A 499,154-nucleotide genomic window follows, 5' to 3' on the forward strand; every position below is an offset into this window, starting at 1 on the left:
ACCGCTTCAATACATTCTTTGTTATGTCCATGTCTGGTTTGATTAAAGTATTAGTCGTGATGCAGCCGGTAATGATCTAAGATTCATTATGGACATGCAAAAGAATGCAAGCGAACAGTCTTTTTACTGGTCCTACTGGCATAGTCTATGCTTGCCTCTAGACCTTCTTCTCGGACATCATTGAGGACTTAGACAATACTCGCGGGTATGATTCATTATGCTGCAAGAATGTGACAAGTGCCAAGCATAAATGGCTGATTCATCCAGTCCGTACAGCTTTTAAGACTTCAATTATAAAGGCTACCACGACAAGATAAGATCAGACACAGTAGTGTCAATGTCAAGTTTTATTTTTGTATTCAATCATGGAACATCCCCTCTGAAACTAGAAGTTCGTTCGCCACTTGTATAAGCGCCTTTGCTATATTTATTCTCGTGTTTTTGTGCTTTCCCTCGATGAAAACAAGGCATACAGGCTACAACGGTTGCCTTCACAATAAGCCATCAAGTCATGTATTTAAAGTTTTTGTGGAGCAGCTGTTCTTTGTTCATCATGTATTTCGTCACTCAACATGCTCTGAATTAATCTTGAATCATTATCTGCGGACCAACCTACAATGCGCTTACAGAATCACCGCCGTTAGCCGACTCCTTGACCAGCTGATCAGCAAGCAGCCACCGTCGTGATAATTGAAGCATAGCAGATTAGCCAATCAAGCGCCGTGATTTCGTGATTACTAGTCTGCTTGCCGTTCTATGGTCGCTGGCACGCCCACTCTACGGCAGCTACTTTCAAACGCATTTAGACAAATGTTAACGACTTTCCTGTGAGCTTATTACAGGTTCATTGACGTTTTTTTATCTATAATCTATAAAAATGAGACATGGATACGCATAAATTTTGAGATTTTCTAAATTATGGACAACCCTAGTGTACATTTAACTCTTTATTCGTTCATCGGTTCGGAATCAATGACCAATCAATCTGTATTTCTGACAGGTCGCAAAATGCAATGACGTAATGAATCCATATACGTCGAAAAGGCAAGTTGACTTGAATTGTGACTTGACTTGACTGGACTTGACTCGACTTGACTCGAGTCACCTCCAAAAATCGAGTGACTTGACTTGACTTGAGTCGCCTTCGAAAATCGATTGACTTGACTTGACTCGAGTCGAAATGTGCAATGAATCGAAAGGACTCGTGACTCGAAGGTAGTGACTTGATCGCAACACTGCCTATCATATCGGAATCTAGCAGCCTATGACATGTACCGCTAATCTGGAAAATCTGGCATTTTTGAACGTTACACCTGTTTTAGCATATCACCTTTGCAGCTTTATGGACAAAAGACATGAAATATATTTCCGCTTTTTAGAAGTGGTATTTGTATTTCCCTTTCAATTCCGAGTATCATACTTTCAGTTCTAATTACTTTCAGTTCTTCTGTCTCCACGATGTTCTCTAAAACGTTGTCTTCTTGTAAACAAAGGGTTAGTATCGCATTTTCATATCAATACAGTAATTCCCATCCCATGATGCGAAAGAATGCTTCTCCTGTCGAAAGTTTGTATCTCATGGGATGCATCAATACGAATCAAGCTCTCTGCACCTTCCGCATAGAGAGGGAGAGAGAGAGAGAGATATGATATTCTTTCTCGCCTGCACCATCGAGATGCTTTGGCGACGGAGTTGCGATACGGCCCCATGAGGTCATCTAGTCTGCGCCCCCGTTTTTTTTTCTCCTCCATGCTATCCGTGATTGCTGAGCGCCTAGCAGGATAGCTGCGGATACCATTTTTCGAGTCTTTGGTATGACCCGGCCGGGGATCGAACCCACGACCTACCGCTCGAGAAGCCGGACGCATAACCATTACACTATCTCGCTCGATAGCTCAATTTGCAGCTTTTGACAGTCCATACAAACGAATTAGGACTGTTTTTAAAACTACTTACTTACTTGAGTATATTTAAAGTCGGTCAATTCTACTTCTAGGGACAAATGTAACTAGGGGCAAATGTAACGATCGACCTCACCGCTAGTAGGATGGAGAAATCAGCTTGATATTTTAAGTGCGCATGCAGTAGTTATCTTTCCTATTATACCTGGAGTTACGTTGAGCTACGATGCGAAACCCCGGAATAATTTGCAAAAAACGAAATTTTTGACCCTTGAGTAAAGTTTTTCTGGTCTGGAATAATTTGTCTAGACGAATAGTACCTCAAGTAGTTACAATGTAATATGTGTAGCTGGAACAATGTTAATATAGTCTACCGTGGTGATAGAAAGAATAGGACTTGCATCGCCGGGACGGTACCATACTGAGACACTATTCATGGTCGAGCGTGTCGGGGGCAATCGTAACACTCTGTTACTTTTGCCCCGTTACAATATGTTATCAATTCTGAATGTCTTTGTTCATATGTTGGTTTACCATTCATCTACTGCAGAATAATCTTAAAACAGCCAGAAGTTCACCAGAACAGATACTGCCTTGCGACACCAATTCTAACATGATCATCAGTCGAAACGGCCATACAATAGTGGTGATGTGAATCTGACGGTTCGGTTATTTTCGTGATTCAACCACCCTTTCTCATGCTGATCGACTTATGGTGTGTCGAACTTCAATAGTCATGGCTTAATTCTCGTCCTCTGACTTTGATCATGGCCCACTTACATTTTAAAATTTGATGTGAACAATTTATGTTAATTTTCTACAGCACAGATAAATGTCATTGTAGCTTTGACGCCACACTATGTTGCGTCCTCGTTTTACTATACTATCATCGGCCCATTCAACCAAGATATGTTAGCCAGGTCGGTTTCGCACCTTCGCAGGTGACCGAATGACCAACCCATTATGCCCACTGAACAACAGAACCTTGGTAGAAGAGGCCGAATATGTGTAGGGAGATGATGGAATGAATGTGTCTCTTGTACATTTTAAGCTTGAACAAGACACGAAGGGTGATATTGCATTCAAGTGCCATAAATGCGATGGGGCGTAGCCTGGAAGCGTTCAAACGTCTCTTCCGTTCGTTTCATGCAATATTACAATTTGTGCTTCCGTTTTCGTTGTTCATTTAGTTCGTGTTTAGTTATAAAAAACACTGTTACAATTGCCCCGCAAGGGTGGTACAATTGCCCCTGGGTACGGGGCGATTGTAACATTTGAGCAGCGATTTTTGCGACCCAAAATTTTCATGATTGATTGTTGATTGAGCTCCAATTTAGTTTTCATATCAACTATCGAGTTGTTGGCTTCTTTATATAAAACTTTGGAAGTGAAATTTCCACGAGAAAAACACGTACTGTTGGAAAATACGAAAAGTGTTACAATTGTCCCCGGTCTCCCCTACTTCAAGTAGTTTTAGATGGCTTATGGAAGAAGTACTTCTATCCGTACTTCAGTAGATCTTTCTTCGCTACTTCTATTTCTACTTGAGTAGCTTTCTTGACTACTTTGACCACCTCTGCGCAGCATACGAAACATATAGTACAAAGTACAAACATTGTCACCAAGTGCAATGAAATCTGTATCGTCGAAAGAAATACCAATGTATCTTTAATGTGATTGATAACAGGTATTATGTTCTTTGTGGTGACATAAAAGGTACATATTTGAAATTTGACGTATTAATTATGTTATGAAGTCATAATGAGTGATACTCGATTACTCGACTTGACTCCAAGCACATCACATGATTCAGAATCGAATCACTCAGGTACTCGATTTTGCCCAGCCTACTAGTTTTTGATGCATTCTGGTATATCCGATACCGATAACTTGTCCAGTATAAAGCAGGTTCCTAATTGTTCGGCGGCTGTTTGAGGAGATGGTGACAGTTTGCAAAATGCAGGGTGCTCCTCGGCGACTAACGTGACGATTGCAGGTGAATATTAAATATTTTATTCTGTTACGGTTATACCATAACAGCATGGTCTTGACATTATGAAAAATTAGCTCACAGAAGCGACGCAAATCTATTAAAGCATCACTCTCCATGCTGAAAAATCTAGAATCTTAAAATAGATATTTTAGCATTTATAAGTGTTGTCATTGAAATGCAATAATACTTGAAAAAAACGTCGTAATTCGTAATTAAGTTGACGAAACCAATTTGAGTTCTCCGCTTAAGCGGAACTATGCTATTCGTTACGGAGCGCCTTGGAAGACTTGTGTACCGTCCGGTTCAGTATTTTTTAACCTCTAGCGCTCGTACATTCATTAAATTTACTCGTATCTACAATGATCGACTGATGTAAATAAATTTTATTATTAGGAATTAATTTATTTATTTACATAACGTACTTACAATTACTGTGATGAATACATACACTAAAACAGTCTAGCAAATTCAACAACATCTACAGCAAATAAACAAACAATCAGTCTGTCTGTATATACGTTTACTGATGGCTTTTTGCAGCTATCTTTCGTCAATGATTATTGAACATGTTGAAACGAGGTCTGCAGCTGCACTATGACATCATTGTAGAAAATCAACCCGCTGCGCCCTGCGCCCGCATACAGCAACTTCATATAGTCCAGTGGTCGGTAACCTATGGCTCGCGAGTCATATATGGCTCATTTGGGTAGAAGATATGGCTCTTTGACAAAATTTTAATTTTGTACATAATTTATCAATATTGCAGTAACTTGTCAGTAAATTTTCAGGATAGCCAGAATAATTATTCTCGTGGCAGCATAAACATGTCTTTGAGAAGTCAAGACAATGGGGTATCCAGGGTTAGGGGCTCGTACCCCCTTTTAAAAATCCCAAAAATTAGGTTGGTGTCGCGAATTCGTTCTATCCGACATTGCGCTCCTCGAAATGTTGGATTGCACGATACCTTGATTGATCAGAGAGAATATATCAGACATGGCGGCGCTCGTAGGACAATGCTGATCTACCCCAAGATATAAATGGTCTTGGAAGTGTCATTCACAATTACAAATTTAAATTAAAAACAACGCCATAGCTATCCATTTTCTTGATTGGCAAGTAGCTTTCTAGCACCGCCTTAAAACCATTGGTGTGTAGCGCAACATTCGATTGATATCAGTGATTGTAAATTCTAAACTATTTACGATAAGTTGCGCTACCACAAGTGATGCTTGGCCTGTCTGTCCCAAACCTGTGCCTTACCTTTCCTTTCTCGCTTTATCTTCGAAATATAAATATGAAAATTTCGTGATTTTGGGAGTAAAAATTTTCAAAATCGACGAAAAATACCAATTCATAGAAAATTTCACAATTTTTCTTCATTCATCCCTGACGACATCTTAGGCACCGCCTCACTTGCCTCCCATTACTCCACGTCACTGATGGATCACACCCTGCTGCGGGTATGTACTGCTGTATTGACCGTGTTTGGATCCACCTACGCATGTTAGAAGAAAAATATGGCGCACACTACGAAGCCTAGATATTATTGCTACCAATACGTCACGAATTTTCAATTGTGACGTAAGAGTTGATTTACATGTATGGCTCTTTGGGAGTTGCAATTGACAATATTTGACCGATATGGCTCTTCGGTTGAAAAAGGTACCCGAGAGATTAAGAACCCCTAGGTCGCGCTGGTTGTCAAAACCACGGTGGTCTATCCACAAGGAGTGTAGCCATGTAAAAGCTTTCATCCGTAAAACAATGATGAAATCGTGATAATTCCGTTGCAGTAAATTTTATGCATTGCCATTAATCTTTGAGAAAAGCACATTATGACTAAGAATTATATATTCCCGGATGCAATTTACACTAGGAAATATATATTGCGCCAAATCAAATAAGTCATATGCAAGGCTACCTACATTTTCGATCCATTATTATAGCAGACTGATAGTTTCAGCTTCGAAACGATTTAGTGGCGGGTTGATCATTATCAATAGCGTGGTCTGGAAAAGGCATAAAACCGAGGTAACGGCATAAAAGGAAATTTCTCCGAAAGCTGCAATACATGAACGGTACGTGTATATAAAAATAAGACACAACATGTTGCAAAGCAATGACGTCATCATGGCTTGTGTGCCTTCACCTGCTTGGGGATAAGCGCTTTGTTTCAATACCTCCGTGGTAAAGGAAAGGGAAGACATAACAAACATTCCATGAATTCCAACTAGCAAGTACAAGCCTGCATCGCTATGATAATAGTAGGCTACTATTTGCAATGATCCGACAAGTAGATTAATGAAAGCAAATGGACAAGCAATATGTCTGTAAGACTTTATTCTATCGAATAAATATCCAAAAAAGACTGCTCCAATCGCACCTCCTCCAGCAAAACTACATAGATAGTAGGATTTTTCGGTGACGGAAAGTAACGAATTTGACGCAGCGAAATGACCCGGGGTAGGGATCATTATAAAATAAACCAAGTAGAACACGTTAGATATTGCGTATGTCCACAATAACCCTTGACTATGATAGTTTACAATCAGATATTTCAATTCCTTGAAGTATTCATTCGTAGCTACTGACAACGAAATCCGCGTTCCATCGGAAACTGTCGTTCTTCTGATGTGTTCCAGGCACGATGGTGCAAAAGGCGGTGCATTCGGGATGCAAGCCCATATTATGCAAGCAAGGCAAAAAAGAAGAACAGATATCCCTACATATATTGCTTGAGTCATGTGAATGATATGATCCGTTTCTTTAACTTTGTCAAAGGACAGGAATGCCAGTGGGATAACGGCTGATAGAAAGTTGCCTATGCTGAAGCAACTGTACGTTACTCCGGATACTGTCCCTTGTTCGAGTTCAGAAAACCAAACTACACTGGTAATCGACACGAGCGCGACAAATAGGGTGAACACGGCTCCACATAACATCTGTGCGATGTAAATCAGAAAGAAAAGACGCTTGCTAGCCATGGATATAGATATGAGGACGTACGAAACGAACAATCCAAGCACGGATGCTAACAGCCATCTCTTAACTTCGTGCGGATATAGTCTTAACAGAATTCCCATGAAAAGAGTGCATATGATGGCGGTACCTACGTTACTTGCGAATATCCAATCTAGTTGATTAGAATTGAGTAGAAAGTGCGCTGCCAATATTCCACTTAATGTTCCTGAGAAAACAGTCATAATTTCCACGAGCAGTCCAATCAGCGACACCGACAGTAGAATGAACCACCGCCGCCAATCAAGCTTGATGAAACAATTCGTTCTTCCTGCATCCATGAGCAAGGCATATCAAGTCTCGACGACGGCCTAATAACTATGTTGTGTCGATTTCGCCGCTCAAAGCGACTTTGAATACCAATCCTAATCAACTAATCTTCTTTCACTGCGTAATTTAAAGCTACAAGTGATCACTCTTCACTGTGCCCGCAGTATACGGTGCACCGCTCTGACAGAAGACATACTTCCTTCCTGTACGTTCGTCATTCTCATAAATCGATCATAATGATTTGACAGAAGAACAGAACGTTGCGATGAAGAGATATGACACCGCGTGTTTCAATCTACGTTATCAAATCGTACATGAATTTCACTCGTTCTTTCAGTGATATCTTCTCGACATTCATTTATATGTGTACAGTGTACACGAAGAATATTACCTCAAGCGCGACGGCATTTGACAGAGAAAACCTGTTTTTCAGATGGGTAGGCCTACCACCAATTTCATCTATAAGCCCCATTAAACGTTTGGTCTTGAACGCCCAACATTAGCTAATAAACAGCACATGGACTTCAAATTTAACATAGCTCCGTGTCTATATACATGGGACCATATATAGTTACGTGGCAAGACAGCCTGATGAGAATATAATTGTGTTGGAAGTATATCCATGAAAATATGAATTAAGTATTAGATACGGCATTACGATGACAATGCTTCTATAGCAGAGTTTGGCTGGCGTTCTCTTCTAGCGATATCGTTTAGTAACGTCGGCGTAGATTTGGAGTTAGGCCTAATAGAGAACCGTCACTGTGGCCGCCTTGAGCTACCGCATTATTGGTATATTGCCTATCAATCGGTACAAAAACACTATTAATATATTACAAATGCAGGGTATTCGGTATCACCCCAGAAAAGTTGTAAAAGAGGGATTTGAACTTGAGACAGAACTGAACTGTAAACAGCGAACTTGGACTCGCACTGGTGTCTCAACAGTCACCACTATGGCTCGGTCTTGACCCTTTCCGCACCGGCTTTGACAAGGAATTGACTCGACGGTGAATTGAAAACGACTCGACTCGAGTCAATACTATCAATGCAGAAGTTCGGAATATCGGATGAGATTTTTGATTATCTTGATATTTATATTATTTCACACTAATTTTGGGACGCTGATTCCAAAACAATTCATTAGTAATTAGGTATCATCGAGTGTCAACCGTCTGTGAGGCTGGCGTGGGTATAGTTGGGGTTGGTCTAAACTGCACCACATATTAAATAGCTCAAATCACAATTGATATTGTGTCAGCATTGTTAAGCTGTGGCATCAGGTTTTCTATATGTAGATTTAGAAAAGTGAAGTAAGTTCAAAGCTCAACAGTCAACGTATAAACAGAGCGTGATATTGAAACTGCCAATGTTCACCACCCACTTGAGAAACATCAGCCGTTTGGGTTCATATCGGATATTTACATAAGGACGCTTAAGTGCAAGATGTTATGCTTCATATATTTTCTACTAAACGCCGCTGATATTGAAAACATCCACAACAATGTAATGCTTGTAATATCAAACATATCTATTTTATAACATATATCGCATTAGTCGAGAAATGTTAATTCGGAATTTCCCTTTGGACAGACTCTGGTCTTACTCGTGTATTGAGGTATGGGACGGCACTACTGCAGCAGAATCCGTAGCCTACTTTAGCCTAAAGCTAAATGAATATAGTGTAAAATTGTATAAACACTTGATGAAGTATTACACCGTCGTTTCTCACAGTGCTCACACACACATATATATATAGGCCCGAGCCTACAATCCGAACGTTCTGTAGTCATTGTGATTCCATGGCCGCTCTGCATCCTGCAATGTCCCCTGTCGTGTAAAGATACATAGCGACCGGACCGGCAACAAGGAGGAAGATGTGAGTATAGAAATCGCAGAGAGCCTAAATATAAGTGGGATTGCACATTACAGTTTGTCCTTACACAGGAATTTAAAGCAGACATATGTATGTAATACAGTGTGGTGAAAGTGGAGAGGGTTCATAGATCAGTGCATTTCAACCTTTTTTAGTACCATCCGCTATTTTTTCGCAAAAAAATGTCATCCGCACAAACCAATCAAAATTGTTATACAAAGGAAATTGAAGAGACATTTTTTTCAATTGTGCAACATGTGGTTTTCTGTAGGCTACCGATTTAGGCCATAAAATGTCTCGTTAAAAATACAACGCCCATCTCGGCCAAATAAGTTGTTAGGTTTGACACAAAAACTTCTGGTACTTGGAGGGCCAGGTCTTCTTAGGAGCTATCCAACACTAATCTCGAAAATACAGCGTAATTTCCCCGATGAAAAATCCTTAGTGGCAGAAATCATGTTTAAGAGTAGGCTATGACACAGAGGTCCCAGAGGCTTATGTTTATCGTAGGTGTGCAAAATAACCCACATATTCGTTTTAATACTTCTGCCTAGGGTTGCATTTAAAACAAAAATCGATTTAAAACAAACATGTTTAAAACAGGGCCCTTGTTTAAAACATGTTTTTATTGTTTATTTTTGTTTGTTTGTTTTTTAAGCCGTGAGAAAGCTATTCAAGTAGAAGTAGAAGTAGCCCGGAAAAAAATCTACTCAAGTACGAGTAGAAGTACTTCTTCTACAAACAACCTTAAACTACTTGAAGTAGAAGTAGAATTGAGTGACTTTAAATCTACTCAAGTAAGGAAGTAGTTTTGAAAACGATCGTAATTCGTTCGCATGGATTGTTAAAAGCTGCAAATTGAGCTGTGCGAAAGGTGCAGGGCTTGATTCATATTCATGCATACCAGGAGGTATCCAATTTTTGACCAAGCATGGGACATCATGGGACGAAAATGATAGTATTGATATGGAAATGCTATACGAATCATCTGTTTACTCGAACAGCTCGTTTTAGAAAATATCATGGTGTGGCGCCCTCCCCAAATTATGAGGCCGTAGTTTAGTCAAAGAGCAATACGAAGAAGTTGTATAGGATACAGTGTAAACACTTTGCGAGATTAGTAAACGTTAATTAAAATAGGGTGGATCGTAAAAATGCCATTTTGAGTAGTTTTATTTCCAGAAAATAAAGGCATTACACTTCAACATGTATGTTATCCAGACAAAAGAAACCAATTAGACCTCAAGTATGATACTGGGAATAGAAATTGAAATATAAATAATAATTCTAAAAGGGGAAAATTTATTCCATGTCTTCAGTCCAGAAAGTTTCAAAGGCAGCATGCTAAAACAGGTCTAAAACAAAAAAAGAGTCAGAGTCCACTTTTCCAGATTAGGACACGCCATGAACTGCAAGATTACTATATGATAAGTAAATGCTATATTGCGAAACACCAGTTTCAAACGTTATGATGAGCCATAGATACTGTGATAAAATATTTCATATGGGCGACAATGCGGTGTGAACGGAACCATGCAACCCGCTAGCTAAATTATATTCACCGATACTTTCGTGAAATCATACTGGTTACTCCATATCCATTGTGAGTGAAGCGCGAGGAAAATTCTGGGCTTTACTTAACTTTTATGAAAATTAAATGTTGATACTCCGTGAAAACAGCCCGAAATTTCTCAGGCTATTTTCCTGATTGGAGGATTAAACTACTTTCACTTGACAAACTGAAAATAGCGAAAAGTAAGTAAGTAGATCACAAAATATTGCCAAGTAGAAGTACAAGTAGCGAAAATAAGATCTACTTGAGTAAGTAGCAGAAGTAGAGGAAAACTACTTGAATACTTCGAAAAAGTAGAAGTACTTCGTTACTAACCACCTCTGGCCGTGACATCACGAATATTCAACTGTGACGTCATAGGTGATTGACATTGGCAATTGAAAATATAGGGTGGATATAGCTCGTTTGACGAAATATCTTTACTATTGCGGTTGAACCGACTATTTTGAGGGTTCGTACCATCCCATATCGATATACGTTGGCTATATCGGGTGTTAATTGTCTTTAGGCTCATACAACATGTTTTTGGACAGTATTTACACAATTATGACATAATTTTACCACTTGAAAAAAAAAACATGTTTTAAACAAAGTGTTTTAAAACACCATTTGTTTTAAATGCAACCGTACTTCTTCGTGATGACTTGAGATATGAGATGCAAGCCAAGACTATCTAGCAAATGTGAAACTTCACAACAGTTCAATAACCGTAACCACTGATTCCTAATATTTTTAGACCGCGACCGAAATCAGAGTTTTAGTGGCATCTCGCGATCCATGCCTCACACACCAAAAAGACTGTATTTTAAATATTAGTATATTACGTTGTTACGGACATGTATGACATAAAGCAGCGCTCTTCAACCGGGTGTATCGTTCACCCTAGTACCATAATTTTCGAAGGGTGTACCACTAGGATGGGGTGTGCAGATGTGTATCAGAACCAGATACGCAATATAATGGACAGATGACTAGCTATCACAATAAATAGGCAAGTTTATGCTTCAGAACAGGTTGACCGGATATGCAATATCTCACAATGTTCATATTAACTGCATATGCAGATTATAAATTTCATTCCTTTTGTGAAGTCGTAAGCAAATGTTTCCCCTCGTCATTTAACCGCTGGTAATGGACTTATTGGTTCCTTTTGGAGTATAGGACATGGTGGAGTTACGATGTGTTCAGCTCGGGACATCTGTCTGAAAGGCTTCTCGAGGAAACCGCCAAGATATCTCAGTCATTTTGAATTTGTACTTCCTGCGACAAGTTTATATGAATAACCTAGTGTACATAATTGCAGTGACGTAGCCAGGGGCCTCGCTGGTCGAGTTTAAGAACCACTATGCTAGATGGTGGTCCGGTAACCTCGAGCCCTGATTAGTATCTAGTATTTCCTATTCGTTGAAGCCTCGCTCATCCTTATTTCGATTAGGCCAGGGGTGGCCAACCTGCGGACGTACAGCCGTATGCAGCCCTGACACCATAAGTCGTCAACACATAATTAAATTATCGTGGGTTCGCGGCCGTCAATATGCCATTTGAATTCACGAATTGGTTTCCAAATCTTTGAGATATTTTAATTCAGGCTAAACATTTACTTCATTTCACGATTAGTGACATTCAAGGTGACTTGGATTTTTAGTTTTTACTCTAATTAATGTCCTGATTACGTGCCCCATAAAAATGCCAAGTTGGTATCGCGTGCGTCTCTCACAAATGAAGGTTTTTCTGGTACGTTTGAGCGATTCCAATATGTTTGACTGTACCGACAATCCTGATGGGAGGTCAAGAAATAACAACACGCAACAAAGTGACTATTAAAAATAGGAAGATGCATCATCATAAATTTTGAGGCCAAGTTTTTCCAGGACACCCACTTAATCAGTTTTATTACCGGTTGATTTGATCACTTGGGTTGAGAATCAATAACATTTTGACAGTAATAAGTGAAACTACCAACATTATCGACGAAACTCATTCAATAGGATGAAAATATTTTCGCGCTCCTGGCGACTAGAAAGAAACCTACACCGAGTAACTTTTCATAAAGTCTCGCGATTTTGGTGCATACATAGTAAGCCTGCGGGGATGTTCTGCTTCTACCTACAATTAGAAGCTTTCATACCCAAGGTATATCTCAAGAAATCAGTGATGACACTAAACGCCACAAGATCTCTCCGCGGTACAGTTCCCAGTAGCAAATTTCACGTGAGTATTTGTGGTCCAGATGGCAAATGATGACGGATCTCCTCTGGAATGTGGCCGTATGCTAGGGTTACCATATTTTGGAATCGGGAAAGGAGGACACTCTTACCAATTCAGAATAGTTAACTGATGAATGATGAGAATGATAACAGCCGATATCGCTATTTTTGCTGAAAAATTTGTAGTGACTAAAACAAATAAGTCATCACTTTCGTTCGACGCCCGATTTGGTCACTTTTTACTTGAATTTAGTGGTGTTGACTAAAAACGTTGTCAATTTCAATCGACTCCCCCCTAGTGACCCGCTCGAATGTCCGTATTAGCTATTTAGCGTCATTTATGTCCATTTCACGTCCAATCTGTCCATTATCCTAGCTGTAAAAGCTGTAAATGAGGACGATTTGCCTTCTGCCAACTCCGCAATGGAAGAAAGCTTGTGTGCGCAGTCAGATTCAGAATAAATTTTACTGTTACGGACTGATTCGGAGTCTCGAAATGAAATTAGATCAGTTCGCAAATCGGGATCAGATTTGCAACCTTGCGACCTCGAATCTCACGATTTACGCCATTTCTGCATTGACAATCCATCCTTGGTGGCACAAGCGCGAGATGCAATAACGATATCCAGGTACTAAACTAAACGCACGAATTACCATTCCAAGTGACGTACAGATTCCTTCCGTGCTAAGCTTGAAGCAGATATAGCCGGCCGACGGAATTATATGCATGAGTAAATTACTGGTGACGGAACCTGATGAAATATGAGATGCTGGTCAAAGCTACTACGCCTACGGTATTCTAAATCTGCTTACCTGCGAATATCATGATGTACATTACGTCTGGCACCAGCATCGCTATCAATAACGAAATGAAAGTGCATACGACAACCACCAACCAAGAGAAATCCTCTGTGTTGATATCGGTGACAAGAACTTGCACCAGCTTGAATATCTTATAAAAAGTAAAAGAAATTGCGTGTGCCTTTGCAAGCTAGCTCATATTCCCTCTCATATGCTTTCTAGCTGTACAACCCTATCCGTTTTAATTTTGATATGCAGATTACACTGGTCGACATTTTTCAACTTTTTTTTGTTTTTTGGTTTGGAACGATTAACTGAGTTTATCTACTTTGACGACGCTGATTCCGAATTTGCCGCCAGTATTCACTCATCACGTCACAATTTTTCGCAAAACTCGAATTAAAATTTTACTCAAGAACGGCTGTATTACGGGCGCTTATGCCCGTTTAGGTCCGTATATGATACGAAAGACATCCTACAAAGCTCTCAACTTACTTTATTGGATTGGAGGTGTTATTATTTTATACTAAACCCTCCAAATAATCAGGATCCTCAGTATTTCAAACAGATTTAGATGCAACTTCAATGATAAAGAGTCATGTATTTTTTCCAAATCCGCCTTCCTAATCAGAAATAGGGGATTTTGGTGAATGTTCTGATTTGAGGTGCTACAAATACACCCTCTACTGCATTAACTCAAGTTAGGAAACCTTTCGTGAATGTATTCAGAACATGCACTTTCTTTGATCAGAGCCTTTAAAAACTTTTTCATGAGATATATGAGAGATAATGGTGGAAATACATTAGATCTGTCGATAAGAGCAGGCTCTGATGCCTTGTAGTTCTAGACAGTTGAACCAGTAGCATATTTATGAGTTCAAAATCAACGGAAACTTTACACGCTTGAGTAGTTTGAGTACTATGAATTCCAAATTTGAAATCAAGTACTAAATTTCAAATATGAAATTAATGTTTGACTTTTAATATGGAACCTATAATAACGGCAGATTAATTTGGAAAATTCAAATTTATGACAAAGTTATTTAGTTTAGTTTGATTCAACTTTATATGGCTGCTGATCACCATCACACTCATGCTGGGAACATTACTTAGACAAATAATTGTCACTGAAAGAACCTTCTTGAACTGTTGGTAAAACTTTTAAAGGCAATGGAATTGTGACATCTGGCCCATGAGGAATCGGTCGTATTGCGCAATTCAAATTCAATATTGATTTTTTTTTCGACATTGAATCCAATAAAACAGTACATGACCGAAAGTAACAATCTTTTCCATGTCCATGTGACTCTCTCAAAACCATTGGCACACCAAATGCTAAAGATTTTTGTTTCTAAATGCTTCACAGCCTCAATGTCGCTGTATTTTTCATTCCGTGTGGGTGGGTGTCTGATTTCAAAGACTACTCCAAGTGGCTTCGATGCCTTCCTATCTTTCTATTGCAGTCTTGTGATGTTTTGAAACGAATAAAATATTAATAAATTGATACTGATATCAAAAACTAGGCCTAGAATACTTACATTTTTTACATACTTATAAAAAGTTACATTTACTCTACTTGAGTAAAAATTGACACCGTTACTTCTACTTGAGTACTTATGATAAGTACTTTGACCACCTCGGATGACGTCACAATGGTTACAGCTATGGCCCAACAGCAAGGAATACGTCACAGAACAGGCAGTTTTTAGCACTGAAATGCAGGAAAGCAGAAAGGCCTCCAAGGACACGAACTTACGAAATCACTGTGCGGGCGCAAATGACCAAGTGTTGATATGCGCCAATTGTGTTAATAAAACAAACAATTATCCCATGCAGAGGTTTGGGGTAGAATTGATAAATATTGTCGTTATTGTAACATATATCTAACGTACGTTTACTCCATCTGATTTCACGATCCGCCACCGCAAAGTGATTATATTTGAGCTAGGTTGATAGGTTCCGGCAGAGGGTGACATTACCCCCGTAGTACAGTGTTACCCAGCCTGTCGTACGCGTACCACCAGTGGTACGAGAGTAGATTCTGTTTTTTTTTCGACCGAAGAGAGTTATTAGTTCAGGTGGAAATGATTTTGAGTTTTTTTAAGCCGTCGTCGTCGTGGGTAGTGGCAACCCCATCAGTGGCAGTCTACGGGGAGGATATTTAGTCGTAAAGCATTGTGATTCTTACCTAACCAAATTCGGTTAAATATATCTGACCACAAGAATTCCAAATGGATCCACTAGCCTACATATACCGCGCCTGAAAACGAGCAGTTTGTTTTGTGGAAACCTTTTTTGAACGCATTCGGCGTGCGTAACTGATGTAGGACGTGTAGGTGGTACGCGAGCAATGCATAAAACCTCGAAATGGTACGTGGGTGAGAAAGGTTCGGAACCACTGTCGTAGTAACTATAATGACTATATGGAGCAGTGATTCCCAACCGCGGCTCTCAGAGTCACATGCGGCTCCAAGCCAGCCTTCTTGTGGATTTGAGTGATCTCTGAATATGCTACAAAAATATAATGGACATTTGTCTTTTGTTTCTATGAATAGTCATAGTCAATTTCTATGAATGCTAAAATAGGGGATATTAGTTATGTCTAAAGCCACCCAATGCCGCTTCTGAAAACGGGAAAAGAGAATTCTTGCCGACTAGCGTGAAACGCATGGATGAATACCCGTCAGGCAATGATATATATTGAGTTCTGCTGGTCATATACCTTTATATTTCGTCTCTCTGAAGAGTTACTTTCGACATAATTTTACTGATATTAGAGTAATGGCTGTAGGGTTGCATCTAAAACAAAAGTTTGTTCAAAACACTCTGTTTAAAACATGTTTTAAACAAAACAGACTGTTTTAAACAAAGGCCCTTAAAAGCACCTGTGTTTTTTCAAGTTTTAAATTTGGTCATAATTGTATAAATACTTTCCAGAAAATATGTTGTATGAGCCTACGGACAATTACCACCCGATATAGCCGACATGGGATTGTTGGTACCCTCAACATGTCAGGAATCAAACATGAAGCGCAGATGGCGGTTAACTTACGATTACGTGCAATGATATATATATCCATGCTACGCCCACTTACATTGCGGTGACTATAAAAAAGGTCATCATAGCCAATGAGGCCTGGCCGAAAATAAGGTCCCTTTTTCATCGCCACGATCATAATCTGGGATTGAACAATTATATGACGTGGGGCGATAGCATTTTTTCAGTCATTATAGATAACGAAATATGGGAAATAATGTATGTGCTCGAAGTGCTGGGATGCCGCGAACTATATTTGTCCCTTTTAGAGGGTGCTTCGAGGCCAAAACGGTTGAGAAACATTGATGTAATATATAGTTACAGCAATTTTGCTTGTTGTAGTTAGTTGTATCAGTTAGTTTGCTAATCAATGAAGAACTTGCCGATACTTTTTCTCATCTAGAAAGTAGGTTTTAGAAAAGTTTACTTAGTTGTTAGGCGTGACATCAGGCGACATAGCACTTGTGTCGCGGCAGCGGAACATAGTGTACAAGTGACTGGCATAAAGAACGTCGCCGGTGCTACTTGCAACTTGAGAATTTTGAAGTGATCAGCTGCCATTGACTATTAAAAGTGGGATGCAACTTACTTTTAATACCTGATAACCTGACTATTCTTCATACCAATGACTTGCTACTTACGATTTACCCAGTGGTTTTTAGTAGGGATGGTGTGAACCTCTGAAAGGTTCAGGTTCGTGTGAACGCGAACCTTTTGAAAGGTTCTGTGTGAACGCGAACGTGAACCTCATGACGTCACGTGACGTCATATTGCTGATTCCAACCCTACATTTCAGTGAAGTGATAGCGTATATTAATATACACGATACCTATATAATGCCACTATGCTGAAGTACATATTGACGTTTCAAACGTCGCCAAATGCATCAACTGGGGCAATCATATGATACAATAATCCCATAAAATCAATATATTCCGTCGCTTTGCCAACAATTTCAACGAGGACTTGCAAGGGAATATAAGTTTACACCTTAACGGGTCCATTTCCGACCGGTCAATGTAGGCTATATTCGGCGTTTGAGTTTTGCCACTTTGATATTGAGCAGAGTGTAAACGGGTTTCTATACTTGCTACCGATGTTACCCCATTGACCAGTTACACAGCAGTAACCAACACCCCAATCTCACGGATTTGGTTTTTATGGTACAAAAAACATATGAAATCAAGATTGTCCCCATGCGCCTGCTTGGTTTTTTACATCACACAAACGACAGCGATATCAATTTCATCGGTTGGCTGAATAAGCATCATACGCTGAATACCTAAATATGTAGCGCATTTTGCCCTCGATGCTGTGTGATTGCGGGTCAAGATCACAGCAGAGAGTCACTACAAATATTCCAGCAAACTTTTGTAACAAAGCAAGTAATATTTTTGAGATTGTCAAGGCACATGCTTGTTTAGTGTTGATTTTTTATGTTGGCAACGCCGTGCATATAGTGGCCCACAGTTGAAATGCATTTAATTTCAACCTATGATGTCATAATGAAGTGAAAATTGTAATATACGGAAAAGGTTCACAGTGCAGAACCTACCAGGGTTCGTTTGTGAACGTGAACCTCTAAATTTGCGAGGTTCACACACAGAACGCGAACGTGAACCTCGCGTTCACACCATCCCTAGTTTTTAGCAATCGAATCATTTCAGTGATTCGAACGTACACGATTGATCTCAATGTCAGATATCAGATAATAAGTTGCTTACTGGAATTATTCTCAAAAGCATGGCTGTTCCACTTATTGACAAGGCCAGCGTCGTTAACATTGTGCCGATGGTGCCTTTTCCATATGCTTCGACAAATAATGGCGACGTCGATTCTGTGTCAATTAAAGTATAACGCAATGAATGTATAAATGATAACATGCGATATTATAAAAATATTATACTGCCCTCATTAGCCAGATTGAGGTTACTGGTCGACCAGCAAGTTACAATCAAGACAAGTTCGAAGAAAGCAATCACAGATGAGGCTTGCCTGAAATCCATCATTGCTTTATGTATCGATAAAGACTAGCCTAATGCACGAATAAAGTAGTATAGTTGGATGTATTGCTTATACTGGCATATTCCAGTATTATTCTATCGTATTCTGCAATCATATCATAAGGGTTGTAATGACCGAGTTGAGCCCGAGCCGAGTCAATATTTTTGTTGACTCGAATTGACTCAAATGTGTAAAATGACTCGACTCGAATCAATTCGTGAATTGACTCGACTTGTATACTCGAGTCATTGTACGTGACTCGAACCAAGTCATTTGACTCGAGACTAGGACTGCAAATACATACATTTCATCCAAACTTCGAAGAATTGTAAAGTCACCACATTATTGGTATTTTGTCTTTCAGTCCTGATTCTTAGAAAATAGGGCCGGAAAATGTTAGCACTGAGGAATATTACGATATTATGAATTCTATATCTCCCGAGCAGATTTAAAAAGTAGGTTGAACCGGATTGAACTCAAAACTGAACAGTGAATACAAGGTCATATTGGCGCATATCAGGGATGGGTGGCACAATATGAGGTTTTATTATTTTTATCCGCTCAGCAGATCAGGAATCATAATTAGAAATACCGGGCTGACCATAGTAGTCGAAACACCATGCATGCTGGCAGTTGCGGAATTAAAAACAACGAATATCAGCCTGGTGTAAACGACCATTGTAGTCGACAAACACCATGATTACCACAAACAACAATAGCGATGCATGCCAAAATAACAACATCCGCGGAATGAAACGACGGACGAAGTGCGGTCTTTTTGATCTAGCACAGGGGTTTTAAACTCAACTTTGGCCACGGTCTGGACTAGTGAAATGATGTCAAATGATCACCATAGTCAAATGGTAACATCTAAATCCATATGCCTTCGTTTTTCATTGTAACGCTTTATCAAGTCTATATAATAGTATAGTACGGATCATAGAGGGCAGGGGCGGGCAACTTCTCCAGTCAGCGGGTCGGATATGAGATAATTAAGTACTTGGCGGGCTGGATTGATGAAGCGATACGTTGTAATCGCGGATTTATTCAATTATATATGGAATATGCATCCTATTTAATGTAAACTTCAAGTCTAAAACATGGAGACATAAAAAATCTTCAATTAATTTATCAACGAAATGTAGGCCTACTCCAATAACCGTTGTAGTCAATCCCCAATGAACTGTCAATGCCCAATGAACTCCCGTACCATTGAATGGGCATCGCCGAATCATACATAATGCTCACCACCAAATGTGAAATATACTGCTGTAGGAAAAAGGAGATAAATCGCGAAGAAAGTGATATTCAGCCATGTGGTCAATCTGGTATATTGATCTGGATCACACGTTCTGAAAGCGGAATCTAGGTGAGCTTAGTAAGTCAGATTAAATGACGAAGATATCTCACTGTGGTTCTTCTACGCAGACAGGTAGCAGCACCGCGTAAGTTTTCAAGCAGTATAAAATGATAGCCACTGACGCAATCACCTAAAACGATATAAATATTGATGGATAAGCACCGATAGCGATCCGTACCTCTGACCATAGGCACCGAGTTACGGTGTGGCTGCCACCCCATACAATAAGATTGAACGCTCACCGTCTGCTATTTCAAATCATCAGTGCTGTCGCTTAGTGGGTCCGTGATAGCGCGTAAATGCCAACTATTACCATGAACCGCGGCAGCAACACCAATGGGTGCGGGTTCGAGTTCGAGTCCGACCGAGGTCGACTTCAGAATTCCGATACCTAAGTGTTCGAGGTTTACCGAGGCTCCTCCTCGCCATCTCATCCGCGTAAGCGGTGTCTTACAAAAAGCCTAGAGGTGGGCCGTGCTATAAGTCGGCAGTTACGGAAAATAATGAATAATATCGGCCTGGTGTAAATGACCATAGTAGTCGATATACACCATGAATACACCAAACAAACATTTACCATGAACCGATACGAGCGCGAATAATTGAATACGCAACTTCGTCGTGATTAGTAATCAGTAGGGCAAGTTTTTGCAACTTTTTCAACTTTTTTTTTGCAGCTTCCTGCAGCTTCCTAAATACTTGTAAGATATGTAGAATTCTGTTTGAACCCCGTCGAAGGAATCTTATAGTGCAACGTTTTTGCTACTTTTGTCCATTTTTTCATGCAACTTTTAGCAAATTTTTGCAACTTTTTCGATTTTTCAGGAAAGTATTTTCGATTTTGGTGAAATACACGGTCAAATTCGACTGAAACACCGTAAATCAGCACCGAAATAACACTTTTACGGGTATTTCGGGAGCTGAGCCGGAAAATTGCTTTTTTTGTCAGTCAACCGAGCAAAATGTGGTCAAAATGCAACTTCTGCAACTTTTGTTAAAATCAAAAAAATAAATGCAACTTTCTCAGGTTTTTAGTGCAACAAAAACTTGCCCTAGTAATCAGACGATCGAAGCAACCTCGTTTACGACGTCGATTTCGACACGCTTGCGCTGAGAAACACCATCTTCTCTATCGACCAGACGAGCGAAATCACGTTCTCCTTCTCTTAATTAAATTGTATTTGCGCCCATATTCGCTTATAAAATAATTCATGAGTTAGTTCCGTGATAGTCTCTTTAATGGGAGGCTTATTGGAGCGCGAAATAGGAAAGTGTGTTTTTGTATGCCTGCGAATTGAAAGTCATTCCTGCGCAAAGTGCGCATATTTAATACTCAAACAAGGCTTTGACAATTTTGAAACAATGCAGCTCGAACGTCGTTATAATGAGCAAACAGTTGTCTCGATGTCAGACTCGGAGCCCCATTGTGCTACACGCAAGTTGAGGAATTCCTGATTGCTGCGTGCTTTCTCGTTTGCTATCATCTGTAGGCTGCTAATTCTTGTCTGCTTTATACACTCGTATTCCCTCGGTGTCACTTGTCAGTGTTTGATTTGTTATTAAAGCTGCGCATTGTACAGTGCACGGCGTTGAAATACGTTGACAAATATTGATGCAACACGAGATTCTCGGTGGCGCAAATTCTGAATTTATCCGATTAGTTTGAACGGGAATCTTCTATGTTCGAATAAACTTCATTGCTGGACGGACTTTATCGAGCGCAATCATATCGCGGATCGAATTTCAAACCTTTGAGATTTGTATTTCTATTGATAAGGTCGTGGCATTCGCCCATATTGCTCTCGCTTCAATAACACGTGTATAATTAAAAGCGCACTATTTTACGATCAAATCCAAGTTGCACTATTAACTAGCGCGTTGTTGGTATTAAAACCCTGGGTGCGTAGACTGGACAGGGAGTTTCTCATTTATAACTAGAAAATAGAAATCCCGTCCTTTTGAAATGCCGATTCACTAACTCGTGTATGGGAAGCGAGTGGCGCAGTTGGTTAAACACTGCAGTCACCACATCGATGGCTGATGATTCGAGCCTCGGCTCTGCCATGTGTCTGTATGTCGGAGGTTTATCCGGGCTCCTCATCGCCGATCCCTCTGTACTACAGCGCATTGAAAAGCTCAGACGAAGAGAGAACCGAACTCTTGAAAGGAGGCAGCGAATGAGCCGGACAAAGACTCAAGTATAGTGGACAAAAAGACATTATGAAATTTACTGTGCGGGCGCAAATAACCAAGTTGTTGAAAGCGCCAATTATATGTGTCAATAAAACAAACAAACAAAACTAATTCGTATTATCGATGCTGTGTACTGCAAATTAGCGAGAATCATTTGTATGAGATGCGTCATCGATATCTCATGTCCACTTCGTCGGTGCTTTGATTTAGCGCGTCCGCAAGCAGGTCTGCTACCGACCGCAAAATCACGTTCGCCAAACAGTAACAATCTCTGAGTGTAATTTTGTTTGTGTTGATGTATCGTATTGATTAAAACTTATCTCCGCATCTAAACAAATTGTGCTAGTTGCCATTGCCTAATATGAGTATTTAGGTATGACCAGCCCACCCGGTAATTGTAAGTATTGCTGGTTTGTGGGATGTCTGCAATTTCGTTATCAGCGCAGCCGTGCCGGCCAATTGTACAGTCCGATAAAATTGATCACTACTGTGTTTTTCGCACAGCGTACTGATTCTCATTTCAGCGAACTAACGATCCTTATTAGATGTACGAATTCGACCTCATCGTTAGAAACGTCGATTTCATCGCGCGCTCCGAGAAACACAATCTCCTATCGCGATTTGACGACCAAATATACGCCCACCTTCTACAAATTAAAGTTCATTATTTGCATCGATGAGGGCCACAACGCCGCGTTTAAAATATTTTGTGACCATTTTTTGTGATAAATATTCTCGGAACGCAAAGTTGAACAGTGTTTAATTGTGTGTGCCTGCCAGTTGGAATTTATTCCTGTGCCCATAATATTAATCCAATGATGCTTTGTGAACGTAAATCGGGAAATGCAACAATGTAGTCAAAATCGATGTTTAAATCAGCAACCAATTGTCGCCATGTGAGCTACTCAATACTAAGTAAAAACCAATTGTGTTCGCGGTAAAGGATAATTACTGATTGGCTGCGCGCGTTTGTAATAATCATTCTTGTCCGTATTTCGTGTTCCAGAATTGTTGCGCCGTTTTCGCAATCCTATCAGCGAGAGGTCGCGTCGCGTTACATTGTGCGAACTTGTAACTGAGCCCACTTCTAGGACTATTTCGAGATACCACACACGCGGATCACGCGTCTAGGAGGAGCCTTCTTGGTACATTGTGTAGTCGACAAATACAAGTCGAAGTAATTCAAGTGTCTATCTTGAAACTCTCACGCAATTCTATTTTTGCATTCGATCAGTATACACCTTGAGGCCGCTGTTGTTTTGCAGAAGTAGGGTACAAGCGTAACGCTGTCAGGTCACGTAGCCTACTCATCCCGGTTAGCTGTTAGATTTTAATACTGTTGCGTTGAGTAAACCGTCAGTCAGAAATATACAAAGGATTCCGACCGCTACTCATACAGGTTATCAAACATGCTACGTCCCTCAAGCTTTAGTTTTACTCAACTGCGAGTTACTAAACCGGTCTGCAGTTATTGGGTGGAACATTGTCTTCCTAGTTCAAAGTGTAATCAATAACCATCTTCGTTTTAGTGGCATTTAAAATTCAGATGAGATAGTTGAAACTTTCTGTCTTTAGGCATGAAGAATGAGATATACTAACCAATCTCCAGAACCTGCATTATGCAAATATGAACTTCGTAAATATCCAACTGACCTCATAATATCCACCGATCACCCAAGCAACAGGACGTATCAAACCAGGACATTGCGTTGTGATGTTGCTGGTGTCACCCGTCGTTGCCCGAAATCGATACGTATCGTAGCATACAGATATTGTGGCGAATAATAAAAAAACAAATAGCAGAAGAAAAATGAGACGTTTTCTATCGAATCCATTCATTTCTTCTTTAACCGCTGAAATTAATTAAGAATATTTATAGTGGCACTGTCCTCTAAATATGATATGCTTTCAAATTAACTTTGAAGGTGCAGCAACATTTTGGGAGCAGTCATTTGCCACACAAGTGATGGACCTTCAAAAATTGAATAAACCCGAAATGCAATTGCGATAAAGCATGCAACCAGTTTTTGCAAGAATGCTACTGGAGTGTGACATTCTGAGGGTTTTAGATGTGTTCATGACGGCATCCATGAAATTCTGCAGTAGTGTGTTGGACTGTTGGAGGCCGAAGGCCGTTGATTAACCGACTACACCAGGGGTTTCCAAGCTTTTTATGGTCGCGATCTCTAGACACCTAATTACGATTTGAAATGTTCCGCGACCCCTCCTCTCAATTCGGCGTGCTGACTACAAAAAATGGTGAGCACCCCGCCTGAACCTACTCCTGGTATGTATGGAAAGCTGACGACAATGTGCGCAGTTATAGCAATTATGCAATTTTTGACGTGTCAATCTCGTTCTCCGTCCAAGACATTACCAATATGTCATTTTTTGGAACGATTTCTACCTATATCGATTCAAAGTAGTCGAGTACGTGAAATTCTGCGTCGCGCGAAATGCAGACAACAATCTATAGGTGGCTCGACCGCGCTCAGTGTTTTTGTTTGTTTGTTTTGTTAACTCCGTGGTTCTCAAACTTATGGGAAAACTTCACGAAATGGTCCCTTACCAAATTAACACAAAACACTCCAAAACGTTGGTCTTGGTCGTCATAGGGCGATCAACTTATTTTCTGGGGAAAGAATCCTTCAGACCCCTCTTACCGCTTCAGGTAGTTTCAACACTACCCTTTATACATCCAATTCACAAACGGTATTACTACCCGACTCACGAACGATCCAAATTAGCTAACGGCATATGTGAGATTTATTAATTTGTTTCCTTCGGCTTGGTAAGCATCAACCAATGTTATGAAAGTCAGTGTACAGCTATTTTCTTGTCGCGTGAATCGCGAAGTTTTTAGGGAGTAAATTTTGTCAATATTACAGTAAAAAAACTGTTGAAGAATGTTGTTATCTCCTGAACCCAAGTATAATGATTGTGGCTACTCGAATAATATAGGAGTCGCTCAACCGTAACAGACTAAAATATAGGAAAAATCATTTTTTAATTCGCATTTTTACACTAAGAGAAATATTTTCTTCCGCGGGTCGCATTTGTACCGTGCGCGGCTTTGATTAGGACTATTCGGGGACGATTATTTCGGTGCCTGAGCATACCAATATCGAAGGTTCCGGCCAACATGCCGCCAGTGATCTTTTCGCCAGCGCACTTCTCGTGAAGTCGCGCGTTGGCCAAACCTCTCTATGTCTTGGTGTGTCCTGACGCGGAAACGTTCAACGCCGGAATGCCGATAACGCGGACGCTCTTTACGCGCCCCTAGATTTAAGTATTTCAGCGACCTTGAGCAATACTGACATAATTGAGAATGCAGGAGTATTTTTTAGATTTAAATTCAGTAAATTTATGCGCATTTCGTTTCTGGGTGGGCACTGGGCATACGCACAATAAAATTGAAAAATTCATAATGACAATAAAGCGCGCGAGGCGAAAGTAAAATTTAAAATTGAATAATTTAGCACCAAAATATTCCACTTTATGTTGATTAATGATATTATGACGGCCACAATCGAGTTTCATTTAACAATATGATGCCTGAATTTTGGTATATTCCAAAATTTAGTTTTTTGTGGATAGTTTGAATTTTTCGGAACGTGCTTCGCGATCCAAAAAATTGTCTTGCGGACCCCAAACGAACCTCGGAACCTAGTTTGGAAACCACTATGTTAACACATCGCGCTACCGGTCACTTGTAGTTTTCCTGGAAGGAAAATTACCATCCCATTGATTTCTAGGCTCACGACATTGTAATTTTAATAGAGGTGGCCAGACACCAACCTTACGTTATAGGTGGTGACGCTTTAGCACGACGCATCGACTGATCTGATGATACCTTGTTTGCCGAGTTCGCATTTTTCAGAGGTCGTTTTATTTTCTATTTGCAAAATGAACTAAAATATTCAGAAATGAGCTGCCGCTACCACTCGGTTCAATGGCATTCTTGTAATGGTCATTGGTATTCCATTTCTGTCCCCGTGACTACGTAGAATAGGCAAACTGACCCGTTGGGGTCGCGACCCCTACGTTTGAAACCTATGGAATAAACCAACTTGAATATTATTCTTCTATTCGATAATATCGAGAAAAGAAGCGTTTCGGAATCGGGAGAAACACCTTTGCTCATTTCCCAATACCACCAGACGTAGCCTGCTGCGAAATGCGTAGTACGAATAAAATGAGGATGTTTTTATTCAGTTTTGAATGTGATGTGTTGCTTCTTTTATCAATTTAGAAGCCTTTTATCTTGCAATTGAAGTATAAAATCACAAATGTCTGGCGGACTGGCAGAATAGTCGTCGCGGACCGGCGGTTGCGAACCACTGCCTTAAATAACGCAACTTTAATTTTGGGTAAGCTTTCGTGTACCTATTTTATTAGTTCCTACAAAGAGGACAGATAGGCGAACTATAGATACCTTGCATATTTATTTCCCGGTCGTCGTCATCATAATCTGTATTGCGTGCCGGACAGGAGACTTCTGAATCGAAAAAATTAACATACGGTGTTTGGGTATCTCATCGTTCTTCAGATTAATGTCGTTTGGTCGACTTACTTCCAATCACATCTGCTTGGATGTGGACAGTGCGATGATTAATTACCGACGGCGTCTGTCGAATACAATGAGTTCTTATAACGAGGAACATAACGTCGTAACTTGACCAGTTGACCACTGATGTCAATGCCCCAAATGAAGACTTTGACAGCATACCAAAATGACGACCAAATGTAGACATCCAAATCCCTATATACCAGTGGTTCCCAACCGGTGGGGAAATCAATGGATTCTGGTGGGGAATGGACGCATTTGTTAAACATTGTACGCAGGATATTATATACATTACATACAGGATTTACGGAGACACATGCACAGTTACCGTTACCAGTTAACTGCTCTGGAATGTCTGTATCGAAAATTATATTGCGTGTTGTTCACAAAAACTCATTTTAACTATGGATAACCAGCAATGACGTCACCAAAGCATCCAGCACGGCCAGTATGACGTGAAATAACGCTTTCGCTAAATTTTGAGGTTTACATGTATCGGTTCACAATACATTTTATGCTGCAGTTATAGGCGATTGTCGTGCGAACTGCTGGTGTGGTTTAGTGCCTTTTGTACTCAAACCAGCAAATAGCAGCTCCGTAATGACATAAGTTAAAAAGAAATACGACGATGGTTTTGGTTAGTGGGGAATTTAGACTCAGAATACATCTGACGTGGGGAATGAAGAAAAAAAGGTTTTGAACCACTGATATCTACATTATTGCATTCCATATTTCCACATTTTCCAATAGTTTTAGCCAAAAACTGTTTATATACTTTTCGGTGCTCTGGATTTTTTAGATCTAACATAAAATTCTTTCAATCTAAGTATGAACTTTTCTAATTCAAATTTATGACATTGCTATCGGGAGTTTTTAAATCCAGATTAGGAGATGACATGATCGGTTTGCGAGCTCGTTCGGTCTCATTTCGGTCTTCAGGTTCTTCACTGTTCATTAGTTTTATATGTTCAAAGGTTTCCTTGTAAAGAATGGAAACACTCAATAAACTCTATCGATAAAGTAGCCTATACGACTATCCGCCACTTAACTTTATAACAGACGTGTCAGTGTAGTTTAGCTAGTCGTATCTCTCTATAACAGTGGTTCCCAAACGGTGGGGAATTCCCCACTGGTGGGGAATTCAATGGTTTCTGGTGGGGAATAGACGCATTTGTTCGGAATTATGTACAGGACAGTCTACATATTCACGGAGACACATGCGCAATTACCGTTACCAGTTACCTGCTCTGGAATGTATGTGTCGAAAATTATATGGCGTTATGTTCACAAAACCTCATTTGTAACTCTGGATGGCCAGTAATCATGGCGTCACAAACGCATCCAGCACGACTAGTTTGAAGTGAAATAATGCTTTCGCGAGATTTTGAGCGTTACTGGTATCGGTTCACAATACGTTTTATGTTGCAGTTATAGGCGATTGTCTTGCGTACTGGTGTGGTTGTGTGTCCTGTGTCGTCAAACCAGCAAATGGACCAGCAAATGGCTGCTCTGTGATGACAAAAGTGCTTGGTAGTTGGGAACAGGACCGTAACTGCCGCACCCCCCCTCGTGAATTAACATAAAATAAAGTATCTTTTTTTTAATGCCACTGTTTCCTTTTTCTAAAAAATTTCGCGCTGGGTGCACGATTTAATATTGCCAAATATCTAATTACCCTTCCGCGATCTAATACCCTTCCCGCACGAAAATACTTTTTTATTATTGTCCAGTAAAGCAATACCAATTTGAAATCGTGTGTGCCTTCTAGCTTTGGCGTTTTCTATATCTTTTGACATATAGCATAATGTAACGAAGTCAATATACCAACGGGTCCACCCGAAGATGTTTAATTCTTATTTGGGGGTCCTAACTTTTGCAACACGCCTCACTCAGCTCTACCGGTAAATCTGATTACGTGAGCAGATAGGGGATAAAGAATTGATAGCAAGATATATGCAATTCCCGATCATACCGGCCGATTCAAACACGAATTATATAATTATTTCGCGCTTCGCGTGTTTAGTCGAAATAAGGCGACGCACTAAACAGTAGACCCAATGTAGCTGATAAGTTGCAGGGAAAAAGCGTACAGGCGCAGCGGGGCTAAGGGGGTTCCGGGGGCCCAAATACCAACGTTTTTTTGGTGGGGCTAACAAATTGCTGTTACGGTCCTGGTGGGGAATGAAGGCTCGGAATAAATCTGAAGTGGGGAATGAGGACAAAAAGGTTGGGAACCACTGCTCTATAACTATACACCCTGAACGAAGATAGTGTGTAGCCTATCTTCGCTCGTGTACCATACATAATATAAGAGTGTGAATATGCATCCATGACACATGAAACAAGACCCTAACTTAAACTTATACCGCGGTTTAAATCGCGTACGGCATTTTAATCCAAAATATGCATGCACGTAGGAACGCAAAAAGGTATGCAAGTAACCACATGGGATTCATGACCGCGATATAATTCTGAGTTGCTTCTGTTTTCGAGAAGGCTATCACCCTTCTCTGCCCTTTCAATGTGAATACAAGCTCTTTTCGCTAAGAGTATAGGATACTTTTAGTTTATATATAACTAACCTACGTAGGTTAGTTATCTATAGTTCGTTGTCTTAGTCTGCTCAAAGACCGATGTACGGTTCGCGCCTCCTCTCCCCGTGACTTAGTCGAGTGTAACTCTAGAATAAATTGGAAAGGCTAATATGAAGAAAAAAATTGTGGAAGGCAGTACTCAGATTCTAACGCATATTTCTTGAAAAGTAGAAACTAGAATGTTATGCAACAGCCGTCTTATGTTCAACAAAATTATTTTATAGTCACTCAGATACAAATTTGTTGGTTTACAATCAGGGATGTAGAGTTGGAGTCGGATTTTCGAAATTTTTTTCCTTAGAGTCACATAAAAATTTAAGCACTCTTTGGAGTTGTAGTTGGAGTCAGAGTCGTAACAAAATACTGGCTGGAGTCGGGTTCTGGTTCTGGTGTGATTTAAATCAGGTTTTGTTCGTTGATTTTTTTTTATTTTATCATTTTGATTTTATTGATTATTTTGATTTTTTGAAATTTTCGTACGAGATGCGTGAACGTGGTTTATTATCGTAATATCATGTGCATTTTATATAAACCGGAGATAGCATCTCGTCCCCGGCACCGGTATAGCTCAGCTATTCGGCAGACAGCCGGTAAAAGAGCAAAGAGCGATAGTCAATCAATATGTTAGCGTTTTGCTGTGGATACTAGTTAGTGACATGCTGCTGCTATTTCCGAGGTTCGTGTTATTGTTATTATGAGTAAAAAAAATCAAAAAATCAAGATTTGAACTATTTAAGTGATTAAAATCGATTTTAATCAAGGGCAAAATGATTTTAACCAGAACCCTAGGCCGGAGTCAAGGTCGGTGTTTGTGAAAATGATCCAGACTCAGACTCCGACTCCAACTTCTTTAATGTGAAAACTAATGCTTTCAAAGGATTCTCAAAATTACTAATAATAAAAAAAATAGTGTTTGTAAGTACCAACAATCACTGTTGTCAGTAACTATATTGATAAAATTGGACATTATTTTCAAATTGCAATTCAATTGCATAGAGGAAGATCAGTGCAAGATGCATCTTCGTGACCAGCGCAAAATTGCTGATGCCATCGAAAACTGGTGCATTTTTTGGAATTATGCCATGATACTGTGAGAGAGTAAACAAATCGTATGGTTTTGTTAGTGACCACATCACTTGTAAAGTGATGCAAATCCAACCAAACGCTGCTTCCCACTTGAGAAAATCAAAAGTATTTCTAGCAAGTATCTCATCCTCTTGGGCCGAACAAATCTTTAAGAAAGAGTGCAAGCAGCCTATAGTCCTGGTCAGGACCGTAACTGCCGCCCCCAAACCCCCAATTAGGAGCTGTGTAGTGGGAAAATTTGTACATCTCTGTATTAGTTGCTAGCTCATACACAAGAGCTGCACTTCTATTGTTTCATCCACATTTTAATTATACAGGACGGGATATCTATTGTGTTTGAATGATTCATGCATATTACAATATCCGTGGCAAGGAAGGGTATTTCGAAAAAAATACTTCCATTTTGATTGTACAGTGAGTATTTCGAGCTGTGCCACAGTGAAACGATTTTACATGACTTCGTGAATAGTATGTTTGCACGTGCTTATGGGCTATATGAAAGTCATTAGTAGACCATCACTGTGGCATATAATTTTTGCAGTCTTGTGAGGAAAATAGTCGGAGTCGGTGCGTTCAAAGACTCGGGAGTCGTGGTCGGAGTTTGAGTCGGTATATTGAAAATGTATGGAGTCGTAGTCGACTCCACATCCCTGTTTACAATACTGCAACTTCTTGCCAATACCATGACAACGGTAATTGACCTAAGGAAACGATAGGACAAATTGGTTGACCCGACGCGGACAAGATGGATTTTGATGAAATGTTACGTTACGGTCAATGAGTATATAATCATAGCATTGATTGTTATTCATTGAAATCATATCGTTCCACCTTGGTCACGCTGTAGAAACAGTAGCCAATGAGAAACTCACCCGCCCTGATGTATTTGAAACAACGTATTTGAGACCTAAAAGGAGTTCGAATTGGAATTTAATTCACAAAGATAGTATGAAACTGGAATTTGCCCGATCTTCCAGATATATGGTGCAGATAATAATTTACAAATAATCTGACCGTATTCCGTTCCGATTAGCAAGATTGTCACCAATGTCATCGTCACAATCTTGGAGCCCGTTCTGAAAATATACGTTTGTTATCAGATATCTGAGAATATCTATACCTATATAGGGTTGCATGTAAAACAAACGGTATTTTAAAACACTTTGTTTTAAACATGTTTTAAACCAGGAGTCAACAACTTGCGGCCAGCGATCTGATTTCAGTTTTCGGAAGAACGCCATAACACATTTAAAAATGCTGAAGTTGATTTCAGTTTCACAATATTGTGGTTGTTGTTGTTTCAAAATAAGCTATTTTCATTTGCCTAACAAAACTATTCCCCGCTAGCTGAAACGGCTTCGGTGATGGCAACAGCATTCCATCAAGGGATATGTATAGGCATATTGCCTTGACGCGCAACGTTCCAGAAACTGCCGAGACCGACCCGCTTTGGGCTTCCCCACAAGATCAAGCTTCACGAGGATATAGTCTTTCAGCTAGTACGCTACAGTGTCTCTCTTGCCCCGATAGATTCCCTGAGTCGCTGAAAAGCGTTGTTAGGTATCATACGCAGCTCATAGTTCATGATAAAATTAAATTAATGCCCATGGCCTGTAAGAAATTTGAAAAGTGGCCCGCCACCCGAATTGAGTTGGTGATCCCTGTTTTAAACAGTGTTTTGAACAAACCCATTAAAACAAATTGTGTTTTTTTCAAACGGTGTATAATCATGCCATAATTGTTTAATTACTTTCGAAAAACATATAGTATGAGCCTGCGGACGATTTGCACCCAATATAGTAGACGTATACGATATGGAGTGGCTGGAACCCTCGAAATCGACGTCGGTTCAACAGTTATAGCTGTTATGTTCGTGCATTTTACATTGGTATCGTTTATCTCTTATTTGTCTAGGATTAGTAATTACCGCCAATCATTATTTCCTTGTGTGTCGTGCTTCGTATTTATGCCCTGTGTTCTGTTGTCTACTGGGTCTTTCGTTTAACTGAACTCTGGATCGTGTCGCCTGTCTTAATGTTATTCTGCTGTATAATATACTGGTTTCATATTGCAACCTCGTCGTATTGAGTTATTGTTCAAACAAGATCAAGAACTTAACAATTGGTGTCAGAAGTGGGATTCGAACCCACGCCTCCATTCGGAGTAGATATAGATCATAGGTACGGACTGGCTGTTCTGATGATGATAACCGTCGACCTTTATAATGCTGCCTAACGATGTAGATATTTTTTGATCAGTTTATGACAATGGTTGGAAGCACTTTTCGTCGAAGGAGCCATATTCACCCCATATTTTCAATTATCATTGCCAATCCACAGTGGCGTCACAATTAACAAATTCGTGACGCGAGATCTTAAAATACTCAAAAAACACGTTTTAAACAAGGGACATGTCTAAAACATGTTTATTTTAAATTAATTTTTGTTTTAAATGCAACCCTATACCTATATCCAGGGTTGCCATCGACATGGACCAAAAAATAAGGACAGTCGAAAAATTAGATTAGCATTAAAAGCGTTTTTTACCTATACGTTGTATTTATATGACCCGTGACATATCACATTCCAGAAACAACCTGGTCTAGCAACTCCTTGTTAGCATAAAGTGCTCCATTGACCTCACGACAGCTCAGGTCTAGCTTTACATTTACTCAGGGCCAAAACTGCACTTCGTCAGCCCCCCTAAAAAAATCACGTTGGTCTCGCCCCCCCCCCTCATGGGGTGATAAACCAAACCTCTTAACCTCGTTGTGGTTAGAGGGGTCAACCAAGATGAAAAAGGGCTGTACATCAAGTTTAGACAAAATACTTTTTTGATCGTGGAGCAAGAACTCCAGTAACAATGCTTGTAGTCCAGGTTCCGGCCGAAGCAAACTTCTTTGCAATGTTGGAATGGGGGATTATTGCTTTGAACAATTTCGATGTGCGATCGCTGGTGCGTAATGATTGCTGGTCTTTGCAGTATGGAATGCCCAGATACCCTCAGCAGCATCAGCCTTGTAGTCTGCTGTCCTTGGTACTGATCGACTTGTGAAAAAATTATTCATCGACTGGCTCGAATTAATCAATATGATACACTTCTTGTGTTTTTGGGTATCAATATGGGTTGAATTACCAGTTTTTCCTACGGTCTCCAGATCCAGGTTAATGTCGCAATTGCAGATATTGCCATGTGCGAAGCACTCGCCCTTCAAGCTTCGTTTGATACCTTAAAATTCTCTCTCGTAAAAAAGGTTTTTACGAATGCTCATTTTAACTACCAGATTTAGCCTTATTAGCAGCTAACATTATATGTACAATATAATTTAGATAAATTTATCAATGATTTATAGCTTTACTTTTTAACCCAAGCGTCGACCCCTTTTTTCAGTACGCAATAAATGCTGCCTTCCCTACAGCTTTTTCTGCTTCAGACTAAACACCAGAAATCTGCGACTGCTGTTTACTGCTAAAATGACGCCCGCTGCGATAGGTTGGTACAGCCAAAACTGCTACACCACTCACTGCCCTAGCTAAGCTATTGTACCACGTCGAAGTCAAATCAAGTGGTGCGTACGCCACCGGAGTTCCTTTCATTCATGATGTCATAAAATCTCGATTCAAAAGCATAATTTTAGAATATTATGCAACACAGATACCAGAGGGAAATGATCGAAGTTTTATAGTTGTTGAAAATAAGACAAAATAAGGACGCAAGTCGAAAATAAGGACATTTCTTAGAAATAAGGACAGTTGAGTTTTCTAAGACGTGGCCCTTCAAAATAAGGACAAATCTTAGAAATAAGGACGGTATGGCAACCCTGCCTATATCTCTAGTAGACAAGTCAATATTGGTTGTCCCCCTCAGTATGCTTCATTATACAGGCATAAAAATAGTAGGTCTAAATATATTATATTGTAGTAGTATGCATTACTTTTCTAGTCCCGTGATATCCTCGGAATATATCAACCGCTCGATCAACTCTTGGCATATCTTGTAATAAAACGCGGAACCTGAATGTGTAAAATTTATGTATAAATTGCAGGAATATTCACAATATTGAAATGACATTTAGCACAGAACATTGTACATCAGCATCGCTCGTTTCATCGTTGCTGTAACTGTTTATTAAATAAAAAAATCACATAATTCTATTCGAAAATATTTTATAAAGGTCGGAAACAACTAGTAATATTAAAATTAGAAATAACCAGAGGCGGTCAGTAACGAAGTACTTCTACTTTTTTGAAGTACTCAAGTAGTTTTCCTCTACTTACGTACTTACTCAAGTATATCTAATTTCCCGCTACTTCTACTTCGTAATATTTTGTGGTCTACATACTTACATGTCGCTATTTTCAGCTTGTCAAGTAGAAGTAGTTTTATCATCCAAGCAGGAAGATAGTCTGAGGAATTTCAGAGCTGTTTTCACGGAGTATCAACATTTAATTCTCATAAAAGTTGAGTAAAGCCTAGAATTTTCGTCGCGCTTCGCAAACAGTGGGTATGGAATGACAAATATGATATCACGAAAGTATAGGTGAATATAATTTAGGTAGCGGGTTGCTTGGCTCCGTTCACATCGCATTGTCGCCCATATGAAAAGTCGACTCCTGCTTTTTTTAGCTTTAGACCTGTTTTAGCATACCACCTTTGAAAATTTCTGGACTAATGACATGAAAAACATTTTCCGCTTTCAGAAGTAGTATTTATATTTCACATTCAATTCCCAGAATCCTACTTTGAGTTCTAATTAGTATCAGTTCTTTTGTCTGGAAAACATAAATAATGAATCGAGTGTAGTATGCCTTCAATTTCCGGAAATAAAGCTACACAAATGGCATGTTTACGATCCACCATTTTTTTATTACCGTTTGCTAATCGCGCAGAGTGTTTACATCGTATCCGATACAACTTCTCTGCATTGCTCTTCGACTAAACTACGGGCTTTATAATCTGGAGAAAGGCTCCACACCGTGGTATTTCTAAAGCGTGCTGTTCGAGTAAACAGAGAATTAGTATCGCAGTCTCATATCAATACTATCATTTTCATCCCATGATATAGACGAATGCTTATGCTATCGCAAATTGGATAGCTCTTGGTATGCATCAACAGGAATCAAGCTCTGCACCTTTCATATAGCTCAATTTGCAGCTTTTGACAATCCATGCGAACGAATTACGATCGTTTTTACAACTACTCACTTACTTACTTGAGTAGATTTAAAGACAGTCAATTCTACTTCTACATCAAGTAATTTTAGATTGCTTATGGAAGATGTAATTCTACTCGTACTTAGTAGATGTTTTCGTCGCTACTTCAACTTCTACTTGAGAAGCTTTCTCGAGCACTTTGACCACCTCTGGCAATAACTATATGTCAATACTTACAGCACATTACATCCAGTATGAAAACGATCAATACCATAGTTCCTGACTTTTTGCCCATGCTTCTTTCGATTACCAGCTGCAAAGTGTGGAACTATGGAAAATTTACAGTTTATTGTATGCGAATTCAGGCAAACTAAAATCGCGATGCCATGTTCATTATCATTGTTTTTGCAAGTTCATGCTGAGTATTCTGGTCCGTGTAAGCGGTGTCTTAAAATGCCTAGAGGGGGCCGTGATACAACTCTGTGGATACGGAATTATAATTACAATGATTGGTCTGGTGTTAAATGACCAATGCAGTCGAAACAGGATGAATACAGAAACAACAACAGGACCTCAAGACCCCTACCAGTTAATCCACAAGATGATCCAACTTACGAAGTAATTGTTGCGCTGAATGTCCGGTTTTCCCGAACCATGTTGGTCAATATGGTCTTTTATCATCGCCTGGACGATGGCCAAAGAATAGCCGTTGAAGTACACTTCTATTCCCAATATCACCCTGAATTCATCGAACAGCTTGATAAATGAAATAGGCGCTAGGCTGGAAATACACTTGCTGTGGTGTTTTCATGACGAGAGTAACTATTCCGAGTTTATCGAGAAGATGTTCCTCTTGAAGACTGTCACGAACATTGGCAAAAATAGACTCTGTCTCGTGTCTCTTCATAACCATAGATTAGGGGTGTACAAATCAGCGATCGCGAGTTTACAAGCCGATCGCGGTGGTTTTCAATTCAATATTATTCCGTATGCGTCGATATATTCATCAGTCTTATTCATCCGTGACCAAATTATGGGATAATATAGGTCAAAATACAACCAGATCTGTAATTTCGAACACGATATCACTGATCCGAGCTAAGCATTGCAACCAAATAAATGATATAACGCACAATACTGACACACCAGGTCCATTCACAATCCATTCGAAATATCTACATGTGTGGTGTAGCCCAGTGCCCCGCAACCTTTTTCTGTTCGCAACCAACTTTTCATCCAAATGGTATTGGCAATTGCATATACTACTAACAATTTTTGGAGATACCAATAGTTGGAGACAGCCATTTATGTGCCTATATAGTAGGGTTACCATACGTCCTCTTTTACGAGGATTTGTTCTCTTTTTTGACTTTTATGAAAGTGTCCCCGGAGGACGCCCATATCTCCTCTTTTTCAGAATTTTGGCAGAATGTGACTGAGATGCAGTGAATCAGCACTGAAATCACGCTCCGGTGGCTATTTCTGGAGCTGCGGCGGAAAGTTGACCTTCTTTTTAGTCAACCAACCGATAATGCATAGGAAAAACCGTAATTCAGGGTTCGAACAAGTTGACCTTTTTTAGTGAACCGACCACGAGGTGGGAAAAACTTTTTTCAGTATTTCTCTTCGGTATTGCAAGTCTGAAAATTTGGAGTAAGTGTCATCTTTCTAGATTTCCAAAATATGGTAACCCTATTATATAGTCAATGTAAAATTCAGCCGAAGGTTTTGATTCTTTTCGGCAGAGGTTTTCTCACTGTCGATCTTTTTGGCAGCACATTTCGCGGTTCCATACTATTACCGAGAATGCTATAACCTAGGCTTACCATATTTTGGAAATCTAAAAAGAGGACACTTTTTCAGAAAGTTCAGACATGCAAAACCGGAGAAGAATTCTCAAAAACCGGTAAATTTTTCCCACTTCGTGATCGGTTGACTAAAAAAAGAAAAGGTCATCTCCGGAGCTTAATTTCTGTGCTAATTTACGGCATATCACTCGCAATTTCCTCTAAATCTGACCTAAATTTTCAAAAAAGAGGACAAAATCTCAAAAAAGAGGACAAAAGGGCGTCCTCCGAGGACACTTTCAAAAAAGTCAAAAAAGAGGACAAATCCTCTTAAAAGAGGACGTATGGTAAGCCTACTATAACCGAGATGAACATTACCGAGAATTTTATTACCGAGAATGGATATTATCGAGAATGGATATTACCGAGAATGGACATTACCGAGAACGGACATTACCGAGAATGGACATTACCGAAAATGGCCAATGCCAAGAACCTAGCTTACTGGGACGGACGTTGTCGATAAATTTATACCTGAGAATCGATACCGAATGTGACAACGCCGTGATTCACACACACTACCTGTTTATATGCATAACATGCCCTCATTGCATATATTGCGTTCTCGGCAATGTCCATTCTCTGTGGTGTTCATTCTCGGCAATGTCCATTCTCGGTATTGTTCATTCTCGGTATTGTCAATTCTCGGTATTGTCGTTCTCGGTAATAGCATTCTCGGTAATAGCATTGCCGATTCGGACTCGATGCACCAATTGAGGGGGTTGGGGTGCGGCAGCTAAGGTCCTGCATGTAACAGATGTTAACAAAAGTCTGAAAGTGGACTGTCCTCCAAGTCGGCAGATGCGGATGCGCATGCGGAATCATAATATATAACAGTGGTCGGGAACCTTTTTCTTCTGAAGAGCCATGTTGGCCCTATAGTTTCCATTTTAACTTCCAAAGAGCCATACATGTGGATTCCTTGTTACGTCACAATTGAAAATTCGTGACATCATGGTTGTACTAAATGGAACTCAGTACAGGATTCGTCCTGGGTGCCGTATGTTCTCTATAAAAACTCGTAGCCTACTAATCATCCTGTGATAACGCAATTTATCGCAACTAGCTCAGAATTTATAATAACTGATATTCATTTAATATAACTATAGCCCTGATTCCGAGAGTCTAAGAATTGATCGACTCATCAATTCCTAAAGCATTCGGAGGTAACATAAACGTTGCACTACACACTTACATTTTAACAGCAATAGGCTACTAGTATAAGCTAGGCCGACATACCAATGAAAAAAGTGGGTAGCGCGGCGTTGTTTGTAATTTGAATTTGTAATTAATATGTCACTTCCACGGCAGCTCATTTCTCGACGTAGATCAGGAAGACAATGTGTATTTGAAAACTAGATTGTCCTAAAGACGTCCCCTTGTCTGCTATTCTCTTATCAACCAGCGTATGCTGGTACAATCCAAGATGACACAGCGCGCGATGTCCGCTACATCGAATTCGCGACGGAAATCGGTCGATGGCGCTACAGCAACTTAAATTTGAGGACTTTGTAAATGGGTCCGAGCCCTTAACCCTGGATACGCCACTCTTAAATACATGTTTATGCTGCCACGAGGATAATTATTCTGGCCGTTATGAAAATCTACTAACACGTTGCTGCAATATCTATAGAAACTAAGTATAAAATTAAAAATAAGTCAAAGAGCCATATCGTATACACAAAAGAGCCATATATGGCTCGCGAGCCATAGGTTCCCGACCACTAATATATAACATCGGCCTGGTGTAAATGACCATTGTAGTGGGAAAATACCATGAATACCACAAACAGCAACAGACGAGAAAGCGCGTATCCAATCAGCAACTCGTCTATTACGTCGAACACAAAGGAGTTATGATGAGTGTGCGATGAGGCAATTGTTTGATGATTATAACGACAGGTCGGGCAGGAATACTGCATTTTCCGATCAACGTTCGCAAACACTTTGGAGGAAACAAGAAAATTTAATCTCATGGTGTTCTTTGACAACCGTAGCGACGTAATTGGCAATAATCTCAAGCTATTCATGTTTCATTCATTATACGTAGAATACCCTTTAACCAAAAAAACTCGAACGTATTCGAACTATTCATAATCATGAGTACTGAAAACTACAACACAGAAAAATGTTTCAAGCGACTGTTAACAACCAAAAGTTTGAGCGACTAATAGCGCTGCAGGCTGCAAGGCAGTTAATGAAATGCAATTACACGATCAGGCTACTCAGAGCTGAGTGAGGATAATGACATGTATTTGATAAGGCGTCAACGATAAGGATGATACCGATGGCGATAAGGTGTGTAAAATTAAAATAAATGCAAAAAGAAAGAACCTCCTGATAACTACGAATTACAACATTTTGGTTCGCATTTACATTTTCCCTTGCTCGGAAAATGTTAGATTGCATTTGATGAACATTAGGGTGCGAAAAGTTTCTGTCCCCAGTGAATTTGGCCAAGATTGCATGATCACGTTTGATAAATCTTTGGTTGGAAACTTGAATTTCTTTTTGCAATTGTTGCAGCAAGCCTCGGTACAGGTCAGAGATTTAAAAACAAAACTCTGACCGTGGTGTAGGAAATGGTTCAGCACAGGTTTCAAAAGAGTATACTTGCTGTTCATCCATTTTTGTAATATTAGGATTTAGTTTAGCCCACTGGTTCTTTAATTTATTTAGACACTCTCCTCTTTATGACAGTGAAATATTTCGTGCCTCCCTTATCGTCATATCACACAATGAAACCAGAATGTTAGCAATCCTTACAGATAGTTTTATGGTATGGAAGGTTGTGACTGTTGATGAGAGAATTCTCCAATATGAAATTCGGACTATACATAGAGCAATAGCTATGAAATGAAAGTGAATCGCGCCTAGCGCGGAAAAAATTCAGTTTACCGGAGCTTCGCTCCCCTCTTGAGATGCTTTCATGCCGCTCAAGGGGGCACGCCCCCCAGTTTGAGAACCACTGGTTTAGCCTATATTGTGATTCACAAAGTTTTCTGTTGCTACTGAAGTATGGGAAACAGTTTAGCATTGCTGAATAATCTAGTTATAACGCGGCACGCATAGAACACCAATGTAAATAGGCTAATTATTACACGTGGTGGCTGTGTACTAAGGCCTTAAGTCATTGCGGCCCCTCGTCGTCATCCTGGTCCGTACCGGATTTTCACTGGTGTGACGAATAAATGATTGATTGATTGATTGATTGATTGATTGATTATTTTATGTTGTGATTGTCAGGTTTCCATAACGCTGTAAATGAAATTGTAATTAAGCATAATTTTTATCAAACTACAATTCAATTACAATTACACAAAATAGAAATGCTTCAATTACAGTTACAATTACAATTACCATTACATAAAAAAGTAATCATTACATTCAGCTCAATTTCAAATTACATTTGATCCAACTCTGCACTACGCTACATGTAACTGCGACGGGCGAGCTTGACCCTATTACCGAAGTCAATCTATTCTTTGGAACGTGCTGGAAATGCCAATAAGTGTACAACTGTAGATTATACGGATTAACGGAAAGTATGGCACAAAATCTGCTCTGTATCAGGCACAATTACACATGTTTGAAAGACCTTGTGCATAAGTCTCAACTGTAAGTAGAGGGGTAGGGCAACATACCCCCAGATATCTTTGACACTGCTGGATACGATACTACCATACCATATTACCATACTAGACCAGTCCCATAAACTAGTGGTTCTCAACCGTCGGTCCGTGTGAGGTTTCCTGTCAGTTCGTCAAATATGTTACTAGGGTTGCATTTAAAACAAAAATCAATTTAAACAAGCATGTTTAAAAAAGGCCCCTGTTTAAAATATGTTTTTTATTTTTTATGTTTTGTTTTTTTAAGCCATGGAGTCACGAATATTTAATTGTAACGTCATAGTGGATTGTCATTGACAATTGAAATTATATGGCAAATATAGCTGCTCTATTGAAATATCTGTACTATTGCTGTTGAACCGACTATTTTGAGGCCTACCGCTATCCCATATCGATATATGTCGGCTAAAACGGGTGGTAATTGTCCATAGGCTCATACAACATGGTGGATTTGCCGCGATTCTATGATGATAGTTCGAAAGAAAAATAACAGGATGATTGCAATGTAGGATAATGATCTGAGTGTTTCCACTTTATTCCGTTATTTCGCCATTATTCCTGTACAGTGTACATTGTTATTGACCGTGATGCGAAAGGCCGTCCGGCGTTAAGCGCCAACTCTTTTTGTTTAATAAACAACAACAACAGCAACAACAACAATGTAGTATTTCGGAAAAGTTTGCGATCTCTATAATGTGTTTCCGTACATTATTGGCAATTATAATTATAATAGATACCTACATGAATAATGCAATCCCGGTTTGGGCCATAGCGTAGCCTAAAAATAGGATACTCCCGCCAACAGAATGGCTAACATGCCTTGGAACATAATCCACAACCATCTGCGCAAAGTCCTGACTCTGAAATGCATATGGTTGTGCGTTAGGACATACATCAACAATTTAATTAATCTAATAAAATCGAGACCATAAATCGTAAATTTGCCGTAATGTATCCCACACAAATGATGATATATTGCCTGTAGCGTAGGAGTGGGAAAGTAGGGTTCACAATCAATTATCATCACACTCACTTCGTCACAAATTAGGTATATCATATCAGGGATTCTTAAAATTTTTAGACCGCTGCTCAAAACTGAGTTTTATTGGCATCTCGCGACCAACGCCTCGCATATCGAAATGAATGTATGCATATCTATTCTCAGTAGGCTGTCTTCACGGTCATGTATGAAAGAGAGAAGGTGCAATTGGATATGTCACGCATAGTTCTGTAAAACACGATATATTGGACGAAAGTCATTGGTTGAGTTATATTGATGCCAAAACTTCATATTTAGACACATTCATAGACAATTAGACGTATCTTATGATGACATCAAACAAATTCGAGTAAGTCCAAGGTCGATACATATCCGATATCCAACTTTGAAGATCGCGCACTGCGCGAGGAATTTTACATTATATTGCAATATATTCAGCAAACATTGCAAACATATTAAATGCTCGTTCTGGTGGGTCGGGACTCATACTTTAACAAATCCTGTCATATGATACATTGTAAATCAAATTAGTGGGATATGGGTGTCTTTTCCAGATTGTCAAATTCGTATGGGGTGTATGTTAATTTAGCGGTGCTTTCTAGTGCTTTACACACATCTTAGTTAATCTAGGTGATCTAAATACACTCATATCAGGTCATACATATGGTGTGAGGAAGGTTATGTTTACGCTTTCCGCCTGATTGGGCGATGTGCTACACATGAACCAAACCCATGCGCCTCATCCTACGGCAAATAACGATGGGTGTACTTGGTTCATTTACGGTGTAAATTTTACACCAAAGGATAGGGTGTAGAAGTTGGATTTTGTAACAAAAAAAGTTCTACCACTTATACTCGTCGTGAAAATCCGCTATCTTCGTTTACATTGTTTCGGCATCAATCTTTGCGGTATTGGAACAATTTGCGAAAGGTTGTGGTAAATGTTATGGGCAGATGAAGGTATAAGCTGACGATTATTACTATTATTATTACAATTTCTTATTATGCCTATTTCCATTACCAATGGCGTATTTACTCATCACATGAACTGCAATCATAATAGTATGAAAATACTCACCGACATGCCAGGAATTAATTTTTTTGTTTCATCCATTTAACCTGCTGCTCGAAAGTGGTCGACCGTAAAGTTTTTCTCGTTATATGAACTGTGCACAATTTATTCAATATAATATGTTAATGTTTATTATATGATATATGTCTGCTGATTCCTTTCGCAAAAACAACCATGAATTATATTAGACAGTCGAATCATTTTAGAAATGGCATTACGAAGTTTGTGTTCTCGTGACATATCCTGGTTTCATGCGCAACTGTTGCGAACCAATAGGTACCAGAATTTGGCCGTTGATTCGTTTTCACTATTTTTTACCTTTGCAAAACATGCTAAAGTTGCCATGCTACAAGAAGTATGAAGTTACTAGTGTGAGTTGATTTGAATATTATTATCATCATTATACATAACAATATTTGAGTTGTCAGAAGGTATTGTAAATTCGTATACAGGAGTCCCGTAACGGGTTCATCCCCGCCGCAATATCAAATGTTGAATCAAAGGTACATTGATTTCGTCTTAACTCTGCCGTTCGTCGATCGGTCACACAATTGTCTGGTCGAGCTTCGAGCAGGTAGCAACGCATCGGAGAATCGGAATCGGAGAATCAAATATATTGTACAGACAATTTGACTATCGGTACCATATCAGACTAAGATTTCGAAGGTAAGTTCTAGGACAGTGGTTCCCAACCTATATCGAATCATCGCCCTCTTATCAATCTCGACACAAATTTTCGCAAATTTACGGATCCGAAGAAGAGGACACATAACCGGTGAAATTATTCACCTAACTCAGATCGCTGGCGAATTTACTAGACAAATGCCATCTTTCCGCGGTGGTAGGTGCTGATAGGTAGTGGTTTTCCCGTCTGCTTTCGCTTGCGTTGACCTGCTTTTCGGGTCATCTGAAGAATGAGCAGTCTTCACGTGCATTTTCCCCGTGATAACTAAATATATCCCTCTGTATGTTCTACCATTTTCGCCCCCTATCGACACTCAGTCGCCCCCTTAGATTCAAAGATTCTGGATTAACAGGAGCCAGGGCACTACCGGTAAATCTGATCACGTGGTAGAGTAAAGATTAGAGATAAACATTATTATGTGCAATTACCAATACTACTGACATGATATCGTATCGGGCTGACTCAGTACTGCTTTGGTCCTGACAGCGACCTAACCATACGGAATGCAAAACTCCAGAATTCCTACCTAAGTGTTGGAGGTTTAAATAAGCTCCTCCTCGCCATATCACCCGCGTAAGCAGTGTCTTAAAAAGCCTCGAAGTTGGCCGTGCTACAAGTCGGCAGCTACGAAATCAAAAATAAGGAATATCGCACTTGTTTAAATGGCCATTGTCGCCGACACACACCATGAATACCATAAACAACACCAACGGAATGCAAATACGCCAAGTTAATGATATTCTAAATCAGGGGTGGGCTAACTTTTGGGCTCGCGGGCCGCATTCAACATCTACATCCATTCGCGGGCCGCACTATATTAAATTGTGATTATTAGCCAAAAGGCAATATTGTTATTTAATCAAATAGCAGTGGTTCTTCAACTTTATTAGACACGCCCCTCCCCCCCCCCTTTATCGTGATATCACAAAATATCTAGCAGAGAAATTAGAATGCTAGCAATCCCAACGGATAGTTTGATGGCATTGAAGGTTATGACTGTAGATGAGAGAATTATAAAATATGAAACATGGAAAATAGACAGAGAAATAACTATGAGAAATTTTTCAGTTTACTGCGGCTTCGCACCTCCTTTCAGATGCTTCCACGCTCTCAGTTTGAGGAACGCTGTCATATAATGACCGAAGAAATATGGAGATAATATATAAGTGGATCGTCCTCATCAGTAACCAGTTTGCAAAGAAAAACACTCGTGGACCGAGCATTCAACATCTAAATCAGCGATTCCCAAGCGCGGTCCCCAGATAGCCTTCTTGCGGCCCCCAAAATATATTAGGAAATCGATTTATGAAAAAAAGAAAATTTATATTTTTAAAATATTATTGCTTGGCTTGGCCTCTGTAGTTTTTAATTATAGAATTGCAGGAAAGTTGTGAGTATGGACTGCTAACGTTACTGCTTTTTCAATGTAATGTGCCCCAACTTTCCAGTTGAACGAGCAGTAGCTATAGATATGAATAGGTATTGATAACTTTCAAGACCGGAAGAAAATCCTGAAAAATGGTAAATTTTTCCCTTCTCGTGACTAAAAAAGAAAAAGAGGCTCAACTCCCGGAAAATATAGTTTTTCTTTCACATTAACATGTGGTTGACTGAAAAAGAGGTCAACTTTCCGGTCCAGTTCCCGAAATAGCCGCCGTAGCGTTCCTACAGTGTTGAACTAATGTATATCAGTCGAATTTGGCCCTATATGTAACCAAAATCCTCAAAAAAGAAGACAAAATCTCAAAAAAGAAGAGATTTTGGCGTCCTCCGAGGACACTTTTAAAAAAATTAAAAAAGAGGACAAATCATCTTAAAAGAGGACGTATGGTAACCCTATGATAACTAGATGTGCAACACGTGACTCACGGTTGAATACGCCGAGATACATCCTGCTTACCCGGCTAAAAGCAGCATAATTGGTAGTCCTATAGTCAGGACCGTAACTGCCGCACCCCAAATCCCCCAATTGAGGGGGCCGGCTCGAAGGGGGCCCAAAATTACTTCGTGAATTAGCATGAATTTTAGAGTATTTTTTGAAAATTTATGCAACTTTTTCACAAGTTTTTCGCGCGAGGCGCGATTTCAATTCGTCACATATCTTGATTATTGGGTACTCTTCCCCAAGAAAAAATACGCAAGATTTATAGAAATGGGCATAGCAGCGTTGGCCATGACCGCACCACAACGCACCATAAGACATATAAAGTTTTAGGCCATGTAACATGTGACTCCAAGAAGTGTGTCAGAACGATCGGCAGCGAGAAAGCCATTGGCCGTAAAGGACTGCTTCTATGCTGACCAAAAACTTCGTCATATATACAAAATACAGATAGGTTTAATTGTCCATATAGGCGCCTAAATGACTGTCGCCGAATGTTTTTGTCTTGGCAATCTGAACCTCACAAGACAAATACCATCCCGCAGGAAAGAAAATTATATGCCAGTGAAGAAATACCAATCTGAAATCGTGTGATCTTTCAGTTTAGTATAGGTTTGGGCAATTCTACATTTTTTGATATAGCAGACAAGGGGGTCACGAAATAACAATATGTAAAGAAGTCATACCTACACTCTAAATTTGAATGCGTGCAGCGGAACGCAAACTTACATGCCAAATCCGGTTTTTTTTTTAACTACCACACAACGTGCTGAAGCCGATGTGTGCCTGGCTATCCTGTGTTTCGTGGTGGTGTGTTCATGCTGACTCGTGCAGAGCTCGAAATTAATACCAGCCATCCATGAACTTTTACTCAACTTAGGCTCAAAAATATTATATTGCAACGAAAGATGAATACAGAACATTCATTTGCAAACGAAAATGTGTGAATTTCTAACTTGCACAATTGAAAAATTTAAGATTTTCCAAATACAAATAAGAATTACAGCTTCAAAGTTATCATAAATCAGATTCTAATTAGAGCAAAGAAACATTTCACAAATTGGGGTAGAATTACAATCATAGCGAAACAGTTGTTTTCACAAATTAGATTCTAATTAGAGCAAAAAACATTTCCCAAATTGGAGTAGAATTAGAATCATAGCGACACAGTTGTTATCACAAATTAGATTCTAATTAGTGCAAAAAACATTTCCCTAAATTGGAGTAGAATTAGAATCATGGTAACACAGTTGTTATCACAAATTAGATTCTAATTAGAGCAAAAAACATTTAAAAAATTAGAGCAGAATTAGAATCATGGTAACACAGTTGTTTTCACAAATTCGATTCTAATTAGAGCAAAAAAACATTTCCCAAATTGGAGTAGAATTAGAATCATAGCGACACAGTTGTTATCACAAATTAGATTCTAATTAGTGCAGAAAACATTTCCCAAATTGGAGTAGAATTAGAATCATAGCGACACAGTTGTTATCACAAATTAGATTCTAATTAGTGCAGAAAACATTTTCCAAATTGGAGTAGAATTAGAATCATAGCGACACAGTTGTTATCATAGGCGCCGACTTTTATTTTTTTACGAGGTGGCGAAGTCTTGTGACGTCATAATTGTTCCGTGTCGATGACGTCATCGTCGCACTAAAACGCACTTTCCTACATGCCGCTGGTGTACGTGCAGAGTACCAATCACTGATTGATTGATTGATCAGCGTTAACCATTTGCGTTTTACGTTACGTTTTAATATCGACTCTACACTCATTATTATCAAACTATGCAGTCAAGTTATTAAGTGGAATCTTAAAACGGTACGATCATTCGTCCGACGATGCATACGATGTATTCCATCAGGCGGAATGCATCGAACAAAAATCAGAATTTACGTCACTAAGAATTTGAAGTTGCATCAATATTATCAACGCGCAATGCGTCGTGTGAGTAAGCACGCAATGGGCTGGCAAGTTCGCAAGTAACACACGACAACTCTCGAATATGAGGTTTCAAACCGACAATAATGATGATTACAAACGTGAAATCGCGCAGCTAATCAGCAATTGTCTCGTGCGGTTTCTGGCTTCGCATTGAGAAGCTCGCATCGCGGCAATTGTTTGCAGATTAAAACAGGGATTTTGGCGGCATTGGTGCACTTCCCGATTTACGTTAGCTAAGCATCTTTGGAGTACATCCAGGCGAGAAACCCCCTCCTTAAACGCGAAACCACGCCATTTTCAAATGAGCGCTCTGACGGTAATACTCGGTTGCAATTCAGTCGTATTATCAGTGTTACGCGCGGCCAATTAACGAAAGGTGTGTCGACAATAAGCGAGATTCGTCCGTACGCATTGCACTGCACAATGTAACGCGACACGATCTCCCGCTGAGATAATTGCGAAATTAGGTCATTCATTGCCCCGCGCTCGACAATTGTTGGTGGCCTGATTTATCGCGTCACCTACAAGCCTAATTCCGATGGCTTGAATAATCGCATCTGCAATAGGCCCGGTGCGCACGATATCATCGTTGGCTTACAAAATCGCATCTGCATTGGCTTGGTGCACACGAGATCATCACTGGCCTACACAATCGCATCTGCAATAGGCCTAGTACGAAATATATCGCTAGCCTAACTGCCACGTCTCGGGCCTACCATGATTTGGCTCCTACTTCCCGATGGCGATAGCTTGGATAAAATGCCGTTAAGTGTATGCTGATTAGCGATTGTGGTTAAAGAGTGACTTCGCGAAACTGAATAAAATCGAATGTCCGCAAACATGTGCGACGCGTGCGTACATGCGTAATTGATTTCCGCTAATACCTGAACATAACCATCAGAAGCTGTGATAAGGCTTGAGTTATAAAAGAGGAAAGGTTTGAACCACCTGAAATCGGCGTCATTGTAGCACATATTCCAAATAAACTCGTGCATTTTGACTTGCGCAAATCGTCGCTAACGCTACAGAAGACGTAGGACGCATTGATAAGCGCGCGTATTTAATTATACACGACCGATCAGGGAGTCGATAATTAACAGCACTTCCGGACTCGTCGACAAGATTATCATACGAGTATACCGTATAATCATCAACACGATGATATCGTGCACACCAGGCAGAAGCCGCCAATGCAGATGCGATTGCGCAGACAAGCGATGATATAGTTTGAACTGGGCCTATTGCAGATGCGATTGTTCAAGTCAGCGGAATCAGGCTTGTTCGAAATGCGATAAATCAGGCTGGCGACAATTGCCACGCACACGGCAATGACTGACCTAATTTCGCGACCATCTCAGCGGGATATCATCACAGACTCTTCGCGCTGATTGAAAACTTGCCTCTCGCAAATTGGCCGCACGGAACAATGATAACACAATTACTGAATTACTGAATATTGGAGTTAAAATGGTCATTTCAAAATGACGGGGTTTCGCGTTTCAAACAGGGGGATTCGAACCCCCTGGCTACGCGCATGGTACACGCGCGTATAAATAACGAAGACGTCTCTAAGGAGGTCGCATCGATTCGCCTGATTACTAATTTCTGGTCACAAACAACTTGGGCGTTTGAGCATTTCGTACGAGGTGGCCGCCACCTCGTAAATATGGTGACGAGGTGGCTGCGCCACCTCGTAACCTCGTAAGTCGGCGCCTATGGTTGTTATCACAAATTAGATTCTAATTAGTGCAAAAAACATTTCAAAAATTGGAGTAGAATTAGAATCATGGTAACACAGTTGTTATCACAAATTAGATTCTAATTAGAGCAAAAAACATTTAAAAAATTGGAGCAGAATTAGAATCATGGTAACACAGTTGTTTTTACAAATTCGATTCTAATTAGAGCAAAAAAACATTTCCCAAATTGGAGTAGAATTAGAATTATAGCGACACAGTTGTTATCACAAATTAGATTCTAATTAGAGCAAAAAACATTTCAAAAATTGGAGTAGAATTAGAATCATGGTAACACAGTTGTTTTCACAAATTAGATTCTGATTAGAGCGAAAAAAACATTTCCCAAATTGGAGTAGAATTAGAATTATAGCGACACAGTTGTTATCACAAATTAGATTCTAACTAGAGCAAATAACATTTGAAAAATTGGAGCAGAATTAGAATTATGGTAACACAGTTGTTTTCACAAATTAGATTCTGATTAGAGCGAAAAAACATTTCCCAAATTGGAGCAGAATTAGAATCATGGTAACACAGTTGTTTTCACAAATTAGATTCTGATTAGAGCAAAAAATCATTTCCCAAATTGGAGTCGAATTAGAATTATGGCGACACAGTTGTTATCACAAATTAGATTCTAATTAGAGCAAAAAACATTTCAAAAATTGGAATAGAAGTAGAATAATCACTAGAGCAGTGGTTCTTAACCTTTTTTCGTCCAGCGCCCCCTTTCAAAAATTATCGTGCTCCAGCGCCCCCCTCAACTTCATATTGTAAGGAATGTAATAAAGACAATGAGTAAGAGGGAGGGCCGTAACAGCACATCGTCAACCCCCCTAAAAACGATTGCCTTGCGCACCCATAGCGTGATAAACCGAACTTCTGGGGGCTTCGCCCCCACGAACCCCATATCGTGATTTTGATGGTCAGCAAAGTTTGTGTGGCCTGGTCGCCCTAGGTACCAAAATTTGCTATAATGCATGGTAATTACATTTATAAGTCGCTATAAACTTTTTATCTTCTCAGCCCACGTAATCAGATTTACCAGTAGCACTGAGTGAGCTGTTGTATAGGAAAATAAGGGGCACGTAATTAATAATTAAACATATTCGGGCGTTCCCGCAGGTACAATTATTCGTTACCAGGGCCGTAACAGCACTTCGTCAGCCCCCCTCTCCAAACATAAAACGTTGGTCCTGGGCCCCCATCGGGTGATAAACCAAACTTCCGGGGGACTTCGCTCCCAGACCCCCATTAGGCTGTCCGCTTTTTGCTGATAGCCTATTAGGTATCTACATTGGGTGTACATTTACTGAGGGAGCTATTCTCGCCTAGTCGCGCGAAGTGCGAAAAATTTCACTAATTAATGATTGAATTGGTCAATATCATCGGGAATTGAATGTAAATTGAGATCAATTTTTATCCTTTCTCTGCTCACGTAAACACATTTACCGGTAGAGCCGAGTTAGGTGCAAAGTTCCCTCTAAGCTGCGCACGTGCGCAGTGCTGACACGGTCTCTGCGCACAGAAAATCTACGTTGCGCACAACAAATCCGGAGTTTTTTTAGTCGTTACGCACTGTTGTCCAAGGGTCAGCGCAGTGAGTTGTTGAGTGTGCGCAGACTCATCAAAACTTGAAGCGAACATTGTGAGGTTTCTTGGAAACTGTACGGCCCGTTACCAATAATTAAACATATTCGGGCAAGCGAACCCGTTGGTATGACCTCGTTGCATGATGTTATTTCGTGACCCCCTGTCTGCAATATCAAAAAATATAGAATCGCTCAACGGGGATATCGCCCAACAGGAATATAGCTTGTCGCCCAATCGTACTAAACTAAAAGACGCACACGATTTCAGATTGGTATTTCTTAACTGACATATAATTTTTCCCTGCCAGATGGAATTCGTCTTCTGGGGTTCAGATTTCCAAGACAGGAACATTCGGTGTCAGTCATTTAGGCGCCCATGGACAATTAAACCTATATGTATTTTGAAGGCTATATGTAACGAAGTTTTCGGTGTTAATTTGCTCTGAATAGGGGAAATGTGGTACCGATGGATCACTGGGACCGAAAATACTTTGAAAATTCTCTATGATAATTCCATGATTACACTCGGTGAACTTGTCCACAATTGCTATCTGGCAAAATCTTTCCTCACATACAAAAAAAAAATTCGACGTGCGCGAGCTATGGGGTCTCTCACAGATGTTTTTTGTTTTGGGGGGTGTAAAGTAAATTTATATCGACATATACATTTTTCTTTGTAACCTTCAACACGAACAAACCAGCAATCATTTTTATTGTGAAGTGCAGGGCTTGTATCAGGCTATATAATGGCACCTATTATTTTTTTCAGTACTTTCCTTGAGTGGAATTTCTTTCGATTCATGTATAAAATTCGTAGGGTGGGGACCGATGATACAACAGCCAAATCAAGCAAAATAATCAAGCATACTAATCATAAAATAAATGAAACATGCCTACGTACAGAAAATCGTTATGTAATAATTGCATATGATGTTTTATCGCTATAACGAGGTGTTTGGAAGTCACACTGTCGATTTTCGGGCAATATATGTATGTACCCTCAAATTGATAAGTCCGAGCCTAAATCGAAACGTGATTTTATGACAACATTTGAGTTAATATTTATTCTATTTCTTGACGGTTGCGATCAAACATTCTTCTTTGGCTTACTGAGCTTAGATTATAATACTGAGCAAGAAAAGTTGTCACATCTGAGATATTTAGGGTATATGTGTCATAGGTCCCAGGGTCGTGTGCCATTGGACCCACCGGGTGGGGACCGATGACACGTTCGAGCAACAAATTTTGAACGTCCATAAATATTTTTTGAAAAGACGGATATTCATGTATATGTGCGCGATAGGTAGAGCTTGTATCAAAGTGCTGAGCCAGCAAAAGACCTGCTGTTTTCGGCTGAACATTTTGGGGCCAGCGATAATTTTCCAATTTTTGATCCATCGGTACCACATCTCCCCTACTCATTAAGGATATGTCCTATCCCCACATCATCTACTGCGAAGCCATTTTTCTCCAGCGCCCCCCATACCGCCCCCCTGAGCCCAGCGCCCCCCATATCGCCCCCTGAGCGTTTCCGCCCCCCTTCAACATCGCCAGCGCCCCCTGGGGGGCGCTGGGGGCAAGGTTAAGAACCACTGCACTAGAGTATATTTTCTGAATTAGAGTAGAATCCGAATTATAGGTATTTTTTATTTCAAATCTGAGTAGAATTAGAAAGATAGCTATAGTTGTTTTCTAAATTAAATTCGATTGAGAGCAAAGAAACTCTTCACAAATTAGAGTAGCATCAGAATTTATAGCTACACAGCTTTTTTCAAATTAAAGTAGAATTAGAATTGTAGCTCATTTTTTTCGAAATTAGAGTGGTATCAGAATTATAGTATCTTTCAGTTTTTTTTACAAATTATAGAGACGAAATAGAACTATAGCTACACTGTTTTTCCAAATTAGAGTACAGTTAGAACTATAGGTTCAGTTGTTTTCACAAATTAGATTCGAATGAGAGACGAAGCACTTCACAAATTAAAGTAGAATTATAATTATAGCTAGTTTTTTTGTTTCAAAATTAGAGGATAATCAGAATTTTAGCGACACATTTTTTTCACTTTAATTAGACAACTAGAGTAGTACTAGAATTGTATGGTTGTCCAAGTCAGCAAACGAAATCAAAATCATTCCTGGGATTTCTGAAATCTGCTCATAAAACAGGGAAGCTTGTTTGATTGAAGCCCAAATTTTTGTCTCCAATCAGGACATACTGTAAAATTGACAGTATTTGGAAAACTTTTGGATATGCGAGGTTCCAAACATAATAACACGCGAGAAGATCCAGCACCATCTCAAATGGTTCCGCTTTATTGTGAGACGATCCCTTTATGCGGATGCCATTCGCCACGATCCATGACTGCAAGTCACCAGTTTCATGGTGCGCTAGTACGAGTTGCCGGGACTCGGCTTTGTGGCCGTTAATTCGACTGAATGGGCCTGGAATTGAAAAAAACATATTAAGTAAAATTATATTGACAATGATCCATGTGTGAATTGAAAGCACAAGATTTAGATTAGGTAGAAATGCTTTTATGGAACTTCTGCACAATGAATATGTAATAAAGATAGAGCTGAATGCGTCAATATACTTCTGTGTCAATATGGTTTAACAAGCTTAACTCATGGGAACAAGTGATAGCAAATTCTGTCGTCACGATATGCTGTCTAATCGTTGACACGTATGGATTTTTCCACATAATCAGATATCTTCTGCACATCAGTACTTGATCATATGAAGTTCTGATTACTGTCGAGGGTAAACCATAAACTAGTAAGTTTACTAACCTTTATTGATCCAATCAGATTTGCTCAGTATACCATCATACAGGTTCCTTTTGGAGCGACACAAGAATTATGGACTCATCATGGACTCAAAAGTCAGGTCAACCAAAAATTACATTAGCAGCAGAAAACATTTTCCAGGGTATGGGACGAATGGGAAAACGAATTTACACCAGATCATTTTAACTTAGACTTAGCCTTATGAAAAAGATGATGTGATTCAAAAATATTTAATAATCATTTATTGTTTCGAGGCCTTTTTTCAGTTCGAGTGTGTTTATTGAACCGTCATAACGTAAACATTCAAAACATAGGCCTCGCAGACCATATTTTCAGCACATAAAAACAATTGTGTCGCATTTTTGCAGCACACGTCTGAACTCAACAGACCTTGAACTAGAACACATGTTTATGGCGCAACTCGGAAATTAACTTTACATGCACCGATGTTAGGTCACAAAATTTTCAGACAACTAGTGGTACTTTTGTGATGGTCTGTTAAGTTCGAACTTGTGCCAGATCCTGGCATACAAAACAATCCAGATGTTACGGATAACGCCGAACAATGTTTGCCGAAAATCAGGTCAAGAGTAAAAATCGGTACAAATCTGACAATCAGGACATTATGGTACATCTACGTTCATTGTTCACAAAGTACCAGGTTAAGCAAGCAGCAAATCTTACAACTCACCTCATAAAGCCTAATCGCCCTCAAATCATGCTGTGCCCCTATTCTCTTTTCAGTTACTGCATTTTGTAACTCCGTCAGGAGTATAAACTCCTCGGCTTCTTCTCCCTACAAATAAATATAATCATAATAGCCATGCAGCAGATTTGGTTTCGGGAAATTCAAGTTATTGCATTCCGGTTGATATGAAGGCAAGAGTTGTGCCACAACAATCTTAAAGATATAGGCTACAATATAAGATTACAACAAAAATAAACATGACTATCACAACCAATATTCATTCTAGAATAGTTAACCAATACTAACCTCTGCATCTGTCTCTACTCCAAATATTTTGTCATGAGTACCGGTAGTAAGCATTTCGCAATACTTATTACGTGTCGCTTCGACACTCCTCGGAATGATCATTTGAAACTCCGGTCTGATCTATTGCAAAGACAAAGTGTTACTATGGAGGCGGTCAGTAGTGAGCTGAGCATGCATACACACTTCTATAGGTTATATAGAGGGAGCTTGATATGAATACAATAAGATTAATTTCACTGGATAATAATAATATTGTCATGAAAGAAATGTCATGTAATTGGATAAACATGTGAGTCAACTGCAAAACAAGATGTACCGTACACAACTTAGTCAAGAATTGTAGTTGTATCACTAGGTATAAACCCACATTGCGTCAACTTAGAGGATTAACTGACATTCTGAAACTCAGTTTTGATGCTACTGCAATTTGATCTAAAAGGTAATCTACTCATGTTTCTCATACTGCTGCTTGCTGTAAAAACCCTCTTGACAACATAATCATAACAAATCACATGCTGACATCCTTAAACGAATTACCTTCATTTAAATCAATGTGCTCTCTCTTAATGCCGTTCGCAATTAAGAACTTCACCATTCCTTCCGCTGTGATGAGATTCGCGACACGTTCATCCACATCCGCAAAGTCACTGTACCGCGACTTATTGCGCCATTTCCATTTACTTATGCGGTGTATTGACTTTTCAAACTGACTGAGTTCCCGCCGTTACCGCGAGAAGTGAAGCGTAAATGAAAGAGAGAGAGAGAGGGAGAAAAGATAGAGGTGTTTTTGTTTATTCAGTCAACAGTCAAATGCAGAATGCACTGACAATAGCCATGCAGGTTACACTAAAGATTAATAACCAACGTGTTTCAGAATTTCATGGTATTGACAATGATTGATTGATTTCTTGATTGGTATACTGCTGATTTTCTACGGCAATGAATCAATAATAGGGAAAAGGAAAGGAAAGGAAAGGACGTAGTTTATTTTTGTCCTTGATGTTTTTGCGGCATATACACCGACTCATGATACGCATACACACGATCTGCGCATATGCATACCATGAGTGCATGATGTGCATATGCCGCTGAACAAGGAAGTGCAGATATAGCCTTTACGGCTTTCTAAGTCATGCACCACCCCTCCATGCTATCCCAGTAATGCATGAGCACCAAGCAGGGAAGCCATGGATACCAGTGTTACTAATCAGGTCTTTGGTCTGACCCGGCCGGGAATCGAACCCACGCCCTACCGCTCAAGAAGCCGGACGCTTAACCATTACGCTATCTTGTCGGAAACGCGATAGAATGGAAGTCATAGTCAATTCAGGCAATCATGATGGTTGTAACTGTAAGGATCAATTTCTTCTGTCATTTTGGTGGGAAAGTAAAATGATTAGAGAAACGTACACAAAACCTAGTAAATGTAAGAAAGTCACACACTAACATAAAGTAGCGACAGTGATGAAACAACAGTCCACGCCATGGCTCCTGTGCAAGGTTCCCTCAAAGCTGCACACGTGCGCAATTGCGCAGTGCTGACTGCTGAGACGGTCTCTGCACACAGAAAATCTAAGTTGCGCACAACAAATCCGAAGAGATGACCTTTTTTAGTGGTTACGCACTGTTGTTCAAGGGACCGCGCAGTGGTCACAGACTCATCAAAAATTAGAGGGAACATTACTCCGACAAGATTGCGTAATGGTGAAGCGTCCGGCTTCTTGATCGGTAGATCGTGGGTTCGATCTCCAGTCGGGTTAGACCAACGACCTGGGGTATCCGCGACTTCCCTGCTTGGCGCTCATAAATTACTGGGATAGCATGGAGGGGTGTTGCATGACTTAGAAAGCCGTACAACGCTATATCTGTATACCTTCCTTGTCCAGCGGCATATTCACACCATGCACTCATGGCATGCATAAGCACAGATCGTGTGTAGGCCTATGTCTATCATGAGTCGGCGTATATGCCGCAAAACCATCAAGGACAAAAATAAACTACGTCTTTCCTTTCCTGAGCAATAAGTAGACGGCGCTCAAAACACGCATTACTCACACTCAAGTCGTTAATACCGTTCAACATCTATTATAGAAATGCTGCATCATTGGAGCGGCTATACCTTGCAGCTTACATACTCCCCTACAAATAACCCAGCGGGAGCAAACTGGCCCAAGGGGCATTGGCTTTACCGATGACGTCATGATCGGAAAACGAGTGTTGGTTGTATATACCCTGCGTTGGATGATCTGGTAATTCACCAGTGACATTATGATAAGTTCCCGATAGCTGCGTTTCCAGCGTTAACCTCACAATCCCTCTCAATCTTACTGATCTCACAACTCGTGCGGCGAGTTACCGGGCTATTAAAATGTATACATAAACTCTTTCATATTGACCAAAACCGGTGACAGAGGATAATATGTGAGCAGAAGCACATATTTCGTAACTTTCGCTGATGAAGTGTGGACTTGCATACATTATGACACCACTGCGGTGAAAGATTACGGTCGACTTTATGTGTTTGTCCAATATTGCATCTGTGAATGCACAATTTTGTGTCTAAATCGACGCTTTCAATTTAGAGTGTAGGGGTCCGCCCGCCCGAAGATGTTTAATTTTAAGGGGTCTACAGTCTCAAAGACACCTCCCACTCAGCTCTACCGGTAAATCTGATTACGTGGGCAAAGAGGACAACCATGCAATTCCCGATCTTATTCACCGATTTTATCATGAATTATCGAAATATTCGCGCGTCGCGCTGTCTCATTAAACATTACAACTTTAATTTCGTGGCAAAAGCGAACAACGAGATGCGGGGTCAGTTTATCACCCTATGGGAGCCCGGGGTCCTGACGAAGTGCTGGTACATTCCTGACAACGGGTACCCCCTGCCAACGTATACCCCCGGAGATGTTTAATTAGGCTACTATTAAGGGGCCTGTACCTTTTCAGACACACCTCACTCAGCTCTAACGGTAAATCAGATTACGTGAACAGAGACAGGATGAAAATTGATAGCAATAGTCTACATGCAATTCCCGATCATATTGACCGATTCAGTCATGAAAGTTAAAAAATTTCTCGCGCTTCGCGCGTTTAGGCGAGAAAAGTTGATTCACTCAACGGACACCCAATGCAGCAGTAGTAGCGGTAAACAGTGTACAGTTTTGAAATCTCACCAGGGCAATAAATCTACTCCGAAATAGCCATGGTGACTGTTTGGGTACGTTTCATAGCCGTAGTATTAGTGCGACCCCGACCGTACTCTGAAGTTCTAAATTTGGCCCTCACTCCGAAAAAGCTTGGGAACCACTGATCTAAATCCATTCGCCTGCCGCACTATATAAATTTGGGATTATAATTCAAAACGCAATATTGGCATTATATTATATAGTGAGGTTGTGGAAATTAAATATTTTTTCATTCAAAACCAAGCAACCATTGATTTGAGGATATGGTACACGCGTCAGAAACATTGGAGAGATTTCATAAGCTGGTCAAGCTCAATATAACCAATATTCAAAACTAGGGATGAAAGTCAGTTGTCCCGATTCTTAGAACAGGATGGAGATTTGAATATTTGAACAGTGATCTGTTTATAGACTTGCTAAATGTACTTTTGGTTCAACTCCAGGACACACAATGCTGATAGCATCATAACCATGTTTGCTTCAAATACGCTATATATAGATTTTATAAATTTAAATACATCTGCACATACAGAGAACGAATCTACCTACCACACGCGCGAATCGGTTTTTCCAAGTACAGCACTAAAAGTAATAAAACTTGCTGGAGTGGCCAATGTAAAATTACACTCGTGATCCGGACGTCATTCCCATTTTTACTTTCTGTTATGTCCAGCAATTGAAACTTTAAGATGCGTGGGCCTTGGGGTCGGGATATCGCCCCAGCGATGAGATAAAAATATACTAGTCAGAATACAACTTATGTTGGAATATAATGAGAAAAAGTATAATCGAGTCCAAGCAGAAATTAGATTTTTACTGCGCATTTTTTCAATATTTTAAATACGATTCTCGAGCCTTTTGCGGGCCGCACAAAACGGTGTCGCGGGCAGCATGCGGACCGCGGGCCGTAGTTTGCCCACCCCTGTTCTAAATCCATAATATATCAGGTAATATTGTGTCAATAAATGATATTGTTATTCACTATGGAATAGAATCGAATATATTTTAAAATATACGCCCATAGGGGAGATGTGGTACCGATGGATCAAAAATCGGAAAATGATCGCTGGCCCTGAAATGTTCAGCCGAAAACAGCAGATCTTTTGCTGGTTCAGCACTTTGATACAAGCTCTACCTATCGCGCACATATACATGAATATCCGTCTTTTCAAAAAATATTTATGGGTGTTCAAAATTTGTTGCTCGAACGTGTCATCGGTCCCCACCCGGTGGGTCCAATGACACACGACCCGGGGACCTATGACACATATACCCTAAAATAATCAAATGTGACTACTTTTCTTGCTCAGTAGTATAATCTAAGCTACAGCAAGCCAAAGAAGAATGTTTGGTCGCAACCGTCAAAAACTAGAATAAATATTAACACAAATGTTGTCATAAAATCACGTTTCGAATTAGGCTCGGACTCATAAATTTGAGGGTACATACATATTGTCCGAAAATCGACAGTGTGACTTCCAAATACCTCGTTATAGCAATAAAACATCATATGCAATTATTACATACAGATTTTCTGTACGTAGACATGTTTCATTTGTTTCATGATTAGTATGCTTGATTATTTTGCTTGATTTGGCTATTGTATCATCGGTCCCCACCCTACGAATTTTATACATGAATCGAAAAAAAGTCCACTCAAGGAAAGTACTGAAAAAAATAATAGGTGCCATTATATAGCCTGATACAAGTCCTACACTTCACAATAAAAATGATTGCTGGTTTGTTCGTGTTGAAGGTTACAAAGAAAAATGTATATGTCGATCTAAATTTGGTTTACACCCCCTAAAACAAAAATCATCTGTGAGAGACCCCATTGCTCGCGCACGTCGAATTTTTTTGTATGTGAGGAAAGATTTTGCCAGCATGCAATTGTAGACAAGTTCACGGAGTGTAATCATGGAATTATCATAGAGAATTTTCAAAGTATTTTCGGTCCCAGTGATCCATCGGTACCACATCCCCCCTACGTCATCTTAATGTATAAATCCCCCTCGACTGCAAGCAATACCGATACCGAAGATAGCGATTGCCACATTTTGTGAATACGTCATTTCCTGTTCTATCTCCCGCGCTTTAACATTGAATCGTTGCAGTCACATTCTAGGTCTTCGCTCGTATTTGGTAGATTAATTGAAATCAACCAAATAATAGCGCCTTATGTGCCTGTATGTGTTCGTGAAGTCGCATGTATATATTAAATATATACAGACAAAGTAACTTCGTGTTTGCGTGTTTTGACATGTAAATACGCCTTTTATACATCGGCCCATTCATTGTTTTTCGCTGCAAACGTCAAAACATTGCCATGAAAAGGCATGTTTGGCCTGCTAACTTATTACATATTAGGTATTCAAGAACTGAGATTACATATGTAGAGTGGCTTATGGCATCTTTGTATACTATAACCTAACTAGACGCTAGCAGCAAATTAAAAGACTTCCCCCATAATAAGAGCCACTGAAAAAGTCTCCAATATATACAGTAAAACTAACATTGATTGATTGTTTGCTATATTTAATTACACTGGTCAACAAAATGACGAAAAAAAGTTTTCCAGAACATCTAGGAGTCATTTCTGGGGTTTTCGAGGTTTCTAATTACAAACATCACATTAGTTTTGCCAGATTGGCTCTAGTTGAGAAGATGCGTATACCCCCAGAAGGCTTAAATTATTATCCTCCTAAATATTTCACTTGGTAGGAAGTAAATCGTATTTTCTTTTACTTTTACACTGCGCATGAATAATTAAAATTACTATGAAGAACTCTCTTGTCGCCCGCAGGTATTCAATCAATTTTAACATGACCTGATGCGAGATCTTCGTTTGTTAAAAAAGCATTCTGTCAAGCCTAAAAACTGTACTTTCGCAAAACGGAAACATAATTTCTCCTGTACCAATTGGTTATTCTACCAAGATGAAAAACGAGTAAAAAGCTATCAAGTGTGTCCTTGTAAAGTTCAACTATAACACTCATATGTGTCCTATCTCTTTTGACTAGAAATGGAAAATATTCTGCTGAGTCAATAAAGTGGGTAGACCAGGTATCCCTATCAAACGAGAAGCTTGAAGCTAGTATCTTTGATAGACCTCAGATTCGAACATGAAGTATTCAAATATTCAAATATTTCATATTAAGAAAGGAGCTCACTGCATAGAATTCCTTACTAGGATGTAGTAGGCTAAATAATACTTTTTGGAAGATCGCAAAGCACCCAACTACAAACACTTGGTCCGAAAATCCGTATATTCATATGGAAATCATGTGGGAAACATGAGCCTTAAAGCGCACTTCCTGTTCAATCATCTTAAATATATATCCTATTCCTTGGTGATTATAGTAAAGAGCAGGGGGAAAGGTTCCACCAAGACATCAAAACAACAAAAGAAAGATACCAGGGTAGATGAGATGAACTTAATATGACAGACTGTTGCTGCAATCTTTCAAGAGACTGCACTAAATTGCTTACAAGCAAAAATCGTATCAGAAACAATTTTGTTTCAAGATAAATTAATAACATTATATTCCACATTAGTATTTATAATTTGCAATATGTGGTTGATATAAAAGTGATTTAATTAATACAACCTTGTTTGAGTATTTACTTAGATAGTGATGTAAGTGATTGGAGTTTATTTAGGTACATGCTATCCATGAAAGTCTTCAACTATGATAAATCCAATACCCCTAAATATAATGATGTTGCTGTATTTGGATTTAAAACGGTCTTCAGTGTGTCATATAACACGTAGATTGAATTTTTGAACTTTATCATACGACCGAGTCGTTTCTTGTTTAGCCCATACAGCAAAAATATGAGATTTCAGTCAAAATAGTCCCATGTATCAGGCGCGTAGCCAGCCGACAAATAAGGGGGGTTAAAACAAAAATGGGGGTTTGGATTTATTTACAAATTTACCAATATAGCACTAATTCATAAGGGTTAAGTACATGCGTAAATGACGATCATACACTCTTCTCGTGTTGACGATTTTACGCGTATGATAAGCTTGCCAACGAGTCCGTAAACACTGTCCATTGGCGAGTCCCTGATTTTTGATGAACAAATAAATGCGCTAGCGTATTACCACGTATTTCGCAGCCTCGGCGACAGTTTTCGCAAAGCATAATGTCTAAGCCCGTTATGGAATCTGTTCTGTAATGGCACCGATTTCATATGGTTCAGACCTTTCTCGACTTTTATAACTCAAGCCTTGACACAAGTCTTCTGATCGTTTTGTTTTAGTATTAGCGGAAATCAATTACGCATGTTTAAGTCTGTTTGCAGACATTCAATATCATTCAGTTTCGCGATCTCTTTAATCAGTATGACATAACAGCCGCTTATCAACATACACGTAATGGCATTGTATCCAGACCATCGAGAGATGGCAGCCAAAGCATGCTACGCCCAATACGCGATAGTTAGGAAAGCGATGATATATTTCCACTTTCGCACCATGCCTATTGCAGATGCATGTGATCGAGCCTGCGGGACCAGGCTTGTTGGAAACGCGATAAACAGGCCAGCGACGATTGTCGCGCGCACGGCAATAAATGACCTAATTTCGCAACAATCTCAGCGGGGGATCACGTTACGTTTTTCATAGATGATTCTCGCAGTGTTGGGATGACTCGAGTCACCTTTTTCGTATGACTTGACTTGACTCGAGCCACTTTGCTAAAATGACTTGACTTGACTTGACTCGGCGTATCAGAAATGTGGATTGACTCGTGACTTGGAGCAAAATTCACGAGTCAATTTCAAGTCATCAAGTAATCGGTATCGATAAAAGTGACGGTAAATTGCATATGTTCGGATTGTTTGCGAAACAGTGGTGTAAACCGTGAGAGCGACCAATCATTCAATGATCGTGCGTTTTACTGAGCCTCCATTGTTCTCTCACAAATAAATTGACCACTAACGAAGTGATCGAAGGCTATAGCTTCCTATGTCGTATCTAGTAGTAAAGTAATTCAACAGCAAGATTAATATTTATCTTCTCTGTTCTTACCTCAACCAAACCCCTTGTTTTACTGCAATTGAAATATGATATAGTTTCTATACTCATAAACCATTGGCGCAGACTCGAATTGTGTCATATCAATACTTATAAATGGGTAATGTATTGCAACTTATCAAATCGTGTCCATATTCTCTATTTTGGCTGGTAACTAATAACTGAGGCTATGCAATTACTTATTACGTTTATGTGAGCGATACAACTCCGTATTGCGTGTATATTTAACTCTATATTCGTTCATCGATTCAGAATCAACGGCCACTCAATCTGTAATTCCGACAGCTAGCATAATGCAATGACTTAATCAGGCTTCATACTTCGAAAAGGCAACTTGACTTGAATTGTGACTTGACTCGTGACTTGACTTGACTTGACTTGACTCGAATTGACTCGAGTCACCTTCGAAAATCGATTGACTTGACTTGACTCGAGTCAAAATGTGCAATGACTCGCGACTCGAAGGTAGTGACTTGATCCCAACACTAGATTGTCGCTATAATTGCCAACACGCTTCTCGCTAATTGGTCACACGCAACACTGATCATACGAATTCGTGAATTGCAACTGGATATTAGACTTTGAATGTTCATTTCAAAAGGACGTAATTTCGCGTTTCAAAAGGGTAGTTCCGACCCCCGAACCCCCCTGCCTACGCGCTCCAGAACCAGAGCCAATTTATAAAAGCCAAGGCCATGGAATCCGTGCCCTTCAGAACCCCCAATACCACTCCTAATTTGTATGCCTAACAATATGTATTGACCATTGGCATCAATTGATTAATTAATTAATATTTCACTCTTGGAGGGCATTCGGTTTATGAATTTACTTGATAACTTGTCCATACCAGTGATTCTCAACCTTTTTGTCATCTTCAATCGATAAAACACTCAAAAAGTGCTGCGGACCGGTGAAACTTCAAATTTAACCTTAAACTTAATTCCGACAGATGTATGCAACTCAAACGGAATACTGGAAAATTCATTTAATTGAATAGTATATTCAAATTCATATTGAAACGAGCCCGAATATTTTCGGCTCACAATCGTCAGAACTCAAGATTAATCATCCGCAACTAGTAGAGAATTGGAAAGAACATTGTTTTACTATTTACTGACGATTACTCCTGACGAGTGTCAGCGGAAGATATTCGGGCTCATTTCCATACGAATATACACTATAAGCTAGTTGCTCAATTTTCGCACATCTGAACAAAATATTCCTAACCGAGAAGATAGCGTAATGGTTAGGCGTCCGGCTTCTTGATCTCAGAAGAAATCCTCATAAAGAACTACGAGGGGTCGCACAAACTCATCGCGATTACAACCTTCATGAAAATGAAATGCGAAATATGGGAGTGGAAAAAAACGCTTGATATTAAAAATAAATAAGGCGAAGATATCAATTCAAAAACCGAAGAGATCAGAAGAAAACTACACAAACCAGTAAGAAAACAATGGGATAGAGGGAGAAACGCAGACCTGATGAACAATTGAAATCGACCACGCGCGCGCATTCGCTAATACCGAAATACATAGATAATATGCATAACGCGATATTTAAGCGATACTAAGCACTTGACTAGTTCCTATAGAACCTATAATACTTAACGCACTGTTATTTTGACATTTATCCTGAAATCAACCGTAAAAAAAATGAAATATTCAGCCGATATACTTACTGACCACGCCACCGCTAACCGAAAGATGAATGACATCTTATGCAATATCAACACCCCACGCATACATGTATTGCGCTATTCTACTATACATTTCTTTTATGTTTATGTGTGTATTATATTTTGAAATAAAATCACTGAAAAGGCTTCTTGATTTGTAGGTCGTGGGTTCGATCCCCGGCCGGGTCAGACCTGTAATGGCAATATCTGCACCTTCCTTTATCCAGCGGCATATGCACATCATGCACTCATGGTATGCATATGCACAGATCATGTGTATGTCTATTATAAGTCGGTGTGTATGCCGCAAAAACATCAAGGTAAAAATAAACTACGTCATTGCCTTCGTATTTCCGTACCTTCATCTTCATTTTGTGAAACAATTTACACTTGGTTTGTGCGAATGAAATTTATTTTCCAATAATAGTGCGAATGGAGCTCAAAATTGTTGAAAAACACTGCTCTAGAGTTATCCGAGAGCTTATCTGCGAACATACATAGTCCTGAATACACATAAAATCACGCAAATTTACGCAGAATTTGAACGTTAGAACGTCCTAATTTCTCGGAAGTGTAAGGAATAATTATATCAAAACGCATTCGCGGAATTTAAAGCTCAAAATCCTATTTTTGAATAATTAATTAGTGATGATGCATTTATCGAAGCGCTACCACAGTCTTCGCGAACAGACATAATAGTCTTAAATACACAAAAAATCATACATAGTTCATCGCGCAAAATTTACGCAGAAATTGAAAGTTGGAGCGTCCATAATTCTCGAGAGCGTAGGCAATAACATTATCAAGTCGCATTCGCGGAATTTAAAAGTGTCAATCGGTGTTGAGATTCAGAAAACAGCTAGTTACGTCACTTCATAGCGATAGTCTAGTGGTGATCGACATGAAATTAACACTAACATACTTAGTTCAAATCCAGCAATGATCGCTTTTCGAAAATGTACCCTTAGTACAGGGGTGTCAAATTCAAATTGCGTCGCGGGCCGGATTCCAAGCCTTCAAACCTCCCGCAGGCCGGACCAGTCAACTGATTTCAAAATGTTGCATCGTGCCTCCCCTTTTCACTTGAATACTTTGATATCAAGCATATATAGAGATAAATACATGGCTCGTAGGGGTTTTATTCTAGCAAGTTGCAATACCTTTCTTCGCGAACAATGGAATTGGCAAGAATACGATGACTGACCAGTTGAATACAGCTAAGAAACGATAAAACAGTGGCGCTAACGACGATATAAGTTGGCATATTTATATTCTGCCTTTGATGTAGTCGTAATCTGGCGGTAGCCCAGCGTATACGCTGTGTGGAATACAAGATATTTAACTGTAAACGAGGTCGTTGGAATTTGGATTATTATTATCATTAAGTCGCAAGTCGGGTTTCTCTCAAGTCCGGGGAACTATTGGGTGGAATGTGACATAGCAGTGCTATCTTAGACATTTGAATTATCCATTTGTGTTGCTAATATATTTTCCATGTATACTGTATACAACCGTTCCACATTGGCGTTTACGCCTTTGTGAATTATTACTTGTTGGTCCATTTTCCATAAATCTCTGAACTCAGTGTCCACTTTTGCCTTCTCAAATTAGAGAGTGTAAAACCACAACGCTGGAGTGGCCTATGAACATGCTCGACATTTGCTGTCTTTATGGAACATTCAATGAAAGATTTTTCCTGCAAAAATCTCAATCTTTGTTACAAATGTGAATTTTTCAATCTACTCAGAATTGCTTCGCGGGCCGGATGAAATCGACTGACGGGCCGTATGTTTGACACCCCTGTCTTAGTGTATAAAAATGGGCGTAGCAATTAGTACAGGGCCGGCCAACCCGTGGCCCGCGAGAAGGTTTTGAGTGGCCCGCGAGGTAATTTCCGAAATTGGTAATGTTATAAAAAATGAATTGCACAGATTGTGAACTTGCAAGGCCAACCAAAAATTTGATTAGTCTGAAAGCAACACTTGAGATGTTATGACTAAAATATCAGTTACAACGCATTAGCATTTCCATGAGCCAGTCACACTTTGGTAGATCTTCGTACACCACAATAAAGCAGAATAATTTGCGATAAATTTATCATAAGTAAATATTTTCTACACGCTTCGCGCAACATGTGGTCACTCGATTTCTTGCTTTTAATATTGTTACCCCTTGGCTAAGATGAAAGAACGCTTAATGTATCAGATTGAGTCTAACTATATTCTCGGTTACGAGACAAAGTGTCATGCGACCTAGCTTAGGCACAAAACGATTGGCGCATGTTGGTCGAAGCTTTCGAAATTGATATGTCCAGGCGCTGAATAGTTCAGTCCTGGCAAACTGATCCCAGCGATATACTGCAGGCCCGCAATATAGTCAAGTGACAATATTATTGAGCTATGAACGTCGAAAAATTTTCGCGCTTCGCGTGGCTAGTGGCCCGCGCAATATTTCGTCGATCAAATGTGGCCCTTTGGCTGAAAAGGTTGGCCAGCCCTGAATTAGTAGATGTGGCATATTAGGCGTCATATAGGCGTGGCAATTAGGATGTCGTGGTGCAATTTGATTGGGTGGCTATTGTTCCGACGCGGCACTAAAATCAATGAGTGGCGCTTTATCAGGTGTCGGGGTCCTGTCTGCTGCACACTAAATCTGGCAATGGGTACTAAGCAAGCGTTGCGTATCTCAAATCTCTTCTGATTCAAATACAAGCAGTCCAAAACTTACAATACGGAATAGCTTGTTCGGAATATAGATACGTTAAATGGCGAGATTCGCATGGCGAGATTCGCAAGATTGCTTGCTCGTCCGATAACAGTTGACTGGAGAAAGAAATAACAGCAACAGAGCAATATAAAGGTAAACGGGAACGGACGGCGCAACAATTAAATTAACCAATCACCAACCAAACAGAACAATTAAGAATTGTCGAGGAAAATAACGGAACGCAAGTAAAGGACAGTTGAATTAAACTGATTCACTAAAACATCCAAACTGATTAACTAAAAACATGACTCGTCAAAACACTCCCCCACTTGACCGACTATGATCGGTCAACAGATTCTTCTATCAGCTAATCTTTCCAACTTGTCGTTCAACGAAATCCATGGATCAGGTTTCAACGAAACGTCCTTTGACGCAGCTGTTTCAACTTCCCCTCTGTGGTGGATTCGTCCCAAAGCAGTAGGCAATATTGTGTCTATATCGAAATCCCGAAACGCAGGGGTGGAAACATCAACAGTTGATACCATACACTTAGTGTCAATCAATGGTTCCGCAGAAACGTGTAACAATTTGTGGTGGGGTTTCCCACAGCAAGTGACTGAACAACGCTCCTTACATAGATGAAAATGCTTCGGGTGGTCTCTGTGTCCTTTCGGGTATAAGCATCTAAAACACACTTTACCAGGCTTCATAACCAAGTCAGCCAATCGCTGGGCAGGATTTAATTTCAGAAATTTAAAACAATCTCTCAATAAATGAGGTTTTGAGCAGTAGGTGCATGATAGGGGGACGGATTGAATCACGAGAGACTGAGCAGAAAATGAATTATCGGGTTTCTCGGCACCAACACCAACCAATTCATTTTTATGTGGGGGTTTATCACATATGTCAACAGGGCGACGCCCATTCTGCGACTTATGCAACGTTTCCATCGTCACCAACTCGGTTGCTAGAAACTCAAACAGGAGATCAGAATCAGGAATCTTATCGGCTTCGATCAAGGGGCTAGTTTTTCTGATCCAACGCTCATGCAACTTACCAGGCAACTGGGACTCTAGTACCTGTGTAAAGAGTTGGTCCCAAGAGACGTCATACTGCGACAAAATGGCCCTTTTAGCAGTAGCGGCATCGAGAAGTTGTCTGACTTTGTCGATCTTAAATTCTACTTTCTGACCTTGCAGTAAGTCTTCGATGTGATTTCTCACGATCGCTTGCTTCTTTCCGTACCTTTTAAGAACGGCTTCTACTGCAGGCTCATAATTCACTGCCGCCGAGGGGAAACCATTGAGAAGGCCGGATGACGAACCTTTAAGAGCTGCCTTCAAATACGAGATTTTGTAAAACGGATTGACCTTTGGATTTTTGTGAACCAATGGCTCGAACGACTCCCAAAATGCAGGAAAAGTCAAAATATCGCCATTGAATGTAGGCCGCACAATTCCACTCGGGAGGGATCCAGCGGCTTTTTCCGCTTCTTTGGCAGCTTTCACCGGTGAAGACTTGGATTTGGCCAGAGGAATGTGTACAAAATAAATTTCTTTCGATCTTCTCATGCCATCAATTATTTCGGTCTTGAAATCACCATCGTCAAGCTGGTCGACTTTTGAATCCACAAATACCTTGAGATCGGTCATTGATATTTCTACCGATCGAAGACGTTAATTTCTTCGACGGAGGTGGAATGTGCATGTTTCTTCTCCAGAGCTTGCAAAGACTCTAAGAGGTCAGCATTCATGCGCCTGAACTTCTTTATAACAACCTCATGTAGACATGAACGTCCACTCTTTGCCGATGAATGGTTATCGGACTGCTGGCGAATTTCTTCTAATTGCAGTCTGAATCGTCTTTCGGATTCTTCACGGTCTTGGGCGTGCTTCTGCTTGATCTCCTCGAGCTGCAACTGAAACTTACGGTCAGAAGCTTCGCGATCTAATTGCTGCTGCTGGCGATCGAGATCTAGCTGATGCTTCATCATCTGAAAAAGCATAACCAGTTCAGATGATGTACTCTCGGTGGTGATCAATGGAGAGGGCTTTGGTTCTTTTTTTTTTGTGAAGGTTAGTCGGAATCTCGGATTTTCCCTAATCGGTCCGTCAATACAGCTTCGCTCCCACTTGTAGCTTCGCCAAGTTCTTGTAATTCGGGTCGTAAATCGTCGACCGTCATCTTAGCTAATGGCTTCCAAGTCGGTGCCAAGGTTGGAGACTTGGGGGATTCCGATGGAGACTTCACAAACGACATCGTTCAATTGAATATAACAACTATGTAAATGTGACAGATTTAGTGCCAAGCAGAGTCGATCGATCTTCGTAGCGCAGCAGAGTCTTGAATATAGAGTAATACCATGCGGCGCCTAAATCGAAGAGCGTCTCGAAGATATCGGCTTTAATAGGCTTCTTGCGAATTGTTCCGACGCGGCACTAAAATCAATGAGTGGCGCTTTATCAGGTGTCGGGGTCCTGTCTGCTGCACACTAAATCTGGCAATGGGTACTAAGCAAGCGTTGCGTATCTCAAATCTCTTCTGTTTCAAATACAAGCAGTCCAAAACATACAATACGGAATAGCTTGTTCAGAGTATAGATACGTTAAATGGCGAGATTCGCAAGATTGCTTGCTCGTCCGATAACAGTTGACTGGAGAAAGAAATAACAGCAACAGAGCAATATAAAGGTAAACGAGAACGGACGGCGCAACAATTAAATTAACCAATCATCAACCAAACAGAACAATTAAGAGTTGTCGAGGAAAATAACGGAACGCAAATAAAGGACAGTTGAATTAAACTGATTCACTAAAACATCCAAACTGATTAACTAAAAACATGACTCGTCAAAACAGCTATAATCCAGCTCATATCACTACTTCCGGTGCCTTCGAGAATAGCGTAATCAATACCGGACAGCATGCGTCGTAGGCCTACGGGACAATGTGTGTGAGCATAGTGTCCTATATGGCGTGGAAACAGCGAGACTGAACGGCTCACTGCATTTGGGTTACGTCATACTTTTCATTTGACCAAAGGCAACTTTATGCCATTTCTGACCAGCTTGCCGAGCGCTAAATTGGATAAAAACACGGGTATCAATGGAAAGCTGCTGCTGTTCTGATTACGAAAATATAAATTTTATTCTGTTCATGGTCCTGGAACCCCCGAAAATTAGCCTCGAAATTTGCATTGTGATCGAGCTTGGCATTGTGACGCAACAGTACTGTCTGGCTCTTTCTTCTTAAAGAGACTCTTTGGGGTACAGAACTTTAATGTACATTATAATAATAATATATTCATGGCAGAAATATATTAAAACCCGAAGCTTTTCGATCTGATACAATTCAAGGGCAATCGTCAGCAAATAGAGAATTTCAAAAACATGCATCTAGCTACATTGCATACAACCAATTATGACGTCATAGAAACAAACAACATGAAATACAGGCAAACCGCGAGCGCAGCTAGTGGCCAATTTTAGATTGACTAAAAATTCCTTCTGCTGACACAAGTGCGGTCGGTGGATTTTAATATAAGTTGATTCCAGTGCAGACAGTTGGAAATTAGTGTGGCCTCTACCTAATATAGGCAATCTTTCATCGCGATAGTTGTTAGAGCAAGTTGCATTCTCAGCCAAATGCTTGCCGATAGCAGAGTTCGTAGCCATGGCCTGATTACGTTCTAGTAATCGCAGATCAGTTACGGCTGCATCTTCGCGAGAGTCCGATGTGCGCGATTTAATAACGCTCGCAACATGTTGTTTGATGCGTTCCTTCAAGCGCTGAGTTGTTCTTCCCGCGTACCGACAATCACAGTGGCACTTGAAATTATAGACTATGGGTGCGTTCTAGGTGCGGTTTCGTGCCAAAAGTTTTCGAGTCTGATGCTGAAAACACTTCACTACGAACGCAAGGCCTGTTTTCACGACCACTACGAACGGCGAGTGTTTTGGCGATTATTTTGAGGAACTGGTCACTTGGAACGGAGACGTGATTTTGACAACCGTGATTGCCAAACCGGCGTCGAAGCTATGTCGTTCGTAGTGCAGGCCGTGTTCCGTGTGTGTGCTATAATAGAGACTGTAGTCAGACAGTATAGCACTATAGTGCGTTGGCGTCCTGTAGATGCTAGGTTTTGATAGTCGGTGATATACAGATGGCTTGCTTGGTTATAGTAACGTACTCTACTTTTTACAGTTATTGATTATTTACCATATGTGTGATCCGCAATTAAGCAATAAGTACCTGTCGTCAAAATCAATGCACGACAGAATCAGCATCCGTATATGTATGCGGCAAGAGAGGAAGAACATCACGTCGCAAGAAAGATGAATTGTGACAACGAGAATAAATACCCGGCAGAGAAATAATGTCTGTTTGTTCTAACAAGATAAGCTATCAGAGGAGATATTGCAGAAAAATTCTTGGTAATGTCCCTATCAGAAGCAATTATTGCCAAGTGCCTTCCTAATAAATTGTGATTGAAGAGTTAAAATTTAAAATTGACTATAAAGTCACTGATCTGAAATGATTTATATCTTTCTTGCTCTAGTCCTAGTAATAAATTTTCAAAAATCCCCGGTCTGTAAAATATTATCCAATTTATTCCAGAAACACAGCTCAGCAAGAATGGTTGTTGAACAAGCTTTTGATCGTCTCAAATCTCGGTGGCATCAGAAGATGCGATGCTAGTCCGACCAACACTAGGCTGAGAATTGTGGCTTGTGAAATGCTCCATAGCAAGGGACCTGATTCAAGATCTGAATGCAGTTGATGTAGGTGGCGGCAACCACTTGGAAGATATGCTGAAACTCATTTAAACTTGGATACTGATGTAGCTGCAACCCTATGTTTACATCAAATGTTGCTTTATTTGCCAATTTTCAAATCTCAATTGTCAATTCTTACCAATGAAACCTCACATCCTGCTTGTGTGTGATGCTAAACATTATTGCGTCATCGGTATCTTTAAGCCGTGAGACAAAATGGCAAAAAATCGGTTCACTGAAAGATTCGCTTTTTATTGAGCAATTATTGAGGAAGAGTGTTTTCAGTATTGCTTCAAATAGGGCTCCATCATCTTTGAGGATAGTTGCAACCATGCTGTAAAAAGGTACCGGTAGTAAGTATGACGACAAACAGGAACTTACTCTGCACCTTACTTGACTTATGCCAGGATATCTCTGGCGCAGAACATCCTGAGGCATCCGCAGTGCTGTAGTGTAGCGAGAAATTGAGCTGCTGGCTTGAAAATGTCACCATTCTTTCGGAATGATGTAATCATACTCCGTATCTCAGGTTTGGACCAAGCTATTACCAACTGCATCACTTCCCTTTCGCTCCAAATTGCACCCCTTGACATCTTCACACTGGTATAGCCTATTTTCAAATGTGTAAAATAAAAGCACTCTGCAAAACATATATCATTACTATATAAACTAGTGTATACTCCTGGATATACAGTGTAGGCCTATATATACTACCATATGCAATGCATATACACAACATTGCCATGAAAAATCCACTCAAGAGAACCACTATTCAATAACTGCCACCTCCATGACCAATATTACCAATGTCGACCCGCTCTTGCCACCTGAAACAGGTAGTTTCGCGTCAGCAACAAGCACTAAAACACACGTTCGTAGTAGCCTGCTAGCACGAAAATAATTTTGCGTTTCGCGCCACTACGAACGCCCTCCGTAGTCAAGCGAGACACACTACGAACGATTGGGTTTTCGAGACCATCGGCGCGAAAACTACTAGTCGGAACGGGGTAATTTTGAAACCACTACCGAAACCAGGTTCACTTCGAACGATCGGGTTTTCGCGACTGGTTTTGAAATCATTTCGAAAACGTCACCTAGAACGCACCCTATATTGCTTTGTTGAGAAGCAGGAAGAACATCTTTGCGCGTTGCAGGAAGCAATTGCTTGGTGGTAAACACAACATTAGTTTTTACGTTATCGTAACAGCGATTTACAGCAGATATCAATTGCTTTTCAAAACGGAAGGAGATGGGGTCCAGCCACGGTAAATGTATATATACATTCTCCTCAGACCGTGTGTTCGTGTTTTGTGATTTGCTGGGATTGAAATTACTGAGTTTTCTGTCCACAGAACTCTTGATGATGTGTTCGGGGTACCCGCTATCAATTAGAATTTTGCGGATATATTCTAGCCCCGCGTTTAATTTTACATCCGAACATTTCATCAAGGAACTAATGTTGTGTTCACCACCGAACAATTGCTTCCTGTAACACGCAAAGATGTTCTTCCTGCTTCTCAAGAAAGCAATATAGTCTATGATGATTTCAAGTGCCCCTGTGATTGTCGGTAAAAGGGAAGAACAACTCAGCACTTGCAGGAACGCATCAAAAAACATGTTTCGAGCGTTATTAGATCGCGCACATTGGACTCTCGCGAAGATGCAGCCGTAACTGATCTGCGATTACTAGAACGTAATCAGGCCATGGCTATGAACTCTATGCTATCGGCAAGCATTTGGCTTAGAATGCTACTTGCGCTTACAACTATCGCGATGAAAGATTCTCTATATTAGGTAAAGGCCGCACTAACTTCAATCTGTCTGAACTGGAATCGACTTATATTAAAATCCACCAACCGCGCTTGTGTCAGCAGAAGGAATTTTTAGTCAATCTAAAAATTGACCACTAGCTGCATTCGCGGTTGCCTGTATTTCATGTTGTTTGATTCTATGACGTCATAATTGGTTGTATGCAATGTAGCTAGATTTATGTTTTTGAAATTCTCCATTTGCTGACGATTGCCCTTGAAGAGTGTCAGCACGAAAAGCGTCGGGTTTTAATATATTTCTGCCATGAATATATTATTAAAATGTATCTTTCTTCTTAACTTCACTCTCGTTTTGCCAGACAGAATTGTCGCGTCACAATGCCAAAACTCGATCACAATGCCAATTTCAAGGCTGATTTTGGGGGGTTTCAGGACCATGAACAGAATAAAATTTATGTTTTTGTAATCATGACAGCAGCAGATTTCCATTGATACCCGTTTGATCGAATTTTGCGCTCGGCAAGCTGGTCAAAAATGCCCGTAGTTGCGTTTGGTCAAATGGAAAGTATGACGTAACCCAAATGCAGTGAGCTGTTCAGTCTCGCTGTGTCCACACCATATAGGACACTATGATGTGAGTTTTTTGGATATGTTATGTATGAAGAGCAAGAAATATCGACGAAAAAGATCAATATCGAAGAAGACTGTGACATCTGGCAGTAGGCCGAGGTGGATGCTAGTCTAAGACACCGCATATGGTCTTTCGGCATCCTCCTATATGTTCATTACATCGCATTGTGCAAGTCTACAGCTGAGCCGGCTAAAAGCAGCATAATTGGTAGTACTATAACTAGGGTTGCATTTAATACAAACGGTGTTTTAAACAAATGCCTTTTGGAAAAAAAAAATTTTTTCCAAATGTTGTACAATTATGCCATAATTGCGTATATACTTGCGAAAAAAACGTAGTGTGTGCCTACGGACGATTTGCACCCATTATAGTCGACGTATACAATATGGAGTCGCTGGAACCCTCGAAATCGTCGTTGGTTCGACAGTTATAGCAAGTTATAGCAAAGTTATAGCAAAGTTATAGCAGTTATAGCAAAGTTATAGAAATATAGATATAATTGATGGTACGGAATGGATGCTCCGATGATGATGACCGCCGACCGTAAAAATGCTGCTGTAGTCCTTGTGAAATATATTTAGCTCTGTTGATGACAGTAGTCAGAAGCTTTTTTCGTCGAAGGAGCCATAATTACCCTATATTTTCAATTGTTAATCAACATCCACAATCAAGATCTGCTATTAATTGTTTGCGCGGTGAGTTCTAAAATATCGTCACGGACGTAAATTACCGATCGTTATGAACCCGCATTCAAACTGTCTGTCCTGAAATACGTTTTTTGGGTTAGTAATATCGAGAATGTCATTACCGCGAACGGATGAAAGACACGGGGTACTGCTGCATCTAAACTGCCTATTGTTCTATACTACCCGATTACCTCTCCAGAGTTTTGTTGCGCGCATTCATGATAATTGCCAACAATATCGAGTGTACGCGCGAAAATTGGATATGCCACAGAAAAGTTTTTTCAAGGGAATCCCAAAATCAAAATGAATAAGAAAAAATCTGACTCAACCTCGCGAAAGGAATTCAAAAATTTTAAATGACTCTAAAATAGGTCACGACAGATTTGGCCCGAAATGAAATCAAAGTTTTATATTTAATTCATTTTGGCACATTTTGGATTGGTGCCATTTTTCCAAAACTGCAGAGCTAAGCTACAAATTTTAAGTTGATATTCGTGATCGGCGACCCCAAATTGGCCAAGATTATTTTAGTCAACACAAAGAGGATTTCGTGTGAAAATCTTTAAATCAGTAGTTCTCAAGTCTGGTAATCTCACCTCCTTCTCCGGTAATCTAATGTAACGTGAAAAGTGTCCTCTTTTCGATCAAATATCGTCTAACTAACGTTTGCCTCTTATTTGTCTAGTAATTAATGCCAATCAAAATAAGTCAGAAGCAACAAATAAAATCGTTATTCCTTGAGCACACGCTACGAACACAAAACGAACACCGCGAGAGGGCGCTATGAAGTTTATTCGATGCAGCCATACGCATCTGTGACGTCACATTCATATGAGAATTATGATCCTTCAAAAGTGTGACGTCACAGATCTAGTAAATTCTATTTTACGATCTTTTTCGAAACTTCATCTCCGAGAAGCGCAGGATGCGGTAGGCGTTCGCACCCCACCAAATTCCCTTCTTGCCTGTTTTGTGGAAGTTTCCATTCAGATTGCTGTTGTCGCATCCGCGATACCACCAGGCTCCTTCGTAGTCAGAAGCGCAATCCAATGACGAATGGGTGTCGTGATCCGCGTCTTTCGTTGAGAATTGTTGATTGTCGTGAAAGGCGAAACCATCGTTGCTTCCATTGCCGGAGTATCCGGATACGTGCAGTCTGTAGTTGTCGGATGCGGGGCCGATGTTGAAGTTGCTGAATGGTAAGAATGGATGTATACGTTTTCTTTCATGATGTTTTTAAGTTTTCTGAAATACCGACACTTCACGTAAACACTAATTTTTCCACTGGATCGTCTTAAATCACCGTTTGTAAACCTGAATTCCATCAGCTAGCTTCCAGGGATATAACTTCAACAATTCATATTTACCTGTATTTAGCAACCCAATAAATTCCATCTTTCGTGATCATTTTGATTTTCAACTCCATATTTCCTCCCTTTGTCATTTGATGCGACGCTTCCAGACCTGGAGGAAAGTAGATTGCTAGTTCATCACAAACTAACAAGTGCAGGAGTTCTTGACGTGGGCGCAGCGAAAAGATGGTGAAACAAATGATGCTATGCAATTGTCTGTAACTATATTACTAGATGACGCGTTGTTCAGTAACAATATTTGTGATATTTGTATCAGGCATAAGGTTTTCAGTGCCAATAGCTAGATTTACACTAGTTCTAATTAAAAGCCGTGCTTCAAATCACAAAAATATTTCTATGCTTCGAGTGATGGGCGCAATTCATGACATAAAACCGGTCACAAAACTTAAATACAATAAGTTATACGGTATGAATCAAACCCAACCAATGATCTCCTCGCAAGTCGCCAAATCCAGTCACGTAATCATCCCAACCTCCGTTGAAATCTACGTTCCCGTTCATCCTTCGCTGAAAAACCTATTTTAAAACCGAAAATAAATCTCATTTGTCCACAAAACTCGCGCATTCAACTCACGGCCCAGTTTCCACCATCGTCAGTTACGTCACAGAACACTTCCTTGACCCCGACCTCAGGAATGAGCAATTTGAAGATACCCCCATAGTCGTTGTGTGCTAATGCTGATTCAAATTTGGCGCCATCACAACTATTGGCAAGGGTATTATCATTCCGGTACTGGCTGCAGACAGTTTCTTTGAAATGAGAGGTTTGTACGTTTGTTGCCCACGTTGGAGACGTGCTGAAGGCAATTAAAAACAGCAGCAAGGGCATAAGGAATTCCATCTAATGTTACAAAAGATGCAAAACTGCAGAAGTGTTGGAAAAAGTTTATATTCGTGGTTATGTGTGTAATCGTCATGAAACAGCGTGAAATGGCCATCACCGTAACTGCCGGATATAGTTTAGAACAGTGGTTCTCAACCGGGGGTCCGCAAAGCAATTTCAGGGGGTCCACGAGACTACTAAATTTGCAAAATCGTAATTTTTTTTTTAATTAGGAAAAGCATGAGGCAATTCCCCTCTAATACTGCCACAACCTCATGTCTCAAATCTTGGATAGGCCTATTACTAGCATTTTCTCATTTATTCAGGATTGTTTCGCGGGCCCTATGCCATCAATGTAGTGGAATCTCCCAAGCAATCTCGAGACAATATCAAGGCATCTTGAAGAACCAATGGTAGATTCATGCTACAAACTGATTTACTATTATTTTCCACCAAACAAAGATTCGTGCCCGAAACCTAATTGCACTACATTTTATTATCAATCGGTATAAATTGCCAAAATGAACGATATAGTTCTATGGCTTAACCAGCATTAATTTGTGTGGCATTGATGCGCGACCCCGGATTCGAAAAGCTTGTATTAGAAAATCTAGGCTCTATCAGCGCTCAATGATCATCAAAGACTTTGTAGATAGACTTCTGTCGTCAGCTTGCCTTTATATAGACACACTTCTTTTTTCTGTTTCCTATGATTTACTTTTACCATGCGCGCGGGCACGACGAATGATGCAATCAGCGTGTACTCAAAGGTGGTTTGTGTGGCTGTGGACGCTCGAGAAATCACGTGACCGTCACACCCAGATGCCTTTTATGACTTCGTTATGGTCGATCCGTATGCAGAAGTAATTATAGGTAAACTCGCTATTGGTCTTTGTTGATTTTGATTGTGTTCCATATCGAGATGGGTGACATGATTTAGTATGGTATAGTTTTATGTTGTCATCTAGCACTGTACCTAGGTTCAAAGCTGTAACTCAATGATTAGCGTAGTAATTTCGCTGTCGAAGTCGAGTATCTGATAGATCAGCGCACACCGATATATTGCCGACTTCGATAACAGAATTACCAAGCTAATCATTGAGTGACAATCCTGAATCTTATTGCGAAGTTAGATAACACAACCAAGATGTCTCCTGCGTAATTCCGATATCTATCTCGGTATGGAACACTTCCAAAATTCACATATACCAATACCGATTTTTGCGAAAAATTCTTTATACCAGTGGTTCCCAACCGGGAATTCCTATTTGTTGAGCAATCTCGACTTAAATAACTAAATATTTCACTAAAGAAAAAAATTTAAAAATGTTTTGTAAAATATAGAATCGCAACGGCTAACAGGGTGCAGAGAAAACGCTCCTGCCCAACCGCTTCTCTTCCTGCTGTTGTTGTTCATATATTTGTGTATTTTTATCAGGTAGGCTACTTTACGTGTGTGTGGGGGCGGGGGCAGTGCCTCACCAGCCATGAACCTCACCGCACGTCACTGGTTACCAGTTAACTGCACTGGAATGTATGTATTGAAAATTATATTACGTGCTGTTCACAAAAACTCATAGCGAACGAAATGATCATAGCTTACGTTGCCGCAGTAGTAGTAGATTAATACCAGCTCATCTCCTTTTCGTCTCACTGCTTATATTCCGCAGTGCTCACCTTTCTCACCCCTCTTGTATGATTTAAATCGAATGAATATAGTTTATCCGTTTATATTCTCACGAATGTGCAGATTGGTATTGCATTGTGCCATATCAATTTTTTTAAACTTTTCGAGGCTTCGTTTCCGATCCTCTATTTTGACTGATAATAACAGACTGTAGCATATGACTATACAGTTACTCGCGTATTTTATTAGAAGTTCTACGTGTGCGTGTGCGCTACAACGCCATTTTGCACGCATATTTAACTTTATATTCGTTATTTGATTCAAAATAAATGGCTAATTAATCTGTCTAACACAGCTGGCAAAATGTTTTGAATTTGAATCATCACTCGCAGTTCGAAAATTCAATTTTACTTGAATTGTGACTTGACTCGTGAGTCGTGACTTGACTCGACTTGGCTCGACTTGACTCGACTTGATTCGACTTGACTCGACTTGACTTGACTTGACTCGACTTGAATCGACTTGACTCGACTTGACTCGACTTGACTCGACTTGACTCGACTTGACTCGACTTGACTCGAGTCACCTCCAAAAATCGAGTGACTTGACTTGACTCGAGTCACCTTCGAAAATCTATTGACTTGACTTGACTCGAGTCAAAATCAGCAATGACTCAAGATGACTCGTGACTCGAAGGTAGTGACTTGATCCCAACACTGTTATGCAGAAGCCGGTAGGCTCAATGCCACATCAGCGCACGCAGACCTTGGCATACTCGACTTTGATAACGAAGCTACCACTAATTATTTTCCATCTCAACTCCCAAAGAGCCATACATGCCAATTAACTGTTACGTCACAATTTGGGCCAATATGGCTCTTTGGACAACAAAGGTTCCCGACCATACTGCTATATACCATAGCCTACTAAATCCTGTCACCCATCTCGATATGAAACACAGTCAAAATCAACAAAGACCAATAGCGACTTTGCCTTTAACTACTGCTGCAGACGGATCGACAATAACAAAGTCATCAAAAAGGTATCTGGGTGCGACGGTCACGTGATTTTTCCGGTGTCCACACCACCTTTGAGTACACGCTGATGCAATCCACCCAATAATGAAGCAACCGATAGTGCTGGCAGAAGTGAAGGACTGTTATTTCTTCGATAGATTTGCAAAAGTTATCATTTTTGCCAAAAAAACTGCATCTAAAATCATGTACGACCCATTTAAGCATCAGTTCGACAATAAGTAGGAGCGTAATAAATACATTGCTAGAAAAAAATATCTCACTACCCGCCTCGAATCAGTAGATTCGATTACTCAATCATCAAGCCTACATTATGATTTTGAATCGTCATTTTTTATCGCTTTCCCTACGTTAGGATGCACAATTCCAAATATGCTCGATTTTTTTTGCTGAGGCAACAAATTGTGAGCCACACGGAATCCGTATATCCGTATAGCAAATGAACGAACTAAATCGTCACTGACTTTTTGCCCATTCGAGTATCAGTATCGATTATCACTCATTATGACGTTATCACAGTTGAATTACGCAAACAGTTCTAATATGTACCGCAAAATATACGATGTATACATATATATATATACGATATACGATGCCATATTACATTATAGATACTTAAATATTTCTCAGCCGCACCTGTTTCATTACACTTTGTTACCAAGCTGTGGGTCGGTCACGACTCCACGGACATATTATTTCCACTAAAGTGACTAGCATTCAGGGTTGTAATGACTCGAGTCACGATTTTTTGGTGACTTCACTCGACTCGAGTAAATTTTTGTATTGACTCAACTTGTACTCGAGTCATTGTATATAACTCGAACCAGGTCATATGACTCGAGACTAGGATGGGCAAGACAGACATTTCATTGTAACTTCGAAGAATAGTTGTGTCACCATATTATTGGTATTTCGTTTATCAGGCCTGATACTTAGAAACTAGAGTCAGAAACTGTTAGGACGTAGGAAAATTACGATAATAGGAATGCGAGCCATATCACTCAAGCAGAGTGAAAAACGCGGTTTGAACTGGGTTGAACTCAAAACCGACTTGGACTCGACTCGAGTGACAACACTGTGACGCGGACTCGACCCTCTACTCATTGACTTGGACTCGGACTTCACTCGGTGGTGAATTGAAAATGATTCGACTTGACTCGAGTCAAAACTATAAAAGTAATACTGAATGTGACTCGAAACCTTGTGAATTGGTTACAACCCTGGTATAGCATTGTACGGCCCTTTCCGTTTGCAGCAATACCGCCAATTGAGGTTTCAAGGCTTCGACACTGGGAAATAGTAATAAAATTGTAATTGTCGTTGATGAATTAAATGTTAGTAACAAGGAGCGTATATTTTTACCACTCGAAAAGATCATCTATCACCACTCGACAGTTTGAAAAACATATTAGCTCGAAATTTTGCTCGGAATATTCAGTTTTCCGTGTATGAATATTTAGTGACTCACTGCTCACACAATAGCAGGAACGAAATAACACACTACATGAAGATAGTTAGTGCATTGTGCCTAGCCAACCAATCAATTATTCACATCAGCGAAATGGATATAAAGAATGCATCGTTGTGTCATGTAAAAAAAAACTATCAGACGTACGGGATCTATCTTTGATTGATATGTTTATAATATCATTAAAAACAAATACGTCCGATTAAGGTGTTGGCTACTTGTTATCGAGGTAATATTCCTCGCAAGTATTGAAACCGTTTTCCCACTATGACCAATACCAATATAGCTATATAGTCTAGCCTAGACAGTCAAGGCGTAATGATATATTTCCTTGCAAGTCCTAGTCAAAATTGTTAACAATTCAATTTTTTCAATTCATTCTATTACTAACAATTTCATCATTTCAATACACCACAATACTGCGATACAATGAAAGAGAGGAAGGTGTCGAAACGGGTTGAAGTAGTCTTCAAAAGGTGGCATGTGCCGGAAGGCGAGATCGATATGTCAGATCACGGTCCGGTAAACTAGAGGTCTAACTAGTATTGATTCAGTAGAGATTATTTGTAATTCGACTTGAATGAGGACTTGCTCGAGGACCGTCGGATAGCCGTTGAGATACTGTTCTACAATGTAGGTCCGGCATATTTGATAGAGCAATAATCTTTTTTGTTGCCATACGGTAGTTAAACGACTTGCACACGCGTGTGTAGTAGCCTACTTATGCACTTTTGATACCGAAACAAAGAAGTCATTAAAGTTTTCGGGGCAGTGACCGCAGTGGAACTGATACACAAACTTGGCAATCTCTAGTTTCTGCATATCTTATATGATTAGGACACCGAATGTTTTTGAGCAGTGATTTGGTCAACACACATCCTGGTCCCTTTGGGGCCCTGGCCATGATACGGAGGACCTGATGTTGAAGTTTTTTCTGCAAATGTGCTGGATATTATAAGAATTTTTCAATTAACCAAGAATTGCTTCACGGGCCGACTAAAATCGTCTGTCGCGCCGTATGATTGACACCCCTGCTCTGTGCCTTATACTATATGTCAATATATATGGTATGTAGGGATGGTGTGAACCTCTGAAAGGTTCAGGTTCGTGTGAACGCGAACCTTTTTGAAAGGTTCTGTGTGAACTTACTGAATTCCTCTGCAGGACAATAATTACTTATTACTTCTTTGAAATGTGCAATTTGACGTTCTAGAAATTTTGCCGTAGATTATTGAACACATTTTACACCAGTGGTTCCCAAACTTTTTCGGTGTGAGGGCCAAATTTGGAATTTCAGAGTACGGTCGGGGCCGCACGAATACTACGGCTATGAAACGGACCCAAACAGTCATCATGGCTATTTCGGAGTAGTATCATTGCCCTAGCGAGATTTCAAAACTGTACACTTTTTACCGCTACTTATCTGCTGCATTGGGTGTCCGTTGAGTGAATCAGCTTTTCTCGCCTAAACGCGCCAAGCGCGAGAAATTTCTTTAGTTTCATGACTGAATCGGTCAATATGATCGGGAATTACATGTATTGCTATCAATTTTCATCCTGTCTCTGTTCACGTAATCTGATTTACCGGTAGAGCTGAGTGAAGTGTGTTTGAAAAGGTATAGGCCCCCTCAATAGTAATTAAACATCTCCCGGGGTATACCCGTTGGCAGGAACGTAACAGCACTTCGTCAGGACCCCGGGCTCCCATAGGGTGATAAACTGACCCCGCATCGCGTTGTTCGCTTTTGCCACGAAATTAAAGTTGTACTGTTTAGTGAGACAGCGCGACGCGCGAATATTTCCATAATTCATGATAAAATCGGTGAATAAGATCGGGAATTGCATGGTTGTCCTCTTTGCCCACGTAATCAGATTTACCGGTAGAGCTGAGTGAGAGGTGTCTTTGAAACTGCAGATCCCGTAAAATTAAACATCTTCGGGCTGGCGGACACTTCTTTACGTGATTTTATTTCGTGACCTCCTGTCTGCTATATCAAAAAATTTAGAATTGTCCAAACCTATACTAAACTGAAAGATCACACGATTTCATATTGGTTCTTCTGCACTGGCATATAATTTTCTTTCCTGCGGGATGGTATTTGTCTTGTGATGTTCAGATTGCAAAGACAAGAACATTCGGCGCCAGTCATTAAGGCGCCTTTATGGACAATTAAACCTATACGTATTTTGTATATATAACGTAGTTTTTGGTATTTCGAAGTTTTTGGTCAGCATAGAAGCAGTCCTTTACGGCCAAGGCTTTCTCGCTGCCGATCGTTCTGACACACTTCTTATAGTCACATGTTACATGGCCTAAAACTTTATATGTCTTGGTGCGTTGTGGTGCGGTCATGGCCAACGCTGATATGCCCATTTCTATATATCTTGCGTATTTTTTCTTGGGGAAGAGTACCCAATATTCAAGATATGTGGCGAATTAATATCGCGTGAAAATTTTTTGAAAAAGTTGCATAAATTTTCAAAAAATACTCTATAATTTATGCTAATTCACAAAATAATATTGGGCCCCATTCGAGCTCAGCCCCCTCAATTGGGGGGTTTGGGGTGCGGCAGTTACGGCCCTGACTATAGGACTACCAATTATGCTGCTTTTAGCCGGCTAAGCAGTATGCATCTCGGCGTATTCAACCGTGAGTCACGTGTTGCACATCTAGTTATCATAGGGTTACCATACGTCCTCTTTTAAGATGATTTGTCCTCTTTTTTGATTTTTTTTTGAAGTGTCCTCGGAGGACGCCTAAATGTCTTCTTATTTAAGATTTTGTCTTCTTTTTTGAGGATTTTGGTTACATATAGAGCCAAATTCGACTGATATACATTAAGTCAGCTCTGTAGGAACGCTACGGCGGCTATTTCGGGAGCTGGGCCGGAAAGTTGACCTTTTTTTCAGTCAACCGCCTGTTATTGTGAAAGAAAAACTGTATTTTCCGGGAGTTGAGCCTCTTTTTCTTTTTTAGTCAAGCGACCACGAAGTGGAAAAAATTTACCATTTTTTCTGGATTTTCCTCTGGTTTTGAAAGTTATCAGTACCTATTTATATCTATAGCTACTGCTCGTTCAACTGGAAAGTTAGGGCACATTGCATTGAAACAGCACTGACGTAACGTTAGCAGTCTATACTCACAACTTTCCTGGAATTCTATAACTAAAAACTACAGAGGCCAAGCCAAGCAAGAGTATCTTATAAATATAAATTTTATTTTTTGTCATAAATCGATTTCTTAATATATTTTGAGGGCCGCAAGAAGGCTATCCGGAGCCGCGCTTTGGAATCACTGTTTTACACCATATCAGTGGCATTATATAGAGTAGGCTACACCAAACCATATGACTGATTTCAGATTTCTCATTTCAGCAATGTTGAATAATGTCAGATTTGACTTAAGGAAGTTGACATATTGAGTAAATAGCAAGTGCCTCACTGCTATATATGCGACGTCATTTTATCCCAGGCAGAGATCTCCACCTAGTTCCTGTTGATATGTATGTAAATTTATGTAATCACAAATATTCACGAATAGCATATAAAGGTACGGATCATCGAGTCGAATATAATAGGGTGTGCCGATGTTGTATTATTTTTGTCCGTCCTCAGAGTGATTTCTAGGGCAAGTTTTTGTTGCAGTTAAATCCGCGGAAAGTTGCATTTATTTATTTAATTTTAACAAAAGTTGCAAAAGTTGCACTAAAAGACCACATTTTACTCGGTTGACTAAAAAAAGGTCAATTTACCGGCTCAGCTCCCGAAATATCCGTACTTCGGTGCTGATTTACGGTGTTTCAGTCGAATTTGACCGTGTATTTCAGCAAAACCGAAAATACTTTCATGAAAAATCGAAAAAGTTGCAAAATGTTGCAAAGAGTTGCATGAAAAAAATGGGCAAAAGTTGCAAAAAGTTGCACCATAAGATTCCTTCAAACAGCTTAAAACAGCATTCTACATATCTTACGAGTGTTTTGGAAGCTGCCGGAAGCTGTAAAAAAAAGTTGCAAAAGTTGCAAAAACTTGCCCTAGGGATTTGTCATGCTTTCTGCTCGCGTCCCACCACCGTCCCGTATGTCCAGTGGCTATGCCTGTTTATACAATGTACAATGCGCCCCTTAGCTATATATGTATTGGAATTTAGACGATGAAATAAGAGTTTAAGTGCAATTATGTACTGAAGGATTGAAACTCAATTTGCGCTATGTATCATCTTCACGCCACTGTATCGGAATTTACATCGAGTGAACATTTAATGCATAAACCAGCAACTCCACGTCACTAGAACTGCTGACGTAAGCCCACAGTGTTTTTATTTACCTTTTCACGTAATTTGAATGTTGCGATTCATCGAGTGAGCTTCATGGCTTCTTGGTTATAAATGACATTCAAATTCACATTGACTGTGGATTAGACTCACAACGTAAAATTTAGTAATAAATTGGCGAGCATGGAACTGAGAAAGGTTATTGCATGTGTGGTTTAGTGGAAGTTGGTTGCATTATCGAATCCACCTTGACATTCATCTATTCCGAGTGACACCCATCTCATTGCGTCCAGTAGGGTATAGCTGACATTTAATGTCAAATTGATTTTGCAAATGTCTCCCATGATCTGGATTCTTTTCATGTTTGGATATGTGGCCTACCAGCGTTCGTCAGGTATAACGAATACGCGTTCGAATTGGAATAAGTTGGAAATTTCTAATTTTTTAGCCAAATTTTGCATGAGGCGATACGTGAACGGTAAATGGACCTCACAGGGAGACTGTGGGGTTGGTATGCAAGTAATTTGACATCACAACTTAATGTTATATTCTGTGTACGTTTCATGAAGGGACCGGAAAGGATGTCAGAGATGCAGAAGGAAGTTAAACTCAGAGCAGAACATGAGAGGAAATGGACTGTGAGTAGATTTCGAAATCTGTTAAAGATGGCGCGTTAGCAACGTTGCGAGCAATCGCTGTTTGAGATGACCAAGCGTTCAAACCAGTTACCGTCGGCGTAAAGGTTTGAACATCTAATGCAGACTGAGAGAAGAGAATTCATGAGATTTGTAAAACATTGATTGTTTGCCAAGTTCCGTTGCAGGTTTTCCAGAGAAGAATAAATGGAGACGTTGATTTCTACCGTGGTTGGGATGATTACGAGAAAGGATTTGGGAATCCCAAAGGAGATTTCTGGTTAGGTGGGAAGATTTGATTTTGATTGATTTCTTCAAGTCGACTTTGTCGATCGTAACTTGAGTATTAAATGAGCAAGAAATCTCAATTTGTGATGAAAAAATTTCCTACGTCATATAGGAATTGGTGGTTTATAGCATTTACTTTTGCAAAGTACAGAATTTAAAATAAACCTGTCAATGATTCCACAACATTCGTCTTCAGGACTTGCGGAATTGCATGAAAAGACAAAGGGAGATGACATTGAATTGGAAATAAACATGATTGAGAATAATACAGAAATTCATCGGGTAGCAAAATACAGGCAAGCCTTAAATTGATGCATTAAGTATTACACGAATTCGTAATTATGTAATGTAACTACGACTATAGGCACAACGATTCGGGAATTAATTCGAATCTGAATCGAGTAATAATTCTAGTGTTTCGAGTCGGGTAATGAGAAATAGTTTTTATCCGAGTACTGAAATTAATCGATGTTTGCCAGCAACAGTTGATTTATCAACGAAAATTATATTTACGATGGCATATTCAACTGCAAGCCTGGAAACCTCGGTTGGTTGTATCCCAGCATATACGGAACATGTATTATAAAACTACGCACGTTATTGCAAATGACATCTGTGAAGTCGTGATCAACCAAAGGTATTGTCAGAAAGTTCAATGGAATATAAATGGTTGAATATATACCAAATTTTCTACACATTTCATACTGCTACGACGGCATATTGAATGATTGTCGAATATTCGACACGACTTAAAGCATAGTTCAGAAGCATTCAGAATCCGATCACTCAGGTATTCGGTTTTGCCCAGCCCAAAACGTATAACAATCAAAATCAGCTGTTTTCAATTTCGGTAACTAACTTTTATGATTTGAACAAAGTGTCCTCCTTTCCCGATTCCAAAATATGGTAACGCTACTACAATATAATAGCATTCGTGGCAATTCTTATTATCCAGCAATTTCAAAATCGGATCCAGCTCCGAAAACTACACAATAACCGTCTCCGGATACTCTGGGAACGCAACCGATCGTCTCTCACGTCACAGCAACCAACAGTTCTCGACGAAGGACGCCGATCACGATAGTCGTGTCTCGGAGAATTGCGCTTCTTCCTATGAAGGAGGCTGGTGGTATTACAACTGTGCCTACAGTAATCTGAACGGAAACTTCAATAAAACTGATGGGAAAGGATTTTGGTGGCGATCCATCAACAGCCCCTACTACTATTGGAACTATGATTCTGGAAATTGGGATGGCTCCTACGAATTTATACGCTTCTCGGAGATGAAGTTTTCCAGAAAATTATAAAAGACGAAAGATAGACTCAAACTAAGCGATGAAAAACTCAATGCACTTGACTTTTGTCGGCTCACATGCACATAACCTTGGCCATTTCCATCCAGTAGAACCGTATGTTTAATTTCCATGAGTTGACGTTATCTATAAAAAACGTTGAAACCCAAAGTGCGCATAGAAACGCGACCAATTAAAGCAGTGGTGCCCAGACTTTTTCCAGCTGCCGCCTCCTGACGACAAATATAATGCCAGCGCCCCCCGACACCCGGGGTTTGAGTTTTGATAAGAACAATCTCATTCAAAAATTTCCAGTCCCGACACTGACAATAACACGATCTATCAAACGTGAGCGGGGAAGGGAACGACGAAAAAGTCAACCCGACTCCAATGAAAGTATTTCTCTTTGATTCAATTGTTAATCCAGAACGAATGATTGGAGATATAGAACTTTGGGTTGAACTCAAAATTGTTTTACACTACAATGTAATCAATTCCTCAATGATTTCATGCTCGGGAACTTCACAGAATGGATTGATTATCCAGTGAGGAATTTCTAATTGGAATATTTCCTGGAATCAAATCACCATATCCTCATGCAATTTTCTTAAATGAATAATTTATGTTTCTCCGTCAAAAGCGGGTATTCGAGCGGGACCGGTATTGCAGGTTTGCAATGACTCGAGTCATGACTCGACTTGAGTCAGACTCGAGTCGCGATTTTTTGGTGACTCGACTTGACTCGAGTCAATTTGTGTTTGAACTCGACTTGGACTCGAGTCATTGCGCATGACTCGGACCAAGTCATATGACTCGAGACTGGGTCTACCAAGACAGGCATTTCATTCTAATTTTGAAGAATAGTAAAGTTATTGCGCCATTGATATTTCGTCTATCAGTACTCGTACTTGAAAATACTACCAAAAACTGTTAAAATTGATGAAAATTTGTATATTATGAATGCAAACCTATCGATATCACCGAGCAGAACTGTAAAAAGTTGGTTTCACATGACATTCTCTCGGAACTGATCACTCAACACAATGACTTGGACTCGGACTCGAGTCAAAACACTATGACTCGGACTCGACACTTTACTCCGTGACTTGGACTCGGACTTGACTCGGTGGTGAATTGAAAATGACTCGACCTGACTCGAGTCAAAACTATAAAAGTGAGATCGACAGTAGTTATATAGATCGCTCGCGAACGGCCATTGGTTCTTATGGGTGCGGTCGCATGCGGCTGGGAAACTCGTGGTGGCATGCGGCTCTTATTTCTTATGGGTGCGGTCGCATGCGGCTATTGCGTCTTATGGATGCGGTGGCATGCGGCTCTTATTTCTTATGGCAGGGGTCGCAAGCGGCTGGGAAATCCGGGGTGGCAAGCGGCTCTTTTGTCTTATGGCGGGGGTGGCATGCGGCTATTGTGTCTTGTGGTGGCATGGTTATCTTTTCAGGTATAGGCGCGGTGACATGGTAACCTTTCAGGTAGAGATGATTTGACTAACGTTGTGGGTATAGGCGCGGCGGCACGGTGTTGAATAGGCTATGTACCAGATGAATAGTTATGTGAATGAACCTTTGTTAATGTGTATATCGTAAATTATTATATATGATGTAGTTTAGTCGTGACAAATGACCGATCGTGTTCTAAGTCTTTCCTCGCTATTGATCGCTAGCTGAATAGCACTTTCAGATCGGATTATTCGCACCTTGTATCCCGCTGTTTCGCACCTACAGAATAGTCTGCTGTTCACAGTCGCAACAAGAATCACAAGTATACACATTATACATTCGTTGAATTTATTACTTTGAAATCAAACTCTTCACAAAAGCACGCACAATCGTATCATTCACTTTTTTATCATCACCAAAATTATTCAAGTATTCCTTGGCTGAAAATCCTTGAGCTCTTTTTATCAAGAATGCAATAGCATGATCTCCACACACATCCTAAGTTTTACTCTGTAGCTGTTTCCCAGTCACGGAAAATTCATCCGGCTCCAAGAATTCGATTATCTGAGGTTTTAGTGGTCCGAAACCTAGTGAATCATGAAAATGAGTATCGTCATCTCTGTATATATAGACACCCAGTGAGATCCAGGCAAACTCGACTCGTCGTAATTAATGACGATAGCGAATTTTCCGCTAGTTGGTTTCTTTGGTAATTGGTCTACCGGATAAGTTCCTAGATATAGACTTCGCGTATCAGGATGGTTATAGAGAATATCATTGATCTCAGACGTATTCATATTTCGACGACTTGTCTTTTTTGATTCAACTGTAGAAGATGTTGAAACTCCTTCAAACATAACAAGGTTACGGAGGTTGGTAAAGGCTTCGACGTAGTCAAAACCAGATGCACAGTTCCTGTCTTATGAAATTGATAACATCCCAAACTATTATCGGGTGTCAAATCAAACACAAAAAGAGTGTATCCATTAACATAATCTTTGCGTGAAATATTCCAAGGTGCCTCGGATTCCCAGCGACCTGTCTGAGAGAATAGTGTCATATAACCTTCGAGTCCGCCATGTTTATCAAAATCGAAATGAAATTCGCGTCCGTTAATTTGACGTCCATCCACGCTTAAAGAAAGATTTTGAACATCAAAGTGTTTAAAGTTGAATGGATTTTTGGTCCGAACCCCGTTAAATGTCGTGGTCTCGACTAAACCAATTACGATCTTCTTTGGCATGGTGCCGCTAACTAACTCTCTATCAATTTTCGATAAACCCGCGGCGAATGTATGAGTTGACATTTGCAAGCGTATCCAGGGATACTTGGCAGTATTCTTCTGTAGTACAGACTTGTGTGCTAAGCTTACACTTTCAGCAATCTTCATCTGTTTGACATACACTTCCATTTCGAGTAAAACAATTTGTACATCTTCCGCGTCACCAAGCAGACAGAAATTATCTTCGTTACGTGTAAATTTTAATTTCATGTCGACATTATCCAACATACATCTAGACTGTTCAAAAAGACCCATTCGAATTTTTCCGATCAACTCTAGCGGGGTGCTGTTTTTGGTAAGGTCTTTTCGTTTAACATACCCAGTATTCGCTGCACCAAGAACATCCATAGAGCCAGCGACATCTTTATAAAATCCTTGTCCTTGCACAAAACTCTCCGAGGCGCCGTGAGTATCATTCAACAACCGCGAGATATAAGCTTTGTAGGCATGACAATTATCCGAATTTGTGATAACCTCATTTGAAATAGTTACATCGATTTGTTTGAAAAGAGAATCCATCATGTTATTGACAAGACCCACTTGCGTATCATCTGCTAAATCAGTTCCATCACGTTTAGTGAGCTTCAAACGTAATCTCAAGAATGTGTTTTGTAGATCCATATATCGATCCGTCCTTGGTAATTGTACTTCCATGACATTACCTAAACTATGGGGTTTGACGACGACATATTGCGATTCCTCAATACTGGTTTGTGTGTGGGGTATACTAAATATGTTTAATCCGGAGTTATGACATTCTCTGGAACCAGCATGCATCAACATAGTTCTTAGTCGAATATATCCTGTTGTTTACGACGACGTTTGGATGAAGTGTTCTTTGACTTTGTTTTTTTCCTTTTTATAGCTTTTGGGGTTAAAATTTTATCAATCACTCGACCGCCAGCTTGTTTACTTCTCTTGATAACACTAGACTTGATCGAGTTACCCTGTAATAGATCTCTCGCTCTTTCACCGCCAGTCCGTAACAATTGACCGCCAGTGTATTTCGCAATAGGTGTCACTAAACGACCAAGTGATTTAAACAAACTCCCGATACCAGAACCGGCTTGAACTCCGCCACTAAAATATCCATAACCATCGCCTGTCTGGTTATAATGACGATGGACAGAATGATGATCACACGTGAAAACAACTTTCATAATCGCTTCCTAATGTTAAATGTAGCTTGCAATGAACGACTTATTATATTTATAGGTTCCCCAAACTCATCCCTGAGGTAAAGACATACAGAATCTACAACATCTTTTGAAACAGGGAAATAATACGGATTTGTCGCTATCCAATTATGTGTGACATCGCCAGGTGTCAGCGGTATAACTCGTAATAAATGCGCTAACGTATCTCCAAGTAAGTGAGGGTGAATAATATCACAATACACAAACAAATATTGACCAATCGTCGGTTCGGTTAAAGTGAAATCGATCTCCATGAGGGCTAATTCGCAATATCTCGTCGGGATGTTGTTGATGGTGAGTAGTCTGTGTTCAAAATCAGCACCAAGCATAGAGGTGGTTAACGTCACTATTTTCATCGCGCGTGGAGTGTCAATGTGGTCTCTATATCATGTACTAACTGACCGTATTGGTCCCTGATGGTGATTTTTATATCGCGGATGTGGTTAATCGACACCGGGAAATAGAACGGTTTTTCAAATACAACTTCTTGTCTCATACACGTCTCGTTATTTACTTGGATCACGCGAAGCAATTGACTCATGTAATCACCCACCGGATGATGTCGTAGTACGTTGATATACACAAATAGATATCTGAGGTGGGGTTGAGTTGGTTTAGATTTGATCGACGTGACATTACATACTGGTGTCGACACTTGATCAACTACACTGAAATAATTTGTGAATATATCCGTGGGGTGGAGTGTGATATGTTTCGGATAACGAATTCGGAAAAGTTCATCGTTGACTCTTTCGGTGAAACAGTGTTTGAAACTTTCAGATAATATTCTTCGGGTCAACTCGAGGTTGTTTGCATAATTCCCAAGTGGTGTTAGGTACGCATCTACTATTCGACCTTTTTCGTTATGTAGCTTCCAGAGTGCTTGATCATGATTGATTATAATTCGATCAAGAGATTCACTGACAAAACTCATATCCATCAATGCAAGCTCATTACAAATAATTTCATTCGGCAACACCACCTCGCAGCACACAATGAACCACGCTTTTTTTTCTGCCTACTGCTAAATTAGTCCATTGAATGGCAGGATCGAAATTGGCAGGAAACAATGTACTTTTCCGGTACCGCTGAATAAATAGACGGACAACCCTAAATTGCCCTGACTAAATCGATTCTGCATATTTACTGCGCATTTAGCTGCTTTATTTATCAAACGTTTGAACACTTCGCAGCATTTGCCTTCTAAACCTACGCCGCGCCCATTTGCTCTCAGCGGCCCAATACCGCACAAGTTTATATCCAGCGCCGCCCAATCGCCCATTTCATGGCCAGCGACCCCTTCATGCTCGTGAACAACCCCAGGGGCGCGGGCGCCCCCTTTGGGAACCACTGAATTAAGGGATTTTCTCCAATCGAACAAAAACACGCTTGAGGTGACCATTATGATTTTTACGCGGAATATTAAAATAAAACTATTATGTGCATCTTATGATATCAAGGTTTTGCACAAAGCGAAATATAGCAGACTGTAGGCCTACTATGAACTGCACGAACGAATTTGATCACCTGTTTTACGTGGATTAAATGAATAAGGTTACGCGAAATTCTTAGGTAAACGAATGCCTTCACTAATTCCGTGTTAGTGTGATTTAATACTGCTGTTTTGTGATAGTTCAATGGTCGTTGAATTTCTTGGTATCAGTACAACCAGAACGGGGAATTTTGGTTTAGGCGCGGGTGTTAAGGGCATAGGCCTACTGTTTCGTTACGATTATTTCAATATGGACCCATTTTGTGTGCAAGATATATAGAACTCTGCACGAGACCGATATGCCAATATTCTGATGTATACAGAACTGACGTTTTTGAGTGATATTTTCTTACACTAAAAATTTGTCATATTATGTAGAAGATAGACTCATTCTGATTTGAATGATTTTTCATACTTTGTGTGGGACTCATTTCCGTTTCCGTCACAATGACATGAGACGTTGTCATGTTCATCCGCAATAGAATGGTCACTATCAATGCATTGGCGACCAATGCCAAAAGAGTCAGGAATCCCAAGGCAATCCAGATAGACGCATATTTAACGACACTGAAAGGTGTTGGGTGAGCGGTGTTGTTCCCGGTTTCGTTGTCAGCTAACTGGGCTAACATCCTCTCGAGTCTCGATAGACCAACCTACATCATCCCCGAAACTAAAAACGTTCGGAACATTGTATCTTACGATCATAATATCATTCCACAAATAACTTAATTCAATGTAACCTAATTATAGGAGACAAGTAGGGTCAACCTAAAACAATATATTTCAATTCCATATTATTATTATTACACTGGTATTACAGTGACGCTTATCGCCGTTTAGGCCTTGTGCGTCACGACACAGATATAGGTACAGTTCAGTTTTCATATTACAGTTCATATTCATCGTACAGTCAGTATCTTCAACATCATGTATCTTCCTCGTTGGACGACTTTCAATCAGCGCATTCACTCTTTCACTCTTTCTCTTGCATGCGTCCGTCTTCAGGTCTCAGCTGCCAGCTTTATGAGAGCGTGGCTTGCTCTGTGTCTGGGCTTTTAAACACACTGTTAGTACAGCGGGATCGGCGATGAGGAGCCCAGAGATAACCTCCGACACATAGAAACATGGTAGAGCCGAGACTCGAACCAAGAACCATTGGTGTCGTGACGGTGTCGCTTATTACACTGCGCCACCCGCTTCCCCTTCAATTCCATATGAACGTGTTTCCATAAGAAAAACGACAATAATCTAGTTTGAATACGGTGGTTGCCTGTGGAAAATGGTTGCTGACAAAATGTATTCACAGTTTTATATTTAATTTGAGACCATATCACATTTAAAGTGCAGTCACCTTGTAAGTCATTTCAAAAGTTTTCAAGTCAATCATCTTTTCAAGGTGACTCAAATCAAGTAAAGTCATCTCAGATCTTCCGGTATCATGTCAATTTCAATTCTCCAAATGTCGGTATCCTTTTGTGCGGATGCAGATTCCTACATAAGCCAGACCTCGCGAGACCTTGCCATGCTTGCTCCCTAAACTATTACTGCGATATGAGTCACGTTTTTTTGTGTAAATCGGTGAAAATACTGGCAACTGTGTACAAGCTACTCAGTATTAAAAGGTATATTGTCACAGACCGCTCCAACACCAAAGTCAATTTTTTCATCCGTCTCGGTCACAGAAAGTAATTGGCAGTACCCAGTAATATATAGCGCTTACCTAATCTGGACGTCACATTATACGAGAAGAACTTAGAACTTTTCGGCTCCAGCGGCACTATTTAAAACGATTAATGGATATTTGGTTTGATTTAAGTCAGTGATTCCCAACCGCGGCCCTGAGGGCCGCATGCGGCCCCCAGCTAGCCTTCTTGCCCCCACAAAAATATTGAGAAATCGATTTATGAACAAAAAAATTCGATTTATAAAATACTCTTGCTTGGCTTGGAGTCTGGAGTTTTCAATTGGGATTGCAGGAAATTGAGGGGAGCGAGCTCGAAGGGGGTCCAAAATTATTTAGTGAATTAGCATAAATTATAGAGTATTTTATGAAATTTTATGCAACTTTTTCAAAAATCTTTGGCGCTGCGCGCGATTTCAAGTTTCCAAGTACCTTATTATTGGGTACTTCTCCACCAAGATAAAATACGCAAGATTTATAGAAGTGGGCATATCGGCGTTGGCCATTACCGCGCCACGACGCACGAATACAAATAAAGTTTTAGGCCATGTAACATGCGACTCCAAGAAGTGTGCCAGAACGATCGGCAGCGAGAAAACCTTGGCCGAAAACGACTGCCCTTACGCTGACCGAAAACTTCGTTATGTATATACAAAATACATATAGGTATATAATTGACCATGAGCGCCTATAAATGACTGGCGCCGAATGTTCCTGTCTTGGCAATCTGAACCTCACGAGACAAATAGGCTACCATCCTGCAGGGAAGAATTATATGCCAGTGAAGAACTACCAATTTGAAATCGTGTGCATCTTTTAGTTCAATACGTTTGGGCGATTCTATATTTTTTGATGTAGCAGACTGGAGGTCACGAAATAATCAAATAACATCATGTAACGAAGTCGTACCAACGGGTCTGCCCGTCCGAATATGTTTAATTATTATTTACGGGCCCTACAGTTTCCAAGACACCTCACTCAGCTCTACTGGTAAATCTGATTACGTGAGTAGAGAGGACAAGTAATTGATAGCAATATATATGCAATTCCCGATCTTATTGAGCTATTTTATTTTGAATTATCGAAAATTTTCGCGCTCCACGCTGGCTCACTAAACGGGGATCCTGATTTCGTGACGGAAGCGAACAACGGGACGGGGAGTCGGTTTATAACCCTATGTGAGCTCAAGACCTAAGTGGTTTGGGGGGCCTGACGAAGTGCTGATTCGTTCCTGCCAACGGGTATACGCCCGAAGATGTTGAATTATTATTGAGCGGTCCTACCTTTTCAAACACAACTCACTCGGCTCAACCGGTCAATCTGATTACGTGAGCAGAGAGAGGATAAAAATTGATACCAATATATATGCAATTCCCGATTATATTGACCGATTTAATCACGAATTAGAGAAATTTTTCGCGCTTGGCGCGATTAGTCGAGAGAAGCTGCCTAAAACGGATACCCGATTTAGATGATAAATAGCGGTAAACAGCCATCTAGCCTGAGGGGGTCTGGGGGGCTTCGAAGTTCGGTTAATCACCCTATGGGAGGCCCAAGAGCAACGTTTTTTTGGGGGGGCTGACGAAGTGCTGTTACGGCCCTGGGTATTGATAACTAATTTATGGATAGATGTGCAACAAGTGACTCACGATTGAATACGCCGAGATGCGTATACTGCTTAGCCGGCAAAAAGCAGCATAATTGGTAGTCCTATAGCTCGCGACCCAAGCGTCCGAATAATTTGATATGTCGGTGTTTATCGAAAGCAAGCGTCGCACTGATTCCAAAAATACGAATTGAAATCTCGCCAGGGCAATAAAACTACTCCGAAATAGCCAGCAAAGGTTGATTGTTCTAAACAACGGGAGCGCGGCAACACAATCGCCAATGGAGTCAAGCGAATGATCGGAACAATGCCAATTTTCGTATTTTGGAGACCATTTTGGGTTCGTTTCATTGCCCTGGTATTCCTGCGGCCCCCACCGTACTCTGAAATTCTAAATTTGGCCCTGCCACCGAAAAAGGTTGGGAACCACTGATTTAAGTAGTTGGAGTCGGAGTCATAGCATTTTAACCAACTGCAACTGGAATTATAAACTTTCTGTGATTCTTATTCCACAAAGTGAAAATTTAATGAAACTGCGACTCCACTGCCGTGCTCGTTACTGCGTGTGATCGCAACTGTATAGTATGACCGCTATGGTCAACTGCCGCAACGCTTTGATCGCACACTAACCGTATGTGGTCTGGCCACTGACATACCCATTCAAATTTCTTGTCCTCGCTGCTCACGTAATCAGAATTACCGGTATAGCTGAGTGAGGTATCTTGGAAACTGCAGGGCCCATTAGTATGATTCCGTACCATGTTATTTCGTGACCTCCTGTCCGCTATATCCAAAAAATATAGAATCTCCCAAACGTAGGCTTCTAAACTAAGAGACGCACACGATTTCAAATTGGTATTTCTTCAATGGAATATAATTTTTCCCTGCGGGATGGTATTTGTCTCGTGAGGTTAAGATTGCCAAGACAGTATTTTGTATATATAACGACGTTTTCGGTCAGCATAAGGGCAGTCCTGTTCGGCCAAGGTTTTCTTGCGTTGTGCGTCGTGGCGCGGTAAAGGCTAACGCCGATATGCCCGGTGCCCATTTCCATAAATCTTGCGCATTTTTACTTGGGGATGAGTTCCCAAAAATCAAGATATTTGGCAGCATAAAATCACGCCTACAGCAAAATTGAAAAAGATGCATATATTTTCCAAAGAAAACTCTATAATTTATGCTAATTCACAAAATAATTTTGAGCCCCGTTCGAGCTCGCCCCCCACCCTTCATTGGGGGTTTGGCGTGTGGCAGTTACAGTCCGGTCTTTACCTATATCTATAGCTACTGCTCGTTCAACTGGTCGTAACGAGAACAGTTTACTCACGACTTTCCTGCAATCTTAATTAAAAACTCCAGACTCCAAGCCAAGCTAGTGTATTTTATTAATATAAATTTAATTTTTTGTCATAACTCGATTTCCTAATATTTTTGGGGGGCCGCAAGAAGGCTAGCTGGGGGCCGCATGCGGCCCTCAGGGCCGCGCTTGGGAATCACTGGTCAAGATAGTATGGAATGAGAAATCAGAAATCAAAGTCATCTTAATCACTGTCTTACGACTATAAAGTAATAAAATTGACTGAATCGCAAAATCTTATGGCTATGCTGCAGGGAGGCTGTACAAAGTGGTCTCACGGTTGCGTGGTAGCGAACCTTTTGGCCAGTATAAATCGACCAAAAATTTGTTCATACTCAAGTTAAACTAGCTATATGCGGAGGAATCTCGGCTGAAATATAGTCAGGGAGCTTTAAAAGTATCTGAATAAGCCTGTAAGAAAGCTTTATTGCGATGGCTATAGACAATACTCCCTATCTTTAAAATTTGTTGACTCTTAAAAAATTACGTCAGCTGATCTGTACTACTTGGACGTATTGGGAGAACAATGCTATATCCAAATCAACTAACTTATGTTCTCACAAGGTCACTGGTTTCGACGATAGTAGATTAATGTGATTCGAAGTTATCAAGAAACATACTTCACTGCAGTGAAGTAGTGAAGTAGTGAAGTAGTGAAGCAGTGAAGTGAAGTGAAGTTGGGGCATGGAACCATAGGCCAGCGTACCTCTTCTCTACAAGGAATTATTAGTGGTACTAGCACAGGGGTCGGCAACCCTCGACACGCGTGCCATTTCTGGCACGCGAAAAGATTTTTCATGGCACGCCAAATGATTTGATGCACACAAGATATTATAACCATGTCTTTACAAAAAGTGAATCAGAGAAGGTTTTTTTAAATGTACAAAGCTCGTAGGCGACCCAAAATTATTTCGTAAATCAACATAAAATAGAGTCTTTTGAGGCAGAATTACTGGAGTCTGATTTCTTGATTACAATGTGGGAACCCCGCCCTCATCATCAGCATTGGTTTATTAGCAATTTTTATCAGTTCAATACACCACAAAAATGCGATACCATGAAAAGATAGGAAGGTGTCGAAGTTACTTGGAGTAGTCTATGGAATCAGACACCCACCTTGGCCTAGGCGATGTAAGGAGGAGGCATGCACAGTGAATGAAAAGTAAAGAAGATAGTATTAGAAAAAATAAAGCGACAAGAAATGGGGCTGCATGTCATGGAAAGCGAGATTGATAGGTCAGTCGTAGTCCGGTAATCTTGAGGATGGACTAGTATTTATTTAGTAGTAATTGCTTGTATTTCGAATTGAGTGTGGACATGCTCGTCGACATTTTATATGCATAATATACAGAAATGAGTCCACCCGTATTAGCAACTGAATGAACGGCAACCTAATATCATACGAAACCGTTCGGACGCTTTAGCGCAGCCTGCGGGAGCGCGACTAGTATATTAACCGGCATTTCGGCGCTGGGTATTTTCACGCTAGGAGACACGACATAGGCATAACTTTCGGGCAACATGCGACCATGCGACTCCGTGCGGTGTGTGCGCTGTTAAAATGATTGGCGGTGATAAGGATTAAAATAACCGCCGCATGTTGGCCAAAACGTTCGATATAAAACGATTGATATGCCGACTGTACATGCGTCGAATAGTAAATGCGCCCGTGCTCGTGCAGCATTAAATGGTTCTTTACTTTGGTGTCGACATTTCACACAATGAAGCAAAGAGTTTTCTGCTGATTCTTCTACATTGCGCTGCTGGGGCATAGTGGAGAATTCAGTCTACAATGACCGGTAATAAACCAATGATGATGACGTGTCGTCGCCTAATCGTAATTTTTGCGATATCTTCCGCAATTGATGGTCAAAGTTTGGCCTAAAGATATTAAGTGGAAGTTGTACAGGTACAGTCAAGACATGATATCTCAGTGATACTTCCGCTAGATAGATGAAACAATAAATTAAACGGAACTGAACCGAAGTGACACCCGCGTAAACCGTCAACTGAGTGATACATGCGATACCTGCGATACCTACGCACACCCACCAGTGGGGTCATTTTGAGTGACAGATTAGTAGCGCGGTACTTGGATTAAATGTAGCTTGTCGCGTAAGCTGAACGTTAGGGTTGTTCAGAATTGACCGACTTTCAAAAAGTCTTGGTTTTCAGTCCGTTTCCCATGCCTTATACCTTAAAAACAAATTCTGGCAACTTTTTTTTGTAATTCATACCCTGCATCCGTGTGCACATTGAGCTGGAAGAATAGCAGCTGAAAATAGGGGATTCCCCTAAAATCTGAGTGTCACAATTTTACCTAGCCTAGTTAAAGCGACATATAACATGGATTTATGCAGCTGTTGCGGTTTGGAGTGCTACAAAACCCCACTATATAAGGCATTCCTAGTTCAGGATATCATTTCCATGTCCCACACTGCCTTAGAACTGCTCAAAACTACCTAAAACTGATAGTCATTTTGTTGGATCACATATCCTACACCCCTCAAACCTACCCGGCACTGTTCATCAATTTCCTGGATCCCCATGTGCAAGAATACAACTGTAAATGTAACATCCACTCATAGCCACATAATAAACATCACAGGAAACGAAAAAATAAGGCAAAGAAAGTGATCAACTTGGCAAAATATTATATAAATCGGGTGGATGAAATGGTTGCTTTCGAGAAATCTGCATATCTGTTCCGGTGATCTTCCACAGCTTGTAGGAGGCTCGCTCGCTGTTTTTTGTCATCCGTTATGAACGCAGCATAGTCGGTATTCAATTTTACCATACGCTCTGCTGCATCATTAACTACTTCAACAGTATTCACAAATTCTTGAGTAGTCACGAAATCCGGATCAGTATGCCATTCCGAAACTGGAAGACTTAACCAATCATGTTCCACATGTATAGCATCAAATAGAAACCACGATTCTGGCCCTATCAAATCGACCATACTCATTGACTCAGAGACAGAGATCAGACTGAGAGGCATACCTCTGCGAAATTTTTCAGGGATTGGCATTTTCAGCAATTTAGCAGCCATCGCTTCCTTCAGTTTGTCAGGAATCTTTGGATTAGCCGAGAACATGGTAAATACCACCATTTCCTCAGTTAGATACCAATGATGTTTTCGCAATTTCTTGTATGCCATATCAGCAACAGTGAGATCGCATAATGAAAAGTTTTTCATGTCATGAAGGAATTTGAGATCATTCCAAGGTGCGTCACATGCAATACCATTTTCAACTAAGCTGGAACATAAAACAAAGCAATGAATGTATTGATTCGTTCCAACTTTTCAATGAACTCTTCAGAATAGTCCATTTGCTCACTCCACATGAACATTTTTTGACAGTACAGGACTTGACTCATCCATCTAACGCTATGAGTAGCACCAGGCTTGCGAAAACGATGATCAACATATTTGTCATCCAAAATCGCCAAGGTGCATGTTGCACATTCTCTGTAGTCATCTCTTATCAAGACTTCTTTCTGCTTTCCATCATTGGGTTTCATCAGTGGAATTATTTCTTGCTTTGCTTCATCAGCTTTCATCGCCAACCAGCTGCCTTCAATAAACTTCAGCGTTTTATAGCTTCTTGATTTATCAATATGTTTCCACTTCTTCTTGAAGGTATTACAATCCGTGTTTCCAGGGCCTGTGGTTGTCGATCCAAACAAACACTTCCAAACCTCTCGAATGACCAGTTCATAAATATGATGGCGACAGGCATTGTAGAAAACTTTCCTGTTAATCAACTCTTCAAGTAACGGAACCGCACCTTTGTTTTTACCAGTGTTTGAGGATGTTGTGTCAAACACAAGAGCTCTAACAGATTTCGTTAAATTCCAAAGTTCCAGCAGTTGAAATGATGCATCAGCCTGTGCTTTTCCTGTAGCACTTTCCAAAGTTTGAATGCCAAGAAGTTTCCCTTTCTTAAATGTACCGGAATACGCAGACGATGCGAGCACTGCCAACGCCTCAAATTGATATCCTAGACGACTATTAGTGAGCTTTCCATCCCAGTGCAATGCAATGTGCTCTGGTGGATTGGTGGATATTTTTTCAAAGATAGATTCGGAAATTTTCAAACAATTGGCAATGCGTCATGAATAGGTCCCAGATCTTGAAAGATGGAAGTTATTAGGGTTGCCATCGAAAGCTTTAATCAGTGCTGCAGTTATCATGGTGGCGGCATTATCACTGACTTTCAAGCGATCAAAAACCTGGCATAGGTCTTCGTCACTGAATAGGTTTACAGGAGCTTTTAGAGTCACAAATTTAGCGGAATGACCAGATGTCGACTGTGCAAGTTCAAAATCAGTGCTGTGAGAAGTGTCAGCTACCTGTGAAGATATAGATGAGCTCTCTGTAAATTCACCTTCGCTACTTGATGCTGGTGCAGACTCTCTTGCACTCATGGTCCGTCTCTTTTGTTGCATGATTTTCGCTTTCAACACTTTATCTTTGCCACCGATCGTTGCTAATCTCGGACCCCTTTGATCCTGATAAAATGCTATGTCTTCACGTTTTTTATCGTCAGAAAGAAGTCTACTTGCTTCAATTGTCGCTATCGCGTCAGGGGCTCCTATATCCCATAGCCTACTCAGTTTGGCTTCAAAGTCGCTCTGTTTTTTTGATACATATTGCCGGCCTGCAGTTTTCTTTAGTGACAGCCATTGTTTCCATACTGTTTCCAATCTTTTAGTGGCCTTGACTTTTGTGATAGTGTTTATGCCAGCAATTAACCAAAAACCGATCACTTCATCTACTGCGATCTGGATGTGTGACTTGACTGGTTCATTTTTTAAAAATGAATGCTCTCTCAGGTGTAGCACATATTGCATAACTTGCCTCAGAGTGGGCAACTTCGATCCCGTAATGGCTTCCTCAGATGGCCCAATTAAGAAATGCTGTGTCTGCGATCGTGTTCTTCAAGTTTTCTTCGGTACTGCTTCACTAGATGACGATTTTCTTTTTTTATCAGACATTTCGCACTACAGCTAATCCTAGAAAAACAGATATACATAAACTCAGTCAAGCAATAAAAAACAGTGGAAAACATTTCAGTTCTTTTAGAGTTTTAGGTCGAACACATACTGCATAACTTGCACAGGAGTAGCCAGATTAGATCCAGTTATAGATTATCGAAGATAGTTATTCCTAAATTGGAAAAACTCATACCAGTATATTGATATCTTGGGATATAACAAAAAATTTAGAGCAACCGACTGGCGGTTTTCCCCAGTCATTGGAATAGACATTTGCAAGCTTTGTTTCTATCCCAGTAGAAAGGAAAAGAGTATCAGGTCTATTATATCAAATAGTTGTATACTGCTATAATACTATGTTCAATAATCACGCGCTAAACTCGCTAATAGCATGAGTCAAAACGCCGCCTGATAAGTCCTGCACCTCTATCGTAAACAGTAAACACAGTCCATCAACAACAAAGCAGCAAGGCACCTGACTAATCAATGATCCCCGTTTCACAGCCGTGCTCAGCGCTTCATCAGCGCTAGAACATACGCGTCACGTCAATGAGAACACACGCCATTCCTGTCGAGTCACTGACAACGGGGGAATCCCCTAATTCCGAAGAAATTTTTAGGTGCATGAGAAAACGGCAATGTGCACACGGATGCAGGGGATGAATTACAAAAAAAAGTTGCCAGAATTTGTTTTTAAGGTATAAGGCATGGGAAACGGACTGAAAACCTAGACTTTTTGAAAGTCGGTCAATTCTGAACAACCCTACTGAACGTGTTGCTAAAAATTTGACATGCTTGCACTTGAACGGTACTGGCCTAGGTAGTGACTCTGCTGGAGGACTGCAAACATGGTACAAATCGTATTAAAAAAATCTGAACTGGTGGAAGAGTGGTTGTTACTGGAACTGCAAGGTGAGCTCGTCTCTCGGTATGAAAACGGATTTGCAGGAAATGTGCTTGGAGACCTACATTTTTCCAAAACTGGCGAGCCGTTGTTGATCATCGGACATCATATTCTGCAAGGAAAAATTTCAGACCTCGAGAAACCTTACGGCGTGATGTTGCCCGCTGAAAAATCCGCTTTCTCGGCAAGTGACACTACAGAAGCAGAAGCTGAGAAGAGATATCTTATAAAAGCAGTAATCAAACGGAAAATTATATTTAAAAACCGCCCGAAACCAATCATTACTCATGTGCCTAAGCACATATGATCCGGATGGAACCTTGAATGGAATATGTAACATAGCAACATTGCATACTGGCGATCCGATACTGCACTGGCAATAGTGGCTGGCATCCCAAACAATCAAACATGAGTTCGGATTGTACCAGTTGATGAATTGAAGAACACACTCTCTGTTGGAATATAGAATTCTCCATATAAAGCTGAGCAGTGACATGATGACAAAAAGTATAGATGCCAACTGTTCATTTATTTCCAAAATTTGAAACTATTGTATCAGTGGCATTGAACTGGTGTATCGCGAACACACATGGCTCTATTGACTGCATTTGGCCACACGCTTGATTATATAAGAAAAACTGACTGTCTTCTTTATTGAAATCAACTTCTAAAACTGTGGGTTTATGAAAGCCCGATGCAAAATCCCCGTAGTAAAGTATTATAGTGATACGACTCTTGATATATATACAAAGTAGCCTACATATGCTATCTCTCCTAATTGCTGAATATTACCCCTGCCATCCACAAATATTTAGATTATTTCAACATGGATACATTATTAAATAGTAACCTATCGATCATGTCCGCTAAGTACCAAACTAAAATCAGTGGGGCGATTTTTTTTTACATAAAAAACAGAACATTTTGACCTAAAAAATGAAAATTTTGACATTTTTTACTCTAAAAAGCTTAATTTTGACCAAATTTGACCTAGCGTATGTATATTAGGTGTTTTCCCACATAATGTTAGAATTGTACTACTTATCTTCATTTCTGGTTGGAACTGTCTGTCCTTACTAAGGAGTGGCCTTGAAAAAACTGTTTTGCCTCAAAAACTGACAAATTTTTACACAAAAAAACTTTATTTTAATGAAATCTGGCCCTATGAAGAATTCCAGTAGTTGCATTACGCATTATGGTAGAAATAATTTAATAAATTTTGTACTTCAACAAAAGATACTTTCCTACATTCTTCGGTAGAAAGTGTCTGTCCTTACTAAGTTGCTTGCCAAGAATGAAGAAAGAACGTTCAACAGCAGCAGTTGTTGGCTGACGGCACTGAAGTTGTCCGTACAGTGCTGGTGACAAACCGTGTTGCTTCATTCTGGCAATGGTGTCTACATTACAATTTTTCACCATGCGCTTCTTGATATAAAAACCATGCCATGCCTACACAGTCTTGCTTCAGTTGGGATGTTGCGGTACATTGAGCATAACACCATGTCCACCTATTTGTTTCATTTGAATGCTCATGATTCACAGTGGGCCGTCTTCAACAGTAGGCCTATAAAGTAGGCTACAAGCTGTAAAATTTCAAATAATAAGTTCACCAACAGTGCAAAATCTACGATAAAACGAAATGTAGGTTGCAAAAAAGTTTCAAATTTGTAAACAATTTTGACATTTTTTGACCTAATTGTGACTTTTTTTGACATGTCAAAAAAATCGCCCTAAATAGCAGTTCAGTGAATGATATAAGTTCAAATCTAAGGAATTTTGATCATTGATGTTAAGATTGCTTGCAAACACAGGTATTTCACAAAAATCTTTATAGCGTAGAACCTTGAATAATCAAGGTTTGCATACCAAACACGAACATTCACACCGTCCCTGTTCATAGGATTAATATTCAGATTTCATACTTGACTTATGTTTGGACTTGGAATTAATAAAATTGGCAAGGAAGTCGTCCTGCCTCGTGCAATTTATCATAGTAAAGGTACACGGTACAGGGATGCCAGCCAGTAGTGACCAGTAATACTATTTAGGATGCTGATCGCAAGGGTAAAGGCAGTGCGTATAAGATAGAACTGCCGTATTCATGTATGAGACTTTCATATCAAGTGTCTATAAAATCCATCAACTGCACCTCTGTAAAGGATTTTTTAATAGGTGATTGGATTGTTGAACCAATTTTGTGTTGATTGTATTCATACTTCGCTGTTATTATTAACAGTAGCAAATACACCGAATTACTTATAACATGTTTTGCTGTGTAATAAATGTGGAGCTTTGTTCAATAGAAGATACATAATGGATAGTGTAGAACTACAGCAATATACCCCGATGTCTGTCACACTATCTTCTATGTTGCGAGATTGCGGTGAATGTTATAAATTTTCAGAAAACTTTTCCATTAAATTATTCAACTTGAAACTTATACATGCGGTTGATGCAGAGAGCTGGGCCGAGGTAATGAAGTACTTCTACGTTTTTGTAGTGCTCATGTAGTTTTACAATACTGGCAGTACTTGAGTAAATCGAATTTCCCTCTACTTTGCGATTTACTTACTATTCACTATTTATTGTTTGTCAAGTAGAAGTAGTCTGTTCTTCCTGCCAGAGAGAAAAAGAGAGGACAGGGACTGTTTCATGGAGCACCAACAAGAATTTGGTTTTCATAAAAGTTGCGTTAAGTCGTGCTTCGTGCAAAAAGAATATATAGTGAGAAATATTTTCACGAAAACACCAGTCAATACTATGCATGGAGCGGGTTGCTTTCACTCAGCGTTGTCCTTATGACGGTTCGCGAAACGAGCAGTGACATTTTCTGAAACGGGTAGCTGGAGTATAAGCAAAACTTGAGAAATGTTGATCCATTACAAAGCTAACATTTGCTTCCCATGACGCGGTCGAATTCTCATACTGTGGAAAATTTATTTCTGCTGGGATGTAGCAGGACGAACCCAGCTCTATGCAAACTCCGCATAGCTCAAGTTTCCAGCTTCTGAAAGTTCACATCTGAGCGCATTTCTGACTGCTTTTCACAACTACTTACTGGAGTAGATTTAAATCCAGCCATTTCTACTTGAAGTAGTTTTCGATTGCTTTTAAAAACACTATATCTAGCCTACTCCTAGTTTCCTACATCGATAGATCTATATAACTTTATGGTTTCCTGAAAGCATATCCACTAAGCACATGCCATGCCTCTGCGGAGCCTTCTCTGTAGTACTCTGAAAGAGTATAGAAGTAGGGCCTACTTCGTTACTGACCACCTCTGTCAAAGTGCTACCCCATTTTTCACGGCATATAGTAACTGTGTTACTTATGCTTGATCATATGTTGGAACTACAATGTCTGAGCAATCCAATCACACAACATGTTCATTCTTCTGCAAGATCGTGTTGTTGTACTTCTGTACATAGATTTACAATCAACACTAGATGGTGGAAAACTCGCATGCGATACAGAATCACTAGAGTTTATGTAGTTCAACATGGGCCTGCAAGCCCCCATATGCCTACTGCACCAGGGATATCTAGTTCTAGATAACCCTGCTACTGGGCAAGAGAACGTTAAGCCGGACTGTAAGGCAGCGAATGAATGGGGAGATCTGTCCTGCAGATATTGATTTGTAATATCAACTTCCATCATATTTGATAGCTGGGTGTGAATAGACACGTTTCCATTGCAGGATAATGCAACCCTCCCAATACTTCAGCTATCAACGGATTTTTAGTTTCCCAAGTTTATTTGGCAATGCCCATGCTCGACGAACAATTGAACACATTACATACAACATTGCTTATAGGCCTATATTCTGCATCGCTTTTTGGCATCGTGGTCTCTGATGCATTGTAGTTCCTAATTGTTATGGAAGCCTTACGCAATCAAACGTCATTCCTTGTTTAGGTCTATAATCAGACCTAATAAATACGATGTAGCGTGTATGCACGATAACTGAACCGATTATAGTATATTTTAAAGGGAGAACCCGTGAGTACACTCATCGCATCGCAAACCAGTCATGTGAAATCTGCATTCACATTTGACAAAGCCGCTGGCGACGTCGCGAATCACAGCACCTAGGTTATCCGCAGTATCGTAGTCAATCAACGATTCGAACTGCGAAAGAAGTACATCCAAAGCGCTGAGGGTTACTACATCGTGAAGAAAATTGTCTGCCGTAATGTCCTCCAACAATTCAGTTAGATCTCCCTCTTCTTCGTGAAACTTGTGTTCGGCGTTCTAGATGCACAAAAGAATAAGATCCCCTCTATGCCTTTTAGAATATCAATATCTTAATTCATTATAAATAAGGGCTATACAAAACATGCCCGCGAAGAATTATTGAGCGAACCGCATATATTTGCTATTTTGAATCATATGAGTCATTTAAAACAAACGGTGTTTTAAAACACTTTGTTTAGAACATGTTTAAAACAGTGTTTTAAACAAAATCCTTTTAAAAATATCGTGTTATTTTAAGTTGTGAAAATATGGCATAATTGTGTAAATACTTTCCAGAAACGTGTTTTATGAGCCTACGGACAAATACCCCCTATATAGCAGACTTGAATCGCCGATATGGGATTGTTGGAAGCCTAAAAACAGCAATAGTACAGATATTTCGTCAAAGGATCTATATTTACCCTCTATTTCCAATTGTCAATGTCACAATTGAAAGTTCGCGACGTACTGGTTTCAAATAAAATAAAATAAGAAACATGTTTTAAACAAGGGTGTTGTTTTAAACATGTTTGTTTTAAATTGATTTTTGTTTTAACTGCAACCTTAATTGTTACGGTCATCAACCGTCTAGTAGGCTTTAATTCTTAGATACTTCGTGGACACAAGATAGGCAAGTCACTTCAATCTTATCCGAGCCAGAGGGATTACGATCCAGTGCTGGCTGGAGCAAGATTTCATTTCTTTTTAACGTAACCTGACTCGATCCGGATTTTGAGTTTGCTTTGAAATTCGTTTTTTTTTTGCTGCTGAAATTTGAAAAAGTCAGCATAGTTTTGATCGAATTTCTTTTCGGCCAGTGAATTTTAAATCGTCAGCCGGACCCGGATGGATTCGGATTAAGAAATTTGAGAATCCGTTCATATCTGATCCGGACTTTTAAAGGTGGTGTCGACGATAAGTCTCTAGATGAAAACAAATGTCCTATATTCTCGATAATCTGCAACAGTAGTGGGTCTAACACACGAATTCCAATCCATTTGTTTTTGTGCTGAGATTCTGCAAATCGAAAATCCAATTCTGGTCCACAGTATATATTATTGAATCCGAATCCGATCCAGTTTCAAGAATTATACAATGTCAAATTTCAATAGGCTAGGCTATTCTAAGCGGAGTTACGGGTTGAAATTTTCAAATTCGCGTGTTCATCACCGAAAGCATTATTTCCAATTTTTGAAGCCTACTTCTGTCAAGGGGTTGAATTCCCATTTACGACTGCCTAAGATGCTCCCTAATAAAGTCCATAACAAAGTCCCATCAGAACCTTCGGAAACTGGGTAGAATACACCCCACCCCGTCTATGCCTGCGAAGCTGAGACATATGTTTTGACGCATTGGATCCCTCACCAAATATGCTGTTCCTCATCGTTATTCAAACCTATTGTAGGCCTAAGATAGATTGAGCTTATTGTAGCCTACTATAATAGCCGACGAATAGGCTATAGCTACGTTACCGTGCACTCTGCACTCACGTGCTGTTTTATGGCTTCTTCCATTTCTGCTTCAAGTCTTGCGATCGATGACACGCCGATTTCCGAGAAGCTCTTGAGTGCGCAATGGCTGCCGTATAGGCATCCCATATAGGGGCAGAAAAAGTCGGTGACGTCGCCTATAAGTTTATCCAATTCCAATGCCGCCGCTTCCTTAGCTGAGCCTGACAGACAGATATGCTCGGTAGCGCACTTGCAATATACTCAACGTTAATTAATTGCTGAAAGTTGTAATATTTTTGGACCACCGGTATTAGGCGGAATTGTGTAGTAGCCCTACCTGATTTATTTGATTCCAGCCGAGCACTCGATTACGCACAGAAAATACCACATATCTATATACCATACAATTTTTGAAAATTTGGACAACCGCAAGGCCTACCATCATACCTAGCAAATGATGAGCATGATATCTCGCTCTCGGTGCTCTTGAACATAGAACAAGCCTTGATTGGGGTGGGAATTACTATCCCATGGGTTCAAATTTGCTTTTGGTGGCCTCACCCGTTTGAACAGCGAGGGACTTCGAGGAACGTGTTTCAGAAGTAAATTTCACTTGCAAATAGCGTTCTTCTCAAGAGGTGGTCGTTAACGAAGTAGTTCTAGGCTACTTCTTCAGAGTACACAAGTTTTTCCTAATTGTACTTCTTACTCAGGCGGTTATGGACCACTACAACTCGAACACTTTTTGGGCAAAACTGCTTACATTTTACAATTTGGATTTTGAAAAGTAGAAAGGCATGCTTTTATGAGTGAAACTGAAATTTTCATAATAAGAACATGGCGTTACTCAAAACTATAAGTAATTAGTAGGGCAAGTTTTTGTTGTAGTTAAATCCGTGAAAGGTTGCACTTATTTTTCACAAAAGTTGCACTGCAAAGTTTCATTTATGGACAAGTTCCTTGAAATTATTAGGGTATGAGATAGTCGAATCGAGCCGTATCGAAGGCACTGTAGCAAAACTCAGAGTTAGCGACTTCAACAAAATTAATAGCCTAAAAAAATGTCCCAGAGGAAATATAATTTCCGGCGGTCTAGCCTGAATGTAGCCTACGTCTAATGGTAATCAGAATAGACCTCAAATTTAAATGACAGTGAAGTATAATCAAGCGATCTATTTACATATTGTGCCAAATAGTTTCAGTAAAAAGTTTGTTGCATGAAAAATCGCAAAAGTTGCTAAAAGTCGTATGAAAAAATTGAGAAAAATTGCAAAAAGTTGCGATATAAGATTCTTCCAAACAGCTTAAAACACCATATTACATAACTTCTGATTATTTAGGAAACTGCCAGAAGCTGTGAAAAAGTTGCAAAAGTTGCAAAAACTTGCCCTATAGTAGTTAGGTTTTATATAGTAATACAGTATGCATACCTATGTCCGTGACTATTGGTTCAAACTTGTTGTGCGCCAATTTATCCAGTTTGTTCTTCAAGGTATGTGCGAGACCTGCATAAAGAACATTTTTAATCTTCCCTATTTTCGAAACTTAAAGATATGCTACTATATCTGCTGATAAACCACTGTCAATTTCGTAGATCACCTAACAACCTACCTAATCAGATCAATATAGATACAATATATATTTGACCTATGACATATCGGGCTGAAACCCATGCGGCCGCGAGGGAAAACTGCATTTACCACACGATGTTAATAGCAATGATGCTAATCGTACAAAGCTTCTATGCAAAACACAATTCGAATTCACGGTATTGTCCATTGCAAAGGAGGAATCTAGTTTGGTACACATAGGCCGATTCAGTGATGGGAACAAGTCACTACGACGATGGGCTGCGATCATTATTGAGCCGTCTCGACGAGTTACTACACATTTCGAATCAAGTCAATTTGAATGATTCAATGCATCAACGCAATGGTACTAGCATAGGATTTCTATGAAAATCTGGGGAAATTGTTTATAAACAATTTTGGTTGAACTGCTAGGCCGCTATAAGGTTTCTAAAATTCCGAACTCCGGGATTATTGTATAGTTGTCAAATGGACAAAGCGATAACGAAGCAAAAAAGGTCTGAAGAATGAATCCACACTGCTATGGTGACTCCTTGTTTCGTTGTAATATGCCGACATTAAGTTGTAACTCAAACTTACCGAAAACGCCATGGCTTATGCCTAAATGTGCTCCCTCGCTTTCAGCCGTGATTACAGCGATCACAAGACACAACTTTAAAGCTATCGTCATATTTCAATATTAAACCAAATACTTTAGACACGTAAAGATCATAAATCACCCCAATACAGTAGACTGTTTCGAATCCAAATGATGGTGTATCCTCATTTACAACTAACTTTAAATGCAACTTGTATTTGTCACCGCGGCCGGAATTGCGCCCGACGGAAGAAACAGTTCCTTTCATCGTACCAAGCCGCATTTCCGCAACGTATAAGGTAGAATATATTATTCATAAGTTCCTGACCAGAAGCGATATTTCAATTGCTATACTTTTGCATCAACTTTCGCTTCATTCGTGATTGTGATTTCGTTTACGAAATGCTCTTTGTGAGACGAAGCCATGTACGACATATATTGCAATATTACATGTGGTAAACTACAAATTCATTTGTTTATAATTATACAAATGGGAGCATAAGACTTATGGTATGATTGGATGCGATAAATAATCCAAGGAAACTTTAGACACAGACTTGGTTTAAACAGCAGTATGTAGCAATAAATTGGACATAAAATTTACTGTCAGATATAGGCCTACGCCCAATGCCTCATTCAGCTGTTCCATTGTTCCTTCAAGCCATTGAATGTTAACATGGAATGGCAACGACCGATTTTGCAGCTTCGTTCAGCTTCGCTTACCTTTTTAGCCCTTTCACCGGTTATCGAATATAGTTGAGAAATGATAGGAATTCGCAGCACCATGTCAGTTTGCAGTGGTCTGGCACCTGTCCTATATCTTTCTACTCACCACTGGTGTCTGTGTAACTATAGATCAGTGCTCTTCAACGTTTTTTCGTCGTGGTACACCCTTTCAACATTTACTCAAAACTCGTACACCCCTGCTCACATAATGCACAGATTTCGTAGTAAGCCGCATTCCGATTACATACATAGCATCAGGCCGCATTCCAGCGGAGAGTCGTCATGGCCCATCTGGACAAATACTATGTGAAATTGGCTACTGGGAACTTTTTACCACCGAGAACCCATGTGGTGTTCTGTGCCATCATTGCGTATAACAGTTTATAATTGTCGGTTATGAACATCCCCGCAGGCTCACTATATGCCGATAAATTGCGAGTATAAATGTTGGGAGTGGGTATCTGATTGCGCCGTATGCGAAAAAAATTCAACCTCTTGAATCAATTTCGTCCATAATGTTGGTAGCGTCACATATTACTGTGAAAACTCTATTCATTCTCAGCCCACGTGATCGGAATAATCGGTAGAGCTGATGGAAAAGGGCGGCTTCGAAAAATTTGGGCACGAAATTTATGATGATAATGCATATTCCGGTTATATTGATCACTTGGTTGTATGTTGTTATTTCTTGACCTCCCATCAGGATTGACGGTATAGTCAAAATATATTAGAACCGGCCAAACGTACTAGAATAACCTTAATTCGTGAGACGCACGCGATCCCAACTTAGTATTTTCATGCGGTGCATCATTTTCCTCTGCGGTTCTCATTGATACGGGTGGGGCTCAGATTGCAAGGACGCAATTATATTAAATATGAAAAGTACAAGTCACTCTGAATCGCGCTAAGCATTATAAATATTTTTAGGTTCAATTAATATCTCTCGAACATTTGGAAACTGATTCGTAAATGCAAATTCCATACTGAAGGCCGCCAACACACGCTTTACTTTAATTATGTTTAGACGGTCGCATAATAATGGCTTTATAGCTGCATGTGGCCGTACGTCTGCGGGTTGGCCACCCCTGACCGAATCAAACTAAGGATTAGCAAGGCTGCAACGTATTGGTAAAGCTAAATATGATTACTAATCAGTAGGGCAACTTTTTGCAAATTTTGCAACTTGTTTTACAGCTTCCGACAGCTTCCTAGGTACTCAGAATCCATGGACTATACAGTGGTTCTCAAACTTATTTAGACACGCTCCCCTTTATGATAGTGAAAAATTTCGCGTCCCCCTTATCGTCATATCACAGAATGTTGGCAATCCCAACAGATAATTGCACTCTTTGTTTTAGCGCTTTTTTCAAGGTTTATAGCCAATAGGGGTGGAGATCCGTTTAACCAATCAAGAAGCTGATTCCGTACAGATGGCCCAATTATCAAATCTCTGCATTTGTAAGGAAAGTCCCATATCCCAATAATCATCAAGACTCTGCATGTAGGCCTACTTGGTTTTGATGCAATCTATCCTTGCAAGTTGCAACCATGCAATAATAGATATGACCTAATGTAGGCTTACCATACGTCCTCTTTTAAGAGGATTTGTCCTCTTTTTTGACTTTTTTGAAAGTGTCCTCGGAGGACGCCCTTTTGTCCTCTTTTTTGAGATTTTGTCCTCTTTTTTGAAAATTTAGGTCAGATATAGAGGAAATTGCGAGTGATATGCCGCAAAATAGCGCAGAAGTGAAGCTCCGGCGGGTATTTCGGAGGAAAAGCGGTGATTTCAGCTCTGAGCGAAATGAAGACCTTTTTTTTTTTTTTTAGTCATCCACCTGGCAATGTAGAGTAAAAAACGTTATTTTGAGATCTGAGCGGAAGTGAAGACCTTTTTTTTTTTTTTTTTTTTTTTTTTAGTCAACCGACCGCAAAGTGGGAAAAATTCACCGGTTTTTGGGAATTCTACTCCGGTTTTGTATCTTGCAAATTTCTGAAAAAGTGTCCTCTTTTTGCATTTTCAAAATATGGTAAGCCTACCTAATGCAGCGTCTGGCTCAAATCTTGACGTGGTGTGCTGGCTTATGCACTAATGTCAGAAGACAGCTTTCTAGATTAGTGAGCTCTATTTAGACTATTAAATAGTATATTCATATTGAAATGAACCCGAATATTTTCGGCTGACACTCGTCAGGGGTAATCGTCAGCAACTAGTAGAGAATTGGAAAGAACATTGTATATCAACAATCGTATCACAAAATATGACGTCACCAGCATGAAATTTCGAATGAGAGAACGTTCAATGTACTATTTTTAGGTGATACACGAACTCCTTTTGTTGACAGAGTTTTGGTTGGTGTATTTTGATAAAAGTTGATTCCAAGGCACACACGAGTGTCAGCCGAAAATATTCGGGTTCATTTCAATATGAATATACTATTTAATTGTATATTGAAGTTCTGTACCTCCAAGAAGCTCTTCTATTTAGACTGCAGAAGTTGTATCGCTATTCTATCGCTATCCTGCTTAGAAGCCACGTTATAGTGTCATATATAGGCTACACATCACGTAATTCCGTTCCATATGGCGCATTAATATCAAGTTCGTAACAATAGATGCAAAAGGGGGTCTGGCGGCGGAGCCCCCCATAAACTGCGATTACACACCTATATCCCCCGTAAGTCTCACCAACCTAGCGTTATAGTAGGTGTTACTGTGAATGGCGCTTCGACTGATCTGATACCTTGTTTGCCGGGTTCGTATTATTTTTCCTTCTATTTTGAAAAACGAACTGAAATATTCAGAAATGAGCCACCCTAAGCATCCGCTTAATTGACTTTCTTCTAATAGCCATTGGTATTTAATTTTCGTACCCGCGACCCCGGAGAATAGGCAAACGACACCATTGGGGTCGCGACCTCTAGCTTGGGAACCCCGAAGTTAGGAAATTGCGGTACGTTGAGCATAACACCACGTCAACCCATTTGTTTCGTCTTTCCGTTTATGATTCACAATGAGCAGACAATGGGCCGTATACAACAGTAGGCCTATAAACTAGGCTACAAGCTGTGAAACGTCAAATGATGAGTTCACCGACATTGTAACAGGGTTGTAATGACTCGAGTCATGACTCGACTCGAGTCCGACTCTGGTCACGATTTTCTGATGACTCGACTTGACTCGAGTCATTTTCTCAAAATACGGAAATTACTCGACTCGAGTCATAACACCATGACTCAGACTCGAACCTTTGCTCGATGACTTGGACTGGGACTTGACTCGGTGGCGAATTGAAGATGACTCGAGTCAAAACTATAAAAGTGAGATTGACTTGTGACTAGGAGCCGTGTGACATGGTACAACCCGGCAGTGCAAACATCTACAATAAAATGAAATGCAGGTTGCAAAAATATTGACTTTGTGAATAATTCTGACAATTTGGTGACCTAACGATACGATTTGGACAATATTTTGACTTATCTTGACGCGTCAAAAAAATCGCCCTACTCATGAGTCATGACGCCTTCCCATAAATATCATTACACATTGTCTTCCAATATGCCTTCAGACAGAAGTTATAAGAAGTAAAATAGATGTAATTGTGAGTATAATCGTGATTACTTTTCCATTTTAATCGAATACTTCGAAATTTTGCTGTAATCGTAATCTCCATCGCCTGATTTAGAAGTAATCGTAATCGCAATCGACGCGTCCTTTCCTTTCACTCATGAAGTATAATCACTAGGGCCATTTAAAGTCATTAAAGTCATATTTTTTTCTATGCATCAGTAAGTCGTGAAATCAATTTTAACGCAAAAACCACATGCCTATGGGGTATATTAAGAAAGTTATAAAGTCATATAAAGTCATATTTTGCTGGTTAAGTCATAAAAAGTTATAAAGTCATATTTTTAGTATAGTTTAAATAAAAAGTACCAATTTAGGCGGTGAAGCAATCAAGCACTAAGAAATCAAGGCAGTTACTCGTTTGGGTAGCTGTTCGAATGCTGCTCAATATTATGCCGAGACGTAGGAAGGTGAAGTTATTGTAAATAGCATCAAAAATTCAGTCAACCATCCAAAGTTGACTATTCAGTCAATTTGCCTCCACTATAACAATATTTCAAACTTAATACTGAAAATGGAAAATTATAGCCTACGTACACCGCCAACCTGATGTGATGTTGTAATGGTAAGTTATAAATAGCCTACGTACACGCCCATGCTGATCTAAATGCCCTTGATTTCGGAAAAGATCCGCTTGAGCTCAAAAATTACATTAGGAAGCAATTGGACAAAAACGATGTGAAAAAAATTACGGAACTACAAAGACGAGACATTTCACCATCGCTTTATGCAAAACTGCAGAAATGTCAACCCACATCAGCGTCTGTGGAGCGCTCATTTTCCTTACTAAAGTCATTTTTACGTCCAAATCGTAACTTCAAAGACTCTAACATTCCGCACTACATGAAACTGTACTACAACAGTGGCTTCAAATAAAAATGGATGTGTTATGTTGCGTATGTTTTACTCTTTAGTTCCGTGAGTGACGTTGTTCGCATGTAAAAATACACTATTTTCAAATAAAGTCATATAAAGTCATATTTTCCGAAAAATAAAGTCATATTATGGATTTTTTAAGGTCATATAAAAATGGCCCTAATAATCACTAAGACAAGTTTTTGCAACTTTTGCAACGTTTTTTTATAGCTTCCGACAGCTTCCTAGATATTATATGAATCTATATCATGTGATGTTTTAAGCTGTTTGGAGGGATTTTATACTACAACTTTTTGCAGCTTTTCTCTATTTTTCATACCAATTCTATGATAAAATGGCATGCAAGAAGTTCAACTACCCCTGCCAAGCACGACCGTGCCCAAACAATATTTAAATATATCGCTTTATTAATTCTGTCGTTTAAATTTGAGATTGTTTCCCATTTCCCAAACGCCTATAGTTGAGACCGCCGAAAATTACATTTTCACACGGTCACCTTTTTCAAGCTACTAATTTTGTTAAAGTCCTCTCCTCACCTGGTGACCTGTGGTGTGTCCCCAAGGCTCAGTACTTGGACCGGTCCTCTTCACCTTATATGTCAACGACATTTTTGAAACCTCCTCATTGAACACCACACTGTTCGCTGATGATACTCACCTCCTCTCTTCCGCATCTTCGACGGCAGAGCTGGATGCCCTGACTGGTGACCAAATGCCTAAAGTCCATGAGTGGACGGCCCAGAACAACCTTTGCATAAATGCCTCGAAATCACAATTGCTGACAGTAAATTCAAAAAATAATCTAGCCGGTAATATCGCTGGTCAGTCCGTTTCCAACACAGATAATGCCAAATATCTCGGGGTTTTGCTGGACTCGAACATGTCCTGGAAGAGTCATATTCAGTCCCTAGAAACTAAATTATCACCGAAGTGCGGCCTGTTCTACAGCCTTGGGTGCTTCATGCCAGCATGGGTTCTTCTGATACTCTTTAAATCCTTAATCCAATCGAAGTTACATTATGGCATCCTCTGTTGGGGGGCTGCCAGTAAAACTGCACTCAAGCCACTGCAAAAACTACACCATAAAGTACTTTGAATCATAGCTAGGGCTCCAAAGGGGCCTGGTTGCCCATCCAATAAGTCGCTGCTGAAGAGATTCGGCGTCCTAAACATAGAAGATATGCGGAAACTAGAAATCGCCAAGTTCATGTATCAGTTTCACTGCGGTCGTTGCCCCGAATATTTCAATGACTTCTTTACCTCTGAATCAAAAGCGCACAAGTAGGCTACAACACACGCGCGTCCACGTCGTCCAAATATCACATGATCGACCGAAAAGATCATCGCTCTATCAAATATGCCGGACCTGATGTGTGGAACAGTACCCCGCCGGCCATCCGGCAGTCGACGAGCATGTCCACATTCAAGTCGAAATACAAGCAATTACTGCTAAATAAATACAGTCCATCCTCAAGATTACCGGACCACGACTGACCTATCGATCTCGCTTCCCATGACATGTCGCCCTATTTCTTGTCGCTTCCTTTTTCCATAATATCTTCTTTACTTTCATTCAGTGTGCATGCCTCCTCTTTACATCGCCTAGGCCAAGGTGGGTGTCTGATTCCATAGACAACTCCTAGTCGCTTCGACGTCTTCCTTTCTTTTCATTGTATCGCATTTTTCGTGGTGTATTGAACTGATAAAATTGCTAATAAACCAATGATGGTGATGATAAGTCACCAAGAGTGAGTTTTTCTGCAACGCCTTGGGTTAAGTTTGCAGACCTGGGAGGTTTGGGGTGTGTTATTTGACTTATTTTAGGGGGATGGGGTTATTTCTATGCTGTTTGGCTTTTTTGGGGAAAATTATTCCTGCATTGCGTAATTTACTTGCTACTACGGTCTCGCCAGAATGTCCATAAAATAACAAAGTAACAAATTTGACAGCTCTGTAGTTGCTAGGACATACAACGAAACCTTTCCTCACCGCCTCATCCGCGTCAGCAGTGTCTTACAAAAGCCTATAGAGGTGGGCCGTGCTATTAGTCGGCACTTACGGAAAATAAGAAGAATATCGGCCTGGTGTAAATGACCTTAGTAGTCGACAAACACCGTGAATACCCCAAAAACAAACAAACAACGAAACCTTTCGAGTATCTCATAACCTACTAATTCAACAAAAATTATAAATGCAACTTTTTACTGCAACTTCTGTCAAAGTTGAGTGCAACTTTCTCGCGATTTTAGTACTGCAAAAACTTGCCCTAGTAACCACCCTATGTCTGGTACCGGTTAGGCATTTACAAGAGAAAACGTAGAAGATTAGCGATTTTCGCAGAACTTACGTTAGGATAGTCATTTACTCGCCAAGCAGCAACGGTCAATAAAGGACGCATAAACAAGCATAACCATATCATCATCAAATCAGCTTATTAATATTTTCATCATTTCAAAACACCATAAAAACTGCGATACAATGAAAAGATAGGAAGGTGCCGAAACGACTTGGAGTAGTCTTTGAGATCAGACACACCCCTTGGCCTAGGGCCCAGGCGAAGTAGAGAAGAGGCATAGCCTACACAATACACTGAATGAAAAGTAAAGCAGAGAATATAAAAGCCAAGCGACAAAATGATGTGGCATGTGTCGGAAGGTCGATATGTTAGGTCGTGGTCCGGTGATCCCGAAGGCTGAGTATATAGTATTCACCTAGAAGAGACTGCTTGTATTTCGACTTGAATGCGAACATGATCGACGACTGTCTGATAGCTGACGAGATGCTGTTTCACAGTAGGGATCCGGCAATCGGCATACTTGATAGAGTAGCCATCAATACATAAGTTACTATTTGAGACTATAGGCAGAGTGATGATTATTATCCTGCGGCGAGATAGTGGCGTTTTGGGGATATATTGATTACCAGATATACAGCATGTAGGGGGTGTTCTTACAATCACACTTGTAGGCCTACATCGAATATCTATTTACCTCATGTAGATACTGGATCTACTTCTTACGCCAGTTGTTTCCAAAACTTTTCGGCTTTGTGGCAGGCCTATACCAGAAAAGTTATAAAACTCTCGTGGCACAGTTGGGCCGGAAAAAGATGCTTTGAAAAAGAACATGAACAGAACATTCAATGGAAAGGAGGTTGAATCGTTCACAAATTCACCCGCATTTATACCGCACATCCCTAGATATTGATAGGATTTTTGGATATGGCGAGCTATAGTAACCACTTGCGTTGTAATCGCACCAAACAAACATTATAGGCCTAATGAATAAAAACAACCCGCATTTTGTCATTAATCCCAAGCAGTGTCTCTCGTTTATAGCATTAAAATTCAGAAAAAAAGAGGAGCCATCTTGTCCGTCTCGCCATGAAGATGCAAATATTAACACAATACAATATTGATTGTTTTAGCACCGTTTATGGAATAGAAATACCAAATTCCGTTACAATGCGACATTCGAGGCTGATTTTGGCAGGGTTCCAGAGAGAGAGAGAATTCTTTTATTCGTCAACCATGAAATATAGTGTAGGCAATAATGTCCATAAACATTCACGTCCAACAGTACACATTTTTTAAATGTTTTCCTAACTACACGGTATAGACTGGGAGACCAGATATGACCGAATTCTTCTAGGCCGGAGTCACCACGAGGACCACGAGCACAATCAAATTTGGATTTTCGCAATCGGTACCGCGGTAGCTTTCGATTGATACCAATTTAATCAATTTTTTCGCTCGGCAAGATGGTCAAAAATCACCGCCAAATTGCCTTTAGCCAAATGAAGAGTGCGATGAATGAATAAATGTGAAAGAATTAGCTCTCCAGTATCAATATTCGTCAGATTATATTTTGATCTGAAAAGACACGCAATATAGGCTACAACGCGATAAGAAACAATGCGATGTAGTGAACTAGTGATGAGCATTGGACACTGGACCACTGAGCTCGACAGACTCAGATAGGGAGGACCGGATTTTGCCTAATTTTGACACAGTCGGACCGGATTTGGATTCTATTGCTGATTTTGTTTCGGATATTTTCGAATAGTTGTAAGTTCTGCTTTGGATATTTTTGGATGGTTCTGACCAGACGTTATTTTTTATTTCAAGTCAAAAGAAAAAATCCTCCTCTCGACAGTAAACAGGTTCTGATAGCCAGTGTTGGGATGACTCGAGTCATCAGACTCGAGTCAACTTTTTCGTATGACTTGACTTGACTCGAGTCACTTTGAAAAAATGACTTGACTTGACTTGACTCGGCGCTTCAGAAATGTGGATTGACTCGTGACTCGGAGCAAAATTTACAAGTCAATTTCAAGTCATCAAGTAAACGGTGTCGATTAAATCTCTGTATCTTTTTTATGTTCGGATTATTCGCGATACGCATGTGTCACTTGTGAGAGCAACCAGTCATTCACTGATTGTAGGCCTACCTTTCAGTGGCCTCCCTTTCTTACATCACAAATAAATTGGCCCAAAACGAACTGATGACAACTTACGTTTACGTGCATTGTGCAATCAGTAGTATAATCTAATAGCAAACGTATCTCTGTTTCTTAGACGGCTTACATCGCGCAGTGCGACCTCCTAGCGGGGGAGATAGCGTAGTGGTAACGAGAAGCGTCCACTACGCCGATGGACCGGATTCGATTCCCATCGGAGGTTCATCTGGGCTCCTCTTCCCCCGCTGTCGCCGTAAGAAAAAAGCCCAGAAAAAACACCCGAAGAAAGAAAGCACTCACACGGAATGGAAAGAACTAGTAGAAAGGAATGCGGCTTCAAAAAAGATCAGCATCGAAAAGAACTGTGACATCGGGCACTCTAGGCCGAGGTGGATGTTAGAGTACAGGATCGCTACTGATGCGTGTCGTTCTATCTGTTCGTTACATCGCATTGTGTCTTATCGCATTGTACATTGTGTGTAACTTGTTCGGATGAAAATTATAACCCAATGATTGTTGTTACTGTAGAGCAGCTAATCAATCACAGAGCTCCTTGTATGATTGGAATGGACCGAATATTGTTTATGCGTTTATCTTCTCACGGATGTGTAGATGGGTAGTATATTATACCATATCAATAATGTTTAAACTTCTCGTCGCTTCGCATTCGATCCTCTATTCTGCCTCAGGCATTTTATTAGCTGCTCTACGTCTGCGTGAGCAATACAACGCCCTTTGGCATGTATATTTGACTTTATACTCGTAATTGATGCAAGATATATGACCAATACATCTGTCTTTCACACATCTAGCAAAATGTACTGACTTTGAATCATCACTCATACTTCGAAAAACCAATTTGACTTGAATTGTGACTTGACTCGTGACTTGACTTGACTTGACTCGACTTGACTCGAGTCACTTCCAAAAAACGAGTGACTTGACTTGACTTGACTCGAGTCAGAATGTGCAATGACTCGAAATGACTCGTGACTCGAAGGTAGTGACTTGATCCCAACACTGCTGATAGCACATTGGGATTCTTCGGATTATCCGATTAGGATTTTTTGGATTCTGGACAGCATTATTCGGATTCGCGTGAATTTTTGGTTGAGATCGCTCGGAATGTTGTTATTCGATTAGGATTTGTTTGATTCTGGACAGCATTATTCGGATTCGCGTGAATTTTCAGGTTGAGATTGTTCGGATGGTTGTCGGACGGATTCGGATTCTCAGAAATCAATATCCGCTCATCTCTGGATTTGATAGGAGGATGCTGTACGACCAGTTGCGGTTGCGGTTTACCGGACCCCCACCTGACATATCGATCTCGCCTTCCGAAACGTGCCACCTTTTTGTCAACTGTCCCTTTGCAATAATCTTTTACTTTTCATTCAGTGTGCATTGTGCAATGGGCATGTGCATGTGCTGTGCGTGCCTCCTTTTATACATCGCCTATGCCAGGTGGATTTCTGATTTCGAAGACTACTCCAAGTCGTTTCGAAACCTTCGTATCTTTCGTTGTATCGCAGTGTTGTGGTGTATTGAAATGATGAATTTTTTTAGCAATAAATTGAAAATCAATCGCAGTGAGCTGACACCATTGTAGGACGCTATGCTTCGACTACCACACGTCGCGGTTGAGTGAGTTTCACCAATGAAGCGAAGTAAGTAAAAAATTCCAATTTGCAGCTGCAAGAAGCAAGCAACCAGCAAACGGCGGTCCTGGATGAGTTTCGAATGTAATGTAGCCTATGATATATTCGTGAGAAATCGTTTTTACTTTCGACCTGTAGCAAAATATATTTTTCGGGAAATATAATACTTGACAATGGTCTGACGAATTTGTCATTTGCTAATTTGGTGTCGTCAATCAATTCATTCAATCATTCCTCTCCCTCTCGTATAGTTTATGATTTACTCTATATAGCCTGAATTTCACAACTTGGTGTATTTTTGGTCCAGAGTTTTTTCACAACCGTGAGTGGCAACACTGCCGATATCGTTTGTAGTTTTACCATACCGGTATAGCCTACTCGTTTATGGAAGGAGGTGTTCACCACCGGCACTGACAGAAATACCTCGGAGAATGGATGATCAATCATATGATATTCGCAAATTAACGAATGATGATTTTTATGATGACGAAGGCACTCCCAGTGGAACTACTATTGACCAGGTTGGATTTTTACTTTTTTTAGTCATCCCGGTATGGCGGTTAGTTTTTGGTTCTTAATGGCACCGTATGGCATATATTACAACAGAGATGTGATGAGGCATGTCATGACTGATTGACATCCATCACAAGAAAAGCCATTTACACATGCTCGATGCGCGGTGGTTCTGAACAACCCAGCACCCTGTATGGAATCGGTGTCCTGTGCTCACACTGTGTTTTATTTTTTATTAAATTACTTTAACTTGGAAAATCATGGCTGCTCACCTGATATATCTGGCAAAAAGGCCAGCGATTCCAATCAGGCCCAGCACCAGCACGGCTTACAAGCAGGTTTCCTGCAGCACCAATGCTCATAAACCATTTGTGCTTCAACGTTAGAATTTTCGTGATTAAAAGACTATCAGAATTTAGAATCTCGGGTAAGTACGTAAGGTTGGAATTAATGAAGCTATACCCGTCTGTGAGAAGCATAGGCATAATTTGACCACTGGCGTATGAACTAAATTTCAGATGATGTGACAATAAGATTAGTCTATGTGAGGATCAAGCACTAAATATGGCAATGCTGACTCTCCTAGTGTTGACTGTCGAACAATATGGTAATTTTCTCTTCAAGAATAGTGTATCCTTGGACCAGCATTATAACCAAGTAGCCAGGTTCCAAGTCATAAGTCAATTTCATATAGTTTTGACTCCATTCCAGTCAAGTCATTTTCAATTCATCACCGAGTCAAGTCCAAGTCATTGAGCAGAGGGTCGAGTCCTAATCCAAGTCATTGTTTTCACTGCTCAGTTTCCAGCTCCAGTTATGTTTATCCCACTTTTTACAACTCTGCTTGGGTGATATCAAATGCCTCACATGCACTATTTTTGTCACTCTCAACAAGTCAACAGTTTGTAACCCTATTTTTCAACTATACCAGTATGGATAAACGAAATACCAATAATGTGTTATCTTGACTACTCTTCGAAGTTGCAATGAAATGCCTGTCTTAGATGTCCGTATTTCGAGTCATATGACCTGGTCGAGTCATTCGCTATGACCCGAGTACAAGTCGATACACAAATTGATTGACATTGAGTCACTTTCTGTATTTCAAGATAATGACTGGAGTCGTGTCATCACAACGGCTTCTTAGACATTATTGAAAAAACAACAGTGATAATTTGCCATTGTTGCATCACTGCTCCTTTGTTCTCGTCCCGATGAATGATTCGATCTAATTGATTTTGATTACTATGCTTCCATGTAGGCTAGACCTGGTTACAAAACTCATATGCTAGTATAGTACTTGACATATTAGTCATCATGTCAAAATCATTAGGAAAAGAAACATAACTTGAAAAAATACCAATGCAAATGTAGCCGATGGACTGTGGTAATGCGGTGTAAAATTTAGTAACCCTAAGACATAATTATAGCCTACCAACAGTAGAGTTGTTCAAAAATGACTTTTTTCCAGATTCTGGGGATACACTGATTAAATAGCAAGATTGCCTAAAAATATGCTGCACATCAAATTCGACTCGATTGCAACTGGTACTTGTGAGTTGTGAACTTGCAGGAGTCTGAAAATTTTGAATATATTATCAAAAAATTGATTTTTTTTTTAATTTTATTGTCAACCCCATGAAATTGTTAATTTGTCTAAAAAACAATGCTGAACAATTTTTTGCAATAAGACAGTGGGTTATTCAAGAATTTTGATGAAAAACTCAAATAACTTCGCTTCTACGGGTTGCAATTGCGTCAAATCAGTTTTACATCGTTTTTGTAGACGACTCAACGATTTCATGGAGTTGACAGTAAAATTTCAAAATTTTTTTCAATTTTTTGATAATAAATTCAGTATTTCCAAACTATTGTGCATTCACATATACCACCTGAAATGTAGCCAAATCTGGTGTGCAGCGTTATTTTAGGCAACTTATTTAATCAGTGAATCCCCGGAATCCTGAGGAAAATCTATTTTTGAACAACCCTACTAACCACATCTGACCAGGTCTTGAGAAATGAATGGGTTTCCACTTTAATATTATGTATGTATTAATGAAATTTGTATGGAACATACAGAGGCTATCTGTTCAGCCCTGCTGAAAAGTGCATGATCACTGAGGTGGGGTCAAAGGAGGAATATCGGGCTATCCGCTTCGCTACCAAATCTGACACTGTTATACTGGGCTTGATATATTTCAAGAATACCCTTCACCATTCAATAACACCGCTCCGTTTATCCTTCATTTAATGGAAGCAAATAAACTTGTATTGCATTGTTTTCAGACCCAAGTCGAACAGACTGTTCTTCACAGACTGGCCAATTTTGAAGAGTTTTCTGATCTGGAGCCAGGGTAAGAAAAATTGTTTTCCTACTCGGAAAAATCTAATATTTATACCACTTGTGCGCATTGATGGCCACCAACAGATATCCTCTATCTGAAATGAGTTGGCCTACTCCGATTTTTTAGCCTTCATGCAGTAATAGTGGGCTGAAATGGAAAAACTAGTATTTCAACAATTCTATTGGAGAAAGATTCATAGTAGCCTACATAACTACTTCTACTAAGTTACTTCTATAAAAGTTTCACTTTTACCTATAATTACGTGAAATTGATGACCAACTTCTTTTACTCAGACTCCATTTGAAAAGGGAAGACCACATACCATACCTTCTCAAGGGATTGAAACGTCTTTCAACGGGTTACCAGGTCCAATTGAAATATTTTCATGATTTTGTCATGTGCTGAAACATATCTTGTTTTTTTTCAGTGCCTAGATGCCAGTCAGCCTTGGTTATGCTACTGGATAGTGCATAGCTTGTCATTGCTTGGTCACGAACTATCGACAGACGAAAAGTCCAGGTACCTCTTTAGGTTAAGACTCATTAAATTGGCTGCATTTTCACTTGATGGTATCACTTCTTAGTATCACTTCTTGTCAGCAATTGAAAGTAGTGTAGGCCTATCAGTTATGGAATTGGAAAACTTTTGAAGAATTCTGCAGAAGTTGCTTGCATAGGCGCCGACGGGCCGACTTACGAGGTGGCGGCCACCTCGTTAGAGGCGTCTCCGTTTTCGATACGCGCGTGCGCCAGGCGGGTAGCCACGGCGGTTTCGGCGTATAAATCCCCCTGTTTGAAACGTGAAACTCCGGCATTTTGAAATGTTCATTCTAACTCTAATATTCAGATGCAATTCAATAATCCTGTCTTGCCTGTGTATCAGTGTACTGGATAATTATGTCTTTTGGTCAATCAACGTCTCTCATAGCTGTATCAGTATGAGCTGTAAATAGTCTTCCAATATTCCCAATAACAGTTGTTTATACCATTCTGCTTTTGGTGCGCTAAATAAGCAACTAATACAAATACAATACAAATAAGCATCTATCCAACACTGAATGTTTGTAAGCGTATTGTATTTTTAGTGTTGTTCGGTTTCTGTCGGAATGTCAAAATCCTGCCGGTGGCTTTGGCGGTGGACCTGGTCAAATATCGCATTTAGCGCCCACATACGCGGCTATCAACTGCCTCTGCATTATTGGCACTGAGGAAGCATACCACAGTATCAACAGGTACATGTCAACGATTTTGAAGACTTACGAACTGGTCAATTTCTGATGCATTTGGTAAATGTAATCTCTTACAGAGAGAAGCTGCTCTACTTCCTGTACCAAATGCGGCAGTCTGATGGCAGTTTCACTATGCACGAAGGGGGCGAATGTGACACTAGAAGTCTTTACTGTGCCGCATCTGTGGCTTCCTTGACGGGACTGCTGAAGAATGTACAACATTCTTTATTCGCCTGTTCCGAGCAGTTCATCGTCAGGTAATTAATTCTGTGATCAGAAAATATTATTTTGCTCCGACTAACTGAAATTAGGATTCCCACTGTAATTATGCTTCCATCCTTAGTCCTTTGAACTTACAAACATTTGTGTGTTTTCTGCCTTACTATGGAATATGGCTGAAGTAAAGGATGCTTCTGTGTGACCAAGAATTAACCATGTGGATTAAAAAATCAAAATAACATGTCTTGCACTTTCACAGAGCTTCAGTGTCAAAGAGCTTGTATTGCAAAGGCTTTCTCAAATCGGCATTCTCACACCCAAATTATAGTTTAATTTTTTACTAAGGACTTTTCAAGTGGAACAACAGTATTGAGTCCATATTATATTCAGATGAGTTTTTTGTTGAGAATTATCACAGCCATCGCCACTAGTTGGCAGAGCCTACCAAATATTTTCCGACTAAAATGTGTTCATCTCATTTGAAGCTGCCAAACTTACGAAGGTGGGATCGGCGGATGCCCCGGCACGGAAGCACACGGAGGCTACACCTTCTGCGGTTACGCGGCGGCCGTGATATTGGGTCACGAAAAGTTGATAGACACAGACCGTCTACTACGCTGGCTGGGCAACCGTCAAATGAGGATGGAAGGCGGCTTTCAAGTATGTGACCAGCGAATATTTACACGACTCCTTTGTAATCAGTAGATTTTGTCACAGGGTAGAACTAACAAGCTCGTTGACGGATGCTACTCGTTTTGGCAAGGCGGAGTTTTCCCGCTGATTCACAATACACTGCTTGAGGAAGAATGCAAATCTCTGGTTTGAGTTCTTGACTTTGCTGCTCCAATTTTATTTTGACGTTACATTCGTGGGTTCAGGAGTTTTGTAATTGGCTCTTCGATCAGACGGCCCTTCAGGAGTACCTGCTGATAAGTTGTCAAAGCAGGTTCGGCGGGCTTATCGACAAACCGGGAAAGTAGGTGGTCGTTTTGTTACTTATGTTATATACGCCTGCCCTGGAACTTGCGCCTTCATCGCTTGCCTGTTTTCGATAATTCTGCAGCTGTTTCTCATCGAGTGTGCAACTGTGCTGGATTCTTTTTGACACTTTGTTTCTATATTTGTAGGCCAAGGTGACAATTGACAAGTCATTTCAACTCTTTTGTTGAATTGCAGTCTTGAATTTGATAGAAAAGGCCACAAAATGACACTGATATCATCCATTTTGGGGAATTTATCAATTGCTTTTGTTTCCATTTAAAATGCTGTTGCTGCAACATGGTAATCTTAAGAAGTAGCCTATTTTGATTCTTGGTCAGCATAAAGTCATGTCTAGAGTCTAGTTTTCATAGTCATCAATTATGAAGGACTCTAGGATTCTCTGTTTTGATTTATTTAGGGTAGTTCAGAGTATGTAGTACTCATTCTGTTGGTTATCATTTTCTACCAATGATATGTTGTAGAGAAGTCATTCTAACTCTTGATGGACAATGGACATGTACGGTTGCACTGGTTTGCCCGTTCATAGTGGCAAAATATGTCTCTTTGTAAGTTTTAATGGGCTGTGCTGCGGTATTGTACTGAAATATTACTTTTGTGAATATATAAACTGCCGATAGGATCTAATTGTTATTAAACTACATTTACAATACTAAATCACACTTAAAATCCTTTCAAATGTATCGTGGAGTTGATTCTGTTCATGTTACCATCATTTCATTCAGGTCTCCGGATTACTATCACACTTGCTACTGCCTGTCCGGGCTTTCGATCGCTCAACACTCACCTGATATGTCTAACATGATTGTCGGAGATCATTCCAATTTACTGGTAATCATGGAGCATGCTCCTTCAACAATATTTGCTTTTATTTAACTGATAAAAACGGCGATCCTAACTAGATAGTCTCTGCCGATGTTTTGCTACTTTTGTCTTGTTTTTTTTTGTATACCGTACGTAATTTAAGTTAAGAAATATCTTTCCATAGTAATGCTGGATTTTATTCATCACTCACTCCCAAGCAACATGACTCTAAGAGTTTGCTGCTCCGCGACTTCTCAAATTTTCGTGCTTTGTGACCCATTTTTTCATATATATTTCCGAGTGACCCTAAAGCAGGGGTGGGAAACCTGCGGCCTTAGAAGGAAATTTGTGTGGCCGTGGACACCAGGGATATCATCCCGGAGTTCTAGATATCCCTGGTGGACACATAATTCAATAAGTATATGTTGGTGGCTGTCGGCATGAAAATTGAATTTACGAATTGAGAGATTGATTAATGTTAGAGAGATTTAATTTATCTTAAATTTTCTTAGCACTACGCACGATTTAATGCGACTTAATTTGATGTTATTATAGTAGCGCCCTTTGCAATCTGAGCCTCAGAGTACAGATGCGAACAGGGTGGAAAGTGTTGCACCCAGCACCCCATATAGAAATATCAACTTAGAATCGTGCTCCTCACGAATGAAATTTGTTTCTGGTACTCTTGGGAGATTCCAATATCTTCCCACTATACTGACAAGTGATCATCCTATGGGAGGTCAAGAAGTAACAGCATGCAGCAAAGTGACTAATAATAATTCGCCCACCCGAAGATGCAGCATCATTTATAATTTGCCCTAAATTTTCGAAAACACTCTATCCATCAACTCTACTGGTGAATATGATCACATGGGCTGAGAAAGGATTATTGATAGTAATATGTGAAAATACTAATATTAACGAAGAAGAAACAAATTTTCAGCGCGGAAATACCCTCTCCCAGTAACTATTCATTACATGACCACTAATGATTTCAATGCGTATAATAAGCCGACATGAAAAAGTAGATTAGTCCGGAGTTCACCGGAAATGGATATGGGCATGACAGTTTAACACAGGTACCGGTATTTGGTGTCCAGTTCATTACGACTATGTCCTGGAATGCGGCCGTAGGCTACATAAATTATCAGAATGCGGCCGTGAATATCAAAAAGGTTGCCCACCCCTGCCCTAGTAATTTGAGTAAGCTACAACTCCAGTCGAGTCGATTGGTAAATATTGGTTTAAGCCGGGTCGGATACCTATACTATGAAGTCACGTCATTGTTCAAAAATTTCAACCTCTCCTCTCAATTTTAATTTGCTCTAAATTTTCATCCTTACTATGCTATTGTCTATGGTTGCGACCTTCAGTTTGAGGTTTTCCTGTCCTACACAACCGCACTAACTCTGATATTATGTCTCTGCAGGTTGCTACCCATCCTGTATACAACATAAGTGTTGATTGTGTCGCAAAGGCCAACAATTACTTTAGTCGGATGCCATTAAATCTGAAGGAAGACATTTCAACGTGATCTGCTGTCTACCGTTGAGGCATACAGTCTGGTATAAGTCAACTGCGATAGCCGAATGTTTGATGCTCTGTGAAGAGATGTGCCAATGGAGCAGAATGACTCGAAGCAATTTTATCCACACACTCTGTTTCATATTTGCACAAATGCACATTGACTTTGTATCAGCACCATGAATTGCTACTGATATTAGCTTGAGCATTGTGTATGTACGGCGTACGCTTCACATATGCAACAATTATGATGAATTGGTGCTAGCGAAGATTTTCAAATTTTACCTTTGGTTTGAACTTCTGGTTCGCAGTTTTGGCAATTCTGCCACATTAAAATCGCACATAAGTACATGTATCGATTTCGTCTAATCTGATTGTTTCTCACAGGGATCAGAATAGGGTTACCATATTTGGGAATCTGAAAAGACGACACTTTTGCAGACTTACCTTACAGGAGAATAATCCGGAAAAATTGGTAAATTTACTCCGAGTTTGTAGTTGGTTGACTAAAAAAGTTCATCTTTCCGGCTCGACTCCTGAACAGACATGGGGTGATTACTTCACGAATGTAATCGATTGCGATTACGATTATTTGTGAATCCCGCGATTACGATTACAGCCAAATCAGGAAGTAGTCGATTACGATTACTTTTCAAAAGTAATCACGATTACATTTGTTTTGCTTCTTGGAACTAATTTCAGAAGAGAAATTGGAAGACAATATAAATAAGGCTTGCGGTGAAAAGGTCTAATGAGATAACAACTTTCTTTATAAATCATACGTAATTTGCTTGTTACGTCATAATGCACCCATTGCCCGCCTTTATGCAGGACTATTCGTCGCACCCAACGATTTGCATTCTTTCCAGGTCCGTAACTGCCACACCCCAAACTCGCCAATAGGACCGGCAGGCGCTCTAAGGGGACTCAAAAGTATTTCGTAAATCAACATATTTTCAAGAGAGTTAATTAACTTGAATATTTTCTTCGAGCTTCGGGATTAAATGCCTCTAAATAGCTTGATTTTGAAATGCATACCTCTCCCCCTCAAGAAAAAAAGCATGCCTAATTTATAGGAATAGGCATTTCGGTGGCGGTCATTACCCCGCCACGACACACCAAAAGACGTATGCAATTTCGGCCAACATGCAACTCCACAAAGTGTGCTACCATAGAATGACCTTGGTTAAAACGTTGGGTATGTGTCCATCGTCCATTGTGTGTGCGTCTCACGAAAGTTTTTCCTTTAGTCAGCTACGTTTGGGCGGCTACAGTATCTTTTGATTATATAATAGACGGGAGGTCACGAATTAACAACATACAATAATGAAATTATAACAACATACCAGATGCTATAATTATGAATTACTTGCCCCCCAGCTCTACCGGTAAATCTGAATGAATAGCAATATAATGCTATTACCAATATTATTGACGAAATTCAGTCATCAACTTGAATACTGACCCCCCTATGGGGCCCCAATACTCAGGGTTGTAATGGCTCGAGTCGCGATTTTTTGGTGACTAGACTTGACTCGAGTCATTTTCTGTATTGACTCGACTTGTACTCGAGTCATTTTGCATGACTCGAACCAGGTCATATGACTCGAGACTAGAACGGCCAAGACAGACATTCCATGTAACTTCGAAAAATAGTAAAGTTGCCACATTATTTGTATTTCGCCTATCAGTCCTGATACTTGGAAATAGGGTCGTAAACTGTGAAAACTGATGAAAATTATTATATTATGAATACGAGCCATTCCATATCACTCGAGCAGAGTTGAAAAAATTGGGTTGAACCGGATTGATCTGAAAACTTATCTGTGAACATAACGACTTGGGCCCGTACTCGAGTAAAACAATATGCCTCGGACTCAACCCTATACCAGCTGACTTGGACTCGGACTTGACTCGGGGGTGAATTGAAAATGACTCGACTTGACTCGAGTCAAAACTATAAAAGTGAGATTGACTTGTGACTCGGAACATTGTAACTTGGTTACAACTTTACCAATACCAACGTTTGGAGTGGGGGAAGAATTGCTCTTTTGGTCCTGATTGTACCTACAACCAATGCTAACATGGTGTATAGGCGGATGGCTATGTCGACAGGTATAAATGTCGAGTGAAGAATTGTGAAATAACGATTGGCGCCCGTTTCAAGTAGTCATATGAGAATAAGATAAAGTGAACTTAAAATTCTATCTTCAACTTAATACAGATACTGCAAGCTGCCGTTATGCCGTTACGAGAAACGGCAAAGAACGGCTCGGTTATGATATATAAACGCAGCTGTTGATTTTAACCATCGTAATGTTTTATTTGACGAGTACAAAACTTCAAATCTTTGTCCGGTGTACGGACAATACATACGTATAGCCTACTACATAGATAGGCCTACTGCTCGCCAAGCAGCAACGGTCAAACTGCGTTTAACTATAAGCATAACCAAACATCAATACATAAGTTACTATTTGAAACTAGGCAGAGTGGTGATTATTATATTGCTGCGAGGTAGTGGCGTCTGGAGTGTATTGATAACCGGATATACAGCATGGCTTACACTCAGTGGCGGCTCGTGACAATATCGGGTGGTGGGGCAAGGGCTGCGAGCGACTTTTATCAAGATGACGTCACAATGGCGTTTTCCAACGTAAAAAAGTAACTTTATGATGGTCACATGAATTTCCCGACAACAGTGATTTTAACGTAGGTGCCGCGAGAGGTTTGCCGGTGAGCCGTGACTTGAAGTGTGGTAACAAATGTTTTATTCATTTATTTTTAATCAAAGGATTATTTTACAAAATGAACGTGAACTAAGAATCGCCCTATGCCACGAATCAGGTATCAGGTCATCCTTAGTAGCATGCGTTATGATTTCATGGTAGAGTTAGAGATTACGCAAATCGATTGACCCTAATTTTTCTAAGCCCGTCCGAAAGTGTTTCGTACACGATCCTGGTGTGTTATTACGACTAGGGCTGGGCAAAATCGAGTACCTGAGTGATTCGATTCTGAATCACGTAATATGCTTCGAGTCGAGTCGAGTAATCGAGTATCACTCATTATGACGTCATAACAGAATGTAATACGCCAAAGTTCAAATATGTACCGTTTATGCCACCACAACGAATATATTGCCTGTTATCCTTCTCGTAAATGATACTTTGATATTTTTCTACCATACCGATTTCATTCCACTCGGTGACTATGTTGTGGGATAATCATGAGTTCGAAAATGTGCTACGTCCAGTAACCTTCGTAGCTTTGTAGGATATGTTTCGTATGCTATCATACCGCCAATCAAGGTTTCAAGGCTTCAACAGTGGATGATGGTATCGAAACTATAATTCTAGTGGATGAATTAACTTTCAGTGGCGATTAGCGTATAATTTCAGTACTCGAAAAAACCGTCTGTTGCTACTCGACTCGAATCATTAAAATTAATACTCGATTCAGATTCGAGTACTCGAATCATTGTGCCCAGCCCTAATTACGACCACTGAGCTGGTGGTTACGGCCAGAGATGGGCGGATTCCAAAATTTCGGGATCCGAATCTATCCGGATCCGGCTTGCAATTGGAAATTCAGAGTCCAAAGAAATCCGGCTGGTGAATGTCCAGTTCGGAATCCGAAAAAATCCTGCCAGAACAATGCTAATTAATCATATCACAGCAAAAAAATCCGGCTAAAATCCGACCGTCACCCCAAATTCAAAATCCGGATCCAGTCCGGCCAGGTAAAAAAAACATTGAAATCCTCCTCCGGCTCCAGAACCGGACTGTGGCCATCTCTGGTTACGACCAGGTGATAATAGGCAACCAAAGCGGAGGCACCCGGCGTACGATTGGATCAATAGACTGGACAGTGGACAACTTCTAGACCTCTCATTTCCGCTCTAAAGGCAACTGCGTAAACTACATACGGAGCAAAGATTCAATACGATTCATGTTCGCGCTTGACTTGAGGCTTGACCTGACTAATTCCAATGACTAGATCTCGAGAGATTGCGTAAGCCTAACTGGAAAGGTCAACGAGTTCGGACACATACGCAATTGTTATCTCATAGATTGGGCCTGTCATATTGAATCCAGAACATCAATTTGAATGGTCTTTGAAGAACTAAGGACAGCAGCCTCGGAACTTCGGTCTCGGAACAACATAGGACATTTTGGCCTTGAAACTGGAGACTGTGACACAACACATACGGCTTACTGTCTATAAGTCTGCTGCGAAATCGCCGTTGGAAAATATATTGATCAATAAATACATGAATAAAAGCCTTAGTATACTGTTACAAGAAATCATCGAGAAGTAGCATACGCAATCTCATAACCCATTCCGGTATGGTACACTGTCAAAATCAATACAAACAGACGAACACCGAACTCTGACTAAAATAGATCGAGGAATAGGCTGATCGAATGATCAGCTGTTAGCCGACATCGAAAATGAAATAGCTATCGCATTTGACAGAAGATTGTAAGCAAATGGTTTGAAGGCCACAATTTCACAGTGAAATGGACATTGGCGAACATAAAATTATGTGAATATTTGAATGCAAACCGAGAATCTTGGTTAGCTGTTTCATGCGATCATCGAGATATACCATTGGAAATATCATCACCGATCTCGTTATGGGAACGCAGACTATAGATTAGCACAGACCGACACCGGCTTTTGCGTGAGATCCGCAATGACGTAGGTAGGCTAAGTATCAGATCAGCGCGCATCTCTACCATACTCGACCTCGAAAACGAAATAACTGCCTCAATCATTGAGTGTCAACTTTAAGACTTGGCACCGCGTTCGATACTAAAATCAAGACATACCGTGCAAAAGCTCATGACAGATCTAGGTATGGAACATCGTTAAAATCAATAGAGACCAATAACGGCTTTTGCGTAAATTTGTTAGCGATAAATGAAGAGTCAGCTCTTTCTCGACTTTGGAAACGAAATTACCACCCACATAGTTCAGTGACAAACTTAAAACTTGTTACAGCGGTCGATACTAACACTTACCGTGCCAAATGTCATGACCGATCTCGGTATAGAACATCGTCAAAATCAATGGAGACCAATACTGGCTTTTGAGTAAAATCTGTTTGCTGTACTATGTACAATTGTACATGATAGATCAGCACACACTGAACTTCGGAAACGGAATTACTACCCTTATCTTTAAGTAGCAAGCCTGAAACTTGGAGCAGTGTTAAATACTACCTTCACAACATATCATACCAAGTTTCAAGAATTATCATGGTGCGAAACACCGTCAAAATCGACCTATACCAGCAAAGGTCGACTCAACGCATATTACGGTAACCGAGTTCAGATATAGATACGATTGTTACATCACACCTTAGGGGCGACAGGCATATTTGCCCCGGTTGCTCGGCCATTTTACGAATAGGAGAGAGTAAATCACCGTTTCTTTATTGTGCGCGGCTTTGAGAGAATAGATAGTGAAAGCTTGTTATGAGCGCTACCGGGGCAAGCCCCGGCTAGGCATTCTCAAAGCGAAAACACAGAAGAGAATTCGATTTTCGCAGAGACTTCGCTATGTATGGGCATTTGCAAGCGAAAGCACAAGAAGAACGCGGGTTTCGCTGTGATCTCGGTATGTATTGATTGCTGTGCGTCTATAAATGGTTAAATTGTTATTGAACAGAATTTTAGGTGGGGCAATGCCCCAGTTGCCCTATAGGACGAGCCGCCACTGCTTACACTGTTCTAACAATCACACAACAATGTACACCGAATATATATTAACTACGTGTGGATACTTCTTTCGCAAAGCTAATAATACTTCTGACGTAATAATGAGCAGTGGCGTTTGAAAATCAACCGCTTGCGCTATCAATAACCTGGTATAATATCTCTTCCTTGTTCACGAATGTTCGGTTATGTCATATTCATTGTACAAATATAAAGTAATCGTTCTTTCACAAAGAAATCGATTAGATTTGTGAAGTAGTCGATTACGATTACGATTACTTTGCATTTTTTTCGAATGTAATCGATTGCGATTACGATTACTTGAACATGCTGTAATCGTCGTAATCGATTACGATTACTAATCGCGATTACCCCATGTCTGCTCCTGAAATACTTACTTTATATGAGGTCTTCCATTGGTTGACTAAAAAAGAAGACCCGCCGGACCGTTACTCGAGGGCTGTTTGCCTATATCTCACTCAGTCTACTACTGAATACATACCAGTGTTGGGATCAAGTCACTACTTTCGAGTCACGAGTCATTGCACAATTTGACTCAAGTCAATCGATTTTCGAAGGTGACTCGAGTCAAGTCAAGTCACTCGATTTTTGGAGGCAAGTCGAGTCAAGTCAAGTCACAATTCTAGTCAAGTTGCCTTTTCGAAGTATGAGGCATGGTTACGTCATTGCATTTTGCTAGCGTCATTGATTGTGAACATATGAACGAATATAGAGTTGAATATACACGCAAGAAGGCATTGTATCGCTCACATATACGTAAAACTGCGAATTGCATAGCCTCAGTTTATAATTACCAGCCGAAATAGAGAATAGAGAAACGAATTGATAAGATGCAATACCTTACCCATTTACAAATTGATATGATACAATTCGAGCTTGCGCCAATGGTTGAGTACTATATAAACTTTATTCGAATTCAATTTCAATGAAACAAGAGGTTTGGTTAAGGTAGGAACAGAGAACAGAAATAGACCTTTTGTTATTAAATTACTTTACTACACTAGTTTACGACAACGTAAGCTGTAAGCTTCGATCACTTCGTTAGCAGTCAATTTTTTGTGAGTTAACAATGGAGGCTCAGCAAAACGCACGAATCCGAATATATGCAAGATACAGTGATTTTGATCAGCACCGATTACTTGATGACTTGAAATTGACTCGTGAATTTTGCTCCGAGTCACGAGTCAATCCACATTTCTGATACGACGAGTCAAGTCAAGTCAAGTCATTTTAGCAAGGTGACTCGAGTCAAGTCAAGTCATACGAAAAATGTGACTCGAGTCTGACTCGAGTCATCCCAACACTGATACATACTAGTCCGTCCTCAAGATTTTCGGACCACGACCTGACCTATCCATCTCGCCTTCCATGACATGACACCCAATCTTTTGTCGCTTGCTTTTTTCTATGCTATATCTTCTTTTACTTTTCATTCGGTGTGCATGCCTCCGCTTTACATCACGTAGGCCAAGGTGGGTGTCTGACTCTTAAGACTACTTCAAGTCGTTTCGAGAACTTCCTATCTTTTCATTGTGTCGCATTTTTGTGCTGTATTGAACTGAACTGAACATACATTTAACCAAACTTTTGAAAAAAGAGGACATCTGGGCATCCTCCGAGGACACTTTCAAAAAAATCGAACAAGAGGACAAATCCACTTAACCCTTTTGAAGGGGGGCGATATTTCGCAGAATTGACCATCACTTTTCAAATTCATACCGTGACGTGAATATGGTATGTTGTAGTTAAAAAGTGGGCGGAGTATAGCCGTCTACCGTTTCCGCCATCGATCGACACCAAATGACATGTCTGATTTTTCTTATAAGACTGAATAAACAAAATTTTTCTCTAAAAAATCTCACTCTCTTTCTCATTTTCCAAGGCTGACCCCCAGGATGGCGTCAGAGAGTCAAAAATGATGCTTCAGTGCGTAGCCAACGCAGTGTTGCCAATTTAGCGATTTTCGCGCTAGATCTAGCGATTTTTCATCCGGTTTAGCGCTAAAAAATATGGATCTAGCGCCTAGCGATAAATCTAGCGATTTTTGAAAAGGTATTTAGCGATTATTTAGCGCTTTTTTACCGAAAATAACTAACAAAGATCGGTTCTGGCCGACGACTGGCGACTCATCTGCCACCAGAGTGCGGACTCCGATGATATACAATGAAATTAATGATAGATTACTAACCTACGGATAGATACGCAACTCCTGGCGGTTACGCATGGGCAAACAGTGTCTCTTCTTGCTGAGTAATCTATAAGTAGCATAATTGACAGTGCTACATCTGGCGACCTGGGCGCAGAAATTTAATATCATTGGCCTTGATCAAAAGCTAGTGTCGCAGTGATTTCGAAGATACAAAATAAAATCTCGCCAGGACAATGGAACCATGCACCCCGAAAAAGACCTTGAAGTCTGAAAACCAGCATTGCTCCAACAATGGCACTGCTGCAACACAATGAACATAACAATGACCAATTTCGTCCAGCGATTGTTCTGATCAATGCCGATTTTCAGACTCTGGGGGCTGTTTTGAGGTCGCTCCATTGTCTTTACAAAAAAATAATTCGTATTGTCGGAATCAGTGTGACACTAGCTTTCATTTAGGACCAGATTTCGTACTCCGGGTTGGTCCTCTACTTTTAGTGGCTGGCAAACCCGGTTCAAGTCGTGTTGTGTCGGGTCAAGTCGCATGTCGCGTACAAGTGTGTCAAGTTGCATGTTGTGTTCAAGTACTCCAACTCAGTTTAGAGAAGTCAAGCGCATCTCCACGGTACATCGTATCACGTATTCACGGACGCATGGAGCAAGGCACGCTTATATATTGAGCGGTTATGCCTGCAAACCTGGTCAGTGGTCACGTATAGCAATCATTGCGCAAAGCGATCTGCTCTACCGAAATGCACTGCACGTTTTGTTCCGCTTAGAGATGACTATTACGTATTATTAACTAGAAATATGATAAGTGACTTTGGCCCCAGACGAGTAAAATACAGCTGAAAAGAGTGTATTGATATTAAGGTTCAATTTAACACCTTTAGCAATTAATGCAGATTTAGCGCTATTTTTTAGCGCTTTTTACTCAATATTTAGCGACATCTAGCGATTTTTCACACCAGTTTTAGCGATTTTCTTCCATCCGGAGTTGGCAACACTGAGCCAACGTTGCCAGGTTTCGAACAAGCCGTCAACCATGGCCGTAAACCGCGCGGCTCTCCCGATATCGAAAAATCAAAAATTCATGAAAAATTCACATATGGGCGTGGTCAGTGAGTGGTGATAATGGTTCAGTTCCAGATAAATAGCGAATCAGACCCCTACCGCCCAGTTTTTTGCATGAAACAACGAAGAATACTTTCTCTGGTCATATCCAACCATTTTCAGGCATAGAAACCAGTTTATGACTCATATTTCGGCATAAACTCGAATTTGAACTTGACCATGTTCTTGAAAATCACCGAAGCGTGACCACAATTACCAAACCCCCTCAAAAACCTCCCCAGAACAAGGTTTGATGTCCGAAACGACGAAAAGTTGACTTATGATGTTCTGGCAGAATTTTCGACAAAATTTCCCAGTCGGAAAATATCTGGAAATTTCAAGTGATAACCAATTTTTTCGGGTTTTCGTAATTATTTTTTCGTTGCGAACTAAACTTCTCGAGTAAGGTACCATATTATTTGGAAAAATCTCAGCTTTTCAAAAAACCAAGTAGCCGATGCCTACGGCGTGTCAACACGGAGAAATCGGTCACAGAGACATGCCATATCAGATATGATACACCCCCTTCAAAAGGGTTAAAAGAGGACGGGGCAACGCCAGATTAGAACCAGTTTTGCAGCGATGAGCGTGGATTAGTATTTAAGAAACGTAATTGTAGGTCAGACCTGGATTATGATAAGAATTGAATTTCAGAGATTATGGAATATGTATCATCATCATCATCATTGGTTTATTAGCAATTTTATCAGTTCAATACACCACAAAAAATGCGATACAATGAAAAGACAGGAAGATGTCGAAGCGACAAGGAGTAGTCTATGGAATCTGACACCCACCCTGGCCTATAGGCGATGTAAAGAGGAGGCATGCACACTGAATGAAAGTAAAGAAGATAGTATAGAAAAAGAATGCGACAAGAAATAGGGCGGCATGTCATGGCAAGCGAGATCGATAGGTCAGTCGTGGTCCGGTAATCTTGAGGATGAACTGTATTTATTTAGTAGTAATTGCTTGTATTTCGACTTGAATGTGGACATGCTCGTCGACTGTCGGATGGCCGGCGGGATACTGTTCCACACATTAGGTCCGGCATATTTGATGGAGCGATGATCTTTTCGGTCGATCATACGATATTTGGACGACGTGGACGCGCGTGTGTTGTACTTGTGCGCTTTTGATTCAGAGGTAAAGAAGTCATTGAAATATTCGGGGCAACGACCGCAGTGAAACTGATACATAAACTTGGCGATTTCTAGTTTCCGCATATCTTCTATGTTTAGGACGCCAAATCTCTTCAGCAGCGACTTATTGGATGGGCAGCCAGGCCCCTTTGGAGCCCTAGCTATGATTCGGAGTACTTTATGCTGTAGTTTCTGCAGTGGCTTGAGTGCAGTTTTACAGGCAGCCCCCCAACAGAGGATGCCATATTGTAACTTCGATTGGATTAAGGATTTCAGAAGAACCCATGCTGGCATAAAGCGTCCAAGGCTGTAGAACAGGCCGCACTTCGGTGATAATTTAGTTTCTAGGGACTGAATATGACTCTTCCAGGACATGTTCGAGTCCAGTAAAACTCCGAGATATTTGGCATTATCTGTGTTGGAAACGGGCTGACCAGCGATATTAACGGTTAGGTTATTTTTTGAATTTACTGTCAGCAATTGCGATTTCGAGGCGTTTATGCAAAGGTTGTTCTGGGCCGTCCACTCATGGACTTTGGGCATTTGGTCACCAGTCAGGGCATCCAGCTCTGCCGTCGAAGATGCGGAAGAGAGGAGGTGAGTATCATCAGCGAACAGTGTGGTGTTCAATGAGGAGGTTTCAAAAATGTCGTTGACATATAAGGTGAAAAGGACCGGTCCAAGTACTGAGCCCTGGGGCACACCACAGGTCACCAGGTGAGGAGAGGACAAGGTGTCTGAGATCGCAACCATTTGTTGGCGTCCAGTGAGGTAACTTTTCATGAGCTCAAGTTGTGGGCCCCGAAGTCCGTAACGCGCCAATTTCGAGATGAGAATTTTATGATCTACGCAGTCAAACGCCTTTTTTAGGTCGAGAAAAATGCTACATCCCACATTTCGCTTCTCTGAGATATCATAGTACTGTTCGGCCACTGTTAGGAGGGCATGAGCGGTTTGATGTTTGTTTCGGAAGCCAAATTGTTGAGGGGAAATGACAGACATTCTGGCGAGGAATGAGGACAGGCGGGAGAGGGGCAACTTTTCGAATACAATCCCGATGCATGGGAGAACGGATATCGGACGGTAGTTGGTGACATTAGTTCTATCCCCAGCTTTGTGTACAGGGACTACTCTGACTTTTTTTAGATAGCTTGGGTAGACTCCATTTTCTATCATGAAGTTGAAAAATGGGCCATATATTGACCGATATGCAGGCTTATCATTTTTAAAAACCATGATGGGATTTGGTCATAGCCGTCGGCCTTGTGCGATTTCAGTTTGTGGATGGCTACTTCTACTTCGTATTTGGTCGTATTCGTATTCGCGATGGCCGCCGGGTCTGAAAGTTTGTTTCCGGTATCCGAATTCACAATTTCCGAAACAGACTTATGTATTTAAGCATGGCATTATGAATTGAAAGTATTCGAGTCTGTTAACTGAATGAACTTGATTAATTAATGCCAAGATGGCATGGTATGTAGTGTAGAGGCCGGTGGAAGGAGTATATTATTCTATGAATGAGGTAAATTGAAAGAAAGGAATGACCATGGGGTTGAAGCGCCTACGACAATATGGACTTGTCACGTGGGTATCTTTGAACAGTAATTTGTCATCTATGCACAATGCACACGCAATGTGAAAATTACCAGCACACGCACAGTGTAAATTACTAGCTAACTGATGAATACATAAATCTATCAAGGTAAATTACAAGTCATTGTATTCGTTCCATATCAAATCCCAATCACAGCTATAGGTATGTCTAGAGACTATGCTTTATTTCAGGGGTTGTCAATGGGCCTGTATTAGGAACTGCAATATGGAAAGAGTGACTTGTAATTTTAATTGTTACGGCGTAATGTGCTAGCTATATTGGCTTCATTTTGAACCTGGATTAATGGAAAACTGAATTCAGTTTTCATGCTGGATTACTCGCACACGTAGGTTACGTAATCACATAAATAAATCAGATGTCAAAGTAAACGTATTCACGGATCAGTTTATACAGTAGTTTTCGTCTACGAATTAACATTAGGAAATATATTTCATAGTCTAAATTCCAAGGAAATTTTCGAGGGCTGTTTAGAGTCGCGGGTCGCACAATGCCCAGGTCTGGTCTATTGGTAACGACTACTGTGCTTCCGACGTGGGTGGGTCGGCTTCAATGATTTCGTTATATCCAGCCTTCCCGTCTATTAGTCTGACGAATTAAATTTTTGGCATGTATGGTATTGATTTACACGGTAGACGAATTAAGATTATCTCTCTTTCGCCCCACATCAGTCCATCAGTGGTGCGAAAAGCTTCGGTGGCATTTAACCTTTCACCTTGACTAAGCTTCATCTTTACTGCTTGCTTGGTAAATGACATTGCCATTGAGTTGCAATATAATAGTAATGTTTATTTAGGTTAGTTTATGTTAGTCGTAGCACTCGTAGGTGACGTGGGTTTGAAATAATGAATTCATATCTCGTCAGTTTGTTGGTAGCAGTAAATCATGTTGTCGTTACATATCAATTTCGACGTGTTTGTGTAAGATTCTACCGTACCATGTATGCCGTACCGTACCGGCGTACCATAATGAGATTAACCACATATTATTTGTGCATATAGTTGGCTTGCGACTTGTAGCCTCATGGCCGAGCCTGATGAGGAGTGGTGACTTGAGAGCATTGCATTTCACAGTCCAACTTCCGCAGCAGTTGTTTCATATTGAGTGGGTCTAGGGCAGGGGTGGGCAAACTACGCATGCGGCCCGCAACACCGTTCTGTGCGGCCCGCGAGAGTCAAAAGAAACTTTTTTTGAACATTGAGAAAATGCGTACTAAAAATCGAATTAATGCAGGGACTTGATTAAACGTTTTCTTAGTATATTTCAACATGATGATTCTAAGACAGTGGTTCTCAAACTGGGTGGCTCGCCCCCTTTGGGGTCGTGAAAGCATCTGAAGGGGGGGGGGGGGGGGGGGGCGCGAAGCTGAGCGAAACTGAATTTTTTTTCGCGCTCCGTGTGATTTACATCCAGTTCGTATTTGTTGCTCTGTATTTAGTCTGAATTTCATATTTCAAAATATCTCATTCACAGTCGTAACCTGCCATGCCATTAAACTAACCGTTAGGCCAGTATGGAATCGGTGTCCAAGGCACGCAGGATCACGCCGACTTGGTCGCCAGTTGCACGCGATCACGCCGTCACGGGTCGTTGATTTCATTAAAAAAAATTAATTAAAAAAAAAAACTGAAAAAAAGTCAATGTTCTCAGCCACCCCAAATGCTATATTACAGTTAGTATGTGGTATATAATGTTTTGACCTAATCCTCTAGCCAGGATCTGTTGATTACTGTCTGTTGGTAGAGTACTTGCACCTTACCAGTTGCTAACCATTAGCATCTGATCTCCTCTCACTGGCTTAAAACAGTCATTTGAAGTCAGTAACCTTGCTTGTCACGCCGCTAAGTTGACCCTGTCACGCGAAAAAAGCTTCTATCACGCAGGATTTATTTCAAAAAAAGGACGGAGATTCCAATCAGGCCGTTAGGTCTGCTAGCATCCTGGTTACGTTATGTGATGTGACGATAGGGGGGGCGCGAAATCTTTCATCATCATAAGGGTGGGGGGGGGGTGTCCTAAAAAATTGAGAACCATTGTTCTAAGGTAAATACTTCCTATATTCTTTTTTACGTTTAATTTCTGGCGCGACAGCCCGATCTCAAGGCCCACGCAGTTTGAAAAGTTTCAACTGCTAAACATCACAGAAATCCTAAACGAGATTGACATAATTCGGATCGCGAGTGTGATTTTAGATTGGCCACTCCAGTTTTAATTATTTCAGTGATGTGTTTATAAAAACGATTCAAGCGTGTTTTAGGTAGATTCGTTCTCTCTATGCGTAGAATTGGGGTATTAATATATTATATCTACACATATAAAAATCGTGTCTGAAGCTAGCATGGTTATGATGCTGTCAGCATTGTGTGTCATGGAACTGAACAAAAACTGGAATTAGTAAATCTATTAACAGATCGCTGCTCACAGATTTAAATTTCAATCCTGTTCTAAGAATCGGGACAACCGACTTTCATCTCTGTAGTTTTGACAAATTGGTTATTGAGGTCGACCAGCCTATGAAACCTCTCCACTATGTTTCTGACTCGTGTACGAACTATACGATATCATCAAAGCAATGTTTGGTCCGTTTTAAATAGGCACATATATTATCTCTATGTCCTCACTATATATGTAATCAAAAACCAATATTGCGTTTTGGTTTATAATTCCAATTTTATATAGAGCGGCACGCGGATGGTTTCAGATGTTGAATGCGGCCCGTGAGCTCAAAAGTTTGCCCACCCCTGGTCTAGGGTCTATAGCACTCTGTGACCATTGATAATGCTGTCATATTATCATTTACGCAGTACTTTTCCTGAGAACGACTCAGAAGAGTGTAAATTGGCGTTCAGCCATTCACTTGTTCGAGCAAGATATATAGGCTAGTGCTCGAGGAACTGTTTGAAAAGATTTCTTTGTATAATTGTTGAATTTTGATTGAATTCTGGTATAGCGAATCAGAACTTCGAAAAAAAAAACAGCACGTAAGATGGTACCATAATGAATAGACCTATAGAGCATAAAGATAATACAAATATAGTGTGCTTTTTGTTTTGCATAAAAAGGTAAATGCATGAAATAATGAATGGTATACTACGATTTTGTGCTACGATTGTTGATATGCAGATATACGATGTTCTTTTGAATTCTCTACTAGTTGTTGACGATTACCCCTGACGAGTGTCAGCCGAAAATATTCGAGTTCATTTCAATATGAATATATAATTCAATCTTTGATAATGTAAGCTAATCGTCACTCATGGTACCATTTTGTTACGGTATGTCTGAATTCCAATTCAATTTTAATTTGAGGGAAATAATTCAATATGCCTATAAGCAGTAAGCACCAATTTCTTGGATATTGATACGTACTTGTTTTAATTGATACTCCAGATTCCCTATCGCCTGTCAATTATCATAGTATATTGGAATGCTACGTAGCTTTAGTGCAGCCCGGTGTGCTAAAGCTTTACTTCGACATGCATTCGAAAAGCGCCCAAGTTCCAACAGCATAAGAAGACTAAGCATTGCACGACCAACACAAAGCCAAAAAACTCTAAAACCATATGGCAGTGCTTTCTCAAAATCATCGATACAGTGCGTTTATCCAGCCTCGAGCAGTGTGTTCTCGAGGCATGTACGCTTTTACACGCTGCCCCCATACACAGAGATCGACTTGCCTGCTCTGTCCCCAACGATGGAGATGGGAACAATTGCTAGCTGGGTAGTAAAAGAGGGTGACAAATTCGAACCGGGAGACTTGCTCGCAGAAATAGAGACTGACAAAGCCACAGTCGGATTTGAAGCGCAAGATGATGGATATATTGCAAAGATACTTGTCGCAGAAGGTACAAAGGATGTTTCGTTGGGAACTCTTATTGCGATCACTGTTGAAAATGAAGAAGATGTTGCAGCGTTCAAAGACTTCAGTGTAGGTAAGGTTCCACTTGTAATATATTTGGAGTGTTAATCTGTGCCAATTAGATCTTTTAAAAACCATTCAATTATTCAATGCTCTCTGTAAACCTGCTCAGTGCTCACGTACTTCATTAGAGGCAAGCTGTGGCACCTATATGTTGACTATAACACTATTCCGTGGACTGAGAGTGACCAAGGTTATTGGTATTAGCATAGTCATATTTTCCATGCTCTATTTTCTTGTTCCTGTAAAGATTGTTGTGAATCATTCCAACTTTCAAGTGTATTTTTAATGTCAGATCCTTTCACTTCACCAAGTGCGTATTGACATAGAATCTGGATGGAATATGGAAATTGTAGGCTACATCTTGAATATCACAAGCTTATTCACAACTGGTGTGAATCCCCCTCTTCAGTATAATATATTCCATGGCGTGATTTATCGAATCACAGTTAAAGGCTTCAAATAACGTTGTTGCATGGGTTCAGGGTGACTTCGACTGTATACAAATTATCATGCATCGCATGCCTATGGTAGTTTTGATGATGAATTACACAATTTACTGAATAGAAAATAATGGAGCCCTAAATGTAACTTCTGGTGATTAGTTCTAGCCATGTAGCTAGTTTGCTGTAATTTGGACATTATTATATCAAAATTAAATTTAAAAAGTTGAACAAATTCCGCTAATCATAAATTCCATTTCAGTTCAACTCTTTGTGTCCATCTTTTATTATTGGCAATGATGAATGCCGGCTACAAGGCATAGTGGTATCAATGTCATTATGTACTAATTTCATCAACAGCCAATATTCTTAGTTCATGCCGAACTGGCTGTATACTCAACTCTCTAAATTTCACATGAGCAGATTGTATGTAGGCTATCTATTACTAGCACATGATACATTAGGGATATAGCTCTTTCACTCCTGCATTTTTTTCGCACTAGGCTCTTTCCAACTGTCTATTTGTGCTTGCATCTAGCTAACTACTGTACTGCCATACCTCTTTTCAACATTCTTTATTTTATTTTGTAATCTCAAAGATCAGGCAACATCGTCGCAGCCCCCTGCTGCCCCATCGACTCCGACCTCGACCGCAACACAACAAAATGCTCCATCAACACAATATCCTGAACATGAGAAGATTGCGTTGCCGGCGCTATCTCCTACCATGACCGTTGGAACTATTGCAACGTGAGTGATTTCTCTTTCGACTGCTTCTCTTCTTTCGAAGTGATCTACCAGAATTGATCAAAGTATGCAGTGTTGCTACTCAAGTAGAAGTAGAATTATTGTAAATTTCTACTTTATTTCAAGTAGAAGTATGCTGCGATAATTAAGATATGTATACTCATATCTTGTGATTGTTGCTATACAATGTTCTTTCTAATTCTCTACTAGTTGCTGACGAGTGTCAGCGGAAAGTAGCCTATTCGGGTTCATTTGAATATAATACGTCGAAACTAATTCAAGTAGAAAATGGAAGATCTGAAGAGTAAGTAGTTTTGGAGTAGATTTGGTCGAAGCACACATTTTGCAGTTTTATCTGATACTGTGGGTTGGTTCTTTTGAAATTACAAGATGTATCTTCGCGGCTAACACAAAATTGCTTTGCGGGTGGCACTATAAATGGTCGAAATATTCGAACATCTATTCAGTCACCTGACACAGGAATGATTTCAAATGGTTCTCATAACGATTTCACTTGCGTTGATAGTTCTGAAAGGCCTAATTGTGAAAAATAATTGTTCTATATGGCTGAAGAACTGTTCAAGTACTTCAAAAACATATCCACTTCACTTAAGTAGTTGAGCACTTCAACAGGATAGAAGTACTTTGCTGCTGACCTCTGGAAACTACTGTACAAAGTACACGGATCGGAATTTATAGTCTAATATCTCGTCTGATCTTTTTCTCGTTTTAGATGGGCCGTGAAAGAAGGCGCCAAAGTTGAAGAAGGCGATTTGCTTGCCGATATTGAAACTGATAAGGCCACCATGGCGATGGAGGCCTCAAATGAAGGTTAGTTTGGAGTTGTGATCTATCCAGTTGGACAAACAGAACACTGAAAGTGATCGCAGCTATGCTGTGTGAAAGAAAATTTAGGTGTATATACCACTGGTTTATAATCCGTTACTGTACCAATAGTTTACTTTTTTTACAAATAATATATAAATATATCTCGCAGCAAAATAATCTGCTTTTTTTCGAACACAACCAGGCCATGGCTCAAAACTCTTCCATCGGCAAACACTTGCTGGAAAACCCAACGTGTGCTATCATGAGGACATGTTCTTCATGTTGGCAAATGGTCGTAATTTATTCCATTCGTCTGTTCTTGAGTCCAATGTCATTACTATTCGTCAACCAAGTCTATGCCAAAAGAAAGATATCATATAAAAATCGCACATAAACTTGTGCATGCGCTATAGCTCTCTCGTATTTTTAATTTTACGCTATGTTACGTCATTATTGACGATACCGATTCTTGATAACCATAGTTTTTTGAATGCTCGTAAAATAGCTGACGGTAACCCCTGACGAGTGTCAGCTTGAAAAGCTTCGTGAATAAGTATGAATATATTATTCAAATGCATTATGAAGTTCAGTACTCCAAAGCCTCTCTTTCTGCACATCTACAAATAAGATCCAGGAGAACGAGCTCACCATATATACACCCTTTCATCCGAGTCTCACCTGATGACTCTCTCAATTCTAAATTTTGCACAATATCTTTATGGAGCGATCAGCGATTACTCGTGATCTTTATCGTTTCAGGTTATATTGCAAAAATTCTTGTGGCGGAAGGCACAAAAGATATCCCTCTCGGCACTCTGCTTTGCATACAAGTTGAAAGCGAAGCAGACATTGCTGCTTTTGCAAATTACTCAGCACAAGGTATTTGTTTGTTTGTTTTATTTTTGTCGATTCGTTGTTTATTTGCTAGACCTACTATATGTCAACTTCATTATCACCTTCAGTGTGGGGTATCCTGTGGAGCTGGAGCGAATCTTGGTCAGCTTAGAAATAGTTGGCGGGACCTGGATGTGGTCCAGAGTTACAGTTATGGTGGCCGGACTCAGATTAGAGCATAGCTTTTGATTAAGCAAGGATTTAATGCGTGCGTGATGAAACACATCAACGTAAATCTCCAGCCATTGACGTTTAATTTTGTTACAACGATAAATGACAATCAGATTCAATGGATCTATGTTGCTTTTGTGCAATTTTCTGCATACGCATGAGTAGAATAAGTTTTCCATATCGGAGTTGTGCCCAATTCTAGAAGTGGGCCTTGGATCCAGATAGGAATTGGTTCCCTTGTTTAGAAAGAATGATTAGAAGCAGAGCGTGAAATCTGCTACTCCACACTACTGCATTGTAGCCTATCACCAGGGAAACCAAATTCTTTTTCCAAATTTACCTAAGCACATCACAATAGCATTATTGGCCCTCAATATAATTAGCCATCTGTGGTGTTAGCATATTTATAAATTTATTTGAAATGTCTGTCAGACATTCAGTCGGGATCTTATTGACCTTAACTCAATTCCTATGTATTCATAATGTCAGAGCTGTTTGATTTATGTTGCCAATGTTGTGATGATTTTTTTCATGTCCAAGTGTGTGAGAAAGCTCTAATGCAGGGGTCGCCAACTCAAAATGGGTTGCGGGCCACTTTTCAAAATTCTTAGAGGCCGCGGGCCGCATGACTTTAATATCGAAATTAATATAGCCAACGCAGCGTATGATAACTCTACGCAAGTACAATGCTGTGCTCTCTTACATGGGCGATGGGCATGGTAACCAAAAAAGGAATAATATTTTACTGAACAAACACAAATACAACAAAAAATATCATGCTCATCAATTTCATTATATTTGAACTATGATCTGCGCACGATACCTGACAACACTCTGTAGCTACTAAACCAGGGTTGGCCATCCTTGTTGCTATTCACGGCCGCATTTCGATAACTCATGTAGCCCGCGGCCGCATTCCGGTGCATAGTGGTAATAAAAAAACTGGGGCCAAATATCCACGTTAAACTCACCATGTCCATTGCTGGTACACTCCGATCAAATCTATTTACTCATATCGGATTACTATGGTCACCGAGATCGTAAATATAGTCATGTTGTGAAGAGCGACAGGGAATTGTACTGCAGTCGCGCGAAGCGCGAAAATTTTTTCATGTTCATGACTAAATTTCGTAATTTAATATTAGTATAGCTTCACATATTATTATGAAATATATTTATCCTTTCTCGGCCCATGTGATCAGATTCACCGGTAGAGTTTATGCAGGGGGAATCTTCAAAAACTTGGTGAAGTTATTAATGATGTGGTGCATCTTTGGGTGACCCACTTCTCATTAGTCCCATATGTTGCATGTAGTTATTTCTTGACCTCCCATTACAATTGTCGTTATAGTGGAAATATATTGGATTCGCCCAAACGCAGGCCTACCAGAAAAAAAATTAATTCGGGATGAAAAGAACACGATTAAGTATTGGTATTTCTATATGGGGTGCATCATTCTTCTCTGCTTTTCGCATCTGTATTGTGGGATTTAGATTACAGCGGACACTGCTGTATTAGAACCCAAAATCAGCTCGCATTGAAGCGTGAGCAGCACGAAGAAAATTTCAAGAATAATTCAAACCTTTCATTAATTAGGGAGTCATTTCGTAAATTCAATTTGCATAATCTTGACAGCCGCCAACACATCCTAATTGAATTGAGTGTCGACGGCCGCATAATTTTTATTCCTCCATAGAATGATATTACCATGCCGAATCGAAGGAAAAGGGATATTGGGCACGGTAGAATTGCTAACTTTGAACAGCAACAACAATATGTTTAAACTGAAATCAATTACGGCATTTCGAATTGGTTTACTGAGCGTTCTTCCAAAATTCCTCCAAATCAGGCCGCGGGCCGCAAATTATGACCTCGCGGGCCGCATGCGGCCCGCGGGCCGCGTGTTGGTGACCCCTGCTCTAATGCCTTTGACTTAGCGTTTTGACAGTAACAGAGGGTGCCATTCAGAGGCATATATCATTCTTATACTCTGGCATTGTTCAGAGGCTGGTAACAATTATGGGACAAACATGGAGTGTTAAGTTTGAAAGTTTGTGAGACAAAATGCTAAATGAATGAAACATGTTCGAGGCTGAGTTGAAATCAGTCAGCGAGTTCGATGATGCGATAGAAGCTGGACTATTGCTCTGAAATGTTGAAGCCGTAAAGGAATTGCTAAGCATTAGTCACCATTTGTCCCTGGATCAGTGTTTTGACTGTTGAAACCAATAAAGACATATATTTGACTGTGACTGTGAATATAATTTCTTTCTTGTATCATGTCGTTTGCCGGAAGCTCATGTAGACATGCTGGTGAACTTTGCTGTTGATGCATTCAAAACATATCTTTAAACTTGATATAGTTAGTTTTATATATACTGTTGAAATTTAACCAGATTCCCACTATTTAGAAACGCCAACACAAACTGCACCCGTTCCACAGCCATCGACGGAATCGGGTCCTGCCGGCGTGCCCCCACCTGTCCATAAACCGCCAACGACAAAGTACGACGCAGCTCCAAGGAAACCGGAAGGCCGGATATTTGTGAGCCCGCTCGCCAGGAAGATTGCGATCGATAAATCTATCGACTTATCCCAAGTTCAAGGTGATTTGTCAATTCTTCCAAGTTAATAACAACTGCCGTTCTAAGATCATTTCAGCCCCCCCTCAGCATCGTAGAATCTCTCCTGTGGTGTGCACTGCGCAGTGGATCGGCGACTAATTCAGACGATGACTAGAGATAGCCAAAATCAAGTGGCCTAACCGGGTGATTCGATTAAAAGTCGAGTATTCCAATGCCACCTACTATGAAGTCATAACAGCTATAATGACCTGGAAAAATGAAAAATGGATGCTTTTCGCTGCCACAAAGAAAATGATGCCAGTTACACGTCTTCAAAGTTGATTTTGTATTTCTAGACAATGATCGTTTCTTCGCAATTTGTTAAGATGCGGTCAATCGCCAACTCACAGAAATGCCGTTACAACGAATATTCCTAGCCTTGTGTAACATGTTTTCAGTGCTGAATCACCTTCAACTGATGCTTCGAGATGAAGAAACTATATTTTTGAAAGATGAAATAATTCTTACTGCGAAGAGTCCATATTTTTGTTTCTCCAAATTATTGAATCCCACTACTTCACTCGAATTGTTGATACACTGAATAAATCCTTGTGTCAGGCTCTAGCAATAACGACATAGTGGAATGTTTTTTGTAATGGCTGCATTGCAGGTTCTGGGCCAGATGGCCGCATCAGACAACAGGATGTTCTACGGTACTTGGAGCAAGTGCCAAAATCTCCACCACCGCAAACGGCTTCAGCCACGGCACCAAGCTCTCCGCCTGCGGTAAAGCCTGTTCCGGGCGGTGACTACATTGACATCGAACTCACCAATATCAGGAAGGTACCGTCGCCGAAGGATGTCTTTGTGTGCCCACTTTTGACCTGTTTGTCTCTCTTATTAAGACGGTGGCTAAAAGACTGACAGAGTCGAAGCAGAATATTCCTCACTACTACCTGTCTGTGGATTGCGACATGGGCAATCTGTCGAAACTGCGAAAAGAATTTAATACGTCCGGTGACGGTGAGAATGCGATGTGTATGTGTTCATAAATAGGCTCTCAACACTGTGTATTCTAATGATGGTGAGCGTTGGGTTTTTAAATGGAGGGACGAATTATCATTGGCGAATACGAGACATTAGCATACATCAGTGGTACAATCTGTGTTACACGGGAGATTTTTGGATGGTAATTTTCTGCTTCGAGGATAATAATATTATTAGTAAATATTTAATTAGTGTTAAATAGCATAGTACTGCTATTTCACTAAACTGCATCGTCAATGGATTTCGTCCCCCCTGGCGAATGTTTTTGTGAGACAAGGCATTAATTGATGACATTAATCTCCCAATAGGTTGGGCTGACTGTTACTGACTGCTTGATCACTGTGTACTGGGTCACTGTGTACTGGGAATTAATTCGTAACAAAATAATGACAACGGCTTGACGCAGTTCAGCTGCCAAAGATCAGATATTGCTTAATTTGCCTGATGGTATGTGCAATCCCTGCCATATTGTTACATTACGTAAGTAATTTGTAGATAACCAATAAAAATGTGAAAAAAGAGATTATTTTACGAGATAAACATTGTGCGCCAGAAATAAAAACTTGAGAGTGTTTAAGAATTTTAACGTCACCGAGTTTGACTGTATCATTGTTATCTAATGATTATGGCAAGTTGTTGCAACTATATTTTACAGCTTCCGTGAGCTTCCTAAATATTCAAGAATATATGTGGCATGATGTTTCTAGCGATTTGGATGAATTTTATAGTGCAACTTTTTCTTGATTTACCTACCCTCATCAAAGATGGTCAACCCTTTACTTTCAGTGAAATTGTCAGTCAATGATTTCCTCATCAAGGCGGCGTCATTGGCTTGCCTGAAAGTTCCCGAAGTCAACTCACACTGGCAGGACACCTACATCAGACAGTAAGAAACTATAGGTATTTTTTCTTCAACTGAGAAGCCATGCAGTACTTTTCTCTCTCAAGATATAACAATGTTGACGTCAGCGTAGCAGTAAGCACAGAAAACGGACTCATTACTCCGATTGTATTCAACGCACACACGAAAGGTTTGGGGGCGATTTCGAACGATGTTTCGAGCTTGGCTAAAAAGGCGAGAGATGGGAAATTACAACCGAATGAGTTTATGGTACGTCGCTTTTGCTTTTCCAAAATTTATTGCATTCCGTAGCGTAGAATATCGGCACTGTAAAGTTTTGGCAGGAGTGCTCAAGTCACAGCAGTTGTGCAAGAAGTAATTGTTAGTACAAACAGAAGTAGCAATGTAAACTTCTACTCAATTACAAGTATGATGTAGCATATTGGTTTTCTAGGCATTCAGAAACTACATCACGTTGGGAATCAGGTCGTTTTGATTTAGCAAGTGACGAAACTTTGCTGTAATATTCATTTCAAGTATCTGATCTAGTTCACTGCGCGTCAGAAATTACGGTTCAATGATTGTTAGCTTTGGTATTTTGCCAAGTTGAGTAGTTATAGGTAGATAGATACCAAAGCAGACTATTCAAGGTATCTTTTGATGAGTTTAACGCAAGTAACACATATTGCGTTAACATGGTCTGCGTCACATTGTAAGAGGACTTTACAGTCTTGCTCCGATGTTGTTGTGTTTCTGCCAATTATGTCCTTTCACATTATGCACCGGTTTGGTAGTCTTGAATGTTCATTCAGACGTCGTTCTGTTTTTACTCCAGGGAGGCACGTTTACCATCAGCAATCTCGGCATGTTTGGCATCAAAAATTTCACGGCTATCATCAACCCACCGCAATCTTGTATTCTTTCCGTCGGGAGATCGCGAGAAGAATGCGTACCGGATAAGAGTCAGGAACAAGGGTAAGGCAGTTTTGGGGACGTAGGCCAATGCTCTGCAAGCGGGGTGTCGTGAGACGATGTTTCATTTATCACGGTGTGAAGATATTCAATGTAATAAACCGTACATACTTTATCTCACTGAGGACGAGTTCAACCATTAAAAATTTTGACGTTGCAATAGCAAGACAATCTCCATATCCTAATTTGACCGACAAAACTGACTGTCGTGCATTTATAATATGTTTGTGTGACATATTCCAAGTTCTCTATAGTGTTTGCGTTAGTCTGCAATAGGGTTACCATAATTTGGAATCGGTTAAGGAGGACACTTTTTCAAAATTTTCAAACCCAGAATTCCGGTGAAAAAATCTTGAGAAAATGGTTAAATTTTTCAAACTTCGTGGTCGGCTGACTAGAAAAAAGGTCAACTGTCTCGCTCAGCGCCCAAAATACAGTTTTTTCATTCACGTTTATAGGTGGTTGACTAAAAAAAGGGTCATTTTTGCGGCTCAGCTCCCGGAATACCCGCCGGAGCTTTACTTCGGTGCTAATTTACGGTATCTCACTCCAATTTGACCAAAATTCTAAAAAAGAGGACAAAATCGCAAAAAGCAGGACATTTGGACGTCCTCGGCGGACATTTTTAAAAACCTGAGAAAGGAGGACGTATGGTAACCCTAGTCTACAATGGTTAGCTTATGGAGTGTGTCGCAAGTGAAATACGGTTCCATAGCACTGGTGTTGGCAAACTAGGCATGTAGCGATTTGAACTCTTATATGCATCCTGCCATTTGGTTTTGAGGTTTTCGTGGAGCCGTCATCATGTTACGAAACATATCGCTCTTAACTTTGAAATTGACAAAAGAATCGAGTACCCACTACCCATACATGCACAAGACTTCTATCAATGCATATATGTCACGGCCTGAACGATATTCGCATTTCAAGCAGTCGTACTTGATAGCATGCGCCAATGACACAGGAACTAGCATATTCTCGACACCAAAAATCAGTCGTTCTTGAAGATCTCATTGTACGGTGTATCAATAATGGAATGAATAAATGTTTGTTAAATGTTGTTGTTGTCAGTAGTTCTTTAAATCTGGGCACGACTGATTACACGCCGGTCACTATCACGTACGAGTCTATAGACTTTCATCGCTTATGTTTTCCACTGCCATGTCTTATTGTAGTGTAACATGTTTTCTTTCTTGTAGATTTTCTGTCGTAACGGTGATGACCGTCACATTGAGCTGCGATCACCGAGTAGTCGACGGGGCCGTCGGTGCCCAATGGCTGCAGCACTTCAAGAAATATGTCGAAAATCCCACTACCATGTTATTATAAATTGCATTTATTTGATCAATAGCTCTATCAGACCTTGGATTTGGAATCTCATGGCCTACATTTACCTCCCGCGGAAAATATAATCCCTGTTCCATGTTGTATTGTCCTTGGATTTCCTTGTAACTGCCGTGTGTGATAAGCAGGGCCATAGCTACCACTATGGTCTTGTCAACTTGGGGTGCTGTGGTGTCCATTCTTTTAACGGGCGTCCTATCGGATTTTCTGGTGTCTTATAATACATGCTTGTGCGAGACGCCGACTGGTAGAGTTGCAGCCCTAGCGTTATGCGCTGATTTTTTCCGCTACTGTAACGTCATTGCATGTGGGATGTTTGGAAACTGGTAGAGAATGATTATCTCTTTCTATTATAAGTATTACAGGTTCATATTATGGTAGTGAGAGTATTAAATTGATGTTTGCAAGGCCGCTTTTGTTGTATATTTTATGTACTTTGAGTGGGTAATAATGAGAGAGAATTTTTATTTGTCAGTTAATGCATAAATGTAATCGATTGCGATTACAATTACTTCTGAATACTGTGATTACAGTTATATCTCGAAGTAGTCGATTACAGGTACTGAGAAAAGTAGTCACACACAGTTGGTCAAGTATTCAGGAAAGCTGCAGAAGTAGAAGTAGCGATGAAAAAAATCGATTCAAGAGTGAATAGAAGTGGTGCTATTAAAAGCAACCAAAAATGGCTTCAAGTAGTATTGACGAGCTTTGATCTACTAAAGGAAATGAGCAGCGAAAAAATATATGCTCTCATGGACTGTGAAAGACTTGGAACTGAGCTGTGCGAACGGTGTAGACCAGGGATGCTCAACTTAAACATCAAAAAGTGCTGCGGGCTGCAGAATATTGTTATGATGTAGCCAGTGTTGCCAACTCCGGATGGACAAAAATCGCTAAAACTGGTGTTGAAAATCGCTAGATGTCGCTAAATCTTGAAACAAAATCGCTGAAAAAAGTCGCTAAATCTGTAGTAATTCCTAAAGTTGCTAGATTGAACCAGAATAGCCATTTTTTCTTGTTATCTATATATTGTAATCAGCTGTGTCGAATTCCACTTCTCCTTTTTCTAGTCCATCTCACAACCGGACAAAAAGTGTGGTGCATGTCAACAAAACAGAGCGCTCTGTGCCATGATTGCTCTGCGTGACCAGATTTGCAGTTATAACCGCTCACTATATATTGGCAGGATACCGACTTCTGCCGATGAAATGGAATTTGTGATGAAAAGCATCCTACATATACAGGGACCAACCCGATATAAATGCCTTAATTTTCCATTTTAATCAATTTTCTGTCCTAAAATCGGGGTGCGTATTATACATGGGTATAACAATTTTGAAAAAATCTCCCTCGAACTAAAACTCGCAATTACACCTTTCTTTTTGTTTGTTGTCAATCGCGCATCACCTTCAGCCATCGTGCCCGGGCTTAGGTGGAAATCTGATTGCCGCGCACCTATTTTTCACCCTGGTAGGTGTATTCGACTCGTTTTACCCATTAGAAGGGTACGATAGTATCGTTTGCCTGGTTTACACCCCACGCTATGCTGGAAATCTAGTTAATAACATACCCAATTCTTCTCTGCTGCTTCAAACACATCCGCACGAACACAATGCTCTCATATCAGACGCTTGCGCGATCACCTGCTCATACAGGGGTGCGTATTATACATTGCTACAGGCTCCCCCCCCCCCCCAGTTTGACATGTCATTTTAAGGGCGCGTATTATACATGGATGCCTACTACAGATGGAAAATTAGGGTAGCCTGCCTATAACTTCTTATAGCCCCTGGCCATCCTGTTTCCTTAATATCTATACATCAGATAAGCGACGGGACGATACATCAAATATCTTTATTAAAAAATGTTTTTCTGTTATCCAGCAGCGCGAATACAAACTCGTGATTTATTTCTTTTAATTTTCATTTTTTATGGGGTAATTTAATCCTGTTGTTACATCGTGTGTTAATGTCAAAAGTCCGCGACGTCATCTTTTTTGTTTTGATTTATCTTGGATCGCGATATAGTTCGCAGTATACTGTTTCGTCTCGTGTGTAGGTGTCAAAAGTTAGATGCAAAATAATTTGATCAGTTATCTTGAATCCGACTGCCCCTTAGAAACTCGAGATGTCAGTCTTTTGGGGGAGGATCGGACAGTGGACACTATACTCGTCTGGCGTGGGTGTAAAGAGTTAATATATCGGACCTTGTATAGCACACTGCATTGGATGAGCATGATTGCGGTTACTCGTATTGTGTTGAGGGTGAATTGGCAGGCATCTTGACGAGTTGGTCGAACGCGACACTATAGATTTCTATGCCTGGAAGAGTTATGACCTACTTCGGCCCACTGACCAGGAAAGTCAGTATATTGACGCCCCTATCCATGCACTCTACCTGAATTGAGATCGGCGATGCGTGCGGACACTGTAGCGCGCATAAGATATGGTAACCGATTGATATCAGATATTTCTGAAAAAAAAAATCGCTAGAAAATCGCTAAATATTTTTAAAAGTCGCTAGATTTATCGCTAGTCGCTAGATTGGTATTTTTTGTCGCCAAACGGAACGAAAAATCGCTAGATCTAGCGACAAAATCGCTAAATTGGCAACACTGGATGTAGCCCTAACGCTGATGGTGGGGTTCTATTAAATTCACTGTACCCTACTACCTACCAGTCGTATATACGTACGTTTAATACATGTTGATGCATTTTAAAGCAATAATGGACATCGTTTGCAGTTGCTGATATTTGTGTGAATGTTATCTTCCAGGGGCGTAAGTAAATTGCGCCGTTTTTCACTTGACGCTTAGATAGCAGCTATATTTTCCTAAGAAGGGGTGAATATGTATTTTTGAACTCCGAGTGAAACTGTCAACTCGCTTCGTTAGGATATCGAAAGCAAATTTATTGTTCCACATTGAGTTGAAAACTCAGTTTAGGTCATTAGGTGGTATAATTTCTCTTTCCTTGTCGCGATCTATTCAAGTCAGTATGGCGGTGAGTGTAACAGGTAACGCCCTTCAAAAGTGTACTACTCGGCGTGACCCTCTTAATTCAGAGTCCAGACGAATACCGATTGGGTGGCGAGATAGCGTAGTGGTGTAATCCACAGCTGCAACATCAATGAATTGCTGGTTCGAGTGGTCGACTCCAGAATTCCTGCCCAAGTATTGGAGGTATGCCTATATCTAAGCTCCTCCTTGCCATCTCATCCGTGTAAGCGGTGTCTTGAAAAAGCCTAGAAGTGGGCCGTGCTACAAGTCAGAATATAAGGAATAAATATGAAGAAACTTGATACTTGTCGTTAATATGATATATTATTGTGAGTGCGACAAGGTCGTAAGCAAGTCACAAGGTTCCGAGTCACACACTCAATCTCACATTTATAGTTTTGACTCAAGTCGAGTCATTTTCAATTCCCTACCGAGCGAGATAGTGTAATGGTTATACGTCCCGCTTCTCGATCGGTAGGGCGTGGGTTTGATCTCTGGCCGGGTCATACCAAAGACTCGAAAATTGGTAGGCCTATACGCATTTATCCTGCTAGGCGCTCAGCAATCACGGATAGCATGGAGGAGAAAAAAACGGGGGCGCAGACTAGATGACCTCACGGCCGTATCGCAACTCCGTCGTCAAAGCATCTCGATGGTGCAGGCGAAAAAAAATATCATATCTCTCTCTCTCTCAAGTCCGAGTCCAAGTCAGGAGTCAGCTATATAGTAGATGCCTAGAGGGTAGAGTCCGACTCATAGTGTTTTGACTCGAGTCCAAGTCATCATGCTCACTGCTTAGTTTTCAGATTCAACTCACTTTTTTCAAACTCTGCTCGAGTGATATAGAATGACTCGCATTCATAATATAGTGCTTTCCATCAGTCTCAACAGTTCCTGGCCCTCTTTTCCATTAAGTATCAGGACTGATAGACGAAATACCAATAATGCGGTGACTTTATTATTCTTCGAAGCTACAATGAAATGTCTGTTTTGGTTGTCCTACAGTCTCGAGTCATATGACTTGACTGGGCAGCTTAGCTCTTCGCAACGATTAAAATTCAAAATTTCATGCTGGTGACGTCATATTTGGTGATACGATTGTCGGTATACAATTGTTCTTTCCAATTCTCTACCAAAGTTGCTGACGATTTAACCCTGACGAGTATCAGCTGAAAATATTCGAGTTCATTTCTATTCGAATATATTAATTATTTAATTGAATGTTGAAGTTCTGTACCTCACAATAAGACGCTCTTCGGTAAATATATTTAAATAATAAAAAAACATTCATAAAACCGTATTTAAATGTTGCGATTGTTATAATAAGAACTAGAAAACTCGATTTAATGAGAACTCGATTTAATGTCCTTCGTTTGCGGCTAAGGGTGTAACTTTCTCTCTTCAAGTTCCACGAGTCATCTATCACCACATGACCATGTCATCGGTCATAGTAGCACTTCTCCATACCTATAAGATTTTAGTTAAAGCGCTCACCTTGTTCTTCACTGACATCCTTAAGGTTTCCAAGGGAGTATCGAAAGGATTTACCAGTCAGTGTAGGCTACCTTTATGGTCTGATCATATTGCCTGCCATCATTTGCATGCTGGACACAACATTTATTTCACGAGGTCTCGATTGTTCTCCACCCTTGTGTTGTCATGGAAGTTGCTAACAGCGAGATGTGGTCAGTGACGAAGTACTTCTACCTTTGTCAGAGTACTGGAAGTAGCTTTCTCCTACTTGCAGTGCTTACTCAAGTGTTTATGTTTGACTACTACCACTTTTACTGGAACCGTACACAAAATTACTTACTTTTTACAATTTAGATTATGAAAAGTAGGGAGTAGTTTTCGGAAAAGCATACATGACTTTCATGTAGGGTTATCATATTTTGGAATCGGGAAAGGAGGACAGTTTTTATTTTCAAACTTAGAATACCGGAGGAAAATCCTCTAAACATGGTAAATTTTTCTCACTTCGTGGTCGGATGACTAAAATAATGGTCAACTTTCCGGCTCAACTCCAGAAATACAGTTTGTCCTTCACACTGTACGTTCGAACCACGAATTTCATATTTAGCGTCATTTATGCCCATTTTCACTCGAATCTATCCACTATCTTGGCTTTAAAAGCTGTAAAGGAGGTCGAATTGCCAAAAAGGAGGACATTTCCATTTTCAAAAACCTCAAAAAGAAGGACAAATCCTTCTAAAGGAGGACGTATGGTAACCAGGGCTTTGGAGCAGCCGTAAATTTAAACTGCTCCAGCTCCGGCTCCGGAGCTCTCTTCTATCATACATTAGCTCCGGCTCCAGCTCCGGAGCCGCATTATAACCACTGCTCCGGCTCTGAAATTATCGAATGGTCCTGTCCTAGAGCCCGACCGATATTGGATTTCTGAGCCGATACCGATAAGACCGATATCCAGTACCTCCACCGATAACCCCGATATATTCAGCCGATATTCAAAAGATATGGAATCCAGCTCAAGGCCCATATTTAACACCTCAAGAGCATTTCTTTCAACAACTTTACAGCCATTGATATGCTTGAACATGAAATAAATGATCAAGGAACTATAAAAATATATCAAAAGCACCACTCCAGCAGTTGCAGATTACAGTTCACGAAGCACAATTTCTCGGCCCTTTCTCCAAGGAGTGAACTTCTGTTGTCTTCCATAGATGATGTATATAGTACTAAACACAGTGAGCAGTCTTTCACTTGGTAGCATAGTTAGTGGCACAGCAGGAAATCTTTCTTCATTTCGGTTCCACCGCTCCCTTGCAGGGGATCTTTCCTTCAATGGTTTAACCAAATATTGATATTGATATTCTTCTGACAATGCACCTGGAGCCTTCAGCACATCACTAACAAATAGCCGATGAGAATGTGCAAAACAACTCAAATTGTCCACGCCTGCAACTGCTCCACCCATCCCCCATGGGCTTTTGACCAGCATTTCAACAATCAATTGATCAATATTTTACACTCTTTTGTCGGAATTGGCCAATGTCATCATGTAATCAAAAATTTTCGTATCAATTACTGGCTTTATTCCACGTTTGCTTGATTTTCTTGCCCTCTATGCTGGCATATTTCGGTATTTCCTATAATGGTGGCCCCGCAGCCGCAGGCCTCAGTCAGACGACTTCATACATTACTGGTATAATTACCTCTGTTGGTACCGAACCGGGAAATGTTTCGACGCGACGCTTTTCTCTATCATTACGAGGGTCAGTCCAGCATGATTGAAGTTCTCATTTCTCTTACTGATTGAAATCTTCTGCAGACAACTATCCATCCAGCTGCTCTCTGTCTTTGGTGATCGATTACTGCAGGGGGATTCCCACGAAGTCAGTGGGGCATAACGGTAGTTAGTTATCTATAATATTCAGATAGACACGCCAACTGCCCTGTATGCAGTGTGCACTATATGCAGCTTGGCCATTTATTTTTATGATTGACCGTCCTCACGTCTTTCACCGACTTCTCTTGACTCCCTGCCACCACGTTGTGACGTCACGAAAATGGCCGATATTTTTTTACCTTCAATGGCCGATACCGATATTTCTCTCCAAGCGTGATATCGACTCGATATTATCGGCGAGCCGATAATCGGTCGGGCTCTAGCCTGTCTGTATCAGGGGTGTCCCGCAAATGTGGCCCGCGAGAGGATTTTGCAGATCCAGGGTCCAGTCACATTTTCAGTAAATCGTCGTACATTACAATAAACTAAAATAGTAGCGAAATTTTTCTTCACGCTTCGCGTGTTTAATTGTCACACGATTTCTTGCTTGGTAGCCTACTCCCTACTGAAAATGAAAAAAAAACACGCCTAATTTACCCGATTGAGTCTAACTGTATTCGCAATTACGGAAGAAAGTCTTTTCGCGTTTTCGCTCGCATAAAATCGTCGACGGTAAAATGTAGGCACAAAATGATTGTCGCATATTATCGGAGACCTTCGATATCGACGTGTCCAGACGCCGAATAGTCGTGTCCTTGCAAACTGAGCCTAGCGGGTGGTTGACAATAGACCCGCAATACTCACCTAGTTTATTTATAAACTTAGAAAATTTTACCCGCTTGGCGTGGCTAGTGGACCGCGCACTCGTTCGTCAATTGCATATGCCCCTTTAGCCGAAAAGGTTGGCCATTCCTGGTCTATATAGATTACTAATCTACTAATAGGTAAGTTATCTATTGTAATCTAGAGTCCGTCAGCCGTCAGTAACACCCGATGTAGCAACAAAGACATATAGGTGCCGCCGTGCCGGCTTGTGACTTCATACTGAATACTTGTCAATTGTCGACAACATCATAGTTGCACTAGAACGCAATTTACTCCACGCCATTGCTGAGCACAGCATTAAAATTCAGGCCTGGTGTTTAATTATGATAAATCAGCAGATGTGGTTGTTGCATCTTTTGAAAAAGGTCGGAGCCGGAGCTACTCCTCAAATAACGGGCTCCAGCTCCGGCTCCGGCTCCGGCTAAATTTTATGTAGAGCTCCGGCTCCGGCTCCAGCTCGGGTGAAAATGCACGGCTCCGGGGCTCCGGCTCCGGGCTCCGGCTCCAAAGCCCTGATGGTAACCCTACTTTTATGAGTAACATTTTCATATGAACCACGTAAAATAGACACATGTATCAGGATAAATGAGTATCTTTTCGGATATTCTACCAATTGGTAGTCTCATTCGTCCTTTTGAATAAAATGCAGGCGAACCCTCGACCAAACTGCTTGATTAAATGGAGTAGGCTAGGCTACATTTCAGATCCTTAATTTTATACTTCTGCGTACAAAGTAATTTTGGGATGTTTCGAGATTTTTACTAGTAATTGACTGTAAATCTACGGTGCTGCTTCTACTACTTGAATAGCAACGCTGGCTACTTTGACCACAAATTGATAATACTATAGGGTGCTGTTCGATGCCGCTTTCTCTAAGCTCCGTGACTCCCTGTTGATGAAGCCAAGATCTTCGCGTACCTCTTCTATTTAAAACTACTAACGCCATTGCGTTGCTTGTCGCACGTTGGATAACGTTGCTGCACTACAATGCTACTTCTTGAAGTTTCAATTAGCACAGTGATTTTGTAATGTTTAGGGGTGAATTTTGCTTTAGAATTATAACGGATTTTTTTAAATTTTCATGTCCGAGCTGTCAAGTAGTCAACTAGATATTTTCGAACGTATGTTATTTTTTCTGGAAGTATGTTCGAATGCTACTTGAAATCTCTCCTTTACATACAAATCCCCCATTACCCCTTTTATTTTTAAACTAGTTCAGATGTGCTGTTCGCGAGACAATTTTGTTGAGCCCATGAATTTCTCCTAAGTGGGCGTCGTGCCGATTCTATAACAACGAGGCGTCTAGTGAAAACATTTATCTTATTTTCAAGATTTCATAAAGTGACAAAAAATCTCAACGTCATCGATTCAAGTCAAAGCGATCGCAGGTAAACTTGCTTCATTTTTAGTGAACAGCTACCCGTGCGAAAAAAAAACATGCTAAACTTGGCGCAATGTCGCCAAAACAGAAAGTGATGAACTAATTTCTTGTGCTATATTTGTTAGCCAGAGGACGAAAGGGGCCATGCCTCCAATTCTTTTGTTATTTTTATAATGAGCAAAAAAAGACTATTTTGGAGCAAATTCATTTAACCTAAAAAATTTATTTGCGCGCTTCACGCGATTTAGTGTCACTAGAAAAAAAAATTACGCAATAAATACGCCTGTTTTACAGAATTGAGTCAAACTGCATTAGCAATTATGAAAGGGCGCAGTTGTGCAGTAGGCTAGTGCGGGACCATTAGGGATCATTAGACTTGCGACTCCGCAAAGTCTGCTCCCAGGAAGATCGACAGTATAACAGCTAGAATCGAAAATGACCGACACCTGTTTAGTGTTTACCGAAACAGTCGATATTGATATGATTGTGCGGCTACGAGTTTACGCGGTAACAAATAGTCTAGGGTTGCCATATACGTCCGGAATTTCCCGGACATGTCCAGAATTTTACCGTTCAAACTGCGTCCGAGAGGAAATTCTAAAATATGCCTAAATCTCGGGAAATTTGAAGGCTTGAAATAGGATCATTTTTTTTCGAAAATCAACAAAAACGATAATATTTATGGGCAGATTTATGCCACTTGAAATTTTTCTTCGCACTGCGCGCGCTTTCGTGACCATAAAAGGTTGAAAACCACAGGGTGTGCAACCTGCTGGAGCGGAGCGACATTCATAAATAGTTTTATCCGTGTGCATGACTTTACTACATGTAATTACGTTCGTTGCATTTCCAAAGTCATCATCCTCTACCAGCTCTCCCGCTAATTATAATAATGTGGGCGCAGAGGATCAAAATTTTTCAGTAATATACGGAAGAACCAATATTATAGACCGATTTCATTCACAAAATGTAACGACCAGATGCATATAGAAACCGTATGTAGGCTATGTAGTAAACCCACCAGAAGTTGCATCGATTACCCTATGGTGGGCTCAAGATCAGTATTTATTTGGACGGGAGGAGGCTAAAAAATGTTGTTTCGCTACAGGTTACAACAACACAGCACAACAGCTTACCTATATAGTGTGACGCCATATTGTCAGACAATGTGTCATACCTCATTTTAAAATCCGCTAGTGTCCGGAATTTGCTCCACAAAAATATGGTAACACTAGAATAGTCATGCCCTTGAAATCGCTGAGTACTGCGGTGCAAATGCGACCCGAAGAGAAAAACTCATCACCCAGTCAAGAAAGACGAATTTCCAATCTTTCGAGTAGCTTAGCGACAATCTTTACCAGAGGTCACGAAATACAACTACTTCAACAAAGTAATGTGGGCGCAACCGAAACTTCATTAACAGTCTTATCTGTGTGGCATGGGTGTCCTACATTTTCGAAGACACCATTTCCATCAACTCCAGCAGGAAATCTGATCACGTGTATATACTATATATGGAAGTACCAATATTTTTGACCCAATTCATACATAAACATTTAAAAAAAAATTCGCGCGACCAGCAAGTTTATGCGTAGCCTACTAATTTTTCACCTCAGTTATATTAGCGATTTGTGCATGGTAAGCCGACAAACATAAATGGATAAGTTTTGCATTCGCCGTTACCTAACACGGTCCCATAGACGAATCACGTCATTCCGGAGTTAGTTCGCTGTGTTTCTGTGAATTGTGTTTGTATCAATGGAAGTATTATGGGTAGTTTGTGGAGCGAAGCCCTCCAGAAGCTCTGTTGATTGGGACAAGACCATTGTTTTTGGAGGTCGACAAAGTGTTGTTACGGCCCTGCTTGTAACAAACATTCTGTAGCGCCCGTCTTATTCTTTAGTCAACAGGCGTTGGCCGGGGAAAATGACCTTTTTCAATCATCGGGCTGATATCTCCTAGGAGGAAATCTGGCTCAAAATACGGTCAAAGGGCTCCACGAGATGAAAAAGGTTGGTACCCACTGAGTTAGCACGATATGCAGATTAAGTATGTAGATAGTGCAGTGGTTACGATAAGCGAGTAGCACGCAGACGGATCGGGTTCGATTCCCGTCGGAGGTTTATCTGGTCTCCTCTTCCCCTGCCGTTGCCGTTCTTACGGCGACAAAAAAGTCCAGACAAAGACCCGACGAACGAAATCACTCACAATGAATGGAAAGAACTAGTAGAAAGGGCTGCGGCTAGGGTTAGTTCGGATATCAATAATTTTCACTATCCGGATAACGGATATATCCGGATATTTTGGAATTTAACTAACCGGTTAACCGGATAATAACTGCTAAGTCAGACAATCGATTTCATTAGGTCTGCATGTAAAACGGATCGCAAAATCATTACACAGTGTTATTGGAGAGTACCTACCTACGCGCGCAGTATGAGCGAATACGAGAAAAACCACGCAAATTAAATGTTCACTGCTTCTGCAATACCCTCTTTATAAAGCACAGATGCATCAATTGTGGGATCCTGTAGCCGGGACCGGAATTTTGTAACGAAGAGTCCACGTTCATTGAATGCTTTTTCAGCTTCCACAGAAGTGGGCTGAATATAGAAAGCAGCGCTTCGTAGAGAGTCAAAAGGTTGGCAGGTCGTACGCCGGAAACTTCAACGGCTTTACATCCTTTTGACCATCCTTATGTTTAGGTTTGGAGTACTAGAAGGACGACTAGCTGATACTGGAATTGATGCCGACATGATACCTCGCTCTAATTCACGTGATCAGGCACGCAGCCAGCTGAAAATGTAGGGGGATTGAAATAAAATTAGGGGGTTTCGATTTATTTCTTTCGAATTAATCATCAGCGGAAATCAATTACGCTTGCACGCACGCACATTTTTGCGAACATTCGATGTCATTCAGTTTCGCGGTGTCACTCTCAGAATCACTAATTAGAATACACTTAACGGCATATCGTCAACAAGCCATTGAGAGATAGGAGCCAATGCATGCTGGGTCCGAGATGGTTAGGCCAGCGATTATATCGTTCGTAGGCCAATTGCAGATGCGATTGTGTAGGTCAACGATAATATCGTGAGCACCAAGCCAATGAAGATGCGATTGTGCAGGCCAGCGATGGAATAGTGTGTACACTGCACATGGCCTATTGCAGATGCGATTCTTCAATCCAGTGGAACTATCGGCTTGTTGAAGACGCGATAAATCAGGCCAGAGACGATAGCCAAGCGCGCGGCAATCAATGACCTAATTTAACGATCTTCTCAGCAGGAGATCGCGTCACATTACATTGTGCAATGTGTACAGACGCATCTCGCTAATTGGCAACACGCTTCTCGTTAATCGGCCGCGCCAACACTGAATACGACTTATTGAAGCTTACTAAAACGTGTAAAATGTATTAGCAACGATTCTTTTTTATCCGGTTAACCGGCAGAAAAATATCCGGATATCAGATAGTGAAAATACCTGCGGTTAACCGGTTAACCGGTTAACCGTTATCCGGATAATTCAACCCTAGCTGCGGCTTCAAAGATATCTACATCGAAAAAGAACTGTGACATCGGGCAATCCAGGCCGAAGTGGATGTTAGAGTAAAGGATCGCTACTGATGCGTGTCGTTCGACATCCTCCTATCTGTTCATGACATTACATTGTGTCTTATCGCATTGTACATTGTGTGTGACTTGTTCAGATCAAAAATATAACCCAACTATGTTATGTTATGTCTACCTACTATAGCTGTTGAACCGACCATTTTGAAGGCTCGAACCATCCCATATCGCAGTGGTCTGGAACATATGGCTCTTTTGGCTCTTTGCTCTTTTGTATAGAATTGATCAATGTTGCAGCAACTTGTTAGTAATTTTTCATCACGACCAGAATAATTATTCTCGTGACAGTATAACATGTCTTTGAGAGATAAAGACAATACCTCCGTCAGGTTTAGTGGCTCGGATCCCCTCTTTTTAAAATTCTCAAATTTAAGTTACTGTCGCGTCGGCGACAGATATCACTCGCTAATTCGATGTACCCGACTCGAAATTTCGGATTACACGATACGTTGATTAATCAACGAGAATAGCAAACATTTCGACGCCCCTACGACAACGCATTTTTCAAATACACATTCTCTTCCTGATCTACGGCGCAAAATGAACTACCTTGGACGTTGCATTCACAGTTACAAACTCGAATTACAAACGATGTCATAGCTATATCCATTCACGTAATCGGATCGGCTGATGCAACCGCGACCCACCGGGGAATTAATGTTCTAAAAGAATCTGACCGTAACAGATCCCCCTATCCTCGATCAGCCCTTCTATTTTTTGACTGGAAATAGTTCCTAACATAGGCTTCGGCAACTTCCGGATATCATCAGTTTTTTTTTAATCATAGAGATATTTTGTGCAATTAACTTGTCCCAGAAATACAGCGCACAACTATAAGAGAGTATTTGTAGACTTACTTGCCGGATCGGTATAAACCCAGCTTTAATTTATAAGACCACGCCTAAGACCTACGAACAATTCGTGCAATAATCTTAACATCTTTTCCCTGATATAAATTGTTAAGACTACATTCACCCACTTCAAGAGTATATTGGGCTGACGATGATGGGCCAACGTACTCCAATCCTGTAATTAACAGTCGAAATTCAGGCAACGAAAATGAAAAAAAACAATGTCTTACCTCTGTCAGGCAGGCGTCTAATAATAGATTCGTGAATTATTTCTTCTATCTTCATGTCATTAGTGATTTCAGCGAGTTGAGATGGAGTCAATACTATGTTTTCGTCGGCAATGCCTTCCTGTTTGAGCGTCACTATAAGATTGAAAACGTGGCATCATAATTACAGGGTTGTAACCAAGTCACGAGGTTCCGAGTCACAAGTCAATCACACTTTTACAGTTTTGACTCGAGTCAAGTCGAGTCATTTTCAATTCACCACCGAGTCAAGTCCGAGTCCAAGTCACGGAGTAGAGTGTCGAGTCAGAGTCATAGTGTTTTTGACTCCAGTCCGAGTCCAACTCATTGTGTTGACTGATCAGTTCCGAGATAATGTCATGTGAAACCCACTTTTTACAACTCTGCTCGGTGATATCGATAGCTTCTCAGTCATAATATACCAATTTTCCTCACTTTTTAACAGTTTTTGGTTGCATTTTCAAGTATCAGTACTGATAGACGCCATAACAATAGTGTGATAACTTTACTATTCTTCGAAATTACAATAAAATGGCTGTCTTGATAGACCCAGTCTCGAATCATATGACTTGGTCCGAGTCATGCACAATGACTCGAGTACAAGTCGAGTCAATGCACAAATTGACTCGAGTCAAGTCAAGTCATTTTTCATTTTTAAGAAAATGACTCGAGTCACCAAAAAATCGCGACTCGAGTCATTACAACACTGCATAATTATAATTATTAATCATAATTAGCTAACCGCAGAAATTCTTTGAGTGGCCACTATGAAAAGTCGATTCTCTAATCAAACCAGACCGCAAAGGGATTAGCCTATAATTCGGGGGAGGGGGCAACTTCTCCAGTCGGCGGGCCGGATATAGGAAAATTAAGTAGTTGGCGGCCGGATTGCTGAACCAATACATTATTCGCCCATTTATCCACATATACAATGAATTTCGTATTTAATTAATGTATTTTAAGGGGATTAGCCAGGGATATCTAGAAGTTCTAGATATCCCTGGGATTAGCAAGTAGCAAGTCAAAAACCTAATTTCAGATGGCTACGCCCATCACAATGAAATTTTCACATTCGCTAGATGTCGCTATACTATATAAAAAAAAATTGTGTTCTACCATGCAGATTGTGGATTTGAAGGAGAAAAATGCACCGACACGGGAAATGCAAAATCTCAAAATTGCGAAGCCCCTTTTTTCAATCTAACGCCTTCTTTAGGAAGTACTAGGACAGTGCTGTGTTATGCTAAAATTTGAAGGAATATGTGCAACCCCTCTTGGAGAAATTTCAAATTTTCAAAATTTCAAATTTCAGGTCATTTTTTCAAAAAGTTTGCTCCGAAGCTCTGTAATTCAGAGCAAGATATACCTAGGCCAAACTACTCTTAGCATAACATAGATCTCGATGCTAGCTTTTCAAAAAAAACGAGTGAATACTATACGACATATATGTCATACAAATTTTTGATTTATCATGAAGCTGTGCAACAAAATTTTACAATGGAGAAAAACGTTAATGAACATTTTACCAGCAATGAAAGATACTAAACCGGTGCCGATTAAAATCGAAATTATGAAGTTTTTATTTATGTTTTGGGTAGATAAGGCCACGAGGTAAGAGTATATAGGTATTATGTTGATATTTCCAGCCAAGAAAAAAAAATTGAAAATTTTGATATTTTTTTTCAAAATTTTAACTTGCTAGTCCTCTTAACAACAGCAATGTCACTTCAAAGCCAATTCTCGTTGATAACGACGAAGAGAATGTGGATTTGAGAACAGCATTGTAATACAGACGTTGCCATGTCTGCTTCTCTCTGATCAATCAAGACACGGTGCAAAATTTCAAGACGTTTTATATGCCCGGTACCCCAAATTTACCAAGATATCAATTCATTAAGGCTGAGTAGATGGCGAGATAGCGTAGTGGTATAATCCACAGCTACAACACCAATGGGCTGTAGGTTCGAGTCCGACCGAGGTCGACTCCAGAATTCCAACCTAAGTGTTGGAGGTGTATCTAGGCTCCTCCTCGCCATCCATCTGCATAAGCGGTGATTTACAAAAGCCTAGAAGTGTGCCGTGCTACTACATTATGGTTGAGTACATCGTGAATGCCGATAATGCAATTCTTCTCGCTTCGACGAACTTACGCGTAAGCTCCATTCTCGCACGCTGCGCTGCGCATACACGAATATAATAACATACAGTTACTAAATTTGACGTAATAAGCAAGTAGTGGGGAATCTCGGCGGACTGGGCCGCGGGTCACATCATCATGTAAGACGGGAAACTGCCCGTGGGCCGTACAGAATCCCGTCGCGGACCGCATCCAGCCAGTAGTCCGTATGTTGCCCGTTCCTGGCCTACATGATGCCGACAGTTACATATCAACACATAACGATTGATCACATTCGGCAGTTGAGCACTGAGCAGCTGGCAGGCATTATAGACATATATAGGCATAGACAGTCCTTTTATAGCCGTCGCTACTGGAGACACCGTGGCACTGTTAGTTCCGTGGGGTTACATCATAGTCCCAGAAATCTTTTGAATGTGGATAGGATGACACTATATGTGGCGGGCAATTTGAAGACCCACCTGTCAGAACGAATGGCAGCTGAGAGTCAGCGCACTTGTTTGATCCATGAAATAATCCATTAGAAACAATCTGTATCTCTATCGGTTAATCCGTCTAAAAACTATTGTAGACTATATGAGACCTATGAGGTGGTTCAGATTTTCTCATGTGTCGCGCAACTCACATTTTGCTATAGCGGTATTTGATTATTTCCCTATTTAGTAAACATATAAAACTCGGATTCATAGAGGTCGATTTAACAGGCTATATGTTGTGTTCATCGCATGATTAACGCTATGGTTCTCATCGGAATCTCATTTCAAACTTCAGAGTACGTATGGATCTCACTATCCAGCTAATTCAAAAGCACGCACATGTCGGCTATACGTAGACTTCTATAGATTCTATGAAGTTTTTTTTAGAGTTGATAGACGGAGATTGGCGAGTGCTATACATTGAAATAAACCGAAATTGCACATCATAAGTAGGCCTACTATTATGTCGTTATTTCGACGTTATTTCGATTACGAACGCGACACTTTGGATTGAATGGACACCTCCACAGAATAGGGGTTTCTGCGACGCGGCTTTGTGCCTATTATGGAGTCGTCGAAGACGAGAGTTATTTTCTGATGGATAGTCCGGCACTGGAACAACGCCGTCAGGTACTAAGAACCAAAGCACAGCGAAAGAAAATCATATTCAACTTGGAAAACTTATTGACGGACACCAATATCTGACAACACGTAATCGATTTTGTAGCTACCTCGGGACGACGAATATAATTATTGACAATTAACTTTCCATTTCCATTGAGAATATCTTATACCAAATTTCAAGTTAGCTTGTGTGATAGATGGAATGTGTGGGTTTGTGGTGTAAAAGACCGACGATGTTATAAGCACCATAACATGATGTTATCATAAATATTATTAATAATAAAACATCCGCGTTAAACTATATATGCTGACCCGACGACGATGTCGCGGGTTCCTATCCCTCCATATCGTATTCACCGATTATTTAGCGCAGGTCGTCCTAATTTTGATACTGCGTTTATTTAGACAATTATGAAATAATTATACAACTTTTGTAATCACAACACTTTTGATATTTTTTGAATGGCATTTGTTTAAAACAGCAATGTGTTTTAAATGCAACCCTAAATGGAGCTGTGCACAGTGTGCAATGTGCAGGTGCTGAGCTGAGACCCTGTCATCGTTATTGTATGTTATGATATAAAGGTATCAGTCGAATAGGATAATTTTGTATTTGAGATATATATATTTAACATAGCGTGTTAAAATTTTAACTATATGCAATGATACATACCTATAACTTTCGCAGCTTGCTGCATGAAACTCATTTTATTCTTTGTTTTCGACCAGATCAATCAATTCAGCGATGGGATTAGAAGCAATTATAGACAATTATTCAATCGCATTTGATGTAGCCTAACCACTATATATAGTTGATCTATAAAAATAGTCAACAAATATTTTCGTGTCGTTGTTACTACATTACAGACGTTGACGTAATGTCTATAATTTACGTACATTAATTGCGCGCAGTTACTATTATCATTAATATTATTATTGTACACAACAGTGGTGCTTTTAGACTGTAAGGCTTTGTGCTCCACGACATCAATTATTTGAACATACGAACGCATGTATTCTTGTCTTTAGCATTCAACTCTCCCAGGCACTCGCTCGCTCACGATTCATCGGGTCTTTCAAGGGCGACTAGTAGCTCGGCTCACAGTGATTTCTGGGCTTTTTTAGAAGTTAGTCCGAACCGGGATTCGAACCACTGCCATTGGTGTCGTGACGCCGCGTTTACCTCTGCGCCACTCGCTTCCCCAATTGCGTGCGGTTGGTTACGTTGTAACAGAAGCCACTCATTCGTTTGTTTCAGATGTGAATCTCAAAGTGGGAGGGTGCTGGAAATTTGAACTAATTTAAAGCAGGATGTCACAGCTCAGACGCTAACTGGCATTGAATACAACATGAACTATATTGAAGTACTTGGAGAAATAATCAAGAAATTTAGCGTTAGTGTAATCTCTGATGTTCGTGTTGTAGGCCTGCATATATAAATAGGCTATATATTCGGTCGGGAGCATTTTCAAACCGACTGGTGTGTCGGTGGCATAAAGTGGTTATAACTATATACAATAATAAATGAGCGAGGAACGACGGAAGGTGTGACGAAGATGCGAAAACCTATTTGTACGGCGTAGGATGTGTACAGTGATACACTGTAGCCTACATAAGTAATCGTCTGCTTCGGCGTGGTCGGAATCCGCTATCAGGATAAGCTAAAGTATTTGTGCGGCTCAATAATTTGCAAATCACAGTATATGCACATGAGGTTATGACTTGAAAAAACAAATTCGCCTGTAGCAGGAATTAATGAACATTTTGGTATAAATAATTACAATTACAATCATTTTGTTCAAATCGAAAAAAATGTCTCGCACAAACTAACTTCAATTTTCAACACTGGTCCAAATATAGAAAAAAATTTACGATTCAAAGGTATTTTTTGCTACAAATCTTCATATAAATGTCCTTTTGCACTTCTGGTAAAGCTCATCCATCAATTTGACTTCCCTTTCTGTTATTATGTTAGTGACAGGGACATCTACAGCGGACATATCCGACTGCCAATGGGATTTTAAGGCACTTTATCGCTGCAGGACATTCGAACGCAAAGGTAGCAGCAATTAATCTTTGGTATACTCTAGAGCCCGACCGCTGTTGGATTTTTGGGTCGATACCGATAAAACCGATCGAGAGCCCCAATACATTTAGCCGATATTCAAAAGAAGTTGGATGTACATAAGCTTCAGATCATTTATTTGAACATCTTTAGAGCCATTGTTATACTTGAACATGAAATAAACTAGAAAGGCTACATCTGGACACCGATTAAGTGTAAGCTATGTGACATATATCAATATTCTCAGTCCAGCGGTCAAAGATTATAGTTTTCTGACTTCCTACCGCCATGTTGTGACGTCACGAAAATTGCCGATCATTTTTCAGCTTCAATGACCGATACCGATAATTCTTTCAAAGTGTGATATTGGCCCGATATTATCGGCGAACCGATAATCAGTCGGGCTCCAGTAAATTACATCTATAGACATCTGGTTAGAATATCAGGCTTCCTGACACGCATTTGCGATGAATAAGCATCATATCTCAAGAGTTACTCTCCATCTGGGGACTTGGAAGTACGGAATTATAGCCCTTGAGCTCCATCTCACATATTGCGTAGGGATGGAAGTTTATGCCATTTGATTAGTGGTAATCTACTATTTTCTGTGAAAGATCGGCATGCTCTGCACAGCATATAGCTAAACTCAAAATCATCCCTCCATCCTCGGTTTTCTAATATTTTCATTTGAAATTCTGGCTTGGTGGATTGTACCAAGTTTTCGTAGTGTTTTATCATATCATCTCCAAATTTGTGCTGAGAGTTGGATTTGTTTAGGATGTTGGATTGAAGAACTCTGATATATGCTTTAAGAATCGATAATATTATGTTGGCAACCAATGTATTGTGGTTTATGAAAACCCTTGCTCAGCATTGCATTTTGCAGTTTCACAACAACGCCATTCCGCGCCCAGTGTCAACAGATGCTGAGTCACATATGATAAGACATTTTCAAATTTTCATCACATTCCTCTAATCGGTTTTCAAGATCGCTGAAAATATGTTGAGTTGTTCTACTTTCGCCTTTTCCAACTACCAGTTCGATTTGTGTCAGACAAATTGAAATTATACGATATATACAGTCTACATCTAAAATCGAAATAAATAATCATTTATTAATTAATTTATTTTGGCTGTAAGCAAGAAAACGATCGGATTAATTCAATCTGGGCAATCACAATCTACCAAAATAGTATTTTAAATCTTCGCAATTGGAATTGTGTCAGTTAAATTCAAATCAGTCGGTATACATATTATATAGTCTGTATCTACAAAAAAGTCTATTCTTTATACAGTGAAAACTGGAAGATTTTTGTGCGGGAGGTTTTTGTTTAACTTTTGTTAATTTTGAAATCAGGACAAAAAAGTTCATAGTTTGTGACTACAGGACACAAAATATTTTGAATTTTTTTCTAGTCATAACCCTAAATTGCACATGCTATATTTGCATATATTTCTATGTTTATGTTTATTGCAGTGTTAGTCTGACAATTGCATATTACAGAGGTCGGCAATATCCGACCTGCCAGCTTCTTTTATCGAGCCCGCTAGCACCTGACAGCGTTTTGACGCAATCCACCGCAGCCATATCAAATTTATAACACTCACCGCGATTTATTTGAGCTATTACTAATCCCAATTACAAAATGGAATCACGGACGTTGAGCTCCTCGTTCGAGACCCACCGCGGCTAATTAGAATAGCTATCACTAACTTCGGATGTTTACGTAAGTTTCTAATTGCTACCTATATCCACGTAAGTAAAGTTTTTTTTAAAGCGGACAAAAAAAGTGGGCTGTGCTAGCCGTATTACACGTCGGCAATTCGGAAATCATAAATGTCTCTGTCGGCTTATTATGAAATGACCAATGATGTCAGAATACTTCGTCTGCTAAAGTACATCAACAATAGCAGCTTGATAAAGGATAGATTTCGAACTCGAAAAACATATGCATGGCATTTGCGGTTTTCTAGTACCAACTTCAATCGTACGGCAGAATCCAAGCAACACCAACCATTCCATTTAATGCGTCCCCTACTATCAGAATAATGAGTTTGTATCGAACTATCCTCGTCGTAAACAATGAGTAGTTGGAAAAATTAATGTGATATTCGGAATCAGCAACATTGAAAACCACCAGAACGACTTCTATATGTTCTGCTAAAAATGCTTTTTATCATTTGTTGATTAGTGTTATATGCGCTGCGCGAGCGGGCTTCGACCTCTCCGAATCCAGTCGATATGTCGGAATGACTATGCAACTAACTTTAATTCGATTTCTGCCTTAAAAGGAAAACTCTAATAAAATTAATCGTTTAAGTTTCACTCATCTGTCCGATATCTTTCCCAATTTCTTTAGCAATTTAGAAATGATACACTGCCTGGCCCGACCAACAAACATGTCATTCATACACTTTCATTGACAACTATATTTTCCTTTCAATAGTATTGTTGTCGTAAGGAATCGAATACCAAACATTATCACAAGCTTTGCTGACATGTGATTGTCACTAAACAATGCCGAATAAATATAATGTATCGGTTATAGCATAGCTCATGACGACAAACGCGGGGCGAAGTGACGGCCAGTTTTGTTATTATAGCAACCAGGCGCGAGGTAGGCCCTAATCGTAATCGCATATAGTAATTTTCCGATTATCTGAACACTAAATGCTTATAACATTATAAATAGGGAACGAAATAACTTTGAAGGACACATTTTGACGTCATGAGAACTAGTGTATAGGGTTGCCATACGTCCAGAATTTCCCGGACATGTCCGGAATTTCACTGTTGAAACTGCGTCCGGGAGGAATTTCTTAAATATGCCTAAATATCGGGAATTTTGAAGTAAGCTCATAATTCTTTCCTAAATCAACATAAACAATATTATTTTTGGGCTGATTTATGCTACATGATATTTTTCTTCGCGCTCCGAGCGATTTAGAATAGCATATGTTATATAGTTTTAATATGGGGACCACCACCCTCGCAAAAACTGCGATCAAAAATAAATAAAAATAACATTCATTTACAGAAATAAGTCCAATTGCAATCGCAATTACAAAATAACGGTATATTCGTGGAGTCGGCTTAGGCCGTTTGGATGCTTTATTCAAAGATAGTGGTTCTAAACCTGAGGGTAGTTTGCACATATTCTGGGGTTCGCGAAGATGTTGAACGTAATCAAATCAGCTTCCAAATACGCGGTGGATAAGTCTGGGCAAATGTGCCGACCTTTAATTAGTAATCAGCTTATCAAATTTTGAGCTGGGCCAACCGGCCAAGGAACATTTTCAAATTGCAAATGGAGTCGCGACCGTAAAAGGTTTGAAACCACCAGATGTGCGATGTTTATATAGCTCAGTGGTGCAGTGCGCACAGGCATTAGGCTGATAAATAATCTTATCGATGTAACATGAACATGACTTTACTATGTACAATTACGCTCCTTGCATTTTCGAAGTCATAATCCTCCATCAGCTCTACCGCTAACTCTGATCATGTGGGCGGAGAGAGGATCAAATTATATAGTAATACATGGAAGAACCAATATTATTAATATAATTCATTCAAATCATATAACGACTAGATGCATATAGAAACCAGATGCATAAAGTAAGCCTCCAGAAGTTGCATCGATTACCTTACGGTGGGCCCAAGATCAGTGTTTATTTTGGCGGGAGGGGGCTGAAAAAATGTGACTTCGGTCCTGGCGACAACTTACAGCACACAACCATGTACTCCTGAACCTAATCATCGTGACCTCCTCTAGTCGATAGACAAAGCCTTGCTAGTGTGACTGCATATTGATCGGCAATGTGCTCATACCTCATTTCGAAATCCGCAAGTGGGCGCTAAAAGCGTCCGGAATTTGTGTTGCAAAAATATGGTAACCCTAAACTAGTGTACCGTGTCAAAATCGCAAAATGGAGTAATTTTATATCGTCCTAGTTTGACCGATCTTCTTAAGTCCTGAATATTGTACGTAGCCATAATGTGTCGGTGTCCGCGGATATTCGTCAATTTTGCGATGGTAATCATGTCTAAACGCCAGGGTAAATTTCCAACGTAACTCTATACGTGATATCGATTCTAGCATTCATATTATCCAGTTGCGACCTTACCGTTTCTATATCAGGAGTAGGCCTACCCTACTCGATTTGGCCGGGAGCTGGATTCAAATCCTTCGATCACTTGCTGACTGAATGTCAAAATATTTTCAATTCCCTACCATTCTTTTTTGCCTGAGATGCTTCATCTTGAAGCTGATACAAAATATAATACGGATCATAAGGACTTAATATACTAGCAACGTCTTTATTCGCAAACAGTGGTATTGGCAAAATAATACGACCAAGTTGTAAGCGACGAAGTCAGCGGGTCATATAGCGTTATAAGTTAGCATACTTATATGCTCCATATGTTGTCGTGATATGGCGTAGGCTATAGACGAATATAGGAGATCAAATAGCAAATATCTTCCAGTTTGGTAATTAAATCGCCACTGGCACGGATATGATTTTGAGTCACAGCATAAAAAAATTGCTGCACTGAACCACCTCATCATCACCCAATTGTAAATGGCAGCCGCAAAGAAATTTTGAAAGTGCACATTTGACTGATGGAATATAGTAGGGTTACCATATTTTGGAAATCCGAAAAGAGGACACTTTTTCAAAATTTTCAGACTTACAATACGGGATTAAAATACGGAAAATGGTAAATTTTACCCGACTTTGTGGTTGGTTGACTAAGAAAAAGAAAAAGGTCATTTTCCGACTCGACTCCAAGACTATACACTTTTGTTGAATTCTCCGTTGGTTGACTAAAACTACATAAATGTCAACTTTCCGGCTCAGCTCCCGAAATACCTGCCGCAACGTTACTTGAGTACTGATTTTCTATATATCAGTCGAATTTTAACATATATTCCAACACAATTTTCAAAAAAGAGGACAAATTCTAAAAAAAAAGGACATTCGGGCGTTCTCCGAGGACACTATCAAAAAAACAAAAAAAGGACATATTCTCTTAATAGAGGACGTATGGTAACCCTAGAATATGGATCAAATGGCTCTGTAAGACCGGGGCTACACAGTAAATCCATGGGCGAAATAGAGGTGTGTTTATAATATTTCCACCATACCTGGGGTGTTGTTGTTGTTGTTGTTGTTGTTGTTGTTGTTTATTAAACAAAAAGATGTGGCGCTTATCGCCTGACGACCTTTTGCACCACGGTCAATAATATTTTACATGCGGATATGAATAGCGGAATAAAGTGGAAACACTCGGATCATTGCACGCGGTTTCACAAATACCTGTGGTCTAAATCAGGTGGGCAGCACTTTCAGGTATCGAATTGTGCTTTCCCACCCCTTCAAATGGGTGAAAATGAGTCAAACACACCAATCGTCATTGACAGATATCCCAGGGGTGTAGTGGGCTCAGTCTAACACCCTGACGAACGACACTCTAAACCGGCTTGATACGTTATTTGCTTTATTAATACTCACACGCTTACCTTTACTCACCTACCATTTAGCACAGGGGCGGGCAACCTCTCCTGTCGGCGGGCCGGATATGGGAAAATGAAGTGCTTGGCGGGCCGGATTCCTGAATCGATACATCAATCGCGTGTTTTATCCAGCCGTACAAGGAATAAATCGTTTTTAATGTAGGGCTACCATACGTCCTCTTTTAAGAGGATTTGTCCTCTTTTTTGACTTTTTTGAAATTGGAGGACGCGGACGCGGAGGACGCCCTTTTGTCCTCTTTTTTGAGATTTTGTCCTATTTTTAGAGAATGTAGGTCATATTTATGGCATAATGCGACTGATACGCTCCGGCGGGTATTTCGGGAGCTGGGCGGAAAGTTGACCTTTTTTTTAGTCAACCGACCACTAAGTCGGAAAAATTTACCGTTTTTTGAGAATACTTCTCCGATTTTGCAAGTCTGAAAATTCTGAAAAAGTGTCCTCTTTTCAGATTTCCAAAATATGGTAACCCTAGTTTAACGTAAACTTTAGGCGTAAAAAAGAGAGACCAAAAATTCTAGTCTATGAATTTTTTAACGTAGCCTAATGTAGCTGTTAAAGTCAATGAGTCATCTGTGGTCAATCAAAGTTGTCAACAAGTTCTTTTAACTCTGGCTGCATGTTGGACGTAGCCTACAAACCCATAGTAACGTAGCCTACAAACCCACACTAAAGACTGCACGTGAACATAAGCTAGATTAGAACGTCGCTTGTCTTGTTAATGTTCGTGGTCGAAAACGTCTGCAAATGTATGTAGACCCGGGCCGCTAGTCACATTATGTAAGACCGGTGGCTGTCCGCGGGCCGCTCAAAATCTCGTCGCGGGTCGTATATTGCCTGGTTTAGCATATCATATTGATGTATATTCGGTATGGAAATACTATTTTTGAGATTGGGAGTACAGTACCCGTAACAGTGTGTCGGCTTATATGTATTGTCCCTATTTTACCTTTCGCAAGTCCTAAATGCCAATAAAGTATTTTCATGCTGTGCTGTATCTCCACGTAGTGAGTTGACACCATTACGTGCATTATAATTGTGGTTTACGGTCAATTTTGGATAAATTGTTTTCTCATCCCTCAAAATTATTCACCAATGCATAGCATATACATGAGCTCTTGACCTTGACATTGCTAGGGGTCTTGTCTCCTGGTGAACCCTTGAGACTGGCTACCTATATAGTTCTAACCGTTATGCCGAAAAGCCCTATTTATTTGGTGGAAACTGTCATATGGGCGACGATGCGGCAAAATCGCTCGCATGAGCTACACCTAACCCACTATACATAATTATATTGATTACATTATATTTTGGAGTTTAGCTCAATTTTATGTACATTCTATCTATGGACTGATATATATATACAAGCTATATCGTAACGAGCTGTCTGGAAGAATGATAAAATGCTTCAACCCCTTGTATTTCGTGCCACTTGAGATGCTCTCTTGAAAAAGTTGACTCGGCCCTACACCGTAATCCCCCCCGCAGGCGGTAGCGCTACAATACAACTACTTCGATAGAAGAAGAAGGTATATTATCAGTTAGGCAAATTCTAGGTCTGAACGTGAGAGCGATCACGTGAGCGAGACGGCATATCCTGATGATAACACCCTCCTCGTGCAGACAGCAATAATGAATGCCAATTTATTTTCTCGGAATGCAAGTTCACCATACATTACGTATCCAAATGATCGATTACACTGAACAGACAAAATTTCATCATGGTAGGTGAGAATGATTTTAGGGTAAATCGGGGGCGCTGAGCTCAAAAATAGCATTGATTTTTGTAGATTGGCTCTATTTTTCAAGATATCGTCGAATTTGGACATTTTTATTTTTTTATTTTATTCAAACTAGATTACATTTTATCCTAACAGCCTATATTATATGTTTTAGTCGGTCCGTCTGTACTGAAACCACGAGAATGTGACAAATGTAAAACACAATTAGATCGGCGGAACAAAACTGTGCTGCATAAATCGATTCTTTTCCAGATATCGAACACAAAAATACCTCATTTATTCGTCTTTTCATAGGATTCGCCTAATACATTGTAATTTGTGACAATAAGCTTCTTATTCAGATCAATGTGCTTGAAGTAAACAACAAACAGCAGTAATTCGTTAATAACAAACCTACAAAAAGACGACAACTTGTAAACACAGACGGAATAAACAAGCAAGCAATATTTTTGTTTACCAATGAGTATTCAAATCTTCTCGTAGAAATAAATCAATATCGGGATGTGCATTAGGGAAGTTCTTGGATGAAACTCCTGCTATTAACTCAAATTAGCTTGAAGTCAACTGCAGGAAAGTCGTCTTGTGCGATTTTGATGGGGACAGATTCGCAAGAGGCTGGCAGTAATCAGTCATAATGTGAGCATCCCAACTATCTTGATATTTCTCTACCATTTATTTGATTTCTGGGAGAAACCTTCCACCTCATTCCTCACTCATATTTCCCGGGTTTTTGGGGAAGCGATGATACTGAACTTTTATGCTCATGCGAGCGAGTTAGTGTAATGGTTATGCGTCCGGCTTCTCGATCGGTAGGTCGTGGGTTCGATTCTCGGCCAGGTCATACCAAAGACTCGACAATTTGTAGCCGCAGCTATCATGCTAGGCGCTGAGCAATCACGGATAGCCTTGAGGAGAAAAAAAAATGGAGGCGCAGACTAGATGACCTCACGGCCGTATCGCAACTCCGTCGTCAAAGCATCTCGATGGTGCAGGCGAAATAGAATATCATCTCTCTCTCTCTCTCTCTGCTAATCCTTGATCCAAGAACGTTCGTTCTTTTATTGCGGAATCAGTGCGACACTAGCTTTCTATTAGGACCATACATATCAAATTTCGACGCTTGGATCGTTAGCTATGGGACTATCAATTCTGCTGCTTTTAGCCGGCTCAGCAGTTCGCTTCTCGGCGTATTCAATCGTGAGTCACGTGTTGCGAATCCATCCGTTGGTTAGTAATCTAATAATTGTATACTATACAATGGCAGCCGAGGCCAGCATAGCGGTAAAAATAAAAAAAACTTCGCCGGCAAGGGCGCAGTCAAGGGCTTCCGCGAATGGATCCACCAAATTCCTTGTCGACATTTAAAGAGAATGCATTATAAGTAGGCTTACCATACGTCCCGCTTTAGGCGGGACAGTCCCGCTGTTTGACGTCTTGTCCCGGCGTCCCGACCAGTCAGCCAAACGTCCCGCTTTTTAAGGCCGGCGGGTATGTCGGAGTGAAAAACGGTGATTTGAGCTCTGAGCGGAAAGATGACCTTTTTTTTTAGTCAACCACCTAGCAATGCGGAGAGAAAAACGGTATTTTTGAGCTCTGAGCGGAGAGAAGACTTTTTTTTTTTAGTCAACCGATCAGAAAGTGGAATAAATTCACCGGTTTTTGAGAATTCTTCTCCGGTTTTGCAAGCCTAGGAAAAGTGTCCCCCTTTTAGATTTTCAAAATATGGTAAACCTAATTATAAGTCAATTATTTTATGTTGTGCTTGTCAGGTCTCAATAGCAATTTAATGTAATTGAAATTGTAATTGAGCAAAATTTTTGTCAAATTACAACTACAATTACAATTACACAAAATAAAAATGCTTCAATTACAATTACATTACAATTACATTGAAATATGTAATTAATTACATTCAATTACATTACAAATTACAATTGATCCAACTCTGGTAACCCCCATGTTAGGTTATAATATCTATAGGCCTACCTGTACTTCATAATAGTCCGGCTTAAAAAAAATAGCGGTTTTCAGTCAGTTAATCCAGTGCCTTATATCTTAATAATGTGTTCTAGCTACTTTTTCTGTTACTCATCTCTTCCATCTGTATGTATTTTGCTTTGAAGAAAATCGCCTTAAAATAGGCATTTCCCGTATAATTTGAATTTCGCGACTTTATTACTCAGCCTAGTAAATTTTGCTAATAATGAAACAAAACAACATAACAACGAAATGGATGGTCAAAATTTTTGTCTTCGCGGACCCCCGTCGACCTTCACGGACCCCCTCCCCCAAGTTCCAACAATCGTGCAACTGTCATCTGTCATCTGCAAATATTAACCATGGTACCATCCCTGATATTTGATGTGAATATACACCGATGACATAACAAACCTGAACATACTGAAGACTTATACCGCGGTATAAATCGAGTATAACATTTTATTCCAAATGATGCATGTAAATATAGGAACGTAGGGAGGTGTGCACGAAGGTACGTAGGATTTATTACCGCGATATAATTCAGAGTCGGGTTCTGTTTTCGTGTGTACCCTTTGGGTGTGAATACACACTCTTTTTGCATATAGTGTAGGCTAGTGATGAACAGCAACAAAATGACTTTTCATAAAAATCTCATACTGTTTATGTATTAATTCGGAAGACTTCTATCATTTCAAGGCGAAATCTGTAGCCGCATTTCTTGAAATACGTGGTCGCGTCCCGAACAGGTGACGAGAATCTGTATTATTAACACGTAACGCTTAGGACGACACTTTTGGATATGGTCGCAACATATATTGCCCGAAAATTAAGAAACATATTTTAATGAACATATAACGTTCAGCCTAGTCGTTTCCATCTTGAAGCTCATCTTCAAGTTATTTTGGAATATCGATTATGAATATCACAGGCGAAAATGGATTTTTAGAAACCATTTTATTTCCTAAGCCCGGACGAAACATCTCTAAACCGCAATATGCTTGTATCAGTACTCAGTGAGTTATTGACAATTTGGTAAGAAAATGAGTTTGCACGGTAAAATATTTCATCTCAGGCGGTCACTCTGTTCAAGTGAGTCCTAAAGATTTAGCAGTCTTGAAGCGAAACTGCCCGGCATTATTTATCTAATTTGTAAAAATAAATAAAACTAGGATATCAACCATTTTGCAAGTTTCGAGGTGTCATGGAACCCCTGAAAATGCTTCGTAGACCCCCGGATGAGAACCACTGATTTAGAGTTATGTTGCGTTACATGTTAACTCATGCAAAATGATGATCAGTCTTATGTACATTTGACGATTTAAGGATTACCACGTCAGTGTGCGATATGTAAATGGTGTAAAAGATATGTAAATGGTGAGGAAAATATAAAGGAATAGGAAAGTGGAGCAGTAATAATCAAATAATCAGGATTAAAATCAGACAATTAGAATGATTAGAAAAGCGAAATGGAAATAAAGGACAGTTGAATTAGAAACTGATTCCTCTAAAAACGTTAGACAGAGAACAAATAAAACATGCGCAATCGCAAACACTCCCCCGTTTGACTGAACCCAGTTAACAGAATTGCAACCGAGCAACGGACGAGCGAGCACTATTGCGAATTGTTTCGACGCGACACTCCGATGTAAATGAGTACCGATTTAGCAGGCGTCGAATCCTGTCTGCTCAGCTGAATCTGCTCTTGGACTCGCTAACCTTGCATGTCAGTCTTGTATTCAAATATAACACAACCAAGCACCCCTAATGGAACAAAGCTTTGGTTGGTTGGATCACGAAGATGCATGATCGAGAGAGTGATTCGCAATAGTGCTCGCTCGTCCGTTGCTCGATGGTATGGAGGACGGTGCAACAGCAACGAGGAAAATATAAAGGAATAGGAAAGTGGAGCAGTAGTAATCAAATAATCAGGAATAAAATCAGACAATTAGAATGATTAGAAAAGCGAAATAGAAATAAAGGACAGTTGAATTAGAAACTGATTCCTCTAAAAACGTCAGACAGAGAACAAATAAAACATGCGCAATCGCAAACAACACTTTAGTTTTTTTCGCAAACGGTGTGAACCAATGGTTCCCAGCCGGGAAAATTACGCACTTAGGGGGTAATTTGTAAATTTATAGGGGTTTTGTACAAAATGGAACGCCTGAACTCAACAAAATTTTCATTTGTTTTATGGCAGAACAATTAGTCTGAAACTATTTCCTTGAAAATTGCTAATGTTTTTTACCTGGAAGCATATAGGCTGTTTAATATCTACCCTTTCCATAAACATGTTGCTGCTCCCTCTGGTATGATAAAAGTGCGGTTCGCATAGGACGATTTTGTGCGACTCATGACAACCTTCCGATCAAATTTCTCTTCAGCTGGAAAAAGGTATGCTGGGTCTATCACATCGAGGCCGTTGTAAGTGTTTACCTTCTTCAATTCAAGATCGTGAAAATAAACATTCAAATTCTTTCTTTTAAATTCATCGATTTATTTAATTAAAAGTCAATGCAAACAAATTTGATGACTTAATTTCAGTTAACAGTTACCAGACTGTGAAAAAAAACATGCCAAAATTCACTACAATATTGCCACAATCCAAAGTGACGGCCTTTATTAATTTTGATAAATGTATTTCCCAGACAACAGTATGCTATACCGAATGTTAAATAGCTGAGACGGAAGTGGTCAGCGTTGCCCTGCCAAAGTTTAATTTGGTCAGCTTTCGAAAAATTATGGGCATCTGTATCCGCATCCGCGGAGCTCGCCTTATTTTTTAGATAACAAGTGCTCGTGCGGGAAAGATTACCTTTTTAGCTAGTGGCTGCTTTTTTTAAAGGAGAATTTCGGATCAAATATTGTTGAAGGAGTCTGCGAGATGAAAGGGTTGGGAACCACTTGTGCGTTCATTGTTCAGACAGGACAGATTATGGCTCTTGTAACTTACACCATTCAAACTACGACGTCATATCATATGACATGTAAGAGGATATAGGATGACCGCATATAGGCTATGGCAGTTGTCGGTATGCCTCGTGAAGACTGGTTATACTACGATGTCATGAATCCTATCGATGTATCAAGAACTCAACAAAGTAAGTCGGATACGGAGGTGGGATCCTCTTTTACCAAATATAGCATTTATTCAGTTAAGGTAATGGTCAATGGAGAGTTACAAGACACCGTATTGTTGGACGATAGAGATATATCGAAAATTCTCAAGAGAGATTTATTCGTTGGAATACTACATAAAGCGGGATATAATTTTTCTCCATCTGGGAGAGGTATATGAAGAGAGTCTTCGCCTCTTCGATTGATTGTATAAGAATCTTACAGAGGGCAATGTCATGATTTGTATTATTCACAGCATCTGGTCCTCTGCCGAAGCTGGAAAGGATATTGTTCGGAAAGGATGAAAACGATCAACAGTCAGAACTGAAAACAAGGGATGATAAAACTAAAGCCAGAGAATTGCTTCTGAGCGACAAAGATGTCCTATTTACTATTCATATCCAGATCATTTAATGCGTTTCTCAGTCTGCGCAATACACACATCATAAACAAATGAATTCGCCCAGACTTCTCGTAGATTAGGGGTTCCAAACAGGTGACGACTTTCCCACTCATGGAGAATTCTTTTTTTTCGGCTCACCGTAACAGCCGGCAATTGTCAGCCCTCTCTCAGCTGGTAGGGCTGTCTCCAGCTTGGGGTCTTTACTACATTAATTTTTCATTTTTTATTTATTTGTATTTATATTTATATAACATACAGTCTATTTTAAATAATTACTTTTGTTTTTTCTCTAACCTGAAATGTTTTTTTTATTTTTATTTTTTTAAGCGGGTACAAAAACGTTGAGTATCTCAAAGTGAATTCAATGCAATTTTAAGCTCATTTAGTTCTTTTGTTATGGAGAAATATGAACAATTTTCAATCGCACCATTCGCACCACGATTGTCATTCGCCCTGAATTTTTTTCATTCGCTCTGGTGCGAACCACCACTCAGGTCTAAAAGCACTGGACTTAGCCAATGGGGCCACGGAGTTTTGCTAATTTGCACTACTTGAGAAGTAGAAAGTAGTTGTAGTTCAGGGATAAGATTGCATAATATATGAGTTGAATTATCAAAAAAAAACACGTCAAATATCCCCTACTAAATATATTTGCGAGGATTCTACCAACGCGTAGTGTAATAATTTCCTTTGCGTTATACCCGGTAAGATACCATGTCTTGTGATTTTATCATCATCATCATCATCATCATCGTTTTACTAAAATTTACTCTTCGACACTACTGACTTTCACATCTTTCATTTTCGACTTCCACTTGAAGTAGTTTTGACATTACTTGCAAATTCTACTTGAGTAATTGAGTAAACAATTTCGTCTTTACTTCTAGTTTTACTTGGTTAGAAACATTGAATACTTTGTACACCTCTGATTCCAACAACAAATCAGAAACTGCCTTGAAATGTAAATGGTAATATAATCACAACTACTAGGGTGCTTCACCATACAAAACATGAACACAAATCGTCGACATCTTTCAAAAAACTTCACTAGAAATTACCCAATAACAAGCATAATATGAAGAAGGCGAAGAATTAAAACTCGTTAACACGTTGTACGATAAGCAAATAAAGGAGGATCAGCACGTTCAAGTTAGCATGATAATCCTTTTTTTTTTTGGATAAGCAGACGACTTGAGGCGTTTAATATTTCAGAGCAAACTTATACCACGATACAATTAGGTCATTTGCCTGAGCGTACAATTTTCATCCTCTTGAAATCCGAATATTGCATTGGTATTATTCAGAAGTTTACGTGTTACTTAAGAGTTAAGAGCAGGGGGTAACTCAAAAATCATTGGCCGATTCATATATAGGAAATATGTTTAAGGATAACGATGGTAACCAAGTAGACACAACGTAAAATCATTCAAGGCGTGTTCTATGAAGACAATAACGGCTACCAACTAAAAAATGAATGAGAGAGAGAGAGGGAGAGAGAGAGAGAGAGAGGGAGAGAGAGAGAGAGAGGGAGAGAGAGAGAGAGAGAGGGAGAGAGAGAGAGAGAGAGGGAGAGAGAGAGAGAGAGAGGGAGAGAGAGAGAGAGAGAGAGAGAGAGAGAGAGGAGAGAGAGAGAGAGAGAGGAGAGAGAGAGAGAGAGAGGGAGAGAGAGAGAGAGAGAAAGAGAGAAAGAAAAACAGATCAGATATATTCTCATCTGCACCATCGAGATGCTTTGACGATGGAGATGCGAACTTTTAGGTATCCCTGGATGCTGAGCGCCGAGCGGGACAGCCGCGGATACCAGTTTCCGATTCTTTGGTCGGACCCGACCTACGATTGGAACCCCGACATACCGGTTAGGAAACCGGACGCTATCTCACGTTTATCATTAACGTGCCCTTAGTTTTGGAAGAAATCACCTCCTTCCGGTCTACCGGTTATGATTGAGTAGCCTACCCTACGGGACCCAACACCAACTTTTTTGGGGGGAGGGGATGACGAAGTGGTGTTTCGGCCCACACAACATGGGTTGCTCACCTTATGATGGCAGCATCAACGTATTTTTTATTACCTTATGATGTTTTTTTAGGGGGGGGGGCTGACGAAGTAGTGTTTCGGCCCTGATCGACGTGGGAACTATATTCTCGCATGTAACTTGCATTCAGTTATACGTATTGGCGTTTTCGTCTTAGTGAATAGCCACTTTTGATCTATTTTTGCATAATACTCTTGACTGAGGTTCCACTTTCTTGCCCTCTCGAAATTTTGTGTCAATACCGCCGACCTATTCAGTTGATCTTATAACGGCAACTAAAATAAAAACTCATCGCTGACATCGGGTGGAAGGCCAATGCACAATTGGACTGTTCAAGATTTGCTATCTTTGGGGTATATTTATGTGAGAATATTCCTACTAAAATTCTTCACTCTTGCTAGAAATGTGCTGGATAACACAAGCAACTTTCCATTTACTCAGATTTGCGTCGCGGGCCGGATGCGGCCTGCTGGCCGTATGTTTGACGCCCTTGACCAACACGATCAGTGACTGTTGGACTTGGAATCTGACTCAAATCTCTCTACCCGTTGCTCCCTGACTTGAACTCGAACTTGACACGGTGGTGAAGTGAAAATGACTCGACTTGACTCGATTCAAAACTATTGAAGTATTATTGACTTAGGACTTGGTTGCAACCCTGGGATTCAGATTCTCAGCAATCAACATCTGCCTAGTGCCCACCACTGGCAGGACCGTAACTGCCGCACCCCAGACCCCAGAATAGAAGAGGCCCGAGCTCGAAGGGGGCTTAACATTTCGTGAATTAAGAAAAATTAAAGAGTTTTTTTTTTCAATTTATGCAACTTCTTCGAATTTTTTTTATTGTATTTCATTTTTTTTTATTGTTGACAAATATCTTGATTATTGGGTACCCTTTCGCCAAGAAAGATTTATAGAAATGGGCATTTCGGCGTTATCCATTACCGCGCCAGGACGCACAAAGACATATGAAGTTTTAGGCGATGTAACATGCGATTGTTGCGACACGGCCGTGAGGTCATCTAGTCTGCGCCCCCGTTCTTTTTCTCCTCCATGCTATCCGTGATTGCTGAACGCCTAGCAGGATAGCTGCGGATACCAATTTTCGAGTCTTTGGTATGATCGAACCCACGACCTACCGATCGAGAAGCCGGACGCATAACCATTACACTATCTCGCTCGGTGAATACAAGATTATCAAGCTTATATATAGGCTACACGGATCATCAGGGTTTTATTCTAGCACATCGCAACACCTTTATTCGCGAAGAATGAAATTGGCAAAATACGATGATTGTCCGGTTGAAAACAGTTAACGCTGATGACGATAAAATTTGGCATATTTCTATGCTCTCTCTGCTGTAGTTGTAATCTAGCGTTAGCACTGCGTACGCGTTGTGAGGAATCCAAGAGATTGAACTATAAACGCGGACGTTCGCATTTGGTTCATTATTATTAAATCACGAGGCACGACGCTAGTTTCTGTTAAGTCCGGGGACGTATTGGTTCGAAAGGGCCACAGCAGTGCGACGTTTGAATTATATAATTGTGTACCAAATATATTTTCCATGTAAACTTTATATAACGGTATCGCATTGGCGTTTTCACTTCTGTGAATAGCTACTTTTTTCCATAAAACTTTGAACTCAGTGTGCCTTTTTGCCTTCCCTAAATTGGGTGTCAATGTCACCGATTTGAGTGGCAACTAGAGTGAAACCACAACACCGTTGTCCGGTAGTTAAAATATGTGCTGAACATGAACAATGACCATGATCGACATTTTCTGTCTTGTGGGAATATTTCATGCAAAAAGCTCAACATTTTCTGCAAATGTGCTGGATAATATAGGAATTTTTCCATCAACCCAGAATTGCTTCACGGGCCGGATGAAATCGTCTGTCGGGCCGTATGTTTGACACTGCTGCCCTACACAGTAATTATAGTATCTCTCTAATAAAGTAGCGGCAAAAACGTATAGCGCGATGGGGGGTCTGAGGCCCCCCAGACGTTTGGTTCATCACCACATGGGTGGCCCACGACCAACGTTTTATTTGAGGGGGGAGGGGGGGTGAAGAAGTGCTGTTTCGGGCCTGACACTTGAATATAACAATGTATAACCTATACGTTCTATCTATTTTGTAAATTTCTATGTTAAGACACTATATGGTCCCTTTGGTCACTTTGGTCGGTCTATAGATTACTAAACTAGTCAGATGTAAAGGTTTTGGGGATGACACGGTGATGCCAGAAGATCATCGCTCTATCAAACATGCCGGGCCTGACGTGTGGAATAGTATCCCGCCGGACCTCCGACCGTCGACGAGCATGTCCACATTCAAGTCGAAATACAAGCAATTACTATACTAAATAAATACTAGTTCGTCCTCAGGATTACCGGACCACGACCTGACCTATCGATCTCGCCTTCCGTGACGTACCACTATTTTTGTCGCTTTTACCTTTTCTATACTATCTTATTTTACTTTCCATTCAGTGTTCATGCCTCGGTCCTCTTTGCATCACCTAGGACAGGGGTGGCCAACCTTTTCGGTCAAAGGGCCACATGCAATTGACGAAACAATGCGCGGGCCACTAACCGCGCGAAGCGAGAAAATTTTTCAAAGTTTATAGGTCAATACTTGGCCTACGTCAATAACGGTCAATAATATTGTTACTTGAGTATATTGCGGGTCCACTGTAAATCGCTGGGCTCAGTTTGCAAGGACAGGACTATTCGGCACCTGGACATATCGATATCGAAAGCTTCGGCTTACGTGCGTCAATCATTTTGTACCTCGGTGTCTTCGTCGACTGCCTTTGTGCGAGCACAAATGCAAGGTCGCATGTTGGACGACACTTTCTCTCGTAATTGCTAATATAGTTCGACTCAATCTGGTACATTGGGCATTTATTTTTAATTTTCTGGCGCGGGTGAGTAATAATGTTAAAAGCAAGAAATCGAGTGACAACATATTGCGCGAAGCGTGAAGAAAATTTTTACTTTAGATAGCCCACACTTGACTCTATACCAGAGTTGGATCAATTGTAATTTGTAATTGAGCTGAATGTAATTAATTACACTTTTTCACGTGTAATTGAAGCATTTCTATTTTGATTAATTGTAATTGTAATTGTAATTTGATCAAAATTTTGCTCAATTACAATCTCAATTACATTTTCATGGAAACCTAGGTTTCCATGAAAATCACAACATAGAATAATCATTCAATCAATCATTTATTCGTCGCACCAGTGAAAATCCGGTACGAACCAGGATGACGACGAGGGGCCTTAAGGCCTTAGTAAACAGTCACCATATGTAATAATTAGACTATTTACATCGCTGATCTATGCGTGCCGCGTTATAACAAGATAATTCAGTCACGCTAAACTGTTTCCCATACTTCAGTAGCAACAGAAAACTTTGTGAATTGCAATATAGGCTAAACCAGTGGTTCTCAAACTGGGGACGTGCCCCCTTGGGCGGCGTGAAAGCATCTGAACGGGGCGCGACACTCCAGTGAACTGAAATCTTTTCCGCGCTTGGCCCGATTCACCTCCGTTTTATGGTTATTGCTCGCGGTGTATAGTTTGAATTTCGTATTGGAGAATTCTCTCATCAACAGTCATAACCTTCCATACCATCAAACTATATGTAAGGATTACTAACTTTCTGGTTTCATTGTGTGCTGAAACATTTTTCTGTGGTTGTAGTTTTCAGTACTCATGATTATGAATAGTTCGAATACGTTCGATTTTTTTTATTAAAGGGTATTCTTCATATCAGGAATGAAACATGAATAGCTTGAGATTGTTGATAATTACGTCGCTACGGTTGTCAAAGAACACCTCTTTACTGAATCAATTACCTGTTTAAAAGTAGCCTAATTGTAATTGTAATTAAATTGTAATTAATTACATGTTTAACAGTAATTGTAATTGTAATTGTAATTTGATATTTTTAGCATTGAGTAATTGTAATTGTAATGTAATTGAAGCATTCAAGGAAGTAATTGTAATTGTAATTGTAATTGAATAAAAATATTGTAATTGATCGAACTCTGCTCTATACGCAGTCTGGCTGTAAAAAGATCTAACGAAAATGTGACCGGCACATGGATCTGCCATGCGTCGGAACTGATATTTTAGTCACCAACATCCCAAGTGTTGCGGCCAGACTAATCAAATTTTTGCTTGGCCTTGCAAGTTCGCAATCTGGGCAATCCATTTTTGATAATGCAACTAAATTCGAAAATTTCCTCGTGTGCCACTCAAAACCCTTTCGCGGGCCACTAGTAGCCCGTGGGCCACGGGTTGACTGCCCCTGGCCAAGGTGGGTGTCTGATTCCTAAGACTACTCCAAGTCGTTTCGACACCTTCCTATCTTTTCATTGTATCGCATTTTTTGTGCTGTATTGAACTGATAAAAATTGCTACTATAAACTGAACTGAATGAACTGCCCGGAATGAAACACAAAATATTTTGGTCGCTAGGTGAAGCTACAGTACATTTGTATTGTTATTAATCTTCTGAGCAGGCTTGAGGTTGCGGAATCATCTTGTGTATGGCGCTTGGCCGTTTCGGTGTCCCAATATTTGGGCCGTGAGTTACAGTATATATACATTTGTGGAACGGTTGGTTTAGGCAGTACGGAAGCTGAGGAATGGCTAATGCCAGGCATTCAAATGGTGCACTTTTTCTTCAACAAAATGCTGCAGATACTTTGCTCCGAAATTCCTCCAATTTGGATGTTTTGTTGAGTATGGGATTCCCCAAGCATCGAGCGTAAGTGTCTTGGAACTATTTCGCATGCATGTGATGGCTATTTGTTACATCACAATTTTATGCTTCCAATTACTGTGCGCATATTTTCATAGGTTTCTAAACCCCATAGTGCCATATTGTATTTTTATTATTCATTCAATAAATTTGTCTGTCTATGTCCGTCATCCATCCATCCATACCATTCATGTAGTCTTTCTGTCTCAATAGTGGGTACATGTGCGTCAATAACGTTTTACTGAGGGATCTTGAGTACTACTCCGAAATTCTGTCTTAATTGCATGGTTACTGGAACATCACAGTATAGTTCTGTAGCCACAAAAGGATTATTGAACGTAGTCAATAAAAGTTTAATGACATGAATAACCGCTAACAAGCAATGCATCAGTATGTCAAAATAGAAACAGCACTGTAACACCTGATACATTCAACTTGTTCACAGATTGAACTTACATTTGCTAAACAAATTCTTTTATTCACAACAGGCTCAAAGCTCTTGTCGCAACAGGAGGCGCAGGAGTACAGGTTGCTTGTGACTGGTAAGTGAGATTAGAGGCTAGGCCCTAGGGCAGGGGTGGGCAACTTGCGGCCGTAGACGGGAATTTGTGCTGCTTTCGACACGCAAGTCAATTAGAATGTGTTGGTGGCTGTCCACATGCAAATTGAAATTATGAATTGACTCCTGAATTTTTGAGAGATTTCAATTAATCTTGTAATTTTCTTCGCACTCCGAGCGATTCAATAGCCTACGACTTTAATTTTCGATTTTAATATAGTAGCGCCTTTTTCAATCTGAAGATGCATCATCATGTATATAACTTGCTCTAAATTTTCGAAAGCATCCCATCCATCAATTCTACTAGTGAATCTGATCACATGGGCTAAGAAAGGATAAATATTTGATACTGCTAATATTAATGACGAAATCCGTTTGTGAATGTGAAAAAATTTCGCGCCTTGCGCGACAAAATCTATTTCTAGTTAACTATTCATAATATTACCACTCACGATCTCAGTGCGCATAGTAGACCAATATGGAAAGTAGATTAGTCCGGAGTTCACCGGAAATTGACATGGACAGTTTTACATACCGTAGGTATTTAGCGTCCAGTTAGTTCATTACGGCTATGCCCTGGAATGCGGTCGTAGGCAACATAAGTAATCGAAATGCGGCTGTGAGTAGTAAAAAGGTTGGCTACCCCTGCCCTAGGGGTTATGGGTTGTGCGCACCAGCTGTAGTGCTGATCCCGCGCATGGCTTACATCGTGAAATTTTCTTGAACGCCATGCCATTAGGGCAGTAGCCACTGGGCTGGAATAGGCCTATCATAATATAAAATGATATTTTCCAGTGTTTGATATTCTGTGAGCTGACAGTGGGATACTTAAAGTTGTAGCCTAGTGCTACCTGAGCCATTGTTTTTGAATCTCATGAACGGAATAGCCGATTTTGTCGTCAGTCTGAAAATTTACTTATAGTGCCTGTTATCATATCCCTCGATCCTTGTAATATCCTGTCAGCTGGTTGAGGATGTGTCTCAGATGACGCATGTAGCTCATAGTAGTAGCCTATAGCCTAGTGTGTGAAAATACTAAACCTAGTTGCTAAAATGGAAAATTATGCTTCCGATTCATGTTGATACGCAATATCATTTATTCTAAGATGTGACTGTAAAAACCATCCCCAACAAGATGTGTAGTGCTTTTACATTTCATTTTCCCTGTTCCTACCTCATTTGGTGTGTTTACCTGTGAAATTCGGCATGTGATATTGTTCTGCCCATGTATATGATCTTACTGATCATTAGGCAATAAATTTAGTTTCCTTCCTTGGCAACAGTTATTATATCAACTTATCACAATTCCTTGTGTGCATATTATTGTATAAATTCTATGGAACAAACTGCATCACAGTCACGTAGTTTTGTCACAATTAGACTTTAACTGTGACGATTTGAGTGATAATTCTCATTCCTAAGTCAACAAATTCATGTGTGATAACACTGATAACTATAAGTCACCCTTCCACTTTAGTCTATACCAATGGTCGGGAACCTATGGCTCGCGAGCCATATATGGCTCTTTTGGGCATAAAGTATGGCTCTTTGCGAAAATTTGATTTTTGTGTATAATTTATCAATATTGTAGCAACTTGTTATTAAATCTTCAGCATGACCAATATAATTATTCTTGTGGCAGTATAAACATGTCTTTGAGAGGTTAATACAGTGGCTTATTCACGGTTAGGGGCTCCGACCCCCTTTTCAAAATTTTCAAATTTAAGTTGTCTCGCCTGCGACCAATACACTCCCGAATTTCAATGTACCCGACACGAAATCTAGGATTGCACGATACGACGATTGATCAATGAGAATAGCAGACATCGCGACGCCTGTATAACAATGCAGTTTTCAAATACACATTGTCTTCCTGATCTACGGTGAGAAATGAACTGCCGTGGAAGTGACATTCACAATTACAAATTCAAATTACAAACAACGTCATAGTTATATCCACGTTCTTGGTTGACAACGTAGCTTTGTAGTTGCTGGCACAACGTTGTCTTACCGCCGATTACTTTGAGAATTGAGAAGTCGAATCGAAATCGGTGCGACAATTACATTCGATTATTACACTGGTCCATAAGATGAAAAAAATGGGCAGTACATCTGAGAGCCGTTTCTGGGGGTTTTCGAGGTTGCTAAATACGAATATCACATAGTTTCGCCAGATTGGCTCTTGTTCAGAAGATACTTATACCCCTAAAAAGTCCAAAATTACTGTATTTACCATTGAATATTTCACTTGGTAAGAAAAAAATCGTAGTTTTTATCTAATTTCATTCTGACTATAAAAAACCCTCTTGTCGTCCCCATGTGTTATCTCCAAAATAGGAACCAATTTGAAAACACTAAGGTCATATTTGGAATCAGTGCCCTTCAGAACCCCAGAAACCACTCTTACTTTGTCTGCCTAAAAATAATATGTGTTGACCAGTGACCAGTGTTATCAGTTATTATAAATTCTATGATATTTAGGATGATTTGCGCTATTCTAATCCCGGCCGTGCCTCACCTATATGCCTTACCTCTCCTTTCACGATATATTTTCGAACAATAAATAGGCGAGTTGCGTGATTCTCGTGGTATAAATGTTAAAAATCGAGTCGACAGGTGAGGCACTGCTTCACGTGCCTCCCCTGAATGATGCTGTGTAGTGACCATGTTTTGTTCCGCCTACGTATGTCATCATGGGTCCTAGCATTTAACAATATCATCAAGACGAACCTACGATCTCGTATAACCGACAAAAGTCTCAATTTTGTATGATGCTTAACCGAACTAATCAGACTACAAAGTCACCACGAATAATACATCACCAAAAGACGCATTACCTGTAAAAAACGTGTAAAAAGTAGTTTCATAGGTTTGCTGTTGTCTACGTCTGCTGGAAATCTAAATGTTAATTGTCTTAAGCTTAGTAAAATATCATTTGCCTCTCAGTGCAATACAATTAAGAATAGATAACGTGCGAAAGATCTATGCGACTCAAGTTTCGCATACTCATTACTCAAATAAAGCAACCAGCATGATTAGTACGAGTTTTTACAGATAAAATACGGTGCAAACAATGAATCCCATGTATAGTGAATTAGTTGTTGATTTAGTGAAGTAGTTGATTTAAATATATGGCTCTTTGGGAGTTAAGATGGAAAATATAGGGTCAATATGGCTCTTTGGACAAAAAAGGTTCCAGACCACTGGTCTATACTCTATCTCCCCACAACATTATGTTAAAAAATATATAATTCCTATGCCAGTTTGAAGAGGCTTCTTCACTGATTAGGCATATTTTTGACCGTCCATTGTTCATGTTGTATCTTTTTACTATGTCTAAGATGTTTTCACGTTTCAAGTGTGAATCATACCTATCTTATTCAAACATATTATTTTTAATATCTTAATTCTGAAGCTATCACAGCAGACAAATTAAAAGCTACGGTACCTAACTGAAGAAATCTTGGCTGCAGTAATAATGACATTTTATAAAAATCAAACATTTTTGACTTGACTTCGTGACAGCTTTTTTTGGTTCTGTTTCATTTTATTGTAGGATATTTGCGCATGTGCAAGACCCAACGCTTGATGAAGATCTATCAAGAGAATTTATCTTATATGCTTGCCCTACAGGTAAGACAAGCTGTTCTATTAATCTCCATCAAAATAACTAATTTCTGTGGAATTTGACGCCAGGCGTTTTAATTCTTTCAATGTCACATTTATATTTCTAAGACTCGCAATGCTTTCTGAAATTCAAAATTGTTTGGCGATTTGATAATTCAGTCTGCTATCATTAGAAATATTATTATTAATAAAATAATTATTATCATCGTTGTCTATGCCTGTACTGGCACTGGACTTTCAGGATGTACGCACCAACTAAGCTATATTATTATTCAATGGTGCCGGCTTACTGACAATGGTGACACATTATTTTTTATAATCAGCTGGTTTTTGTATTGGTACATTCTCAATGTATCTTATGAATTCCAGTATTGTGGTGAAAGATGTCCTAAACAATTTCAAATCTCGGACTGCAAAGTGATCAGCGAGTTTGTTATCAACTGTTCATAATGTTCCATCGTTCAGGTCCCATGGGCGACGAACTGGATAAGTACTGGCAGGAATCATTGGTAAAAATCGGCAGAAATGGAGTACACAATTCTTTCCCGCATGTCACGTTATGTGGGTTTTTCAAGGTATGTCTTGTTTGGCTTTGTGCTTCTAATTCCGATTTCCTAGAAAAGTAGGGAAGATCAATATTTTGCTCTGCTGATTAATCAATCTGCTGTTCATTATGGGCATTATGGCGGATGGATGTTGAAGTGTGTTAACCTTATCAAGGAATTGCTCTGATCATTAAATACAGGATGTTTGCATTCATAGCAACAACATACAAGTGATTCAATATCAAGTGAAGATTCACAACATTATTTATAGCCTGAATACAGTTATTTGATCATCATACTTCATCATGATCTTTCATCAACGGAAAGTTTATAATAAATTTTTCTCTCAGTCTCAAATTACTTTGTGATCATGGTATAGGCCAGTGCTATTCAACCTGTGTGACGGTTCGCAATTGTGTGAATGAAAAAAAATGCAGTGCGAATGACGAAGGTGGTGTGAATGGTGTAAATGAAAAATCCGGATGAGTGCGAATGAAAATCGTGAATAATTGTAGATTTTTCTGACGTAGAATAATTCAAATAAGCCTAATAGGAAATTAAAGGGCAGTGTAACTGTTGTAGTTGAGACGCAATTGTAAAAACTTGTTCAACTTACGACGCACCACTATTCGTAGCTCTCACTCACAATAGCCTATGTATGTAATATTTGCTGGATTTATATTTTTAAATATCCAAGGTCTCTGTGTTAGGTACTGTAGCGAATAGCGAGACAGACAGAAAATATGGCTTTATCGTGAGAATTCATGATCAGATTTGTCCGACTGGTTTTTCTGGAAAACATGGCCAAAGACCGTTGGGATGAACTAGTGTAGGGGTGAGCAACGAGCGAGTTCAGGCCTATGAGACTTCTTCACTTCGAGGCCAACCACTTCTACGTCGGGGCACAATGGCACCTGAAGATGTAAAGTTTTGACCAACAAACCGCTGATAAAATGCGGACCCAAAACATAAGCGGTGACAAAACCTTGGCCAAAAAAGGACCGATGCTGGATGGCAACACCTTTCAATATGGATATGATCCGTTGTCGGCACAGAATAGTCCCGTTCTTGCAATCTGAGTAGACAGTAGTACAACTGCGATACGCAGAGGAATTTAATTCGCTCTAATTTGAAATCGCGTGCGTCAGACATGTTTTGTAAAGCTGTGTTGAGTATAGAATTGTGGTGTGCGCGTTCTGTTTGTCATGCATGTCCGTAAAATCGTAGCATACTACTGCTAATATTGAAAATGAATTCCTTTTCGTGGGGCTCAGCTCAGCTCGCAAGATGCCACAAAAACTCAGATTTTGGGGTTAGTCTAAAAAGCTGCTTTACCAATATTTAACTGTTGTGAATTCTCAAGTTACATTGAGCTAAAGAGCAGAACACACGGTATCGTGAGATTATTTGCTCTTCTCATTCACTCGCGAGACAGAAAATGGCAAATCGAAAAGAAAAAAAAAAGTTGGAGCAACGTATCATAAGGTGGCGAGCTCTACTGTGCCTATACTCTCCTTGATCATTTTGGACGTTATTTTCCAAGACAAAAGGCAAAAGCCTCTGCACAAACATGTCAGTTTTTCACCTTTTTGGCAAACTGGAGCCTCCGGGACTTTTGTTTCAGCTCTCAAAAACGATTTCTGCCAGCAAGCATTATTCACTCACGAAAAATATGTAGCATTTTGGATAGGAGTGCAGAGCAGATTTGAAGACCTGGTCATCCAAGCACTAATAGACGTTCTTGTACAAAACCCGACAGCTTGTTTGGCAGAGAAGGATTTTAGTGAAATAGTAGAAATCAAAACAAGCGAAAAAAGTTGCCTTTTTAATGAGACACTTGATAGCTCCAGCTACATAGTAGCCAATTTGTTGCACCTCTGAACAAAATGTTGTTAATTATCTTCGTCTTCTTTTTTTATAACAATTTTCTGTTAGTTTTACAAAATAAGTGCGAATGGAGCTCAAAAAGGTCAAAAAGCACGGGTATAGACTACTCAGATGGGTGAAAACATTTTTGCTTACACTATGCGATTCCATTCAGTGCAAAGACGAAAAGGTACAAGCCTTGATTCGAGCTTTGGAAAACGTGTTGAAGAAGTCCGAAACTAGTCTGCAAAATATAGGACTCGACTTCTTTGCGTCAAACAACTACGTCGGGCTGTTCCTGGAGGAAGCGGGCGCCGATTACTTGCGGAAATTATCGCAAGAGTTTGCCAACGCGGCCGCCAGCGCTGCAGGTATTCTATTTATTATGAACGATTGCCATATCTTGGTTCGATTGTCGAATGAGTCACAGCCGTTGACGAATATAGCCAGTCGCAAATCGGTATTTGATGCGTAGAAATCACATTGCAAGGGTTGTAACAAAGCTGTTTGCTTGGGAAATTGTCAGATTAGGTGTGCGTGTGTCTTGCTATATACGATGTGCTGGAAATCTTTTCGTTTTCGTTGTTAGCATTTCATTGTTTACCGAGTAAATATAGCTCCAATCATTACCTCATGTCGCATAGTAGCTTCGGCCGTTTCCGTGATACCAACTGCATAACGCTATTGCTCTGTCGGTGAAGTGATATCATGAGTTGTGCGAATATTGATTAGGCTTATTATGTCATGAATCGAATGTTCGGTCTATACAATGTTATCTACAGCGGCCGTTGTTCATAGTAAGCGAACTTCCTACGCAGGAAATTTGTTACAACCCGATGACTTGAGTTGGTATAGTCTCACCCCATTCTTTGTTTCAAATGTGGAATATCTGTGTTCGGGTGACACAGATACAAATGCCAGCCTGCAATCTGTATCATGATTTTGCTGTGCCGTGTCGTTGACTACATATAACTAACCTACGGGTAGATGCCAAACGCGTGATTGCATGGTTGGGTAACCAGATATGGTTAGCAATTTCTGGTAGCTTCGTTAAAAGATATGGTAATTTTATAGACCCGATTGAAAAATTTATTGAAGTGACCTTGAACAAAAGCTACTGTCACGCTGATTACGAAAATGCAAATTATTATCTGGTCAGTGCAGTGCAACTACCCCAAAATTGACCTTAAGAGATGAAAATTTACATTTTTTCGGGGCGATGTAATACAATGACCTGCTCTCCAATTATTTTGCAATAATGCCGATCTCTATTCTCTAGCCTGTTCCACCATGCAGTACACGCTGGGCAGATATCCATAGGTTAGCTACTTGTAGTTCAACCAGTTCCACTCCCTTTTCTGGCGTTCCGACTACGGCCAATCGGGCTTTGTTGTCAACTTTTTGCATGTACAGACGCATGTCCTCTATTTTTAACCAGATGCCCGGGTCGAAGCGCACAGTAACAAGCAACTGCACATCACATTGGCTTATAAGTTCATCGCGAATCAGTTCAAAGGCCTCGAGGCGATGGCAAAAGATGTCGACCTCCGGAAACCTTGCCGGTGGGAGCTTCGGTTGTACTCCCGAGAGTGCAGGTTCACGAATTCCGAGGTGATTTGCTTTTTCTCTTAATTGATCTTTTACTACTTTCTGCCTTGAAGAGCTTCTTGGAGGTAGGGAACGTCAATATACAATTGAATAGTATATTGATATGGAAATGAACCCGACTTTTTCGGCTGACACTCGTCAGTGGTAATCGTCAGCAACTAGTATTTCATATTATTGGGGTTCACCCATCATATTTCTACAATACAGCCTTCCAACCATTGGTTTGAATTGTCACATCATATGGGTGATGTAGGCCTATATAGGTGTAAGTGTAAGGTTGGAGGCGAGACTTCTCTCATTTTGCTGGGACAAATGGCACACTCAATTTTGCTTAAAATGTGTTAACGTACGCAGACTTGAGACTGATTTTGACGTTTCTTTTGACAGACTATGCGCGTTTTGTATCCATTTTCACCCACAATAGAAAATCACCTACAATTAATTAACGGAGATTGCATTTTCGTGAATCTTGAAGCGCAGATGGCCAAGTAAGTCGACACTGCTATCTTCGTTCTAAAGGTTGACCAGTAAAATTGTTGAAAGTGATAAAGGAAAGACTCGAGTGATCAGAAAAATCTGTCGTCATGTCACGACTATGTAACTACATCACGATATGAATGACATCACAATAGCGTAGGTCGGAGGAAATGTCACTAGGCTACTGCGTCTGTTGCGGTAAAGCCGGATTTAAATGAATCGTTTGCGTTGTCATATCTGTATTAGTGAATATGTTTCATGGTTCGGAATTACCTGCTACTAATAATGAATAAGCTATTTCAACGGGTTCTAAACCTTCAATGTCTTGTTGATCCTCTTGCAACAGCACCCCATAAATCCCATCTTCTGGAATTACGTTAATTCCATGAGCAGTATCAGGTGTGATTGAACTTTTGCCCTCTGTCAAATTTTTTTTCTGAAATCCCTTAAATTTTGAGGCGAATTTCCCATGTAATGATACAATATCAAGAATCATCATCCTAGAAAATAGTTGTCTTGTTGGTGATCACTGTTGCCAATTAATATCAATTGTCAGCTGTACGATTACGCTGATCTGATCAATTCGCAGATATTTTTCATGACTCACTGCAATATCATGCTGGTGCGGTAAGACGTTTTCTAAAAGTCTCTAATTTTGGAATGCAGCAAATCTGCCTGCCATCCTTTCTGTGTGGTCATCAAGCCCACTTACTATCGAAATAATGATATTCTAGAATTTGCCGGATGCCTTTTCTGCTACATTGATTCTCTGAGTTTGAGATCATGGGTTCAAAGACTGGTAATTTTGGGCTTGTTAGTTTTAGTATGGCAATGAGAATCGTTCCTACTCTACCGACGGTGCGGCGTGATCTGTTGTCGATTCTTATCAGCGCACTATAGCAATACAGGTAGTTGAATAATTGGCCTACATCAATAATTTCTTGTGACTGAGTAATAAGTATAGATTATTTCCGTGTCAAGCTTTGTGGTGCATATTATAATGACCTTCATTTTATCTTAACGTTGAATTTTTCCGCGACAATTCTTTCGGAAATTATTTAAATCAGAATCAAATCTTTTTGGGATAGTTGGAAGTGATCTCTCAATGAATCAGATCACTGCGGTCATGATTTCTAAAAGCTGGTGCCTAGTTTCCTTGTATGTATATGCATGCGGTCTGTACATTTTGCAATCCCGATCATTATGCATTTTTATGGGCATTGCTCTCAATGATAAAGTAATATAATATAATCTACCGTTCTTTATTATTATTATTTATGGAGAACTGTACATTGTACGATCCTGATCACTGGGCATTTTTATTGGCAGTGTGCTGGAACGGCGTATCCGTTCATTTCTATTCCATTGCTAACTCATCAATAGATCAAATTATGGATTGGACGAAACTCATTAGGGAATAAGACTATGGCTGTACCAAAATCGCTGTATTGCTGATCAAAGTTTTTTTCAAGTTAATCCTCGTGCGAATACATCGATTGTAATTGATTACTGCTGAATTGTTGATGAATACAGATTTTGTTTCTTGAGATTCACTAATCTGTTGAAGTGTTGAGTGTAGCGCCGAAAGCCTTGAATTGATACTCAATTTATGCGAGCTCGTCATATTATCTGTCGCATTATAGCAAAACTTCCGATGGGTTTTTCTATGGTACCTCTTGGATGACCGGTTGCAGCGGAATATTCCCATCGACTCACGTGGAGAAAACTGCTGACACGGAGACGTGGACCGTTCACAAGTATGTTGGTTCTAAGTAGAGCTCTGCCATTATCTGTTCTTGTACTAATATCGGTATTGACCAACTGCCTTCGATATTTATCGTTGTTGCTCCAATCAAGAGGGTCTTTTGGACTGTTGAATGATTTATCAAGACTGGACTTCACTGCTTGCTGAAAACGTTGAAAAATTTGTGTGCCTAAACTATAAGTATGCCGGCTGGTGACAAAATACTGATTGTATTGTAAATGAAGTTAGCACTGAATATATTGTTCAAATTACAGCTATTAATTTGGAGCTGTGGTTGTCACATTTTTATATCCGCAGAAACGATATTGTTTTATCGACAAAAATGTTATTGGCTCATAATTCAGATATTGGTTGGGCTCTAGTTTTCTGCTTGGAAACGAAAGTTTCAATGTAAATTATCGTGGCTGGAATATGTGATCTGTAAAGCAATACATTTACTTGAAGAACCTTAATAGCGATAGCCTATTCGTCTGTTTCATCTATGTTCTACAAGGTACAGTAAGCAATGAGGCGTTTTTCACAAGCAAATTAGCAACAGTCGTCATCAGCAATGTACACTCATTTCTGAAAGCCATTGCTTCAACTATTGCTGCGTCATGGCATGTTAGGTTTCACAGATCGGTTGGCTCCCTTGGATTGAAATATTGCATACCGGTAGTTCAAATTTCGAGGAATTATGGTTGTGATGTAATGATGTGATCGGCAGTTGTTTGATTGACAAAATACACAAACTCTCCTTCATCGCTACTTGAATTGGTTTGATGCAAATATAAGGTCAAACAAACACAGGCCACAAACCTTGTATCAACGCCCCCTAATCAACGAGGCTTGGCAGAATTGTGCCATAATAGTTTCTTGCGGAAAATCTGATGGATTTGCTTCTACCACCAGTGATCTCATGCATTATTCAGAAAAAGCGGTTACTTCATTCTTAATTAGCTAATGCGTTTGTGATGTAATCCCATAATGTACGCCTGTCAGACATACAGCTCGCCATACGATTTCATCCGGCCTGCTCAGTAAACAAAAAATGTTGGTATCATCCAACGCATTTCTGTCAAAATGTAATATTTTCACTTAGAAATACTCCAAGTATATAATCGAGTTATACACACTCACCTCTATGAATATGATCGTATTCTCTTTTCTCAGGGTTTTGTCAATATTAAGCCAGCAGCAGTCGGCATCCGACAAGTCGATACACCGGCGTTACTCGCGTGGTGCAGACGAATTTCACAGCATCGGATATTCGTCAGCCGATTCATTACTCCAAAAAGTATGACGGGTGACTCGTGGGAAAATACCACATTTCTGACACTCCCCTTCTCTTTCAGCAAATTCCCGGGCTACCGGAACTGTCCGCGAATTTCGTGGACTCGGCGGGCGGCCCCAGTAAACTGCCACCGAAATCGAGTCGCATTGCCGGGGTCTCGGCTGGTCGGACCGCGTTGACTGTGGAACAGCCAAAGCACAGGCCGTCGTCTCCTGTTCTGCCGCCGCGGTGTCCGGTAGGGGCCGGTCACGCCAAACAGCCAGACCCGGCCGACCGATCTACTGATGTGGCCGCTGAAGATTTGTACACAAAGGTGAGCGTTTAGACCTGTGTTTTTGATTTGCATCACTATATTACTGAGACAAAGATTGTGTCGAAATGCTGTTACAGCGATGTGTGATTTTGGAGGTGGTTTGTGGTGAAGTGCTTCTAAAAAGTACACTGCGTTTTATCCGTGGCTTGGTAGTCAAGAGTAATAGTCGGAGTTTGTTCACTTGCTCAGACTCTGACTACTTGAAAATCCAACCGAGTGTTGTCAAATGTTACTGTATAATGTGCCGTTGCAGTTGCGGAAGACATCTAGTTTTTCGTGTGTCTACTTTTGCAACTTACTCGAAGAGTTGCATTTTTTTATCGCTTCTACCGCAAAAGTCTGCTACGAATTGCACCAATCAATTCTTGAAACTACTCGAGTACTTATCACCGCCGCCGTATTATATTATTGCTACTGTAATTAAATAAACATTTTGGTACTAATTGTACTTGGGTACCTACCAAGAGCGACCACTTTGATCGCCTCTGCGTATTCCATCCAATAGTGAAAAGCGATGGAATCAAGCGCAAATATTTCAAATATATTGCGTTGCGGTTGTGGTCAACAGTCAAAATTTGTTCTGCAACGTTTGCTGCTATACGAATAGGCCTAATGTGTTTGCATTTATTTTTTCATCCATCTGAAACGGTGATTTTGCAATATGATCGAACCATTTCATAATCGTGTCCGTTTGCTTTCCGTCATTTTTGTTTGTTTCACATCGAACGTCACCATTTTGTTGAAGGATAAATGCAAGGCTGTCGCGGAATTCTCAAAAATCGAGGTAACAGCGGCATGGTGTGAGTGGTGTGCGATTGACAGAGACGGTGATTTCTCTCGGCTTGCTACCTTGTCAGATATCTTATTGATATTTTCACCTATAATTTCTTACCATGAAATCTTGCGATGCAGTTATCTTTGATTCTGATTGCGGTTCGTGTGGAAAATTGGATGACAGGATTTTGCCGATTCAACTGTGACCTTGTCGGCCATTTGTTCTTTTCTACAAAAGTTTTTACTTCCCCTACATCGGCTAGTAGGCTCCCACTGACTTTTAGACATATACATTTGAATTTGTAGAAATTCAGCTTTTAGTCTATGTAGCCTTGCCTTTCTTTGCAAGTCGCACGTAAAGTTGGTCCTGGTTAAATTCTGCCGCCTTCCTAATTTGATACCAGAAAAGCCCTGCTTGAAGCGAAATTTGTGCCATAATTTGAGCGTAAGATTTCGTTGCGACATCGTCTTCGCGAAATAGCATTGACATGTGCAAGTTGAATTGTTCCATGAATTGTGGGAAATAGGGTAAAATTGCGAGAATAGAATTAAGGGTAAAATTGCGAGAATAGAATTACTGATACTCCTTGTTTATGAAGGATTACTTTAATGTGTGTATGTTGTATCCAGACCCCAAGCCATAGCTGTAATCAATCTTACTTGTGTCCTTTCAATGCTAGTAACGCTCGTAACTCATAATCCGGTGGCCTTCGTCAGGTGTTGTGAAGAATATTTCACATTATCGGCGACTGGTGATAACATTTTCATGCATATCATTGAACTATTCTCTTACTGCGTGCAGGTGAAGACTATTGTGCTTGCAACCTTCCATTGGATCAATGCTAATCTGTGGTATTGATTCTTTGCATTTATCAACCACCAGTAATTGCATGATACATAACTTATGAGAAAAGTCTCTCAAGCACTGCAGTTTTATCGTTAGCAGCTAGATGCGATATGGATGTAGCTCTGAGGATGACTGTGGTTGGGACTCTTCTGCTTTTATCATTGACTGTGGCAGTGATTGTCAAACGTTTTCTTTCACATCTTCACCTCCTCCTTCCTCGATCAAAATACTAAACTTCGCTGACCCTCATTTTAAAACATACCAGTTACTGCTAGCAAATAACAGATGGAATTCTAATGTCGTTGTTTACCTTTGAAGCAAAAGTATGGGTAAGGCTTCTCTTTTGTCAAGATGTCAAATGTTATTTAACTGGATAGTCAATGGTTAATTTGGTTATCTCTCATGATTGTTGATTGCAAGTTTGTTGCGATGCATCGTTTTATAGACGCGGTGACGACAGTCCTACACTTCGCAACGATTAATCCAGTAAGCACTTGCTCAAACGCATGCATGATAAATTTTTATGGACATTGAATGAATTTGAACAATTCAACCATGGACATTGAATGAATTTGAACAATTCAACCATCGACGAATGCCAATTCCCCTCTACCACAGTTCAGGAACCACGGACCTATGGCATCGATGTATTCATAGGCAATGTAGGCTGATGTTCTTGGGTGTTGTGTCTTCGACACCGGTGTTGCGATTTGCTTCCACCGTGCATGCCGCAAACTGCAATTATCTTTGATTGCGGTGCGTTTTGACATATTCGTGTGTTCTTATTTCTCATTCCGTTCAGGTTTCAAAACCGAAAGGACAGATATCGGTGGTACCGAAGGATGTTCAAAGGGAACGGAGAATATATATCTTCAGACATGCCGAACGTGTGGATATCACTTTCGGCAAGGGCTGGATTCAGTTATCGTTCGATGAAGACGGTGATATTTTGTTTGTTTTTGCATCTACCTTGCAGAGATACTATAATCATAGTTGACATAAGACATTCTGGTATGTAGGCCTATCACATGTAGAGAATCAGAACATCACCGTAATTTCGTCTGACTCAAATATTTAATGGTGTCTATTATGAATCCGTTTGTATTGTCGTTGATGCAGCGGACATGCGTCTTCAACAAGTGCGCTTGTTATGAGAGTGCTTTGAGGATGATATTAATAATTGTAATTATGCGACATCGATACATTCGTTCGATTGGAAGACTTGTTCTTTCGTGTAATAATCTTGCTATTTTGATTTGACATGGCTCCCTCCCAAGTCCTCACATTTCTATCAATAGACCAGGGTGTAGCATGGTACGGTATGGAATATGGAAATGCACAAGTATTCGTACTCCCGTACTTTTTTCTGAACCATGTCGAAGATCCTATTTTCATTTGTCAAATTGTTTGCGTGCCTCTCATGGTCGTTTGACTCACTGTAGTAGAGAACGTGGATATTGACATTCTGTACCATACTGTTCCGTGGGCACCTGTAATAACTGCACAAAGCGCCTAGTTTTATTCTGACGAAATGGGTGAACCTCCAATGAAATTTATCGAGGCTTGTAATTTTTGATCTGAGAAATACTTGTGGATGGTTGGCTATGGCTGTTCCATCCAACATCACCATGCAGTTACAGGGTAGTGAGCATATGTTGCTATCTTGTCGCAGGCAATTACCATCGGCGCAATATCAATATGCCTCAAAAGATCCCAAAACGACCGGGAGGTCCAAAGGATTTCCACAGAGACACGCCATTGACAGAAATGGGTCTTCATCAAGTAAAATATAGTTTTCGCAATGATTACAGCATTCATCTATAAAACTATCGTGTTCGTTCAGGCTTACCTGACCGGACAAGCTCTGAAGCAAATTGGGGCTTCTGTGCATCACGTATATTCGAGTCCAGCTCTCCGATGCATTGAGACGGTCAGCGGCATACTAAAAGGTACATTACCTGATTGTATGCTGGGTGTTTGTCTGACTGGCGGTGACTGAGGGTTTAGTTGAGGCTAGTTCAAGTTTGGCTGTTTCTAAATTTTTCATCATTACAGGTATGGAGTTACAAAACAAATTGCCCGTGAAGGTGGAACTGGGGCTCTTTGAGTGGATGAGATGGAGCCAAGGTATGGAGTTTGTTTCCTGTTATGCGTTTTGGACTGTCACAAAATTTCTTCATTTACGGGGGTATTTTTAATCTCTTATCTTGGATTGCAGCTAGACCTTGCTGATCATGACCTACATCAACATTAAACCCCTAACATCACCATTCATCCAACTGCCAACCTTCCCCTGTCCAAGCTAATGTGTTGGATATATTGGTCAGTTTCTTTTTGTGTTCTTATACTGTCCAATTCTGTTCTGTATGTCTCGTCACTGATGCTGTGTTGTATATTGTTTCTGCTCTAGGGAAGTGATTGACTAGATAGCTTTCAGATTGTATCGTCTCTTCCCTGTCCATACCATTAATATGAAAATATTTCCTTTTCATGTATTCCTTTGTGAGACAAATTTTATAAACGATCTTTCCAACCTGACCTTACCCTAACCCTGATGTAATCTGTTATCTCATTCAACCCGACTAGCATGTAACCTAATCTCACCCTTAGACTAACTTATCCCCAGCATTAACCTAATTTATTCTAACCCATAGCTTAACTGTAACCCCTAATCTAACATAACCTCACCTCAAAACTCTACTCTACAATCTACATATTATATGCCGGAAATTGCATATGTCCGAATCGCCTGTTTATCCTTTATCTTTGTTACTGGTAAGCGTTGGCCGCCTACCCGTGTTCATTGAGAGAGACAGAAAGATATTTCTTTCATCAAACGATGTGGTGGAAGAAAATATGTTCGATGTGCTGTACAAAGCCTCTAAACTTCCATTCCATTCCAGGGGGATTGCCAAAGTTTTTGAGCGGCGAAAAGCTGCGAGATTATGGCATGAACATAGACCGTGAGTACAAGCCGAAATATCTTCCCAAAGACCTGAAGCAAGACGAGAAATGCAACGAGTATTTCCACAGGTCCAACCGACTCGTGTCTAGCATTCTAAAGGAAACTTCAGGTGGGCCGGGGTGGCGGTGCTCGTCGTGTTCCGTCGACCAATAGCAACATTGCTTTTGTTTTGTCACAGGCGACGTCTTAATTTGCGGACACGCCGGTTCTCTCGACGGCATCTCCCGTGAATTGCAAGGTCTCAGCCCACGGGGTATGACTGATTTCGTTGGAATTGTTACAAAGGTACGTGGTGAATAGAGCACTGAGGCGGCGATTTCGTGAGGCAAGGGGGCTAGAATCAAAGGTTATCAAAGTACTCAGCATTGCTACTCGTGTAAAGGTTTAAAAATTAGCGCTGTGACTCTACTCGATTACAACTAGAAGTAGCAATGTCCGGGTCGTGTCAAAACGACGTAATGCGAGTAGTTTCTAAAAGTAGATTTGGTCCAGGGGTCATTTAATCAGAAGTGGCACGATGCATCTTTGCAACTAACGCAAAATGATCAATGACTCTTCGAAAACAATGTTCAGTTGTTGTGATGCAGGGGCTATTTCAGTCGTTTCTTATAACAATTTACTCTTTGAAGTGACTCAAACTTATCTCAAGAATTTTTTTACGAATTGTAAATGGTAAATAATTTTGCTAAATGCAAAATGTTCAGACAATAATAATCATGATCTTTTCATTTAATTGCACAATCAAATTGTCGACAGGCGATATTGATGCTAGGGTGATTCAATGATTTCCAGAATTATATATCTTGCCAGGGCCGCTTAATGTCGGTTTGTTGATTTCGTTCACTCACATTAGCGATCCAAAAACCCGTTTTCAATTGACAAAATCAATTGTGTGAAAAGTAAATAGTTCAATATCCAAAAACTGGTAAAATTGGAAGCAGTATGCAAACAGGTCTACTTGTTACCATTTACCAATGACCACTTGCTTCCAGGGGATGGTAAAGATAAGCGGAAGTTGATAACAAGGATTAGAGCTTCGTTGATATCAGAATTTCATTGAATACGCATATCTTGTAAGCCAGTTCAAAGTTTGGTGGATGCGGTTCTCCCAGAATAATTAGCCTTAGCCTTTTCAATTCTATCTGCCGAGGTTCCCATTTTAGTGAGCGTAAAACTATCCTAGCCAAAATTATCTGTATGAGTGGAATATCTGATTCGATAACGTTGCCCGCCCTCATGAATCTCAGATAACTTCAGTAATGAAGCGTTGTTGTTTTACCTCTTTATAAAACAAAAATCTCCGAATTTTGTGTCCAGGTACCGTACTGTGGGTCAATCGTATTAGAAGAAATTTCATCGGCCGGCGTGTGGCAACTTATCGAACCGCCATATCCCACACTGACACATGCGCCAAATCCGAGATTTGATTGGAGAATGCTGGTGAACTGAATGTACTGGCTCGTCAGCTGCAATGCGGCATTTCGTCAGTCGGAAAATAGCCATTCCAGATGGTGTGTAGCAATTCAACCAATGTGAAGTATACGTGAAAACGAAATTGCAGTCCATTAATTTGACTCGATTTACAATTCTTTTGTTTCATTCCAATGCCAGTTTCAGTGCGATGTCATTTGATGATAGGCTCTCGTGGCCTGCATGCCATCATAGCCGAGCGGCAGTCGCAACGTCAAGTGATGTGTCCGATTGAAATATGCAAGTTCTTTTTGTAAAGCAGTCCGGCAAGCTGTAATAGCTTCCGATATGTATTTTCTTTAGATGCCCGAGGTCGTTTTTCCTCCATCAACCGAGTTTATCCTATAAAATTGCGTCAACTTCTTCTTTGTTTTCACCGCCCTGCAATCATGCTGATTAACTCGTCACGCTCAACACACATTCCGTCAAGTTGGTTTTCATGAAGACCTTGAAGCTTTGTGCTCAATTTACGATGATACTCAACAGATTTCGAATGGTCGTCAGGTCTGCTGTGTATCACATAAATTTTGGTATTTGTAACGCAGCAAGCGACTTATCTCACAAAACCTCGTGTCACTTGTGAGGGGAGTGCAACGAATTCCATGGCAAGGTTTTACAAGCTGTTGTTTTCTGACACCGAGTTCCGCGGCTGTATGACTGTGTTGCTAATTTGTTCTTATTCAGTGCCTTTGATTGTGCTACACTGTACGAAGTCGTAATTAATCCTAATATATTCATAGCTGCTGAATAAACAGATGCTATATATGGAATGTTCTATGCAACAGCTATCTTGTGTACGCGTGTTATCGCAACAGTAAAGGAATTAATTGTTAGTAACTGACCGAAGTAATTTAGCATAGGCAACTGACTGCTTGTGTCCCAAGGCATTGCCATTGCCAGAAAGTAAATACTCTCCGCAGCGAACAGCCAAGCATCTCAGCTATGCAAAAACAAATTGATAGGATGGATGATATTTTATTGTCTGGAAAAACGTAGGTCCATTATGTGAGTGAGCATGGACTTGTAATATAAAGTGTAGATAAGGTAAAGAAAGTCAGAGCCGCCGCTTCATACCCGAGGCATTGCACAAGGGCTTATTATGTATATGCACACAGATTTCAAATAAATGGGGCTATGTGAAACTGCAGTCTTGCTAGAGCATAAATGGCAATATCACAGTGAGACATTCGAAAACATCACACAGTCTCCATAAACGGTTCCTGGTCGCCTGCTTCCTCCGAGCACACGTGAAATGATGCGTGCATAGCAACGAGAAAGAAAGACACGCCTACAAGGAAAAAGATTCATGTCATTTATGATATTCCATCGAAATCCATTGCTACTTACCTAGAACCCAAAACACAGCAGATCCAGCCCCAGCGAGGAAGAATAACGGAAAAGAGAGTGCGGCAGCAGCTCCGTATTGCTGAGCATGAGACAGTTCATGACCTAAAAGTATTCCATAAACATATAGGCTAGGGCTGCCATATTTTTGTCAAGCAAATTCCGGACGCTCTTTAGTGCCCACTAGCGGATTTCAAAATGAGATGTAACACATTGACCGTCAATATGACGTCACACTAGGAAAGCATTGCCCATCGACTGTATACACCAGTGCCGGCCAACCCGTGGCCCGTGAAAGGTTTTGAGTGGCCCGCGAGGTAATTTTCGAAATTAGTAATATTATCAAAAATGGATTGCACAGATTGTGAACTTGCAAGGCCAAACAAAAATTTGATTAGTCTGGCCGCCACACTTGAGATGTGATGACTAAAATATCAGTTCCGACGCATTGGCAGGTCCATGAGCCAGTCACATTTTGGTAGATCTTCGTACACCACAACATAGCAGAATAATTTGCGATAGATTTATCAGAAGTAAAAACTTCTACACGCTTCGCGTAACATGTTGTCACTCGATTTCTTGCTTTTAATATTGTTACCCCTTTGTCAAAATGAAAGAACGCCTATTGCATCAGATTGAGTCTAACTATATTCGCGATTACGAGACAAAGTGTCGTTCAACATAGGCGACCTTGCGTTTGCGCTCACAGAAAGACCCCGTCGACTATGAAACCTAGGCGCAAAATGATTGACGCATGTTTGTCCGGGCGCCGAATAGCCCATTCCTTGCAAACTGAGCCCAGCGATATAGCCTACAGCAGGCCCGCAATATAGTCAAGTGACAATATTATTGAACTATGAACTTCGAAAAATTTTCGCGCTTGGCGCGGCTAGTGGCCCGCGCAATAGTTCGTCAATCAAATGTGGCCCTTTGGCTGAAAAGGTTGACAAGCCCTGGTATACACTATACAGCAATGAAGTGGATCATAGGTCATGAATTGGGCCATCTGTAATGTGAGCTCTGGTGATTGCTACTTGCTAGGGTTTGCAATAGATTCCCCCACGGGCCGGATGAAATCATCTGGCGGATCGTGTCTGGCCTTACAGTTAGGTCAGTGCGGCTATCTGTTTATGTGTTTTAATCAGTTCCGAAACAACATTTTTTGTTCCGCCCAAAACGCACTGATCTTGGGCCCACCATAAGGTAGTCGATGTAACTTGTTGGGCACTTACTATAAGCATTTGGCTGTTAAATTTTATGTATGAATTCTGTCAATAACATTGATTCTTTGATATATTAGGCTACTATAAAATACACCAGCAGGTTGCACATCCGGTGATTTCCATCCTTTTATGCTCGCGACCTCATTTCCCACTTGAAAATGTTCCGTGGCAAAGCTCAAAACTTGATAAGCTGATTACTAAAAAAATTCAGCTTGCCCAACCTTACTCACGGCCTAGGAAGCTGATTACGTCCAACGTCATCGCGATCTCCAGATAAAGGCGGACGACCCCTAGATTTGGAACCAATGTCTGTGATTGAAGCATCCAATCGGCCTTAACATACCGTTAGCTTATAATTGCGATTACAATCACACTTATTTCAGTAAATGATGGTTATTTATATTTATTTTGATTGCATTTTTGGCGATGGTAGTGCCTGGAGCACATACTAATATCATTATACGTTGTATTAACTCGCGCGCGGCGCGAAGAACAGTTTTGAACAGCAGAAATCTGCTTGAAAATAATATTGTTTATGTTGATTTACGAAAAACTTTTGAGTCTGCTTCAAGCCTTCAAAATTCCGGACATTTAGGCATATTTCAGAAATTCCTCCCGGACGCAGATTTTTCAGTGAAATTCCGGACATGTCCGGGAAATTCCGGACGTATGGCAACCCTAATATAGGCCTATACCGACTCAGGTACAGAACGGTTTGACATTGTTCTCATTTAATATGGGTTGAGGACACGAGTGGAAATCATCTGCATCATTACTCTAGCCCGCTTTATGATACTCAGCCAATTAAAATCTCAAAAAATTGATGATTTGAAGTGTAATCTATTTTCATGACTTGGTGTATATATGGTATATAGCAGGGGTGGGGAACCTTTGGCTCTTTAGATGATATGATATAGCTCTTTGATAATTTTCCACTCAATTTGCATATTATTTATCAATATTGCAGAATTTTTTTGTAAATTTTCAAAGCGACTACAATTATTATGCTCGTGGTAGCTGAGATAACATCTTTGTAGGGTAAAAAAGTGGAATATCCAGGGCATTTTAGGGCTCTGAGCCCTCCTTTATGGAATCTCACTTCCCGCCACTGAAGTTTTTCATGGCTTGGAGCAACTGATTGAACAGCGTGTCACTGTCAATAGCAGAGGTGGTCAGTAACGAAGTACTTCTACTTTTTATAAGTACTCAATTAGTTTTCCTCTACTTCCGGTACTTACTCAAGTAGATCTGATTTTCTCTACTTCTACTTCGTAATATTTTGTGATCTAGTTACTTACTTTTCGCTATTTTCAGTTTGTCAAGTAGAAGTAGTTAAATCCCCCAATACGAAACATAGCCTGAGGAATTTCGGGGCTGTTTTTACAGAGTACCAACATTTAATATTCGTAAAAGTCAAGTAAAGCCCAGAAATTTTGTTGCGCCTCGCGCACAGTAGTTATGGTGTGACAAATATGTTTTCACGAAAGTATCAGTGAATATAATTTAGGTACAGGATTGCTTGGTTCCGCTCACAGCGCATTGTCGCCCATATCAAATATTTCATCACAGTAAATATGGCCCACCATAACGTTTAAAACTACCTTTTCACAATCTAGCAATTACCTATCATATCATAATCTAGCAGCCCATGACGTGTCCTGCTAATCTGGAAAATCCGGCTTTTTGGAACGTTACACCTGTTTTAGCAGATCACCTTTGAAGCTTTATGGACAAAAGACATGAAATATATTATCCGCTTTTTAGAGGTGGTATTTGTATTTCACTTTCAATTCCGAGTATCATACTTTGAGTTCTAATTACGTCCAGTTCTTTCGTCTGCAGAACATATGTTGAAGCATAAACGCAACTGTAGTAATGCCTCTATTTTCCGAAAATAAAGCTACACTATATATAAATTTGACGATCCACAATATTTGGTAATAACGTATACTAATCGCGCAAAGTGTTGAAACCGTATCCGATACAACTTCTCCGTATTGCTCTTCGCCTCAACTTGAGGCCTTATAATATGCGGTGAGGCGCCATGCCATGATGTTCTCTAAAATGTGGTCTTCTAGTAAACAAAGGGTTAGTATCGCATTTTCATATCAATACTGTAATTTGCATCCCACGTTGCGAAAGAATGCTTATTCTGTCGAAAATTGATATCTCATGGGATACATCAATACGAATCAAGCTCTCTGCACGTTCCGTATAGCTCAATTTGCAGCTTTTGACAGTCCATGCGAAAGAATTAAGACTGTTTTCAAAACTACTTACTTGCGTGAGTAGATTTAAAGTCAGTCAATTCTACTTCTACTTCAAGTAGTTTTAGGTTGCTTGTGGAAGAAGTACTTCTACTCGTACTTGATTATATTTTTTCATCGCTACTTCTACTTCTACTTGAGTAGCTTTCTTGACTACTTTGATCACCTCTGGTCAATAGACTCATTGAGGTATGACTAGTCTACACAGATGCCTTGAAAAGCAGTGTCACTAAAGAATATGCAGTTGGTTTGCACGTTCACTGTTGTCTACGATTGTTGGTTTTACTTTAAAATGCACTTCTTAATTGCCTAAATTTACAAAAATATCATAATTATGTCCCTAACGGTGAGGAAATTAAAAATGTAGCTCACAAAAAGTCCCCGTACCCTGTAGCTAGACCAAAGTGTCACATGCTCAATTGTCGTTTTTCCCTGTGTCTGATGCTCAAATGTTACGTAACCCGCTTGATTGGTGGGGGCATTGTAACATCTCTTTTGTGTTTATGCGAATCCTATGTATATAGTTAAATTTGATTTCGTGCCTCAGTGACGTCACAGATCTTCGACTGTGACATAATAGCTGACATTGATGTATGGCTCTTTGGGAATTACAGTTGGAAATTAAGGGTGATTATGGCTCTTTTGTCGAAAAAGGTTCCCGACCCCTGGTAGATAGGCTTGGTACCCTATATATATTTCAAAAAAATACTAGTTTCCTTCAGCATTATTTGTTACAATAGCTTTCTGATGACACCATTCACAAGAATTTTAATATAGACAGAAATTAAGGGTAGCATGTACTCTTGAAATGTTGTTATGCTTCAGTGAAATCACATTTAAATAGACCTTAATGCCGGGGTCACACACAAAAATTCACTAATCGTCACTAGCATTTTATTACAGACGAATAAAGCATAACAAAAAGAGAACATTTCATTTCGGATCTGTTCACAAAAAAATCCATCTATTTCACCATTGAATGAGCGCGAATCATGCAAAAACTATACAACTACTTATATCATTCAAAATAAATTGTGAATTATTAAGATATACTTCATGTATGCTTTGAATGAAATTTCAGCAAAATCTGAAACTTTATGGAGAAATTCAATGGTAGCAAATTTGACATGGAATTACGCAACCGTTGTCTTGTAAACACGATACCACTGAGAGATGGCGGTTCAGTAAGGCTGGGCAAAATCAGGTACCTTCAGTGATTCAATTCAGAATGTAGTGTTAGGATTCTAGTCTAGGAAGGTTAATACATGTAGGCCTACCTAGTGTGCAACCACAATGAAAATAATGCTAGCTTCATCGCATTAAAAATATTTTTGTATATTTGCATCAGACCTATTTACCGTGCTTTTGACAGAATATAATTTTAGTTGGTATTCAAAAAAATTGTCTCTTTCTACTTGACTCGCTATAATTGATACCCGAATCATTATGTCAAGCCCTAGTTGTTGATTAGCTACAAGCACAGAATGATCAGGATTCTTCGAACTTACCCATTATCTTGAGTTTTTGTTGTTCATTTCTGATATTGATGATATAGCATGCCCCGAGAAATACCGCAATTGCGATGAGCATTAAAGGAGAAGTCGCACTGTAAAAGAGCAGTATTCCCATTTGGTAATAGCCAACTGTAAAACGTCTAGCAGGGGGGATGTGTCAACTATTCTGTTATGCGTGGGACTGTAATGAAAAGTGAGAATTTTCACTATTTCATACTTTTGTCCCCCATGATTGCAGCTGCCACCATTTGTCGCTTCAAAATATTTGATTTGGACGGCGCAATATCACTTGTGTTGACTCCGTCCCATTGGATCCATGATGTCATGGCAGTGTTGAAGCCTCCAAACAACTTTGTTAATGGTGGACCCCGTCGCCATTGCACTCATTAATCAAGCAAAACTATTTACTCCTTGCAAGCCGGCAATAACTCTCAGATTCTGAAATTAGTGCTCTACCAGACAACCTCAAACACATGCCGGTTATGATATACTGTACTTGGCTAGGCAAGGCTGGGCAAATTTTGTTCAATTATAGCAGTGGTTCCCAACCTGTGGTACGCGTACCACTAGTGGTACGCGAAGGTCTTCCAGGTGGTACGCGAGTAGATTCAGTTGTTTTATTTGACAGAAGGGAGTTATTAGCTCAGGTGGGGTAACACACAAAGATTGTTCTCCAATAAACTTCAGGCTTAGCATGACCTCCACGTAGTCGACTCTAGCTTCTCACGCTATCCCCCAGCTGCTAATTTTCCCTTCTAAGTGGGAGTGCGAGCAAGGATTTTCATCTCTGATGACCATCAAGTTGAAGAATGACTTTCGATGCGCTGTGAGCAAACATATGCCGCACATCGACCAGCTAGTGCAGTGGTTCTCAAACTGGGGGGGGGGGGGGCGCACCCACTCCCCTTGGTACGGTAGTCATGAAAGCATCTTAAGGGGGCGCAAAGCTGAAAACTTTGAAAACTGAAAAAATTTTTCGCGCTATGCGCGATTTATCTCCATTTCATTTTTGCTCTGTGTGTAGTCCTAATTGCATATTTTGAGAATTCTCTTATCAACTATCATAACCTACCATGTCATCAAATTATTCGCTGGGATTGCTAGCATTCTGGTTGCATTTTATGATATGACGATAAGGGGGCGCGAAATTTTTCACTATCATAAAGGGGGCGTGTCTAAAAAAGTTTAAGAACCACCGAGCTAGTGGAAAATAAACAAATGCAGCCATCGCATTAAATAAATTGACGTTTGCTGTTATTTCACTATGTTGTTCTTCTTGTGACTGGTGGTGAAAAAACAATTCCATGTATCCCATCAACCCTGACTGATATGCCTAGTTTAATAGCATTTGCTATTACGTCTCGCACGGGTCAAATACGTGATTATGACGCCATAAATGACGGAAACATTTTTGACCGCCTTCGGCGTGCGTAGCTTATGTAGGTGGTACGCGAGCACTGCATAAAACCTCGAAATGGTACGTGGGTGAAAAAAGGTTGGGAACCACTGAATTATAGAGAGTTAGACGTGTTCTACCATGTAACGTTAAACATAGCTCTAGTTTCCTATCAAATATAACCTAATTACTCACATGCAGTAGACGATCAGTCCAACGAAAACAAACAAATAGTTTGTTTGAAAATATTCAATGTTCTTGACTGCTCTTGATGACCAGTTCTTAACGCTTTTGGGCTTTTCAAACTGTTTCGTGTTGACAAATTCTGCCCAAGATCGAATGGTCTGGCGGCGTTGATTCAACCATTCTTTAGCGGCAGGACTGCTTAGCTGGATCATTCTATCAAGTAAAAATGAATGTTAGGCATTTATAAGGTACCGTCGTTCATAGAACTGCCAGTAGCATAACAGGAATTGTCATATCTGCATTTACGTTTACTGGTTAGAGCAGTGGTTCCCAACGTGGGCGATATCGCCCCCCAGGGAGCGATTTGGCGGTCTAGGGGGGCGAAAATGACGAAGGGGGCGAAAATGGACAAAGGGGGCGAAAATAGCGAAGGGGGCAATGCCGCGTCGGAGAAATGACCTTTTTTTTTTTTTTTAGTCAACCCACGAAAATTTGGTTGCAAAGTGTAAAATTCGACATCAAGCCGAAAAGTTGACCTATTTTTTTTTTTAGTCAACCCGCCCGTGTTTACAGTTTGTATGCCCATTTTTCGGTTCACAAAATTTGGGGGGCGATGATCAGTGTTGAACTTGAAAAGGGGGCGATGGGTCGAAAGAGGTTGGGAACCACTGGGTTAGAGTTTGCAGTATGCACCACTCTTCCCTCTCATCTGACCAGCCAGAGTGGAATCGGTGGCAACGGCACGCGCAACGTCACGCGAGCATTATCATCAGATCACGCCGACGTCACAAAGTGATACCAGAGTCCAAATACAGAATAAGGCGCTTGCGCTTCACAATGAACACAAGCAAGCATGGCATTTGCGCAACAGCGAATATACGGCGTAACCCTAGTCCGGCGTATACCAGGTCTATTTCAGCACATTGTGACGTTTAATAAGTAATTCAGTATCGAATCAGAACTAAAAATATTTCCGTCACGCGGATGAAATTTTCCAATCACGCGGGAAATCCGTCTGGCACGCACAACATGTTGTCGAAAAGTCGAAAACAACCACCGATTCCAGTCTGGCTGACCAGTAATGCAAATTACATGTAAACACGCATCCAGTTGCAGTAGCCTGCATTGTTCTCTGGCCAAGAAGAAGTCAACTAATCCAGTTGATGTTAATGTGTATAAATCCTTCGAAAAACCATTGCAAAGCACCACGGCACGGCACGCTGTTAATTCAGTCTGTACAATGTATCTCTGATAAATATGGAAGTCTCATTTGAGTAGCTGGCGGATTGAAATGTTTTAAAATTAGGCTAAGAGAGATGTAGAGACAGTTTTATTGAGTAAAAATTACATTCTATCAAATATAAAATACGGGATACAGCTTTGAAGTGCAGCATTAGCCGCGATGAAAAGAAATATGTGTCATCCATTACGAATTCACTTTGGACTTACTTATTTGAAAGGTCTGATCCTGCAGCTGAGTTATCTTCAGGATTCATCAGAGAAGCAGCAGTGAAACAGTCGTCGCTACGCCGTCGTCAGGCAGCCAAACAAACACGGCAAGCAAAGCAAAGCAAGACGTCCGGCAAGAAAGAAGCCACGTAAATCTTGGACGGCTGCTCAACCGAGCGAGACGTAAACATAAACATTGATCACCGAGCTATATCACCATCATCATCAATCAGGTTTATTAATATTTTCATCGTTTCAAAACATCACAAGACTGCGACACAATGAAAAGATAGGAAGGTGTCGAAACAACTTGAAGAAGCCATTAAGATCAGACACCTACCTTAGCCTAGGCGAAGTAAATAAGAGGTATGCACACTGAATGAAAAGTAATGCAGAGAATATAAGACGCAAGCGACAAAATGAGGTGGAGGGCGAGGTCGATGTTAGGTCGTGGTCCGGTAATCCTGAAGACTGTCTAGTATTGATTTGGAAGAAATTGCTTGTATTTCGACTTGAATGCGGACATGCTCGACGACTGTCGGATAGCCGGCGAGATGCTGTTCCACAATTGGGGTCCGGCATAGGCCTACTTGATAGAGCAATGCGTTTCTTGTATTCAGTCCTGATCATATGGTAGTTGTTCTTCGATGACGCGCGTGTGCTGTACTTGTGCGCTTTTGTCTCCGAGGTGAAGTAGTCGTTGAAATTTGAGGGACATTGACCGCAATGGAACTGATACATAAACTTGGCAATTTCTAGCTTCATATCTTCTAGGTTTAGAACACCAAATCTTTAGAGAAACGATCTATCAGTTGCACATCCAGGCCCCCGTGGGGCTTTGGCAATGATATGGATGATCCGATGTTGAAGTTTGTGCAGTGGGTCTATTGTATTCTTGCAGGCAGCACCCCAACAAAGAATTCCGTATTGTAACTTTGATAGGAATAGAGTGTTGAAGAGTATCAAGAGCACGCTTGAGCAAGAGCACCTTGGCCTACAGCGGTGGTTCTCATTGTTCTCAAACTGGGGGGCGCCCCCCCCCTTCACTTGAGGGGCGCGGAAGCATCTGAAGGTGGGAGCAAAGCTGCGCTCAACTGAAATTTTTTCGCGCCTTGCGCCATTTACCTCCATTTCATAGTTATAATTGCTCTGTGTATAGTTCTAATTTCATATTTGAGAATTCTCTCATCAACGATCATAACCTTCCATGCCAAGAAACTATCCGTTGGGATTGCTAGCATTCTTGTTACATTTTGTGATGTGAAGATAAGGGAGGCGCGAAATTCTTCACTGCGTCCAAGTTACCTGCGTCCAAGTTACCTGCAGTGCAAATGAGATCGGAGGCGGTATGCATTTGGATATTTACGTCAGGGTTTTTTGGCAGATGTAGAATGTAGATTGTAGAATGTAGATATATCCTTGTCTGTCATTTGACGGTGGTGGAAGTGGTTTGAGAAATTTCGACGAATGAGCGATGAAGTAGTATTAGTATTATCAGTTCTCGGGCCTCTGCTGTTCATAATTTACATCAATGATAATGGTCATTTATTTGACAACTGTTGTTTAGAGTGTTTGCTGATTACACAAGCCTAGTTTATACTGCTAGGGTCACCACGTCCTCCTTTAGGAGGATTTGTCCTCCTTTTTCAGTAAATTGATAATGTCATCCGTGAAAGTATAATGACTAGGGCGAATTTTTTACCAAAAAAACGGAAGATATTTCCTGAAAAATCAAACTTTTGACATTTTTTTAACTTAAAAAACTTAATTTTGACCAAATTTTTACCTAACATATGCAAATTAGGTGTTTTCTTACATTATGTTAGAATTGTACTACTTATCTTCATTTCTGCTTGGAACTGTCATTCTTTATGAAGTAATTTGGCCTGCAAAATACTTTTTTGACTCGAAACTGGCAGATTTTTACATAAAAAAAACTTTTTTTAACGAAATCTGCCCCTATGAAGAATTCCAGTAGTTATATCACATATTATCGTAAAAATAATTGAAATTTGTTGTAGTACAACAAAAGATACTTTCCTACATTCTCGGGTAGAAAGCGTCTTTCCTTACTAAGTATCTTGCCAAGAATGGAGAAAGAACGTACAACAGCAGCAGTTGTTGGCTGACAACACTGAACTTGTGCATACACTGCTAATGATCCACAGTGTTGCTTCATTCTGACAATGGTGTCTACATCACAATTTTTCATCATACGCTTCTTGATATAAGAACCATGCAATGCCCACGCAGTCTTGCTTCAGTTAGGATATTGCGGTACGTTGAGCATAGCAACCTGTGAACCTATATTTGTTTCATTTGAATGTTTATGATTCAAAATGAGCATGCAATGGGCCGTCTACAGCGGAAAGCATATAAAGTAGCAGGGCTGTGGAGTCGGAGTCGGAGTCGGTGGAGTCGGAGTCGGAGTCTGGGTAATTTTCGCTTGATGGAGTCGGAGTCGGAGTCTGGGTAATTTTCGATTGATGGAGTCGGAGTCGGAGTCGTGAAAACTAGAATAGCTGGAGTCGGAGTCGGAGTCGGAGTCGTGGGAAAAATACCGACTGGAGTCGGAGTCGGAGTTTGTTAGAATGACCCTGACTTCGACTCCGACTCCGACTCCAGCTTCTCTATCATGAAAACATTTGCTTTCAAAGAATTTTCAATAGAATTTTTATCTACCACCAATCACAGTTATTAATAACCATGCAGATCAAGTGCGGCCAGCCCATGGCACGCAGGCCTAATTTGGCACACGAGAAGGTTAGGTTTGGCCTGCGAGGTAATTCTCGAAATTATTTATGACATCAGGTACAATTGCAAGGCCAACCAAAATTTGATTAGCATGACCGCGAAATTTGATGATGACTAAAACAACAGTTCTGACGCATTGACGTATCCAATCCAGGGTCCAGCCACATTTATCTCAGATCTTCGTATATGACCATAAAGTAGAATATTTCATAGCAGATTTATTTGACTTGAAATTTTTCTCGGTACTTCGCATGATTCATTGTCACTAGATTTCTTGCATTCAGTATTTTAACCCCCTTCTTAAAATTATAAATACATAATATTCACAGAATTGAGTTTAATTATATTCCCAATTAGGAGATAACGTGTCGTCCAACATGCGGCTTCGCTTGTGCACTCGCGGCGAGATCGTCGACAAAACATTTGCACAAAATGATATAGGCACGTTCACTGATACCGTCGATTTTGCTATGTCTAAACGTCGAATAATCCTGTCCTTGCCAAACGAGCCCAGTGTTACACAGATTGATATATTTCAGTCATTACCTTGCAAAATAATTTCGCGCTTCGCGCGACCAGGGCCTGAATGCGCACTGCACAGTTGCATGACATATTGTTATTAATTTTAGAGCGTATTAATATAAGTCTTGTTTGCAAAGTTACCTAATACGGTTCGCTTCTATCGGACGACTAAAAAAAGGTTATCAACATTCCAGTTGCCCGAGCAATGGTTCGTAAATCGCATGTGTCCCTTTGGCCGAAAAAGTTGCCCACCCCTGATATAGATAAAATTAGACATTACTCGTAAATTACAACTCAGTTGCACAGGGGGAGAAAATCGCAATATGCGTTTTCGCGATGCAGTCAAAATTGATGCAATTTTTGGAATTATACCATGATGCAATGACAGAGCAAATGCATCGGCTGGTTTTGTAAAATTGTAAAAATGATGTAAATATGACCAAACGATGCTTCCCACTTGACAAAATAAAAAATTTTGTAGTGTAGCTTAGCTGTTTGGGTCGAACAAATGATTAAGAAAGACTGCAAGTCTTAATCCTTGAATACTTGATTAAGTACATGTAGACTAGAGATAGGCTATGGTCTTTGACTACTTAACTAAATTCCTTTTATGACCAATGGCCATTAGTAGTAAGAGTGTGTGTGCTTGTAATCAGGAGAGTGTGCAATGACAAAATTAGTAAGTTCAATCTTTTTATTAGTTGCTGACTCATACACAAGAGCTACACTTTTTTATCTACATTTTTATTATACAGGATTGGATGTCTGCCATATTTGAATGATTCATACATTTCAGGATATTAGAAAGTCCATGTTATAAAAACTTGAAAAAGGAAGGATATTTAGCAAATCTTTCTTTCATGTTAATTGCATAGTGGATAATTCGAGCTGTGCCACAATGAAACAATTTAGCATGTCACCGGTAATCACATGTTTGCATATGTTTAATGGTTGTATGATAGTCATTCAACCGACAATGTGGCATATAATTTTCGAAGTAAATTGGTAATAATGCTGGAGGCGGAGTCGGGAGTCGGAGTCGGTACGTTTAGAAAACCAGGAGTCGGAGTCGGAGTCGGAGTCGGTACGTTTAAAGACTCAGGAGTCGGAGTCGGAGTCGGAGTCGGTATATTGAAAATGTGTGGAGTCGGAGTCGGAGCCGGAGTCGGTGGTAAAATTTACCGACTCCACAGCCCTGTAAAGTAGGCTACAAGCTGTAAAATGTAAAATGATAAGTTCACCGACAGTGCAAGATCTTCGATACAAACGAAATGCAGGTTGCAAAATATTTTTGACTTTGTAAACAATTTTGACATTTTTTGACCTAACGCTACAATTTTGACAATATTTTGACTTTTTTGACATGTCAAAAAAATCGCCCTAGTAACGACCTTTTTTTCAGTCAGATTTTCAGTAAATGTTGCACAAAGTCAGCTGTTTTCGATTTCGGTAAACTAACTTTTATGATTTTTAAAAAGTGCCCTCCTTTTCCGGATTCCAAAATATGATAACCCTAAGTCAGTGGTTCTCAACCAGGGGTCCGCGATGCAATTTCAGGGGGTCCGCGAGACCTCTAAATTTTCACAATGATTGATAACCTCATTTTAATTTATTTTTAATTTTAGAATACATGAGGCAGTTTCGCACCACAACTGCTAAAACCTCATGACTCACATGATCATACTTATCGTCTGACATGAAATATTCTACTTTGCAAATTCATTTTAATTGCCAAATTACCAATAACCTACTAGTACAAACATATTGCTGTCTCGAGACGTTTTGTTGGGGTTTGTGGAAAAAATAAAAATATGGAGGTGTAAGCGTGACTTCGGAATGTTTGCAAAACCTATTCTATTTGAAGTTGCCAGTCTCATCAAATTAGTGAACAGTCGTTTGAAATAAAATTTCTGAAGTATTTTCCGAAATTTATCCCTATGAATAGCTTGATACCTCGCCACAAAATCCAGTTTATCCCGTGATATACATAACCAGTCTAGGGATGGTGTGAACCTCTGAAAGGTTCAGGTTCGTGTGAACACGAACCTTTTTGAAAGGTTCTGTGTGAACGCGAACGTGAACCTCATGACGTCACGTCATATTGCTAATTCCAAAACTACATTTCAGTGAAGTGATAGCCTATATCAATGTACATGATGCTTGGCGACGTCTCGGGCCACATAATGCCACAATGCTGAAGTACATATTGACATTTTCAATGTCGCAAAATGCATCAATTGAGGCAATAAAATGATATAATAATCCCATAAAATCAATATCTTCCGACGCTTCGCCAACAACTTCGACGAGGGCTTGCAACGTTGATATTGGTCAGATCGTAAAACGGGTTTCCATACTTGCTACCGATATCACCCAATTAACAAGTTATACAGCAGTAGCCAACACCCCAATCGCAGCGATACTGTTTTATGATACGATAAACATATGAAATAAAGATTGACCCCGAATACCTGCTAGATTTTTTACATCAGACAACGATATCAATTCCATCGATTGGCTGAATAAACCTACCTACCTACACGTAGTGTATTTCTATAGGTTAGTTATCTATAGTATTTCGCTCTTGATGATTGTCATTGCGCGTCAAGCTCACATCAGAGAGTCACTAAATATTCACAAACGGATATTTACAGCAAACTTTTGTAACAAGCAAGTGAAACTTTTGAGATTGTCAAGGTGCACGCTCGTTTAGTGCTGATTTTTTTTAATACTATGCCTGCACCATGCATAGAGTGGCCCGCAGTTGAAATGCAATCAATTTCAACCAAAGATGTTATAATGACGTGAAAACTGCAATATACGAAAAAGGTTCACAGTGCAGAACCTATCAAGGTTCGTTTGTGAACGCGAACCTCTAAATTTCTGAGGTTCACACACAGAACGCGAACGTGAACCTCACGTTCACACCATCCCTAATAACCACTATTCCAGAATAACTTCAAGATGAGATGCTAGATAAAAATGACTAGGCTGGACAAGATATGTTCATTAGAAATATGTTTCTTCATTTTGGTGCCATAAATGTTGCGATCACACCAAAAGTATCGTCGAAAGCGTAAAGCGTTTATTATGGTTATCATATATTTTGGAATAGGGAAAGGAGGACACTTTAGAAATTCAGAAAAGTTAGTCGATGAAAGCTGAAATCAGCCGATTTCGTTATCATTGCTGAAAAAACTGATTGGTTGACTTAATAATAGGTCATTACTTTCGTTCGAATGCCGACGAACCTACGCATCGCCCCGACGAACCTATCTGATCTCTAGGCACCGCCATCCGCCAAGTTGTGTTTGAAATGGCTCTTTTTAACCTCTAATTGCTCCATATGACGATGTGTGCTGTAGTCGTTCTTTTTGTTCCCATAAGTTTTAATTTTATATTTATTTTTATTACATCTACCATCTATTTGATGTGATAATAATTGCTCCTGGGCAGCTGAGTGGCTAGGCTTTGAAGACGATGTAATATCGAGCCTCCAGTCTACTTTGCATGCTCGCATTTTAATTTATTAGGCTACTATATTCATATTGAAATGAACCTGACTATTTTCGGCTGACACTCGTCAGGGGTAATCGTCTTCACAACTATAGTAGAGAATTGTAAAGAACATTGTAGGTCAACAATCGTATCACAAAATATGACGTCACTAGCATGAAATTTCGAATAATAGAGCTTTAATTGTATACACAAACTACTTTTGTTGGCACAGCCATGGCTGTTGTGTTTTGATCAAAGTCGACTCCAATGCACACTAATGAAAGTGTGAACGGCCCCTTCCGTCGACGCGAAATATGTCGTCTCGATAATTTTTCGCACAAGCGGGATTATTATTCATCCAACAGATTCTTGCCAATGGCAGAATGTCCTTAGATTGCTGCGCATTTTACCGTATTGCATTTTCGTTTTTGTTGTGTCTAATGCAGGGGTCACCAACCTGGTGCCCGCGGGCCCCAGGTAGCCCGCGAGGACCAGATCAGTAGCCCGCGTGCCTGCTTTAAAAATAGATCGAATAGCAGCAATTACAAATATTCGTCAGATTATTACCAACAGTGAGCTTTTAAATATATAGATTTATTGATTGACCCATTCTTCTTCAAATCATTCCAACGAGTAATTTACAAATGACAATAAATATATATAAACACTTAGAATAATGATACCAAATATCCTCAATTATATCAGCATTTAATAGAATCACAAGATATCAAAGACGTAGAATACTACGGCGCCCTGTCCATACAGGCGACATGACGGAATGCCATCCGCGGTCTTCTTGAAATGGTGTGTGTGTGTGTGTGTGGGGGGGGGTCCGTTATAGTAGCTTGAAGTCCAGGACAATTTCAAAGTAGTAAACAACAGTGTTGGGATGACTCGAGGCATGACTTGACTCGAGTCAGAGTCGAGTCACCTTTTTCGTATGACTTGACTTGACTCGAGTCACTTTGCCGAAATGACTTGACTTGACTTGACTCGGCGTATGAGAAATGTGGATTGACTCGTGACTCGGAGCAAAATTCACGAGTCAATTTCGAGTCATCAAGTAATGGGTGTCGATAAAAGTCAATGTATCTTGCATATGGTTGGATTGTTCGCGAAACGCCGGTGTAACCCGTGAGAGCGTCCAATGATTCAATGATCGTGCATTTTACCGAGCATCCATTGTTCTCTCACAAATAAATTGACCGTAAACGAAGTGATCGAAGCTTACACTCCTTACAGCTTACGTTGCCGTAAACTAGTATAGTAAAGTAATTGAATAGGAAAACGTATATTTCTGTTCTCTATTAAAACCTTAACCGAACATCTTGTTTTATTGAAATTTAATTCGAATATGGTTTATATAGTCCTCAAACATTGGCGCAGGCTCGAATTGTATCATATCAATTTGTAAATGAGTAATGTATTGCATCTTATCAATTCGTTTCTCTATTCTCAATTTTGGCTGGTGACTATAAACTGAGGCTACGCAATTACTTGCGCAATTAAGCAGCTCTACGTATATGTGAGCGATACAACGCCTTCTTGGGCGTATATTTAACTCTATATTCGTTCATTGGTTCAAAATCAATGACCACTCAATCTGTATTTTAGACAGCTAGCAAAATGCAATGACGTAATCATGCCTCATTCTTCGAAAAGGCAACTTCTGACTTGAATTGTGACTTGACTCGTGACTTGACTTGACTTGACTCGACTTGACTCGAGTCACCTTCGAAAATCGATTGACTTGACTTGACTCGAGGCAAGATGTGCAATGACTCGAAATGACTCGTGACTCGAAGGTGGGGACTTGATCCCAACACTGGTAAACAACATTACCATTCGGTAGCAGATAGCAGTGAAGCACTAGCAGATTTTCAATGTTTGTATGCCCATGATGTATTGTATCTTTTGACACAGCTTGTCGCTCTTACTCAACGCAGTTTAGTACTATGTTTGTAACTTTCTGTAATCGATGCTGCTGTCATGTATAATGAAATCTGCAATGTCTGGATGCTGAACAGTTGGAGATTTAAATTGTAACACCGCAAAATGACATCCACCTCAAAGCCCACAAGGCTGCAGTAAAAAGTACAGTTTTTATGCGCATTGCGCAGCAGCTATGAAGGCTGCAAGCGTGTTTGGTTCAACTTATCGCTGTGAATCAGCCTTTACGGACATGAAATTCATCAAAAACGCCTCACTGATGAACATCTGGGACACTCACTCAAATCTGCAGTGTCAAGTTACATACCAGAGTACAGCGCACTAGTTGATAGCATGAAATGCCAGGCCTCCCACTGACTGATATAGTTACTGATAACCTGATGTCCAGTTTAAAGTGTGACATGATTTATTTTAAAATTTGAGAATATTGTTGTTGTATAATTTATCTAAACATGGTGCGAAGTAATTCGTGATTTCTTAAAAAGTTTTGGTGGCTAGCTAGTTGAAATGAGATGTTTTGATTTAAAAGCCTTTCGGCAATGTTGTTCCTGCCCAGTACTATGAATATCACAGTGGAAATTCATTTAGATACGGGTAAACGACGGAAGTAAATGGTAGCCCGTCGATTCAATCAGTACCCAAAAGTAGCCCTTGGTTGCTAAAAGGTTGGTGACCCCTGGTCTAATGGTTATGTTTACATTGCATTGCGGACGAATAAAGATTCTCCCTCTCCTCTCTCTCCCTCCCTCTCTCTTTCTCTTTCTCTCTCCTCTCTCTCTGCCTCTCTCTTTCTATCTTTATCTCTCTTTCTCCCTCTTTCTCTCTCTCTCTCTCTCTCTCTCTCTCTCTCTCTCTCTCTCTCTCTCTCTCTCTCTCTCTCTCTCTCTAGCCCTAGTCCAGTAAATCTAATTTTCCTCTACTTGTTCTTCGTATGTTTTGTGATTTACTTACTTTCCGCTGTTTACAGCGGGTCAAGTAGAAGTTGCAAGTTGTATCATAGAAATTTACATCGTAGCCATTGTCGCAAGTCTAGCAAGTTGTCCTTTTCAATGATGAGCTCAGTTTAAAACACATTCGTGTGTGTGCTGGTGGATTGATTCGTTCACGGCCATGTGTGCAGAAAGATGATAGAATATTAAAGCCAACCTGTTATGAACTAACATTCTAAAAGCGGAAAGTTAGAGCAATGCTTTGTATTCAATGAAATTAGACCAGCCAAATGTTTTTCTGGTAAAGCGATATGTCAGTGGAATAGTGGAGGGGCGCCAATATTTTGAGGAGATAAAAGGCCCCTGCCCCCATTGATATGGAGAAATATAGTCAGGGCCGAAACAGCACTTCGTCAGACCCCTCCAAAAAGTTGGTCTTGGGCCCGCAATAAGGTAATAACGCAAACGTCTGGGGGCCTTCGCCTTATCCCCCAGACCCCCTCTCAGGCTGGACCTTTTGATTGCTACTTGTCAGCGAGATCTGTTGTACTGTTTAGTGCGTCTACTTGTATCGCTTAATCGAGCGGATCCGTCCGTATAATGACTTTGTTACATGGTTTCATTAATTTATTTCGTGACCTCATGTCTGATATGATGACAAAAGATATTGAAATCGTCCAAACGTACCAAACTAAAAGACGCACACGGTTTCAAATTGGTATTTATTCACTGATTTTTCTCTGTTTCGTGAGGTTCAAATTGTCAGGACAGGAGCATTCGGCCCCAGCCATTTAGGCACCTATTGAATATTAAACATATATGAATAATTGTATATATATATCGAGGTTTTCGGTCAACATAGAGGGGGTCCTTTTCGGTCAAGGTTTTCTCGCTGCAAATCGTTCTGGCACACTTATCGGAGTCGCATGTTACATGGCCTAAAACTTGATACGTTTTGGTGCGTCGTGGCGCGGTAATGGCCGTCGCCCATTCTTATAAATCATGCATGTTTTTCTTGAGGACGGGTACACTATAATCAAGATAATTGGCAACTGTAGATCGCGCCTGGCGTAAATTTTTTTTATAAGTTGCATAAATTTTCAAAAATATATATATATTTTAGTTTATTTCGCGAAATAATTTTGGGCCCCCTTCGAGTTTGGCCCCCAATTGGGGGTTTGGGGTCCTTATGCAGTTAAGGTCTTGAATAGTAAATTACCGATGGTCATTAGCCCGTACGGGGTGATTAACACAACGTCTGAGGGATCTCTATGTATATATTTTACCCATAGACATGATGTTTTGTTATAATACTACTGTTATGAACACCAGTGTGCACTGCACAGTGCACTGTGCAGTGTGCATTTACTTCCGCGTCAAGCGCGAAAAATTTTCAAAGTCGATGATAGGGATGTGCTCACAAAAGTCACAATAATATTGTTACCTGCATATTGCATGTAAGTTATTGTTATCAGATTCGCTGGTAGTGCTGATAAAAGAATTTTTGTCTTCAAAGATTTAGGGCACGTAATTAGGCTATACATCTTGATTCTTGAGCTTGGCAGGACCAATTGTCATTATCATGCCTGGTAAATTTCTCATCTTCCTTCTGAAAGTAGAAACATATCAAAATTCTGCTGCGGCAGTGATTCCAGACGGGGCTGTGTGTGATTTGTCTATGCTCCGTACGTGGTTTGTAGTTGGAACTCTTTTCGCCCAAAACATGCATGGATACTTGTTGCAGTATGGTCGTATTGCTGCACTCGACACAAACAATATCGTACAAAATTCGTATAGAGTGGAACTGACCCCCTAGCGACCGTGTCCGTACAGTACCTAGAATGCTATTACCCAGAATGGACATTATCGAGAATACTATAACCGAGAAAGAACATTACAGAGAATAAACATAACCGAGAAAGACACTACCGCGAATGGACATTACCGAGAAAATAATAAAATAGTTCAGCAGCATTTAAAACGATGAAATTTAGATCACTCGCAGGACGCGACGCATGGTTAGTGCTGTCAGGTATTGTTCCCCACATTATTGTTGCGCTACTGATCGGATATTAGAGCAGGACGGTCAGTAATAATAAAAAGAATAAAATCTCGGGCAGACGTTACTCTTCCAATCGAACAGAACAATTTCAAAATGCATCACGATATGTTAGAATTTTGATCACCGATGTTGAGATTACCGAAATCCTATGTTGGTATAGATCTCGTTCTCGGTAATGCCCTTCTCGGTAATGTCCATTCTCGGTCTTGTCTTTCTCGGCGATGTCCATTCTCGGTAAGTCCATTCTCGGTGATGTCCATTCTCGGTAATGTCCATTCTAGGTAATGTCCATTCTCGGTAATAGCATTCTCTGTATTAGTCCGGAACCGCTAGCGACTAATGCATAACCGAGTGATAGCCTTGTTAATATCATAAAAATAGCATAAGTGCATTACATGCACTGGAAGTGCCGAGATCATTAACCACCGAATTCACCAAGTGCCGATTTTACATAATCAATCATTTGGTTGCTTGTTGGTAAGGACATTGGTCATATACCTGTGTTGCAACGGAGCCATACTCGAGGTCGTTAGCTCACGAGATTGCCGTCTGAAAAAATCCCCTACCCTGAAAATATTTTCTTGTATTCACGTATAGAATGTAAACGTTTACGTTCTATAATTCACGACACGAGAACCTGTGACTCTCTCGCGACTCAACTGCTATATCCGAATCGATAGGAAAATGTCAAACTCTACCATCCAAGTCTAATATACCGAATACACTAGGCCAGTGGTTCTCAACCTTTTTGGCTTCGCGGACCCCTTTTCACCGTGACGGACCTTCGCGGACCCCCTAAAGTTTTAGTTCAAATTTGGCACAATTATGGTGCGACCGTCATCTGTCTTGTGCAAATATGAACTGTAGGCTTGTGATAAACAGCAACTAAATGACTTTTCTTGAAAATAACACCATACTATTTATGTAGAAATTGGGTAGACTTTTATTATTTTTTTAACTAATTTTGCAGCGATATTTCTTGAAGTATGAACGAGTGCCGAGAATCCCTTTCCACAAAGATGGATGGAGGCTAATGTAGTATTAACCAGTAACGCTTCAGACGACACTTTTGGTGTGCTCGCAACATTTATCGCACCATGATGAAGAAACATATTTTTAATGAACATATCACGTCCAGCTTACTCATTTTAATCTAGCATATCATCTTGAAGTTATTCTGGAACAGTGGTTATGTTAGTAATATTATTATTATTACAACACACGACGTTGGTGCTTATAGCCTATTTTAGGGCTTTGTGCTCCACGACAGGATGTATTTCACGCAGTTCGATGTATTTTTTCATGGTCAATTTCTCTTGCACTCTCAAAGTCTATTGATCTTCCAGGCTTTCATCAGTTCTTTTGCCGTAAAATTTCAGCTCGACCCACTGTCATTTCTGGGCTTTTTAAGTCACTGCAAGTGGTTATGTATATCACAGGATAAATGGATTTCGTAGCGAGGTTTCAATCTCTTTTTTGAACAAAAAATAGGAAAACTACTTCAGGAGTTTTTATTTCATACTACTGTTCACTAATTTGATGACACCAACAACTTTAAATCAAAAATAATTCTCAAACATTTACGAAGTCAACCTGGTTACCTATTTCTATTTTTTTTCCACAAAGCCCAACAAAACGTCTCTAAACAGCAATATGTTTGTATCAGTAGGTTATTGGCGATTTGGCAATAAAAATGAATGTTCATAGTAAGATATTTCATGTCAGAAGATTATTCTGATGATGCGAGTAATGAGGTTTTACCAGTTGTGGAGGAAAACTGCCTTATGATTTCTCTAATCTAAAAGCAAAGTAAAAATTAGGTTATCAATCATTTTGTAAATTTAGAGGTCTCGCGGACCCCCTGAAATTGCTTCGCGGACCCCCAGGGGTCCGCGGACCCCCGGTTGAGAACCACTGCTAGGCTATAGCTAGGGCTATGTTTAAAATAAACATTAATTGAAAACACAGGTGTTTGAAACAAGGCCCTTGTTTAAAACATTATTTATCGTCTTCAAAATCAGGGTTGTAACCAAGTCAAAGGTTCCGAGTCACAAGTCCATCTCGCTTTTACAGTGTTGACTCGAGTCAAGTCGAGTCATTCTCAATTCACCACCGAGTCAAGTCCGAGTCATACTGTTTTGACTCGAGTCCGAGTCCAAGTCATTATGTTCACTGTTCAGTTTTGAATTCAACACGGCTCAACCCACTTTTTTCAACTCTGCTCGGGTAATATAGAATGACTCGCATTCATAATATAGTCATTTTCCTCAGTCTAAACAGTTTGGTCTATCAGTCCTAATACTTGGTAGATAGGCCTAGAAACTGTTAAGACTGAGAAAGATTACTAAATTATGAATGCGAGTCATTCTATATCACCCGAGCAGAGTTGAAAAAAGTGCGTTGAACCGGATTGAACTGAAAACTGAACAGTGAACATAATGAGTTGGACTCGGACTGATTGACGAAATGCCAAAAATGTGGCGACTCATGGCCTACTAAAAGCATTTTTAGTAGGCCATGGGTGACTTTACTATTCTTCAAAGTTACAATGAAATGTCTGTCTAGGCCGTCCTAGTCTCGAGCCATACGACTTGGTTCGAGTCATGCACAATGACTCGAGCACAAGTCGACTCAATACAAAAATTGACTCGAGTCTAGTCATTTTACGCATTTGAAAAAATGAATCGAGTCAAGTCGAGTCACCAAAAAATCGCGACTCGAGTCATTAAAACCATATCAAAATGATATTGTTTGGCATGATTACAAAAACCAATCGTCTTTCAATGCCATAAGAGATGGAGTCTGACTGCGATAGAATCATTCTTTCATGCATAACCTCCATATATGTTTTCCACAGCAGAGCGTGTGTTCGCCGAGATTTCATTACTCGAAAATTTATCCATTTTTCTCTCTAAGGAATTCTTGACTATTTGTTCGGTAAATCGGTTATCAATTAAAATTTCCCGAATGTATACAGGTTGCATATGTCTCATCTCTTATCGCATTCAAAAACAATTGGTGTCCTTGGTAAATTGTTAAGATGACAATGTCAAATCAATCTTGTGTTCACCACCACGCAGTTTCTATCTTCAACCCGAAAAATGATATGATCAATTTTAGCGTCACTGTGATTGTAGGTAGGTATACCTACTTGAAAAGAAGAACTTGCATGAAAACATCGATCAACATGTTCCGAGAGCTATATTCGATCGCGCACATTTCATTCACTGGAAAATTTATCCTCAACTGATCTAAGGATACTGGAGTAAAATCAGGTCATGCCCGCCACCTATTGACATGCATTTACTTTCACCAAACTACAGTAACAAGATATTATCCATATTAGCGAGATGCATTCCATTTGATGACATTGTAAAGAAAGCATTATAGTTTCTACAATCTGGTACTTTTGTTGCGTTTAGTAACGGGGATATAAATAGAATAGTTCCGAAATGGGCAAAGGCAGGGACGCTGGGAAACGTTGGGAAACATTGCACTATATTGTCATGAAATACAGAATTATTTTTCATTTGGTGTAACTGCCTTTATTCTGTTAGTGGTAGAAAAAAGGCACCTAAGTCATACATACCGCTATGACTTCAAAGGGGGTTATTCGATTCGACGCCTAATAGCCTACTCGTCTTGGAATCGAATCGGTGACCTTGGTCAGGTGCTCGCATTTGCCCATGTATACTGCAGAGGTGGTCAAAGTAGTCAAGAAAGCTACTCAAGTAGTAGTAGAAGTAGCGACGAAAAAAATCTACTCAAGTACCAGTAGAATTACTTCTTACATAAGCAACCTAAAACTACTTGAAGTAGAAGTAGGATTGACTGACTTCAAATCTACTCAAGTAAGTAAGTAGTTGTGAAAACGATCGTAATTCGTTTCGCATGGACTGTCAAAAGCTGCAAATGGAGCTATGCTTGGGTTACCATACGTCCTCTTTTAAGAGGATTTGTCCTCTTTTTTGACTTTTTTGAAAATGTCCTCGGAGGACGCTCTTTTGTCCTCTTTTTTTGAGATTTTGTCCTCTTTTTTGAAAATTTAGGTCAGATTTAGAGCAAATTGCGAGTTATATGCCGTAAATAAGCACAGAAGTGACGCTCCGGCGGGTATTTCGGAGTGAAAAACGGTGATTTTAGCTCTGGGCGGAAAAGATGACCTTTTTTTTTCTAGTCAACCGATCACAAAGTGGGAAAAATTCACCGGTTTTTGAGAATTCTTCTCCGGATTTCCAAGTCTCAAATTTCTGAAAAAGTGTCCTCTTTTTAGATTTCCCAAATATGGTAAGTCTAAGCTATGCGGAAGGTTTAGAGAGTTTGATTCATATTGATGCATACCAGGAGGTGTCAACTTTCGACAGAATAAGCAGTCGTCCACATCATGGGATGTAAATGATAGTATTGATATGGAAATGCGATATTAATCCTTTGTTGACTCGAACACCCCGCTGTAAATACAGCGCCTTCAAAAGCCCAGAGGAAGAGAAAGCCGAACTCTAGAAAGATGGCAGCTAAAGATCACGTTGAAGGAACAAAAGCAAAAAGACATCTGACATTAATGAAATTCATGTACTGGGCGCAAACGACTGTAATAGCGATAAGCGCCAATGATGTGTTAATAAAACAAAACAAACAAACCCCGTTTTAGAGAATATCATAGCATGGCGCCCTCCTCTATATTATAAAGCCCCTAGTTCAGTCGAAGAGCAATACGGATAAGTTCAGTCAGATACGGCTTTACCACTTTGCACGATTAGTATACGTTAATTAAAAATATATCAGATCGTAAAAATGCCATATAGTGTATAGCTTTATTTTCGGAAAATATAAGGCATTACCACACTTGCTTTTATACTTCAACATGTATGTTCTCCAGACAAAAGAACTGAAACTGTAATTAGAACTCAATGTCAAGTTCCACTTTTCCAGATTAGGACACGTCATGGGCTGCTAGGTATAATAGGTAATTGCAAGATTGCGAAACGGTAGTTTCAAGCGTTATGGGGGCCATACTTACTGTGATGAACTATTTGATATAGGCCACAATGCGGTGTGAACGGAACGACGCAACCCGGTATCTAAATTATATTCAGCGATAATTTCGGTAAAACATATTTGTCACTCCACCTACTGTGCGCGAAGCGCAACGAAAATTCTGGGTACTTGACTTTTATGGAAATTAAATGTTGGTACTACGTGAAAACAGCCCCAAAATTCCTTAGGCTATCTTTCTTATTGGGGGATTAAACTACTTCTACTTGACAAACTGAAAATAGCGAAACGTAAGTAAGTAGTTCACAAAATATTACGAAGTAGAAGTAGCGAAAAAATGATCTACTTGAGTAAGAACCAGAAGTAGAGGAAAACTACTTGAGTACTTCAAAAAAGTAGAAGTACTTCGTTACTGACCACCTCTGGTATACTCATAATAATTAGGCAGTCTTGACCCGTCTGCGAGTATTTCCGCCCCTCTCTGTCTAAACCAGAGGTTCTCAACCAATGGGCTATGGCCCAGTGGTGGCCCAGAGGAACATATTGAGGTGGGCCACAGAGCTATTTGGAAAATTGTAGAATTAGTGAAAGTTTAGTTAATTTGTTATATTATTCGCTCAAAAATATATTCATGAAGCAGGCTACATGAAGCTTTTCATCCGACTCTTATGGGACGTCGTGGCCCGCATGGAGTCACAGTTTACCAGTCGAAATGGGAGGGGAAACGGCGGCTTTTGTCCCCCGGCTATGACAGCCTACGGTTAACAGCAACGAAAATAATTTCGATAAGTGACTGGTAGTTAATGCTGCAGTGACCAGGTATTCCGGTAGGGTCATATGACTCATGCCATTAAAAAGGGTGTGCATGAAGCTCGGACTAAAGTATATTTGATGTAGATTTACGGTACTTCGGCAGGTCGTATTATTGTAACATAAAAATAGCCATAATTGCAATTTATTATAAATTATCAACTTCCTGTGGAAGTATACGGCACCACCGCTACGAATCGTAATGGACTGAGGATTTAGCGCAACACATTAATCTTCGGAGTCGGTTTAAAAGGTCGGGCATTGAAATCATTGTACTTAATGTAAGAGTCACATGAATTGACTGTATCATTGAATTGAGTGTTCTCATATCGCAACTTCAGTATGTAGGCCTACAAGACATACATTGAACAGCTAGCATATTAAAAAATCGTTTCTACACTTCTCAGTAGTATCCCATTCACCAAAGAATTGTTTGAAGCTGGCCCAGAATGGTTTTATTTTTCCTCCCCATATTGGAACTAAAACCCCAATCACGCAGTGGTCTAGATTTAAGTATAATTAGAAGGGAGATTTTTTTTACTCCAAAAGCGGAAGATTTTGACCTAAAAATCAAAGTTTTGACATTTTTTGCCTTAAAAAACTTGATTCTGATCAAATTTTGTCTCATGTATGTAAATTGGGTGTTTTCCCACAAAATGTTAGAATTGTACGACTTATTTTCATTTCTGGTTGAGACTGTCTGTCCTTACGATAAAGTCTGGCCTCAAAAAACTTTTTTGACTTCAAAACTGACAAATTGTTACATGAAAAAACTATATTTTAACGAAATCTGGACCTACGAAGAATTCCACTATAGTTACATCTTGCATGATGGCAGAAATTATTAAAATTTGTTCTAGTACAACGAAAGATACTTTCCTAGATTCCTGGGTAAAAAGTGTTTGTCCTTACTAAGTAGCTTGCCAGGAATGGAGAAAGAACGTTCAACAGCAGCGGTTGTTGGCTGGCAACACTGAAGTTGTGCGTACACTGCTGGTGACACGCCGTGCTGATTCATTCTGACAATGTTGTCTACATCACAAGTTTTCATCATGAGCTTCTTGATATACGAACCAATGCCCATGCAGTCTTGCTTCAGTTAGGATATTGCGGTACGTTGAGCATAACATCATGTCAACCTATCTGTTTCATTTGAACTTTTATGATTCACATGAGTATACAATGAGCCGTCTACAACGATAGGCATATACAGCAGGCTATAAGCTGTCAAATTTTAAATGATTAGTTCACCAACAGTGCAAACACCTTCTAGGCCTGCTATAGAAAGGAAAAGCTTGTTCGAAAATTTTTGACTGTATATAGGCCTACTTGCGCCAAATATTTTTTCAACAAAAAGTTATACAGTAGCCAAGACCCCAATCAGACGGATTTGGTTTTCATGATACAATAAGGATATCAAATCAAGATAGGTCCCGTACGCCTAAACGATTTTTTACAATAGACTTCGATGACTTCTTTATATCAATTTCGTTGATGTAAAAAATGGTTTGGTGAACTAAGTACAATTCGCTGACTTCTTATATGTATTGTGTTTCGTTCGTGCTAATGTGTGATTGCAGACAAAGCTCACAGCAGAGAGTAACTAGAGATTCATAAAAAGAAATCTGAATATTTCGAGCGAATAATTTTTGAAATTGGCAAAGTGCCTGCTCGCTAAGTGCTGAATTTCTTTTCCTGCTGCCGCAGCGGAGAGTGGTCCGAAGTTGATACGCAAGGAATTTCAACCAAAGACGTTGTAATGACGTGAAAAATTGTAATACATGAAAAGGTTCACAGTGCAGAACCTACTAAGGTTCGTTTTTGAACGCGAACCTCCCAACTTCAGAGGTTCACAGACAGAACGCGAACGTGAACTTACCTTTCACACCATCCCTACCAGAGAACTCGATTGAATGTAGGTCTACTGTTTTTCTGCGGATCGTTAAATTTACCGTTCTTTACCTGACCCTGCTGCTTACAAACGTAGAGAGATAAATATAGATTTTTGGGGGAAAATCGAATATGCAAATATTGGTCTGATTGGAATCTGAGTTCGATGAACGAATTTTTGAAGCTGGAAATGGACTTGGACATAAAATCTACAATAATTTGCAAGGTTCATGCAATTCAAATGAAAGTCATTCGTTACCGGGTATAAATTGACTTGGATTTGGAGATGATATGAAATGAATTCTGGATTTGACAAATATTCAACTCACATTATGTATGTATACTTTTATGTATCCCTGTCTCCAATAAATCATGTGTAGCCTACTTAGATAATGGACAGTAGACGAACGATGGTAGATCCAAGGAGTTGGATTGTTGTATTTCGTAAAAAGTCAATGTTACGGTCGTGCACCTCATCAATCCCCCTTCGGTAATTTTAGCAAAACTAAGACTCCAAAGACAATTTAGATCGGTGCAAAAGCATCAAAATTCAGCAAGAATACTTTTCAACTCCGGCTCCATGGTCGACACTGTCATAGATGTGATGAGTGATGTCCAAGATGACGGTAAATTTGGCAGGTTATGGATATGGACCATGCACTCTTGAACAGGCATTGTTGAATATACCAGGGTCGTTGCACGGACAGGAATAACTTTCCTTAGTCTACAAGACAACTCCTTTATACTGACTAGACTCTAGACTCTAGAGTTTAGCTATTCGTATATACGTCCCGCGACGTACGGCAAATAGCATTATAAATGAAATGAACAATATTTATTTTCGGGTTGCAGTCGTCATAAGCCTCGATAGATTTAATGCATGGAAAACTGAACATTTTCATTCATCGAGGTATATGCCTGCGGGGGACATTTTAGAAGAGTATGGCTATGATCTAATTTTATAGGTTCCTGTGACGATACGAGCAATTTGTGAATTTCATCGCATTTATATGAAGTATCCTATAACTGCCCGTTTGAAATCTACACTATTTGAGGATTGTGTTAATATTCCTCTATCCAAGTTGTAGCCGACACAGATGATAAATTCATAAAGTGTACCACGCCCTGCGTATATAGCTGATCTATCGACAATTTAGATTTTAGAATTTAAAATGATTTACGGGATGGTGTGAGCAGTAACAGTTTTCTTGCGAATCATGTATTATGAAATCATATATTTTTTATTGCCTGACTTAATGTATAGTTTCGACCTACCGCTACTTCTATCACTATAGTACACTACTAGTTGTGATTCAACATTAGCGGCATTGTCTCATCTTTGCTGCGTAGCATTTGTCAGTCGCGACATTTTTCACCCCCTCTGCTGCTGAGCCATGTAAATTATAGACCAAGGTCATAGTATTTGAACAAGCAGATTTTCAAAGCATGGCAACATTCGGCCAGATCGTGCTCGTTACTCGTTTAATCTGGTGATCTGAGATTTGTACGGGAACTTTTCTGAGTTCAATTTCGCAGAAGATAGTGTCGAATTCTAGACACATGTTTCCACGTGAAATAAAATATCGAAAAAACGGATGTCAAATGTTTTAACTCCATTATCGTCGACATCAGTACAATTACGGTGTTTCCGTTGATCATATCGGTTGTATCATCGATATAAGGGGTCTCAAACTCAATCTGGGTCGCTGGCCGGATTCAAACATTTTAATCGCTTATACGGGCTAGTCAAATGATGCCAATATGTTACCTAGAAATCAATACCTTTAGTGTTCGTCAGTTGGGCGCTTCATTATCAATATAATATTAGAGATGATCAGGGCTTCATTGTAGCAACACCTTTATCCGCAAACAATATATTTCTTTCATTGCAACACTGCAATAATACATTTATTTATTTAGACTACAATGGGTGTTGTAATGAAAGCAATCTTCAAGTTCTGTACTACGAACCGGTTATTTAACAATAGACTTGTAAAATATAGAGTAATTGGTCGTTTGAATCTGGTTATAAGCCACTAAAACATTGACTCTTAATCAGGGCTGTGGAGTCGGAGTCGGTGGAGTCGGAGTCACGTTACCTTTTCTCTTAATGGAGTCGGAGTCGGAGTCTCAAAATCTTTTAGCACGACTTGGAGTCAGAGTTGGAGTCGGAGTCGTGAAAATATGGTGGCTGGATTCAGAGTCGGAGTCGCGGAAAAAATACTGACTGTATTCGGGATTTGTGAAAATGACCCTGACTCCGGCTTCTTTATTATGAAAACAATTGCTGTGAAAGGTATCTTCAAATTACTAATAATAACTAAAGTAGGATTTTTATGTACCATCAATCACTGTTATTAGTAATGATATTAATAAAATTGGACAATATTTGCAAATTGCAATTCAGTTGCATAGAGGAAGAAAATCGCAATTTGCATCTTCGCGATGTAGTCACAAATCGATGCAAATTTCGGAATTATACCATGATACTGTGACAGAGTAAAAATAAGATTGTAAAATTGATGTAAATATAACCAGACGTCGCTTCCCACTTGACAAAATTAAAAATATTTGTAGTGTAGCTCAGCTGCTTGGGTCGAACAAATGATTAGGAAAGACTACAAGTCCTAGTAATTGAATACATATACTTGTAATCAGTATCGTGTGCAATGAGAAAATTTGTCAGTTACATCTCTGTATTAGTTGCTGAGTCATACACAAGAGCTATACTTCGATTCTTTTTATCTTCATTTTAATTATACAGGATTGGATATATGTCATGTTTGAATGATTCATACATACAGGGTATTAGAGAGTTCATGTTATAAAAACTTATAAAATATGAAAAAAGCAAGGATATTTAGAAAAGCATTCTTCCATGTGAATTGCATAGCGAATAATTCGAGCTGTGCCGCAATGAAACAATTTTGCATGCCATCGTTAATCATATGTTTGGCTGTTTGCATATCTTCAATGACTATATGATATTCATTCAACCGTCACTGTGGCATATAATTTTCGAAGTAAATTGGTAATACTGTTCGAGTCGGAGTTGGAGTCGCAGTCGGAGTTCTCTTAAGAAAATAGTCGGAGTCGGAGCCCAAGTCGGAGTCGGTACGTATAAAGACTCAGGAGTCGGAGTTGGAGTTGGTACATTAAAAAAGTATGGAGGCGGAGTCGGAGTTGGTGGTAAAATTTACCGACTCCGCAACTCTGCTCTTAAGGCACGATTACGACGATGTATGTTGGGATATATCTATGACCCCTTCGGGTTGTTCGCGATATGATGTTGGCTTTACATACATGTTGGGACGAATACAAAAAATCAGCTGTAGAACCCTTTGAATTCAGTTCATTATTTCCAAATCGCAAGTTGGGTGACACGGATGCCATTTTGGGTCGTGACAAAAAAGTTTATGGATCCATCTCATCTTTAGGCTAGCGCCCTCGCGTAGCGATTTTCATTTCAAGGGGGCGAAGATATTCAGGTGGCGATATCCAGGTGCAGGGGAAGATGGTAAAGCAGCATTACAATAAGTATCATTACAAGTTAACTTCTGACTGAAATTACCAAATCCCCACAGTTTTCGTCGCGCTTCGAGCGAACTATAATAAGCAGTCAGTTTCCACGAATGCACTGGTCATTATAAATTCACGTAATGAGAGCTACTTATTCCTCCTAACATTCAGAATGATCCAGTTTAGGGCTGGAAAACACTCACATACAATTTATGTAATATGGGTTGTGTTGTGTTCTTGTTGGAGGAACAGGGTATAAATCATTCCATATATTTGTCCGAAATAAAATTCAATGTGAGCAATTTTTCTTAGGCTATCTATAACATCACATTGTTAAGTATACTGATTGATCACAGAAAACAAGGAAGCAAAACCCAATACAATTGCACCGTATCGCCAATCGCATAAGTGCGATGGAGCTCTGTACGTTGGGCCCGAACCCGAAAGATTTGAGCCCGTATACGAAGGCTTTTTATGACAGCCTGATTTGAGCTCAAAAATAGTACACTTAGGGTTGCATTTGAAACAAATTTCTGTTTAAAACATTGTTAAACAGTGTTTTAAACAAAGGCCTTCATAAAAAATTGTTTTTCAAGTTGTATAAACATGCCATAAGTGTGCAAATATCTTCCCAACAAAACATGTTCAATGAGCCTACGGACGATTACTACCCGATATAGCCGACGCATACGATATGGGATGGTTGGAACCCGCGGAATAGTTGGTTTAACAACTATAGTACGTATATATAGATCATTGGTACAGAATGCATCCTCTGATGATTATGACAGCCGAACGTAAAAATGCTGCATGACGATGTAGTCCTGGTTAAAGATATTTTTTGTCCGTATATGAAAGGGACCGATTTCGTCAAAGGAGCTAAATTTACCCTATATTTTCAAATGTCAACGTCAATCCACTGACGTCACAATTGAATATTCGTGACGTCCCTGCTTTAAAAAAACACGTTTTAAACTTATAGGGCCTTGTTTTAAACATGTTTGTTTTAAATTGATTTTTGTTTTAAACACAACCCTAAGTACACGCAAATTTTATATCATTAGTCGCGTCGTCATTCCGGGCGATTCAAGCTCGACATATTTTAAATAGTCAAGTGCGAAACCGAAAATCCCGAATCGACTTCGAGGTCTACGCCATCGTCTTTAGGAAAGCCGTTAAAAAGGGGGCGCGGGAGCATCAATAGTTTTGAAAAGAGGCGTCGGCCAAAAATAAGTTAAAAACCAACAGGGTTGTAACCATGTCACAAGATTCCGAGTCACAAGTCAATCTTACTTTATTAGTTTTACCTCATGGCACATGGAGTCATTTTCAATTCACCACCTAGAGACCTAGTTAAGTCCGAATACAAGTCGTGGGTGCAGAGGGTCGATTCCGAGTACAAGTCAATGTGGTAACTGCTCAGTTTCTAGTTCAAGTAATGTTCAAGCGACACCTTTACAGCTCTACTTGGATGATTTCAATCGTTTCTTAATAATAATATACGAATTCTCCTCAATCTAAGAAGTTACTCCCCTTCCACTTATTTTTCGGATAACTCTAGTGCAGTGGTTCTCAAGCTTTTTCACTGTGGGAGCCATTTTATGAACCTCAACTCTGTCGGGAGCCGCATGATGGCACGAATAACGTAATTTATTGAGAATAGAAAAATATCATCAAAAATGGTATCAACGAAATGGTGTACGGCTAAAATAGCGACGGCCTTAATAGCGACGGCCAAAACACCGACTGGCCACAACAGCGACGGCCATAACAGCGACGGCCAAAACCGCGATTGGCTCAAACAGCGACGGCCAAAACAAATACGACAATTTCCCCAGACGACACTGTGACAGCGGGCACTCCCCATACGGACAACTTCCGAAACGACGTTACCCAGCCACGTCCCTTCACCGATGGTATACCGAGGTATACCCTTCACCGTTGAAGCCGATTGCGGATGATTTACAATTTACATTCTTCCAGATAGTAAATAGATAGTGATCACCACAGATTTAGCGTCACAACATGTTTATTGAGACTTAATCCACAATCTTTCTGAGTTCCGAGAGCATGTGAATTGAGTTTGGATGAACAAGGCGTGACGCTAAATCTGTGGTGATCACTATCTATTTTGCAACTTAGTGCGAAACTTGAAATTGAATTTGATTTTTCACAAGTTTGTCATAACGAGGTTTCATCGTGGAGGAAGCTGTGCACAAGAGCTGTTTCAGATGACGATCAGTCAATCGGTTGCGATATTTGCTTTTGATCCTCACTAATTTGCTGAAAAGGGCTTCACATACATAGGTTGAACCGAACATGCAGGCATTCTTCGATGCGTTAGCTATCAGGTTGGGGTATTTTTCTTCAGGAACAGCACCCCAAAATTCAAGGAGTCCATTGCTTTGAAACAACAGTCGCAATTCTATATCGGACTGCAAGTCCAGCAGTTCCATCTGAAAAATATCAGGGGCAGTGGCGGCATCTACTGCCATTGGGTTTGAAAATATATTCATCAGGGGTACGGAATGATGCATTCCCTCTATTCGACGTTTAAACCCGTCAATCAAGGTACTAATAACCTGGTCATATGTTTTGAATGATCCATTCTGTCGGTGGTTTGAAAGCGTTACAAAATGTGTCGTAACACCCTCCTCTAGGTGCTTTCTCCAAAGACACAATTTCTCAATGAAACCAGACACTGTCCCGTACCAGGCGTGACAGAGCTTGTTATTTCCTTGTAAGTTCCGATTTAGTGACGACAGGTGTGAGGTAATATCCACCATGAACGCCAAGTCAGCAACCCAGTGTTCGTTTCCCAACTGAGGGATGTCTTTCTTTCCTTCGACAATATTTTAATCTCAGGAAGTAGCGCGTAAAATCTTTTGAGGCATGCAGCTCGGCTTAGCCATCGTACAGCGGTGAACATGATCAAGTCTCCATGGTCAGCATCAATATCGGTGAGAAAAGCCTTGAATTTTCGATGGTTAAGTGCGTTTGCTCGAATCCAATTTACGGTCGATATTACTATATCTGTCACATTGGACATCTTTAATGATTTAGCAACAAGACTTTCCTGGTGTATAATGCAGTGTTGCCAAGTCACAGCGTCAAGATTCTGTTCAGCACGCCATTTGTTGACGAGTCCTTGAAGACCTAGATTTTTGCCGAGCATTGCTGGGCAGCCATCTGTCGCCAATGAATATAATTTCGATGGGTCTAAATGCGCTTCTTGAAGAGTAGCATGAAATTCACGAAACATGTCGGTTCCCTTCGTTGTGCCATGAATAGATCGCAAAGTAAGAAACTCCTCGCAAATCTTGAAATCTGGCATGACTCCCCGGATGAATACAGCTAATTGCTCTATGTCGGTAATGTCGTTAGTGCTGTCAAGAGCAAGCGAGTAGTAAGAAAAATCTTGCGACTTGTGAATAAGTTGCTCATGCAGATCTTGGGATATGCAATCGACACGACGCGTTACTGTATCATTGCTAAGCTGCAATTTTTTAGCTTTCTGCTGAATGGCAGGAGAACAATTGTCTTCGGTAAACAAAACAATAGCCTGCTTCGTAATTTCGCCATCAGAATATGGCTTCATATTGCTGGCCAATAGATGACTGATCTTATATGATGTTATTGTTACCTCTTCGGGTTCTTTTTTTTTTAAAAACATTTTTCCTTGTTTGCTACGCTCTGCTTTCAGACATTCTAACTTCCGTTTCCTTGATTCACCTTGATAGACGTCGTATTTTCCCGCATGTGTTTTATAATGCCTCTTAACGTTGAAAGATTTTACACCGTTTATTATTATAGGGCACAGAAGGCATTTCGCTTTGCCGTTTTCCTCAATTTGAAAATACGCCTCTTCCCATTCACTTTGAAAGGCCCGATTTTCTTGCACAAGGGTGCGAGATTTCTTTGCAGGTTGATCTGAACCTGACATTATCATTGAACCAAAGTCTCCGATATTTTCTAACGCTATCAAGATCAAAGCAAAGAGTAAGAAAATAAAGTACCTGCAGTTACCCCAAACGTTGATTGTCTTATTGACCGAGTCTCTTGTCACCCGTATTCTAATATGAGCCGCCGTCTCGAGCGAAATAAACTTCGCCCGTCTCATTACAGACACCTGATTAGGCTTAGGTCAGACGGTCAGAGCCTTCAGTAAAGCAGTAAAGGTTCGGATTTAAAGCCTACCGAAATTACTATCGGTAATGTTACGTCACAACCCGTACAACTTGTATTACGTAGGATTCTATTGTGATCAGGGAATGACCTTCGCGTCAGTAAACGTGAACATAAACGTACATTTGTTGTGTTGAAGGCGCGATTTATTTATGATCATGAATAATTAGAATTTCCGTAGAAGCATCAATGATTTCACATCGTTAGTGAGAGCCGCACGGAGAGCAGTCGAGAGCCGCATGCGGCTCGGAGAGCCGCGGTTGAGAATCACTGCTCTAGTGGTAGGCAAAATTCCAATACCGTGGTGACTTTACGATTCTTGGAAGTTACAATGGAATGCCTGTCTTGGCCATCCGTCATGCGCAATGACTCGAGTACAAGACAAATCAATACATAAATTGTCTCAAATCGACTCAAGTCGAGTCACCAAAATATCGCAACTGGGGTTGAGTCATTACAGCTCCGAGAACTATCTGATTAGAAGTATAGAGGTGTGATATTTTCGACCACATATATTTGCATTATATTCTTGAAATCGTTTATTGACCATAACTTTTGATAGAAATGTGGCGGATAATGCTAGCATTTTTTTCTTTTAGTAAGCATTGCATCTCTGGGCCTGATGACACGCCTGGTCTATCGCACCGCACCAATCAGTCGAGATACAAGTAGAAGTAGGTCTCTAAATTCGATCTGCAATACTGTTCGCATTGCTTCCCTTGTGGCATTTTGTACTTCTGTATTAGTGGATGAGGACTACAGATTCGCCAGTTGAGTTATGTTCGTTCTCGATGACCCGAATTATGGTGGTCAGTATATTGTCATGTCCATGTATCAATATAATGTTGTAGTTACATAATTTTCAACGGCGTTATCCGGCCTATTTGTCGTAGCACTGAACGCATCATATACGCGCGCTTTAGCACGCATACGCCAGCCGCCAGGCCACGAAGCTTGTAGTCATTGCGTAACGCCCTGACGAGCAGTATTACTCACGCGTACTTATCCACGGAATTCCAACGTTCTCGTACGCAGACGGTATTTATTACCGTCTGCAGTCTAGACAGGTCACGTGCTCCGTCGTATGTGGTGGATTAGGCAATAACGCCAGTACAAACGATCAATCCTTGTCTCTCGTTTACTGGAGTACGGTTTGTATCCTCGATGCGCGAGTGCCTAAATTAAACCTCACTACCGATTTATCCACAGAAGAGTGAGCCAGACTATAATGGAATATTATACATCATCGCAAGTCTGCGTTTACTTGAGAAAGGCCGAACTCAAAGTAACTCTCTTTCAATAAATCCCGCGTCGTTGCCCGGCATGACCTCGCGGCTAAAAGAGCACGAACGAAGTCTAGGTATCATTCTCTCGGCTCGCAGCTCGTTCTCTTTATTTCTCACGCCCAAACCGTCAGTGAGTACGACTGTAGCCTACTTATTTATCTTCACGATTGGCACCTTCCCCGTGGGTTAGCACGACCAGACCTATCACTGGGACATTTAGTCCCAACTAAGACTCATTCTACTGAGCGTGCATAGATTTTGACTGTGTAATAAGCTCGTCGCAAGGTTTGCGCATAGGTGACAACTAGCAGCTGATATGGGGATCGGGACTGATCACACATAAGATATCCATACTCCTAAAATTACGGAATGGCAATAATACGTACGCCGCAAGAAGTATCTGACCTATTCCGGAATATCACTTGGAAAGACCGGCAAAGTTTCGTTGCAACGTAGCTCGCCAACGGAGTGAGATAATGAAAGAGATGAATCGTGTCCGCAGATGACTTTCGTGTGGTACATCGAGAGTTATTCACACGTAACCCGGGCTTACCAGACCTCTCGTAAGCCTTTAGAAAGCCGTTGCGCGCTCGGACAGCGTCAGAGGCGTGTTGAAATTGTTGCATACCAACTTTTTCAGAAACATACTTTTCATGTCGTTTAGTACGGAGGAAGTACATAAATATTCACACAGAAATATTGATAGATCAATCAAATGAGCGGAACAGAAATGCAGAGTATCTTATAGATAGGGATGGATGAGCTTCAGCGTATACCTTGTCAAGTCGAAGGCTGAGTGAGGTATAACATCATGCATAAGATATAAATGGACTTATTTTTATTTTTAATAGCGTCTGCGGGTTTGCTGTCCCTTTGATCTACATGAATATTAAAATTGGCCGTTACCAAGGCAACGTATACCGTGCAAGTACAGGTGACGGGATATAGTAAGACAGCAGCAGACATCCCTCTGTTTCCGCCAGTTGCAAATCACTTTCAAAACTTTTGGCTAAGATGGCTGTTCCGTTGTTATTTCTTGCGTATGGCATTTTCCATATATTTCACGCTGGTTACAGTGGGACGATTTCAAAACACCCTGTCGAGTCTTCCTGTGGACCCCAATGGCCAGGTGAAGTGGTTATGTCAATACCTAGTAAAATTCTCACAAAGTTCATTTATGATATGGTATGATAGTAACTAATATGGCAATATCGGGTATCGTTTTCGTGACAAATTTGGATAGGACCTTCCTGATGTTCATACAATGATGATTGGTGATCTCTCGTCTACCTGTCAGTGATACTTATTGTTGGGTATAGCCGACGACAACATAGGCCCGATGTTGCTTACTATACTCCGTTCAAAGCGTATGCTCACTGCTCAGTCTTCCAATCCATACTTCGATGGCGCTATCTGCGACCAACGCTCAGCACACGTTGCTGCAATCATCAATGGAATCACGCCACACCCATGAGGCCTGGGGCTCTTCGTCTTTTGGTCGTCACAGTCGACTACCAGTGGTAACCCGGGGTAGACGTAACTAGAACAGGTGTTTCTGGACCAGCGAATTCATCAAAATGGCGCAAATGGAAAGCGGGGTCATACGAGTTCGGCTTACTATGCCTATTGCCTACTCTAGTGCAGGGTACAGTTGACCGGTTCATGTAAATGGAATTTGACTGCCGAGGTCGACGACTTACAGCGGCATGGGCACCGCTAGTGGTTATCTTCCTAATGAAATTGCCGCAATCTACCTAGAGTATGAAAAATCGTAAGAAGTGTGGCCCAGTTTTCTAATTCCGTTGTTTCACTAAGTCATGGTTCCGTGGAATCGGTATTTGCTATTCGGCGATGCTGATGTATTGGGTTTTGCTATAGTTAATGCTGATGCTTCTTCGGCGCAGGCAAATATAAAATTCAAGATTACTTTGAACAATGTCCTGACACGAAGTTGGCTGAAAATTTGCTGAAACGAATTATATTATAAAATCAGACAACGTTTTCCCACGATGTTCAGTTCACTCTTGTTTTTCTTTAATTGGTATGATTTTGATTCACGAATCCTCTACCAACAAGACTCCGACAAATCAGTGAAATACTAACGGAATTAACTATAGGTTCGTGACCCGTTACGTCCCAATAAACGTTTGCATATGCTAGAGCACTCGAATGGTTTGATCCAATACCCATAGCCCTATAGTAGGGGTGCTCAAAAGTAACTTTTTTCAAGAACGTTTTGGATTTATTACATAAAAATTTAATAAAAATTTAGTCACCGTAAATACTATTTCATTCAAATCCAAATTTTTCGACTGCAATAACTCCGCTTCCACTGGTTGGAATTGAGCCAAATTCGTTTTTGTAGACAACCTAACAATTTCTTAGGGTGAGCAAGCAGTTTTGACTAAAAAATTTATTTAATTTTTACATAATAAATCCAAAACTTTCTTCCCTTGTAACAATACGACTACTGGTTGGAATTGAACCGAATTTGGTGTGCAGAGTTTTTTTATAGCAAACCTAATCATTCTATCAAGTAGCCAGTGAAATTAAAAAAAAGAAGGTTATTTTGTTGAACACCCTTTCCTTATAGTTTTGACTCTTGTTTTTATTTGAAAACGCACGTTAATATTTCGAAGTTGTTGTAAGCGCAGTGATGGTAAGTATGCGGATAATTATGGTAGTATCGATGAATTTATATCCCTGATGTGGCGTAAACCTCAAGCTGAGAAATTTCACTAATTTAGGCAATGCTATCTTTTTATAATAATTTTTTAGTTATCCATACTTTTAAAAGCATCACAGGCGCTGGGCAGAGACATGACAGTGTCGAAGCGGCAACGACTCACTTTGGTTTACAATAGCTCTAAATTACACTATATAGGGCGATACAGCATTACAGATCATAAATAAGGAGGATTTTGCGGTGGGCAATAGACCTTAGGGTATTGTGAGCTAGTAAAATGTTTCAGCTTTGATTCTTTCATTATTTGATCCCACAAATTATATGCACCATCTTGGTGAATTTGGTCTACTTTAAATTTTTCGACTGAATATAACCAAGAGCAAACAGAAACGGGCCAAAGTCGAAATACTACAATGATTTTGCCGCTAGACATCCTTATTTTCCATGGCTAATAAACAGACTCATGAACTACATGAGCTATGCAACTCACAGTAACAAGTGCTGGTACATATTCGATTATAAAATAACCAAGAACGAGCACGGAAATATTTCCATGTTGTTATGTCATATGGTATGTTGTTCTTGAGTCCCAGCAAGACAGAATACTATCCCGTTTTTCGATCGGTACTTCAAGAAGTGGGCCGTGGCTCGCAGTATATTTTCAAAAACAAAGTGGATTACTGCAATAAAATGATTGGAACATTATGGTCCAAGGTATATAACATAACATAACATAGGAAAACTATGTAAAATACCTCAAGGAACTAACCGTTGACAGCCGAGTATGCCGTATCAATTTCTCTTCCATAACTCTTTCAAAAGAAATTAACGTTTTTTCTCCTGTGGTCTAAGTAGAATAGTTTGTACATAATCAATAATGTTGTAGTAGAATAGGAGATGGATTGACGGCCACCTGTGTATATTTTTTCTGCCGTCAAACGAATTACACATGTATTTTACTACGCACGACTGCTGTGTAATTCTCAGTATAATAAATGCTGCCGCTGAGTATGGGAAGTGGTCGAATTTGTGTTCTACAGTATACAAATCCTATTATGATGCAGTTGAATAATGACTCCTAAAATATAAGGCCATCACAACGCAACAATATCATATACTATACATGTATGTCGGCATGATATACTACGACCGGTGACGATTCAAGTCACACTGCGGCCATTTTAGTCTGGAAATGCATCACGTACTGGTTGCTGATATTCGACAATAGTCGAACCACAAGGCACAGACTCCGTGCAATTTCGCAAGGTAAATACAGTTAATATAGTTGAACTGTGTACTGATAACAAAGCATGTGATTGTGATTTGAATTTGTTAGTTAAATTGCTCTTTTGGTTGATTTTCTGCGTGCTGTGTTCGGAAACTGACTCACATAACCGGTTGAGTCAGCAGAAAAAATGGCGGCAGCAAATCGGGTATGAAGGCATACGATGCCCAACGGTAGACGTACATTTTTGCGATTGACTAAATCAACTTGAAACAACTACAAGGCATATATATAATCAGTACCACAGTACTGTACGACCGTATCCCTATACTACTTATAGTAACATGATTCCGAAGGTGGCCGGATCGTATATATATGCCTGTTTCATCAGGTATCGTTCGGCGGCCATTTTGATTTTTAGCGACGAGACAATAATTGGATTAATATGTTAAAACCAGTTAACCTCAGACGCGCTTGTTAGTTGTTACATAGTATCCTAACACTGTACGTGTAGTTGAGTTAACTTTGCGCAATTAGTCTCAGATTGTTGAAGCCGAAAATTTTGTATCAAAATGTTGCTGTGATTTATAATATCAAGGGAAAGCCTATAGCTTCAGACAGTGGTAAAATTGTCAGCGTCTTGGCCATTTTATTGTTCTTATTCTTATAATATTACCACCTGATGTGGTTAAGTCATACTATGATTTAATTCTATCAATCAGCATAAAACATATAATGTACTAAACATTGGTTTTTAACTGAAAACCTAATCATGATGCCTGGGTTTTTTGTAAAATCAGCATGACACTGACATGTATGGAGGGGTCATATAAAAACGAAATTGGTACTCATTTCAGTGGCATAGACGTCACACTCTTGCTATCATGGTGCAGTTAGTTGGTCTTATAGGTGATGAATGCAATCTTTTTTTACAGAAACAGGTTAGAAGATTGTTCAAGTTCTGATTTTTTTATAACGATGAATATTATCTGAAAAATCGATGGTGCCGACAACTGGTTCACGAAATTGCGGAACATTTTTAGAAAATAACTCTAATGTTGCAACATGAATTACATCAGTCTGTGCATTATTTTACTTTCAATGTTGAACCTATCGACTCGGAGAATATATGAATTTATATAGATATTTATAATTATAAACGGCTGCTCAAGATTTCTGATAGTATGTCCTTTCCTTACCTATCAATTATATCATCTCTCTGTTTCAAATCATCCGCAATGAATACGTCCTCGCAAGCAGGGGCGTAGGAGCATATGCTGACTCCCTGGCTTTCGTTGAAAATGCCGCCCTAAGTAGACCGCAGCAAATTTGGAAATAATTTCATGTCCAGGCAATCTTTTCAATAAAAATAATTACAAATAATGTGCCGCGTTTCAGAAGTTCTTTAGTGCGTGAGGAAGAAGCCTCAATGTCTCATCGGATGCTTTAGAGTAGGCATACTCTCGCGTGTCATAAAAGAGCACCACTCAAACAAACTTGAGGAAATATCGATGAGATTATTTTATCACTGTTTAATGTTGCACATTATTAACTAACAACTGAAAGTAAGGTATGAAATCGTTTTTCCAGTGCTCCCCCCATCAATGAATCGATGTGCCTGATTGAACCTCTCTTCGTAGATTTGATCTCACACAAACAAGAAAAACTCCTTTCGTATAAATACATTGCTGGCGTTTGAATCAGCACAAAAAGGTTTGGTACTTCCAACAGCTGCAACCGAAAGTCCGCGTATGGTGTCTCTTTTAATACCAATTCCATAGCAAAATTCATGGTTTTTGCTCACTAGTTTTTTTCTAATTATCTGTTCCGTGTGACATGTTGGCGATGCGCTCTTTTCGTATACTGGTGCACTCTCTGAATATTTGGTTCACCGTGGTAAAAACGGTGAAAGAACACTGCTGTATGGCTAATGCGTGGTTCTATGTCAAACTCCTGTAGAGGGACATTGGACATACAGGGTCCTGTGGTTAACTTATATAGAGGTGCCTATAGGCAGTGGTCGGATACAGAACGGAATTGTATAAGATCACCGAGCAATACTACCAATGACTTTCTGTAACAGAACCGGCTGAAAAATATGACATTTGTCATAGAACAGGCTGACAAAAAATCGAAACCTACCACTGGACCTAGAGTTTATGTCCTATACTATATTTTAATGTGGGTGGGTCAGCACATTTTGGCTTGGTGTCATATCTCAAGGACCAGAGCTAATCAACAGATTGCAAGTTGATATTCGTTATCAGCGACCTCAAATTAGCCAGAAACCGCTTTAGAAGCAAAATGGATGTTGAAAAGTGTCACTAGTATCGGCCACATTGTTTTATTGGTAGGTCACGTTTATAACAAATTGGCATGGAGTTGATAGCTTGTAATAAATTAATGATTTAAACCAGGCAGTTGAGGCGATGGTACCCAAGTTCGGCACTACATAGCCCAATGAAATGGGAATCAATGCTTCCACGTTTCAATAGAGCACTTGATCAGGGTGAAAATATAAAATAAAAATCCCGTGGAGCTTAATCTCAAAGTCTTAATCCCCCGATATCCCTCGGTGTGGTTCACTGTCGCGGTTTTTCATATATTCTACACTCGCTAAAAGTCACGCAATTATACTATAGGTATAGATAGAACAATAATACTTTAGGATATCGGTCGGTACGACGACCCGGAAGACATAATAAAGTAAATTTCTAGTTTCCGGGTACATACCGATAAAAGGAAATATAGAAACAATAAAATACGATTTGTTATCGATTGATATCAGCTCATGCAGACGACGTTGTTCAAAAATTTGTCCCGCTAAAATTTTACGGTGTACGGTATGAACCTCGACCAGAATACCGCTCTGAAATAAGCGAGCGTGTTTCAGAAGGCACAATTAAATTTGAAAACCTCAGTCACCCCTTCGCAACTTCGGAGACTTTTCTTTATTGGTATTCGGCAAGTTCGTCGCTAATTAGGCCTACTCTGTATTTGCGAGAGACAGCGCTTACTCTTAGCAATTCAAGCCGTGTTCCCCGGAAATATATGGGATAAACTTTAACAATATATACATGTAGGATTTGAACTTTTCATATAATTTTATCGGTCTGTGGGAGTAGTATGATGCGTAACGCGTAAGGGACGTATAACATTATTACAGAAATTACAGAAATTACAGGTACGATCGTTCTATATATGTACTATAGCGCAGCCTCCTAACCAGCAGAGGGTGGCGAGGATTTTACATCTACAAAACTATCGCCACACATAAAAGTGCGTTCAATTGTGAGATGGTCCTAACAACACTTCTCGTTCTGGATTTCGTGAATTATCGAAACTGAAATATGTAGCGTTTCGTTTAAAACGAACCCTTGTAAACTATGCTCTAAACCTGTGGTTCTCAACCGTCGCCCCCCCCAAATATATTTCAATTTTATTCTCCATTGCAAAATGGAAGAAGTTGAAGACCTGTCCATTAATCATCGAAATGAAAGACCAAATTTTAAACTTTCGAAATTTAAAACACAATTTAGAGCGCCTTCCGACGTGGTATATCGTTCATGATCCACTTTCGACATATCCCATTGCTGCAAGTGTTGTACCAAACTCTTCAAAAGTAGCCTAAAACTTCTTTATGTTTAAGCTGAGTAGACTTTGAAACAAAATCCAACGGAACCCGGCAACAGACCTACAGTTTATCGACATTTGACAGTATATACAAAATTCTATCGAACAACATAGTCAGATTTCTTTCAAAATAAACCCAACAGTCAATATCGAGATGGTGGTTTTAAGTAAAACCACACATGGTATGACAGCAGTGAACTTCTCAATCAAACTAACAGTTTTGAGTTTAGCGCTCTTCTGACTTAATTTCGATTTTGGATGGTTCACCGATCCACAAAATATGTTTTGAACATTTTACCAATTCGCAAGCTCAGAAGGGTTGAGAACCACCGTTGAAAACCATGTTTCATAAAATAACTTGTTTTCAAAGTGGTTATGTGGAAATTGTCTCAATATTTCCGAAAGACCAGCACGTAGCGCGAGCCCGTGGTCGACTTGAACTACAAGTATCTGACTTATGATACGGAACCCTATCCGTCCTCTTTATAGATAGGCAGTTTCATCATACAGCCTATATTGCAATTAACCAGCATACGGGCAACTTCTCAAGCCTGATATGGTAACGTTAAATATTCGCCGGGACATCGTCACGGATTCATTGAAAGGCGGTAAATACACGCCAGTGATAATATTGAAGTGACAATTCGATCAGTTGTAACCGTATTTCTTGAATATATAGGAAATCAATGATCCATTTGATCATGACTTAAGAACATGAGAAACATGTTTTAAACAATGGCATTGTTTTAAACATCTATGATTTCAATGCAATTCTTATTTTAAATAAAACCCCAGTATATACCCCCTCGCCATAACCCGTTCCCGGAATTACACATGCCCGAACCCCAAGTTTACGAAATGCAGGCGGGAACTCGTGGGAAATTGAGGTGAAAGACGCCTCGTGCCAATGATTTTATAGGCCTTGCTAGGTCTACAATGCCCCGTACGGTTTCATAGGGCTAGATATTCACATCAAGCTGGGTGGAGCAATTGTAGAGATGTGGCTTGGCGTTTATAATAGTAAATAGTAAACGTATAATCGATTTGATTAAATAATCCAGTATTTTGTTAGAGAGATAACCGGTGTTCTGGAAGTATACTAGTAGAGTATGCCTATATTTGGTAAGCGAGATTAAGAAAAAAGGAAATAATAATTATACTAGAAAGGGAGTTGTAAATTGCACACTATGCATATCATTAGCGGACATGATGTAACCAACAAAATGGCAGCTATTTCAAAGGCCATACAGACAGAAATTAATGCCCGTCGTGAGTCAATCATATAGCGATGCTGTTGTGGTCTGCGCTCAAAATCCTAAGGACTTGTATTGACTCACCCAAATACTTCCGATAGCCGCAAAGTTTCACCTCGTCGTCTGGGGATGAAATCGTCTCTCGTTATCACTTTTTCAGCTATCCAATCTTGAATAGGACAATAAATCGGAGCTTAGGTCAAGTGGTTTGTTGCAAGATTGTGACACTGATAAATAACGAATTATTGGAATGAATATTTTCGTTCAACCCCGTTCACCTTTTTAGTTGTTATTCTGAAAGCGGGAAGTCGACGCTGGTGGGTTACTCAAAATTAGTTGGTTTCACCAGTTTCTTGTGGGGAATGCGAACTGGCAGACAACTTACTTGAAGCTTTGCCAGTTCTTGAAATTGCGGATTATTCTTTCTTAGGTATGTTACTTTGGTTTACGACAGCTTGAGACTCAGTCATATCCTTGCCCCGGGTGCTTTCATGTACGCTAAGCCAGTCAGCGAATTGTACGATTATGCCATGCGCTTGTTGCTTTCATCCACCGTTTTTTTACGCTTGCTATTTTCTGACAGACCATCGATCCTAAATTTAAATATCAGGATTAAAAAAAAAAAATATTTCGACTACTGATGAAACTCTACCACTAGTACTGATTGTCTAACTTAAATTCCAGTTTTGTACTTGAAGGGTAGGTCTATGTGAGATATGTAGCCTATAGCTATTATACTTATTTACGATAGTAATACTATTACCGTTATACAATCGTATTGGGTGGGACCAAAATTTGTCATCGATCAAAGTAATGAACTGCTGCAAAGTGATGGTAGTATATATGCTTGCAATCCAAATTCAGATTGACCGGACTGGACAAACTCTTGTTCTGTATAATCTACTAGCAATACTGTGATACTTCGTCCCCATTGATGAATAGGAGATACAGTATATGACATTGTACAATGTACAGTGAATTACAATTAGGCGGAATACAGGTAATAACGCTATAATGGCGGAAATCGCCATTACGAGCACACTAGTTTTCCAACCGCGTTATTGGTCGTACAGTTGTTGATTACTGATACGTTAGATACAGATCGCAGTCAGGAGTGACATGGCATGTCCTTGTGGATGCGCCCTGGCTCCTTGGTTTGCAGGTTTGGTCAGCTTGGATTTTGTAGAAATTCCTTTTTAATCAATTGGGCTTGGGCAGCGGAGAGGCTGAATCCCTGGTATTGCTGGTCGGACAGTGTATTGCTTCCGTATATGATGCTAGCAGACAAGTGGGTGGGTTGCTTTAAAGCGAATCCTTTCCTATACTATGTTTTGTTCATAGATTATACCGCGGCTTGCGAGGTATAATTAGATGCCCTTACTATTTGAAGGTACTCGTTTCTTATTCCAAACTAAAAGGGCGGGGATCTATGTTGAATGTCTGATCTTCCTCGCAACAACAAAAATGCCGTAAGACAGTTGTGAGCAACCCGCGTCCATCAGCGAAAATTGGTGCAGTTCGTGAAGTAGTACTTTCGAGTTACGGCCAAAATAACACTAAAATAACTAAAATATTAGTGATATGTCCTTGGTAACCTGAAATTCGTCTCCAGGTAATTAGAATTATTATGTGTAGTTGATTACCGAGTTTTATTGCCAATTCTTCGCGATCACCTTTATGTTTATCTATTTCATATGAGTTGGTTGACCATGCAGGATAAGCTACTAGAAAGCATACGTGCCACCCCAGTTTTCACGGCGTTATTTATATATGGCGCACTTGTCAGAAAGGTTGCGCAGAATGCACTCTCTGTTAGCCGAGTTTGAAATTTTACTTTTCAATTTAGGCTTTGTGAACAGCGTGACATCCTATTCAGCTCGCAACCGGGTAAACCTGTCGTTGTTTTAAATTCAGGGATATTCATCAGGGTCGTGATGTATTTCTGATATTTGATAGCTTGAAGTGATATTCCGCAATCCTTGTTTTGTTAATTGTCATCTTCGTCATTTTCCTCTCCGTAATGAAAATCACTCGCGTTGTAAATTAACGCCATGTGTCGGAAGCTCTGGCTTTAACTTCTGACTTCCCTAATCGATTTTGAATTTAATCTTCCACTTCCAATGCCAGCAATTTTTATTTCGATTCAGTGGCGACTGTGTATAGGTTGGCACTTAATTATGATCGTGCTTGCGCCGTGAATTCCCCGTCAATACAGGATGATTACGATGTCAGGAATTCGCGATGAAGATGATGACGACAATCGTCTGACGGTCCCTTCGCGGTTTTCGAAGGTTAGTTGAGTATATTATTTAAGTTTGTTTTCCAAAACACTCTGGTATACGCCAATATCTTGATATACAACACTCTCATTCCAACACCCCAATATGGTTATTCTATACCATATACGCCTTCCTCCATGGGATTCAGCATACATTCAAGTTGAATAGTGATGCCAGGTAACTTGTTGTTGCCTTTCTTTTTGGCGGTGTATACACGCAGCCTCCTGGTTAATTTTATCTGTCACCCGCCATTTTTTAATGATATTATTCAGTCCTTGCTAACGCACGTAAAATATACGTAAGCGATAATGGAATGCTTTCAAGTCAAGATGTCTAGACTTTACATTAGGATAATATGGTGTGAACTTGAGTAAGTGCGCAGACTTGCGGACGGTGAATGTATCTATTCTGTCAAACCCGGATGACTCGATGCACTGCTTGGAATCTGAATTCGGCGGCCTGAAAATTTGGGATGTCACCAAGCGATGGCAATTCTTTATGTCCAGTCCATGCTATTAATCGAATCTAAATGGCATCCTCGATGAAACGTTTTGTCGTCGGTCGCCGTACTCCTTTCTCGCCGTCAAGAGGCATCAGCTCCAAAACGACGAAGTGTGAATGTGATATTGAAAATATTTTATCTATGGTTCGGATGGAGTACATTTGACCTGATGTGTGACTAGTTTGTTCAGTTTTGCCGGTACAACAGATTAGTCTATATCAGTGGTTCTCAACCTTTTTATCTTCGCGGACCCCTTTCGGACCGCCATGGACCCCGCGGACCCACACGAAGTTTTAGTTCAAATTTAGCTCAATTGTCGTGCAATCGTCATATGTCTTGTGCAAAATGATAACTATATAGCCTTGGTGATAAACATCAACAAAATGACTTTTCTTGAAAATAATATCATACTATTCATGTAGAAATTGGGTTGACTTCTATCATTTCTAAGCGAATTCTGCAACTGCATTTTTTGAAATAAGTGGTCGTGTCTTGAAAATCCGGGCCTTCGATTTGACATGAACGAGTGCCAAAAATCCATTTCCATATATATAGATGGTGGCGAATGTAACGCTTCTGAACGCTTCTGACGACACATTTGGGTATGATCGCAACAAATATGGCACCAAAATTGACAAACAATTTTTTTCAATGAACATATAACGTTAAGCCTGGTCATTTTTATACAGCAGCTTATCTGGAAGTTAATATGAAAAAAAAATGATTATGTATCACAGGAGAAAGTGGATTTTTGTATACATTTTGAAGTCGCCGTGATTGAACATACTCATCCAACTTTTCTTTCCCACAATCCCCTACAAAACATCTCTAAACTGCAAAATGTTTGAATCAGGGGACTATTGGCAATTTAGCAATTAAAATGAGTCTGCACAGTAGGATATGTAATCTAAGACGGCCATTCCGTGTATGTGAGTTCAGGAGTTTTACTCTTAATGAAGCGAAACTGACTCGTAATTTTTCGAATTAAAAAAAAATACAAATTAGGTTATCAAATATTTTGAGGCTTCGCGGACCCCCTGAAAATGCTTCACGGACCCCCTGGGGTCCCCGGACCCCCGGTTGAGAACCGCTGGTCTATATCATATGGACAGACAGTCACTTTTACCCCGACCCGCATGACAGAAAGGATTGGTTTAAATATATCCAAATCCCAGTCCTGTTCCGGATTTTTGAAACCGAAATCCAAGTCTGGAACAAGGTATCATGTCCAAATCCAAATTCAAATTCACATCCTGAAATTAACGATTCTGTTTCAAAAGACGCATAAATCTTGCTAGTAAAAATTAGGAATGTCATGTCCAAGTCCACGCCCGAATTCAGTCTATTCAAATTCGAAAAATTTTGAATCCGTATCCGATGGAAATTCTGCATAAATTTGCAAATCCGTTTTTTAAAATCTTATCTATAGTCCATTCTCATCTAGGCCGTATGTTTCACTTTTACCTAAATATGTCAAATTAATCCATTCTTACTTTGGACAGAAAATGATGGAGCTTCAAGTCTATTGTTCTTACGTTACAAGCAAAGAAATTCTGTCAGTTTTGTACAGTTTTGTTGGCGTTGGCCTACATAGGGTTGTGTTTAAAACAAAAATCAATTTAAAACAAGCATGTTTAAAACAAGGCCCTTGTTTAAAACATGTCTGTTATTTTTTTTACCAAGTCATGACGGAACGCTTTTCGAATTGTGACGTCATAGCAGATTGATATTCACAATTGAAAATATAGGGTAAATACAGCTCCTTTGACGAAATAGGCTTCCAACCCCTGTCATAAACGGACCAAAAATATTTTTAACCAGGACTGCATCGTCTTGCTGCATTTTACGGTCGTCGGTCATCAACATCAGAACCGACTATTTCGAGGGTTCCAACCATCCCATATCGTATTCGTAGGCAATATTGGGTGGTAATTGTCGTCCGTAGGCTCATACAACATATTTTTGGAAAGTATTTACACAATTATGGCATAATTATATAATTTATTAAAAAACAGTTTTAATTAAAAAGGCCTGTATTTTAAAAATATTTGTTTTAAATGCAACCCTACCTACACATGTATTGAACCAGTCTTGTACCGAATGTAATCGGTGTCGAAGGTGTCAAATACCAACCCAATATGCTCCTCTCTTGTAACCGAGCGTAACCTGGGTGCGTTTTGCATTATCACACACAGGTGACCATCAGTGGTTATCATCCACAGCGGTTCATTTCTTAAATATGATCTCCGCATGGGTTTGCTGCGTTCTGATGCTATCCATAACCTCAAGACAACAGAAAAAGTGCAGAACTTTAAACTTTATAGGTTTAAGTTTCTATTATGTTTCGTATTCTTAAACTCCCAACCATGTGACTGCAACAATATCACTGAAGATGAACTAAATAGTTTGTGATCGTATAGTGTCATCTCTTCGTAAAATAGCTGGCATCGCTGTCGTTGAAGGGTATAATGTATTTGTAAACATCCTTGGCTGATGGCAATTCACTTATTCACGTATTATTACATTAATTATATCTTCGTTTGACATCTGCTTCGTCAGTAATGCATACTGACATACTGCGTAGATTATCTTAGGATATTGGAATACCTCGCTATCGCCATTGTCTGCAAATTGACGCAACCGCGCAATCCGTTTGTCATCAGCACTGTACTTCCCATATTCCGAGAATCCCGTGTTGGTCATAGTCTGCGATTTCGTGGAAACCGGATTCAAAGTGAAAACGTATCTGGTTGCGGATGCATAATCGAATATATATAGCAAGATGGCGAGTATCGTAACATTCGGCTTTCTCAAATATGCAGACGGTGTGATTTTAGTTTGCCGAAGCATCTTGTCCATCCACAGTCCTATCTATATTTGCCCATTTCCCGGCCATCTGCAGTCAGACAAGTGTAAATGCTAGTAAAAAGTATTGAATCAGCGCGGTTTTCGTCTTGTTCCACTTCTAGGATAATGTTATGAAAGCTTGAGGTATGAGAGGTGAAGGTCAGGTGTCTTGGGAGAGTGCAGACGCTATGGCCCGCATTTAAGGAAGCTTCTGAAACTCGAATTTTATGAAAATGTAACCAGATGTTTCATCGAAGTGCTGCCACATATGTCATGTTCGAAAACTAAACACCGCAATGACAGCTTTATCAAACCAGAATCGGTTACCAACCGCCTTGCTGCTCAGTGAGACTGTACTAAAGGTGTCGTTTTCGGGTTACCAGGTTCAGAGGTTTTCGACCTATTAGTCATGGCGTTATTTTCAGTGGACCCGGAGCTTTTGTGGTATACAGTAGTTCTATACGGGGGGGGGGGGTCGCCAGTGTGCCAACCTTTTTTATTCAGCTCCCCAAATACGCCCGTGAGTACATTTTCAAATCGGAAATAGGTCCGCCGCAACCTAAAAAGTTTAGGAATCACTGCATTAGCTAGACCATTTCGTCCAACTTTCTTTGACCTTTTATGATATTGGCATTACTACGTAGTGAAGTTGTCGCTATGTCAGATGTTGAGTCCTTCATCGGTAGCAGCAAATGAACAAATTAGTGCTAATTTTCAATTTCTTTTATTCAATTTCTTGTTAAAAAACTTTGTTTAAAACATGTTTTAAGCAGTGTTTCAAACAAAAGCCTTTTTAAAAAAAATTGTGTTTTTTAAGTTGTAAAGTCATGCCATAATTGTGTAAATACTTTCCAAAAAACATGTTTTATGAGCTTGTGGACAATTACCACCCGTGGTACCCGATATAGCCGGCGTATACGATATGAGATGGTTGGAACCCTCCAAATAGTCGGTTCAACGGCTATTGTACGTAGATATTTCGTCAAAGGAGCTATATTCACCCTATATTTTCAATTGTCAATGTCAATCCACTGTGACGTCACAATTGAATATTCGTGACCTCATGGCTTTAAAAAAAACATGTTTTAAACAAGGGCCTTGTTTTAAATTGATGTTTGTTTTAAATGCAACCCTATGTATATCATTGTGAGGTATATCTACGATATCTCTATAACACCATTTGTAGTTAGTTGATCAAGTCGCTAATAGTGAAATCCATCTCAGAGCACAGGATGCCAGCACAGACTGCGATAGTCAAGGTAGCAGGTAACTTGAAGCAGTTTCCGGCCCTTTCATGATAGACCACCAAAGACTGAGTGGAAACGATTTAATCCTATGCATATGAGTATGACATTACTTTTTGAACGTACAATTTATGTCAAAGATTACGAGAATGGTGCCGACTCTCGAAAAGATGGCAACCCGATTTGTCTTGGGAACTCATCTAAATTATTTTCTGCTCTCCTTCCCGGTTGACTCAACGTTTGATCGTCGACTTATTTGTCGTTCGTGGGTCACTTTTTCATATCCAATAGTGAACGGAGACACATTTCGCATTTAACATCAACGGGGGGGGGGGGGGCATACATTTAATGGTTGTAGTAAAAGAAAATTGTGTTTTTTTTTTAGTTGTAAAATTATGCCATAATTGTGTAAATACTTTCCAAAAACATGTTGTATGAGCCTACGGACAATTACCACCCGATATAGCCGACGTATATTGATGCGGGATGGTTGGAACCCTCAAAATAGTCGGTTCAGCATTAATAGTACAGATATTTCGTCAAAGGAGCTATATTTACCCTATATTTTCAATTGTCAATGTCAATCCACTATGACGTCACAACTGAATATTCGTGACGTCACGGCTAAAAAAATATATACAAAAGACATGTTTTAAATTAGGGCCTTGTTTTAAACATGTTTGTTTTAAATTTATTTTTGTTTTAAATGCAACCCTACTCGTACAGCGTAGGGACGATTGTCTGGAATCAAGCTCGTAGAACAGAACTTGTGAATATGTTTGTATTCGCTTCTGCTTAATCAGTTATATTTGCTCCTATTTTCGCAATGGTTCATATGGGATAGTCACCCAGTCTGTCTCATGTCAATTGACTTGTTGTTTCACTAGTAGTATTACGTGTTTCCCGCTACAGCGAAAGCACCGTTCCCGCACGCTACCGACTACGCTACGCCACGTCTGGCAACATCCGCGTGTTTCCTTGCAGTTGGTTTTACCATCCTTTGACATGAAATGATAAATGCCTCAAAGTACGGATTGTGTAGGCATTTAACTGTAGAATGCATACTTCGCCAGTCCACATCTAGGAAGTTCGATGGAATAATTAAAGTCTTAACAGGCGCGCAGCAGGTAACAATTGTGGAAAAATGAAACTATCCAAAGGAGAAGATATATTCTATATTCCGCTCACTTACAGTACACCATAAACAAACTAGTTCGTGGAATCGGACCGTGATGCTAATGTAAACGACACCTTGCATTGAACAGCCTTCTCTTTAGCGCGCCCTGCATCATTACCAGATCGCCAGATGCTAAGCGATTCCACATTGTCAATTAATCATGCATTTCGCAGTAATACTGATTTTCTTTTCTGAAGCTGTCTCGTATTTCTCCATTATTTTCGTAGAGGGCAGTTTTGTCCCTTGCCCCCAATCACCACTACGCAAAATTGATTTTGGTTATTGCTAGATTGGGAAAGGTAACTGATAAGGCGTATGGCTTATTCCATACATGAGGTTGCCAAATGACAAAGAGGTTGCTTGATTTTGGAACCCAACTCCCGTGCGATCAGCAGTCGCAATGTTTTGTTATACGGGGAATATATAGTAAATAGTGTCCAGATGTAATGCGTAAATTGCTGAAAAGAAAGTCGATCCAAAGGTTAACTCTTCCCAGGATGGTTTCGTGGACCATGTATCGATAGAGTGTTTTGGCCGATATATTCGCTTATAAACATAATAATTATGTTAATGTTGAAGTAACTTCGTTTCATGTCGCGTTGCTGATACTATATACTGGTGAATGTGCTAGAGTTGTAGACAGCGTACGGGAAATATTGTTTCTGCTCAGCTATTGAGACGTGCTATTTTAGTATGCACCCCCGGCGTCTAATGCGTATATGATGTAGAGATCTTTTGGCGAATGAGTATTGATAATATTCATGACACGCAACGCTACGTGATATGGTTAAGTCAACCGCATTTAGAGATACTGTAGTGGTACGTGCCACAGCAGCAACATCAATGGGTAACGAGTTCCAGTCCGACAGAGCTCGACTCCAGAATACTAGCAAAGGAATCGGGGTTTGTACTAGGCTTCTCTTAGTTTTGTGATCCGCGTGTAAGCTATGCTTTCCACAAGCCCAGAAATTAAAGTGGGCTAAAAGTCGGCAGATATGTAATCAAAATAACGAATATGGCAGTGGTGTAACATGACCAATGTAGTCGGAAAAAGATTAATCCTGATTCCATCTTTGTTTAGCTAGGATCTATAGCTCTGACGTCAATGCTGTCTGCTGGTCTACCCTCTTTTCGTTCAAATGTACTTACCAGGAGTGATGTGATATTTATAGGTGATAACTCAACTTTTGTTGAACAGTTGACAGAGCAAACAAATCCCGTCTGGGACTTGGTGTTCTGAGACATCGGAAGGGTCGTTGACCTTTGAATTTGCACAACGGAATCGGTGAGATTGCGCGTCGGATTACTAGTTGATGATTATTGATTAGTGGTTATCGTAGCCGCCTAGGCAATTAACCTGCGATTATTAACGAGATATCTCTTTCGGCACATCGGTTCTCGTTGCACCAATTTCGAAAAGTACCGCAACAGTTAGGTCTACCACTGGTAACCAACGTTTACAATGAACGACGACCGACAGATTAGACTCCCCAAAGGGCAAGCTTACTTCTGTTCGCCCGACATGCGTCTCAAAGTATTCCCTTTCCAGGCGAATATGATCCTCCCGGAAACGATATCACTCATTACCATTGATGGAATTTCGGTGTGTAAAGCTGAACTGTCCCGCCGTTTAGACCTTCAAAACTCTGCGGCTTTTGGGTAAGTTGCTCGTATATTAGGATATATTTTTCTCTGATCTCTGTACTGTGTTCGAATATTTTGCATACAGCTAATCGTACATACGTTGCCATACCTATATAATGTATGGTGTCGTAATGGCGATGCGAGTCCCCTCTATCTCTAGTAAGATTGTCAGCCAAGCTCAACCCCCCACATCGCGCGACTGGGTTTATCGCAAGAGGAAGTTTTGCGCAATGTACCTATCGCGATAAGTCAACCGAAGACAAGCTACAAATCGCGTGAGCGTTTATCGTGCCATATTTCTTTCCTCATCTACATTGTTCGACTGGGACGCGGTTTGCACCAGGAGTAGTTTGCGGCGAGATGGATATATGGGGCAGACATAACAGCCTCCAATACCAAACTCGCATTTAATATTATTATTATTATTATTAAGTTTAGACCACAGCTTTCGACATGCATCAATTCCACCGCAAATTTTGACAATTTGTTTCTCATTTAACATACAATGTTTCATAAGTCTGGCGGTCGTTACATTATAAGGATCTGGTACCGCGTACAGTACAGACAGAATTTACGATCAACAGCACGTCAATATAGCGGGACAAGCCTCAGACGTACCGAGTTGATTTCATGAAATCACCAGGACGAGCCTTGGAATTTATAAGTTTTCGCGCACCGCTGGGAGTCGCATTGTAGTTCGTCGTCAATAGAAACCCGGAATGACCCCTCGACCGGGCGCGAAATATATACAGAATCCGTCTTCGGCGGTAGACGAGAACGGACACGCCTGAACACCTGGTATTTGTAGATCGCACAAATATTTCGCGACTCCCAACTATTTTTCCAATTCGCGCCTTCCGCCGATAACACTCTGCCTCCAGACAGCTGTGAAAAACATAATTATCGGTAATCTTCGAGACATCACGGTATTTTATAACAAAAATTAAATTTGTAAACGATTCAAACACAATAGTCTTCGTCTCTCCTGCTGTTGATCTGGCCACCTTTGAAAATATTGAGAAACGTATCATTTTTACTCTACGGTGTCGTGGGAGCTGTGCTGCTCCGCGTTACTGAATTTCCCGGATTGTGGCAATTGTCGCATGCTACAGTGTACACAATTTCCGTTGTCTCCGGCTGTTTGATATGAGTTTACGATGTTGCTGTACTCAGTGCGCACAGACGCTTTCATGGCCGATTTCGAAGACGGATTTTGTGGCCTGACAGCTATTTCTGGAAGACTTCGATCAGCCAGTCGTGGAAACAGTGTGTTAGTAGCGACGTTCGTGGAAGTGTGCTCATTGTTCATGGTAACGTGGACAGGCGGTGAAATTATCGAGAATTGAGCTCAGTTCCTACTCTTTTCCTCGCTAGACAAAAGTCTCAATCAACTGATTTTCACTGTACCGCCTTCGGGAGTATTTGAAGGAACACCTGGACAGAACTATAATGCGCAACTAGTTGATATATTCATTTTCACGACAGGCGACATATTGAGATCTTGGTTGCTTGTCACACCGTGTTTAAAGTCCTCTTCCAATTCAATATTATGTTAAACACGATCTTTCGGAGCAACCTTCCTTAATTAGGTGTTGCAGTGAGGGTAAAGCTAACACAACGAGATTATTTTGAATTAAAAAATTATCTTGTCGCTACATCACAGCATGCGATTCAGTATATCAAGGAAACACGGCGGGTTATCCAAATGTTTATGTTTCCGAATTTGTAGTGTTACCACAAATCATTCAGATTCTGCTTTTGTAAGCCTCTGCTGATGCTTTTTCTCTGATTCTGTTATTTACTACCTGATAAGTTTGTGTTGTTGGCAAATGCATGCGATGGTGTGACGCAAAAGGCTTCAATGTGAAAAGCGTCACTAATTCTTCTTGACATTATAATATCATTTGAACATTTCCTAGAATCATTCAATATAAGAATCCTTGGGTGAAAGTAGCCAGGGCTTTTTAGACATGTAACAAAGTAACTTTTAGCACATTCGACACAACTATGGGTAAGTAGCGTATAATTTCACGCTGCATATCGTACCCCCTTCTTTGGTGTTACCTACCCCAAGGGGTGCACGTACGCCTGGATAAGAGCACAAGGTCTTGTGGAACTGGCTTGGTTCATTGTGGTCTAATTAGTAGGAGACTATAGGTGCAACCGGATATCCGATTCAAAATTTTTTCAGTCAGTTTTATCACAAATGTCATATGTTCCGTCGGATCTGTTTCAAGAAGTCATTAATAGTAACGAATAATGCTAACCGGTTCGTTAGTCTCATAAAATTTCGTGAGATGGTTACATAGAACCGATGCGAATCGGCTGAATCATACCGATCGTTGCAATCCGTCTAGTAATTATGGGGCTCGGCTGTGACTGTGATATAAAATTCAATCGTATATTAAATTCATGCACCTCAAAGACTCTCTTGCAACTGCAATTCAATTTCAGATACTTCTCCTTTTGAAACGGATACTGGCCCTGTTGAAACTGCGTATTTAGACAGTTCTCATCTTGATTCGTTTTATATCAGTGGTACTTAACCTTCACTAACCTGGGGGTTGACACTTACGCTTTCGGGAACCTCAAATTTTCGCTGATTCATAAAAACACAGCTACCACAATATGCATCTCACACATGTACACATCTAACACATTGCTATAGATTACTGGTGCAAGAAATGAACTGTGTATCAACAGTGTGTTACTATAACAAAACCATTAATATATGAATTTCATGCAAAACGAAAATTTTATTTCAAATCAACGTGTCTTCTGCTGTTCCTTTTCAGTCCATAAATGCGAAGCTTCACATTGGAAAGTGTCATCGCTGGGGTTGCATCTAGAACAAACATGTTTAAAACAAGGCCCTTGTTTAAAACATGTTTTTCAAGCCGTGACGTCACGAATATTCAATTGTGACGTCAAAATGGGTTGATATTGACACTTGAAAATGTAACGTAAATATAGCTCCTTTGACGAAATAGGCTTCCAACCCCTTTCATGTACGGACCAAAAATATCTTTAACCAGGACTACATCGTCATGTATCACTTTTACGGTAGGCCGTACTATAACTATTGATCCGACTATTCCGAGGGTTCCTACCATCCCATATCGTATACGTCGGCTATATCGGGTTTTAATATCAAGTCGTTTGTTTGACCAATCAATAAGATGGACGCTCTAATATTACTCTATCAACTATCTAGCAAGTTTAAGGAATGCATGCATGTTTCGGTGTTAGTTTACAACACATGAACGCGCCGCCCCAGAGTAATTTTTCAATAGCCAGAGGGAATTAAATTCATTTCTACAGCAAACACAGAAGGTAAACATTTGTAGAGCCGTGGTAATTTTGAACCCATCCCCGAACTACTCAATCAAGTGATGTGGTAATGTAATTTAAGTATATACGTGCAATCTTAGGGAAAGACGTCTACAAATCTAGCTGCCAAGTTCGTAGTGCAAATGAAGAAGATCTATTCGAGTATAGGTAAAGTGACTGAAAAGGGCGGATTTTCATCCAACTAGATGTGAGAAAATCACGAACTGACTATGAACTGGTGGCCGGACAAGACGAATTCGTATGGCGGGCCATGGAATTCACGAGACAACGCTTTTTCATGGCCTACCACGAGATATTTGTGGCCGACCGAAGTAAAATATGTGACCAGCAAGTGTCGACGGGAAATCAGAGAACCCTAATGTTTTACCTAAAAACGGGAGATTTTGACCTGTAAATCAAAATTTTTGACATTTTTGACCATAAAAACATAATTTTGACAAAATTTTGCCCTCATGTATGTAAATCGTCCGTAGGCTCATATAACATGTTCTTTGGAAAGTATTTATACAGTTATGGTATAATTATATAACTTAAAAAAACTGATTAGTAATACTGGTATCCATGACTTCCCCGCTTGGCGCTCATGCATTACTGGGATAGTATGGAGAGGTGGTGCAAGACTTGGAAAGCCGTACAAGGCTATATCTGCACCTTCCTTGTCCAGCGGCATATGCACATCATGCGCTCGTGGTATGCATGTGCAGTGTGCACAGATCGTGAGTTGGTGTATGTGCCGCAAAAACATCAAGGACAAAAATAAACTACGTCCGTTCCTTTCCCTAAAAAACACATTTTTTTTACAAGGCCTTTGTTTAAACACTGTTTAAAACATGTTGTCAGCGTTGTTGAGAAAATTGGTTGGCGCACTAACGGGGAAAAGGACTACTTGTTAGTGTTCCACTGTTTAGCCGTTCATGCCACGGGGTATTGCGGCTTCGTAAGAGTTTCCACAGAAGAGGTTTATTTGTAATTCACTGCTGTTGAATTGAGACGGACGACTGTTAGTCTTTATTTTCATGGCGATATGGCTGCCGACTGGTATATAAAATGAAACGCTGCCTATACAGTACTCCCATGAATAAGTCCATATATTTTAATTAGTATTGATCTCTAGATTGTAGGGAGAGAGAGAGAGTTTTGGTCATAACCTTGGCGGGAAAGAATTTTGTCAGTCTCTTGAACACAACTTCTAACAGTGAATGCTGGTCAATAGGGTCTCCGTTGCACATAAGTGTGGTATATAGCGATTATTACGCCCATGGTGACTTGGACAGTCGCCATATTTCCATGGTTGCTGACAACAAATCACGTTCATAGTTCAGCATCAGGCGCTAAATTCGCTTTACGCACTCGCATCCTCAGACATGTGGGCCAGTGGGCAAACAGTGTACTATCGTCCCCTAATTATAGGAGTTGACCAGGGTTGTAACCAAGTCACAAGGCACCGAGTCACAAGTCAATCTCACTTTTATAGTTTTGACTCGAGTCAAGTCGAGTCATTTTAAATTCACCACCGAGTCAAGTCCGAGTCCAAGTCAGCTAAAAGAAGGTCGAGTCTGAGTCACGGTATTATGACTCGAGTCAAGTCCAAGTCATAGTATTGACCGCACAGTTTCCAGTCAAAATCTTGTTAAACCCAGTTTTATAACTTTGTTTGGTGATATCGAGTGGTTCGCATCTATAATATACTAATTTTCCCCACTTTTAGCAGTTTTTGGTCGCATTTTCAAGTACCGCAGTACAAATAGACGAAATCCCAATAGTGTGGTAACTTTACTATTCTTCGAAATTTCAATGAATATTGGTCTTGGCCGTCTGCCTCTCGAGTCATATGACTTGGCTCGAGTCATGCGCAATGACTCGAGTACAAGTCGAGTCAATACACATATTGACTCGAGTCGAGTCGAGTCATTTCCGTATTTTGAGAAAATGACTCGAGTCAAGTCGAGTCATGACTCGAGTCATTACAACCCTGGAGTTGACACTGTATTTCAATTGCGTCATAATTCATATGATAATTTTGTACCCTTCGTTATATTTGTCTTAGCAGGCACCAAAGCATTAGCTGTTAGGCGTCATGGTACATTTGTAGTTGAGGGCGTTTTGAATTGAATTACATACCGTCTGTCGGCGACAGCTAGGTTCCGGAAATTAGCGTGACTGCAAGTTTCATTATGACATAACATGAACTGATCGATGAGGACTTTGCTACAATGATCCATGCACCCCCACCGGCGGTTGCATTTGTGATTAGTTATGGTAAGAAATTTCCTGATTGAAGGCGCTATAGGTCTTACAATGTAGGCGCTATAGGTCTTACAATGTAGGTTGGTGTAAAGCGCGAAAGTTACGTCCGTCTTGCAAATTGCAAGTTGGCAATCAATTCACTCAGCTGAATTTAAGCAGTGATGCGAACAGGAAATATCACTTTTCTTGCGTCTCCTTCCTATTTTCGGTCATTCGACGCCGCCGGTAACTTATGGTTGCTCGATGTTGTTCGCTTGTGTTTTGCATATTGCGAACGATATGGCGAGGCGCGTGCCCGAGTTTCGAAGGTTTGTGTTGAGCAAATAGTCTCTCATTTCTCCCTGTCCCGATTTTAAACACCGCATGCGGGATGTGGCGGTCACGACTTATGCCGATCAATTACACCCATGCGCGTGTGTATGTATTGTATACGGTATTAAACGATGCTGCTTCGTTCTGAGTACAGGGAATTGGTGCGGTACCGGAAAATATATCGTAATACGTGCCATGGATTTTTTAGTACCCTACTGGTACACTATAATTAAATATCGCGCGATATTTACGTACCCAAGTCGTACCAAGCAAGCAATACACGTATTGGCTGAGCGAGCACATTGGCCATGGTGCAGTAGCAGTGCGGCATAAAATTCCGGAATGATATTTTCATTCCCAAATCCCAATGCATCAAACATAACCTTGACCTTTAAAGCTTCTTATTTGGTCAGATAGTAGCGCTTCTTGTTGAGCAGCTTCAGCTGTCTAAGTAGATTCGTTGCTGCGGTTATATGGAACGTGTTCTGTCAGTCCGCAGTGATCGCGATTAAGCAACAGAGTCGCAGTACATCCAGCTCATACGGAAATCGAGGTCAGCTGAGTAAAGCGTGAATAGGACATGAGACGCTACGTCATAACTCACAGGGCTATTTACGTGGACCTACTCTCGATCGAATTCAACGTTGCCTGGTTAATCCAACCGCAGACATAACAACGTTACGCCCGATGAACACCAAGTACTGCGGGCTACAGTATCTCGAGAGGTATTGATTCGTGAGTTGATAACGTGACTCTTATCAATTTTGAAGGGTGTGTAAGTAAAAATGAGTTCTTCATTCTTCGATTTGGTAACGAGTCTTGTTTTGATGGTATTGTTAAACTTTCCGAATTCTTGACTTCGCACATTCGAATACGTACCCAATACAGGCAGGCAAATGTGTTGCTGCTGAAGACAACTAAAGCCAACGGCGTCACACCTGCTCGTAGTCACAGAACGTGAGGAAATTATGGTCATATACCAGCGACCAGCGTTTGTGTGATTTGTCCGTCTTGAGGCTTTTCAACTGGACTAGTTGTTTGGTAGCCTATTCCGTTAAATCAGTATTTTACCGAGCTTGCTCAGCATGCGTACAGTGGTATGCCTTACTTCAGATCGTTCAGGACTGAATTTTTGTAATATATCCGAACTGCACACAACACACGGTGCACACTGCACAGGTTCGCCGATTCGCATCATTGATTTTTCATCATGGACTCAATTCGGTTTATTTTGCGAAGATTCAGGAGCACGCAGGTCGCCAGTAAGATGCGGATTGTGAGGCCGAAATATGAAGGTTGCTGGGCGAGGCGATGTAAAGTATGTAGCATATGTGCTATCATTGTGAGCTTGAGGTAAAAATGTCCTATCGATTCAAGACAACTTTCCGGTTTTTGCTATACAGGAATAAGCAGATTATTTCAACAGATACACCAGCGCCAGTTTTGCATCATATGTCGTATATTGGTACTTAACTTAATGCAAATATCCAGATATAAACTTGCAAGAGACGCGTGCAGTTATGAGTGAATTGTGCAGGGTTAATTCAAGAGTATTAACGAGACAAAGCCTACCGTGTGGTTCATTCCAGATATACGTGACTTGACCCAAACTGCCATTCTCATTTGGAGAACGCACGAAAGCTTAAATTGTGGTCATCGCTATCAAAAGATATCACTAGAAGCCAGACTGTCTATTGTATACAATAGAAGCCGCGTCGAAGGTGCTGGCTCTCCATGGCGACAGGGGAAAACGTTTTGAAAATAAGTACTCATTGGTCGTTTGACATATACCGAAATGGTCGGCATGAGGCTCATTCTTGTTGTGAGTATTAAATCGGAATGAGTGCAATGGGGCTGACACGTGGTGGCAAATGTGTGAAGTCTGGGCAAAGCAGTTGATCAAATTCTTGCCTTTCACATCCCCCTCCACCAAACCGACGCGACCTATCCCAATATCTTCTTCTTTACCGTTGCCCACTGAGCAGTGCTTTCGGCTATATTTCCGGTCTCACAGTTATCATAAGCAACATCGTCCTGCTGGTATACATGACCGTGTACGTGACCGTGAATGCGGAATATGGTATGTAATATGTTTAGACTGCAAATCATTTGCTTGTGTATGTCTTGGATCGTGAATTTGCATGCATATAGCAATTTCAACAAGCTATTCACTCACCATGTTCACTGTTCAGTGGTCATGGCTACAAGCAGGGAATGGTATGGTACGGAACGAAATTCCGGAATGGAATATGGAGATACTCGATTCAAGTATGGTATGGTATAGAATTTTTTTTAGTATGGTATGGAATTCTTTTTCCATACATTCCATACTTTGGCAGTTTTTCCAGAACCATGACATTTATCCTACTGTCGGTTTCTCAAATCGACTGCATACCTCAGAAAATCGTTGACTGACAGGTCTATGTTCATACCTCAAATTGCGACCCATTCCGATAGATATGTATTTGAAGGTAAAATGTTGTGTAACGCGCACATGAAGGAAAATAATATTAATGAAAATTACGTACCATCTTAATACCACAATAAAATACCATTTGATATTCGACCGCTGTCGCGTTACAGCTTACATTTCGCTTATCGTAACTTCCACTTCGTAAACTACCAAGAGAAGTTTTAAAATCGTAGACCCTGAGAAAGTAGAATATCAATTTAAGTATATCAATTTGTTGAACTTGGGGATTATATCCCGTGCTTTACTCCTTAACATGATCATCACGCAATATGTTACGCTACGTCACCTCCCACACGCATTGTAACTTCATTAAATCTGGTTATCCCTGATAACAGAATGGACACCTTGATGTTAACTAATGAAGCTAATGAGCATGATCCACGCATTGGCAGGGGAATCAGACATGTGTCCCGCTGTCGCCAAATCCCTAATGAATGTAGCGATGTGAAATTGTATTCTAAGATATATTCTAATGGGGCAATACCTTTGTTCTATGCAGGGATATGTAGAACTTTTAGATATCCCTGGTCCTACGTCATTTTGTACGATATCTACATATTACTATTAGCTGTGGTATGGAAAATTGTAAGTATGGTTGTGAATGATTGAGGCAGGTATGGAGTATGGAAATTTCCCATTCCATACCATACCATGCCCTACTTACAAGCAACATGCTTACGCAAGAATTATAATTAATATATTGTCGTCTATGATAATTTCTCGACCAATTCTCAAAAAGAGTGCATTTATTGACACATGTAAAATCCTCTGGTGCAGTGCTATTCGACCTGGGGGATAGTACGCACTAATTTAGGGTTACCATATTTCTGTGACCCAAATTCCGGACACTCTTTAGCGCCCACTAGTGGATTTGATTTCAAAATGAGTTGTGAGCACATTGTCTGTAAATATGACGTCACACGAGCAAAGCTTTGCTCATAGACTAGAGGCGGTCACGATTCGGTCCAGGAGTATGTGGCTGTGTATTGTGTAACTGGGACCGAAACCACATTTTTTCAGCCCCTTTCCAACCCAAATAAACAATGAGTTTGAGCCCACCATGGGGTAATCGATCCAGCTTCTATGAGGGGGGGGGGTGCTATATGCATCTGGTAATTTTTTGAATGAATTCTGTCAATAATATTGGTAGTTCCATATATTACTAGATAGTTACTACTCTCCGCCCACATGATCAGAGTTAGCGGTAGAGCTGAGGTGGATGATGATGAGTTCGAAAATACGGGAGCATTTATCAACCTTATACTGGTGCGCGCCACGGAACTTTATAAATACCCCACATCCAGTGGTTTCCAACCTTATATGGTCGCGACTCCATCTCCAATTTGAAAATGTTCCGTGGCCCAGATCAAAATTTGGCGAGCTGATTACTAAAAGAAGTCAGCACCTTTGCATAGACTTATTCACATAGGCTATTTTGGAAGCTGATCACGTTCAAGATCTTCGCGAACCCCAGAATAAAGGCAAACGACCCTCACGTTTGGAACCACTATCTTTGAATATAGCATTTAAACGGCCTTAACGATCTCTAGGAATATACCGTTCTCCTATAATTGCGATTAAAATTAGGCTTATTTCAGTAAATGAAGGTTGTTTTTATTGTATTTTATTGCAGTTTTTGCGAGGGTGGTAGTACCCAAAGAATGTAGAAGGACAAGAAGTGCGAGGTCATTGTGTCGTCATTTCATTGTTACGTATGGCGTCCGCCATTTTGGTCTCAAAAGCTGCAGCGATCTGCCTTCGGTTTGCCTACAGACGCGCTTGCCGGTTCTATTAAAATTTATTATTTGGATAATTTCACCCTTATTTATAAAGTCCGACTATGACTGATTAATTTATACACCAATTAATCATTACTAAGAAACTGGAACGAGCCTTAACCCGAGAATATATTAAAAAATTCAGAAAAATGTTCGTGGTATCAGAGCATTTACCCAGATATCTACACTATCGATAGTTTACATTCGATATAGAAACACTGTTGGAGCTCAAAAACTACCCATTCTTTCCAGATAAAAACCTGATTTTCAGTGCTGACATAATTGTATCACCAGACCATCAGCATCCAGAGGCCTGTCCTTCTCTTTTCAAAGCTTGAATCTGATCCTTGTTAACAAAACTTCCTATCCTCCTCCATCTGTCCCGTGTTATCGGAGCTTACATGCAACTACCAAAACGATCATAAATTGTACAATTCCACTATTATTCACATTTGGGTATCTTGTATGGTTCTCATTGTGTATTTGTATCGTCAAAATGCTACAATTAATTTCACAAGGATTTCGCATTACCAGCGATTTCAACGGCGCAATTTCTCCATCTTTCTCCCTGAATTTGTTTGCACTGTATTCCGTGGCACACAAAACCTGAACAGGTGATAAGGGTGACTCTAAACTTTTAATAAGAATAATAATAACGAGCAATTTCTTCATCTTTCTCCCGACACCGGCCTTGTAGCTGCAAATTGTAAGATGGGTGACTTTATATCGTAGTGGGTGGTCTATGCTGTTACAGTATCTATGCGGAAAGTTCCTATCGGCAATATTGAATCTTACTAGCTCCATCTCCTGCTTCAACAGGATACAATTCTCACAAGAAGCCTTTTGGTTGAGATTCTAAATAAAGGGATTAATTCGCCAAATCACGAAGAAGCAATGTAGGATTGTACGCCTACCGGGATTCGCCGGTGATTTGTTTTTCATCAACATATACAGTTATACACGCCATCATTGCAATCCAAACGACCAGCAGACAACGAAAATACATAAATTCACCTTGGTTTCTATGTCCAATATCCCAGTTGCGAGCGTAATCCCATAAATATCACTGCCAATATGACCGAAAACTACAGCCGCACGCATAGGTTCAGGCTGTCTTTGTGGTCTTTTGAGACCAAAATGGATGCCGCTGCGTAACAGTGGCGTGACGCAACAATGACCTCGCACTTCTTGTCCTTCTACATTCTTTGGTAGTACCCATATTAAAATCAATAAATGTGATAGTAAATCGCGCGGAGCGCGAAGAAAAACATCATGTAGCATAAATATTCCCCAAAATCATGTTTTTATGTCGATTTACGAAAAAAATGATGAGCCTATGTCAAGCCTTCAAAATTCCGGACATTTGGCCTATTTTAGAAATTCCTCCCGGACGCAAGTTTGAACAGTGAAATTCCGGACATGTCCGGGAAATTCCGGACGTATGGCAACCCTACACTAGTGCGGATGAAAAAAAAACGGCAATGCACAAGACAAACGTGGTGCGGTGCGTGCGGATGAAAATCGTAAATTATGTAACTTTTTCTGACATGGTATAATTCAAATGAACCCAACAAGAAATTCCAGTGAAATGGCTCCCTAACTTTTGTCGTTGTGACGCAATTGTGAAAACTTCTTCGACATACTATGCAGCACTAATCGTAGCTTTCACAATAACCTTGTCTTGCAACAGCCGTAGTGAATTAATATTTGCGCACTAAAATTATTGCGTAATCAAAAGTCTGGTTCGAAAGCACGTGTAGTGGCAGGCATACAGTACATCAGCCCGTCTGAGTTTGCGACACGCGGGAACAAATGACGTAAAATTGACTTTCTGCTTTCGTTCTCTGAACAATAATTATATTTTCGAAATAACGGTTCGATAAGCACGAGGCACGAAAATAGTGATAAATACCATCATTACAGACTCACATTTGCAAGCTACTGTAACGCAAATTCTTCTTCCTTTAATGGTTCTTAAAATATGGATCGCAAAGGGTATTATTATGGTTATAGTAATATGTGAATCTACTAATAATAATGACAAAATTCATTTGTAAAACTGAAAAATTTTTCGCTCATTGCACGACCATAATTCACCACACTAATTATTCAAAACATGGTAACTAGCGATTTCGGTGCGTAGTACGCCGATATGAGAATGTAGAATGGTCCGTGAAGTTCACCGGAAATGGACATGGCCAGTTGAACATGGTTATTTGCCGCCCAGTTAGTTCATTACGTCTTATGCACTGGAATGCGGCTGTAGGCTACGTAGGTAATCGAATGCGGCCGATATTGATTGTTGCAGGCCGATACCGATTATCGACACACTCGCAAGACCGATAACCGATAACATAAACCGATATTAATACGGAATAAGCAGAGAGCCATTTCGCCAAAAAAGATTATATATTAAGCAAGATGACACTTGCACATGCCACAGAAAGCTGAACAACAAACGAGCAAACTGAAATCAAAAAGAATTATTGTTGAATTGTGCACATTCATTGAAATCTGGGCTAACCCGAAAATAAAAACGTGATACAGAACTGCAGATCAGTCCAGTAGAGGTAGATTGTAATGCAGGAAGCACAGTTTTTCTGCATAATCATCCAGTTAAACTTGTCCCACAAGCGTAAATCTGTCATGTATCGCGCATTGCGTCGTCGATTTCTCGAGATTGAGAACATGGAACATCGAATTTACAATATTTTTGAATTAGAAAAAAAAATATCGGCCTCGATATCGGCGATAATAGGCCGATATCGATAATCGGGAAAGTTCGAAATATCGGTCTCGATAATCGGCTAGGTCGATTATCGGGCGACCTCTAATCTATACGGGTGGGATGATATTTCGTTTCAAATATAGCGATACTTTACTGCATTTTGACATAGATGACAGCCAGACTGAAATTGCGCATATAGGCTCATTGTCGCTCAATGACTTTGAGTCATGGCTTACATCAATGGCTTGTCCGTGGAACTTTTCCGGATGTGAAAAACAATGTGCGATAACAATCGATCTAGAAGATGTTTGTCACAATTGTGGTAATCCTTTTTGGGTATAAGTAGCAGACTTTTCTAACGCGTACACGGCGTACAGTCATACCCTTAAACGTTGCACAATGCACATATCCGCGATCCAGATCAGCAATTTGGAATGTTCCCGACCATATGAAATTTAACGAATTATTATACGATTACAAGTTGAATGGGGTTGATGAAATGAAGGACATAGGTCACACCTGTATAGAGTACATGGATATGTCGATTCGATATGTTAGTCGGTGGCCCAGTTGTCCATTTGTGTGTTGAGGATATAATCTTCTTACTTGGTTGCATTGAAAATGTCTAATTGCAAACATAATAGTGGAATTACTAAATAAAGTTATGCGCAGTGCCCGACCACTTCGATAGCCGCCAAATTCCGCGCAAGTTTCACAGGTCCATGCTTACAAGACACAGCTAGTGGTATGTCAATGTGTCATTCAATTTGTCCTTGTGTAGCCGATCTAAATGGTGATATTTTACCATGAAGTTGTGTTAGAAATTATCATATGGTAACCACTTTCTGGACAGCGAGTCGCAGGATTGTACTGCCCTGTTGTGTCGTTTCCTCAATTTAGCATCGTTCGTAAAGAAATAGCTACCAGCGTCAATGTCGGGATGATATTACTCGGAAAGTAGTGTTTTCTTGAACGCGTAGTGATCTTATCTCTATAGTATAGTCAATATCTCGCGTAAAACCGCAGTAGACGTTGACTTGAGCAGGATGCCTGTGGAATTAGCGGTGCGTAGTTTTCTATTCATAAATCATTTACCGCATAAGGAAGTTGTACAACAAGAGAGATGAAACTGGAATTTTGAGGATTCATATTTATGCGAATGCGTACAGGCAATGGCCTGGGACTATAGTTTGTCCCGTTGCTTAGACCTCGCAGTTATGAGTTGAGACACATTTGTTTGCAAGGAGCCCATTATAGATGTAGTTCGCAACGATGTATGTTTTCTGTGAATTCGTTGACAATGTATTTGACTGCGCTCAGGTACTACAATCTTCAGAATACATCCACTTATACAAGATTGAAGGCGAAACTATTTCACTTGCGCTGTAGTATAGATTGGTCTTTTATTGAGCGTACTGACAATCTGACATTGTACTTGTTCATGAAATCAACTTGAAAAAACTACTCACGAGTAGCCTACCATATAGAGCCATTTTCATATGACCGTTATCTTCAATTCGACATTCGAAAAGCTTATTTCCATTAGGACAATATTGAGACACATCGTCTCGAACTATACCTCTTAAAGGTCATTTGTAGCGATGGGGGCACTGGTTTTTACTATTCCATTCAACAACCTCAGAAGCACCTCTTTAGCAGGGGTGGAAATCATAGGTGACATTTTGTACGTCTGACTATAGCTAATAGGAGTGGGCCTATAGGTAAAATCAAACTGCCCTACCCTGTATGTAACTTTACCGTGGCATGTACACTGTGCACTGTTGTACAGGTAGTGTTTATATGTTATTTTCTCATTGTCCTGCCATTTTAGGGGTGGGCAAAATCGGGTACCTCAGCGATTCGATTCCGAGTGGAGTATCAAACTTCGTACCGCCTATAAATCATTGAAACTATATTTTTATTGATAAAATATTACTCTTGCTGTGAAGCCGTATATATTCATTACTCGAAAATTATCGACTTTCACAATTCAATTTGAAGTCATGTCAAGTCATGAAATAGTCGGTATTATTCCAATGCATTATGAGGCTCTGTACTTCATAGCGTCTCTTTGTTAACTAACAGTAGGTGATGCCAATCCGGTGGGCCTCACCTGGTCATTGTTTCTCTGCACTGTCATTGTACGTAAACATGCCCAATTTCACATTCCTTGACAATTTTGAAGGGGTTGTGGTGTTCTGACGTTATTGATATTTAAATTTTCGGAATCGGTGGGAAAATAGCATTCGATTAATACCAATTATCACCAATTCGGAGCTGTTTATGATTAATTGTGCTGCATTTTTTAGCGATAGGGCTACGATAAGTCCTCCTTTTTCATAAAATTAAAAATGTCCTCCGATTTGGCAATTCGACCGCCTTTACTGCTCTTACAAGTAGGCCAATGAACAGGGTAAACTGAAAATCGGCATAAATGATGCGAAATAGGTAATGCGGACGTTCGAGTGAGTCATCCGGGAGTCGAATCATAGTAATGACCTTTTTTCTATCTTTTTTTAGTCAAGACAACAAGATGTCCAGTAAATATTACAAAATCAGCTGTTTTCAATTTCGGTAAACTAACTTTTATGATTTTTTTTCCCGGATTCCGAAATATGGTACCCTATTAAACGGTAAATATATAAAATTCGTGATTTTGCATGTTAAAATGTTTCCAAATTAGTCATTCATGAACATCCATGGAAAATACCTATAAATATTGGTATCATAATCACTGATGCAGGGCATCGTGATCAGCGTTTATCCGTCTATCGCAGTGATTCTTAACCTTGTCTCCAGCGCCCCCCAGGGGGTGATTTGGATTTTGAAGGGTGCGGAAACGCTCAAGGGGCAATATGGGGGGGGACTGAAATGTTTCCACAAAATGTTCGAAAAGGCACTGTGATGTACAACTTTTGGTGGTGCCCTTTGTACATTAGGGATATTTTGAAGCTTTTTGGCCAAAATGATCAACTAAATATATTTGTATTTGAGAGCTACAAAACTAAATCGTCAGAATATTTCTTCATCGTAATATAAAGGATGATACTGCTTAGAGTTGTTACCCACATTCATGTGTAAGTTAAGAGCTTGGTGCAATACTAAATTTAATGTGAGCAAAGATCTCTACCACATTCTCAGTTGATTTAGTAGTCACACAAAGCAATAAAACAAAACCCGATACAATAAACTTCCCCGTATCGCAGAGGAGAATTCGGGATGTGTACGTCGATCTCGAACCAAATGCTATGAGCCCGTAGGCTTTACCCGATGGTTGTTATAACAACCTGGAGTTGAACCAGAAAATAGCACATACAATTATCATTCCGTTAATTAGTCGAGTGGTTAATAGTGAAGTGCCAACCAGAAACCGGACTTCGACCACTTACCCATTGATTTTTACTCAGTCCACGAAATACGGGGGCGCCAGACCCAAAAAAAAATTGAAAGGGGGCGCTGGAGAAAAAAAGTTAAAAACTACTGGTCTATCGTGAACGTCACTTTATTACTACTGTTCAATGATCATGCGTCCGCTAACCGAAAACCATATTTTGATATCCGCTAACCAAAAACCATATTTTGATAGTCATTTCCATGCCACAATGAGCCACAGCCACACATTTTTGGAGCGAGACTGGGTAGGCTTATGTGAAGCTGCAGCGCCATCTGGCGACTAGTCTAAACTTCAGATTGAGCGATGCTAAATGCTCCTGCCAACTGCCCAGTGCCCAGCTATACAAACGCTGTCCGGTGGTATTCCGAGAAATTTACAAGCCTATCTGGCTGCCATGTTTGATCTCATGCGCAGGATAATAGTTGTGTTTCGGATTGCATGGCAAAGTCATTGTTCGTTTTTCTCGTAGTTCCATTTAATCATTGGTACGACTGTATTGGGTTCGACGAGTATTGATTTGAAAATTTGTACTACTAGTTTCGGGCTTGAGTCGCGCCGCTGAATCTCAATCTCGTGTTTCGGCCGGATATACACGGCCCACTCTCCCTTATGGCTCATACTTTCCATAATTATATACATGCTACTTATTAACGGTCGTATTGACCAGGTACGGATACGGAACCAGCTTGTAGGTGACCACAAACAATGCAATACCGGCTCTACATCACATTAAAGATAATAATTTGTTATTTGTTAGACCATGCCTACTTCATTACACTTCGTGACAATACTGTGGGTCGATGACCACTTCACAAATACGTATAGGCCCCTGATACCAGGGTTTGATCAACAAGCTTAGTTGCATCATGAATTTTGTATTGCCTTGCCGATCTAGGCCCGGCCTGACTTCACATGCCCAAGAACAGGAAAGCATGTGTAGTAGCCTAAACGATGAATGATAAACCGGCTCTGTATTTTTCATTCCGTATTTACCGAATTGTAGCACGTGCCACTTCTAGGCTTTTCACAAGACACCGCTTACCCAGAGGTCTCAAACTCAAATGTGCTCGCGGGCCAATTTCCTACTTTTTGATGGCGCTGCGGGCGGCTGCACCAATAATATGGGAATTCAATGTATTTCCGAGTAGGCCTTATTTGACGGGACCTTGCAGGCTGACATTCCACGCGCATCTTGAAAATGTGATTTAGCCTGCTATTGTGAATTCACGCCGGGCACGGAAGAAAATCACATATAAAAATATCTGAATGAAATTGTTGCTGTACTTGGCATAGTTGCTGTATATTTAGTTGCAGACACCATGCGAGAGTACAAATGTATCAGGACATGGTAAAAGCTGTCGCGTTATAATTTTGCAGCCAGCGGACATTTGACGTGTCACAATTATAGGTAGAATTTTACTAAGATTTATCTGATACCAGAGCATTAGAGCAGTACAGTACATCCTAATCCGAGTTTCGTGCATACTCCTGATAACAAGGCTAATAATCATGTCATTACCTAAGTCAAATTAAATCAGCGTTAGAGCATTGGAGCAGATCTATAACAACTTGAATATAATGATTACTGTGACATAGCAATAGAAATTTCCAATCGCCGAAGTATTCATTGATCTTCCACTGCGTTGTAAATTTTGAAAGTGATGAAATGTCAAGTTTGATGAGTAGTTTCAGGCTTCTGGGGTAGTTTTGGGGCGAATTTCCAGTTTTCAAATTAAAAAAAAACAAGATATTTCAGTTAAATATTGTCGAATACTTCGAAATCCAAAATACCGCCGTGGGCCGCACAAAATTGTCTCGCGGGCCGCGTGTTTGAGACCTTTGGCTAACACGGATCATATGGCGAGGCGGAGCCTAGATAAACCTTCAACACTTGAGCAGGAATTCTGGAATCGACCTCCGTCGGACTCGAACCCGCAACCCATTGGTGTTACAGCTGTGGACGATACCACTGCGCTATCTCGCCACGATAATTCGACGTAATGTAAGACAAGGATTCATAGGACGTAAGACATCAACAGTCCAACATGCTTGCCTTAGTTTATTTTAAATAACATGAATTACGTCTCAAGTTACACGCGTAAACAGCACTTTTTACTCATCTAATGTGCTGAAAACAAATTCTCATGCTGATTGAAAAAAGATTGTGAAACGCAACTCCATTAGCCTTCGTCGCGTCGCCTGCTAGCATCTTGTTCATATCCGCCAAGCGCGTGGCTGTCTGGTCCTGCAGTATTGTTAAAAAGTAGGAGAACCGAGACAGCTCCCCGCTGGGCGTGCGTTTGTTACGTAGGCCGATTCCGCATAAAGTGTCTGGTATCTCTGATTCAGGACTCGGTTATTTTGTATCTTTCAGGCTGCAAGCAACTTACATCGCTGCGTCGATGGGATGGTGGCAATAAAACAGAGTTATGGTCGTTGCGCTGATGAGGTAGTAGGTTGTATAGTTTGTCGAACAGTCGGCTATGCAATCTTCTAGCTTAACAGCGCTCGCCCGCTCGCAATCGGCATCGCGTTGGTCATTGGATTATATAGATGTATTTGACGCGGTGTCTACGGCCTTGGCAACGGTTAAGGATGCTTGTTTCTGACGCTCGTGTCCCTGAGACCCTAAAACGTGACGTCATCCAGTTGATGACCCGAAAATCACGCTTTAGTTTCTCAGGACAGTAGCCTACGGACCTATCGTCGGGGAAAATAGTGCTGGGCGTTGAAGCATTGAAGATTGCAATATCAATGGACGACAACAAGAGATGCGTGCTGAAGGCCCCGTGGTTATACTCAGCGGTCGTCGAGCATGTCCGCATTCAAGTCGAAAAACAAGCAATTTCACGTAAATGAATACTAGTCAGAGTACAGGATTACCGTACCTCGACCAGGCATATCGATCTCGCCTTCAACCATATGCCACCTCATTTTGTCGCTTGTATTTTATATTCTCTGCTTTTCTTTTCTTTCAGTGTGCTTATGCATGTCTCTTCTCTACTTCGCATAGGTCAGTGTTTCTTAACCTTTTTTTCTCCAGCTCCCCCTTTCAAAAATTGCCTGGGTCTGGCGCTCCCTGTCTCGGTACTGAAGTAAATAACAATGGGTAAGTGGTCAAAGTCCGGTTTCGCGTTGGGACTTAACTATCAGACCACTCGACTAATTAACGGTATAATTGTAAGTGCCATTTTCGGGATCAAATCCTGGTTGTTATAACAACCATCGGTTAAGACCTACGGGCTCATTGCATTTGGTACGAGAACGATGTACACATCCTGAATTCTCCTCTGCTATTGGCAATACGGGGAAGTTAATTTATTGGGTTTTGTGTTATTGCTTTGTGTGACTACTACATCAACTGAAAATGTGGTAGAGATTTCCTCACATTAAACTGCACCAAGCTCTTAACTTTAACATGAATGGGGGTAGCAACGCTAAGCAGTATCATCCTTTATGATACGATAAAGAATATTCTGATGATTTTGTTTTTTTAGCTCCCAAATACAAGTGTATTTAGTTAATAATTTTGGCCAAAAAGCTTCAAAACATCTTTAATGTACAAAGGGCATCATTCTCAAAAGTTGCATAGTATAGCCTACAATGCCTTTACGATTTCGACACGCAGTGCGCTGCAGGATACAATACCTAGTTCAAAACATTTTGTGGAAAATAACCCGAGCTATCAGTATAGCAGTTTGTCGATATTTTCATCGTTTCAAAACACCACAAAACTGCGATACAATGAAAAGATAGAAAGTTGTCGTAACGACTTGGAGTAGGTAGCGTGACGGGAGTGTTATAACCGGAAATTAGCAATCCAAAACTACGCCAAATTTATTTTACATGAATTAAAATATACCACTGCATACATTGAAACATGGTCGGTGGATATTCCGCGATGAGTACAACGAAAAACGTTATGATTTTGGCAGATTATATGTCGAATGTTAGTTTGCAATGAGAACTCAGGGATAGGCCTCTTTAGAACTATTTGTAAACTATATAATCATATGCCGTTACGACACCATCTACTGCGAGGTCATTTTTCTTCAGCGCCCCTCATACCGCCCCCTGAGCCCAGCGCCCCCATTCCACCTCCCCCCGAGCGTTTCCGACCCCTGGAGACAAGGTTAAGAATCACTGGCATAGGCCAAGGTGGGTGTCTGATCTCGAAGACTACTCCAAGTCGTTTCGACACCTTTCTATCTTTTCATTGTATCGCAGTTCTGTGGAATTTTGAAATGATAAAACTATTATTAAACTGATACTGAAATACTATCGCAGCTATCACTACTGTGGAGTGTGGAGTGGATATACTCAGCTATCGCAGGTATCACTAGAGTGGATATTAGGGTTATGACTTGGAAAAAAAATTGGCCTGTAGCAGGAATTAATGGACAATTTGGTATAAATTTATAAAATTATAATTATTTTGTTCAAATCGCAAAAAATGTCCCGTACAAACTAACTTCAATTTTCGACATTTGTCCAAATATTGAAAAAATTAACAATTCAAAGGTTACAAATTAAATCTTCAAATATTTGTTCTTTTGCACTTCTGGTAAAGTTCAATTTGACTTCCCTTTCCGTAATTATGTTAGTGCCAGAGACATCTACAACGAACTTATCCGACTTCCAATGGGGTTTTAAGGCAATTTATCGCTACATGACATCAGTGTTGGGATGACTCGAGTCACCTTTTTCGTATAACTTGACTTGACTCGACTCAGCGTTTCAGAAATGCGGATTGACTCGTGACTCGGAGCAAAATTCTCGAGTCAATTTCAAGTCATCAAGTAATCGCTGTCGATACAAATCACTGTATCTTGCATATTTGCGGATTGTTCACGAAACGCTGGTGTAACCCGTGAGAGCGACCAATCATTAAATGATCGTGCGTTTTCTGAGCCTCCATTGTTCTCTCAGAAATAAATTAACCGCAAACGAAGTGATCTAAGCTTACAGCTCATGTTGCCATAGGCTATAAAGTAAATTAGTAGCAAAACGTCTATATCTGTTTTCTCTTCTTACCTTAACCAAACCTCTTTGTTTTATTGAAATTGAATTCGAATATAGTTTATAGGCCTAGTCCTTAACCATTGGCGCTGGCTGGAATTGTATCATATCAATTTGTAAATGAGTAATGTATTGCATCTTATCAATTTGTTTCTCCGTTCTCTATTCTCTATTTTGGCTGGTAACTATAAACTGAGGCTATGCAATTACTTAGGTAGTTTAACAGTTCTACGTCTATGTGAGCGATGCAGCGCCTTCTTGCGTGCATATTTAACTATATATTCGTTCATCGGCTCGGAATCAATGATCTATCAATCTGTATTTCAGAGAGCTCGCAAAATACAAAGCCGTAATCATGCCTCGAAAAGGCAACTTGACTTGAATTGTGACTTGACTCATGACTTGACTTGACTTGACTCGAGTCACCTCCAAAAATCGAGTGACTTGACTTGACTCGAGTCACCTCCAGAAATCGAGTGACTTGACTTGACTCGAGTCAAAATGTGCAATGACTCGAAATGACTCGTGACTCGAAGGTAGTGACTTGATCCCAACACTGCATGACATTCGAGCTCAAAGATAGCAACAAATAATCTTTGGTATATTGTAGAGCCCGACCGATATTTGATTTTTGGTCGATATCGATAAAACCGATATCTCACACCTTGACCGATAACCCCAATACATTCAGACGATATTCAAAAGAAGTGGAATATATTCTACACCTGATGTCTGGACACAACCAAGACCAGATGTGGTCAGTAACGAAGTACTTCTACTTTTTCGAAGTACTCAAGTAGTTTTCCTCTACTTCTGGTACTTACTCAAGTAGATCTGAATTTCACTACTTCTACTTCTACTTCATATTTTTTTGTGATCTACTTACTTACTTCTCGTTATTTTCAGTTTGTCAAGTAGAAGTAGTTTAATCCTCCAATCAGGAAGATAGTTTGAGTAATTTCGGGGCTGTTTTCACGGAGTATCGACATTTAATTTTCATAAAAGTTGAGTTAAGCCTAGAATTTTGGTCGCGCTTCGCGCGCAGTGAATGCGGAGTGTCCAGTATGATTTCACGCAAATATCGTTGAATATAATTTAGGTAGCGGGTGGGCGTGGTTCGGTTCACACAGCATTGTCACCCTTCGCCATATCAAATATTTCATCACAGTATATATGGCTTATCATAATGTTTGAAACTGATGTTTCGCAATCTAGCATTTACTTATCATATCGTAATCTAGCTGTCCATGGCGTGTCCTAATCTGGAAAAGTGGACTCTGACTTTTCTTTAGTTTTAGAGCTGTTTCAGGATACCAACCTTCGAAACTTTCTGGACTAAAGACATTAAATACATGTTCCGTTTTTAGATTTAGATTTCACTTGCAATTCACAGTACCATATATTTTGATTTCTAATTAATATCAGTTCTTTTGTCTGGATGACATACATGTTGAAGTATAAAAGCAAGTGTAGTAATGCCTTCAATTTCCAGAAATAAAGCTTGCAGCAAACAATACGTTCATTAGGGTTGTTCAGAATTGATCGACTTTCAAAAAGTCTAGGTTTTCAGTCCGTTTCCCATGCCTCATACCTTAAAAACAAATTCTGGCTACTTTTTTTTGTAATTCATCCCCTGTATCCGTGTGCATTTTGCCGTTTTTTCATGCACCAAAAAAATTCTTCGGAATTTGGGGATTCCCCCGTTGTGAGTGACTCGACAGCAATCACTTGTGTTCTCATTGACGTGAAGCGGATGTTCTAGCGTTAATGACGCGCTAGGCACGGCAGTGAAATGGGGATCATTGATTAGTCAGGTGTTTTGCTGCTTTGTTGTTGAAGAACTGTGTTTACGATTGAGGTGCAGGACTTACCAGGTAGCTTTTTTAGCTCATGCTGTTAGCGAGTCTAGCGCAGGATTAGTGATTATATTATTGTAGCAGTATTGAATTATTCGATCTAATGGACCTGATACTCTTTCTTGTCTACTGGGATAGAAAACAAAGCTTGTAAATGTCTTTTACAGTGACTGTGGAAAACAGCCAATCGGTTGCTCTGAATTTTATGTTATTTCCTAAGATTGCAATATAGTGGTAGGAGTATTTCCAATTTAGGAATCATTATCTTCCAGAATCAATAACTGGATCTAATACTACTATTCTTGCTCAAGTTGTGCAGTATGTGTTTGACCTAAGAGAACTGAAATGTTTCCAACTAATCTTTGCTACTTGACTGAGTTGATGTTTATTTATTTTTCTAGGATTAGCTCTAGTGCGAAATGTCTGAAAAAAAGAAAATTGCCATCTAGTGATATAGTATCAAAGAAAACTAGAAGATCACGGTCGCAGACGCAGCATTTCCTAGCTGTGCCATCTGAGGAAACATTACGGGATCGAAGCTGCTTACTCTTAGGAAAGTTATGCAGTATGTGTTACACCTAAGAGAGCATTCATATGCGAAAAATGAACCAGAAAATTTACACATCCAGGACGTAGGAGATGAAGTACGGTAATAGGTTTTTGGTTCCTGGCTGCCACAAAGACCATCACACAAGTCAATGCCATTGAAAGATTAGAGACAGTGTGAAAACAGAAAACAAATGGCTGTCACTAAAGGAAACTGCAGACCAGCAATATGTATCAAGAAAACAAAGCGACTTTGAAGCCAAGTTGAGTAAGCTATGGGCACAGAGGAGCTCCTGACGCGATGACGACAATTGAAGCAAGTACACTTCTCTCCAGCGATAAGAAACATGAATACAAACATTTTATCAGGATCAAAAGGGTCCGTGATTAGCAACGATTGGTGGCAAAGATACAGTGTTGAAAGTGAAAATCATGCAACAAAAGAGACGGACCATGAGTGCGAGAGAGTGCACCAGCATCAAGTAGCGAAGGTGAATTTACATAGAGCTCATCTATATCTTCATAGGTAGCCGACACTTCCCACAGCAGTGATTTCGAAGTGGCGCAGTCGACATCGGGTCATTCCTTTAAATTTGTGAAAAGCGCCTGTAAACCTGTTCAACGACAAAGACATATGCCAGGTTTCTGATCGCTTGAAAGTCAGCGATAATGCTGCTACCATGATAACTGCAGCACTGATTAAAGCTTGCGATGGTGACCCTAATGACTTTCATCTTTCAAGATCTGGAACCTATCGACGACGCATTGCAAATCGTTTTAAAATTTCTGAGTCTATTGTTGAAAAAATAGCAAACGTTCCACCAAAGCACATCATATTGCACTGGAATGGAAAGCTCACTAGGAGTCGTTTAGGAGAGCAATTTGAGGCCTTGGCAGTGCTGGCATCGTCTGCGTGTTCCAACGCATTTGAGAAGGGCAAACTTCTTGGCATTCGAACTCTTGAGAGTGCTACAGGAAATTACGGGCTGATCCGTCATTTGAACTGCTGGAACTTTATAATTTAACAAAAAATGTCAGAGCTCTTGTGCTTGACACAACATCCTCAAACAATGGAAAAAATAAAGGTGCTGTTCTGTTACTTGAAGAATTGATAAACAGGAAAGTTTTCTACAGTGCTTGTCGCCATCATATTCATGAACTAGTCATCCGGGAGATCTGGAAGTCCGGGAGATCTGGAAGTGAAGTGTGTATTTGGATCGGCGACCACATGCCCTGAAAACACAGATTTTAATACCTTCCAAGAAGTAGAAAGATATTGATCAATTAAGAAGCTCTAAAACACTTCAGTTTGTTGAAGGCAGCGGGTTGGCGATGAAAACTGATGAAGCAAAGCAAGAAATAATTCCACTGTTAAGCCATGTAATGGAAAGCAGAAAGAATTCTTGATAAGAGGTGACTAAAGAGACTGTGCAACAGGCGCCTTGGTGATTTTAGATGACCAATATGTTGATAATCGTTTTCGCAAGCCTGGTGCTACTAATAGCACTGGATGGACGAGTCAAGTGCTATACTGTCAAAAAATGTTCATGTGGAGTGAGCAAATGGGCTATTGTGAAGAGTTCATTAGAAACTTGGTACGAATGAATATTGCCCAGTTTTATGTCCCAGCTTTAAAACTGGTATTGCATGTGACGCACAGAGTAATGATCTCAAATTCCTTCATGACATGACAAACTTTACATCATGTGATTTCACAGTTGCTGATGTGGCATATAAAAAGATGTGAAAACATAATTGGCATCTCACCGAGGAAACGGTGGTATCTACAATGTTCTCGGCTAAACCAAAAATTCCTGACAAAGTGAAGGAAGCGATTGCTGCTAAATTGCTGCAAATGCCAATTCTTGAACAATTTCGCTGAGGTATACCTCTGTGTCTAATCTCTGACTCTGTCTCTGAGTCAATGAGTATGGTGGATTTAATTGGACCGGAATCATAGTTTCTATTCGATGCTATACATACCGAACATGATTAGTTGAGTCTTCCAGTTTCGGAATGGCATACTGATCCGTATTTCGTGACTGCTCAAGAATTTGTGAGTACCGTAGTGTTGAAGTAGTTAAAGACGCAGCAGAGCGTTTGGTAAAATTGAATACCGACTTCGATGCTTCAAAAACAGATGACAAAGAACAGCGGGCGAGCCTCTTACAAGCCGTGGGAGATCACGGGAACAGATATGCCGATTTCTCTAAAGCAACCATTTCATCCATCTGATTTAAGTAGTATTTTCCAAGTTGATCTATTTCTCTTCCTTATTGTTTCGTTTCCTTCGAACAATGTGATGTATAAAATGTGGCTGCGAGTGAATGATACATTCACAGCTGTATTCTTGCACATGGTGATCCCGGAAATCGATGGACAATCTCGGGTAGGGTTGAGGAGTGTAGGATATGTGATCCAACCAAATGACTATCAGTCTTAGGCAGTTTTGAGGAGTTCTAAGGGAGTGGGGGACATGAAAATGGTGTCCTGAACCGTCAATACTTTCTATAGTAAGGTTATGTAGCACTCCAAACCGCAATAGATGCATAAACCCAGCTTATATAGGACGATCACTAGCCTAGTCCGAATGGCGACACTCAGGTTTTAGGGGAATCCCCTATTTTTAGATGATATTCTTCCAGCTCAAAATGCACACGGATGCAAGGGATGAATTACGAAAAAAAGTAGCTAGAATATGTTTTTATGGTATAAGGCATGGGAATCGGACTGAAAACCACGACTTTTTGAAAGTCGGTCAATTCTGAACAACCCTAACGTTCATATTGCTAAATTTATTCCACTGGAAACTTTTCGACTTGCTCTCTTCAGCAGTGAACGCCAGTAAATGAGGTTAACCAAGTTCGAAATATAGAAAGAATTTTGTCGTTGTGACATAATAATGACAAGTACACAGAGTCGCAAACGGCAGTAATTAGTAGGGATGGTGTGAACGTGAGGTTCACGTTCGCGTTCTGTGTGTGAGTGAACCTCGGAAGTTTAGAGGTTCACGTTCACAACAGAACCTTGGTAGGCTCTGCACTGTGAACCTTTTTCATATATTACAATTTTCACTTCATTATGTCATCTTCCGTTCAAATTTATTGCATTTCAACTGCGGGCTACTCTATTCATGTCACTGGCAGTATAAAAATCTACAGTAAACGAGCATGCACCTTGACAATCTCAAATGTTTGACTTGCTTTGTTACAAAAGTTTGCTCGAAATATCCAGCTTAATTACCGTTTGTGACTCTCTGCTGTGAGCTTGACCCGCAATCACACAACATCACGAGCGAAATGCGTAGTCAGCAATGATGCTTACTCGAACAATCAATGAGATTGATATCGTTTTCTGATATAAAAAATCTAGCAGGTGTTCGGGGTCAATCTTGACTTCATAGGTTCACTGTATCATAGGCTTACCATACGTCCTTTTAAGAGGATTTGTCCTCTTTTTTTACTTTTTTGAAAGTGTCCACGGAGGACGCCCTTTTGTCCTCTTTTTTGAGATTTTGTCCTCTTTTTTGAAAAAAAGTGACGCTCCGGTGGGAAAAATTCACCGGTTTTTGAGAATTCTTCTCCGGTTTTGCAAGTCTCAAATTTCTGAAAAAGTGTCCTCTTTTTAGATTTCCAAAATATGGTAAGCCTACTGTATCATTAAAACCAAATCCGTACCATGGAGGTGTTGGCTACTGCTGTATAACTTGATAATGGAGTAAAATGGAGTATAGAAACCCGTTTTACACGCTGTCTAATATCAATGTAGCAATACTCAGACGCCGAATACATTGTCCGGTCTGGGCTAGACCGTTAAGGCGTAAGCTTCTATTCCTGGTAAGTCGTCGTCGAAATTGTTGGCTAAGCGACGGAAAATATTGATTTTATGGGATTATTATATCTTTTGATTGCGTCAGTTGATACATTTAGCGACGTTTAAAACGCCAATATGTACCTCAGCATTGTGGCATTATGTGGCCCGAGTCGTTGCTAGATATCGTGTACAGTGTACACTGTACAAGTGTACACTGTACATTGATATAGGCTATCACTTCACTGAAAGATAGGATTGGAATTAGCAATAAGACGTCACGTAACGTCATGTGGTTCACGTTCGCGTTCACACAGAACCTTTCATAAAGGTTCGCGTTCACACGAACCTGAACGTTTCTGTGGTTCACACCATCCCTAGTAATCAACGCACAGTTACGGTACAGCACACACAAAATAAGCTGTAAAACTATAGATAACTAACCTACGGAGGTTAGTTATCTCTAGTAAAACAGCCGAATGACAAAACAACACTAATGGAAGATTCTCAGCGTGTAGAGATGTTCCTTCTGGCGACACAATATAGCATTTTTACGGTCCACCATATTTTTTATGAACGTTTACTAATCGCACAATGTCTTTACACCGTATCCAACACACCATCTCCGTATTGCTCTTCGACTAAACTACAGGCCTTAGTATGGGGGAGTGCGCAATACCATGATATTTTCTAAAACGTGCTGTTTGAGTAAACAGAGGATTAGTATCGCATTTCCATATCAATACCATCATTTTCATCCCATGATGTGGACGAATGCTTATCCTTATGATATCGAAAATTGGATACCTGCTCGTATGCATCAATATGAATCAAGCTCGTCACCTTTCGCATAGCTCAATTTGCACCTTTTTACAATCCATGTGAACGACTTAGGATCGTTTTCACAACTACTTACTTACTTGAGTACTTTTAAAGTCAGTCGATTCTACTTCTACTTCAAGTAGTTTTAGGTTGCTCATGTGAGAAGTACTTCTACTTGTACGTGAGTAGATTTTTTCGTCGCTACTTCTACTTCTACTTGAGTAGCTTTCTTGACTACTTTGACCACCGCTGACCAAGACACGTTATCCGAGTTGCAACACTGTCTGACTTACACCCCCAGACACGATGTTCGAATGGCAACACAGTCTACCAGCTCCGGAGCATGTCCGGATAAAAATAGTGCCAAGACATCAGGTCTGAGGCATGTCGGACATCGTGTCTGGGGTGTGTTTGGACATCATGTCTGGGGTGTGTTCGAATTGTGTTGGCACTCGGACATCGTGTCTTGGGAGGGGGTGTTCGGACATCATGTCTTGGGTGTGTTCGGACTGTGCTGCAACTCGGACATCGTGTCTGGGGGTGTTCGGACACCATGTCTGGGGTATGTTTGGACTGTGTTGCCACTAGGACATCGTGTCTGGGGATGAGTGGGTGCTGCGACAGCTGAGTATATCCACAGTATTGATAGCTGCGATAGCTGAGCTGAGCATATCCACAGTAGTGATAGCTGAGTATGTCCACGGTACCGTGCTTCATTGTCGCTTATGTCGATGATCTGGAACGGGGGTGGCCTACTTATCCAGTCAGCGGGCCGGATATGGGAAAATGAAGTAGCCTACTTGGCGGGTGGGATTCCTGAATCGATACATTAAACGCGTATTTATCTACCTATACATGAAGGCGTGTGTCGTCTGATAACCTGCTAGAGTTGTAACCTAAGTTCCACGTAATGTGTGGCTGAATAAATAACACTAGTCTACACGATTTTTGCGCTAGGACTTCTTTGGCTCACTTATACCTAATATGGGGGCGCTGAATACGAATCTGACGTCACCTTTTTGAGATATTGTATATGATGCATATTTCTACTTTTTCGAGGTACTCAAGTAGATTTTGGTTTTTTGCAGTACTTACTGAAGTAGTAATGTTTTACATCTACTTCAACATCTACCTGAACAGTATTCTGTATGAAGTAATTACTTTTGCAATTTGGTTTTTGTAAAGTAGAAAGTAGTTCAGGGATAAAATTGCAATACTACCATGAGTTAAATTGTCATGAGAAACTCGTAGAATAGCCTCGGAATCACGGTAACTGAGTATATTTTTTCGAAGATTCTATCCATGTGTGGTGTCATTATAGCCATTTTGCGTTATATGCGGTGGTACATCTTGCGATTTCGAATGTAGACACTAGGGATGGTGTGAACGTGAGGTTCACGTTCGCGTTCTGTGTGTGAACCTCATAAATTTAAAGGTTCACGTTCACAAACGAACCTTGGTAGGTTCTGCACTGTGAACCTTTTTCATATATTACAGTTTTCACTTCATTATGACATCTTTGGTTGAAATCTATTGCATTTCAACTGCGGGCCACTCTATGCACGGCGCTGACAGCATAACAAAAATCAAAACTGAACGAGCATGCACCTTGACAATCTCAAAATATTTAGTTGCCTTTTTACAAAAGTTTGCTCGAAATATCCAGTTTTACGTTGGTGAATATTTAGTGACTCTCTGCTGTGTGCTTGACCCGCAATCACACAAGATCAAGAGCGAAATACACTACATGTAGTCAGCGAATGATGCTTATTCAACCAATCAATTAAATTGATATCGTTGTCTGATGTAAAAAATTCTAGCAGGCGTACGGGGTCAAATTGACTTCATACATTTATTGTATCATAAAAACCAAATCCGTGCGATTGGGGGGTTGGCAACTATCGGTAGCAAGTATAGAAACTCGTTTTACACTCTGCTCAATATCAACGTAGCAATACTGAGATGCCGAATACACTGTCCGGTCTGGCCTAGACCCTTAAGGTGTAACTTATATTCCCTTGCACGTCCTCGTCGAAATTGCAGGCAAAGCGACAGAAGATATGGATTTTATGGGATTATTATACCATATGATTGCCCCGGTTGATACATTTGGTGACGTTTAAAAGGTCAATATGTACTTCAGCATTGTGGCATTATGTTACTCGAGTCGTCGCTGGGTATGGTATACTATACATTAACATAGGCTATCACTTCACTGAAATGTATGGTTAGAATTAGCAATATGACGTCACGTGCCGTCATGAGGTTCACGTTCGCGTTCACACAGAACCTTTCAAAAAGGTTCGCGTTCACACGAACCTGAACCTTTCAGAGGTTCACACCATCCCTAGTAGACACCTTCGACTAACTATTCAAAGTATGCGAACCCCCTCCCCCGACCAAATATACATATATATTTACTGACTTTTAGTAATTCTCAGACCTTTCATTTCGTCTTCCAGTTGAAGTTGTCTTGACATGTCTTAGAAATGACCACTTCTACTTGTAATTGAGTAGAAATGTAAGGCGTTACTTGTGCTACCTGAGTAACAACGCTGATCACTTCGACCGACTTTAGTTCAAAGCAAAATATTACGGCGAATCAGAAACCAACCAAAAATGTGAAGCTTTTTGTATTTAGAACTGGCAAACTGGCAAACTGCAACACACTAACAAAAAGTCTCGAAATTAACCAATGCTAATCTTTGGCTCTGTCCCAGCATAGAACACGTGGTATTTGGTGTAGGCCACAGAATGTCCTATGTCGAGAGGGATCGACTGTCCTAGAACCGACGCATATTTATTTCTATTGTGAAGTAACACGCACTTCAGGTTTCATGTTGAGCTGTTAGTAAGCAGTCTCCATTCATCTGGTTGTCTATAATAGACAATGCAAAAGCAGTCCTTTGTATCATGGCAATAAACCAAAAGAAAAACAGTTCAGAAACAGCTTTCTTCGATGCCGATAAAATGTGACAAAATATGGAAACTGGAGATAAAGAATTTGCATGATAAGTAAAGTTAGAGATTAAAGATAAAAAATTCTTTCAAGTTATCATGATAAGCACGTTTTTCTTCCGACAGGCAGACATCCTGTTTCTTTTATTGTTTCAAAACAAGCCGGTCCTGTACCAGAGTGAACAATTTTCTTCTACATAATATAATATACCAACAGTACAATGTTTATTGTTGGTAAACTTTTACGTTTTACGAAAGAGCTGTGTGCTGTCACAAAACAGTGTTGGGATGACTCGAGTCACTTTTTCGTATGACTTGACTTGACTCGAGTCACTTTGCAAAAATGACTTGACTTGACTTGACTCGGCGCTTCAAAAATGCGGATTGACTCGTGACTCGGACCAAAATTTACGAGTCAATTTCAAGTCATCAAGTAAACGGTATCAATTAAATCAGTGTATTTTGTGCATATGTTCGTATTGTTCGCGATACGCCTGTGTCACTTGTGAGGGTAACCAGGCATTCATTGAATGTACGTTTGAATCATCCTCCATTATTGCATCACAAATATATTGACCACAGACGAAATGATCACAGGATACGTTGTTGTAGTAGTAGTAGTAGTAGTAGTAGTAGAAGAAGAATACAATAGCAATTAACGTGTCTATGTTTCTTGGACGGCTCAGTGCTAACATTGCGCAGTAATCACCTTTACCAATCCTCTTGAATGATTTAAATCCATATTAATTTGTTACAACTTATCGAAGCTTCGTATTCGATCCTATTGGCTGATATTATAACAGACTGTAGCATATACAGTTAGTCGCGTATTTTCTTTGCGGTTCTACGTGTGCGTGATAGACGCCTTCTTGCATGCATATTAAGCTTTATATTAGTTATTTGATGCAAGATGAATGGCTAATTATTCTGTCTTTCACACAGCTAGCAAAATGTAATGACTTTGAATCGTCACTGATACTTCGAAAATTCAATTTGACTTGAATTGTGACTTGACTCGTGACTCGACTTGACTTGACTTGACTTGACTTGACTCGAGTCACATCCAAAAAACGAGTGACTTGACTTGACTCGAGTCACCTTTGAAAATCGATTGACTTGACTTGACTCGAGTCAAAATGTGCAATGACTCGAGATGACTCGTGACTCGAAGGTAGTGACTTGATCCCAACACTGTCACAAAATGCATTGACCGATTAAGTCTACAGGACGGATGTATAAAGATAGATAACGTATGGAACTAAATTAGGTACGGAGCTACTAATCACAATCTTTTAACGAAGAGTGGTAAAGATGATAACTGCTACCGACTAAAAATAGTTGCATCCACATATAAATTTATGGATCGAACATAGGTCCTGATTAAAAGAAGATAGAGAACCACTGGATTCAAGTTCACCTAAAACTCACTCATTCCGTACTACAACAACCCAGGCTTCATGATAGATGATTTCAATAACAATATTTGATCTTTTGCTGTTGTATGCTTACCGTGAAGTCACTAACGACAGCCGAAATTTGATTAATTTATGAAAATGAGAAAAATTCATACAGAAAAAATCTAATGTGATGGAGAAATTCTGAACACAGATTCGGATTCAGCAACCTTAAATTAGCCTACATCAATCATTAAATTTTTTGGCGCAAATTTTTTTTCGAAATTAGCTCGCAGTGGTAGACGCACGTTCCTTGCGTTAGTCCTTGATCTGAGAACTTCAACGTGAATGCAGCGACAGTATCGCCTCAGATAAATATATTGGTCGAATATGTATGGAATATACAATAGGATATCACAAGTGAGTCTAGCGTACAATTGAAATACACGGGATGATAAATGGTAAGTCACGTGGTACGAGAAGAAAGACATAAATCACGTGATATACAGGTATGAGAGAGTCAGGGCTCTACAACAAGGATTAATCGTATTTATTGTAAATTTAAGTTTAAAGCATAGAGAGCAAAACAGTATTCAATGAATTGATTAACGTAATGTACTTCGATAGCTGTTGAAGTCAATGCGACATCTGTTGCAGGGTTGCCATACGTCCGGAATTTCCCGGAAATGTCCAGAATTTTACTGCTAAAACTGCGTACGGGAGGAATTTCTAAAATATGATTAAACTTCCGAAATTTTGAAGGCTTGAAGTAAGCGCACAGTTTTTTCGTAAATCAACATAAACAATATTATTTTTTTGCAGATTTATGCTACATGAAATTTGTCTTCGCGGTCTGCACGATTTAGTATCACATATATTGGTTTAATATAGGGACTACCACCCTCGCAAAAACTGCGATTAAAAATAAATAAAAATATCATTCATTTACATATATGAGTTTAGGACGCTTTATTCAAAGATGGTGGTTCTAAACCTGGTGGTGGTTTGACTTTATTCTGGGGTTCGCAAAGATTTTGAACGTAATCAGCTTACAAAATAGGCCGTGAATGAGTCCGGACAAATGTACCGACCTTTAATTACCTAGTAATCAGCTCATCAAATTTTGAGCTGGGCTTTGGAAAATTTTCAAGTTGGAAATGGAGTCGCGACCATAGCAGGTTGGAAACAATGTTCCCTCTAAGTTGCACACGTGCGCAAATGCACAGTGCTGACACGGTCCCTGCGCACAGAAAATCTAAGTTGCGCACAAGAAATCCCAAGTGATGACCTTTTTTTCGTCGTTACGCACTGTTGTCCAAGGGTCTGCGCAGTGAGTTGGTGAGTGTGAGCAGACTCACCAAAAATTAGAGGGAACATTGGTTGGAAACCACCGGATGTGCGGTGTTGGTATATCTCAGTGGTGCAGTGCGCACCGGCAATAGGCTGATAAATAATCTCATCGGTGTGACATGAACATGACTTAGCGATGTACATTGTACAATTACGCTCTTTGTGTTTTCGAAGTCATCATCCTCCACCAGCTCTACCGCTAACTCTGATCGTGTGGGCGGAGAGAGGATCAAAATTATATAAAGTAATATATATTGAAGAACCAATAATATTGACATAATTCATTCAAATCATTCAACCACCAGATGCATATAGAAACCAGTAGAGTAAGCCCCCATAAGTTGCATAGATTACCCTACGACGAGCTCAATATCAGTGTTTAATTGTGAAGGGGGCTGATAAAATGTGGCTTCGGCCCTGGTTACAACTTACAACATACTACCGCATACTCCTGAACCGGATCGTGACCACCTCTAGTCGATAGAAAAAGCTTTGCCGCTGTGACGTCATATTGATCGACAATGTGCTCATAAATCATGTTGAAATCCGCTAGTGGGCGCTGAAGAGCGTTCGTAATTTGTGCCGCAAAAATATGGCAACCCTAGTCTGTGGTCGATCAAAGTTGTGATCAAGTTCTTTGAACGCTCCCTGTATGTCGGACACCAAAAAAACTAAGGAATAACTAGCGATCACTATTATTTAAATATTACACTAATCAGCCCAAAATTTTATTTCATGGACCGTCGTTCAAAAAGCCGTCAGGTGAAAGCGTCAAATCTTCTGTTTAATAAATAACAACAACAAATGAAGGAAAAATGGAAATGTCCTTTATGACGCAACATAGCATGCTTGTCTCATGACAAAACAGCGACAAAAAATAATAACCTATAGTCGCTATAATTTGACGTCGTAAGCAAGTAGTAGGGGTCTTGGGGATTGTGACAGACTGTGGCCACGGGTCCCAATATCATGTAAGACCGGTAAATATCTGCGGGCAATGTTCCCTCTAATGTTTGACGAGTCTGCGCACTCTCACCAACTCACTGCGCAGACCCTTGGACAACAGTGAGTAACGACTAAAAAAAAGTCATCTCTTCGGATTTTTTGTGCGCAACTTCGATTTTCTGTGCGCAGAGAGCGTCTCAGCACTGCGCATTTGCGCAGGTGCACAGCTTAGAGGGAACATTGTCTGCGGGCCGTTCAAAATCCCTTCGCGGGCCGTGTTTTCCACCCCTGTTCTGACAGCTGTTAGTAAGTGTATTCGAAACATGGCCGAATAAATCGAGTGCATTCCTGACTTTGTTTTGGGATCGGCTAACTTTCGAGTTATACGTTTCCGAGAAGCGGATTTCACGTTCTGCATCACGTAGTTACCAAATATACCATGTCTTTGGGGTAGTTTACAGCAGTGGTTCTCAACCGCCGGTCCGCGGACCGGTGCCGGTCCGCGACGACATTCCTGCCGGTCCGCCGAGTATATTACAGTTTTATATCTTAAATTCAAGATGCAATGTAAAAGGCTTGTCCATTGATAAAATAAATAAAACATCAAATTTAAACTGATTCAGAACTTCGTGAGGTAACATTAGGGCTGGAAACATGTTCGATTTGACTTGAAGCTCAAGACGTGTTTTTGACGACATGCGAGCGACATAAGTACAGAACAGGTACGAGCTGACTCATCGCTAAACAGCGCAGTTTGCGCGAGCAATCGCCTTCGATTCATTCATTTTGTGCAGGACCATAGCCGGGGCACCCAAAAACCGCCCAATTGGAGAGGGGCTGAGCTTGAAAAGAGTCCGGAAGTCAATCTCACTTTTATAGTTTTGACTCAAGTCAAGTCGAGTCATTTTCAATTCACCACCGAGTCAAGTCCGAGTACAAGTCATTGTGTGGACTGTTCTGTTTCGAGTTAATGTCATGTAAAACCCACTTTTCACAACTCTGCTCGGTGATATTGAATGCTTCTCATTCATAATATCCTCATTTTCCTCACTTTCAATAGTTTCTGGTAGCAATTTCAATTACCAGTACTGATAGATGAAATAATATCAGTGTGATAACTTTGCTATTCTTCGAAATTACAATGAAATGCCTGTCTTGGTAGACCCAGTCTCGAGTCATATTACTTGGTTCGACAAACGCGCAATGACTCGAGTAGGCTACAAGTCGAGGCAATGCACAAATTGACTCGAGTCGAGTCGAGTCATTTTTCATTTTTTTTAAATGAATCGAGTCATTACAACGCTGATGAACATAAATCATAGCGTAATTTTTTGAAACATTTTCCAACATTTTTCAATTTCTTTTCGTGCTTTGCACGATTCAGGGTCACTGAATGTATTGCTTATTAGGTGCCATTCTCCGAGAATTTCGCATGATTTGTAGAAATAGGCATTTGGTCGTCAGCCATTACCGCGCGATGACGTACCAACACATAATAATGGAGCTTAGGCTGACATGGCACTACGAAAGACGTGCCAAAAATTCGGCAGCGAGAAAACCGATTGAGTCATGAATGATGGAGAATTTTTGCTATTGGCGCGATTAAGCTACCCAAATTCTTTGCACATACTGAGTACAATGAATGTGCACACAAGTACATGTGAAAACATCCTCCCAACTGTAGGGTCTGGGGGCGAAGCCCCCAGAAGTTTGGCTTATTGCCATGTGGGACCCAAGACCAACGCTTTTGGGGCTGGGCTGACGAAGTGCTTTTCAGGCAGGTATGTCCGGCATAGTTGCTGTATAGTGTTTTCTTGCGTCACGCATTGTATTCGTAGTTGCCAGAGTAGCCTCTGTGTCCGGTGGCAGTGGGCAAGGAGCAAGGTAGCACGACAAGGTGCTTGATTCGACTTCGAAACGCTTCTTGTCTCGATATTGTCGAATAGAAGAATATAATTCGAGTTGCCGTGGTCGATTAAACCCACAGCCTTCGGCGCGAAAGACTGTAAACGATTCTCGACGGTAGCACGTTTATCTGGACAAGGCAATTTTACCTCGACTCAGCAGACTGACTACCATAAAATCACATGGATGACATCATGAAGATAATTAATTACGATCAAGACCTTCTAAATATCGCTCTCTAGCACCATAAAATTTCAAAAAAAAACGGTTGCTTGCTTTACATTCTAACTTCATTTCAATTTTGAAAGTCCACCGGTCCGCCAGACATTTTTTGAAATTTTACCGGTCCGCGAAGTGAAAAAGGTTGAGAACCACTGGTTTACAGCCTATTACCGCCCGGATACCGATGTCATGTAAGCGCACGCTGAATAATTCATTCATTTATTACTGAACAAGATTGCGATTGCAGCAGAAGATAGCAAAAAGGACAAGAGATGAAAATTAAGCGACATGAGTCGGTTGGAGAATTAGATGCCATTTCGTGGCCCCGGTACTTACATCAATCCAGCCAAGGACATTTTAACAGCATGCCGAAGCTGTGTCATTCGAGATGCAGCTGTAGGTGGAATTAACCATATCGAAAACGTAAATGAAAGTGGAATTCCGTAAGAAAGGATAGCCTAGTATCGATGGCGTGATGTCAATTTTCAGTGCGGCTGAGAGGGTTCTCGACGGTTTGACATGGAATTATACGGACGAGCCTTTTGTCAGCATCGAAGGGAAAGTTAATTCGGCACGCTGAAACTGCAATGTAACACAACGGTCGGATGATACTAACTAGGTTAAATATATTGATACTGTCCTTACCAAAGTGTAATGCGGTCCACATTCGAAGTACTTTGGACATCTCTTGCATAGAGCTCAAACATTGGCCGTAGGGGTCCGCGAGACAAAAAAGCTTGGGGAAACAGTGGACTATCTATAATACACCAGTGCTCTTCAATCATTGTTGAAGTGGTCCACACTTGGCGAGCTCGAAGGGGCTCAAAATTATTTCATGAATGAACATAAATTATACGGTATTTTTTTAAACAAATTTATGCATATTTATTAAAATCTTTTTCGTGCTACGCGCGATTTCTTGTTTCCAAACGTCGCGATTATTTGGGCACCCTTCCCCAAGAAAAAATACGCATGATTTATAGAAATGGGCATTTGGTCGTCGGCTATTACCGCGCCACGACCCACCAGATACATAATGTCAGCAGAAGAAAGTCATTGTAGTTTTTTTTTCAATTTTTAGTCCACATAAGTTCACTTACTAGTGAAAATGTGGCTATTTTTTACTCGGCTGTAGTTTTGTTATAAATAACTGAAGTTGAGTTTTAGATATCCCTGAATTTGTCTGCGAAAATATTTTATATCGAGGATCCGTATCAGTCCAAAATCAGGATATCGACCAACAACACCACAGAGCGGACATTCATTCGGAAAATTATATTTGTCGAAGACACCTCAGGCCAGGGTTGTAACCAAGTCACATGGTTCCGAGTCACGAGTCAATCTTACTTTTGTGGTTTTGACTCGAGTCGAGTCGAGTCATTTTCAATTCATCACCGAGTCGAGTCCGAGTCCAAGTCACCGTTTAAAGGGTCAAGTCCGAGTCATAGTGTTATGACTCGAGTCCGAGTCCAAGTCACAGTATTGAAGTCATGTTCAACTTATGCTTTCAATCCTGCTTGGGTGATATCGAATTCCTTGCTTGCCAAACATGCTTATTTTGTCCCTATCATAGTCTTGGCACATGTTTATTTAGGCAGATAAAGGAAAGTTCCTGGCCTCATTTACCGATGCTACAGATAGACGAGACAGGCTGCCAATATGATAACTTTACTAATCTTAGAACTTTAAATCAAATATCTGTCTTGTCAGTCTGATACATCACAAATACAAGCATTCAGTTTTTATTACGAGCACATCCACGACCGCTCACAAATAGCTTATAGAGAATTAATAATTCACGTCTACATACTATCTGATAGAGAACCAACGAATTCACGTCTAGAGTAGATACCAGCTGGTAGAGAATCAACAGATGCATGTTTATGTAGAGATACAGTTTTGCTTTCACATTATCAGGTGGTTGACCTAAAAAAGGTCAACTTTCCTGCTCAGCTCCCGAAATCGTCGCGAGAGCGTTACTTTAGTGCTTATTTACTGTATCTTAGTCGAATTTGCCCTACATTTACCAAAAATTCTCGAAAATGAGGACAAAATCTCAAAAAGGAGGCTACTTCTTAAAATTGTTAGATTTCCTAAAAGAACTTAAATTTGGCTCAATTCCAACCAGTAGAAAGCAATGCTAAGAGAAAATTTTTTGGATTAATTACAAGTAGAGACTTTCGAATTTTACCGGCTACCTCATGATATTGTAAGATTGTGTAAAAATATGATTCATAGCAAATTTGGCTCAAATCCAACTAGAAGAAGCGAAATTATTAGAGTGGAATATTTTAGATATGAAAAAATAGTCAACTTACTACTAGTATGTAATTATATTATATGATAGAATTTCTCACTAAAAATACTCCATTTATTTTCAAATCCAAAATTTTCTCCTCTAATATCATTGATTTTACTCTTTAGAATTAAGCCAGATTCAGTGTTCTTTTTATGCAACATAACAATTTTATCAAGTAGCGCCCAGTAGAATAAAAGAGAATTTATTTTTGATCAGCCCTATTGTACGCAAACATCACACAACATTAGCCATTCATTATTACTCACGTGCACAATGCACATACCTAACAAAACGTCAAATGGACGGAGGGTATTGTGTGTTTTCACAGACAGCAGATCAAATCAATGAGTTACACTTCAAAAATACTAAAGTGGAAAGGAGATCCTCAGATATGTTAAAGCGGCATGACCTTAGAATAAATCCACATCCACTGGATACACGTACCACTGGTGCATTAGATGCAGGAATTAAAAAGCATTTTTGAACCACACTGAAGAGCATTAGATACTCATCCATTCTAGTCGCCCAAAAATGAAAAGAATCATCGCCTTCAAATCTACACATGAGCTTATCAGTCTCTTCCAAGTAGGCTACTTGACCATCTGAGTCATTTCATTGGCTCTAATTGAGCTTTGCTTCGATTGTTTGTTTGTATAATTGAAAAGGCTTGAGTACTTTGATTGCGGAGGATCTATTACCTCTTCATCACTGGATGATTTTGTACAATGCATTGCTACTTTGTACCATCGTCTTTTGTTTTTACGGCGGCATATCTGATATCAGACGAGTGCAACGAAAGCAGTGTTGACAAATAGCGATGTCGACAGAATTCGTCAGATGCCTTGATCTAACTTTTGCAATTCGCAAATTTCTTCATCTTCAAGTCATATAAAATAAGCCGAGTCAATGACTTGGGTCAAGTCATGCGTAATGACTCGAGTACAAGTCGAGTCAATCCAAATATTGACTCGAGTCGAGTCATTTTCCCGTTTCAAGAAAATGACTCGAGTCAAGTCGAGTCACAAAAAAATCGTGACTCGAGTCATGACTCGAGTCATTACAACCCTGCCTCAGGCACAGGAAAATGAAGCTACCCAACCAAGACATAGCTATGTTAAAAAAATCTATAATTATAATATAGATATCAAGGGTATAGAAAGGCCCAGGGGAGTGTCTGATTTCAAAGACTACTCTAAGTTGTTTCGACACCTTCCTATCTTTTCAATTTATCGCAGTTTTGTGGTGTTTTGAAAAAATGAAAATAATAATAATAAAACTGATACTGATTGATATTTTTACATGAATTAGCCTATACATGCCAGGTTGGAACCAAAACAAGAAGTCATGGCACTGCTGCAACCATGGGCGCCGACTTTTATTTTTGGATGGGGTGGCAGCAGGCGCGTAGCCAGGGGGTATCGAAACCCACTCCTTTTTAAACGCAAACGCCGTCCTTTTGAAATGACCATTCCGATGCTAATATATTCAGTTGCAATTCAACAAGTCGCATTATCAGTGTTACGCGGGGCCGTGACCAATTAGCGAGATTCGTCTGTGCTAGCATATCGCGTGGCACAATGTAACGCGACGCGATCTCCCGCTGAGATGATTGTGAAATTAGGTCATTTATTGCCGCGCTCTCGGTATTCGTCGCTGGACTGCAGTAACACGGCGCGACAATTCTGGAACACGAAAGACAGACTAGAATTATGATTACAAACGCGCGCGGCCAACCCGCCAACACAAGAATTTTTACTTAGTATTGAGTAGCTCGCATCGCGACAATTGGTTGCTGACGAGAACATTGATTTTGACTGCATTGCTGCATTTCCCGATTTACGTCTGCAAAGTATAATTTGTTTGAATTATGGGCACTGGAATAAATTCCAACTAGCAGGCACACACAATAAAACACCTTTCAACTTTGCCTCTGAGAATATTTATCACAAAAATGGTTCACAAAATAATTTGAACGCGGCTTGCGGCCTTCATCGATGCAAATACTGTAATGCACTGTAATTTGTAGAAGGCGAACGTATATTTGGCCGTCAAATCGCGATACGAGATGGTTTCTCAGGGCGCGCGATTAACTCTACGTTTCTAACGATGAGGTCGAATTTGTACATCTAATAAGGATCGTTAGTTTGCTGAAATCAGCATCAGCACGCTGTGCGAAATACATAGTAGTGATCAATTTTATCGGACTGTACAATCGGCCGGCAAGGTTGCGCTGATAACGAAATTGCAGACATGCCGCAAACCTGCAATAATTACGACTACAGGGTGCGCTAGTCATACCTAAATACCCAGATTCGGCAATGGCGACGAGCACAATTTGTTCAGACGCGGGCACAAGTTTCAATAAAAAAGATACATAAACACATACAATATTACGCTCAGAGATTGTTACTTTTTGGCGAAAGTGTTTCTGCCTCTGCGGACGGTAGCAGACTAGCAGGCCTGTATGCGGACGCGCTAAATCAAACCACCGCTGATAGTTACACATGAGATATCGATGACCCATTTCGGATACAAATGATTCTCGCTAATTTGCAGTACGCAGAATCCATAATACGAATTAGTGAATTGGCATTTCAAAAGGACGGGATTTGTAGTTATAAATGTGAAACTCCCTGGCTAGGTGGCTAGGGGCTACGCACCCGGGGTTTTAATGCCGACAACGCGCTGGTTAATATCAGTCCGGGGCCTACGGCCTATCCACGTGTTATTACATAGTAAGAGCCATATGGGCGCATGCCGCGACCTTATCAATAGAAATACATATCTCAAAGGTTTGAAATTCCATCCGCGATATGGTTGCGCTCAATAGAGTCCGTCCAGCAATGAAGTTCAAACTAATCGAATAAATTCGGAATTTGCGCCACCGAGAATCTCGTGTTGCATCAATATTTGACAACGTAATCTAACGCCGACGACGCAGCTGCGTGTTTAATTATTCGCGCGCGTATCGGTTAATGGTAAAGAGTTGGCATTTACGCGCCATCACGGACCCGCTAATTGACAGCGCTGATGATTTGAAATCGCAGACGGCAGGCGTTCAGGCTGCGCCACCCCGCCACCCTGTAACTCGGCGCCTATGGCTGCAACAGTAACTCTGCTTTGCATCCAATTGCCCACTCCCCTTAAATACTAGTCGCAGATTCACGTCCCTGCCAGATCTGATTTCGAAAGATGCTGCTATATAGGATGTGGTGGAAGATAACGATAGTAGATGCTGTAGCAACTGCAGTGACACCGATTCCTCAACATTGTCACAAATACAAAGTAAACCGACGGCTATTACTCAAGATTAGCTAAACAACGACTTGGATTGGAACGACTAAAGCGAGCAACTAGCCCATGTCTGAATCGCGTAGAACTGACGCTTACGAACTTTCTTGGGTTAAGGAAAAGCATGAGCATAAAAGTTCGCTATCATCGCTTCCCAGAAAACCTCGGAAATATGAGTGAGGAACGAGAAGGAAGGATTCACCTATATCCAATAAATGGAAGAAAGATATCAAGATTGCTGCGATACTCTCAGGATGGCAGATTACTGCCAGTGCCAAGCCCGAATCTGTCCCCGTCAAAGTCGTAAAGATGATTTTCCTGCAGATGACTTCAAGCTAATTTGAATAAATAATCAGAGTTGTTCACTTTAATCACATTTATAGTCATAGGAAGGAAGGTTAGTGTCACATATTACAACATGATAGGAGAATCCGAATAAATTGACAATAAATGGGACATTTTTAAATATGGATATGTGGAAAACAATTATAGATTTATGCAGTAGGCTACAGCTTCGTTTAGCTGATCTAATTGTGCCTCTACCTTTCGCACATTTTCGAGGCTTCGGTGCAAACGGACTTACTAAAACATTTAATATTGGCTGTTTGGATAAAATGGAATCTAGATTAAATTATTACCAATAAATAAATAAAACATAAATAAATTCAGTGATATCTTGAAAACTTGAGCCAATTTTCAGAAACTATTGCCCTTTTCGAGCTCAGCGTCCCTAATATACCATTAAATCATTCTCACCTTCCTTATCAGCCTTTACTTAAACCGGAGAAATTCTACCGATATGAACGTAAATGGGAAGGATCATCATCGGAAACGGATTCATCATCATCATCCTCATCCTTTTATCAGATTTGTTATCAAATCAATACACCAGACCAGTGCTCTTCAACCTTTTCGAGCTCCATTCGCACTTTTTTTGTAAAATAAATTTCATTCGCACAAACTAATCGAAAATTGTTATACAAAAAGAAGATGAAGATACTTAACAACATTTTGTTCATATTTGCAACAAATTGGCTACTATGTAGCTTAAGCTATCAAGTGTCTCAGTAAAAAGACTACTTTTTTCGCTCGTTTAGTATTCAACTATTTCACTAAAGCCCTTCTCGGCCAAACTTGTAGGGTTTTGTGCAAGAACGTCTACTAGTGCTTGGATGGCCTGGTCTTCAAACCTGTTCTGCACTCCTATCCAAAATACAGGGTATTTTTCGCGAGCGAAAAATGCTTGCTGGCATAAATTGTTTTTGAGAGCTTACACAAATGTCCCGGAGGCTCCTGTTTCTCGAAAGGGTGAAAAACCCACGTATTTGTGTTGACGCTTTTGCCTTATGTCTAGGAACATAAGGTGCAAAACGATGAAGGAGAGCAGGCACATCGGAGCTTGCTACCTCTTATATGATACGTTGCATGAATTCTCATGATAAAGCCATATTTTCTACGTGTCTCGCTTATTGGCTACAGTACCCAACACAGTGACCTTGGATATGTACAAACTATAGCAGGATTTTTTGCAATAAATTCAACAAATATTACATACATATTAACAAAAAGCTCTGGCACCGTGTCGACCCAAAATCATACCCTTTGCGGTCCATACTTTAATAACCCTAGAAGGGGTAAAAATTTGCGTTACAGTAACTTGCAAATGTGAGTCTGCAATGATGATTGTTTAGCGAAAGAAAGCAGAAAGTCATTTTGACGTCATTTTGCCAGCCTGTCGCAGGCTCAGACGGTCTGATATACTGTATGTCTTCCGCAAGCTTCCAAGCCAGGCTTTTGGTTACGTAATAATTATAGTGGGAAAATATTAATTCACTACGGCTTGTAAGAGCTACAATTAGTGGTGCGTCGTAAGTTAAACAAGTTTTTACAATTGCGTCGCAACTACAAAAGTTACACTTACCTTAAATTTCCCATTAGGTTTACTTGAATTATACCACGTCAAAAAATTACCATTAAAGATTTTGATTCGCACTTTATCCGGATTTTCATTCGCCCCATTCGCACCACCTTCGTCATTCGCACTGCAATTTTTTTCATTCGCTCAACCCGTCACACAGGTTGAAAAGCACTGCACCAGACGATTGCGATATAATGAAAAGATTGGAGGGTGCCGTATTCAGTATGGCCTCACAAACGAAACTTCGGCCATTTTTATTTTGATAAAATAAGATTTACCACCTAAGTATTGAGGAACACTTTTTCTATATACTCAGTCCTCCAAGTCAACTTTGTATAATTATGTCGTTGGGCGCTGGTACATGTTCGCGATTCGCCGAAACTAATATGACTTCGCAGTTCCTCGCATAATGTGACGAAAGTGTAATCTGAAAAAAGGGCTTCAACGAATAGAATTGTCGATACGACGATCAGGCGCAGAAAATGGCTTTCGACGTTTCGAATAAATAACCGCAATATGACCGTATTTACACATAAATAAATAAATTGCGACTCCACACCACCTCTGATCGGGTATATACGTGCTGGCTAGTTTTCTATGATTTTACTGATTAATGCTGCGAGCAAGTCTCCAGACTTTCAGGAAATGCTCATTTGGTGGCTGAACAATCCAGTATGGCTCTTTTTGCTATGTCGCTATCATAGTATCATTTTTATTTTAAGATACACGTAACAGTGTAGGACTGTGGATAAATAAATACAATGAATTGCAGCGGAATTACTAGCCATCAAAACTACCCAATCATTAGTGATCGTTGGCGGTTACCAGCGAATTCGGTTTATTGAATTCGGCATTAGAAATGCAATCAATATTAATATTATTATTATATAAGCGATGCAACAATAATAATAAATTCGAAAATGAATGTTTCACTCCAATGAGGGCGTTTACAAAGATATATGATGTAATAGAATGTAGTACCTACATGTAAATTGTTTGTATTACCAAAGGTTTCGTTGGTGGCATATAATTGAACAAACTTCACCCCTATGCCCGTAACGTGGCTTCCAAGCATATGAATTCCCTATATCAAAGTATATCGTCATGTATAATTATGTTTTTCTCAAAGCAATTGAACCTAGGAAGAAGTGCTGCCTGCACTCGCGCGTAATGAGCGCATAAAGAAAAAAGACTACGGACGAGCGCGATTGCAAACAGTATCAATCCGAGACTTCGTTTCCAAACACGGCATTGTTCGATGAACTAGATTGATAAGCTCAAGCATCGAGGCTACGTTAAGGTATTTCCAACAAAACGAGTCTAACAACACGCCGCAGGGGTTATTGTAGTGAAAACCGATTTCAATGATGCCCTCGGGTAACCAACATCCGTCGCTTCCATGCGCTTGTATTCCGTTAGAGTTGTCAGTCAACATTACGAAAGTTGAGAATATGTTTGGAACAGGAATTTGGAACATGAGATGCTCCGATGACTTCGCTGATTGAGACAGAAAATATCGCAAATTATTTCCATACCAGTGGTAAGGACGTATCGTCCGTACGATGAAGGTTATGTAAGAATATACAGGCATAATTGAGGATATGTAAGAATATACAGGAATAATTGAGGATACCTTTCGATTGGGTATACGAACAAGAACATGTATCGGTGTCATCAGCTGCAACTCAAATTCTCTTACATGCTCGAATTTCGTGTCTAATGCTCCATCGTGTAACCTGTAATAACTTGTAACTCAAACTAATCAGACAGAGCGTCGTCCCGTACGGCACATTGAGTTCAGGTAGCCTATATATCCTGTCCAATTGCCATGTATTGCATTTCTTGAGACGGACTTTCAGCATTCCCGTGGCCACTTACTGGCCACGGATAATTTCGTGGCCGGCCACAGATATTCCGTGGCCGGCCATGAAAAGTGCTATTCTGTGGCCGGCCATGGTGATTTTCATGGCCGGCCATGAAATTTCGGTATGGCCGGCCATGAAATTTCCGTGGCCGGCCATGTCAAACTCATTCTCATGGCCGGCCATGACTAAATTTCATGCCCGGCCATAGCCAAATTTCATGGCCGGCTGCAATATATCAAGTTAGTATTGATGATAAGTACTGTACGTGGTCCAATCGTGGTCAAATGCATGATCAATTATGTTCTATTATGGGCGTACAGTAAATAGAACTAGGTGAGAGCGAGAGTTTAGCTCAGTTTATATGCATTTTCTCCCGAAATACCGGACGAATAGCGATACAATGAAACGATATGAAGAAGATGAAACGATCTGTAATTGTCTCTATATATCAATTAAAAACACACAAAATTATGTAAAGAATGCATTAAAAAGGGGGATATCCGCTAAATGAAACAGGAAATAATGGTATAGAAAGCTAGAAGCGATGAAGACATTATCAAAACTGGTAACTGGTAAGTGTTGATTTGTATCTTTTTTTTATAGAAATAGACCTAAATATTCGGCTGACACTCGTCACAGCTAATCGTATGCAACTGCATAGACTTGAAAAAAACAATGTATACCAGATATCTGTCAGAAAATCCCTATAAGTTCCCCAAAAGCTGTGAAATTCACATGTCATTCTGTGGCCGGCCACAGAACAGCTCGGAACTCGCTGTGGCCGGTGCTTCCCCCATTCTGATATTGATTTTCAACCGTAAGATGTGCAATGTGCATTGTGCAGTTGCAATCGATTGTAGAGTTAGTTTTATTTTGTAATTATGCAAACCTACCATTAAACAATGTGATGATGATAATGTCCTTCATATTTCAACTATGTTTATCGTTTATGATGAGTCTGCGATGCGAATAAGTGATACATATATATCTGATCATGTAGTTTAAGGATGTAGGGCAGGGGCAGTTTAAAATCTTTCGTGGATTGCCCTGATGAGTTTATGAATAATACAATACTGTACTGGAAATTTGTCTTACTTCACTGCAGATTTTTTCGATTTACGCTTAAGTAGATTCGAATATATACCTCCTTGAATATAATCTATGTTTCATCGAGATACTGGATCGGTCAATATGCGGTCATTTTACCTGTTTTCTTGTTTTAAATACTAAATACCGTAATCAAAGTACCCGAAAGAAACAATTAGGGAATCAAAGAACCAAGAATATGTGGAAAATACTCTTTCAAGTTTCAGAAAAGCTGTGAAATCCACATAACATTCTGTGGCCGGCCACAGAGCAGCTCGCAGCTCGCTGTGGCCGGTGCTTCCCCTGACCTGATATGTCTTTCCATCGGTATAGAGGACATGTAGTTGCAAACAATTCCATAGTTTGTTATTCTTCGTATAGCTGAATAGCTGTGAATTGGATAATGCCAGGCTGATACAATCCTTCCTTTCTGTATCAGGTCTATGATGAGTCCGCGATATACGGTTATATACATATTTGATTATCGTACTGCTATACAATACATACGACGTTCAAGATCCTCAACATCAATGGAGCTTGCACTCATTTGCACGATGAGAATTGTGTCGATGAATCTATGAATATTTCTATGCTGTAGCAGCACTTGAACTTGACACACTGCAGATGTGCTGTAGATGTATGAATAAAGGCAACGATGTAACCTAACCTAACTGTAATATTGGTAAAATGTGGGGCTTTGTTCCCACAAATTTGATTTTGGTCACGTTTCCGATCCTATATAATTTGTATGTATATCCACCTAGGTGCCGTTCTTCCAGGTTGAAACAAATAATGTACGAATGAGATGCATGTCGCAGTCACTACCGATGCCATGTAAGCCAGAGGATACTTGATTACTTGTGTGCAAGGATCGTTTTGTATCGCAAGTCGTTGTTAGATCAAGCTGCTAACCGATGTGGTGGGCATAGGACGTAAATGTGCCTGCTATATAATTAAATTACTGTTACAATAATAGATAACTCCAGATACTTTGCGTCATATTATGCAGCACCATCGATCGATGCGACTTCAAATGTAGCGCCATCGATCGATGAAAAATGCCTATGCCAAGCCTGCGAATTGGCCAATAGGCATGATATTTGTGTTTGATGCAGAGAACAATCGTTCATTATAATTCGACATTTGAATGCAGTGCAAATACTTATAGCCGTGTAAAGTGCATCTGATCTCTCGTGCCCCTGGGTGTTTTCTGTGAAAAGCATGTATTGGACATATTGCATTCATGCAACTACTTGTATATGAATTGTGAATGATTGTAATCATATCTTCAATTGCTTCAGATTTTGTGAAATTGGTAACGGAATAAACAAACTTTTTGTAGCAAAATATGCCGGTTTCTTTATGTAGAAAAGGAAAGGGGGCAGGGAGTCAGGTTATCTACGTTTGCGTCACTAATGGGCTTGGGCGATAGAGATGCGAAGAAACTGCAAGGCTATCGACTCTGTACCACGGTTTTATCTTTCCACACAATCCCATTGCGTTGATCGCCTGGCGTGGAAGCTGTGTTGACACCAGTTTTAATGTAAAGACGTTTGTCTGACCGAGCAATAAGATGTACGCTCATACATTACTCTATCAAATATTTATCTAGATTCTAGGAAGTTCAAGGAACGTGTGTTAGTTTACAACGCACCGCCTCAAAGTACTTTTTCAATAGTCAGTGGGAATTGAATTCATTTCTACAGAAGGTAAACGCGTGTAAAGCTGTGCAAATTTTGAACCCATCCCTAAACTACTCAATAAAGTGGTAATGTAACTTAGGTACGTGCGATAATAGTGGAAGTCGTCTATACAAACCTTGTCGCCAGCAAGTTCGTTGCAAATGAAGAAGATCTACTTGACTATTGTCAAATTGGATGCAAAGGGCCGATTTTGATCCAACTAGATATGCGAAAATCACGAACTGGCCATGAACTCGTGGCCGGCCACAATGAATTCTTATGGCCGGCCATGAAATTTACTGTGGCCGGCCACGAGACAACGCAGTTTCATGGCCGGCCACGAGATATTCGTGGCCGGCCACAAAAAAAAATCTGTGGCCAGTAAGTGGCCACGGGAAAGCTGAGACCCCTACTGCATTTCTTTGCCAGAGGTAAAACGCATTGAGTTCTGGTATATTCCTATCCAATTGTCCCTGTATACCTCTATACCTGAGATATTGTGAGTAGATCGGTTTGTGTTAAAATAATAGGTTTCTTCATTCCTCTTAAACGTATTGTTTTTTTTTGAGATGTTTCGAAATGATACTCCAAAACACGTGGTACGCTGGGTATTGTCCATATAATCGTAGGCATTATGCACTTGACAACTGACAAGACCACAGTAATTTGTATAATATCCCCGTTCGACCAGGTAGTAAAAATACCAGACTCTCACAAACAGCGGCCTTGGCTTGTTTTAGAAATGATTACGTTTGCGGATGTGTAGTTGGTAATTTTCTCCCGCATTAGAGGTATGTCACTAATCGGGAGTTGCTGCACCGTTGGAATTTGATATGCGTGCCGAGTACGCGTTGGAAGTCTTTTGTAGGATTGAATCCTTCGTTTTATAACCGTTTTTGTCACGTTTACATCGAATTCCGTCTTGAATGGTTTTCCTGCTAATTCGTCAATCCCTAGCATACTTGGCTGCATCGTAATTCCTTACAGTAGAATATCCATTATGATCAACGTTCTCTATTGAGTGATTGTAAGTGCCAGTACGAAACAGCTACGGAAAGAGTTGACTGTAACCTATTAATAGCAACGACGTCATAATGAGGACGGGATAAAGCAGGCAGATTCGAATAGCGAACTTTTTACGTAGTCAATATTTCGGCACTAAGTGATATAAATTAGGGCCCGACCGATATCGGACTTTGAAGCCGATACCGATAAAACCGATAACAAGCACCTTCATGAAAATAAAAACGATATATTCAGCATGTATTCAGCCTATATCGCATTTCCAAAACCCCGGAGCATTTATCTGAAGAGCTTTATAGTCGTTGTTGCGCTTGGACATGAAATAAACGATAGAAAGTCCGCACCTAGACACCTGTACGACATAAGAAATAGATCAATATTACCAGTCTAGCACTCGCTTCTCTGACTGCCTACTACCACGACGTGACATCACGAAAATTACCGATTTTATGCCTCTAACGGCCAATACCGATATTTCTTTCAAAGTTTGATATCGACGAACCATTTAGTGGCATGTTTCATGTTGTAACCTGTCTCCTAGCCCCATATAACACGAATTATATATGTGATAGAAACAACATAGGCCGTCCTCACGTCACGCTGATCAAAGTAGGACATAGGCATTCGGCGTTACTGCTTGTATGAGCGACGTATCTAAATGGAAATCTCGTGCAGTTGCATGCCTTTGCAGACCATAAACTGTGTAGGCTAATTCGTGTAGATGGCCCGTATCCTTTGGGCGACAATACTATTGTCATGTCTATTACGAGCTGAGGAAAGTAATGGCCAAAGCACATCTACTCAGCCTCCAGGATATTACGCCGGATACCTGAATAGATACACAAAAGAAGACCAATGCGTCTACAGGTCAGTGCGTGATGATGTTGTTGTTGTTGTTTGATATTCACGGTGTTGCGACTACATTGGTCATTTTACACCAGGCCGATATTCTTTGTTATGTTTCCGTATTTGCTGACTTATAGCACGGCCCACTTCTTGGTTTTTTAAGACACTGCTTACGCAGATGACGTGGCGAGGAGGAGCCTAGATAAGCCTTAAACACTTAATTAGGAATTCTGGAGTCAGCCTCGGTCGGACTCGAACCCGCAACCCATTGGTGTTTCAGCTGTGGAACGTTTCACTACTACGCTATCTCGCCACTTTCCACATCGAAATGGAATATTAGAAGTAACTTGGTCCGAATGTCACAGGGTTGCCGACCACGAATTGAAAGTTATATAAGTGAATATGATCTTACCAATAAAGCGAATAAAAATTAATCCAAAGCCAAATCCTTCATTCATTTCGCTGCTTCATAAGTAGTTGACTGATGTTAGTATACGCAATATGCATGCATCTAATCTGGCTCCGGGTTTGACTGCTCCATAATATGTTTGGCTTCATGAGCGCAGCCAATGCCAGTATCAGTTTATTAATATTTTCATCATTTCAAAACACCACAAAACTGCGATGCAATGAAAAGATAGGAAAGTGTCGAAACGACTTGGAGAAGTCTTTGAAATCAGACACCCACCTTGGCCTAGGCGGAGTAGAGAAGAGGCAGCACAGTTGCACACTAGGGTTGTTCAGAATTGACCCACTTTCAAAAAGTCATGGTTTTCAGTCCGTTTACAATGCCTTATGCCTTATAAACATATTCTAGCTACTTTTTTCTGTAACTCATCCCCTGCATCTGTGTGCATGTTGAGCAGGAAGAAAACCCGGCTGAAAATGGGGGACTCCCCTAAAACTTGGCTGCCGCGATTTTACTTAGCCTAGTAAAATGCCAAATATATCAGGTTGTAAGCAGCTATTATGGTTTGAGGTGATGCAAAATATTTCCAATGTCGCTGAGCAATTGAATGGTCCATTTACAGTTGCGTTCATTTACATGGTGAATCGAGCAAAATGATGCTCAGTTTTAGGTAAGTTTGAGTATTTCCAAGGCAGGGTGATATAGAAAATGGTGTACTGAACTCGGAAAAATATCTACAGTGAGGTTTTGCATCACCCCAAACCACAACAACTGCTTAAAACCTGAAATATATGGCGTTTTAGTAGGCGACGAAAAAATCGCGGCACCCAAATTTTAGGGGAATACCCCATTTTCAGCCGGGTTTGTTCCTGCTCAACATGCACACAGATGCAGGGGATGAGTTACTGAAAAATGTAGCTAGAATATGTTTTTAAGGCATAAGGCATGGGAAACGGACTGAAAACCATGACTTTTTGAAAGTAGGTCAATTCTGAACAACCCTACTGTACACTGAATGAAAAAACTCCGTCTGGTGAATTCCTTCACGCATAGGTCGTAATTATATTCATGTCAATACAGCTTAACAGTGAAGCCAACATATACGTTATTGCCGAACGGGTTGTTTTTACACCGCTGTGTTTGCTGTGTACAATTCCAGTTCCAAGCTTATACTCACCACATCAACCGTGATTCCAAGTAACATTACGTCACGTCACCCTCGAGGCAGCGAATCATGCATTTGACTAACATCCACAAAATGCAATACCGGTAATTTGATACTCGGAATTTTAAACAACCCTAACATCAGCTGATCAATACTAGTCCGGGGCCGTGAATGAATTTCCTTCCGTGTGCAATTGTGCAACATGCTGCAATTTCGAATAACCCGACTGAATGCGAAATAGCTTCGTCGTCATATAAAATGTCGCATTTATTGTTCAGTTTCGTAGTCCCGAAGAAGGACAGAGATCAATGCCCCGGGTTGAAATCGACGGTGGAGGCTTTGTCCGAGAAATTGAAAGGTACGATGCCGGTGTCGCGGAATGATTTAGTAGGGATTTACGGGGAAAATCCTATGCACCGTTCTCTTCAGAATTAGAGAGGAGTCAATCGGAGATGGCGGCTAGGATGGGCGTGCTGCAAGAGAATAAACAGAGTTGGCAGAAGATCGGAGAGCTCGAGGGTAAAGTTCGACAACTCGAATTGGAGAGGACGCGACTCGTCGCCGACAACGATCGACTGATAGCGGATAAGGATAAGGAACAGACGAAGTAGGTTCATAATCGCAGATGAAGTGTTCATCTATTTTGAGCTGAAAACTCGTAGTTTCAGCCTCAATTTTTTTTCAACGCAAACCCGGAATTCACTTATTATAACAAACCAAAAGTAGTCGACGTTGCTACTTAGTAGAAATAGAACTAACATCGTAAATTTCTACTCAATTACAGCTTGAAGTAACGATTACCAAACTCCTCAAAGCTACATCAAAGGGAAGTCAAATTTAAAAACCACTCTAAAAAGTAGTATCAAAAAGGAGTTTGTTTGAGCAGTCACGCATACTGTTAGAAATTAATCGGAGTACTGCAAAATGTATCTTCTCGACTTATGTGAAATGACTATATACTGACTCCACAAATAGGCATGAACTTCGAAAATATATTCAGTTACAATTATACAGGGGCTATATCTCACGTGATTCTTATGACAAATTCACTCGTCTAAGTTATGCAAACTTCATTATCCCAAGTATAAGAGTTAAAATATGTTCAAGTAGAAGTGAAAGTAGTATAAAGTACCGCAACCACTTCAGTACTTAGTGAGAGTAGGCACAACCTGCCTGAGTACCATAAAAGTAGAAGTACTTCTTTACTGAGCACCGCTAATGAAAGAACACCAGAATCTGTGTGCGCGCAAAATCCCAGTCTGTAGGATCGTGTCATGGGTCAAAGCTGTCTAATTGTCTCCCCTAAACAAATTAGCGTTAGGCTACTAGATGGCTAATGATACGGTATGTAGCCTATAATCGAAACGTGATCGACTTTTTCGTTCGTATTGTTTTTACCTGTTTCAGATTATCGTTTCAGTTTCGCGAGTATAGGTACATGACTATAGGCCATTTCTTTTCATTTCTTCCTTTTCATTTATATTGCGGTTTTTTGGTGTCTTCAATCGATAAACTGGTGATGAAATGATACTGAGTTTAACATTTTTATTCCGTTTAACATAAAGTTCCAGTCTTCGGTGGTTCTATTTTGAATTGATCAATTAGTAGCATCTAATCGTAATTTACAGCTCATCAAAACGGTTTGTCCGTTTTGAAGGTACACTCGATGTTGTTAGTTTTATATTTGCTACATAGTTATAAAACAATTTCGGACTCTGATCTACGCAGGAATATAAAGTGCACTTGCGTAGCCTACTTCCATAATAAAAACAGAGCCGAGATTGCGTACGAAGATTCTTGTCTAATAATGGGCATTGTTTAACGTTGATGGGATCATTTATCAATTCTCGCAATCGTGTACTATAGAGGTGGACCGATATTGATTTTTGCAGGCCAATACCGATACCGAATATTATCGACACACTCACATGGCCGATAACCGATAACATAAAACCGATAACCGATAATATAAAAGAAGCAGAGAACCATTTCCCCCAAAATATTATATATTAGGTAAGATGACACTTGTACGTGCCACAGAAACCTGTACAACAAACAAGCAAACTGAAATCAGAAAGAATTGTTGCTGAATTGTGCACATTGATTGAAATTTAGCTACCCAAAAATCAAAACGGGATGCAGAATTACAGATCAGTCCAGTAGAGGTAGTTGTAATGCAGGAAGCACCGTTTCTCTGCATGCTCAGCGGTTAAACTTGTCCTGCTAGTGTAGTTTTTGAATTTTGTTATATAAAATATCGGCCACGATATCAGCCATCGTCCATCATAGGCCGATATCGATAATCTGGAAAATTCCCAATAATCGGCCAAGTCGATAATAATCGGTCGATCTCTATCGTATATGCACCGGAATGATCATAAAAAGTGCTAATTTGGAATACGCAACCCATGGTCAAGGTAGATAATATCTCTATAAGTGTAACAAATGAAAAACAAGTACTACAGCAATTAGTGAATCTGATTTGAATTGTACCTAAGCATCGCACGCTGATGCCAATTTTGGCCGCAGCATGAGAATTGCGCAAAACATCCTAACAGGGTAGAATATACAAATTAATTATGATAATAGCAACAGTGAATGCGATTGACGCGGCGGTTCTATTGTGAGGTTGCAAAAACGATAAGGGCTCGATTTTTTTAATTTACAAAATGCTTGAAGTCCTACCGTGGCGCCACTCTGTTGAAATCCATGTCTCCTGGTGTAGTTCCAATACTTGGTTGATTCACTTATTACCTTGTGAAGCAGAAGTTGCAACTGCGTGCGCCCTGAAAATTACCCCCGAGAATCTTGATGTGTTCAGGAACCAGCAACTTACGATAGATCTGGAGAACACGCGAACTCAGCTGCAAGCGTTGCAGAGCAAATATGTTCCGCTGGAAGGTAACTACACCACCTTGTTTGATGACTTCAACCGAGCGAGGGAAGAGCTTCAGACTCTGAAATTCAATTACGACAAAATGGAAAATAACATGAAGATCCTCAAGGTGAGTTACGATTTCTGTCATACTGAAGCTCCATCTGATCAGCCGGTGACGTATACTGGCATTTTACCCCATCCTACACGGGGATGCGAGTAGCGCAGTTGGTTAAGCGCCAGCGTCACGACACCGATGGCAGTGGTTCGAAAAGCCCAGTATGATGGTGAGCCGCGCCAGTAAGAAGTCTGCAGTGAAGAACGAGTCCGGATGCATGAAAGAGAGAGAGACTGAAGTTGGGAGCACGCGAGTGTGAAATTCATCCGGAAAGAATACGAAAGCAAAGATCCTGAACATTACTTATGACTTTGTCGTGGTATACATGACCTTGATAGGCGATAAACACCACTGTTGTATGTGTTAAATAAACCAAACCAAACCCCATCCTGCACGCCCCATGGTCTGTATAAGAAAGTTTGGCCGCTAAAATGCAATCTTGGATTTTTAAATTACGGCTTCTCTAAACGTTGGCGATGAAATTTGTGCACGACCCCGAATGGACATTTACAGCTTAAATGCGTATTGCGTATATGAATGATGTAGGGCGCAGATGAGCCCATGTAAAAGAAATGCACCAACGCAAATATCAGTTGTGTTTTTCTTGAGCAACGAATGTTATCAATGAAACGAATAACCAATCACAAAAACTATTTATGCGACGAATGGGCTTGATGACCCCTCCTTTCATCCAGGCTTCCATTCACGACTTGTTGCAATACGTTATTTTTATAGTGAGAATCAGCTACCTAGAATACAAATAACAATCAAAAGTGAACTTCTTAATACAATATTTCCAGCATATGCGAGACATATAAAACAGTTTTTGTGATGTCATAAAACATTGACATCCTCCATGAATAAAATGGCTCTATCTATTGACCAAGACATGACTGGTCTATGAATCGATTCACAGGGCACAATGATCCGAGCAAAGTCACTCAACTGTGTTGATCTTTCATTCGCACGCACGCCCTGGGCTGTTTTACTCGAGTCCGTGGCACTTTGCGTGATCGAATTAAAGCGCACCTAACCCTAAACCAACTGCTAAGAATCGCGGAGAATGACCGATCTGTGCATTATATTGTGTCATATAATGGTGTAAAAGTATGAATAATCTGACTCTGAACAGTCGGGTCGCACCCATAATTACACCCGCACTAGAGTAGTTATTGCGCACATGAAAAAAATTCTGATGTCGTAACGAGGATTTGCGGGTTAATCTCGAGAACTCCGTTGTTGGTGATTCTGTAAAAATTGAGAGGTTGCCCATGCAGAAATTGTTTCTGTCGGCAGTCGGACGGACTGCATTTTATAATATATCATCATTGGGTGAAATGTAGCAGGGTTTTATGACAGTCAACTCGTTGTAATTGCCGGAAACCTAGACAGAAAACACTCAAAATTTACTCGCACTATTATGACGTAGGGCCTATATGTAGCTGACTTGCGATACCGGTTTGATCGAAGCCGCGTTCATGCGTTTTTCGCGTGGGCTCGGGTTAAAACGTATAAGCTTGATGTGGTAATAATAATAAATATCTATACAGAGGTGCACCCAGTGGTATAATTGTAAATATATGGAATATTCCCTATCACGTTACAATGTTAATCCAAGTTTGTCGTGTTTTGAATAGCACGAACAGAACTGCACCTCCTTATGCAAGCATCTTCCGTCGTGCGCCGCCATCAAACGGATGGGATACACAAGATCAGGTTACTCCATGATAGATCCTGACGGAGAGGGAGGCGTTGATCCGTTCAAAGTCTATTGCGATATGGAGAGCGATAGGTCGACCGGTATCACGGTTGTGGAACACACTCATGTGGTAGGTTGCATCAGGACTATTAGTGCTGAATTCAATAGAGGTGGTAAAGGCATAGTGAGTGTTGATACTCAGGTAGAAGTAGAACTAACGCCGTGAATTCGTACTAAATTACAACTGCAAGTGGTGATTTCCGAGACATGTCAAAGCTAGTTCAGATGGAAGTAGAAAATGAAGGTGTGATAAACTGAAATCATTTGTTCGAGAAGTAGGCCTAGATTTGATCGAGAGGTTGAATATCCGTTTAGTTTTTAATCGCAGCTTCCATTATTCGTGACTGACGCAAATGACTGATGACACTACAAATTAGAGCAGGGCAGGGACCGAAGCCGGATTGGATATTTGGCCGGATTTTCTCATTTTTGCCGATCCGGATTGAAGCCACATCGGCACTTTTTCTGATACGACCGGAGTCGGATCGGAGCCGGACCAGTACTTTTTTCACAAGGAAAAGGGCGGCCTTGTCCTCTTCCACCTTGGAATCAATGGTTGCATTGAACAGTTCATGGAAATGAACCGCATGCTAAGTCCAAATTGACATAATTACTTCATATTAGTGTTGAGCTTGATATCTGAATTTTTATTTTTCTGTTTGTTTTGTTTCCATCAATATTCAATACCAACCTGTGAGTAAATGATTATTATCTGAGTATTTCGGACTGGATCACGGTAGTTTCTAGAATCTGGCCTATGAGTCGGACCAGAGAATTAAAAAACAGAATCGGAGTCGGATCAGAGAATTTTTCAATCCGCCCCGCACTGCTACACTGCAAAGTTTTGATAATATGTACAGTTACCGTGATACAGGGACGACTTCACCCAGTAGTTATAACTGGGGCGATTTTATTGACCTAAAACGGAAGACAAAATCAAAATTTTGACATTTTTGACCTTAGAAATCTTAATTTTGACCAAATTTGGACATAACGTATGCAAATTAGGTGTTTTCCCACATAATGTTAGAGTTGTACTACTTATCTTCATTTCTGGTTCCTTACGAAGTAGTTTGGCCTGAAAAAAACTTTTTTGCCTCAAAAAACAGACATATTGTTACTTAAAGAAAAACTTTATTTCAACGAAATCTGGCCCTATGAAGAATTCCAATAGTTACATTACGCATTATGGTAGAAATAATTAGAAAAAAATTGTAGCACAACAAAAAATACTGTCCTACATTGTCGGGTAGAAAGTGTCAGTCCTTACTAAGTAGCTTGCCTAGAATGAATAACGTTTAACAGCAGCAGTTGTTGGCTGACAACATCGAAGTTGTACGTACACTGCTGGTGACAAACCATGTTGCTTCATTCTGGCAATGGTGTGTACATCACAATTTTTCATCATGCGCTTCTTGATATAAGAACCATGCAATGCCCTCGCAGTCTTGCTTGAGTTGGGATATTGCGCTACATGGAGCATAACACCATGTCAACCTGTTTGTTTCATTTGAATGTTTATGATTCACAATGAGCAGACAATGGGCCTTCTACAACGGTAGGCCTATAAAGTAGGCTACAAGCTGTAAAATGTCAAATGATAAGTTCACCGACAGTGCAAATCTACGATACAAACGAAATGCAGGTTGCAAAAAAGTTTTAACTTCGTAAACAATTTTGACATTTTTTGACCTAACGCTACAATTTTGACCTAATTTTGACATGTCAAAAAATCGCGCTAGTTATAAATAACAATATCCCTCACAACAGTGATACAAACATATATTCCAAAACTACTTCTTTCTACTTTACAAAATCCAAATTCTAAGAGTTTGTAGTATTACCTAAAAACTATAAAGTAGAAGTGGCAGTAGTTCAGAATATTACCACTTGAATAAATAATACAAGTAGTCAAACCCACTATACAGTACTCTGAAAAGTAGAATTACTACGTTACTGACCACCTCCCGCAGCCTTGAAGAGCATTACAGTGCATTACAACGTGTGCTATTCACGCCAGGCCAATACTGTTGTAATCGGATGTGAGGATCCTGGCTGTCTCAGTCAAAACATCGACTACAACGGAATTAAAATGGACCAAATATCGCAACTCATCGATTCGTCCGTGGCCTGCGAGCAGTTCATCCAATACGATTGCTACGATTCCAAGCTTCTGAAAGACGGTAAAGTTTTAGACTCCCGATTAATATTTCGTTTTGACCACTAGCCCTGACCGAGATTTCGATTTCGGAATCACTATGTTCTCTATACCTCTGCAATCGCTCAGCGGAATGATGAATTCAAGGAATCAGATGATTATTCGCAATATCGCGAGATATTCGCTTCGCAAACAATCATGCCAAGCTGCAGCGTATCCTCCCGAACAATCTCATCAATTCTGATAAGATTGCAAACAGGCCACTGTAGACTCCACTGGCACCTTCACAGAATCGGATGTAACAACACGGGTTTATGCGATACTACGAGACGGTCGACCACTTTTAGATTGATTGCGCTATTCGACCCACCGCGATCACTTGAAGACGACTGCGGCGAATCTAGGCATACCGTTTCAGCTCACAAAACTGTTATCAGATCCATGGATTTTACTACCAGTTGCTGAATTCGTTATCCTCACCGGCAGACAGTTGTGACGATAATGGATTTGTCAGACTCTTAAGACTTGGTGTAAAATCCATAGTAGCCGAACACCATACGTTGCAATAATTACAACAACAACAACAACAATCGCTCAGTCAATTATGTATTCGTGAAGGTACCGGCTGGTGGGTATCGCGTCAAGGCCGCAGGATGGGCTATTGGGGAGGTGCGAGACCAGACAGCAATATGTGTGAGTGCGGAGTGACTGGGACTTGCGTGGACAAAAACGAGGTCTGCAATTGTGACACGGACTCCGAGGAATGGTTAAAGGATTCAGGTGAGAAATGATGATTGTTGAGAAATACTTTTTGCTGAGGAAATGTAGGCCAGCTCTATAGTTGAATCCCGATCTCGGGCATTGTTTTGCACAGGGTGGTCAAAATAGTCATTGTTGACACTCAAGTAAAAGTAGAAGTAATACGTAAAATGTAAAGTACTCAGGCTTAGTTCTGCCCAAAATAACTGTAAACTGTTCAGAAGAAATAGTCTGAATCATAACCTTTCCAATCAGTAGTGGAACTAGGCAAGACCGAGAAAAGTAGAAGTACTTCGTTCCTGACTACCTCCGATCTTGCAACGGGTAAAACGTGTGACGCACATAGGTCATTTAGTATAGTTGCGTTGGACTTGGACACAATCCCGTTTAGGATTTGATTATGGCGATGGCGAGACTTGCCTCTCACATTCGATATCAGACTACGCAACTATTATTGCCTGGAGGTCAATGGCCCGAAGCGCGAAAATAATTTTCAGGTTATTGCATAGATTTCGTCAATAATATTCACGCGCAAAGTCAGCATATGCTGTCTTCGTCCCTTCTCTTATCGTATGATTCTAAGGCATCAGACTATATCTTAGATCAGGGGTCGGCAACCTTTTGCTAGTCACGGGCCAGAAGTCGAGCGTAAATCTCTTTGGCGGGCCGAAATTTTCATTATCGCTGTAATTCACAATCACTTCAGTACATCACGATACATCGCTGCAATCTCAACCACACCAATCACAAAAAGAGCAACATACATGTATTCACACTTCAACTACATAGCATTATTGTTACACTTGGTGCTGCTTTCTTTGTGACAGTTTTTTCAACATCTGGTAACCAGCCAGATGAAGCAAACACCACAACATTTTCTAAATGGACGTCGGAAATGCGTGATTTTAGCTTGCTTTTCGTGAATTTCATTGTTGAAAACATTTGTTCATTTGAGTACGCGCTACGAAACATCGTTGCCATTTATTTTGCATTAGTATGGTCAAGCTGGGAATAAGGTCACATTCAGTAAGGTGCTTTTAGTAAAAGCCAAGCAGCGATATGACCCTGGTATAGTGGTATGAAATTTTGCCTGCCATTCGTCATTGCATTGTATTTCAAAAAGTTCCGTTTTAAATTTTATGGGAAAGGTATTAGCTTCCTCGTGAAACGGAGTACTAGCCTGCATTTATTTCGTATAGAACGAATCTCAGAAAAGCGAGAGCAAAATACATTAATCAAATTTCGTATCACGGTGACACATACAGTCTTGCAATAGTTTCGCTCTCCTCCAGAATAGGAAAGTGAGCATAACTTTCTGTATCCTGTTGACATTCCTTCAGTCACAGTTTTGCTTCAAATGCAAGTATGTTCTGAAACATAAATCCGCCTATTTAGTGCGATAGCTAGTCATCGGCCTAAAGTCTATATTGTGGTATATGGTACACCCCATCAGAGTGGTACACCATTTTTGCAACCTTTCGGGTGTATGATACCACCGGATCCGGATGAAAAGCATTGCTCAAGTCTGCTAGTCTACTTTACAGACAATATCGTACTTTACGAGATACTAGTCTACACCCTCGCCACTAGTTTTATGGCGTAACACTAGACTAGTACGACTTACTAAAATCGTAACAATGCCACAGTATTTCCAAAAAAAAACGCCAACACTGCAGTTTGAAATTCAAGATGAAAAGGTGGGCCGTATTCTTGTGGTAACCAAGTATTACGTCGCGGGCCGGACGATTTCACTTGGCGGGCCGGATCCGGCCCGCGGGCCGTAGGTTGCCGACCCTTGTCTTAGATTATATATAAATGAGATTGCCATTTTGCCGGCCACGCCCGATTGAACATTAGCATTCCATCCCGGACGCCACAATTTTTCCTCATTTTTTTCCGGATATTGAACGGTACAGTGCACAGCACACTCCAATCTTTCAACATGACCTTAGCGCTAGTTGGCTACACACGGCTTCTCCCTTCTAAAATAGGATCGCGTGAAATATTTCTGTGAAACATTGCACTATACTACGATACCGATGGTGTAAAATGGCATCATAATACAGTTAGTTTTTTTAATGACGATCTATACCAGTGGTTCCAAACCTTTTTCGACTCATCGCCCCCTTTTCAAGTTCCAACCCGATCGTCGCCTCCCAGATATTTGGAACCGAAAAATGGGCATACAAACTGTGATCACCGGCGAGTTGACTGAAAAAAGGTCAACTTTTCGGCGCTCTACCTCGAACTTACACTTGTACAGCTAAATTTTCGTGAGTTGACTGAAAAAATGTTCATTTCTCCGGCTTGACTCCAATATAGCCGTTCTAACGCGCCATCGCCCCCTATATTGCCCCCTTCGTTATTTTCGCCCCCTTGGACCGCTTGGCCCCCCTATCGCCCCCTTTGATATTTTCGCCCCCTTGGACCGCCAAATCGCTCCCCGAGGCGCGATATCGCCCACGTTGGAAACCACTGGTCTTTACTTTCTACCTAATGTGGATGCGCTGATATTGCTAAGCTATGCACGCCATGGAGTTACATAACTCTGATGAAGCAATTGTTAGAATAGATCGAATAGCTGCCGTTATGGTATTGTGCCCGTATTAGTTCAACTTTCGTTATGAGCCGGACCAATTTGATGACAGAAAGCAATACAGTAGGATTTCAATTTCACTATTTAAAAGCATGTGCATTACGCAGCACTCTTGCAATTGCAATCCACAGCGTCATAGATAAGATAAGATAATCTCATTGCTCACAATGCTCAGGTTGATAACGGTGGTTTGTCATGTAGATACTATGCATAATAAGGCGGGGATTTGTGGGAATATAGTTATGTTACAACCAATACAACGCAAGATAATCGGCGGTTCTGTTAATTATTACCACGTCGATAGCAGCTATCCACTCCGATTTCGACTTCACATAAAAAAACAAAAACATTCAATAGGACAGCGATAAACTTGGTCGAAACGAAGTACTTCCAGCAGCCATGAAATGCGTTATTCCTTGTTGCACGCGTCACAGCTCACAGCATAGTTATACGTCGCAGGTATTCTAAGAGACAAAATGACGTTGCCAGTTACGCAGTTAAATTTCGGAGATGTGTCGAAGGAGAACGGGGAAAAGGCAAAATCAACGTTGGGACCTCTGAAATGTAAATGGGATATCGGATATCCAGTACCGTCCTGTGAAGCTCTGGAAAAATCCGGAGTCACCCAATCTGGTGATTACATGGTGAGTGGTTATTAGGGCTGTTCCACAATAGCTTTTTTTCCTAAATCTTGCTGGTTACGTGATTAAATCGTTAGGTTGTCTTAAAAAACGACGCACACCAAATTTTAATTCATTCCAACCAATAATCGCTGATTTCGTACAGTTTGAAAATTTTGAATTTACCCAAAGATGAAAAAAAATTTTTTTGTCAAATTTTTCTGTCAACTCCATGAAATTGTTGCGCTGTCTTCAAAGACGATGCAAAACAAATTTGACTCAATTCCAACCCGTAGAAGCTGAGTTATTAGAGTTTTTCGATGATAATTGTTGGATGATCCACCGATTAAGGATAATCCCCGAATAACCGAAGAAAAACTCAAATAGCTCCGCTTCTACGCGTTGGAATTGAGTCAAATTTGTTTTGCATCGTCTTTGAAGACAGCGCAACAATTTCATGGGGTTGACAGAAAAATTTGACAAAAATATTTTTTTGCATCTTTGGGTAAATTCAAATTTTTCAAACTGTACGAAATCAGCGATTATTGGTTGGAATGAATTAAAATTTGGTGTGCGTCGTTTTTTAAGGGAACCTAACGATTTAATCACGTAACCAGCAAGATTCAGGAAAAAAGTTTTTTTTTGAACAGCCCTAGTGGTTATGTTGCGACTCTATTCCACATTCCTCAGCTTTCCTGATATTATATCAACTTCAGCACAAATAGCTACTTTGAATTCAGCCGTGCGATAATAATTCCATAGCTTATTAACTAATCATTTCTCATGAGCGGCTCTCAACCTTTTGTATTCGCACCCGAAGTGCAAGTCACCAGCAAATTCATAGTGTTCTGTGTTGATCTATCGATACAAAACTTGTAGGTGTATAGGATCGTGTTGTGTTTTCGAAAAAAGTACGATGACTACGCGAATAGAAAGTTGGTATGGCACTACGCTAAGCCGTCATCGCCGCACCACGAACTCACGAATTGCAGGGGGCAAACTCGAAGAGGGGCCAAGGATCCTAATTTATTTCGTAAAGCAATATAAACTGGAGTATAATTTTCGGCGGGTATATTTTATTTGGCATTTTAGCCGTAGTAGCTATTGTGACGAATAATAAATAGCCTGCTAGCATAGTAGCTTGTATGGTCTGCGAACAACATTCTAGTTTTAACAACTTTACGTAAGTACAACGGCGTGCTGACTAACATGGGCGATGCTCATGGTTACCGCAAAAGAAGTAATATTTTATTAAAGTAGTACCACTACAACAAGAAATATCAAGATTATAAACGTCATTTTATTTTGGAATATGAGATGCGCAAAATACCCGACAACGCTATCCAACGACTGATGAATCGGTAATGGGGCTTGCCAGACATGTCACTAGCTGAAAGACTATCTCATCCTGAAGATTAATATTGTGGGGACGTCCTATGCCGTTTTCTAAGCGTCTCGGTCTTGACAGTGTCAGGGCCATTGCACGTCAAGCCAATATGCTTATTGATATCGGCTGACTCTCCATTGATGGAATGCTGTTGCCATCGCCGGAGCCGTTTCAGATAGTGTGGAATATTATTGTTGGGCACAGGCGAGCAGCTTATTTTGAAACAACAACAATCATCATTTGAAACGGAAATCAATTTTAGCTTTTCAAAATGCTTTTCATCGCGTTCTTCCTAAATCTCAAATCAGATAGCCGGCTCGATTGCGGTGACCACTGGTATAGTAGAAGCCAAGCTTGGTGTACTGCCGTTAACCATTCTCATGGTTATGGGAATGCACTGTAATTTGATATGAACTGATTTTGCTGTATTTATTTCCCATTCACAATTTCATTCAATTTCCAAGTTTTTGCGAATTCAGCAATTCTAATTCTAATATAATTTGGAAAAAACTGTGTAGCTCTAATTCTAATTCTAAATCTAATTAGGAAAAGCTGAAAATTTTCTATAGTTGTCCAAGTCTGCTCCCAGGTCACACCAGCGTATCGAGAACAATCCGAATGTATGAAAGATACTGCGATTTGTATCGACACAAACTACTTGATGACTTGAAATTGACTCGTAAATTTTGCTCCGAGACACGAGTCAATCCGCATTTTCGAAACGCCGAGTCAAGTCACTCGAAAATGGTGACTCGAATCTGACTCGAGTCATCGCAACACTGACATACGTTAACCATTCCCATGCGTATGGAAATGCACTGTGGAATTTGATGTGAATTGAACTTGTTTTTTGCTGTATTTATTTCTCATTCACAATTTCACATTCATTCAATTTCCAAGTTTTCGTGAATTCGGTAATTCTAATTCTAATTTTAATCTAATTTGGAAAAATTGTATAGCTCTAATTCTAATTCTAATCTAATTTGGAAAAATCTGTGTACCTCTAATTCTAATTCTAATCTAATTTGGAGAAATTATGTAATTTCAATTCCAAATCTAATGTAATTTGATAAAATTAGTTTAGCTCTAATTCTAATTCTAATCTAATTTGGAAAAGCTGAAAATTATCTAGTTGTCCAAGTCTGTGTCTAGGGGTGATATATACGTTGGCACTGGAAAAAATACATTATTAAAACAACATTGGTGGACTCTGAATACGGATAGTCGAACAGCCACAAATAAATTGGCTCTACGGCAGGGGTGTCAAACTCAAATTTCTTCGCTGGCCGGATTCAAGCCTCAATTCGCCAGCGGGCCGGACCAGTCAATCGATTCCAAAATGTTACCCCGTGCCCTTGCTTTTCACTTGAATACTTCATTATCAAGCACATACACACGGATCATAAGGGTTTTATTCTGGTAAATCGCAACACCTTTATTCGAGAAGAATGGAATTGGCAAAATACGATGATTGTCAAACGACATAACAATGGCGCCGACGACGATATCAGTTGGCATTTTTCTATGCTCTCTTTGCTGTAGTCGTAATCTAGCGTGAGCCCTGCGTACGCGTTGTGAGGAATAGAAGATACTTAATTATAAACGCGGATGTTCTAATTTGGTTCATTATTATAAAATCACGAGTCTGGTTTCTGTTTAGTCCGGGGACCTATTGGTTCGAAAGTGACTGTACAGTGTACACTGTATATAACGGTTTCGCACTGGCGTTTTCGCTTCTGTGAATAGTTACTTTTTGGACCATTATTCCATAAAACTTTGAAATCAGTGTGCACTTTTTGCCTTCCCTAAATTGAGTGGCAACTAGAGTTAAACCACAAAGCCCGTAGTCCGGTGAACATGCGCAATGATCATGCTCGACATTTGCTGTCTTGGGGAATATTTCATGCAAAAAATATCAACATTTTCTGCAAATGTGCTGGATAATATATAAGAATTTTTCAATCAGCCCCGAATTGCTTCACGGGCCGGATGAAATCGTCTGGCGGGCCGTAAGTTTGACACCCCTGCTCTACGGAAATGCATTACAGTTTAGAGTTGAATCGGTATCGTGAACGACAGGGTTAATGATAAGACAAGTCAGTCGTCAACTATACACCAACTTCTATCTATTATAATAGTGATGGACTTGATATTAACTGTTTATGACGGTATGCCCATAGGCAAAAATGAAGGTAAACTTCAAATCGCGGTAACGAACGATGTATTATAATTCACATTCTTTGGCAGATCATTCAAGAAGATGGAGAAGATCTTATCAAGATGAGATGCAATTTGAACGTACCAGTAATAGCACCGAACAACCGCCCCAATATACCCCTAATTTCCACTGCGTCAAACCGTACCGGCACCTCACCGTCGGTGGCCGCATTGGAGCCAAACTCAAACAAAAACCTTTACACATTCACCGATTGTGGCCAATCGTTCGGAAGGTTCGGCCCGACCCAGGAGATGTGCAATCAGACCTACAGGGCAACGAACGTCAGAGTTCAAGTCAAGGACGGCACGCAGATTTGGGTTGTGCCACAAAATGGAAGATACAAGGTAGAAGCGCGCGGCCCCGCTGGACAGCAGTTTATTCAACGCTACGCCGGCAGGGGCGGTACAGTCACCGGAGAGTTTGATCTCGAAAAGGGAGCCATAATTAAGGTTGGTTTAGTAGGCGCATAAAGCTGTGGGAAATGATTCATGATTCGAAAAATCGCAATCGTCTGGTTAGAGCTGTATATGCTTCCGTACTAGTTTGACTAAAAGTGATGTTGGGTATTCTGGTACTTCGGGTTCACATCACTTCTCGATGAATGTAGCACAGAGTTTCTACAGTGTGTTCTATGCGTTGATACCAACAAAGAGTTGAGTTGCAACCAGGGCTGTGGAGACTGTAAATTTTACCACCGACGACAGCTCCGACTCCATACATTGGCAATATACCAACCACAACTTCGACTCCGACTCCCGATCTTTAGATGCACCGACTACGACTTTACTAGAAATATTTTTGATTTTGTCAAGGGGGGAGCAACGTTTGGTTATATTTGCATCAATTTTACAAGTGATGTTGTCACTTACAAAACCAAACAATATATTTACTCTTTCACAGTATCAAACCATTTATGATTACATTTAGCAGTTTTGCGTTGGTCACAAAGACGCATCTTGCAATGTTTTTCCTATATGCAAATGAATTGCAATTTGCAAATAATGCCCAAGTATATCAATATTGTTACTCATAACAGTGATTGCTGGTTTGGTACATACAAATCCTATTTTATTTATTATTAGTACTTTTAAGAGAATTTTGAAAGCACTTGTTTTCATATTAAAGAAATTCGAGTCGGAGTCTGAGTCAGGAGCATTTTCACAAACTTCGACACCGACTCCAGTCAGTATTTTTTCACGACCCCGACGAAGTAGTACTAAAAAATTTTCAGACTTCGACTTCATTTGAGGGAACAGTTAGCGAAACTCCGACTCAAACTCCACAGCCCTGATTACAACGCTATAGATGGGCCAGTGGGCCACTGGGCTACAAAAACCACACTGGAGGGTCCTCGCCATCTGATCCACGTATGTGGATGTCTTACAGAATCGTAGAACGAAAGTGGGTCGTTCTGCAAGTCGACAAAGAATATTGGTCTGGTGTGAAATTACCATAGTTGTCGAAACATCAAGAACGGCCCACTTCCATTATAGGCTTTGTAAGACACCGCTTACGTGAATAAGAGGGGCCTAAATAAACCAGCAAACTGAGGAAGGGATTCTGAAGCCAACCTTGGCTGACCTCAATCTTGAAACCCATTGGTGTTGCAGTGGTGGAACGTTTACCTTACTATTCGCAAATAAATAGGGACGACAGGACTATACCCTGCGTATATGCAAGTATATATCTGACTTTCTCATCTTATAGGTTCTCGTCGGTCAGAAGGGTACAAGATACGCGGAGAGAGCCTATTACGGTGGATCAGGCGGCACATTCGTGGTCAAGTTTGCCAATTGGGTCAACCAACCTTTAGTGGTAGCTGGTGGCGGTGGATGTTCAGCGGCACAGTCAGCCCCGGCCAGACTCAAGGTAAGCTAATCAAGCCTGTCATATATTTGTATTTCTCCTCGCAACGCATTCATCCGTGCAGATCACGGACGCTAGCACCAGCAGAGATGGTAAAGATGCTTCGGCGGTCGGCATAAACTACGGTCACGGCGGCAAGGACGGCCACGGCGGCGAAAGGGGAGGAAAAGCATCGGGACGAAATACGCCAGGTGTGTCGTAAAAGCTCAGATCTGGTCAAAGTAGTCAGTGTTTGCTACCCAAGTAGAAGTAGAATAAAGCCGTAAGTTTCTGGTCAATTACAAGTAGGCCTATAACTTGCAATTTCCGAAACATGTCAAAACTTCCTTTAGTGGGAAATGATGGATCTGAAAAGTACTCAAGTAGTAAGTAGTTTAAAAAAGTAGGGTTGTTCGATATGGGTCGCATATTTTCAGCAGTTATTCGGAGAAGTCCACTATAAAAATTACATGCTGCGTCTCACGCAAAATGACGAATGACAATACGAATGGGTTCAATTTTCAAAATTAAGTTCAGTTACCGTGATAAAGGGGCTGCTTCGCCCGTCGGTGCGACAATAATCAATAATATACATCAATAATCGTCAGATTAAATTTTCATGTGCCCAAGACACACACACAATGTACTATGTGATATACAAGACACACAATGCGATGTAATGAACAGATTAGGGGGATGCCGAACGACCAACCAGTCAGGGTCTCCTAAACTGGCATCCACCTCGACCTAATGCCCGATATCACAGTCTTCTTCAATGTTATTCTTTCTTCCTAGGTCCTTTTAGAAGCTATTTCTTGCTCTTTTTCTTCCTTTATCGGATCTTTTTTCTGTGCTTTTTTGTTGCCGTAAGAGCAGCGACACGGGGACGAGGACCACAGAATGCCTACTACACTACGCTACCTCCCCCGTTTCTATCTCCCTCAGTTTCACTCATAGTTTGTTTGCTTTGTTTGTGGTATCCATGGTGTTTGTCGACTACTATGGTCAATTAGTCATTTACACCAGGTCAATTTTCTTCATTTCTATTACGTAGATGCCGACTGGTAGCAAGGGCCCACTTTTAGGCTTTCATAGGTCACCGTTTACACGGATTAGATGACGAGGAGGAGCCGAAATAAAACTCCAACACCTAGGTAGGAATTCTGTAGTCGACCTCGGTCGAACTCGAACCCGCAACCCATTGGTGTTGCAGCTGTGGATCGTACCACTATAGGCTACGCTATCTTGCCACTCTCCACTCATAGAAATGATGCAAACATATCCGAGAGCTACTTTACAAAATCCCAAGCGTAAGTAAATGGTTTTGCCAAACCTTTTCCTGTTTCACGTTGTTCTTATATCAATTTCATTTGAAAAAGCGATGTAAACTTATCCCAAAACTATTTTCTACTTTTCAAAATCAAATTCTAAAAAGTAAGTACTTTTGACTGAAAGACTCTTCAAGTAGAAGGGAAATAACTAAATGGACAGAACTGATTGAATAAGTAAGTAGCGCAAGCGTATCTGACCACTCCGAAAAGGCAGTAGTAGCCTACATCGTTACTTACCGCCACTACATGTATAGGTGGCGGAGCTGGATTCATGCACGACGGAACGGAATCGGGCGACCGGCGATGGGGTAGCGTGGAACCGGCGAAAGCTTTCAGCGGCCACGAAATCGGCGTCGAAGCGCCCGGAGTCGGTGGCCGCTTTATAGACAGCGAGGGAAAGGAAATTAACGGCGGTTTCGGCGGCGGCGGGTCAGCCGCGTTACATTCATCCGGCGGTGCCGGCGGGTACTCTGGTGGCGGTGGAGGCCCGGACGAAGGATACTCGGGCGGTGGCGGATCTTTCGCCGACGCGCAAAAAGGAAGGAGCGTTGACATTGGCGTGAATAACGACGGGGCCGGTCGTGTTACAATTGAGTATTTGGGGCCGTCTCCGGAATTGGAGAGGAGTCTGTAAAGTGTTTCATTTTATCCGTTTCTTGCAATATCTTGAGCGAGGACAAGCTTGCCGTAGTCTCGTTACTCGTGTGGGACTGTTGAATCCGAACAACGTCGGCTCGCTTCCGATCTTTCTGCTCATGAATTTTATCATGACTGTCGTGGATTTTAATAAATATAGTTATAGGAAAAACATTATTTTGATGGAATATGTGTGGCGAGGAAACCAGCTATTAAATTCAGATTCGTTTATTTCCTTAGCTTCTTGGTACCTAAAGAATTGTGATACGATAATGGGTACACAGGATAGTCAAGTAATGCTGGTAATGAAGGTATAAAACTGAAATGAGGTCAATAAAACAAACATGATATGCCGTATAACAAAGTAAACATGTTCAGGCGACGCATGCGCACTAAATAGGGAACGCAGAAAGCCAGTCCTTAAGCTGACAGGCCATTAAGTTGAAGAGGTAATAGGCAAAATCGTGCACAAAATGTGGTCCGACGATCTCCAGAGCAGACTCGTATTGATATGGCGCTACCACACGGGTGTTTAGCGCCAAGTGGCATTCAGAGGTGGTCAAAGTAGTCAAGAAAGCTACTCAAGTAGAAGTAGAAGTAGCGAAGAAAAAATCTACTCAAGTACAAGTAGAAGTACTTCTTTCATGAGCAAGTTAAAACTACTTGAAGTAGAAGTAGAATTGACTGACTTTAAAAGTACTCAAGTAAGTAAGTAGTTGTGAAAACGATCCTGATTGGATGGATTATAAAAAGGTGAAAATTGAGCTACGTGATAGGTGACGAGCTTGATTCATATTGATGCATACCAGCAGGTATCCAATTTTCGATAGCATAAGCATTCGTCCACATCATGGGGTGAAAATGATAGTATTGATAAGGAAATGCGATACGAATCCTCTGTTTTCTCGAACAGCGCGTTTTGGAAAATAGCATGGTGTCGCCATCCGCCTATAAGGCCCGTAGTTTAGTCGAAGAGCAATATGGATAAGTTGTATAGGATACGGTGAAAACTCACTGCGCGATTTGTAAACGTTAATAAAAAATATGGTGGACCGTAAAAATACCATATTGTGTAGCTTTATTTCCAGAAATTAAAGGTATTACTGCACTTGCTTTTATACTTCAACATGTATGTTATTCGGACAAAAGAACTGATATTAATTATAACTCAAAGTATATGATACTGAGAATTGAAAGTGAAATATAAATAATACTTCTGAAAGCAGAATATGTATTTCATGTTTTAGTCCAGAAAGTTTCCAGGGTGGTATGCTAAAACACTCTTCCAGGACATGCCATGGACATATATATACTAGATTACGATATGACAAGAAAATGCTAGATTGCGAAACATCAGTTTCAAACGTTATGATGAGCCATATACTGTGATGAATTATTTCATGGGTGAAGGGCGACAATGTGGTGTGAGCGGAACCACGCAAACCCTCCACCTAAATTATATTCACCGATACTTTCGTGAAATCATACTGGTCACACCGTCCACTGCGCGCGAAGCGCGACGAAAATTCTGTGCTTTACTAAACTTTTATGAAAATTAAATGTTAATACTCCGTGAAAACAGCTCCAAAATTCCTCAGGCTAGCTTCCTGATTGTAAGATTGAACTACTTCTACTTGACAAACTGAAAATAGCGAAAAGTAAGTAAGTAGATCACAAAATATTAAGAAGTAGAAGTAGAAGTAGCGAAAATCAGATCTACTTGAGTAAGTACCAGAAGTAGAGGAAAACTACTTGAGTACTTCGAAAAAGTAGAAGTACTTCGTTACTGACCACCTCTGGTGGCATTTCATAAACGTAAGATGTCTCAACTATGCCGGATTTTTCTCGCCTTGTTTCAATGTCAAATAACAACAACGATTGCGTGTGCGATTAAATGTGTGAGGATGTATTCAGAACTCCTTGTCAAACTGGAGTACTAAGCTACAGTAGTGGAGTAACCGCAGTCAACGGCTCCCCTCCTTCATTTACTCGCTCACCAATAAATTTCGATATTTTTGAGGCAGATGTTAAATTAATAAACCGTAGGCCTACTTGGTAGTCTCGGCATCCTCTTACCTGAAACCAGCAACGTGTCCTGTGCGTCGCATATAGGCTACGTTGTGCGTCTTCAGTGGTTGAAAATAATAGTAATAGGGTCGCTGATTATGATTGTATTTTCAGCAACACACGAAGGAAAACGGATAAAGTGGTGAGCTATAGACGGATAGCAAGCATGTAAATGAGGTTGTTGTTATTTTATACACTGAACTGAGTAAAGGAATTGATTAGTAGTTAACACTGAACAGTGAGCACATTTAAAGAAAGTACGTTCAGATAGGCTATGTATCTATTGCAAGGTCTGAAACGAGCGGCCCATGAAAAGATTTTGTACGGCCCTCGTCGGAACTTTGGATTTTAAAGTAATTGACAATATTTAGCCAACAGGGCTGTGGAGTCGGTAAATTTTACCACCGACTCCAACTCCGACTCCACACATTTTCAATGGACCGACTCCGACTCCGATTCCTGAGTCTTCAAACGTACCGACTCCGGCTCCGGCTCCGACTCCTGAGTCTTTAAATCTACCGACTCCGGCTCCGGCTCCGGCTCCGACTCCCGAGTCTTTAAATCTACCGACTCCAACTCCGACTCCAACCCCAACTCCAACAGTATTACCAATTTACTTCGAAAGTTATATGCCACAGTGACGGTTAAATGACTACATCATATATAGCCAATGAACATATGCAAACATATGATTACCGAGGGCATGCAAAAATTTTCCATTGTGACACAGCTCGAAGTATTCACTATGCATGAAAGATTGCCTTTCTAAATTTCCCTATTTTTTTGATATTTTATCAGTATTTATAACATGAACTCTCTAATAACCTTATATGAATGAATCATTCAAACACGGCATATATCCAATCCTGTATAATTAAAATGTAGATAAAACAATCGAAGTGTTGCTCATGTGTCAGCAACTAATACAGAGATGCATCTTACTCATTTTCTCATTACGCACTGTACTGATGACTAGCACACACACTCTCGCTACTAATAGACAGTATGGTCATAAACGAAATGTAGGAAATAATCAAATAGCATATATGTCTATTAGAGTTGGATCAATTGTAATTTGTAATTGAGCTGAATGTAATAATTACATTTTTTCATGTAATTGTAATTGTAATTGAAGCATTTTTGTTTTGTGTAATTGTAATTGTAATTGTAATTTGATATAAATTTTGCTCAATTACAATTTTAATTACATGGTTATGGAAATCTGACAATCACAACATAAAATTATCAATCAATCATTTATTCGCCACACCAGTGAAAATCCGGTACGGACCAGGATAACGACGAGGGGCCGCTAGGCCTTAAGGCCTTAGTACACAGTCGCCGCCTGTAATAATTAGCCTATTTACATCGGTGTTCTATGTGTGCCGCGTTATAACTAGATAATTCAGCCATTTTAAATTGTTTCCCATACTTCAGTAGCAACGCGGAAACTTTGTGAATTACAATATAGGCTAAACCAGTGGTTGTCAAACTGGCGGGCGTGCCCCCCTTGGGCGGCGTGAAAGCATCTGAAGGGGGGGGCGAAGCTCCAGTAAACTGAAATTCTTCCGCGCTTGGCGCGATTCACCTCCATTTCATAGTTATTGCTCTGTGTATAGTCGGAATTTCATATTGAAGAATTCTCTCATCAACAGTCATAACCTTCCATACAATCAAACTATCTGTAAGGATTGCTAACATTCTGGTTTCATTGTGTGACATGACGATAAGGGGGGAGGGCACGAAATATTTCACTGTCATAAAGTGGGGCGTGTCTAAAAAAGTTAGAGAACCAGAGAGCTAAACTAAACCTTGATATTTCAAAAATTGATCAACGGCAAATAAGCTATTCCGAAACCCGTGCTGAACCATTTCCTACACCACGGTCAGAGTTTTAATTCTAAATCTCTGACCAGTACCGAGGCTTGCTGCAACAATTGCAAAAAGAAATTCGAGTTTCCAACAAAGGTTTCATCAAACTTGATCACGCATTTGTTGAGATGTTATTCCAATCTTACCTCCAATCTTGGCCAAATTAACTGGGGCCAGAAATTTTCACACCCTAATGTTCATCAAATGCAATCTAACAGTTTCCGAGCAAGTGAACCAAAATGTTGTAATTCGCAATCATCAGGAGGTTCTTTCCTTTTGCATTTATCGTAATTTTACACATCTTATCGGTATCATCCTTCTTGCTGACGCCTTACCAATTAGATTTCATTATCCTCACTCAGCTCTGAATGGCCTAATCGTTTGATTCCATTTCATTGACTGTCCTGTAGCCTATTCGCTGTTAGTCGCTCAAACTTTTGGTTGTTAACAGTCGCTTGAAAAAATTTTCTGTGCTTGAATTTTTCAGTACTCATGATTAGGAATATTTCGAATACGTTCGAGTTTTTTTTAATGAAAGGTTATTTTACATATCAGGAATGAAACATGAAGAGCTTGAGATTGTTGCTAATTACGTCGCTACGGTTGTCAAAGAACACCTCTCTACGGAATCAATTACATGTTTAACAGTAATTGTAATTGTAATTGTAATAATTCCATGTTTCAGTAATTTTATTTGACATTTTTAGCATTGAGTAATTGTAATTGTAATGTAATTGAAACATTCAAGGAAGTAATTGGAATTGGAATTGTACTTGAACTGAATTATTGTAATTGATCCAACTCTGATGTCTATACATGCACTTGATCAAATATTCAAGGACTAGGACTTGCAGTCTTTCCTAATCCTTTGTTCGATCCAAGCAGTTAAGCTACACTACAAATATTTTTAATTTTGTCAAGTCGGAAGGAGCGTTTAGTTATATTTACATCAATTTTACAACCAGACCATATATTTGCTCTGTCACAATATCATGGTATAATTCCAAAAATTGCATCAATTTGTGACTGCACCGTCAAGATGCATATTGCTTCTTTCTTCCTCTATGCAACTGAATTGTAATTTGCAAATAATTTCCAATTCTATCTATGTCAGGGGTCGCCAACCTTTTCGGCCAAAGGGCCACATGAGATTTACGAACCATTGCGCGGGCAACTTGAATGTTGATAACTTTTTATGTCGCCCGATCGGAACGAACCGAATTCGGTAACATTGAAAACAATTGATAACAATTATGTCATGAAAACTCTGTGTACAGCTGTACAGGGTGCAGTCATGCTCTGGTCGCGCGAAGCACAAAATTCGATCAATAAATATATATTACTTCCATAAATTGGGGGTCGCCTCTGTATAGCAATGGGCTCATTTGGCAAGGGCAGAATTATTTGGCGTTTTAGACATGGCAATATCGACGGTTTCTGTGAACATGCCTCTGTAATTAGTGCAAATGTTTCATCGCCGACGATCTCGCTTCGAACGCAGAAGCGAGGTCGCATGTTGGTCGATACGTTATCTCCCAATTGCGAGTATATAGTTGGACTCAATTCTGTAAATTACGCGTATTTATAATTTCCAGGAGGGTTTCCAATACTAAATGCAAGAAATGTGACAATAAATCGCTCGAAGGGCTAAGAAAAATTTCTAGTCAAATAAATCTGCTACGGAATATCCTACTACATGGTCATAGCCTATACGAAGATCTGCAATGAATGTGGCTGGCCCCTATGGTTACGCCAATGCGTCGAAACTGATGTTTTAGTCATCATCAAATTTCGCGGTCAGGCTAATCAAATTTTGTTCGGCCTTGCAATTTTACCTGATGTTATATCTAATTTCGAGAATTACCTCTCACCACGCGAAACCTTCTCGCGGGACACCTTTGGCCTGTTGGGCACGGTCTGGCAGCCCCTGATCTGTATCGCTACTAATAACAGTGATTGATGGTACATAAAAGCCCTATTATAGTTAATATTAGTAATTTGAAGTTATCCTTTTGTTTTCGTGATAAAGAAGTTGGAGTCGAAGTCGGAGTGGGAGTCGAAGTCAGGGTCATTTTCACAAACTCCGACTCCGACTCAAGTCAGTATTTTTTCCCGGACTCCGACTCTGACTCCGACTCCAACCATCACAGTTTTCACGACTCCGACTACGACGCGACTACACGCGACTACACGCGAAAATTAACCAAACTCCGACTCCGACTCTGACCCCACACAGCCCTGTTAGCCATAGTGCCGCATATCTTTTTTCAGATTCAAAAAGTTAAAATTCACTTTAAAATTGCTTCAAAAGCCCGAAACTACTCATGAAACCTCACCACCGTTAAATATTATTTTCACACAAAACGGAAACATCATAATGAATATTTTATTGCAAATCAACGTGACTGTGGCCAAGACGGGCTTATATCATCACAAATCATATGCATGAGTTGACTGTGCGTCTTGATCTCCAGGGAACCCCTGACACTGGCTCAGCGAGAGCTAGTGTTCAATGGAAAACCGGTTAACAACAACTGCCCTAGAAGATTCGTGGCTGAAAATTGAGTCCTGATCTTGGACGCGATCTTCCGTGGAATTACTCGGACTCGGCCTGGCCCAGTGACAAAATGAAAATGACTCGAGTTGACTCGGGTGAAATGTTAAAACCAAAGAAGTAGGCCGAGCGAGAAAGTGTAATGGTGATCCGTCCGGCTTCTTGATCGGTAGGTCGTGCGTTCGATCCCCGGCCGGGTCAGACCAAAGACTCGAAAACTGGTATCAGCAATCACGGATAGCATGGAGGAGAAAAATGGGGGTGCAGACAAGATGACCTAACTATAAAGGTCGTATCGCACCTCCGTCGTCAAAGCATCTCGATGGCGCCGGCGAAAAAGAATACCATCAATCACGGACGCCCCTGGATGCATACTAATAGGTAATTATATGTTGAGTCCCTTTATCCATATTGACGCCACTTAAAGGTGGCCAGTAACGCATGATACGCTCCAATGCTGTAACACCAATGGTCTGTTTGGCGATTGGACATTTATTACTATCACTCAAATTATTATATTTATGTTGCTATTTATCTGTTCCGATCATCGATGGTAAATCTAACGCCGTTTATTTATTTATTATATTAAATATTATATTTATTAAATGGTAATAGAAGTATGAATTATTGCGTTACAGGTATTATAAAAATGCCGACATAAGTATCCATTTCCGGGCACTCTTTAGCGCCCGCTATCGGGTTTCAAAATTAGGTAGGAACACATTCTCGGTAATTTCCATTCTCGGTGGTGTCCATTCTCAGTAATGGCATTCTCGGTAATATGGTTTTCTCGGCAATAACCTGATATCGTCCGTATTACGTCACAATGACAATGCTTTTGCTATTGATCGTATACGGGACTGGCATGGATTTTTGAATATTGTTCGTGGGGTATTGGGTTCTGGGCTATTGGGTAGGGTTAGCATACGTCCTCTTTAAGAGTATTCCTCCTCTTTTTTCAATAAATTGAAAGTGTCCTCGGAGGAAGCCTAAATGTCCTCTTTTTAGGGAATTGTCTTCTTTCTCTCCGAAAAGGATTAAATTGCCATGAAAAATGCGACTCCGACGCAGCGAACGTCAGAGAGATGACCTTTCTTTAACTACTAGGCTATGGTCGAATTTTTTTCAAAATCACCGGTTTCCTTGTCCGGTGACGGAGATTTCAGAATTTATGAAAAGTGTCCTTTTTAGGATCTCAATATATGGTAACCCTACAATTAGGCCTTCTCTTAATTTGAGCTCTGGTGGTTGTTGGGAGTGGTAATCTCATTAGCTCTGCAACAGAGATAGAGATCCGATCAAGAAGCCGGACGCATCACCATTACACTATCTCGCTCGGTCACAAATTTCTTCACCCGCTGGATGAAATTATTATCCGGCCAGCCGCCCGTGTGTTTGACTGCCCTGTTATACTGTTATAGGTCGGTGCAGTTATGCGACCGTGTGTTTTAGCAAGGATCGAAACAACACTTTTCAGCCCTTCCCACAAAAACAACAACTGTGGCCTGGGGACCACCATATGCGGGTGATCGATACAACTATACTGGGGGGGGGGGGGCTTACTATATGCATCTGGTCGTTAATATTTTGTCAGGAATATCTTGAACTAGTTCTACATATCCTGATTTTGTGGATGAATTATGTCAATAATATCAGTTCTTCCATGTATTACTATAATATTTTTATCCTCTCTGCACCCACGTGAGTTAGCGGTTGAGCTGGTGGAGATGATGACTTGAAAATGCAGGGAGTAAAGTAATGTTCATGTAAAACGGATGAGACTATTTATGAGCCGAAATGCTGGTCCGCAACAGCAGATCGCACATGCGGTTGTTCCCGACCATATATAGGCATATTGTCGCGACTCACCATTTCAAATTCTAAACTGTTCCGTGGCCTCTACCTCAAAATTTGGAAGCGGTAATATCGAAAAATAAGGTCAGCACCTTCGCAAGGACTTATTCAGGACTTTTTTTGAAAGCTGAACACGTTCAACATCTTCGCGATCGACAGAAAAAAGGCAAACGACCCTCAGGTTGAAAACTATACTGTCTTTGACTAAAACATCCAAACGGCCTTAACCGACACGAGGACTATACTTTTTTGTTATAATTGCGATTATAACTAGATTTATTTCAGTCAATGTTGATTCTTTTTATTAACTTTTGATAGTAGTTGTTGCGGGGGCAAGGGTATCCATATTGAAATTAATATGTGTGACACTAAATCGCGCGCGGAACGAAGAATAATTTCAAGTAACATAAATCTGCCTAAAATGAGATATTAGTTATGTTGATTTAGGAAAATATTTTGAGCTCCTTTGACGCCTTCAAAATCCCGGACATTTATGCATATTTTAGCATTTCTTCCCGGGTGCAGTTTGAACGGTCAAATTCCGGGCATTTACCCTAAGTACACTCTAAATTCCAATGCGTGCAGAGGAACGCAAACTTACACGCCAAATCCGGTTTTTTTTTTAACTACCACACAACGTGCTGGAGCCGATGTGTGCCTGGCTATCCTGTGTTTAGTGGTGGTGTGTTCATGTTGACTGGTGCAGAGCTCGAAATTAAGACCAGCCATCCATGAATTTTTACTCAGCTTAGGCTCAAAAAAGATTTTATTGCAACGAAAGATCAATACAGAACATTCATTTGCAGACGAAAATGTGTGAATTTCTAGCTTGCACAATTGAACAACTTAAGCTTTTCCAAATAGAAATAAGAACTACAGCTACAAAGTTATCATAAATTAGATACTAATCAGAGCAAAGAAACGTTTCACTAATTGGTGTAGAATTAGAATTATAGCGACACAGTTGTTTTTGCAAATTAGAATCTAATTAGAGAAAAAAAGCATTTCACAAATTGGTGTGGAAATAGAATTATAGCGACACAGTTGCAACCACAAATTACATTTGAATCAGAGCAAAGAAATATTTCACAAATTGGGATGGAATTAGAATCATAGCGACACAGTTGTTATCACAAATTAGATTCTAATTAAAGCAAAAAACATTTCCAAAATTGGAGTAGAATTACAATCCTAGCGACACGGTTGTTTTAACAAATTATTTTCTAATTAGAGCAAAGAAACATTTCACAAATTGGTATGGAATTAGAATTATAGCGACCAGTTGCAGCCACAAATTACATTTGAATCAAAGCAAAGAAGCATTTCAAAAATTGGAGTAGAATTACAATCATAGCAACACAGTTGTTTTCACAAATTAAATTCTAATTAGTGCAAAAAAATATTTCCCAAATTGGAGTAGAATTAAAGTCACAGCGACACAGTTGTTATCAAAAATTAGATTCTAGTTAGTGCAAAAAACATTTCATAAATTGGAGTAGAATTAAAGTCACAGCGACACAGTTGTTATCACAAATCAGATTCTAGTTAGTGCAAAAAATATTTCCCAAATTGGAGTAGAATTAAAGTCACAGCGACACAGTTGTTATCACAAATTAGATTCTAGTTAGTGCAAAAACTATTTCCCAAATTGGAGTAGAATTAAAGTCACAGCGACACAGTTGTTATCACAAATTAGATTCTAGTTAGTGCAAAAAACATTTCATAAATTGGAGTAAAATTAAAGTCATAGCGACACAGTTGTTATCACAAATTAGATTCTAGTTCGTGCAAAAAATATTTCCCAAATTGGAGTAGAATTAAAGTCACAGCGACACAGTTGTTATCACAAATTAGATTCTAGTTAGTGCAAAAAACATTTCATAAATTGGAGTAGAATTAAAGTCATAGCGACACAGTTGTTATCACAAATTAGATTCTAGTTAGTGCAAAAAATATTTCCCAAATTGGAGTAGAATTAAAGTCACAGCGACACAGTTGTTATCACAAATTAGATTCTAGTTAGTGCAAAAAACATTTCATAAATTGGAGTAGAATTAAAGTCATAGCGACACAGTTGTTATCACAAATTATATTCTAGTTCGTGCAAAAAATATTTCCCAAATTGGAGTAGAATTAAAGTCACAGCGACACAGTTGTTATCACAAATTAGATTCTAGTTAGTGCAAAAAACATTTCATAAATTGGAGTAGAATTAAAGTCATAGCGACACAGTTGTTATCACAAATTAGATTCTAGTTAGTGCAAAAAATATTTCCCAAATTGGAGTAGAATTAAAGTCACAGCGACACAGTTGTTATCACAAATTAGATTCTAGTTAGTGCAAAAAATATTTCCCAAATTGGAGTAGAATTAAAGTCACAGCGACACAGTTGTTATCACAAATTAGATTCTAGTTCGTGCAAAAAATATTTCCCAAATTGGAGTAGAATTAAAGTCACAGCGACACAGTTGTTATCACAAATTAGATTCTAGTTAGTGCAAAAAAATATTTCATAAATTGGAGTAGAGTTAAAGTCACAGCGACACAGTTGTTATCACAAATTAGATTCTAGTTAGTGCAAAAATATTTCCCAAATTGGAGTAGAATTAAAGTCACAGCGACACAGTTGTTATCACAAATTATATTCTAGTTAGTGCAAAAAATATTTCCCAAATTGGAGTAGAATTAAAGTCACAGCGACACAGTTGTTATCACAAATTAGATTCTAGTTAGTGCAAGAAATATTTCCCAAATTGGAGTAGAATTACAATCATAGCAACACAGTTGTTTTCACAAATTAGATTCGAATCAGAGCAAAGTAACATTTGAAAAATTGGAGTTGAATCAGAATAATTACTGCAGTATATTTTCTGAATTAGACTAGAATCCAATTAGAGGTAGTTTTTATTTCAAATTAGAGTAGAATTAGAAATATAGCTATACGGTAGTTGTTTTCTAAATTAGATTCGATTGAGAGCAAAGAAACATTTCACAAATTAGAGTGGCATCAGAATTTATAGCTACACAGCTTTTTCCAAATTAGAGTAGAATTAGATTTGTAGCTCGTTTTGTTTTAGAAATTAGAGTGGGATCAGAATTATAGTAACAGTTTTTTTCAAATTATAGAGTAGAATTAGAACTATGGCTACACTGTTTTTTCCAAATTAGAGTACAATTAGAATTATAGGTTCAGTTGTTTTCACAAATTAGATTCGAATGAGAGAGACGAAGCACTTCACGAATTAAAGTAGAATTATAATTATAGCTATTTTTTTTTCAAAATTAGAGTATAATCAGAATTTTAGCCACACATATTTTTTCACTCTAATTAGACAACTAGACTAGTACTAGAATTGTATAGTTGTCCAAGTCAGCAAACGAAATCAAAATCATTACTGGGATTTCTGGAATCTGCTCATAAAACAGAGAAGCTTGTTGGATTGAAACCTAAATTTTAGTCTCCAATCAGGACATACTGTAAAATTGACAGTATCTGGAAAACTTTTGGATATGCGGGGTCACAAACATAATAACACGCGAGAAGATCCAGCACCATCTCAAATGGTTTCGCTTTATTGTGAGACGATCCCTTTATGCTGATGCCATTCGCCACGATCCATGACTGCAGGTCACCATTTTCATGGTGCCCTAGTACGAGATGTCGAGGACTCAGCTTTGTGGTCGTTAATTGGACTGAATGGGCCTGGAATTGAAAGAAATATGTTAAGTAAAATTATATTGCCAATAATCCATGTGTGAATCGAAAGCACAAGATTTAGATTATGTAGAATTGCCTTTATGGGACTTCTGCATAATGCATATTGAATAAAAATAGAGCTGAATAGGTCAATATAGGTTTTTGCCAATATGGTTCAACAAGCTTAACTCATGAAACAAGTGATAGCAAATTCTGTCGTCACGACATGCTGTCTAGTCGTTGACATGTATGGGTTTTTCCACATAATCATAAGTTTACTAACCTTTAATGATCCATTCAGATTTGATCAGTATACCATCATACAGGTTCCTTTTGGAACGGCACAAGTATTATGTTCACATTCACTGATTCAATGCACTATATCCATGGTAGCCATCCTCATGGACGAAGTCAGGAAAACCAAAAATTACATTAGCAGCAGAAATGATTTTCCGTGGTGTGGGACGGAAACGAATTTACACCAGCTCATTCAAACTTAGATTTATAGCCTTATCAAAAATAATGATGGAATTGAAAAGCATTTAATATTCATTTATTTTTGGAGGCCTTCTTTCAGTTCGAGTGTTTATTGCACCGTCATAACGTAAACAGCGTCAATCAAAACATAGGCCTACCATATTTTCAGCACCAAAAAACAAAATGTGGCACACGTCTGAGCTCAACAGACCCCGAATTAGAACACATGTTTGTGGCGCAACTTGGAAATTAACAGACCCCCGAATTAGAACCAACTCAACATGCGCGCATGTTAAGTCATAAAATTTTCAAACAACTAGCTGTACTTTTGTGACGGTCTGTTAAGTTTAAACTTGTGCCAGATAGTGGCATGCAAAACGTCCAAGGTGTTACGGAAAACGCCGAACAATGTTTGCCGAAAAATCATGACAAGAATCGAAATCAGTACAAATCTGACAAATCAGGACGTTATGGTACATCTATGTTCATTGTTCCCACAGTTCCAGGTTAATCAAGCAGCAAATCCTACAGCTCACCTGATAAAGCGTTATCGCCGTCAAATCCTGTTGTGATTCTCTTTTCAGTTACTGCATTTCGTAACTCCCTCAGGAGCATAACCGCAGCGGCTTGTTCTCCCTACAAATTAATATAAAGTAGAAGATTTGGTTGAAGGACATTCCACTTATTGCATTCCGGTTGATATGAAGGCAAGAGTTCTGACACAACAATATTTAATATATAAAATTGCAACGAAAATAAACAGGATCATCCCAATTAATAAATTCATTCTAGAATAGTCAAATAATACTAACCTCTTCATCTGTCTCTAGCTCTACTCCAAATATTTCGTCAGGAGTAGTAAGTATTTCGCTTCGACACTCCTCGGAACGAACATGTGAAACCCCGCTCTGATCTATTACAAAGGCAAAGTGTTACTATAAAAGCAGCTATGTAGTGAGCTAAGCATGCACATTGCACACACACTTCTATGTGTTATATAGAGGGAACTTATATGAATATAAGAAGATTTATTTCACTGGATAATATTAACAATAATTATTATAATAGGTTCATGAATGAAATATCATGTTTTCAACCAATGAAAATGTCATGTAATTGGAAAAACAAGTGAGTCAACTGCAAAGCAAGATCAATATAACTTGGTCAAGAATTCTAGTTGTAAGCCCATATTGCATCAAGTTAGAGGATTAACTGACATTCTGAAACTCAGTTTCGATGCTACTGCAAGTTGATCTAAAAGGTAATCTACCAATATTTCTCACACTGCTGCTTGCTGTAAGAACCCTCTTGACAACATACCGGTAATCATAACATATCGCATGTTGATATTCTTGAACGAATTACCTTCAATTATTAAAGCAATGTGTTCTCTCGTAATGCCGTACGCAATCAACATCTTCTTTATTCCTTCCGCTATGATGAGATTAGCGACACGTTCATCCACATCCACAAAGTCACTGTACTGCGACCTGTCGCTCCATTTAAATTTGACCCTTTGACCGTGACTGAGTTTCCGCCGTTACCGAGAGATGTGAAGCGTGAATGAGAGAGAGAGAGATAGAGAGAGAGGGATAGCAATAGAGAAATACAGAGATGTTTATTGTTTATTCAATCAACAGTCAAAAGCAGAATGCACTGATAATAGCAAGGTAACACTAACGAGAACTAAACAACGTACTTCAAAATTACATGGTGATTACAATGATTGATTGATTGATTGATTGATTTCTTCATTGCTATACTGCTGATATATCAATGATCAATAATGAGGAAACGCAATATAATGGAAGTCATAGTCAAGTCAGACAATCATGTGGTTGTAACAATGATATATATAATTGGGTTGAAATGGTCAATTTCTTCTGCCAGTTTTGTAGGTAAATAAAATGAGAAGAGAAACGTTCACAAAATCTAGTAAATGCAAGAAAGCGACACACTAAAATAATAGAGCGACATTGATGAAACAGCAGTCCACTTCATGGCTCCTGAGCAATGTGCCCTTTTAGGTACGCATGTGTGCAATTGATTTGAGCTGACACGGTCTCTGCTCACATAAATTATAAGTTGCGCACAAAAAATCCGAAGAGATGACCTTTTTTTTAGTGGTTACGCACTGTTGTCCAAGAGACCGCGCAGTGAATAGGTGAGCGCTTGCTGCAGACTCGTCAAAATTAGAGGTAACATTGCTTCTGAGCTATATGTAAACGGGGCTAAAAGCACGCATTACTTACACGAGAGTCGTTATTACCGTTCAACATCTATCATAGAAATGCTGCATCATTTGAGAATCTATGTCTTGCAGCCTAATTCCTCCCCTGCAAATAACCCACCGGGAGCAAACGGACCCCGGGGTCATTGGGTTTACCGATGACGTCATGATCGGCACACGAGTGTATCGTACCTTACCCTGCATGATCTGGTCATTTACCATTACGATTACATTACGATTACATTTCAGCAGCGTTTCCAGCGTCGACCTCACAATCCCTCTCAATCTTACTGACCTCACAACTCGTGCGGCGACTTACCGGACTATTAAAATGTATACGTAAACTCTTTCATAGTGATCAAAGCCGGCGACAGATGATAAGATGAGAGCAGAAGCACATATTTCGTAACTTTATCTGATGAAGTGTGGACTTGCACATATTATGACACCACTTCGGCGAAAGATTTGGGTCGACTTTATGTGTTTGTCCCATATTGCATCTTTGAATGCACAATTTTGTGTCTAAATCGATGCTTTCGATTTAGAGTGTAGCCTCTATACTGCAGAAAATTTTGAAATAGTTTCATGTTCAAGCAATCCTTTCAATAAAATAATTACAAATAATGTGCCGCGTCTCAGAAGTTCTATATTGCCTGAGAAAGAATCCTCACTGTCTCTTAGTTTTTGAAAGGACATTGAAAAACCTTCCCAGCAATTTCATAAATCCGTCATGCCGATGATTTTAGCCACTCGGATAGTCACGCGAAAAAATTTTTGTCACGCACAACATATGTCGAAAACAACCGCCGATTCCATTCGCAACAAATTAGCTCGTGAGCAGGGCCGTAACTGCCGCACCCCAAACCCCCCAATTGAGGGGGGGGAGCTCGAAGGGGGCCCAAAATTATTTCGTGAATTAGCATAAATTATAGAGTATTTTTTGGAAATTTGTGGAACTTTATCAAAAATTTTTCGCGCCGCGCGATTTCAGGTTGCCAAATATCTTGATTATTGGGTACTCTTCCCCGAAGAAAAATTACGCAGCATTTATAGAAATGGGCATATCGGCGTTGGCTATTGCCGCGCCACGTCGCACCAAGACATAAAGTTTTAGGCCATGTAATATGCGACTCCAAGAAGTGTGCCAGAACGATCGCCGGCGAGAAAACCTTAGCAGAAAGGGACTGCCCTTATAATGACCGAAAACTTCGTTATATATAGGCATACAAAATACCAGAGGTGGTCAGTAACGAAGTACCTCTACTTTTTAGAAGTACTCAAGTAGTTTTCCTCTACTTCTGGTAATTACTCAAGTAGATCTTTTTTCCGCTACTTCGACTTCTACTTCGTAATATTTTGTGAACTACTTACTTACTTTTCGCTATTTTCAGTTTGTCAAGTAGAAGTAGTTTAATCCCCCAAGAAGAAAGATAGCCAAAGGAAGCTCGGGGCTGTTTTCACGCAGTGCCAACATTTTATTTTTATAAAAGCCATGTAATACCCAGAATTTTCGTTGCGCTTCGCGCACAGTAGATATGAAGTGACAAATATGTTTTAACGAAAGTATCACTGAATATAATTTAGATACCGGGTTGCGTGGTTCCGTTCACACCGCATTGTTGCCTATACCAAATATTTCATCACAGTAAATATGGCCCCCCATAACGTTTGAAACTATCGTTTCGCAATCTAGCAATCAGGGCCGTAACAGCACTTCGTCAGGCCCCCCCCCCAAAACTTTGGTCTTGGGCCCCCATAGGGTTATAGACCGAACGTCTGGGGGGGCTTCGCCCCCAAGACCCCCCTCCGGCGATACACTGTTTACCACTATTCATCATAATCATTGGGAGTTTCTTTAGTGAATCAGCTTTTGTGACCTAAGCGCGCCAAGCGCGCAAAATTTCTAGAATTCATGATTTCATCGGTCAATATGATCGGGAATTGCATGCATTGTTATCAATTTTTATCTTCTCTCTGCTCACGTAATCAGATTTGCCGGTAGAGCTGAGTGAGGTGTGTTTGAAAAGGTAGGACCACTCAATAATAATTAAACATCTTCGGGCGTATACCCGTTGGCAGGAACGAAACAGCACCTCGTCCGGCCTCCAAAAACGTGGGTCTTGGGCTCCCATAGGGTGATAAAACGACCCCCCCCCATCACGTTGCTCGCGTTTGTCACGAAATTACCTGTACTGTATTGTGAGCCAGCGCGAAGCGCGAAAATTTTCGATAATTTATGATAAAATCGGTCAATCAGATCGGCGATTGCATATATAATCCTATCAATTTATTGTCCTCTCTACTCACGAAATTAGATTAACCGGTAGAGCCGAGTGAAGTGTCTTGAAAACGGGAGGGCCCGTAAATAATAAATAATCATCTTCGGGCGGGTGGAACCGTTGATATGTCTTCGTTACATGATGTTATTTCGTGACTTCTAGTCTGCTATATCAAAAAATATAGAACCGCCCAAACGTAGGCTTCTAAACTAAGAGACGCACACGATTTCAAATTTGTATTTCTTCACTGGCATAAACTTTTTCCCAGCGGGATGGTATTTGTCCTGTGAGGTTCAGATCGCAAAGAAAGGAACATTCGGCGCCAGTCATTTAGGCGCCTATGGACAATTAAACCTATATGTATTTTGTATATATAGCGAAGTCTTTGGTCTGCATAAGGGCATAGACCTTTTCGGCCAAGCTTTTCTCGCTGCCAATCGTTCTGGCACACTTCTTGGAGTCGCATGTTATATGGCCTAAAAGTTGATTGTATGTCTTGGTAGGTCGTGGCGCGGTAATGGCCCAATATCCAATAATAAAGATAAAGGGCTACTTGAATTCGCGCGCAGCGCGAAAAAATTTGGAAAAAATTGCATAAATTTTCAAAAAATACTCTATGATTTATGCTAATTCATGAAATAATTTTGGGCCCCCCATCGAGCTCGGGCCCCCCCAATTGGGGGGTTTGGGGTGCGGCAGTTACATTGCTGCTAGCAATAACCTATTATAGCTAACGCCCCACCATGACGTGTCCTAATCTGGAAAGGTGGACTTTGAATTTTTTTAACGTTAGACCTGTTTTAGCAGACCGCCGTTGATACTTTCTGGACAAAAGACATGAAATATATTTTCCGCTTTTTAGAAGTGGTATTTGTATTTTTTTTCAATTACGAGTATCATACGTTGAGTTCTAATTATAGTTTCGGTTCTTTTGTCTGGAAAACATACATGTTGATTGTTGAAGTATAAAAGCAAGTGTAGTAATGCCTTATATTTTCCGAAAATGAAGCTATACACTATATGGCGTTTTGACGATCTGCCATATTTTTAACTAACGTATACTAATCGCGCAAAGTGTTAAAGTCGCATCGGACACAACTTATCCGTATTGCTCTCCGACTGAACTATGGGCCGTATAATATGGGGGAGGGCGCCATGCCATGATATTCTCTAAAACGAGGTGTTCGAGTAAACAAAAAATTAGTATAGCATTTCCATATCAATGCTATCTTTTACATCCCATGATGTGGACGAATTCTTATTCTGTCAAAAATTGACACCTCCTGGGATGCATCAATATGAATCAAGCTCTCTACACTTTCCGCATAGATCCATTTGACAATCGATGCGAACGAATTACGATCGTTTTCACAACTACTTACTTACTTGAGTAGATTTAAAGTCAGTCAATTCTACTTCTACTTCAAGTAGTTTTAGGTTGCTTATGAAAGAAGTACTTCTACTCGTACTTGAGTGGATTTTTTTCGTCGCTACTTCTACTTCTACTTGAGTAGCTTTCTTGACTATTTTGACCACCTCTGCAAAATACACATAGGTTTAATTGACTGGCGCCGAATGTTTCTGTCTTGGCAATCTGAACCTCACAAGACAAATACCATCCCGCAGGAAAAAATTATATGGCAGCGAAGAAATACCAATTTGAAATCGTGTGAACTTTTAGTTTAGTACGTTTGGTCGATTCTGCATTTTTTGATAGACAGGAGGTCACGAAATAACATCATGTAACGAAGTCATACCAACGGGTCCGCCCACCCGAATATGTTTAATTATTATTTACGGACTCTACAGTTTCGAAGACACCTCACTTAGCTATCCAGGTGAATATGAGTAGATAAGACAATAAATTCATAACAATATATATGCAATTACCGACCTCCTTATTGACCGATTTTCGATTATCAAAAATTTGCGCACCTGGCTCGCTGGCTCGCTGGCTCACGAAACGGTACCACTATAATTTCGTTGAAAAAGCGAACAACGTGATGGGGGCCGGTTTATCACCTTATGGAAGCCCATGACTCAAGTTATTTTTTGGGGGGTGGGGGCGTGACGAAGTGTTGTTTCGTTATTGGCAACGGGTATACACCCGGAGATGTTTAATTATTAGGCTATTGAGGGTTCCTACCTTTTCAAACACCCCTTACTCAGCTCTACCGGTAAATCCGATTACGTGAGCAGAGAGAGGGTAAAAACTAACAGCAATATATATGCAATTCCCGATCATATTGACCGATTCAGTCATCGAATTATAAAAATTTCTCACGCTTCGCGCATTCAGGCGAGAAAAACTGACACACAGAATGGACAGCCAATGTAGAGAATAAGTAGCGGGAAACAGCGCACAGGCTGATCGAGGGGGGTCTGATGGGCGAAGAAGTTAGGTTTATCAGCCCATGGGGGGGGGGGGGGAGGGCAAGACGAAGGTTTTTCATGATTAGCCGTCTGTCCGTGGTGTGTGCACTGTTTATTGTGCAGCATAATTTCTCAGCCCCATCGCAGCATGGCCGCCCCGAAAGCAGAGCAAGAACCGCCAAGCGGCTGCTACGCCACTGTACGTGAGCAATGAGCAATTGAGCATGCATTCGAATCGTGGCGAACGCTACCATACTCCATTTGGAAATAGCGTAGTGGTGAGCGTCGATCGGCGCAATCTACAAGCGTTCCTGGTTCGATTTCCGCCGTTGAAGGTTATTATGGGCTCCTTGTCCTCCCGTGTCGTTATTCTTACGGCAACAAAAAAGGGCCAGAAAAAAGACGCGACAAGGAAATAGGAGCAAGAAATAGCTTCTAAAAACGGATCGACGAAGAAAGAATGACATCGCATTGTGTCTTATCGCATTGTACATTGTGTGGGACTTGTTCAGATCAAAAATATAACCCAACCATCGAAGAAGACAGTTCAAGAGACCCCAACTGGGTTGATCGTTCGGCATTCCTCTATCTGTTCAATGCCTCGCATTGTGTGTCTTTTATATCGCATTATACATTGTGTGTATGTCTTGGTAGGTGAAAATATAATCTGACGATTGATCCGATTACTGAAGAACATTCAAACAAAAGATTTGTTTCGTTACCATTGATCAAGGTCATGCATTTGACCGCCGTTAATGTGAGTTATAGTTATCGCTGGTAATCGAAACGCCTGTGGTTCCCCCTGCATAAATTTATGCGTGTATGGATATACGTAGGGCCGAGTCAGAGGAATGTGCTTTTCTACATGAAATAAGGTACATGAGAAATCTAAACGACCACTTGATGGTGTAAACATTTCTCGGCGTCGTCATAGCAACGTCTGCAGCGACAGCACTCCATCCAGATTCATTTGTGTAGATTAGGAGAGAATATTAGCAAGGTAGGCGTAGATCTCCCGGTACTGATTGCATGAATAGTTGAGTTTTCGACAGACCCAGGAAAATACCTGCTCGGCGAATTTGGATATCCTGAAACTCGGATCTAAAACGTCTTCAAAATGGTCTCTCACTTCAGCGCTAATCAGGTATGAAGCTCTGACGTTGAAAATTGGGTCAGTAGCTATATACATAGGTTTGCAAAAGACAAATGAGTACAACTTACATAGCATTCTTTTGAGTATGGAAATATAAACAATATTTCGCAGCGACAATTCCCTAAGATAGAAAAAAAAACGTCACTATATTGGACATGTTGCAGTACAAAACATTCGCTATCACAAGTCCATAGAGCTATCGATATTATAGGTTGTTAGAATTGGATGGACTTACCTATTTCAATAATGCCTTCAAGCTATATATTCCTATTCCACAGTATGAGGATGCCTTCAACTCTACAAAGCTTCGAAACTGGACCGTTCCTCGTAGGTATAAGCAACGTCCAAGCACGCTAGAGGGATACACTCAGATCATTGCAAGTGACCGGGGCCACCTTATGCATGGAGTAACGAGATCAAAGGAAAACCCATGGGGTACATTCATGGGTGAGTCTGGGATGGTCAAATGTCATTGCATGTATACTGTATAGAGCCAATAGAGGATGTATCTATGGTACTATAGCCCTATAATTAAGCTAACAAGTTGAATGCATTTATAGTAGCCTACTGTTTATATTGTAAATGCTAATATGGGATGTGCTGTGTATCTGGTTAATGGAGCACACAGAATGTAATCTCGTCCTTCCCATCTTGCCTTGACGTTGAAATATTGTATCATATCAAAATTGCAATTGACAAACCTATGCAAGCAAATGAATGAATGCTAGGATGTGTTGTTGTGAATGAAATCCTCGTATGACAATATTAATATGGTTCACACAAGCCGGACCAAATCAGAGTCATGTTTCGAAGTATTCAGGAATAAGATATTAATGAAGCTCAAGTCTCTGAACCTTAACATGATGTGATGATTCAGATGTTACGCCACAATGTATAAGATCAAAAACCGGTTAATGATAAGAGCATTGTTCGGTCACATTTACTACGCCAATAGCAAAAACCTATTACCGGATCATGTTGAAAGCGAAGATATCATCTGTGCTCTATAAAATAAAACAATTCAATGTGGTATTGCACTATATTTTATTGTAGTTTGATTGTAACTGAAAGCAATTTTCAGCAATATTGTGAAGATAAACAACTTCAATTTCAACTACAAATCACCAATCTGTCACTGTTTAACATTTGTTCAATACCCTGTCTTCAACATTTAGAAAATTCCGATGACTTTTTGAAATTGGAATGAAAATGACTATTCTTTAGGTAGATATGTATTAGTGTAGTATTGTGTATCCATCAGTTTTCACAACCTTACACTGTTAATATCCAGATTTTTTTCATTTTCATCCCGATTTATCAACAGCGGATAAATTCTCTCTCCAGGAACGTGGGACATGCCGTGCAAAATACCGCCAGCGCATCATTCGTACACAGCAAGGACGAATCATGCCGCCAAGAATTTGTACACTTATAAAATAGAGTCTCCCCTAAATAACGCCGTCAATGGCTACAAGAAGTTTGGGAAGAATAAAAAGACACAGGTTAGTTGATGATGAACAGCAACTGTTCCCATTAGATGTTGTTATAACAATAGCAAAGTGCATAATAGGGTAACAGTTACCGCGATGGTTATGCAGCCCTTTGAATCAGCCTTACATGGACCCTGGCGAAAACGTTGTGTACATTTAAAAATCTCAAATACTCGTGACATTTATGCTAAGATATATATAATGAGCTTATTGTCTGAATAAAACCATCGCAGTTCATTGTTTGTGCGTAACTCTAGACAAGGTAACATGCCAGACCTCCTCTCCGTCGTATCCTTACTTGTGTACATTTCATAATTAAATATTGACATATTGCCCTGTTGGAATTTGGTCCTCTTGGAATGGCACATTGATTTCAGTCAATCCCACATAAGGTACCATCTTATGAACGTGTTGAACATGGATTTCTTCACAAATTGGTGTTAAGGATACTGTGAAAGTGCGCCTTAGTGGACTTGGATACACAATTTCCTACTTCTGATATAATCTTCTAAGTGGTTTTAGTATGTCTATACTCCAGCATCGTATTGTGACATAACATACCTGGTAGCCAGGTTAAACATAAGACTAATGACCCCTAATTGATATTTTTATTTTCACTGCCGGAAAGTAAATCAAAATAAAGGCCGATGTTGAATCGTAATGGCTGCATAATCGGGTTCTCTATTGTCAGCTGTTGGGAACCTCTGATTTTGTTATTTTAACAAGTTATTCTCAATTCAGATACGTTTGATATAACAATTGATCCGCTTAAAGTTTATAATTGAACTCAATTGAGATAAGAATAAGCCCGTGTATTACCGAGCTCATCAAAACAAGTCATAAAATATGTGGAATTTTGCTACAAGCTAAATATTATGATAGTCTGCTCAATTGTGTTTCAAGGGCGGTTAATAGTAATCTACACAGCACATGAATGAAATTTGATCTCTCCGTACCAAACCTACCTTCTACTGTAAACAGCCCATATAAAGTCAATTGCCTTAGCATAACTTCCATTTATAGTTGCATGATCTCCATAATAGTACGACATAAATACTGAATACTCCTTGAGCCATATAAGAAAGTGCAAAACCATACACGTGCTAGGATATAATGGAATGTATTGATTCAGAGATCTCCATTCCAACGACCAGGGGCCCCAACACCTCCCAGATCCAATGAGAAAGTCATGGAGTCGTGTACCAGATTAGTGGAACCGGCTCAACGACAGTCCCCTGACCAAAAGACGAAGTCTCCTGTACACGAAACCTCGCAGACACCAAAAGCGTCCAAGCCGCCTACACCAGCAGGGAGCATCGCTTCACAAAGATCACCAGTCCCTCAGAGTAGGAAGTCGATCTCGCCGAGGGCAGAAAGTCAAATGTCAAACCGTTCAATTCACGGTAGGTCTATGATTTTACTTTGTACGCTACTTGCGTATGGGATCTGATACTCAAGTCCTTGGTAGTAATGGTTGTAATGACTCGAGTCACGATTGTCTGATGACTGGACTTGACTCGAGTAATTTTCCCCAAATACAGAAATGACTCGACTCGAGTCAATCTGTATATTGACTCGAGTCATTGCACATGACTTGAATCAAGTCATATGACTCAAGACTCATAAGGCGAAGACCGACATTTCATTATAATTTCGAAGATTAGTAAAGTAACCACACTATTGGGATTTCGTCTATTGATACTGGTACTTGAAAATGCGACCAAAAACTGCTAAAAGTGAGAAAAATTAGTATATTATAAATGCGAACCATTCGATATCACCAAACAAAGTTGTAAATGGATTTAACTGGAAACTCAGCAGTCAACACAATGACTTGGACTCGGACTCGAGTCATAATACCATGACTCGGACTCGACCCTTTGCTCGATGTCTTCGACTCGGACTTGACTCGGTGGTGAATTGAAAATGACTCGAGTCAAAACTGTAAAAGTTACAACCCTGGTAGTAATGCCACTATTTTCGGTACGGTATTCATGTAGTCTTCACAAATATTGAACAATCACTTCGATATTTTTTTGTGCAAGGCAATGATCCCACTTCAACTTTTCCATTGTGAAGCAGTGTTGGGATGACTCGAGTCATGACTTGACTCAAGTTTTCTAAATGACTTGATGTATGACAAATATAGAATGACTCGTGACTCGAGAATTTTTGAGTCATTTTCACGACATTGAATATTCCACTTTGCAAAGCCACGTGATATTTCATTTTCGGAATCGTAGGTTTCATCAGCAGCATCATCAAAGTGTGCCGCCACAGATTATCAGGTGTGCCGCGAACATTTTTCGCGTGACAATGAAATCAGTTAGGGCATCCTAATCAATCAAGCAATCTTTCCGCAGAAGAGCAGTTAATTGTTTTACGAAAATGCTCATGAAGCTATTTCTTCAAAAGAAATTGGATGATTTTTAGCTGTCTGCTAGCAAATCCTATTCCATAACACTGGTCGACATCATTCTTCTTTTCTGGCCAAAATGATGACTGTGCAGTCAATTTTTGTACTCTGATTACGAATATGAAGTCGCTTTTTTTCTCTCACGTCAGGATTTTTTATAATCTGTGATTTAAAATTTTGCATTTTAGTGCTAAAAAAGCCTGTTCTGTGACGTATTCCTTGCTGTTTGGTCATAGCTATCACCATTGTGACGTCATGAGCGGTGGTCAAAGTACATACCATAGGTACTCAAGTAGAAGTAGAGGTAATGGCGTCAATTTCTACTCAAGTAGAAGTAACGGCGACAATTTCTACTCAAGTAGATGTAAAAGTAACTTTTTACAAGTATGTAAAAACGTCATTATATAGGCCTAGTTTTTGATATCACCATCAATTTGATAATATTTTCTTCCTTTCAAAACATCACAAGACTGCAATGCAATGAAAAGATGGGAAAGCGTCGAAAAGACTTAGAGTAGTCTTTGAAATTAGACATCAGAAAACTTAAATCAGGCCTTGGCCCAGGCGATGTAAAGAAGAGGTATGCACAGCACGATGAATGAATAATAAAGCGACATTGAGGCTGTGATGCATTTGAAAACAAAAATATTTACCATTTGGTGTGCCAATATGGTTTAAAGAGAGCCTCATGGGTATGGAAAAGATTGTTACTTTTGCTAACGCTTTTAATTTTATTTATTGTCAAAAATCAGCATAAAATTCAATATCCAATTTGACTTGCGCAATACGGCCGATTTCTCATGGCCAGATGTTACAATTCCATTGCCTTCAAAAGTTTTACCAGCAGTTGACGAAAATTCTCTTGGTGAAGAGTCTTTGTTTGAAGAATGTTCTCAGCGTGTGTGTGATGGTTATCAGCAGCTATATAAAGGCTGAACTAAATAACTGAATTTGCCAAATTAATCTGCTCTTGATGTAGGTTCCAGATTAAAAGCCAAACATATACTTGGCACTGATACCACTGTTGCTTCGTATATGCACCGTGATAGTGAATACACATACGCTTCTTTGCCTCCGAACCCTCTATAGTGTATTGTGTCGATGTTCAAGGTCTCATAGAGACATTGGGAACTGTGAATTGCGCCTATTTATTTATGCACCAAGCCTAAAGGCTGTTTTGTCGCACGATACAAATCAATGTGCTTCCATCCCAGCAGCTGGTACAACCGGCATTAAGGGGTCTTATGAGAATATGAAACTTTTGATTTTAAATTTGGAATATAGTACTCACACCAGACATGGGGTAATCGCGATTAGTAATCGTAATCGATTACGACGATTACAGCATTTTGAAGTAATCGTAATCGCAATCGATTACATTCGAAAAAAATCCGAAGTAATCGTAATCGTAATCGACTACTTCCCATATCTAATCGATTTTTTTTTGTGAAAGAACGATTACTTTTAGTTGGTACAAGGATTATGACGTACACTGAATATTCGTGAACAAGAATGAGATAATATACCACGTTAGCGATAGCACAAACGTCTGTTTTCAAACGCCACTACTCATTATTACGTCAGAAGTATTAGCTCCGCTCGTCATTGCGTAGGTATCCACACATATAGTAAACAAACATGCGATGGACATTGTAGTGTGATTGTAAGAACACCCCCGTGGTGTATATCAGGTTATCAATACACTACAGAAGCCCCTACCTCGCAGCAGGATATTGATCACCACTCTGCCTATAGTTTCAAATAGTAACTTATGTATTGATGTTTGGTTGTGCTTAGTTAAACGCAGTTTACCGTTGCTGCTTGGCGAGCATGACGCCTACGACCTACGTACGCACGTGCACCTGATGAAGATTCGGAATTTCGTACTCGCCGAATAAAACATTGCAGTTTCCGCAACGAAGCATTACAAATAAACAGCTGCTGATATATATCATAACCGAGCCGTGCTTAGCCGTTTCTCGTAACAGCAGCTCGCAGTATATGTATGAAGTTGAAGGCAGAATTTTTATGTTCACTATATCTTATTCTCATATAACTACTTGAAACGGGCGTCAATTGTTATTTCACAGTTCGTTACTCAGCATTTGGACCTGCCGCCATAACCATCCGCTTATAAAACCTGACATGTTAGCGTGGGTTGTAGCTAGAATCAAAACCAAAACAGCAATTCGTCCCCCAGTCCAACCGTTGGTCAATTTTCAAAACTGAATTTCGTCAATAATATTGGGAATTGCATTATATATATTACTATTCATTTATAACCATTCTCAGCCCCGAGTGTCAGATTTACCTGTAGATCTGGCGCACGTAATTCAGAATTATAGCATCTGGTATGTTGTTATAATTACTTTATTGTATGTCGTTAATTCGCGATCTCCAGTCTGTTGTATAATCAAAAGACATTGTAGCCTACTCGCCCAAACGTAGCAGACTAAAAGAATATCTTTCGTGAGACGCACACACAAATTGTCATGGCTTTCTTTCTTTGTGGATGCGCCGGGTGGCATTTGCATTGTGGGCCCAGATTGGAAGGACAGGAGTTATTAGTCACGCCAACCGACAAGATAGCGTAATGGTGAAGCGTCCGGCTTCTTGATCAGTAGGTCGTGGGTTCGATCCCCGGCCGGGTCAGACCAAAGACCTGATTAGTAACACTGGTATCCATGACTTCCCTGCTTGGCGGTCATGCATTACTGGGATAGCATGGAGGGGTGGTGCATGACTTAGAAAGCCGTAAAGGCTATATCTGCACTTCCTTGTCCAGCGGCATATGCACATCATGCACTCATGGTATGCATATGCACAGATCGTGTGTATGTGTATCATGAGTCGGTGAATATGCCGCAAAAACATCAAGGACAAAATAAACTACGTCCTTTCCTTTCCTTTCCACCCAGCGCGGCTATTGACAATGGACGAATACCCTAAGTTTCGGCAAAGGTATTTATTTGGTATCACATTCCGCGGAGTCGCGTGTTGGCCGAAACTGCATATGTATTTTGGTATGTTGTGGGATCATGGCGCGGTAATGACCAGCTCCGAAATGCGTGTTCCCATAAAATAGCCTATGAATGTTTTTTCTTGAGGGAAAGAGGTATGCATTTCAAACCCAGCTATCTACTGGAGCAGGGGTCACCAACCGTTTTGAAACAAAAAGCTACTTCTTGTGTAGTGTGTACTGATTATTTCGACGACCGACGGGTTACCACTTACTCCCGCCGTTTCTCCGTATTCAGTTGGATTTCTTCACTTAGAGTAAGACAATCAGAGCACTGGACCGGGTTTCCGCCCCTTACCAAGAACAAAAAACGCTCACTCGCCGGGACTCACACCAGCTTCAGCTCAGTTGCGTTGCTGCAGTGCGCGCCGAAGCGCCTCTCTCCGCGTCGAGACTTGGGAATATTAACTATATAGATTACCGTTGAGCCGCCGCGTGACGGGCGAAGACGAGCAATGCCCCGAGCGACTGCGTTCGTATGTTCCTTGGGGTCGGCCGACCAATTTTCAACTGCTGCTCATATGAAACCAGCTTCAACTTTCAAATCTTTGATTTGGATATTTGCTACAGCGACCGCGGGCGACTCATTTGGTCCGCGTTGGTGGCCCCTGTACTACAGATATTTGAATCGTAAAGCTCGAAGAACATTTTCAAGAATTAATTAAATTCTCGAAAATACTTTATAATTTATCTTGGTTTACGAAATACTTTTGAGTCCCCTTCGAGCACGCTTCCCACCCTATTAAGAAATTAGGGGTGCGGCAGGTAAAGACCTGGCAATAATGCAAATCGTTGGGTGCGATAAATCATCCCCTATAAAGTTGGGCAATTTGTATATTATGACGTAATAAGCAAATGACGCATGACATATGAAGAGAGTTGATATCTCATTAAGCCTTTCCATCGCAATCCTTGTATTGTCTTCCAATATATCATTTAAGATTATAGTCCTAAGAAGCAAATGTAATCGTGAGTAATCGTGATTACTTTTCCAATGTAATCGTAATCGTAATCGACTACTTCCCGATTTTGCTGTAATCGTAATCGTAATCGTAATCGCGTGATTCTGAAGTAATCGTAATCGCAATCGATTACATTCATAAAGTAATCACCCCATGTCTGACTCACACTACTCAAACGTGTAATGTTTCCTTTGATTTCGAATTCATAAATATGCTATACTGGTTCAACTGTCCAGAACCCCAAGGCGTCATTCTTTTATGTGTGAATGGGACAGTAGAAATCATTGACTTAAAGGTAAGTGACCGATGAAGGAGTATCTTACAACAGGCTATAAAATGTCTCAGAGCCTGCTCTTATCGACAGATCTAATGTTGTATTTCCACTATTATATACCATTTTAAAGGCTCTGATCAGAGAGAATGCATGTTCTAAATACATTCACGAAAGGTTTCCTAACTTGAGTTAATGCAGTAAATGGTGTATTTGTCGGACCTCAAATCAGAACACTCACCAAAACCCCCTATTACTTATTAGGAAGGCGGATTTGGGAAAAAACATGACTCTCTTTCATTGAAGGTGCATCTAAATTTCTTGGAAATACCAAGGATCCCGATTATTTGAAGGGTTTAATTTAAGATAATAACACCTTAAATCCAATAAAGTAAGTTGAGAGCTTTGTAGGATGTGTTTCGTATTATATACGGACCTAAACGGGCATAAGCGTCCTTAAAACAGCCGTTTTTTAGTATAATTTTTATTCGATTTTTACGAAAAATTGTGACGCGATGAGTGAATTCTGACGGCAAATTCGGAATCAGCATCGTTAAATTAGGTAAACTCAATTAATCGTTCTAAAAAAGAAAAAAAAAGTTGAAAAATGTCGTGTAATTGGTGCAAAACAATCAATATTGTGTTAAAATATGCATCTTCATGGCTAGGTGGACATGGCTTTTCTTTTTGAAGTGAAATTAAAAGCTGTAAACGAGAGATACTGCTTGGAATTGATGACAAAATGGGGCCAAGTTTGTGAAGAATTCAACCTCCTTTATTTTGTATAAGTTCGGTTCATGTAATAGAAAACATGGATCTTTTTTAAAGCATATTTTCTCTGCCCAAGTGTGCTGCGAGAGTTTTATTATTTTTCTAGTGAAACACAAGCCAAACAAGTTTGGGAACCGCTGCTATATTGAATCAAGCATTGTTAATTAAATGAACGTGTTACTTAAATTGTTTTAGGAGTTCAAAAATGATATGTCAACAAGTTTGATTACTTTGGCATGGTGTGCAATGATCATGCACACATTAAAATCCAGTTATTGTTCACTTGTCATCAGATGCAAACGTTGCTCTCCTATTCATCTTGCATATTATTCAATGCCACTGAAAATGACGCCAGTCATTTGATCATCGAACTGTAATTGTAGGAATCCCCACAGTACTCAAATATTTCATCAAGTGTTTTACGTAAAACTATATCGCGACTGTAGGACCGACTTGAAGTGGAATGGTGAAGTGGGGGATCCATCACTAAAGAGCTATTAAGCACATTCGAGAATGTGCTTGATCTATACAAAAAGTCTATCTTGTGAAAGTTTTGTCACAAGTTCCTAACCCTCGCTAACAGGTCATATTTGACTTGGATCTGCAGATCAGAACTTGTATATGCAGGTACTACTATTCACCCAACTGTGCCTTACGCAGGTGAACAGCTTTTCGTCGGACAACATAACAATCCTTTCGAAATAAGGTATATACTATACTCAATCCCATTATATCATATTTTCAGACCACCGATCAATGCACAGCGCCTGCACCATTTGAAAATCACCTCGATTGGAAAAAAAGCAATATTTTCACGATTCTTTCGATTCACCAAGGAGATTTATATATATAATAGATTATTAGCGACTGAAAACGCTGTTCTATTTGAAGTTCCTAAGGATGGTGTTGAGAGGGAAGAAAGGATAGGACGTAGAGATATCGTCGCAATCGATTGTGAATCCTGTCTCGCATAGCAGTAAAACAAACAAAGCACGATCGAGCGAAATTGTATTATGTCAAGACAAAGAACAACTTCATAAAAATATTAATAAACACGCAATAAATTCACTGCACTTCTCGAAACGTAAAACGAATGTGTCATTTCAAAACGATAAGATCCGGCACGGATAACGTCGCGAACAACGGTACAGACAGCCGCGCATCCAAGTCCTGGAAGACGCCCCCCGCTTGGGTCAAAAGAGAAGAACATAAAACGAGGTATTCCTGTCGGCTGAAATTCCAGCTCTCTCTGTCACACATTAATACTGATACGCGAGTAGAGAACTGGGCTTATCGCTACGATAGCAACATGCTTATGAATATGATAGGTTTGAAAACGTCACCGGCACGAAGTTAAAACCAAGCCGATCGCGTTTTCCGTAATGTCGAAGTCTAAAAATAGGCGGTAGATAAAGCGATCTGGTAAATAATCTTTGCAACTTCTCGAGCTATTACAAAAAGTCTGGTAAATCCGAGATAAGAGTACGGCGGGTAATCACGGTAAAAAGAGGAATAGCAAACAAGAGAAATAGAGATTCTGGTTCTTCGGGATCGGCCGGTAAAGCGCATATGCGTAACCTGTAAAGGCGACAGGCACGCCTCATCATTATTACTCATCTTGACATAGGTCGGTTGGTGGTGGCAAGTCAGCCGGAAGCAGGCAAGGCGTGTGAACGCGAGGCGTAATAAAGTAAAAGGTTCGAAAGAACGACGTTCCCTAGCGACGTCCGAGTCTACAGACGTAAAATGGCACAGTAAAAAGAATGCGACCTAACGGACAATACAGGTCGATAAGGAAACACGTAATCTCAAGAAGCAAAACGCGCGGAGCTTTCGCCGAATCTGTCGCGATCTCCCGGTACCGGGGGCCCGGCGTAGAACCGTCCAGAAACGGTGCAGTGTCCGGTTGGACAAACGGCACGAGCCCAATCGGTGGCACACTATGCGATCGCGGTCGGTCACAAGTCCATCCCTGAAATCAAAAGCAATCAGTTCATCCGATTGTCTCCGGTTGATTTTTCCGAAAAAATTTGCTTCACTTTTCAGAACTGAAAAACACGACCTCAATGGGATGCGAAACCAACGAGTAATATGTCGTTGGATTCAGAATGCCAATGCCTAACCATCTACGCCACAAAGTGAGACGAGAGCAGGTCACCGCGCGTGTATATAACCGAGAAAACCTTGTAACAATGTACATGTTTTGGTTAGTTCCCAATAAGTCAAATAGGTATGCCTAGTGCGAATTTGTACGTGCTGTTCACTGCGACAGAGTTAACATCTTTCAAACAAGACATGAGTGACTGCTTTTGCTAAACTTATGCGATCGATACTATCAAAACACAGTAGAGCGTTTCACCGTAACCACCCAAAAATTTATGGGCCTTCCCACTCATTTCTGGGGAACAAATGTTGCAATCTTACGAAAATTCGTCTTGCCACTCACCGGCTAATAATTCTTTGCACAAGTTCGTATACTCGACGTTATCTCCGGATAACTTCCGAATCTTCAAGTCGTTAGATTGATGACCAGCGCACACCTGCGACAAAACAAAAAGTAATGGCTGACAAGAGGTTAACACCAATGTTCCATCTAAGCTGCGCACATGTGCAATTGCGCAGTGCTGACACGGTCTCTGCGCAAAGAAAATCTAGGTTGCGCACAAAAAATCCGAAGTGATGACCTTTTTCTTTTTAGTCGTTGCGCACTGTGTTCCAAGGGACTGCGCGCATACTCGTCAAAAATTAGAGGGAACTTTGGTTAACACCAATCTGTTGAGCGATTCGCGGGGATACAGTGCCTCATAATTGATTATTAATGGAACGTATAATGGTAAACACGGCAAAATTTCACAAAATCACAACTTCCACAGCCCTCGTGATCACATCCATTCACGGCACGAGCCCAAGATAATAGGTGTTCAGTAGCCGAATAGTTCTACTTTTTGACAGTTCGCAGTACTTGCCTATTTGCACTACTTGATAAAGTGGTTACGCTTTCACACTACTCAGCCAAGAACACTTGCTTATCTACCTACTTGAAATCGGTGCTTCTACTGCTAACTTAGTACTAACTATGACTAATTTGACCACCTCTGCCCAAAAGTCATCGCCAACAGCAGCCAGCGACCAAAATCCCACAATCTTTGTTTTTTGTGGATATCCTTGGGCCATTTCAGAAAGATACACTATTCAATCGCCTGTGAATTTGGCGATTGTTCAATTGAGCAGTTAGCGGCACCTAATCCTAACCTATCCATACTCTAACCTGAATACATTATTACATACATGCCAAGTGTCGAATTTGCCAAGCACCGTATATCACAATTGACTCTCATATTCAGCGAAACACCAATTTTCAAAATTCCTAATACAAAATTGATGCATCGCTTTCATAAAAATAGTTATTGCATTTTTAATGCCAAATTCAACGAGTTGCCGAATTAGCAGCAAGCTGGTGCGACCGTCACCAATACTTTGCGTCATACCTCCATCTCGAGCTGGACTGTGCTTTTACTAAGTGCAAATTTGTGTTCCGATTCCTTTCGGTAAGTCAGCGCGCACGAGCACGCGTCGATGGCCTTCTGAATCTCGTGCGCGACGTCGCCTATGTGCTTTGTTGTCGGCATTGTGATCGACACGTTGAAACGCACGCTCGACTGCGACAGTTTTGGGTTCGAGCCCTTCGTACCTGAACAAGATCATATCAAATATAATATGAACATAATAATGCAACATCATAAGAAAATATGAAAAACGCTGCTTCAGTCACTTTGTGTATGCGACTTGGCTTGGGTCATTTTATTAATCGTGATAATCAAAAATCGGCAAGAGTCACATCGTGCATGGACTGGTCAAGTTTTGGTGTTTGACTTGGAAAATATTTCGGGCTTGAATTTGCTGCTCTTTTGGATTAGTAAATTACCTAACAGAGTGACATTGAAAATACAATCAACCCTTTGCACCCTGGCTTGCACTCCTTGGAGTCGGAGTCGTGAAAAAATACTGGCTGGAGTCAGAGTTTGTGAAAATGATTCTGACTCCGATTTCAACTTCTTTAATGCGAAAGCAAGTGCTTTTAAATGTCTCTTAAAATTACTAATAATAAATGAAATAGGAGTTGTAGGTATCAACAATCACTGTTATTAGTACCGATATTGATAAAATTGGACGTTATTTGCAAATTGCAATTCCGTTGCATAGAGGAAGAACATTGCGAGATGCATCTTCGAATCTTCGTGACCAACGCAAAATTGCTGAGGCAATCACAGGCGATTTTTGGAATTAGCCATGATACTGTGAAAGAGTAAATAAACCATGTGTGATACTCGAATATTTGACTCAAAGCCAAATACTCAATTCGTAATCGGACCACCAAGGTACTCGATTTTGCCTGGCCCTAGTTACAACCCTGGTCGCCTTACCTTCAGAATGATTAGCCTGACCGCCAGACAGCGACGATACCCTCGCGATCATAGAAACCGGAGAAAACCTGTTGCTCGACGTGGGTGTTATATTATCACCCCGCCAAGCGTATTGTTCACCCCTGCCGGCTTCCACCTGCCCAGCTTCGTAATTGTCCGCGGACCGGGGCCGCGATATTTTGAAGTCTACATAGTGGTCCGGTCCTGTGTTTGCGTTGCCGTTACAGAGTCTCCCGGACATATCTACGGCTTCGGCGGCCCGGTCTGGATACGGGACCTCCCCCGGCGATAAAGTCCTTGCGGGTTGCGTGCCCCGGTCATGAACGACAAACAGGCCGCCTTGGGAGGTGTCTTCTTCACCAAGGACCGGCAGCTTTGGAGATCTGTGGTGCGGGATCCACTGCATGAATCCGAACTGGCCCATTGCTACTGGGGTGGCGTAGTATGGATTCACTTGATACCCTGAACAACGGCAGCAATGTGAGGGTTGGATCACAATGTGCTGTAACGGTATAGTTGAAGATACATTCACTTCAAAATCAACCAAATATTTTTGGCTGACACTCGTCAGAGGTAATCATCAGCAACTATCAGACAATGTTTATCAACAATCGTATCACCAAATATGGCGTCACTTGCATTTAAATTAAACGCCGGTCATATTTTGTAATACGATAATGATACACTAGTTGCAGGCGATTACCCCGGACGAGTGTCAGCCGAAAATATTTGGGTTCTATTGAATTGTATACTGAGTTCTGTACCTCCAAGAGTCTCTTCGAGCAGTATTATATCAATAATAATAAACTAACAATAACTAAATATAAAAAAACACCATTTGACACAGTCAAACTTTATCCTTTTGAACAACTCTCCTCAATGCCGAACGTCAGTGACACGATTGTTTTTGATTACGCATTTCATTTGTTAACCTTGATTTTAGTACTCATTTGTCATCAAGCCTTTTCAGATAGGCTGTTTTTACTGCTACATAAAGCTATATCTTCATTCGACTCTACATCCGTAGATAACCCATTAGACAGGCTTCTGCGACTACAACATCAAACCACATCAAAGAGCAGACTTTTATTCAGATATTGTATAAGTCTCCTTACCGGGGATCCCAGCCGGACGCCCCAAAGCCATCCGATGCGGATGCCTGGCGAAGTCCGCCGCGTGCTGGCTTTGTGCGTAAGCCTGCGGCATGTTGCTCGCAAATACAGTGTGCGGCTGGTGGAAGACGCTGTCGGAGCCCGGATCGCCGCTGCGACCGTCTTGGTTGTCCTGCTCCATTTCACACTGAAAACGTGGCATAGCAGATTCGTACAAGCTACCATGCTAGTTCGTGTTGCGGATTTTGAAAATTGGGTAGTTCTAGAATTTAGTTCTACTTGCCCATTCAAATTAGAAAACATGTGTCATCGTTTGAAGTGCATTGTGATGTCGACGTTCTGTTGTGTGTTAGTGTTGCGCTCATTGCTAGCTGAGAGTCATCACTGCTAACAGTTTCCAGGGATGGGTTTTTTGGGGGCGTTAGGTACTTCCATTTTCCAAATGCTGTCTTCGATATTTCTTGGCTCGTTTGCGATTTCAAAATTGAATATAGTTGGTTAACGGTTGTGTTTCAGTTAGTTAGACGCGGATTTTCAAAGGTCAAGTTGGTTCTAGATCTAGTCGCGCATTTCGAAAATGAAGCCGTAGCAGCCTTCATTAACTGCGCCATCCTCAGCACTCACCGTGTTGTCCGTTTCTTTCATGCCGTGGCCCGGCGCCGAATACACATTTGCCGCCATCTCCTCAGTGGCGTTATTACTGTTATTGCAATTATCGACGACAGACACCAGACCAGGATAAAGCATGTGTTGCTGAAAATTTAGAGTTATGACAATATTTGCAAAGGCGATAGCGATAAACGACCGCTAATAGGGCTGAGCGAAATGATTCTCGAGTACTCGATCTGAGTCGAGTATTATTTCTCGTGATTCAAGTCGAGCAAGGAAAGACTATTTTTTTCGAGTACTGAAACGATACGCTCCTTTCTGTTAAGATATAAATAATCAATAGGATGATTTTTTCCCCTAAAAAACGGAAGATTATGACCTAAAAAACCTGATTTTGAGAAAATTTTGCCCTCATGTATGTATATTAGGTGTTTTCGCACAAAATATTACTTATCTTCATTTCGGGTTGGAACTGTGTGTCTTTACGAAGTAGTTTGGCCTGAAAATGCTTTTTTGACTTATAAACTGACAAATTTTTACATGAAAAACTTTATTTTAAAGAAATCTCGACCTATGAAGAATTCCAGTAGTTACATCAAGCATTATGGTATAAATCAGTGATTCTCAACCGCGGCTCTCCGAGCCGCATGCGGCTCTCGACTGCTCTCCGCGCCTTCAACACAACAAATGTACGTTTATGTTCACGTTTACTGACGCGAAGGTCATTCCCTGATCACAATAGAATCCTACGTAATACAAGTTGTACGGGTTGTGACGTAACATTACCGATAGTAATTTCGGTAGGCTTTAAATCCGAACCTTTACTGCTTTACTGAAGGCTCTGACCGTCTGACCTAAGCCTAATCAGGTGTCTGTAATGAGACGGGCGAAGTTTATTTCGCTCGAGACGGCGGCTCATATTAGAATACGGGTGACAAGAGACTCGGTCAATAAGACAATCAACGTTTGGGGTAACTGCAGGTACTTTATTTTCTTACTCTTTGCTTTGATCTTGATAGCGTTAGAAAATATCGGAGACTTTGGTTCAATGATAATGTCAGGTTCAGATCAACCTGCAAAGAAATCTCGCACCCTTGTGCAAGAAAATCGGGCCTTTCAAAGTGAATGGGAAGAGGCGTATTTTCAAATTGAGGAAAACGGCAAAGCGAAATGCCTTCTGTGCCCTATAATAATAAACGGTGTAAAATCTTTCAACGTTAAGAGGCATTATAAAACACATGCGGGAAAATACGACGTCTATCAAGGTGAATCAAGGAAACGGAAGTTAGAATGTCTGAAAGCAGAGCGTAGCAAACAAGGAAAAATGTTTTTAAAAAAAAAAGAACCCGAAGAGGTAACAATAACATCATATAAGATCAGTCATCTATTGGCCAGCAATATGAAGCCATATTCTGATGGCGAAATTACGAAGCAGGCTATTGTTTTGTTTACCGAAGACAATTGTTCTCCTGCCATTCAGCAGAAAGCTAAAAAATTGCAGCTTAGCAATGATACAGTAACGCGTCGTGTCGATTGCATATCCCAAGATCTGCATGAGCAACTTATTCACAAGTCGCAAGATTTTTCTTACTACTCGCTTGCTCTTGACAGCACTAACGACATTACCGACATAGAGCAATTAGCTGTATTCATCCGGGGAGTCATGCCAGATTTCAAGATTTGCGAGGAGTTTCTTACTTTGCGATCTATTCATGGCACAACGAAGGGAACCGACATGTTTCGTGAATTTCATGCTACTCTTCAAGAAGCGCATTTAGACAAATCGAAATTATATTCATTGGCGACAGATGGCTGCCCAGCAATGCTCGGCAAAAATCTAGGTCTTCAAGGACTCGTCAACAAATGGCGTGCTGAACAGAATCTTGACGCTGTGACTTGGCAACACTGCATTATACACCAGGAAAGTCTTGTTGCTAAATCATTAAAGATGTCCAATGTGACAGATATAGTAATATCGACCGTAAATTGGATTCGAGCAAACGCACTTAACCATCGAAAATTCAAGGCTTTTCTCACCGATATTGATGCTGACCATGGAGACTTGATCATGTTCACCGCTGTACGATGGCTAAGCCGAGCTGCATGCCTCAAAAGATTTTACGCGCTACTTCCTGAGATTAAAATATTTGTCGAAGGAAAGAAAGACATCCCTCAGTTGGGAAACGAACACTGGGTTGCTGACTTGGCGTTCATGGTGGATATTACCTCACACCTGTCGTCACTAAATCGGAACTTACAAGGAAATAACAAGCTCTGTCACGCCTGGTACGGGACAGTGTCTGGTTTCATTGAGAAATTGTGTCTTTGGAGAAAGCACCTAGAGGAGGGTGTTACGACACATTTTGTAACGCTTTCAAACCACCGACAGAATGGATCATTCAAAACATATGACCAGGTTATTAGTACCTTGATTGACGGGTTTAAACGTCGAATAGAGGGAATGCATCATTCCGTACCCCTGATGAATATATTTTCAAACCCAATGGCCGCCACTGCCCCTGATATTTTTCAGATGGAACTGCTGGACTTGCAGTCCGATATAGAATTGCGACTGTTGTTTCAAAGCAATGGACTCCTTGAATTTTGGGGTGCTGTTCCTGAAGAAAAATACCCCAACCTGATAGCTAACGCATCGAAGAATGCCTGCATGTTCGGTTCAACCTATGTATGTGAAGCCCTTTTCAGCAAATTAGTGAGGATCAAAAGCAAATATCGCAACCGATTGACTGATCGTCATCTGAAACAGCTCTTGTGCACAGCTTCCTCCACGATGAAACCTCGTTATGACAAACTTGTGAAAAATCAAATTCAATTTCAAGTTTCGCACTAAGTTGCAAAATAGATAGTGATCACCACAGATTTAGCGTCACGCCTTGTTCATCCAAACTCAATTCACATGCTCTCGGAACTCAGAAAGATTGTGGATTAAGTCTCAATAAACATGTTGTGACGCTAAATCTGTGGTGATCACTATCTATTTACTATCTGGAAGAATGTAAATTGTAAATCATCCGCAATCGGCTTCAACGGTGAAGGGTATACCTCGGTATACCATCGGTGAAGGGACGTGGCTGGGTAACGTCGTTTCGGAAGTTGTCCGTATGGGGAGTGCCCGCTGTCACAGTGTCGTCTGGGGAAATTGTCGTATTTGTTTTGGCCGTCGCTGTTTGAGCCAATCGCGGTTTTGGCCGTCGCTGTTATGGCCGTCGCTGTTGTGGCCAGTCGGTGTTTTGGCCGTCGCTATTAAGGCCGTCGCTATTTTAGCCGTACACCATTTCGTTGATACCATTTTTGATGATATTTTTCTATTCTCAATAAATTACGTTATTCGTGCCATCATGCGGCTCCCGACAGAGTTGAGGTTCATAAAATGGCTCCCACAGTGAAAAAGCTTGAGAACCACTGGTATAAATCATTAAAATTTGTTGTAGTACAACAACAACAACAAAATATACTTTCCAACATTCTCGGATAGAAAGTGTCTGTCCTTACTAAGTAGCTTGCCAATAATGGAGAAAGCATGCTCAACAGCAGCAGTTGTTGGCTGGCAACACTGTGTTGCTTCATTGTGACAATGTTGCTTCAGTTGGGATATTGCGGTACGTTGAGCATAACACCATGTCAACCTATTTGTTTCATTTCATCGTTTATGATTCACAATGAGCATACAATGGGCCGTCTACAATGGTAGGCCTATGAAGTAGGCTACAAGCTGTAAAATGTCAAATGATAAGTTCACCGAAAGTGCAAACATCTATAATACAAACAAAATGCAGGTTGCAAAAATATTTTGACTTTGCAAACAATTTTGACAATTTTTTGACCCAACGCTACAATTTTGACTACTTTTGACGCCCTAGTCGTAACAAGTGATACTCGAATCGAAGCCAAATAGCCGAATTCAGAATCGAATCACTCAGGTACTCGACTTTGCCCAGCCCTAACCGCTATCGCTCGTTGCCTGGTAACACGCAAAGGTTAGTCGATAAACAAAACACGTAAATCACACACCCGGACGACAGGGCTTACCTGAGAAGGCATAAGGGAAGCGTATTGATCTGGCACCAACTCATGGCTTCCTGCGTCATCTACATACAGTACGAATCAATTACAGATTAAATCGAAATTGGGTTTGCGTTAGAGATATGCGCGGACTGGGTTTGGATTCAGTACCAAGCTTGAAATTTGCACCATTATGTGAAGTTACAGTAGCAACGTCTATAATTCAGAAGATCCTAACCACATCCCATTCACTGCCTCGGTATGAATCCAAATTCCTGATCCTGCACATCGCTAATTTCATTCGATTGATCGAGAGGAGATTAAAAGTGTTGTGAACGATTCTAATATTGAGTTCCTGAGTAGGAAGTTTACAAAGGAACAGTTCATTCATAGTACACAAGCTAAAATTGACCTCTACACCAGCCCAATTTTCAACGCAAGACAAGATAACAGCAAGATAATATATAACTTCATTCACAGCAAAAACTGTCAAATATGCCCGAGCGTCACACCGCTTTTAATCTCCGACTCTGTTATTACGTACGCATACACGAAAGTAGAAAAAGCAACTCACAACTAGTGATCATGTTCTCGATATGGTCGATACCGCTTATGTTGTCGTCGATACGCTGCTGCCTTTGCAAAACCGGATGATGCGGAGCCATCTGATTTGCAAGCACTGTCGGCGGATCCTGGCGACGCAACAAACGGGCATGAGAAGTTAAGTAGTAGCCAGATAAATATTTCCACGGATGAGTAAAAAAAGGAAGGTCGTGTAAATACCAGGGATGGTGTGAACGTGAGGTTCACGTTCACGTTGCTCGCATTCTGTGTGTGAACCTCAGAAATGTGGAGGTTCATGTTCACAAACGAACCTTGGTAGGTTCTGCACCATGAACCTTTTTCATATATTATAATTTTCACTTCATTATAATGTCTTTGATTGAAATTTAATGCATTTCAACTGCGGGCCACTATATGCAGGGTGCTGGCAGCATAAAAAATCAACACTACACGAGCATGCACGTTGAAAATCTCCAAAATTTTACTTCCTTTGTTACAAAAGTTAGTGACTCTCTGCTGTGAACTTGACCCGTAATTACACAACATCAAGAGCTAAATACACTACATGTAGGTAGTCAGTGAATGATGATTATTCAACCAATCAATGAAGTTGATATCGTTGTCTGATGTAAAAAATCTAGCAGGCGTGCCGGGTCAATCTTGATTTCATGTGTTTATTGTATCATAAAAACCAAATCCGTGCGATTGAGGTGTTGGCTACTGCAGTACAACTTGTTAATGGAGTAATATAGGTAGCAAGTATAGAAACCCGTTTTACACTCTGCTCAATATCAACGTAGCACTGCTCAGATGCCGAATGCATTGTCCGGTCTGGCCTAGACCGTTAAGGCGTAGCGTAAGCTTATATTCCTTTGCAAGTCCTCGTCAAAATTATTGGCAAAGCGACAGAAGATATTGATTTTATGGGATTATTATATCATTTGATTACCCAAGTTGATACATTTGGAGACTTTTAAAACTTCAATATGTACTTCAGCATTGTGGACTTATGTGGCCAGAGTCGTGGATAGGTAAAGTGTACATTAATATAGGCTATCACTTCACTGAAATGTAGGGTTGGAAGTAGCAATACGACGTCACGTGACGTGAGGTTCGCGTTCACAAAGAACCTTTCGAAAAGGTTTGTGTTCACATGAACCTGAACTTTTCAGAGGTTCACACCATTCCTAGTAAATACACCTTTATGAATACACGACGACATTCTTGAATGATATTTTCTGTCCTAGGCCCCTCGCAGTAATCGCTTGCGAACACAACAGAGGAGGCAAATTTTAGATCAAAAATAGCCGCATTGCATTGCAGTACGCCCATGTTTTGCTGCAAGCACCTGACAAAATAACGACGTAGTAACAGGCTGAAATACACTCGACTGGCCTCTGCAACAGTACCGTATTTTGAATGTGTTGTGTGCCTTTACAGATGAGCATAAAGCAAACACTTGATTTTATGCTCAACTACTAACTTGGACAAAGCCGCTACTCTTAATTCTGTCAAAAGTGAGCCGAACCAAACCAAGCCAAATCAACTGTACTAATTTAAACATTGTGCGAAACATGTAATGATACTTTCATATTCTATCATTCCTTGCTTTATGACTATTATCCGGTGCAAACGATAATGGTCCCTTAACGAAGTATAAATAGAATAGCAAATCCTTTTTCTACTTTGCGAGAGCCACTCGTTTCCAAGATCTTAAAATGACCAAAAAAATAAATAAGCAGCGAATCTGTAATGACGTAAAATGTGATGATGTCGTGCATTTGAGAATACTCAATACATGTCCAGCATTAGCATCAAAACAGCAAACTGCTTGCATACAACCTGACCATTCCTAAAACCTTTCGTAGCAATTTCACTCAAATACTGAACCACCGCGTGACGACTCACTTCCGCTAACAACCGATCGACTGCTAGCTGCATCTCGTCTGAAGTCGCATCTCCAAGGAACGTCCACAGATCATCCAGTTCCAATTGGAAATTTTCGACCCACCGCAAGAAATCGGTGTCGCTTTCAACCGAGAATTGATTCTCAAGCTCACACGAGGCTTGCACGTGCCGCATTATGTCACATGCGGCTAGCGTTTCGGTCGCTTCGAATTCCGGACTTGAGAAGAACAGCTTGTAGTCTATAACGGCACCGGTAGAAGCATGCTATTACTCAAATTCACTTTGTTGGCTACTTTCTTGAACGCAAGACTATCGGAGTGTATAGTGAGTAATACGGTTTAGAAAACTGGCAAAGAGGAAGTAATGTGAAACAAACGTTGACCGATTGTCACAAATAGCTCACACACAGCGGAAAATCAAAACTGCACTGGTCTTGACTGCAAATTACTATCGTTCATTTAGCAAAAATTACGTCTAACTACGCCTGTCCTTACTTTACCGGCCCAAGCCTATACTGTGATTCTGTCTGCGACTCAAAGCAACATACCGCCGCCCTCGAATCCAGAAACACGCCTCGGATACCGACAGTGCGGCCAGGTCCACATTCTGGAACGCAGAATTGATGAACTGTCCTCGGTTGTCTCCAACTCACTGCCGCCATCAACTGTCTATGAAGCCAAACGACATTTCTACGGCCTACTGTCTTTGTTATTGGCTATACCAGGGGTTCCCCACCATTTCTACACCGTGGCCTCCTTCCAAAATTTTGAAAAATCGAAGGGTATGTCTATTATTAGAAACTGTTTCATGCAGTAACTGGTAGTATGAAAGATAAAATGATACAGACGCCCAATAACCATGATAGTAGATTAATTAGAAATTACATATTAGGTTAATGCGATGGGTTGAGCTTGCTGTACTGGTATCTTTTATTTAAATTCAATTTATTTCTTTTGGTATAGTAGACTTCAGATCATAAATCTTTTCAAACTTCTCCATGCTCGCACTGAAAAGGCTGACGGCCCCCAGGTTGAGAACCCCTGCGCAATACAATCGAAGCATCTCACCATATTGTGAGGATTGGAACTGCCGTTGTATGCCCTCTGATACTGAAACTGTTCTTCCACGGAGGGGGGAGTGTGGGCGTCTTCGGCTCGCTGTAAATACTGAAAAAACGACACCGAGCCGTCATGCGCAAATCATGATTTTCAAGATAAGGACTTCCGTCTCCTACCTCGTTTGGAAGGCCATTTTCAAAACTCTGACTCTGCGCTTGCGGCGAGTTGTCGCTCGACTGACGAAAAAGCGCTTGGTGTCGCTGGAATGTGCAGGTCAAAGGTCATAACACGTCCCTAGTGACGTCACAGGGCCAGGCGTATATGGTTTGACTACTCGAATCCAAATCAAGTGTCAATTATACCGATTTGAGTGTTGGTATTATTGAGTGCTGAAATTTGGCACCTCTTGACTAATTTTCTAACCTATTTTATTGAATTGATGTTCTGATGCCTTCACACACACGATCGTCATCTCTGTTAAATAACGATCGACTGGTGGTATGTTGTCTCATGGTAATATGTCCAGGCCGATCTCTCAAAACTAAACTACATTGTCCTTATTATTTATAAGTTTTGTCCTCATTTTAGACTTATACTATTAATTTGCATTATTCGCACAGACAATGCAAACACCAATAACTACAATGGGGCCGTGACAAGGGCTGGCAGGCTGCTCGAAATATTTCAGCTGTCCTTAATTTTTGATCCATGTCGACAGCAACCTTGGCTATATCCCAGATGTGTTAACAAATTAAACATCCAGTTCTAGAGGTATTAATTACTGCTGCTACTACGTCACAGCAAGTACAACTCGAATACTCGGTGCGTAATCGAATTGCTCTGGTAGGCTACTTGATTTTGCCCCGCTTCAGTTGGGGAGTTGCAACTACCTGTTGCTTCATATGATGGGGCGGGCTGTACACGGGTCTTCCCCCGCACGGTAACGACGGCGGCTGCGTCATCAACGGGCTGTTTCGCAGCATTTGCAAGTGAGGCGGCGAGTTTCCACCTTGCTGTTGCAACTGTAACCTGAAAATAGGAAATAATTTGCAGCGGTTGTTTCAGGGTAGGTTTGCATCGCTACGGCGATCAGACTTGCCATGACAAAGCCAAATGTTCGTAGCATCACAAGCGTTTTTGCGTTATACCTGAAGATCATATCTTTCAGAGTCAAAGCCCTCCCCCCCTCCCCCGTACTTATTGACGAGCGTAATTATATAACTCCTTGACTAGTGGGCCTACTTCAAGAGGTTTTGTTATGTTCAGGACATCATAATTTACTGTAATCGACTAGAAATTTACAGGGTATAACTGGGGTTAAATTATTATTCCAGGTGGCCCAATTGAGAAGCAACAAATGCTATAGCGGGCCGAACCGTAAATTAAGCTATTTTCTGAGGTGTACTTGTTTTATTCTTCTCAAATTAGAATTAATAAATGAGTTTGCCAAGATAAGCTGCCAACTGGATGTGTTAGTAATAAGGAAGTGCGGGTTAATTTACAAAAAAACATTTATACAGTGTAATTACAAGATTACAAAGTGGTAGGCATGAACGGTTTTAAATTATTTTCTAATCACACTAACCCCCAAACCCCTCTTTCTATTAGGACACCAGGATGTATTTGAAATATGATGACCAAGATATGTCAGATTACGATTGTCAAACTGCCACGTTGTGCAGACAAAAAGTACAATGAACTCATATATTAGTGTCTTTTAGTCTTGTTTGGTGAGAGAAATCTAGCCTCCGCTGGGCTTTAACAAGTGCATCAAAGTTAGGTTGAATGTTTGAATTTGAGATACGATGCAGAGCTGACAGAACAGACAGTAAGAGGGGTTCTCTCTACGTAGGTCACTTATACGCGGTATATAAACAAACACGCTTCATCGAAACATGTTTCCGGTTTAGTTTATACGACCTACGGTTTTAGTTCACCTTTTAACATTTCAAAGTAGGCTATGCATAATGTTCTAAATTCCAAGCAACTTGTCGTGGGCCACTCGGAATCACGTCGTGGGCCGCAGTTTGGCCATGTCTGGGGTACAACTTCTACTTGTATGTCAGTAGCAATCTGACTACTTTGACCATCTCTGCTGCACGACTGCAAAGTAGTGCCCTGGTCCATGTCATTAGTAGAGTAAGTAAACTAAATATTTGCAGGCATGTTCGTACGCGCCTGGCGTGAATGGCAGTCGAAACACCACACTGAGATAGCGTTAGCATTTTGACACACTAACACAGACGAAAGTCGTTAACGGACACAGTGTCGCGTACCTCTGCAGTGTATTCAGGAGCGCCTGGTGCTGTAATTCGGAAGCCTGCCTTGCTGTCGGGCTCGAAGGCATCGGTGGAGACGCCTGCGGTGATAAACTGTGATGCAATCTCTGCTTGGAAAAGGAAATGATGACTTGTTTACGGCAGAACGACTTCACAAAGGTAAGGGAAACGCACTTGATGACGAATCGAATGCCTTTCCCTAAGAGGCAGAGTCTTGTCCTGGGCCCTGGTCGGCACGCCATTGAGCATGTACCTCTGCTTTAGTTGGAGATGCTCCTAAACGTCAAATTGGGATCGGTTGTTTGGGAGGGTTGAATTTTGGAACAGCACTAAAGAGTAACTCCATATCGTGTACATTCAACTATTAGACTTGGAAGCATTTTCGGACAACTCTCACAGGGAGGTGATGCAGGTAGCTCAATGCTTTTGCAATTTTACGACGATTCCATTACAAAATTCAGCGTTTTTGTCTTTACGATACAACAATTAAAAGGAAACGGTAAAACTGCGACCAGGTTGCAGCTCATTTGAATGAAAACTCATCGGAATGACAAATGAGAACGACATACGTTTGCCTGACAATCATAATTTAAGCTAAGGACAAATTCACTACTACTACTACTACAGTCTTGTAACAAAAAGCACACTCTCGGGTACCGCAAAAAAGTAGCTGTAAAAGCAGTTGTCTGCCTCTTTGTTACAGTGCGTTAGCAGTCAGACATCGACAGACACACAGATATCAACGCCAGGCTCACCTCTTGCAGTTGCTGCATGCTATCGAATTGCGTCGACCTGGCTTCGAGCTGCTGCCGAAATATGGCGAGGCTGGCGGCGCCGTCAGACGCCCGCCTTTTGTAAGGTTGCGCGTTAGCCATCGATTCGCTGAAAACCAACAGTGTGAAGCCACGGCCGATCCCGGAATTTCACCAACAGGGTTTACCTATCCGGCGGTAGCAACAGTGACGTCCGCCTTCCGGACCGTACCGACTGCAGCCTGTGGTGCCCGGGCGGCATGCTCAGCACTTGACCGGAAGCGCCTTTCATCGGGCCCGCGTCTGCGTTTTCGCTCAGGCTGCTGACCGGCACAGACTGGCGTTTTCCGCCTCGGCCTGCGAGGTACCTGTACAAACGCAAGTTTCGCTGCCGTTGATGGAATAACACAAAAGCATATATACAAAGCTACATCAGGAGTTGGGGCTGATCTGATTTAATAACCCTGTCAGCTTTACAGCGTCACATATATAAAGACTGCTAATCATTGTACATTAGTTTTACATTATTATTGAATCACACCTCGATTTGACATTTTAAATTTCTACTTTACAGTAACCAGACGCTAACGGGTTACGAAAACAATTAGCGCAAACCAGATGTTACCCACGCGGTGCCCAATAAAATTCACGTTCATCCTACTTAAAAACGGAGCACATCAAGACACTGCCATCTGTGCAAACACGCCGCTACACTGTCGGACGTTGATCTGACATGACATTTAACAAGCCGTCGGAAAATAAACAAGATGAGAGAAAAACACATTTCGAGGACGTTACTCTGTCCAATTACAATCGGACTGACACATAAAGCATTGCTAATCAAATCGTTACTACAAAAAATGGATTTATTCTTGGTAAATTCGGAAATATCTAGCTCCCCAGCGTTTTTGCAATGTCACACGATATGAGACACAACAAGGGGGCATATTTATTGCTGTATTTAGGATAAAAGAACATAAGCCTTCCAAGCCCGCGTGGTCTTCTCAAAAAAATGAGCAATCTCCACCCAAACAGACCCGTTCCCATTGCAATACACGGGAAGGATCGAGATGGATAAACTCGATTTATAACCACCGGGTATTTTATTCGGGTAAACATAGATGCTTGTTTATGGCCAGCACTTGATACAACCAAATACTCCAATATTATATTATTATCCAGCGTACGCGATTTTTAAGCTGAAATAGTGACATCCTAACTTTTTAATGTAGGCTACAGTACTCACCGTTGTACCGCAATAGGATCCGGCTCGCCATCGGAATCATCGTCGCAATCCTGCGTTAACTGCGATTCAGCCGACACGCTGCCGTGCTGTGTTTCGATTCAAACCACGAGGTTATCGAGATATGGCGAGATAATTTACGAGTCGCATACCTGGGAGGAAACGCCCGAGTCGTCGTTGAACGAATTCTGGTGAGCAGCGAGCAGACCTTCTGTCGTTGTGTTGGGGCCCGCGAGCTGGCTTTGACCCTGCATCATCCTGCGCTGCTGTAGTTGCTGTGGAAAGTAACATGGTGAATGAGTATTTTGAAACAGAGTTTAAAGTCTGAGCGCGGGAGGTATCGGTAAAGCTATTGACGCTTGAATACAGATGGTACTTGTTATTTCGTATTTCAAATCCATAATCCGATGTAAGAGAGAGTTAGCGGTGTACGATCGTAAAAGGTTATCTAAAGCAATGGTTATAAACCACCAGCCCACGAAACAATCTTTTTATTTTCTATCTCGAATACAAAATGCAAGCAGTTGAAGTCAGCTAGTCAGTTAACTAGAGATACCAAAGAATTCCCTCAAAGAAATTTGAATGAAACCATGTATAACATGTGTGATTGTGATAACAAAACGAAAGTAAGAAATTACCCATTAAATCAACGTTTTCATTGTTTGACTTCGAGTTGTGTATTATTTTGTCAAAGCAACATTTTGCTTCCTGAAATTTTCAAATTCTACCGAACCGCAAGCTAAATCGGTAAGAAAGTGCTAAATCAAAGCATTAACAATATCAAATCTTTATCTAACGTGGAGCACTGGGCCGGAGAAAGAAATCGGATTCCATACCTGAGCGAACATTTGTATATTGGCCCCGCCGTCTGAAGCTCTTCGACCCATCGGTGTTTGCGACACCATTTGAAAGGCAGGCGGCTTCAACAGATTTTGTTCCTAGACAGAGGAAAATAATTGCCTTTTAATGACAACAGTAGCTGTGGTATTACCGGAATCAATAACAAGACATGGTAAAAGTACCTCAAGTGGAAATATAAAATGTAAGGGCTGAAAGTGCTCGAGGGAGTAGTTACAAAAAGTATATTTTATCGAGGCTCCGCAAGTCCGCATACTTTTGGTGGAAAATTCGAGGTGGGCTATTTTCACAATCGCAACATGCATCTTCGCAACTAATGCAAAATCAACAATGAACCACACAAGTGGATGCAGTTTACGAACATATATAGTCAGCAACGTGATACTGTTCCGAGTATCATTCGAACACCAGTACCTTGTACTGCAACGTTCTCTGCATGGTCATGAAAGGCATGTTTCTCGTGGTCTGCGGCAAATTCAAATTGGGTACTTGTTGCTTCATGAAGGGCGTAGGCCGCGGGGACAATCGCTCGCCACATTCTTCGGCCAGCGTAGCTGAAAGGGAACAGACCACAGACTGGTTAAGATCAGGGTTGCCATTGACATTAAAAACGAAGCATAGTGAAGCACCCGAACCGCGAAATTAGTAATCAGATAACTTGAAAAATTCATCACTGTTGTCCCGTCGTAATCATTATTATTACTTCAAAATAAGGAGATATCTGAGGAATAACGATTATGGTAACGCTGCGTATACATCTTATGAAAAACTTATAAGAAAACATTCTACATTAAACAACTTAGTTAAACAGCCATCATAAAACAACCTACCTTGTGCGCCGAGCGCCTCTGAAACGTTGACGACTTGCTGTTGTTGTTGCTTCACGGTGTTTTCTAAACGGGCTCGTAAATCGTCTGGTATCTCGGCCCTGAACAAAGAAAAACGCATTTCCGTCAAAACGCTCACGAAAAAACGTTGCACCTTCACAAGTACCTCGGGTCTGTCATGGGTCCGACCGTGTGCCGACGCATAGAGAGATATCTCTTCAATGCTTCCGGCGATGGCTCGTCCGTGTCGGAATCGTCTGACATGTCCTCCTTAACAAGAGTAGAATCGTGATGACAAATGAGACTGGGAACTGAGTTGAACTAATTTGAAAGCGATGTAAAATTCATGTAACGTATATGGTTTGCAACTAGGTGGGAACACCGCACTCCATTCGAAACGGGATTGGATCTGAACAGGTTTCTGAATATTATGAAGTAACTTGGACCTAGCGGATCGCAACACGACCACGACCTCGTACATCTCTACCAGACGGCATGTAATCCAAAACCAAAAACATAAAATCCAATACCGGTATCACTCTGTCATTTTCGTCCCTAAGCTGCAGATGGGGTACGTGAATACCAGACGGCAAGATAACTGACGGAGGGAGATTGGTGCCGTTGCCCGATGACGTCGGCACCATCATAGACGGGATCGCGTTCGAAGGCTGCAAAAGGCAGAGAGAGAGATCGAGACATTGAAAATAATAAGACACGAAATTTAAAAAATACAATTTCCCCTGCACAGAATACAAAAATCTCCCATCCAAAGCACAGTGGGTTACTCGCAATCCGGCAAGCATTCTGGTGCGACGTCACGAAAATAAATAAATTGCTTTCAAGACTACACTCATGATAGTATAAACAGACTCGTAGCAGTATATATTGATAGGAAATTTCAGAACTGTTGACATAAATCCGGATTATTTAATTCAATGACCGTTGTCTCCAATTCCGACAAATGGAATGCAGATCTGCCCTTAGAAATCCAAGTGGTTCATTATAATTTCTGACACACTATGGAGATTGTGCATTAGATGCTGATTAACCGAAGAATAAAATGCTGAAACTTGGTTATAGGAACCAGACTCGGCCACTTGTCTGCATCAAAGACATATCTACGGTGTGGTATAAAAATTTGGAGCTTCCGTTTTCTAGACTATATCGGCCGCAATTAAAATTACTTGGCGCGTCTCCTAATCGTCTTACGTTGATGGGTCCCGAGGTCAGGATCGGCGACACCAGACTCGCGGCGCCCTTGCTCTGAACACGTAGCGAGGGCACGTTGCCCATCACGATTCCGGGGTCCGGCGACATACCGCTCGAAGACGCGTGGTTTGCGGAACGCCCGCTCTTCATCTGCGATGCGAAATGTTGGAAAACAGCCCGTCGAAAAACGATCGACATTATCAACGGAAACCTGTGATTGCACGTGAGCCTGCTTCGTTTGCCGGTGTCTCCTCCATTTGTCCAGCAGGAGGTAATATATCGCGGCGTAATTGTCGTACAGTTCGTTTAATATCGACTGCGCAAAAGCAGAGAGCGGTACATTAATTGTATTGGAAACTACATCACGATACCAGATAAGTATTCAAATGGAATACCAATTTAATCGTGCAAGGAAAAATACAAGCAGATTCTACAGAACGAATAATAGTCTGCGTTCAAGATTACCGGATCATTTAGGCCTACATGTTCAAGGCCAGTGGTTCTTGACCTATTTTCCTCCAGCTCGCAGTTTCTCATATTTTCTTGTTCTGGCACCCCGATTACGATTACGTTTACGATTCAGTGAAGTGGTATTGGATTTTGTGTTATGGCTTTGTGCGACTAGCAGATCCACTGATGTGGCACAGACCAATGCTTCGGGGCTCACACAAAATTTAGGTTCGTGAAACAGCGGTACTGCACCTGGTACGTAAAATTACCACAACACAAAGCAGCATCATACTTTGTGGCACGAGTGGAAATATACTGGCTATTGTATTTTGTAACTCTCAAATACAAGGATTTACAGTTAATCAATTTGGCCAGTACTACTGTACTCTCACTCTCAAAAGTAAAATAGAGCCCCATATCCCAGATTTTGATGCGCCGTGTGCTGCAAGATGCAATAGCTGGTTGTTGAGAAACGACCTATCTAGTATGATGGTAGTGTGTTATGGGAGACTCAACTATCCAAAAGTACGCGCACATAAATGATAAGTCGTGTGGCCGGCGGCCTCTACGAATTTTTGAAAAGTGGCCAGCCACCCGTTTTGAGTTAGGTATAACAAGTGCAATCTAGAGATAATGAAACATTCAAATCGGACAGTCTGAAGTGGAGATATATCACTCATGTACAATAATCCACTCATGTACAATAATCAAGTGTTCAATACCTTATTAATAACGAACAGAACAAGGCAATTTAAATATCACACAAGTAATAACAAAGTGACTCCAGAAGGACCCCATTCAACGAGATTAACCAAACCAAGGGAGCACCAGACACAAGCACTAATCCTTTATCATTATGTGATTATCAAAGCAAACTCTCTATGACATCAATGGATTATACCCGCGCACTTGAAATAACAACTTAAACTTTGTACACATATCCTAGACTTGCATTCCAAAGAGTCATTACAAGCCCTGTCGCACATACAAGCAATGCCCGCGATACGATCATAACTAAAGCAGCGAATGATGGGCTGACACCGAACACGGCAAGACAAATTCACACACATTTGCTAATCAGCATTTTTGGCCAGAACACCATTGATAGCAGCTGTACACTCATTGGCCTAGGGATGAAAGGACAGCCATGAGATTTGCAGTGTCGATTTGTCTTTGACTCGTCGCAGAGACATTAAAAACCATTTCCTCCCGATTAACTCTTTCCCTTTGATTGACCGAGCGTGGCCAACGACAATTTTTCTGTAATTTTTCAGCGAGAAGATGCTCGTCTTAGCCCGGGGGCGAGTAAACGAAGATTGATAACAAGCCCATCCAGACGCGTATGACGTCAGAGGACAAACGGATTGCGGGCGCGTTTCGAAAAATAAACGCCCGCAAAACAAAAATCGGCAAGTGCCAAGACGTAAACAGTAAACACGGCATTCGAATCTCGAGATCGAATCAGAAAAATACACGCAACTTATCGCCGATTACGAGGAAGGGGCCAGCGATCTGGAAAAATCCTGTACGAAATTTGACCTATTCAGCAAATTCAAAGCCTCGATATTGATCTGCTCCGGCCGCTGTTCAATAGCTTGATCGCGGTACGTAACTCAAAGATTGCCAACATCGCGACATCCATTGCGATAATACATATGTTAAAACTCAAAGACTTTTCGGGTATCTCTTGTTGAGAGTTTTCGGCACGCTAAAGGGATTCAACCAGATTCAGAAGTGAAACCGACACGGCAAAGTATGATGTTACAATCAGAATTAGAGACCATGAAAATCCCACTGTGACAATGGCAATAACAACCTTTGAAGTATACGTCGCCAAAGATATAAATGGAAGACAGCATACACAAAACAGAGCATGTTGATGGGAGATTAGTATGTTGTTTGTATTATTGCAATCGATGTTGCAATGAAGATAATTTAAAGTGTGCAATGTTGTAAATTTCGCACCGTGAAAAAATGTGTTTGAAAATAATTGCGCTTACGTTGCGGACACGCTCTTTGTCGATGCCGACGGCCCCCATCTCGTTTAAAATCATCTCGTTGAGCGGCTCGACCTTGTTGAGTTCCTCGGTCATTTTGCATTCGTCAATCAGCTTTTCGAAATTTTCATCCGGCCCGCCCTTTTTCATCCAGGCGTGGTCGCAGACTTGTTGTAAGGAAAGCCGTCGGTTTGCGTTGACCAGCAGCATCCCGCGGATCAACTGCTCGCATTCTGCAAGGGAGATGAATTGCGATTTCATTTTTTCTACGTGTTTTCGATCGAAGTTGCGAACACTGCAATTATTTACTAATTTTGATATATGTTGCCCTATAATACCTCAAGTGAGCCACAAACAAACAATAATTACCGGTAACAAATTAAACTGATTATCCAGTGCACATTGGCAGAAACACGTACAGATGCTTCACTTCTTAGTTTAAAGTTTTCGACACGCGTGCAGACTGCAGAGTCTTACCGGGAACTAGCAGCCAATCGATTTGCGCAGCATTTTCGATATCGAGATTCTTAAAACATGATCTATCGCAGTTGATTTCAACCCGGGGCCCCTAATCAGCATACCAGATATGTTTAGAGTAGATGCTGACCATTTTTAGTGGTAAGTTAACCAAATATAGGTACAGAATCGGGCTACATCAGTAAAAGGCCTAGGAATCGCTATCTTGGGCTATGATTGTGGAGCTTCAAGTCCAACTTCAACACAAATAATGCGTGACAAATTTACACGGATGTGCGGATGGCTGTAAATGTTTCATTACTTCCTGCCTTGACAGGAGCAGAATGGGCACTGGTACAGTTTACAGCATTCCATGGTACACAAGTACATTGGATTTTGTGCTCATTACGAATAAATATAGCTTAGCGTAGTAAGGAACAAGGTTTTTGTGATTGCTCAACCAGATAATAAAAATCTCAACCATACGCTGTTTGTAGTTTGTAGCAAAATGACAGCTAATCATAGATGAAAATAATATATTATCTCTTGTTATTTTGCAAACAATGGGGAAGTTATGTAACAATTCTTTCCCTTTACAAAAAGACATCCAAATGTCTGATAAGTTTACACTGATAAACCCTTAAAATGTATGTCACAGAAATAATGTGCACCAGCACAGGATTCTTTCGAACAACGCCCCACGCAGTGACCCAGAGTCAGTCTTGGCACAATTGTTTGTTTTTGTTGCGTAATTACATCTACAGTAGGCACATCCCGTACATTTCCGAAAAATCATGACTTTGACAAAACTTGGTGAAATCCTAACATACACAGTACACACACCAATGCGAAATAGTCACAATAAATATTGAGAAAAAACTGCAACAGATTAAGCTATAACGCTGATGCGAATCCCGAACGCACTACCCCCATTCACACCAGACTAACACCCACAAGACCGCAACAACAATATTTTATATCTAATGATCGGCAATGCTTCCTGAAAAAGAATACGAAAAAAGAGCGAACACAACTCTTCCTTTGAAATCACGTCAAAAGGACCACAAATTGATATCATCAACGAAAAAATAATCATCTGGGTCACAGTACGCGAATTCACAACCAAAACATCGCCGCACAGATTAAATCGGAAGATCCGTCAGCAGATTATGCCTGGAATTTGTGTATCTGGTTATCGTTTATATATACAATGGTAGAAACTAGTTCATTGCACATCATACCATGACGTGATGATATGATATGAAGAAGCGACAGCATAGTAAGTAGGCTACCGAGTTCAAGGCTAATTTTTCGAGTACCTGCACCAAGTATGTTAGCCACTAATCTTTTTGCACAACAGTTAGTTGTTTTGACTAAAGAGTATTGCTTTTAGTTTAGTTTAGCACTGAATGACGGATGACAAGGCAATCTCACACGACATTCAGCCATCACCAATGTCCTTGTAAATTCACTAGTAAGCTGAAGTGAAGCAAGTGAAAAACAAAACGCGGGGAGCATGAAAATAAAGGCGGTCGCCTTTACTTACCTTGTGACATGAAAAAGGGAATTCGAAATTTGCCAGCAATAACTCTCGACCGCAAGCCCTGTAACGTAGTGTCATCAAACGGTAGAGAACTGCAGACCAGCACGTACAAAACGACTCCGAGACTCTAAAAAGAAACGGAAACATTGTCGGCAATGTATCACAGAAATTGAGTTCATATTTATGCGGGTGAGAAAGACAACGGACTGACACAATCGAGTAAATGTCACAAGATAAATTGATTGAGGCGGAATCTCATAAGAAATGTAGCCTGCGCATCGGGATTAATTCCAAGTACAGCATCAAGTTAATGTCCGGACTATCGGCAAATTCAGAGCCAATACAGAAAACCCTGACAGTAATTAGTAAAGTAGTAAAATTTCGCTATCAGACCATTGTCATCCCAACTAAGGCCTGATAAGCGATTTCTCAACGGTGCCATCTACGATGAAAAAACCTACTTCAAGAAAAAGGGTTTCATCGAGAACAAACAGCCGATCACGCAGATTTTCCAAAGTCTAACTGAATGGAGTGGTTCCTGAAGTATGATAACGCGACCCAAACATAGGCCATGACGGGGTTCGATGATCTAATGTACATATGTGATATTGTCCAAATGTTTTGCACGGAAAAATCCAAAAACTTTCTTCGCACGACTCTCTTCAGTGGTTACGTTACACTGTTTCACTGTGTTGGGTATTAGGCAATAAGTGACATGGGTCGCAGATAAGAGATTATGAAAATAAGGTTGAGCGTGATCATTATAAGTATACTCCTGTATTACACAGGTCGTTGTGTGCCATAACATTTGCCTTTTATTTGGTTTCCCTGGGAAGCTCTAGCAGTAAGGCAGGCAGGGTATAGGGAGAGAGAGAGGGAGGGAATAGCGATCCAGTCACATTTGCGAAACTGCTTTCCATCAGTTACTATACTCAGGTAGGGTGTAGAATTGGGTCACAGAGCAAAGAAGCCATGATCTAACAAAGTCTTAACAACCATGAGTGGTTTTGCAAAATTGGTGGTTTGCGCCAATATCCTGCAGGGGTCCCGTCACTGTACAAGGTCTGAAACTATTGATAGATGCAAAACGAACAACACGATAGAATCGTGCACTAAAATACTACATAAAATATAATAAATAAAATACTATTCATGAATGACCAATTTCATTATTATTTCGAAGACAACTCCAAGTTTCGACACCTTCCTATCTTTCATTGTATCCCAGTCTTGTGGTATATTTATATGATAACATTTTTATCAATAAATTGAATTGAATTAAGCTTCTAAGACCCATGTAGTGTGGGCTACTGCAACTGGTTGTCTGCACCTCCTCTATTTCTTAACAATAAAAATATAACCTGCTAACATCAAAACTCAGTTTGGGTACCACTGGACTGGAAACAAAAGACAAGGAGATATAATATTCATATATAGGGTTAATTATTTGGATTAGGCCTACGAATGTAATCTCCACACCACACTTGATTCATCAGCTCAAAAGTCATCTTTTTCAACAAGCAACATTAAAGATATTTCAAATCCACTCCCATGAGATTAGGTCATGCAGTTATCACATTTATCAAGTCTAGGCCGAAAACAAGCCACAAGCTACAACCTTCCCAGCATCAATATTTCAATAAAGTTAAGCTCACGGATAATTCCAATTTAATGAGCAGTAGACTACAATTCCAGTGGAGATTACAATCTTGTGACTTATAGTAGGGTGAAGCAGAAATGGCTTTTCTCAACTAATTTCCGATGAACTTTATGAGCAAGCATAACATGAGTAGTATGGCATCACTCAAAAGTAAAAACCAACAATATTTGGTATAGGTCTTGTGTACTACTGTTATTGGTGGGAGGAGTAATACGAAAAATCGAATAGTTCCTTCACAGTCAAGGAAACTGTCACTGGCATAAAGGGAACAATTGAAAATCATGAATGCAGACAACACATGCATCACAAGCCACTGCGCATTGTGTTATCGATACGAATGACACAGTCTTCCCAATGGACATACACGACATAGTTCAAAGCAAAATTCCAAATAACCCAATCGGAAAGGTCCGTAAGAGACCGTAAGAGTTCGCATATGGCTGTCAATCAAGAATGTCTCAGGATAGACATGTGTCATTTGTACAACAGCAGCCCGAGATCAATGCTTGCTTTTAAATCAGTGGTTCTCACATTTTTCTCGCAACGCCGCCCTTTGTGATAGTGAAAAATTTTGTGCCCCCCCCTATCGTCATGCCACAAATTGCAGCCTGACTGCTAGCAATCCCAACGGATAGTTTGATGGCATGGAAGGTTATGCGTGTTGGCGAGAGCATTCTGAAATATGGAATCCGGACTATATTCAGATCAATAGGTATGAATTTGAGGTAAATCGCGATGCGAAAAACTTTTCAGTTGACTGCAGCTTCGCGCCCCTCAGTTTGAGAACCACTGTTCTAAATATTGGTAGATTACCAGAACAGTTACTTATATCGGTCCATATCAACCCTTTCTGTAGTTCAGAATTATATATTGTCTAACAAGGAGATGACATGTTACAAAGTTATAATGAGATGCAGGCTTATGTTGGGTGTACGTACAGAAGTTTTGGAGGTTTTCAACCTGACCTGCGGTACCATTGCCATAGAAACTACAGGGAGCACACCATCAACATTGTTTGAGGATTGTAATGTTAAAGGTCCAACAAACTAGGTTCACATTTGTGCAAACACAGCGCTTCATTGCAATAGTCGATCGTCTGCTAAATTATCAGTGCCACTGGTTCGTATGCTGAAGGAATTTTAGATGATTACACCGGAGATTAACTACGAACATCTCCTGTTATTTACAACTACAAAATCCGATCAATTATAAAATTCTGTATCGCCTGATAAGTGATGATAGTGGCTTGTATCCTCAAGAAATTTAGCTGTTTACAGATTACCGTAGATGACAAAAATTTCATGTTAGTTTCAACTACAAAATACCGATCACTTCAAAGAGAGAGAGACATAAACAGCAGCCACTTTGCCTACTTGATAAAGTCTGTTTTATCACTCTTCTAACATACATAAAGAATGCAAAGAATTTCGACTGGCCCGCTACCATATTTTTATAGTTGATATTGATAGAATTCGTCAGTATCAGCTACTTGCCAGTCGCATACTCGAGGAACACATTGCCTGAGGAACACATTGCCTCGTATTATTATAAAATGTACATCAATCAACAGTCAAAACGATACTAGTAGTACAAGATGGATATTCCCTTTGATATTTTATTCAGCAGTGCTCCAAGTGCAAGGAAACGTGGCAAACATTAGAACAAAGCTATGCCGAATATAGCTTTAAACAGGTGGACCTTTGTGACCGGTAACAATGCAGGAGGTTTCGAAACTGATTTTTATTTAGCTTGTGACAACATTATAAATAAATTTTGAAAAATCAATAAGACTCAAAAAGGCAGAGCTTTTAAAATGTTGTATAGTGTGTTCCTGTGCCAACAGATGTATTGGCATGGAAAATTGATGGTATCTGCTCAACTTTCGCATAAACTCTTCGAATTAACTAGGAAAGTTGCCTACTGGCGCGGAGACATTACCCCAGCAGGACCATTGAAGTCTTTGCAGTCTGGCAAGTGAGTGTACCAACTAGGCCACTCACACAGGAATCATGACTGACCATTACCAGTGACTTGACTACCACCTCCCAGAAACACAAGTCTTTTGGAACGTTGTGTGATAGCATGAAAACTCCACACCACAAAACACACAGTACATTAGATACATTAGAGCGGCGCATGGACCGGAGCCGGATTGGATCTTCCTATTTTTGGCCGGAGTCGGATCAGTACTTTTTACTAAGAATATGACAGCCTTTTTACCGTCTTACACCATAGAATCAATAGTTAGTGAAACGTTCATGGAAATAAACCAGAAGTCACACATTGCAAACCAAGTCGCGACCAACATCGCATCACCTGAGAATGAAACATTTCCTCAATTGACCAGAGATTGCTCATATCCCTCGGTTTCATCAAGGCGAAAATCTAGACTTGGGTTGACCCTAGTACCGTCAATACATATCACCAGGGTTTAATAGAATAGCAATCCAGTCAAACATGTTGCAAGCAATCATTTGGAGAGACCTAGTTTATTCGCATAAATATAATGCAAAGAGCAGACTGCAGAGAGTCTTTGGAATAGATAAACGCATTTCAAAATATGATATTTAGGACAGATGAACCACAAGAAAAAGCCATGATATGGAACACGAAAACATTGACATTTCAATCATCCTTTAGTCACAGAGCCTATAGCCTAATAACCTCTGTTGAGGGTTTTGTGACGTCAATTGACCTGAATTACTTTGCAAAGTTTCTACGAAAAAACTTCTCATAGCACCATATAGTACGTACGATGATGATTATGCCATATTTAATAGTGTTCTAGTTACACTGGTTACTATTATTATTTTTTAGTATCAATGCACCAAACCATGTGATGAAGCTTAATACAAAACTAGCTCTACAACGTCAGCAATGAAATACGATATCTAGACAAAACTCAGTGAAGAATCAAAATTTTGGGAATGTGTTGGGGAGATGTTTCAACCGCAGGAGTAAAATCTAGCTTGAATTTAATTAATCCCAGCAATCCGAGGTGCAGATCAATGGTCACAGCTCAGATATAAATAGTCAGCACAGACCTGTGACACATAGTAGGATACAGGAAGGCATAGCACACCATTTCATAACCATGCCTGTCACTCCCAAGGGGAGACAATAATAGCCCAAAATCACCTCATGCTCTCACCTCAAATGTATTAAATGAGGTGCGTTATCTGGACAATTTACTAAATTACCAGTACAGAAATAGTACAACAATAAGATCTATTATGCTGTCAGCGCCATCAAAGTTTTACTTGTCACATCTCTGACAGGTCTATACAGCTGAAAATCCATTACTATGGGATACTGGGACATTGATTAATAAAATCGGAAGTTGATACAATTGACTTTAATACCAGCCACTGGCATGATAACAAAGATTTGTAGGGTGCCATGTATAAATTGATCTCTGAATTTCTCCAGTCTCTTGGGATTCCAATAGTGGCAGCACAGCAATTTGATACCATAATTCCCTGGAGAAGTAAAATAGGCCATCTCTAGATGCAACACAAGTATTTGTAGAATCAGCTTTAATCTAAATGATACAACATTATTCTCAAAAATCGAGATCAACACGTAGAGGGGAACTACATTTACATCTTCACAGTACACAAACACAATGTATCGAGTCTTTCTGTGTACTCCCACTTCTACTGCACGGTTTTTTGGAGCAAACGTCATACTTTTTCACATTTGTAATGTAGAAAGTATTTTTGGATAAGTTTGCGTCACTTTGACGGGTGCAGTTGTCAAGAAAATCGCACAAAATAATCTCTTAGGCTGTAACATTGGAACTGGATATTTGTTCGAAAATGCACTTATTTGCAAGCTGTCATAAGTCTGTTTAGGTTGATACCTAATTAATTCAGTACCATAGGCTACTTTCGAGACCTCTCCCTTTCTACTTTTACTTGAAGTAGTTTCGGCATACGAATACCCTGTGCACATGCCACTGGTAAATGATGGGCATTCTACAGGTTGTCTTGGACAGTAAGCTTGCGAATGGTGACTACTGTTACAGGCTCTGATTACAGTGTAATTTTTGTTCATGGGCACCACAGTCTTAATATTGCAGCAAGATCAGATGACCAAACATGATGTGGTATTGCGGGTTACAAGCATAGGCTACTTAGTGAGCTGCTACGATGAGTAGTCTGGTGGCTTAGCTCATTAAATTCATTACTGGAATAGGGATTTCACTAGTAAATCACGTCTTTGAAACTGGAAAGCATTCAGCAAACATACATCTAACACAAATCCCCTCCTCAAGGCCATCTCAATACCACATTTACATCAATTCAGGGAGGGTGTCAGTGATTAAAAAATAACTGTCTAATGTGATATGACATACATAATACAATGCCCAAGTTTGAGAAACGGTAGCCGCTGTGTCTCATAGCTGTCCGAATCTGTATATATAATAGTAACACTGTTGTTTAGCCTATAGGTTAGTCAATGTGTTGCCCAGGCACTTGCACCAAAATACTACAATCGAAATTTAAATCTCACTCAAGATTGCCTTGATATTCTCATGAATGGTTGCACTGAAGGGGACGTAAGCCCGTTTTGGAACTCTGTTTTGTGATATCAGTATCATAGATGCGTTTCTACATTCACAAAAAAGTCATCGACCTTTGTCTACTTACGCTTCCCGAAATTAGACTTATTCAAAGTTATCGACAAACCGTTATAGTTCATACCAGTATGGTACTCAATTATTCACAAATGATTTGGGATCACGATGCAGAATTGGGGCTATATTAGTTTATTTTCAATAAAACTTAAAGCTGGCCTTTTTTGGAAATTGCTCATGATACACGTACATATCTTTTACGTGTACTTTTCCACATGCTTGCCAAGTAAGTTGAAGTACGAGCAAACAGTTCTACTGACCGAATTATGCAACCTACAATAACAACATGCTATCGACAAAGAGACAATAGAGAACTCTGGCAAGTAATTGAAGTCGAAAGATATAATAACCAACTCCGTGACCCGCACATCAACATTTGAAGACCCATCATTTGTCTAGACTTTCGCATTTGATAGTTATGACTGATTTGACAAAGCGGGCTGCTGAACTTACACGGTTAATCCAACAGTAAACACCGATCCGGAAAAAGATGAGAGGCGGGAAGAGTGTTACAAATCATCTCACTTATCATCATTCATAAGAGACGTCAAGCAAAACTCATAAAGCTCCACTCCTCGGGGTTGCGGATATGCAACACCAAACTGATGTTGACATGGTTGGATATATTTCATGTTCAGATATAAAGACGCCCTTCAAGTCAAAAATTGCCCAACGACTCGCAAAAACCATTTCCGACGTTCCATTAATTAAGTACAATCTATTAGTAATAAATAAAGTAAGCCTTAAACACAAGCGGGTGAACAAAGATTGCTACCATCATCTGGTTTCTCAACCACCACCAAAAGTCCTTCACGCCACAAGGGAATATGTTGACAGTTGAAAATATCACATTGTGAAAGTATGTAAGTAGGTTCCGTAAATAGCCTATTGTTTCACTGAACACTGCAATGTGGGACTGATGACTCATGAGAGTCAGAGACTGTGATAGATCTAGACATCGCATAACTTTGGCAGAGGTCAAATCACTTCTACCATTACATTGTAGATAGGAGCATTCGTCCTGAATTTGACGGTGAAAATTTATGCCGGCAATTATACAATATTCTCTCACCCAAACATCGACTTTTGGACCAACGTATTCTTTGCCCTCGAACAGTTCTGGCGCGGCGTACGGCGGGCTACCGCACCATGTTTTAAGAAGCTCTCCGCGAGTAAAATAATTTGCGAATCCAAAATCTAAAAAGAGTCCATCTGTCAGTTCTGGTAGGATAAGGACGGGTTCTGCATCAATCAATCGATTGAAAGAATGCTAAACTATCATGCAGTAAATCAGACGCAGTGTTGATTTGTACATTTCGGTCGAACTCGGATCGAATTTGCGTTTTTTTGAATGATGAATGATCACCTAGACATGGAACATAAAATAATTTCCAAATCCGAAATCTATAAAAAGTAAATTTGCTAGTCCGATAGAAGAGAACGAGTCCCGAATCAGCTTGACATTGATAACAGACTCGAATATCGTGCAGTAAGCTTGACGCAGCGTTAATTTGGATTTGAAAAACGGATCTGAAGATTTCGGTTCGATTCGTATCAGATTTGGCAGATTTTCAAAGCTGGATTATGATTTGGACGTGGATTTTGATATAATTTTTCAATTTCTACTAGTTGTCAACAAATTCAAAAACCAGGCAATTCCAAGTCGACTAAAATCGTAAGCAGCATTTGGAAGCTTTAACATGGTTTCTTCTACGCTGGAGAAGCACTACTTTTCAATCCATTCCCGCGATAACACCAATCGCCTTGCCTCTTCGCTTACGTACCTGCAATTTTAATATTCTTTCCGGCGTCCAGCAGGAGATTCTCTGCTTTTAAATCCCGATGGACGACGTGTCTAGAATGACAATAATAAACGGCAGCGACGATTTGCTTGAATTTAGCGCGAGCCTCGTCTTCGCGCATGCGACCGTGGGCGACGAGGTGATCTGTCGGAAAATAGACATGGTCAGTTTACAATGACTACGGACGAGCACACTGCAACAGCAGTTCAAATGCCAAAGGATAGAGTACACTATGTAACTCATTGAATTATTACCGCAGGTGATTGGAGTAGCAGGCACTCAAGTAGCAATAGGAAGTGGCCACTTTCGCATCTTTGCGTCTAATGCACAAAAGGACCAGTAGGGATGTTCAAAAATGACTTTTTTAAAAATTGTACTGGCTACTTGATAAAATTGTGTAAGGTTACCTAAATGAAGCCTGCACAACAATATTGGTGCAATTCCAACCTATAGAGGCATTGCCATAAGAGAAAAAAGTTTTGGATTCATTTATTAAAAGTATACATAAAATTATTTAAATTTTACTGGCTATGCCATGTAATTGTTAAGTTGTCCGAATAAACGATGCACAACAAATTTGGTTCAATTCCAACCAGTACATGCAAAGTTGTTGGAGAACAAAATTTAGGATTTGGAAAAGATAGTACTTATGGCGGCAAATTCTTTAAATATTTATCATAGCTCTACCCACTGTAAATAAGCCTGCTGATTGGAAATCTCAAATTTTGAACATCAATAATTTCATTTCTACTGGTTCGAATTGAGTAAAATTCGCTGTGCGTTGTTTTTTCTGACAATCTAACAATTTCATGAGGTAGTCAGTAGTTTTCTTTATTTTTATTAAATAAATCCAAACTTTTTATCTCATAGGCCTAGCAATGCCACTATAGGTTGAAATTGAGGAATTGAGGTAACCTGACAATTTTATCAAGTCATTTTTGAACCCCCCTTGACAAGTGACACTACAAATAGCTGCAGTTTTCGAAAATATACTCAGTTAGTGATGCATGGGCGGGATCTTTCGTCCAGTTGTCATGACAATTTCAATAACACCGAGAAAATTTATGCAAGCATATTCTACTTCTACTTCACAAAATTCAAAGTGAAAAAAGTAAGTACTATTGCCTAAAAGATGTGAAGTAAAGGTTGAAGTCGTACTAGTACGTACAAACCACTTCAGCATCCTATTAAGAAAAAGTAGAACTACTTTGTTTGAACTACTACTACCAACTATGGCAACCTCCGCTTATTACCATGAGCTGGTGGGATCATTGTACACATACAGGTGGGGCTGCTAACTATCCGGTTTCGTCTGCAAATCAGCACTTTCAACAGCCTAAATTTGCAACTCAACAGCAATGAAACAAGCAAACCTTGCCGATTCAAGTTCAAAGTAAGAAAGTAATAAGCTGAACAGACCCATAATTATTAAAGTAGCAATCATTTAAGCATAAAACATAACCTTCCCATTAATTAGAACCAAATTAATCCATGCCGCTCTGAATGTAAGAGGCAGTTATTACAACAATAATACCCATTGAGCAATGATAGCGATTGGTTACCAAATTACTAGGATACAGTAGGTCCGTAAGTATAGAAAAAGAGTATTTGCGTCATAAAGCAGAGCAGTTATAATCCGACAAGTAGACGATCAATGTCTCTAGTCTATATCTAATCTTCAGATCTGATACTTGGCACTGGAAATAAGTTGCACGTACCGAAAATCTCGCCGTTGCTTGCATATTCTGTGACAAGGTAAAGCATTTTTTCAGATTCCATGACCTGCAATTGAAAGAGTAAGGCTGGTAAACGTAGGTGGCAATGTATAGCACAATTTGTACATTCCTAAGCAATTGAAGTTTGGCCAAAATACATACCAAAGATCATCTCAAATTATCAATAATGACAGTGTCCGCTTGTAAGTGGGAGCTGCCATTTATCAGTATCAAAACCTCACGCCAACGGTGCAATAATTCATCAATCACATCACTACAAACATTTATGATCCAGTGGTCAGTTTTAAAGCCCACAAAACTATTTCAGGAAGATTTACAAGCACAGATTATTACTAATAAAAACTTGATTTTGGCACACAGCTGACACCCTAGAATTCTTAAATATTTATATTCAACTTAAATATTTATATAACCAGGGTATGTTAGGAATAAGACACATCAGTATCAATACCAAATCTAACGAATTTCAGTCACAAAACAGACCGCGCAAGCTCAGGTGAACTTGCTCTCTATAAGCTCTCTGGGACTACAAGGATGTCAGAATATATAGAGGTAAATCAGTTTGAACAATAAAGAAATTACATCACCACATCTTTCGGGAGGCCTGTTTACATTATCAGGCCGGCATTAAATCACATTTATCATCATATCACTCATGTCTTGTTATTTCAAGGAATTAGTTCACGGCTTGGGATTGCCGTGATAAATCATGACAGCAGTCGAAATCAATGAGCTTGGCCCGCATTCCGATTCCAACCAGGAACGGCAAACATCATCCCGTAAATCGCGTGTAATAAGCATTCAGTTTGCACTGCCGGCGGTGCAGCGCATTACACATTTCAGGCGCCAGCAAAACCACGAGTACCAGGCATAATTAACGGAATCGCTGACGCACATGTTACTCAAAAAGTCCATTAGCGCGGCGCTGTCGAATTGCAACATTGACGCCAGGCGGCATTCGCTGAAGAAGCGCTAAGATAATTACGCGCTCGCGATGAAAATAATAACACGTACCAACAATTAATACCTATGCTCGACATATCAATCGAATCGCTCGCGACGAGGTGCTATCGAAATAGAAAAAAAACGCGGCCCGAGCGGTAAACTGGCGGGAAAACAACATCTAATAACATTTCTTATTAGGAACGGTTGGCAATTTCTGTCCAAAATAACGCGCTATGAACGATGACGCAGAAAATGACACAGTGTGACGCAATAATATTCAAAATTCGGGACTTCGCTCGGCCAGTTTGGAAAACTATGCAGTTGGCGAAAAGTTAGGATTGGTGCATCTAACGGAGCAAATATATTAACATTACCAAATAAATTCTACTTCAATGTTTTGAGCAGACTCACACCAGTCCGCGAACGCCCGTAAATTTGATTCGGTTTATGACGGTTTATGACAAGGAGTCCGATTCGTGAGAGGCATGCGACCCGCATCCGCATTTATCAGCACCAAAGGGAAAATATATTATTACAAATGACTGGAAGCCAAAGCGTTGACGAAATATTCGCGGGATTGCAAGTTATACGACATACAAAATTCAAAGGCCTGTCACTTGTCACGATTATGTGACGAAGACTATTTCGGCTGGGCAATGACTGTGACTCCTAAAAGGTTTTTGAAAATCACGGGTTTCGCTACTGGTTAACGGATACGCTAGGGCGCCTGCTACAGCAGTGGTTCTCAACCTATCTGGAAATATTTCAGAACAATTTTTGCGGACCGGCAAACCTTCAAAAATGAAAATCAACCCAGAATGTAATTACGACAGCAGTATGCAACTCAAAACAAAGAATTTGAACGCGAATTTACTGAGAACTTTGCCGTTGTCTCTTTGCTATTACATCGGTTGCGCGTGGTTTTACCGAATAAAGGGGGAAAAGTTGCGTAAAAATCTTCGACCGGATTTACACTCGGGTTTGTATTGAAACAGATATGACTTCGCCATTCGCTAGCCTACATTCCATTTTACTGGCAAAGTGCCGAATGTCGCTAAATTGCAATGTCGAATTTCGTTAGCATTCTTATCTTTCGCATATTAGTGTTCTTAAACGAAAAGTTGCCTACTTTTCAAACAGTTTGGCACAACACTCGCGACATTGCGACGTGTCGGAACTAGACCGTGAACAATGTATTACGTCAGAGAGCGTTCTAAATGACGTTTTGAATTACTCTATAGTCTGAAATTATGTGTTTTTTTCTTAAATTATTGGACAAGCCTTCAGCATCTTACATTTTTTAATTGAAAATAAAATTGACAAGTCACGGACCGGCGGTTGAGTGCCAATGTAGTTACCACAGTGCTGTTTACGATTGTCGACCATCAGCCGGGACACGGCGGCGAAAGATCGCGACGCGCTTCCGCGCGGGAGAAACTGCCCGATTCTCTGCACCGCCACTGCGAGCCGATCGCGATCTCGGCCCGCAACGCGAAAGCAAACAATAAAACGTGAGCTACGCGCGGTCAACTTGACGGGCGTCGCGCTAATCGTTTGCGCATCGATGTAAATTGAAGCGAGAGTGCGTCATTGCGAAGCCGCGCCGAGATAACACAAAGATACAGAGCTGGTAACGGATAACCACAGGTTGATCACTGATCAGTCACCTTCTCCAGAGTTTCTGAATTAAAACTACTTCTACCTCTATCCGTGGCTTACAGTATCGTGGTTATTATTTTGGTACCGCATGCATGAACGCAACAGTCGTCAAAGAAGTCATCGTTGGTTCACAAGTAATAGAAGTTTAGCCTATGAGGGAAAAAGGTAGGTTTTTTCGGCCTTGTTTCGCCTAAAAACTGAAAACTGTAAGTAGAAGTAGAAATTGTCTAAAATCAAAACCGTTCGAGTAAATAAGCACCAGTAGGCAAAACATTCTCGTAAAAGTAGAAGTAGAAGTACTGCGTTACGACCCTCCTCTGCGGCATTTACGTAACGAATTCAATCATTATTATGATGTGATGTGATATGAATTGCTCGTTATTCGTTATCGTTACCCGAAATTCAATCGGGTTACTGAACCGGTTCTTGCTTCTCGCAAGTTGTGAGATACGCAGACTTCGTATACTACCCAGAGGTGGTCAGCAACGAGGTACGTTTACTTTTTCATGAGTACTCAAGTACATAATTTTGCAATACTTGCATGGATTCCAACTACTGCTACAAACTAGGTATGGACGTTACATCGACTGCTATTTGAGTTTAAACTATGAATACTTTAACCGCCTTCGCGGATAACTGAACCCGGCGCTTCCCGCAATACCCAGTCCGGCGTTGAGCTCAATGCCTGTGTCGCCGTATCGCCGTAGTTCGTGAGGCGTTGACGCACGCGCGCCACGGCCGTCCGATCAAACGATATCTCGCGATACGCGTGTTGGAATTTGCTTCCGCGAAATTCCGGTTACGTAGCGCGCAACAAAGCGGACTATTTAGTCGCATTGTCCGACTTGCATTGTGTTTCTACTGCGCCAGACGCTGCGTGTGTGTTAGTCAACTAGGGTGCTTTCCAGACCGAACGGACATCGTCACAACTCGGAGCGCAATCTAAATTAAAAACGGGAAGTGCTCAAAAAGCAGCGCATCTCAACTGAGGCACCCTGCGTCCACGGCGAACCGGGTTTTGACGCCCAGAAAGCAAGTCCGGCAACATGACATTGTAATAATTCGAGTTAAGTACTGAGAGTCCATTTTCCTCGAGTACCGATATTATACGCCTCTATCGAAAAAGTACTATTCTATCGACGGAAAACATTGTTTCGGCATGTTCTTCCCTACATTGAAAAGCCTCGCAAATTCAATCGACTTCATAACATAACATCCAAAATATGTAGCACGGAGTTACGCATGTTCGCAAATGCAGCATTGAAGTGTGGAGACCCACAATCTCGCAGTATTATCACGGAGCGCTGCGCCATGGTTAACAAATATGAAAATATTAATAAATTTGATAAGTGAAATTGATATTATTTTCTTTGTAATGATCGGAAGGGTACATATTTGAACTTAGTGTTTAGTTCTTACTATGTATGACGTCATATTTAGTGATAGTTAACTAGTTGACTCGGAATCGAATTAGTCGGATACTAGAGTTTACCCATCCTTAGTAACGAATACTGCACAATTGATACTGTGACATCCACAGTGCAATCTTTTTGCATAAGACACCGAAACAATAATCACAATACGACAAGCCAAGGAGAGCGTCCCCGCTTTGCGACCATGAGTCTGCAGATCGGGTGGCCATTTTCGCAAATCAAATCAAACCGCGCGCTTACAAAATGTCACCTTCGGGATCAGCACAGCGTACGTCACATTTCCGCGAAAAACACGCACGCTTTCAACAAAATCTCGCAATTATCACGGCGATTATCGCGAAATACAAGGAAATTGACGCTAAGAAATGTGTAGCCCGCGAGATTCGAGATGATATCTGACGGATCGCAGATCAGTTCCAGCTAGCTCACCAACACCAACCAGTCAACCGGCGTCGGGGCGGAACGTGCAAAAAATCACTGCTGCCAGTGCAGTTAGTCGCGAAACTGATCGGAACACGCGTAACACGCATGTTGCAAAGCGTTTGCGTATCCATTTAACTCGCCAATGAGAATGGTAGCGAAGCAGAAACTGCGACAAAATACTGATAAAAGATAAGAACAGCGGACATGCCGGTAACGAGCAACTCAAATGTTATTTATTAGATGCGACCGCGGTGATTACGGAAAGACTCTAAGCTAAGGTCATTGTTCGCGTCACACTAACACCAAGCAGACCCTGACTCCACGCGATGACGCACTGAATGACAGCTAAGGAAATGACCGACACACAGACTACGCCTGCCTTTAAAGTGGAATGCATAACAACAGACCAAATGCTGCAAAATGAACCACAACTCGGTCCGTTTTGCACAATACTGAGTTCGCGGTTTATCCAATAGAATAGAAAACAAACGTCCGCATCCAAAACGCAGGTCCGTGCTGACTAATGCCATGCCGTGTTGGATTACACATTTAGCATTGGTATTGAATTGAGTACGTCATAAGTGTCAAACTGCACTACACAAAGTGCGTAGCGTAGTGGTTTTCAACCTGTTAAGCTTGCGGACCAGTGAACTTTCTAAATTCAAAATTAACCCGGAATGAAATCACGACGAAGTAATTCAAACCAAAGAATTGGAACTTGAATTTAACGAGGATTTTACTACTGTAATTTTTTTACGACGCCGTCAATGCTCGCTTCTATTGAAGATTCTGTAAAGCGATGTGCTTTGAAAATCACCAACGCTATTTCGCCTACTGATTCTACTTTGCAAAAAATACGACTTGGCCGTATGCTTGATTCTGTTATAGGCTACTGTCGGAAGTGTCAGATATCGCTGAATGGTACTGTTGAATTTCGTCAAAGTTTGTTTAAAAAGTATTTTTGGCTTTCACGTATTACTGATCTTAAACGAGTTGCTCAGTCGCACGATACTTAATACAGTTTGGCACAAAACTTGCTCTATTGCGACTTGGGATAAGCCGAAAGTAGACTATGGTGTCTGTATGCTTGTATCACGTCAAAAAGCGATATAAATTCAGAGCGATATTTTAAGTCTGTTTAGAATTTGTTACTTCATTTCTTTAATTGTCGAAAAAGCCTAAAACCACTTAGATTTCGCAATTAACAAAAAAATGAAATATATCTGGCGGGAAAGTTGAGAACTATTGTACTACTGCAAGCTGCAACCCCCGCAGTACACGTACTCGTTAATGAAACGCGTGTTTCGTGGGTGAAGTGACAAGCAACGAATTTGTCGCCGTTTCAACATTGCGTCGTGCGTTAAAAATTCCGTGGCGCGCTTGACGCAAAGAAAACCGTTGACCCGTGACCAAATAACGACAACCTTCGGCCGGCCTTAAATTTCGCAATATCGTGGTGCGATAATTGCCGAGCGGTCAGCATTTTTAACAAACGGTCGCAAGACCCAAAATAAAAAAGCCACCATGCATGTCTATTGCAACAAAAAATTACCAATTACCAATCAAAATAATTTCATTCACATATCACTATCGAACAATGATTGACGGCAGATGTTGGACCGAGTCCGAAACATCGTCAAGCAAGGCCGCGCCGAAACCGAAACAGCGACGAGAATCGGTCAAACCTCGGCAGGAATAGAAACGCATAAGTCACTTGCATTAAAAAACTATAAATACCACGCCACCAGTGTGTAGCGGTACCGCGCGAATGTCAATCGCGTCAAACGTGAAACTCGGACAAAACGAAACGGCGAGGTCAAGAAACAGCAGTCCGCTGCGCGCCAGTCACGCGGCAATCTCCGGCCTAAGGTCGGCATTTCATGTTATGATTTTAGCGGCTCGCTGACGTCATTGGCAGCGAAGAGCAAATTGAAATGTTCGCACAAACGGATGACTAACGCGAGGAGCGACTTGGAATTTTCGAGTAAACACGACGCTAATTGCAAGTCTGCCGCGGCCCGGTTGCGTTACCGGGAACGTTACATCTGGGACTGTTATAATAATATTGGATTGCATAAAGATTTTCAAAATTCTGTCATCGACGAATACGGCGTGCGGATCACTTGTATGCCGTGGTTGTGAGCCAGGCACCCACCGCGACTTGGACACAATGCAGCTGACAACTGATGGTGATCTCTTTCTTTAGCAATCACGACTAGCGCTGGGCACAAAAATTCAAGCATAGTATAGTGAGAAATTATTCTTTTAAGTGCTGAAATTATGCGCTGCTATCCACTGATATTTGACTTATCCACGAAAATTGCACTTTCGATACTAGTTGGTAAAAGTCTTGAAGTTTCGATTGGTCGTTTCGTAACATATAGGAATAGAACAATATATATATTTTTTTTTATTCTTGGAAGTTTTTGCGGCATATAAACCGACTCATGATGTACATGCACACGATCTGCAAATATGCATACCATGACTGGATGATGTGCATGTACCGCTGGAATATGAAGGTGCAGATATAGGCTTACAAGGCATTTTAAGTCTTGCACCACCCCTCAGATGCTATCCTGAGCTGAGCGCCAAACGGGGAACCATGGATGCCAGTGTTACTAATCAGGTCTTTGATCCCGGCGGGATATTGAACCCACGATCTGCCGATCAAGAAGCCGGACCATTACACTTATATTGTCGTTGTCTGTCGGTAAAGTCAGGCATGGAAAGTCGATTTTCCAAGTAGCGAAAATATACGCCCTCTGTGCCTGCAAACTTCCATCAACGAAAAATATAGCGCTATAGCCTACACACCAAATTTGGTTCAATTCCAGCCAGTAGCCGCATTGCTACAGGAGAAGAAAGTTTCTATTTATTATATAAAAATAAATAAACAAAAATTTCAAAATTTTCTGCTCACTCTATGAAAGTGTTAGATTGTCTATAGAAACGATGTTCGACGGCAATAACTCCGCTTCCACTGGTTGGAATTGAACCAGAGTTATTGCCGTCGAAAAATTTGGATTTGAATAAAATAGTATTTACGGTGGGCACACCTATAATAATAAATAATTAAAGAATTGGTCACCGTAAATAATATTTTATTGTTAATCGAAATTTTTCGACGGCAATAACTCCGCTTCCACTGGTTTAAAAAAAGGCATTTTTGAACACCCCTAGTGCTCGTATAGTCGACACGCAGCGTCGTAGGAAAGTCAAATCGGAATCGAATCACACAGGTACGCCTACTCGATTTTGCTGTCCTATTTACAAGCCGATGAAAGCCGTACCAAAGCCCATTCACCTACTTAATGTCCTATATTGGTCAATGCACAGATTGCACAGTGCACACCCATACGCATTTATTCGTGGTGTATTGATTGCGCTGGTATGAGTAATTTATGCAGGTTTGATACCAGGAAAAAATCGAGGAATTTGACTAGCGGAATGTTTATGATGGTGCAGTCTCATTCCAGGCATCTCGCGCTGCCCCGCCGCCCGACTACGGCCAGCGCAACATCGCCGAAACCTGCATGTAAAAATACCAGTACAGCGCAACGCAAGGCGCCCGCGTTACATACCCAGTTCGGCGACAATCCTACGGTCAGGAAAAGACCACTTTAGCAATTGGTCGCGCCATTCGATTTGCGCCGAGCGGGTTATTTCGGGTCGTTGGACGCGTGTCGCAACCTCGCGTTCACGCAATAAGCCGTCAAGAAACGGAAGACTGCGGCACGCCAGCCTGACCGCGAGCGAACTTTCGTTCAATTCGCAAAACCCCAAGATTATGGCCACAGATACGGCCGCTATTATTAGTGCAGATTGGAGTAATGTGTTATAAGACCCTTACTGGTTACACGATTTCACAATGTAGCCTACGTTGATGAATCATATGCCATTTCACTACCTAGTTTCTAACGAACTAAGACGGTTTCATATAGGACACTATGGTTTCATGAAGTATTTAACACGCTGTATGTAACGCAACATCAAAGACGCCGCTGATACCTATTCACCATAATCACAACGGCGACGCAAAAAGACCAAATTGAGACGACCAAAACAGCGATACGTCCTCGGGCATGGCGTAACGAAACGATTAAAACAGCGATACGTGATGCTGTGGATGAATAATTTTGAAAATACCCACACTGTGGCTAAGCCTGGTGGAGAGGGCGAACTTCAATTTTGTTTAATGCTAAGGAATTAATTAATGACGACAACATCATGATTTGCAATGTGGCTTTTTAACGAATTCAGGCAAGTACCGGAATGGACCAGAGGTGCTCTAACCTCTAACTATTAATCGTCGAAGCCCAAGTAAAAGAAGAAAGTAGGGACTTCCAAGTAAGTGAAAAATTAGTGTTCTGTGGCCTAGGTTGCAGAAAAAAGAAAACTGTCAAGTACAGCGGACGTAGTTTCGTTCGAATTAGGATCCGTACTGGTGGCTAACACCGGAATTTACCCGACACTTTACGGAATGCGCTGCGACTTCAATCTCAGTCACCTTCAGCGCGAATCGCGAACATTCAAATATTCCCTGACGCATCGCCGGCACGTCACAGCGAAAGCCATCAATCATAAGTTCTAGCGGCACAAAACCCACAAAAGTATATAGGCCATCCATAACAATCGACCTACAAATTTCCGCCGCGCAACGCAGCGTTCCGCCAGAACCCGGGTTCGGAATAGAATTATCAAGCTCGACAAATCTCCTGGAGACATTCCCTAGTGATAGTTAGGGGCGGGTAAAATCGATTTCGAGTAAGTCGAGTATTGATGAATCCGGCATTGGTCAAGCAATAACTGTCTTTATTATGGAGGCGAATTGTATTCATGAATACAAAAATGACCGGTTCACGGAAATAAGGGTGAATTGTAATATACGACACTGAATGTATTCAGGTTAGGGCAGGGGTCACCAACACGCGGCCCGCGACCTGATTTAAGATTTCGTAAGAACACTTATTAAAGCATTTTGAATGCTGAAATTGATGGCAGTTTAAAATTATTGTTGTTGGTTGCCCAACATCACTAGTCCTCACTAGCTGATTCGGCTTCGCGAGGATAGTAGCATTTCATGATGGGAGAATTAGTTGACATGAATGGCCAACATTGCTCGACGTTCAATGGCCCAAACGGCTTGGGATGACCACAAGATCCAGCTTTACGAGGAGATAGTTTTCCAGCAAGTACCGTGTCTGGCTAAACCAAACATCGATTCTTTAGTCGCTGAAAAGTGTGGTCAGTAGGGCTGGTCAAAATAAAATAAAAATTCTGAATTCCAGCCATTCAGTCATTAAATTGTCAGATTACCCTAGAATTTAAAAAAAAAATTTTAATTCTTCAGTATAAATTAAAATTATTAATTGAATCTGCGGAGCCTTATACTTGTTAGAATTGAACCAAATTTGGTGTGCAGCGTTTTTTAGGGTAACCTGACAATTTAATGTCTGAATGGGTGGAATCCAGAAAAAGTTATTTTCGAACAGCCCTAGTGGTCAGGTGTCATGTGCAGCTCATAGTTCAAAATATAATGAAAGTGATGATCATGATGTTATTTTGCTGTATTTGTATTTTTTAAGTAAAATATTATTTCTTTTGTGTTAGGCCGCCTACTATGCCCGTCGCCAATGTTAGAGGACACGGCGCCGTACTGACGTAAAGTTGCAAAAACGCGATTGCTAAACTGTGTGGCCTAGTTTTAACTCCATTGAACTCATGCGGCCACTGCCTCTATGACATCTGAAAAGTGGCCCAAGACCCGTTTTGAGTTGGCGACCCCTGCGTTGGGGCTTAGGTTAGGGTATTATTAAGATTAGGGGCCTCTAAGTGCCATTGGTAACCATTCGAGCACCACCCACTATGACGCCATACATAGTAACAGCGAATTGCAAAGTACAGATACGTATCGTTGATGCGACAATGCCAGTTGCGACCACAAAACATAAGGAAATGAATGAATTCTTATGTTTTGCCCATGACTATGCGATAATGCCGTGGGTTGATCTTTGTGCAAGATTGCCTCGACCCCGCAAGCAAGCAAGAGTGTTGAGTAGCTAACACGCTACATATTTTGGACGCCATGATAAATCAATGGCGCGAAGATTGTGTCGGAACGGCTATTCCCGGGGATAAATCGATATGGTACTCGGGACTCCAAAAATCGACTCTTACTAACCGAATCGAATCATAACAATCACTACTCAGTACTTATTCTCGGATTCGAGAATACCAATAGTTGTACCCAGTCCTAGCGATAATTTGATTGCATGGATCAACATTCAAGATAGGCGAAACGAAAAAGCCAGCAGAAACGACAATGTCCTTGTTGTAATCAGAGGCGAGCGGTATTTTGAAAGTATGTTTACACGTTCAACGGGCGATTACACACTTCGCATTCGCATGGAATGCAGTCAAGGGCTTGTAAATCCTTACGCGCCGAGTTTTACGAGCGCGCCGCACGCTAACAATACACGCCATCGCAGGATCGTAAGGCCGGTCTTGGTTTGTCCAAAGTCAACACCGGCGGTAAACGAATATCCATGGAATAGCAGCTCCGCATCGCAAACGGTGCGGGATCCGTAACCAACTGCTCTGTTATTCGGGGATTACCGCGTCTTTATGAGGCCGTCTTCAATCGACATTGTGACGTACCCCGGCTCTCATCCATCAATAACAAATCGCGAGCACCCATCTTTCTCAAAGGAATCCTTCCGAGTTATCGTAATTGTGCGCCATTTGACGTCATTGGTGAATAAATAATCAATAAAGCCCACTCTCTCAATCAACATCGTAACCCGTTCCAGAGTAGAAAACGAAGGTCGTAAAAAGCCGGGCCATATAAACGCGGCCAAAGCCGAGTCAAAAGTACGAGACGACCGACCGGGACAAGCTCTATGACGCAACAAGATGCAGTGGCGCGGCGTGATTGCATCGCGGATTGCCGCCAAAATTTCAACACACTCAGTAACGGCGGGAAGTAACAAATTTCTCCGAATAAAGCGTTGTCCGAGAAAAAGGGATGGATCTGGAAACTGGCAATTTACGACTGTTTTACTATTGACGAACAGCCCATTCATAACCATTGTGGCACATTATTTGTAGAGCGCCCTCTAAGTACACATGAGCTCGCCTCAGTATGTACAAAGTTGAACGGTGACTTCGAGCAGGTATACTTCGCTCGACGCAAACTTGGAAAATGTACGTGTTTAACAAGGAATTATAATCGAGCGTGGATATCTACTTTGACAAACTTCCTAACAGCCCCACTGGTCACCATCCGAATTCCCGAATCGCCACAATTTTGCGCGTCTAAGGATTCCCACCCTGTCAGCCACCACTGCTAACACTCGAAACATCAAACAAAACGGTCCATCGCGCGCCTGCCGGCCCATCGCGAGCCTACCGCACAATCGTCCAATGATATCCCAACGCATTGTTTGCCCGAGCAAACCGCGACAGTGTGTCTGCTTCACATTCGTTACCGATCCCCACAACGTTAACGATTCAAGACCGACGATTGGCTGGTATTGACATAACGCGTGACCAGAGATACGTCAGCAAAAATATCAGTAAAAGACGGCGGATGAAAGTAGTCTATCACAGGCGTGTGCCGGCATTGGAGATCAATTTGACCGATGGTAATTAGTAAGTCACAAATTCTTACGACTCTATGTTAGTGTCGTAAAAAACCGAGCATGCGAAACATGAGTAATGAGCATAAGCATTAGGGGTTGTTCATAATTTGGAAAATCTCAAAAATGATGCGTATCCGTTTCTCGTCCCATAGATTATTTATAAAAAAACGTCAATGAGCCTGCAATAAGGCTCCCAGGAAAGTCGTTTAGAACTGTCCAAATTTGTCTAAACCTAAACCTACTTTTAAAACTAAAACATTCAATGAAAAGTGGTCACATTTTATTGTTGAATCACCAACCTAAAATGGGCTTACAGAATCATTGCCGTTCGCAAATTTCTTGAACGAGTAGAAGCGCATAATCGGCAAGCCGTCATCGTCGTAATCATTCAAGCATAGCCGATTAGCCAATCAAACGCCGTGATTTCGTGATTACTAGTTTTCTCGTCGTTCTGTGGTCGCTGACACGCCCACTCTACAGCAGCGACTTTGAAACGCATTTAGACAAATCTTACCGACTTTCCTGGGAGCCCATTGCACGCTCATTGACGTTTTATATAAACAATCTATACGATGAGACATGGATATTGGATACGCATCATTTTGAGATTTTCCAAATTATGGACAACCCTAATGAGCATGCCATGCCACATTTGGGCAGGCGGGTGAAATTTGAGAAGCTAATTGTTACGGAACGGCCAGCATCTTAGCGAACGCCACTCGCAGGATATAAACCACTGATGTAGCGTGATAATTTAGTCGTGTATCCCCCCATGCATATATTGCTGCACCGTGTGCACATCGGTTAGGAACACTGATCTACTCAGTAACGGTACGCTGACCCAGAAACCGTGCACACCAGTTTTAAAGTCAAGTCTTTGATCCGAACCGTACAGAGCTTGAATCCACAACGCACAACGTTAGAGGTGGTCGGTTACGAAGTATTTCTTCTTTTTCACACGTACTCAAATTGGTTTGCCTACTTGCACTTCTTACTCGAGTGGTCATGATCAATGGTCATGCTTTAGATCAGTGGTTCTCAACCTTTTTCACCTCGCGGACCGGTAAAAGTTCAAAAAATGTCTGGCGGACCGGTGAACTTTCAAAATTGAAATGAAGCCAAAATGTAGAGTATGCAACCGTTTTTTGCAATTATATGGTACTAGAGAGTAAAATTTAAAGGGTTTTGATCGTATTTAATTATTATTCATGATGGCATCCATGTGATTTTATGGTAGTGAGTCTGCCGAGTCGAGGTAAACTTGCCTTGTCCAGATAAACGTGCTACCGCCGAGAGACCTTTACAGTCTTTCGCGCCGAACGCCGTGGGCTTAACCGACCACGCCAATTCATATAATATTCTTCTCTTTGACAATAGGTATATCGAGAGAAGAATTGTATCGGAGTCGAACCAAGCACCTTTTCGTGCTACATTGCTCATTGCCCACTGCCACCAGAAACAGGCCACTCTGGCAACTACCTATACGAATACAATGCGTGCCGCAAGAAAACACATTACAGCAGCTATACCGGCCATCCGCAAATCCGGCCGAAAAAGCACTTCGTCAGCCCAACTCAAAAACGCTGGTCTCGGGGCGCCCACTGGGCGATAAGTCAAACTTCCGGGGGCTTCACTCGCAGATCCTACAGTTGGGTGGATGTTTTCACCTGTACTTGTGAGCACATCCATTCTACTCAGCGTAAGCAGAGAGTTTACGTATAGCTTAATCGCGCCAATAGCGAAAATTTTCCATCATTCACGAGTGAAGCGGTTTTCTCGCGGCCGAATTTTTGGCGAATTTTTCGGAGTCCCATGTTAACCTAAGCTTCATTATGTTTTGGTACGTCGTGGCGTGGTAATGGCTGACGCCGAAATACCTATAAATCATTCCGTATTTCTCAGAGAAGGGCACCTAATAGGCTAAGCAAGACATTTAGGGATACGAAATCGTGCAAAGCGGAAAAGAAATTGAAAAATGTTAGAAAAAGTTTCAAATATGCTATGATTTACGTTCATTTGCGAAATAATTTTGAGCCCTATTCAAGCTCGGCCCCTCTCCAATTGGGCGGTTTGGGATGCCCCCGTTACGGTCCTGCACAAAATGAATGAATCGAAAACCAATGATCAAACTGTGCTGTTTAGTGATGAGTCGGCTCGTATCTATTCTGTGTACTTGTCACTTGCTTGTCGTCAAATGACACGTCTTGAACTTTAAGTCAAATTGAACATGTTTCCAGCCCTAATGTTACCTAACGAAGTTATGAATCAGTTTAAAATTTGATGTTTTATTTATTTTATCAATGAACAAGCCTTCAACATTGCATCTTGAAATGAAAGTATAAAATTCTAATATGCCTAGCGGACCGGCAGGAATGTCGTCGCGGACCGGCACCGGTCCGCGGACCGGTGGTTGAGAACCACTGCTTTAGATTATTTACAATTCTAATGGACAATTTTGCGCAAACGACGGCTACATTGTCCGCCTCCGAAAGACAGTTCAGGCGGGTTCGAGTCCGACGGAGGTCGACTCCCAGAATTCCTACTTGAGTGTTGGAGGTTCATCTAGGCTCCTCCTCGCCATCTCATCCGTGCAAGCGGCGTTTTATAAAACTCTAGAAGTGGGCCGTGCTACAAGTCAGCCGCTACGGAATAAAAACGAAAAAAATGGCTTGCTGTAAATGACCATAGTAGTCGACAAACACCACGAATACCGCAAACAACAGACAGTCATCTTAATGCCAATCGGGGACCTTGGTCGTTGCATCATCGAACCATCCCGCACGCCGCAACCATCGCGTTTTAGCGGTTGCCGAATTCATCCGAATGGCATCCGTGCTCAGTCGACGTGATCGCGCAACCTCAAGGAATGATTTAATTACCGCGCGCCTCAGCCCAACAGCCAGCGAAATGACCGGTTTACGATCGGTTTGACGTCAGCAGTTCTCTAATGCATATTTATTTAGATGTAACCTCGGCGACCAAATTTGAGTGCAGCCTAATCCAAACGGTAATTTTGACATCAAAACGACTTGAACGCCGCTGGTTCATGCCGCTCGGGTCAAGAGATTTCAAGAGTCTGTGTCAGCTACTAATTGCCGGCTCCGCGAACGACAAGTCGACGGCAGCTGCTGGCTGCTAGCTGACATCAAAATTTCCTGTCGAGATACGGAGACCGGCAAATATGATAAACCAAAGAGGAATGTTAAATAGCGACATCATCAATTTTGCTCGAGTGAAGATGTAGATCAGTAAACCCTGACAGAAAACCAATTCGGCCTGACATGACATACGCTGATCTAGAATTCGATCGACGATAGGTATGGCCCGGCGTCAGCAAGTTCCCGACCTCGGCGCGTTGAAACTGTCTCTTGAACCCCCGTTTAAACTCAAGTTCGATTTCAAACGACTGCAGGCCACGGCGCGTTAGAAGCGAGTCTTGGAAACTGGTTCAACTCGGACGCAAAGATATCCAGTTTACGCAAGCCGGTTATGGTGACCAGTGAATTCGGCACTTGATGCTTTTTATAGTGAAAGTTTTGAATTGTATCAATAAATTCGAAAACGAATATTTCACCGAGATGAGCCTGAATTGTGGTATACCGCACTTAGCCAAATCGGTACTGGCCACCTTGTATATAAGTAGTATTGTATTCGCATCGCGGGTCCGGTTAATTTTAGGGCCAGGGGTTAAGGCAGGAGTAGGGAACGGTTTAAATTTGGGACCGTCGACCCCCGAATTCAACATTACGAATTCACATGTAACCCTGGTCAAAGTTCAAACCCCATGTTCGAGTTCAACAGCGCAGCATATTGTCCAATACCTGACGATTACTCGGATCAATATACCACGCTGAGTGTCAAACCCGACAGTGGTTTCAGTGATGGCCAGGTTTAATTGCGTATGTTTGCTTGTGCTGCTGGTGTAATAGATACCACAGCGCGGTACTGTTGGTGCAATGTCAAGAATCTCACAGAGTGCCGCTATCGGCCTATCGTATACCGAATTCCTGCGTAGAAGATTCAATCGCCCCACTCGCGCAATGTGCCGACTCCGGCACGGCGTCGGCACGGCGGCACCTAGCTCATATTTTTAGCTACACGTTATTAGGGCTGGGCATAATGATTCGAGTACTCGAATCTGAATCGAGTATTAATTGCGATGATTCGAGTAGAGTAGTATAAGACGATTTTTTTCGAGTACTGGAATTATTCGCTCCTCGCTACTGGAGGTTAATTTATCAACGAGAATTATAGTTTCGACAGCGATTTTCACTGTTGAAGCCTTAAAACCTTGAGTGGTCGTATGGTAGCATACAAAACATATAGTACAAAGCTACGTAGTTGCTGGAGCTAGCAGATTTCCAAAATCAGGATCGTCCCGCACCAAGTGCAATATTATCGGTATGGTCGAAAAAATACCAAAATATCTTTAATGTGATGATGGATAACAGGCATTATATTCTTTGTGGTGGCATAAAAGGTACATATTCAAACTTTCACGCATCACGTTCTGTTGTGACGTCATAATGAGTGATACTCGATTACTCGACTGGACTCGAAGCATACTACGTGATTCAGAATCGAATCACTCAGGTACTCGATTTTGCCCAGCCCTACACGTTATACGACGAGCTTCATACGCATGACAACAAGCTCCGAGCTCCAATCCAATTAATTATCAACAAACGGAACGCAGTCGCTGCGCAGCTATTGACCGTTTGAACGACGAACTTGGAGTAGGGCAGTAAGAGTCGTATCAAACAGGTTACGCTGTCAAGCAGATTCAAACACCTGAACAACTCAATGAATATCCGTCTTGCAATCACATTTCGCCGATGCCACCGGAAGAAATAGGCTCTTATTTCGACACAATAAGCAAGGAGCCTGCGCAGTGCGCAGTGCGTATGAAGGACGCACCAACGTACCTAACCAAGCACCGTCACGTCACGTCACGACCGAACAAGGCACGTTATAACCCGGTTGCTGACCGCGCAACACTGCGGCCAGCATGTACTTGTACATGTGTGTCATCCACGCCAACATCTACACTCAGCTATCATTCGATTCGCGGATTCAACAACGAAGTTTGCTATTTCTCAGCAGAGGCATACATTCATAAAATTTCGCCGTCAGATCAATCTCCATAAGTCCATTTTAAACTGGTACATTATATCAGAGAGTGAATCGAATCTAGGTAGACCGGCACCCGCTCGCCATTACGAATGGCTATCAAATGCTGCGGAGATTAGCGGTCATGACTAATTCGAGCGTGCCATTACAACCGAGTATTTGCATACTACGAATAGGAGCGAGCGAGTCATCAAGACATATCCGCCACATTGGTTGGATATTGCGTTTAAATCAGTCACAGGGACTGTCACAAAAGCGACTACGATTAAAACTACGATAAAAACAATTTCACTGTCACAATTTCGGTGTCACGGCAAAGGCCAGCAAATATAACATGTAGCAAATGACCAAAAATCGCAACCCCACTTTGCCATCTCTCGCTGAAGTAGCACGAGTTTAGCAGGTATATTGCGTCCACGTAAGGCACGATCCCAACCGTAGTTACACAGCCCAGCAACATTGTCACTTCATTTTCATGCGGCAGTTATACCAGGAACTGATGAACAGATGTCCGACGCATGTCAAAACACGCGCTACCATCACCACCACAAGTAAACAAGGGCATCGGGGCAAGCGGCAAGGCTTCACGGGATTCACGAAAACCTTCAACCGGTAAGCCGGGCGCCGGAGAAAGGGCTTTGATAATGGAACCGCGCGACAATAAAGAACTTTCAACCACACCACGATCCCGATAACAAGGCATCTCCCGAACCCTGCCATTCACACGAATCAGAATTATACGTTGAATCCCTTCATTACCGTGGAAAATAGGATTACAGCTACGCGCGGACCATACGAAAATACTTTTGAGTGGTGGTTAGCGAGGTGACGCGAAATACCTTCGGCACGAAGTGCTACTAAACGTTCGTTGGGTACAACCAGATGTTCTCGATGACACCTATGGATCGACATGCGTCATCTCCCCGTTATCATTTGTGACGACAGTCTCAAACAGTCTCTACTAAGGCTGGGCAAAATCGAAGAGTCAATTTTCACCTCTATGATGTCTTAACAGTATAATGGATGTGGAAAGTTCCAATATGTACCTTTATGCTGCCACAAAGAATACAATGATAGTTCTACTTCACGTTAAAGATGACTGGTATTTTTCGACCTTGCCAATGACAATGCACTTTGTGAAAATGCTGTGGGTTGGTCACCACTCCACAGATACGTCATTGCCATTTCCGTGGGTATAGTTTGGTTTGTACTACGTGTCTCGTATGCTGCAATACCACCAATCCAATCGCTGTATTGTTATCAGTACCGAAACTATAATATTCGTTGATAAATCAACTCTTTAAGTGACAAGGTGCGAATATTGTCCCCTCCAGAGGCTAGCGAACCAATGCACCCAATCTTCGCATAACATGAACTGAACAAGTATCGGTGTTGTTATCCAATTCCAGCTGCGCAGTTTTGTGACCATGCCGCTGAGCTTGCGTAAGCATCGATACTACAGAAGAACAGAAAGTGAAATACACCTTCCAGCATCAAATTACACCAAAGCGCACGAGCAATTAACGTGTTCAGAAACAAAACAACGGTTACTCATTTCAAAGTAATAGCAGCGTACAGATCAAATACTGCCACTGTTACGCATACGGAAACCCAACGACGGACCAGATGCACTTGTCCAACTCAAGTCCACAGTACATGTCGGCCAGCCGGCCATAACCACAGAGGGTATGGAAGCACTTCTACTTTTTTCAAGCAGATTTTGCGTGCTTGCACCCCGTATCTTCAGGTGGTTATGACTTTAGACCATTTCTACCAAAGTATGTTTTAAGCTTTCGGGCAAAAGGCCCAGAATGCTTACTTGGAAATGGAAACCGCTATTTTCGCCTGTACTCAAGTAGAAATTTACGACGCTACTACTTTTACATACATACGATTGTACTTATGATGACTACTTTAACCATATTTGGCCAACTTTTCAGAGCAGATAAATTCCATAAGGCACCAAATGCGGTTACCGATAATAACCAATTTCGTGCGTCACTACCCCAGCCTTGACGTACCGTAACACGGGGTGACTTTGTACCACTTTTCACATTCAATGTTAAATTATTTTATGATATGTTATGATTTTCTGCCTTCTTCAACTTTGTTATGGGCGGAAGGGTTAGATCTATGGATTAAACTTGTAAAAGAAAATTATTGTCATGTTTTTGATCATTTTTTTTCAATTTTTCTGTGGTGGCCAAAGTCACCCAGGAATGGGGTGTCTTTAGCCGAGCACCATTTTTTGTACTTCCAGGACATCAAGCAGTCATATATGCCAATGACACAAGCTGAGAAGTTGACTTTGGCCATCTACAGTATTTTAAAAAAGAAGTATCCAACCAATGGTGACTTTTCAGACTTTAATTCAACGCAAAACCACAAAAATCTTCCAAAAAGAAAATACAACAAAATTAAACAAATCAATGAATGACAAAAAGTAGTTGAATGCCCTTCAAGTTCATTCTCTTTGTAGATTCCACAAGCATTTAGTAAGTCCAGGTCGGAGATTCTCTGTTGAATATCTTTCCGGTAATAGAATATCTGATCTTTTTGAATTGGCCATTTCCAATTGCTGCCCGATTTTTGCATAACACTGACTTCTGCACCATGCTGTTCTGTACTCTCCACATCACCTGAAAATAATTCTCCCTCATACTCAATTATTACATACTGGCCAGCTTTTGGTTTTGCTCTCAACTCCTTCTCTAATGCTCCCACTTCCACTGTATCATCACATAAATCTTCCTGGAAATTTTCTGCTTCTGAAGAATTGTCATCGCTTTCATGTTGAGTGCTTGTGACTGATTCAACTCTTTTTTGTTGGGATGTTGATGGTTGGTGACCATTTTCCCTTTGTTTTCAAGCCTTCTTCTCCTCTTGTATGGCAATTATCCTCGCAACCTCCTCTCCCGAGATACTTTTCACAAGACAAAATTCGTCTACAGGAAATCCAAAATCTGCCTGCGTCATAAAATGGTCTGCTATTTTCTTCTCCAAATCTGGTGATAAAACAGGCTGGTCTCCTGGTGATTTCGGATGCTTTACTATCTTTTTATTCTGTTAAGTCCCTCTTGGAATACCAGTTATTTCACTCACAGATCTTTCGCCCATTCCTTCCTCGATCATTCTTAGTGCCGCTTGGATCTCATCTGCGGTGTAGTCTTTATAACTCCTGACACCAAGCTTTCTTCTATAATTCCTTGGCATTTAATTATTTAGAAGATACGGATACTAAGATTAATCTTGATGCTAAAAATACCCATTTAAGCTGACTCTAAATAGCTGGCCAAAGTCACCCCATAAATTGCAAAAAATTTTAAAAAATGATCAGTCACAGGATTTTGACAATCTTGAAATAATGAACTGTAGGTTCGCCCCAAAAAACCAATAAATGCTGTCAGGTACATAGCCTTTGTCTGCAAATGAAAGGAAATTGCCTCAAACACCTACTTTGCATGTAAACCAAACGAAAGTTTGAGTACGTAAAAGGTGTGGTGAAATTTCTTACCATACCTGTCAATATAAAAATGGCTGCGAACATGTAAAAGTGTTGTATCACACATGAAATTTGCAATAATAGCACTCTATTGATGAAGATTGTTCCTAAACAATAGCTCAAAGTACTCATACATCGATATATTGTTCGATGTGTGCAGTAGAAACCAATATTGGTTTTTGGCCAAAGTCACCTGGCAGTGCTAAAGTCACCCCGTGTTACGGTAGCCGGAATGTTCGCGCATCAAGAATAATGGAATACGGATACATTGAATACCTTTGTAGGCTTTCCAATACAAAAACCGCACGGCTAGATGAACTACGCCAATGTAGCGCGATGCGTTCTCGTAACATCCACGCGCGGTGTGCGCGCGTTGCTACTGGTTGCGTGAGAATCGAGGGTATGACGCAACGGCGAACCGTGACCTTCGGGAATAGACGACGGTCGAAGAATTAAAACGTATTGACCACGATCATCAAAATACTGCGGCCTGCGATCCACTCTCCAGCTTCGGAAAAGCGGGCGCGCTGGCGGTGGCGGCCAGCGAGGAGATTTGTTTACACGGCGGCGACCTTCGAGAATTGTTGGCCTTTTGAGCTTCGCCTGGCAGGCGATCAAACAGCGGTAAGTGCGTCGTTGGCGCATCGGAGCCGGAAGAGTTCGGAGGGTGTGCGAAAGTTTTCAAAGGAGAATCGCAATTGATATCAAGATTAAGCGCCCTGTTTTGACAGGTTGAAAATCCTGCATTGTCATTCTCGCATCATGTCACTTTTGTCGGACAGATATTTTGCCGGGCTTCGTGATTCGAGGTGTAGAGACAAAGTAGTTGAAGTTTTCGAAACTTCGATCGATTTCTGACGTCATGGTCACGTGCCACATCTGCCAGGCGCCGGGGCGCATAACGCGCTTGGCCCAGCACTTACGGTGCTCCAGAACATCCGACGAACAGGCGGCCGGCCGTAAAGCATCAGTAGAGGCAGTGGGGAAAGTCAACTTGCCTCAAATTTCAGACACGGACTTTGCGACATCACTTTCAAAACATCGGTAATGAACATGAACAATCCTTGATATCAGGTCATTGTTAAAAAATTACAACCCTCCGAATTCCCTGGCTTTCAAATGGCTCATTTTAAATCACCAGGCGTTCTGGTGGGCCAAGTCTTCAGCGACGCAACAAAACCGGAAATAGAACCGACGCCGTGGAACTCCGGAGAATCCTACTGCTCGCTCATGATATCCCGCAGTTAAGGTGACATTTGCGAGGTTAAATATTCATCCGCCAAAACTCCAGGGAGGAACATAATCAATGTTAGAGACCCGGCGTCTTACTATCTAGCGGCCTCTTCGCCGCGATTGACGTCAATGCATTAAAATTTGATAAGCTCGACCGGGCTGGAATGAGCCCGCGCAGTGGCGCGAGGATTCCGGACGACGTTTAGCGGAGCGCCAGGCAATGGCGAAACCTGGACTGCCTACGTCCAAGAGCCGACAGCTTGACACACGTCAATTTTGCATCGCTGTCGGGTCTCGTTTGGGATACCCAGCCCCACTCGATCAGTGATAAGCGAGTCCTTCACTGAACAGATATATGGGGTATTGAGTTGGACTGTGCATTAGTGTGTCATCGGTAGTTAACGATATATTATGAATTTCATTCAACTTGCTACAACAATCACTCAACCACACAATAACAGGGGCTGACATAGGCAAACTACTACTATGACTTTAACTTGATAACGAATTGTAAACTCTCAACGCAAGTCACAATCGCCTGTCTCGGCACGCTTTAAATTTTAATTGCTCTTTTTTTACGCGTCCTTTTGACAACGGAAGCCACAACGAAGCGTGTTAGTGAATGTGAATATCGGTTGACCAACAGTTCCTTCCAATGGAAAGAATTGGCAAAATCGCGAGTTACAAGCGACCGCGGCATTGGTGCTGTGATAATACACAATATTCAAATGTATCGGCGCGTCAATTTTATTTCCTGTAATCCATCAAAAACAGCGAGGATATACATCAGATTTGCGAGTAGCGAAAGGTCACAGATTCACATTTTCGCAGGTGCCGACCCAGGATCACAAAACATTCACCATCGGAAAGCAGTGATTTACGAATCTATAGAACGCGCCGATTACATTATAACAAACGGAAGCGCAATTGTTTCAAGCGCGACCGACCGAAACCTTAATGGGTGAATGACGTCAATCACGGTCGCTGGATGCAATGTAAAATGCACAGCAGGTCCTAACAGGAAATTTGTGCAACGCCAAATTGTTCAAAGCGAAGCTGCCTGTCCCTTGTGCGCAGCGTCGCAGGCCGATTATGCGCAAACGTGTCAGACTCGAGCGGTGTAACAAATTCACTACCTAAGCGCTCTACTTACAGCACATGTCGCCGACGCTATTTCAACAAAATAAAGAGGTTGCGAACAAAGAACAATCAACGACGCAAATCTCGGCATAAAAAGCCGACAATTTTTTTCATCCCTACGCACCCGACTCGCACTGGTTTGAGGTCAATATTTATTATTATCTTTTTATTTTGTGTGAATATCATGTTTTAATCCAATGGTTTGTTTTTTACAGCATTGTTGATTCACCAGTATTGTATCGAAATGTACATCTGGAGTCTACAATAACCGGAACATCAGGTGGATAATGTGTTAGATTTTAGTTTTGTGAATCAACGAAATTTTGGGTTCTCCGAAAGGGCCTTCAGAATAGCGTAAGTAAGAGTTCGTCAGGTAATGGTGAAGAACCGCCAAGCAAAGCAATCACACATCGACATCACGCGCGTCGCGTAGCGCGGGGAATATCTTGTCCGGAAATCTACGGGACGCGGTTCAAGTGTCGAGATGATTATTGCGGCGAAGCGGCCGCCTGAGGAATGCGTAAACACACTCGAATGACGTCAATAGCAAAATCACGGCTTTGTTCGATTCGTTCAGTCAGCCGTGACGAAGACAACGCCGACATAATGTGTTGGTCAATCAATGCCTGCGAATGGGCGGCGCGTACGACGAGATAGGCGTTTACTAGGACGGTGTTTCGCCATTCATTAAAATAATAATGATGGATACCGCCCGCTAAGCCATATCCACGAGATCGCCAGTCACAACATATAAGCCCAAAACCGTGACTTCTTCTCAATAAGATACAACTACCAGTATCACCATTGAGTTAACCAACAACACATCCGACTCCTTTCAAATCCTCAAGCAAGATGGCTCCACTGACTATTATATTGAGATCAAATTAAATGAAATCCATTGTGTCTACAGGCAGCAAGACGGCGAGTGTAAAGATTTATCTATCAATCTTGATGTTACACAATAGGCATCGTAGGAAGTTTGAATCAGTCAAAACAAGCACTGCAAGTAGCAATGTTTATCAATACTGTTAACCATCTCTGCAAACACCGAAGCTTCTCTTCTGTTACATCAGTTCAACTTGATAGTAAGTCTGTAAGAACAATGCCAATCCGAAAATATTTCAGGCTTACAGCTAAGTAGGCCTACATGTGTCATCAATGAATACTATAGTAATGTAGAATACTTCCATCGTTAAGCCTCAAGTCAGTTTGAATCTGCCCCAGTCATCACCACCCAAAATAAGCTTTATAGATCAAATGTCAATTCTTGTCAACGAAAAATCTACCATAGACAAGCAGTCAACCGACTGGACAGGTGCACAAGCAGAACATGACTAGACCATCAATCATCTGTAGATATCACACCAATCAAATCAATTTGTCAATATTATTGAAGAGCTATATCTCGAATTTCAATAGGTCTATGCCCTGAGTATTTTAGTTTGCAAATTTCAGGGAATTTTTCGGCAACAATGCACCCGTCAAATCAAATGAACTAGAAGTAAATAATTCATCCAGCAAAACTCTGAAATATAGATAGTACGTTGTAAACAGTAAAACTACCTGTACTAGCAAGCAACATTCCTATTAGCGAGTTATCTCAGTTTAGTGCATTTGCTACCCGAACCCTATAGAAGCTGCTGCAAGCTCTAAGGTGTACATGTTATGGGCAAACGTAGGCATTGGCACTATCAATTACAAATTGACAAACAAAAAACATGTTTGTGAAGTCAAAAAACAGACATCCATATTCCTTACCATAACAGAAATTCACAATAGTTAACAATATCAAACAATATGATCTTGCACATTCGCGGCATGCAGACTGACAAATTGTGACAAAATATTACCTGATACAGTTTGATGATATTAGGATGATGTAATTTCTTCATTATTTTTATTTCCCTATAAATCTTTTCCAAGTTATCGTGGTCCAATTGCGTCTTATCAACAATTTTGATGGCGACCTGAAACATAGCAGTGGTGAGACAGGAATCCAATATCCGCATGTGCATACCATTACAATATGCGGAAATTTGATCGGATTAGCCTTACAACTACAAGAATGCTGCCTGGATAACACAAGAGTAGATTAGGTTAATCCTAGAAAATTGGACTAGCATCTATGGAAAGAGAAATTTGATGAAGATTTGACGACATATGATAGCCTATTAGACTAGTTGGCTGGGTAGTAGGTATACCGAGACAGCACTGAATTGTGCATCATTAAGTCATGAGGAAAATAGACTTTTCAGTACCAGAGTAAAATATACTTAAGGCTGGAAATAAGGAATTTAATATTGAATATTCCCTCATAAAATATAGCCTAGTAATATCATAGTCATACTGAATAGTTATTATCATGAAAACGGTCTTGCAACAAGTCCAATCATTTACTGTGATGCATTAAAGTGTTATTATTAAATCCCACTAAACAACGCTAATTTGATTCATGTGAAACAGTGATCCAGATTAAAGTCAATCGTTCACAGATGTACAGACGTTAGTAACAAGGAATCGACTGTGATCTGACGAGTTACATGTATGTTATGGTATGGCGATGACTAAGTGAACATGGCCACAGAATATAAAATTACCATGTGTACTTATAGTTAAAGAGGTAAGGTATCTGGTGAAGGATGTTATAACCATGCCGAGCGAGAAGATAGGTTGTTGATTGATATTAGCAGAGGACCTGCGAGCAGCATAACAGAGTCACGAAAATCTTGTATAGAGTATAGCCATTAGGTCTAGATGAGGGATGTCAAACATAACGGCTAACGTGCAACTATAGCGTTCGTCCAGAATAGAAAGGGCCTATGTCACATTTCATAGTTCTGAGAAAATTCAATTTGAAGATTCTACATATTCCTTATTGAAAGATCTCAAAGCCTTTTCTGTTATTAGTTCTTTCATCCTTCTCCTTGTCAATCAACTTACTTTGGGAACAAATGTCCATTTTCAAATCAATCGGCATGACGGGTTTTTCCTCCCCGAATGGACATAGGCCATGATTAATGCTCACTAATATACTGGGACATAGGCCCATTTGACTCAATATTGGGACATAGGCCCATGTGTCAATCCTTTTCAATCCGTCTTTTTAGACATTATGATGCTGTATTTTGTGAGCAATAACAGTTAACCATTAAAACAAATGTATTTTCGCATTTTTCAACCAGAAGTGTTGTAGACAGCAGGTACCGAGTCCATTAGAATGTCGCAGTTTTGATAGGTCTTGAAATTTAAGCAAGTTCAGCAACCACCGTTTTTGTTTTATACAAACTTGAAACTGAGAAACGACTAAATATAGTCAATAACATACATCATGATTCTATTTACAATTTATGGGGAAGACATTTTACCTATTCCTAATAAATCTCCTAACTGATTCATCTCAAATGAATCACTCTTCAAGAAGCTGTATCCGTTGTGGCTGTATAAGAGACTTTGAATGGACCCAAGTTAACTTGTAATTACTTTTCATGTCTTGTTTTATCCTGCTGCCTTCTATTTTCTGTTGGCTATGCCTACTATGAGAGTGAAGTATGATAGATTCCTATTGTACGAGGGTGGATGTCTTCTTATAGTTTCTTTTTCAATCAAAGAAACTATAGCGCAACTGGTATCAATACTGATAGCTGGTGTTTTAAAGGTTCAATTCTCCTGGAATGATTTTAGCTGCTCAAATCAATGCGAGCAGTGTTTTCCTAACCCTAGCTAGATTGCTTTTTCAGTAACTGAAAAATTAGATAGCGTTCATTGTTCCACATGAGATGAAATAAAAATTTCCATTGTCCGTCACAATGCATCAACAATAAAATGGGCCTATGTCCAATTACTTTCTTCAAGCAAGGTGATGGAAAAGGCCTATGTCCAAAAATCTTGGACATAGGCCCCTTCTATTCTCAAATGTAATCAAAAGTATTTGGCCTATGTCACATCAAGTCAAGGAACAGGCCCAATATATGAGAAGGACTCATTGCCATCTGAAAGAGCTGTATCCATATACTAGAAAAATCAAAAAAAGTGAAATTATGAAAAATGGACATAGGCCTTTTCTATTCTGGACGAACGATAGGACAATTTCATCTGGCGCAAGAAATATTGCTGGGTAATTCTTGTATAATCCAGCACATATATACATATCAAAGTTTAGACAGTAAATAATGAACACATCCAATTAAATGTTCTTCAAAGATTTCAAAGACAAGTGGACCCGAAGGCGAAAACGCCAATACCAATGGTTGTATAAAGCTACTTTGTGTTCAGATAATATAATGAAAAAATATCTGTGAGCGCACTGCTAGATATCTTCGGTCTCATAAGGGATCTTACTTACACAGCACTTTGGTCTAATTCTATCCAACAAATGTTTAAATTCAGAGCTAAACAGTATTCCTAACGACCCAAACAAATGAGGCAACTCCATGCCTATTAGGGAAATTATGCATTGACATCAAAATAAAGGGAGCATAGAAATATGCCTACTTATATCATCATGACTGGCAGGTTATAGATACGTTGGTGGTAACTAATTGTGTCGAATCGGCAAATCACTAAATTTTTGCCAATTCGATTCCTTGCGAAAAGAAGTGTTGGCTAGTATAAAGCCCTTATGATCCGCAATATTAAATATTATGTGAAGGCCTGATAATAAAGGATCCCACTGAAATAAAAAGGTGCATACTGCATATTGATGTGGCTCAATTTTTCTTATCGAGCCCACAAGTGACAGAAAGTCTGAATACGGCCTGTGACCAAAATTGAGTTTGACATCAATGACATGCCTGGACTAGATGATTGCATATTGACCGCATCATGCTTGGATTATGCATTACCCAGTAACGCTGTGTTTTGCAGTTTTCTGTTTGTGATCATAAGCATCCAAAGAGCCAGTCTCGCATGCATTTGCTGACGGTGCCTATTTTGTGACGACATTGGTTCACTTTCCGGACCTTCGTTTCAACCTATGCTAACTATGTAAGTGTGATTGGGCCCAAAATCTACATGTTTTACACTCAAGCTAATGAAGATTTGAACCATTGCATAGCACAATCCTATCACATCATCAGAGTCAGCTCAAAAGTGCAGACAAACCAGACTTGTACAAACTACTGGATTTTCAAAAGACGCCATTAAATCTAGAACTAGAACTAGAACTACTCAATTTTTAAAACCAGCATCTATAACTATAACTACACAATTTTCAAAATCCTTAACTACAACTATAACTAGAACAACCTGATTTTCAAAATCTGCAATAATAACTAGAACTACAACTACGGTACTCAATTTTCAAAATCAGCAACTACAACTAGAACTAGAACTATTCAAAAAACCGTTAGTTAGTCCGAGACAAACTACAAACACCATACATTTGCAAACAAAACTAAAATATAAGAGGCACAGTGCAATTAAGGACACATCCCCACATAATAACACATCTGTTGATCATGTAATAAAGTACAATTAGTTTGAATTTTACTCATATATAACTGATCTTCGCAATTCTACAGTAATTTGATTATCTGCGCAATTAAATTAAAATGTGTCAACCAGGGCACTGACAACAAGTTACGAAGAGATCTATCCCATCCTCAGTTTAAATACATGGCGATGGGCATTCATCTTACAATATAATGACAAGTCTTACTTTTGTCTTTGTCACGACATGCATGGCCAGCTTGACGACAGCAAAATTCCCTTTCCCGATAGTCTGCTCGATCTCATAGCAACCAACTCTGTTGAGTCCAGAGGTCCTGTTCATGATACGAGCACCGCCACCAACAGCACCCCTTCTCGAAGACATTGCAATGCACTCGAAAAATAGTTCCCTCACTGATTGGTCTTGGAAGTTCTCCAGAAAGTACTCCAAACGAGCAGCATTTTATACCAATTCCTACCACCCCCACGGAAGGATGTCTATTCGGCAGGGCCTATATCGAGGTTAGGTTACTGTAAAGGCAAGGTTATCAAAACTTTTTATCAATGCGAAATTGATTAGAAATCTTGAACACTTTAAATTTGAGCTACCGCACGTAAAAATTATGAAATTTCTTCATAGTGGTGACACAGTCTACATTGATATTGATTATAAAGTGAAGATATTGAATTTCATATGGAATTAGCTTTTGATTCAGTGCCCACCATAGCATTCTTGCATTTAGAGCAGGGGTGTCAAACATACGGCCCGCCAGACGATATCATCCGGCCCACGGAACAATTCTGAGTAGTTTCAAAAAATGCTTAAATTGTCCAGCTTTGATTTTTCGAAAGAAATACTTCCCAATTCAATCACAGTATTTCTTTTGGCAATTCGGTTGTTTGTGAATACAGGTGTTGCTTGAATTGAACCTGAATGGTACGCAATATAATGTAGCATAATATGCTAAATGCTAATATAGGCTTGATAATAACATATTCAATAAAAAAACAATGGCATGGATTTTGAGGCAACAATTTGGCCCAGCCCACGACGCAAGTCGAGTTTGACACCTTGATTTGGGACTTACAGTTTCATATCATAAGATAACATCTAACAATTCAAGGTAGGAAATATCCAGCATAACCAAACTAAAAGCAATTGCGTGGCGATGTGGTGACATGATCACTTATCTCGAGCCGCCAACCTGTTTCAAAATCCTTACTCAAACTATTGTTTATAAGTAACAGACACAAATAAGTGAAATGGAAACATGAAAAATTATAAGACAAAGATGCAGTATCTGTAATCCAAGCGTAAAACAGAGCAAGTACAAGATATCAAGTACTCTTGACTCTTGCGACAGCTTGATGTACATTGTAAACCGTCATTTCGATGGTACAATTTTCCACACAATGAGCTATAATTTTCGTAAATCTCAATGCCGTCTTTTGAGCACCAACATAGTATGGTAATGCACACATTCAAACCTCCGTAAGATAGAACTTTACTGTAATAGACACTAGAATTCGGCAGCAAAATGGTAAAATCAATTCAAGAGGAAGTCTGCACCGCACAAGTATTGGCTATTGAAACTTCCGTATGTGTCATGCATTGTCAATGACTATAAAAATATTGTTACCGAGAAGTTTTCACAGTAACACTGATTTCCAGAGATGGCTTGTCAAGTTACGAGAAATATCGTCCGAACTCGGGGCAGAAAATACTTCGCCACATAAAAAACAATCCTACACCGCTCCGCTCCGCAACACACTATGGTCTCAGCAGCAACAAAGATGAAGTGATATCGCAGTTTGGAAATGAAGGAAGCGATAGCCAACAAACTATTTATAAACATTGAGATTTACAGCAGCAATCCAGTAATCCTGGAAACACCAAAACACAGAGATGGCTCTCTCCACCAAAAAGTTTGTTGCGAAATTAAGATCCATCCCGTGAATTGGAAATAGTAACAACACTGATAGGAAGAGCGTGATATCCATAACAGAGTATAAAAATAAACCTACATTTCTCAATTTGATTTATAATATAAAGGGGCATAACAGTTTATCAGCAGACAAAATAGACAAACCGGAGATATCTGGCTATTTTTATCCTCAAGTAATATGACATGATGGTTTTGTGAGTCTATTTCAAGCTGAGTTCTAACTATAGGCAACAATTTAAGGAGAAAATAGCAGAACGTTTTAAAATATCCTTTACAAACTTTCATATCACTATAAAACCACAAATAGATACATCAATGTCAATTCAGGGACAGCTTAGTATGCATATCAACTTGCTCCAAATCTTTGATATGAGTAATACATCATTTTGTAAGTTAAACAAGGGATTTGTTCAACAAGAGGCAGAGGATGAAAAGTAAATACTGATGTATCTTTGCTTTCACACATTACATAGCACACATACCCAGTCTAATTGATACAAGGATCTATAACATATAATTCACATTGACGCATGACTAACACCAGGCTCATACACCAATAGCCAAGGAATCCATATTATGGTTAACCAATAGGCTACCAAGTTTAGTCTACAAATTACCATAAACCAGTAGCCTATAGAGTAATGACATTTTTATCCATCTTGACCAAAATATGGATCGATAAATTAAATTTTACATTTTTGGGTACTCAAATTATTACATTAACTTCAGGCTCAAGGTACGAGATACTTATGTAGGTAGCTTGCACACTGGGCCAACATGGGGTCCTTTCCTGCCATCCTATTTTATACTTCTACTTGGAAGTGGTGATGACATCCAAAGGTGATCATAACCAACTAAATCATTATTCATGTATCATGTATAGGCCTACTACAGATCTGCTTCTGACAACATTGTTATAAATGAGTTATATACTATGAAGTAATTGCAGCAGGATTTTCAAATTTTATCGGTCATAAATGTAAGGTATTCCTAACTAATTTTAACACTACAAAAATGAAATGAAGGACAACGCCCGTTTCAATCGTCAAAATTAAAGTACATTATCCTGCATCTACGACAGGCAAAATGCAATTGTACAAATTCTGTACTCAATTCATGCCCTTGAGCAAGTTGGTGGAAATCGCACAAATATTTGTAAAATTGTAATTCTAATTTCAGTGATTTGAATCTGTATTGAAAAGGCCTGCTGGTACCAGTGCGGCTATACATCACACAGGCCTAAAGAGGATTATGGTTAGCGAAATATGCAGTCATAGTACAAATTGTAGTAAAAAGCTTCAGAAGTGATCAATGTTATTTCAATCAAACATATCAGCAGTTAATACCTGATACAAATCGAATATATCTAGGCCTGGGCAAAAACAAGTATACATTTTGTATGACAACAAACAAAAAAATATTGTTGGTTCCAATTTTTCAAATGTAGGGCCTATGCCTAATGTAATTTCCTATTTGCTAACAGTAAGTATGATATAACACATTGTGACAACACTACTTTTCACTAATTCTTTATTAATTTTGATGCAATGACATATAATCCAGATTTCATAGTCTTGAGGAAACACGGAATTATCAAAACCACATCAACAACAAGAACAGAGAACTCCTAACTTACTGACAGCATCAATGTAAAACTAGCATATTGGAATGATTTATGTGTGATTAAGCACGACTAGAACAACCAAACGAAATGATTGTTAAAATTCCATGCCCATTCAAGGATTCAATGGATGTGTCTTGCCCAATGAAGATTATAGAGACATATTCATGATCTCTACACAATGAGTAGAGCACTTATAACACCATACACGAATGTTGTGCTCAATTGCATGCCTACAAAGTGGGCATAACTATTCCACAATGTTTTGCGAGCCTGCATGGATTCACCTCCCTTCTGTCACTTCAAAATAACATCCAGCAAACTCACAGCCTGTCCCTCTTCCATGGTCACATAGGTAAATACTTCATAGAAATTTTCGACACAAAATAGTCAGTAAATACAAACACACTATAACTATTACCGACAGACCTTGACTAATGTGAAAATTTGGGATGGACAAAAAGTTGAGCCAAAACCCTTTTGATGATACAAAATGTACTGAAACTGAAATAGCATTGGTTGCTTCTTTGAGCAATTGTGCATGTCATATTCAGAAGTAAGTAATATACCAGGCAATAATTAGTCAGATACGGTAACTGTTTTAAATTGAACATTCTTTCCATCTCAGCTTTTTCACACGACAGTGATATGGTCGTGGAAGAACTTTTTCCGTCTAGCACCAGGAAGGATTAGCTGGGCTGTTGTCATTGTTCTGAGTTCTGACCATGATCATACTGATGACATGGGGTAGCCTATATCTCGCAGTGATGTTGAATATTTGCAATCATTCTTCTTCCCTTGTGGAATATAACTGGTCAATGACTGGTCATCAACACGTTACATGCATATCTCAGTGGTTCTCAACCTTTACTAGGCCTAATCCCTTGTGTTAATACTCAAATTTTCGCCTAGTCACCAAGCAAAAATCTACCACATACATTACACAACTAGAACAGTACCATAGAATACAGGTGCATAAATTAAACTGTGAATTAACAATAGTGTCAGATGAACAAAACCATCAAAACATTCTTTTTACACAATATAAACAAATTACCAAAGATTATAATGACTATTCTGCAAATATGTGTGACTTCAGCAGTAGACTATGAGTCAGGTGTGTATATTGACCTTCAGCGAACCCCTGGGGTTGGTGAGAACCACTGTTAAGATTTAATGATAATACATACCAGCAGACCTACTGCCACTGTGTTCTGTTACAGTTAGTATTAAGACTTACGAGTCAGATGCAGTTTCAAAACTTGATCACTCACATTGTTATACAGGAGGGACATGTAAGGTTTTCTTTAATTACATTATACCATTACATAGGCTATACACTACACACACCATAGATATCGAGCAGCAAATAGAGCTAATTTTTCCTTAATGGTTTTCATTGAAAATTTTTTAGTAAGAATGATCAATTGTCGAAGAGAGTAAAAATATGCTTGCACTTCAAATTTTGGCGTGTTAACAATATGAGGGAATGGGATGGATGTGATTCATACTTAAAACTGACAAGGTTCTGGCAACTGGTATTAGGTATTATCTCTTAGCAGTCAGAGTCACTATAAGGTTGGCTACGAAGTTCGAACGTTCGTTATGCAAATACTCGATCCATCTACACTCTACACACAATACACATAGACATACTGATTATTCCTGTTTTCAAAACTCTATATTAATAACATCTCGTGATTTCACATATACAAATCTTCTCATATTGCGAAACAGACAATTTAGGCTAACTCACATACGTTTCCTGCTCAAATAAGCTATACTCTTCAGTCTTCACTTCAAGCTTTAGCCTGCAAGTGTGAATCACTCCTCACTGCCATAGCTGCAACCTTTATCCTACTGAGAATTTTTCAATTATTCAATGTTAAATATCTTAACCATATTTATTACTACCAACCACTGCAGCGTCCAGCCACTCACCCCACAACAACGACACTTTCGAGGTTTGACACTTCAAGTAACATACCAGCAATTGATAAATCATAAAGCGCGGGTCATCCATCTATACAAGCATCAGTCAGCGGTAATTTCAGTTCTAGCAACACTTATAAAGATACAATGACAATTCCCTTGACTTCCTAATGGTTCTTGATCTGACTATCAGCAGTAAACACAGCTGGACACATACAGATCGCACAGCACATCTAGTCTAGCTGCTGTTTCGCGAACTCAGCTTTCAACGGCAGCACAGTCGCAGTTGTCCGTCAAATTTACTCAAGCGGATAGTTCGTTGCGGTTGGGGAACAATAAGCATTGAGCAAAGCTTGTTGGATTGGAGCAGTGGTTCCCAACCGTTTTCAACTCACCGCCCCCTTATCACGGATCCGAAAAATAGGACATGTAGACGAGGAATTTATTCACCCAAATCTGTTCGCTGATAAATTTACTAAAAAAAGACTATATTTCCGAGGTGGTAGGTGCTCGGAAAACCGGTTTCTGCGTCTACTTTCCGTTGAGTTTACCGTTTTTTTCGCGTCATATGTAGAATAACCCGTCTTCAAGTGCATTTGTTTGGCCGTGTTAACTGAATATATCTCACTGGACGCTCTAACATTTCGCCCCACATCGTCTCCCCAGTCGCCCCCTTCCATAGACTAATCCAAGTCGCTTCGACATATTCTTGTCTATTCATTGTATCGCATTTTTGTGGTGTATTGAACTGATAAAATTGCTAATAAACCAATGATGATGATGGTATCTTCATCCCCTTGTTTCTCAAAATCACCCACTGGGGTGGGGAAGCGATATCGCCCACGTTGGGAACCTATGGATTAGAGGGATATGTATACTGAATCAAAGAATGCAGAAAGACTGTTCACACAGTGTTCCGCACTCAAACATCCCATGTCTTTGGTATGTCCGGCTGTGTTGCGCCACTCGAATACTATGTCTAGGGTATGTTCGCACAGTGGTGCGTCACTCGGACATCGTGTCTGGGACCTGGGTATGTTCATTGTTCATTCCGCCACTCAGACATACCTTGGGCATGCTCATTGCTCAGACCGTGTTTCGCCACTGGGACATCATATGTCTGTGATAGATTCCGACTGTGTTTCCACTCCGACATCATGTCTTTGGTACGTCCGTACTTTCTCTACCTCAGAGATGATGAAACACATTAAGAATCTACACCAGACATGATTTCCTGGCCAAGAACAAATGACATTTTTGGAATCAGCGCCCCAACAAAAAATATCACAGAATTGTGATCTGTTCTACAGTCTTGGAGACTACATATGCCACTCTGGGTCCTTCTGATACTCTTTAAACCATTATTCCAATCAATAAGTTACAATATGACATCATCTATTGGGAGTCTGACAGTGTTAGCGCACTGAAGCCACTGCAATAAATACAACATCAGGTCCTCCCTATCATCAGGGCCCCATATGGGCCAAGATGTGCGTCCGACAAATCACGGCGTAAAAGATTCGGTGTCCTAAACATAAAAGATACCCGAAAACTAGAAATTGCCAAGTTTATGTATCAGTTCCACTGCGGTCACTGCCCCGAAAATTTCAATGAATTCTTTACCTCGGCATCAAAAGTGCATATTCCAGGGCAGGGGTGGGTAAACTTTTGGGCTCGCGGGCCGCATTCAACATCTAAATCCTTTCGCGAGCCGCACTATATTATATATAGAGATTATTTGCCAAAAGGCAATATTGCCATTTAATCAGTGGTTCTTAAACTTTATGATAGTGAACAATTTCAATCCCAACGGATAGCTTGATGTCATTTAAGGTTATGGATGTAGACGAGAGAATTATCAAATATGAAATCTGGACAATAGACAGAGCAATAACCATGAACTGGCGGTAAATCACGCGGAGCGCGAGAAAAATGTCAGTTCACTGCGGTTTCGCGCCTCCTTTCAGATGCTGCCACGCCCCCCAGTTTGAGAACCACTGTCATAAGTGACCGAAGAAATATGGAGATAATATATAAGTGCATCGTCCTCATCAGTAACCAATTTGTAAAGAAAAACACTCATGGACCGAGCATTCAACATCTAAATCCATTCGCCTACCACAGTAGGCTATATAAAATTGGGATTATAAAACAAAATGCAATGTTGGTATTTGATTATATAGCGAGGATGTGGAAATTATATATATTTATATTTAAAACCAACCAACCATTGATTTCAGGATATGGTACACGCGTATGAAACATTGGCGAGATTTCATTAGCTGCTGGTCAACCTGAATATAACCAATTTTCTAAACTATAGGGATGAAAGTCGGTTGTGCCGATTCCTAGAACAGGATGGAGATTTGAATCTGTCGGCAGTGATATGTATAGTAGGGCTTCAAAATGATTTTTTTTCTCAAATCGTACTGGCTACTTGATAAAATTGTTAGGTTACCTAATTTAGGCCTACACTCAAAATTTGGTTCAATTCCAGCCAGTAACCGCTTTGCTACAGGAGAAGAAAGTTTCTAATTATTATATAAAAATAAATAATAAAAAATTTGAAAACTTTCTGTTCACCCCATGAAAGTGTTAGGCTGTCTATAGAAACGATGCTCACTAAATTTGATTCAATTCCAACATGTGGAAGCGGAGTTATTGCCGTCGAAAAATATGGATTTGAATAAAATAGTATTTAAGGCATGGCCGGCCAACCCGTGGCCCGCGGGCCACATGTGGCCCGCGAGAAGGTTTTGAGTGGCCCGCGAGGTAATTTCCGAAATTTCTAATATCATCAAAAATGGATTGCACAGATTTTGAGCTTGCAAGGCCAACCAAAAATTTGATTAGTCTGGCCGCAATACTTGAGATGTGATGACTAAAATATCAGTTCCAACGCATTGACAGATCCATCAGCCATTCACATATTGATACATCTTCGTACACTACAATAAAGCAGAATAATTTGCGATTGACTTATCAAAGGTAAAAATTTTCTACAAGCTTAGCGCAATATGTTGTCACTCGATTTCTTGTTTTTATTATTGTTGCCCTTTTGTGAAAATGGAAGAACACCTAATGTATCAGATTGAGTCTAACTATATTCGCGATTACAAGACAAAGTGTCGTTCAACATATGCGACCTTGCGTTTGCGCTCGCAGTAAGACCGTCCACCGTGAAACCTAGGCACGAAATGATTGACGCATGTTGGTCACAGCTTTCGTTATCGATATGTCCATGCGCCGAATAGCCCAGTCCTCGCAAACTTAGCCCAGCGATATACAGCAGGCCCGCAATATAGTCAAGTGACAATATTATTGACCTATGAACTTCAAAAAATTTTCGCGCTTCGCGCGGATAGTGGCCCGCGCATAATTTCGTCGATCGAATTTTGCCCTTTGGCCGAAAAGGTTGGCCAGCCCTGATTTAAGGTCACCGATTCTTTATTTATTTATTATAGTTGTGCTCACCGTAAATACTATTTTATTCAAATCAAAATTTTTCGACGGCAATAACTCCGCTTCCACTGGTTGGAATTAAACCAAATTTGGTGAGGATCGTTTCTATAGACAGCCTAACACTTTCATGGGGTGAACAGAAAATTTTCAAATTTTTTGTTATTTATTTTTAAATAATAAATAGAAACTTTCTTCTCCTGTAGCAAAGCGGTTACTGGCTGGAATTGAACCAAATTTTTTGTGTAGGCTTAAATTAGGTAACCTAACAATTTTATCAAGTAGCCAGTACGATTTGAGAAAAAAAGTCATTTTTGAAGAGCCCTAATGTATAGATTTGCTGATTCTACTTTTGGTTCAACTCCAGGACACACAATACTGACAGCGTCATAGCCATGTTAGCTTCAAATATTCTGTATATCGATTTTATAAATATAAATACTTTTGCACATACAGAGAACGAACCACACGCGCGAATCGATCTTTCCAAGTACAACAGCAAAAGTATTAAGCTTGCTGGAGTGGCCAATGTAGAATTACAATAGTGATCCAAAATTCATTCCCATTTTGACTTTCTGGTATGTTTAGCAATTGAAACCTTTTAAAATACGTGGGCTCTGAGGTCGGGCTATCGCACCAGCAATGAAATAAAAATATACTAGTGAGAATATAACTTTATAATTAGCATGGTGAAATATAAATGATAAAAAGTTTATTGGAGTCCCTGCATAAATTAGATATTTACTGCGCATTTTTTCAATATTTTAAATACGATTGTTTACCATTTCGCGGGCCGCATGCGGCCCGTGGTCTGTAGTTTGCCCACCCTGTTCTAGGGTGACCATATACGTCCTCTTCTAAGAGGATTAATTAGTCCTCTTTTTTGACTTTTTTGAAAGTGTCCTCGGAGGACGCCCAAATGTCCTATTTTTTGAGATTTTTGGTTAAATATAGGGGCAAATCCGACTGAGATACAGTAAACCAGCACAGACGTAACGCTCCGCCGGCGGCTATTTCGGGAAGAAAAGGAAAAACTGCATGTCGGGAGTTCAGCCGGAAAGTTGTACTTTTTTTAGTCAACCAACCACAAAGTCGGTGGGGTTGATGATGGGGGTGTCTTCGAAAAATGAAGTCGTATTGAATCGAGCGAAGAAAATTTCAAGATTAATGAAAATCTCTCAAAATTTCGAGAGTTGTTCGCAAATTCAATTTGCATGTCGACGGCCGCTAACACATACTAATGGAATTACGAGTCGACGGCCGCAGGTTGGCCACCCCTTGCCTAGGCGATGTAAAGAGGAGGCATGCACATTGCACACTGAATACCTGCATACTGCATATCCATTATCCACATTCAATTCAAAATACAAACAATTTCTACTGCCTCAATATTGTCAGCACTAAAGTTCACCGGACCACGACCTGACATATCGATCTCGCTATCAGACACATGCCACCTCTCTTTTCCGCCTGTGCTTTCATATTATCTTCTTTTACTTTTCATGAAGTGTGCAATTCACACTGTGCAGCGTGCATGCCTCATTTTTACATCGGCTAATCCAGGTGGGTGTCTGATTTCAAAGACTAGGCTATTCAACGTTGTTTCAACACTTTCCTATCTTTTTATTGTATCGCAGTCTTGTGGTGAATTAAATGATGAAATTGGTAATACTAAATTGAATTGAACTGGATATTAGCCAAACACAATAAAAATATCAAGCCTAACAAAAATTTCATCCGATTTTATTACGAAGTTAAATTGATGCAAATAAGATAGTATTTCCATTTCTTTCGAACCGAAATACAGAAAGCGTAGGAATTGTCTCCCCTGGAGACAGTTTGCCCACCTCAGGGTCAGAGAAATTTAACGAGGAGACTTGGAGTCGCAGTGCGAAATTAGCTGGAGTCAGATTCGCAAATTTTCATCATATGACAGTCAGGGGTCGCATAAAATGTCGGATTCAGATTCGCACCAGTGGTATAGAATCGTCTCACGATATTAGCATTAATGGTTGCTGACTTTTTGAAACAGAACCGGCTGAAAAAATATGAGTTTTGTGACAGGACCGGTGGACAAATAATTTCAATCTCACGATTGCGGTTCTATACCAATACCGAGAATGGACATTACAGAGCATGTCATTACCGAGAATGGACATTTCTGAGAATGGCCACCACTGAGAATGGACATTGCCGATAATGTATATTATGGAATATGCACGCTGCCGAGAACCTAGCGTACTAATGTCCATTCTCGGTGGCGCCATTCTCGGTGGTGTCCATTCTCGGTAATGGCATTCTCTGTAATGGTTTTCTCGGTATGAACGGACACCCACGATTGCGTATGTGAAATAGGCTTTCCCCAGAAACGGCATACAAGTACGTTATTTTACATTCCTTGTAGGGTTGTAGACGACGGAATAAGGGTTATTCTCCGTGTCTGGTAAGTTGAAGTTTTATTCACAGAGCTCTACTAGCCAGGAAAAGTCTGCAGATTCAATTTTGATGGGCACTTAACCGAATGAATTCTGTATTTACCAAATGAAGTAAAGTAATTGTAAGTTTAGGATTTTGACAAATGTGATGCTAACATGAAAATGGCGCGACAATAAAGCCATGGAGGTAAATTCACCGTTGAAATATTCCTTGCCCTCAAATGCGGTGTGGAAATTTCAACCAGTATCAAGCTTCCTCGACAGATTTGTGAATCAAGTAGTATCTACGAGATGAAATCAAGCCACTACGAACCACTCTTTTTGCGGGTATTACATTGAAAGGATGGACCGAAAAATGAATTCCTAGTATTAGAATTGTTTCGCTGATGTCGTTGAAGGGAACGCTCGTACTCGTCCGGTAGCCATCGACGCGTAGGGCCATCGTCGCTTCCCCTTGATGGCGACGAAGAGTATAAGGGGGGAAATTCGGAACTGTCACTCATGTTCCCGCGTCGGTAGAAACTGTGTTGAAATTTTTTGTCCCTCTGCCTTTTCGTTTTGAGTTTGCGGTTACTGTACGATGGTCGGCTTTTGTAGCCTTCGTCTTCAGACGTGGTGAGGTAATCGGTCGAGCCGCTAGGTGACGGCGGAGTCACAATTCGCTGCGAAGCTTGATTGACGGGGAAAACCGCGATCGGGGGTTCCACATATTTTACCTGCAAATTTACTAAAAGTGAGCTATGTGAATGATGAAACTAGACCATCATCTGTCAGTACCTCCACCTCTTGATAAAATAGGTTTGCATGCTTGCTTCTGGATTCTTTTCGTCGTACAAAACAAATGATTGTTATAACCCCGCTAACGATGATACATCCCAGCAATGCTAGCAGGATAGACAGCATGATAACATAGTTGCTTGACGATTCTAAAAAGATATATGACATAAGTCAGGATTATACGATGAGCACCTGTGTTGGTGTTCTCACCACCACGTTTGCTTTGTAATAACGTAGATTTCGTGGTAGGCTCGGTATTGTCAGAATTGTTTGTGGCAGCAGATGTGATAGAAGAGGTGGTAGGACTTTCTGATTTTTTTGTGGCGTATGTTGTATATCCGGCCTAAATGACGAAAAATATGCTTAAATTATTTGAGAGAATCCTATTTACTTTAATACGGATAAAATCTTGAAACATACCAAATCGCGTATAACACAACTTACCACAGAGCAGCTGCAGCAGAGGACCATGATCTCGAAATCGTTGCAATAATATGACTTTTCTTCGCTTTCGGGTGGCATGAAAGGCTTCGACGTGCATGTCAAACCGGTATTCACGTCACACACGGTGTTTCGTACGTTAAGAATCGCGAACGGTATTTGCCATCGAAGCTTTTCCCTGCGAGGAAAATTGGTAGTTGCGCCTTTAGAACCGACCGATGCAACTCCCGTTTGAAAGGTAGGCGATATGTTTTGTTTATATACCTGCACTTAATTTTTTCAGGACTTTCGCAAAAGTTGTATTCCTTCCGTAGGTTTACGTATGTAGTGTCATCACCAACCACGGGATTATAATCATTGTTGTTCATCCACGCAGTCCAACCACCTGGAAAACATGTACACTGTGCAATGTACACACCGCGGGCAGGGGAGCGGGAAAAAGCACACGAAACTCATTTCGCAATGCAGTAGAGGGCAGAGTGATATCGAGTAAACTGGAGCGAGTACTGAGCAGTATTTATTAATTTGCGGAAATCGAAATTTAAAAGTATGTTTCGACTTTCGTAAGACTGTAGGATTAAAAAAATTGCCTTAATTTCGAGTGCTAATAAAATTCCGATTGGTTCCAAACAAGATGCACGATAATTCCAAACAAACGCTAATTTGAAAGAAAACATTCAAAACGATCTTGTAAAACCACTAAAACATTTAGCACTTACATAGGCAGCCCTCTTCATTGTACTCATCTGGAGGGATTTTGTATTCGCGTGGTTCTAAATTAAAATAATACGAATCATTAGGTATTTATACAAAATGACTTAAGAAATATTAGGCTTAAATATACTTCACGTTAAGGAGCAACAAAACTCCGTATTTATTATTCCACAATCTTGTTCTTTTCTGATCCCATACAGATCAAGGAATCTATTCAATAGTGACTCAGATTCGTATGGAAATTATGCGACCATGAGTAGAGAGTATAGTGCGCAGCGGATCGACAAATTCTCTGGTCCGATTCCAATCCTGTTTTTCAATTCTGTGGTCCGACTCCGGCCGTATCAGGAAAAGTACTGATCCGACTCCGGACCAAAATGAAAAAGTCCACGCTCCGCCCTACACGGTACGGTGTAACGGTGGTTCCGTGATTTTATAAATATGGCTGGTTTATTTTCGCAGTGGCTTGGCGGTTACTTGCGTGTGGTTGGTTGGTTGGTAGTTAATGCTAGTCAATAAAGATTGGTAGTTAATGATAGTCAATGAATATTCTGGCCGTATCAAAAAAGTACTGATCCGGCTCCGGCAGTATTAGAAAAGGCACTGATCTGGCTCCGAACCGGTTCCGGCCAAAATCGAAAAAATCCGGGCGGAAATCCAGTCCGGCTCCGGTCCATACTCCGCACTAGTAGAAAGTCAAGCTCCGAATTCAATTTTTAATCACGTTTCACAAAATCAAATCTACATTTTCAATGAATTTTCTATGAAAAATATTATAAAGAAGAATTTTCAGTGTCATTAAACTCAATGTATCGACGACCTTGAGTGTAATGAATAGTGTTTCATAGAACTGTGTAACGTACAGCTGGTTGTCTACGGCTTCTCTTGAATCGTGTTTTATAGAACTGCGTAGCGTGCAGCTGGTTGTCTGCGTCTTCTCTATATGATGCATGTCCGTAGAAACGCAGCATACAAACATTAAAAATGCATTTTTGTTGATGTGTGAGGTTTGGGTCGAAAGATGTCAATAAAAGTCGGATTTTGGTCACGTTCTAAAAAGTCACTTCATTACACCAATTGAACTTGTTCATGATATTTTCTCAACTACGTAGCAACACTTCGTGGAAGTGGATCCAACAATTACGGACACAGACATTATAGTATTTCAGCATCAAAAATTTGGTGTTGAAGTATTTGTAGTATATGCGAATAAGACTACTTAAACCTATTTGACTACTGTGGAAAAGTAGCAGTACATGGTTGCTGATGAACTCTAGGTCTTATGGAGGCGAAATAGTTGTGTCGAGCTTGAGAAGTGATAGATGAGTGGAAAATAGTTTTGGAACCACTGTGTTAGACGTTGTCAACCTTGTCAAACTTGTTGCCATACCTAATATAAACTGATGCCACGATACGAATCCCGGAATACGATTCACTGGTCACATTCGTCAGTTGCTAAGAATACTATTCCATTCTAACTGCTATGAGAGTATAATTCACTGTAAGCGACGTTATTTGACTGAAATTGCATGAAGGGAAAAAGGAGTGCCGAAATCATATGCGTAAAGATTAAAGAATGAATACTGTTTGAGCGTTGTAAGGATCAGTTTTTCTGTGATCTAGATCCAATCCTGTTTCGATGAAATGGAATCCTGATTTAAATCGGACCCGGTTTGCGTCTTCCATGTTAAAATCCGGATAAAAATATCAAGCTGAAGGCTAAGCATCTATTGCCCCTGTGGTAGATATTTTTGTAATTATACCTCTGTAATCAATTGAAGTTTACAATTAGGATTCGTATTAGTTGTGAAGCAATGTGGAAATATGGCGCGCATTCTCCTTTACAAGACGTCGCCACGCTCCCTCTGAGGTTGGCAACTGAATACTGTAGCATGGACACAGGTAAAATATCAATATATTTCAAATAAAGCAATCATATTCATCAGAGCTGTGAGCAGTGTAACAGTAGGCTATCGATCGTTCGTCGGTAAAAAGCGCGCTTCGGCGTAGACGATGATCTTATATCAGTGGTCGGGAACCTATGGCTTGCGAGCTATGTATGGCTCTTTTGGGTATAAGATATGGCTCTGTGACATATTTTCAATTTTGTACTTAATTTTATCGATATTGCAGCAATTTGTTTGTAAAATTTCTTAACGGCTAGAATAATTATACTCGTGGTGGCATAAACATGTGTTTGACTAAGTTTGAGAGGTCAAGACAATGGCGTATCCAGGGTTAACGGCTTGGACCCCTTTACAAAATCTTCAAATTCAAGTTGCTGTAGCGCCAGTGACCAATATCAATCGCGAATTCGATGTACTCGGCATCGCCCGCTGCGTCATCTTGGATGGCACCACACGTCGGTTGATCAAAGAGAATAGCATGACATGGGGACGCCTGTGTGACGATCTAGTTTTCAAATGCACATTGTCTTCCTGATTTACGCCGAGAAATGAACTGCCTTGGAAGTGACATTTTAGTAACAAATCAAAATTACAAACAACGCTTTGCCACCCTCGTTCTTCGTTGATGAGTGGCTTTCTAGTACTGCCGTTGAAATTTAGGCGTGAAGTGCAACGTTTATGTTACCGCCGAATTGAGAAGTCGATCAATATTTAGATTAATATCAATTATTATAAATTCTCAACTATTTACGATGAATTGCGCTGCCACAGGATGATTAGTAGCCTAACAGTTTTTACAGAGAAATATGGCGCCCACGATTTATCCCATGCAGGTGTGACAGCACACCCATTAGGGGTGTATGTGATGATATAGTTACTATTGTGATGGTACTGTTATTTCTAGGGCCGCCAAGTGTCTAGCACCGACTCCGTTGCATGGACACTTGGTGGACCCCATGACAATGCATGCTCTCCTCTTGTCTGAACTGGCTACCGTGAGGACGTAGAAATGAAGCTGTCTAAAAACTATTGTGAATCTCTCTACATCGACTATATTAGGAGGTCTTTCACACAGGGAGTTGGAATTTGTACTACCATGGCGCCATGAGTTTTCAACTGTGACGTAACAATTGATTGACATGTACGGCTCTTTTGGAGTTAAAATGGAAAATGTAGGGCAAACATGGCTCTTCAGACGAAAAATGTTCCGAGCACTGTCTTATATGTATACAACATACAAACGAGTTACGCTCAATAGGCTCCACAGGTCGTGATTGGCGATGGTGATTAACCCTGAACGCTAACCCGAATACATTATTACATATATAGCCAGTGCCAGGTGCCAAATTCACCAAGCGCTGAATTCAACATGCAAAATTCACTAACTGCCGTATGCAATAATTCACGCTCATATTCAGTATGCATCGATTTCATATTAATATGCGCTATGACATTTACAATGCCAACCATTTGAGGACTTGAAAGATTATCTTCAAGTCACGGATCAATTCACATACTCTGTCAGAGTCACCTCAGGGCATTTTGGGGTAGTGACTGGAGTCAAGTCAAGTCAGCGTGATTCGAGCCTGACTAAAGTACCCCCAACACTGTTACAAACACAAGTGACAAAACACACACGTGTTTATATCAGGTCAAAACAACAATCTGTTCCACAGGCCTAATTTCAGCAAGACTAAAATCTCCAGCAATTTAGTTGATTACTCTGATTCTTATCCGTATCTTGAAGTACCATCAATAAAACGACGCAATGATGGACCAATCGACATTGTTGCTTTGATATCGGAAACGCCTCCACGCTGAGAGTAGGACGCGTGCGCTAATGGGGATTGGTACATAGCGCTATTACGGTAGCCGCTGGCTGCTTCGAAACCAATAACGGGAATGTGAGTGACTGTCTTGGGTATGTAAATATATGCGTAGTGAGTAGGAGTATCTTGCTGATTACATTAACGCATTTTGTAGCGATCTGAGAAAATTTTACTAGTGCCTTGCCCCTTGATATGTTGGGATATAAATTTAAACCGACGCCTCGCGCGCATTTTTGTCGCTAATTGAATCTCTTGAACATAAATATTGCACCCTAACCTTTATTCTAGCAGCCGCGTACCGTGCGGTAACATCTGCGGGGATGGCGAAATGATACGAAGGAAATAAATCAAGAATAAAATACGACATTTACGCCACGGACGCTTTATGCCAAATTGATATTTTATTGTTTATTATTATTAATTTTATTTTCTCATGCATGCCACACTGCAGCTGTTCCTGTGCTAGGAAAAAATCGATTAAAGCCACAGACTCGTCGTGCGAAGATTAATAGCAAATGGAATGATATCACTCGCTATGGCAGCCTTTCTGTAACGTCGTGGATACTGTAGAGACGGTTACATCAAAGTCGATGAAGTCGCAGGCTATTCCACACTAGCAATTTAAATATACATTATTCATAAATCCATAGGTCAAGTGACCAAGGATCAAGAATCGTGAAATATTGCGTTACTTACGCATAGTATACATCCGATTCAATGTTATATATTTCTATTTCAGCAATTTGAAACCACAGTTGGGATCACGAAATAGGTTTGGCCTCATTGATCGTGTGGCGAGATAACGTAGTGGAGGTTTACCAGGCTCCTTCTCGCCATCTCATCTGTATAAACCAGTGATTATCAAACGGTGGCCTTCTTGCGGCTCTGATTGACCTCTAAATATGCCACAAAAATATAATTGACGACCGTTTTTGTTTGTTTCTATGAATAGCTATAGCCAATTTCTGTATATGAATGCTATAATGTGGGATATTAGATATGTCTGAAACCATCCAAGGCCGCTTCTGAGAACCAGGAAAGAGAAATCTTGCAGACTAGCGTCAAACACATGAATGAATATACCCGTAAGACAAGGATATATCTTGATTTCTGCGGGCCATAGACCTTTATGTATCGTCTCTATAAATTTCAACATCAAAGTAACATCTCATAGTCAAGTATAAATTGCAATAAATCCAATATTATCCAGCGCATAATCCCCCGCAATCTTGTGTTGGAAGAGCTATCACATAACGACATACGACAATAGATGCTGTAGCAATGATATGCATTTTCAGTTTATTTCAATGTATAGCACTCACCAATTTGCGTCTATCATTACCTAAATAACAGGTATAGAATCTGTAGAAGCCTATATGTACACATATTGTACATGCTTTTGAATTAGCTGGATGATGAGACCCAGAGGTAGGCTAGCTGACTATAAATTTTCGTTATAAGTAGCCTACTCAAGTGTTTTCATTCGGATCCATACATACTCCTAAGTTTAAAATGCGGCTCCGACATCCAAAAAGGTTGGGAAGCACTGGCGGAAACGGTGTCTTATTAAAGCGTAGCAGTGGGCCGTGCTACAAGTCGGCAGCTAAGGAATAAAAAAGAAAAAAAAATGCTTGGTGTAAATCAGGGCTGTAACTAAGTCGCAAGGCTCCGAGTCACAAGTCAATCTCACTTTCATAGTTTTGACACAAGTCAAGTCGAGTCATTTTCAATTCACCACCTAGTCCAAGTCATCGAGTAGTGGTATTACGACTCAAGTCCGAGTTCAAGTCATTGTGTTGACTGCTCAGTTCCCAGTTAAAATCTTGTTAAATCCACTTTTTATAGTCTATTTGGTGATATCGAATGGTTTGGATTTGTAATATACTATTTTTTTTCACTTTTAGCAGTTTTTGGTCGCATTTTCAAGTACCAGGACTAACAGACAAAGTGTGATTACTTTACTATTATCCGAAATTACAATGACATGTCGGTCTTAGACGTCTGACTCTCGAGTCATATGACTTGGTTCGAGTCATGCGCAATGACTCGAGTCCAAGTCGAGTCAATAAAAAGATTGACTCGAGTCGAGTCGAGTTATTTCCGTATTTTGATAAAATGACTCGAGTTAAGTCGAGTCATTAGAAAATCGTGACTCGAGTCATGACTCGAGTCATTACAACCCTGGTGTAAACGTAGGGTTACCATACGTCCTCCTTTAGGAGGATCTGTCATCCTTTTACAGGTTTTTGAAAATGACATCCGAAGACGACTCACAGTCCTCCTCTTTGACAATTCGTCATCCTTTACAGCTTTTAGAGCTAAGATGATGACTAGATTCGAGTAAAAATGGGCATAAAAGACGGTAAACAATAAATTCGTGGTTCGAACGTAAGTGACGACTTTTTTTTAGTGAACACTGAACACTACTAAATTTTAAGTAAAAGTGTGTAAATCGGCAGTCGATCGGAAAGTGATGACCTTTTCTTAGTCAACCAACCACAAAGTCGGGAAAAATTTACCATTTTTCCGGATTTTACTCCAGTATTGTAAGTCTGAAAATTTTGAAAAAATGTGCTCTTTTCACGATTCCAAAATATGGTAACCCTATATGTAAATGACCAAAGTAGTCGACAAACACCATGAATACCAACAACAACAATCCGCTGATCGTGGGCAAGATGAGCTGCATTAGCTACACCTAGAAGAGATTTGCTGCAGCATCCTGAGAGTACCTGCACGATTACAAATGCTACGATTTGGCTTTTCGTCCTTACGCTGGATCAAATCAAACGGTCAAGCTTGCTGTAATGGGCCTTCAAGCAATCTAGCTTATACCGGTACTAGGGTTGTCGGACGCAGACTTGGACAACTAGATAATTCTAGTTGTCTAATTTCCCTAAATTAGATCGAAATGCCAGTAATCTAACTCTATTCAAATTTGGAAAAGCTGAACATTTTCTAGTTGTCCAAGTCTGGTCGGACGCTATGTTGTTATTGATCTTGCTACTGTGCATTTCGTGATTGTGACGTATTTAAGCTCGCATTTCACGATTAGGGCTGGGCAGAATCGAGTACCTGACTGATTCGATTCTGAATCACGTGTTACGCTTCGAGTCGCGTATTCGAGTATCAATCATTATGGCGTCACTATGTAAAAGTTCAAATATGCACCTTTTATGCCACCACATAGAACATAATGCCTGTTATCCGTCACATTAAAGATACCTTGGTATTTTTTTACCATACCGATATCATTGAACTTCTTATCAATGTTGCTGGATGATCATGACTTCGGAAATGTGCTATTCCCAGTAACGTTCGTAGCTTTGTAATATGTCTCGTATACTGCGACATGGCCATTAAAGGTTTCAAGGCTTCCTCAGTGGAAAATAGTATCAAAATTATAATTCTCGTTACTAAATTAACTTTCAGTTGCGAGGAGCGCATAATTTCAGTACTCGAAAAAAATCGTCTTTTACTACTCGACTCTAATCATTAAAATTACTACTCGATACAGATTCGAGTACTCGAATCATTGTGCCCAGTCGTATTCACGATTCATCTTCCGGCTTCAATGTCAGCTGGCAGTCAACTTTCAGAAAAGTAATTTTACCACTCACTCATCGTCATAGCCATGGGCGAGGTGAAGATTGCGGAAATGAAGCATAGCGCGTGGAAATGCCATCGTATTCTTCCAATTGACATCGGGGCGCTTGTCTGCGAGCGGTAATTGATCGTATTGCTACATTAATATGTATCTGTAAATAGAAATAAAGATTCAAAACTGATCATGATCATTTTCCATGGACTGAGGATGCTGTTAGCGTATCCACGCAGTCAGCAGCAGTTTGGCAAGTAATAGAATGCCTGCTCCAGTGCTCAATCAGTAACTATTTCGAAAAGTGTGAGTATCTTATTAAGACTTCTGATTTCCGCAGCGCACTGTTCAAAATACCCCTGACCGATTCCAAGGCCCTGATCTATAACGATTATCATCATATCCACAGACCCAGCAAATGTCCAATTTAAACAGGAACGCGGGTCGAATAATACCGGCGGGTTTAGGCAACTGGCCTACTTCCTTATCTTACGTGACGGCGCCATTCATAAATGAACATCTGAAGTTTGATCGCAATCCTAGAATTATATGCGGAAACGCCCAAAGAACACAAGTACTTATACCAATGTCCGTTACGCAGGCCTCGACCCGCTAAAATTAACAATATGGACTATATATCATCGGGAATAATCAAACTCCAACTCCAAAATACATTATCGCTGGAATAAAGCATAATATGCTTAACCGCACCTTCACACCAACCCCTATATAGGCCTACTTAATTCGGAAGACAAACTTGCTCGATTATTTACATTACATTTAATCAACATCAACCAAACCTAAAACACGGACAACGCGTGTTTACACGGAACGTCTCCAACGAAACACTCGCGTTCTGGAAAACTAGTCGCGATCACAACTAGCACGCGTCCGTAATATGCAGGCCGTGTTATTTTTGGCATTTCAGAAACCAGATGCCAAAACTGCCAAAAATAAAAATTTGAAAATGCCAAAAATAAGCAATTTTTGGCATATGCCAAAAATAACACGGCCTGCCAAATAGTGTATTTCGTTCATCGTGTTGTGTTAACAGGACCGCGTTACAAGCGAGAAGAGCGTTTGTGACAGGCACGTCTCTTAATCTGGGTCCAGCCCACCCATTAGGGGTGAAAGCATGGTGTCCTAGATGGTGTGGGCACAGCGAGATTGAACGGCTGACTGCATTTGGTTTACGTCATACTTTCCATGTGTCCAAAGGCGATTTTACGACCATTTTTGACCGGCTTGTCGAGCGCTAAATATGATAAAACGGGTATCAATGAGAAGCTGCCGCAGTACTGATTATTAAAATATAAATTACATTCTGCTCATGGAACGGGAACCCCCAAAATCAACCACGATTTTTGCATCGTGATCGAGTTGAACATTAACATTGTGACGCAACAAACTGTCTGGCTATTTCTGAGCTGCATAGTTTCGTTTTGCCAGACAGTCTTGTTGCGTCAATGTTCTTAAACAAGCTAACCTTCCCAGGACTCTTCCATGCGAGTTGGTAATATTAAAGCCATCTGAAGTGACAAAAGTCCTCCGAAAATATATCGGTAGACTGAAGGAGAAATGATAGTCGGGTCGAATGTGTTGAGAGACAACACAGAAACTCCTGGAAGAGGATCGGGAAGAAAATTCTTTCATCGATGAGATAGATGGCACTGGCGAAGTGATCTCTTTTCATGATGCATGGAAGCCGATTCGGCCCTCCAAAGATTTTGAAGCTCTGAAAACCTTTTGTGGATGACTGGCAACATTCTTTCCCTCAACGGCTACTGTTGAAGCCGATATTTCCCAGATACGCTGGGCGAGAAATGAATTTAGGAGAAACTTAGCTGACCTGAGTTTGGAAGCACTGTTACAGTGCAAACGATTTAAGTCTATTCAACAGCTGTAACAATCAGCTGTTGAGCGTGTTTGTTAGGCTTTTCTTTCTTTTTTTCCTTATTGGCACCGATTCCGATGGATACTGCACATTTTGTGGTTTCGTTTGATATTATTAACCTATGAAATCGTTAGATTTTTTCTTCTTATTGTTTGTTGGCACTGATTATACGTGGATGCTGCACATTTTGTGGTGTCTTTTGACAAAATAGCCCAAATAAAGCGTTTTTGTGACTAATTCGAGGCTGAAACTATCTATTTAGAGGGCGATGCCAAAACTGCCAAAAATAAAAATCGAAAAATGCCAAAAATAAGTTATTTTTGGCAGTTTTGGCATATGCCAAAAATAACACGGCCTGGTAATATGGCAATTGAAATGTGATTCCATGCGACGTCTGATGATCCGCATACCCACGCAGCATAAACAAAGCTGCATCCTGTAATGGCCTCTTTCGGCCGGTGACAGTTCACGTCATTTACATTATCGTTTTCGTACAATTTGCTATTGAGTGTGATGACTTTATCGCCTACGCGCGCGAGCCGGTGTCGGCACTACGAATAACGTTACTATAGATGCTGCCGTGTGATGATGGATTATTTTGAGAGTTCCATTTCCCTCGGATAGTCGACAATGATAAAATCGCAACAACAGAGTGCAGGAATGTCGGCCATTCCGTTTTTCCTGACTATCTTTCGAATAATTGAAGATGACAAACCGTTAGTTAATAGTTAGTGCTATCGTAACTAATTTATTCCCCTTTCGACGCGGAAATATAATCGTTCTTGTCCGGCCCGTTAGTGTGCTTATTGATAAGCGGGCGAGAGATAAGAAAATTGTTTTTGAATTGCCGGATCTAGTTCAAATTCGCCTGTACCCGGTGCTGTGACATTATTTTTACCTCTCCTTCCACTTCTATTATTATATTTGAAGGCGCCTGTAGGCGGTAGGCCGGCCCGCAATTTAAGAATCCCCGGTGTGATATGAGTGAACGGGTGTGTGTCCACTGTACAGTGTACACGCTAAAGGATATTGGAATTGGTATTTTCGGAATACCAATCGTGAACGGGGTGCGATGGAGGTGTGAAAGAGCTACTACACATTGATATATGATGCCACGGAGTCGCTGTGTCGGAGTCGCAAAGAGGATTTTGGAATTGAAAAAGATCCGATCCGGATTCGGAAATTACGCACTCCGCTTATCTATGGCCTCAAGGCAATCGCGCATCAGTTTAAACTCCGCCATAAATATTCCAGAGAAGTGAGCTCGATACCACGATAACTTCAGTAAGATATGCCTGTCTAGTAAATAACTTTTCAAAGCGAGTACTTATCCTATTTGCTGATATTTCAAATCAGTTACATCTTCTATGCATCAAGTAATCACGGCATGCAATCGAGCTTTCCTGCGCATTTAGTCAGCGTGCACCACGTTGCAAGTCATGTAACGAATGAATCAATAATATCTACATGCGACTTATGATGTAGAAGTGGATCATGACAACTTGAGCCGGAGATACACAGTAAAATAATGATGGATTGCGCCTAGACGTTTTTTTAGGCATTCATAATCACATCATCCAAATATTTATGACTTCATTGCGCTTCTTACGCAGCCGGACGTGATTTGGTTTTAGCTACCTCTGCGATGTAGCCGTCGCAACAGATCCTCTTTTGCGTTCCATTGTGATAGGAATCTTATCATAAACATTAGCATTTTAAAGATATCGTACCAACAGTGCTCTCGTTTCAAGTGTCATACTAAATACATCTACATATATCTATGCAGTTCTAAATATTCGACAATAAACTATAAACAACCTGATTGAAATAAAAATAAAACGCGTCGACAACTCAATCGTAGGCATCAACACATGTACGTACATTATACAATGTACAATGTACATCTGGTTGCGGGTTGCCGTGGCTTACATATGTGCCTCAGTGCCACTGTAACGTCTGTAACACATTGCTAACTCATCCAGTTGGAATGGAAGACCGCTATTTACCTAGATTCGCTTTGAATTGTCATTTGTGACAATGACTGCTGAGTGACGGAGTGTCTACAGCAGGGGTCACCAACACGCGGCCCGAATTATTCTTCAAATTTTCTTTGAGCTATACGCGCCTTTCAATGCTAGTTGGTTTACGATTATTTTAATATAGTATTGTCCTTTGTAATCTGTGCTCTACAGTGCATATGCGATCAGCAAAGAAAGATCATGCGACCCATAAAGAAATATCAATTTGTAATTGTATTCTCCTCATCACGAAGGAAATTTGTTTTTGGCAGGCCTACGTTTGGGCGAATCCAATATATTTCCACTATACCGACAATCCTGATAGGACGTCATGAAATAACAGCAGGCAACAAAGGGGACTAATAACAATTGGCCCATGCAAAGATGCATCACAGTATTAATAACTTCCCTAAATTTTCGAAGACACCCCTGTATCAACTCTATACCGGTGAATCAGATCACATAGCCTGAAAAAGGATAAATATTTGATAGTAATATGTGAAACTAGACTAATATTAATGACGAAATTCACTTATGAATATGAAAAAATATACGCGCTTCGCGCGACTAAAGAGCGAATACCCGTGACTTTTCATGACATGACTAATAACGATTTAGGTGCGCCTAATAAGCCTAAATGAGTAGGAGTCCGGATTCCACTGGAAATGGACATGGACAGTTTAACGTGGGTATTTCGCCTTCAGTTAGTTCATTCAACTATGCACTGGAATGTGGCCGTAGGCTACAGAAGTGATTGAAATGCGGCTGTGAATAGCAATAAAGTTGGCCACCCCTGCTTTAGTTGCTGAAGAGTGTTGCCAGGGATCGTACGCAGCTTATAGTTCAAAATAGAATGAATTTGACGATCATGATATTTTTGTTGTATTTATATTTCTTCAATAAAATATTATTTCTGGTGTGGTAACTATGCTCGTCACCCATGGTTGAGAGCACAGCGTTGCACTGACGTAGAGTTATCAAAAACATGGTTGTTAAACTGCGTTGCCTATATTTATCTCGATATTGAAGATATGCGGCCCGCGGCCTCTACGAATTTTGAAAAGTGGCCCGCGACCCGTTTGAGTTGGCGACCCCTGGTCTACAGGTATGTTCTAACACTTAACACAGGACTGTCCATAAAATAGTTATACATGTAAAACAACCAATCATTTTCTATTAGGTGGTGACGTATCTACACAATCCATTACAAAGAGACTTCACTTTTATATGTTTTGGATCAATTGTTCATTCATCAACAGTTCACCAATGAAGAAGGACAATCCGAATCCGTACGCCTCTAAGTGACTTTACCTCTGAGTAGCTACATCAACAAACACCAAACATTCGAGACGTAGGCTACATAGAAAACAATATCGGCCACATCATTGGGTGTGCGACACTGTCGTATATAAGACCCACCATGACGTCGAGTACAAACCGTATGCTATCGGCCAATCCACCTGCATTTAGATTAGGATTATTCAAATCAGTATCAAGATTTCATTTCTTACTGATTCTTACTTACACTTAAATACATTACTGATTACATTTCTTCCACATCCTCCGACCAGCGCATAATAATCACGTAGTGCAGAATAATTTCCTTTAATGGAGTTTATTCAGACCGACCTCGAAGCATTTTCGCGAAAACAAAACTCACGACACCCGCGCGGCCTCAATAAAATGCGCGCACAATGCCCTGAGAATCTCAAAAGAAAACAATAAGTTAACCTCACTACAACGAATATACGTGCCCATCCTGGAGACGTGAATGGATAGGAAGGTAGCTAAACAAAAGCAGACTAGTATGGTACTGGACGACATAATGAAAGACATCGAGTGTATCATACGATTAGGAACATGTTGCGGTCATGTGAATAAACTGTGCTTGGCTGACATATATGCGTGCAGAATGGGCTCGCCGTTTGCTAACTCATCTTTCTTACCGCACACGACTCACACCAGCGATTCCATGGCGCTAGCGAAATCAATTAAATATTTTAGGGCAGTGTTGTTGATATCGTTGAAACTTCAATACTATGCTATTATCAATATTTATCAATATTATAACAATATAATATAATATAATATACTGTCAAGGTAAACACAGGAGCTGCGAATAACCGACTAACTTCACGGAATTTTACATGATTGAATATGTCAATCAATAATCTATATATAATTTTTGACTATATTTTCGCTCACATTATCAAAACCTCACATTACTACTTCCTGTACACTTCAACCACGTTTCATACTGTCGCCTGAGAGCGATGCCATCAGAGTTGTCGAATGACAACGGACAAAGATGAAATTATCGTATTTAAGCATTGGTAATGCCAAGTTCAATTATTATCATCAATTGAACTAACTGAACGACTATCTATACCCCACACTCTTGGAGCCTTAACAGCGTGATATACGCTTCATCGTCAGATTTTTAGTCCCCAAAAACTTCAGTAACTCATATACGCACTTTCTATTGGTTTCCGTGGTTTTATTATTGAAACGTGAAGCAATGTGGATTTTTTTTATTTCCAGTCACAAATGCATCCCGTATGACTTATCCGTCGGTACATATTGACTTAGCCTAGTTCGAGTCTGTATGATTATAATACCTGGATTATCATGGGTATGAGTAACAAAGTTGAAGACAATACGTAATCGATAACACCACTGAAATTTATATAACGACAGGTATAGACACTCTGTCGATATCCTGGCATTTATAAACTGTACGGGGAATTTTCACTTCGCAAGTTACCGACATGAAGCGGCGAATAACAAAGTTGAATTATATTTGATGCGTGCTTTTCCGGATAACGCGGACCGGCAGCGAGCTCCTAAATACAATTGATTCGAACTTACCTCGAATTTAAACAAATTCGTATGGCCGTTTGAACTTAAGTTCAAGTTCAAACACGTTCTTGTGGTATATGTTTGTTTTTCATGATTCAGCTAAAATATGGTGTTCCGCGAAGGGTTCCAGATTAGCGTAAGTGTTCCGCGGTTAAATTTGGGTTACGAACCACTGATATAGACCGACCTCCACGCCCATAGTTTCAAGCATGCAGGTGCAGGGTATGGTCGCCCAATTGGCCCTATGCTGTGTCTCGTGATCTATATCTTGTTTTCGTAACCGCATTCCTCATTTTCATATTTTCACTCTTGCATTTAGTCCTCCTTCATAGCCGTTTCGTCTATTGAAGCGGGGTTCTTCCCATCATTGTTATTAGTGTGGCATATGCGAATATCTGTGAATACGTTAATGTGACCAACCGACGAAAAAGTTTGCTCAATCCTGGTATATGGTTTCCGAAGTTTTGGAAACAGTCAATTATAGTAGCCTAATCCTTCGCTATGGAGAACTGCAGATTTCGAAACTATTATTTAAGCATTGGTTCTCAACCTTTTTTCTGCAGCTCCTATCTCAGACATTTACATGGTCTGATGCCCTCATAATTTCAGGATTGTGCTGGTCAACACAATTTTTGTTGACTTTGATCAGACAATTAATTTGGAATAAATTTGCCGCTGAATTAAAAAAATGACTTCCGTTTTTCTCTATCACGTCAAGTTTTTGGGTTAGGCACCAACCACATTGTCTCATAATTCACATAATAGCACTACTTTTATTATTTTGTGTTTATTGTATAAAACGTTTCAAAAGCCACAAGCTGTCGGAAGTGAATCAATAGATTTCAAATAAACATTTGCACTGCTTTATTTGGTTGATTTAAATTGATATTGCTTCTACAGGACAAATAAAGTGCGAGTTTCAGGGTACAAATTTACGCTAATAACCCATAATTCTGTAGATTGTCAAGTTTGATACTCGAGCAATAGTCAGCTAACATATGTAAGCTCCAATCTACTCTGGTACCTTAGTCCCATCATCTTCAGATGTTGGGGGACATTTTCTCCTTGCCCATCTCTGACAATGTCAAGGTTTTCAGGTAAATTATTAATTTTTTTAGCTTTTTTGAATGTCTTCTGTCTGACATAATCATATGGCAGTAGCACATGTGTATCAGGGCTACATGTGCATCCTTATGGTCAGACCACTAAGATAACACGATATTTCAAAGCTGACACATGATCCAATCGCGATCTTGATTTCAATGTTTCTGTATTATTCTTAATGTTTCTGTAATCTGTAAGTGTTACTGGACCTGAGACATTCCATTTTGGATAATGCCACACTTTAGGAACCCTTTTGAGCTACCTATAGGCATTTGCCATTCACTTGAGTTGTAAATCGGGATTCCTAACTCCTCCAGTAATCCATGGTAACAGTATCATGACAATGCCGGTATCACGGCAATACACAAAGCTACCGAAAGTAGGCCTACGAAAAAAGGCTGTTTCTCCTGATCGAAAGTGGGATACCTTCTCTACCTTTCCTAGCAATCTTTTCTCACAGCGTAAGGATGATAAAAGTTCCGAAGATTTCTATTCGAAGTCCCAAAGCTTATGTCAGATCAATAACTTGAGTTGATGGACTACTCTACGTTCTGAATCATCTCCGACTTCAAAATCCTCATCATTAGCCTGGTATCCCTAAGATCTTCATCTTGATCCAAATTATCGTGGGTATATGAGTTTCAAGTTACACTGGATAAGCTGAACGGAGCATTGAACCTATAGCTGATAGTAAATGTAATGTTCATTTTTCTTGCCATATCCTGCAGTTTGCATCAAATAGGCCTATGTGCAGGACCGTAACAGCACTTCGTCAGCCCCCCAAAAACATTGGTCTTGGGCCCCCCATAGGGTGATAAACCAAACATTCAGTGGTCAGTATTTTTCATGGGATTCGTTTTGTCATATGAAACGTAAAATCAATTTGATAAGGCCCTGGTACACAGGGCAGTGATGACAAACTGGATTTTGAAATAAATACCATCAAATCTATTTTCCTTGCCATTGGCTATCCAGACCATATTGTCAAAGTAACTATTGAACGTAAAATACAAGATTTCCATAAAGATAAGCCGTTTGGACCGAGAAGGTGCCCAGTTTATTTGCATCTCCCGTGGATAGGTACAGCTTGTCACAGGTTTGAAAAACAGATTAAGACCTCTGTGAGTGATTGTTTTCCACAAGTGGAACCCCGTGTCATATTTACTACGAAATCTTTACTACCAGCAACGCGTAAGGATGTGCTACCAGCGATTGATCAGAGTAACATAATTTACCAATGTACGTGCCGATACGACAGTCGGTATGTGGGTCGCACATCTCAGCGCTTGCGACAAAGAATTTGTCAACACGTCCCTCGTCAAATTAGGAATTCGCATGGTGATGACATGGCTTCTCCATCATCACAGTCCCTAGTTACCATGCGTGATTATGACCTAGTAACAGCATGTAATTCTGCCATTGGACAGCACCTCTTGAAATACCCAGAGTGTGCAAAACATTACAATAACAATCAGTTTTCCATAGTTGCTCGTGGTCGTTCTCTTTTTCATTCAAAGGTCTTTGAATCAACCATTATAAAGCTGCAAAAACCGATCCTCTGTCGCCAGAAGGAACATCTCTACACGCTGGGAATATTCCATTAAGCGATGTTGTGTCGTTCGGCTGTTTTACAGCTGATTTTGTGTGCGTTGTACCGTAACCGTGCGTTGTTTACTACCGTTCGCGACTCTGTGTACTTGTCATGATTACGTCACAACGACGAAATTCTTTCTATATTTCGAACTTGGTTAACCTCATTTACAGGCGGCCCCTCCTGAAGAGGGCCAGTCGAAAAGCTTCGAGTGGAATAAATTTGCAATATGAACGTATATTGTTTGCTGCAATATTGAAGTTCTGTACTACGAAAAGCCGATTGTATTTTCATTTGAACAAGACACAGACAATGTACAATGCGATAAGACACTATACAATAGGGTGGGCAAACTTTTGAGCTCGCGGGCCGCATTCAACATCTGAGTCCATTCGCGGGCCGCACTATATAAAATTGGGATTATAAACCAAAACACAATATTGGTATTTGATTACATAGCGAGGACATGGATATAATCTATATGCTTATTTTAGGGTTACCATCAGGGCTTTGGAGCAGCCGTAAATTCAAACTGCTCCAGCTCCGGAGCTTTCTTCTATCATACATTAGCTCCGGCTCCAGCTCCGGAGCCGCATTATTACCACTGCTCCGGCTCCGGCTCTGAAATTATCGAATGGGGCTGTTCCACTTCATTTTGAACACGCGGTGGCGACAAAGGTAACTCGACCCAAATCTGTTTTGTTGCTATATACTTTACTATGGGACTGGACTAAACATCGACCAAATTTCGTCTCTTGACGTACAACGAGGATGGTGAAAGTATCCATATCAACTTAAATCATCCATATGGATATCAAATAGCTGTTAGATGACGAAATGATGCTATTTCTTCGCGTCTTGTCCTCGTGATGAAAGTGCTGAAATTATGATTCTATCCTTATCACCAACTGCAATGGTTCTATCATTGTCATTTTCGCCATTTAGCGCCCAATACTACACCAGGTTGGAGTGGGTTCAACACAAACCCTTTCTAGATATATTATTACCTTAACTAAATAGCTGTCTGGTTGAAAGACTTAATGTCCTTCCAATACCTTCCTATTCTTCAATCTCATCACTATCTGTTGGTTTTTTAAATGATAAAATACTAATAATACCAACTTGATCTCATCCTTTCTGATGATTGACAATTAAACAGTGTACCAGTAGTATTGTAGCAGTTATAATACTAATAATACCAACTATATAGATCTCATCCTCTCTGATCATTGACAATTAAAGGATGTACCAGTTGTATTGTTACCGTTATTTTGTTGCATAAAATGGAACGGTTATAAACTGAAGTAGCAAAGCGTATATAGTCTATAAAGCAAAGGTTCTCGAATATTTTTTTGCCCGACCCGAAAATAAATAGTATGGTAAGCACATAAACATTGGATTATAACATTCTAAGCAACGGATTTATGCATGCTCATTATTACACATAACATAATTCTTAGGAAGTAGGAATGTCAACTTGCTATTTGAGAAGCCCATGTATGGGACTGAGACAAAAAGCAAAATACTATGGTGTAAACCAAATTGATACAAATAGAATTACCATATCCAAGAATTGTAAAACACAAATATGAGCTTGTGAGCCTTGGTCATTTTTGATCATTGAGTATGTACTTGAAAATCTTGAAGGTTGGAGCAAAGTTCGTTGTGCTACCAACATAATAGGTATCAGATAATCAGATACGTATAATAAGAGTCCATGTAGTGAGCAACCGACAATAGTCCTGTTTTGTTGAAGCACCGGTAATATGAGATAGTTGTCTTACAACTAAGCCTGATTGCCAAGTCTTTCAGTTGGAAGTACACAAATGACGCCATGCTTTCAATATCCGACAGTGCTGAGTGTTCAGGATTTATAATTGAAATGATGGTTGCTTTACACTATCAACTATAGAGTATGCTTCTTTCGATAACGGGTGAATCTCTGTAGATTCAGCTATCCCCTTTTCCGAATTGTTGAATTGTCAGAACAAGATGCCGTGACTGATGACTTGTACGGTCTATTCTTTTGCAACAGCTTTTGACACTGACGTCTCTTCTGCAACCTCTTTCATTGAAAACAGAATAGATGAGACTGCCTTGACTGAAGTTTCATCAGCTTCATTGTAATTCAAACGCATGATTTTTATATGTTGTAGGACCTCACAGCAGCAAATGTACAATGTACATAGCATAATTTTCCACAACACACAACACTCTCATGGGGGTACTGATTTACTGCAGCGGAAGCAGGATAAATCATGCTGGTGAAATGATATTCTGCAGACTACTTTTCCAGGAGAGGACCAGGCATTCATACCTCTTCTTCGTGAACGGAACCCATCCTCCTGATAACTTTTTGTTTCTAATTGATGCATCTTCTGCGATCAAATGACCGTCATCCTTACACAATGAGGCATATAACACTTGCCATATCAACGACTCTCGGAAAATTTACAGCAATGTACCGGTAAGCTGCAACCTGCCAGGTGCCAATGTCCAGCACGAGGACAAGACGCCAAGAAATAGCTTCATTTTCGTCGGCTAACAGTTATTTGATATCCATATGGATGATTTATATTGATATGGATACTTTCACCATCCTCGTTGTACGCCGAGAGACGAAATTCGGTCCATGTTTAGTCCATTCCCATGGTAAAGCATACAGCAACAAAACAGATTTGGGTCGAGTTACCTTTGTCGCCACCACGTGTTCAAAATGAAGTGGAACAGCCCCATTGGCCTGTCTATATCAGGGGTGGCCAACCTGCGGGCCAAATGTGGCCCGCGAGAGAGTTTTGCGTGGCCCGCGAGGTCATTTCCTATTATAATATCGAAAATGAATTGCTTCTTAGATTGTGAACTTGCAATGCCAACTAAAAGTTACAAGTCTGGCTGCGACACTTGGGATGTTGATGACTAAAATATCAGTTCCGACGCATTGGCAGATCTAGGGTCCAGTCACATTTTCAGTAAATCGTCGCGCATTACAATAAACTAAAATAGTAGTGAAATTTTTCTTCACGCTTCGCGTGTTTAATTGTCACACGATTTCTTGCTCGGTAGCCTACCCCTACTGAAAATGAAAATAAAACGCCTAATTTACCCGATTGAGTCTAACTGTATTCGCAATTACGGGAGAAAGTATTTTCGCGTTTGCGCACGCATAAAGATCGTCGACGGTGAAATGTAGGCACGAAATGATTGTCGCATATTATCGGAGACCTTCGATATCGATGTGGCCAGACGCCGAATAGTCGTGTCCTTGCAAACTGAGCCTAGCGGGCGGTATACAGTAGACCCGCAATATACTCATTACTCAAGTAATACTAATATTGACCTAATTTATTCATAAACTTTGAAAATTTTACCCGCTTGGTGCGGCTAGGGGACCACGCACTCGTTCGTCAATTACATGTGCCCCTTTAGCCGAAAAGGTTGGCCATTCCTGGTCTATATAGATTACTAATCTAGCAACGATGTAGCAACGAAGACATAGGTGCTGCCGTGCCAGCTTGTGACGTCATAATGAATACTTGTCAATACTTCTCAGCCCATGTAATCAGATTCACCGGTAGAGTTGACGAAGGGGGTGTTTTGAGAATTTAGGGCAAGTTATAAATCATTATGCATCTCCGGGTGGGCAATTGCTGTTAGTCACTTTGTTGCATGCTGTTATTTCTTGACCTGCCATCATGATTGCCGGTATAGTGAGGAACACACGATTCCGAGTTGGTATTGCTATAGGAGGCGCATCATTTTCCTCTGCTTTTCGCATCTTTGTGGGGCTCTGATGGCAAAGAGCGCTACTATATTAAAATCGAAAAATGAAGTGAAATTGAATCGCGCGCAGCGCGAAGAAAGTTTCAAGTCTAACTAAAATATTTCAAGAAATCGGGAGTCAATTCACAAATTCAAATTGCATGTCGACGGCCGCCAACACATACTAGTTGAATTGCGTGTCCACGGCCGCACAAATTTCCTTCTACGGCCGCAGGCTGGCCTCCCTGTTTTACGCATACTGAGAACGAATTTATACCTAATACACCCGCATATCGTTTTCTCCAAGCACAGCACTAAAATTAATAAATGTTGCTGGAATGGCATATCTGATTTCACACTCGTGATCCGAATTATATCAATCCCGTTAAGGATTTCTGTGATGTTTAGCAGTTCAAACCTTTCAAAATGCGTGGGCCTTGACGTCGGGCTGTCGCGCCAGAAATTATACATAAAAACAATATAGTAACTATTTACCTTAGAATTAACATGGTAGAAAAAGTTTAAGTAAGTCCCTGTAAATTTTTAGTACGCATTTTATCAGTATTTTTAATAAGTTTCTTGAGAATCTCGCGGGCCGCACAAAACGGTGTTGCGGGCCGCATGAGGCCCGCGGGCCGTAGTTTGCCCACCCCTGCTATACGATGTAATGAACAGATAGGAGGAAGCCGAACGACCAGTTTCGGTCTCTTAAACTGATGACCTATATTGCCCGATGTCACAGTTCCTTCTTCGACGTTAGTCTCTATTTCACGACTCTTTCTCTCTTGTTCGTGTGCTAATGAGGTTCTTTTTAGGCTTTCTTGTCGCCATAAGCACAGCGACGCGGAGGAGGAGGAGCCCAGAAAACCTCAGACGCGGAATCCATCCCAGGCCGCCCGGACGGTGCGGGTTTGGACTTGATCACTCTAACTATTTCTCGCGGAATCGCTCCAGATGACCACTCGACTGAATAATTGTAAGTACTAATCAATATAAAGGTTGGTATAACAACCGTCTGGGCTTGGGCCCAATAGCCTATACGCTAGGGATGGTGTGAACGTGAGGTTCACGTTCGCGTTCTGTGAGTGAACACACACAGATATTTAGCGGTTCACGTTCACAAACGAGCCTAGGTAGGTTCTGCACAGACAACCTTTTTCAAATATTACAATTTTCACTTAATTATAACATCTTTGGTTGAAATTTATTGGATTGCAACTACGGGCCACTATATGCATGGCGCTGGTAGCATAAAAATATCAACATTAAACGAGCATGCACCTTCACAATTTCAAAAAATTTACTTGCTTTTTTACAAAAGTATGCTCGAATATTTAGTGATTCTCTGCTGTGAGCATGACCCGCAATCACACAACATCAAGAGCGATATACAGTACATGTAGTTGTAGGTAGTCAGAGTATGATGCTTATTCAACCAATCAATAAAACTGATATCGTTGTATGATGTAAAAAATCTAGCAGGCGTTCGAAGTCAATCTTGATTTCATATAGGTTTATTGTATCCTAAAAAACAAATCCGCGCGATTGGGATGCTGTGTTTTATACTCTGCTCAATATCAACGTAGCAATACTCAGACGCCGAATGCATTGTCCGGTCTGGCCTGGAACGTTAAGGCGTAAGCTTATATTCCGTTGCAAGTCCTCGTCGCAATTGTTGGCAAGGCGACGGTAGATATTGATTTTATGGGAATATTATATCATTTGATTGCCCCAGTTGATACATTTGACGACGTTTAAAACTTCAATATATACTTCAGCACTGTGGTCCGAGTCGTCGCTAGGTATCGTGTACATTAATATATCCTATCACTTCACTGAAATATACAGTTAGAATTAGCAATAACACGTCACGTGACGTCATGAGGTCTACGTTCACGTTCACACAGAACCTTTCAAAAAGGTTCGCGTTCACACGAACCTGAACCTTTCTGTTCACACCATCCCTATACTATACGCACCGCGGTTCCGCTTCTGTGAATGGCGATAGGGAGATGTTGTGTTGCGATTTGTTTCATTGCTCTGAGCGTCAATAAATCAACTGATAATGTGTATATACCCGTGATCAGATTAAATTTAGTTCAGTAAAAAAGGGTCTCAATGAATACAAAGAGGGATTTTGATATAGACTCACAACATATATATATCAGTGGTTGTTAACCGATGTTCCAGACCATGGAGCACTGGGGGTTCCGTGAAGGTCAAGACCCTCACACAAATCAGGTAATGATACACCTGTCTTAGCCATCATTGGTTGCAGGCTAATAGGCCCGGCCAGTAATCGAATTATTCACTCTCTGCATACACAGTTCATTTCAAGAGCTTCTTGGAGGTACAGGAACTTCAATATACAATTGAATAGTATATTCATATTGAAGTGAACCCGAATATTTTCGGCTGACACTCGTCATGGGTAATCGTCAGCAACTAGTAGAGAATTGGAAAGAACATTCTATATCAACAATCGTATCTCAAAATATGACGTCACCAGCATGAAATTTCGAAGAAGAGAGCGTTCGATGTACTATTTTTAGATCAGGGGTGGGCAAACTTTTGAGCTCGCGGGCCGCATTCAACATCTGAATCCATTCGCGGGCCGCACTATACAAAATTGGGATTATAAACCAAAACGCATTATTGGTATTTGATTACATAGTGAGGACATGGAGATACTGTATATGCTTATTTAAAACAAACCAAACACTGCTTTGATGATATCGTACACGCGTCAGAAGCAGTGGCGAGATTTCATAGGCTGGTCGACCTCAATAACCAATTTGACAAAACTATAGAGATTAAAGTCGGTTGTCCCGATTCTTAAAACAGGATTGAAATTTAAATCTGTGAGCAGCGATCTTTTCATGAATTTACTACTTCCACTTTTCGTTCAGTTCCAGGACACACAATGCTGATAGCATCATAACCATAATAGCTTCAAACACACTTTTACAATGTGCAGATAAAATATAATTACCCTAATTCTACGCATACAGAGAACGAATCTACCTAAGACACGCGCGAATCGTTTTTGATAAGCACATCACTGAAATAATTAAAACTTGAGTGGCCAATCTGAAATCACACTCGTGATCCGAATTATGTCAATTTCGTTTAGGATTTCTGTGATGTTTAGTAGTTGAAAGCCTTCAAACTACGTGGGCCTTGAGATCGGTCTGCCGCGCCAGAAATTGAACATAGAAAATAATATAGGAAGTATTTACCTTAGAACAGTGGTTCTCAAACTTTTTAAGACACGCCCCCCCCCCCCATTATGATAGTGAAACATTTCGCGCCCCCCTCATCGTCATATCAAAAAACGCAACTAGGATTCTAGCAAACCTAGCGGATAGTTTGATGGCATGGAAGGTTGCGATTTAGGATGAGAATTTTTAAATATGAAAATCAGACTAAATAACGAGCAATAACTATGAACTTGGTGTAAATCGCGAAAAATTTTTCAGTTGAGCTCAGATTCGCGCCCCCCCACTGCCTTAGAATTATCATGGTCAAATATATCAAGTCTCTGCATTGATTCGATTTTAGTACGCATTTTATCAATATATTTGATAAGTATCTTTAGACTCTCGCGGGCCGCACAGAACGGTGTTGCAGGCCGCATGCGGCCCCTGGGCCGTAGTTTGCCCACCCCAGTTTTAGATGGTACACGAGATCCATTTGTTGACGCAGCATTGGCTGGTGTATTGTGATAAAATTCGACTCCAAGGCACACAAATGAAGTGTGAAAGGCCCCTTCCAACGACGCGAAATCTGTCGTCTCGACAATTTTTCGCCTAAGCGGGATTATCCGATGGCAGAGTTTGTGGCCTTAGATTGCTGCGCATCAAGCTTGAGGGGAAGAGTTAAGGGTTCATTTCGTGCATCAGTAATCTACAATAGTGTATTAGATGTCCATAGTTAATAGTTGATGTGTTTGGTGGTAGATTTTTGTTGTCATGATTCAGCAAAAATCTGGGGTTCCGCAGCACGTTGCAGATTTGCGTAAGTGTTCCGCGGATTATTAAAGGTTAAGAACCTCTGATCTAAATTATTCTCATTCACTGTTCGCCTCTGTCCCTCTCCTGTCTTGCCGTTACAGCGGTGAGAGCGGTAACATATTGAAAAACTACTCAAGAAACCACCTAGTATAAAAGTGATAAATGTTGACATCACGGAAGAACATTGCCACAATAATACCAGCTCAACCATACAGGCAATCCGGGTGGTTGTCCCGGGTAAATCGGAAGAGAAAATTAATTGAGGATATGAAATCACAAATATTCAAAATATAGGGTAAGGGGAACTTTACCAAGCTCATAAGTTACTCCCCGCCTATAACAGAGAGCGCAACAGCATTCCTTATGTGTATTCATACATGGTGCTTAGTATCAAGATTCGAATGGAACGGTATAGTTGTTTGTCGTTAAAACCGTAGTTAGAAATCAGTGTATTTCAAAATGAGTTGCGATGAGTAAATATTTTATTTTATGATAAAACGAAAGGGAGGAAATAAACCGATGGGTGGCCAGAATATAGAAGGCTGTTGCGCTACCAATCCTCGTCACAGTCGTACTTGAGAAACGGGGTCAACGTACAAGAAAATGAGATGAAGACCAATGCATTATTGGCAAATAACGGATGACTATTTTCCATTCTACTCCCCAGCCACTGTACAAAAGCTTGGATTGCAAAACGAGGAAAATGCAAGCACGGAACGGAATGCCGACTTATTGGCAACTAAATACTCGTCATGGTTTTGCTTCAAGGTAGCTATACAGAAATGACCTTGAAATCCCGGCAATTCGTGTACAATGGCGCCTTATGTTCGAACAGTTTATGACACACTTAACAATTTAACTCAGGGCTCGCCAACTCAAAGCGGGCAGCGGGCCACTTTCCAAATTTCTTAGAGACCGCGTGCCGTAATATCGAGATAAAATATCGGCCACCGTTTTAGCAAACGCGTTTTTAATTATCATCAATTTCAACTATGAGCTGTGAACGATACATGACAACGCTTTTCCGCGACTTAAGGAGTCGATATCGGGGTCAGAGAGACACTGCTAGCTGAAAGACTATCTCCTCGTGAAGCTTGATTTTTGGGGAAGCCCTAAGCGTCTCGGTCTCGGCAGTTTCTGGAACATTGCGCGACACGGCAATCAGCTGATTCTTCCTTGATGGAATGCTGTTTCCATCGTCGAAGCCGTTTCAGCTAGCGAGGAATAGTGATGTTGGGCACAAGAGAATAGCTTATCTTGAAACAACAACAATAACAATAACAACAACAACAACAATATTTTGAAACTGAAATCAATTTCAAAATGTGTTACTTAGCGTTCTTCCGAAATCTGAAATCAGAACGCGGGCCGCGTTTTGGTGACCCCCGATTTAACTCCTCTATACGCGAGTGAGGGAATATACAGTTATAAAGAACCATATTTCGATACGCATACACAGATCTACACGGCGTAAGGCAAGTTGTATGCATTCCATTCCAGTGACCAAGAGATACGACACTATATGGGAGTCGAACTCATAAATTTCAAAATGAATGCGATAAAAACGTGGCTTGAATTTCAGAGTTTCTTAGGATAATTGGTAATTCTCTAATCTAATCTCGGAATTTCAATCATGACGTCTTTACGATCATAATGCAGTGACGCCCGCCAATTGCGTAAGGATTTTAGGAGAGGTACCACGGGAATCTGGCCTGGATCCCTGGCCATAAAGGTATCCGCGGCAACGAAAAAGCCGACGAAATCGCACGAAGAGCAGCACTGATGCCACTCGTGCGAGATCCAAACCCTCAGCAAAAAATTACTATGAAGGAAATGAAATCCCACATTGCCGATATATGTCGGAAAAAATGGATCGACCACATGAATGCCCATGACGACGACTCGCAATATAGAAAAATTATTGGTGATATCAGGGACATTAACCCAATTATCGATTTGTCACGCAGGGAATCTGGAATCCTAATTAGACTGCAGACTGGTCATTCTAGGCTGAACGGTCATCTACACAGAATTAAATGTCATCAAAATGGCTTTTGTGATGCATGCGGGATCAAAGAAACCGTCGAGCATTTCCTCCTCCATTGCCCTAAATATGACCGTGCCAGGATCAATCTAATCCATACTGCTGACCAAAACAGAGTACCCCTAACGCCCGAGTCCCTACTCACAGACGCACATACTATATGGCCGGTCATCGAATTCACGATTTCAAGTGGCAGAGATATATAAAGAATTGTAATTCCTTCAGATAGTACAGGAGTATTTATCGCCAGATATCGTCCTGGGGCAAAAAGCCGAGTAGCTAAGCCCCATTACCCCCCCTCATACCTACCTACCTACCACGGGAATCAATATAATCAGACGTCTTTGCCGATAAAATATTCAGGCACACCTAAGAGCACTCGTGGTGCATAAAAACAGAACCTACGCCCTATAGGACATATGCGCATACACATTCGTGTATTTGACTAATTTTCACCACATGGAATGGTATGAAACCAAATGTCGTTACTATAAAGTGTCCTATATCTGATCTGCATCACACCACATGATGGAAATCTGTAGAATACAAAATTTTCGTTGACAGGTTGAGTCGTCTGTTGGGTGTGGGTGGCGTGCTGGATATGCGCGCCTTCCGATCCTCTGACCATACCAGTGGTGATATAGAAGTCGCAATTTTATTATTGCAACTGAGTCGTCTAAATACCAACTTGTATTATTGTTGATTATAATGCGGGTAAAATCAAGCAAGTGTCAATACGCAGCTTAGTGTGCGGTGGACGTCTCTTTGTAAATTTTGTGACGTGAAAATGTTTCATGACTACAAGTACAAAATAAAAATGTTTCTTTAATTCAGGTATAATGTCATTGAAGCATTCTATGATTAACCAGAACATTGCAATGTTAGATGCTATCTTCATCTGCATAGGCAATCCTGAAGACAAATAACTGTATAAAGAAACTGTTTTAAACATACGAGTATCAAGTTCATTTTCAGGTCAGACACAAACCTCGTTACAATACGTAATAGGCTACCTCAATTAAATCTACCTTTGGTGATAACGCCTTCTTGCAATAGAAAGCACGTCACATCACGAATATGACAGTAGGAATTCAATCATGGTGACGTGTTTCTTAACTGCATTTTAATTTGCCAATGTGCAATTGTGCAAGCAATAAAACGACTCGAGAATATCAAACGCCTACTTGCGGAAGGACGTTCCTATCTCATGATACAGGTAGGCCTATATACGGAAAGTTGCCTGGCATGTCCAAATGCAATGGATGAGCAGATCAGTATATTCAGCTTAGGCAAAAGAATCATGTTTCATAGGTCATCCGTCATTGCATTAGGCTCGTTAGCCTTAGCCAAAGCCAAACCGATTGAGATCGCTAATGATATGTATGACATCTATAAGGAGGCAGATCTTGAACGTGATCTTCCCGTACGATAAGAGAGTATATTGTACAGATCGAGCCTTAATGAAAACTGTTGTGAATCGAATTTTGGAGTCAGAAACGGCTTGAGAGTCATATTGGGGCACAGTGTCTGATCGGGATTTGGATGTGGCACCTCACTGGATTTTGTCGGGACTGGAACACATGCTGATCCACTCGTGCCACAGAGTGTCTATGAGCGAGGGGCATGTGATGAAATGCGGATTGCGACAGTTAAATCCTGCATCGTTGGTCCTGAACCATAGTGTCCGCGCGACACCGTCTAAACACGTTTATATCGGCTCCTACTCGTCATCTGATCCGCGTAATCAGTGTCTTACAAAGGCCTGGAAATGGGCTGCCCTACAAGTCGGCAACTGCGAAATCATAGTAAAGATGTGAATGACCAATTGACTATAGAAGTGGACAAACACCACGAAATCCACCATCATCAACAACGACAGGGTGCCGCGCGGTCATAAAGGTTGAGGACCAATGAATGATGCAGGCCATAACCGTCGCAATCTATATGATTAATGAATGAATGAATGAATGAATGATGATCACATCGGTTTTGTCATAGCTCCTCGTACATACACTTGTGTACACAACACATGCACTCCTCTATCCCTTGAGATGGGATTCTGGTGACGACCTCGTACGGACTCGAACCAGCAACCTATCGGTGTAGCAATTGTTAATGAATAATCATATAACTAAGCTATCACGCCACAGTGTCGCATCACCGTGTTTAATGGAAAATAGTTCGAGGCATCCTAGCATATCAAGAACCCTGAGCGCAATATTTCGGAAACCTGCGTATTATTACTTTTCAGCCCCGAGATTATATGATATTGGTGACTAAAGAAACGACATCGTTTTTGGCCAATATCAGACCTCATTGCCGGTGATGAGCATTTTTAGTCATTACCTTCCAAACTGCTACTCAGCATTGGATTTCCTTTTTGTTGGCTCTATGTCGACGGCAAGCCGTTTTCTCTCATTTTCTCGCGGTACACCTGAGTACCACTGGTCTGCATGAACACTGCTACTGCTATGTCGTATATGAAACAGTTTTCTTAGCCAAGAACCAAGTAACATCGCGTCATCTAGTTCAGTACACTTGGCGTGCGTTCCCCAATGACGTCCATCGCGTCGGCCATAGCTATAGCCCAGAGGTGGTCACAATTTTTGCTATTAACGGTAGGGTTACCATATTTTGGAAATCTGAAAAAGGGAACTTTTTCAGAATTTTCAAACTTGCAAAACCGGTGGAAAATCCAGGAAAAATGGTAAATTTTTCACACTTCGTGGACAAAAAGAAGGTCAACTTACTCGCTCGGCGCCCAAAATACAGTTTTCCCTTCACGTTGACAGTTAACTAAAAAAAAGGTCGTCTCAGTCTCATCTCCCAAAATACCCGCCTGAGCGTTATTTCGGTGCTGATTTACGGCATATCGGTCGATATTGGCTGTAAATTTGACCTAAATTCTCAAAAAAGAGTACAAAAGGGCGTCCTCCGAGGACGCTTTCAAAAAAGTCAAAAAAGAGGACAAATCCTCTTGAAAGAGGACGTATTGTAACGAGTGGTCACGTTATTAATCGTGTCTGGACTTGTTAAGGTCGCGCGAGGCGCGAAAACTTTTCGGACTCACGAATGAATTTCGTTATTAATATTAGTAGTTCCACATAGCATACTCCTGTCAAGCATTAATCTTTTCTCAGCCAGGTTGAGATTGCAAAGGGTGCTACTATATTGAATTCGAAAAATGAAGTTACGTTGAATCGCGCGCAGCGCGGGAGTCAATTCGTAAATTCAATTTGCATGTCGACGGCCGCCAGCACATGCCAATTGAATTACGTGTCCAAGACCGCACAAATCTCCTTCTACGGCCGCAGATTGGCCACCACTGCTAAAGCCGATAGCTGGCAATTAAAGAGATTGGTGATGCAGATATCAAATAAACAATTCCGGGGGATAATCTGTTTTCTCATTGCAGAAAATAATCATCACGCTGAGTGGACTCATGCACCTGGGGTATAGTCGAAACAAAAGAATCACAAGTTCTTCTTGATCTTCCGGCGGTGGAAGATTGCCAATTACGAAAACCAACCTGTATAAGAGTCACGAGTTTGGTTATATAAACAATCAGCTACCCGAACGAGCGACTTCCTATTTGACTTACCAAAGTCAAATCATGTTTCGTATACTCATCATGGTGTCGCACGCTCTCGTAGTTACCCAAGGTAAGCTATGATACGCTGTTTCGCATGATCTAATATTCTAGGTATTATTGCGGTCATGATAAATGCACATTGTACTGTTCCATGTACTGTAAACACACTACAGGTTAGCAACCAAGATCGTCGTTATGTCTAATTTCCTTAAACTGTGTCACTGTTCAGCCGACGTGTCCGCCGGCTGTCCATCATCAGACTCTGACAAGTGAGATAATGCTAAGGCAATTAGATACTCATATCTTATGGCTCGGTTATAATTGCTTATAGGGAAGACTGTGGACATCAGGGAATAACGATTCAACAGTGTATAGAGATTGGATGCTGTTATGGTTATCAATCTCATGACTTCAAGGAAACGGGACGCTGCTATCGCACAGTAGTCAACAATCGCGAAGATGAAACCAAGATGCACCTGTAAATATATTTCAGGATTTGGTCCGACTAATAAATGGAACTTTACCTCGCACGTGTTACAGGTCAGCAATCCAAAGAGTGGGCGGGAATTACGAAGATGCGTGCCTCAAGACATTCGAATTGTACCTTCTGACCTCAAAAGGTGGAGAACTATTTCGCAACTAAATTGCGCTGGCATATACTAAATTCCTAATCCACACCGGATCGGACATGAAACGTAACCGATCCGTGCAGGAAGCGGTGAGTGCATGATGAATGTTGAGAGAAGAATTAATTGCATACCTCACGAAGAAGGGCGTAGTATCTTGGACAAATGCAGGACATGTACGAAGGTTTGTACGAAAGATACTGGTTTCAATAGGTACAATGATCGTGGTTTATGGTCGTACTCGGAGGTCCATACGCGTCTACTAAATCTCGCTACGTCCCTGCTTATAGGCATGTGTTAAATGACGCATGCGGCTCATAAGAAATATTGTATGTTTGTGTTAGAATTGGGCAGCGCTGTAGCCCGTAAAATGTTATATTATTTTAAGGAACATAGTATGTGCAGAGTAGGGAAGATGTGGTACCGATGGATAAAAATTTGGAAAATGATCTCTGACCCCAAAATGTTCGGCCGATAACAGCAGATCTTTTTCTGGCTCAACACATTGATACAAGCTCCACCTATCGCGCATATATACATGAATATCCGTCTTTTTAAAAAATATTTATGAACGTTCAAAATTTATTGCTTGAACATATCATCGGTCCCCACCGGGTGAGTTTAAAGCAGGGCCGGCCAACCCGTGGCCCGCGAGAAGGTTTTGAGTGGCCCGCGAGGTAATTTTAGAAATTAGTAATATTACCAAAAAAATGGACTGCCCAGATTGTGAACTTGCATGGCCAACCAAAAATTTGATTAGTCTGGCCACAACACTCGGGATGTGACGACTAAAATATCAGGTCCGACGCATTGGCAGATCCATGGGCCAGTCAAATTTTGGTAGATCTTAATACATTACAATAAAGCTGAATATTCTGCGGTAGATTTATCTCAAGTAAAAAATTTCGTTACGTTTACCGCAATTGTCACTCGATTTTTTGTTTTTAATATTGTTACCCCCTCATGAAAATGAAAAAACGCCTAATGTACCAGATCAAGTCTAATTATAATCGCGATTACGAGAAAAAGTGTCGTCCATCATCCGACTTTGCGTTTGCGCTCGCAGAAAGACCGTTGACGATGAAACATAGGCATAAAATGATTGACGCATCTTGACCGAAGCTTTCGATATCGATATGTACGGTCGCCGAATAGACCAGTTCTTGCAAACTGAGCCCAGCAATACACAGCAGACCCGCAATATAGGGGAGATGTGGTACCGATGGATCACTGGGACCGAAAATACTTGAAAAATTATCCATGATAATTCCATGATTACACTCCGTGACTTTGTCTACAGTTACATGCTGGCAGAATCTTTACCCACATGCAAAAAAATTCGACCTGCGTGAGTAATGGGGTCTGTGACGAATGATTTACGTTTTAGGGGGTGCAAAGTAAAATTGGATCGACATTTGCATTTTTCTATATCACCTTTCAGACTAACAAACCCGCCATAATTTTTGATGTGAAGTATAGGGCTTGTATCAGGGTATATAATGGCACATATTTTTTGAATCAATACCATCCTTGAGTGAGCTATTTTCAATTCAATTACAATATTTATGGGGTGGGGGACCTATGGTACCATAGCCAAATCAAGCAAAATAGATGGGCCAACTAATCACTTAGCAACAGAAACTCGACTACATATATATAGGCTGTAAATCATAGTTATCGGTGGTGTTTTGTCGCTATTACGAGGTATTTGAAAGTCGAAATGTCGATATGCGGGTAATATGTATGTGGCATTAATTTTGTAAGTTTGGGCCAAAATCAAAACATGATTTTATGGCAACATTTGAGTTGATATAATCTATTTTATTCTTGAAGGTCGCGACGAAACATTCTTCATTGGCTTGCTGTAGCTTAGCTTATAGTACACAACAAAACAAGTGAACAAATTTGAGTTTTCGAGCGTATGTCTCATAGGTCCCATGGTCGTGTGCCTTTTGACCCACCGGGTGGGGACCGATGACACGTTCGAGCAACAAGTTTTAAACGTTTATAAATATTTTTTGAAAATGTGGATATCAATGTTAATGTCCGCGATAAGTAGATCTTGTATCGAAGTGTTGAGACAGCAAAAGATCTGCTATTCTCGGCTGAAGATTTGAGGGCCAGAGATCATTTTGCAGTTTTTCATCCATCGTTACCACATCTCCCCTACTCAAGTATTAATAATATTGACCTATCAACTTTGAAAAATTTCCGCGCTTCGCGCGGCAGGTGACCCGCGAGATGGTTCGTCAATGGAATGTGGCCCTTTGGCCGAAAAGGTTGGCCACTCCTGGTTTAAAGGCACACGACCCGTGGACCTCTGAGACAAACTTTCAAAAACTCAAATGTTACAACTTTTCTTGTCGTGTAATATAATTTAGGCTACAGCAAGCCAAAGAAGAATGTTTGGTCGCAACCGTCAAAAATAGAATTAATAATCACTCAAATGTTGCCATAATATCATGTTTCGATTTAGACTCGAGCTTATAAATTGGAGAGTACATACATATTGCCGGTGAATCGATATTGTGACTTCCAAATCCCTCATTATAGCGATAAAACATCACAGGCAGTTATTACATAAAGAGTTTTTGTGTGTAGGCATGTTTCAGTTATTGCATGATTAGTTAGTGCAACTATTTCGCTTGATTTGACCATTGTATCATCGGTCCCCACCCTATGAATTTTATAAATGAATCGAAAAAAATTCCACTCAAGGAAGGTATTGAATAAAATAATTTGTGTCATCATGCAGCCTCAAACAAGCCCTACACTTCACATTAAAATGATTGCTGGTTCGTTCTCGTTGATGGTTACAAAGAAAAATGTATGCGTCGATCGCAATTTATTTTACACCCCCCACAACAGAACACGTTTGTCAGAGACCCCATAAATCGCGCACGTCGAAGTTTTTTGTATGTGAGAAAAGATTCTCCCAGCATGCAATTGTAGACAAATTCAAGGAGTGGAATCATGGAATCATCATGGAGAATTTTTCAAGTATTTACGGTCCCAGTGATCCATCGGTACCACATCTCCCATACTTATAGAACTAGATTTTGGATTCTATGGGTCAGTCACTGCGCCTCTGCAGTATATCTCCTAAGAATTGGTGTGTTTGACCGACCGTTAACCTGATTCACACCCCACGCTATGGTGGGAATCTTAGAATCTTATAATTATGCCAATTTTCCCAACCATGGATTTACAGTGAATACTCCACAATAACAGACTATAACAGCTCATTACCATATCATGCGAAGTATGTCTAAAGTTATAACATTTTTCAGCTTGGATGTTGCTATGATCATTCTGCAGTTGGGAGCGGTATCCCTTACTGCTACAAAGCGAAGAACTCTGTCAAGCTAAATGAACCAACAAGTACGTTACTCAGGGAAAAATACATTTATTGTTACGCATCACCTTCGTACTATTTAGGTCGGTTGCTGAAATCCAGTTGGGCCGACATCATCAATATTAGCGGTTTTGGATCTAAAATCCGAAAGAGAATAAATCCACCATCCACGTCTCCATCCTCTCACGAAACAAATCTTATTCGGACTGCCATGCCCGTACACACAAAATTATTGCTATTATCATTCATCCAAAATAGCTTACGGAATGATTCTTCGGGGACGATTGGTGATCGAACAGAAAATGATACTCGAAACATGCTGTGGAAAATTCTTCTGAACTCAGCGCAAGATTCGCTCCGATCGAATTTCATGCAAACCAACGTTGGGAATGCCAATGATGCTAGAGCCGGAAATACGTTTGGCCAGGCCCCGCGCGGATTTCCAAACAATTACCAGACACATGGTCAAGATAGCATTTTGGGTCCGATAAACCAAGACATCAATACCGCATACGGGTTGAGACAATACCAGGCAGGTAAACCTCATATTATTCCCCAGCAAAGCTACTCCGGCCCGGACAGCACGAGAATGCTTACAAACAGTCAGTTCGAATTTGGACGAGTAGTCCAAAACAACGCACTCTCGAACTTGCTTAAAAACGATCGAGTGTGGGAAGTTTACTACCAGGAGGTAGAATGGAATCGCATGCGACGCCTTCACATCGCGGAGATATATTTTCGGAAGGAAGTACAATCTCTAATCCTGATTTGTTGCCGAACAGCGGGACAATGAGCATGGTAGGTAGAATGAAACAAGCTGTCAGCCTTCTCTACCAAAATCCTACCTTTAAAGAAAAACGTTCACGTGGTCGAACAAAGTGCAGTAGATCATGGAAATAAATCTCATACCAACGAGAGTATATCGAAGCCGAGGGACGATCTTTCGGATCGCGTCACGATCTATCACGATAACACCACCTTCGACGAATTAATAAACACCTGTTATCCTGGTACGTGTTTCTCTATGAATTCGGTTGGTAGCTGTCTTCACTTGAATACTGTATTATCAAGCATATTATCATACGAACCATAAGGGTTCTAAGAAACACCGTTGTTCACAAATAATGGAATTGGCAAAATACGATAATTGACCGGCTGCATATATAATTACAAACCATTAAAACAGTGGCTTTTACGGTGATATAAGTTAGCATATTTAAATGATCCCTTTATTTTAGTCGCAATATGCCGTTAGCCTTGCGTATGATTCGTGAAGGATACAAGAGATATTAACCGTAAACGCGGACGTTGGGATTTGGTTCATCTGGCTATCACGCAATCGGGATACGGGTTTCTCTGGAGGCCGGGAACTTTTCATTCAAAAATGATACAGCACTGCGATCACGAATATTTGAAATATACATTATGTGTAAATAAAATATTCATCATTTAACCTGCATATAACGGTTTTAGACTGGCGTTTTCGCCTCTGTCAATACTCTTCGGTAATTTCTTCCATAATGCTAAAAATTCATTGCGCAATTTTTGTCTGCTCGGAATTGGGTGTCAATAACATAACATAACATAACATGGTTGGGTTATATTTTTATCTGAACAAGTCACACACAATGTACAATGCGATAAGACACAATGCCGATGTCATGAACAGATGGGAGGATGTAGAACGACACGCATCAGTAGCGATCCTTTACTCTAACATCCACCTCGGCCTAGAGTGCCCGATGTCACAGTTCTTTTTCGATGTTGATCTCTTTGAAGCCGCGGACCTTTCTACTAGTTCTTTTCCATTCTTTGCGAGTGCTTTCTTTCGTCGGGTCTTTTTCTGGGCTTTTTTGTCGCCGTAAGATCGGCAGGGGAAGAGGAGCCCAGATAAACCTCCGACGGGAATCGAACGTGGTTCGTCTGTGTGCTGGGCGCTTATCGTAGCCACTACACTATCTCCCCTGCCAATGTCGCCGACTTGTTCCTGATGGTGAGTTTAGCGAAACTGCAGTGCCACGGCCGGGTGGTTATATGTTGCCTATATGTTGTCTATATGGGCCGGATACGGCTCGCGGGCCGTATGTTTGACACCCCTGGTATAAATCGACGTTACTGAAATGATAACAATCCATTTCCAATACTACAGTTCGTCCTATTCTCAACTTCGAATCGCGGTTCGCAGCAGCGATGTACAGTATTCCTGAATATCATCATTGACATTATCCATTTTACAGTCAGAGAACGAGACGTCGGGCATCGATTTAGTTGACTCGCACGGCACAATGCATAGTGCTCGCTCTATCAATTAATTCATCCAGATAAGTCCATCGGCGTGTCGTAACTAGCTGATACCTATAAAAAAAACTCTTCAACACTGAAGAGATCCGCGCAATCGTTTGTACACTGCATGTAGCCCTTTGGGCACGCATAGGCATCGAAGATACTCATTTATCATAACTAAAGAAGTAACGATTTCTAAGGCATATTGACGTAGAAGTAGTAAACACAAAGTAACAGTACCTCTACAACGTGACATAAGAACCAAGCCAAAGTGACTAAGTAGATTGTTGATTTGGTATTCATGGGGATTCAACTAAGGGTCATCTACACTAGGACATTATCTATTATTATGATTCCGGGACTGTCAACTTGTAGCACGGTCCACTCTCCTTCTATAGGCTTTATGATACAACCATTGGTGTTGCAGCTGTGAAGTAGTGAGACTAAACCCACTATAGAGCAAGCTAATCAAATATATGCTCTAGGAGAAGACGTAGGCCTACGTTGTTAAATCGACGCTTCTAAATATATTTTACTCGCATATCGATGCAGAAAACTGCGGAGCAATAGGACTCGCATCACCATCCACCGGTTCCCAAAGAATAGTCGGCGGTCAGCCGGCTGGGGATATTCGCTATTGGCCGTGGATGGCATCATTCCGACGCAATTATCCGGACGACGAGAAATTTCATCATATTTGCGGTGCGACCCTGATCTCCAGGCCGTGTTATTTTTGGCATATGCCAAAACTGCCAAAAATAACTTATTTTTGGCATTTTTCGATTTTTATTTTTGGCAGTTTTGGCATCGACCTCTAAATAGATAGTTTACGCCTCGAATTATTCACAAAAACGCTTCATTTGGGCTAGTTTGTCAAAAGACACCACAAAATGTGCAGCATCCACGTATAATCAGTGCCAACAAACAATAATAAGAAGAAAAAACCTAACGATTTCATAGGTTAATAATATCAAACGAGACCACAAAATGTGCAGTATCCATCGGACTCGGTGCCAATAAGCAAAAAAAAGAAAGAAAAGCCTAACAAACACGCTCAACAGCTGATTGTTACAGCTGTTGAATAGACTTAAATCGTTTGCACTGTAACAGTGCTGCCAAACTCAGGTCAGCCAAGTTTCTCCTAAATTCATTTCTCGCCCAGCGAATCTGGGAAATAGCGGCTTCAACAGTAGCCGTTGAGGGAAAGAATGTTGCCAGTCATCCACAAGAGGTTTTCAGAGCTTCAAAATCTTTGGAGGGCCGAACCGGCTTCCATGCATCATGAAGATATCACTTCGCCAGTGCCATCGATTTCATCGCGGAAAGACTTTTCTTCCCGAACCTTTTCCAGGAGTTTCCTGTGTTGTCTCTCAACACATTCTATTTAGTAGCCCGACTATCATTTCTCCTTCAGTCTACCGATATATTTTCGGAGGACTTTTGTCACTTCAGGTGGCTTACCAACTCGTATGGAAGAGTCCTGGGAAGGTTAGCTTGTTTAAGAACATTGACGCATCAAGACTGTCTGGCAAAACGAGACTATGCAGCTCAGAAATAGCCAGACAGTTTGTTGCGTCACAATGTTCAACTCGATCACAATGCAAAAATCGTGGTTGATTTTGGGGGTTCCAGTTCCACGAGCAGAATATAATTTATATTTTAATAATCAGTACTGCGGCAGCTTCTCGTTGATACCCGTTTTATCAAATTTAGTGCTCGACAAGCCGGTCAAAAATGTCGTAAACCAAATGCAGTCAGCCGTTCAATCACGCTGTGCCCCCACCATTTAGTACACCATGCTTTCACCCCTAATGGCTGGGCTGGACCCAGATTAAGAAACCTGCCTTTCACAAACGCTCTTCTCGCTTGTAACGCGGTCCTGTTAACACAACACCATGAACGAAATACACTATTTGGCAGGCCGCGTTATTTTTGGCATATGCCAAAAATTGCTTATTTTTGGCATTTTCAAATTTTTATTTTTGGCAGTTTTGGCATCTGGCTCCTGAAATGCCAAAAATAACACGGCCTGCTGATCTCTAAACGGTGGATTATTACTGCCGGCCATTGCTTCGTATTTTTCCGCACAAAGTCGGAAGACATCTCCGGCAAAGCCGAGTAAGTCATAAATTGACATAAATTGACATATATGCGTGCAGTGACGTGCTGTCAGAGTAAGCAATTGAGGGAGTGACTCACCTGTCGCCAGGATGAGAAAAAGAAAATTGTAGAACCTTCTATGATTAAATTTTAAACATTCTTACACCCAAAATCACGAAATTTGAATATTTATTGTTAACAAATATAGCGTGCGGGGAAAGAAGTGGCATATGGGCGGGCCAAGCCTATAATAACTGGTATTATTCGAATGCTATAGTCGCACTCATTCCGACAATCTAAATATTTATAATGACACAGCAGCAGAATCCCCTCAAAATTGTCAAGGAATGTAAAATTGAACGGAACAATAACCAGCTGGTGAGTCAGAGATGAATTTACCTCACTCATTGTAGGCTTGCAATCGGGCAATCGCATCGCATTGATACGACGCTCAGTCGAGTACGTAAACCAACGGTATAGTAGGCTACAGGGGTCTCAAACACGCGGCCCGCGAGACCATTTTCTGCGCATCGCTAAAATTGTTTCAAAAACCGAAAGACCATACTGATTAAACTTCACCAACACATCACTCTCAACATAAACCATGCGGTGGAAGATCAGATGCATCACATTGCCTATTTATGATGCTTAAACATGATCAGCTTGTGATTCGTGACTGAAAATTGTGAATTGGACTTGGACAAATATATTAAGAACTCGGACTGACTTGGGGACAAAATAAAGATGATGCGACTTGACTCCGATTGACCAGGATGGTTACAAACAATGGAGGCAAAAACTATTAGCGTGTCATGGGGAATATAGTAATAATTCAGAAAGTCGTAACTTGGTGTTTCGCTATCCAAGCAAGTCGTTATGACAATCATTGGCATTCTGTAACCCACTTAATATATAGTTATTTAAATTTTGGCTGCCTTTATCTACGCCAGGGTGTCAAACATACGGCCCGCAGGCCGCATCCAGCCCGCCAGACGGTTTCATCCGGCTCGCGAAGCAATTTTGAGTAGATTGAAAATGCGTGTAATATTGAGAATATGTCTAACAGCAAATATTGGTATTTTTAGTAAGAAATACTTCCGTTAAATAATCCCCCACGATAGCAAATGTAGAGTATGTTCATTGTTCATGTTGATAGGCTATAGCCACCCGAGAGCGGTGTGATTTCACTTCAGTCACCACTAGGAACAAGTCATTCACGTTGACACCCGATTGTGAGAAGCCAAAAAAGTGCATACAGAGTTCGTAGTTTTATGGCGAAAGGGACCCAAAACATGTTATTCACAGAAGCGAAAACGCCGATGCGAAACCTTCATATGCAGGTTACGAGAATATAATAGTTATACTCGGAATTAGAATTCAAATATTTGTGGTCAGCTCTTGTATTACACAAAACGCACACGCAGGGTTGACGCCAGGATACGACTTAATCAAAGGGTGCATAGATATATGACAACTCATATCATCGTAAAAGCCTCTGTTTTAGCGGTTTATAACTTTATTCAACCCCCCAGTTATCGAATTATTGCCATAATTCCATAGTTGTTGAATAAAAGTGTAATAGCTGGAATAGAACCCCTATGATCCGTAATATGATGTGATATAGGCCTACTATCGTGTATATAGGATTGATAATATAGTATTAAAATTAAAAACAATGGCATACGTTTTGTGGTAATATTTTGGAACATTTGACTGGTGCGGCCCGCGAGCGATTTGAAGGTTTGAATCCGGCCTGCGACCAAGTTGAGTTTGACACCCCTGATCTATGCTATTAACGCCACTTAATAGTGGCGAGCAACGTAGAGGGGCATTTCTATTACTATGACACGTTGATTATTATATTTTTGTTGTTATTTATCTGTTTCAACAATTGAAGGAAAATCTATCTCTGTTTAGATTTGTATTTATAGGCAATGACATGATCAAATAGCCTTTATCAGGAGTGTTCCTAAAAACCTGCATTACAGCGCACTGTTCAAATGCTGTGATACCAGATCAATCATTCTTTAATTCTAAAATAATCTAGCTATAGATGTGACACGCCGCTAGCTGAATACTCATAACGCGTTAGCTTTTATGATGACATGGTGCATTTGTCCTCTCGCATCGGGTGGGTCTTTATCTCATAATTTTGACAGATTATTTTCACTTTCCACCAAGTACCAACTATACAACAATCTTTTTCAAATATTGATAAATGTGATTTTTTATAGTGCCCGGTGTAAATCGCTATAGTGGCAAATCACATTTTCGCGGTGCGCGTGGAATTCCAGTGTGCTGGATCGGCTCACTATCCATCCGAAAATTTTATCCGGTCAAATAACGACTATAGGCCTACTTTGAAAGACATTGAATACCCCTATTATTCAAGCTGCGGCTCGCTGCGTCATCACGAAATGGAAAATTGGCCCGCGAGCACATTTGAGTATGAGACCCCTGGTATAATATGAACGGTGTAGTTGTGATGGCCAACATGCAGTGCAGATTGCAGATCCAATAAATTCCCATACTGATTCAGCTATTATTACAGTGGTCCCCAATCCTTTTTGGGTTGTGATTAGGGCTGGGCAAAATCGAGTACCTGAGTGATTCGATTCTGAATCACGTACAATGCTTCGAGTCGAGTCGAGTAATCGAGTATCACTCATTATGACGTCATGACAGAATATTATTTGTCAAAGTTCAAATGTGTACCTTTTAAGCGACCACAAAGAATATAATGCCTGTCATCCATCGTATTAAGGATACTTTGTTATTTTTTTCGAACATACCTATTTCATTGCACTTGGTGACAATATTGTGGGATAATCAGGACTTCGGAAATGTGCTATTTCCAGTAACGTTCGTAGCTTTGTACTTCATGTTTCGTATCCTACGATACGGCCAATCAAGGTTTCAAGGCTTCAACAGTGAAATTAGCATAAACTCGTTGATCGTTGATAAATCAACTTTCAGTGGTGAGTAGCGTATAATTTCAGTACTCGAAAAAATCGTCTTCTACTACTCGACTCGAATCATTAAAGTTAATACTCGATTCAGATTCGAGTACTCGAATCATTGTGCCCAGCCCTAGTTGTGATACAATAGAAATAATATAAATTCTCGCGGTACACGTAAAAAACTTTATTTTTGAAAAATTCATTGAACTTGGTAATGCTCTGGCTATGCGTATTCATACGAGCATATAAGACTTAAAACGAGGTTGCATTGCATCGTCGAAAACATGCCCGCATTTGGTCTTTAGTTCCAAGCAGTCTCTCTCGGGCACAGCTTTTGAATAGACGAACTGCCCATCTAAAGTTGTGAACAACAAACCCGAGTAGTATCATTGCAATGCAAGTTGATGTTCAGGCAGTGTAGTCAGGTTTTGTGGAGTATTTCATTGTTTATAAGTTGATTGACCAGGAGTCTGAAACAAATTAAAGACTATCTTCGACGCAAAGCAGCCCAATTATGACATAACAAATACCATACTCATCAGCAATGCCATGATTGGTAAAATTGTATTGACCATATGTGTTTAATAATCAGCTATGAAGTAGTTACAGCGCTTTGAAGTTGCATATACTTGCCTACATGTCTCGTTGTAAATATTTACGAAGTTATTTTCCAAAATTGCAGCTATATTCCCGGCACAACTGACAATCTGTGGCGGCAGCAGTTTGGGAAACACTGTGTTGTTGTTATTGTTGCTGTTTGTAGTATTCATTGTCGACTACTAGGGTCATATTTGTCATATACATCAGGCCAATTTTCTCATTTTTATCCCGTAGTTGCCGACTTGTAGCACGGGTAACTTCATTCGCTTACGTGGATGAAATGGCGAGGAGCAACCTCGATAAACCTTCAACGCTTAGGTAGGAATTCTGGAGTCGACCCCAAACCCGCAATTCATGGATGTTACACTGTTACAGCTGTGGATTATACCAATACCCTATCTCGCCACCTGAATCACTGTGTTATACGTTTTCCATTAGTAGCACACAGGCTGCGTGCTAATGTGATAAGAAAGAAGTCGCCAACTGAATCAGCTTACATTTTGGGTGTATAGTAGTAGTAAATGTGAATCTGAAAGGTGCAGTGCCTCGCTATTCATGAACCTCTCCACACGTCACTTTACACAGTGTACAGTGTACACGTGTATATATGATCTAGAAATTGGTGAAAACACTCCTCTTCTGCGATTCAATGCTCGACATATGACTGTGCTGCTAACCTATTTCTCCATCTACTTAGGACAAAGATTGAGTCGTTCGCCATCTGGTTTGGCACGTATTTCATATCGGGAGTTGAGTTCCCGTCTCAAATTGGTCTTTTAGACCGATTCATCACTCATCCGAAGTACGATTTTGCTTCCCTAAAACACGATATCGCCGTCGCTAAACTGGAGGTCAGTATTAATATTAATGTGTTACAATAAATGTAGAAGGTGACATAAACATTATGCTATTACCAAATTCAGGAAGATCTATTTATCTCTACATTCGTTCGACCAGCGTGCTTACCGCCTAAAGATATACATTTGTCAGCGAAGGACACTGTGTGGGTGACTGGATGGGGAGTTACATTAAGTGAGGATAGGCCCTATAATTAAACGAATGCAGAGGTGTATGGTTTCATGTTATTTATTTGCGTCGAATACACAATATATGCCTGTTCATGATCATGCTGTGAGCAATTGTACGATACATGATGTGTCTTTGAATTGCACTGCTTTTACTTCGTATCAGATGTTGGTGGCAATGGAACGAAGTTGAAGGAGTTGCCGTTACCTTTGATAAGTCTCGATGAGTGCTGGAAGCGTTGGGAGACCCCTAAGAAATACCAAAAGAAGGATCGGATATGTACAGAGGAAGCTTATCTGCAAGATGCTTGCTGGGTAACAGATTAATGACCCTTTGTCGTTCCAACATAACTACTGTAACTGTTCGATTATTTTCCACGCAATAAGTGAAGGAGTCGCTACGTATAACCGGGATCACGTGATAATCTAGATTTGAACTCCTCTAACGTCGTTAAACTCTGATGAATTTTGTGTTCGTGACATCATCATATACATATCCTCGAATTCCTCTTGTTTTACCCTATACAGCATGTATTTCCTGTCTTGCTAATTTGTCTTCCTTATCAAAGGGCGATTCAGGCGGACCTTTAGTTCACGAGACTGCTACGAACTGGTGGACCATCGTGGGCGTGGCTATTGCAGGCACCAAGATGTGCTCAACGGATACTAACGATCTAAGGCCGGGAATTTATACGAACGTGGCGTATTACAGAGACTTTATCGACCACGCCACAAAAGGAGCGTGTTGAACAGCGTGGACTTGCGCGAACTTACTGGCGAAAACATAACCAATTTTAATGTTTACAAGACAACTTTCGAGGCATGCTAATCTACGCTGGCTGCAAGATAATTCTGCGCACGTTATTGTAGACTCAACCGTCGGTTTCATGAAGAAATTGACTAATATAGACCATTTCTCTTTGTATATCTATATGCATATATACGTGTACTCGACTATGTATACTCGACTTAAGTTCAAAGTCTCAAGTCGATAAATATATCAATGATGCAGTAAGTCCACGCTGTAAATATGTGGCTCTTAACCTGGATTCAATCGAGGCAGTCTCAGGGGCTCGACTGGTCAAGCCTTCAAGATATTTCTGGGAAATAAGGCATATACAAGCATATACGAAATCAATAAAGCAGCTGACGCTGCCGTAAAAATGTTTCGAGAGAGGCATTTTCAATTTTAAATCTCGCAATCCTGAAATCGATACTTAAATGCAACTTTTCTACTCGGCCAGATGGATTGTTACTATAGTGTTGCATTAAAAACAAAAATTAATTTGAAACAAACATGTTTAAAAATCTTTAAAATTGTGACGCCGCAGTTGATTGATGAACACAATATTTGTTGACTCTGATCAAACAAGTGTTGCTGACTAACTTTTGGGCGCTGCATTCAAAATGGCTTAAGCTTTTCACTATCACGTCAAGTTTTTGAGTTAGGCGCACATATCCCATTGTCCAAGAATCCACAAAAAGTACCACATTTCAAGTAAAGTAATTTTTTGCATATATCATTTGAAGAACTACGGAGAAAACGGAGGTAACTCAATGATCTTAGAGTAAGTATTCGCTCTGCAGGACAAAAAGTACGATATTATGGGTACAATTTTACGCTTGTAGCTGTTCAAGCGGTGGATTGTCTCACTTGATAAGTTCCACCTTTCCCGTTATCTTTGTTCCACCACCATCAGCTCTTGAGAGATACCTTCTCTTTGCTTATAGCTGACTACGCCAGGTTTTCTGGGAAATTAGCAAGATGACTATGCAAAAACATGTATTTTGATGCTCATGTTGCAGACGAGTTCGTTGTAGCTTCTGAGCAATTTCGATATAATTTTCTACCCGTCTATTCCGAAGAAATCGCATGACAATATTTTCAAATGATATCCAGGATTTCTTCCGATTCTGAAACGATCATCTTTGATCAGTTATTGCCGAATTTATGGACCATAAAATCTAACAGCCTGAATCCTTGCATTGACGGGCCAGGAAACGTCAATCGACGTAATAGAAACATTTTATTTTACTTGACAATGCCTTATAGATTGCTTTATTAGATAGAGATATACCTTCAGAGGTGGGAACATAATTTTCTCTCTGTCAAGAAGTACTCATGTAGAATGTCAGGATCAACAGGTTCAAGGCAGTGTTGGGATCAAGTCACTACCTTCGAGTCACGAGTCAATTCGAGTCATTGCACATTTTGACTCGAGTCAAGTCAAGTCAATCGATTTTCAAAGGTGACTCGAGTCAAGTCAAGTCACTCGATATTTGGAGGTGACTCGAGTCAAGTCAAGTCATGTCAAGTCAAGTCAAGTCACGAGTCAAGTCACAATTCAAGTCAAATTGAATTTTCGAAGTATGAGTGATCATTCAAATTCATTATATTTCACTAGCTGTGTTAAAGAGAGATCAATTGGTCATTTATCTTGAATCAAATAACGAATATAAAGTTAAATATACATGCAAAAATGCGTTGTATCGCTCACGCACGCGTAGAACTGCTATTAAAATACGTCAGTAACTGTAGGCTATATAGCTACATCAGGGGTGTCAAACATACGACCCGCCAAATGATTTCATTCGGCCCTCCAAGCAATTCTGAGTATAGGTGGATTTTATCCAACATATTTCCCGAATTTGTAGTAAGAAATACTACTAATAAATATTCCTTCAAGATAGCAAATTTTGAGTATGTTCATAGACCACATTATAGCCACCCGACAGCGGAGTTGTGATTTCTAGTCGTCGTCAGGATAAAATCGCTGACATTGACATCCAATTCCGAGAATGCGAAAAAGTGCATATATTGAGTTAAGAGTTAGTAATATTTTGGAATCATTTGACTGGTGCGGCCCGCGAGTGATCTGAATATTTGAATCCGGCCCGCGACGTCAGTTGAGTATGACAACTCTGAGCTACATGCTACATTCTCTTTTTATCAGCCAAAATAGAGGATCGAATACGAAGCCTCGAGAAGTTGAACGAAATCGATATCGTAGGCCTACATTACACTAGCCATCTATACACATCCGTGAGAATATAAACGCATAAAATATATTTGCTCGATTTAAATCATACAAGAGGGTTGGTAAAGTTGAGCGCTGTGCAATGTAAGGACAGAGCCGTCCAATAAACAGCGATACGTTGCTATTGAATTAATCTGCTACTACAACAACGCAAGCTGTGATCATTTCGTTTGCGGTCAGTGTATTTGTGATGTAATGATGTAAGATCAGTGAAACGTACAATCAGTGAATGACTGGATGCTCTCACAAGTGACAACGGCGTATCGTGAATAATCCGAACATGCACAAAATACATTGATTTAGTCGACAGCGTTTCTTGATGACTTGAAATTGACTCGTAAATTTTGCTCCGAGTCACTAGTCAATCCACATTTTTGAAGCGCCGAGTCCAGTCAAGTCAAGTCATTTTTGCAAAGTGACTCGAGTCAAGTCAAGTCATACGAAAAAGTTGACTCGAGTCTGACTCGAGTCAAGTCATGACTCGAGTCATCCCAACACTGGTTCAAGGTCACATATCGGATTCCAGTACCTCACCACAAAGTGCGTTTTTGATCTCTGCTATCCCACTCACGCAAATAGCAGTGCTACATGTGTATTTGTGTTGTCTGAAAATGAAGAAAACATAATATTTCCAGGTCGAAACATAGCCAGGATCGGTGACGTGCGATGAGGTTAATGGCTGGTGAGGCGCGGACACCCCCCCCACACACAAACACACACACACACAAAGTACATTTTAAAGATACCCAAAATGTGAATATTAACAGCAGCGGGTATAGAGAACATTTTCTTGCACACTGAGAGCCGTTGCAATTCCACATTCTACAATACATGTAGGACTGGTCGCTATTGTGCTAAATGGGCAAGTTTAGACGGATAATAATTACTATCTCTTCAAGTACCGGTATAAATTATTCGAAGCACATTAAAATAACAACCTCATTTACAAATATTTTTTCATGAAAAAACACCAGGTTTGCCGAATTTCGAAAGAAAATACACTAGGTCAAGTCAAACTACACTAGATCTAGGGTAAAACACTAGGAGTGGCACCACTGACCACAAACAACGACAACGCAGGCTATGTAAGTATAGCTATCACATACCGCAATTAAGGGTGATAGGTATTGCAGTTGAACACAGCATAAAGGCCACAAACAACGACAATGCAGCCTATGCAAGTAGCTATCACTTATCACAATTTAACGTAGCCATGGATGGAAAATACCAGGGCTGTAATGACTCGAGTCAAGACTCGACTCGAGTCTGACTCGAGTCACGATGTTCTCATGACTCGACTTGACTCGAGTCATTTTTTTCAAAATACGGAAATGACTCTCGACTCGACTCGAGTCGATCAGTGTATTGACTCGACTTGGACTCGAGTCATTGCGCATGACTCGAACCAAGTCATATGAATCGACGCTCAGTCGGCCAAGACCGACATTTCATTGTAATTTCGAAGAATTGTAAAGCAACCACCATGTTAGGATTTCGTCTATTGGTACTGGTACTTCAAAATGCGACCAGAAACTGCTAAAAGTGAGGAAAATTAGTATATTGTAAATGCGAACCATTCGATATCACCAAACATAGTTATAAAGTTGGGTTGAACAAGATTTTAACCGGAAATTGAGCAGTCAACATCATGACTTGGACCGTGGACACGTAATTCAATTAGTGTGCGTTGGGGGCCGGAGACATGAAAATTGAATTTCCGAATTAAGAGATTGTGAGAGTTTAATTAATCTTTGAGAGATTATGCCTTATGTTGCCTATACTAATTGAATTGACCATTTTGTTATATACGTAATTATATCAATAAAGTATGGAAATGCTGTATGACTAAATTTGTGAAAATTTTCATATTTTCTGTGTGTCGTGTAGCGCTAAAACTTGACGTCATAGAAGAAAACTGGCAGGAATTTTGGAATCAGTACACCAAAATTATTCTGGATCAAGTGCGCAATCTAAGTCAACAGATGTTTGTCACAAAATTGTTCCCCATGCAGGTTCATCATGGTTCATATGACGAAAAAGGATACTGACCCTCGTCTTAAACGGGCTAAAGAATCTTTGACCAGCACTACATCGTCATACAGCATTTACGTTCCGTGGCTCTCATCATCGAAACATCGATTCCGTTCCAGGTATAGACAATTATACGTTTTAAACTGTTGCACCGACAACAATTTCGAGGGCTTCAATCATTCCATATTGTACACGTCGGCTATCTCTAGTGCGAATCGTCCCAAGACTCATACCATATGTTTTCTCAAAACTATTTACACAATTATGATATAATTATTATTTTCTGGAAAAAATATCGCTTTTTCATGAACTGACATTGGTTTAAAACACAAGGTGCTTTAAAACACCTCTTGTTTTAAATGCAACTCAAAGTGTCACCGAGCAATGTAAATATAATGTCGATGCCTTTCACAGCTCTGCAACTGTTCGGAACAATGCCGATTTTCATCTTTCTAGGTGATTTTGCGGGGTTGCAGTGCCTTGACTAGTTTACAACTTACCTTTAAAGAATTAGCGTGATAGATGGCTTAAATTGTTACCTATTTCATTCACTTACTTTATGGGCAGCTAACTATGAGACTACCGAAAGAAGAAAATTTCATTTTTCAACTGCGAGGGTTCGGTGTCTTGTAAAAGGATAAGAACAACTGCTGTAAAGGTCAAATACGAAATCAACTTCTAATCCGGATTTACAAAATCGCTTCCTTGTGGAAATGAAAATCCCAAAAGGTTGTGAGTATCCACAATATGAAGAAACGTTGAGGAACGAAGTTGAGAGAGAGAGAGAGAGAGAGAGAGAGAGAGAGAGAGAGAGAGAGAGAGAGAGAGAGAGAGAGAAAGAGAGAGAGAGAGAGAGAGAGAGAGAGAGAAAGAGAGAGAGAGAGAGAGAGAGAGAGAGAGAAAGAGAGAGAGAGAGAGAGAGAGAGAGAGATGGTATTCCTTTTCGCCTGCACCATCGAGATGCTTTGACGACGGAGATGCGATACGGGCTTCTTAGTAAGGTCATCTAGTCTGCCCCCCCCATATTGTTTTCTCCTCCATGCTACCCGTGATTGCTGAGCGCCTAGTAGGATAGCCACTGATACCAGTTTTCGAGTTTTTGGTCTGACCCGGCCAAGGATCGAGCCCACGACCAGCTGATCAAGGAGCCGGACGCATCACCAATCACCATTACACTACCTCGCTCGGTGTAGTATCTCACTACAGTCGAATCATTGCCTTTTAGGGCCAACGTTTACAACAACTGACTGACCAGTGCCGGTTCTTCATCAAATAATATCGATGTATCCTACTCTCTATTATGGTTGGTAAAACTACACCAACGATGTGCTGCATGACAAAAATATGCTTTCAAAATTAGAAAACCATTGTTCGTACCAATCGAGTAAAATTAGAGCATTAGGGGATTTGGAGGTTCGCGTTGGCAAAAGAATGTTTTCTAATGCGTCACGATGTACGTACATGCTCGGAGAATAACAATATTTGACACAAATTTCACATCTATGGTTATAATTAATTGCATTTCAAATTGGATTTGCTAGCTGTAGAACAAAAACCGCCTGTGGTCCCCATGGTCACATCAAAACATGTTAGAGCTAGGTAATGATTGCGTTATGAAGAAGTTGCATTGTAACGTCCACGTATATTTTAAGCATTACACGAGCCGGCAAGGTCACAGGCTCGCGTTAGTGTTTATGATGAACTTTTTACGAATCGGTAAAACAACAAACTAAAAAGTTACGACAGAGAACATATACGACACCATCCAACAGGGTTTTTAGTCTCGGTCAAGCGGTCATCAATGATGAGGAAGGCGTTGACACTAAAATCATTTTAATGCGACTGCTCTGGGAACAAGGCTAGAAATTCAGGGACTCTCAGGCTAATTGGTAATTATCTAATCCCGTAATTTCAATCATGACGTCTTTACGATGTATTACCGAGAAATGCCACAGAGAAAACATTTATATTGCTCTAATCGGTGTAACAGCTCATCGTATGAGGGTTTTAGGGGCAAATCGCCTTGAAGGAATCCGATATCGCTAAAACGATCCGTCATTGCAGATCAAATATTCAGTCACACGTGAAAGAGCTCGTTAAATTATCTTCTTCAAGCTTCACACCGTTATAGGCGTCTCTCATCATTCAGAAGCCGTATCTGGTTGCTGTTGGGATTAACTTGCACTTGATGTAACAAAAGACAACAAAACGCAATTCCAAGTAGCTGTAACCTGTATAACCTTCATGGGGATCGAAATGGCATATAAATACTCCCTGGTCGATGACCAAGGCAATCAAGTGTCTGCACCCAGATATTTGTCATCGAATAAAACAACAATATATAGTAAATATGTATGTGATACAACATCAACTATAGCTTTTGCTCTGACAGACGAGGCTTTGTCAAGATTTGTCAATTCTGAATTTTTAAACCTCAGGTTTCCTTGTGAGTAGCCCACAAGATTCAAGTGCTACTGCGAGTGTCCGCCTTAGTTTTCTTTCCACACTCCACAGGTACCCCAATATCTGTCGATCATGGTCAGTTTGCAGATGAGCGATGTAAATGTAAATGCTTGATGTGAAATCGGGTAGAGTAGGGTCTTTTAATACATAGAAGTACATCAAGCAATTAACCAATATGCTATTACCCCAGACATATCAGATATCACCCTGAAGAAAATACCTGAACCGACATCCGACTCAACTTCTGATCATCTTACCGTTACCAGTGATGAGGAAGAGCAGCGAACGGGTCAGTGACACGCGGCTCGTGGAAATTGACAGCACTCAGAGATTATTGTTTCGTGACATCATATGCCAATATTGCTCTTGTACCTGTTAAGCATTGAAGTCTTTTCCTGATCTAATTTTTGGCTGCCCATTACTTTGGGCTGGTTTTCTGCATAGCATGCTTTGTACATAGTCTTGCGGTGATGCTATGGTAGGGCGGTTTTGTCCATCCACTTGATAGAACCAATATGTATTTTACTATAGATCAGTCTATCTACTCTGTATACCCTTATGGAACAGACTTGTTGCGATCCGTGCGAATGGTATTTTCCGTATACCATGAACGTGTACGCTCCAACCCGGCGATATTTATATCATCATTATCGGATCAACGTTCCCGATAACGCTTTGCAGCGGATGAAGGCACTTCACATCGCGTTGCAGGGGGACTTCTAATCGTGATGACGTTCCTCTCTTCCGTATTTAGATTTGCCGATGTTCAAGCAATAACTACATATGACAAAAGTACGCGCGCAGAAGTACGCGCCGATTTAATGATAGTTATAAACTACAACTCGCCTTGCATGTTTTGCATTTCGCCGTAGAGTGCGCGAGACAACGGAAGCGCAAATGGGCTGTTTTGATTCTGGGAGCAGGAAAAGATGCCACTTAGCCTTAGCCGAAGTAATTGCGATACTGATAGACAGGGATGGGCAATAATATGAGGTTTATAACGATTTTGGCCATAATGCCGTATGAGATGTGTGGTACAACGGATAGATTCACCTGATAATTTTTCTTCTGAACTTACATAATAATAAGTGGGTTACTGCAATACTCAGTGACTAGATATAGGATAGTGGCACGTTTCACAGCTGCAACACCTATGGGTTGATTATTCAGGTCTATGTCGACTCCAGAACTCTTACCAAAGTACTGTCGTGTGCTTATTAGGCTCCTCATCGTCACTCGATTACTACATGCTATCTAACAAAAGCATAAAACTGGGGTGGGCCCGCTTTCATACTTGGCTCGCTTGCTTCTTACATGTGGCCCGTGACGTTATTTCGCATAAGCATATTGGTGATATCGTAAATATATTTGTGTATATTCTTCCACGACTTACTCGTGATTTGTATTTAATTTTTCATTAACTTAGCCTGATGACGCTTAAGTTCGGTGCATATTGAATCACATTGAACTGCTTGCTGTATTGTTGAATTAATACAGCTACTATAGTTTCCCTGTATTTGCTATTATCTTCAAGGTAATTGTGAAAGTATAATCGTAATTTACAATCGTTAGATCATTATTTATGTTGTTATATATATATAGAATCTGTTCGTGGTATATGTCATCTGATAAATTGGAAAGATATCGTGGCGAGGAAGGTTTTTTTTCGAAAATGGAATGAAAAAAAAAGTAGTTTTTGTCGAAATAAGTTTTGGATATGCTGCAATTAACCTTCTGGTTTTGATTTCGTGTACTGTACACATCCTGGCTCCATCTCCGCCTCAGATTTTGGCGCGCGCTACAGAATAACTGATGAAAACGCTGAAATTAAAATTGAAAATAGCAACATTAGTAAACACCGTATCATTCGCACCGTGTAACGACTTATCAATCCTCCATTCACGAGAAAGCACTTCGCGCCCGACGTGACATCTTTCGTGAAACAGAAAAATTATGAAATCCATGCGTCTCGCAATATTCAATATTCAATACTCCCGACCTGAAATGAAAATGGGGCGTACTGAAAGTCGGCAGCTGAGGATTCATAATAAATAATATCGACCTGGTGTAAAATGACCAATGGAGTCGAAACAACATCACCAATAA

General features: G+C 40.4%; 16 protein-coding genes and 5 long non-coding RNA genes across 32 annotated transcripts; 10 read left to right on the plus strand and 11 right to left on the minus strand.

Moving 5' to 3' along the window:
- Positions 1–1,616: 1,616 nt before the first annotated feature.
- Positions 1,617–355,183, minus strand: LOC145449604 (uncharacterized). Of its 3 annotated transcripts, XR_013918305.1 has the most exons (5): positions 353,752–355,183; positions 353,199–353,299; positions 352,923–353,022; positions 351,386–351,915; positions 1,617–1,895 (listed from the first exon to the last, which is right to left on the minus strand). XR_013918305.1 is itself a non-coding variant. In XM_080327995.1 (4 exons), exons 1-4 carry the CDS (start codon positions 353,801–353,803, stop codon positions 351,851–351,853), a joined length of 318 nt encoding a protein of 105 aa, XP_080184121.1. In that variant the 5' UTR covers positions 353,804–355,183; the 3' UTR covers positions 348,960–351,850. The 3 variants fall into 3 exon arrangements, 2 of the variants coding, with proteins under 2 accessions (XP_080184121.1, XP_080184122.1); XM_080327995.1 differs by lacking the exon at positions 1,617–1,895 and having other exon boundaries at positions 348,960–351,915; XM_080327996.1 differs by lacking the exon at positions 1,617–1,895 and having other exon boundaries at positions 348,960–351,915; positions 352,923–353,018; positions 353,195–353,299.
- Positions 6,216–131,783, minus strand: LOC145449595 (uncharacterized). Of its 3 annotated transcripts, none has more exons than XM_080327985.1 (16): positions 43,190–43,337; positions 41,853–41,971; positions 36,251–36,374; positions 35,873–35,948; positions 34,416–34,494; positions 31,496–31,557; positions 31,354–31,388; positions 26,808–26,862; positions 26,670–26,732; positions 23,888–24,087; positions 20,092–20,171; positions 19,930–20,033; positions 18,402–18,514; positions 13,653–13,791; positions 13,494–13,591; positions 6,216–9,013 (listed from the first exon to the last, which is right to left on the minus strand). In XM_080327985.1, exons 1-16 carry the CDS (start codon positions 43,223–43,225, stop codon positions 8,951–8,953), a joined length of 1,446 nt encoding a protein of 481 aa, XP_080184111.1. In that variant the 5' UTR covers positions 43,226–43,337; the 3' UTR covers positions 6,216–8,950. The 3 variants fall into 3 exon arrangements, with proteins under 3 accessions (XP_080184111.1, XP_080184110.1, XP_080184112.1); XM_080327984.1 differs by having other exon boundaries at positions 6,216–9,086; XM_080327986.1 differs by lacking the exons at positions 41,853–41,971; positions 43,190–43,337 and adding an exon at positions 131,448–131,783 and having other exon boundaries at positions 6,216–9,086; positions 36,251–36,973.
- Positions 52,659–219,421, minus strand: LOC145449605 (uncharacterized). Of its 2 annotated transcripts, XR_013918307.1 has the most exons (5): positions 219,412–219,421; positions 55,350–55,470; positions 54,813–54,932; positions 54,510–54,614; positions 52,659–53,473 (listed from the first exon to the last, which is right to left on the minus strand). It is a non-coding gene; the product is annotated as an uncharacterized LOC145449605 (long non-coding RNA). The 2 variants fall into 2 exon arrangements; XR_013918306.1 differs by lacking the exon at positions 219,412–219,421 and having other exon boundaries at positions 52,660–53,473; positions 55,350–56,102.
- LOC145449597 (ryncolin-1-like) lies at positions 76,066–78,009 on the minus strand. The gene is made up of 4 exons (XM_080327989.1): positions 77,236–78,009; positions 77,081–77,177; positions 76,656–76,752; positions 76,066–76,480 (listed from the first exon to the last, which is right to left on the minus strand). The coding sequence occupies exons 1-4, from the start codon at positions 77,500–77,502 to the stop codon at positions 76,174–76,176; spliced, it is 768 nt and encodes a 255-aa protein (XP_080184115.1). The 5' UTR covers positions 77,503–78,009; the 3' UTR covers positions 76,066–76,173.
- Positions 86,176–89,890, plus strand: LOC145449598 (fibrinogen-like protein A). The gene is made up of 6 exons (XM_080327990.1): positions 86,176–86,278; positions 86,333–86,391; positions 86,454–86,522; positions 86,708–86,804; positions 87,004–87,103; positions 87,763–89,890. The coding sequence occupies exons 1-6, from the start codon at positions 86,218–86,220 to the stop codon at positions 88,112–88,114; spliced, it is 738 nt and encodes a 245-aa protein (XP_080184116.1). The 5' UTR covers positions 86,176–86,217; the 3' UTR covers positions 88,115–89,890.
- LOC145450300 (uncharacterized) lies at positions 107,811–112,120 on the minus strand. The gene is made up of 4 exons (XM_080328813.1): positions 111,928–112,120; positions 111,190–111,264; positions 109,799–109,980; positions 107,811–108,326 (listed from the first exon to the last, which is right to left on the minus strand). The coding sequence occupies exons 1-4, from the start codon at positions 112,016–112,018 to the stop codon at positions 108,060–108,062; spliced, it is 615 nt and encodes a 204-aa protein (XP_080184939.1). The 5' UTR covers positions 112,019–112,120; the 3' UTR covers positions 107,811–108,059.
- Positions 123,533–131,256, plus strand: LOC145449596 (protein farnesyltransferase subunit beta-like). Of its 2 annotated transcripts, none has more exons than XM_080327987.1 (12): positions 123,533–123,640; positions 123,678–123,787; positions 126,069–126,136; positions 126,421–126,493; positions 126,555–126,646; positions 127,212–127,358; positions 127,433–127,612; positions 128,060–128,234; positions 128,280–128,393; positions 128,453–128,550; positions 129,299–129,404; positions 130,807–131,256. In XM_080327987.1, exons 2-12 carry the CDS (start codon positions 123,698–123,700, stop codon positions 130,909–130,911), a joined length of 1,248 nt encoding a protein of 415 aa, XP_080184113.1. In that variant the 5' UTR covers positions 123,533–123,640; positions 123,678–123,697; the 3' UTR covers positions 130,912–131,256. The 2 variants fall into 2 exon arrangements, with proteins under 2 accessions (XP_080184113.1, XP_080184114.1); XM_080327988.1 differs by having other exon boundaries at positions 123,536–123,640; positions 128,292–128,393.
- LOC145449592 (dihydrolipoyllysine-residue acetyltransferase component of pyruvate dehydrogenase complex, mitochondrial-like) lies at positions 146,026–156,843 on the plus strand. Its single transcript, XM_080327980.1, has 11 exons — positions 146,026–146,593; positions 147,623–147,773; positions 148,504–148,601; positions 149,358–149,477; positions 152,076–152,270; positions 152,899–153,071; positions 153,134–153,251; positions 154,062–154,161; positions 154,224–154,386; positions 154,952–155,091; positions 156,288–156,843. The coding sequence occupies exons 1-11, from the start codon at positions 146,089–146,091 to the stop codon at positions 156,415–156,417; spliced, it is 1,893 nt and encodes a 630-aa protein (XP_080184106.1). The 5' UTR covers positions 146,026–146,088; the 3' UTR covers positions 156,418–156,843.
- Positions 169,280–173,783, minus strand: LOC145450840 (uncharacterized). Its single transcript, XR_013918599.1, has 3 exons — positions 173,525–173,783; positions 169,600–169,731; positions 169,280–169,544 (listed from the first exon to the last, which is right to left on the minus strand). It is a non-coding gene; the product is annotated as an uncharacterized LOC145450840 (long non-coding RNA).
- LOC145449400 (uncharacterized) lies at positions 186,840–187,746 on the plus strand. 2 transcript variants are annotated; one of them, XM_080327750.1, is made up of 3 exons: positions 186,840–187,276; positions 187,331–187,465; positions 187,549–187,746. In XM_080327750.1, the coding sequence occupies exons 1-3, from the start codon at positions 187,195–187,197 to the stop codon at positions 187,704–187,706; spliced, it is 375 nt and encodes a 124-aa protein (XP_080183876.1). In that variant the 5' UTR covers positions 186,840–187,194; the 3' UTR covers positions 187,707–187,746. The 2 variants fall into 2 exon arrangements, with proteins under 2 accessions (XP_080183876.1, XP_080183875.1); XM_080327749.1 differs by having other exon boundaries at positions 186,841–187,465.
- On the plus strand, positions 194,276–213,369 carry LOC145449591 (ubiquitin-associated and SH3 domain-containing protein B-like). 2 transcript variants are annotated; one of them, XM_080327978.1, is made up of 18 exons: positions 194,276–194,516; positions 194,999–195,052; positions 198,626–198,702; positions 199,162–199,271; positions 201,283–201,478; positions 202,546–202,718; positions 203,103–203,203; positions 204,836–204,949; positions 206,110–206,233; positions 206,292–206,543; positions 207,289–207,327; positions 208,967–209,105; positions 209,837–209,946; positions 210,008–210,113; positions 210,220–210,291; positions 211,068–211,238; positions 211,308–211,414; positions 212,447–213,369. In XM_080327978.1, the coding sequence occupies exons 1-18, from the start codon at positions 194,395–194,397 to the stop codon at positions 212,576–212,578; spliced, it is 2,199 nt and encodes a 732-aa protein (XP_080184104.1). In that variant the 5' UTR covers positions 194,276–194,394; the 3' UTR covers positions 212,579–213,369. The 2 variants fall into 2 exon arrangements, with proteins under 2 accessions (XP_080184104.1, XP_080184105.1); XM_080327979.1 differs by lacking the exon at positions 207,289–207,327.
- LOC145449601 (prenylated Rab acceptor protein 1-like) lies at positions 213,559–222,134 on the minus strand. Its single transcript, XM_080327993.1, has 5 exons — positions 221,979–222,134; positions 220,539–220,742; positions 218,942–219,039; positions 213,947–214,048; positions 213,559–213,887 (listed from the first exon to the last, which is right to left on the minus strand). Exons 1-5 carry the CDS (start codon positions 222,023–222,025, stop codon positions 213,796–213,798), a joined length of 543 nt encoding a protein of 180 aa, XP_080184119.1. The 5' UTR covers positions 222,026–222,134; the 3' UTR covers positions 213,559–213,795.
- LOC145449441 (uncharacterized) lies at positions 259,743–271,622 on the plus strand. Its single transcript, XR_013918258.1, has 2 exons — positions 259,743–261,466; positions 268,774–271,622. It is a non-coding gene; the product is annotated as an uncharacterized LOC145449441 (long non-coding RNA).
- On the minus strand, positions 279,489–280,242 carry LOC145449442 (uncharacterized). The gene is made up of 2 exons (XR_013918259.1): positions 279,944–280,242; positions 279,489–279,884 (listed from the first exon to the last, which is right to left on the minus strand). It is a non-coding gene; the product is annotated as an uncharacterized LOC145449442 (long non-coding RNA).
- On the plus strand, positions 319,791–340,038 carry LOC145450305 (uncharacterized). Its single transcript, XM_080328817.1, has 12 exons — positions 319,791–320,009; positions 321,841–321,920; positions 321,992–322,169; positions 324,384–324,567; positions 326,193–326,384; positions 328,335–328,497; positions 329,091–329,252; positions 332,287–332,471; positions 336,082–336,501; positions 337,760–337,921; positions 337,983–338,109; positions 339,483–340,038. The coding sequence occupies exons 1-12, from the start codon at positions 319,864–319,866 to the stop codon at positions 339,860–339,862; spliced, it is 2,379 nt and encodes a 792-aa protein (XP_080184943.1). The 5' UTR covers positions 319,791–319,863; the 3' UTR covers positions 339,863–340,038.
- Positions 355,184–360,221: 5,038 nt separating the features above from the next.
- Positions 360,222–370,200, plus strand: LOC145449599 (protein Flattop-like). The gene is made up of 5 exons (XM_080327991.1): positions 360,222–360,412; positions 360,700–360,868; positions 361,766–361,923; positions 363,044–363,314; positions 370,096–370,200. The coding sequence occupies exons 1-5, from the start codon at positions 360,386–360,388 to the stop codon at positions 370,128–370,130; spliced, it is 660 nt and encodes a 219-aa protein (XP_080184117.1). The 5' UTR covers positions 360,222–360,385; the 3' UTR covers positions 370,131–370,200.
- Positions 370,201–370,343: 143 nt separating this feature from the next.
- LOC145449588 (serine/threonine-protein kinase SIK3-like) lies at positions 370,344–438,775 on the minus strand. Of its 3 annotated transcripts, none has more exons than XM_080327974.1 (33): positions 433,264–438,775; positions 429,458–429,574; positions 404,482–404,545; positions 402,746–402,907; positions 402,034–402,158; positions 394,666–394,789; positions 392,667–392,896; positions 390,428–390,532; positions 390,217–390,366; positions 389,538–389,675; positions 389,174–389,277; positions 389,011–389,108; positions 388,595–388,734; positions 388,159–388,260; positions 387,475–387,597; positions 387,326–387,411; positions 386,268–386,447; positions 386,083–386,209; positions 385,502–385,603; positions 385,325–385,437; positions 383,939–384,077; positions 383,225–383,308; positions 383,058–383,156; positions 382,538–382,658; positions 381,991–382,229; positions 380,093–380,210; positions 379,546–379,604; positions 375,511–375,639; positions 374,890–375,073; positions 373,775–374,236; positions 372,839–373,041; positions 371,797–371,890; positions 370,344–371,322 (listed from the first exon to the last, which is right to left on the minus strand). In XM_080327974.1, the coding sequence occupies exons 1-33, from the start codon at positions 433,417–433,419 to the stop codon at positions 371,309–371,311; spliced, it is 4,491 nt and encodes a 1,496-aa protein (XP_080184100.1). In that variant the 5' UTR covers positions 433,420–438,775; the 3' UTR covers positions 370,344–371,308. The 3 variants fall into 3 exon arrangements, with proteins under 3 accessions (XP_080184100.1, XP_080184101.1, XP_080184102.1); XM_080327975.1 differs by having other exon boundaries at positions 385,325–385,434; positions 433,264–438,774; XM_080327976.1 differs by lacking the exons at positions 381,991–382,229; positions 382,538–382,658 and having other exon boundaries at positions 433,264–438,772.
- On the minus strand, positions 415,353–423,746 carry LOC145449606 (uncharacterized). The gene is made up of 2 exons (XR_013918308.1): positions 421,972–423,746; positions 415,353–420,683 (listed from the first exon to the last, which is right to left on the minus strand). It is a non-coding gene; the product is annotated as an uncharacterized LOC145449606 (long non-coding RNA).
- A 4,944-nt stretch (positions 438,776–443,719) lies between the features above and the next one.
- On the minus strand, positions 443,720–459,273 carry LOC145450307 (uncharacterized). 2 transcript variants are annotated; one of them, XM_080328819.1, is made up of 8 exons: positions 459,131–459,272; positions 453,716–453,853; positions 446,365–446,418; positions 445,910–446,030; positions 445,649–445,823; positions 445,415–445,547; positions 445,205–445,353; positions 443,720–445,143 (listed from the first exon to the last, which is right to left on the minus strand). In XM_080328819.1, the coding sequence occupies exons 2-8, from the start codon at positions 453,798–453,800 to the stop codon at positions 444,733–444,735; spliced, it is 1,128 nt and encodes a 375-aa protein (XP_080184945.1). In that variant the 5' UTR covers positions 453,801–453,853; positions 459,131–459,272; the 3' UTR covers positions 443,720–444,732. The 2 variants fall into 2 exon arrangements, with proteins under 2 accessions (XP_080184945.1, XP_080184946.1); XM_080328820.1 differs by lacking the exon at positions 446,365–446,418 and having other exon boundaries at positions 459,131–459,273.
- Positions 459,274–474,056: 14,783 nt separating this feature from the next.
- On the plus strand, positions 474,057–483,552 carry LOC145450633 (uncharacterized). The gene is made up of 10 exons (XM_080329138.1): positions 474,057–474,191; positions 476,391–476,637; positions 476,797–476,836; positions 476,899–477,045; positions 477,108–477,187; positions 477,280–477,377; positions 480,484–480,574; positions 480,632–481,346; positions 481,402–481,558; positions 483,384–483,552. The coding sequence occupies exons 2-8, from the start codon at positions 476,589–476,591 to the stop codon at positions 481,339–481,341; spliced, it is 1,215 nt and encodes a 404-aa protein (XP_080185264.1). The 5' UTR covers positions 474,057–474,191; positions 476,391–476,588; the 3' UTR covers positions 481,342–481,346; positions 481,402–481,558; positions 483,384–483,552.
- Positions 483,553–488,771: 5,219 nt separating this feature from the next.
- On the plus strand, positions 488,772–490,265 carry LOC145450028 (plasma kallikrein-like). The gene is made up of 5 exons (XM_080328479.1): positions 488,772–488,809; positions 489,189–489,342; positions 489,415–489,523; positions 489,683–489,831; positions 490,086–490,265. The coding sequence occupies exons 1-5, from the start codon at positions 488,772–488,774 to the stop codon at positions 490,263–490,265; spliced, it is 630 nt and encodes a 209-aa protein (XP_080184605.1).
- The last annotated feature ends 8,889 nt before the right edge of the window (positions 490,266–499,154 follow it).

The sequence above is a fragment of the Botryllus schlosseri genome, chromosome 11 (genome assembly GCF_051294905.1).
Source record: "Botryllus schlosseri isolate E-star chromosome 11, Bs_hap1, whole genome shotgun sequence".
Lineage (NCBI taxonomy): Eukaryota > Metazoa > Chordata > Ascidiacea > Stolidobranchia > Styelidae > Botryllus > Botryllus schlosseri.

Excerpts from the sequence above, each read along its gene's own strand:
- LOC145449588 (XM_080327974.1), bottom strand. The coding sequence starts at position 433,419 with ATGTCTTCGAGAAGGGGTGCTGTTGGTGGCGGTGCTCGTATCATGAAC. Across the intron at positions 390,533-392,666 it reads ACAAAGAGCGTGTCCGCAAC|TCGATATTAAACGAACTGTA; the intron begins GTAAGCGCAATT and ends GCTTTTGCGCAG. Across the intron at positions 390,367-390,427 it reads AGGCTCACGTGCAATCACAG|ATGAAGAGCGGGCGTTCCGC; the intron begins GTTTCCGTTGAT and ends TTCGCATCGCAG.
- LOC145449597 (XM_080327989.1), bottom strand. The coding sequence starts at position 77,502 with ATGGAATTCCTTATGCCCTTGCTGCTGTTTTTAATTGCCTTCAGCACG. Across the intron at positions 76,753-77,080 it reads GCGAGGAGATCATTGGTTGG|GTCTGGAAGCGTCGCATCAA; the intron begins GTTTGATTCATA and ends ACTTTCCTCCAG. Across the intron at positions 76,481-76,655 it reads TATTGGGTTGCTAAATACAG|CAACTTCAACATCGGCCCCG; the intron begins GTAAATATGAAT and ends CTTACCATTCAG.
- LOC145449604 (XM_080327995.1), bottom strand. The coding sequence starts at position 353,803 with ATGTTGATTGCGTACGGCATTACGAGAGAACACATTGCTTTAATAATT. Across the intron at positions 353,300-353,751 it reads CATTGCTTTAATAATTGAAG|ATCAGAGCGGGGTTTCACAT; the intron begins GTAATTCGTTCA and ends CCTTTGTAATAG. Across the intron at positions 353,023-353,198 it reads AGCTAGAGACAGATGAAGAG|GGAGAACAAGCCGCTGCGGT; the intron begins GTTAGTATTATT and ends ATTAATTTGTAG.
- LOC145449400 (XM_080327749.1), top strand. The coding sequence starts at position 187,195 with ATGGCAGTTGTCGGTATGCCTCGTGAAGACTGGTTATACTACGATGTC. Across the intron at positions 187,466-187,548 it reads TTTTTCTCCATCTGGGAGAG|CATCTGGTCCTCTGCCGAAG; the intron begins GTATATGAAGAG and ends TATTATTCACAG.
- LOC145450028 (XM_080328479.1), top strand. The coding sequence starts at position 488,772 with ATGGCGAGGAGCAACCTCGATAAACCTTCAACGCTTAG. Across the intron at positions 489,524-489,682 it reads TGGATGGGGAGTTACATTAA|ATGTTGGTGGCAATGGAACG; the intron begins GTGAGGATAGGC and ends ACTTCGTATCAG. Across the intron at positions 489,832-490,085 it reads ATCTGCAAGATGCTTGCTGG|GGCGATTCAGGCGGACCTTT; the intron begins GTAACAGATTAA and ends TCCTTATCAAAG.
- LOC145449598 (XM_080327990.1), top strand. The coding sequence starts at position 86,218 with ATGTCTCCCATGATCTGGATTCTTTTCATGTTTGGATATGTGGCCTAC. Across the intron at positions 86,279-86,332 it reads GGCCTACCAGCGTTCGTCAG|CCAAATTTTGCATGAGGCGA; the intron begins GTATAACGAATA and ends CTAATTTTTTAG. Across the intron at positions 86,392-86,453 it reads CCTCACAGGGAGACTGTGGG|GGACCGGAAAGGATGTCAGA; the intron begins GTTGGTATGCAA and ends CGTTTCATGAAG.
- LOC145449599 (XM_080327991.1), top strand. The coding sequence starts at position 360,386 with ATGGTCTCTCACTTCAGCGCTAATCAG. Across the intron at positions 360,413-360,699 it reads CTCACTTCAGCGCTAATCAG|TATGAGGATGCCTTCAACTC; the intron begins GTATGAAGCTCT and ends CCTATTCCACAG. Across the intron at positions 360,869-361,765 it reads CCCATGGGGTACATTCATGG|GAACGTGGGACATGCCGTGC; the intron begins GTGAGTCTGGGA and ends TTCTCTCTCCAG.
- LOC145449596 (XM_080327987.1), top strand. The coding sequence starts at position 123,698 with ATGGATGATCAATCATATGATATTCGCAAATTAACGAATGATGATTTT. Across the intron at positions 126,137-126,420 it reads TTTTCTGATCTGGAGCCAGG|ACTCCATTTGAAAAGGGAAG; the intron begins GTAAGAAAAATT and ends TCTTTTACTCAG. Across the intron at positions 127,359-127,432 it reads GCATACCACAGTATCAACAG|AGAGAAGCTGCTCTACTTCC; the intron begins GTACATGTCAAC and ends AATCTCTTACAG.
- LOC145449595 (XM_080327984.1), bottom strand. The coding sequence starts at position 43,225 with ATGGATGAAACAAAAAAATTAATTCCTGGCATGTCG. Across the intron at positions 20,172-23,887 it reads TGATCGGTGGATATTATGAG|GTGATTGCGTCAGTGGCTAT; the intron begins GTCAGTTGGATA and ends ATATCGTTTTAG. Across the intron at positions 18,515-19,929 it reads AGTATATTTCACATTTGGTG|AATCGACGTCGCCATTATTT; the intron begins GTGAGCATTATG and ends TAATTGACACAG.
- LOC145450305 (XM_080328817.1), top strand. The coding sequence starts at position 319,864 with ATGGCCCGTATCCTTTGGGCGACAATACTATTGTCATGTCTATTACGA. Across the intron at positions 321,921-321,991 it reads TTTGTCCGAGAAATTGAAAG|AATTAGAGAGGAGTCAATCG; the intron begins GTACGATGCCGG and ends CGTTCTCTTCAG. Across the intron at positions 328,498-329,090 it reads TTCCAAGCTTCTGAAAGACG|GTACCGGCTGGTGGGTATCG; the intron begins GTAAAGTTTTAG and ends GTATTCGTGAAG.
- LOC145450300 (XM_080328813.1), bottom strand. The coding sequence starts at position 112,018 with ATGACGATAGCTTTAAAGTTGTGTCTTGTGATCGCTGTAATCACGGCT. Across the intron at positions 111,265-111,927 it reads CATAAGCCATGGCGTTTTCG|GTCTCGCACATACCTTGAAG; the intron begins GTAAGTTTGAGT and ends TTCTTTATGCAG. Across the intron at positions 109,981-111,189 it reads ACCAATAGTCACGGACATAG|GCTCAGCTAAGGAAGCGGCG; the intron begins GTATGCATACTG and ends TCTGTCTGTCAG.
- LOC145449592 (XM_080327980.1), top strand. The coding sequence starts at position 146,089 with ATGCTACGTAGCTTTAGTGCAGCCCGGTGTGCTAAAGCTTTACTTCGA. Across the intron at positions 153,072-153,133 it reads AACTCACCAATATCAGGAAG|ACGGTGGCTAAAAGACTGAC; the intron begins GTACCGTCGCCG and ends TCTCTTATTAAG. Across the intron at positions 154,162-154,223 it reads CAGGACACCTACATCAGACA|ATATAACAATGTTGACGTCA; the intron begins GTAAGAAACTAT and ends TTCTCTCTCAAG.
- LOC145450307 (XM_080328819.1), bottom strand. The coding sequence starts at position 453,800 with ATGTCAATTGGAAGAATACGATGGCATTTCCACGCGCTATGCTTCATT. Across the intron at positions 445,824-445,909 it reads CCTGAAAAAATTAAGTGCAG|GGAAAAGCTTCGATGGCAAA; the intron begins GTATATAAACAA and ends TTTTCCTCGCAG. Across the intron at positions 445,354-445,414 it reads ATTACAAAGCAAACGTGGTG|AATCGTCAAGCAACTATGTT; the intron begins GTGAGAACACCA and ends ATATCTTTTTAG.
- LOC145449601 (XM_080327993.1), bottom strand. The coding sequence starts at position 222,025 with ATGAATCCTGAAGATAACTCAGCTGCAGGATCAGACCTTTCAAATAA. Across the intron at positions 220,743-221,978 it reads GGATCAGACCTTTCAAATAA|AATGATCCAGCTAAGCAGTC; the intron begins GTAAGTCCAAAG and ends TTTACTTGATAG. Across the intron at positions 214,049-218,941 it reads ACAAAAACTCAAGATAATGG|GTCATGAACTGTCTCATGCT; the intron begins GTAAGTTCGAAG and ends GAATACTTTTAG.
- LOC145449591 (XM_080327978.1), top strand. The coding sequence starts at position 194,395 with ATGGCTAATGCCAGGCATTCAAATGGTGCACTTTTTCTTCAACAAAAT. Across the intron at positions 195,053-198,625 it reads GTACAGGTTGCTTGTGACTG|GATATTTGCGCATGTGCAAG; the intron begins GTAAGTGAGATT and ends ATTTTATTGTAG. Across the intron at positions 211,415-212,446 it reads TCGTTGGAATTGTTACAAAG|GTACCGTACTGTGGGTCAAT; the intron begins GTACGTGGTGAA and ends TTTTGTGTCCAG.
- LOC145450633 (XM_080329138.1), top strand. The coding sequence starts at position 476,589 with ATGTTTCGTATACTCATCATGGTGTCGCACGCTCTCGTAGTTACCCAA. Across the intron at positions 476,638-476,796 it reads CGCTCTCGTAGTTACCCAAG|CCGACGTGTCCGCCGGCTGT; the intron begins GTAAGCTATGAT and ends GTCACTGTTCAG. Across the intron at positions 477,188-477,279 it reads GTACCTTCTGACCTCAAAAG|GAAGCGGTGAGTGCATGATG; the intron begins GTGGAGAACTAT and ends CGATCCGTGCAG.